Source organism: Excalfactoria chinensis, chromosome 14, assembly GCF_039878825.1.
Source record: "Excalfactoria chinensis isolate bCotChi1 chromosome 14, bCotChi1.hap2, whole genome shotgun sequence".
Classification (NCBI taxonomy): Eukaryota; Metazoa; Chordata; class Aves; order Galliformes; family Phasianidae; genus Excalfactoria; species Excalfactoria chinensis.
Window position 1 is genome coordinate 10,354,127 of NC_092838.1, and position 516,347 is coordinate 10,870,473.

General features: G+C 46.4%; 8 protein-coding genes and 2 long non-coding RNA genes across 23 annotated transcripts; 7 read left to right on the forward strand and 3 right to left on the reverse strand.

Moving 5' to 3' along the window:
• Positions 1 to 3,728: 3,728 nt before the first annotated feature.
• Positions 3,729 to 20,200, reverse strand: EIF3B (eukaryotic translation initiation factor 3 subunit B). 2 transcript variants are annotated; one of them, XM_072349459.1, is made up of 19 exons: positions 19,608 to 20,199; positions 16,470 to 16,662; positions 16,204 to 16,323; positions 16,056 to 16,113; positions 15,093 to 15,221; positions 13,686 to 13,843; positions 12,693 to 12,824; positions 12,537 to 12,603; positions 11,948 to 11,994; positions 10,986 to 11,196; positions 10,298 to 10,370; positions 9,693 to 9,815; positions 9,119 to 9,197; positions 7,978 to 8,116; positions 7,219 to 7,344; positions 6,638 to 6,715; positions 6,085 to 6,193; positions 5,385 to 5,502; positions 3,729 to 4,295 (listed from the first exon to the last, which is right to left on the reverse strand). In XM_072349459.1, the coding sequence occupies exons 1-18, from the start codon at positions 20,062 to 20,064 to the stop codon at positions 5,399 to 5,401; spliced, it is 2,403 nt and encodes an 800-aa protein (XP_072205560.1). In that variant the 5' UTR covers positions 20,065 to 20,199; the 3' UTR covers positions 3,729 to 4,295; positions 5,385 to 5,398. The 2 variants fall into 2 exon arrangements, with proteins under 2 accessions (XP_072205560.1, XP_072205561.1); XM_072349460.1 differs by having other exon boundaries at positions 4,170 to 4,295; positions 5,380 to 5,502; positions 19,608 to 20,200.
• A 2,655-nt stretch (positions 20,201 to 22,855) lies between these two features.
• SNX8 (sorting nexin 8) lies at positions 22,856 to 44,071 on the forward strand. 3 transcript variants are annotated; one of them, XM_072349482.1, is made up of 12 exons: positions 22,905 to 22,984; positions 23,738 to 23,819; positions 30,492 to 30,682; positions 32,012 to 32,129; positions 34,427 to 34,548; positions 35,077 to 35,157; positions 36,094 to 36,254; positions 36,657 to 36,789; positions 37,854 to 37,922; positions 38,736 to 38,885; positions 39,261 to 39,410; positions 39,783 to 44,071. In XM_072349482.1, the coding sequence occupies exons 2-12, from the start codon at positions 23,786 to 23,788 to the stop codon at positions 39,894 to 39,896; spliced, it is 1,323 nt and encodes a 440-aa protein (XP_072205583.1). In that variant the 5' UTR covers positions 22,905 to 22,984; positions 23,738 to 23,785; the 3' UTR covers positions 39,897 to 44,071. The 3 variants fall into 3 exon arrangements, with proteins under 3 accessions (XP_072205582.1, XP_072205583.1, XP_072205581.1); XM_072349481.1 differs by lacking the exon at positions 23,738 to 23,819 and having other exon boundaries at positions 22,856 to 22,984; XM_072349480.1 differs by lacking the exon at positions 23,738 to 23,819 and having other exon boundaries at positions 22,927 to 22,990.
• Positions 44,072 to 44,612: 541 nt separating this feature from the next.
• NUDT1 (nudix hydrolase 1) lies at positions 44,613 to 47,601 on the reverse strand. The gene is made up of 3 exons (XM_072349204.1): positions 47,415 to 47,601; positions 45,314 to 45,459; positions 44,613 to 45,115 (listed from the first exon to the last, which is right to left on the reverse strand). The coding sequence occupies exons 1-3, from the start codon at positions 47,564 to 47,566 to the stop codon at positions 44,943 to 44,945; spliced, it is 471 nt and encodes a 156-aa protein (XP_072205305.1). The 5' UTR covers positions 47,567 to 47,601; the 3' UTR covers positions 44,613 to 44,942.
• A 192-nt stretch (positions 47,602 to 47,793) lies between these two features.
• On the forward strand, positions 47,794 to 49,994 carry MRM2 (mitochondrial rRNA methyltransferase 2). The gene is made up of 3 exons (XM_072349205.1): positions 47,794 to 47,855; positions 48,606 to 48,895; positions 49,263 to 49,994. The coding sequence occupies exons 1-3, from the start codon at positions 47,836 to 47,838 to the stop codon at positions 49,685 to 49,687; spliced, it is 735 nt and encodes a 244-aa protein (XP_072205306.1). The 5' UTR covers positions 47,794 to 47,835; the 3' UTR covers positions 49,688 to 49,994.
• Positions 49,995 to 50,549: 555 nt separating this feature from the next.
• On the forward strand, positions 50,550 to 370,558 carry MAD1L1 (mitotic arrest deficient 1 like 1). 4 transcript variants are annotated; one of them, XM_072349472.1, is made up of 18 exons: positions 50,550 to 50,630; positions 52,029 to 52,182; positions 53,299 to 53,439; positions 55,130 to 55,309; positions 55,623 to 55,747; positions 56,403 to 56,484; positions 57,741 to 57,871; positions 58,839 to 58,953; positions 60,136 to 60,197; positions 84,931 to 85,017; positions 140,462 to 140,606; positions 176,845 to 176,985; positions 198,776 to 198,832; positions 215,657 to 215,745; positions 224,001 to 224,091; positions 255,077 to 255,284; positions 286,259 to 286,449; positions 369,522 to 370,557. In XM_072349472.1, the coding sequence occupies exons 2-18, from the start codon at positions 52,033 to 52,035 to the stop codon at positions 369,678 to 369,680; spliced, it is 2,154 nt and encodes a 717-aa protein (XP_072205573.1). In that variant the 5' UTR covers positions 50,550 to 50,630; positions 52,029 to 52,032; the 3' UTR covers positions 369,681 to 370,557. The 4 variants fall into 4 exon arrangements, with proteins under 4 accessions (XP_072205573.1, XP_072205576.1, XP_072205577.1 ...); XM_072349475.1 differs by lacking the exon at positions 369,522 to 370,557 and adding an exon at positions 286,527 to 286,623; XM_072349476.1 differs by lacking the exons at positions 50,550 to 50,630; positions 52,029 to 52,182; positions 53,299 to 53,439; ... (5 more) ...; positions 60,136 to 60,197; positions 84,931 to 85,017 and adding an exon at positions 135,500 to 135,609.
• A 13,586-nt stretch (positions 370,559 to 384,144) lies between these two features.
• Positions 384,145 to 470,514, reverse strand: ELFN1 (extracellular leucine rich repeat and fibronectin type III domain containing 1). Of its 5 annotated transcripts, XM_072349339.1 has the most exons (5): positions 467,713 to 467,881; positions 452,756 to 452,868; positions 421,308 to 421,439; positions 393,898 to 394,008; positions 384,145 to 387,820 (listed from the first exon to the last, which is right to left on the reverse strand). In XM_072349339.1, the coding sequence occupies exon 5, from the start codon at positions 387,391 to 387,393 to the stop codon at positions 384,988 to 384,990; it is 2,406 nt and encodes an 801-aa protein (XP_072205440.1). In that variant the 5' UTR covers positions 387,394 to 387,820; positions 393,898 to 394,008; positions 421,308 to 421,439; positions 452,756 to 452,868; positions 467,713 to 467,881; the 3' UTR covers positions 384,145 to 384,987. The 5 variants fall into 5 exon arrangements, with proteins under 5 accessions (XP_072205440.1, XP_072205439.1, XP_072205438.1 ...); XM_072349338.1 differs by lacking the exons at positions 393,898 to 394,008; positions 467,713 to 467,881 and adding an exon at positions 470,375 to 470,514; XM_072349337.1 differs by lacking the exon at positions 393,898 to 394,008 and having other exon boundaries at positions 467,713 to 467,941.
• LOC140258914 (uncharacterized) lies at positions 411,635 to 414,170 on the forward strand. Its single transcript, XR_011905320.1, has 3 exons — positions 411,635 to 411,825; positions 412,017 to 412,119; positions 413,719 to 414,170. It is a non-coding gene; the product is annotated as an uncharacterized lncRNA (long non-coding RNA).
• Positions 470,515 to 470,618: 104 nt separating the features above from the next.
• LOC140258739 (uncharacterized) lies at positions 470,619 to 479,785 on the forward strand. The gene is made up of 4 exons (XR_011905289.1): positions 470,619 to 470,758; positions 471,396 to 471,485; positions 478,482 to 478,697; positions 478,785 to 479,785. It is a non-coding gene; the product is annotated as an uncharacterized lncRNA (long non-coding RNA).
• A 19,344-nt stretch (positions 479,786 to 499,129) lies between these two features.
• On the forward strand, positions 499,130 to 502,480 carry PSMG3 (proteasome assembly chaperone 3). 2 transcript variants are annotated; one of them, XM_072349221.1, is made up of 3 exons: positions 499,130 to 499,483; positions 499,923 to 500,140; positions 501,820 to 502,480. In XM_072349221.1, the coding sequence occupies exons 2-3, from the start codon at positions 499,925 to 499,927 to the stop codon at positions 501,970 to 501,972; spliced, it is 369 nt and encodes a 122-aa protein (XP_072205322.1). In that variant the 5' UTR covers positions 499,130 to 499,483; positions 499,923 to 499,924; the 3' UTR covers positions 501,973 to 502,480. The 2 variants fall into 2 exon arrangements, with proteins under 2 accessions (XP_072205322.1, XP_072205321.1); XM_072349220.1 differs by lacking the exon at positions 499,130 to 499,483 and having other exon boundaries at positions 499,744 to 500,140.
• A 1,548-nt stretch (positions 502,481 to 504,028) lies between these two features.
• Positions 504,029 to 512,090, forward strand: TMEM184A (transmembrane protein 184A). Of its 3 annotated transcripts, none has more exons than XM_072349607.1 (9): positions 504,029 to 504,125; positions 506,876 to 507,100; positions 507,491 to 507,656; positions 508,379 to 508,469; positions 508,560 to 508,635; positions 509,171 to 509,262; positions 509,615 to 509,784; positions 509,865 to 510,062; positions 510,479 to 512,090. In XM_072349607.1, exons 2-9 carry the CDS (start codon positions 506,876 to 506,878, stop codon positions 510,727 to 510,729), a joined length of 1,269 nt encoding a protein of 422 aa, XP_072205708.1. In that variant the 5' UTR covers positions 504,029 to 504,125; the 3' UTR covers positions 510,730 to 512,090. The 3 variants fall into 3 exon arrangements, with proteins under 3 accessions (XP_072205708.1, XP_072205706.1, XP_072205707.1); XM_072349605.1 differs by lacking the exon at positions 504,029 to 504,125 and adding an exon at positions 504,271 to 504,366; XM_072349606.1 differs by lacking the exon at positions 504,029 to 504,125 and adding an exon at positions 505,441 to 505,564.
• The last annotated feature ends 4,257 nt before the right edge of the window (positions 512,091 to 516,347 follow it).

Here is a 516,347-nt window from a genome sequence, read left to right on the forward strand (position 1 = left end):
TCTCTCAGGTAAACAGGTCATTAGATAAACAATTAGAGCATAGATCAACCATCACTCACCTACAGAATTACTGCACTGGTGTGCCAAGCATGGCAAAGAGCTCAGTGTCTGAGACACATACCCAAAAGCAATGCCAATACTTTGATCTCTCTTGATTTACCTCCGTATCCTAACAAGTACCTCCAGTTTTGATCTGCAAGTTTTCAACTACTGGAACAATATTAATTTTTCTTTGTTTTTTTACTCATTTATAAAAACTGAAGCAACTCCAGAGCAGCAGAAGGGAAGCCCAAGTTTGTGCTCAGTATCAGTGGGTACCTGCCCAAGGGTAAGCAGAGCCCTGTGCACACTAAGGTGTGACAGCCAGAAGCAGTGCCTGGCAAGGAGCTCAGCCTGGTTTCTTCCCAAGTCTGCCCCGTGGCTCTTTCAGACCAATTTGATTCAGCCCTTGCAATATCCAAATTTTGTTCACACATGCCAAAATACATCTCCACCAGCTGCTTGAAGGGCTGCTTTGGTGTGGATTAAACAGCAATCTGGGATTAGCACCTTGCTTTTAGAACACTGCTGGTGAGACATCAATCTCCTGCTGCTGCACAGAAGCCTTAAAACACAACAAGGCATCAGAGCCAGTTTTGATTTAGGATCAATAAGCAGATAGAAGCAGCTCTAAATACATCACACTGGGAGTAAAAATAACAGGGAACAAGATGCAACCCCAAACAAACCAAGAAATCTAAGTACTTCTGCCTAGTCAATTAATTTCCTTTCATAATATTAGTCGTATTATTAAGACAGACTCATTCTCACGGATGAAATTTATCGACACTAAAAACGATCATTTCCTTCCCAGATATCTATTAGAGAAAACAGATCTCGGGGCAGATGGTGCAGGTCTGAATAATCTGTATCAAAATAAAGCTACAGTTAATGACTCAAAAAGACAATTCCCCTGTAAGGTGCTGAATGAAACATGCATTTGTAAGATAAGCCATAAGGAGAAAAGAGAGTCCTGTTCTCTGCCTCTCAGAGCTGCTATCATTCGAATCCTGCATTTAAATGAAATATTGCAAAATTAGCATATATTCAGAAAGGGTTCAGAGAAAGAACAGTTGAAACAAGATGGGATATAATGAGATTTACGTTGGGAAAGACAGCAAATAAAAGGGCACAACACAAATACGTGAATAGATTCAGCGATGTACAAAAGACAGGCCAAGCAGTCCCGCTATCCTTGTTTCTTAGATGAAGGGCAAGAGGTGAAGGATGCAGAACCAGTGAAAAGCAGCGTGATTTGCACAGAGCTGCGCATGTCACAGCAAGGCCAGGAGTTTTGCAGGATCTGAAACCAAGCGTTCATATAGGAACCAGCAGAGCTGAAGTGCACACATGGCAAAGCCTCAGGGCTTATGTGCACCAAACGTGCACCAGCGTTACCAACTGCTTCACTGTAGGCCTGACCCACTGATTGATCTCAGGGCTTTAAGCTCAGAGCCTGGAGAGTTTACAGCAGTTTATCAAGTTTAATCCAGTTAATTCTCCCCCACTTCTGCCTCTCACACAGTCAGACTCATGCTGACTGACAAAGGCAATGAGTTCAGCAGTGCCATTGCTGCTGACAGCAGGAGCCTCCAGAGGTCTGGGACTGCGCTACCAACAGCTGCAGAGCTGAGCATGCCTTCAGGTTCACCCAGCGTTCCCAAAACACTGATCAAAGTCACCCATGACAAAGAAGAGAATTGCATTTCACTAAGTACCCATTTCATTTAATCCCAGGTAGCGATCATTATGAGCCTGCTGGAGCAGATCAGAGCAAGTTGGCCCTGAACTGTGCAGCTCCCAGGGGTTCAGCAAAAGCTGCTTGCATGGAATTCATTGCAGGGCTGGAGCAATTACAGAGCAGCAATTAACCGCCAGCTCAATCAGGCAGAATCAAAGCACTGCCTTGGCCCCAAATCACTTTGGAGAAACACATGAGCTGCACAGACCTGATTCCAAACCTGCATGCCAGAAGGGTCACCAGAGACCACCAATACAAAACTCCCACCTACAAGCTGTTCTTGGAGTGAATAAGCTGATAAAGAGTTGAAAAACTCTTCACCTTCCCATGTCTGTTTTCCCCTTCATAAAATACAGCAGCATCTCCTTAACAGCTCTCAAAACCACCACACAGTGCAGATAAGTAACGTCTTATCAGGAGAGCACACAATTACTGAAACACTCGTTACACAGCCCCACCACTCACAAGCTATGAGTTTCTATAGCAACCACATTTATTTCCACAGTAACAAGTTAAGCTACCTGTCAACTTAATGAGGGCTTTTGCAAGCAGCTCCAAATCCAGAGCACTGCAGTAGACAATTTCACATAGTTCAAGCAGCAGCAAAACAACTTTTCTTCAGTGCGTGTCTCAGAGCACAGGGCGGGCTCTCTGCATCTTCATAACTTTCGATACTTCCACACTTCAGAGAAGCACGCCAGAAGAGGACCTAATTTAGCATTATGCTCCTTCACTTTGAAAATGGCCGGTAAATGCTTAGAAGTCCTCTGCACAGAGGCAGGAGAAAACTCTTCAATTCTTAACTTTGAAAATGATTGAGAAGGCAGCTCTTCACAACTAAAAGGCTTATCTAATAAAGATAAGTATTAGAGAACATCACATCGTTAATGGTGATGCTACAAGTCATGCACTGGTTGTGGCAGAAAGTTCTTTCTCCAGTGCAGCTGAAGGATGAGCTTGGTAAGCACTGGAGATTTAAGTTTTATCTCAATAACGTACACATTGATTGTGAATGAACAAATTCAGACACTGGAAACTAAAACAGATGCTAGGGAAAAAAATCTGACAGCATAAGAATGACCCGTGGATGTTTTACGTCAATATCATTACTGAACAATAACTTTGAAGAGCCTTTCTGATGAAGGGAACAAGAGTGTCGGCTGAGAGATTTGAGCATTTCTGATCACAGCAAGCTCACCTAAGGACAAAGAAAAGTGACTGGTAGAAATGCTGGTGTCCCTTAGCTGCAGACAGCTGAGTGAGCAGGGGTACCCTTTTCAAGAAGCAGAAAACTCACTGCCTTCCACTTCAGGTCCATCAGATAAAGCACCACATTAAGTGAGCTCAGGCACCCAGCAATTTCACTGACCAGTCCTGGAAAGGGGACAGGTAAATTCTGTCATTCCCCTCTAGCCCTCACAGGGAAAGCAGCAGGCCAACAATGTCTTCCACTGCTCTGTCAATGTAGGGAAAATAATTTCTGCTCATAGATATGAATACCAAAAAGTTGCTCCACCAACTTTAGGTGCACTTTTCCCCACTAAACAGGGAAACCTTTAGAAATGAAGTAACACATATGAGATGGAGCCTATGGCACACGTATGAACACTACTTCTCAGTTTTCAAGTTCACTACCAAGTGAGACTGTTCCAGGAGTTCCCAATGCTCATATCAGATTCCAAATGGTTTAAGAAACCAATTTATTTTCTAGTCACTCCATTAATCTTGACAAATTATCCTGCTAATTATAATGAGCTGTAATATCATTGTAAACACAAACACAAAGCAAAACCACAGCAACACACGAGAAAGAAATAGCCATGAGAAAGTGAGAAAACACAATCCAAAGCAACTGTAAAGCAAATATAGCTACCATTCATATTAATCTGGGTATATTTGATCATTTAGGGAAAGATTCCCTAGGAACAACACACAGACAGACTGGTTTTAGTATCGGTCTGCTTTTATTTCCATATTCAGCTCTTTGAGGGAGACATCCTTTCACAATCTGAAAGGAGGAGGATATAGCCCACTGTAGTGCTGCTTCAGCACACTAAAACATGTCATACGAAAAATGGATCTGTTGACTTTTCCCCAAACAAAGTGAACACCTGTCCATGCACTCGGGACATAAAAAGAGTCCTGAAACAGAAACATTGTGGGTAAGAGATGTGCGCTGATGAATCTCACTTCACTGGCGTGGAAGTCAAAAATGCCAGCTGGGAAGTACTGCACAGGAGTCAGGAGTAAATACTGGTATTAGTGGATTTACAAAGAAAATTGAACCCTTAAAAAAAAAAGAAAAAAGAAAAAAGAATAAAAATTTAAAAGCAGTGCCTTTTGGGTATCTCACTGTAACAGGCAGCAAGACTTAAAGGCACTACAGTGTGGCAGAATGGAGAAAATCTGGTGCATCCACCCTTCCAGAGTGCAAGAATATGGATTAAAAACTCCAAAATTGATGTAGACTTTCTGGAAATGAACAAACCTCTTTTCAGCACAAGTTACGATGGTGCTACAGAAAAGGAAAGAAAGAAGAGATGAGTCAGTTGCTGTGCTTTTTACAAACAACCTTACCGCAGATGCTAGCTGGTGAAAGGCTACAAAGTACGTGCTTCACCTGTTCTTAAACTGGTATTTAAGTCCAGAAACCAGGCAGCTTCTCTCCCTCTGCCTTCCATAAGGTATCTCCCACATATGGAACATAGACAAGCTAGATTTATCTTAATCTCTAAATATAAAATCTATTATTTTTTTCTACAAGAGGTAAACAGCTCCATATTGTATTTTGACTCCTTGGATATCCAGGGGCTACACAAAGCTGTGCAGTGACAGCTGCAGAAGGCGTGCTTCCAGCCTCCCCTCCCTTAAAGGCAGTCCTAAACATGACAGAAAACCTGAACTACATTCCTGTGTAAAGTCCCATGTGAATACCTTCACCAGTAAACTTTCTTTTCCCTCCCGAGTACAACAATTTCAAGCTCCTTAAAGAGAGCATCTGTTTTCTCTTTTCAACATACAAAGATACAATATGAATTCGTAAAGCAGAACCTGTGAAATCACTGGATTAAACAGAGATTTCAGCAACAAGCAGTGATGGTCAGACAAGAGAAAGCGCTGCTGCCAGATTTCTAACCATTTCTAGAAAATCATAGATTTCATGCAGATATTTAAACACCTGCTCAGTTTTACCATAGTTAACTTACTGTACAACCTTAAGTATACTATTTAAGCCCTGTCAAATATTACCTAGCATGAAATTCTTACAAAAAGCAAAATTTCAAGTCTTATATTAACCTAGAGTTCTGTCAGTAGCAGAAATTGAAGTTTGCAAGGAGCTCTGTTTAGAAGTTGACCCTAGTTGTCACAGCAGTCATTACTCTGGTAAAATAGGACATAGACAGTATTCCACCCAGTACAGCTCATAAATCTGACAGTCTGTGACCGTATTTAAGAAAGCTCTTGTTTGTTCACTTCAACCACATAAAGCAAACCAACTCAGAACAGCACATGCATTCATGCAACAAGCAGACAACCTTCTGAAACAAATTAATTTACAGTGGCAGTTGACAGTAAAGTTCCTCTTTTCTGAAAGCTACCTTACCACAGTTTATTAGATTACTCTGGTTCTGCAAGGGTAATAATTTCTTCATTGATAAAAAATTCAACAGTCTCCTCCTCCCAGTCGTCAACATTGCTGTCCAGCTCATCCGTGTCTACCCCTGGAATGGAGAAAGGATTAACACAATGCCTCAAACACAGCAACAAGAGAATGATTCTATGCTCTTTCTAGGAACAATTCTTAAAACAGCACTGAAATAAGAGGTATTTGTTGTTTCAAAGCATAACAAGGACATGCTAATCTAAGTGTTCCTGTTCCAGCAGGTGGATTGGACTAGATGATCTTTTGAGGTCCCTTCAATCCCTGACATTCTGTATAGTCTCAGTAAGTGACAAACAAGGCATTGCTGTCTCCCACCATGAGTTCTTGAGGACTTTTTCTTGAATATACATAACACCCAAATCTCTTATGCCAAGGTCAAACTAATGCTCACCTTGAAGCAGAAAGAAGATATGTAAAGCACAGGCAGCCAAGTCTGGCAGCCAGCACTTTCAGTTTTCTCCCATGTAACATCAAAATTCATTGTGATTTAAGAAAATAAAAATCAAGAACAAAACCTCCAGAAAAGGTTTGGCAGGAAAAGAAGAGAGAAAAAGTAAACGAGTTAGCAGAACAGTTGCTACTTTCTAAGAAGTGGTAGCTATCTAACATCAAGTCCTTACAAGTACTGCATGTGGCTCACCTCCTCGAAGCTCCAAGCGCTCGTTCCTTTGCTCCATGTACAGCTCTTGTGCCATCTTGCGGTACTTTCTGAATTCTTCCATCATTGTACGTCTCCTTTCCACCAGCTCCTACAGAGGCAAGAAGCTGTTAACTCATAACAAGCAAAATGCATGCAAAACTCATTTGTTAGCAAGGAAAACCTTTCTTCCGTCCTTTCCATTGACCTGAAAACTTTTATGTAAGAGTTGCTTTGGTAAGGGTTTGTTTTTCTGTTTTTAAAGGCTTTTTCATTAGTTTAAAGAGAGTCTAATATAACAAGTCACTAAGAATCTCAAACTTTTACTTCTGCTTACTGAGCTATCACCAGTGCCTCTCCAGATTCATTACCGCTTAACCTGAAAGTTGAGTGGCATCTGTGTGTAATACCAATGGGAAGCAAGTCTAAGCACCTGGATTAACACAATCACAGATGTTTATTGTAATAGAAATCTAACACAAATGACCATTACAACAATGACATTGTACAGATCAAAAGAGTTTCATTTATGTTATTGTATTTCAAAAATTCTTACTTTTGAAGCTTTGGACTGGCTCAGGCGATCCTTCTGCTCAAATATCTTTGAGTATTTCTTCAGATCCTTCTTAATTTGCTGTAAAACAGAATTTTATTTCAACTAAGGTTGAAGTCAGACTAACAGCCACAATCATCACATTCTAATAAGAATTTCCCTGGCAGTTTTAAGTATGCTTAGCATATTTATAAACTAACTTTTCTAGGCCATTCCCATCCACTGTTATTTTATTTGTTCTTCCTAGCTTACAGATAACAAACATCTCTGTAAGCATTCAATTACAAAAGTCTGGACGGGCTATGTTCAATTGTGTTACTCTTCACATCCTCTCACTATACCATAGCTGTAAGCGCAACCAGTTACAGTTTCTATTCCAAACATAAAGAACAGTTAATATTTATCAGTCACTCCCACAAGTGAGGTCCACTATGGCAATATGGTTTTTCAAAAGCTCAGGGAGAAAGGCAATCCTACAGCTCTAACACTTCAAGCCTCATTCTCAAGGAAAGGAAGATAAACCCTGGTTTGTATATACATACACACCAAACCCACGTCCAACAGGATTGAGTGGAATACACTACCTTTATCTGATCCTCACTGAGCAAGGTAGCTGGCCGTGGTCTCCACAGAAGCTGACAGAACCTGTCCTTATTGTTTTTCTGAAGCAGACGTCCTTGGAAAGTCCACAACCAATACGCATTGTCCACCTGAAAGGGTGGTATAACATCTCAACCAAGGCAAGCTGCAGTTTAACACTCATTCTCACTATATATCTTATAAGGATATTTTAAGAATATTTCATTTGTACATGATAAAAGTAGAATCATTAGTCAATGAAAACAACGTGATCTTTTTGTTAACATCCTCCTTGCACGAGCCAAATTCATCAGCAAAATGGAGCTCAATTGTCCCACAGAACCCTTGCATGAAGTTATATTCTGGATGGCCACACTTTAAGACTAAGCAAGGTCTTCTATCATAAAGTTTCACATTCTCTATCTGTGCAGAAGAGGCTGCAGTGCAATGGCTGGAACCATGTGAAATTAATAACATTCTATGTGGACCACACAGAGGAGATCAAGTTCCAGTAGCTAAAAATACATTTAAGAGACATAATGAAAATTCAGAAAGAGGACACTCACTTTAGAACTGTGAATAGCTCAGCCAAACTACTTTGACAATCAGCAAAGCCTACAGCCCAAATACTGATGTTTACAAATTAATGTGCACAACTATGGTGCAGGTTATAAGTCATGTGACAGGTATCCATTTTCTCTTCATAACCAATAGCCCTTGCCAAAACCTCCAGAAGAGGAAGAAAAAGATGAATGCATTAGTACCTTATGGCTCCACCAAGACACAGAAGTCACGATGTATCTGCCTGTAGGGTCCCACTCCACATCTGAAGCTGTGTAGTGTTCAGCGATGTTCATCATGGTGCAATCAGATGTATCAACAAATGCTAAGGCACCGTTCATGCTGCAAAGACAAAAATGACACTGCTTTACACACTAGCATAGCTCATTTTTTTAAACAGGTTTCACATTTTTCAGCAAGCAGCCAAGAAAGGATCATCCCAATAACGTGCATCTATAGCTAGAAAATGTGATAAATATAACCAAAAAAAATCAACATAAGAACAAAACTTCCATCAGTAAGTTCAAGGACCTTTAACCCATTTTACAGTTTCTAAAGTAACAATGAAAACATTACCATCAAGCTACAGCTGAAGTTCCACAACTGTAGGCCAAGATATTTAACAAATGAAGATAAGTTCAAAAATAAAAATAGATTTCTCAGATGAGCAGCATTACTTGTCTGAAACACACAAAGCCAAACACTGCTCAGCTGCTTAAGTCTTCACCTGCTCTAATGTGAAGCTTTTGATATATACACATAAACTGTGTATGTATACACATCTGTATATAAACAATACAGCTTTGTTGTAAAAGCATTCTAAGAGTACAGCCCACAGGAAGGCAGAAGGCTATGATGACAACCTATACAAGAGCCACATGGATTAATTCAGTCAGCCAAAGAGGTGTTTCTAAATATCCACTCTGCTGTTGAAAGAATTATTCATCATTTTATGTGCCAGTCAAGGTTACTGTTTCACGTTAGAGCTTGGTTCTTTATATCTTCTTTGTCTTCCCTTTGTTTTTACAAAGCCCTATCAGAGTTACACAGTAATGCAACTGGGACAGGGTTTCAATAAAGCAATGAAAGCCCTTGTGAGCTTCAATAATGTCAAGTACCTAATTGATTCAAACTGACAGGTTACCAGAAGTCAAAGTAATTTCCACCCCCCACAAACCAATACTCTTAAAGTCAGTAAGATTTTTTTTTTTTTGTCCACTGAAATATCAAAACTTTGTCTTGATACATTCATGGAGATAGCAAATACTTTCTGATAAGATCACCGAGCCCTTTTTTTCTTCCCTTAAAAGCAGTATGGCATTCAATAACCTGTGCAGTGCTCACCTTCTGAGGCCAGCCAACACTACAAATTGACCTTGAGGACTCCAGAATATCGTGTTTGCCTGCTGTTTGTCAAACGTTTCTGGAAAGACACAAAGAATTCAAGAAAATAATCACAATCCAATCCCATCAGTTAGATCATAAGCAGTAAATACATTGATTACTCAAAAGACATCCAAACTCAGCAAGGAAGTCTTTACAACAGTCATTAGCTCCGTGCTTCTAAAGACAAAACCCAGTAGCACAAAAACATCTAAAGTCAGCAGAAAAAAAAATATGGAGATCAGATGATCCAACACCCATCTTGAGAAAAATTTTTACCTAGTCAATTAAGCCTGTGTTATTGCCTTGCACAAACATCCCAAGACCTCATAATTGTTCTAGCTTGTAAGCCATGTGTTCTAAGATAATGGACTGATTTAAAGTGGAAATAGTTTAGCTGTCACCAGAAACCTAGATTTCTCAAATATGTAAAGTATGGCACCTACTGCCACACTACCACAGCCAGTCACAATCTGAGTTTGCTACACACAAATTGCTTAACATGTGCATTTCATTTATCTTTCCTATTACTTACTGATGAGTTCTATTTTCCCATTGTTTTTAACATGGTAAAAGGAAACTGAAATTCGTGGAGTTTCTCCATGCAGCACAGCAAACTTGCTTCCATTTGGTTCCCAAGCAAAGGCTATGATGCTTTCTGTAAACAAATAAATAAAAAACAAGTGGTCAAAAGAATGTAAAAACAAACAAACCTATAATAAAGAGCTTCAGTTACAAGCACTTATCAAAGAAAACCAAGATGCTGTAAAGGGAATCCAGAAGTTAAACTCTGCCATAAAAACTACTTTTAAAAACAAAGCTTGATAATGCAAGTGCAGGACCCTGTGGAAGCATTATGACAGACACAAGGTCTCTCACACTACAGGGTATTTTCAGATGATGAGGCCTTCAACTTTTCAACTATTTTCAGTTCTGTCATTAAGTTAGCTACAAGCATGAATAGCAGTGAAAGCTTTGGCTTCTCACATGTCACATGAGAAGCCTTGCAACGTGAATATCATAGTTCCCATCAAGAGTAAGTGCCCTAATTATCATCAACAAATGTTACACGTTGATGTACCACATCTACCAAAAGCAAAGGCTAGCTAGAACAGTTAAATATCAGGATGTTGGAATTACCTTTCATTTCCACCACATCCACAGGCACCTGTTTCTCTCTCATTCGGAATATTTCAAAGTTGGTCACTACTCCCTGCAAAGGCCAACATCAGCTTGTTAATCAATACAGAAGCAGCAGACCAAACAATTTGTTGTTTTTAAATCAGCAGGCATAGAAGGATGGCTATGAAATTGGCCCAAGGGAACTCAGGATGACAGTCACAGCTCAAGATGAGGCTCAAGATTTGTTTCCTTAATAAACAGACAAACAGTGCACATTACCAAGCACACCCTTAATCTTTCTGTTCTGTTAAAGAATAACAGAAGGATTGGATATGGTATATTTTTTCAGACTTTAAATTTAGCTGAAGAAGATAGAATATATGGTACATTCTGCAGCACAGCCTATGGCTCCAACAACTGATTTTACAGAGAGCACAGAAAGAGACCTAGCACTCATTTAAAAAAAATATATATGAATTAACTCCACTACATCAGTAAATTCAAAGCAAATGCTGGATGCAAACATGACACATATTTGGCTCTCTACATGCCTCAAAAACTCAATAGTTAGAGCTACCTTTATTTTTCCATTGTACAATTTACACTGGCTGGGTTGAAAGACAATATTGGAGGGAAAAAAAATATATATATGAAGTACGAGCATGAAAGGAACCAAGTTTTATGAACACAATCACAGTCTACACACCTGTGTGCCTTTGGGAGTCCTGTCTACCTTCACACACAGGTAATCACCATTCTTCTGCCAGTGTAGTTTACAATCTACAACGTTGAACAAATTCCGCACACGGATTTCTTGTCTGGCAGGCAGTTGCATTAAGGTCACTCTTGCTGGGATGTCTTTGTCCTCAGGCACCCAGAAAGCAATTATGTTACCACCTGGAGACCACGAGAAATCTCTACAGGAATAAAGTTAGACATATTCCATTTTAATTTTTAGTTAGAGATACTACAAGCAGAAACTACTTTCAGCGTTCTGAGTACTGCAGACAAATATCAGTTCTCACTAAAAAGGTATATATAGAGCAGCAACTCAAGAGTTTCTAGCCTTACACATAACATGTTTTTAATTGCCCTTCAAACCTGCTACACCATCATTACCAAAACAGTAAGATTCACTAAAGAGAAGTGTAGTATAAACCCAGACAATCTGTGAAGCAAACTAATGAGCGACTTCCCTCTGTGAAATTATAGAGAAGACAATCCTCCTGCACCTGAGCATGCTGAATGATATAACTGTTTTCCAGAAGGCGCCTCAAAAACTCACAGGACTTAGCATTTACTGTGCAGGTATGCACAAAACCCAACTAGTTCCTTGCCAATAGGAAGCATACAGCAAACCAGTCTTAAAAGGTATTACATAAACTGGATTCCAGTTGGTTTGGTAGATGAAGTACCAGGATGCCAAGTTAGATACCAGACCACACATTACCATAAAGAAGATTTCTAGGTACAGACTGTACTGCACAGCTAACAGCTTAAATGGAAAGATTTCTGCTCTTTATTTTTTTTTGGCCAGTTTGCCTAATTTGACCACTTCAGTGTGAGGCTACTTGTTCCATAGTCACTATAAAGATTCACTTCACTATTTAGAAGTCCCAGACATAAAGACAAAACAGAGCAGTTACTTGTAGAAAGGGATATACTCACCTTATCCCATTGATTTTCAAGCTTTTTTTGTCCAACAATCCCATGGACTGAAAAAAAGAGAAAGTTATCAGCTTTCAAGTAACGTTCTTGCACGTACAATAAGAGTAGAAGGCTTATGTGTGAGAATAAGCCAGGAAACTGTGGACAGCATTGAGAGATCCTTTATCCCTTATATTAACGATTATATATATATGCCACAACAACCAATAAGACTAATTTTGTGCAATGATTCATTTCAATGAATAGCAGCCTATACTATAATAAAAACATAAAACAGACTATGCTATGATTTATTGTGTCTTTTGGGTATTCTGGCACACATCCACCACTAAGGCCGGAACAGTATCACATAACCTTGATTCTGTTAACTGCTATACTGAGCACTCCAGGCTTTCTAGCAGCACAACAAGAATGTTGCTGTCAGGCTCAGCTAGTTTTTGATCCAGGAAAAATAAATAAATAAAGAGAAGAGCAAATGGATTTCTTCCATTTTAAGCTCTAGAGTACATTATTAAAACATTCTTTAAAAAAGATAAATGCAGACACTGTACAGCAATAAACACTGAGCAGAAACAAAACAACAACTTACAGGTGTTTCATAAATGCTGAGGGTATCTGAAGTCATTCGAGCAAAGAATTTACCATCATGACTCCATCTAAGAAAAAAAGAGAATAAGCTAAGAGTTGCCTGTTCATTAAATAAAGTCTAGGGCTGCTCGCTCTCTAATGCTGCTTTGCAACCTACTTAAAAATAGGCCAGTGAGCTGAGTTTTCACAGTGGAATCCTCGTTTCTTTTGCCCAGTCAAAATATCCCAGATGATAATAGCCTGTGGGTCATCCTGCGTGTCCATCAAAGGGCTGAAGGTCACTAAATATCTACAAAGGAAACAATCAATTTTACTCTTAAAATTTGATTCAGTACATGAGTACAAGCATGCTTTCATTCAAATGCAACGCACTTTTAAACAGCACTTCCTCTAACAGGATGTTCTAGAGGTGAGGAAAAATCTTCCAAGGCACGGTAATTCCTAGCATCCCTTCTGCTGAAAAGCCTCTAGATTTACAAGAAAGTTTTCTTGTACTGATCTTACATGGGAAAATCCCCCAGTCACGTTGTTACCTACTATGCAGTTTTGTGACCAGAACACCACTGACTTCAAATCAAATACAAACCCATAACCTGTGCCAACCCGAACTAGAAGTATGCCAGACATTCCCATTTAAAGATAAATAATCTCTTTCAAGTACAAAGAACAAAATGTCACTGCTTCCAAGTACCTTACTTGAAAACTAGTAAGATGCATCTCAGTTCTAGAATGACTTAGGAATGATTCCCTAAAGAACAAATGTAAAAGAAAGCTTAAAGTATTAGTTCCAATACTACAGATGTAGAAGATGCTCCTCAGCTAAATTTTTCCAGAGAGCCAGAAGTCTAATGCTACAGACATCCCATCTAATCAAAGAGAAAAGTACCATTCCCTCAGATAATAATGACTTCTACAAAATTGAACTGGCAGGCTTCGCTGAACAGGAACTCCAGATTATGTTAAGTACGTTCCCTGAAGTCAAAGCAAAGTTTGACAGTTTCCCTTATTCTGAAAAGGATCTAAGTATGAAAAACAAAAGGCAGAGGAGAACTAAAGACTCGAGTTACATAAGATTTGTAAACATAGCAGGCAGAATGCACACGCTTCACACTTTTGATCTCTTCCCCCAAACCAATGTCATACTCCATACCTTTCACAGGGCGAGAAGTCAATAAGCTGCACTCCCTGGTGACTAAACCTTTGAATTTGCTTGAACTTCTCTCCACCCCAAAGTGCAATGCCCCTCTGGTGGAATGTAGCCAGATAGGTACCCTTTGGGGACCAACGTACGTAGGTTTCTGTCCACCGCTGGAATTAATAAGAATAAAAAAATAAGCAAATAAAACCATTGAACTTTGTGCTCAGTAACTAAAGGGAAAGGACTCCACATGTGGTTAGTAAGCTCATATTTCACAAATCCACTTGCTCAGTGAAGATCTGAGTAATGTTAAACCAGTTTAGAATTAAGTTTCACACACAATTTACAGTACTCATTCTTCAGTAGAGATTGTCTAGTCTTACTGATCTCCAAAAGTATTACCCAAGGACAGTAACAACCATGGCTGAGTAACAATTACAACAACCCAGGATTATTTCTTGGATTGTAGTTCTTGCAAGAACATCTCCGTGCTCATGAGTGTAAGGTGGAATGATACAAAGATGGTAACAGATATTCAAAAGGTTATTTATGAGGAAAGACTCACCGATATGGATGCCTTCACTGGGAAATGCTGAGGCAATCTCCACCAGGGAGCAATCTCCAAGTGATGCTGCCTTAGTGGTGGTCAGCCCTTAAATGAGGTCTAGCTCCACCCCTTCCGGGAGCAAAGCTAAATTACTCTCATCTGTGCTCCCACAGCTGACCCAACACTTGCCTCAGCTGATTAATCAGAGGTTTAAATTCCTCACACTTCGAACAACACTATGCTAAGTCAGAAAGGTACCAACAACACAGAGCATGGCCAGCGCTACCCAAGGTGATGAGCAAAAATGCTCTCCACCCCAGAGACTGTTTTTTCAACTGTAACACATGATGGTTTTCAGAGAAAGAAAATGTTTACAGGCACATGCAGTTCTTAGCAAGCCAGCTGGCTATAGCAGGCGGGCACACTAACTCTCCCATTTACAAGGTATTACCAAACCAGCTATTCCTCTTCAGCACTTCTGCAGTCAGCACAAAGGGAAAAAAAAAGACCAGAAGCTACATGCTTAGGTACATACTCAGCACCAACAAACAGTACTCCTCAAACTCTGACTATGCATTTTCACTCAGATCTTCCTGAATCACCTATGGCATACAATGTGCATGTAATGTACTAATAAGCATCATGGATAGGTTAAAAAAAAAAGAAGACAGACAAGTTAACTCCACATTTGTTTTATCTATGCAGCTAAGTCTAATTCTAAAGGACATAATTTTCACTACTTGTTTTCCAAAGGAAGTAAAGAGAGAAAAGCAGGAGAAGATTTTCTTTTTCTAATTGACAAGCCTGAAATGTTAAGAAATGAATGCAACTGACAGTGTAACTGCAATGTACAGCACTTCCACGACACTCACTGCTCTGTCCTCAATTTGAACAGGCTCCTTGATATCATTCCAAAAGATGGAGGTCCGGTCTCCTGACTCAAAGATCACACTGTACTGATCCCTACAATCAGGATCTTCCAACCAGTAACGAAGATTCCCCTAAGAAAAACAAAAGATCGTCAGTGAATCAAAGATCAGGAAGACAAGCAAATTGCTATCTATATGGCAGGTGGAAGCTTGTCATCACATAGCATGCACCACTGGCATCCTATCATTGCAGACAAGGTACTGAAGTGAAATGATATAATCCTGGCAATTTGAGGTTGTAATGCTATAATGGGATGACAATAGCAGGGTGGCAAAGTCTTTGGCTACAGCAAGTGAGAATGAGCCCAAATGCAGCAGCCACCAATGCCTCAGATAGGCAGGATCTCCAGCAAGAGATACCCTCACCTCCACTGCCAACCCTCAAATGAGGTCTTCCAGTCACTCAGGTGCATTGCTTGCACCTGAGCTCCCCTGGGTTGGCCCTACTTTCCCACTAGATGCTCAATCACTGTTTCAGACCCTAATTTAGCATTTCCACTACAGAAGCTGAGTACAGATCATAAAAAGGTAGACCTTCAAGGTAGTTCAATAACATTTAATACATTTTGCATTAAGTAACATGAGGTTTTGTTTGTTTTGTAGGTTTTTTGTTGTTGCCCTTTGGGGTTTTATTTATTTAACCATCCCTTCCTCCAGAGTGCATTTTACAAAGCTAGTGGTAACAAACACAGCGGTTGCCCTCAAGCATTTAAAAATATAATAAGATGCTTTCAAAATTCTGTTTTTAAATAGCTTGCATCAAGTCACTGTTTATCCCAAGTTTCTAGGTGGAACTCCAAGCAGAACCACTAAGTAAGTGAGAACAAAGGAACCGGAGCATACAGTCAGTATTGCCCATCATTAACTTCATAAATTGTTAGTATTTGCTTCTCAAAAAACCCTTACCAAATCTTTAAATGGCTGTTTCTCAGGGATTTCCCACTCATCACTGATTGTCATATACCTGAAAGAACAGTTTGAGTGGTTACACTTAGTGTAGGTACTCTTGATTAGAATCCAAAAGACTCCATAAACATGCAATAGCTGCACTCACTTGTCAAAATCTGTGAAAAGATTAACTCTGAAAGTGTGCTGCTTATCCAGTTTGTATCCATCTGCATTCTTGACAGCATCCACTGCATGAGATGGAGACACGTACTCCAGAAAGATGTACCTACAGTGCAGGATTACAAGAGTCTGTTCATTGGTGACTACATAGAAGAATGAATACATTAAAGACAAAGTACTGATGTTAATAACGATGGGTAAGTCAGAGCAGCGCTTCAAACCTAACTCCCAGCAGGTGCTATCATGACTCACCCTTTTGTCTTCCCATCTGCTTCTGGATAAAATTCATTTATAATTTTACCAAACTTGGAAAATATTTTGTGGATGACATTCTTGAGTTTCTCCAGTCGGTCCGGTCCAACCTGGGGAACGTTATCCACTACTATCACTGAATCAATTCCATCTGCTTCCTGCGGCTGGTCTTTCAGTACATCACCAAGTAATTCTGCAAACAAAAGAAGAAAATGAAGTACTGGCCTACATAATGAAAGGAGAAAACTGAGGGATAAAAATTACAGTGATATTGAGAGAAGACTGAAATTCAGGAAACTGGTTCAGTAGCATTTTAGAAATCTGGTGGTCAATGAAACCTTCATCACAGAAACAAAGTGGATACAAACCACCTCACCATCACTTGTTTGTTGAGATGTGATATTCCTCCACTTCTTGACAAGCTTAAAGGAATTAACTCCTAAAATCTTTCTTAAAGAAATGCATTGGAGACATCAACAGTGCTACTATTAGCTTGTTTCAGGAGCTGGAATTGGCTCAAGAAGCCCTCAAAACCAACAGAGCAGAACACGGTAAGATTCACTACCCAGGCTTTGTCAGGTAGACTTACCCAAATCATAACCACATGACAGATCTAACACACACCTCCCTTCCACACTACAACAGCTTTAGCACAATTCAAAACTATCTTCCATTTCAGAAGCTCTGCACATATTAGCATCACTATAATTACAGAAGAGAGCTCAAGCTCATTCAAAACCTTTAATTAAACAAGAAAATTAAGGCGTCTTAAGTAAGGGCACTACAAACCACATTAAGCAAGCAACTAATGAATACAAGTACATCTTCTGTACTCTCTATGTTCTTCAACCATACTAATTCCCCTTGCCTACCATTCTATACATTCATTCAGTACTTGCTGGAGGGACAGACTGTTCAGTCCCTGTGTTGTCAGCTGCAAACTTCTCACCAGAGTAAAACTGCCAAAATCTTGCAGCATAATTGAAATCATACAGGAAAAGAAGGGAGAACATTAAGAATGACCGTAACCCAGCAACTGTGGTTTTCCTATCACACCAAGATTAAAGCAGTTGAAAGGCACACAGTACAGCCCTACGTCACACACAAAATTAGGAGCAACAAGAATAGCAGTAGGTTTCTAGACACAGTTTACCTGTGGAATGTTCTACATATCTTACTCTAAGCTGTATCTCAAGACAATTCCATTTAATTATTTTGTATCCACAAACTTAATCCCACTGGTAATGTAGAACTTAAACATGTTTGGGTTGTGTTTCCCTCAACTTCTTTCTACAAAGATGAAAGCTCACCCAGTATGAGCCAGACTCAGAAGAAAGAAAATAAGAAGCTGCAAATAAGTTAACTTCTAAGCACATATAATACCTTAGAGCACATTAAGATATGTTGCCATCACCCAGCTAGCTAACAACACACATACACTGAAGCCACTTACAGGTAACGTCTTGCCTGAGAGCTAAGAGATGGGCATGGAAGCATCTTCAAAAACTCTAAGGACTGAAAGAGGGAATTTCAAAACCTGATATTATAGAAAAATAAAAATTTTAATTATAGAATCTTTATATCTTTAGTTCTTCTTGCATATAAGATGGAAACGTCCTACAAGGAACCAGGTTATTTCCACAAAATCTTATGGGGAAAAAGAAAACAATAATCCTTAGGCTCTAATAGTCACTTTTTCATAGCCAATTCCCACAGAAGGCTATGAAAGGAAGGAATGCTTATTTAGCTCAACAAAGAAGTAGACTACATTCTATCCTAAATCAGAACTCTAACAGGTTAAACACATACCTACACCGTGTAACTCCTCTACCTTAAATGCAAAACTACGAACAAAGAAACCTTCAAAGGGCAAGCGGCTGGTTCAGCCAGCTCTTCTCCCACAGGCCAGAAGAGAGGGGTGTGGTGGGTACATGGCTATCTTCAGCTGGCAGAATTTTAAGGACCTCTCTCATTATCTGAACTAAAGCTTCATCGAACCTGAGCGATGATCTGACATACTCCTTCTATGGAAGGTGGAACAGCTGTTCTGCTGTGCCAACACCATTCTGGGGGAAAAAAAAACAACCAACTTAAGTCAAACTATCACCTGAGATGATCCAATCTTAAAGCCAGCCTGGCTCAAAATTATTTCTGAACACATAATTCTTATCATAAACGTGGGAATATGGAAATAACCTTGTATCGGTGATGCTGATGGCCTGGAACTGATTCTCCTGTGGAGTTATCAGGGTAAAGCAAAAGGAATAAGGCAGTTCAAGAAGTAGAACAGGCAGATGGAAAACCAGACCAGCAGGAGTGACTAAACCTAAACACTGTAATTCAGCCACTAACATTGTATTATTCATACAGCTGAAGAGTCAACCAAATTAATCCTAAAGAACAGAAGAATACAGGAAATGTTCTGGGTTCTATCTACACACTGACATGAATGTGATAATCCCCAATGTAGAGGAAGCATCCAAAGCAAACACTTCAATAGACAACAAGAATCCAGTGATAAACCTGCAGACACTTTTGCCAAAGTGTCTCTAAGATACACGCATGCTCAAAGTGCTATACAGACTGCTAAGAAAAACACACTTTCTTAATTCAATATACTTCTCCGCTTATTTATTAAGCTAAACATAGGACTGGATAAGAAAGCACAGTTACCACCTGTATTCCACCACCAATTCAAACCACCTGCTGACTCAGAAAGCAGCACATGCTTTAAGAGGCATTTTTCCAGTTCTGATACGTGTAACCATTACGGAACCTACAGCAGCATTTACGTCAGAGTAAGAACTGGCACAACAGACAAGTGGATTTGCTGTTCAAGAATTGACACGGTTAATCTTGGAAGAGCTGTCCGAAACAGTAGAAATACTGAAGCACTTTATACCAAAGACAGCTACTACCATAACGCCTTACGGGAGCAGACGACAGCTGGGTCATTCTTTGACACTCAGTATCCAGCTTTTCCTCAGAGACCCCGAGCTGCTCCACACCCGCAGCTCACCGCCTCGTTTCAGGAGGGCAGCGCTGAGGGCACCCGAGCGCTCGGACACGCCGAGGCCGCCCCGCGTTCCCGCAGCGCCCCGGCCCAGGCCGCCCGCCCCGAACCGGCCCCGCGCAAACCTTCGTCGCTGATGTCGTCCACGAAGCCCTCGGGATCGCTGAAGGAAAGCTCGTCCTCGGGCTCGGCGGGCGCGGCCTCCCCGTCCTCCCGCGGCGCGCAGGGTTCGGCTGGCGGCTCGGCCTCGGCCGGCGGCTCGCTCTTGGCCTCCTCCGGCGGCGGATCGGCCTCGGGCCCGGCCTGAGGCTCGGCCTGCAAGGGGCTCTCCCGGCCGGACGCCGACTGAGGAGAGGGCGTCTGAAGCGGCTGGGGCTCGGCGGGGAGCTCCGAGGCGGCGGGTGGCGGCTCAGGGGGCCCCTCAGAGCCGCCCTCTTCCTCCGGCCCTTCTCTCTCCTCTTCCTCCTCCTCCTTCAGTTGCTGCTGAGGCGGCGGTTCCGTCGGCGCTCCGTCGGCCTGCTCGGGTTCCTCGGCCGGGTCCTGGGCGCCGGGCGGCGCGGGGCTGTCCTCGGTGCCCTGCATGGGGGTCGGTGCGGGGCCCCACCGGCCGCGCGTTCCCAGCTCGAGGGCGACGGGAAAAGGAGCGGGGGAGGGGTGGGGAGGCTCCTACCGCCGGGCCATGTGCGCCAGGCCCCGCGAGCCGCCGCTACCAACGGGCGGGGGAGGCCGGGTTAGAGCAGCCCTGCCCCGATGGAGCCTTCGTCCGCCGCCGCTTTCTCCCTGTTCTTCCCCAGAGCAATCTCCGCCTCTTTCGCCGCTCACCCCTCTCGCTCGCCCAGCAGCGCCGTCCGTCCTTTCCGAGCCCTCGCGGCTGCGGCTCCCCCTGCTCCGCTGCTCCGTGGTTGAGCCCAACATGGCGGCTCCTGCTCCTCCGCTGAGGTGGGGTTGGGCCGAACCATTTCGCGGGAGGCCAGAAGCGGAACGCGTCAACTGGGCGGGCGGCGACCGAACCCTCCGTGCGCTGCCGGCACCTCAGGCCATCCCCACGTCCGGCAGCGGGCAGGAGGCGACAGCAGAACACAGCGGAACTTGCCGCCTTCCCCCCCGCGGATCTCCCGCCATGAGCTCGCCCAAAGGCGGCGGGGCGAGCGCGGGCGCTACCAAAGCTCGTGAGGGAGGGGCGCTGCTGCTCGGCCGGAGCCACGCCAGGCGCCGCGTGGGCCCGGCCCGGCTGATACATCGCACCGCGGCCGGTCCGGAGGGAGCTGGGCCGGCATGGCCGGTTGGATTAAGCTGCCCGTGGGCTGTGCGTGCACGGCCAGCTCCGAGAGCTGAGCTCTGTGTCCATTAAACCATCACTTTCTGCTAAGGACACTTTCAGACCGATGCAAAAATACGTTCAAGCGTATGCGTTGATACATCCACAAACTGCCACAGAGAACACAGGGCTTTTCTTTGATGCCGCCAGGTTTAAGCGATGGCTTTAGAGGGAAAAAAGATCAGAGCAGTTCTTGAGGAAGATTTAATCAAAAGCCGGTCGGAAAACCTCGTTTTGTGATTTATCGGGCAGCCACAAGGTGCCACCCGAGCTCCATTCGGGTTCAGCCGGGTGCTGTGAGCGTCAGATCCCTCTTGAAGCCGCGGGCGGCGTTTATGAATGGAAACGATGACTGGCCCAGCGCGGCCGCTTTGCCCGCTATGTCACGGCGCTGGGCCGGACTGAGACTCGTTGGTTTTCAGCAGCACTGGTGCATGAAAGTAAAGGAAAAGCAGCTGCCTCTCCAAGCACGTTTTATTTTCCCAGGTAGGACGTGCTGTGCTGCAATCCACAGCACCGGCTGGATCCTCACGATTACACGGCTTTTCCAATAGCGCTTTTGTGACTCGGCTTTCGCAGCTCCTCACAGTTGCCTGCATTGCTGGGATAGGCAGATTTCCTATATGACCTTTCTTTCTGTTTACAAGCTATCAGCAAATTTAAATGCTGGGTCTTTTTTTCCCTGTCATCTGTTTGCACTTTCTCTTACTTTACAGCAAGTTTTGATTTCTCTTCTCTTCCTTCCTTCCTTCCTTCCTTCCATTTCCTTTCTTCTAGTGAAAGTCCCCTTCAGTTCCTGTGCTGCTATCGTGCTGTTACTCTTTGCCTTCCGCTGCTTATTCAGCAATCCAAGGGCGAGTGGAACAGCTTGTAAAGTAGAGATTTTTGCTGACAGACGGAGTTTGCTCCTGCAAAGATTGCACACACAAAAGTCCTAATCGGTGGGAAATTCGGGGTAAGAAGTCCATCAGGAACGTCTTCTTGTAACACAGCTGTCAAAGCAGAAATGCTTTGTGTGTTTTACTGCGTGCAGGTGATCTGAGAACGATGGAACAGTGATTCCTAACCTGAATTCTAAAGGAGTGATCAAGCTCTTTATGAAGTGTATGGAATTGGATCTAATACTGATAGGCCATGAACGACCCACTGCAGGGCTGGGGCCTCAGGTAGTCCTAAGTAGTTATGCTATTAGCTGAAGCACAGACCCATCAGAGACCCGCAGTTACACAGGAACACGTTGGTTCCTCCATTCATTTTCTCAACAAAAATGGTATATAGGCAAAAAGTGATGCAGTGCTCAGTTTCCAGAAGTACTGAGCATGCAGAACTCTGCTGTACCAACACCAGTTGAAGGGCCTCTCAGCTTAAATAATGCCACGCTGTTTTGGTTTTACACACAGATCCAGCCTGCACCCGCACTTGTGGGGATCCCAGAAGGAAACAGAATCAGTCCAATCATTCATGTCTTTTCCTTTAGGGGGAAAAACCAAGTAATTTCTCTTCAGTAATATTTTGTAAGTATCTAAATCCTTCATAAGATATATTCAGGGCAGGGACCATCTGAAGGGCACGACCAGATGGCGGCAGGAATGAAACACTGCGTGAAAGGGGAATTCCATGGAAGAAAATACCCAGTGTTGTGTTGGTATATCTCGCCTGCCAGCAGCTGTGAAGCACGGCCATTACCAGGGCCGTGTTACACCCATGAACCCCCACACTGCCAACGTTGGTTCACTTACACTGAAGACAGGAGTGCAACCAGAGGTAGGGGTGTGGAATCCCAAAGCTTTTAACCATGTCCGACACAAAAGGAACCTCTCTGATAGGACGGGAAACGACGGCCTCAAGTCGTGCCCGGAGAGGCTCAGGTTGGATAGCAGGGGAAAATCACTCTCAGGCAGAGCGGTTCTAAGCGGACACCGCCACGGAGGCGCAGCGGAGCCAGGCGTTGTGGCGCTCGGTTAGCGGGCGCTGCAGCCCTCACAGTCCTCCTCCAACCTGAAGGACTCCGGCACTGCGCCGCCACACGCCCCCGCCGCCCCCTCCCGGCCCGGCCCGGCCCCGCCCGCGCTGACAGGCGGGCGCTGAGGAGGAAGGGGAGGGCGCCCGCCGGGCCGCGGCCTCACATGACTGCGGCCGCGATGGACGGCGACCCGCCCGCAGGCAGCGCGGGTGTCGGCACAGGTACGGGTACGGTATGGGGCGGCAGCGGCCAGCGCCGCGGGGCTCTTCCCTGAGTGCTGCCGGTTTGAGGGGGGGCGGTCAGGGCTGCTGTCTCCGCTAAAAGCTGAGGTAAAACGCGGCCGCCTTCCCCTTCTCTCCCCAGGGCGGCGGCCGCTCGGCCGGACCCGGTACCGGCGGGGTTCTCTCGGCAGTACCCGCCGTTGGTTCGGTCCGCGTGTAGGGAACGCGCAATGGGCGCAGCGGAGCCGCGTCCCGCTCGGCCCGGGGCGGAGAAGCGCTCGCTGGGGCGGTGGGAGGCGGCCCGGTCCGGAGTGCCGTGTTTAATTGAGCCCTTCTGGCGCGGGTGGGGAGCGGAGCAACGTGGGGCGCCGCCTCACCGGGAGCCTCGCGGCCGGGCGCTTCCAGAGGCGCCGCGGTGACTTTCTTTCGCCTCGTACCCTGCCCGAAGCCGTAAGGTGGGCGCTGCGCCCATCGCGGGGCCGATCCCGGGCACGGGGAGCTGGGAGACGATAGAGCGCGGCGCTTCTCCGGAGCGCTGCTGGAGCGGCGGCAGTTTCCGACCGGCACTTGCCGTGCTTTGAGTGATTTTTGTTTCTGTGCTCTGGAAGGAAGGGCTACGAGTGAGTGTGCAGGTGGTGTGGTTGGAATTGAAGCGGGAACCCCTCTGAGGATTCTGTTGATGGGCCTCTGGTGCTCCTGGCGCACATCGCACGTTCATAAATCAATACGTTATTTTGGAATATTTCCGTCCAGGGCTGATGTAAGATATTGGGACATTGAGCAGCAGCCTTTGTGGAAAAAATGTCCTACTGTGTCAAAGAGAGAGCTCCCTCAGGTACGTCCCTGCGGTTCGGCATCTGCTCCTGGAGCTCGGCTGGGTGAGGTGGTGGTTCTGCTCTGATCGGCTGCAGCAGCAGCACTACTGCCGAACTGCTTCGCTCTGCCTTAGAAAGTGTGGCTTTCTTTGGAAAAAGGTTATATTGCGGACACGGAGCGAGTAATTGATGGCTATAGTGGAAGAGGAATATGCTGTGAAAGGAGGGATCTGTTTAATTTGTAGTGTTCTGGTTTGGGATCGGAGATCTCGGGAAGCCAACACCCATGCTAAACTTCTTCAGGGAGCAGCAGCTTGTCAGTGTGTGTTCTGGCAGGACCGGGGCATGCAAATTATCTAATTTGCAGGATTAAAAGTATTGTGAAACAATAAAAAAGAAGAAACAAAAAGCTAATGGCTAATTGTATGGGGACTGTTGAATCACGGCCTGAAGCTCTGATTGATCACCTGAGGCGAGTGCTGAGTCAGCCCTGGAAGCACAGGTGAAGGCAATTCAGCTGTGTGATCGGAAGGGCTGGAGCCTGGCTGTGTCACTCCTAGACCCCATTCAGGGGCTGACAGCCCTGAGGAAAGATCACTTTCTGCAGATTGTTCCTTTTGGAGTTTTTCTGTGAGCCCAGGACACGGGTGAGCATCTTCATTTATTTACAATGAGCCTTTTCCAACATGATAATCTTTCTCGCTGTATGATCTGTAGATCCCAGCCTAACCACACTACTCTGAATATTTCTTGGTTATACACCAATATGTGAAATCATTTCTGCTGAGTTGGTTGTATTGATCTTGTAAAATACTCTTTTTTTTGGCTCTTGCTCCCTTTTGAGTCTGTTTTGCAGTGACTGCAGAGAGCTCGTGTGGGTGTGCTGGCTGGGATGGGGGGCTGCCCCTTTTATTCCGATGGTAGATCTTCAGCTGTGTGTGCAGCTGCACCAAGGCTTGGTGGGGAATGCAGCACCCACTGCAGGTGGAAGAGTTTGAGTGTAACTGCTCTGTTTTCCCTTAGAGTCACCAAGTTGTAGTGGGTTGGCACAGAGCGATGGAGGGTGATGTGGCAGTGAGATGGGGAGTTGGTATGAAAGAATGGGAGTGTTTTAACACAATGAATGAGCTTGTTAAAAATAGAGAAAAAAGTGTAAAAAGACCATCCAGAGACTGGAGTGGCACAATGCTTAAGTACATGGATTGAGTTTTGCGAAGCAGAAGGTATCTTCTTTTGATCGAGGTATTTGTGGGAACTTGGCAGTTTTATAGTTAAGATAAACTGCCCCTGTGACTGACTGGTGTGTGAATTTGTATGGGATGTAGCAATGGCTCATGGCTTCCTGAAAGCTGATTCCTGCAGAACGTTTGCACGTGTTCTTGTTAACTGGGTCTTAATTTTCACACTTCCACCCTCTTTGTTAGAGCTGGGTGTAAATAAGGAGGGAAGTTTAGTCCTCTACTGGGAGCTGAGGGCTGTCCAAGCCAGGGGTTGGCTTATCTCTGTAGTCTATGTGAAAATTCCTCAATGGATTTCCCCCCTAATCCTGTTACTTCTTCCACGTGTGTAGCTCCATCCCACTCTGTGGCTGCATGTCTGACTTGGAGATGAAATGTGTTCCTTGTGTTCCCAGACTGGGAAATTACTTAATTAATCACTTGATCTAACAGCATGGTTACAAGAGCAGGGCACAAGGCTCCAAGCTTGTTCTCTGTTCTGGCATACAGATTTAATCTGTGATATTGGAAGGAGATATCTTGCTGTTTTTTTTCTCTTCTTTTTTCCTCCTGCTGTAGTATGTGATAAGCAGTTATTAACCTATGGCTGTAGGGGAAATGCGGAAACGTTAGCACTTAAAAATTGTTAAATGAAGCTTAGGTAACCTTGCTTGAATAGTTTTGAGCTGTTACACTGCTGCTTTTCTTGCACCAAATCCCAAGCAGTAATTTGAAGTTCAGTTGGGGAATCAAACAGAAACCAACCACCAAACAACAGAGCTGCTCCCAAGCCCTCAAAACAGAGGAAAAAACAGCCCAGAGCAGCCAGCACAGTGCACGTGTTTGATATCCAGAGTGCAGGAGCTGGAGAGTTTAAGGAGGAAAACAGAATGTTGGAGCCTGTGTTCCTACGTCTCGTTTTTGGTATTATCTTGCCTTGTTTTGGCACCGGGCAGCATGGATTTACAACCAAACTTGGTCTGCAGCTGCACCATCTGTTAACCAGAGTGAAACTTTCCTTGTACCTCCAGATCTGTGGATCATTTTCGTTGGGTAAAGTAGGCTGATTCTTTCAGCTTTTTCCTTTCCAAATAAGAAAGATGTGGTCTGAAGTTCCTTTGAAATACAGAAACAACCGAGTTGTGTACAGTTGTCTCAGTCTTAAAAAGAAGCCTTAAGAAGAAAGGTGCATTTGTTGTGTGTGGGTTTGTTTTTTTCTTTCCCTAGAACTTCTGTTTATTCTTTTTTTAGTCTTCGGGGGATTTCAGCTTGTGTAAGCACTATAAAAAATAAAAAGGAAGGCAGCTGATGCTGTAGTGGCAGTGTGTGCTCTCGGAGGGGCTGGGATGGACACAGAAAGGGAATTCTCAGAACAGAGAGGAATGTGTTGGGCACAGCCAGGGGAAAGGCATTTCCATGGCTCCTGGGGCTTCTGGTGAGAAGGCAGAAGGGAAGTGCTGGTGTGCGATAGCAGTTTGAAGTGTGCCTTGCCCGGGAGCTCGTGGTGGAGCCTGCATTTTTGCCAGGGGGAAACGTGAGGTGTCAGCACACAGAAATACACCCTGCTTGGGCTCTGTTTCCAGGAGCTGGTACCTTTTGCCCCTGGGGCCATGGCTGTGATAATGGCAGGGAAGCAGTTACTTTTCCTGAAGGGATTCCTCCTTTTCACATTCCGTTCTCCTTGCAGTCAGTCTGCTACACATGCAACCAGTGATTCTATGGCACCTTATACTTAAGTATGGTGCATACATTGACTGGATTAGCACCTGAGTGTGATAAAGAGCAACGTGTGGAAGGCAGCTGCAATCCAGAGAGAAGCCTCCACTCAAACAGGGAGGGGAGATGGGCAGGGTGGGTTGGAGGTTGCTGGTGTGGGATGGAGTGGTGAGCTCTGGGTGCTGACTGGAGCTTGAAATGCATAGCATGGAGGGGCACAGCTTTCCATTTTGGTTCTTCCCCGTGTCCTTTCAGCCCTGGTCTACAGGGCAGCAGTTATTGCAGTTCTTTCAGAAGCAAACAAAAACTAGGCTGTGCTTTAAATGCTTCTTTAAGCTTCTACTTCTTGTCTCTTTGCTCTCTGCCTGTTTGTATATGTGTGCATGTGCATATGCCTTCTAACTTTGATAGCAAATTGTTTTCAGTTACCGCAGGCTGCTTCCCTGTGTCTTATTGACAGCAGATTGAAAAGCTCTGCTGTGGCCAAGAGGCAGCTTGCACAAAGAGCTTATTTCATTTTATCTGCTTCACTGTGTTCCAGGGTACCGTTTCCTACCTCATTTCTGCATTCATTTACAGCTCTATGTATATGATCTTTGCTAGATGATGATCTGAGATGAAAGGGAGCGTTTCAAAATTAGCTGTTCTCCAGCAGAGTGCGTGATGGGAAGCATTAAGTGTTTTGTTACAGTGCGTGTAAATCCTTTTATTGCTTGAATGCAGGAGCTCATACCAATGAGTTCGTGCTATTATCCACCATTCCTAGCCTGTATTATCCACCATTTCTGGCCAGGACTCTCCAGGCTGTTTCTGAATTGACTCTTCAGTAAGCAGGGCAAAGGACGGGCTGCTGAATGGTTGCAGTGTGTTGTTTTGCAGGGTTAATGTTAACACTGGAGTGGTGTTCTCTGGAACAAGTTAACAGCTCCAAAGTAACCGCCGTGTTCTCAGACCAGTGTTTGAGGGTGCACGTTCACACTGGCTAGCTGTCTTGTTAATGTGGAAGGCATGTTATTAATTAATAAGTGTAATTACTCAGTCTGTACGGTTATCTGTTTTGTATGATTTAGACAAGGTGGGATGTTGAGAAGCTACAGAATGTTTTGGGAAGAGCCGGATGTGTGAGCTGCTGATAAAGGTATTTCCTGTAGATGAGTTTTAGAACACGGATTTAGGGAATAACTTGGCAAAGTCTTTCAAGTGAAGGAATGTTGCGTCTTGATCTCTGTGTGGGGTTCACTCTGCTGTTGTCACTGCAGTGAAAGTGGGAGTCCTTCACAACATCAGGTGGTGCACAGTTTGAGTCCTGCAGCAGATCCAGGGACTTATGGATAGACATGAAGCCTTCAGTATTTCCTCTGTAAGTCCTTTCTCGTGCTCCAGATGTGTTCCCTCTGGGGCTGTATTAGCTCATCAGCTGGTGCTGAGCTCCCTGATCAGGGTGCAGTTGGTGCCACAGAATCCCAGCTGTCAGCTGGCTGGCAGGGCAATGAAAGGCAAGCAGAGTGGCCTGGTAGGCAGCAGGAGTGTTGTGTTGGTGCAGATCTCAGAAGCAGGTGGGTTGTGTTTGGACCAGCTACTCTTTGGGAGATTGGTTTGCTGTGACTTTCCCTGAAATGTGAGCCAGTGGTTGAGCAACACAGGACTGTGGAATTCTGTTTAAGCATGTGTGCCTGCATGGCAGAAATAACCAAACTTCCTGCGTCACATTGCATTTCAGTCATGTGAATCAGCAATTCAAACCACAAATTACGAGGGCACGCAGCCGGAGAACCGTTGCTCCAGGAGCAAGGCTGCCTTGTGCTTTCCACAGTGCTCTCTGTGCATGTTTTTGCTGCTTCCTCTTGATAGCATGGTTGTTGATACCCTGCAGCACCATCAGATATTAAGTGGGAGGGTTCTGCTATGCTAGGAAATAATTTGCTTTACTCTCCGTGTCCTGATATTTCCTCTTTTCCTTCTCAGTTCAGCATCTGTTTGAAAAGTAGTATGGATGCATTCACGCTTTATCCAGCAGAGTCCCATATCAGCTTGAATTAGTTTGTATTTTTACAACAGTTTTCTGGCAGTTAGCTGGAACTTTTAGGAGCTCTTTGTAGGTGGAGTTAACAGGTGATTATTCAATTAAAGCAGAGGTGTTAAGACTTGCTTCTCTGAGTCATGTTAGCATGAACCTGAAGCTTGGCAAGACGTGTGGGATAAGGTCATTCGTCCTGGGTTTGGGTTGGTTTCCTTGAGCCCTTCTACAGAACAAAGACTGAAGCTGCTCGTCTGAGGAGTTGGAGGTTGCCTGCGTTCTCCATTTTTCCAGGGCCTTGAGCACATGGAGGAGCAGGTGGGAAAAGTTAGGAGAAAGTCAGGGCTTTCAAGTTGAGGTTATGAATCTGTATCCTCCTGAAGGAACCTCTGAGGCAGATTCCAACCTTTTCAACTATGTATCAAAGCTTGCAGGGAAGATTCTTGTTTCTGTAGTTACTGTGTTGTCAACATTTTAGATGTGTTTAAAAAGGGCTGCAACTTCTACACACTTGCAAGGAGGGGAGGGGTGGTTAATACTCCACAGCTTTAAGCATTTCTTCATTAGTGGATTCAACTTGCTTTGTAAAAGAGTTTGCTCACCATGTCTCTGTTAGACAGACATATTTGGAGAGGAAGCAGCTCATCTGTTCCAGGCTGGAGAGCAGAACTCAGGTGTGGGTTGAATAGATTCCAGGGTTAAATCCACATTTTTCCACCTTCTCTTATGTGTAAATGGGAAAAAAACAAACAAAAAAACAACTTGCTTTGCAGAACAATGTGAGCTTTCTTTGCAGTCATGTAACTTATAGTTATGAAGTCAGATTCAGAGAGTGGGCTTCAGTTTGGTCATTCAGAAATAAGAGAGCGCTCCTAATCATCCTCCTTTCCCCTTTGGTGCAGTCTCTTGCCCGTGGCCATCTTTTTTTCCCTTTTGCATCTTGCTGTGAATTAGATGGGATCCCTCTGACCAAAGCTGTCCAGCTGTGGCTGAATTCAGTGTGTGGGGAAAACAAAACAAAACTTGACAAAATAAGACCCAAACAGGATGGCTTTATCTACAAGCAATACAGTCTGTACGTTTGTAGGATTCTGCCTGAGCTTGCTGAGATAGAGGAACTCTGGGGTTGATAAACATTGCTAGGATCTGTTTCCTGCTGCTATTGAACTTAAACATACTGACATAGTAAACGACTGTAAATCATGCACTCTCCAGCACCCTGTCATACAATTTAATATAGCCGTGTCAAACAAAGTGTCTCTTTCCTTTGTAATGCCATGTGAAATGAATGCAACAACTTTCTGCAGAGTAGTAAAATAACACATTTTCTTTACTTCCACGATTTGTTCTAGGCAGGATCCAAAAGTGCTGAGCCAGGGCTTGATTCATTTTTGGCAGATCCTGCTGTGGTGGGAGCTGGACAGACAGGAAACACAGGCCTCCGAGCTGAATCACGGCATGAATTTGGCCTGTGATTCTGCTGCTCAGTAGAGATGGCTTCCTGACTCGATATAATTGGTGGTGCTTCTGGGTGTAGCGTGTAGTGGAGAGGGAGGTACTGATGTCTCGAACGAACGTGTGGGAAGTAGCATAGCCTCCTGGGGGAGGAGTGGCTTGAGTGCTCTTCTGGTGGTGTTGCACCACTGTGGGAGCTCTGAGAGAGAGAACAGGGTATATTAAGTCTCCTTTTGCTGTATCGTCTCAAGATCAGTTGGACTGTTTTATCCCTTTTTGTCTTTCAGATTTTGCAAAGCCTCCAGTGAATGAACCGCGGGAACCAGAACAATTCCTAATGCAGGCACCCCCGGGAAATCCACTGCTGCTTCCCCACACCCTGCAAGAGCTATTGAGCAAGGATAGCGTGCAGGTGGAGCTTATACCTGAAAAGAAGGGCCTTTTTCTGAAACATGTGGAATATGAAGTTTCCAGCAAGGTAACATGAACAAGCACTGCTTTCAGTGTGAATGCGTCTTCCAAGGAATCTCTGTGCACTTGCTTTTGGCAAAGTTCTGTCTTGAGTTTCTCTATGGGATGATGCTGGTTTGAGTAGGCCAGGTGGGTGGATTTACATGCACTGGGCTTATGCTTTCTTGACAAGTGCTTCTGCAGTGTGGCACGTCTTCTAGCTGAGGTTTGATGCATCGTCAGCTGTTTTGCAAAGTCACCGGGTAGTATTCAGGTTACTGGCTAACCAGGCACACCTGCAACATGAGCTCTGTGCAAAAGCAGATGTATAACACTGAACGATCAATGATTCCATTATTCTGTGTTTCAGGCTGTTTAGAACTTGTGAAGAAATAATATTGGCAGTGCTAAACTGAAATCTTTAATAAACAGAAAAGTTACTGACAATCCTTCCGCAGAGTCAGGGCCGTTTCCAGTTTACTTGTCCTAATCCTGACCTGTAGGTTCCGCTCGTGGGGTTGGCAAAGACTGAACTTAATGCATCTCTTCCTTTATATGGAATGGAGAGTGAAATAGCTCTCCAGTAGATTGGGTGGCTTTTTTCAACAAAGAAATCTGTTCAAAGTAGTCTGTGAGCAATTTGCATGTCCTAGGCCACCAAAAAAAACAGTTACTGTACAACAGTTGAGCTTTTGTACATATTTGGCATCACTTATTTGTGGTGATGTTTATGGCTTTAGATTAATGTCTGAAAGATCATCAGAGATTGTTGTATGGAGGGGAAATAGCAAACAGAATGAATGATTCTGTGGGCTCTTGAGGACTCTGTTTTTTGCCCAAGACTGCAAGACAGTGGTCTGAAGAACCCTGCTGGTCTCTCTGGGTTCTGAATTTCAGTTGCTGTCATCCCTCTCAGTTCTAGCTGTAGATGCTTCTGAAGAAAGTAGAATAACTTGCCCTTGATCTCCATCAAGGATCTGCAGTGTAAATCAGCATCAGATTTCAAATCAGACAGGGAGGCCCCTGGGGCTGTACCCACTGTGCTCCAGTTATCTGCCTCCTTACTTCTGGAAATGCATAGTGCCATTGTCAGTGGTGGGTGATGTGCAAAGCAAAAGTGGTGAGAAAACGTAGAGTTGTGTATAGTCCTTCTTACAAGCTGTTCCAGCGGGTGAGCAGTATTTTCTACCACCTTCCAACCACAAGCCCCAAGGAATGAGGAATATTTCATTTCTGTGCTCTCTGGATGTAAATATTCCTTTCCTTTCTGCAGCTTATGTCAGGAAGCCGTGGAAGTGCTGCTGATTGTCCAACCTATGGATTGATTGGAAGTTATTTCTCTCTTCCTCTGTTGCAGAGATTCAAATGCTCAGTCTATAGGCGGTATAATGATTTTGTGGTGTTCCATGAGATGCTTCTGCAGAAGTTCCCATATCGTATGGTGCCATCACTTCCACCAAAGAGGATGCTGGGAGGTAACCTTGGGTCTTTGTTTTGTCTGGAAGTCACAGTCTGAGTGTGATCAAGATGAGATCACTGAAAATAAATAATTGAAAGAGTTCAGGACCAGCAGCACAGTGATGTTAAGTGAACAGCTTCAGCAGGATGCTGGGTGTTGTAGTGTTCCCTCACACAGAAGCCTTACAGCAATATTAATCATGCTTTGAGCTTACCTACAAAAGGGTGTCTTTCTTACAGATTAACCAAGTGCCTTGAAGTGACCATTTCCCTCCTTATTTATTTTTTTTTGCCTGTTATAAAAGGGAGCTTGTCAGTCTGCTTAAGGTAACTAAAAATGAAGGCTGGAGTTGGTGTCGTTTCACTCAAATATGCTGTAGCTGTTAGAAACCAATGAAGTAACCCAAGACAGAAGGCACATCAAAGATCCTTCTCAAACATTTTCTGTAGGCACCATTTTTAAACTTCTCTGTCACGGAGTTATCTAGGGTTATTTGGGGCTTGGACTCCATGATCTCTAGAGGTCCCTTCCAACCCCTACAATTCTGTGATTTAAGATGGTGCATAACTGTATAAAATCCTATCTTGTTGGGTTTTTTTTTTTGCTTTATCTGTGGAAGTCTGAGCTTTTTGCTGCCTTGTCTCCTGCCCATACTTCTAAGTTTAATACTTTACAGTAAATAATTTATTTTAGTCGAGGATTCCGTGTATTGCTACAGTAAAAAGGAGCTGGTAAATGGGTTTGTAGTGAGCCAGAACAAAATAACACTATTGGGAACTTCCAATGGTTGTACTTTACAATGTAGTGCCAACCGTGAAGATCTTTCTTTGGAGGATGTGTAAACTAATCTTTGAAGTTGGCCTGATTTAGTGCTGGGACTTCCAGGAATTCTGCTTCATGTAACACCTATAAGCAAAGTGACCTTTCTGATCTGTCTTAGTGAAGATGCTTGAAAGATGTTTCCAATATATAGAAGTTGTCTGTTCTTATTTCCTAGCAGTTCTGATGCACTGATATTTGTGTTGACTGGTGTGTTTCTTATCATACATGTGAGATGTCTTAAAAGAAATCTGATAGCACCGTTGGGGAACAAATGGTACTAGAACAGTCCTGATGTAGTCCAAAGGTTTAAGGCAGAAAGTAATGTTTGCATTTAATCCAGTGATTTTAACATAGAAAAGCTGTGTAAGAAGTATTAAATAAACTATATATAGGAAAAAGGAAATGGGATGAGTAGTTCTTGGTTCTGAGTGTGTTAGTGGGCTGATAAATGGAGTTGCTGAATGCGATATTTCACAGATCAGTGGAGCTGTGAGTCTCTGTCATATTCCTTAGTCTCAGAGCCTGAAGAGCAAAGCTGTATGATTAGTGTACTGCTGTACCAAGTTACACTCCTTCCTTCATGATGGTTGCTTTTCTGTCAGACAAATAAAGATTGATGGTCTGCTTTGCTCGTTTTGGAGGATAGCAGCAGATTAAGGCAGGTGATATGGGGAGCAGGTGATTTCTGGGAACTTTGTGTAGGCAAAAGAATGAACAAAGCGCAATCAAGATATGCAGCCCTAATGACTGAAAAATCACCTGATGGGTAACACCATAGTAAAGGTGATTATAGAGACTGCCTGCAAACTCCCAACTTTTGTGGCATGAAAATGTTGTCATGTATAAATTTTAGGTACCCACTTGTCTGTATAATTCCCTTAATTTCAGTCTTTGTTACTTTCTTTTCCTTCAGATTTATTTTGGTTCAATTTTTTTTCATCTTTCCTGCAAAGGCAGTAGGATCTCTGATGTGCTGCATTACTGCACTACCACCAGATTGAAACCCTTCCTGTTTTGAGAAGGAAGATGAGCTGAACTTCTTCCAGGACAAGGAAGGCCTTTGGGTGGATGTACTGAAGGTTGAAATGCAGGTTTTTCAGGGCACTTTCAGTATCATGGGAAAAGATAAGTGCAGATACTGGCAAAGCAGCTTTATAAATCCAACCCTTTCTTTATAAGTAGAGGTTCCTGGCCTTAGACTCAGTTGTTTAACCTGCTTACTTGACCTGTCCTGTGGAAATAAACAGATTAACATGTGTGCAGGATGGTTCATTAAGATATGAAGTACCAGTTGAGGGAATAGTTGTCCTGGTTGTCAGTCCAAAAATGTGTTTTAGATAGCTGACAGTGTCAGTCACCATTCTTTGGTTTTCTGCAAGTGCTTTGGCAAGGTTTATAAGTATGAGGAGAGTATTGGATGGAGTATTTTCTTTTTCTGAGCAACCATAATTTTGTACTCTATTAATAGAAATTTGGTGTTCCTTCCTGTAGCTGATCGAGAATTCATAGAATCAAGGAGGAGAGCTCTGAAGCGCTTTATAAACCTGGTGGCTCGACATCCCCCCTTCTCAGAAGATGTGCTCTTGAAGCTCTTTCTGTCATTCAGTGGCTCAGTGAGTATTTGTTGGTGATAACTGAGTTTGCACACCTTCCTGTCACTGCTCTCCTGGGCAGAGTTCAGAGTTGTTTTTGACCTACACATTGTTGCTCCCTGTGATGAGGAACATTTTCTCTCAACCAGAGAGGCTGTATATGCTCCATCCCTGGAGGTGTTCAAGGCCAGGTTGGATGGGGCCCTGGGCAGCCTGGTCTGGTACCAGATCTGGCTGCTGGTGGCCCTGCTGACGATGGGGGATTTGATGATCCTTAAGGTCCCTTCCAACATAAGCCATTCTATAATTCTGTGATAATTCTATGATATTTCTGTAGTGAAATGTAAGTTCATTTGATGCCAAGAATGCATTTTTTTTTTGCAAATGGTAACTGTTCTTAGGAGAACACTTAGGGCAATTCCCCTTCAGCTAAACCTCTCCAGAATAAAGCTCAGTCTGATAAGTTGTGCCTTACTATTACAATGTGAGTCCTGTGCGGGCTGGCTTTCCTTAGAATCAAATGAATGTGAAAACCTGTGTCTTCTTTAGGATGTACAGAATAAACTAAGAGAGTTGGTCCAGGGAGTGGGAGATGAATTTCTGATCTGCAGATTGGCCACGCAAGCCAAGGTGTGTATGATTATTTCTTACCTCATTTAATGCTGATTTAAATGTCTTTTTTCCACGTGGATCAGTTCTGGCGTTTGTTTGGTGACAGAGTTCTTTGGCAGGAGAGAGCTATTTCCAGATTTGGACTTTTAAACTCTTAATTTCTTAGGAAACAGAAATAAAGATTAGAGCCTGTAGACCTGATATTCCTACCTAAGTGCTGGTTCATGAACACAAGATGACAAATCCTGCTCACAACCTGATTCTTAGTGAATGCTTTTATTTGCATAGGAAACAAATGACCAGACCACATGATTTAAGAGCTAATATCTCAACTGATGTCTTCTGGTGTTCAAGTCATCGTTCTGTCTTTCTCACTGTGGGAGAGTAATTTGGATTGCTTTAGGGAAGTCAGGTGGAAGTTGTGCACTCATCTCTTTATCCCACTGTTTAGTGCTGAGGTGGCCTTTAAGCGTACATTCGCTGCTCATTGAGCAATTTTGAAGTGGCTGTTCAGGTTCCTGTACTGGCAGCAGAAGGTTTTGCAATTGGAGCTTAATTGAGGCTCTTACTGGTGATGCACGGGTCAGTAAGAACTTACTTGAACTCTCAGTACGTGCTCACCATAGCAGTGCTGGCAGCTATTAGTAGTTTCTGATCAGAACTCGTGAACTGGAAACCTCCCAATTCCTTCTCTGACTGTGTAGTAAAGTTGTGGGTTTTGGTGTCTGTACCTGTATTTGAACCTCTTTCTGCCTCCGAGATCTGGGGGTGTTTGTGTGACATCTGACATGTATATCTAAATTACAAAACTGATCTCTCCAAAGCTGTCACAGTATGGAGGGAGAGAGCGCCAGAGAAGTTTGTCTCTTTCCTAACTGTATGGTGCACCTACAGTTGTGATACATGAATATGCCTCTAATGTATCCACTAGTAACCTTCCTTGTGTTTCCTCAGGACTTCCTCCCAGCTGACATACAGGCCCAATTTGCTGCCAGCAGGGAGCTCATCCGGAATATTTATAACAGCTTCTACAAGCTCCGGGACCGTGCGGAGAGGATAGCATCTCGAGCCATTGATAACGCCTCAGATCTTCTCATATTTGGAAAGGAACTAAGGTAGGTTGGGTGAAAGAAGATTTGCTCTTGTCAACACTTCTGCTGTTGCTTTGGAACTGAAACTGTTGTGAGATTTACTTGCAAGCAGTCTAGTAAGAATGTGTGTTTGAATGCATGCTGTATGTCATGATCAAGTCTTCCCAACTGAAAAATAATAAATCCTGTGCTTGCATTCCATAGACCAACAGAAATAAGTAGCAATACTTTAACACTTGGGTACTGGTTATTATTGTCTCTTCTTCCAGTGTGTACTGGGCAATGTGTCTGTGACTGCAGTAGTGACTGTGCAGTAGTACCTCTGCACTGTGAGCTCTCTGAAATTCTGAACTGTTTTCTGTAAACTCGTGCATCTACCAAATGGAGTTTGTTTCCTAAACTTAATGATTAATTCTGTTCTCCTAGTGCTTTGGGCTCAGACACTACACCTCTTCCTTCCTGGGCTGCTTTGAATAACAGCACATGGGGGACTTTGAAACAGGCCTTGAAGGGTCTGTCTGTTGAATTTGCACTTCTGGCAGATAAGGCTGTGCAGCAGGTGAGTTCATTTTTTATGTGTGTTCCTTTTTGTATAATGAGGAAGGTGCATTGCTGCCTTATGTTTCATCTTGAATCGTGAGCTCTACAGGCACAGACATTTAAAAAGTTAAAAGGAAGGATTTAATCCAAGCTTGCATCGTCAGCCACCAGCATGTTCAGGTGTGAATGAAAGATATGGACTGTTTGAATGGGGAAAGAATATAACGGGGAAAAGGAAAGGAGGGAAAGGCCTTCTTTCTTTCTTCCTTTTAGGTGGTTATTGGACAGGTTCAGTTGTCTTGCTGTACTGAGCTGTCCTAGAGGCCTTTGTGCTGTGTTATTTACCTGCTGCAGAGAACCTGGAATTTCTGAATCAAATGTTGACATTCGTGTTACTTAGGCAGTACACGGGACTCATTCAGACAGCGGTGCCCTGTGCGAATGTGCAGTGTGATAATGAGAGAACGATGCGAGATTGTGACAGTCTGGAAAGCAAAAGTAATAGTTTTGTCTTCTCATCTCATTGTGTTAAAATGAGCATTCAGTGTGCTTTTATAGCTCCGTCAGACCAGCTTTTTTTCCTCTCTCTCTAGAGAGCTCTACTGATATGGGATGAAAAGGCAGTATTTAGTAAAAGGAAAAAAACAAAGTTGTCACACTTAGCTTGGCATCTTATTTATGCTTTCTGATGCATGAACTATTATGGGAAATGTGCAGGTATTTATAGATGTAATGGATTAGGTATCTTGTAAGAAGGGAAGCCAAAAATTAGAGGAGTCTACGAAAACAAATTTGGAGGCTGAGAGAGCTGAAGGGCCTGGCACACAGCGCTGGGGAACAAACAGCTCTGGTTACTGAGATCAGTCAGTTGGAATTGCTGTGCTCACTCCAGTTCAGGTTTTTGTTCTGCATGCTGAAGGCTGAGTGCTACCATTACGTCTCAAAGATTTTTGATGCAGTTGTGTAAGTGCTGCTATGCCCTAGAGAGTACTGTGGGGGGCCTGCATGGGGTAAGGATTTGAACAACTGTGATGTTGGTTCTTGCCAGGCTGACGTAAAATGTACTTTTTCCTTGTTTTCTAGGGTAAACAGGAAGAGAATGATGTGGTGGAGAAGCTGAACCTTTTCCTGGATTTACTCCAGTCCTATAAAGTGAGCTTTGTTGTTCTGCCAGTGAGAAAGTTGTTTAGAGCAAACTTGTGCTCTTCAGAGGGTGTGAGGCCAGTGAGATGGAAAAGTGTCTGGGAGGGTGACTTGGAGGCACAGCGGGCATGTGGCAGAGGGATGGGAGTGGCTGGTTAGCCTTAGTTAGCTGCACAGCCTTACTGATCAGCTATCCTTGTGATGAGATGTTGCCAAATGGCAAACACATCTGGGAGGAATTCAGAAACGACTGCTTGAATTGCATGGATCAGACGACCTTTTTCTGGATTTGACTCATTCAAAACTGAATGAGATGGCTACTGTTTTGTCAGCGGAGACAATTCATGAGGTCAGCTACAAACAAAGGAATTGTTTTCAATATTGATCTCTCAGTCAAAGGCACTTCTTTTAGAAGCACCTAATGAAACTGTACTTGGCAGCCTCTCCTGACGTTCCCATGCTCAGACTGAAATAGAAAGGCGCTGGGAAGCAATTACTGCAGTTAATTGCCAGCACTTAATATTGAGAAGGTCATGGAAGATAAGTGGTCTGATAAGATCCAAGATGTTGGCCAAAGTGATGTTAGATTGCTTGGACCTGTGCCACCGAGCTTAAGTGGCACTTCTGTTTCTTGAATTCTTAGCTAACAATTTTACCCTCTTAAGAAGAAAGGAAAAAAAATCTGCAGCATAGAGATAATATAAAGCCTGACCATGTCTTTGTGTTTCTGGTGTACTTGGCCTGCCTGCTCACTATCCCTTAGCACCATGCCCTGCTTCCACTCAGTACCTGCTTTTTATTTGCTGCTTTTCCTCTATAAAGGACCTGTGTGAAAGACATGAGAAGGGGGTACTGCACAAGCACCAGCGAGCATTGCATAAGTACAGCATGATGAAGAGGCAGATGATGAGTGCCACCGTGCAGAACAAAGAACCAGAATCAGTGGAGCAACTGGAATCTCGAATTGTGGAGGTATTGCAGATGCATGGGGAAGCAGAGAGTGGTACAGCTCAGTCATATCTGCAAAGAGCCATTAGCCTCGAAGGGTAGTTGATATTTGAGTAATTTGAGCTACCTGCTGTGCTGCAAGGATAACACGTTTGTTTTCCTCGGTACTTATTACTGGTTCTCTGGCAACATGACATTTGCAGGAGTTGAGGAAGGCAATATTCTGTGTGATGGAAAGTGCAGTTGCTGTCATATCACGTGAGTCCAGGCACTGCCTTTTTAAGTTCCTGTTGTGTTTGAGTTGCTAGTTGGTGAGGAATACTGTTTTCTCTGCTGCAAACGGATCTCCTTGGCACCTACTTCCTGGCACTGTGTTTCACTGAATTCCTTCTCTTTCAGCAAGAAAACGCCATCCTAACCATGGAGCTTCGGAATTACTTCTCTTTGTATTGCCTGCATCAGGAGACACAGCTCATCCATATCTATCTGCCTCTCACATCTCATATCTTGGGGGCCTTTGTCAATTCCCAGATCCAGGGTCACAAAGAGGTGAGTTTTTTGACCTATGCTCTTTTTCCCAAAACAAGAACGAAAATTTTGAACTTGTTTTCCCTAATGGGACTGCCTCCTCTAATCCCCAATCCAGATGGGATCTTTCATCACTTTCTAATAAGTCACCTAAGGTATTTTCAATAAGGGGCTGAGGATCAAGGCTAGCCTGTAACCCTTCTAAAGAAAGATTTGTGCTCAGTCATTGTAGCATCATCTAAAAGAGATGGCCTGGGTATGCTGGACTTCTCCAAAGTGCTCTATCAAACTTGTGCTGTGCTGTTGGGTATCTTGAAACTGCTGCTAAAATACAGAGTGGTGAGTTCCTTCCTTACCTCGTTCTCCTGCTTCTGTCCTCTTTTCTACTCGCAGATGAGTAAAGTTTGGAACGAATTGAAGCCGAAGCTGAGCTGCCTCTTTGTGGGATCTAGCAGTATGCCAACTCCACCATTGTCACCTCCAGATGGGAACTTCTTTTCCAATTAATACTCCGAGCACCTACCATGAGCAAGAAGTGCAATCAAGGGAGGGGTTGGACCTCTACCTCCAGATGTTAGAATGAATCCTCCAAACAGCTTTTTTTTTTTCTTTTTAAATACTGCTGCTTTGAGCTGCTCTCTGATTTAGACAGACTGGATGTGGGGCAGAACATACAGATAAAAGACACTCTTTATTTTGGAATGCTCTAGGGCAGAGCTGAGTTTTGTTATCTTGCAGACGGACTTTGTGGGGTCAGGATGTGGCATGGTGCAGTAGGTGCTGCAGTGTTACTGCCGATGCCTCTGCATTTTGTTCTAAGTGTCCAGGTTCACTAACCTGGTTGGGTGCAGGACAGCACTGCTGTAGCACACGGTTTTCCCATGGAGGCTCAGCACGGTGTGTGTCAGTGTTGATTCAGTTCATGGTTGCAGGGTGGCCTGGGGACTTGCTTGTCTGATTCAGTCTGGGGCCGAAGATGTCTGGGTTGAGAAACCTAGAGGAGTTTGCCTGGCACGAATGGGAATGTAATTGAATGAGACGCTCCTTAACTGTAATCCTTCTGTGTTATCCAAGCTGGACAGCTACAGCAGAGCATGTTTAATTTCTCCTGGAGGTGCTGACATCCACCTGCTGAGTCGCTGTTTAGGACTGTGGGAGAGCTGTGACCCCATGGCTGGCCTTTCCTCTGGTCCAGTACGAAATGAAGGACCCTATCACGCTTGTAGGCTGGGACACAGTGCTGATAAAATGGATTAGCAGAGATCACAGAGCTGATAAAACAGATTAGCAGAGATCAGTATTTATCAAGTATTGCTGCAGTTGTCTTCTCCAGCTCTGGGTAGCACTGCAAGCGTGTGGAGAGAAGGCAATGTCAGTGACAGCTCTTTCTCTCTAGAAATAGCACAGCCCTCAGTACTGGGGTGTTCAGGATGATACCTGATAGTGATAAAGGGATTAATTATTCTCCGTGTCTCACTTTGTGTCTCCAGTGACTTTCCCTCTTGAGGCAGATGGTAGGGGAAGAGAACTTGTGTGTCATGTTACTGTAGGGGGAATTCTAGGGAAAGTGATAAGTGAAGACACTGTAAATGTATACAACAAAACTCAACGTGATCAGGGCTCCCCTGAATCTATCTTCTGTGGGACCAAGTGAGCTGCCAAAGGGGAGCTTGTTGCTTGGCTGCTTACTGTTCTCTTCTCTTGGTAGAAAGGAAGCACATTATCAAGGGTGAGTGCTCACTGTTAAACTGGAACTGTTACAGTATTTTCCCTTTGGGGAACTTCCTCAGTAGCAGGAAATAGATTTAAATCTTCCCATCACAAAAGGCTTTTTTTGTGTGTGTGTGTGTATCTTTTATTTAGAAAATTAAATGCAACGTGAAATCTTCCTCAACCAGGTAGAAAATATGGGTTAGATTCTTCAAGAGCAAAATAATAAGCTACTTGCCCAGTTTCATACCCTCATTTCCCCCTGGTATGAGGGGAAAGTGCACCTTCTGTGGGTGAAGTTTAGGGGTGTTGGGCCTTAAGGAGTGTGTAGGGTGTCTTGTTTAACAACCTTGTTCAGAATGCACTATCAAGAGCTTTTTATAGCAACTGAAATGTTAACTCTCTTCTGAGTCCTTCCTCCCATGTACTGCCCTGGTCCACTAACTGCAAACGGCTGTGACAGATCTCTCCCAAAGATTTCCAAAGTGATGTAGAAGAGATTCTGTGTGCAAACCAGAGTGAAACCGGGTGGGGAGGGAAATGTTTCCACAGTAAAATAGCAAACAAGGCATCATCTCAAGAATGGCACAGAAGGGGCATGCAGGGTTTGTTTGAATTCTTTTCCCTCTCCCTTGCTGGAGCTTGTTGTGACTGGGAACACAGCAAGTGTTAAAGAAGCAACATTCAACCATGTTCTTAAATGCTCTGCATTCCTGCTGCCTTTAGAAGATGCTGGCTGGGTACAGACAGGGACTTGTTTAGTCTTAGTACCCATCTTCCTTTGTTAAGCTTTGTTGAAGCGGTGAGCAGTCAAATAGAGGAAGATCTGGTCTGACTGGGCTGTGCCCCGTGAGCTCGTACTTGGCAATGAAACTTTGCACTTCTCAGTTAGGGGGGAAAAGGAAAGTGTAGTTTCAGATTTAAAAACAAACAATAAGAAAAGCCCACGAAAAGGATGGAGTTTGCTGTTCTTCCAAGCAAGAGTCCTCTAATTCAGATGTACGGAGTGCTGTCTGTATGCGCAGACTGCACAACCTCTAAAGAAACTGGAATTATGTTACTTGAGCAAACACTCTATATTACATTGGCAGCTGTTGCCTCTTTCAGGACAGCAGTTTTGGGGTGGGATTTTCTTGTTTTGCTGTTGTTGGATTTTTTGGTTGTTTTTTTTACTTTCTTCACCTCCTGTTTTGAAAACAAAAGGCTGGTGTCCTCAGAGCTGGTACAGCTAACGGCACTCTGAGTTCATTTCATTCTGAACTATCAAGCTCCTGTCCAGAGTTTCATACAACCCTTCATTTTCAAACCTTCACTTTGGGAAACTGACCGGTGTGCCAACAGCAGCGTCATATTTACTGCAGTAGCTGAGGGATTTCTTTACTGTTTCGGTCCTGCTGAGAGATGTCAGACCGTGTCCTTGCTCTAGAGGAATGCAGCAGGGAATCAATTGAGTTGTCTTCAGTTCTCTATCTACCCTAGTTACAACGTGCAGGGGACAGAACTAGCTGCCTCTGTGCCGCTGTCTACTGCAGCAAACTTTGACTGTCTACAAGGGTGAGAGCAGGACTTCACTTGCTGGTTCCATTGCTGTAGCTGAGTAGATTGTGATGAGCACTGAGCAAACCATAAAACTAACTGAAGAGCATGTGCTGCCTATCGAAGTACTGCTGCTCCTGTAAGATGTTACACCAAAGAGTTAACGTGCCTTCTCAAATGGAAGCTGTGTAGTGCTGCGGTGACTCTCTTGTGTTTAAAATAACAATGACAGAAAAGGCCTCCAGTCTTTTTGTCTGTGTCTCAAATATCATGGAGGTATCAGGGTAGTAAACAGCAGGGACCTGGAAAAATGTCTTATCAGAAGGGCTATGTTTTTGTCACTCCTAAGGTCACCTCTGCTCTGTGACTGGCACTACACAGGCTTTTTGACCAATATTGTGTGTTGAAAAGCCTTCCAACTGACGAGATTTACAATACAACCTTGATCTTTGCTTCTCTTCTTCTTCCCCTCTTCTTTGAAAGCTGCTCTTTATAACGTTTCCGACAGTGCCTTGCTGCATTCCCGTCCTTTTACACTTCTACTCTGATCACACGGGGTGCAGTTCCTGGCATTTATAACAGACTAATTCACCATCTCCACTTTCTGCTACTCCTAGAAGACAAACTACTGGCTGGGGATGTCAGCAGTCTCCCCACCAGCACAAGCGCTAGTCACTGCTCTTTGTCATGAGCAAAAACTCAGTGCTGGTGAAAGCATCTTCAGAAAAGGATTGAACTGACTGTAGAACGGGGGATAATAAATGCAAGTGCAGACCTGAGCTGTGCTTGTTCTTTTCTTATCCACATTCCCAGAGCAAGAGAAAGAAATCTGTTCGCTCCTGATTTGTGGTTTCCACCAGGAAATAAATTGGGATAACATAAGAGGTGGCAGCTGCCACCATGCAGTAAGGCTTCACATCCCATTACTAACAGCCTAACCTTTGTGCTGACTTTCTCTCCCTTCCTTGCCTCAAGCAATTCTCTGAAACAGAACAGCCAGAAACTCATCCTGCATGTCAGAACCACAGGTGTGTATCAAAAGCTTTGAGGATAAGTCATTACGCAGCACAAAAGAAAAAATAAGAGGTTAAGATAAATAGCTCTTTAAGTTTGAGCCGTGGCTGATGGAGCAGATGGAGGAGGATGTTTTTGTGTGACATGAGGGATTCAGAATTGCAGGGAAGGGATGAGAAGAAACCATCTTGTTCAGAGGGTATGAACTTTGCCTGCCTGGAATATCCTGCATCTTTGCTTTGCTCAGATAGCCTTATGTATGAAGCACTTTACCCAAAGGCAGGAATTAAAGACCCATTACTGCAGCTGGTAGACTGGAAATGTTTACAGATCTGCTCTGACATTCCAAGATTCTGTTACGTGTTTATAAAAATGTTCAAAGAAACCACACGACCTTCTATAAAGTTCCCTATGTGCCATTTCCAGCAGCGTGATGTCTGTTTCACTGTCCACCGTGCTGAGTTGGGCTAAGGGCTGTCAGCTCGTAGCCTGCAGGCAGGCAGCACAGCCTGCAAGCATGGGTGCACCATGCTTTGCAGCTCAGAGCTGCTGGAAGGTGGGATTGCGTTCAGCATATTTCTGTATAAGGGGGTCTGTATAGCCACCTTGACAGCAGGAGCTCCAGGGCTGAAAGCAGGGCTCAACCAGGACATCTGCCTCAGGAGTTGTTTTATTGGCTTGTACAGACTGATGCAAAACTTTAGCTGGAGAATCTGGAAGGGAACCTGACCTGAGCTTCTCCAAGGGCTCTCACAGCACTGACCAAGCCTCCCTTCCTCGTGGGCAGTGATGCTGAATCTGGGAACTGCATACAAGCTGGCACACACAAGGTGCTCGCTGCTTCTGCTGTTAGATTGAGAGACAGCCTGCATAATGTTCCTGGGAAAGGAAGCAGCCTGCAGCAAAGCCCATCACCCATGTAGAGTCGTGGCGGCAGTTTACAGTGGGACAACAGATGCTTTTGCTGAGAAGTAATTTTAATGTTTAGAAAAGATTTCCAGCCACAAGGGAAAAGTCAAATACATGAACGACACGAGAACTTCCTGTTAGCCCTTTATTTTTCAAGAGCAGTCATCAAGTAACCACTAAAGCATATCATCATCAGGGACTTCACAGCATGGAAACGTTCACTGTTTATTTCTGCTCTAAGAAACCCCCTTATTTTCTTTACTTCCCGTGATCTGGCTGTCAGCCTCTTGCTGGGGAGCTGAGAAAGGAGCTCCCTGTGAACACTCGTGTTGTCCCGGCCCAGTGTGGGCAGCAGCACGTGGAATGAACGCTTCTGCCTTCCTCTTAAAGTTGCTCCACTTCACTCAGGGTGTGCTCCACGATGGTGTCTTGTCCTTGGAACTTGAAGTAGCCCCGAAACAACTTTCTTTGAAGCACCAAGGGGAACCAATAGACATCATCCGGCCACATCTGTTTGAATGGCACCTCATCCAGCTGAAACCACTGAGGCTGCATTTCTGTTAGGGGGGAAAAGCAATTGTTGTATGAAATTTTGTCATGTTTTTTTTTCCTGCCTGGAGTTCCACTGTGTCAACAAACAGCTTTGGGTTACAGCCCAGCTGCCTCCCTCCTCTGCAATCCCTGCAGGAACAGTTCTGCATTTCCATATGAGCAGTGCATTTCAAAGGGAAACATCAGCTCCACCAGTTACCCACCATCGCTTTCCTTTGGCTCTCCATGAAACTGATCCGCTCGGAAAACGTGAACTTCCATGAGTTCAGAGTTGCCTACAAATTCAAAAGTGATCTGACCCATCTTCTGCAAGGTGTCCACAGTCAGTCCACTCTCTTCCAGGAGCTCCCTATGCAAAAAAACAGGTGTTATTATAGGAAAGCAAGCAGTGGGAGAACAAACAGCAGCCATCAGCTTTATACTGCATTCAGAACTCCTCCAGTGAATTACAGCTGTGCCTGCAGCAAAGCAGACTTGTGGCTTACACCAAACTATGAGGCCCAGTGGCACCAGACCGCACCAACATCAGACTGGCTTTCGAGTTGCTCAGTCTCCCACCATAGTGGCCAGTGGGAAAGTTCTGCTAGAGGGGAGGATTCACCCCAAAGATGACCTGGCAGGGTTTACATTCCATGCACAAGGATGGTCTTCCCTGAGGTGACTTGGCAATGGGCTAACGCTTATGTACTACTGCTGGGGCTGGATGTGGCTTGGGAACTTGGAGACATGCCTTGTGTAGACAAGTGGAAGACTGTCAACTTCAGGCTAAAGCTTTTATAACTGTGGTGACGCAGGTAAGGAACATGAGATCATCTCATCTATGCTGCTACAAAAATCAGCGGCTTCTGAGGAAAAGTGAAGCTCACTTAATTAACACTATAGTGTGTGACCTCCCAGTTAAAAGCCATATCAAATCCACAAAGCAATCAGATACACCTTCAGTTTCTGCTCCTCAGAAGAACATTCCGTGTAAGAGAGGCTGGAGACAAGTCTTTTAGGAGCAGTTGGGGAGACTTCCCAAGCAGCTCTTTTCAAGGCCTCCCCACACGTGGCCTCTTGAAGCGCTTCAGGTCGCTTTTTCTGCCTGTCCCACACACTCATGTTGGGGTTTTTTAACCTGCTGCTAAGAGGCCTTGGAACTTGTCCTGGTTATTCTACTGAACAAAGGTACAGCACACCTGGAACTACCTGCAGATAAGGTGAATGATTCTCATAGTCGTACATTTGGCAGAAACCCATCTGTTTCAAAGCGGAAATGACCTTTAAGGCTCCAGCTTTCTCTGGCACCAGTTTCTTGGGTCCCATCCTTCAGAACTGTACTGCAATCTGATGCCTCAACTAATTCACATTGATATTCCTGAAAAACGGTGCAGAAAACAGAGGCAGTTTCCAACCAGCAAAGCTAAAAGCCTCGTTTTGCAGGCTGTGGTAAAGGACCAATAAGCACAACACTGCTGTGGTTTATTCAGTAATTATCTGTGAGCTGTTGGGCTCTGGGTTTGGTAAATAGAAACAGTACAGCAGGTTGATAACTGGAGATGGATCTGCCATCTTCCACTCAGTGACAATGAACTGTATGCAGACACAATGTAAGCACCGGCTGCATTAACACGGTGCTCTGCTTGCACACACGTGGAGGCCTCGTCTCCCCTGCTGAGCTCACAGCACAGAGCCCAGCTGGCTGTGCTGGCACAGCTGAGGAAACCCATCAGTGCAAAAGCTGTTGGGAATCTGTTGAGCAACACTCAACTTCCTGCAGGTGCAAAGGTAAACGTGGGGACAGATCAGAAACTGAGGAGGTAGCAAAGCGTGGCTTTTTATCTGCAGCGCCGATGTAAACAAAGGTAGAATCTGCCGTTTCATTTCAGTGGGTAAAAGGAAGAAAGCCCTGCAGTGTTGCACTGCTGTTAGCTCTGAACATAGCACTGCAACCCTGGAGTGACAGAGCTCCTGAACTCAGTGCCCGCACGCAGGGAACTGATCCGTTTGTACAGTGCCGTTCATGAGGCACCTCCGGGTGGAGTTCACAGCATCTCGTCACTGAGTTCTCACGGAGCGCTGACAGCGTAACTGGAATTTAGCATCCTTAAGGCAGCAGCAGCGCGCTGCCATGAGCTGCAACGCCGCCGTACGGCCAAACGTGAGCGGTGCACGCACAGGAGCAGTGCAAGAGCCTCCATCGCCGCTCGAGCAGCGTCAGCGGGGCAGCAGGGCGGCACAGCGCTCACGGGGCTGCTACGGAGCAGCTGAACCGCCGCAAGTGCTCCCAGTTCCCTCCGCTCCTCTCCCAGGGCCGGGCCTCACCTGCGCGCAGCATCCTCGATGCTCTCACCCGGCTGCACTTTTCCTCCGAAGCCGTTCCAGAGCCCGGCCCCGAATCCACGCTTTTTCATGCCCAGGAGGACGCGGGGCGGCTGCACCACCAGCACGAGGGTGAAGAGCCTGGAGGCGGACATGGCGCTGCGCCTGAGGGCAGCGCTCGGAGCAGACGCGGGGCGCAGTGGATCCGCGCAGCCCGGAGCGCCTCCCGCACCCGCCGCCCGTCCCAGAGCCTGCAGCTCGCCGCCCCCACCGCTCTCCCTTCACACTCCGTCTCCCCTCGCTCCCGGCCCTGCCCCAAACACCACGGGTTCCCCTTCCCCCCGCGCCCGGCTCTTCCCGCGCCGCATTCTCCGCAGCTCCGCCCTCAGCTCCGCCCAGCGAGGGGAGGGAGGCGGCGGCCGGCATGGCGGGGCGGGGAGCGCGGTGCGTGCCGGGGAGATCCGAGCCGGGCCTGTCCCGGGGCTGCCGTTCTTCCGACATGGGAGCGATGGGGCCCGTCCTTCTTTGATGGGGCCGGGGGAGGGTCGGCTGGAGGTCGGGGAAGGGCGGCGCGCACGGGCTGAGCTGCCTGAGCTCAGGGAGCGCTGGGACACCGCGGTCAGCCATAGGGGTTGGGCGGTACAGCGTGGGTCCTTAACAACACGGGGCGGTCTGCGGTTCCTTGATGTAATTGCCTGTATTAGCACCGCAGTTGCCCTTCCCCTTAAAACGGTGGATCCTCGGCTTTAAAAGCCTTTCACAGGAAGGTGATGTTCAGCCATCCTTACTTTCTCCGTCACGGTGCTTGGGGTCAGCGTGAGTTGCTGGCAGGTCGTAGCCCAGCTCCCTGCTGGCACACAGGCTGTGCAGCCCCGTGGGACTCGTTAGGGCACGTTCCCAGCAGCGTCTGTCCGTGCATGGTGAGCAGGTGACACCTGAGAACCGCAGGGCTCAATAGCCATGAGATCCCCTTTGTTCAGGGGGCAGCCAGTGAGGTGTTGATCCACACTGTGTCTGTTGTTGTGAATGGAGCAGGGAACTGAAGAGGCCTTGAATCTCTGAGATGGTGAGTGAGGCTTGTGGTGAGTGTGGAGACAGATGGGAGCAGCCGCGCTCAGGGTAGAAACAGGTCAGCGTTCAGAAAGCGCTGTGTTGGCTGCACAAGATCTGACCGTCACCTTTCTCCTTGGGCAGCTGCCGGCTTTTGGTGAGCCTTCCTCTGCAGCGCAGGTGTCTGCACAGCACGGCGAGGCTCCTGAAGAAGAAAACCGCCACCGAGCACTGGTGGTTGGAGCGGCAGGGGAGGGATCCCTTCGTCAAGGCAGCGAAACAGCAGCATTACCGTTGCCGGAGTGCCTTCAAGTTACTGGAGATAGATGACAGGCTTCATATTCTCCGGCCGGGACTTTCTGTTCTTGACTGTGGAGCAGCACCTGGTGCTTGGAGTCAGGTTGCTGTAGAGAGGGTCAATGCCTTGGGTACTGGTGAGTGCACACGTTTGGTGTTTGGGATGGGGCCTGTATGTTTTGAAGCACTCATGTTTGTAAGGAAAAGCATGATCATGCGTGCTGTTGTTGGATTACATTGCCAGCTCTGCAAAAACAAAACAACAAAAAGAAGACGACAGGGTTACCTCATGCTTATCCAGTGTAGCTGGGTTTTAACGTCATAAATGCTTTGGCTGGTAGCAGACCATGTCGTTGCATGCAGCAAACCAATGATGGAGGGACGGGAGGACAGTTTGCTGCAGGTGACGATAACTTTTCGTTTACTGAGTACAACAGAGTTCACACATATGCAAGTTCTTTTCAACCATAAGAATTCAACGTGATCTTCATTCTTACAACCCAGATCCTGCTGCCCCGATTGGCTTCGTCCTTGGAGTTGACCTCCTACGGATTTCCCCGCTGGAAGGCGCGGTCTTCTTGTCTCAGGCCGACATTACAGACCCGAGCACACAAAGGGCGATTCAGAACCTGCTTCCTGCAGAGAAGGTGGATGTTATCTTGAGCGACATGGCGCCGAACGCAACAGGCATTAAAGAGCTGGATCATCAGAAGCTGATCGGTTTGTGTTTGGGCCTAGTGAACCTGTCACAGAGTATTTTAAAGCCGAAAGGAACGATGCTGTGTAAGTTCTGGGATGGACACGAGTCCCGTGTTCTACAAAACAAACTGAAGGAGCAGTTCCAAGATGTGAGAACTATAAAGCCTCGGGCCAGTCGGAAGGACTCATCTGAATCTTATTACTTGGCAAGAGTGTACAAAGGGAAATGACCGCTGGGAAATGCAGGTTATCTAACAGGTGAAATCTGAACGTGGCGTGTGTTTAAAGAAAGCTCCCAGCATGACGATCCCCAGCTCGAGCTCTGGGATTGCTGCTGCACTTCTCACCAGGTGCTTTTCAAATAGGAGGATAAAACCAGGGTGGTGCCCCACTGAGTTCATCCACTAATTGCACAAGCAGAGACATCCAATCTAGCTTCACACCTGCGGAGAAAGCAGTTGGGAATGGAGAGGAATAATGTGAAAGGCGACCTCTGGAGCTGTGTAATGGAAATGAAAATAAAGCGGTGGTTCTATGAGCTCTTAACGTGTGCTTGAGAACGGCTGCGTTTCTAACGCTGTCGGATTTGGGACTAACCACAAATGGCGCCTGTCAGAACCAGAGGGGCCGGTTGGGGGGTGGGAAGGGTTGGAGCCAATTTAATTCCTCTTCATCTTTCCTAAAAGCTGGTATCGTTTATTAGCACACATAAAAGCAGCGCTGTAATGATTTATGTCATCAGTAATGGGTTATGGCCGCCCAGTTATGTTTATGAGGCAAAATGACAAGGTTTTCCTGGATCCAAATACATTTGGTCACCGTCTTATCTGGAAGTGACAACTCCATTAAATAGCGCCGTTATCGGGCTGGCTGTGGCACGAGTTATAAAGGGGGATGACAGCACTATCATCTCTTTAGGCTTCCAGATCTCCCTCATCACAAATAGACCATTTCGAACGGCTCGCAGATTTATCAGATGGAAACTCAGCTTCCCTTCTCGATCTGCTCACTGCCGCCACACAGCCGCGCTGTGGAGCATTACGGTACGAGCTGAAGCTGCGCGCCTCCAGCCGGCATTACGGCGTGGCGGGCCGCCGTTCTCGCGAGAGGTGGGCGCGAGTTCGCGTGAGATCTCGGCGGCGGGGCGAGGAGGGAGATCCAAGCGGGGCGGCGGTGAGTGCGGGTGGGAGGGGAGCGGTGTGGTGTGGCGGGCGGCCTGCCGTGCTGTGCTGGGCCGGGCCGGGCCGGGCCGGGCCTGGGGGTCCCTCACCGCGCTCCCCGCTGCAGCCCGCCTCCGCCGCTTGGCCTCACCTATGGCTGAACGCGGCGCTATGGGAGCGAGGAGGGTGGGCAGCGCCAGGCGAGCGGCAGGGCCGGGCTGTGCTGTCCCGCGGAGGAGCCCCTCGCACTGCAGTATGGCGGCTGCTCGCGGCCAGGCTGGGGGTCATTGCAGCCGGGAGCTGAACTGAACAAAAATAAGGCAAGGAGCGGAGCTGTGCAGCAGCGGACGGGCTGTACCTGCCGGCTGCTCCGCACTGCTGTCCTGTTCTCACCGCGCCTGCTTTGAAATGGCTTTGCTGGCAGCCGCTCACCTGTTGGCAGCGCTGTGTTTCCGTGCGTGGTAATGCAGCGCTTCTTTCTAATAAACGTTTTCATTTGGGATCCCATTGACCTCCTCCCAGCGTGCTGCTGTTGGTTGGGCTCTTGGTGGTGACGTGAGTCCAAACGGTGCTGCTGTTATTGCTGTGATTACGTGGGCCCGAGGGTCAGCCCTGAGCCTGGGCTGCTGCTCTAATGCTGTGTGGGTGTCCCGGTGCCTTTCCTGGCTCTGATCCCCCTTTGGTGCTTCTGGGACTTGTAGGGCTTGCAGCCTCTGAGCAATTCACTTAAAGCTTGCCCAAATGTTCTGGGAACACCTTGCCAGCCTTCTGGATTTGATGCGTTTTTGACCTTTTAAATACTATTGCAAATCTGAAGGAGGATTCTGCAAAAACTTCTATGTGAACAAGGAGCTGCAGCTTGCTAATGGAAACAGGCTGTCGGATTGTGTTGAAAGTTAGGTACCAAAGTGCTGTTTGGAAACCAGGATCAGGTTGCTTAGAAGGTAGAGCGTGCTACTCGTGTGGGATTAATTCTCCTCCTGCCTCAGCCCTTAATATGTTTGGGAGCAGAGTAACAGGTTCTTTCTGTGTGATGTGCTGTAGAGCTTCCCGTCCCATGGTGCTACCTCGTATCCCTGAATCCTTCTTGATTACAGAGGAAGAGAGATCTCATTTTGGTGTAACTGAAGACGACTCCTGTTTGTATATTCATTCACAGAGGTTCAGGGGGACGTATCTAAATAAAAGCAAATCATTTTGGTTATAACACTAAGGGGAGATCAGGCTTTCTTGCTTCAAAAGGGGGTGTTTTCTGGTTGAGGTGAGGTTAGATTCTGTGCCCTGTAGACTGGAAGATGCTGTGCTTTGTGTGATCTTAGGGCAGCAATGTATCTCTTTGTTTTAGTAGAGCATCAATATATCACAGATTGTTCTGGATACTTCACTGATAACTTTTTGTGTGTATTCCCAGAGCAATGGAGGACTTGGAAGGTAACACCACCGTCTTCTCCACTCTGAGATCCTTCAACAACTTCATTTCACAGCGTATGGAGGGGGTGTCCGGGCAGGCTGTGCCAGCATCGTCTCAGAGCTCCTTGCAGATTCAGTACCAGCAGAGGGTGCAGGTGAGGTGTCCTCAGCGTGCTGTTGCCTGCTGTGTCTCTTCTGTGCGTCTGTAGCCTCCTTTGTGTTCTAAGCATCAGGGTTGATTTCATTAAGATATAACCGTTCTTTATAAAGCTGCTTCTCGTGCACGCTCAGTATCAGAGGTTTGTTTTCTGAGAATGTTCTAGAATCTTTTTCCTTGTTAATGTGTTTCCAGTCGTTCACTTAGTTACCTTACATTTTTCTTGCCTGGATGCATACAAGAGACTTTGCTGTGGTTTCAGTGTGCCCACCAGTTGGGATTTCTTGTCTGCCTCTCTCTGTATCCCCAGCTCATCCTATCAGCTGCGTTTTGCTCTTACAGCATGTGATAAGTTGACGTCTTGCATCATAAGCTCTGTTACGCTGTGATAAAGTTTCTTTACGTTGATATAATTAATAAGCAGGTCTCTAAATATAGTGTGATCTTATCATCTTCTTAATATGAGACTGCTTTACATTTGGAACGTTGAAAGTACTGAAAAAAGGTGTGAGTTTTGTGTCTGTGTGCATCTCTGATTGCACCACCTCCATGAGCGATGCGTCAAATGTACCCTGCTTAGAAGAGAGGTGTTCTGTAGCATTGTCTGTGGTGTAAAGTAATTTAATCTGGAGTGTCCCATTGTAGCAGGTCATAGGAAAAAAACACACAACACCATTAATTTGCTCCACAATTACATTTAATGGGGTGCCTGATCTCCGCTTACTGTTAACTGCTGTTGATTTTATAATGCCTGGGGAGTTTGTAATTACCTTTGTTTAGATAGAGAAGTGCATTTTGTCACATGAAGCACCTCTAGAGGTGGAAAGAGAAATTCTGAATGAAACCCTGAATTGAAATGTGGAGTTTATATTTGCTTCCTTCCAGCTAACGCTGTTTGATTCAGGTGCATGGGCATGTGGTTGAGCTCTTGGCCTTGGTTTCCTGATCTGCAGCTGGTGTGAGAGGACAGGCACCACAAATGTGGTGACAATTGACTTGAAGTCTGTAAGTTGCTATGCAACTGTCAGCTGCATCATACAGAGTAGGGGGTAGCAATATTGCTGCAGTGCTGTTAATGATGTGTACTGCCTTTTTTCATGTATGAACTCGCCAGTTGGAAGAACAAGCTGGGCAGATCCATTCCAAATCACAGCTCCTGCAGGTGGAACGGGAGAAGATGCAGATGGAGCTTAGCCACAAACGAGCTCGCATTGAGCTGGAAAAAGCTGCTAATACTAATGCCAGGAACTATGAGGTAAGTAGAACTGGTAGAACTGTAACCGCAGGTGGTCTGATATCATGGGTCTGAGTTAGAACACATGCGGTGCATCTGTGTTGGTGTTTTAGTTTGGATGATGGAAATGCTTCTGGCTGTTTTCGCATGCTGTGCTTTGGTTCGCAGTGCTGTGTCTCAGGATGTGAATACCAGACTCTTTTTGGATGAAGCAAAACTAAAAGATGCAGTCCAGGAGCAAGCATAGTGCTCCCCAGCTGTTAATGAGCACTCAGTCTTCAGAGCAAGACTTGAGCTCATTTGTAGTAAAGACTTCTGAAGAGCATATGGTGTGCGTGCATTGTGCTACTTGCTAATGTGCACAAATCCTGTGTGAATGTCAGAACGTTGTTTGCTCATTGAGCAGTCTGATCTGATCACTAGATTTTGTTAACATAGTGTTGGAATTGTCATGGGTAGCCGTAACAAAAAGGGATTTGTTCTTTGTTTCTCCTGGAGATATTTAAGCGCTTTTTCTCCCAAATGAGTTTAAACTTTTTCTGGCACAATTGCAAGTACTTAGTTTCTGTGACTGTAATTTAATTGGAATGGCAGCAGTGCCAACCCATGCACTGTCACACAAGAGAGCTTTCATTGATAAGACTGTGAGCCTCACTCAGGGACTAATAGCATTTCTTGGTTTCTGATTTTGTGCCCATATATGTTTGCTTAGCTTTGTCACTGGAAGTGCCAGTAGAGCTCTGGGTTCTGTATGATAATAGAAGTCTTACATGCAGCTGATTATTTAAAATGATTTTTTTAAGGCATGTTTTGTTGTGTTTTAAGACTGTTGGGTGATGGATTTAGAGTGTGGTTGTGAAATAGTGGGTCAGTGACTCAAGCCTTCATTCCTGTTGAAGTCAGGTGAGTTAGCATTAAGCCACGAAGAGTTTGAACTGGAATCCAGCTGAGTCAGTCACAGGAACCCTTGAAATACTAGTGCAGAAAAGGGAGCAGCACTAATCCAGCGCTGTGTAATCACCCTGCTCAGATTCTGTGGGTTTTTTTTGAGTCATGTGGATGAAAGCTTTAGGAAGCTCATATTGCTTTGCATAATCCTTACTTACTATGTAAATCCATGTCTCGATTTGCTTTGATTAGCAAAGCAATTTACTGCAGATTTTTCAAATAAGCATTAATCAATTTGTGGAAGGAAAAAACTGAGAAGGTGTATGAAGGATCGTCAGAGTGCAGAAATGTTTATTGTGTTCATTGATAATACTGTGCATTTAAGCCCGGTTGCTTTTCCATTAAATAGCCTCATAAAACTGCCAGGAGTTACAGAGGAAAGTTTGTCTTGCTAACCCAACTACTGAGCTCTGAGGTTCTGAGTGCAAACTTGTGTGGCTCAATTTTAAATCAGAGCATCAAATGTTCTCGTCTTTGATGTGCTGCAGGGTGTGCAGTGCAGTCTGTGGGGCTGTGTCTGTATTCCAGGATTGTTGCCACTAGCAGAAGGAGGAATAGTCTGTTTTCCAGCTTTGTTGCTGCAAGTAGTTCCTTGACATTGAGTTGCTGATGCTGTCCTTGCTAGTGGTAGGCTTAAAAGATATTGGTGTTGATAACATGGCTTTGATGTGATGCTGTGGTGATCACAGTTACGAGGAGGCAAAAAGGGCTTCACCTTTGTGTTGGTTTTCTATGTCTCTTTTCATGTTTTTCTCTTTGCAAGCGAGAGGCTGACCGTAACCAGGAGCTGCTCACACGAATAAAGCAGTATCAGGAAAGGGAAACAGAAGCTGAAAATAAGCTGAAGGAGCAAATGGAGGTGAACAAATCCTATAAGAAGAGTATGGAGACCATGAGTAAGAAACTGCAAGAGAAGGAGAGCAAATTAGCTGAAGCTAACGAAGTAAGAACAGAATAACTTTCTTATCCATTCGTAGATTCAGGTGACTTTGCGGTTCTTGTGAATGGAAAATGGCCTTTTTGATGTACCAAAAGAAGTGTATTGCTAGATGTCAGCTCACGTGATTTTGAATAAAGAGTGCAGGAAGTGATGGAGGAGATAGCAAGATGGGAATTGTTCAGGGGCACTGGGGGAATTGTAGCGTGGATGAGACTGAAGTTATGCACAGTTCATTCTTCAGAATCATTAGTTGGATGTGACTTCTGTGTGTTACAATCTGTAATCTCCAGTTTCTCCTTTATTTCCACTAATGCAGACAATCGCTATATTAAAAGGCAAAATATCTGAGCTACAATGGAATATAATGAATCAGGAGATGCAGATGACAAGCCAAGACTCGCAGAAGCAGGAGCTGATGGAACAGCTGGATGTTCAACATAAGTAAGCAGAGGATGAGTAACTATGAGGAGAAAAAAGCAAACAAAACTTCAGTCTTATGCAGCTGTTGTCACTCAAAAACCTTTCAATGCTGTTTGATTTCCACTCTTCAAAGGGATTCTTTGAACTGGATGTGCAGGTTATAAGTGGTGTTTGAAAGTAGCTCTTAGCAGGATTTTATTTGTACCTTGAGGAAAAAAAAAATTACTCAAGCTTAAAATCTCTCCCAGTGATGTTTCATGTTCGTACTGGAGAGCTGACAGAAGGCAGGTGGGTGGGAAAGGCTGATCTGAATTTTATAGATTGAACAGAACAAAAATAACAAGCCGTAAATCATAGGTGAGGGGTACTTGACAGATTTGAGTGTGTTTTTCTTTGCTATCCTCGGTTTTCCTTATTATTTGCTGTGTGTAAATATTTACTGATTTCACAGTAGAAGAGGCTTGACTTTTTTGAATAATTCTCAAGGTGCATCTTTTAGGTGAAGGAATTGGTATCTTTTGTCTCTGAAGTAGAGGAAGACAATGGGAGTGTGAGATGATCTTACATAACAGTACCATATACTTTGTTAGTGATACTTGGAAATGTTTACCATGCATGTGTCTTTTTCTGGTACGCGTTTCCTGGGTGCTAAATCTCTCTTCTCCGTGTCTGATAGGAAATGGCAAGAGGCTACTCAGCAAATCCAGACATTGCAAGCAAGCCAGTCCCTACTGACAGAATACGAACAGAAGATTAAGGTAAGCCAATAGGGTCTGTATAAACCTTGTTTTGATTTTCTTTAAAAATTTCTTCAGTGTCAGAGCAGAAGTGTTCTGGATGAATGCGCTGTTTGATCTTGAGCCCAGTACATTTGTGTTCTAGAGCAACCTGGGTGATTTTCCTCCCCCCCCCCACTGCTTAAATGCTGGAGAATGAACCTAGCAGCTGTAGTTTCTGCTCCCCAGAAAATCCTTTCTCTGGAGTTGGGGTTAGCTCTGTATAACCTGCAATTACTTGCAAAGTTCTCAAAATCACAATAAAATGTAAGCGTAGGTATTTTATGTCCTTTCAGATTACCTTGTTATGTTGATGCGAGTGTCTTTTCCACCTGCTTTTTATCTTCCTGGTGGAGGTAGGGTTGCTTTTCTCTGAGCAGATGCTGACGATGATCTCCAAGGTCCCTTCCAACTCGCACGATACTATGATACTATGACTATGACTTTATAGCATCAGAAACATATCATGGCTCAGGTTGAAGTGGACCACAATGATCATCTGGTTTCAACCCCCTGCTATGTGCAGAGTTGCCAACCAGCAGACCAGGCTGCCCAGAGCCACATCCAGCCTGGCCTTGAATGCCTGCAGGGATGGGGCATCCACAGCCTCCTTTGGGCAACCGGTTCCAGTGTGTCACCACCCTCTGAGTGAAAAACTTCCACCTAAGGACTTACTTTACCTGTATTTGTTGTAAAGTTGTGCTGAAAGAGTCTCACTGCTCGTTCTTTGATAGCAAAGGAAGAGTTCCATCTGTAGGCAAATATGTTAAAAAGAAAGATGGGATAACAAGGTATCAGAATACATTACAGGTTTAAATAAGTGTCCCCACCTCCATAAAAATGTTTGCCACGATGCTGAAATGGGCACTTGTATTTCTTTTGATTCCTAATTGCTCAGGACTCATGTCCATCTTTACATCTAGCTAATGGAGGGCTAGTGGACAAGAAAATCTGAGTTTCAGCGTAGTAAGAAGTTGTTCTATTGATTGAGATTACTTTTTTCTTAGGAATTCAGGGTAAACAGAATGGTACAGAGAAGAAATTAGCCCCTGTGTTAGAAATGCAACAAATGTCCTTGTTTTGAGCAGTGGATTTGACCATGTGATCTACTGAGGCATGTTCTGAGTTTGTTCATTCAAGTCATTCGTTGATTCAAGTATCATAAATACAGAGGAAATGTAGTTTTTAAGAGTTCCAAATTAATCATTGCTGTCTTCTTGTCATCTCTTGTCTTCCAGGATCTGGAACAGAAGATCTCCCAGCAGGAACATGATGCTGTTATTGTTAAGAACATGAAGGCAGAACTGGCCCTTTTCCCAAAAATAGAGCGGGAGCTGCGGCAGCTTAGGGAGGAAAATGCTTACTTCAGGTGAGAGAAGGCTTCGGTTGTTGAGAAGGGTTACCTTGTGTTCTTCTGCAGCTCTTACAATTGCACTATATACACTTTCAAACCCTTCTGTCAGACTTATCAGGTTTACAGGGTGGCCTACGATACTGTGCTCTCATACAGGAAATTATAGAAGAAAGTTTAAGTAGTTCCTGTAAATACTGCATACAAATTGAGCAGTGTTGTGATGGTTACTGAGGACAGGATTTGACAGGACCTGGTTATCTTCCATAACGCTCTGACAGCTTCACACAGTATGCCGTGATAATTTTGGATAGCAGTATCTGTTTATTAAAACAGCATTCAGTGCTTAAAGATGGTGATGAACTCTGTGCAGGTTTGGGGAAGAAAGAACTGTAAGGGAAGCTGTACATTACTCCAAATAACTGTTGCTACGTAGTTATTGTTACTCCTACTCTCCCTAGTCTGTTTGATTGTCATTTTGAATTGTTTATCTTGGAATGTTTTCTCACTCTTGTCCTGCGCACAGAAAGAACCATGCTATTAGTGGAGGTGGTTCTTCTTTAAAGAGTTTATCTCATCCTCTGTTAATGTAAAAGCAAGCGGTCTCAATACTGGATCAGTCATCATAGATTACAAAAAAGCTACCCTTGCTGTGTTCCAACCATGCATTCAGCCAGACTGAAGATCAGAGTTGGGAGCTTTGCCAGCTCTTCGTGCTGTTTTGCTAATCAGCAAAGTTGATACAGAACTTCTGGTTGTTTGGACATAATTAGGGTGGTGTTTGTAGTGGGGAAAATTCCTTTTTTTTTTTTTATATATATTATTGGTAGCAGCAGCTTTGCAGTGAAGATTATAGAAGTGAGTCAGTTGAATGTCATAATGTCTGTATGTTGTTATACTGCTCTCTTGTAATTGCACGTCTATGTGGAAGTTTGTGAGAACAGATTGAGTTGTGTGACTTCTAAATTGCTGCCTGTCTTCTCAGGGAAATGAAAGAAAACAATGGATTGCTTAAAGAAGAAGTAGAAGGTCTCCAGAGAAAATTGGAACGCTATGAGAAAGTCCAAGCACAGTTAGTGACTGCTGAGCTGGAAAATGAGGTGAGGAGCTAAGAATGTTTGGATGAGCAAAATGGGGTTTCCTCTGTTGCCCAGGCTGTGTTCTCGGCTCTTCCTGTATTGTCTTACTTGAGAGACTTGTTTGAAGTAGTGAATACAAACATGGCTTTCACAAACTTAAATATCAAAACGCAAGAGTGAAAGATAAAAAGGCAGCTGAATCTGTAACAATCTTACAGTGTTCTTATTGGCTTCGCTACTGTATCTTTGGGGAGTGGAAGAGCATTAAGCTTGTGGTGTTACTGGACATGGGTATGGTATCCCCTTGGGTTGCTTCCCATGCACTAGCAAGGCCAGAATGTGGTTTCAGATGAGTAGAGTTGTCTTGTTTCCATCCCACTCTGTGTCTAGCCAAGAGATCAGACTAATGTATGGACTTAACTGGTTTCTGGTCAAACTTGGATTGTATGATCTGGTACTGACTAAAAACACAGAAGCTGAAGGAGAAATGTTAGAGAGTTGGGTGGTTCAGCTACTGCAGTGTGAGTGTTGGGAATATAGATAGTTTTATTCCTCTACAAAGAGTCTAATCTATTAAGATCTTGTACAGTGGTAGTAGCTCACAGGGCTGGTGTAGCGCAAATGCCAAGTCGTGGCTTGAAGTAGTGATGGAGCACCTGGTGTGAGGGCAGGGCCAAGCCAGGGGAGCTCAGGTGTAAGCAGTGCAGCTGAGTGACCAGAAGAAGTGGAGCCAGGATCCACCCCTTCTCAGTCCTCATTTAAGGGTTGGCATTGGAGGCTCTCTGCAGGTTCTTGCCTATCTGAGGCTTTTTGAAGGTAAGAAGGTGTTGTTGTTTTTTTAATTATTATTATTTTTTTCCTCCCCATGTTCTTTCTGTGTCCCCTCTGCTGTTATGGTTGTGTGAATCCTGCTGCAGCCTGGGACTCTGCCATTCTTTGCTGTGCTTTCCACCACATTGTAGCGTTACAGCTGGGTAATAAAAAGCACTGAAGTAAGATATGGGTGCCGTTCAGGTATAACAGAGCTATGGTGGCTGGGAAAATGTCTGTGGGAGCTGCAGAATGACAGCCCAAAAGTGCTAGATAAGATACTGAACGCCAAGACAGAGAAGAGAATACACTGAGTTTGACTTATCAGAGAACTATGTGGAAAACAGTTGGAACTTTCTGCTGTCTGTAACATTCCTTTGCTTTATGCTTTAGAAACTTCTGGGAAAACTAAAAAGCTGGGAGAAACTGGACCAGAGCACTGGCTTGAATATCAGGTACGTGCTCGGAGCCTTGGAGGTAAAACTTCTCAAATGTTTTCCTTTCGTCTTGGTTATTTGGGTATCCCAAGTGTGGGGTGTTATGCTTTCTTAATATCTCTTTATGCAGAAGCTATTCCAATCCGTACTATTGTGTATGAAAAGAGACTTAAAATACATCCATTTGGGAGCAAATGTATTTTTCATTAAGTCAGCTTGGGTTTAATTGGGTTTTTTGAACTTGTTGCATATAGCTTTGTTGGTGTTTGGGTGGAAATTCTCCTAACTTAATAGGACAGATGGAATAAACTCTGTGTTTTTTGTTTTTTTTTTTTTTAATGGAAAACAAATAAACAGCTGCTAACTGGTGCTTTGTAAGACAACTGATCTCTTTGTGTACTTCTATCTTTCTGATGTCTGGAGCCTTGAGCCTGTTTTTTTCCTAAGGCCTTTGGTATGTACATACCAAACTGCTGAATCATGGCCTTGTACCACTGATTGAGCACCTGGAGAAAAGACCCGGTCAGCCCTAGGAGCACAGGTGAAGGCAATTCAGCTGTGTGATGGAAGGGCTGGAGCCTGGCTGCACCTCTCTTAGACCTCATTTAATGGCCGACTGCCTCTGGGGGAGGATCTGTGGTTGGAGACCCCTCCCTTCTCTGTGGGGTTTTTTCTGTGGTCTGGGACACAGGTGAGCATTCCTCGTTTTGTAACATGCTTTTGTTGTGCTGGTCCTTCTGCCAACACAACATAGTATCAAGAAAGACTGCAAGTAGTGAATCTTAGGATCTTTCACTGCAGGAGGTTCTCTGAATAAGGTACGATGTATTTGTGTGAGTTATGGTTCAGCACTGCTTTACCTTCCCTGAATATTTGTATTACAACTCTAGAAGTGGTGATGCTTCTTGCTTAAGAGCTGTTTTGGTGTAATTATTGCACAGATCCATTTAATATTGGTTCAAGCTCTGAACTGCAACATGAACTGCAAAACCTAATTATACCAACTGTTTCTTTACTGCATTCATTACATGTGTCTGAACTATGCCTGCAGCCTAATAGGGATTATTTGGAAGTAGGAGTGTTTGGATATGCACCTGTGGTTTGGACGTGTTACTGCTTCGTGTGAAAGACACTTGTGTTCAACTGAGGAAAGCCCTCACAATGTTTTCTGTTTAATGAGGATAACAAACCCTTTTCTGGATGTATGAGAGTAGGTATTGTGCTTAAGATTCTCTTCTGCTTCTGATGAAGATGTGTGCATTTAGATGAAAGCAGAATTGGGCTAAATCTCCAATGGCAGAGAATGGACAGAACAAATATGAATCCTTTTCTAAGAACTTGTTCCATCAGACAGTAGAGTAAAAGCTTTTTACTTAACTCAAGCTGTTAAAGGTTTAATGAGGTAATTTCACAGTGGGAAAGAAATGGAACCAAGTGATTCTGCCTGTTGAAGTCTAATAACTCCTTCATTTAAAATCAGAATATTCGCTGTAAAGTGTTAGGGTTTTTGATTGGGCCATATTGTTTAGCACTATTAATGGTATCTTCTCATACAGAAATGGGAATTGCTCTTAAGAATCATCTTTTGCATGCAATTGTAGCAAGTAGAACTGGGTGATTACCCCCTCCCTCCTCATCTCTGTTTTTTCCTCTTTCCTTCCTGTTGCTCAGATGTGTTTCAGCATGAATTCTGTTCATTTTCAGTCAGCAGTGTGATGATGATGAGATCGTTGTTCTAGTCAGGTTCCTCCAGTATGCTGTTGGGAAAGGCTTGAGGAGAAGTTAATTGACCATCTCGTAGAAGAAGAAAACAGGAGCAAGTTGAATGGTCATCCAAAGGAGCCAGTGTGATCTGTTTGCTGGTAACTAGATAATCAGAAGGAAGGAGTGTTCATGTCTTCTTATCACTTCCTTTGGTACAGCAAATGTAAGGGAACTGCATAAAGTCTGTGGCATTTTAAGAGAGGATGGTGTTGTTTTGTTTCCTACAGCACTTCCACAGGGCTTATTCTGTGTCTGCTCCCAGTGGTTCTGTTCACTGATTGCTTATTCCCAGCAGGCTTTTTGTCAGACTGGCTTATGATCAGATCTGAGAGTCTAATTTTGTGGAAAAGCACTTAGAAAAATGATGCAGCTTTTAGGAGAGGAGTGGTAATCCTGCTTCTTTAGCTCTTTCAAAGTTGCCAAAAGGAGATGAGAGCTGAGTGTTTGGTAGGGCTGCACCTTTGGTTGAAATCTCGTTCATTAGCAGTTTTCTCCAAGTCTGATTTTATGATTGCCAGTTCTGGGTTCCCGTACTTACACTGAGGGAAGGTACTCAGTTATTGTACTAGAAAGCTGCTGGGCTTTTCCCCTTCCTCTAATGAACTGTGGAAATCATGACAGTTTATCTGTATTAGCTTTAATGCAGGAGTGTGTTTGCACTACTATTGTGCAGTGTTTTTCAGCCCTTTTGAATTATACCTGCCTTATCCAAACATGATGTAACTGTAAAGCTGCACTGTACCCTAACAAGAAAGTAATACATGCTGTAGTTACGTGTGGTTCATATCTATGCATAATGAATACATGTAATCTTTTTTGCTTTCAGTTATGTCCTCTTGATATCTTGATCTTTTTACTGCTTTCCGCTGTTCTGTCTTTTATCTTGGATGTAACTTTGTTTTGTAAGAACACTTCTAGGTCCCTTGTATCATTCTTGCTTTATATCACTGCTGTGAGACTCGTAAAAGGGAGACACGTGTTTTGAAATTCTTGCTTTGTGAGTAGAAAGTATTGCTATTTTTGATCTTAGACTTTGAGGATGGCTATTGTAGGAGTCTGCTGTTAGGGAAGACTTAAGAAGGATGCTTTCTCCATGTTATGTTCTCTTTCTCCAGGCGGTGCTGACTGGCACAGTTTGTCTTTCTGCAAACTATGGTGTTTGTGTTGCTGTTATTGACCATCTTCAGTTTAGAAACAGCAAAATCTTGATGGACTTGATTATTTTCTTAGAGGCGCGCTGCTGGCCGAGGGATGTTTTCCGTGTGATTTCTTGGCTGCTGTCTGCAATGTGTATTTTAACAGGAAAAGTAGTATTGGAAGGGCTGAGTGCTGTCAGTATGTGAGAAGGCAGGTGGTTTATTTTGATGACAGTGTACACAACCACCCACGAGGTGGCATCCTTTCACCTGCTGCTGTGAAAACTGCTTTCTGCTTCAGGCTCAGCCTGTGCTAAAAGCCCATCATCTGGGTGTGTGAAGATGCATCAGGTAGTTCAGTGAAAATCTGTCATTGCTGTTATCTGGTCTTCTGAAAACTGTTCAGTGCTGAGTTCACACAGTTACTGTCTCAATGTCCAGTTCCTTTTCCTGCTTAGGGTAGTAAGATACAACAGTACGGAGAAGATTTGAGCATGTTTCTCTAATGATGTACAGAGCAGAGCTTTTCTTTCAGCCAACTTTGTAAGTTTCATATCTACACAGCGTATTCTTTGCTTTGTTTAATAGAAGTTCTTCTGTAGTTGTCCTTCAGTTTACAAGGGTGAGTTTAGATAGCTTCAGTGGTGTCACATTGAGCTGGTGTGGCTGTTTTGCATGCTTGCTGTCCAGACCCGTAGAGAAGTGTAGATTTGGCAGCAATTCAGGCCAGTGTTTAAGGCCTGTTTTCACTTAGTGGAACCTGCCAGCTGCAGACAGCAGGCACTGATCTGCTGACCTGTTGCCTAGAGCCAAGGAAGTGAACCTGTTAATGCTGACCTGATTTTCTTTCTGAAACATCTGTGGGCTGGCTGGCTGACAGATCCTGGGGACTGGCTTCCTGCAGTGTCTGAGACCAATTAGGAAGGAGGTAGTGTGAATGTGTATGCATTTTCTCTCTAAGAAAGGGTCTAATTAAGTGGCAAGTAATTTGTAATTACACAGGTGCTACACTCAGTGTGGGTAATCCTTCTGTACTCATTCTGCTTTTGGACTTGGGGGAGGGGAGGAGAGAGGAGGGAAAAGGGAATCAAATTCCTTGATTCTGCATTAGTGGTGGATTAGTGCTTTTTTTCCTGTGAATAGGAGAGAAGGGAGAATATTGGAGTTCTCTAGTTTCCTTTTTGATTTATGATTAACTATGCTTAGCACTCTCTTCCATCCAAGGCATTGAATATCTTTGCAGTAGTGAATGAAGCTCATAATCTTCTCCTTTCTCACAAGGTAGTAATTTACCTTTCTCTGAATGTCCATTATGAATAGGTGGTTGCTGGTTTAAAAAAGAAACAAACAACCAAGCTGTTGGCAGATATACAAAGCAGTGCATGCTGAAATAATTTGGATTGCTTTGAATTTGAATATGCATTTCTGGATACCTAATTAACTGCAACCAGTCAAAGCAATGCTGGGGGGTTGTTGTTGCTGGTTCAAGTGGAGTCATTACTGGGGCACGATCAGTCCATGGTCAAGCAGATACTTATATTGGAGTAGCCTGTTGTTGCCACCTGGTCTTTCGTCTCCAGTCAGGGATGAGTGAGCGCCTGATGTTGGCTGTCATTGGACTGCTGACCCTGACCTTAAAACACTGATTTCTGGTTGAGGTTTTCTTGGCGTTTTGGTTTAGGTTGTGTCGTGGTGGATCCGTCCTTCAGAGTTATGTCTTTAATTGAAAATGAGAATTAGTGTGCAATGAGGAAATTGAGATTTTGTGCATGTAAGCTTTAGTTAAATAATTGTTCACAGATCTTAAGTTAGGTGCTGAAAGTTGCATGACTGCTGCTGACAAGATTTCCAATGTAAAACAAGCTGTTTTGTCACAGTGGGAATCCCTTGGGCACAAGAAAGGGAGATAAGCACTGCACAGAGGGAAACAAAAGCAAAAGAAACAACAACAAAAAGCTTGCTTTAGAAAATATGCGGTTGTAAGTTCTTATGTTACCTCATGGAAGGAGTATCAACTGTTCTCCTCTGTGGAGAGGATTGTTGTATTCTAGTTATCTTTCAGAAGTTGAATTTTATGTCTTCTGCCTTCCACCGAAGATGGAGAATTCACTCTGGAAAGAGGGCTGTTGTAAGCGGGTTGCTTGTATCCTGCAAAGGACCTTGAATTAAGGATTTCTGCAAGGTTCTGCATGAGGTTGAATGTGTGAATTTCTCTTACGCAGTCCCAGGACAGCTTAGTTTCAGCTTGTAGCAGCTCCTCTGTTTCTGTCTTGCGGGGATTCTGGTGTGACTATCTGTGTGAAAATGATCTGTTCACCTTGTTTTCTGATTCTTGGAGCACTGCAACCAGGAGAGGTGGTTCTGTGTAGTAAAAGGTAATCAGGAAGGGAATATAATTCAGCTTTCACCCAGACTGGGTACCTGATCACATCACTGCGTGGTTGTGTAAGTACTCGTGTAGTTTCAGAGCAGGGCAGAGGAAGCGGCAATGAGCAGCTGGGGTTGGAAGGGGTAATGAGGATAATCATTGTGTTCATTTGTAACTGAGTGTCACATGCTTTGTGCTTTTAGGACTTAAGACATTTAAAGATGAAAGCTTTGCTTTAAAACACTCAACATTTTGTTGAGGGGGAAGTGCCTGAGCAATTCTGATGGGGATCTTCGTGTTTGGCAAACAAGGTAGAAGTCTCAAGAGAAAACAAATTGTGGTTGTCTCAGTAATGGTGTGTTTACTGAAGCCACCATTCTTTACACAGGGCAACAGTGGAGGAGTCTGTTATTTGTTGAATGTGACATGCAGCATATGTTGGAGTATTGTTATAAGCTCTTCTGTTGTTATCCTGTCCTGCTAGAATGTACGTGTTGTGCTTAACTTTGCAGTGCCGTATGTTCTGGATTTCCTTGATAGAATGCTTTTAGTGTGTGGCAGGGAGAAAATATTCCTTTGTCAACTCGAAATCTGAAACTCCAGTTTTCACAGGTTGCTGAGTGTTGTGGGTCTGTTCCTGCCAGTACTTGACTCAAATGCTGGGCAGTTACCTGTCACATCATTTCCCTGCCCAACGTGGGTTTTCTCTAAGGACAGCAAACTTATCTCTAATGTTCAGAAATGCTGTTGTTCTCTGTTGCCATTAATGCTTTTGTTTCCATTTGAATATCTCAGTGTATCTGGTCTTGAGGGTAAAGGAAAGTGTGTAAGAACATAACGGGCCAGCACCCACACCTGGGCCCACTGAGGTTGTAATCAGAAATCGGGTTAAGAAGCAAGCAAGCTTGTTTAAAGAAATGCATCTTTCCTTTCTTTATGTTGCAAAGGTCTGTGAAGGGTGAGGGGAAGCTGTCCTTTTAGGATCGCAGCTCCAACATTCTGGAAGTAGAGAAGGCTGTTGAGTAATAGCTCAGCCTGCCCTCAGTCATCTTGTTGAAGAATGATTTGAGGAGCTGTGGTAGATCACCTCCAGAAACTTAACTGGAGAGCAACGGGACTGAAGTGGGATGATTCTTACTGTGGGTTAAGAACTCCGTTTTGGAAGTGCAGGTGACATCAGGCTTGTTCTGGGGAGGGGGAAAATCACTTATGTTTCTATTGACTCTCTTAATCAGAATACACAGTATTGTCCCAGCTTGCATAAGGCTGCTGTTCCTGGTCCAATAAACCTACAGCTGTTTTTTTTTTTTCCCCCCTAGGCACAGGATTGCTTTTAGAGATGTGTGCTGGTGTTATCTTCTGTGTAGCAAGTGCGTTGTTTGCCACTGGGGGCTTGCCAGTCTTGGACAAACTTGAACAATTCACGTGGCTGACATGTTTCCTGCAAGTAGTGTTTGAGATGCTGTTGGGAAGCAGTTGGGTAAGAGTAGCTCTACCAGTGTGTAGTGACCCATGTTATGTGTAAATGGGTCTGAGCTCAGGTGCTCACTCTGCTGTGAAGGAGAAGCTTTCAAAAGCATGGGCACTTTATAGAGTCACTTTGCTTACATTAAGCAGTTCTGTTTGCCTTGAAAGTGAAATTATCATTTAAATAGCAGAGACTAATCAGCAAGGGGATGGTTTGCTACTGTCAGAGGGCTCAGATGTTTGTGCTTGATTTTTATTCAGCCTCTCATTTTGTCATTCCCACACACCCAATCCCCATTATAATCTCTAGCTCCCTTTTAATTTTACCTTTTCAATTCTGTTCCAGCATCTTTCAGTATTCTAATTCACAATGCTCTAAGTGGATGTGCCGTGCCTTCTCTCTGATGTAGGTGTGCGACATCCTGCACTTTATCTTCAAAGCATGTATTTGCAGGGAAACTTTTAACAGACATGTAAGAATGGATCCTGGAGATGCTCACTGAGTTTTCTTTTACCATTGCAAATACTTTTAAGAAACCATCCTCAAAATACCAAACAAAATGCTTCAGTAAGTATTCATATTATTGTAGTGTTACTCCCTTGTTTTAGTGGGCATAGCCTTAATATTAGGGCAACGCCTTTGTGATTGGATCACAAGGAGTAACAATATGGATTGTTCCAGGCTAATATATCAGCTTTATTTGTCTAGGAAATTGATTGTCTTGTCAAGCAAAGTGCTGTAGTTCTTACATAATTGAACTTCACTGAAACGTTTGTTCAAGAGAGCCATTTGGGAAAGTGAAAACCAAGCAGGAGAGGTGGAAAACGGCTAGAAGAACTATAGGATGTGTAAAGAATTGTTTAAGCAATAGCAGATGAGGTATTGTTGAAAGAAAAATACATGGTAGAGCGGAGTTCCTTAAAGATTAGCCTTGGGATCCTCTTTCATGTTTCTGCATATCATTTTGTTGTAGTAAAATTGATGTGTGCTTGTAGTGGAAATGCTGAATCATGGCCTGAAGCACCGATTGAGCACCTGGTGGGAAGGCAGGGCCAGCCCAGGGGGGGCTCAGGAGCATACAATGCAATGCACTGAGTGACCGAAGGAAGGAACAAGGGTTCACCCCTTCCCAGACCTCATGTAAGGGCTGGCAGTGGAGCTGAGGGCATCTCTCTGGAGATCCCTGCGTATGTGAGGCCTTCTGAAGGTAAGCAGCTTCTGCCCTTTATTTCTGTGCCCATGGCTGTTGCGTTTGAGCAAAGCCTCACCTGGGACCTTGTGCTCTGCTCTCATTGCTGTGCTTTCCAATGTGTTACAGTGATAAAATGCCAAATTCAGCAAATTCATAGAAATGCGGAAGTTGGGCAGGCAGAACTGACTGACAGGAGTGGAAGTGAGGCGGAAGAAGGGAGGGCAGTCAGTACCACAAGGAGACTAAAAACATCTATGCTAAAGGTATTTTAATCAGATCTCTGTAGCCCCACCATTAATACAGCTGGAAGGAAGTTCTAATCTGTGGGAAGGCAGCTGCCAGTGGGGCCAGACAAACAGCTGCAGCTCCAGAAGATTATGGAAGATGTTTAGATAATAGCAAGAGACTGGACAGAACCTAATCTAGACGGTTCTTAATTCCATTTCCGTGTGGATGCATATTTTCCTGACTGTTGGCAAGGGAATGAACTTAAGAGTATAAATGAAAACCTTTTTTTGTTTGGAGCTGCTGGGACTGTTTAATATTGAGGCTTTGAGAAATGGAAGTGGAGAAAAGGTGTTTTCAGTGAGCGTGCATAGAGCACGTTGATCTTTCTGCCCCCACACTGTGTATTACAACTCCCATGGATGTGGGCAGGAGCCTGAATGGTGAGGGCAGCTGACCTCTGTTCCTGCTGAGAGATAGACAGTTTGCTAGAAAGAATGTGCTGAACTACTAAAAAGGCTTTTCCTACTGCTGTAGATAAGGTTTAATCTGCATCATCAGACACTTTTCTGAGCCTATTTATGCAGATTATCTTGATAGTGTATTGAAAAAGCTTTACTTCTGGGTAGAACTTACCCTCCCCAATGCCTGGAGCGGGGATTTTGCTGGCCTGAATTGTTTGTCTTTGGCTTGAGATCAGTGCAGAGTTCTGTACTGGATCAGCTTGGTAATTTCTCATCTTCTGTTTTAATTGTACTTGCAGGTTAGTTAGCATAGCAGCATCAGGATGGGGTGGGAGGAAAATGGAAGTGTATGAATATTAAACTCAGTTTTTCAGCGTCATTGAAATGCTGCTAGTTTTGACAAGGCAGCTGAAATGGCTTACATGGTAACATTACAAGACATGTCCTTAAGCTTCGGTCTTTCCTCCCTTGGGACCTTTTTGCTGCTGAATATTTGTGACTGAAGTAAGTCTTTACCCGGGCTGTTTTTTCTTTCCTCACAAGCTATGCTATTAGAAAGAACTTGCTTGTAAATATACATTTGTGGCTGCAGTGTTGGGAGAGGGGGAGAAAAGTTGGTGTGACTTCTAAGAGCAAAAACACTGCGTGTTTTGAAATGTTTCTTAGAGTGGAACTTAAACCTTGTGAGTAAGGAGGTTAGTGTGGTAAGTGCCTCCAGGGTCTCTGATACTGGCTGTGGTTAAGTAGGTGTGTGTTACTTTAAAACAACTTCCAGCAGAGGAATTGCCATGTTGGATCAGCTTATTTCCTAATGTGTGTCTGGTCCTCTGTCTGAGGCAATGGAATCTTGTTCTAAATAGGAAGGTGCAGGCTGATGAATGAGGCATGAAGCAGAAGAGTGAGCTAAGCTGTCTGCTGTCAGTGTGGGTTATACTTCAGTAGGAGGGATTTTCCTTGGTGTCCTCACCTGTTGCTTGTTTTTAAAGTGAAAACTTGTAGGTTGGGAGATGCTATGTATGATGTGCACAGAATGAACAGAGACATGTTTTGCTCTGACACTGTTTCAGTTCTTTTTTCCTTAAAACTTGAATTATTATGCAACAAAGTTGTAAAATATCACACAAATAAGGCTATACAGGTGAAAGTGCATGGAACCCTAGTTCGCTTCCTGCTGCTGATGTGGAACACAGGCAGTGCATTGATGAGGATTATTTTTGCAAGTTTTTATATCTTCTTTATTGCCTCAGGGCTGCTGGTGCTCTGAAACATGCTCTGCACATGTTTTGCTCTTCACCAAGCAGAGAAATGTTTCTCCTGTTGAAATCACGTCTGCTGCAGCATGGCATTTGTAGGAGAGAATGATATGGAATAGTGTTAGAAGCCACTGCACAGTGAAGCAGTGTTTGACTTTTGCTGCCTTTTGCTATCGATGGAGTTAAGATCTGTCGGTCTGACCTTTCCAAGTAGGCGCAGTTGCAGCTTTTCTAGGAATGCATTTAGTTGAGATCCTGAGCATCTCTTCTCTGCTTTTCTAGCACCACTTTGACCATCCTTATGTGCTCTCTCTCTGTATGTTTTTCTCAACCATCTTGTCAGTAAAATAAACAATTGCTGAGCTTCTTTGTTGGGGTGGAATGTGCAACTACTGCAAGAACCATTTCCTAGCATGTTCCTGCTGGAATTGCTTTTGATTTCTTGGTACTTGCTTAAGCTGTCTTCCAGAGGTGTTCTGGTAGGAGCAGCGTATTGGTTTCTTTGAAAGGAAGATGTATTTATTGGATAGGAGGACACGGGTAAATCCAAAATCTCCTAAGTTACGCCCTGCTGACCAAGTTTACTTTTTTCTGCTTCAGTGAAAACAATCCTTCTCATCTTGTGAAGCCCAGGATTTCAAGCCCTCACTGAACATCCTCTTCACTTTTCTAAGAATGGCAGGAACTGTTATCTGCCTTTGTGAACGTGTTCAATATAACTCAAGAATCAGCTGTTTGTTGGTTACCTTGGGCAGGTGTTGGTGTTTCTTTGCAGCTCTGTTACTAGCTGAGTTCGGAAGATGATGCATTAACTTAGTTCTGATTTCTTTAAACTTGGTTTTACCATTATGTTTGCTATTAACATTTCTGTCTGTGTGCTTTTGGTATTCCCAGAGTTAAAAGCTCTGTGGCTTCAGGTGGTTTTCTGCAAATTCATCAGCCAAGGATGATGGCATCAAGCCTGCTTTGTGACAAGCCTTTCATTTAGGTCTGATGGCTTCCAGTGCAACTTTGCCAAAGACATCATCTGCCTTCTGGAGAGCTGGCCCACTTGTCAAGGTGACGAAGCACCTATCAGCTTGCCTGCCTGCCAGGAGCTGGCAAGGAGAGATGCAATGGGTACTTCATAATAACTGATAGATTTGGAAGGCTGATGAAGAGGAAGAGTGAAGGAGTACTGTGAAATATATATATTTCCAGTTGGGTAGGCATAGGTCTCTGGAAATGTATGTGCTCCTGTCTGTGAGGCTTTTCATAGCTGCTGAAAATAAACATGCCGTTTCTCAAATTCCCTCTTTTGACTGTACTTAGGTGCTTCAAATAGTTTATTTTTATCCTTGTGAAATATTAGTTTCCTGTATCCTGTACTGTTCTGTTTAACCACAGGATGGCTATGTGAGTATAATTTGTAGGCTACTGATCAAACCTGTAACTTCCATAGAATCTCATGGAATGGCTTTGGTTGGAAGGGAGCTTGAAGATCATCTTGTCCCAATCCCCTGCCGTGAGCAGGGTTGCCAACATCTCTAGATCATGCTGCCCAGTTTCCCATCCAATCTGACCTTGTAATCTCCAGGGATGGGGCACCCATAGCCTCTCTGGACAGTCTATTCCAGCACATCACCACCCTTTCAGTAAAGAAGTCTTAAGATCTAACCTACATTTACCTTCTTTCATTTTAAAGCCGCTCCCACTTGTCCTGTTGCGATCCAACAGTGTGAAAAGTTGGTCCCCCTGCTGCTTGGAAGCTCATTTCAAGTACTGGATGGCTGCGGTGAGGTCTTTGCAGAGCTCTGCATCTCCTGCACTGAGGAGGCCTGGATGTAGTAGTCCAGATGGGGCTGCACAAGGGTAGAATAGGGGGAGGCTATCACTTCCCTCCAACTGCTGGCCACCCCTCTTCTGATGCAGCCTGGAGTCAGCTGTTTCTGGTTTGTTTTCATGATATATGTTGGTTAGGCATCTGGCAGAAGTGACTTTCCTGGACAGTCTGTGCTGTGTGATGTTAGTAGTTAAATGTCTGACAAATCGATAGTATCAACGTTCAAATCATGCCTGAGATTGGTGATGTCTTTGGTATCATCATTCACATGTTTTCTGATGATTAAGCTGATGTTTAACAGTATATGAAAATCCTGCACAGAGTTGAAGGGAGGCAGAGCTGAGGCTGCTTGTGGTCTTAATCTTCATCAGCCTGACCTTGGGGTAATATTTCTCTTAAGTTATTTTGTCCATATTTGCATAACCCTGTGCATTTATACTGCTTCACAAGGAAAAGCAAGACAAATTCCCTATGCTCAAGTGCTATTCCAAAAAAGATTATGAGAGGGGGAAAGAAAGGGCAAGGTGAGGGAGCTAGGAAGTGATCATCAGTGCCAAGAGCAAGGTAAAGATGAGTAGGTGTGAGTGCTGAGGTCAAGGAGGTGCTTTGAAAGTTGGCATTGTAGCTGGGGAAGAAACAACATGAAGATGTGCAGGGGCTGTGGAATGTTTATTTGGTCCTTCGGAGCTGATCCATGAGAGGGGCAGTTACTGAGGTTTTAAAACCCTTATCTGTCTGCAAGTGTTGGTGGGGAGGGTGAGATGCTTCTAGTGTGAAGCTGGAAATCAGCTCTAAACCACTCCATGGGATGTGGAATTACATGTGACAAGATCCTTGCTGACCACCTCGACTGAGGGATTTCATAGTTCAGGGAGCTGTCTCTTGCTTTTCTTTCTTGATGACTGGAAATCACTAGGTGTGTACATGTGGTCTCCTGCCTTTTCCATCCTTGCTGTGCTGGGGGAGAGGCTTAAGAGATGTAGCTGAAATGGGAAGGGAATAACTACCATCTTCTCCACAACCTGCTGTGTTGTTGGAGGCAGCTGGAGGGCCCAGCTTGTCCTGCTGCTGTGGAGGAGCTGCAGTTCCCTTCTGCCTGAACAGCGAGCATTGCATCTATTTGTACAGTAATGAACCGCTTTTGTTTCCTTCAGGAATGTGCTCTGCTGTCTGGAGCGTTTCCATTTACAGACAACCCTTGCCAAATTAATTTTATTTAATTATCTCCCAGAGCTAAGCTTGAATACATTTTGTGTTAAATTCTCCGTTTCTCCCTCTTCTGAACGGAATGGACTTAATATCCTTGTTAAAATCTGATTAAAACTAAAATTGAGTTTTTTGAAGTCTGATTAGGCCATGAAATGGAATTTTTAAACCTAATTATGAATGGATTTGCATACATTTTTAGCACCATTGAAAAGAAAGTTGAAATATATTTATTAATGGAATCCTCTTCTCCTGTCTCTTTGGGCCGTGACGTCTGCAGGAGGGTGAGAGAGGAGGATGGAAGGTGGGAGCAAAACCCCTTCCTCTTGTGAAACATACCCTCTCCCCTTCAGATTCATTCTGGAGGTGGTTTGACTCTGTCTCATTTCTATTCCTCTCTGCTATGCAGCCCAGTTTAGGTAACTGGCCTTTCAGAGGTAACTATGCAGTTGAGCTGGTTTTACGCATTTAAAGCCCTTGTGCTTTCTGAGAGGAGTATGGGTTGGGACAGCAACGTCTGTTTCAACTGTTAATGCTCTTCCCCTTCTTTTCTGCTGTATCTGATACAAAATCAATAGGCAGTTCTCTCTGAGAAACTGTTTGAACATTTTAAGCCTGATTTCAAAGAATTGTCAGGCTCTGTATGTGTGTGTGTGTGGGGTTTGGGATTGTTGATGTTCTTCCCTGGGTTTGAAGCAAAGGTTTCTTTGTAGGATACGTGCATCTCTTGCTGCAGTAACTGTGCCCATTCCCTCAGGATTGTGTGTGGTTCTGGATGGGAGAAGGAATGCCTGCAGAGGATGTATGGGCCTGTCAGAGCTCGGCTTTTGGAAGGAGGTGTAACGAGAAGCAAAATGCCCACGTGGAGTGGGGCTGGTTTTGTGGAAGGCTCACACTGCTGAAGCTGTTGGTGTCACTCACACTGGTTGAGAAGATCATCAACTTACAGGGAAGAGATGGGAGGCGGGGATTGTTATTTATTCAGTCATGTTCACTTATCTTCTTTCTGGGGTCATAACGAGCTCTTTGCACTGCATCAGTTACAGAATCTTACTATCTTCTCTCTGTCCTTTTGTCGTGTGCTGCCTGCAGGCTTTTTTCCTGGCAAAAATAATGGTAAAATGGTGGTGTTAACCCTGGAAACCCCGGACTCCTTGCGTAACTCTGAAATGCCTTACCATGGGGCTGACTGTTCTGTAAGCATTTGCAAGGTTACTATTGAGCAGAGGGACTTTATTTCCAGATGTCTTTGTTTTCCTTTCAATCCAGTTTTTGCAGAGGTTGTGTATGAAACATAGTGGAGGTTTCGAGTTCTGTAAGAAAGGCCTAATTCTGGTGCTGCTGCTTTGAGATGCTTCTGAAGTGGGGAGACCCGTGCGGGCAGCTGTGGCTCACCAGAGGAAGGAGGATTGAGCTGTGGATGGAGAATGCTGGGAGCTGCAGATAGATCCTGGAGGAGGGAGATCTTCAGAGGTGCAGACACTGAGAAGACTTGCAGACCAGTGGTTCTGAATTCTTCATTGCTATCTGGTTGGTTCCACAAAGCCAAGTTACCAAAGGAAAAGTAACTGGCTGTGGTTGTCTCATGTGTTCTACTGCACCGTGAAGGAATGAGATCTTGAAGATGAGCATAGATGCAAGGGAGGATGTAGAAGTGGTAGGAAGCAGGAATGTGAGGTTGTTTTTCTTTATGGAGTGAGCAGGTAGCTCTCTTCTGTAAGCGCATTTCATATTTTAGTAAGTGTTGTTTAATTTCATTAGTGTCTCCCCTCGTAGCTGCAGGCATTACAAGTGATTAAAACTTTACTGCTGTCATAAACCAAGATGATGTCAAGCTGCCTGTGATACCGACCCAGCTCTTATCTTAGTTCCAGTCATGGGAGCCTGTGGCAAGGGCACAGGGAGACTGTAATAGCTTTTGGCTGCCCTGAGCCCTGTGCTTGGTGCAGGCAGCTGAGCTGTAAGACTGGTTTGTTGTGAGAGTGAGCTGACAAAGAGAGAATAGTAATTGCTGAAATGCCCCTGTTTACATCTTTAACATGATTACACTACTGTGAACGTGTCTTTAAGTCTGCTTCTATTTCCTTCTGACATGAATTCTTCATTATTAATGGATGACAGTGATTGTGTTTTGGCTTTCACAAGCTGGTGTATTATATCCACTGACCGCTTTGGCATGCTTGAAGATTCGGTTATTTTCCCAGCATTTCTTCTTATGGTTATCGTTCTTCCTGGTGCTAAACCTTTCAGACTATGTAATTCAACTCTGTTTTTGGGAATGAGGGGCTTGGGAGGGAAGGCAGTTGGTTCTGTGGGTGGGAAGCGCAGTAAGGGGCTTTCTTGCTTAAACCAGTGCTTAATTTCCAAGGCTGAAGGTGTGTGTTTTAACAGCACTGTGTGTCAAAGGACTTGGATGTGAAGTGCTTTATGTGCCCAGCTTGGGAGAGTTGGATGTTGAGGAAAGAAAGCAGTTTGAGAAGACTGATGTGCACATTGATGTGCTCTGCCCTGTAGGGAGAGTAGGGCTGATGAGACTGCTTTGTAAAGACTGGTTTGTAAACTGCAGTGGGGTTTTTTTTGCCATCCTTCTCTGGCTCTAACACTGTTACAACAGTGTCGCTCTGAGTTGTTCTTTTGCTTCAGTGACTTGTGGAATCTGGTTGTGCTGGGACCACGGTGTTTCAATCCTTTGTGTCTCATGTCTGTTAGTGCTTGCATGGAGCTGAAGTGTTGATGGGCTTCCATAAAACTTTTGGTCCGAAACGTTGTTTGTCCTTCACTTTGAATGTTAAATTTTACAAGTGGGGGGAAAAAAAGAGAAATTCTGTATTTGTTTAAAGTTGGGAAAGCTTTTTTTTTTTTTTTTTTTAAGCAAAGCAGTTCAAAGAGCGCATCTTGCTAATCAGAGGAATATTTGTGTCCCTGGGGTGGTCACACAGTTCTAATTGGAACTTGAGCTTCTTTGAAGTCCTCATTAATCCTCCCAGAGGCTGGGGGAAGGGTTTGAATGCAGCTCTGTTAATCTGAAATTTCTTCGTTTTTATTTACATGTGTCTGGGGACCCGTGAAGTTCATTTTCCTGAACATAAACTTGCTTGCCAGTTCTCATGGACAACTGGGTGAGGACTGTGCTTCATTAAGGGAGGAGGTCGGAGTTGCAGCCACCTACTTTGTGGGGTTGCTGACACTTGTGCCCGAGCAATGGGCTCTGGAGGGTAAAAGCTTGGAGGGAACTATTGGGAAGTGATGTGGTAGTTGAACGTAGGGCTAGACTCAGCAAAAAGCTTGGATTTAAGCTTCTGTCTCGGGATTAATTTATTAGTATTGCACTCATCCAAGTAGCATTGCATACTGATACTGAACCACTTTAAGTAATTTAAGAAACTGAAGCTTTAGGATACAACTCTTGTAGCTGATAACTTTGCATGTCCTTTAAATGAACGTGGGATTAAAAATTCCTATATTGGAGTTGAATTGGAGATTTATTTTTCAGTGTCCTGAGTCAGGTCGCTTAAACTTTGTATCTCAAGCTCCAAAGTTTAGGTTTTTCTTTGGTCTGGTTTAGAGAGTAGAAATCTACTCTTATCCCTAAGTAAATTATGCACATGACATATCTACCCTGAGTGGAGCCTCAGTGGTAGCTGATGCCCTTTGGGCCATCTTAATACAAATTACTTGCTGCTGCTGCTGACAATGTGAGCTCATTCCTTAGGCACTTTCTCCTTCATTTGTTCCAGTATTGTTTTCTTTTTTCCATGATAAATATACTGATTTCTCATCTTTGCATTTTCTGTTTATTGGTAGCGTTTTCTAGCATCCTGTGCTTGCAGAAACAAGGCTGTTTCACTTTCTGCTCCTGCTAGCGGTGAGATTCCTGCTGTGAAAAGCTTTGAAATAATCCTTGATTGAGGTTTGGGTTGGTTTTAATTAATCAAGGCAACAGACTTAACCTCAGATTTCTGTTTAAAAGAGTAATGCTCCAGCTGAACATCCTATCAGCGCTCTTAGTTCTTTCTAAAACCTTTAACCATAACTTCACCTGTGATTAATGTTATTGGATTATACGTTAAAAAAGTAGTTAAAGTAACTTTTGTTGTAGCTTAAAGTTGCAATTTAAAGTGCTCGTTCCTGTGTGACATGGAAGTGGTATGCAACTGTTGTCGGATATAAATGAAAGTAAAACACCAGGTGTCAAATCCCGCATTATCTTAAATGTAGCTGAAAGCAGTGCCTAGATTCCTGTAAGGACCTGAAGGTAGGCAATAATAGTATTTCCTCTTGCTCCGTGTGAAGGATTTTGTGTTACTGCTGGCGAATATTTGCAGTGATAAGACTCTGGGGAAGTATTATGATTAGTGAAGATGCTGAAAACAATAGAGGAACTTGGATAAATCAGTATCCTGCCAGGGCTATCTCAGAGAACTGTCAGAAGAACACGGCCATCAATTCAGTGAACTCTGTTACAATACTTAAATAAATGCCCGTTGTCAGTCCCCGGTCCTAGTGGCAGCGTTTAACTTCTTTTGCTATCAGAGAGAAGCTCTGGTTATCTTTAAAAATGATGTCTTTGTAATTTCTGTATGCGTGGAAGTAAAGCCAGAAGGTTGTGTTTGATGCATGTTGTTTTCTTTCCTCCTTGAAAAGAAGCCAACGTTCGTTGAGTTCCTGGTACTCCAAGGATCTGCGAATGTCTTTCATATAACACGGCATATTAGAACTAGAAGAGGTTTGGTAAAATCATCGTTTCTAATGCAGTCTGTTTATTTCCATTCCTACTTCTCGGCCTCATGTAATGCCAGTGGTTGGCCTGGAATCTTCTTGAGGGTTTCTAATGAGCCTCATTTGAATGTTCTCTCTGAAATATGCCACATCTTTCTATTCAGAGCTCATTTCCAGTGAGCCTATAATCGTGTTTCAGTCTCCAGTTTCAGATGCTTATTTCTTATGGCTATTTACAGTTATTCAAATATCTTACAAATCCTAGGATACCCTTGTGATAAGAATAAGATATTCTGTTCCAGTTCTTTGGATTAACTTGACATTATCCCCTCCCTTTTGAAGCTGTATTTTTTCCACCCCCCAATAACTGGGTCTTGCCTGTTCCCTGTTGCTCCAACTCTGCTGATGAATGGAAGCTATAGGAAAAACTGCCTTGGCTATGGCTCCATGAAACAAGCTGCTTTGTGTATTTCCTCACATTGTTTTTCTTTTCAGCTGTTTTTTTTCCCCCTCAAATTGAGTTTGTGAAAGATAAAAGATTAATTGTGGCTTTTGCTGCAGCAACAAAGGAAAATGTTACATTATTAAATACGTTTACAAATCGGGTTTGGAATCTCAGGGCAACAGGTAAAACAAAACTACACACAGCAAAAATTACCTTTCGGCAGCACCATTAATATGTAATTATATTCAATAAGTTTAAATTGCAAATTGAGGGGAAAAAAAAATTCCCTCTGATTGTAAAGATGGTGCTGATGGCTGCCCTGGGACCTGAGCAGCAGCAGCCACTTTCAAAACTATTATGGAGGATTTTCAACTTGACTGCTTCTGCACTATTGCTTGTATGCACCTAAAATGTGCTTTAGGAGTTTAACGTTTTGTTTTTACTCTTTGGCTTCTAATTCATATCGGAATGGAGCAAAATCTGTTATCCATAGAAGTCAGCTTAGTCTTGGATAGTACAAAGCTGTGAATGAATCCATGCAAACTTAAGGATCACCTTCCTCAATGTCGGGTGCTGTTTTTTGGTTTATAGGAGATGGTGTAGTGATGAGATGTGATGAATGTGGAGGGAATAGAGGTGGGACATACAGTACTGGACAGCGATGACTTAGGGGAGGGCAGTGCTGCTGTTGGGGGAACTCACTGTTGACAGGGGTTGTTCTCTCATCTTACCCAACCATAGTTTGAAAGAACTTCAAAGGCAGTGGCTGGTGTGGATTAGTAAGTACAATAGGCCTGTTATGGTTCCTCGATAACCAACAAAAGGAAGAAGGGAAGACCTTAAGAACTGTTTATTTTCTTATACTAGAGAAACACAGGATACAGAATATTTAATAGCTTTACAGATACGCGCCGTGTTTCTTGAATTATATGTTAAATGCCTTATTCTCGGCTTTATCAACAGTTTCATTTTATGCAAGTGTGTTAAAGACTAATTAAAATTCTTTTGTGTTGCGGCATGATTGAAATGTGGACTGTTGTCCCTTTTTCTCCCTCTGGGATAAGACATAGCAGTGCATGCTGCAAGGAGGAATTGATTTCATCTCCGTCATAATACCAGAGAGATTGTTTTTATCCTCTTTTTTTTTGTTTTGACTCAGGAGAGTCGAGACCAGGCCATGACAAAGTAGGCTTTGATTGGTTTGTAAATGTCAAGCATAAGTAAGAGCTTTAGAACCTATATGGTTTTTGCTCATTGCTTATTCTACAAATCATTAGCTTCTGTGCAAAACCCTGAAGAGTGACAGCTGAATCGAGTGGAGAACAAAACATGTTTTGTTCCAGTCGTAGCAAGTGGTCAGCTTCGTGCCGTAAGGTGAAACAGCAGAGCAATTACAGGACATCCCTGTGGGTTAGCACCACTGCAAATTGAGCTTGGCTGGGGATCTGCTTGTCCTTAGTAAGAGCTTGGTGTCAATTGGTCTGTTTATCTAGTTAACACTGCATCCCTTGTTAATCTTTTCTATTTAAAGCATAGGTTAGTTTTGGATCTTAATGGAGGCTGATGTTAATAGAATTCTTTGAAAGAGAGCATAAAATTATTCATCCACCCCCCAGAGCAGCCAAAGCAGTGCTGTGCTGCTGATCTCCTGTGGCAAAGGCAGCCTGGGCTTCACACCAGTGTTTGGGGCCAGGGTTACAGTTACATCTCACACATGAGCCCCCCCCAAGTGTTTTGCCCATATGGCTGTATCACTGTAAGCTCAGTGACAGCTTGAGGTTGTGTTTTGATGAGAAGAGAGCTGAGCTGGTTAACAGCTCTGTGTTGAAAGGTGTAATTTCAACAAGCTGATTCAGAACTTCAGTGGCAGAAAATGGACTGAGTAAAACCAGTGACTCCTGCTGCAGCGGTGGCAGGTGATTAGATTTATCCTGCTGAGCTTCCCCAGTTTCACCCAGGGTAAAGAGAAGCCTGGAAGATGACAGTGATGATTTGGGTGAGCTGGATCCCATTTGGAAAGATGGCTTCCCATAACTTTAGCATATTAATCAAACTTGACCAATTTGCTTTTGCTTCGTTGTGGTCTCTCTTAAACCCATAAGTTGCACGTCGTGTAATGCGGCCTGCAGTGGCCTGACTTCTGAGTCAACATTTAGGCAAAGACAAAAGTAATCATTTCTATCTTGATTTCCAAATCAATGGGTTTGAAACTGTGTATGAAATTCCCCCCTCCTTGAGGTCCCTTACAGCCCTTCACGTGGCTACATTCAGTTATGCAATGTATGTGCTAACCAGATTTCAGTGGTATGCTCTGTGCTCGCTATTAGAGCAGTAGGTAGAGATGAGCAGAGTCTGGGATGTTAATGACAGCCAAATGATAAGGTATTTACCATAAGTACTTCTAAAGTAGGAATGAAACTCGAAAGCTCAGTAGTTGTGATGTTTTATCTAAGTGTATTAACTGGAATCCAAGACAGTTTTCTCTCATTTTTTCCTTCTTCAAGCTATGGCTTGATTAGATTAATTACTAATTTTTCAGTTGTTTCAAAAGAAACATCAATTAATTGTCTTTGGCATCATCAAGACACTTAAACACTTAAAATGCTGCTTTAGAAAGGCGTTCTGCTTCAAGTGGCTAATGGGTACATTTGCTTCGGTAAGAAGCAATTGAATTTGTTGATTCTTCTGCACACAAATATGATGCTTCTCTTCTAAGTGAAGGGAACTTGCTTTCCATTTACTCTTCAGGTTTTTCTCCATTTGCTTTGCTTTTGACATAAGAGTACTAAGCATGCATTTCTTGGGGGGGACAATATACAATGTACCTTGCTCTTGTTCTTTTTGACAGCTCTTAATCCAAGTGTTACTGCATTAAATGTATCCGAATTACCCAGTTAATTTGAGAATTCAATTACTTTATGAATGTTGTGTATAGTGGATTACTGACTGTATGGTTTAGTGTAATATAGTTAGCAGCAGGAGGAGGGTATAGGCATGATAATGGTAAGAGATGGATGCAGCTGCCTGGAGTGGAGCTGGAGGGGGCTGTTGGGCTGAAGAATGATTGTTGTGAAGCAACTTGGAACTTCCAGATGTGGACACCAGATTTTAGTGGCAGTGTTTTCCTTCAGTGTAATGAAGAGAAGCCCAGGTCTGCTACCAGGATGGTGCTGATAGGTGCAATGGGGAGAGGGATGCTGTGAGCAAGTTTTCTCATAGTACTTAGTTTGATCAAATGAGGGATTCTGTGTTGCTGTATTCTGAGAAGTCTGTATGTAGTGGTTATTCCTTGCTGTACCTTTTGGAAGGCGAATCATCACAGGATCTGAGCAGCTGCTGGACTTGATGGTGAAGCTTGAGAAAAATGGGCAGCATTCCTGTGAACGTGAGATGCTGGAGATAAGGCAGCTCAGGTATACAGAGAGGGCTGTTAGGGGGACTCGCTTCAAACATACAGGATCAGGCTGTTACAGACATCTCACAGCCTTTCTAATCACACGGAAATATTTAAAGTAACTAAAATGCCTCTTCAGAATTCTGCTGTTGTTGTCATGTTATTGTGCTGTTTGTTCTTCAGATGCTGCTGCCTTTCACGGGGAGAAGGAGGCATTCAAAATCTTATTGTGCTTTTTGTGCATCGTAGAAAAGCATATGTGGCTTTATACTTTGAAGGAGGATGTTTAAAAAAAATAAGTAAGGAATTGGTTTGAGCTGAAGCTGTTGCAGTTATGCTCTCACCTTCTGTGCCTGATTCTTTCTGGTCCCTTTATTGAAGACTTCTGTCTCTGGTCTTTATCAGTTAATTGTGCTTGAGTGTAAAGCAGTTTATGGATCCATCTACAACGCTGTGCCAGAAATCTGGGGATGTTCCATTTCAGTTCAATGCAATTTAATTGAGACACAAATCTGTGTGTCCTGTGTCTGTGTTGAATTGGAACTAGGCAAGTGTTTCAAGAGACTTCCAACAGTAGGCAAAGGACTAATATTGTGTGTTATTACTACTTTAATTCCAAACAAACTTAAGTTAAAAACCAGAGGAGATCTTAATCCCCCACAAGGAATTGCCCAAGTGCTAATTTTTCCATTTAGTTTTATTTCTGTCTTGTACTTCCATAGTTGAATTTTAATGCCAGGTATCCAGCTGCAATCAAATCCATTCATTTGCTGCGCATTTTGAAACACTTTATAGAAGCAATGAGAGGTTGACGTTCTAATAAATTATAAATTAAAATATAATCAGTTTTTTTACTCTTTAAAACGTTTTCATCTGCTTACTGAGTCGTGGTTTTATGTTACTTCAGCAGCTGATTCTGAGTGCATAACTGTCAGTTCATCATGAAATGGTAATAGGTCCTTAACTAAGACAGCTCAGCAGAGCTTTCTAGCAAGTGTCTGTAAAATGCTGATGGTGTGCTGTACTAAATATATTGCAGAAGCCATTTGCCGTGTTGGAAGTTAGAAAGTACAGCAGTGGGGACTTGAAATTTGGAGCAAAAAAAAAAAAGAAGGCTTGTTTCCAAATTAGTCCCAAATGTTCCCAGTTGTTTGGGTTCTGATTCTTTTCATTTTTGCTTAAATGTTGTTGTTGAAGGAATTGTAGTGCCAGGCTGGGATGGTGGGACAAAGGAGGAGAGTTCTGGCTTCCCAGGAGAATGGAACCAGAGCCAGTGGGCAATCTACACTCATTTGAAAACCACTTATTGAGATTTGTTCTCAGTGTCATCTTTATAATTACCTAGCGCTATGTTCAGTTCTAATAACACACTGCTCCCAAATCATCCTGTTCTGTGTGTGTGTGGTTTCATACAGGATTTTGCATGGCTGATGCCAGCCATGCATGTTTTGGGGGTTGCATGAGCTCTACCATTGCACTGGGGGAAGCTGCTTGCAGGGGGAGCACAGGGCAGTGCACGAAGAAGCAGATTTCCCATAGGGGTTTTGGATGCATTTATCTGAAGGCTGGATTTCAATCTTACCTTGAGTAGCAGTAGTGATGCAAGTAGTGTTGGTAAGCACTGCTGTCAGGTTCTCTTACAGCAGACTTCTCAGCTTTTTAATCCAAATGAAGATATTTGTTGTTTCATAGGGAAGGGAAAAACAAAAGTTATTCGCAGTTAGCCTGGCAGGCAGGTGCCTCAAGGCCAGAATGTGTCTCATGCTGGGATAAAGGTGTATCTGGATGCAGCATTATTTTCAGGAACTCGTGAAATAAGAGCTGTTCCCAGGGCTGGATGGTGCTCTGGGAGGCTGACCAGATCTCTTCAAGTTGGAAGCCCATCTGATTTAATGTAGTTGTGCCATTCCTCCACTTGGAACTGTGTAAATTTGGGTGTTGCTGAGTTGTTTGATCAGAATGGGAAGTAGACCTTAGAAATGGGTGTGAAACCTCCTGGTGAAGGTGTTTGGTATCAGTGTGCACAAGGGATGTCTGCGTTCTTGATCATGCAACAAGAATTAGCTTTATGGAAAGTTAACTCTTTAGAGGTGATTAATGCCCGCTGCTTCATTCTCTATTATATCCATGCCAGTCCACTTTTTTTTTTGAAGCCTGCAATGCCAGGAAAACATCCTCCAGAAATAAGTATGAGCCGAAAGCTGCCAATTGCTGAAACTGAGATTGAAAGCTGATGGTTGATTTGAATTGCCTAACAGCTGAGGGTCATTTTTTTTTAATAGGGGGTCTGTCAGTAGCTATCATTACTAGAAATCTGGGGCTTTTAGAATAGCATCTCATTTTACCATTGGATTAATTTCAGTTCCGAGTCCTGATACATGGTGGTATGAGATTCTGAGTACGTGAGAATAGAACCGAGGCAAATATACTTATCTGACCATTTAAAAATGTGTCCAATTATTTCATTGATGCGGAGACCCAACACTTGTGCTGGGAGGAGGCTCTCAACACATGGCAGAAGAGATGCCTGATGTTATCTGCCAGATGAATCTGCTATATTTGGGTGAAGTTCGAGAGGCTTAGAATTAGGCTTTTCAGAACCTTGTTGACTTGGTATTAAACTCGGCAAAGATTGTTCACGTTGAAATCCGTGTGTCTGCTTACAGCTTCATGGCAGACTAAGCGTGCCCAGTTCGTTTCTTTCTGGGTGATGTTTATGCTTTGATTTGAAGTGTCTGTTGACTTTAACAGGTGAAAAAGGATCCTGTGGAAGGGGCAGCATAATTTATATAAACCTTTTTCTCATCAACACCAACACACATTTATCCTTACCACCTCTCTATATTCTCTTGTTGCAAGTTATGATGGGAAGAAAGCATTTACTTCCTTTATTTAAAGAAAAATGAGTCAGATCTGCTTCTTGCAGATAGAAGGTGATGAACCCAGTCTGAAACCAGATTGTTGCTGTATAGACTTCCCTTGTCAGGTATCAGTATTTACATTCAGCACCTCCTTTGGGTAATTTTTTGCTTATTTTTCTGATTCTACAGTTTTAGAGTTGGTTTATGGGTTCAAGTGGGCACTGAGATGCTGTGAATTAAATGGTTATTATGGCATAAACTAGTAGCTTTAATTAAACTAGCCTTGATGTGTGTTGGGCAGGATGCAACCCTGTCATCCTAAGGGACTGGATAGCTTTGGCTGATGGAATTTCTGTATCTGTTTTCTGTGAGACCTTTCTCATAAGCGTAAATGGGATGAAGTCTTTCAATCAATGGTCTGTTTTGTTTTGTAGGACACCTGATGATCTCTCAAGGCAAATTGTGGCCCTGCAGCAAAGGGAGCTTGTGCTGAAAGAGCAGAACTCTACCATCACAAACAGGTAAGTGATACCAGTAGTGGATGTTGGTTAGCAAGATGCTGCCATATTAAAGCACAGGGAAGGGAAACAAAGAGTTCAGACTGCGAGGACAGCTCTTTAGATTTCCCTGCTGCTCTGAAGAGCTTTCCATGCTATTGCTCTTTCCCATGTTGATGAAGAGTTGTTTCCTCATGTAAATCCTTGTAGTATGAAAAAGACCAAATGTGGGAGGATGTGGTGAAGAGTTTATCCAGCTTTATTTTATAAGCTGTAGTGTTTGTAAAGGGAGATAAGCAGCTTTCCCAGACCACCACATCTGGAAAGAGAATGTCACAAATGTGCAAAGCAGAGATCCTGGGGTAGGAGGGCAGTAAGAGCTCTGAGGAATAACTTGCTTACTCAGAGAACTGGTTTGTATAGCTGGTGTTGGATGAGCGTGTTAGTAGTGCCGGTGGTAGAACACTGCTAGACTGTAGAAGGAGCAGTTTGTTTATAAGAGAGGATATGTATGTAAAAACTGGAGGGTGTCTGAGCCTTTGCACTGCTGTGGGAGTGAACATCTCCTGGAGGAAGTGAATTTGTCTGCTGGAGCTCTGCTTTCCAGGCTGCATTGGTTACACATAGTGTTTCTTAACATGATTCCTTAATGTGCCTGAAAGCACCTCCCACCCTCAGAGCACGTCTTTTCCTGCCCTGATGTCTCTTCCTGTTTAAAAGCAATACCTCCACCTTTAAAAATCGTTCCTGGGCAGTTTGCATTGCCAAAGCCTTATCTGCTTTGTCTAAGGAGCAGAAGCATGGTGAATTTCCACCTTCAGTGTGAATGTGTTAAATATAAAGCAAACACTTGTATAGTTGAGCTCTGGGCGAGTGCTTTTATTTGTCTTGGGCTGCGTTTGCATGTAAGTCTCGAGATACGTGGTAGATTTTGGTTCAAGAGGTAGTCGTATGATGGTCCCTGCCTTGCAAATGATGGGCAGAATTCAAGCTGAGTGTTAAAAGCTTTGTGTGCTGCTGCTGTTAGCAGAAGTGTTTATTCAGTTGTAAAATTGTTAGCCAAGTGTAAACTGCCATGAGTGCGGATCGCCAAATTGTGGTTCTGGGGAGAATTTTAAGGATGACAAAAACAGTCACTAATATTAGGGGAAAAAGAAAAGGCATTTTGTACGTGAAAAGCGCACCAAGCAAATCTGCCAGAGTCATAATAGATCAAATAAAAGAACATTGGAAATGTTTGAGTTGTTTTTTCCCTCCCCCCTTCCACCTTCCCCACAGTCTGTTCCTCACAGCCTGTCAGAGCAATGCTTTTTCTAAGTTTATTAATGGCCGAAGGGAATCATCTGTTGGAGAAGCAGCCTTTTGGTGCTGTCTGCTCATGCTGGATGTAATTGTGCCAATTTAGTTTAAAAATAAAAACATGATTAAGATTACTTTTTGATTTCGAGTGAAATGGGCTGTAAAGCTGCTTAAATTAAAATTGTAGCATTTTCTTGATGAAATGCTCTGTGTCATTTCCAAAACTAACAATTTCAGCTCTCTTCTGTCACATACCTTATCCCGTCTTAAAGTGTAGGCAATAAGATACAGTTTTTAAACCCTTTCATTACAGATGATTTGAAAGTTCCCAGGAGAAGGTCTCGAATCTCTAGAAATAAAACCTTGTTAAGGAAGCAAATCTAATTTTCGCTCTTCCCCTGAATGACATCCAGATTCAGCTGATGGTTTCCTTCTATTTGCTTCATAATTGTCTGTGGAGTGGACTGCGTATGACAGTAACTTAACATGTGACCATGACTCCCTCTAGTGATTGAGCCCAGCAGTTATTTGGCTTTTTATTGTTTTCTCATCTATAACTTCTTCAGCCTTGAGTTGGTTCGTGTTCTGTCTTCACTACCGGTGGTTCCGTATTTCATTTATAAATAGTTGGTGCTTATTTGTGTACAGAGCTATATGCAAAAAGGAATTTTGCCTATCGTATTAAGCTTTGATTAAACTTCTCCATTAAAATTAATGATTTGGTAGCTACTTAAGGAAACATCATCAGAAGTTGGCATCTGAGTTTATTTCTGACATTAAAGCAGAGAATCAGAGTTCTGTGTTACCTCTTGCTGCCACGCAAAGCTCAATGTTCAGCAGAAGAAATTGGAGCGGTGTTATAGACTGTCCACGACTGTTCAGTCTGCATTCATTTTCTTGGAGCACTTGCACTGGGAAAGGATGGGATGTCCAGGGCACTGTTGGTCAGCAGACTCACTTGCTGATCATTTAACCCAAATAACAGAGGTAGAGGCTGCATGCAGTCAGTGAGTGATATTTCTGGTCATCAAGGAGCACTTTGGCATAAGGAGGGAGGGGCCTGGTGTTGTTCTTTGCATGCTGAGTATTCTGTCTTTACACTGCAGTTGTCTGTCTTCATTTTAATTGCTAGAGATAGCATCTTGCCTACCGATCTTAGTGAGTGTGGTGAGCACTTGTTATGTCCTATTTGTGTCGCAGACTGATGAGGAGTCCTTGGTTTCTATTTGATAAAAGGAGATGTTTGATAGTGAGAGTTGATTGCTTATGTGGTCAAATACGAGCAGGACTTGACTTTAGAAAGCAAGGCAGGTTTGGAAAAGATGGCACAAGGGATCAGATTGCTATGTAAGGTCCCTGTTCTTCCTATAGATCTAGAGACAGATTTGTAGCTCAGCTGCTTCACAGTGTGCTTCAGGTGATCTAGAATGAAGGGTTATGACATACAGTCATTCTGGTAATGCTGTTTCCCACAGGGCATATGTCTTCATTAAACTGGCTGAACCTCATGATTGCTAATGGGTTGCTGGTGGTCTCTTGCCCATTTGCAACACTGACATTGGGGCAATAAGATATTGTGTAGAATACAAGGCAACGTGAAGTCAGTGCATCAAACAGAATGAAGGGCATCTGAAGAAAGGGAGAAAAGCACTAAATCTTTGATCCTGACGCTGGGATCGTAGTGCAGCTGGTTTATTCCTGTCACCTACTGTCAGAAAGCCAGCCGTGAGTTTTGACATACAGTTTTATATGTGAAAAGGGATATTTAGAACGTGTTTGAAATGATATTTTTCCTTCTCCAAGGGCTCACAGAGTTCTCTTAAGAGAGATGGTTGTTTACACCTTTATTCGTATAAATCACATAAAGCTGACTTACCCAAACAACACGCTGTGTGTTATCGCTTACAAATGAAATAAAAACCCAAACCATTGAAGGCTTGGGAACGGAGATTGCAAATGGAACAGAAAATGTTTTTAAGGGAGGCAGCAGGGACTTTTGTTTCCAAGCAAAAAAAGACAATGAGTGAGTAATAATAAGATTGGAGCCATCCGTCTCCGTAAGTGCTGCTAGCTCAGAAGTGTGCTGTAAATCCATTGCCCATCTTCTCCTTCCTTTGGATGTCCCATGGAGCGTCAGTCACAAATACAGATGGAGCCTGTCAGCCTTTTCTCCCCTAATCTTCTGGAAAGTTGGGCAGAAGTTTAATTACAGTGAAATGTCTTTTATCTGACAGCGGGAGAAGCGCTGGCTTTTTGATAGGCTTTATGAGTTATTTTGTGATCAAAAGAAGCACTTAATGTCTAATATAGGACAAGGTAGGGATTTTTTTTGTGCAACTGTATGGCACACCGCACCTTGATTTATACATGGGGATGTATGTGAGTCTAACACCAGACAAATGTTTATTTGTAATGCTTCAGGGCAGTATTAACTGCTGGCAGGTTCTGCATTCATTTGGAGCAATATTACAAAGAAATGGCTGGTGGGTATTGCTCTTTCTTCTCCTCAAAGTGAATCTTTCATGCATTTATTTTTATACTGGAAAGTAGTTGATAGTGTCCCTATGATGAGTGACCTATCTTTTCAAATAAACATACTCGAAACTGTAAGCTTCCAGGCTACATCCAGCTATTCATGATGATAATTGAGTAGCTACAAAGCTTCCCTGATTTTCTTCCTTCATGCAATAGTTAGTCTCTAGCAGAAAATAGGAAAATAGCTTAGTCAAGACATTGGCTTCTTGCTTCTAATTCTAAGAATGTGGGATTTTGCCCAGACCTTTCTCATCATGGTTGTGCCATTTTTAGCCCAGTTTCCTGAGCAAGTGAGGCAGTGTGCCTTATTACTGTGTTCTGTGTGTGAATGTGTATGAGCCTTTCTGTGCCTGCTCTACTCTTGTGAAGTGGCCAGTTGTCTTCTATCAAGTTTGGCAGGTGGCACAGATCCCCAAAAGAATAAATCCCAGCAAGCTGAATGAGAACAGCTATTTAGCTATGGCAGGGGCATCTTTCTGCTGCGGTGTGAGGCTGTCCCCTCCTTAGGTATTGGGGCCCTGCAAGCAAGAAGTTGGTGTGGAAAATGGAAGACTGTTGGAGTAGATATTCACCATTTGGAGAGAGAGAAGTCTGTAGGAAACAGGACAGCTTTAGTTCTGGAACTCGAGGAATCACTCTCTTGTTCTGTTGAAAGGCAATTCTATAGAGAGCCTGAAGAGCAGTCTCCGGGGAACAGATGTAGCTGTAATTTTACATCTTTTCAGCCTGGAGCTCTGTGGAGAATGTGCTGTGCAAACCTGGTAGAAACAAGTAGTATCTGGTTTCTTGCTTTCGATCTGACTGTGCTTCTTAGAGACCAGAACATGGAAGGAGGGTCTGTGAAATGCATCTCTTCAGTGCTCCAGTTGCTTTTAATGATTAAAATGTTGTAAAACCTATTTAACTGGGTTCTTTTTTCCTCTTGTACCAGGGTTGTGATTGACTGTTGGTGTTCATGCTAGCATCCCTGTTGTTTGTGCATCTTTCTATTACCAGAATAAGCTTTTATTTGTCAGCGCTCCTCTGGAGACGCTGATTAAACATTCCCTCGGGTGTCCAGGTAGCAATTCACGTTATTGACCAGAAAAATGTCTAAAATAAACAGTTGACGTGGTAGGTAAACATGAATTCTGTGCATCTTGCTAACTGCTCTGAAGTAGGGCCTGTTCATATACTCATCAGGATACTGTTATGTCTGAAAAGTCTCTTCTTGTCTGGGATGTCTCAGTCGGTTGATTGTATCTGCCTGTGAAATCTGTTCAGCCCTGTTGCTTGTTTAACAGTTTCCCATCCGGATCATGGCAGCACCACTGTGTGTTGTCCTCAGACTGTTATTACGGAGATCTTTATTGTGTATTTTCTTCTTAATATGCCGCGTTTGTCCTTAGGCACATGTGGATGTGTGGACTGTGATGGTGTGTGGTAAGGGTGGGAACTCTGTACTGACTTTGGGGGGGAGGGGGAGAAGGGTTCCGGTTACAAATATTCCTCCTAATACCAAAGCTTTATCACTTGTACAAGAGACCTGCTGTTGGATGCGTCTAATCAACACAAAAAATGAACTGCCTTGTCTTTTTTAGCTGCGTAAGGCAAAAAGAAAAACCTCAAACTTGTCATAAATCAGCCAGCCCCCCTCCCCACCAAAAAGCAGCTTTCTTTTGCTGCTCTCCAAGTTAAATGACTAATGTGCATAATTTATTTGAGCATCTGTGCTAAAAACTTGCATACCAAGTTTGAGTTCAATGTGATCAACAATGGCGAAAATTAGGATTTATCATGGAAATGCTGACGGATGTGAACATGTGTAGGCTAAACCGGTGCCTGACAAACCTTCTTATTGTGCGATGCTAATGGTGAAACGCGGGTGGTTTTTTTTTCCCCCCCTGCTGTAATTGCATCCCCCTCCTCCTCCCCTCTGTCTGCTTAATTTTCCCCTTTTCAAACGTGGTGAGTTTAGCTGCGCTTCGTATTTGGATCGCTATCCTTTTTTTCCTCTGCAGTCTGCACAAACCCTCCTGAGAGGTGCAGCAATACTGAGTGGGGAACAGAAGGTGGTGCCGGAAGCATTGCGCTGCTTGCTGCCTCCCCTCCTCCCTCTCCGCCTGCGCAGCCGGGCTGCTGTCGCCAGCCTTATAAATTCTGGAGCCAATTAGCTAAAAAACCTCGCGAGTGGAAAGGGAGGGAAGAAAAAGCTGCAGGATGGCTCGATATGGATGTGACTGCCTCAAGCTCTTTCCCAGAGAGCTCAGATGGGGCCTTGCACTGCAGCTCAAGGTGTTGGGCTGCTTTGGGAGGGAGTAGTTGGTTTGGAGGAGTTGAGCATAGGGAAAAGAAGTGAGGCTTCCTTGGAAGCTGTGCTGATGGCAAAGGCCTGCTGCTAAGTGCTGCAGGGATCCCTGAGGGCTGCTTGTGCTTGGCAGGACGCTGTGTTGGTTTCTCTACCTTTCTCCAGCAGCCTCCTGTTGAAGCCAGTTTCTGTGCTTTTTTTCCTTGTTCCATCCTGGTTCCTTCTCAGTTTTTAACCAAAGGTTGGCATCTGACTCACTTGTAGTTTCAGTGGTGACCTGAGGTATTTGTAATACTTGGTTGCACCAGAAGGACCAGATCTGATGTCTGGAAAGGGCACTTTGGGGCTGCGTGGTTGGGCTTTGAAACTGGGCTTTATAGGAGTACAGATTGGTGTTCTAACAGCACGTAATTTCCTTTCTGTCATATTTTATGCATGTACTGTGTTTTTTTTGCACGTTTTCAATATTTAAAACAATGTTCACATATTCATAAGTTGTAAAATATGTTCTCACTGTTAAGATGTGGAAATTAGTTTAAAAAAAACAACAACAAAACCTCCAACTTTCCTTTTATCCAAGCAATGGAAATCCAATTCTTGTGGGTGAAATAACCACTGGAAAGGCTTTCTGTTTCTCAGCCAAAGCTTTTGAAATATTTATGGAAATAAAGCAAAATATGTCCCTTTCTGGTTGTACAAATAAGGGATTATCAGATCTAGCCTATAACATTTTCAATCCACGGAGTCTGAAGTATATAATACAAATAGAGTGTGTGCTTTAAGAAAGTACCATGATGGTTTTTGTGTTATTGTTTAGAAGTGAGAGTGCTGACAAAGTGTTGTACATCCACGGATCAGACAAATGCAAGAAATGCCTCTTTTTCTGCAGCTCATGACGCAGGTAAACATTGTCATCAAGGCAGTGCTTTGACTGATTCTTGGAAGCCAAATGTGTGTTGTTTGTGATGATGCATCTTTATCTTCTAAAAGAGCAAGACTGCAGTCACTTGTGTAACTGGGAATGTGGAGCTGTGCTGCTCGCGTCCCTTTCAGTTGAAAGCGTTTGAATCCTCTGCCATCGAGGATATAATAGTAACACAAGCTGTCTGGCTGCATTACTCTCCCAGTTTACTGAGTGAACTTGCTCATCTGGGTCTCATGCCTTGGTTTTTTGTTCTGTGAGTCTTGTACTGGTGTAAGAATTGGAGCTGGTTGAAATCAGAATGCGTTTCCATCATTCAGCAAATCAAGGTTGGTAGGGAGAAGCAATACCTTTCATTAGGCCAGCTGATAAGATTAGAAGAAAAGATGTGTTTGGGCACACAGCCAATGCTCAGATCTGATACAGATGCAGAAGCCTTCAGGCTAAATACGGGTTGAGAACAATTGCTCCGAGTTTAACTTGATTAGATAACTTGAGAGAGAAGGTAGGAGGCACGTGCAGGATGGAGGGGATGTCAGAAGAGGTGAAGAAAATGCTGTTAGCATCTATGAGAAACACTCTAAGTTGTTCTGATGCACGATCAGGTATATGTACTTTGACAACACATTAATAGTAGGAACTTCTGTGTAGAAGGAGCTTAGAAGAAGACACAGTGTCGTGTTTTTGCTGGAGGTATATACGGATAAATACTGTGATGTGCTGACTCAGCACTAATATGTCTGACTTGCTTCAATTTTATATTGACCAAAAATATTTTCTGTACCATCAATAAAATCATTTTTATCATATTGTTTGACTTATCACCCCTGGGCAGTCAGCTGCAGCAGCGAGTCTGAACCTGCTGTTACAATGACTGTTGAATGAGTTTAGCTTCGTTTGTCCAAATGTGTTCTAGGATAAAGCTGTCCTGTTTCCTGAGGTGCAGTATTTCTGCTGCTGGTTCTTATGGTACAGTAAGATATATAGTAAGATAACTGGGGGCAAAGTGTTGCCTAAAAAATTCTTCGTGTTCTTAAGCTAATTACACTTTATATTGCCAGTGACCTTTTGGAAGCCTTTTATTTGCATGGATTGTGGATGCCTCCAAAGAAAATGCCTTTCTACATGGAGAAAATGCATTCCAGTCATTTCCTCTAACCAGAACACAGTTCTGCGGTGTAGAATGTGCTGCTTTCTGAAAGAACTTCATAGAGTGGCTGTTCTGATTGACTGGAGAGCAGTCTCTGACAGAAGAGTAACACCTCAACTGGGTCGTCTTACAGGGGTCCCTCTTGAAGGTGGGAGTTCTGTGTGTAAACTGTGGCATTGGGACATTTTGCAACTTCCAGAACAAGTATTCATTAATATTTTAAGTCAGAGAAAACTTGAAATTCATGCCAGGTCCCTTGGGAAATTTGTGGCTCGATGGCAAACTTGTGGATGAGAACGTGAGCCTTGTTTCAAATGTTCCTGTAGGTACAAAGCAGACATCTCTCGCTTCTTGCGAGATTTTAATTTGGATTTTTTTTTTCCCCTTTGTCTTAAGATAACTCATTGCTTCCTTAAATTAATGCAGCTGTTCTTGAATGAAATATAGGAGAGAGGCTGAAGCTTCAGTAGTTTTTCTTTCTCTGTCCTTGGAGACTTTTGTCCAGCTCTTGAATGAGAAATGAAAGAGAGAGAGGGTAGGAGCAGCTCTCATGGATGCTGTAGCTGTCATTGAAGCTGGCAGAAGTTACAGTGTCCTTCTCCTTGTAAACCCAGCAGTCCCAGTCAGACCTCATCAGACTTCATTGGTTTTGATGTTTTAAAAATAAAGCGAGTGCCTTTGATTGACATCTTTTGTTAACGTGTACAGACCTCAAAGAAGTTCCTCGTGTCAGTAAAGAACTGAATCGAGTCGAGGAGTCAGTGCAGGTGCTTCCACGTTTGATCAGTCAGGATACTTTTTTGGTTGTTTTTTTTCCCCCAAAGTTCCTTCCACTCCAGCTTTGTTGCTTTGAAGAGAGATAAGACCAGCATTATCTCCACTGTGAGACGTTAACTTGTGTTCTAGGAACATGCCCTGTTTAGAACAGTGCTGGGGCCTCATGGATTTGAATCCCCAAATGAGGTGGTTTTTTATTAAGTGCGCCTCCAAATGTAGAAACTGATTGTAACAGAGACAAAGCTGACTGCATCCAGTCCACTTCCTTTTGTTTGGTTCAGAGATGAATCTTTCTGACCAACCACCCAAATCACCGCCTGTCTAGAAAGAGGTGTTGGTTATTATTGAAGAGGGAAGGCACTACTCTGACTTACACTGACATAGAAGCCATTTATGTGTTCTCATTCTGGGATTTATATAGCCGTGTGTTCCTGGCTGTGTCAGAAGAGGATTAACATGCAGGTCAGGTGGGGTGCAGGAATTTCAGAGCAATAGGAGTAGGGCAGGGCAGGCAAAACAGGATTTCTAAAGCCTTTTTTTCTAGGAGGAGGCTGATGCTGGAGTGGCTGCATATTTCCACCTGCCCCTGGATAGATCCTCTGTGAAGCCTGATAAAGTGCTGTCTATGCTGTGTCAGAGTGTGTCAGGGTATGGGTTGCTGCTTATGGTGTCTGATGTGGTGCTTTTGTAAAACACTGCAGCTGTATAAGGGAAGCGGGACCAGGAGCTGAGGGGCCAGTGTTAAGACTGAAGTGTTCAAAGCAAGCGTGCCTTCAGAAGCAGCTGAAGCACAAAACTTGTATGGCATTGAGCAAGAGATCTGTCCTGGCTTGTGGAAATGATAATGAACAAGGCTCGTGCTCAAATTGATTAAAACCTGTCGCTTGCTGCTTGTGCAGGGCTTTCCCAGAAGTGCTATTCTTAACCATTGGCAGCTCCTAAAAAGTTTTTGCCTGTAACTCAAACTCAGACGTTGCCATTCTGCTTCATGCTGTCATGTTATAAAGCCGATATGTTGTGTTTGTTTGTTTCCATCAGCTCTGTATCCCATTAATGAAACAGCATCTCATTAAGAAAGCTGTGGGAGTCCACCAGAGTGGTGGGAGAACTCGGCAGTTCAGTGGCTCTGGGATAGATGTGATGCCCTGCCATAGGCTTCTGCATGCTGTGTGCACGTAGGAGCAGCAGAGGACAGGAGCACTTGTGAGAACAGTTTTGGTGTTGTACCTTGACAAGAATATGTCACAACAACTTGAGTTTTACATCAGTGTGAGTTTACTGTGTTGCCTCATGTCTTTATGGCAGATAATGTGAATGAGAGAGTAGGTAAGATAGCGCGGAATGCAGAAGAGCAACCTGAAAATCATCTTCTAACTCCATCTTCTGCAGAAAAGGGGTGGAGTGTGAAGAGAGAAAGCACATCACTACAGCAAAACCAGCTGCAGCTGAGCGAAGCCTGATACAGGAGATGAGTAAATCATCAATATTTCAGATTGCTGCTTTTATAAACAAATGTTAGAAAGTGAGAATGAAAACCCAAGGAAACAACACAGAAGAGTGAATCTCTGTGTGTTAATGTCCCTCGAGTCCCTGGCTGGTAGGAGGAAAGGTTGTTTGAATTTTAAATGGATTTAAATTCCTTTTCGTTTTGTGGTCCTTGCTGCTCTGTGTATATTGTCCCTGGGAAGTGAGCAGAGAATAAAACTCCTGTGTTTTTATGCTTGGCTGATTTTTAGTGTTCCCTTGTATTTTTTTCAGCTGTAAACGTTGCAGACTTTATTACATTTAAACTGGTTTTAATGTAGTAGGTCATAAAACCTAAGAAAGGAGATGTAGTGTCCACTGCAGGTGTTTTTAGTGCAGAGAAGATGCTTGGCAGTCGCTGAAAGGCTTAGGCTGAAACTCCAGGATCATCAACTCGGTGTAGACAGTTCAGAAATGAGAAACCTGTCACAGCTGAGAAGGCATTTTTTTAACAATGAAATTCCTCCTTCTCCTTTCATCTGAGAAGCTGGTTCATGCTTTGAGGCGTCAAATCTGAAGAGAGGCTGCTACATAAAAAAGGTTCAGCAAGTTCTATGTATGTAACAATACGGCGTAGTTACGTATGTGTATATTATATGTTATAGCCGAGGCTCTTTGGAACTGACTGCTCCTGCGTAACCGAGAGTGTGGAAACGACCTTCACTGTGAATTCTGAGCTGTGAGGGACACGTGTGTGTCAGTGCTATTCCTGCAAGCTCTAGGCCATCAATGAGGGCTTTGTTGCTTTTCCAAGTGGAGACGAATGATGACAACTGCTTGCCTGTGCCTTCCTACGTCGCTTCTGGTGCAAAGGCCTTTCTTAGGGGAGGGGTACATCAGTGTCAGCAGATCAGGGGCTCTGCCCAAGCCAGGGCCGAGTTATGAATGTTGGAACTATGAGCAATTCTGCCCTTTCTATTAATTATGGTTAGTTTTCCTGCTATGATATGTATGATCCACGCTTTAAAGACTTCGTCCCTCTGCTTCAGGAAGTCAGTTACCTCCCCTGCGCTGTAAAACTAAAATAGCTTGAAGAGAGATAGTTATTGGTGTGTGGTTTCGTGGGTATATTTGACATTTCTTAACTGTTGAATATATGGCTTTGAAACTTCCCTCAGAGAGGTGAAAGCTTGGTCTCTCTGATCTCCGTATGGGTCAGAACTTCATTTAATATCTCTTGACATTAAAACTGTTTAAGAGAACTGGTGCTTGTGCAGTTTTCTGTTAGCTTAATTCACCAATTTCACCACAGCTTAGAGGATATTAAATGTTTATGAGAAACATTTATGATGATTTGTGTCAACTTCCAGCTAATGGGTGTCACAAACTTTTATCTCTCAGCAGTGACTTTGAACCGAGCTGTGCCTTCAGCACAGAGACAGAACCGCAGAGGGGAGCTGGACCAACCCAACCCTTACTGGAGCCTTCACCATATTAGAGCAGGGACTGTTTGGTTTGCTGCTGCTTCTTTAGAACAGAAAACAGAACAACAAAACTTAATCCTTCAGAAGTATTGAAAGGATGCCTTTGGTAGCAGTTGGTTAACGTGTTTCAAAACTGACCCTTGATTATTTACAAGGCAATTAGAGCTTTTAGTGTTTTTCTGGACCATTGTGCGTGGGACTGCTTAAAGCCTGGTGAGGAGAGATGAGGCTTGAGTTAAACCCAGGTGTGTATAAAAGGCATGAAAATAACGTCTTATCTTGCCAAAGTACGTACTGCATTGAGTTAATGTATTTTACCTCTCCACAGTCACAGATTTCACTCAGGCTCTTTTCTTCTTTGTCTTTAATTTGTATTCACATTTTCATCTTCCTCTTTTTCTCATTCCTTTTTTTTTTTTGCCCTTTTGTTGTTTTTAGCTGCAATACCTTATACAATCTCTTTGAAATAAACTGTATCTCATATAGAAATTACCAGCAGGGAGACCATTGGATGAGAAGTAGCGTTCTTTTCTCTGCTGTGCTGGGTAATGATTTCCTGCTTCCAGGAGCAGGAGATTAAAATTCTGGGGAGAGGATTTGCCCCCTTCCTCACACAGCAAGGCCCTGTGCCAGGGCTCAATCATTTCCTCTGTAGCAGCAGGAGCAGAGGTAATGTGATGCTGTGGTCATTCAATCAGTGGTAGAAATGCTTTAATCTCTTCTATTCTGTCTGATAAACGCTTTCTTCTTTGTTATGAATTGCAGATTTCTGGTGTTCCTATTGTTGCAGGGATTGGGGAAGAAAAGAGATCATCCTGTCCAGTTAAGTGTTCAGAGATGATGCATTCCTTTATTCCCAGAGATACTTTGAGATTTAGTTAAAGTGCAGTTGTGGGAAGGGCAGAAAAAGCATAGGAAAGAAGGAGGCACGTCTGTTAAATCACACCACAGCTTGTAGTTTTCTTAACCGAGACAACTTGTATTCAGCAAGTGACTTTTATTTGCAGAAGCACGCTGGAGTCAGAGCAGTTTCTGCTTCAGCGTGTGGTCTTTGCTGAGAATAATCAGGATGCTCTGTGTTAATTAGGGAGATGAACTTCTGACCAGTGCAGCCGCTTCCTTTGTTGTATGAGCCACAGGACAGTGAAGCTGCGGTCGCATCTGATGCCAAGTGAGGCTGAGGCAGCTCTCAGAGCCATCTCCAATTTTGACCTATTTGTTCCCCTTCACTGCAGCAGTTGCACAAAACTGTAATGGATGCGTATCGACTTTGCTGCTTTATTTTGCTCCCTTTGCTATATTGACATGAGTTAATAGGGCAGAAGCAGAAGACAGACGGTGTACAAAGTGGAAAGAGATTTTATGTCAATAGGGATTGTAAGATAAGAAATACAGTATTGAGGGTGAGCTCAAAGAGAGCTAAAAGCTGGCCAAAACCACTCAGTGTGCCTGCAGGAGGAAGGCAGTGACCCAGAGCCATAAACCATTTTTGGCAGCAAGGTTTTCTTGTGTCCTGTGACACATTCTGAGATGCTGGTCATTGGATTTTTCTCAGTACTGTCAAATTGCTGGGACTCTGGGGTGGTTGTCTTCTGTAACGCTGTTAGTGTTTTACAATATCAGCTTTACAAGTCTTTGCTTGATTGGTCGATATTATTATTAAAGGAGAGAGCCTCGATTTCTAATGGTAGCACTGGGTCTGTCTGGTCTGATTTGGCCGTGTGGAAAGTGAATGTTTCAAGTGAAACTTAAGCTTGGAGGTGATTGGAAGTGGATGGAGGAACAAATTCTGATTGAGTTCCAAGTTCACCAAGACTCAGAATGATGTAGTTCATTTAACCTATTTAATAAATGGAGTGCTTGCTAGAGAATTTAAAAGCAGGTTAGTGAGAGCCTGTTGGAAAGATACTCTGTCTGTATTCTTGGATGAAGAAAAACATTTTAGGTGTTCTTGTGCTTATTGGTTCAAACAAGCATTTGAGTATATAGTAGTAGTTTGAACAGGTAAATAAATACTCTCATTGGTACTGGGGAAACAATTTGAAGACCTTAGAAGTGATGTACTGCTGCTGTACGGTGTGCTGTCAGAGCCTTGCTTAGCATGGTGCTGAATTATAGAAAAGATAGTGCCGTGGGCAAGGAGCAGCCCTGGATAATAAATTACAGCAGGTATTTGGAAACCAGCTAAATATATGTTTGGGGGAAGATGAAAGGAAGCTCTTAGCATCTCTTACAATTATGAAAGAGATTAGTTGTGCTGCTGGCAAAGTTATTTACATGGTTTGACAATGAAGAAATGAGTAGTTTAGTTAATTGTTGGAAAGACAGAAATAAATGAGTGTTTAGACCTAGTTAGATTACGCGTGGATACAGGAAAAAGACTGAAAAGGGTATAAAGAAAGGCCTACTTATTTGGACAAGTCTTCAGTGAGCTTTTGTTTGAGAACTATTTGTTGCTTTTTTGAGAGAGAGGGAGATGTTGTTATTTTTGTCTTGTTAATATTTGTCATCATAGTTTAATGTCTGTGGAAAGTGAACGCTGCATACATTTCTAAGGGAGCTCTGCCCAGCTGGGCTCATAAAGCTCTTCTGTTTTTGCACTGGGCATGGGTGGACCTAGAGCAAAGAGTAATTGTCATTCAGTGCACAGCAGGCTAAAACATGAGAACTGTGCTATGAGCTGCTGGTGACACAAGTGGGGAGAGGTCACTGGAGGAGATAACATTTTCATTCTCAGGAGAAGGGAAAGAAAGGAAACTTGTTTTTCTTTCTGCTTTGAATGTTTTGGGGTGGTGGTTGTTGTTAAAATGCCTGTGATTAAACATACAGCATATGAGTTTTGGCCTGGACATTGAGGAGGTAGGAGGTGCACTGATGAAGTCTGCAGTTTTGTACGTGGATATCTTGGTGAGGCTCTGACTGGTGCTGGTTTTGAGGTGAGGTCCTGACAGGTTGAACTGGAGGCTGTCGTGGCAATCACCTTTTGGGCTGCCTCTGGTCTCCTGAAAACATTTGTTGCTGCTGGGAAAGGAGTGCTGGGAAAAGGATAAAAGAAGTAGTGAAGAAGTTGAGAAAGAGGATTCTTCCAGATAATGGTTGGAAATAAGCACACAAATCCCCATGGACAGCAATCCTCCCAACTGTATGAACTGCTTTTGTAGTAATTAATGTATCTGATTCAATTAATAATTGAGAAATAAAAATGATAAACAAATGTAAATGAAGAAATGGGGGCCTGTGTTGTTCATTTGCTAATGAGATTTTTCTGGAGCTCTCTGTGATCAGGGGAACTGCAGATCAAAGCTTCAGTCATCAGCCACAAGATGGCAAACTGAATACCCCGACTCTTCAAACCTTGTGCGGTTTCTTTTGTTGGCGTGCAAATTGTCTTCCGTGTTTTCTGAAGGAAGATTGATATATTTTGGGTTGATGTGACATATTTTGATACATCACTGCAGTTTGGAATGCTGCTGTGAAATCCGAACTTACTGTCGGATTTCGTTCTGTCTTCAATTACTATTTGCTGTTTCTTTGCCCACTCGGTCTTTGTCCAGTAATTAATTATCGCTGCCATTTTAGAAGATCCTTTACGAAATATGTTTAGAATGCACGTGGTGCTAATTACAAGGATTCATATTGCATTATCTTCATAGTTCTAATTTGTTTAATGAAAGATTCAACACGTGGTTTGTGGTAAAGCATGGGTGTTCTTGCAGGCTGTTGGCTGGTGATGCTCAGCAGTAGGGTGTACTTGTCTGCTTCTGTACAGCCTGCAGGTGTTGAGAAGCACTACATCCCAAACTCTTTACACTTCTCTGGAGGTGCTGTGTTCCAGATTTTGTTTGCTATTAGTGATGTACCCGTTCCAAAGGAGTGTCAGGCAGTAGCCAGAGTGTTTCCTTCCCACCCATTTTTGGTGAATGTAGCTCTTGAATTTTGCTATATTTGAAGAGGAAAATTATTCATAGTAGATTTTTATTATATCTGCAGCATATTCCAACAATTCATCTGTTGCACGTGAAAATTCCCTACAAGAGCAAGACTTGTCAGTACTTCTGAGTTTAAGCACTGCTCTTGTTCCTCTTGCCCTGAGCTGACACTTGCTCTCCCTGAGCCTGCCCTGTGTTGAGAATCACACTTCAGGTGTGTGTGTGCTCAACCTGCTGAGGCTTCATGCCAAGCCTGGGAGTCCTGGGGGAAGTGTTGCTCTTTTCACTCTGCCTGCCTGGCAGCAGGCTCTGGTTTTAATGCTGTGCTAGCACAGGTCTGGAGGCTTTTGCACTGACTGCATTGTAGCAGGCTTTTTTTCCCTCAGGCTGTCATGCCAGCATTTTTTGTTTAAAAAGGAGGGAAAATTCACTTTTTGGACTAGCTGCGTGTGGGAATTAAGTTCGTTCTGTTTGTTGGACTGTAGCTGCCTGTGTCAGACTTGAGAGCTGGGGAGGTCTTTTAAAGCTGTGAAGCTCTGAGTGAAGCAGCAAGGGAGAGGAACAAGTGTATGGCTTTCACTTAAGCAAAATGCAAGGACAGCTGGCTTGCCCAATTTAGTTAGAGAGTGGCAAGGAGAAGAGCGTGTGCTTTCTTTGCCCACACATTCATAAGTAGTAGAGGATGAGGAGAGAGAGTGGGGAGGTGAGAGAAGAGGAAGCGCAGACAATGCTGGGCTGATAAGGGTGATGTGGGAGGGCACAAGATTTATTACTTGACAGGGAGAGTTCTGGAGGTACAACAGAAATCCAAAGGAAATACAGCTTTACTAGTTGTTCTGGTCAGTATCTGATGTTGTATTTGTGTATGTGATAATTCCTTGTGGATGGAGGGCAGCTGTGTACCAGAGTGTCTCAGCTTCTTTCACTGCTGCACCTAGGTTGTGTTCCTGATAGGAAATCGTGATATTTGCTATCCCAAGAAAAAGCATAAAGAATGTCAAGAGAATTAAAATATGGACAGGATCGAAAGGGAGAAAATTCAGACATTGAGTGGAAAAATATTTGATCTTTTGGATATGCCTATAATTAGATTTGAATGGATTCCATTTCAGTTTTTGCACCACCTCTGTCCCCATAACCTACGTCTGTCTGATTTCTGGTCCATGTTTTATTATTGCCATCCTCACCTCCTGGTATTCTGCAGCCCTTACGCTTCTTTCTCTTCCCCAGGGCACTTTGTGGGCTGCTGGGTCCCTTCCTTGCATAGCAGCCTCAGATCTGCTGCTGCCATCAGGCCCTGCCTGTGTGGTGGGGATGGGAGCTGAAGTGGCTGGGAATCAGAGCTGAGCTGAGTGCCAGCAACCAAAAATAAACAGCACTTCTAACTGTTGACTTTTAAAAATCAGTCTCCTTCCTTAAAAATAAGTGTTGAACGCTGCCAGGTCTTATGATAAATGGTTGTGTAGTCTTGCATTTATGGCTTTGTTAGATGTCAAATGTAATTTCCTTGTTAAAAACAAGTTGCACAACCGCAGTAATCCAAGCGGTGTGATTACCTGCGTGTTACAGAAGAGATTGAAATGTTACTTTTGAAGTTCACTTCTGCTATCCTACGTAGGGGGGAAATGCATTGAGATGGGAAACCATGGAAATGCCGTTGTTTTTATTCTGCTAATTCTGTTGGAAAACTTCTGGAGGCGGATACATAGAATTCATTCTATTAATCACTTCTACCCAGAACAGCAGTTTATGAAACACAATAAGCACTAAAATTAGATCAGTCCCCAACCAATAAGTTGTACGTCTGGCAGCGGTGCCTGGGGCAAGCAGAAGCCTTGGGAACTGGTAAATGAAAGCAGTTTGCCCTGATCTTTCCTTTAGTTACTGGACGATGCTGAGGTTGGGCACATGCAGACCTTTGTTTCCTAGAATCTGGCAAGAGGGATTTTTCCAAATAAAAAATGATTTTGGAAAGCATGCTTACGAAACAATTTTATTTTAAACGTGGTCATGCTGTAGTATTCAGTCAGTGCCGTAGGCGCGCTGTGCTGTAAGACTGACATTCAAACTGTGCTCTTATTAGTGAGCTGGATTTTCCTTGCCCTTATCTAAAGATTCACATCTGATTTGTTTCTTGGGGAGGGAAGTGGGAGCGGGGATGAGTTCGTGTTTTACTCAAGCTGTTTCACTGAAGTTGCTCTTCCTGCTGAAAGCTTCTGAAAGCTGCTGGTTGTGCTCGATGCTGAGGGCAAATGATGAGGAAGATGAGGGGTTTCTGCATGAGAACTTACCAAGATGGTATGTTGTGTGTCTTGGAAGACGCCTGTGGGCTGCAGCAATTACCTTCACTTTCATTGGCAGAACAGTCGGCCTCACAAGAGGAGGGAAGGCCCTGTGCCTTCCATGCTTGTGTGCATCTCTTCTCCTTTCCAGCCTGTCTTTAGTACTGCTTTATAGATCTGAGAGCATTCAGCTTCACCTCTGCGGTGGCTAAGTTGCTGCTTGTTACCTTTGTTACCCCGAGTCCATCAGAGATGAGGGGGATCTCTTTATTCATGTTGCTTAGCAAGAACATGAAGTGATTCTTATCATAATTAGTTTGGATTGTAATTTAATTGAAAATGGAGCAAGTGTAGGTACAGAAAAACAGGTGGCAGAGGAAAACAGGAAGGAGCAGTAAGCCTAGCAGACTGCAGTACGTTTTGAGATGTTTTAATTGTTTGAAGCGTTGAAATGTTTTATTTGGAAGAGTTATTTTATACATTGGAAGTCTGATATGGAGTTAAAATAGGGTTAAATAAGTTGGGTTGACAGGTTTGACCGAGCAGTGATTTGGTTTTGATTTTGCATTACTGAAGGATGCAGTTCTTAATTAAAGTGTTCAGTAAACATTGAGTCATCTTTTTGGTACCAAAATCTGCTTTTCTTTGGTTGAGAGTGTCATGGATGATGGTAGAAACAATGGCTAAACTCAAATTGTCCTTCTCTGGAGTGCTGTTATTTTGAGTCTTTTGCTTTGTAATAAGACTTTTTCTTGCACTAGTATCTCGAGCTGAGTTTGTTGCACCTCTTCTGAGCATGGGGTTCACCTTCCAGGAGGCTGCTGGGTTACAGAAATAATCCTGTGTGGTTAATTTGGGTGATTTTTATCCTTATTTAATCTCACTCCCAGGATTAAAGGAGTCCAGATCTGATTCCTTGCCAAATGATTCTAAAGTTGGTTTATGACAGATGATCAATTTGGAATCTTTCCTTCTTCCCTCTGAGTTTGTACCTTTCCTTGTCTGATATAAGAGCCTTGCACAGTCTCAAGCCTCTATTTCCATTTCTGGGTGAACAATGATACAGGAGGCACGTGATTTAGTGCCTTTGTATATTCCCTAGATGTCCGCAGTAGCTTAACTGCGTCAGGAGTTGGTGTTCAGCAAACTGAGTCCAGATCAGATCAATACAGTGCAGAAGTTGGAGCTGGGTGTAGATGTGGCTCTTGCTCTGTATCAATTTAAAATGCTTTTTTTCTACAGGTACAGATTGCAACAATGCTTTAAATAAATTAGATCAGTTCTCCAATTCAATAGTCATCCAGCACTTGGAATAGATGGGTTCTAGTTAACCCCTCTGCAGTGATGAAGTATTTTTAATCAGACCTTTAAGAGGTACGATGCACGGTATTGCTGCTTCTGTGCCCTCACGCCTTTGAGTAATGTTTGTTTATATCAGACATTTTCTTGTTTGTGTGCACTGCTCGCTTATTATTGCAATACAAAGCAATCATGCTCTCCACACTTTTAACGTAGAGCAACTGCTACAACTGACTGTTCAGCCCTCTGCTGTTAATATTGGGTGCTGAGGATAACTTAGGGTGCTGTCTGGCATGCAGCTTCATTTAGTTAGTTATTCCAGGCTTGCAAACATATTTGCTTCCTGTGTGGGAGCTCACCTGATGCGCTCGCTTGATCGATTTGTTACTTGCAGGGACACAGAAGCAGGGGATCTATCGATTCCCCTCAGCCAGCTGAACCCACTTTGTAATACACTTAATTGCTCTTTAACAAACTTCCTTTTAACCTGATCTAACTTCAGGAAGAACATTCTCTGAACTTGAAGTCATACTTCAGATGTAATAACGGCAACTCTTCTGCTCCTCGGTTTAGTTATCACTCCCACTCTGCCATTTACTCCACATTTAAAAACGTTTCTGGGTTTAGCGAGGAACTTCAATATGACCCATTGCTTACAAGGCTGAAGTACTGAATGCTTACTAAAACAGAGGACACTGCTTTGTGTCAGAGTGTATCTGGAGCTTAAACAGTGTGATTTTGTTGTGGTCACTCAACGTAATTATCTCATTATTTTAAATTACTACCAGCAGATGACTGATAAGGAGCCTTGCTGTAAGGCTCGTCAAATGGCTGCTTGTCCTGTGCCTTGTGGGGTTGACTGTTGTTGCTGTTCGTTTACTGTCTCACTTCTGTCAGGACAACGTCCAGAGCTATTCCTGCTGTGTCAGCACTTTGCAGTCTGTTTTCTCATGTCACATCATAACTTGCAAGTCTTCAAGCCCTTCAGGGTAGCAACAGTGGACTTGTAAAGTACAAAGAGAACACAAACAAAACCTCCAAAATGTTCAACTAACTTGGAAACTGCTTTTGTCACCTATAATTTTTTCTTATTTAAAGCACTTGCCCAGTGTTATTGTTTTCCAATTTCAAGTCTCCTCTATACAAGTTCAGGGCAGGTGGTTGTGACTGAGAACATGAGTGGCTTTTCCTTCCTACTGCCTGCAGGTGCAGTGTGAGCCAGGTGCCTATTATTGTGGCTGTATGCATCCTTTGTGCTTGCACTAGTTGATAGGAAAGGATAAGGTAGTTTATCATACAAAAAGTTGGATTCTTATATGATAAAATCAACCCAGCTTTGGGCCATGATGGATAAAATAGTTTGGAAAACCAGATGTGTGCTTCCCCTGTCCCAAAGCTCCTCAGCTGGGGTTGGTGGAAGGGCATTTTAACAGCAATCTGTTCTGGAGGTTAGCTTTGAGTTATGCTGTGTTTTAGTAGAGAAAGAAAGGATTGAATAGTCATAAGACTGGACTGTGTGGTAGGCACGTCCTTGGGTGAGAAATAGTTGTGCTTTAAAGCACACAGCATCTGCCATGAAGGTTGTGTTTGAGACTGATGAGTAGCTGCAGCGTCTCATCCATGTATTTTCTTGTGGAAACATGGTTATTTGGAAACATCTGACTTCCTTTGCATGGAAAATGGACAACTTTCATCAGCATCCTCACTTGAGTATGTTTAGAGCCCATCCTGGTGCTTCTCACCTGCAGTAACATTCTCTGAGAGGAGAATTTCTTGGCAGAGAATGAATGTGCTAATGAGCTCTCCTCTCAAAGCGGGGAGGAGATGCCAAGTGATGCTGGGAAGCTCTGAGCAGGAGGGGAAGCAGCCATTCTGTGCTGTGACAAGGGGGATGTGCTCTGTTTGCAGCCCTGGCCTGATCTCTGTCGGTCTCCCATCAGTGTGGTGTGGAGGAGGCCCTGCGATGGCCTGGAGCAGCATGAGGTTGCTGAGCCAATATTGAGTATCTTGTCAGAGAAGTGAGTGGCTTTAGGCTATGAAGTAAACGAAATTAAGCAGTGTATCTTGGAATCTTCCATGCTTACTGGGGTATTCATCATTCTGACTGCACAGTTGCGTTGTAATGCGCTGTGGGGATAACTGCGTGGTGACTAATTTTAAGGGGAAATGCTTTGAGAAGCGTAGCAGGGATAGCTTTGGGATGATGGCAGCCGTTTGTTGTGGAGCTTATCAGAAAGCCTTGAAACTTGTTAAAAAGAACTTGCACTGTCAGCCTCCTCCCAAAGCAAACCATGGAACACAACCACAGCTACCCCAAACCAACACGTAAGGTTGCTAACAGCTGTTGGACAACTGGTCTAAGAGCTATCCTGAAAAGATCCTGCTGGCCAGCTTGAATCCCTTCAGTGGAGCTGCTGCCCAAAGGTAGCACAGTGTGCTTGTGTTACCAAGCATTACGTGGTGCAAAGCAGTGATCTCTGGCTTTTGCCGTTGGTTGCAGCTCTTGACACTCATGCCTGCTGAACTCAGGTAGAGTAAGATAGTCCACATACAGTGACACTGTGACAGTCTGCTGCTGTTTTGAGTGAAGCTGCCCCATGGAGCAATGGGCATGGTCGCAGTACACCTAAGGTTAAATGGCTGTAGGTATGGCAATTGCTTTTCCCAAGGGAAAGAGACTGTGAATGACCTTAGGCTAAGTTCTGTTCTCCTTGAGGCTTTGTTGTCAATAGAGGTTCCTCACTAGAAAGAAATGAAAATCGAGCTGTAGCCTGGAGTAACATGTGAATTGAATTGTACCAGATTGTGAACACAGGAAAATGTTTTAAGTATCAAAGTAATTTAGAGACCTAAGTTCTACAGGAATTCATTGGTAATTAGCTGTTTCAGGACTGTCTCTAATAGCTTGCTTAGAAAAGGCTTTGATGATTGGGTGCTGAGATCGTGTTTTTCTACATACATGGATCTCTTCTGCATGCCTTTACCCAATGCAAATATTTCAGTGCTTGTGAATGGACTGGGGAAAGTGAGCTGGTAAGTTGCTGATTTCTCAGGCTGTTGTGTGGTTTAGTTGTTGAGGTGTAAAAAATAAATGAAGTGCAAGTAGCACTGTTGCTTGTTTGCTCCATCCTGAGAGCCGTTTGGGCACTCGTTTGTCTGCTCTTCTCAAATATTTCCTTGTGCTTTGATTTCCTTAATTCCTTGTCTCTAATCTACCTGGTTCAAGGTTATCCAAAGAGTTTGGGGACATGAAGTTCACATTGTCTTCTTCATGGTTGCGATGGCTGCTGGTGCTCGTGACAGGTATTGCTTTTTCAGACAGCTTGCTACTTTGTCTGCTTTGGAAATGCATTAGTATTCGGAGTTTTCTGTTTGCTGCCCATGAAGCTGACAAGTGAAAAGGCTAATTGGGATAAGGAATAGGGAGAAAGGGGGAAATATCAAAACTCAGGTAGTGTATGAAATGAATTGGTTGCGTGCATGAGTTGGGTTGTGAACTGAGGCTATTTGGGTGCTATTCCTTGGCTTGCAATCAAGAAACAACTTGCTTTAAGAATGAGAATAATTCCTTCAAATAGTGTATCTAAACAATGTGTGGCTGCAGACTTTCCTCCTGATTTGTGGGGGGATCTTGCAGTGTGACCTGCCTCTCTGGGCTCAGTCTGAGCCATGAGGAATTCAGAGTTTGCCTCTTTGCACAGAAAATGTATGAAATCTGCGGAGGGCAATACAGATCCAGCTATCTGTGTTATTATTATTATTTCTTCTTGATTATAAATGGCAAAGAGGGAGATCTAAGCTGGGTGCATGCTGTGCCAAGTAATCCTTTCTGATACTTCATCGCAGGCAAAGACAGAGACAGAAATACTAATGGGGAAAAAAACAACTAAAGCGAATGAGAAATGTTCTCCTAGCAGGATCAAGAAGGCTAAAACTTGGTGTGATACTGAAACTGATGTTTTTTCCCTAATGCATGAAGACTTTCAAGGGCTTTTACTTAATTTTTAAGATATGGTATTTGTAACATGAAGAGTATAAAACCCCCAGGAACTTTCCTGTGGTCAGTATATTCTGTAAAGAAGTTTCCTTGGCTTATTAATAAGCCATGAGTGGGAGAGATGTCTGGAGAAGAAAGCTGCGTAATTGCAGCTCTGCAGAGTCCGGTGCTGGGAGCTGCTCTTGGCTGACTTGCTGTGGTCCCGTACACACACGACGGCCTTCTGACACAGTGATGCCCCATGTACAGCATGCTGCTTTTCAGTCGTGTGACACATGTCTGACATTTCTCACAAGCATCAGAATTCCCCAAACTTGTGCTTTGCAATGCATGCCTTGCTTGTGGAATCTCATGAGTCTCTGGGAGCCGGAGTCTGGTGCCAGCGGAGGTGGCCTGCCTGTCATATCTCCCCAGAGCACCATTTCAGACTCAGACAGTGAGCTGGATGAGATGTTACTACAGCACTGTGCTTTCAACCTCCTCTTGGACCCTCATGGTTCCTCCTGCCCTGTGTTTTCAGGCAGTACGTGAGGGTGTAGAGCAGTGTTTGCAGGGGAGATGCAGCCCCTTGGGAATCAGCTTGTTGCTGTCAGGAGGCATTGGTTGGCCCAGCTCTCTCCTTGCAGGCATGGGATTTGTTACCTGCTGTGCTGTGGGTCAGTAATCACACACTGAGACCTTTATGTATTTCAAGATTGCACAAACTTGTGCACGCTGGTTTCCTACGAGTCAAGCGCACTGCACAGAACTGTGCACTCTGTATTTACACACAGAACGTGCAAAGTTAGTAATTTTCCACAGCCATCCTCTTTTCAACGATTGATTAGTATTTTACGTGCCATTGTAATGCTGCTGACTCAATCCTTCTATTACAATGTGTGCTCAGAAGACTGGGCAGGGTCTTTCTGACCAGCGTGTGTTGAAGTATCGTACTGAAGGTAGTTCAGCTAAGAGCACACGGCTCTTGAGTTTTCCTGCCCAGTTAGCAACATCCTCAAAGCTGATTAACATCCTCCACAAAGCCTATTTGCTCTAGGATGCGCTTGGTTAAAGGATGTTAAATGTTCACATGTACAAAGTACATCATGACCTAATCCAGGGGTAGGGAACCATGGGAATAGGGGTGGGGGCTCAGGGGAACCCCCCCCCCCTCCCCCATGCCCCGCAACTTTGCTTGTGGCACTTTATGCACCTCTGGATTTGCCTGGTAACATGGCTGGGGAAAGGCAGCAGGTGGGATGTGTGTGGGTTGTGATGTTGTAAGAACACACGTCAAGGTTTGGAAACACTGTAGAAACACGTGTTGGGTGGGGGGGGGGGGGAAGAAAGTCAATTTGGGTTGTTTTTGTTAATGCTTTGTTAGATTGTGTTTTTGCATTGCTTATTGCTGAAGAGTTGTTTTTTGTGTATTTTCACTTTTGAAAAAGTAAATACTGGTTTTGTTGAGCTGTCTTTGATACATTTTTCATGATGGTTTAATAATAGAACTGCCATGAAAGAATGCTTCCCAACGATGTAGGGCGATTTCCATACAGGAGGGAAAAAAATGGAAACATTTTGAAGTTTCATTAAATTTTAAAGAAAAATTAGATGAAATTCTCCCTGGCATTTCTGGAAATGCTTCCTTTATTTTTTTTTTTTTTTATTAAACACACAAAGAATGGCTTTAAAAACAAAAACAGCACCACAACAAACACAAAAACCATCCTCAGAAAGCCCAACAGCACAGCTTTGTAACAGCACAGCTTTATAACACAGCACAGCTTTGTAACGCAGCACCAGACTGCTGCTACTCCTGCAGGCAAACCTGACCAGAGTCATTGTCATGTGGGAAGAGGTCTTAATGTCCTTCTGTGTTAAATGTTTGCACCTGTGCTGTCCATTTTGCAGGAGAGTTGTCTCCCTTTTTGTAGCTGGGGGTTTTACAGCTCATGCTATATGGTAAATGCAGGCGCTGTTTGGCAGCCTGTAGCTTGGTTTGGAATGTATCATGGAAATGAAGAGCAAGGTTATCTCATGGATTCCAGATCAGATTCCAGGTCAGTAGGCATCCTCATATCCTCTCAAGTGATTTCTTAAGATTTCTGAATGCTGTATTCCACCCCCTGGTCTGTGTCTGAGGGAAAGACCAATATGGCTGTGTCACAATCCATGACATTTAACCATCCATTCTCCCCAAGCTGCCCTAGATGCTTTTCTTCTGCAGTAGGAAAGTTCAACGCTGTTGATTTAATTTAATTGCCTATAATGAAAGCTTCAGTTATATTATTTAGAAGGTCTATACGCAGTACCACAGCCAAGCTCTGACCTACCGGGTGGCCTTTGCCAGATGTTTCAGTTTTTATCCCAGGCAGTGTTAACATAAATTCTGTTTAGTTGTAGGATTTTTTTCTTAGTTCTGCTATCAGTGATTTACTTCGGTGTCTCCTTCTGCTGATCCAGCTAAAAATATCTGATGCTAAATATTTTGCTTTATGATTTAATGATATGTCCTTCTTCTGTGCCTGGCACTGAGCTGAAAGACAAATGTCCTTACGGTTTTGGAGCTCTTGGGAAATGCTTGTCAGAGCTTGTGCTGTGAAAGGGGCAGGAGGGGGTTTGCTTTTAATAGCTGTGGTTGAAAAGTATCTAAATGTGATTCTGTTTGCTTTTGGTACAGCTGACTTTCCCTTACTCTTATATGTATTCAATGCCCAGCTCTACCCCCTGGTGGTGCTGGGAAATTGATTGCTCACACAGGTGGTTTTCTAGTTTATCTTCCCCATGTAGATGCAGAGCATTGTACCCATGGAAAGAAACATTTTTCAACTAGTAAAATTACCATTGCGGGGGTGATTTTCATCCCATCTCTGTATACAGCACGCTTTCAGTGCTTCCTGAAGATAGCTGTTGATGGTATCTTTTATTTGACTGCACTTGGTCCTCTGCATTTCCTTTTTCTCTGTATTAAGCAAGCTTCTTGCCTCTTCATCTCCCTATCTAGCACCACTGAGTTATCGTGCTGTTTAGGATGTTTGATTTTACAGGAAAGAAACTTGATTATTTTTCTTACTCTCCTCAAATGTATCCTAAAAACTCCCAGTGCATTTATATTTGCACTGCCACGAATCCCACAGAAGTTGCCTATGAAGAGGTAGAGATCGATGGAGCAAACTTGAAATTCTTATTTGAAGCCCATATTTGGATAACTTCTCTCATGCTCATTCTTTTATGAGTTCTCTGTGCACTTTTCTTTGATGGTACAACCTGTGTGGTCTCTTAGTTCATCTTATTTATTGCAGGCTCATTATCTCTTCAGCAGCTAAACTGCGTGGCTTTTGTTCTTTGTTGAAATGCATCTCATATTAAAATGGCTGGCTTACTTGGGGCTTCTGCCCCAGATATGGCACTTAGGAACAGTTTAGCTGATCCTTTTTGCCTTGTGATGACCTTTCAGACATCCTGAGGTAGGAGTTTGGTAACAATCGTGTCTTCATGTTGTGTTTTTATTCTGTCTGGCTTTAAAATTATGGTTTTGTTTTTATATCTTGGGCTGTTTTGGATTTATATGTTTTGAAGGAAAATGTGGTCTTAGAGAGAAGCTTTGCTACGAAATCATTTAATTATGGCAAACAATTTATTTTTTCCAGAGCTCACGTTTGTTGTAAAGCTGTTAATATACTAATATGGTTGTAAACATAACATTGAAACAAAAACACAGGTCAGGTTTTTGACTTGTTTCCAAACATAGAGGATAATATGTTGTTTACTGCTTTGGAATGTTAAACATAATGATGTTGCTGGAGATACAATGCAGGAGTTACGGCAGCATTAAATAAGCAGACTTTTATTGCTGGCAGTGAATACATTTTGCTTTGTATTAAATCTCATTTTCTTCCAAGATAACCTGCAACGAGCTTTACCTTGATCAGCTTCTGTTTCTTTGACGGCTTTCTTGCATGTTTTCAGTCGAGGAAGGAGGACAAGGGCAGTGGAACACAAATAGTGTGGTTCTCAGATCAGAGAATTGGATACACGTGCATTTGGATGTTGTCTGGATGAGGTGACAGAGCGTATGCTGAAATACATCCAGGCTTTGGGGCCCTGGTGACCTTAAAAGTCCTTTTTGGATTTAAACATGTCAAATATTAAACTGGCATTTTTAGTTGCTCCTATCTGAAAGACCAAACAAATGGTTTCATGAGCAGTGAAAAGAGGTGGGGGAAAAAGCATCTTAATTTCCTATAATTTTCTTTATCTTGGTTAATTAGCTTCTCATATATATAAACATATATATATACACACACATATTCATGTGTAACGTATTTATCCTTAAGTTTTCTGTTGATTCTTTGCTAGCTGCAAAACCACCACGTTTTTTCCACCCTTCCACCTCTCCTAGGGAGCATTTTGGATAGCAGTGTGTGGGTGTGAGTATTCAGCCTAATAGGTGAGATCAAGGGCTAAGTAATCAAAGGTGAATATCTGAGTTTTCAGTTTTTCCACTTCCAGCTGCATAGTTAATGTAACGTATAGAATGAGCCTGGAGACATCTACCATATATGTAGATGGAGTTTGCAAGCAGTTGTTATGGAGGGGCAGGAGAAGATTCACCCAGTGGTTGCCTAACTTTGATTTTTAAATAATAGTGACGAAAAGAACTTCAGTCTTTCCAGTTTTTCATATCCCTGTGTGGATTGCTGTGTTTCTTTTGTTTTAGAAGCTTAGCAAATACATCAGTCTGTCCCTTGGGTATCAAATGGTGCAGTAGTATTAAACGTTATTTTCTTTTTCAAAGATGATGATTAAAAGAAGGCAGTGTTCTGCTTATATGCATCTATCTGGAAGAATCTGCAATGTCATTTCACAATCTGTGCCACATTTTGATAAAGAATCCTTAACTGGTTATTACTGTGTAAAAAAGACACCAGTGTTATGTTTATGAATGCTTCGTCCGTGGTTTTATTAAAGCCATTTCAGCATGGTGTCTGTGACCACAACCTTTTTACATGATCTTTTAAATCAATTTGCAGATGAACTACTCGGGGTGCATTTGGATGCTCACCTGTAATGAGTTGCACCTACTGTTCAGGGCATGGAGGTACTCTGCTTGCTGCTTTGACTGGATGCACCTTTGAATCAGTTAGCATTATTATGCGTTCTGAATAATACATCCTAATTCCCTAATTACACATTTACCGGCTGCTACAAATTCTCCCATATTTACCCAATGCCGTGTAATTAGGGAATTACAGAATTTATACAATAGATTTTTTTTAAAAGCATTTTCTAGTTGGAAAAACGTAATAGACAGCGCCTTAGTAGATGTATTACAATTGCCAGAAGACGTTGACGAAGTCACTTGTTGGTTTGCTTCCTCTCAAGAGGCATTAAATGGGGAATTAAACACTACTGTAAGGAATGTTAAAGCTGAGAACTGTGGTGGATTCTTTGGCCTCCTTGCTGAGCCTTTTCGTACTGCACACCTATGCTGAGGTGAGGAGTCTTTATTAAATGGCTTTTAGTTCACGTCCCTGTTTCTTGGTAGCTTTGCTGATTAAAACAGCACATTGTAGGTGAATATTCCATCTGTTCAGGAACCACTGGTGCTGGAGAGGACCCACCTGGCTACAAACTTAAGGACGTTTGTTCTGCTGCCCATTACAGTTCTGTGTCTATTTGTTTGTGCCTGCAACTGGGAAGGGGGAGGAGGGAAATTGCTTGAAAAATGGCCATTTGGAAAACCCTCTTCTATCTTCCCGTATTTACCTTGAATACAAGAAGCCCGTGCAATTAGTAAAGTTTATTGCTTTTGTTGTTTGACATCTGAGAAGTGATGCAGTTTCTTTCTGTGAGAAGAGAACCTCGAGCAAAACCACCCCTCGATTACTTTGAAAGCCAGGCCTTTCCTGGTAATCAAGTGTTTACAGAAAGATGCTTTGTTCAAACCTTTTCTGGAGCTCTGTATGCTTAAACAAAGGGCTTTTAGACTTAAACACAGCTGTTCATTTGAAAATGAAAAATCAAATTAAGCAGAACCCGCTTTTGAAAGCTAATGTTGTATAGCGCCGGAAACAAAGGAAGAAAATACTGTGTTTTACGTTTCACTTAAATAACTTTTTTTTTTTAACATAAAGTTTTCAACGAAAAAAAGTGTGGTTTCAAAGCTGCTCATCTCTTGCTGTGTCCCGCAATGGAACATCTGCGCTCATTCTGACGCGGATGAATGACATGAATTCAACTAAAACCATTGAAGTGCTCTTTTTAACATAATTACACCTTGTTCATTCTGGAGACACAATGCAGGGATGAAATGCCAATTAAGCCTGGTATGTTAATGAGATTGAGACTGAATAGGGGATTAGAGCGGACATAAATCCCAGTGGAATTGATTTCATATAATCCCTTAAGTTTGTTCTGTTTTGAAATGTACAATAACATTTCTATTAAAATTTTCAGCTACGGTATAAAAACAAAACATAAAAAATCCCCAAACGTGTTTGATTGGGGGATGTGGTTAAAGAAGGAAGGTGTGGTCCGGGTCTCAGTTGGGTAACCTTGGTTTTGCTTTGTATGTTAATGTTGGGTGGAAGGAGAACGCTGTGGGGTTTGACTCCATCAGCTCTGAGTTCTTACATGTGTGTGTATGGTGAGTCCTACAGTCCAAAGCTATTGCTTCTCCCAGCCTTGTGAGATGAAGTTGTGGAGCTCATGATGTGAATGTGTGCATAAATGCATAAACATTTGCATATACGAAATAACACAGTGGTTAGGTAAGAACTATATTTAACGTAATAATAGCAATTGTGTGTGCATGAGAACAGCAAAACAAAACGGATGTTTTCGTCCCATAAAGACTTAGTGTAGCATCTAGTATTAGCATTGCCTCTTGCTCTTCAGAGGGCTCGTTCCAAACAGCAGGTTGGCAGGAGGTGGGTGGCTGCTGGGTGTTAAGCAGGGGACAGAACCTACATCTGCAGGAGCGAGCAGGTAGAGAGCTGGCAGCAGATGCCAACTGCTTGCAGTAGCTGAGCTGGTGAGCTGCAATGGGTGGAGAGATGGAGCTGTGTTTAAAGATGGTCGTCTTTAAATCGATAAAAATATGTATGAGCAAAGCAGAGTTTTCTGTAGCTTTTCCTAGAAAGCTCAGTGCTTCAATCTATTCACATCCTTGTGTTTTGAAGCTGCTAGTAATACCTTAAAGACTCAGTCTTGGGTGGATCCTGGTACAGATCGATAGGGCTTTAGGAGCACGATACAACCATCTCTTCAGGTTCTTATCAGATCTTGTTATAAAATGTCATATCATTGATTTCTGTGTTTCTGCTGAATGACTTCTGCTGTCAGAGCAAGAGCTCTGGGGGGACGTGGAGGGCATCTGGTTTCCCATCCGGGATCTGAAATGGAGAGAATTCAGGTCATGGTGCTTAGGTCCTAAATAAGAAGTTATAGGAGGCCCCCAGAAAGCGCCGCATGCTGGAGCTCGTTCTGTAATGGCGTTGCCTGCTCTTTCCAGATAATTGGTACCATCCTGCTCCCTGTCGGGTTTATTTGCTCTGTCAGGGAGGTAGACGTTTTTTGCCTGCATCGCCGAGTGCTTACTGTATTGTCAGTCACCCGCGGTACTTTTATAAAGTGAAGATTCACAGACATATGAGAAAAGAAAGGAGAAAATTCTTTCCTATTGTTCCTGTACAGTTCAATTTGTTCTTCTATTACTCATAGAGGGAGGACCTTGGGGCATTTTTTTATTTGTCTTATAAGGCGTATTAAAGTCTTGATTCTCTTTGTGGCAGGAAGCCCATATAAAACAAGTTCAGTTCTTGTCTGTTTGAGAGCATTTGTCGCTTTTTGATAGAATTCTGGAAATGCTAAGCACTGTAACAATTATCCTGTTGTGGCACCTTCTGTTCAGCTGGTCCCTATGGACTGAAGCTGTGTACAGGGAAGCGTCCACTTGAATAAATAGGAATATTGACTTTCACTACCGAACCTGGGATTGAGCCTCTCAGAGAATGAATTGACTTCATTAAAGCTTATTTTTCTTCTACTTCTGTTAGCTTATGGTAGCACTGCTTGTCTTCAGTACGTCTTCATGTTTGCCTCATATTTGGGCTAACGGCTAATATTAAAATGAATGATTAATGCTGGTTTTCAAATTAAAGTATCTTGAGGAGTCGGGAGCTCTTTTCTACTACGTCCTGTCTATGTCAGGGCTGATCTGTGCAAAGAACAATTTTCTTGGTGCATTTGGTTAAGCCAGTGTTCTCAGTCTTTAAGTCTTTGTGTTCTGCTGTGTGTTATGAGCAGCTGGCTGGCACCTGTCCTTGTTCATGCGTACCTCTAATTTATTGACTAGGACGGAGCGTACAGCCATGTACTGATGTGTGATTTTTGTGCTGAGATTATAGAACACTTCAGGTTTATCTGCATGGTCTGTGATGCACCGGTCAAATCTGCTGCCAAGTCTTTGCAGTTGACTTCCCAGAGAAACCTGAAGTCCCAGCAGTTACACTCATTAATTATCAGAGCCTGGGATGTCTAAAAGCCTTCTTGTAGCGCTATCTCAGCTCTTTGTGTAGAACAGAGCTTTCTTTGGATTGTTTCTGGAGAGGTGCTGCTTTCTTCAGGCTGTTAAGAGATTACAACAACTTCTTTATAGCTCTAAACCCACCATGTATTTCAGTATTACTGTCCATAATTGCAGTAGTTTTACTGGTTCTGTTTGGGGAAGTTTAAAACATGAATAATGAATTAAAGCTTCATGGATGGAGAGAAGGAAAGGAAGGTGGGCAATGTGTCATATGTCAAAGTTGTAATGCTGCTGCTGTAGTGGAACACAGTAGGGTGCCATGGTGACAGTGTAGGTGTGAGAACCCAAGTGGAATATGTTACAGTGGAGAGAAATCATAACTGTTACTCAGTGCTTTATGCACTAATGCAAAGTTTGCTGGCCTACTCTATCATTGCCCTGGATCTAATTCAAAGGAGGATTAATCTTTTCACTTACAGGATGCTGGCGTTTTGACTTCATTGCTTACAGATTAGGTTCAATCTTTTTCTATTTGGGGAGCAAAGCAGCAAAGTGTTGCAGCTCGTGGCTGCTGCTGAGGCCAGGAGCAGGCTGAGGGAGGGGCCCAGTTCTGCTTCTGGAGCTGAAACGTTCATTCCAGTGCCTGTGTCAGGTAAACCAAAGCCATGCTGCTGGGCTGCTGGTGGGAGTCTGACTTGAAGGGTTTTATGCAGCCAGCTGGACTTAGGTTCATGAAATTCGTAACTTGGCTCTTTCACGTTAAATGCAACACTGGAATTAGATGCATTAGGAACAAAACGGTGTCATTTTTAAGTTGAAAAATTACCCATATACAAAGTCATTTATTGAGACAATTGGCTTAACAGGACTGCTGGCAGGTCATAAACTGTATCACTGGAGATTCTGCCTGCTGTTCACTTATTTTATGTAAAGCTCTTTCAACAGATTCTGGCAGAAATGTTTCTGACTTCCCATTCAGCCTGTTGGGTTGTCCTGTTCCCTGCAAAGACGTTGCCTTGTTAGGACTTTTCCTATGCATGTAACTGGCTGCTCACATCTTATTTATTAGCCCTGCCCTCATTACATTACATCTCTTCTTGCTCTTTTGCCCTTCCTGAATTTTTATGGGAGTACAGAGTTGATTTTTAAACAGGTGAGGAACATCAGCACGTTGAATCTTTCCACAATCTGTTTTGCTGCTGCATGCTGGACATACAGCTTATAGCTTCAGGCTGCTGCTGAGCACTCAGACTCCGTGAGCCTTTGGGCTGCTGCTCTGCTGTCACTGAGAGTGGGGAAGTGATCCCTATTTGTTTCAATACAGCTTTCCTGTAATCAAACTGCAGGGACTTTAATAACAGACTGCCTATCAGGCCATGAGACTCAGATTGTTACTTATCTCTGGAGATGTTTTGCTCCAGGCAGCTGGTTTAGATAAATTCCTCTCTTTATCTTTTGGTTTCCTAGACGTTAGCAGTGTGCTCTGTTCTTGGTGATACTTCTCTGGAAAGTTTTGGCTGTAAAGATGATCTATAGTGGTTCCTCAGTTTTGCATTATATCAATCTAGGGACCTAGAGGAGATCTGCAGCTTGAGTTCAGCCAGACAAGGTTCCAGCTGGAAGTGCAGCTTCATGATGTGCATAGGTGAGATGTTGTCATTACTGTCATTCTATGAGAGCCAAGAGGAGTGAGGCTGAAATTAGTGCCTGTTACTTCTCAGCATCTTCCTGGCTTGGGCACGGTGGAATTTCTCACTGTCACAGCGGTGCTGTTTAGAAGCCAGTTGAGTGAGGCATCCTGCACCCCGTGACTGGAGCTATTGGTGTTAACCTCCATGAGACCCCAGCAATAGAACATCCAAAGGTGGTGAACTTGCTGTTGTCTGCACAGCATCACTGCACCAACCTGGTTGTGAACGTGTGATCTGAATTCCGAGATGGTGGGCCAACAAAGCAGAGAGCTGCTTTTGTTTATTCCAATCCCATTACAAATTTACAGTTGGCATTAAAAAAAAGAGGCAGTGTTTCTCCCTAGCTGGAAAAAAGTTTTCTTCTAATCACTTTGCTGTGATTACTGTAAGGTTTGCTTGCTTGCTCTAGCCATGTTCTGTTGGTTTTGTTATTCTGCATGGTGAATATCAATTAAAAGCTAAGCAGGAATTCAGATTTCTCTCAGAGCCCATTGAAAATGAAACACTGTTTCAAAGGAATATTTGCTTAATTTAAGATTCGAAAAGAAGAGCCACAGTTCAGAGTTAGTGTGAGAAATCCTGATAATTAGGAAATGATTCCTCCTGCTTGCAGGTGACAGGGAATGGTAAATCTTGCACATATAAAAAGTAAGAAGAGAAAGGAATGGAAAGCAAATTGGAAGCCCCCTGTTCCTTCACCAGGGGGGAACGCAGGTAATTAGGTGATGTTCCTCATCCTCTGACATGTGTAAATGAGAGCCCGCTTATAACAGAGCTGTAACATAAATGATGAACATTGAAACAACAATGAGAAATCAACCTGTCGAGCGTGGTGAGAGGGTGAATCTTCAGCAGTGCTGTGAGTTGGGTGTTCTGGTAGCACAGCCTGAGCTGTCAGCGATCAGAACCATCTTCAAAACACACCCCGCCAGCTGCTGGGGATGGGATGCAATAGGAGAGTATCATGGGGGGCTCCAGTATCTTAACAAAAAGCAGAGCAAGCCAATGCATGGTGCTAGCCTAGTGCCCTCTGAATCAGCCAAAACCTTCCCTTGGTGCTCCAGTGCCCTGCATCTATCAGTGCTGAGAGCTCAGCTCTGAGCGTGGGGCTGGGGGCTGTGCCTCTGCTGCTTTCCACAGCGAGGGAATCGTCAGCTCCGGCGCTGGTGGGTTTTAATCAGGCCTTTCCTTTTCCTGTTTGCACTCTGCTCCATTTTCCTATTAAATGGTGATTGCACATTGTTGAAGAAGGCAGTCAAGTGTAAATTTCATTTTTTGCTTCAGCTAATGTTGCTGTTAGAGGTAGCTTTGCACATCTGTGAATATTCCCTGAAGGAGGAGGAGGAAAATCAATGGATGTAGCTGAAATGTTCAAATAAATAAAAAAAAGGGGGGAGGGAGATGGAGGAAAGGAGACTTAGTGGGAGAGGAAACTGCCTGTTCTGCTATGGAAACTTTCTGCTTTCCTCTGCTCATACGCTGCTTCTCACTGTTCCATTTTTCTTCTGAGTTGCAGGAAAGGTCACTGTTTGCTTTTCTTTTTTCTTTGCTTTTGTGAATTGTTGAGATGGGAGGCATTAAAGAGACCTTCTGAATAAAGGAGTCATGAGTGGATGCAGCCTTCCTTTGTGTTGTATTTGGGTCTTTATTCCATTAAATGAAGGATAGAGAACTACCTTTGGGATGAAGGCTGCTTAAGCTTCCCTCATTGTCCTGCAGATTCCACGTCCTGTACCTTGCTGGGGGTTCAAATAAGGGATGCAGCAGGTGCTCAGGTGTGCTGGTGCACACTGCTGATGCACAGTCCCTCCCTACAGTGTGCTCCCAGGTCTGCCTTGTCCATAATGGGTCAGAGGAACCCATATCCCAGCCCACAGCGTGCTCTTGCTTTGAGGCAATGCCTGAGCCTGAATTTTATGCTGTAAACAGAGTAAGGACAACAAGGCTGTATTTATTTTCCTTGTTCCTTCCGTTGCTTTTATATTCATTTATTATCTTGTCTTTCATTTAAAAGGTGTTCTTTGCAGCTGCTCTTTCCTCTGTCTCATAAAACTTGTCTGATACTTCGGGCTATAAAAAATCCGCTTGTAATCTGGTTTGGGATTTTCTTTTGAGACTTGTTATCTGTGTGCTACCGGTGAAAACAGTGTTGAAACAATTTAATTTGTTGGGAATTTTTGTTCATTTCTATGCAGTAGTTCCTGCAGCGGGGCAGAGCATCTGCTGGGTGAGGAACTGTCTGTACCTTTACAGTGTGAATGTGCACCTTCGTTGCCTCAGCATCCCTTGCATGCTTCCTTGTTCCTGTTGTTTTGTATTCAGGATAACTCAGCAGTCTCTAATGTGTGTGTCTGCTTTACAGGAGCTAGAGAGAATCAAATGAAGCTGACAGGCTTAAACAAGCATGATCACGATGAGAGATGATCATCAGGCTTTGGGAGAACACAGTGTAGGATGTTGCGGAAGTCAGAAAGAGTGGAGCTTTTAGAGAAAGTAAAACGCATTTGAGTCTGTTATTGCAAAGGTACCACACTTGGCTGGGTAAAGTGAGCTGCAAGTCAAAGGAGACTGGGAGGTTGTTCTGCAGAACTTTGGCTGTGCATCAGTGCTGCTCTGCTCTTGTTCTCATCCCAAAGCAGCATCAGGAGTGGTGCAGAACTGGCACTGCTGCCCTGGGAGCGGCGGGGTCACTGCTGTGGAGATGTGGCACTGGAGGACGTGGGCTGGGTTGGGGTTGGGTTTGGTGATCTTAGAGCTGTTTCCCAACCTGCTTGATTCTGTGATCAGCCTCAGCTGCTGGGCTGGGTTAGGTGTGGTGTGAGCTGTGTGCCACTGGGAGCAGTGCTTGAAGGGGACAGAAGCTGTCTTTATAAGTAGAATGTGGATTCATTGTGATGCCTGACAGTGTATTGCATGTTAATGATACTGAAGGTAAATGTTCAGGGAATCCATCTTCTGCACGACAAGATAGTTTGAGCAAGTTTCTGTACACCAGGAATATTCAGATAATTGCAGATTATAGACGGAGCCAATTCACCCCACATCAGAACCTGCTGGGTTTGAATCTCTGTCACCTCGCTATTCACGACGTGAATGTGAGTTTAATTCACTAACTCCTTAAATATGTCATTCTTCAGGAAGAAACCTTAGCACTCAAAGCCTTTGCACATGTTAAAATTTCATGGAACATCCTCGATTAAAATGAGGCTTTTGGAGCTGATGCTGTTTATATGCAAAAGAATGGTTATCATCATAAAAATCCCAGGAGGGGATAAGGAAAATGCAATAAAATTTCACACTGTTTAATGTTCATCACCCTCGGGTATCTGGTAGATTTCCACTAACTAAATGCGAATGTGAATTCCATTTGCTTTAGCAGCTGAATCTGCTTTATCAGCCAACTTGCTTGTGCTGCTGCCCATGGAGAGTCTGCTCTGAGGATCTTCTTTAGAAACACCTTCCTATTTGTATAGATTTCTCTCTTTACTTAACTGAGCTGCATTTCTTCAAAGTAGTTTCTCTCCAGCGACGTGACTGAACATCATCTGCCGGTTCATTAGATCAGCACCTTCCCTGCTTATCTGCACTTGCTTTGTGGAAGGTCTGGGAAGGAAGCACAGGAGCAGCTCCATACTTTGTGTTTCCAACTCATCCGCACTGGATTGCTAAAACAGATCTGTGCATCGGGAAATCTAATATATGGCTCAGGGTCGTAAGCTGAATGTCTTTGACGTGGTAAAATATGCTGCATGTCACTGCCTGCCACCCTTGACCTCAGCTTGCTGATTGTGCTAAGGTCTCATTTCTACTTTGTGGCCATCATTCAGAATTGCCCTTGCTCTGTGTCCCAGAGGGGGGCAGTTCCATCTTGGAAGGGCACCCACCAGACATGCAGGCAGAGCTGGAAAGTGCTCCTCCTGAAGGCCTGGCTCTGCTGGCTGCTGTCCTGCTGCTGCCTCCCTTTCCCCATTGGAGGTGATTGGCGCTGTGATGCTTGGAGCTCAGCTCCTGCTGCGGCAGCAGGGAATGGCCAGTTCCCCCAGTCCCTCCCTATGCAGGTGCAGAGCTGACTTGTTTAGTTTCCTCTCATTTATCTTCTGTTATCTGAAATTAAAGTGATTTTTTTTTTCCTTCTGAGCTGGCTGCATCTCAGACCTCTCTGTACTGTACTCTGGCACTGGGCATATTGATACCGAGAGAAAACTTTGCCGTGTCTCCTCTAACAGTTCTTTTATGCCAGTTTCTGGGTTTGGGGCATGTGTGCATTTTTCCCCTCTATAATAGAGAGGAGATATTATTTGAGCCCTGAGTGTCCTGATGAGAACACATTTTTCTTGTCTTCTCTGCATCCATAGATAACCACCGTGATCCTAATGCCAGGGATTTTTGCATGTTTATCATGTAAATAAATGCTTAGATGAGTGTTGTGACATTCTAATTGTACACAGCATTGTACAGATAAGTAACAGAGATGGAGGGGAGGTTAAATGGTTGTCTGAGGTTCAGCTGGAGGGCTCAGGGCAACTTTGAGCTTGGAGCAGCTGAATGGCAGCCCAGAGCCACAGCCTGTTCCTTTCCTCCTTGAAATCAGCTGGTGATCACAGCTACAATTGCAAAACGTTCCAGTGGCCGTGCACAAAAGGTCTTACATCCATTTTTAGGTAGAATTTAATGTTAATGACTACGTGAAGTGCTATGAGAAGTAGAAAATAGATTGCTATCAACTCTTAAGTCTGTCTTCATGCTGGAGGTGTCCCTGCTTCTAATGGTGCATATGCAGTCAGCTGGGAGACTCCTGCATACCATCTTGATTAGTTCAGACTGTTGTATGTGGTACAGAGTCTACAGTGTAAGTTGGCCCAGCCTTTCTGTTCTCTCAGCATCGTAACCTTCTGCTGGTTCCTTCCCTTTTGAGGAAATTACAGTGGAATTACAGGCCTTATTACTTATGTTTAGGTGAAGGCAGAAGGATTTCGTACTCTGCTCTGCCTGGGGAGCTTCAGAGCTGTTGTGGTCTGGAACAAGATTTGCAGCTGAGTTCTCATAGAAGCAACTGGTTGCTGCCAGTCATCATAGTGGCTTTGTTTGGATTTTAATGCCCTTGTGCGCTTCAGCTTCTGAGCATGGAAATGATGTGCTGTTTCACAGAGATGAAAGGGGAAGAAAGAAGTGTGTTGTAATGCTTCTGCAAGAAGAGATTTTCCTTGAAAAATGAGATGTGTGAGTATGAAGGGCTTTGAGGATTTCAGAGTGGCTTTTTGTCTCATTCCAGTAGGGCTGCTGCGTTGCCTGCTGGTTTTGGCCGTGAGAAATGTAAAAAGAGAATTACTGAATCACTGTAAAGAATTATCTCGAACCTGGTTGTGTTCCTGTATGGAAAGCATGAATATTGCCTGTTTCTTAAAGAGCTGAGTGTTGCTCTTCATCTGATACTCACAATTGAATATAATGTGGCAAGGATCTGAAAACAAATGCTTTTTGGATTTATTTTTTAAACTTCAGTTTCAATCTCTTCAGGAATTTTCATCTCAAAGAGAAAACAATCTAAGGAAGAAAGAGGTGAACCGCACCAAGGCTGGAGGGTTTGACCCTAGGTCTGAACTGATTGCAGTCGTGCATCTTGGCCTTGTCCTGATGCTTGCAGACCTCAGTGCCTTCCCTGCCTGCTGACAGCTGAGGCCACAGCAGCTCTTGACACAGCGTTTCTCTTTTTCTCCCAGAAATACTCTTTGGTTTCCCGTGTTGTTGGAGCACTGGGGGTTAGCAGGGCTCCTGCCAGGTCTGAGAAAGCCTTTGGTTGTGAGATGCACAGCTTTGAGACAGTTCAGTACGAAATACGCTTCAGATCATCTGGTCTCCTTTCGGTCAGCTTATCTGTTTGGGAAGGCATTGTTCATTTTAAGAGAGAAGTTACTGTGCAAAGGGACAGTGAATGTGACAGCAGCAGCCTTGCTGCTAGCCAGGTGAGAGGAAAAAGTAAGGGATCTTATATGTGAAACAAAATACATGGCTTCTTTTGATGCCAGTTCTTCCTTTTCTGAGTAATGTCACTTGAGTCAGAATAAAAAGATCATTGTTTTAATTGTTGTGGCTCAGAAACAGTTCTGGAAGCTTCTGTCCTGCTTAGCATGCTGCATTGCCATCCTTTGCTTTGCAGGCTTAATGTATTTTAAATGGAAGCAAAACAAAAACAGTTCTTGGGATGTTTGCACATGTCTGTAGATGAAGGCTATCAGCAGGAAGGTGGTGTTTGGCTAAGTGCTGCTGCAGGCTTACAGGGAACACAGAATACGAAACACTGATTTCCTATTTGCTGAGCTGTGCTGTTATCCATAAATGCAATGTGTTGAGATACAGGTTTGTGTCAGTACTTTTGTGCTTTTCACAACCCCATGCATGGCTGCAGCTGGCGTGCAGGATGTGCTGAGCCACATGGGCCAACTGCAGCCCTGTGCTCGAGGGTGTGCTTTGTGCTTTCACAGATCAGGTTTTGTCCAAGCATGCAATATCTAACAAACAGCTGCCCTGCCATTTTGGAGCGGGCCATAAGGAGATAGCTGAAAATATGGCGATGCCATGTGTGAAACCTAAGCAAAGATTACACGTTCAACAGGTAGCCCAGGCATGAGCTCTGCATTTAATAAGTTTAGGATGCTTGAAGAGCCGCAGTGGCTGGATGAGCAAATACGGTGCCTGCTTTGTACTGATTTGGACTGCAGCCTTGCCTGAGTTGGTCATGAGAGGGAGAGGTAAGCCTGCAGCGTGCTCACTGTGCTCAGCCCGGAGGGGTGTGGGAATAGCCTGCTTTGAGATATGACCTCCACGTGGAGATCAGAATGGGAACTGAGCCACTCAGCTGCTCTTTGGAGGCAGGCTCAGCTTTATGTTAACACAGTTGCAGTTTATGGGACCCAGAGGGGAGCAGGCAGGAGGCTCAGAAGCTGCCTTTACAAATAAATTAAGTGTTCCTAAAGGCGAGGTGTTCACAGCTATTACAGTCCCGTATTTATTTGCAGCCTGCTTTTCCTTCCATTTACATTTAGATCTACTGCTATGCTATTAAATGTAATCAGTAGCTGTTTTGCCTTACTTTTTTGGAGGCATTGAATTTTGGGATTGATTTCTAGGAATGCCGATCTCCTGCAGAGCCTTGTAGTTGGTTCCACTCAGATACATCAGGATTGTTTTGTTTAATCGATTCACGCTAAATCTGGTACAGAACCACACTAATTTCTTCTAATGAAACTGTCTGCCCTGCGAGTCTGGCGCTTGTAATCCTCTCAGAAATCCCGATTTTCCCCGCTGAGGTCAGAGCTGTGCTGTGTGCAGCTTCCTTAATGCACCTTGTAGGATTCCTGGGTCCACTCGCTTGGGATGGTGATGAGAACAAGCACAATTAGTTGCCGTCAGATTGATGTCGGTGCTGAGGATTCAGCAGGGAGCTGCAGGGAGGCGGGCAGTGCCTGTGGGGTGGCTGTGTGGATCCGTTCGTTCCTCTCGTCAGGGCTCTCTACTGGCAGGAGGATTCGTCATGGGATGTCAGCAAAAACAGACGCTGTTAATTAGCTTTACATGGATAGATTTGGTGCTATTCGATATGACGGCTGAGTGGAATTAAAGGAAAGCGTGGAATAAATATTGGATATATTTTTGTACTCAGTTTTGTCTTCTTTTAACAACTTGTAAGACCACATAGGGAGTTTATATGTTTGTTCTAAGCAAATTGCTAATGCTTTCTGTAAGGAATAAAAAGCATTCTTGAAAGACAGCCACCACAGAAAAGCAGAACTTGGGAATGTACCAAGTTAGGCCATAGAAGCTGTGAAATTTACGTATGTCCCATATTTAAAGTAAATGCTGAGGGCTTGGTTGGATTTTATCTTCAGTTTTGGGTAAAGTTGGTGTGATTTCTCCTTTGTGCCCTCTGTTAAAGCAGTTTACACTGTGTTATGGCTTTGGAAGGACGTAAGTGCCAGGTGTAAGGTGTGTGCTGAACTGGCTTTAGTGGGGTGCCTGAAAAAGTCCTTAAATATCACAGAGTACAACTTTGTTATCATGGAATTGTGTTATTCACAATCACAGAACCATAGGGGTTGGGAGGGAGCTCTGCAGGTCATCTAGTCCAACCCATCCTAAAGCAGGCTCCCTTGGAACACCAAGATCCTAAAAGGGAGAGTGTAAGCAGACTGGGGATTGATTGATAGGTTATCATTGTCTAGATTTAGAAAGGAGTATCAAGAAGGTTGGGCTTTGAGCTGACTTAATGCAGTAAAAAACACTGTATGAAGTTTGTAACAGGCAAACGTGCTCATGGATTTTCAGATAATTCTCAGGTTGTTGAATGCTATCAGTAAGTAATAGTTGGAGCTGTTAAATCAATAATGCAAATGTATTCATGAATTCAAGTGAAATTGATTGACTGTTCATTAGATTGATTTAAGTGATTCCAAGTAGACTTCTCAATTTATGTTCATTTGGAGATATTTTAAATGCTATGATTAAAGATAGAGTCGTAGACTCCTTAGAGTTGGAGGGGACCATTAGAGGTCATCTGGTCTGACTCCCCTGCAGTGCACAGGGACAGCACAGCTCCATCTAGCTGTCCAGGGCCTGATCCAGCCGTGCCTTGAAGGTCTCCAGCGATGGGGCATCAACCACATCAGTAGGCAACGTGTTCCAGTGCCTCACCACCCTCACTGTAAAAGGCTTTTTCTTTATATCCAACCTGAATCTCCCCTCTCTGAGCTTGTAGCCATTTATCCTTGTTCTGTTGCCACAGGCCCTGCTAAACAGTCTGTCCCCTTCTTTCCTGCAGCTCCCTTTGACTGAAGGCTGCTCTCAGGTCACCTTGCAGCCTTTACTTCTCCAGGTTGCACAGCCCCAGCTCTCAGCTTGTCCTCACAGGAGAAGGTGCTCCATCCCTTGGATCATTTGTGGCCCTCTTCTGGATGCGCTCCAGTGTCTCCATGCCTCTCCTGTACTGAGGGCTGTACTGTGGGTGCAGTACTCCAGGTGAGGCCCCACCAGCACAGTAGAAGGGCAGGCTCACCTCTCTCAATCTGCTGGCCATGCTTTTTTGGATGCAGCCCAGGGCACAGTTGGCTCTCTGGGCTGTGAGGGAACATGGCTGGCTCATCCCATCCACCAGTACCCCCAGGTACTATAAGAAGTATTTGAACAACCAGCATCTGAAGTCCCAGGTTTGACAGACTATCACTTTCCCTGCCTTTATTGTCTTTCCAAAAATCCAATAAAACTTAAACTGAAGATTTTCTTCTTTTATATTGAATTCTTCATCTTTCTTGGTTCATTTGAAGATATTCTTCTGATCTGTGCTCACATAACCATTTTCTCCCATAGGGGTTGTTAGGCTGTGCCAAAGCATGGGGACCAAAGTCCTTAAAGCAACTACATGAGAGCAACTTACTGCAAGAAAAGTGCCCTGGGATGCAAGTTGCTTTAATTCAAACCTTCAGGCACAAGTTAGAAACCTTGAAGTACCTCCCATGTAAATAAGATGGTAGTTTCTTATCATTTTTTAATGTTGAGTTTGGTATGTATTACAGTCGGGCAAATCTGTTTTGTGGTACTTCTACACCTACTGCATGTATTCGTATTTTCTGTTTTCATGTTGCCATGTAATGTTTGAAAGCTTGTCTATGCATGGGAGCCTAGATTCTCCTATGCAATGTGTGCAAAAAAACAGTGTTTGGAGGCTAAGCCATGTTAAATTGGCCATTGAAAAGAAGTGGGGTTGGAATGAGGTTGGACATGGGAGTCTGCCTCCAGCACTGATGGAATGAACAAGTTTCTCTGAGACCTCTGGTGATTGCATGCATAGGAAAACCCCTATCAGCATCATACAAAACAAAACTCCTTTACCTTCAGTACTGCATGGGGGTGATTCAGGGGCAGGAATTTTCCAGGTGTCCCCCAGCACTGAGCTGCTGAGTCCTCGTTTGAGTTTCCACTCAGCTTTCCCCTGAGAGCTGTGGCTCTTTGTTGTGCCTCCAGTTTCACTGTATCACTGAGTATCACTCCCCATCTCTTCTCCCCTACTAATTTTTCTCAAGGCATGTTGCTTGATGCCCAATGTTAGGAATAATGAGAGAAGCGATGCATTGTTATAAATTAAACTGGACTATACAGGGCTTGACTTCTTCTGTCTGCCTCGGTGAGTTTGATGTGTACGTTCCTTCCAGAGAAAAAAGGAAAAGTAAATTCTGCACAGAATAGCCCTGGGCTTCCCTTTATGAAATGTGTGCTTCTGCGTAAGTGGGCTGATGGTAAATTGGAAGCATTTCATTGCTGCTGATGGCAAAGTGATGCTTCATACTTGGATGGAGATTCCCAAACTCCGTCAGTCCTCTGCTTCTCGGAGTCAGCGTGGTTTGGGAGATGAAAGCCAAGAGTGGGGGGGAAAGAAAAGATGCTTAAAAAAAGAAGAAATAATAGTAATTCTTAGCACGGAGGATAAAGTACGCCTGTATTTCTCCAGTGCATTCCCATACCACTAGTGTCCTATGCATTTACTTTGTGCATCTTCTTTCTCAGAACTCCTAGGGTTATCCTATTGCTGCAGAATCCTTATGTGGTGTTTCTTCAGACATCTGATGGCATTGATTGTGGGTTGGACCTCAGACAAGAACATTCTGCCTGATTTCTGGCTGCCCGTGTGGCAGAAAGTAATTACTAGTAGCTACCATTGCATCTTCAAACTGTTACACCTGCAGTGTCTCTTCTGTGTGTGGGTAAGGCCGGGACTTGTGGCATTATCATGGTGGGTCTTCCCCTCTTGATAGAAGGAAGTTGGGTCAGCAGGTGCCATGTTCCCTGCTCCTGTGATGGAACGTGGTGTTCCTCTGGCTGTGGTGAGGAAGGGCTGTTTGCGGAGGAGATTTGCTCGGTACCTTGCTGTGCTGTGTAAGCAAAGAGTCCTTCTATCATTTCATACAGGAACTAACCCTGCCTTTTTAAAGGTCATTTCTGTCTCAGTCAGCTTTTAAAGTTCAAGAGGAAATAAACTGCTTAGAGTTGGCATTTTTCAAGTCAAGTGTCAACTTTCCAAGCCCCCAAGCCAGGGGATGTGGAGGAAGGAGAGATTAATAAGGGAGCTGCTTGCTTGTTACAGTGATTGTGCGGAAACCTTCCCTTTTTTCTTTCTTCTTTATGGGGCTTTGGAATGAAATGGAACATTGTTGAAATATCTCACTTTCTCCTTTTCACTTTGCAATGCAAAAGTATCCGAAGCTCTTTAGAAGTGCTTCTTTTCCACTGACAGCAAGAGGAGAGTTTGTCAGCTCTGGTGAAGTAGGACACAAGAAACGTTTTATGACAATGCCAATACCTGAAAGCTCTTTTAACCACAGAATCTTATTATCCGGTGAGAATAAAATGCACTTTTGGAAAGTAGCTGAGGTCTCCAAGCAGATGTTTGCCCTTAACTGCATTGACGCCTTTACCCATGCAGGGGATGGGGGATCAATAAGGAAATAAACAGGACGAATAAGCTTTATTAACCAGGTAGGGCAAGGCAACAGGGGAGATGATAACAGAAGGCAGGTGGCAGGCGAAGGGAGTGCTAAGCATGGGCAATGTGCTGGCTGCCACAGTGCCTGCGCTGAATGTGGGCCATGAGGGTCCTGGTGCTGCGCATTGCAGTGTTGGGCTGCTCCAGACAAGCAAAATACAGAAAAACCCTACAAAAAAACCCCACCCCACAGTGCTATTTCTTAAAGCTCCAGGGCGATCAACCTTGCCAAGTATTTCTTTGTTTTTCAGTTCTCTGCTCGTAACCTTCTTGGTTTGGCTGGTACAGCTACAGATGAATGTAGGAGCGCCATGCTCTGCGTGCCCATCGCGTGGTGGGAGGTGGTGGTGATGGTGCTTAAAGGGTTGTGTCTCCAAATGGCTTTAAACTAGATATGTTTTATATGCAGGTGGCCACAATACAAAACTGCACGTGGTGTTATTTTTTATTCCTGTTGGGTTTTCATATCATTTCTTGCTTACTTTTCCTTAAAGAAGAGCTCTTTGGAAAATCTGGATCTCTGAAAGGTTAAGATCCCATGCAGATCTCTCCCTTCTTTGGGCATGGTTCTGTCCCTGCACTCCTGGGGAGCTGGAGGCTGCTGTGCAGGATGGGAGCGGAACAGTTCAGGAGCACATTGCCATTCCAATGGCCGACAAAACCTCAACACAAGTATATTCCAGTAGAACAGACAGAGATACAGCCCTGATTCTTGGGTACAAGGAGATATTGGCTATTCTTGAATATTGTTCTAATGGGAAGCTTGTGGCAGCACAGACTGGTGGACTGCTTGCTGCCATAGCCGAGAGCTGTGAGAAAAGACATCCTTTTTTTTTTTTTTCAGCTACTAATATATAGTTTGGAAATTGAATATGACTCATATATGAGGGAGATGAGATGACTGCATACTCACCCAAGAAAATTCAATAAAAAAGAGCACCAGAGTAAAATTTGAGCTAGATGAGATCTGCTGGTGTGCATTCAGAGTAAGCAGCCCCTTCCCACCTCCCTTCCCCAGATTGGCAATCAGAGCCGAGATCAGCCTGAACCAACGCCAAGAGCTTTGGAGAAGTCAAATAAAAGAGCAAATGAAGAGTGATACTTCTCATATTTTTCCTCAGTTCAAAGCTTAAGGATTTCTTGAGGCAAAGGTGATATCTTTTTGCAGCTAATAGCCCATGATGGATTTCTGTCCGTTAATTTGTTTAGCTCTCCTATTGAAAGAGGCAGTGAACAATAGCTCCTTGTTCACCTCCTGCCACTCATGATTTTGCAGACTCATGATTGTTTTCATTCTTTGCAGACAGCTGTAGCAGACTTTAGTGCAATTGAATATCTGATTTTCTGCATCAAATCAGTTTTTCATAGTTGTGGGGAGCAGGGCTGTGTATTGTCTTGCAGGGACATGAGAGCTTGTCCAGTAAAGATTTACCGGGACTGGTCATCGTTGTTCTACATTCAATGGAGAGGGGGGGAATGGTGTCAGGATGGTGAAGTACTAAAAGGCTTCTTCCTCCACATCCCAGGAGGGAGAAATAAAGGGCACTGAGACAACCACAGTGCTCCAAAATGTCCCCCAAGCACTTCCCCAGGGAACAAGGCAGCCTGGCACCCAGCAGTGTTGGTGCGAGCTGAGTCCATGGCTGCTGTGTGAGTTTAGTGGTGATGTGTGGCTTGGAAAGGAGGAGATGAGTTCTGCTGCCTTTGAGTACAGCCGCAGTGCTCCAGGTGCAGGTGCTGTACTGTGAGATGTGGCAAACCCTGCAGCTGACATGTGGACTGCTGATGTCAGAACTGTGCTGTTCCAAACAGAGTGAGCTACCGATGGACTTGTTCACGTCTGAATGCTCAGAGAAGATCTGTTTGCTATTTTAACAGCTGGGATTAGAGAAGGGCAGTTTGCTAAAGGCACATAAGCCAAGAGGTGCCAATACTGTGTGTGTCTTACACATGCTGAAGCTGTAAGACATAGTGATGAGTGCTTGTGCTGTCTTAGGGGTCAACTGAGTCACAAAAGTGATGCTCCTGTGTTCTTTAATTGATAACTGTTGTTTTATGAGCGAGACAAAACCAAAGTGATCTGGTTGCTGTGTCTTTAAATATATTTCCCTGTAGCAGCTTCACCCCAAATTGCCAAATTTGACCTTTGTGCTCATCTAGTGATTTTGAAACATGGAGCTGCCACAGAAGGACTATTCTCTCGTCCACCTGACTGGTTTCTGTATAAAGTATTAGTTGCGAAAAGACTGCATAGCGTGTAGCATTGTTTTATTAAACATTTAAAAATACTGATGCAAGAGAATTGATGTAACCAAGCTCTACATTCAGGCTTTTTGACACTTCTTTCCACAGTGACGGCTTTATTCCTATTGCCTTATATTGGCATGAAGGTTCTTTGAGTTAATTTGGGGGGGGAGGAAATTGGAGGGAAGATGCCTCTGTGCCGTGCAGGTAAGATGAAATGTTGTCAACAGTTTCATGGAAGATTCACATAAGGCGTCTCTGGGTGGCAGTAGGGAAAAGCCATGGAAAGCTGTAGGATTAAGGACAGCAGGATGTCCTGAGTCAGTGGAAGACACCATCAGGGCTGCAAGATGGAGCTCTCAGGAGATACCAGAGTTGGTTGCATGGCACGTCTTCGTTTAGCTCCCTGTGTGTATGGCTTCCTGATCTGCTTGGCAGGGGTGGTGGATTGCATTGACTGAACGTATGGATATTTGTGATGTTTTGTTATTTTTTAGGAAAGCCCTGTTACAGATGTGAACCAAGGAGAAAGCATTACCTTATTCTTGGGATCCCGTTCTGGAATGTTTAGAACTTGTCCTTTAGAAGCAGTTATTAGGAAAAACAGGATTTGGTATGTTATGAATGACTGCTGTTGACTTCAGCTGCGCTGTTGGTGCCTTTCACCAGCCCAAAGTTAGGAATGACCTAAGGACCAAGCCCTGAGGACTACCACTGACAAGTGCGTGGCACCAGATAGGAGCTCTGCAATAGGGGAGGACAGGAATCATTTCTAGGGGGGAAACTTCCAGTTGCCTTAATGCGAGATCATTCTCTCCAAGCAATTTCTGTTCTTTGTCAGTCTTCCAAATTGAGCAGCAAATGAGGCGGAGGCCCTGCAGAAAGGAGATGCAGTTTGCAGTCCTGGTTTGTTGGGAGAGCGTGGCAGAACAGATCCACCCAGGGACACAGTGCCTCTTGTTCTGAGTCATGATTACAGATCGTGTTATTTGGGCATGGGACTTTTAAGACCTTTGCAGTCTTAATGCGCATCCAATATACTTTTAATAATTGCCAGGTCTTTTCTAATGCTCTACTTAGTGTAGCTTGTATCATGCTAGACTGCTTTGATGCAAGCTGAGTCAAAGTGGGTGGGAGGCAGATAGGAGATAAAGCTACATTGGTGTGTGTGGGAAGGAAGGGCCAAGAGCAGCAATGTGTTGGAGCCATTATAAGGGGCAGCTGAGTGGTTTCTTTGCCCTTCTTTTCCTTTTATCTGCACCAATGTCCATTGGTATGTGCCAGGGCTAATACTTAATTCTCTAGGTTTATTTGTTGTCAACAAGTGTCCATTACGAATTCTCTCATGAGTTCCCAGTGAAAGCCTGGACAGGTTTTTACTGCCAAAAGCGTGTTGCTCAAAGGCTGAGCCACAGCTTGGAATTCTAATGAGGCCTAAGCTGGGGTTCAGCACTGGGTTGCTCTGCAAGAAATATTGCCCTCTGTAAGTTCATTCAGGTATTCTGAAATTCATGTGTACAGAAAATAGTGTGTCTGAACAGTAATATACTCTGCTCGTTTCACTGTGGAGTATGGTAATGCACACTGGAAATGAGCTCTCATTGGAAAAGGTCATTGGAAACATCTGTAGAAGCTTCCCAAAGCTGTAGTGAGTCATGAGTGTGAGGTCTCGCTTGTTATATTGCAATGGAGAGTTTAATGTTTTGTTTTTCTCATCTAAATACTTCGATGCTCTTTATTTATTAAGATAAGCTATTATCTAACTGTCAAGAGCCTAGAATTTCAGCGTTTTTGTTTGCTGACAAGTTTGCTCAGCACAGCCGTTCTCCATCTCACTTCATTTCCCTGCTTCAAGCAAATTTCCCTTCTTTCACTCCTCTCTATTAATCCTTTTCCTTTATCCTTTGCAGCTCTCGTGCTGCCTGTTCCCAAATGACTCTTCTCTCACAGGAAGGGTTGGTTTGGCTGTAGAGCAGCCACCAGAAGTACTGGTAGACACTCTTGCTGTCTGTGCCATGTTTCTGCTCTTCATGCCCAGACTGTAGAGTCAGGCACGCAGCTTGCTGGGATGGAGGATCCTCCCCAGATTAGAGCATTCATGGGAAAACCTTTACAGCACACACAGTACTGAACTGGATGGAGCAGATAACTGTGCTGCACACTCACCTCACTTGTGCAAGAAATCTGAATCCTTCAGGCACTTACAGTAGGGGGTGAGCAAGGCTGGTGGGGAAGCACAGGGACCAATGCATTGACTGAGTAAAGAGGGGGAAGCAGGAAAAGACTGGTACAAAAACTGTGAGAAGTTTTCCTCGGTCATATTTAGGCATGGATGTGAGCTCATCCAGCCCACAAATGATTATAGATTGGTAACTGATGGGGCCAACTGCATTATTCATTATGGTTCGGATTGAAATGAAATCATGGAGGGCAATTTTCTGTCTCACTCTTCAAGGTCAGATGAGAGTATTTATTATTCCCTCTCTGTTTATCTGTGAATGCAAATTGAATTTGGTGATTCAAATTGATGAAATGTTAGAAATATAAAACTCATCAGAGCTGGCAGGAAGAGAAATTACTGGGTAAAGCTGGCCAGTGACTTCACCATCCCATGTACAGGCCTCTCCTTTGATTAGTAATTATTTCAATCTTTGGGTTTTCTCATCCCCTGTTTTGTTTCAGTTGTTGTGATTTTTGTTTTCCAAAGAAAAAAGTGCAGTAGCACTTCAAAGCATGTAGAATCTGAATTAGATGATGTAAATAAAGCCAGCTGCAGAGAGGAAGCTTGGATCCTGGCTGGAGAAAAGGTTCTTTCAATATTCTTCCTTGGTGCTTTTGTTTTTCCTCTCTCCCCAGCGGTTTCCTTTCTCCAGTAGTTTTCTTCCTTGCATTTCTTGTCTTCCACGGGCTGCTCTGGCTGTTCCCAGCAAGATAATGTGGTCTGTTGGGGAAGGGAGCAGACACTGCTGTTGTTTGGTGCTTGGCCTATTGCCTGACCTTCAGCGCCAGCTGGACTTGCCATGAGAGCGAAAAGTAGAACCTGCGGAAGGATCAAATGAGCACAGCTCTCCCATTGAAATAACCAGAACGGAGCTGTTCTGCTCACAGCTCACTGTAGTTCAAACAGTGCAGTGAATCTTGGCTGTATCAGCCTGTTGTCGTAAGGCGTTGTTGCAGCATGTTCCCAGTTCTCTGCAGTGAACTTCTGAAACTGGTAAGGTGGGGGTTATTCTTATCTCAGAGTAGGAGTGGAAAATCCTTATCAGTGAATGCTCTTTAAAAACAGGCAGTCTGTAATTGCCAAATGCCGTAGACAAAATCATGATCCAGAGATGGATGATACGCACGACGTGCTAATAGTTGTAGAGAACTGTTGGTTTTCTAGCTTCTGCTTTAATTGCTTCCACATCATTAAGGATACTCGGTATGTATTCCTCCACCAGACACTGCAAACAGAAGAGTAAGTTTGGGTCAGGATGTTGATTCATAACACGAGCAGTGAGTATTCAGATGTAGCAAAAGCCCTTAATAGATCTGTGTACGTAAGCTGCTATAAATCACTTTGTCTGTTTAGCTATCACTTTGTTCCTGTAGCCGGCTCTACAGAAGATGGTAACATTATCAAGTTACTAAGCACCCAACAGGCAGCGTGGGTTCAGTGGTTTTTAAATATCAGTAAAAGCTGTGTTTACCAAATGAATGTCATTAATAGAAGCTTTGGCCTTCTGAACACTTGAGGTTTAGAGGCTTGGAAAAAGGACAGTAATACCCCTAGTTATCTCACCCTTGAAAGATTTTAGTTTCAGAAATCAATGATGGATGCATTTGGCAAACTATTCATTTTTCAGCTTAAGATCAAAACAAGCCAGAGAAGTCTCTTATTCATTGTTAAATTAAGGCATTGCTTTCATTCTCGTCTTGGTGGTGGATGTAGAAAGAGTGTTTATTAGCATGACAGTAAATCCCATGCTGAGGGCTTGATTAAATCCTCCCAAGGTGAAGCTGTGCTGTGGCAGCAGAGCTGTGGGGATGCTGTGCTGTGTGTGCCCACCTGGATGGGGAGGGAGGGGGCCCTGGTGTGTCCTCTGAGTCAATCCGACCTCCTGACAGTCCATTAAAGCCATCGTGCTGCCGCCAGGACATAAAATTGGTCTTATTTCTGATCTGTAGCTTCACTTTAAAGGAACTGAAGTTCTGAGCCTGATATTTATGCTGCTGGTTGGGGAGTAAAATTAAATGCCGCCTCAGTGATAAAATGTGCTATCAGTGTACCAATAAAGCTCCCAACATCTGCCTGCTCCTCACTCATTTCATCTCTCCTTACAAGCAAAATAATTCTTTGTGTTGTTCCCTCATTGTAATTACAGTCTGGCGCAGGACTTGCAGGTAGAGCAGCAATGTGACGTAGGAGCTGCTTATCTTTGAGTGATTTTTGATTCATGGAAGCCCAATGAGCGTGAGATACATAAAGATCTCTGAGAAGGCACAAAGTAGGAGCCAAGAGAAAGTTTGCAGGTGTTTGCTGAAGGCTTGGGAAAAATTCCTCCCAGAAACAAAGCTGTTTTCCTACTGACCGTGTAGGTTCTGTTCCCTGTAGTATTTTCTGTAGCAGTATTTCATAGGGCTCTTTCTTCCTAATGTGTTCCTTTTTTTACCTGCCTTATGTTTGTTAATTGGCAGCTCCATTCTGCAGCAGTCCTCATCTTTTCAGTAACATCATTTAATCGATCAGTTCTGCCCTTTTTAACATAAGATGAAAAAGCTTTTTATTTTGCCAGACCCTCACCTTTTATTTCCCATATTCTATGTAAGTGTGAGTTGTTTGCCCATGTGTGCCACGTATCTTTGGGCTCTCTAAACTGAAGGAGAGACAGAAGCTGTAGGGGGAGGTTGGTGCTGAGAATGGAGGCTGAGGGCATTGCCTCCAGGGAGGCCATGGGCACACTGTTCTGCTTCTTGCTGGGCAACAGGAAGGCACATGGAGTTACCCTCGTGCTGTCTGTGCCTTCACGTTGGTTTTGGAAACTTGAGGAGAGCTGGAATGAAAAATTACATTTTTATTCCATCCCTGTTTCTCAGTTGCTGGTGCAGTGAATGTCTGTGTGCTGTCTATAAATGCGTGGGCATGGAGAGAAGGATGCGAGTTGTCAGGCCTCAGCTATTGGTACAAAGCAATCTCCCTTCCTTTTCTTTTGCCTCATTAGCTTGTGCGCCGAGCTTTTTATTTAGTTCTGTGTGGTGATGCTGATAGCTGCACTGTGACTGTTACACACGTGCAGCAGCACTGTCGTTCTTTTCCACCTGTGCTTCTCTGCTGTTCTTCCCATCCACGCTCCAATTCCCCCCAGCATATTCACTTTGGAGCCATCCTCCTCTCTGGCACTTGTCCCTGCTAGGTGCACGGGGCCGTGCTCTTCCTCAGCTGCAGTGTGACCAGACACTGTTCCTCTTCCGTCTGCCCCTGTGCTGCTGCACATAGATGTCTGCTTTCCCTCTCAGGCTGACAAACAGAGAGCTTATGGCATCCCCTCTGCTTCCCCTGTTATTTTCTCAGTGCCCGCCTGGTGGTGAGTTGGTTACTGAAAGGATGGAGTGGTTCGAGTAATGTTCCACGTGTCACTGGGGCTGCGGGAAGCTGAGAGCTGCTTTTGTAATGTTTTCTTTTGAGGCGAATTATTAAAATGTATCTTCCAGCTTCAGTATTCGCTGTCTGCTGTCATTGTTCTCAGTCTTTCAAAGAACATTCTGGAAAAGGAAGTTTTATCATTAAGATTACATTAAAGTGGATTACAGAAGGGAAAAGCAAAATATGAGGAGTCTCAAGAGCTCGGAACAGAACGATGTTGGCATCTCATTCACTAGGATGTGGAGCAGGGAACATTAACAGGCTGATAAACAGAAATGACTTTTTTCTCCTTACGGCTTAAAAGGTTTACTTTGAACTGGCAGAGGTTTCTAAAAATTGCCAGTTCTCCACGCTTACGTTGAATGGAGAACTTTGAGCTTATTTCCATCTTTCTAAATGTTTGGTTTGAGCAAGCATTTGCTTTTGAAAAGCCATAGGTGTCACTGGTGTGGAAGAGAAGAGCCCAGGTCTGCCTGGATTGGTACTTGCTGCTGCTGGGTACCTGCATTCAGATCCTGCCTTGTGTCACTAAGGAATAGAACTTTCTTTTTGGGTTATTATTTTTTTTCCATAGAGATGGCTTTTGTTGTATTTGGTGCAGTTTCTGGAAGGATTATCAGTCTGTCCCAAGAGGGGAAGAAAGGATCTCAATAATTTGCTTTGGCATGGTGTGAAGAGTTGTAAGGAAGCTGAATTTCACACTTCTCATCTTAAGGAAACCTGTGTTAGCAGAGTCAGTTCTGAGAGTTTAAGTATTGTCGCTGCTTTCAGACATCTCTGGCATTTAAATTCTATCTACATGAACATCACATTTAGCTCAGTCTGAAACATAAACAGAAGATGGTGTTCTTTCCAAGTGCCATGCCACAGCTGAGGAAATTGCCCATTTGTTTCCCTTTGCTTAACTTTCCCCATGTATTTAAGCAATTCTTTTCCAAGCCAGTTAGAAACATCACTGAATGCCTGAGCTATCCACGAGGTCTGAATTTCAATCATTATTTGCTATTTCAAGAAGGAAACCCATCGTGTCTCATTTTTCTGTCCAAATGTCAGCGTGATGTGAACCCATCAGTTTGCTCAGCATTTATAGGAAGTGTACTAGGAGATGGTAACTTTAACTGCTGTGTGTAACTGCCTAAACTGCTTGTATGTGCTTGTAACGTTTGGCATCTTAATTCTACCACATAGTTTTATCTGATATACACAATACGAGGTCTCAATCTGTTTGTCAACTTTAGATATTGACTTCGTAGAATCTTCTAAATATAGATCGGTTCTATAGAATGTGTCAGCAGTTAATTATCTCTGTTAGCCTGTGGAATTCTTGCACTGTTGAACAAGAACAAGGCTGGTCCACAATATTGAACTTGAGGCGTCTGCTGAGTTGTGATGGATAAGGAGCATTCAGTGCAAGGTTGCTGTTGCCTCATGTTCCATCACTGTAGGTAATGTCTGTGGGCACAGATTCCCTTTTTAATTGACCAATTAAAACAGAACCAAGGATGTAATGGTATCCTGCTAATTAAATTATCCATTTTCAAATGCAGATTTAGCGCTGTTAAACTTTCCCACCAGAATACAATGAGGAAGAGTCGATTTCACAGTCCTTGGTTGTTAAATTGGTTTCTGAATGACTTCAGGTTGAACTGGAGTCTTTCACGTTTTCCTTATTCACCCAATGTTTTAATACACACGTTTGTCTTCAAGGAGAGGAATTTCGAGGTTGCAGAATAGCTGCTTGGGGATTTTAGTGAATTCCTACATAAATTTCCCTGGTACAATTCAATGACCCGGCAGTGCAGGATGTACTTAATTTAAACTGAGAGTCTTTTAAGGCAGTGTTCTCTTTGAGATTTATCTAAGCAGTGCCTTAAAGTGATGGGGAGCCAAATTCTTCTGGTTTAATTGAGAGTCATGTCCACACTGCAAACTGAGTGTTAACTGCCTTAGAAGACATTTATCTTTCAACATAGGTTGCTGGAAAGAGCAAATGCAGGTGGTGGCTATGATTACAAGATGAATATTATCTTTCTCTCAAAGCAGATCATACTAAACCTCCATTTTGCTTTTACTTTGTTGGGAGAAGGGAAAAAAAGAAAAGGAAAAGATGCAGTAGGAACCAAGATCTTGTTTGTTGAAGATGAGCTGTCTTCTCAAACTGATTTTGAAATAGATACGCAATCAATTGAATGCCTTGTATATGTTTATAATGCCTTGTATATAACCTCTTATGCTGAACAAGACGTCCGACACTGGCATGGTTCTGTCCTATCTTCTTCTGAGAAAAGCTGACAGGGAGGCTGCAGCCACTCATGATTTCGGCAGTGCAGCTGTAACAGGACATGGCAGCAGCTCCGGTGTCCTGCTGCTGTGTGGTGCTTTTCTGTGGTCTTTCCGATTAATTGGTCAGGATTTCACAAGCCTGTGTTATCTTCCCTAGTGCCCGAATACTGGAGAAGGCCCGGCAGCAGCTGCAGGAGGAAATTCTACAGATCCAGAGCCAGCTCTTGGATGAGAAGAAGAAGCGTGAGCAGCACGAGGCCCTGGTCAGGCGGCTGCAGAAACGTGTGCTGCTGCTCACCAAGGTGAGGGTCCGGATGATGTCAGTAGAAGCGTGTCCTTATTCTTTGCTCTAGGTGTTTCTTCTGTGTTCACTCCAGTACCGCTAAGTTGCTCTGGGGGCTTTGCGTGGCAGATGCTGTAAAAGTGATGTGAAACTTGTCTTCAGGGCTGCAATGGGATAAAGGTATGAGTGTGTTGTAAGGCTTTGTTAGTGTGCTCCTCCATCTGGGCTCCTGCTCTGTTGGCAATCTGTGGCTTAGTCTCAGGCATGACATTTGTGCGAGGGCAGGGAATTGAATCATGTTGTCTCCAGAGTGTTTCGAGCCACCGAGGGGAATTTATAAAGGCTTTTGCTGCCTCACCTCCTTTCCTAAAGAGAACGAAATGACTGCACCCTGTCAACTGTTCCTGAGGAAAAACAATTTACAGAGTAAGAGAGTCGCCTTCCTCTAACGCTGAAAGTCTGTTCAGATATAATGGCAGGCACTAGACCAGTAAATTGAAAATATGTTTTAAGATTCTTTCTATAGGATATTTCAAAAAAGTGCATTATCCTATATCAGGTGTGCTTCCCTGATGAAATTCTATACAATAATTTTCGAGTCTGGAGAGCATTGAAAAACGTTATATTAAATTCCAAGGGAGCTCTTTCCCCAAAGGGAATAATAATTCTTTCTAGTAAGAATGATATGGACTTCACTTTCAATAATATTCCTTACAAAACTTCACTCATCTAAAGCAATCTGCCTGATATCATCAAGCTGCTCACGTAGGTAAGCTTATGCGTGTGTATAAGGTCAGACTGGAGAAGTTGGGGTGAGAGAAGCAGCCAGACACGTCGTCATGCACAGGGAAGAAGGTGCTGCTATGGGAGTGTCTGAGCAAGCAGAAAAGGAGCTCGTCTGTTGGTAGTGCTTTAGGCTTTAATTTTCAGTGTCGAGTAAAGCTTTTTGTTTGGTTTTATTTGCTCTGCACTCAGTTCTGTTTAACTCTGTGTTGGTGTTGAGCCAAGGAGTTTGTAGTGGATGCTTTGCAGGACCTCAAGGAGCAGGAAGCAACTGTTTGACAGGAGGATGTTTTTTCACCACTTCTGACTGCAGAATTTGGTGCCATGAGGAGTCTTGTAAGTGAGGACAGCTGGTATTGCCTTTGCATCAAGGCAGCATTGCAGTCAGGATGGTTGGGCAAAAGCTGCTTAGAAAAAGGCATTTCATCTCAGCAGCAGCCGGCCCTCCATGTTGTTCTGGTTTGATACTGATGTGGCTGGTTGTGACGCAGGTGAATGCTGAGCCTGATAAAAAGCCTTTACAGCCTTCTCAGCTGTGCAGTGTGGCACCAGGCTGCTCAGCTCTAAAGGAAGTTTCTCAGATGGCTTCTGAACTATTCCCTTTGATAACTGGAAATAAGTTAACAGCAGAAATCTGTTTTCTCAATGAAGACGAAATAACTTTGCTATCATTACTTCTTTAATTACTGGACCAAAAACACAATAGTACTTTGTCATGTAATGGATTGGACTCTAATATATACAATAGAGCCCTGTATTTGTTCACTATTCCCTTCACCTCAGAAATAGAGGAAAAGTTGGAAATGTCCTTGATCAGACCACAGCAAATAAACTCGTACTTTGTCAGTGAAAGTTTTCAGTATGCTGAGTGATTCCTCCACTGCCCTGCTTTAAAGGAATAAAGACTTTGCTGTTCTCTGAAAATTTATATTCCATCCAGGGAATGCTAGGAGTCCTTTGTGAAGGAGTACGTGCGTGCTGGTACTTGGGCAATCTCCTCCTGGCACTGCTTCTCCCACTGGTTGCTCTCTCATGCGAAATCAGAAGGAGGAATTTCATTTAATTAAAAAAAGCACGATATTGTGATTTAAAATGAGATTGGGCAAATATACTGCCTGTTAAAAAGAATTATTTTACATTGAAAGCATATCACCTAGAATGGTATTTAATCATCTAATTAGTGGCATCAGTAGTATAGTGTGCTTCCGTCTATGTAAATTGAGAATGGAAAAGATGAGCTCTCTCTATTGAGTCTTTGTCTTGTTAAATAGGACTGTGAAAATCTAATTTGGGAGAGGCTATTATATATATGATTGAATCACCACTGCTTCTGATACTGTGGGTTTTGCATTTGTGTATGTTTGACCCTCCGGTAGGGCAGTGAGCGTGCTCCTGTATTCTGAGCAAATAAGGACTGAAAGACTTCAGACACGTTTAACAGTGCATGTTTCATCCAGTAACAGCTATCTGTTCCCTGGGATCAAATTGTAACCTGGAAGTCTCAGGTCTTGAATGCATTTTAAAAGATCAATAGAAAATGATAAGCCGTTCTTCATTTGATAACGGCAATACCTAATATTTTAGTTATAAACATTCTCTCTTCAGATGACATTTGCTTTGCCGATCTGATTCCTTCTCAGATTTTATGGCTATTGAATTTTGTCTCGAGATTCAAGCAATATTTTCTGACTTTTGTGGATTGCCTGTCTTGTTCAGTCTGCTTCATTTTCTACTTGCCACAGACTCTGTTTTACTTGGTTGCTCTTATATTCCCATTTCGGCACATTGAACTTCTCCCTCCATTGCTTGCTTCCTTGCCTCATTTGCTTCTTTTGGGCTTTCTTGACCTTATTCGGACATTTCCACTTGGTTTACTGTTTGGAATAGGCACAGTTGTCAATCTAGGGTACTTCTATGAGGCTTTACAACTCTTCCCTGACTGTCTCAAAGAACAGCGTTCTCCAGCCTTTGACATACTTGTTCAGTGATCTAGCCCGATTAATTCCACCTCTGACAGCAGAGTGGGGCAGGACGTGCATCCTGGTTATTACTGTTGACAAACTGCTGTTTAGAGCGTGTTCGTTGATCACTTTCTCATGTGTATCTTGTAGATCGAGGCAGTACTTGAAGCTTTCTGATAGATGTGTTTTCAGTGAGATGAGAGCCTAGGCTTGGACACCTGGGAGATTTTCAGATGCTGATGGCTTGAAGGCATTTCCCGGAGTGTCAGTCTGCTCGCTTAGGGTAATGAGAAAGAAATTAATGTCTGAAGGGATGTATTCACTCGCTCTGTTAGACATCCACCTGGCTGGATTTGCTGTCTGTTGTGCTGTCTTTTTGCTTTGGTTTCTCTCACTTTAGAGAACTCTTTTATCTTGGCGTTATTACACGATGTCGGCCCAACACAGCAGTAGTAGGAGATCTGTGAAGTGCTGGGGAAGGACCCTGTCCTTTTTTCCCATTTAATCTATGTCTATATTGGCTTTGTGTATTGTGTTTACCCACAGCTCTGTATTTGATTTGAGCTTGTGAGTATTTCTCTTTTCAGGGAGCTTTCCGCTCGTGATCTTTCTGGTGTAAGCTATTAAAAGTAATCAATGTTGCTATTGAATGACTAAAATTTGAATCTCTTGGGTAGTTTCCTGTGACATGGAGCAATCCTGAAATGAAAAACCCCTTCAGAAGATCCTTATCTGGGGTCAAGCAGCTCATTGAGCCTGTATTAAATGAGCACAAAGCTCTGGTGTGTTTGTTCCCAGAGGGCAGCTTTCAGGGGCACAAACAGACCACGTGGAGCAGAAGGGAAGTTGGAGAAAAGCAGTGAAGGCATGAAAAGGGATTCCCAGATCTTCTGCTGTGAGAGGTGGACAGTTGGTTTGTGTGGATCTGTGGAGGACTGTTTCCTCCTCCTCTCATGTGCTTTCTACCAGGTCACGGATCAGTCCCAATCTGAATTTGTTACTTAGCTGCTGTGATGGTTCAGCCGTGTCACTCCTCTCTTGTGTGCGTGCAGTCAATCATTTATTCTTATTCTTAGCTGTATCTTCAGTGAACAAAGTAGGTTGGACATACCCATGTGAGGCTACAGAGCGAGAAGAACCCCAGGCATGTACAGTGGGTTTGACCTGGGACCAAATCCCCTGCTTGCTTTCTGCAGGCGCCTGGTCCTTTGTGGGAAGCTCTTGCATATCTGCTCACAGGATCTCAAAATAAGGAGCACAGCTTCAGCGACTCCTTATAACTTATCCCAAATGAGTCCAATTTGCTTCCCAGGTCGTAGACTTTATGAACGTGTGCTGTCCTATTTGCTTCCAGCACACTCATGTGAGGCACAACGCAGCCCATGAGTGAATCTGACTGCGTGTGTGCTGTTGTTTCGCTGTGTTTGCCTGCCCCTGTGTTCTCCACTGCCCTCAGAAGAGGCTGAGAAATCCCATTCTGTTTTCTGAGCCTTCAACCCAATCGTGTGATCTGATGGGAAATCTGTTTCAGTTGAGCCATAATTCAGGCCATCACCATAAAAGCTGGAAATTAGATAAGTATTGATGAACCAACTCCAGCTGACTGTTCACACCACATGTTCCTGGAGATAATCTTTGCAGGAGTCAGTGTGATCTGACTCCCAGAGCTGAGAATGGTAGAGATGCATCAGAAATGGGACTAGGTAATTAAACTGTTCATTAAGCACGGCAGATGCAGAGTTCACGACTTGATTTGCCATCTGCTTTGTTTTGTAATCAGTAAAGATTTAAATGAATGCTGTCATTTTCTCTGTCATATTTGGCTCCACGTTGTGGTTTTTAGGAGGAGGTCAGTGATCTGAAAGTGCAAGGAAAGATCTGAAAGTTCAGGGGGTTTGGAGCAGGAGATGAATTAACCCTTTTCCTGGGATATGCATTTATCTTTAAATGTTGCACCTGGTAGGAATGAAGCGTGGCAAGCAGAAGCCTTGCAGCAGCCTTCATTTGGGCTCTGCACACATGGCACATGGGTGGGCTCAGGGCTGCTCCCCGTGCTGCAGGCAGTACCAAATGCCCTTCCCTGGCTGATAGGATATGATGCCTCTTCAACCCACATCATGACTCCATGCGCATCATTTAAGCAGTTCCATTATTGATGCATCCCCAGCTGTGCTGCCAGCCTCCACATGATTGCTGTCTGCTGTCAGCCCAGCCTGTGCCAATCCTCTGCTCACCTTCTCTCTCCTTCCCTTGGTTTTTATAAAACCATGGAAGCTGTCTTTCTTTGTAATGCCTGCAAAGAAATCCATTCTAAAGCAATCCCCCTCATCTGTGGTTCTGCAAGGCAAGTTTTGTTGGACGAGGTAGTACCTCTTAGATCATCTTGCATAGCTGTAAGAAGGGAGGAGACAAGACAGGCCTTGTGTTTGCAAGGGACTCAACAGCCCTTTAGACTGAGAACCGTACCCTCTAATTTCAGTTTGATTATATTAATCACTTAAATAGTTTCTGGAAAAAAAAAAGCGATTGGTTGTTATGGGGTGGGAATGATAGCAAGGGGAAAGAAGATCATTAGCTGCTGTGGGATGGGAAGGAAAGAGGTAATTGCTGTCTGCAGAGTAAGAGGGGTCTGAATGGGGTCTCTGCTGAATTGTAATTTTTACTATCCAGTAACATCATGAATTTTAATTGAGGCTGCTCTTCTGTAGGATTCTTTCTTCTTTTTTATCCTTAGAGTGAGGGCTAACAGGCCAGATGTAGCAGAGGCTTTCATGAAAAATCTCCTCCCCTGTTAGCTGGAGCCATTTGCCTTTGTGCTCATGGTTTATGTCGGAGTGTCTGGAGCTGTGCTATGAGGCGTGCAGTTCTGTGATGACAGTGAGATTCAGAGTCTTTGGCTTCTGGTGAGGTTGAGGAAACACCAAGTGTTGTGTTTGCTTTTGGTGGTCTCTGACAGCCTTGTGTTGGTGTGATGTGGGAAGGAGAGATCTGGGTTTAATATGAGGGATTTTCTGTCTGCTGTGTAATCCAAACCCACTGGGAGTATTTTGGGTAAGTTCATCTGAAGTGAAAGCATGCTGTCCTGGTTCCTGCAGTGCTCTGAATCAGAGGGTTGTCTGTTATCCTTGCTGAGATGGTCTGTGGTTCAGGTTGGTCTAACCCTGGCTCTGGGTTAATTGATTTCTGCTAATGGGCCCTTGCAGACTATAAATTCATTCAGCTGAAAAATCCTGCTCTGCTCCTAAAACTCTCCTTGGGCTTTATCTGGGTGTTTCACAGCTTACAGGCATGATGCCCTGCAGGGAATGGAGGCCACGTGATGAGCACAGACCAGGAGCAGTTTGTGCTTGGAGATCTTGACATTCTGTTCTGCTTAGCTGCGTCACGTTGGGATTTGACAGAGAAGATGGCAAGATGTTTCTAAGCCAAGAGTTACTAAGTGTGGAAAGGGCGCTGCTGAGATAAGAAGCAGAAGGCAGAAATGTGGGCGTCCTGTGCCCAATTTCAGTCCTAATCCACCTAACCACCTTCTGGAGCTGGGGCAGCTGGCTCCACACGTAGCTGTGTTGGAGATGATTTGCTCTGCTGCTCCTTGCCTACAGTGGGTGCTCCACAAGGAGATTCAGCAAACACTTATTCTAACCACTCTTTGCCTTTCTGTTTCTTTAATGTCTGCATTGGTCTACTTCGCCATTCACCATTCTTTTTTATCTTTCTGTCTGCATTGTAAGGACCTTTCAACTGTGATCTCCCAAATGCAACGGCTTTCTAGGATCTTTTGACCCCATTTCAAATCTATCTAGGTCTGAAATTGAGAGTGATGTTTTTTTTTCTTTTCTCCTTTGCCTATACCCTGTAATTTAGCTGCTTCTGGCTGTTATTTAGCTTTTAACTGAGTGTTCTGGCTGCGGAGGAACCTGGTTTTCCTGGAAATTGCTACACAAAATACAAATGAATAGATATCAGTTGTCAACCTGACCGTAGCCTTGACCAGCTCTGCTCTGCCGCTATGGAAACATAGCAACACCGATGCCTTCTCCCTTGCTATCCCCTTAAACCGTAATAGTATTTAATGAAATGGTTTCATCTACAGAGCCTGTGCTGCCTTTCTGGTGCACTGATCAGCATTCCACAGTAACTCCAGCGGCAGTTTTAGTGGAGTTCTGTACAATCACAGCCCAACTTAGTGCTGATTTGTACTTGATGCTTCGTTATATTCATTACAAGATCTTATTTGCATGCTTGACATTTAAAAATATTGTGTTTGGAATGTGTTATTTATTTTGAGACCTTTATTAAGCAACCTCAGTCTGAGAAGGATTTAATTGTTACTGATAGCTGAGAGTATAATTACCTCACTAAAATATCATGACTATATTAAGCAAATGGAAATTGTCTTACAGAACGAAGTGAGCACAAACCGTTTTCCTTTGAAACAGTCTGTTCCAGGGACCTGCTAACACCGCTTTGCTAATATGACTGCAGAATCTTGCTGCAAGGAGTGCATAAGGAGAGCTGAGGTCGATGGCTTCGGGAGAGGAAGTTGTCTGTGATAGTTTAGAAGTTGTTTGCTAAAACCATTTGGGAGGAAGTTAAAACAGAAGAGATCTGTAGATTTCAGAAAGAGGAGAAAGTCACGTTTCCTGTCATGGCTCCCAGCCCAGTGCAGGCTTTTTTCTTGCATACTTTTTCATTGGCTCCATTACTTTGCATGATGTGATCACATATTTAACACTCCTTTTTTCAGTTAATAAGAAAGTAGCAGAGTTGTTGAGTTAGCATGTGCTAATCCTGCTCCAGAATGGCTTTTAAAGCCTGAGAGGTTCCCTTCGTTTCTGGCTTTCCTGTCTGTTTTTGGGCCTGCATCTGTTGAGTGGGTCTGAGATGACCAAGATGGCTCACTATGATGCTGCAGTGTTCTGCACTGCATCCTCTCAGGTGGGTTCTGCTCATCATCTGGCACTGGCCTGATTCTTCACTATGGGTGAACAGACTTCCCATTTAACTGACTCTGGGCATTCTACCTCTTTCTATACCTACGTGGGTACCTGTAGGGTTGTGTGCTGCAGAGACATAGAGGAGGTGTGGTTTGTCAGAGCAGGACTTGGGCACTGTCAGTTCTTAGCAATATATTTTTGAATCAGTGCCCCAGGATTCATCTTTTTGTTGTTGTTGTTGTTTGGCTTTTTGTGGATCTGATGAACCATGTAGTTACAAGAGCACAGAGGTCATTGCTACCTTTATAGCAGGTGCTTTTGGCAGTTGGAGACACAAGGACAGACTCTGTTCTTATGTCTGACAATTTCTATGTAAGCAAGGTGTTAGAGCTTTCTAGCACTAGAACAATTTAGAGTATGCAGCAAAATGAAAAGTTGTGTTAGCTTGGGGCATTTTTGGGGAGATTTATGTGCGTATATATATGTATATGCATATACGTATATATGGTAATAGTATATTTTCTGCCGGAATAGTGACTGGTTTGTGCTTTGTCCCGTCAGCACGAGCTATCAGTGCTCAAAGCTAAGAGGTTAGGCTATGAAAATTAGAAATATGCCCATAAAAGAATTTATTTGACCTTCAGATCTCATATTTCTCTGAAAGAACGGGCTGTGCGACTTCTAAAGGTAAAATATTCAATAAAAAGAAATTAGGTTAATCCAATGTTATGGCGGAGAATTTAAACTCACCAAGGTCGGGTAATTCAAAGTTATAGTTCCCTTGATGCGTGTGCTGTAACGTTTATTCCTTTGCTTCTCAGCCCTGAATTATGAAGGATGGTGGAGTGGAGATGGCAGAAAAGCAAGTGTGGAGATGGATGTGTGCAGTGAGGGACTTAGTGCTGAGGGGTGTTGGCGGAACAAACTTCTTTGCTCCCAGCAACAAGAGATGGCACGGGCAGCATGCAAGGACAGGGGCAGTGCCTTAGGGCTTCTGAACATCTGCCACTAAGTTATTAGCTCGGATAAGCTGCATGGAAAGGGTTTTCAGCACTTCTTTGTTCCTGAACTACTTAGGGCTTGAGGGCATTAATATCTGTGCCTCTTAAAAGGGGTGGTATTGCCACAGGAACTTTGAATCCCTGACTTGTCTCTGTTTTAATTCTCAGCCGTAGAACTGGATTAACTGGGCTTGCTTCAAGTTGAATCGCTGTGGATTTATTTTAAAGGATAGGAGGGAGAGAGATAACGAAGTAATTGCGCAGTGGTTTATTGCAGCGTGTGATGTGAGCCTCTGGTAGGCACAGCTGCACGACTCAGACACCAGTCACTCCGAGTGCCCTTGCAAATGAAGACCCAAAATCTATAAACCCGAAGGACTGTCTGGAGAACGAAGGAGTTTCACATTGCTTCTGGCAGAGCATCGTGCACTGCTAACTATTTTGCTCAGCGCGTCTTTGCATCTCAGGTCAAGCGTTGCTTAAATTGATGAATATATTAGAAGTCGAATGAGGGTTTTTTTTTCTCTCCAAGTATTGTAGAAATGGTCTTTGACCCATGTTTTTTTGCAGCGAGGAGAAATGAACTGTTCCGTATTTTATGAGCTCATTGGCTGGAGTAGAACTTCAGATGGAGACAACGTTCTTTAGGAGAAATTGTAGTAAAAGTGTAGAATTGGTCTAGTTTCAGTTAATGAGTTCTGATGTTGTGGGATTATTATATTACCAGCTTCTTGATAAATGGGAGATCTGCCATTTCTCTTTCAGTGCTGTGTGGGGAATTCAGAGATGTGAGCTGGGAAAAGGTGGGCTCTCCATAGAACGTTAATGTTGGGCTTTCTTCTGTCGGGAGGAGGAGAACTATTTGGATTGAGCCTTATGATTAATAGTTATATGTAGGAAGGTCCTACAGTCCCATGGGGAATTCAGGCAGCTTTTAAGTGTAGGAAGGCAGAGCCAGAGTGAGGTTTGAATGGCTTTGTGTGTTCTGTGCTTTCCAGCACAGCAATGGCCATGAGCTGCTGGGAAGCCCAGTTCTGTGCACTGAGCATGTGATTATATTGAATGGATGTGAAGTAATGCTTCGTTCTGTTCATGCTGTGTGCTTCTGCAGGGCACGTGCACAGCGAGCCAGCAATTCCTTCCTGTGCAGTTCTCCTAACAATCCCGTGTCTGAATTAGCATGTGTCCCAATGTAACTCCTCCCCTGTTGGATTTGAGCTTTTACTTTTTTCCTTTTTCCTCCAGACAGTGACATAAACTGCAGAAATCTTCTATTCTGCATTTAAACAATCGTTCTTCTATGTAAATAGTACGTTCAGTTTTACAGGTAAGGGAACATTTTCTGGCTTTAAAAAGAATCTCATTTTCCCTTGACAGTGTTCTGCCTTTGTGAAGTTATTGGGCAGCTGACCTTGTCAGGACTGTTATTGCGTTATCCCTTCATGAAGGCCAACACAACAGAATGGCCAGAAACAAAAATGCAGGGAAAAAAAAAAAAAGCAATTCCAAGAAATATCACAAAATCAAATCAAAATACCTTTTATCCTCCTCTAAAGTGGAGATGTTTATTAAGATGGCATTTGTTGGAGTGCGGTGCTGGGGGGAGAAAACGGCTTGTGAACCGCTTCAGGTTGTTGTTTAAAAATAAGAACACAGCGTGAGGGAGTTTTTGACCTTTAGCATGAAGTGAGCGGGAGCAATGCTGGCCCCCCTGCAGCCTGCCCACCTTCCCCATGCATCCCCCTGCCCTCTGTCAGCAGGGCAGTGGGGAACCTCTAGCCCTGCATGCTCAGGGGCTTTCTCTGCTTCCAGTTCGTTCAGTGAGTAAATCTCAACTGGAGTATTTCCTACAAGGATGCAGCAAACAGCTCATCTCAGGCTGATTTTTTTCCTTCCTTTTTTTCTCTTCCCCCTCACCCTTTCATCTCCTGATTTAGAGCCTTTTTTCCCCCTCACAGAGGCTTTTGTCACAGTGGCACCACTCACAGCAACCACAGCTTTGCTCTATCCCATCCAGGCACAGCCCCAACCGCCTTCTGCAGGAGAGCTGCCTGCTTTCACTGCTCTCACCAGTCCCCTCTGCTCCTGAGCAGAAACATTCACTGAATTCAGTGGCCATCCCTTCTTGGAAGGTGTGAGCTGTGACAGGAGACAGTGAGCAGCTGGTTCCTGTCGGCACTGTGCTCTCAGCTGTCAGGGAGCTGCAGGTCGCAGGTAGTTCAGTGAACTGTTCATCACAGAACACGTTCATCACACATTAAAGGCTTTAAGTGAAATCTTCTCTGCCAAAGAAATGAATTAAAAAAGCCACAAAGGCTGTTGAACCCACCCTGTCCTTTCATGCTAACCAAGATGTTTCTTATGTAACATCTATGCACATGAATTGTCACGTGTGGTGCTAGCCTGAGGCCGTCTGTAGCACTTACATTCCAATGTAGACTTTTTACTTGCATAAAAGGGAAGAAAGAAAACTGCTAAAGCTACTGAAAATGTCCTGAGTCAGATGCTGAAGAGCAGTAACGAATAACCCGGTCCCCGGTTTAACTCTCCTGGGGCATATACAAGCTGGTGGACTTCAAACATACTTTCTAAATGTGATGCATCCCTGTGGGTAACACCAGAATTGTGGGCAGAAGCGATGCAATGTGCGTGCTTTCCTGCATCACATTCCTCCTTGCCCTACCTGTGAGTTGGTGAGTTCTGAGCTTCTCAGGGCCCTTCTCCTGCACTATTGGCCCATCCTCTGCAGCTGAGTCTGTTTTGGAGTTCGTTCCCTATCTTCATCCCTCTAAGGAATGTTAAAGTTGCTTCCTCTTGAATCTGTCTCCTGCCAGAAACATCCTACCTTTCTGAGGAAGTCTTCTTAAGCTTCACTTGGCTAGGATGGGTTTGGGGTTTCTGTGTTAGTGTTTATTCAGTCACCGCTTCTTGCTCTGCAGAGGTAGTTGGGCTTTTTGGTCTGCTTAGTTTTTCTTCAAGGAGGTGGAGCAGGGAAGGTGGAATTGTTCCTCCTTGCCAGCCAGCAGCTGCACAGGTTAGTGTAATGTCACACTGCTCTGCTGGAGAAACCAGGCTGCAGCCTAAACATTGAATTACCTATCTCCAATTGAATAAGCAGTAGCAGAGGATAAAGGACTTATTGCTGACCCCAGCCTGGTAGGCCTGGGTCTTACCTTGTTTGCTCAGCAGAGGATTTCTGTTCATAGGACACTCCTCAGCTTAAAGAATTTGCAAGCTGCTCCTCATCTGCAATTCGTTCTGCACAGGGATGCACCTCTGTGCAGGGGAACTGATACCCACAGATCTGCTTCCCAACTTTTGGTTTGTAATTAGCTTTTAATATAGTTAAAAGAAAGCTATTCAAATTAAACATAGATTAGAGAGTTCACGTCTTTCATACTAATACAAATTAAGAAAAATGTTCTCATTTATCTATGCTGCTGCATTGGGAAAGTGAGATTGCTGCTCTCCTTGGGAAGAGCTGTTGGGATTACAAGGTGTTCTCACACAGACCAATGGGTTTTTTCCTTACACACCTCTTTGTCCGTGGAAGTAACTCTGTAAGAGTTATATCTGACAAGAAACTCTGCAGGAGAGGCGGAGAATCTTAGATTGTCCTTTCCCTTTTGTATCTTGGAACTTAGTCTGGAGTTCAGTGTGTTATAAATATCTCAGCATCAACCCTTGGTAGGCTTCTGAGAGCTGTTAACAACTAATGAAGGTTAAACACTCTCTATTTTGGGAGTCTGAATGACACTGTCACTCACCGTGTTTTAGCAGCACTCGGTGTTTGGTGCTGTACTTTTCCTCCTCTCATCACTGCATGATAGCAAAGCACTCCCTTCTCTCAGTTATGCTGGGGAAGGAGAACTGCTACGCTCAGATGGAATGGCTGCAAACCTGAGCCCACGTCAGTCAGCTCTGTGGCAGAGAGCTTTAAATCCGAACTCAATGCATCTCACCCTCAGAATATTTGGTCCCTCTGTTCCTTATGAGGACACAGTACAGCAGTACAAGTGCACTTTTGTCTTAGGTGCGTGAAAATGACCTTCCTCGTACAGAGAGTGCCCTGCTGCAGCGTGGCTGTGTCCCTGTCCCACAGCATTAGCATCAGCCTTGCACTGGTTCCCTACATCTGCTGACTCTTGTCATATCCTGGGAGCGTCTCGAATGATTTTGGTGAGCCTCTGCTAGCGTAAGGATCTGATTTTCTCCTGGAGCAATGCTGCTCGAGTGGTTTTGCTGTGGAGGCTGTGGGTTGTTGTACAGGCACAGGATGGAGCCCTTCCTTCTCCTACAGACCATGGCTGGCCAGTGTGTCCCCAGGGATGTCACATCCCCGAGTGATCCAAGTCACACATCTGGGAGATGATTGTCTGAAAGCTGGACACTGATTGCCTGAAAGCTGCTTGTTTGGACACGGCATGAGATCCAGTATTTCTGCTTCCACTTTGCATTCAATTGCATTTGTGTGTGTTCACTCTGCTTATCTGTGTATGCTTTTCCCTCATTATTAATTGTTTTTTAGCTCCGGAATGCCTCACTCTTGTCTCTCAACTCTGCTAACATTAATATTTTATGTTGTCAGCACACATCTTGCTGTTTGCCCCTGTTTTTTGCACTAATCAGTATAACCGACTGAAAGTTCTGGCTCTGATCCCCAGCTCAGCCTGCATTAATTGCTTCCTGTGGTCGGATGGAGTGGGCTGCTCCTGCCTGCTTTTACCCTGATGGGTATTTGACTCTCACACAGTGAGTAAAGCTGCGGGTACTGGGTCGTTTCTATAGACTTTCAAACCCCGTATTCCCTTCTTTGCGCTCTTGCAAGTTCTCTCCATGAATTGTTAACCGGTTAGGCTTAAATTACTTGAACGTAAGCTTACGCTTATCTGTCTCTATTTCATCCTCTTACACCCAACTAAAGAAGACACTTTGTAATTCTGAACCTTCTCAACTAATTTTCTTAATGCTCAGGTGAAACTTCCCCTCCGATGACTCCAATTTCCCAGAGCCACCTTATCTCCTTTCTCAAAGCAGATAGGAGGAAGTCTGCTAATGCCTCCCATACAATAGCGGTTTTTAATGATAGATCATTTTATTCCTTTTGTCTGTTGCCACTTCAGTTATGTTGATCTTGGATGAGCATCTGGCTTTGGGATTGTTCTTATTCTGCATCCTCCTCCTGCATTGCGGGGTCCTGATGTGCTGGGTTGTCTCTGTAGAGGCTGCTGGGGCTCTTTGGAGCTGACGGGCTGTAACTGCTCTGCACACACAGCTGCCCATCTCAGCTTGGTTTTCTTGCTGTATGTTTCCATGATGATGAAACTCATACGCCTTTAAGTTATTATTGTTGCAGCAGCTTTCGTTTGCTGGAAGTTCTCCATGATGATTTATATAGATGTGATTTTCCTTCACTTGACGCAAGCACTAAGGCTGTTCATGTTTTGATGCTTGGCCTTGTTTTCATCTTTATGAAACTGGTAACAGTTTAAAAAAAAACAAAAAAAACAACAAAAATAAACAAAAAGTCTGTGGGAGATTAATAGGTCTATTTTCTTTCTAATTTTGATTCGAGATGCTCACACGTGTCCCTGTATTGCATCTACTCATTTCTGAACTCATCGTGGTTATGGTTTCCACTGCCCTTGTGCCTTATATCTCATGAACTGGATCAGCACTGTTGCAGTGGGTGAACAAGGTGTTCTGTTTGCAGGCCAAGACCAGTACCTGCACCGCAGTCACTGCTGCCCATCCTGTGGGCTCAGGCCACCTGGATGGGAGCTGTGGGCTGCCCGCAGTTATGCTGCTCTGTAGGACCTTATGTTGTGCACCATGAGGGGAATTACCTGGTGGACTGTTTTGCCCTTAATATGTGGAGTAAATGGTGGTGTATTTGAGATGATTGGATGGCAGATAAAGAGAGGCTGTACTTTGGCCGTTGGGTGAGAATACCCAGCTCTGAAAATGTCTTAAATGCAACCTTATAACTCATCATGGATGCAGTTACAGTGTTTTTATCAATTTATTCCTGTATCAGCTTTTATTTGTCCTCATAGCTGTTACGTGCGCTTTTTATTCTGTTTCTTTCTACTAGAAAATCAGATTAGATTTCAACATAACTCCTCAAAGCTGCATGAACTAATGCCTGGTTTAAAGTGGATTAGCAATCAGCATGTATAAGGGCTATTCTGTGTAAGGTGAATCCTAGAAATAACACCTGCATCTTTAGTAATTCACGTGGCAGTAGAGATTTGCTTCTTCAGCTGGAACCTGTTATGTTAAAGGTCACTTTATTGAGATTCGTGCTTACATATTCATAGGAGTGGGCTTTGTTCTGAGCATTTGCAGTCGCCGCGGTTTTGAAGTTGCCAAGCTGGATATTTTCTGTATCTTCTAGCTATGAAATCCAGGTTGATGAATAAAGTGAAACGTCTGCTCCTGATAAGACATGTTAAAAAAATATAAAGTCAGAGGGGATAATAGAGTGATTTTGTGTTTTTTGTACTCAGTGTGGTTCAGCTGATGGGAGAACATGAAATGACAGGAGCGGGACAGCTGGTTGATGGGCTTGGGTGACAGTTGTGGACTGATGGTGTAAATCAGGTTTCTTTGCTTAATGATGTGCCTGTGATCTGGCACGACGAATTTTCTAGGTCACCCTTTTTGCTTATTTCTGTGGCTTTTATTTTTTGAATCCTTTAGAGAACGGCACACTTAGTGAGATATGCGTTTGTATTTGTCTTTTGCATTGTTTCAATCTGTATTTGTTAGAACAGCTCCATACGTATTGCATATGGGCTGGAAAGGATGAGGATGACCCCAAGCATGGCAGGTGGGCATTCATTCCTCCCTTTGGCCCTAACAGTGGGAGTTTGGTCGCTGTCCTGAGTGGAGTGGATATTAGAAAAGCTGGTGATCTGCCTTAGAGAAGCATCCCTTCTATGATTTTATTTCCTCCTCTCTTACAGCTTTATGTGCCTTTTGTGTTATTTCACTGGGTAGATTTTCACGGCTCTCATCTTTGCATTACGTCCTGTTTTTTCTTGCATTTGCTGTGCAGTCTTAGCAAAGAAGGGGGCTGCAAACAGCCCTGAGCTCTCCAGCTTGTTAAGTGATGCCCCTTGCTGTAGCCAGGCCTTCCCCCCAGTTTACCTGTTAGATCTCGGTGCTCCAAGTTCTACTGGTCCTTCTTTCAGCTCTGAGGAAACCCAGGCACTAAGGGCTCTGTCCTTGGCTTTCTGCCCTAAAGGTGCTCCCAGCCACCATGCAGGGAAATATTTCTTTCAGTGATGTAAAGGAATGTTACGGGCAAGCTCTGTGCTGTTGGGGGTCTTAAAAGCAGTCTGGTCCTGTACCAACTCCCATCAAGCAGCGGGATGCTGCTTTGCAGCTGGATCCAACCCACCCAGTAACACTATGTGCTGGTTTTCTATTGCACTGTATCTCCTTCCATTTACCCTGGGAAATTCGTTTGAAATTTCATGTAATTGAGCGCCATTCATAAAACCTGTCACTTCCATTTGGAGAATGGAAGTCATGGAGCAGTGATTACATCTTATCGTCCATCGCCCATTTTGCTGCTTGAGATCTGAAGGGCTGTGTGCCGCTCTGTTTCATCAGGTTTCCTAACAATGAAATTGCTTTGCTCTTCAACCTTGAGAGTTTTGTGCTTACTGCAGGCTGAGGGGATGCAGGGCAGAGGACAAAGATGGGCAGCACATGCAGCACTGAGAGGCGGAGGAGTCTGCCCTGTATGTGTGTGTGAGGTCTGCATGCTGAGCCCAGAGCCAGCCTCTGGGCTTGCTGTCATACGGATGTGAAGCGTGCCATCCTTTTGCTTACAGCATCTCTCCGTTCCCCATCCCAAGTGGGACTAATGAGGGCTGTGGTGATGCCAGATGGCAGTCACCATCATCACCGAACAGCAGAAATATGTCTAAATATTGTCTCTGCAATTGGTCTGTTCATTCCTTCTCCCCGGTTTAGCCTGGCAGTGATCTGCAGGCAGCACTTAGGGACCTCCTAAGAAGATCCCGTGTAGAAAGCTGTCAGAACAGATTGCCGTATGGATTTTCAGAGGATTAAAGTTAATTAAAGAGCTCTTCCTCGCTTTCATTTCCTCCTATCTGCCAGCTATTTACATGCTAATGTAGGGTCTGCTGGGAGAATAGGAGAAGTGTCAGCACAGGGCATGTTATCACACATGGAAACAGTAGAAAATAATGAGCTGAGCAATGTATGTATGTGTGTGCCTGTGTGCAACTTGACAACTCCAAGCCCGTAGCACTGCTTTTTGCATATCTTCAGTAGTGTGTGATCTTACTGAATATAATTCACTCTGTTACATCTCGCTCTGCATAATTTAAGACTTCATTCACAATAGTATCTTTACATAAGCAATTTTATAAATAGGGAGCTTTAAGCGCTTGTTAAAATCGGTCTTGTTCGAAAGAGGAAATCTCCACAGAAGGAAAGAGCACATCTAAGGGGAGCAGGGAGCTGGGAGCACAGCTTTGGGTGTGGGATGGCATCTCCTGTTGCCTCCTTGCAGCAGCATTAAGCAGAGCAGGTGCTCAGTGTGTGAGCAAACTGAATGTAATCGTTTTCTGCTCCAGTTGCGTTATTGCTCGCCCATTCAATTTTCACTTTGTTTCAGAGGATTATATTTTCAGGTAGTTTTTCAATATCTTCTGTTTTAACACTTGATTAAAATTGCTACACAACAGCTGAAATAGAATTGATCCCAGGTTGCGTTTCAAGAGGGAGTTTAATGCTTCAGCAAAATGAGAAGCCTCGCTGTCTGCGCTTCTCAAGGAAAAGATGCAAAACACCCACTTTGTTGAGCCTGGGCACAGAGGTCTTCCAGCTGCTGAGGGCACTGAGGGTAATTAAGTTTCCAGGTACCAACAGCAGCTGGGGGCGCCATTTGTTTCCTGCAGTGCCATTTGTGATGTGAAGTGACCGCCCAAGTGAGGCAGCTCCACGGACCTCTGCCCAGATCTGCATCCCTCGGCTTGCTGTGAAACATCTGCTCAGCATCCTTCTTTTTCTCCACTTCAGCCTCTTGTGGTTTTCGTGGTGTGGAACACGGCGCTCGAAGATGTCAAGTGGCTGTCGCTTGGCCTTGGGAGTCAGTGGGATGTTCTGAGAGTTAAAGAGAAGGGAGAGGGAAGTCCTTTTGCTGAGGGCAGGAGGGAGAAGCTTCATCCCCGCTGAGCAGTCACAAGTCATCTCCTGCGTGCTTCCAAACTCACAGCTCAGCTTTCTGGGCAGGTGCTGAGAGATGCCCTGGGATTTTGGTGTCTGAGTTCTCATAGTTGATATTCCACAGCTGCTCCTGAGAGCCAGCCCAGCGGCGCTGAGCAGATGAATTGCTCCATGTGATGGCCTTTGGCTGGGATTGGTTCCCAGTGTGCTTCTAAAGCATCATCCAGGAGTGCTCCTGGAGCAGCTGGGTGCTGCTCGAGGTTTGCTCCCTGAGCTGGGGGTTGGCTGAGTAATTCTGAGCCATGCGCTGTGCCGAGTTCCTTATGGTGGAGAAAGCCAATGTAATTTCAGTATCGTTGCCTAAATCCTATTGCTAAGTGCAGTTGGGGAATGTGATAGAGCTGCCAGCAGGAAGGCAGGGAGCCCTCCGAACTCATTAGGGATGGGAAATACATCTGTGTAGTGGAAGAGAAGGGAGGCAACGTGTGGAGCAGACTGTGTGTAGTGATGTGGGGGGGGCTGATGGGGCTCTGGCAAGTGGAAGAGAGAACTTCTGCTTAGGAAGAAGAAAGAAGTATAGTGATTTGTAAAGCTCATCTCTTATGCAAGCTGTTCAACTTCATACAGTGTTGGTTTGGGGCAAACATGAAAGCATTTAACCAAAGCAGAGAACTACTTTCAAGCTTTTCTTAGCGCTGGTGTGAGTACGTGTGTGTGTGTGTGTGCATGTGCATGTAGATGATGGTGTGTACCTTTTTCTTTCATCCGTGTTGTAATACAGAAGCGCTCTCGAAGCACTTGAGAGACAAAACTTGAAAAAATGGGGGAAAAAAATGGGAAGTTTCTTGGCTGGTTTCAAAGAGAAGGGAGTGGAGGGAAAAGATGTAAAGGGAACTTTGGCCTTTGGCCGTGGCTTTGGTTAACACTAACATTATTAAGCTAAGAAACCATAAAAGGAGCTGCTCTTCAAAAAGCAGTGAACTCGGAGCCTTTGGGACACGTCCCCTTTAGGTATCTCCTGGTAAGTGCTGACATGTCCGTGTGGTGCCTTTCCCAGCTGGTGGAGGATGGGTGCTATGGAGGATCTCACATGGTGTGCAGCTGCACTCCTCTGACACGTGGGAGAGAAGATGGGAGGTTTTCACATCTGACACAAACCCAGTTTGCACCATAAAACATGAACATGTTTTGTTTATAAGCGTTAGTGGTTGCCACTTTCCTGTGGTCTGAGCTCATACAAAGGCTCTCTGACTTCAGTCATGTGTGGGGGAGATTTAATGTTTTTTTTTTGGGGTGAAGTTCAATCTTCCATCATTCTGCTGCCGTTTTATAACACATCTGAGGGATTTTACTGCAATTAAGAAGCAAAATTATTCAGAAAGTGGGAAAAATTAGAAGCAAAATTATTCAAAAAGTGGGAAAAATTAGGAACTCAATGAGACCACCGCAGCTAGACGGGACAGTTGTATTGCTTGTGATATGTGTTTGAGAAGACATCTATTTTCAACAGTTAAGGCTGAATGTTTTTCTGTAGACAATGCAATTTACCGGTGAAAAATTGGAGGATTTTGTTTCCAGGTATTACCTGCATATTTTGCTGCTTTTTGCAATAGACCTTTTCTGGGGCCTATAAATATATGGGCCTCCGTGAGATATTTGGTTGCAGTGGCTCCATTGTGATGCCACAGGGAGGAGAGCGTAAATCTTTTCTGAGAATTAAAACTCTCCAGCGCCGGTGTTTGTCTGATTTGTGGGTCACAAGTCCTTGGTTCCGCATCTTCTCCTTCCAGCCTTCAGCTTGTTGTTGATGCAGGTGGATGTTGGGAGCAGAAAGTGATGTATCGGCTACCGATGAAAGGAAGAGTTTCACATAATGATTTTTCTTTTCCCTGTCGTTCCATTAGCTTTTTCTTTTTTCTTTTTTAATATTAATATATAAATGAAAATTTTATGTTAGTTTGGTTTCTGGAACTTCAGCAGAGCGAATCAGGAGGCGCTGCAGGACTCCTAAAACTGAAATGAGATTCTTGTTTTTAATTTTGGGCCGTCCCTGAAGGAAGGCAGCGAAGGAGCAACCAGGAGCAGTAAACAGCATGAATATTTCAGATCAATCGTTATTCCTGTATGCCGACCTCTGCTGAAGACCCCTGTATAGAAAAGGATGGTTTTGCAGACCTGAAAGATTCATCTCCCAGTGATGCCTTCTAAGAAAGCTGTGAAGCACCAGGATGATCTTTGGTGCTTGAGAGTTCGCTCCAGACTCGTGTTGTCCCGTGATGGAAAGCTCTGTATCCTGGCTGAATGCAGTTGCTGACAGCCGCAGTGTTGTGTGTGGGGGGAAGTGATGTTTAGCACTTGCAGAAATCAGCAAATTAAAGCACTGGAGAGGTCTGGTTCATTGGGTGTTTTCTGCGTGTTAGCTTTGTGAATGGCTCTGATAGAAAAGAGAGGTCATGAATTCTGTGCTTGCATCCGTGAATGTTGCTAAGAAAGTTGAGATGCTGACAACACCTTTCCTGTTAATGTGTTTTCCCATCTCCAGCACGGATGACCCCTTGATATACGATAGCTCTTAATACATTTGGAAACTGCCTCTCCTGTAATTAACTTCTGATGGAATAAAGCATGAGGCCACAGGGTTACAGATTCAAAGAGACTTCAACAGGTTTGAAAACGATACATAGCAGACTTTCTCCCATTCATGTAATTAAGCTTCATTATTTTGAATTGGTTGTGAGGTCTGGAGCACAGATAAATAACAAGCTCTGTGTTGTGTGCAACAGCAGCAACTTTTAGTTGGGCTATGGCCAGGCTCAGCATTCCTCTGGCTGCAGGGCCTTTGCTAGTTTAGCATCATCCACAGCACAAAATAATATTGAATTGCTTTCCACTGGTCCAGGCTGGGAAAGCTCTCAGCACCTTCCAGCTCTTGATGCCCAGAAGTAGGCAGCATCAATAGCAGGCAGTACAGTGTTCTGCTCTTCAGGGTGGAATGCTGTGCAATGACTCTGTTTGTTGCATGTGAAGTTGTGGAATATCTGCTCCAGCAGTTGAAGGTGTTTTGGAGTGTCAGTGCAGGCATTACAGTTTGATGGGGCTTTGCTTTAAGGAAGCTTGTGCTGGACCAAGGCAGCCCTAGAGCTGGGATAGAGCTGATGTAGCTTGGCTGAGGACAGCCACAGTGATAGCAATTCTCTTTTGCAACCACACAGAACTTACAGAATGTAGACTAGCAATACAGATGCTCAAATACATCTGAGATGAGAAAGGCTGGTTGCACAATCCCTAGAGAAAGCATCAATTTTCACACAGATCTAGGACAGATGGGGAACACATCCTTCCCTATATTCTGCTTTTTGTTGGGGATGCAAATCATTCGCCAGTACCTTACAGCATTTAATCTGTGGCGATTGTCTTAAATGTCTGTCTCTCCATCATATTCACCTTCCCTTGGGCTGCAAGTCACCCGCATGTGTGTCTTTGTGTTAATTTGTCCCAGTTCACAGGCATAGCATCATTAGTGGAACAACGCCGCTGCTGTAATTACTGTGGGATTTGTGCACAGCAGTATGCTGTTTCATTGTGGTGCACCTACTCTTTAATCTGCACGGGCCATCTGCTTTATTTCTTAACTAAAAGTTGTTTTGTTTCTGCTTTGCAAGAGCGAATCTGTTGCTCCTAATCTCCTCTGTTTAGAAAAGCATTGCGGCGAGGATAAATGAAATCGAACTTTGTTAGATGGTGCTCATTTTGGTAAGGTGTTTTTCCAGGTCATGCCCCATAGTTTTGCAGTGTCCAAGTTTTGCTTTCCTCTGAAGTTGCAGGGATGTTCAAGCCAGAATTCTGGTAGCACAGCTCTGCAGTATGGTTAATTTGTGCTTGCTGTAAGCCTGACAAGTTGAAACCATGTAAAATCCTGCTGTTGGCCATAGATAAAATGTTCCATTGCAACTGGAGGAAGCTGGGAGGTCATTGCATCAACTCTGCAGGTAATAACCTTTTAAAAGCCCCATTTTAGGCTGTGTGACAAAGCACTTTGTCCTCTGTCTGCACAAGAGCTGCCCCACATCCTTCAGCACTGCTTGGCCAGTCAAAACCATTAAACTGTTGGAGTGATCAGGTCAAGGACATGAATTTATCTGGATTTCTTGGGGTCTGTGTGTGTCTCTTCTCCATTTTGCCTCTCTCTGTCCAGAACTGCAGGGCTGAATGGAGCGGTTCTTTTCTATGAGCCCGCTCCCTAAGCTTGGGCAGTCCTGAGGCACAAAAGCAGATTGTTTAAGTGGGATGTAATGCTGACATTTCTGTTAGAGAAAGCTTTTATTTCCCAGAAAAATGGGTCCATTAGATGACGGTTTTGAGAGGTATTATTTGGTGTGGTCAAACCGGATGATTTGGGATGTTTCAGAGGCATTAAAATAAGTTTGTGAAATGGGAGCAGTGGGGATCTTGCAGCATGTGTCATTTTTGTGGTGGCCTGAAGGAATTTACAGCCTGGCGTTACAGTGACACGGCTTTGTTGTCATCTTATATGCCTTAAAAAGCGTTCCTGTTGTCAATAAATGAGAACTACAGCGATTTGTGCCTTCAAGAATATGAAATGAGAAAAATACACATTCTTAGGTCTGTTGGCAATTTATTTTTCTTATAACAGGAACATTATTTCAGCCCGAGCCTATCTTTCCATGCCATTAAAAGTAGGTGCGTTCGGTGCTGAGGTGATGAAATAGCAGCATCGAATCAGGCAGTTTGCATCTTGTTGCTGTTTAAGAAACAAAACAAAACAGAATCCCACAACAAAAACCCAAACATTATTTCTCATAAGATGTTTTGGAGTGGAGCAATCATTCAGCAAATGAAAAGATCCTTTGTCTCAGAGGCTCTTCTGTTTGGTTCTTTAATCTGAGCAGCTGTCTTTCTCCTTCCCCGTGGGAAGTTGTGGAGGGTAAATAACACGGAAATTCATTTGACGATGGAGACGTTAAGGGTTGGCATGGACAATTAATTTGTCATTAGACAGAATTAATTTCATTTGATCCTTACATGGCTTTGTTGCTGCATGTAAATTGAGCAGCTTGACGAGTCAGCCTGCACCTTCAGCTCTGCTCAGCCTGCTGCAGTGTGGCCCTGTTTGGCTGTGAGCGATGTCCTTCTTTTCCTATGCGCTATGTGCAGGTTGTGGGGAGCTGTCTGTGTTTTTGTTACCAGAGGCCCTTTCTGAGTTTGTGAGACCTAAAAGTTGTGCTCAGCACAGCTGGGATGTTGAGGTTTTGGGGCACATGTAACGGGAACGCTTCAGAAGTGTTCGCACTTGTTAACATCTCTGCCTTCTTTCTTTCTGAAGCAGAAGGAGCTGCACAAAAGCGGTGATTCCTTCCTAAATAGAGCTGGTGCATAGATGATATAACACAGATTATATTGGCCTTGATGAGAATGATGTAACTGGAAGACTCCTGGCCAGAGGGTTGACAGAGACCTTTTCATCCCATTCTGCTGAGATGCTGAATGGCCACAGCCCCTTCATCGTACTGGACATCAGTCTTCGCTTCCATAAAGCAGAGATGCTGATGCTGAACTTCCCTAATGTGCTGCTTCTTACGCTGACTGAGGACAAGTGCAGCATGAAAGCCTAGAGGTAGTGCTTAACATGTCTGTCCTGTTAAGGGGAAGATTTCCAGGAACCAAGTTAGTTGAAACACTGTCCTCATAATACACCTGCTTTTGCATATATTCTCTTGGCATTTTTCAACTCCTTGCCTGTCTTAATTGTGTCTGCTCCAGTTTCGCCCAGAAGGGAGTCTCTTGCTTATGCTGGATTGGTGAGCTAAAGTTAAAGGTTTTACAAAATGAGACCATGGATGAAAGCAAAGAATGTGTTCAAACTCAGAACTGTTAAGGGATATGTGAACAATTAGGGTTTTTTTTTCTTAAAGGCAGCAAATTTCAATATTTCTATTAACCAATGAGATCTGAAGAGGAATCCATGATGATACCATGCAGATATCTTCTAATGTGAGCTCATGGTGACACTTCAGTTGCACTTACTATGTAGGGTTGATATGTCAGGAGACAGCAGCGTTCCAGTAGGAGCAAACAAGGAAGAGACTGACCTGTAAGTGGCAGAGAAATGTGAGATTTGCCCTTCTTGGCAATTCTTTTCCATTTGAAAAGCAAACATGAGAAATGCGGTTTAACTGTTTCCCCCAGTGAATGTAGAGCAGAGGAAGAAGCTAAGGGATGAAATCAGACCTCCTGAAGAAATAGAAGGCTGGGCATCCATTATCAGAGATGATGCATTAGTAACTAAATGGGTTCTAAACATAGAGGGAAAGATGGCAGATGAGAAGAAAAGGAAAAAGCCCTGAATACCCATTAGCGTGCCAGACTGTCAGCAAGCTGAGTAGGAGAGCAATGTGAAAGCAAGTGTCAGTGATGGATAGCTGTCCTCCCCTTCCATCTTGCTGCAAGTCCACACCAGCCAGTGCTTTGTGCATGCTTTAACCACCCAGCAAACAGGCCCTCATGTCTTGGTTCAGCAGCCTTGCTCCTGTTTAAAGCATTCTGGTAGCAGACACAGTAGAGACTGTGTGAATTGTCTTAATGCTGAACAGTGAAATCAGCCAAGTTGAGTTTTGTTTCCCATCACCTGCCACCCCTGCGCTCTTCCTGCAAGCTTGCATGTGCTGCGGGCTATGATGTACGTGTGGTGGCACTGCCCAGCCCTCTGGTTGCTGCCAACCCCCAAGCAGTTGTCCATAGAGATCACCCACATGCCCAACGTGGTGCAGAGCTTCCCCTGCAGTCTGTGTCTGATATGGGGCACTGTGCCCCTGGGTCTGCTCTGCTGGGTGATCAGCGCAGTGCCATCAGTACTGCTGGGCTGTGTAACACCTCCTATGGCAATACGAATAGCAGCCGTACCCATCACCTTCCATTCATTCAAACTTTAGGGTTTAAAGCCACTTCAGAGACCCCCTGTTTTCTTTGTGTGGGTAGTGGGAAAGAAATTACTGTTTAGAGCACAGGGGGAGTTGCTTTTCTTTTCTCTTTGCTGTTTGCATCAGTGGGTTAAATTGTCTAATGACTTTAATTCTAAGCTTTTTGAAGCATTTTTATTTTTAAAAGTATTCTTTAAGTACGAAATCTATGTTTGAAGTGCAAGAATGTTGAATTTAGAGAATAACGATCACATTCAGCTCGATTCAGTGGCTGATATTAAAGAGACAATTAGGTATGATTTGTGAAAGAGAGCAGCCTCTGCAGAGTGCGGTACCTGCGGGGCACAGCGGCACGCTCTCTGATCTCAGCTAATAAGAGTGGTATCTAATATTAGAGTTTGCCTTGTCAGGCAGCCTGTGTGAGCAGGACGGGGTGAGTGTGTGATGCACAAAGCGAGTGGCTGTTTGCCTTTGTTGGAGAGGGAGGAGGCAGGGAGAAGCTGCCGTTTCTTTGTTTATCGTCCTGAACTGTTGATAAAGGGGGAAACAAAAAGTCTGATAATAATAATAATAATAATAACTAAATCCTTTTAGAAGTGTGCGGTCAGCACGACTGTGGTTCCCATAAGCACGGAAACTTCAGTGCGACTATGGTTCAGTTTATTCTGGAGAAGTCTGGAGAGAGACGTGTCTTCACTCATGTGAAAGGCTGCTGTAGGGGAACAGACAGCAAACTTGCTGAGGATTGTACTTGGAGGCTTAGGGGGATCACTTCTAGCAGGTACTGCTGCGGTGGCTCAGGGTGCAGGCAGGGCTGCTGTGCCACGTCCTGCTTACAGCTCCTACTGCTGCTTGCTGGACTCCAGGCAGGTGTTTTGCACAAGGAGTCTTTTGCATAGCATTGATTCTTGACTTTGTGTTTAGCACGCTCGGTGTGCACAAGGCAGAGGCAGAGACAATCAGCTCGTTGCTTTTTGGGCACTTCTGTTCTCACCTTCTATTCTCAGTCTCTTAATGTGAAAGATCTCATGTGTGTTGTTACAGGAGGCAGGGACATGCCTGAAACTAATAGCTGTGAGTGGAATAAGAACAGCTTCTTGGAGAAAGCTGAGGAGAGGGATTGCGTGAGCTCTCCCTGAATTGATTTGCTCTTGTTACCTTTTATCTGCCCCTCTTTGGCATCAAGCAGTGGGTATGGCTCATCCTGTCCTTCTGGTACATGGAATATAAGAGAGACCAAATTTCAGCTAAAGCCTGTCTGAGTTATCCAGGAAGTTCTACATCCTGTGTCTGTTGTGCTATGGAGGTGGGAGTTCATGTTCATTCTCAGCTGCTGCTTTCCAGCTCCCCCCACCACATCAGGTGCCAGGGAGAGACCTCAGCCCTCTGCTCCTGCAGCTTTCCTCTTGACAGTCAGTTCCGCTCGCTGCGAAGGAGTTGTGCCCAATGTAGAAACGCTGATAGTCCCATTTTCTTCAATAATACACAGCAGATGTTTAGTATGGAAACAAAACGGTGGTTTTAGTCTATAACAAAGCAGATCTGGTGAATGCTGGGCCTGTGGTCTTTATTGCTGCATGGTTTGGCTGAAAATAAAACACAAACAAATATGAGCGTGCGTAATGTTGTGATCAAATATTAATTAAAAGATTGCTGAATGGTTTGGTTTTAAGCATTTAATCGTCGTTCTTTTTCAGATGTATATAATGAATATGTTTCCTAAATAATGTTTTTCTTCTGGTAAACTGATTTTTTCCACTTGTTTTTAATGAAGCTTAACTTCCGTACTTTGCATTTTGTGTAATGGTTTGAGCATAACGTTCTTGATGTCAGTGCAGTTCTGAGGATAGATTTTGTTGACTTAATATTGCAGAGCCAGTGGAGGGAGAACAAAGAGAGGAACGTTTTTGTCTGCATGAATTAAGCAGCGCTCCAGCAGCTCTCTGGAAGGAAGGCATTTGCTGAGTGGCAGCTGATATTAACATTAACCCAACTAACTTGTAGGTTATTTAAAGGTAATATTTTCATTTGGAAACATTTGAAATTCAAGGAAACCCACGTGTGTGGGCAGTTATCACAAAGGCTGAAGGCTCTTTCTTAAGTATAGGAGCAGGGGGGATTGCCTGCAGTGTATCCATCTGCTCACAGCTGCACCCCCTGGCTGGGCAGCTTTTGTGAGAGCACCTGGACCTGCAGCTCTGGAGCTGGGCTGGAAAAAACCCCACAAAACGAAGTGAAGATGGGACTTGTTTACCTTAAAAAGCAGTTGAAGAAGAGGTGACGAGTTGATAGCTGGCAGTCTAATGAATGGTTTAGAGCAGTTGTTTGGGAGCTGTTGTTTTCCTTGTCTGCGCAGCACAAGAACAAAGGTGTTCAATGGAGCTGAAAGGTGGCAAATTAAAAACTGATAAAAGAAAATACATTTTCAAGCAATGGAAGAAGCTGTGGGATTCGTTTCCACCAGAAAATTGGCAAGGTCATGAAATTCATCGGGGTTCAGAAGGAGGCTGGATATTTATGTGAGCAGTGAAAATATTCGGAGCAGTTGTCAGTGAGAGGTTGTTTTTCAGAAGCATTTGCTAAATGCTGTTTTTTGGGGGTTGGGAAGTCCAAGGTGAAGTTGGGACTGGAATGGAGGCAGAGCACAGCAATCCCAAACCTGCATGGTGTGAGTCCTGTATGTCAGTGCCCCTGTGCCTCTTGGGCTCCTGATGTTGTTCTTTAGCATGCCTGGACCTTGGGAGGAAAGGCAGCCCAGGACAGCTCATGGTCTCTGCCAGCCAGCACTGATGCTGACACAGGGTTCCAGTTCCAATGTGCTACAAATCTGGGCTCAGGAATCCAGAAGGAAGAGGTGGCAGACCTCTTTCAAAGTGCAGCTTGATGGACATTAATGATCAGATGCTGTGCGTCTGAACCTCTTGGGAGAACTCAGCTTGATGCCTTCCCTCCCATCATCAGTGCCCCTTCTTATCTCTTTTGCTTCACCAGCTTTGGCTGCAGATTGTGTTCAAAGTGTTTTCAGGGAGCAGAAGGCTCTTTTACAGACACTAAACAAGCCTCCTACTCTGATGCAAGGGAGAGAAAGTGAAGGAAATAGCTGAAGAGGAGCTGAGGTTTGGGGATTTTGCTTTACTGTCTGAGAGCAGCCCCTGCATATGGGCTGTTGGTTGTGCTAATGAGATGTGTTCTGTGCGTATCGTCTGGGCTGACAGAAGAAACTGATCTAACAAGGCCAAGGAGGTGCTGTTTGGTGCAGCCTGTGCTTCTAACCTCTTCTTTCCTTTTTCTTTTCAGTGGCTAAAGCTGGCTTATATGCTTGAAGCGCTGAATTTGTTATTCACTGGTGTTTTCAAGTGATGCAAGTTAAACATGCAACCCACGTGGTTTCTGTAGTGCTAAATCAGTATTTTGGCCACACTGCAGTAAACTGCAGAACTTCAGTTCAAAGGAATGGCTTATTATCACCTGGTCTCAGATCAGTCACTGGATGTGATGAAATAAGCTCTCTTAAGCTAGCCCAGGCTCACCGGGGGTGACCGACGGGATGATCTGAGCTATGATTTCTGAGACTTATTGAAGTTCTTGATGTTTTATATCCTGAAGTTATGAAGTGGAGGGAATATTTTGTGAATTAAGTAAAATCTAGAAAAGGAATGTTTTCTAATAACGCAGCTGGGTGAAGCATTAGCTGGAAGCCCGGCTTTGTTTGCCTGGTTCAAAAAGCCAAGGTTGGTCTATTTCTAGAACAGAAATAAGTCTGTAAGAAAACCAAGAAATTACTGAGTTCAATTTGATGTATTGAACTGATTGGATGAACTTGGTTCTCTGATTTAGTTTAGTTTAGTTTAGTTTTGCAGAGCTAACCACACTGGCTTACAGCGTGGTTCAGTTTACTTTCTTCCCAACTTAATGATAGTTAAGAGGTTAAACCTGCAGGAAATTGGCTTTTAAGGGATTTAGAGGCCAGAACCTGGGTTACTTACTGGGCAGAAGGAGAAAGAAATCAGAGGGCAAGGAGTAAGTACAGGGCTGAGTTTTTCTGTGCTGTAGACACTGTCAGAATAGAAGAATCTGATGCACAGCCACAAATAGCATTGAATAACATTTCTTATTTTCCTTTTTGAATGGATGAATAAAATACCAGTTATTTATTGGCTTTAAGTAGGGACGAATACATTTTCTGTCAGTTGCATGCCTTCCTTCTGCCAATGATGGTAATGGACTGGGGGGAAGCAGCGTGTGGTGTTTCCTTTCCTTTTACTTATTTCTTAATGATCATTTTTCAAATGGGAACTGAATCCGTGGTGCCATGTAGCTGTCGGAGCAGCATGGCTCCGTTGTGAGCCAAGTGGATACGTCAGCTTCATGTGGGATTGTCACTGTCTGAGCAGCGGGGCTGAGAGGAGCAGTAGAAAGAGGATTTTGGATGAGTAGATGAGACAGATAGAAAACAGAGCTTGTGCTCGAGAGAAACGGTGGTGAACATCCCAGTGGAAGGCAGTTAAACGAGGGAAAAAAACCCACCAGAACAGCCATAAAATTATTTCACAGCGGGAGGTTAGGAAACATAACTAAACATGTTAAACTCACTGTGAAGCAAGAGGACCCCAGGGGTATTTTAGTCAGATAATATTTAGTTTGCTGCAGTGTCAGTTGTATGATTGCTTGTCATCTGGCATATGTGTGTGCTGTAAGCAGAATGAGGCTTTTAGAGAGCATGAACAATTTTCCAGAAGATGGTAAGCGGGGGATTTATCAGAGACAGATTAGAAGAGTTACAGTGGATTTATTTGCACTGGTCCGTTGCCAGGACGGAAGGCAAAGCCGAGCCCTCTCTACTGAAACACTGAAGCTGAGGGATGAGAGCTAGAAAGGAAGGGCTGTAAATCCAAAGGGAAAGTTGCAGAATATAAGAGCCTACGAGGTATACATGCGATTGTAGTTGCACACGTAGAACTACCTGCAGGATGGTTGCCAGAAGAGCTGTTGTGCTGCATAGTTGTGCTGTAGTGCAGGAGGATGGGGATGATGGCTGGGAGCTCACTGGGGAATCCCAAAGCGGACGCCATTTCTTTCCCTCAGCCTTGGCCTCTGTGCTCGGTTGTGGTCTCAGCTTGCTGTGCTTTCTCTCAGCTGCTTTCCCTGGGCTTCCAGTGTGGTGCCTCAGGTGGAAAGCCATTGATCAACCATAATGATGCGGCAGCAGGAGAATGGCTGTGTTACAAGGGAACCAGAAAAGTGATGAAAACCAACAGAAAGGAGGAACACAACAGGAGAGATGCCCAATTCCTGCTTGGCTGTGTATTTGTAGTTACAGCACACTACAGGGTTTTCCTGACCTTGTTCCTATTCAGGTTACATAAGATGGAGGTACTTGACCTTACAGTAGGAGAAATGTTTTATTTATGTTGTAGAAGCCTTGGTTGTAGAATGCAGTGCATCTGAAGGGCTCCTTTATGGGTTAAATCCATCTTTAGACTCCTGCAATAACCTCATGCTGGTGCAAGGGGCAAAAATGCAAACAGGGAGCTGATACCTGGGAAGTCACATCCATGAGGAAGGAATATTCTGTAAAACCATTCTCCAATGGCCTTCATGTTGGTATAAGGATAAAATCTGCTGGATGTTTTTATGGAGTCAACTGCCTTTATTGTAAATACTGCTTTAATTGGGGCCTTGAGTAGAAAGTCAATGGTGTGTGTATACATACGTGTCTGCAGTCAGTACTAATTTGCAAAGTAATGTTGGAAATAGGGTCAGCCACAGAGAGAAATGGTGGGAAATAGCTGTTTCTGAGAAGGAAACTGTGGGGAGATTTGGGAAAAGAGAATGTTGGTTTAAACGTGATTAGTGCCAAAGATAAGAATGCTGAGATAAATGGGGAGGGTTTGCCTTCTGGTGACAGTAGATACTGCTGTTGACAAGGAGGATTTGAGGAGTTTCTGGTAATTTGATTTTTGCTGGTTTTGTTTGACGTGTTTGTTCTGGAAGGCTCAATTAGCTCTTGTTAGCAACGCTCTGGGAGGGTCAGGAGCTGAGGGAACGCATCTCCTCTTAGTTAGGTTCCCATAGCAGCCAAGTCTGATTGAATTGGCATTTTTAACCGATGTACCTTCAGCCCTCTGTCTCTCAGGTCTTTCTGTCACCACTTCTTTTGCCTTCCATCCATTTTCCAGGAGGCAGTGGGATGTTTTTTGTACAACCTTTGAAGACCGACACCTACCTTTCACCACCTGTAGGCTGACGGTGTGGAATAATGACATCTGATGCTGCAGCTTATGGAGGTCGCTGTGTTGCTACCCGAGATGCAGGGCTCGGTGCTTTGCTGTCATGAATTTCATCACCTTGATGCAAATCCGTTTCTCTCAATTATAGAGATGTTGTTGAATTGTAATCCTCCTCTTTGATAAACACATCACTGAAGCTGAGATTTATTTGCCTTTATTCAGCAGACAAGTTACATGCCAAAGAAGGAAAATAGACTGGTTTGTTATTATTCATATTGAGTGTCAGTTAGTTGTTTCTTGATCCTGATTCTTCTCTTACCTTCTTGCAATTTGTTTGTGGGTGTTTTATGAGATACCACAATTATGAAGTGATTGATAACTGCTAGAGCCTGTATGTCCTGTCTGCCTTCACAAAGGGTGGCTCTGTTCCTCTGTCCTGTTCTCAGGGCCTCCTACCATTGGGGAGTTCCTCTCTGATAGTGAACTCGGGTCCACGAGCACCTGCCAGTCTTTTCTGAAGGATCCAAAGGATATAATTTGTCAGCAGGTCTTTACACCGCCTGACTGTTAAAGTGTCCTTCAGTTACTTCTGACCACATTTTTGCTTTTGTTCCCACACTTCATACTGCTGATTTTTATCCTGTTAAGCAGTCGGTCCAGCCTCAGACACCATCTCTCACTACGCGTATACCTATGCAGTTTAAAGCAAAAAACCACGTCTCTGCTCATTTTTCTCTTCTATTTGTGTTTTTAGGAGGAGTAGTTAGCTAAATTATACCTGATTGCAAATAGCATCTGTTTGATGTTGAAGCTCTGTATTCTTTCTTCAGTCTCGTTTTGAAGCTCTCACTTATTGTGACTAATTTGGAGTTAGGAGTCTGGAGAGGAAGAGGAGGGGAAATCTTGCCGCTGATTTCCTATAATGAAGCAGTCTATTAGCATTCTCCTAAAATTATCCTTAATTAAACAAAAAGCTCATCTAACGCTAGGAGCAGGAATATTTCTGCACCATCAAAAAGGCACTGAGTGGGAAATATCATTATGATTCCACTTTACAAAGTCTCTCTCCTCTGTCAGGCTGGAACCCGTGCAGAAGTGAGAGAGCAAGCGAGCTGTGTTTGGGTTTTGGATTAATAGTTGAAGTTCACTCATGTGGAAATAAAGCAGATTTTACTTTGACTAGAATTTGTCATTAAAAAGCCATTATCGGAGCCGACCAGCACAATTCCTGCTCTTTCATTGCTAATGACAAAACAATCTGTTCTTTCAAACACAACAACCTTATATTTTCTTTCAGAGAATGGCGCGGGAGTCTTAACAGAGCAGGAGCTGGGTGAAGAAAGGCAGCCCAAAGATTTATTGATCAATAAAACAGACAATTACAGCTTGTTTATAAAAGGGGAGGAAAAAAAAGAACAACCCAAAACCTCGGGTCTGCAAGCAACACTCAGGCTCTAATAATGACAACTGTGGTATCCAGCTTCAAACGATAAAAGTCAATAGGAAGATATAGGATTTCAATAAAATTATGACACTAGATAAACTTTACCCCAGGAACAGATTTTCCCAGAGTGTGTGACTGACTTCAGTGAGATTTGTAACTTTAATTTCTCTTCTATTGATTTTTCTTTTCTCCAACTAATTAGAAAGTCTGCCATGAATTCTGTGTGTGTGTGTTTGAGGAGGGGCCGACAAGCATCAAGGAGAACAGGGCCTGAGTTTTTATTTATACATACCTATACATAATATAAATAAAGGCTCCCGTGGCATTTTTAATTCTTCTACTCTTTTCTCCAGTTGCTTCCAATGCACGGCAGGGAGCTGTGGAGCTCTGTGTTCTCCTCCCTGTGTGCAGTGCTGCCCTGGAGGTGTGTGCTATGCTGCTTCAGTGATGTGGGCTGTGCTGTGTAGGATGGTGGGTGCTTATTGGAAGGTCTCTCAGCTCTTCCCCTAACAACAATCCCATGAGGGGCTCCTGGAGGAACCTTCTTATGTTACTGCTGTTTCTAAGCCGCTCCTGTTGCCCTCTGGTGTGTCAGTGTCAATAAACTTTTGTGTATCTTCGAGTTGTTTACCAACCGATCGCAGGTCAAATGTTGGCTTTAGGTAAGAGAAGGAATGGAGAAGGTGGTGGGAGACCTGGAGAGAGAAGTTTGGTGCTAGGGCTCAAACCAAGCCCTTCAGAACATGGTTAGAGCGAGCTGCTTTTGTGTTCTGGTGTTGATTAGAATCTGGCCAAAGTAAAGAACACCCAAACGTGTGCTGTGTTCTGCTGCTCCTCCAAGGACTGCTTTTGGTGATGAACTGCCATTGCAAAGTCAGGGTGTGGGCTGTGGGTCAGCAAAGATTCTTTGTGCTGGGTAGGCTTTGGAAATTCAACACGGGACCCCATTTTAGCAATTGTGCTGCATTCTCTCCTTGACAGAGCAGAAGTGTTGGAAAAAAAAGTTAGAGAAGATACACTGAAGTCACTGCAGAGTCTGTGATGGGGCTGTGGAGTATCTTGTCAGATGGGATGAGGGGATACAGCGGCAATTACAAAACTAGGATTAAATTGTTGAGAATCTTTTTAAACAGAGGGCTTCTTAACAAGAGCTTCAGTTTCCTGCCAAACGAACAAGTTCTTCAGGAGGGAGAGAAAAGCTCTCAGTAAGTGCTCTCGGTGGGGGACGAATTGGAAAATGGAGCTGGGGGCCACTTGTTGGTGAGAAATGATTTCATTACAGTATTAATATTTAGAAATAATTGAGGAGGAGAACCAGACTCCAGGATCAAGTGTTTAATTGTGCCGCCCTTTATTCCAGTTTTTCAGCCCCTTTTTTGCGATGTAGCTTGCGCTGTGTTTGCTTTGCATGCCTTTTCCTGGCAAGTTGCATCTTTTCAGTGTACGGCTTTGAAGGGCAAGGTCTGTAGCTGGCTGCAGGGAAAGACACCCCATACGAATGTCCTGCTCCTGTTCTCATCCAGCATCATCCTGACGGTTGCTGTTGTTGCAGCTGAACAGCTTGGGGAACTGCTGGGATCTTGCTGGGGAGGACTCGACTGACCTCATATCCAGCAATTAATTGGAAGCCAAGTGCAATGGGAATTGCAGCGGGTCCTGTTTGTGGCTGAAAAAAATGCTCAGGGGTTTGGAACTGCCCTCCTGTAATGGAGAGAACATTGCCATGTTAAATTATCACATTGATGAAAGATGCTTCGCAGAAAATTAGGGTAGTGAGCAGGTTGGAGTACACAGCCAGTGAGACGATGCTGTAGTTGCAGCAGTGTGCAAGAATAAACCCAGTGACTTCACTAAATGCCATCATTATGTCCTCTTCTGTGTTCTGGACAGTGATTCTGGAGCAAATGGGGAACTAAAGTCATCCCCTAAGCAAAGGCAGGCTGCCTTATGGAGATACACTTGGCAGACTGGGCGATGTGTTTGTGTTGCTGGGGGAGAAGGATGGAGCCATCCTCTACTGCTGCTTTTGTGCTAAACGAGTTAATTACCAGGCAGGTGTGGTTTGTCTCTGTCTGGTTTTCTCCTCCTGCAGTAACATGGAAGTTTTTCCCTTCATGCATTTGTTAGATCAGTAATTCTCTGTAAACTTTACTGGAAAACTGTTCTTTTCTTAGAAAAGTTTTTCCCTTCAGTCAGGCCTGAGCAAGAAGCCAATAATAGCTTCCAACACTCCTTTTGCTAGAACCTGTGTTTCTTTATTAATGCAGTTCTTTCAGCCTCAGGCTGGGCTTTGATCTTGAGATCCTTTTACCTGCTGACCAACCACGTGGCTGACCTTTCAGTGCATCATCACATGCTCTGAACACAAACCATTCCTGTGGCATTGCCCCCTTCTTACTTTCACACCTCGAATTTGAATGTTCCTTCCCTTCCCCGTGCTATCCACAGTCATTTTTTGACCTTTAGATTTGAATGGGGAGGGTATGGACTTCAGGTACAGGCTTGCTTGGCTGAACAGTTAGCATCCCCTTCTCTATCTGAAATACAGCCCTGTTTGTTATTAAGTGGAAAGGGCTTTCCTATCCTGGTCGTTTTTGATTTCCACAGCAGAGCAGGATCCCAGCCAGGTATTTCAGTGTGGCTGGGCAGATTCTGTGAGCTGCTCCAAGTTCTCTGTAGTAGCAGCAGCCTGGGAACGGCACATCTGTAAAGCTGAGCAATCCTCTAACAACAGTTTGGATGTTTGTGATCGCAGCATTCACAGAGATAATGGATTTACTCTGAACGTTTGTGCATTGCTGCAGCAGGGTGAAATAGAAATTTCAGCAATGAAAGGGAAGCAACCCTGTAAGATTTCCTAGGAGTTTCTGCTCCTTTGATTTATGCAGTGGGGATGTACTGCTTTAACTCTGTTCTGCAGCCTTGCAAACATCAAGGCTCTTCAATACAGTCAAAATATGAAACATTTCATCAGCTCTCTAATCCCTGTATGCACATCGCACTGTAACCAGCAATCTCTTTAAAACATACCTGGCTTTCTGGAATGTTGTTCAGCCTTTTGTCCCCCACCAGTGTCGTGGCCACAAGATGCTGCCTACCACAGTTAGCTTTCAAGCCCAGCTTTGTACTTAGGAGTGTGAAAGCTCTCAGAGCGTGGAGAGGGATCCTCCTGTTTATAACCATCGGCAAATAGGAAAGTGAGCCAAACACACTCTCAGCAGGATATTAACCTCTGAAAAAATACTAATTATAAGCACTGGATATTGCAGCACTCAACAGGTGGTCAGTCACATACCATTTGGAGGATATTTGCTCTTAGTCACTGTGTTCATCATCAAATCTGTTTCATTCCTGTTGCCATCGTTCTGTTCATTCATTGCTGGGATTCTTTGGCAGGAAAAATGTCAAGTACTGCACTCAGCGTTTTGCTGAAGGAGTCTGTTCAGCCTGTTGAATTAGAACAGTGTCTCCAGAAAGAAGGAAGGCTCTGTTTTCAGTTGGTATTTGCTTGTTAGAGTGAATGTGTGCTTTTTTTGTACCCAAGACAATCTGGTTCTTCATTTCTTGTGCTTTTTCATTGATCTTCTCAGAGCTGCATGCTCACACCTGTGACTCGGTGCACATACAAAGACCATGAGAGTATATCCATCAGGATTCTGTTCTGCAATGGGGTAAAACACATTGTCCTGAGTACCCTCCTGCCTCAGTGGGTTCAGGGGCTTTAACCCTAACGATGATTTCTGTTCTTCCCTGCAGGAGCGTGATGGGATGCGAGCAATCCTGGAGTCGTATGACAGCGAGCTGACCCCTGCAGAGCACTCCCCACAGCTGAACCGCCGCATGCGGGAGGCTGAGGAGATGGTGCAGAAGCTGCACACTCATAACGCCGAGCTGGAGGTAATAAAGCAGCATCCTTCTCTAACCCCAGTGGTGGAACAGCTGAGGCCGCTTAAGACCGTTGCTGCCCAGCATTGTGCTCTGCAGAAGGCAGGTTTGCAAAATGCAGCCTTCAGAATGCCGACAGCAGTGAGACCCACTGTGTGGTGTCGGTGATTCCCTGCAGTGCGTGTAGCAAGGCTCTCCTGCAGGCTGTGTCAGGAAGGGTGTGCTCGTTAGGCCCTTACCTGGAGCATTTGGAGACGTAAAGTACCTGTCTGCTGTTATTCTTCTCTTTGTGGCACTGGGCCTGAAAGCCCCAGGGCACCAGTAACTACATTAACTGCTTTTTAATACTGGGGTTTTCTCTAGGAAAAACATTTTCTTTTTTTCCTGAAGATAGTGTTTCTCAAAGGGATTCTTATATTATTATCCTCTTTATGTAAATTTGCAGGCTGAAACAGGGTTATAATGAGGTAAATTATAACATCCATTTGCCAAATTATTCCCTACCTCCCTGCTGTATTTGGTGGTAGTGGAACGGTCCTGAATAGAAACATTTGGAAATATCTCTGTGATCTTAAATCTTGGCAGTTTTATTCCATAGATTTTACACTAACTGTAAGTATGTGAGTTTTCCTTTCTTCATGTCTAATCCCACCAGCATACAGATTTATAGACGCTGTAATTCAAACGGAGTAAAACTTGCAGTAATTGCTGCTCCTGGGATTCCTACTGAAGTCACAGTGGGAACTGCCCCGCTGTGCATCAATCTCCTTGTCGCTGCTGTCACCTTTAGGAAACACTCTTCTTCTTTGGTAGGTGGGGGCTTAGGGCAGGGAGTACTGCCACCAATGACCTCTAGAGCCTTAGCAGGCATTGCAGTGTGCTGTGAGCTCTGTATGGCATTGCAGGGCCTCTTTCTCCCCGTTTCTCAGTTTTGGGCAAGTTGAGCCAGAAATTAGTGGCAGATGAAAAGGAAACTTGCCTGAATGTTTTCATCTCCATGTGGTTGTTTGATAACTGCATTGTTTAACAGCAGGGTTAGAGGGCACTGGTATAACTTGCTGGGGGAGCTGATTCATCTTGTGCTCTGAGCTGCTGCCAGTGGTGGCTCTGGGTTGATGGAGGGAGATGTCCCCAGTTAGGGGGGACATATAGGTTGAGTTTGCATTGGGTGGTAGCAGGTTGCCCTTTCCTTTTCAGGTGGAAGCATGGGAAGTGTAGGAACCAGTTCCTGCATCCCTTTAATTATTGATAGGGAACAAGTGATAGGTTTATCTTCATGGGTGTGGATAAAGGGCTACGTGGAAAATTTCAGAAAGGAGCTGTGTTTTCCAGAGGTTTGTTTCGTATGATGTCAACCTTTAAGTCTTTCAAAGACATTGCTAGAAGCGGGATTCAAAGTCCTTATATTCCCCTTGTAAAGTAAAATTTCATGCTTCACTTGCTTGCGTTTGCCTTTCTGACTGCAATGTTGGCTGCCAAATGCAATCTGTTTTGAAATTTGGGAGTTTGTTTTTCTAGTAAAAATCCGAAAGCTGGAAGGGGAAATGGAGGTCCATGTGGGCCTGCTGGCATCTCGTCATCGGGAGCAGCAGCTGTAAGTCACTGCCTGCAGATCAAAGATCTGGTTGATAGCAGCTATTAATAACTTCTCACATAATGCTCTGCACCTCCCAGCTCTGCACATCTTAGAATGGTTGACACCTGCGTGACTCATCTCGCAAACAAACAGAGGAGGCAGCAGGAACGAGGCACCTTGGAGCTTCGGTTGGTTTCTGAAATGTGGGTTAAACTATCTCTGATGCGGATGGGAACTTGGGCACATCTAAATCCTGGTGGCTGAAAGGCTGGGACATGCTGGGAGCACCTGCTGTAGGTGGGCTGGGGGGCAGCAGGCAGCTGGCTTGTGGGCTGTTCTCATGGTTTGGTTTTTGCTATTGAAGGCATCATTTACCCACATCTCTCATGACGTACCCTAGCAGAGAACCCTTTGATACTCGTAGAGCTGATATGTCTGTGTGTGTGTTCCTGTTGGCTGCCCCAGTCTGTTACCAGCAGCCCCTCCTCTGAACAACCCACAGAGTGAATAAGTAATGTTTCTAACCAGAATTTTCTGTACTCTGAAAATGGAGATTTTTCCCATTCATTCCAACAGCAGCCCCATGCGAGTGAGGTGGCTCTCTGCAGAAGATGGAGTGTAGGAAGAGTTTGTGCTGAGGCAACAACTTCTCGCTCATCAGGGAGATGAGGCCTCTGATAAGTCTTCTGCTTGATGTGTAAGCAGAGGTGGGAAGTGGTTTAAAAGAACACAGGGAACAAGAGAGAGGAGTGTAGGCCCTGAGGGCTGTGTGTGAGCAGTTTGTTAGTGCATGCTGCAGGCAGGGATGGCGTGATACTGTGTTGGGCTCCGTCTGTGACTGGCAGGACAGCTGCTGGGAACACTGCTGGGTCTGCAGCATTGACCTCTTCGTGAAGAAGGGCACCTTGCCAGGAGCTCAAATGCAGAGCGATGCTTCTGTCCCAGCTCACTTTGGAAGTGCTGTGTTGCTGACAAAGAGTGGGTCCTGTCCGTGCCTGATGGGGCAGAGCCATAGGATGAAGACAGGCTGATGGGCAGCTTTGAAAATCCCCTTCACTGATGACTGATGATAAAAGCTGGATCTCTAATGCATGAGCATGCAGACACGTAGTCTGTTCTGGGGCTCAAAGTGATTGCCACCTCCTGCCCTGCACCGCCTGCCCCCAGCACAAACCCTGTCCCATGGTGCTGAGCTGGCTGTCAAGGTTCAAGAAAACCCTTTATGGAGCAGTGCATGTAAAGCAGGGAGGAGGCCAAGAAAAATACCAGCTGAAATGGAGGCTGGAAAAAGCAAGTGGGCTGTGCCAGCCTATTTCGGGTGGTTAATGAAGTGTCACTCAGCATCTTTTTAAAAGCATGTTTTAGAACTGAAAAGGGAATGAGTTTGTCTCTGGCCAGCATGTAATCAGTACGTAAAACAAACAGAATTGCGGCTGTATTCTTATGGCGACAGAAATTTTCAGCTTGTCATCAGTGATATTAACAGTTTTTGTGCCAATCTTGATTAATTTTTACTACTGCTGCTCCTGTTAATTCTAATCTCAAGATAAATGTGGCAAAGCAAGGAGCCTCTGTGCACGTGGCAGCTTGTGACAGGGCTCTGTTGCGGAGTTTAGTGTTTGAAAAGTTAAATCCAGCTGCACAAAAGAGAAATCATCATAAATATGACTCCATTAATAGCTATTTTATTACAACACACTTGGCTCCATATGAAACTTTAATGAAGAGAGATTTGCAAGGAAGACTCACGCTGACACCTTCAATGGTCTCTAGCATTTTTTACATTGAGAGATTTACGCTGTCTGTGAGCACCATATGTATTCTAATCAGATAATTACGAGTCTGACAGTTTCAGCACGAGAAATGCCATATGCTTGGTGTTTTTGTGGTGTTTTTGTTGTGGTTTATTTTTTACTATGGGTATTACTGGCGGCCTCAAAACTTGCTGACCAAAACTTGTCACCTTATCTGAGCATGATAACTGCATTTTGGCTGCTGGTGGTTAGCCACAAGTCTGCTCCTTGCTAAGGGAGTTGCTTAGCAGTCACTCCGGTGCTTAAAGTGAATTTATGTGGATGCAATAGAATGCTTATTTGAGCAGTTAACAGTTCCTCCTGGTCTCTCACCTGGCTTCCCCCTCAGTGCTTCTCCACTTTGTTTTACCTCCTTTTTTCCCTCCCTTTGATCAGCACTTCATGCTTGTTGTGCTTTATCCCTCTGCTGAGTTCTCTCTCCCCCTCAAAGGTAAGTTGCTTCTTTACACAGCAGAAGGGGTTTCTGTGATGATGGGAGCTTTACAGAGAAACTTCCTTCCATCTGTGCGAAGCACAGAGTTTGTTTCCATGTTTGGGTTTCTGCTGCCTGCTTTCCTTGCCTCTCTGCTGCCTTCCAGTCCTTCTGCACCGCTTATCTCAGTGACAACTGTAAGAAGCAGTGAGAAGATTGCCCTGCTCCCTTTGGATGTCCACAAGGAACAAATCCAAGTCACTGGAGCTTTCCTGCCGCTCCAGCATGGTGTGTTTTGCTTGCCCAGCCTTCTGCTGTCACTGTAGCATCTTGTCTGTAACTCAAGAGGGAGAAAAGAGACTCTCTGGAGATGATGCTCACGTGCTGCACGCACCAGCTAGCACTGGTTGCCGAGACACTCACAGTTCAGGCCATCATATTCTGACAAAGCAAACTCCCTGTCAGAATAGCATTTGGAACCCGGGCGCTTTGGCATCTCTCAGCAGTTCTGAGCCTTCCTGGCCGCTGCTGCATCCTCTGCCTTTCTTCTCTTTCCTAGAGGAGAGGCGGCTCAGGCTCTGCATCATCCAGCACCGTTGCAAATCGGATGATCTTCAGTTCTCTCTTCTCTAACACATTTCATCTTCCTCCAGACCTGAGTGCCCTTGTCAAGTCAGGGAGCCATGAGTTCCCTCCCCTCCCTTTTACACCTGCTGGCGGCTGTGTTTGGGGAGAGCACCTTGCAAAGAGCCATCACATAAATGAGGAAGTCACATCATGAGGGGTGCAGTGATTTGTTAAAGGTGACAGTCCCTGCTCTGCGGGAGTGCCCTTAAAACTGGCTGGTGCCTCAGCAGAGCTTTTCTCCATGGCTTTTGTAATTGGTTGAACTAGATGTTAAAGCCCAATTAATATTAATTATTTTTACTTTTTGGAGGTGCTTCTTCATTTTGGATCTGTATGGCAATGCCTGTGCTACGGGTATCCTGCACGGAGCAGCATAGTGAAGGTGGATTTTTACAGCTTGTTTTAGTGTGGATGCTCTGACAGTTTAAGAACAGCTTTAACTCAACAGTTCCTCGGGACCACAGCTAAAGAGGAGCATGCTGCCATCATTCTTGAGAAATGAGAATTCTTGGCATCAACTTGTAGAGAGTAAATTGAATCATTAATGAAGTTATCTGTCCTTTTAGCCTGTGGTGCATGTCAGGGGCTGCAGGAAGCAGCCTGGCTGAGGTGAGACCGCGGTGCTGTGTGGGATGCTTGGAGCATAGCAGTCTGCTTTTGTTCTGTGTGTCCAAAGCCTTTGACACCAGCTGGGGACATCACAGTGCACCTCTGGAGGCTCTTGTGATAGATGCTAGCAGCCTGTGCTCCCCTGAAACTGCTCTTGGTGTGAGCAAATCCTCCTGTAGTCTCTACTGGTGATGTTTTGAATAACAAAGCAGAACAAGGTTTGACCTGAGGAATTTGTATCTCCTTCAAAGGCACCTGGATGTAGGAGATGAGAGAAGCAGGTGAACTAGATCTAAATTCTCACAGTAGACTTAAAATTGAGTAATTTTCTAGCAATGTTTGGGAAAGAGAAGATAACTGATGTGAAGTTATGAGTCATATTCACCACAATAGACCAGGGCAGAGTGTTTCTTATGGCACTGAGAGCTTTAGAATGCTTTAAACCGGAGAGCCTGCTTGCCTGTGCCTAGAGATACAGGCTTTGCATTCAAGTTTTCAGGTGGAGGAGGAAGCAAGAGCACAAGGGTGGCCCTGGCTGCTGGCTTCTTGAAGTTAAGGAAGGCTTTGACAGCATGCTTGTACAACTTCCCCGGGTCACATTCTACAATTACAGTTTTTTAACTTTTTTTCAGTTTTATAGAAATTACTTGAATTGCATTCTGTGTTTAATCCAGAGATCTATCTTCTGTGGGTCTTTCCCAGGCTGGAAAGCATGGTGAAGTCATGTAGTGTTGGTGTCATCTCTCTGCAGCCCATGTCACTGCTGTGGCAGACCCTGGTGGCTGGGTTTGTGTTCAGGTGTGCTTGAGTGACCCTTGGAATGGTCAAAGCTTCCGAGGTATATGAGGACACAGCCTGGGCTCCCTGCAGCAGAGTGATGGCTGGAGGCAGCGCTCCTTCCCATCTCTGAACTGCCTCCCAAATGCATCCAGCCCAACAATGCCTTTAGTGTGTGGTTCATGTATGTGTAGCTCAGCCCAAGGAGTATTTTGGTGCCTGGCTCATTAGGGGCAGGATAACGGGCCAGGCCAGGCTGTCTCTGACCAGTGCATCACACCTCACTGGAACTGTGTTGGTGAGTTAATTTCCTTGTCAGAAAGTGCAGAAGTAAAGTGAATGTTTAATGTTCTCTGGCTATTAGAACTACTACTTGGTTACGTTCTGGCAGTGATGAAAGCTGCAGCCGCTCGTGGAAACCAGGCAGTTCTGAGAGAAGCAAGGAAGCAGCATCTGGTGAAACGATTAGAACTGAAAATTGCACGTCCACAAAACACCGCAGTAATTTGATCTATTCCTTGCCTTTGCTTTGCATTAATGACATGAAACAACGCTTGTCGGGGCATCTTGAGAGGTGTTTTGAACTTGTTGAGATAGGTTGATTTTTATAATGATTGGATTTGAATTCTGTGATTTCTAGTGCTTCATTTCAGGATAACTACACGATCTCCGCATAATTTAGAATGTAAAGTATGTATTTATAAGTGTTTTCACGTCATCTTTTAATTCACAGCAATGGCCTCCTGTGGCAAAAAGGGATTAATGTTTTTAACAACGATTTTCCATTTGAAAACACACCATCAACTTTTATCTATAGCCAAGTTCTTGCAGTGGCATCTCTGCAGGGCCCATCTGGGTGCCTCACTCTTCCTGTCCCGGAGCTCTGCAGTGGATCTCTGCCTTTGAGCTCCTGGACTTGGAGCTCTGCTGTTGCCTAATAGTCATAGCGTGTACTAGAAAAAGTGCTTTGAGAAGACAGCAACAGCAGCACAAACTCGTTCCCGTGCATTCCCATGCTCCTGCTCTTTGCAATTTGCTGGAATCTCAAGATCCTTCGTAATGCTCTTAACTTTGTTTATTGTAGCAATTAAAACAACAGTATTTGCTGTCTTAATTTTCTTTTTGAAGCCCATTGATTATTTCCAGTTATGATCTTAATCAGCAGGAGCGGAAGGGTTGTTTCTTCAGGGAACTAATTAGTCTCAGTGCCTGGTTCAGCATGGTTAGCTGAATGGTGCCTGAATGCAGAGGGCGATTGCAGTTGTTTTCTTCCAGAAGTTACATAGTTATTCACCTTTCATGCTTTCTTCTCAACTGGTTTGTCTGTGCACTGCAGCTTTTCTTTTTGTCCAGTTTGGTTCCATACTGAGGTCATGAATTGGAGTATGGCAGCATTGCAGCGTTAGGAGTAAGGTGGAGTGCTGGTCTTCACTCTTCTCCTTTCTCCTGTACTTAACTGCGACTAGCCAGCTAAGTTAGAAAAGACTGGCAACAGAAGTGATGTTCACCAGAAGTGATGTTCACCAAGCTGTGAATAAAAACGAAGCTGTTGATACAGGTTCCCTCTCTTCAGAGGTGGTCCAAGCAAATTGTAAGGAGCAGTTCTCTATTTTCAGAGGCTCTGAAGTTTACCTATTTGTTTTAATCAGTGCTGATGTCAAGCATGCTTTGGTTCTGCAAAAGCTTTGCAGCAGGACAGGCTGAAAGTTCTGGGGAAGGCAGCTTTGCATTCTTCATGCCCTGTGGTGCCAGTGATAGCAGTATGAAATGCATGGCACGTTGGTTGGGCGCACTGCACTGATTTATATTTTCCATGTGGCCAAATGGCATTGATGGCTGTAGTGAAGCCTTCGTATTTCAGTTCTATTCAAAAGCACGTTAAGAGCTGAACTGACGTGTGTTTTAAAGCATTGATTTTTATCTATTCCGTGTTTTCTTGCTTGTGTTCCAAATGTCAGACTTACAAACATGAGTTTTTGCAGCACCTTTTGGGAGGTTGTGCAAACAGCTCGTTTTTTTTTCCCTTGGAAACCCCATTTTCTTGGACAAGTTGGTAATGCTAAATATTTCTAAGTTTTAAAGGATGGCAACAAGAAGCTTGAAAGATGTTACACTGTATTATCAGTGTATGAAAGAACAGTGATGGATTCAGTAGCTATGAATGGGGAAAAGAGTAATGATTTTGTAGAGGTTACTTAAAGTGGAATATATTGGGTAAGGAGAGATTTTTGGTTGAGGTTTGTTTGTGTAGAGGATGTCACCGTACATTATTTATTTATGTTAGGAAGCGATCAATGTCTGTATCAGTTTTAACTCATAGGAGCATCTCTTGAGAGCCCACGAACTCTGCCTGTTTCCCAAAGCCTGTGCAGAGTTGGGATTGGGCTTACTGACAGATGCTCTAAAACCCAAAGGTCTTCACCAGACATGCCTGGAGCTTCCAAGGCTCTGCCGCTGCCATTTCCACTAATTGCTGCTTGGTTTGTTTCTTCTGTTTACCCAAAGATCATCTGAGTGTGCTTAATTGTTCCTCAGCTGCTACGTGGCAGCATGCAGAACTCTTGCAAAGAGGGAAGCTGTTGCTGTTGTGTGTGGGATTTCCTTGAAGGAGAGTCACTCATCCAGCTTGGCACAGCCTGCTGGGGTCTGTATTAACATCAGATGCAGTTGTATGTAATTCCTTCAGATCCTTATTGCAAATAAAATACCATTGGTCTTCAGTTCTTCCACTATACTTGATAGAAGCTTGCTTGAAAGCACCAGGCTTTGGTTTATTTTGTGACCAACAAAGCACAGTGTAGCCATAGGTGTATGTATATAGATATTCCTAGTGCTTGTTCAGGAAAGCATGTCGAAGGAAATGCAGAAGACTTGCTTTGTACTCTTAAAATAACATAGCATCCCAGGCTAATTCTAAAGGCACTTTGTTGCTTTGTTGTTTATGTGTGTTTCTGAATGCAGTAGATGAGGCTCACAGCTATACAGAGAACTGACATTTATCTGCACGGCGCAGCATGACCTTATCGTTCATAAGTGGCATTTCCTCTCAAGATAATGAGCACCTTTTTATTTAGGCCAGACAAAAGCCAAATTTGCTGTAGCTGATTTCTGCAGCCCGTTAACACTTCACAGATGATGTTATTGTAATTGTTGCTGATACTGGTTTCTGTTGCATTCCACTTGCTCTTTGGATAAGGCTCTTGTTTCTGAACAGCAGAGGGGAAGTGAGAGTGGAGAGGTCGCCCTCACGTCTTCATGAGCTCCACGGAGCTTCTGCATGGCACAAATCTGGCTGCTCCTACTGCAAACGGATGTTTCCTGTAACCTCTGTAGGCTTCTACAGGGCCTGTTCCACAGAGAGCAAGCTGAGAGCAGGTTGGTGCATATCAGCCTGCAGAGGACAAACCAGCTGGTGACCCCCTGAGGTCAGCCCTCCTCACATTTAGACAAGGGAGAAACTTCAGAGCTGTTTATCTGCTAGGGTAAGAAGAAAGAAGATCTAAGTGTGGGATCTGCTGCCTTACTCTGGTGCCACTGCTTGATTTAATTCTGCCTGCAGCATAATCTGTGCACTCACACTCCCCGTGTAATGCCCAGCCACCACTGAACACGTGCTTTGTGGTGGGAGCTCATCCCTGAGATAAGCTTGGCATCTGTTCTGACTCCTTGCCTTGCCAAATGGAGGTCTTCAATGCTTCTGTAGCATGGCTTTGCTGGATAGAGATCCAGGTGTGAGGAAACTCGAGGGTTTCTAATAGGATCGGCACCTTTTGCCTTGTCTGTCTGCATCTGCTGGAGTGAGAAGTGATTGTGAGTTGTTGGATTGCTTTCCTGAAATGAGTTGCTGTTTGCTTCGCTCAGGGAAGATAAACAATTGCATCTCAACAATATCTCGTCTGGCATCTTTGTTGGCAGGCTCAGCAGAAGGACTGAGGGCTGAATGGACGGCGTTTAGGATGAAATTGCAGGGCTCCCTGTGGGGTTAATGCTTTCAGATCAAAACTGAGAAACACTGATGAGGCAACACAAGGAAATAGGCATTTCTGTTCCTTTTGCTCTGTCTATTTCACAGATAAACAAGAGACTTCAGTCTCAGACTGGTTAATCCTCCAAGACAGTTATTGTGAAGGGAAAGTGCAAGTTTCTGCAACGTAAATTAAACTGATGCTTGGCAAGCACGGAATATACATCACACCTGTGCTGTGCAAGGATGGTTTGTTTGCTCTTTCTGTTCTTGTTATTGCCATTATTTTTTACCCTTCGGTACCCTTTTCAAACCCTTTTTTTAAGGAATGGGACATATTAAAGATCCCTGCAGGACAGGCTGTGCAGGAGGCACTAAGCACCGCGTGCCCACCAGGCTGCCTGGAAAAGAACACTTGGGTTTGGTGAGAGTCCCCTTCAGGCTCTGCAAGAAGGAGCATGGGATTAAGAGGGGCATTTAGAAAGGATAATTAAATTGCCTGCTTTGTTGCATGCTGGAAAGCTGCAGCCTGGGAATGTCGTGGGCAGCCAGACGAGCTGGAGGAGAAAAGAGGGGGTGGGAGACAGGTGGCAACAAGAGCCAGGGAATAGGAGTTCCAGTTATTTTGAGGAACAGTCATCAGTTTATGAGAAATCTTCCTACAAATGCTTTCCAGAAGGCAGATTCTCTCTGGGAATGGCTTGCATTGCTCCAGCTTTGCAGTTCACTGCTGTGAGTAGTGTCATTTATGATGTGACTGGTAACTTAGCCTTGGTGGCCTCGACTCCACTCCACTCCTGTTTTGGATGACCCTCCACAGACCAGCTGCACGAGCACTCCCAGTGCTGTGCTTTAATGAGTGCACTTGACAGTACGTTGGTTCCATTATGCAAAGAAGACTCAAAGTTGGTCCAGGGTGGCCCACAGGAGCTTGAGTTTTCTGATAAGAATTTAATGATAAGACAAAATCCCTGTTAGGGTTGAGGGCACGTAGGAAAAACTGCAGCCACAAACTTGTTCTTGCACTTCATACACTTGAACATCGTTCCTTTTCATCCCTCCTTCCTTCACCACATTTGTGTTGCTGGCCTCCACCTTACTAACAAATGATTAAGCAATAACAAGAAAACAACCTCAAAACTTGCTGTAGCCTTCGAGTGTTGGCTTTGAATTTGCTTCCTATTTATAAGTCATTCATTCGAGCCACAGTGGCAGTTAATTAGAAGTGCAGTGAATCCTTTTCTCAGTAGTGTGTCAAGAGAGGATTTTAGTTCATTTGCTTTTTTTTTCTTTTAACATTTTTTTTTTTTTTCCTGCAGCTCTTACACTGTGCTTAAATTCCTTCGGGATTTGTTTACTTAGAATATATTCTCAAATGAAAGTGGAAAGGTTTTGCTCCTCTTTAAGGAAGGCAGAGGAGCGTGACTGCGTTCTACAGGTGTGCTTGATGTGATCTGAGGGTGGTAAGGATGTATTTTACACATTTTTTTTGGCTTCCAGTTCTTTCTCATGGGAGATTTTTTTAACCTTTCTGTCTGTCTGTTGGCAGTACTGCTACCCCTGTTTTTTCTCCCCAGCGGTCACACAACGTTAGGCAAATTCTGCTTCTAAGCCCCGTTCAGCTCGTAGTACAAAAATGATGAGGTATGACATTATAATTGCAAATTGTGACTGTCTCTGTGGCCTTGCAAAGGTCCTTGGGCTTTGCTTTCTCCTTTTCTTGAACAGTGTTTGCGCAGATCAGCACCTGACAGAGAGGTGCAGGAAGTTTGTATTGGCACATCCCAAGCAGCAAGGCAGGGTGGAGGGTGAGGCACAAATACATGGCAGGTGAGATGGTGCATGATGCCTGCACTGATAAACACAGCTGGGCTTCTGCTGGCTCCACGAGACCTGCTGAGGTGTGGAGTGTTGCCAGGGCTTTTGAAGTGAAGCCTGGCAGCCATTGGTGTACACAGTGCCTGGGAATGTAAGCACCAATGTTCTTCTGCAGGGGTAGAAGCAGCATGCTGTGGGTAGGTGTGTGTTGGGAATGGAGACATGAGTTTTTATTGTTTTGTTTTAGCAGCCAGTATCAGTGCTGGCTTTTTCCATTATTATTATTATTATTTTCATGTATTTATTATTTTACTCCCACCAATCCTCTTTATTTTTGTGCTGTGGGATCCTGGCAGGGCAACCAGGAAGATCCAGCTTCTTCTGAGGGCTGACCAGAAAGCAGGTATGAAATCCCAAGGGAAATTCCTGGGCTCCAAGTGCAATGAACTTTCTGCTTTGAAAAGGAGAATCTCTCCAGTAAAACTCACCTTCCTCCCCATTGTACAGACAGTGCTTGAAAATCAAGGAGCAGGACAAAAGCAGAGAATCATCCCATTCATTTCCTCATCTGCCCCTCACTCATTGCTTCCCTGAGTCAGTTGCACCCGGAGCAGCCATCAGAGCCCATCAGCTGTGTGGAGCTCACCCTGACATTTGGAAAACCCTGTCTGGAAAGGGAATCAAGCAGCAAGCTTCTGCTAATTATAATAGCTGTGTTTAAATTGTAATGTCTGCTTTATTAAGCAAAATCCAGCCAGGCACTCAGACTAGAAGCTGAAAATATGTATCAGAGGAGACAGGTCCTAAACAAACATTGTGGTGGGGAAGCAAGGGCAACACAAGCGTTGCTCTGTCAGAGCAAACATTGCACAGTTCTGTCTGGAGGGTGAATGTTGTTTCCTAGCAACTTCCAGGAGTGTTTCAAATTTGTTGGAGACCCTCTGAGATTTAGGCACTTTACCCACTGTTCTGCTGGATGCCAAAAATACACCAGTTGTAATTTCACAAGCCTTTCTTTCAAGGGCAGTGTTTGCTTAAACCCTTCCCTGACCTTCATTTGAGCTTGCACAACCTGTGTGGCAGTGCAGGGAGCCAGGACAAGGCATCAAGCTAAATTAAAAGTAACCCAGGAGAAGGAAGTTCTAAGGATGGATCTTTGCTTCCCTGGTGGTGGCTGCCAGCTGGCTCATGGTGGTCACACCGGGATGGGTGCTCTGTGTGTGAGGGGACTGCAGACAGAGCGTGGTCAGCAGGGAGTATCTGTTGGGAACGTGGCACACGTGTCATAAAAGGCATCTCTTGGGAAGGGACACCACAGGTCACCAGCTGCTAAAAAGCCTCGAGCAGCTTAGGGAAAGGTGCTGCTCCTCAGTCCTTGGGGGTGCTCGGGTCAGGGGGAGCTGCTGACTTGCCATGTTTTAATGGTTAATGATTTGTCACAACTAGGGAGGCTGTGGTGTAGGATTAGCGTGAGAACGGCTGTGTTCTATTTCACCCAGTTACAGACCTTCAGGCTGGGGTCTAATCTATACTCAAAGCCCTCTTCTTCCAACCCATTGCTTTCACTTTCAGCAGAAGCTTTCTTCAGAGACCACTCATATCTGATTTTTTTTTTGCTCAGATTCCCTCTGGAGACCTTATTTCAGCTCCTCTCCAGGTATTGATGCTTCTCTCAAACTATATTGGCCATTCCAGGCGCCTTCAGAAGCATCGGCTCTTGGGGCATACACAGCTCTCCTTGGCAAGCAAGAGGATCATCCAGGTGTTCAGTTGTCAGCACACAGGGAAGAGAATGCTGTGATACGCTGATAGTCTGACAATCTCTCTTTATACATTTAAATTAAAAGTGATACAATTGCATAAATCATTGTCACAGTACTGTACGGAAGCAGAGTGCTATGATACAGAGCAGTTAGGAGATGACAGAGCGAATGCTCTTATTCTTGACTTTGAGAAGCGCGCTGCCAATGAATCATTCTTAGTGATGAGATACAGCAGTGCTGACTCATCGGCTGAAATTAGAAGGGCTTATTTAGGTAGAGATGTAATTCCACCATTTTTTTTTTTTCCCTGATGAATGGATAAGAGTGAACACTTTTGTTGGCTAATTCACACACTTCATCAACTGAATGCTGCTTCTTTTCCCCTGATGATCAGACCTTGCTGGAGGGGACTGACGGAGGGAGGGAGCACCTATATCTTGGGGAGGTGGCACTGGGAGAAGCGTACTGTGCAGGATGGGTGGTAGGAGAGTTTGTGTTTTGGTAGAGATGATGGCTGTTGTATGGTCAGCACTTTTTGGTTTCTGAGGTGCTCTTTTGGTTTAGCGTGTGTTAATGTTTGCTCATTCTTCTGTCAGTCATAAGGAAGAGTTGCTGCCATTAGAATTTTGCCAGGAAGTGACAAGCAAACATACAAACAACTGTTATCCCCTCCTCCAACCGCCTTTGTCATCGCATCCAACAACAGGGGATTCTGTTCCTAAAAACACCGTTGGGGGAGCAGCAAAAGAGAAGGGTCTCTGTGCTGGGGTTGCACACTCAGCTGTTTTTCCTGGTTAAGAAAAGTTTTTTGCTCACAAAGAGAATCTTTTTGTGCTTCTCTGTTGTGTGGGTGTAATAGTGGTGTGGTGAGCTCTTGGAGCGGGTTCAGGGGAGGTCACCAAGATGATCAGAGGGCTGGAGCACCTCTCCTATGAGGAAAGGTTGAGGGAACTGGGCATGTCCAGCTTGGAGAAGAGAAGGCTCTGGGGAGGCTTCATTGTGGCCTTCCAGTACTTGAAGGGAACATATAAACAGGAGGGGGAACAGCTGTTTACAAGGATGAACATTGATAGGACAAGGAGGAATGGTTTTAAACTGAGACAGAGTAGGTTTAATTTGTATGTTAGGAGGAAGTTTTTCACCCAGAGGGTGGTGACGCACTGGCACAGGCTGCCCAAGGAGGCTGTGGATGCCCCATCCCTGCAGGCATTCAAGGCCAGGCTGGATGTGGCTCTGGGCAGCCTGGTCTGCTGGTTGGTGACCCTGCACACAGCAGGGGGTTGGAATGAGATGGTCATTGCGGTCCTTTTCAACCCAGGCCATTCTGTGATTCTATGGAATAACTCCTTTGTAGAGTCCATCCGGGTCTGGGAGTCTCCTGCTGGAAGCAGTTGGTGTGGCAGAACTCCATCAGTTGGACTGCCCTGCGCTGCTGAGGAAGCAGCTGCAAACTCCTGTTTTTGTTTGGCACCGTGTTCTCTCCGTGAGGGCTGCAGCACCATTTGATTAGGTTGGAGGGAGGCAGACCTATTGCGAGAATGTATTATTCCTAGCAGAGCTGTGCTGATCTCTTGGTCTCTGTGCTTGGCCTTCGAAAGGTGGTCGAGGAACACCAGGAGGAGAGGAGCTGCACAGCTGTTCATGCAGGTTTTGCCTCAACCTCTGCTGCAGTTCAGAGTGAAAGCAGCAAATGGTTGCTCCTGTTTAGAGATGTGTGCAGATCTGACACTTCTTGTCACGTGAAAGATCTGGAAGCACCTGAGCCCCTTGTTTGCCCACAACCTGCACCTACCTGCTTTCTTACAAATGTTTCTGTCTGGGTTGGGATGTTTCACCTCCACAGACTCATCCTTTCCTGAACAGAAGGCTCTACGTTTTGCTACTTCCCTGGCTTGCCTTGGTACTGAGTCCTTAATGGGAGATGGCATGAGCGGTGCTGATGGAGTGGATCCGAAGAGGTTTAGAATCTTTCTTCAAGCTGTGCCTTTTGCTCTTTCGGGATCAGGGAGGTGAGGGTATGGCCACCTCTGGATGTGGAGATGCTCACATTCTGCTCTTAATGTGCAGCTCAATCCTTGTGCTGCCCGAGTGGTGCAGACCGTCCTGTGTGCTGCATGTCACTAAGGGCACTTTGAGCTCAGAGCTGACCTGGGCAAAGGCTGAGTTGTTTATCTTTGTTGTCAGGGGGAGGAAAGGAGTTTCATGGAGTTCAGAACTTTGCTTGGGGCCTCCCAGGAATTGTTAGACAGAGGGAGAAGGAAAGCTGGATCTTTGCTGTAGAACTATGCAGCTCGTTTGGAGCTGGGTCAAATGACTTGCCAGGAATAAAAACGTGGGTATTGGTTGGTTTTTTTTTTGGCTTGGAGTTGTATCTCCCTTGTCTGAGTTGTTCCGCAGTGGCTTTGCTTGCAGCCCTTTCTTACAGCATAACCAGTGAGAATTTGGTGTCAGTTCATTCCAATAAAGCTCCTGTCAAGAATTCTTGTCGTTACTAAGTGACTGACTCTGCTAAAACAGAACACGGGAAGAGGGATCGGTCTGTCCTTGAGCCTTAAGAGCGAGAGAAAGATTTGGTTATTATCTCTTTGCCCAGTAAATCTTGATGCCTGTTTGACAGGAGCTCGTGTCTTGCAGACGTTTTCCCTGCATTTCAGTAATTATAACCACGACTTCAGCAATTTTTCAGTTTGCAGCGTCACTTTTTGTTTCTCGCCCAAGAGCCTTTGCTTTATTCACACTTCATTTTGTTCACCAGCTGCTTTTTGTCTCTCACTGGGGGGCGGCATTTCACTGCTGCACGTCCAGTCCATCCCTAGGAACCCGCCACTCACGCAGGTAGCAGCTCCTGCTGTTTGCTGCACAGAGCAGTGACCCTCAGCCCCTGGCTGCTGCAGTTCACTACCAGGCACCCAAAAGCAGGAATCCCTGGGGCTGTAGGGGATCCTGAATGTGTAAAGCAGCAAGGAAGTTACTTGGCAGTTAGTGATGCTCCTCCATCTCACTGACTGTGATCTCAAGTGATGCGATTTTGTGAAAGATCACGTTTCTACCACAAAGTGCCAGGACGCCATTTTAAACTGGGGATGCCCCATGCAATTTTGGGGCGCACAGAGATGCAAGGACAGTGCTGCGCTGCTCCCAGTCTGCGGTAGTGCTGCGCTCGAAGGCTGGCCTCACCTCAATGGGCACGTGGCTTGGAAGGAAAAACAGGCAAACAGCTGAAAGTTGGGTCCCGTGGGTAAGATTTCAGTGTGAACACTAATGAAAATTTCATTTCAGCTCTCGCAGTAGTTTAATATGCAGGATCACAGTATGGAAATAAACCCGAGTCTGACTGCGAGTGGCTGAGTTACGTCTGTCACAGTCTGCCACCCCCACGAGGAAGCTGGCTGTGGCATTTATTGTCAGATCAAAGTTTTCTCCCTGTTTTCACCACAAGTCAGAATCGTATCTCGGTGCGAGAGAGAACTGGTGATTCCAGCCATCTCTTCTAAGCGTTCTCATGATGTTCCTCCGTTGTTCTGTGTAATTCCTAAGTGTGGTGCATAGAGCCCCGTGTTTCTGACACTATGATTGAATTCTGAGCATTACGATCAGTGCTCTCCTTATCAGAATTGCCCTGGGAGCACAGCCATGATTTGCAGTTTCCTTTTGCGCTTCAGACACAGCTTTGATGCACGGTGTATTACTTGCATCCCCTGAACCCAAAGGAAAGAGTTGGGGATGCACTTTTTTTCCCCCCCAGCTAAGATTTGCTGGTTTGGATCACATCCCTCTTTAGCTGCATGCTGAAGCCATCTACATTATGCATCTTCTTTTGTAAGTGGTTAGATATGAAAGTTACTGGGAAGTAACCCAGCTAATGAATGGAGGACAGGCAGCACAGGGTGATGGGGCATGTTGGAATGCCCAGGGTTCCATGTTTCCGTGACTGCAAGTAAATATGTCCTTGTAAATTTGTCTGCTAACTTTGTTGAGGAGTAGAGGCAAGAATTTATCTTCGAAGTCAATTAATTTGAAATAGCTATTAATTAACGTTATACTTAAATTTGCCAGTCATCACACTTGACTTGGATTTGCAGACAACTGTTGCATACAAAATATCACTAAGGACACCGTGGGCTGTGTCACGCTGCAAAGATGCCCTGCAGCTGTAGAGCAGCTCTGGCAGGCTGAGCCCCTCCTGTGCCCATCCATCCATCCCCCTGAGGTTTAGGTTGCTGGCTGTGAGCACACAACCCAGGCACAGGCAGCTCTGTGCTTTGCAGGCGTTTCATGGGGTAGAATAAAAATGACGGGGTTTAATTTGAGTTAGTGAAAGTGCTGCTTGTTTTTCTCCCTTGCAAAGCACCCGCGTTGTATTAGTGAGACTGTAAAGGCAATCATGTTTTCTGATGAAAGCATAAGGCTAAAGTGATGTCTCCCAATGAAGATTGTTTTGATTTATTCCCTGTATGCAGCACAGTTTTGCTTCCATGGCTTTTTGAAGCAAACTTTAATTTTGTGTCTCTGGCTGTTGCTGCTGTGCTGTGCCGAACCCAGGAGCTGTTTAACACGCAGCACAGAGGAGTGCATTAATGCAGGTCCACAAAGCAGCGCTTCGATTTGCTAATTGCTCGCCGAGCGGAGGGTATTGTTGTGGAGAGAGCGGCTGCTCATTAGAGATTGAGCAGCTCATTTTACCGACCAGTGAGGCTCACCTTGAGCTGCTCACCCATCACGCAGAGCGCACGGCTCAGACCAGAGCGAAGCAGGGGGCCAACGGCTGCACTGTCATGGCCAGATTGCTTGGGTTTCCTTCCCAGCCCCCCCTTCCCCCCATACATGGGCTCCTCCTGCATTGCTGGAACTGGGAGAGCGCTGGGCCCAACCCCGTGCCTCCCTGCTGCACACCTGCTGTTGCGCTGCCTTCCCGTTTGCATTCGAGCTATGAAATACGATGGAAATAATTACAGCGGGAAGGTATAGGAGATTAATTATTGATGAAGGGAAGCAAGCTAAGCAATTCAGAAATGTCTCCTTGGGAGCCAGATCAGTTCCTCGCCTTGGAAACTGCTCCTGCCCCTTGCAGCCCAGCGCTGTATTGCAGCCAGGCGGGAGCACGGGTTATCTGTCCTTCCCCACTGCTCTCCTAGGAGGATGACAGTAGCGCTGACAGTAGATTAGACGGCGTTGTCATGTAAGATGAATGTTTGGAGTTGACAAACCTTTTTTTTTACCGTGGGCTTAAAGTAATTGACTGCATACTTGAGAGGATTTTTTTTCCCTGCTTGTGCTACTTATTTGGTTTTCTTTACCTGTTTATGCCGCCTTCAGTGGGCAAATTGGCCTTTACGTGTATTTGTATATCTGATTCTTAAACTCAGCATCTGTTTGCTTATCAGATTTCTTAATGCTTGAGCTCAGCGATCCGTGGGAATTTAACATGGGTATGAAGTAATAAGAATTTCCTCAGAGCTTTAAGATAACTTCTGTACGTATTGTGAAAATGCATCATAAGTCTTTCCTACTGAGAGTTCCCAAGGCAGCGAGGTGGATGTGTTCAAGCTAAAAGCTCTGAGATGGGGCTGGCAAAGCCAGCTACCCTGGCTGCAAGCAGGAAGACAGAAGGGAAGCAAGAAATCCAACACCAGACGCAGTATAGCAATATTTCTTTCAGGTCCTTCTGAGTCTGCCCAGCACACATCCCAAGTGATGACACTGGGCTGTGCTGGAGCCCACTGCAGCTCCTGCCTCCCAGTGCTGCACTGCTGGCAGCTCTGCCAAAGCACTCTGATTAAGTGAGATGTGGGGAGAAGTTCAGAGCCTAATTTCTTCTTCATAATTAAAAATGTGTGCATCTGTCACGCTGCTGGTGATTAGGTTGTATTTTCTTGTGGCCTAGTAGGAATATGGCAGTGAATCACTTTGCAAGCAGCTGTCCTCTAACAGCTGAGCTAGGTTCAATATTTGATTTAAGCTAATAAAAAGTCTGGGGTAGGGCTAATGTTTACAAACTGGATGTGATAAAGCATTTGGATCATCTGTTGCACAGCCAGGAGGGAGCAGCACAGGGGCCCCAGCGATGTGGGGCTGCTCCCCATGCTCCCAGAAGCAGCTCTGCTGGAGGAGCCTCCTCGTTTCCAGCCCTCCATCACATTGTAATGGCTCACAATGCATTAAATATGTCCCTTTTGCTCTTCTGTGAGAGCTGTAGCCAAACCATACAGTTAAGAATCTTTTAATCTTCATAAATAATTTCTTCTGGCAATCTAGTGAGCTCGGTTGCTGTTCTCTGTATTCCCACTAGTTCGGCTGCTTTTGCTCCCTTTGAGATGAGCTGCCTTGAAATGAATGAAGAAAACCTACTCTGATTTAATTCCTATCTGATTGCTTCTCCAAATTGTATTGATCTGCTGTTATCAAGCTGCAGCTCTGGACTTGCTGTCCTGGTTTGCCTGTAGGTCTCTACTGGCATAACAATGTGACAGGTTTGCATTTGGTTATTTTCTCCAAGACGTATACCAAATAACTGATGAAATATTTCCCTCTTATACTCTCATCTGTTCGTATTATTTCTTTCCTGTCCAAAAGTTTTTGCGGCCTCTTCCCAAAGTGACTGACCCACCCTCTTCCACTCTAAATCAGCCCATGGTATTATAGAACCCTGTGCTGTCCAGCAGGAGATTGAATGGAGAAATGACCCTCAAACTGATGAGTGATAGTCATGGGAAACACATACGTAATTCTTCATGTTGCTCTGCATCTCATTTAGAGCTGTAGTTTCCATCTAAAGGTCATATGCACCTTCACTTAGGTAAAGCCAATGAAAATATGGAAAAATTCCTTTCATTTTGCTCTAAATCAAAAATACTCAGTCAGTCCTGGGGTGCTGGACAAAGTCTGTGCTAACCTCTCTCACAAACAACATCTCTGGGAGGAGGTTTTCTAATTCTTTGCCACGTGACCCCCTCCTGGCTCCAACCTGCTGGTCTAATTCTGCCTGATTAAATATTAATGGGGAAACAAATCTTTCCCAGGTGTCTACAAATGCACAGTTTCCTGATGTTTCAGCATCCAACTTGGTGATAATTTCATTTTTCCTCCTTGCTTTGCTCGTACACGTGCTCCGTGTTGGCTTGGGACTGGCATCTCCCGCAGTGTTTAATGAGCGTGTTTCACTTCCCCGTGCCAGGTCCCAGGCTTCTATTAAAACCCCTTTCATCCTATTTGAGTGTCTGTTCCTTAAGCAATGTCACATCATCCCATGCTTCACACAGCAAGAAAACGTGTTTTTTTTCCATTTCCACTGAGCTCTATGGCCGGAGCAGTCTGAGCTGCTTGGTTGTTTGTTTGCAAAATCAACCTTTATGCTGTGCTGAACCCTAAGAATGCAATGTTTTGTTTGCCTGCATTTCAGTGCCGTTAGCCTGCAAAGCTCTGTGTTCTCTTTTTCCTTGTAATAAACTGCGTGCTGTTTGGATGTAGTACTCAAAAGACCCATTTTGTGTGTGGAGAGCGATTGTTAGAGTGGCTCTGGAGGGTTTTAATGAATATCTGCCTGAAATTACATGAATTAGTTTGCAGGAAAGTTGTTTTTTTCTCCCTCCCCCATTCTTGTTGTGTTTGTTTCTGTTGTTTAAATTAGCTTCTCTGTCATTGGTTGTTTCTATTTTTCGGGCTTCCTGCTAACCAGAGGAATGCAGATTGCATTGCTGTGACGGAGAAGACATGGGAAGAATTTGCACTGAAGGAGGAAACGTGGCTCCTCGCAGCCATCTCCAAAGTATCTCCTTTCTAAACCCTTCCACAGAAACAAAACCTTTTAGGAAAGCTCCTCCTATGAGTCATGTTCCCGTTTCTCTAGGAATTATACAGGGATAACGTAAGATGTTTCCTCTCTGGTTTGAGATCCTTTGAATTTCAAACTGCCTTTTAATAAAGGGAAAACCAAACCCTTGCACCAGGACGTGTTCTCATGGGCGTTCAGTTGGGCTGCATGGAGGCTTTTTCTGGTGTTCTACCACAGTTTCAGAGACTTCTAAAATCAACCATTTAACCCAAAAGTCTTCAACAAGGTATTCTGTGTGAAGTTACCTTTACACTCATTGCTTGTTGTTCAGTTCAGTTGTGCACTGAGCATCTTCTTTCTCTGAAGTTTCTTTGGAAGGAGCAGAGAGGAAGCTCAGTTCTCAGGCCGGGCTGTAATGTGGAGATCTGGGATGGAGGGCCCAGTGGGTTTCCTCTCCACAATGAACCTGTGTTTTCTAGTGTACTGTAGGCTCTTTGGGGCAGAGTCGCCTCTCATAAAGGGTATATCAAGACCCACTACTTAGAATTCCTCTTCCAGTGCAGTGGGAATCACGTTGCCTTTGGCTTTTTTTTTTGTGGAGTGGGAAGGAGGATGATCAAATCAAAATTCCCTGTAATGTTCCAAACTTTGTTTTCTTTTTTCTCTTGAAGGTTCAGATGTCTCAAGTTCTGGAAGAAGTGGGAAATCAGAAGCAAAGAGCAGAGATGGTAAGTGGTGTTTTTTTTCCCATTTATTATTGTTATTTCCTTGATGCTTTACAGAGCAGTAATGTATGTGAAGTTCAGTGCCTCTGAACAGTGCATCAGTTCCAAATATTTGGATCTGGACAGCAAATGAGCTCTTGAAAAGTTTGTATTATTGTTGGTAGTTTTGGCACTGCTTGTCCCTTCATTTACTTGGAAAAGCATTGGGTGAGATCTGATTTGCTGCCCTTCTTTTGGCAGTTCTTCTTTGGTTACTATTGGAGATCAGAAGGAAGCATTTCATTTCATGCTGAATCAGCTCCTTTCTTTGGGGACTTTTGATTCAGTCTCAAGCGTGCGAAGGACGAGCAGATGAGATGCAACAACCACAGACCAGTTTGTTACAGTGTGTGTTAATTTGCTGCTGGCTTTGTCTGTTTTGTTGGTAGCTCCCTCAAGGACTAAAAGCAGAAGCCACAAGTGATGTGCCCTTCCCATACTAGTAGTAGATTGTCATACAGCTCACAGTTTCTCCTTCTTTTATTTGGCTGTGGTCCTCCTTGCTGTTTCAACATCACATTTTCTACAATGGGAGCAGTAATTGATTCAGATTCTGAGTTGATCCTTTACTGTGGGCAAACATTTGTATGTTTTTCCATGCTCCATCACACTCTGTGGTGACGTAGCTCAGAACTGATACTTCCAAAGAAAACTGAATTAATCCTATTTACCGTCAGATCTTGTTACACGCTGCCTTGTTGCAGTTAGAAATTCTATGCAGTCAGCTTTGTATTGTCCTCGCTGGGCATACTGGAGGATAAACGTGCTCTTATGTTTGATGTGCATTTAAAAAGCAAACAAACAAAACAACATTTCAAAGATTTTCTTTCTGACTTGCAAAGCCTGGATTTTGAGTTACTTGTTTGCCTTTAGAAACTCGTAGTATTAAGCAAGCTGGTAGAGTTGGACGAACTGGAACTTACAGTGTTAAGGCATTAACTGGCCTTGTGCATCATCCATCAGCAGAGAAGAAAGAGGCAGTCAGTGCTCAGCACCTATTCCCTAGGGTCACTTGGTGGGAAACTTCATGGCTTGTGATCTTCCTTGGCAAGCTTGCATCAGTCTCACATGAATAGGGCTGTATTCTGTAGTGCTTTAGACAGTCGATTGCAGGTTTTGGGGCATGGACCTTGTTCTGCATTTTGATTTTTGCTCAGTAATTGTAAGAAAATTGCTTCAAACAGAGGGAGAGAGGTCGTGTTTCCTCTTCTTCCCTTTAGAACTACAACCTGACAGTCATGCTCCTCCTTTTCACTGATGGTAGATGGTTCTCCTCCATCCCCCAGTGAAAACTCCCTTGTAGGAGAAGATGTCACTTCCTATTTCCTGCAGCATGAGGTGGCAGAGGTCTGTCCCCTTTGGATGGGGCTGTTCTGCTCTTCACCTGCCCTCAGGCTCCAGCAATTACCCCATCAGCTCCACTCTCCTCCCTGCCACTGAACAAGAACTTCTTCCCTTGCTGTTTTATTTTGCTGTTTTTTTCCTCCTCCCTCCAGATCAGCCCCTCACCTGGTTGGCCTTATTTTCAGGCTCCGTTAAAGCTGGTGCTTCAGCAGTCATTTGCCTAATTTGGTTTCTTCTCCTTTCTTTCCATCCCCCTCCCAGTTTTCCACCTGTGATCCATTTCTTGTTAGGTTGATGCTAAGCCTCTGTGGCTGGGAGGATGCAGAGAAGTCTGCCTGCTCCAGGTGCTGACAGATGTGGATATTGCTTTACATGAGCCATTCTGCAGACAGGCCTATGGCTGTAAGGCAGAAGAGAAATAAACCTGCCAGGTGCTGTCGTATGGCCTTTGGGATGCTTTGGGGATAAACCTCTGTAGAGCTGACATCCCTGCTGCCACGCTGAATGACTTTCCCACCTCCCCCAAAGCACTGTAAAGAAAGCAGTTTGTTTTAGGACTGGTGAACTCTCCGTCTGAATCTCATCGATGAGTGTGTTGGGGTTTCTCCTATGCAGTGGGGAGCATCTTCAGTGCCCTGGTAGATCTTTTCTCACATAGCGATATTTAAATGTAACAAAATTTGTCATAATCTGTTTGGATTGTGGCCTAAATAAGATGGATGCTCATGGGACAAGAGGTCCCAGTTTCAGGGCGTTGTGCTCAGTGGGATGATAGAAGGCAGTGATGTGTGCTAGAGGGAACTCTGTGCTAGGCCAGGACATGAGTGAGGCTGTGCCTCGGGAGGGTGGGATGGCCTTGCTGGCTCAGTGCTGTGGTGTACTCCAGCACACGATTTCATTGATGAACTGCTAAAAAGGAGTTGACTTCTAGTAGGGAAAAAAAAAGGAAGAAAAGAAATTTGAATGTCTTCAGCTAATTGCAGTTGACAAGACAAAGGCAGTTTGACTTTCCAGTACTAATTAGCAAACCCATACTAATTAGCTTGTATAAGCACAATTCATGCTTCTTTCCCTAAATGCAATTAATATTGCAACTGAAGCCGTCTCTGGACTGTGCTGCTCTATCATTAACATACCTTACCCTAATTAGACACGGCCAGTAGTGGCTGGAGAAATGAGTTTGTGATTACAACCATAAAAAATCCTCTAATATTTTATATCCTTCAGGGAACCCGAACCTCAGATTTATTGTCTGATTTAAGAAAAATTACCCTTATCATTGTGCTGTGTAATTATAAGAACGAAACTTTGATTTTTCTCTCCCTCCAACCTTTCACTTATTTATTTTTCTTTATGCTCCCTTTGAGTGCCTTCCTGTTACGAGGGAGCAGTACCTGTGTGGTCTACAGGGAGCTGGTACATATCAGGGTCATCGCTCACATGACGTAGCTGTCTCTCAGATTTGAGGATATTCTCCTTTTCTTATTGGCTAAAATGATGTTTTGGTTTTGTAATTCCATTGTGAATCCGTTTGGGGCCCTGAGCTCACTTGTTTATTTTGTGTAGATATGTGCACTATCTGACAATGTTAGCAGCACTGCAGGTTTTCTCTCCCAGGTTTGGTGCTCGGATAACTTTCTCTGCAGGACATGCCGGGAGGTTCCATGTGGCATTTCCACCTATGGCTGCCTGTTTGCAGTCACAGGATCTTAGTTCTTATGGAATGCTGGGGGCTAGCTTCACTGCTGCTCAATTATTCTTTATGGAAAACGCTTTCCTCTTCTATATTGGTTTTCTTCCTTGCCCTGGAGGAGGGAAGCAGAAGATTGTTGCTTTCTCAGATTTTTGTTTGCCTTTTTCATCTCCCCATATGGCCAGGAGAAAACTATTTGGCTCAAGCTTACCATCCGAGCAACCACTGTGATCCCTGATCTCACACTTTCTCTCCGTCTGGTCCTGTAGCGTAGGCCATTCATGTCAAGGATTTTTTTTTCCCTGTCATTAATCCTTGAGGGAAGCGAGCCTGGTATTATAGAGGTATCACATGTATTTTCATTGCCCAGAGGTGCTCTGGTTATCGTTGGCTTTCATCTTCAAAAAGCGGCTTGGCCCAGGTGGGCTCTGAAATCTACAGGCTGCTCGTTGGACCAAATGATATTTCATCCTCCAGCAGATTAAAAAGGATGCCTATAAGAATGAGAATTGCTTTGCGGGGTTGGAGGGAAAGAAGGTCTGAAGCCCAAAGATGTAATCATCACAAAATGAACGGCATGAATTGAGTGTCCTCACAGAAGAAATAAAGACCCCTCAAAATGAAAGCGACAAGTTCCCCTTGTCTTAAGTGAATGTGTTTGCTGATCCTCTGCGAGGAACAGGAGACCTTTATTTAAGGGCGGCAGGTCAGGAATAGTTAAGGAGCCAAATCATGTGTTCAGTGTGAAACCATAGTGCTTGGGATTAACTTAAATGTCAGTGACTAGCTACATTGATGCTTATCAGGAGAAATAATGAAGGCTATAAGGAGGATACATGGAATAAATCTGCTCAGAGGACACAGCGTGATGTGGCTGGGAACAGGCTGCTGACTGGAGAGCAGCATGGAGACATTGCAGAAGGAGTTTGGGAAAATCACGACTGGCATCAATGCATAAGGCACAAGAAATGCATGCAGGTCGTAGACCATTTGTATTGCAGTTGAAAGACTTCACTCCCTAGTGGCTGCATCAGACCTCCAGAGCATCAAGCACTGTGACTTTTAAAGAGAAATACTAAATGAGGTTCAATTTTTAAAATTTATTTATTTATTTTTAATTTACAAACTGTTTTTCAGGTGGTAACAGGAAAGAAGTGAACTTCAGCATAGGAGATCTACCCTAGATAATTAGGTAATATAGCTAATTTCATTGTATTAAACAGAAAGCAAGGAGTGAAACGGGCAAGACACAAGAAAGGCACAACAGGTGCTCACTGGTGGAGATGTTAATTCTCTGTATTATCTATAGTAGGTAGAATTAAATGTGGGATTAGAGTACCAGCCACACTGGTTACAGACAGAAAGGAGGCTTTGCCAGAATGTGTGCAGAGGCAGCAGGCTGGGAGGGGACAGCAGGAGACTGATCGGTGCAGAAATTCTCCATCTATCAAAAATCTCTTTCATCGTTTCCAGATTGATTGAGCAAGATGACAGCAAACCTCCCCAGCACTTGACAGATGTTATACTAGCACCTTACAGGAGAGCAGCAGGCCTGTGTTGGACGGACAGTGTGTCATTCAGCTGAGCAGCAGCACGAACACAGCAGTGTTTTTTAGTGAGGCATTTTTAGGGAAATCCCCAGTTTTCAAATCAGATTGGAAAAACATGAATCTGGTTATAAAGAAGCAGCAAAATGTTGATACAGAGTGAAATGATGAAGTAACAGAAGTCTGGAAAGAGAACTCTTCAGGTGACAAAGTCTCATCCTTTGGCAACTGAGGCAATTGCAGCATACAGTTTAGTTCATAAATTTATCAAGCTTGTCTGGAAAATGCTTAGCTTGTTTGTCCCATTGCTATCTCTGAAAGCCTACCCTGACAGCTAGGAATTGTCTCAGTTCTAGCTGGAGGTATGTGTGCAGTTAATATCCTTTTGGGTACGTGTTGATATTCTTCTTAAACTACGGTGACTGTTCTTCCTCCCTCATGTTTATACAGTGATGTATTTATAGAGAGCAGTTGTTCGCTCCCAGCATTTCACTTGCCCAGGTTAAACAAATCTAAAACGGGCTCCTCAGCCTGCTTTGGAATCTTGTCTTTAAACCTTTTTCCATATTACTCTGCTTCTTTCGAAGATCAGCAGCCAGTGCAGTCATATCGTTCCAGGTGATGTTTCAGCAGTGGGTGCTGCAGAAGCACCAGAACATCTGATGCACCGTGAACCTGCCTGTGCCGAACAGAGAGCTCAGAATAGCTCTTCTTTTGAGAGCTCTAACTCGTTCTCAAGTGCTTGTTGTAAACAAGTACATTAACATTGGTCCTCCTTGTTCCCCATGGTGCTGGAATACAGTGAGCTTTGAGGAGCAGAGGCAGAATTTTTCCTCCTCTCTTAGTATAGGAGGTGATGAATGGCAGTGGTTGGTTGGTTATGTGCTGTGTGTTCCACCCTGTGAAATTCATGTCCAACACACAAGGCTGTGACAATGTCAGAAGCATCTCTGCAAAGCAGAGCTGTGGGTGCAGTGGGATGGCAGTAGATGAGTGCTACCCAACTGCCTACAGACCAGAGATGGTCAGTATGTTAGACCTTCACACGTGGATATCTCATTGTGATTGTAATTAGGTTGGAAGAAGAGACTCGGTCAATTCTTGAGGTTTATCTCTCGCCTGGCACATGGGATCAAGCAGTCCATTCGCTTCAAATTAAAAAGAAATAAACGGTCTGTTTAAAAGTCCCGTTACACAAATGAACCTGCTTGTTGGATCCATTAGTGTTAAGTTTTATGGGACTCGGCAGCAGGGTTTGGTTCCAACAGGCCTGCTCTTGTTTTCTCCTGGAAGGTGGTAGAAGCTGACTTAGGGTTAGAAGTCCTCCAGAAGCAATGGAACCTGAGGTGTAGAAGCATGTGCCCCTCATCCTGAATTGCACCAGCACATGCCTTTGGTAAGGAGGGTGATGGTGAGCGATCACTGCTTGGCTCAGAGCTGAGTTAATGCTGTCACCTTTGCATTGCAGGGCTGTAACTGGAACAAGGACTAAGGGTGAAAATAAAACGCTAGGGAATATATATATTTTTTATATTCAGCTGTTGGAGCAGAGGAGAAAAATGGGTCGTTTTCCTGATCAGGGGGCAGCACTGTGCTGTGATTAGAGCAGTCCTGTTGTTGGTGTCACTGCAGAGTGAATTACATTGAGATATACGGGGTGAAATAAAACCAGTGGGACAGGGGTGTTGTCAGAGGCCTTATATTGGCAGGCACAGCCTTAAGACACAAAAGGCATAATGAACGGGCATGTAAATACTGTGCTTTTCCAGGCTTCATTCAGCATCATGTGAAATTGACGGGCAACCTCAGACCTGTGTTGAGTTGGGGGAAAATCAGGTGAGAGCTGCTGGCTGCTCTGAGGTTCAGCAGTTTCTGCCCCTTTCTTCTGCCTCACCTCAAAGGCAGCTTGGAGAAGCTGTAGGAGGAACGTTAGTGCAGTACAGGGTAAGAAAGGAGGACTTGGAACAGTCACGTTTGGAAGAGATGAAGTAATCCTTAGTCTCCATCTTGCTTGTGGCAAGGAAGGAAACTGCTTTCCTCCTGCTTCCAGAGCCCTGGGGTTGTGGCTGCACCTGAATAAGTCAGGCAGAGAGGTCTGAGTGGGGAGAGGCAGTTCTGCAGGCACAGCTCATCCAGAGCAGTACTGGGCACAGCTCATCCAGAGCAGTACCAGCTGCTGGATCTAGGGAGCACTGAGGGCCTGCTCAGTACCCACAGATCAGAGACAGCTGCATGCTTTCCTTCTTGCCCAGGGCTGGGTTTATGTGTACCACAAAAGCCAGGTAAAAGCTTACAGACTTTGTTTCAAGACTGCCTTAGTCCTTGCGCTGACAGCCTCATCAGCTCGCTGCACTGTTTGTTTTGCTTTCCATCTCTGTGTGTCCGCCTGCCCTTAGAAGAGTTTGTTCCCGGTGGTTTTTGCTGTTGGCTGTTGGAGGTGGTTGGGACTGGTGGTGGGTTCTGTCAGGGCAGCCGAGTCCTCCAGCAGGAGCTGTGAAGCCTAATTTATCCACAGGGACACAAAGATCATAGAGCAGAGTTCTTCCAGTGACCTCTTGGTAAATAATGAATGGCACAGCCCTGCCTTTTTGGAATCGCTTAATTGAGGCTGACAACTCTTTGTTGTACTACAGGATCTAGCTTGTCAGGAGAATTTTAACTTATTTATGAATATTTCATTAACCTCTAAAGACTGGCTGTATAAAATCAAGCTCCTGCCAGGCCCTGTCCTGTTGATGGTGTATTCGGTGCTAATGTCATCCCTGGCACATCTATTACACCTTCCCTTCCCTCAGAGCGAAGCGTCGGAGCTTATTGTTGGTGGCAGCAGGAACATGTTCACCAAAGGTTAAAATGCCAGGCTTCTGTTCTGGCACCAGAACTGAACATACGGTGTTTGAGAGGGAATTGATTTTTTGCTTTTTGTTCTTTGATTGCTTGCTGGCAACTGAAGGAGAACACAGGCATAATCCCAAGAGGCTGAAATGGGCAGAGCAATCTTGGCAGGCGCTGTAACCTTTGCTGTTTTGCCCAGAGAGAGAGTTTTCCCACTTCTAACACCTTAAAAGCCCGCTGTGTGTTGTGGCAGGAGGTCCACATCATGGGTCATTTAGCTGGAAACATTTGAATGCTCTTAAATCTGCTCTTCTTAGTCTGTGCTTCAGGAAGAGTTTGGGAACAAGGGTCCTCCAACCGTCTGCTGCTTTCTGGAAGGCAGCTGGAAAGCTCGATCACAAGAGCTGCCCATTTCCCACATTGCTGGCTGTGTCCCCATCCTCATGCTGCCCATCCCTGCGTGTTCATAGCAGTGTGAAGCCTCAGGGGTCCCCTCTCCCACCCTTTCTCTGCAGAGATGTGCCGGCAAACTGCAACACAGGGCTGGAGCTGTTCATTAAAGCACTGAGGTACAGTCTGTGGGTTGTTCCATGGGAGCTGGAACAAGAGGATTATGTTCAATTTTGCAGCCTAGCACTCAGTGAAGGCTCCTTTGGTCTCAGCATTCAGCAGAGATTGATTCCACTGTATTTAGGTTAGGAGATGAAGGAACAAAAATGGATGTTCGATTCCTCTTTCCTTTCCTCTTTGATCTTCTTTCTAGGTGGTTGGTTGAAATGCGTAGGTTCTTCTCTGACTGTTCATTATATGATGATTTTTCAACAAGGAAACTGATGGGGAGGAGGGAGAGGTGGGATTACAGCTACCATTTCATGATCCTTTCTCAACTGAATGCTCCAGAAACTGCTCAAAGGTATATTTTCAGGAAACAAGCAGTTTCACCGTATGAGCATCAGACCATATATCAGTAGGGCCAAGGTTAACAGCGTGAGTTTCAATAGGGCCAAGTGTCAGGTCCTGCATTTTGGTCACAACAACCCCAGGCAACCCTACAGGCTTGGGGAGGTGTGGCTGGAAAGCTGCCTGATGGAAAGGGACCTTGGTGTGCTGATGGACAGTGGGCTGAATATGAGCCAGCAGTGTGCACAGGCAACCAAGAGGGCCAATGGCATCCTGGCTTGTATCAGGAATGGTGTGGTGAGCAGGACTAGGGAAGTCATCCTGCCCCTGTACTCAGCATTGGTGAGGCCTCACCTCGAGTTCTGTGTTCAGTTTTGGGCACCTCAGCACAAGAAGGACATGGAGGTGCTGGAGCAGGTCCAGAGAAGGGCAACGAGGCTTGTGAAGGGCTTGGAGAATCAGCCCTATGAGGAGAGGCTAAGGAAGCTGGGGCTGTTTGGTCTGGGGAAAGGGAGGCTGAAGGGAGACCTTATCGCCCTCTTCCAGTATCTGAAAGGTGCTTAAAGGTTCTTACAGTGAGAGTGGGGCAGGTCTCTTCTCACTGGTGACAAGTGACAGGATGAGGGGAAATGGCCTCAAGTTGTGCCAGGGCAAGTTTAGGTTGGACATTAGGAATCGCTCCTTTACAGAAAGGGTGGTTAGGTACTGGAATGGGCTCCCCAGGGAGGTGGTTGAATCGCCATCCCTGGATGTGTTTAAGAGCCGTTTGGATGTGGTGTTCAGGGATATGATTTAGCAGAGGTTTTTTTGAGTTAGGGTACTGGTTGGGCTGCGGTTGGACTTGATGATCTTCAAGGTCTTTTCCAACCTGGGTAATTCCATGATTCTATGACATGGGTGCTGTGCTGCTGATGTGCTGTGCTGCTGGCCATGGCAGCTGCCTGCTGACTGAGCCCTGGGCAGGGCACTCTTTCTGCATGCCATGCAGGCTCCATCCCGACTCACTGTAGTTGTGCCTGTGCCATCTGTGGGCACAAGTGGCCCCCAGCATTGTGCCATATGGGATATTCAGAAGCTTTGTGCTCACCCTGCTGTACCCGAGATCCCATGTCTCAAGTCTTGGGATGTTGCATCAGGAGATGAAAAAGCAAGTGGGAAAATAAATATTTTCCTAATTCTTCTCTTAAGTATTCCAGACAGGAAGTCTTTGAAACAGATCATCTGAGCGATGGGTTAAGCACTTCCAATTAGACAATATTGCTCATCAAGAATAATGTGCTGCTGTGCGGAGCACCTGCGGGTGCGGAGCTGTGCTGGGGCACAGAGGGTGAGGTGCCAGCTGGGCTGGGAGGTGGCAGGGACAGAGAGCTGGGAGGTGACAGGACATGGAGAGCTGGCAGCTTGCAGTGTGGGGTGCAGCAGGACTCACATAGGGGCAGTTTTAGGGCAAAGGTTGGGGAGGGATGTGGGATGTGAGCACCTCAGCTCCCTGCACGGGCTGTGGGTAGGGGATGCACGGCTTGGAGGACATGATGTGGGGATGCTTCCTTAATGCATACAGCTCAGGCTGATGACTGATGCTGGTGTTAAGTGATCATGGGAAGTTTGGGACCTCTGTGTGCTTGGCTTTATTTTGCATGGCACAAACCGTTCCCTGTAGCACCCTATACCTTTGTGACTACATATGGGATCCTTAAGGTAAGCAGCTGTGAGCAGTGTGCCTGTGTACCCAACTGCTGCCGGCAGGGCTGTGCTCCTTTGCAGCAGGGCTCAGTTTGGCTTGCTGGACCCATTTGGAGTTGCACCAAGTCACGCTGGTGCAGCACAATGTAGAGGGAAGTGTGTGAGGAAAAGCTTCAGGCTGCCTGCAGATTGGGAATCAGAGGGGAGAGAGGTGAAAGCTCGTTAGGGCTCCCTTGGGGTAGATGAATTAGTTAATGACTATGCTGTGCTTTGAAAATGCAAATGCTGTGTCAGAGCTGAGTCTGATTATAATAATCAATCTTCCTTTTGAGAGGGTGCTGGAGTCGGGGAAGGGGGAGACGGATGAGGCTGGGGCTGAATGCTTAGATGGCAGCTCCGAGTTCCTCCACTGTCATGAAGGAAACCTGCTGCTGCCAGGGAGGTCGAGAAGAGGCAGGGCTGCTTTGGGAGGGCTGATCCCTGCCAGCCTGGCCTTAATTCTGTTCCCTGTGATTGTCCTGGCTGGCGAGGCTCCTCCGTGTGAGCTACCCCTGCTAATGGGAAAGATAGAAACTGCCTCCTAAGCAGGATCCTTGGGGGATGGAAGGAGGGGAGGGTGGCTGCTGCCGGCGTCCAGCAGTGACAGCTCCTTCTCCCCTGGCACTTGATTCGTTTGTAGCAAGCGCTCCTAGTAATTACGCCTCTTAATTTAGGAGAGCGAGTGGGAGAAAGGAATATAAATTTGTGAATTAACTTTAGAGATTGGAAATAGGGCAAGTGAACCTTCTCTCTGGGAGATTATATTTGGAAATGAAATAGAATGACATTCAGTATAAACTTGAAAAATTGCTCTCTTTTTATTGCAACAGGAGGAGAAAAAACACAATCCAGGCTGTATTGGAGAGAAGCAGAAGTCAGCATATGTCCATTTCCCAGCTCGTGTGTATCTACAATAATGTATATGCATGAGTACCTTTCTGGTACTGTTTACTGCAAGGTTGCTTCTAGCCCTGTCTTCTCAGTGATAAAAGCACGCCAAGTTTGTTACAGACTGGCTAACCCACAGAGAGCAGCAACTCTCATCTAGCTCGCCTTTGTCTTCAAAGAGGATAAAAAAAAAAAGAGGATATATTATTTTGCTTTGACCAAAAGGGAAATAGGTAGTTCTGAAACACTTTTTATTGAGTATCTGATTTTCTATGGCTTTATTGCTTTTGTTCTACAATAGCATCCAGGACTAATTTCCCCCAGAAGTGCACCTGGTCTGCTTGGCCTGTTTCTGAGAGACCAGTGATATTTTGTCTCACAAATATTGTCCTTGTTCTTTGAAGAAGTTGGGTTAAAGACTAGAAATGTGTGTTCCATTAAGAAACCTGGTGAGGCTCCGTTCTCCTTCTCTTCAGGCATTGAAGGGGAGCAGCCCTTCCACCCTGGGTGCCTGGAGGAGCTGCTTTTGCTAAGCAGAATGATTGATGGAAGCGCTCAGCATGGTGTTTTACTGCCTTGTAGCATTGCCGGACACCCAAATTAAGCTCACCATCCAATGTACATTGGATTTCTGTCCTGACGTCTTGTTTGTGAGTCTGTAGACATCAGGAGGTCACCAAGCTTGTTGTGTTCGTCTGTGGGAAGAGAGGTAAACAACTTCCTTAGTGCTTGTGCATCCTATGGAGAGAAGGCAAGTCCCATTGCTGCGGTGACTGGTTGTGGGTTCCCGTGGAACCAGCATGTGCCTGTGTTCCAACCACAGCATATGGGTCACACTTAGGGCCCTATTTCTCTGCTCTTGTCTGTTTTAGCACCCATTTCCAAATCTGCTTGGTTTTCGTACACTTAAATATTTATGTATTTAAATAGCTTGCTAAATTGTGTTGAGACTTGTAGTCAAACAGAACCTCTCAATTCACCTTTCCATGCTGGCTCCGTGCAATTCAGTGCCTATTTATCTCTGCCTTTTAAAATCAGCTCTTTTGCTGAGGGAGGCCTTTCAAAGGATGTTGCATCAGCCCATTGTTAACTAAACCTTTAGACATTTATAATGGATTCAGCATTTCCTGCTTTTTACAGCTCCAAGAATGCTGAATGACGTGCAGACACACTTCATCAGGATAAGATTGCTGTATCAGCCCCTCACTAAAATGCACTCATTATTCAAATAATGGCTATATGTTTCCAGCATGTGTTCTATGAAATACATGTACACGATGTGAGAAAATGAACTGGCCCTTTTTTCTTCATCGGACAAATCCTGACTTTAGCAATGAGCTGAAGGACTTTAGATCGAATCCTTTATGAATTTCACTGCTTAAAACGTGGCACCTGAACTGGGATTTGGTCGTTATTTTGGGCAGCATGTTCCAATATTCACAAGTCCGTAAACACGTTTTATGAGGGTGCCTGTTTTAATTTAGAAGCTTCTATCTGTAATAAATCCCATTGGAAGAAGATTGTGGGCAGTGGGTGAGTGGGATGCTTTGGAAACGCTTGTCTTTACCAACACTGAGGCTTGCTGGAGTCAAGTGGGAGGAACAGTGGGTCTGTGGTGTTGAGGAGACTCAGAGTACATGCTGGGGGGTCAGCAGTAACAAATGCCATATATATCCCCGACAAAACTGATCTCCGAAATAAAGTTCTGTTTCTTCCAGCTGTCAGGGGGTGAATCTGTAACTTTATATCCCTCCTGTCATCTCAAAGATCTTGAAATAATTCATACGGAAGAGAACACGTTTTTTTGCAGTGCTGTGGGTGTTTGCTATGTCATTAACACTTGGAGGAGAGCCGCCATCTTGAAGTCCTGTCCAGGCAGGTTGGGAAGTGAGGCTGAAAGAAGGAAAGAGACTCCATTTAATTAAGCAACTAGATGAAAATCCGTGCTTTTCTTTCCTATCCTTCTCAGATGGTAAACAGGCACGACAGTGTTTATTTTGGATGAAATATTTGCATTTGACCTTTTGGGCTGTTTGCGTATGTGGTCATACTGAAATTATGCTATATACTAGAAGTGCCCGGATCGTTTTCATTTGACAGTAATGAAGCTAGGCTGAAATTCACACTCGTGAAGTAAGAGAGGAGAAAAGGTACTGGATAAATGCTATCAAATTAGGTTGAGAGCAAGAGGCTCTAGTGTGTTCTGAGAAGAGAACATTGCATGGGCAAAATGTTAAGCACCTGTTTATGTGTATTATTCACGAGTCATGGACTCGGACACCACTCGTTATTCTGCCCTTTCTGTTGTCACGAAAACCTTGGATAACTTGGATTTTTTTAAGGCTTTTTATAATGAAAAATAACAAAACAACAACCCAAGTTTGGCTTCATTTTAGAACACTGCTAGATTCTGTGTAATGGAGCAGTTACTGGGGCTGATCGTGGGTGATGTTAACCCCGAGGCTCTGAAGGGCTGCAGGTCCCTCTTGTGCAGTTTTCAGCCTAAGAGATGCAAAGCAGTATTATGATACAGCGTGTTCTCCCTTTGCTCTGTGCTGCCTACAGGAGCTAAAGGGTTGAAGCTGACCTGGGTCGTTTGGTAATAAATGGGGAAATACAGCAATGAGCAGGAATTTAAGCCGCCTTTCCACCTCTCTACTGGGAAATATTTCTACCAACTTAATGTATTTGTTGTAGTAAATTTAGCTCAGCCAGTTGCAAAGAATAATTGATAAAAACTGGAGGAGTTTGACAGAAAGACTGAATTAGTCCAAGAAGTGGGAAAAGGCTGCAGAAGGCATGGCTGGGAAACAAGAGAGATCAGGACTAGAAACTGATAGAGCACAAGCAATGTGCTGGGAAGTAGGCAGCAAAAAACAAGAGGCTGTTCCATTTCGGATCCATTCTTTGGGCTGTTCTTTAGCACTTGTAGCAAGAGGACAAGTGAACGGGCAGAGCTGAAGATCACACAGAGCATGGCTTTGTGCTCGTACTGCCTTCATGCTGCTTATTTCCTCCTTCAGTTTTGCTGCTTTTCTGCCTGCTTCTTCTCTGCTTTCTGTCTCAGCTGCAGACCATCAGACCTGTGTGCCTGGGGATGCAGTGCAATGCCAGGCTATTGCCAGCGCTGCCCATGGGCTGCACAGAGTGTACTGCTTCATGTCAGGCAGGTGCAGCTGCACACAAGGAAGGCTCAATCAACAGATTCCTCATCCTTTGCTCTCTTTCCTGTTCTCTTCATCCTTATTCTGCGAGGACCTCTTTGCTTGTGCTCCGCTGCCTTCAGAAAAGCAGAATTGGATGCCAACAAGAAGCTGCTTCAGCTTATCTCGACCAACTTCCTTTTTGCCCTGAAAGAGACATAAATAACGTTTTTAATATTCTCTGTGAGATTGGCTGGCAGGGACATTTTCCTTACTGAAACTCCAACAACTGAAAGAAACAAGCAACAGGGTTTTGTTGGGTGGTTTTCTTAAATGGAATATTTAATACCTTAACTGTTCTGTTTTGTTTTTTTTTTTCTTTTTCTTTCTTCTTTTCATAAAAGACTCATGAGATTTTCATGTCAGTAATTCACAATGGCACAAAGTTGTGCCTTGATCTGAACTCTCAAGTCTCTCCAGCAGCTCCAATCAGTGCCGTGCAGCACTGCCCTGCCAGGGCTGGTTGGTGCCATGACGTTAGAGCTGTGCCAACCTCTCCCAGGGATATCAAGTTTACAGCCCACTAGTTTTGGTCCATGAGAGTTTGGGGGGCACAGAAATGGCTTCAAATGCATTACATACCTTGTGCCCTTCCCTCCTCACTCTGACAAACCCAGCAGAATCTTACTGTGCTGCTATGGAGTGTACCTGGCATGGGTTTGTCACCGCTCTATTGCAAGCAAGGCGTTCCTGCACTGATGCTTTTCACTGCAGCACTCACTTCAACTTGTGTGCATTCACTCTCCCATATCCCTTCCCCATTTGCACTCCATTTTTCCTCTCTGTGCAGCAAACACAGGTGACCCCCTCTCACAGCTGCAGCATCTCACTGGCCCTTCCCACCCCCATCTACCTGCAAGGCAGCGGTGATTTATCTGCTCGTGTTTGTGAGCAGGTGGCACTTGGACTCAAGGCTGAGCCCGCTTAGCATGCGATAAATAACATATTTACCAGCCCCTCCATCTTCAAATGCTGTCTGCATGCAGTCCAAAAGCAGCAGCAAACTCAAATAGCAGGCACATCCAGCCCTCAGCAGACGTGGGAACCAAGAGATATGATGAGTGCTTTCCTGCTAGAAGCAGGGTGGAATTGAAGGCTGCTCCTCATCCCGGTACCTTTTATTCACATTCCTGAACTATCTGGAGAGCTTGCTTTATCCTCAGCCATCTGTGATGGGCTGCGCTGGGAGAGATAAGCTCGGTAATCAGAAAATTGAAGGAAGCATTTCTGGCTGTGATAATCTTATCAGGCAGCTAATATACATTAACATTTGTACAGCCTGATGATGCAGGTGGGCCTTGCTTTATTTTTTTTTCCCTTTTTTTGGGGGATGCCTTTTGACAGGGAAGGGAGAATGCAGGGCTTTGGGCTGCCAGAGAGAAATCTGGCCAAAAACTCAGCTCCACCTCCTCCAATGCTCCACTGCTGTGCCCTCAGAAAGGGGAGGGAGAGCAATGCAGCCATCCCCTTCCTGCTTTTTCTTGCTAACAGTGCTGCCATGTTCTGTCTGCCTTTCCTGGCAAATATGGAAGGGCAAAGAGGCCCTTCCAGTGTCAAGATTTCAGTTCTGGCTGAGCAGTAGTTGTGAAACTGGGGAATTTCTGTTAACTGGCTTCTGTTGCACAGAGTTCACCTTTCCAGTGTGATTTTTCTCTACCATTCCAATCAGTGCTGTTCAAGGGGATTATTTTTCTGATACTGAGCCCTAATTAGGGCTGAATTGCTTATTGTTTTCCTTCTGCATGACATAAATATGGCGTTTGTTCATAGATTTATGGGGGGAATTAGTTATCGGCTGCAAAAGACAGAGAGGACAAGGAGCTCCAAACACTGAATGAGGAGAGCTAAGCTGGGAGGGGGTGCTGGGATAGAAGTTGTGTGTCCTTCGAGTACTTTTTGTGCTTACAGTTTGTGATGAGTTGCTTCCTGAGAGGTCTGGAAAGAAGTAACGTGGTTTAATCATCTGTGCCTTGTCTTGATAGCTGGATTAGGGGCACAGCCAAAGAACCTGGGAATGGTTGAGTCTGGGTGAGAAGTTTTCATGTTTGTGAATTTTGAAGTATTTTCTTGTGAGTTTTTCCCAAAGAAATCCAAAGGCACAAAGTACTTTTAATTGCTTCTTTGTTCCACCAGACCTACCTGAGCAACTTGAGCTAGAAATGTATATTGGAAAGTGCTGGAAATATTCCCTGGTGTTTTCCATTCAGTGTGTGTGTGTCAGCCTTGTCCTGGACGAGACAGCATAATCCTGTGGTTGGTTTCTTTACGGGAGGAATTGATGCTAAATGAGGTTGAACTGTCAATACTTAATCTTGGGTACCAGATAGCTCCTAATACCACACTAATAATTTTCTGCATCCAATTATGCATTAAGGATGGGTCAGGGAAATCTCTAAAACAGAAACAGAAGCTCTAGGTAGAAAGCAGTCAACTTTTTGTGCCTCATCTGCCTCCGACAAAATGTTGGGGAAGACAAAAGGGAGCCTGGGGTGGAGAGAGGTTAACTGAGGTTGTGGCATTAAATGCCTGAGGAGGTGTCAGTATCCTGAGACGGGTCTGACCTGTGCAAGATGTCACGGTTCCTTCCTCCTTTGCTCTTCTCATGTCTCTGTTCTCCCATTAGCACTGGGTAACTCAGACCTTTTCTCTTCTGCAGCTGGAGGTGGAGATGAAGGTCCTGAAGTCTCGAGAGTGCACCGCAGAGCAGAGTACCTTCATCACCAAGGAGGAGGTTGACACACTGAGGTGAGCAAAACAAGGGGAAAGCTGGGAAGGTTCCTCAGCTTTCAGTGGAACTAAAGAGAAGATCCAGGCTAGTTTCACTGTCAGCTAATGTTACTGCTGTCCTGTGGTGGAGCACCAGATAAGAGACCTCATCACGCTACATTGCCATGCTGTGTACGTAGGCACTCTTATTCAAGGAGCAGCGAAGTAGCATTGATTAGAACATGTTCTCCTTCTATTTCTGAAATGGTATTCCTTTTCCTGAGCACACTTCTTACTTTCCTATCTGTTTTTGTGGACATAAGAAAGCTGTGAAGCGTTAGCAGAAAGCCTCAGCCCCTGATTTTTCCTGCATTTACATACTTTACAAGCTTTATTTTTTTAATGTTTTGAGAGTCAGGATCTTCCCTTTTAATCTATTTGGGGTCTCCTGCACTCATAAGACTGGCTTAATAAGACTGGCTCCTATATTGCTGTTCCCTTTATTGACTTCCTTCCCTGTGGAAAGAGCACTGTTGTTCTTTTTCTTATGTTGACCAAATGTGGACTGTATACGTAGGATCCGTTGGCATGTATGTAAAGAGGTTTAGAACTGAGCTTTTGTAGTACTGATGTGCATGTAGCACTGGATATAAAAGAGGACTGTTTCCCCTGGTGCATTGCTGCAGATGGCAGAGGGGTACCTGTTGTTATTCAGTGAAAGAGAAGTTACAAAACAGCATTTCAGCAGAGGATACACGAGTGTTAACAAAAGCTACCGGGAAGCCAGACAACCTTTCCATGTATTTATTAAAGCATTTACAGCTTCCATTCTAAACCAGGTGACAACAATAAATACTGAGCATAGAAAAGTTCATCTGTTTCTGAATGTTTAATAAAGTTCCTTTTATTTAAGCTGAGCAAATCAGATCTTGACAGGCGGAGTTTTTTATTCTCAGCTGATGTAAGACTTTGGCTGGAGTTTCACTTCTTAATTCTTTTATATTTTCAGCTCCATCACTATAAAGTGTTACTGCCTCTTAGGACTGAAAGTGGGTTTTTTGCAGCAAGCAGAATCTTGCAGAAAGCAGAAATTACTGGCCTGCGTGTTATGACTTTGCTCTTGTGCCTTGCCTCTGGAGCTTGTTTTATGGCTTTGAAAGCCCAGTTCCATAGCAGAGGGAAGGTATTGGAAAATAACACATGTTCGGCTAAGCTCTTCCAATACATTTTAAGGCTATAAACCTAATCACAGGGACTCACTCCTGGAGTATAGTTCCCTCAAGGTGGTGTAATGGTTTTGAAGGCCCAAGGCATGCCTCTCCCTTTTTTAATTCTATCGTGCATGTGAGTTCTGGTAGAGGATAGTATGCTCTAACTTTCCTTTCTCAACATAGTAAACCCCTCTCCACCTACTTTTGCTTATTGTGGATGTTTATTTAACCTGAGCTCATTCATGTTTTCCCTGTGAGGTGCAGCAGCCCCTCTGATGTTTATACTGTTGCAGAAGTATTCAGCACCTCCGCAGCTGCATTGAACCCATCGTTCCTGATTAATTTTGTGCCTCTCTATCAGTGAAGCCAGCATCCTGCTTGCTGTCTTCTGGGAGCTGAAGGTTTTCAGAATGTTTCTAAAGCATCTCCTTGGTCTCTCCTCCCCTGGGCTGCTATGGGCTGCAGCACCCTTTCATGGAGGAGACATTCAGTCTCTTTGTTTCCCCCTCGAAGGCTCATTACTCAGTGTTTATCTTCACTGAACAGCATTTTTTGCCATCTATTAATGGAGCAGCTTCAGGGACAGTGTGTGTAGTGGGGAGCAGCCGGATTGCCACGTGGTCCAGGGCTGTTTCGTGTTGCTGGAGGCTCTTGGCAGAGAGAATGGAGATGTCTGGCTTTGTTCTGAATTAAAATCTATTTCCCGAGCAGGCACAAGTGGAACTCACAATTACCCACTCATTATGGTGTCGTGGTGTTAGAGTTTGCTCATGTGTAGCCCTCAAGCCCTCTAGGTCATGTTTTTCACTCTCTCCTTTTGTTTTAAAAGAATTTCTTTGATACTAATCTCATCTCTCCCCTCCTTTCATGAAATTGTGTCAAAGCTTCCTTACAAAGTATGACAGAAAGACAAGCCTATTCCCAGCAAAGCCATTAATGATGTGGAGCTATTTTCCAGTCCTGAGCCGTACACTGAAGGCTGTTTAATCAAAGCAGCTGAGCTTCTGGAGTGGTTTTGCACTGATACTTTGTCTTGCTTTTCCCATTTCAGTGCTCCTGGGGCTATGGGTGCACAGAGACCACAGTCCCTGGATCTAATTCCCTGCTCTTTTTTGCTGTTGCTTTTTAATGAATTGTGTTTAGCTGTTACAGTAGACGAGCTGATTTAAATACTTGTCCCCAGCCCTGATGCTAGTCATTTAGCTACAAAGCTGTTCGAAAAAAAGCATGCATTTGTTTGTTTTTAATCACTCTTTTCATTGCTCAGCTCTTGGTTTCTAACAGCAAATGACTGAAAAAATGTTCTCTTGGAGCTGGAGCAGTCTTTGCTCACAAGCTGGTAAGCCAGTGCTTGCTCTTTTAGCCATGTTTTGGCTACACTCTCTTCAGACTCTGATACGCTCCATCCAGCAGCACGCATGCTTCTCTGCATAGTAGGACCAACACCAAATGAAAGCTTTTTGTTTATGGTCCTAGCCTTGAGCAGTCAAAGGTTGTGGTTCAGCCTTATTTTGTGTTTTCTGGCATTTTCTGGGCACTGGACATGAACCTGGGTCAAGCTTGTGTTTCATAGAAGAGGCTCCTTGTCAAAGCAGCACATGATAACTCACTGTCTTCCCCCCATGCTTGGGGTTGAGGAATAATTCTTCATGATCCACGTCAGAGCCCTTCATGTGGCATGGCTGGATGTGTCCCCTGGAACACCAGCTGGGTAGCTGTGGTGGAAGAACTGAAAGACTTTGGATAAGAGAGATCACTGTGCGTAGGGATTGGGTCTGCTGTGCATGCCCACCTGCTGTGTCATCGGGCCAGAAGTGTTTAGTCAGTTGTACATGGCTGCTAAGTTGAAGCTGGCAACATGAGCTCCACTGCTCCTCCTTTCATCTACAGACTGTTGCCAGAAATTAGTTCTGGCAGAAAATGGGGAAGAAGTGTACAAACTTTGCAAATTGGTTAGTGGGGAAAGAAATCCCACAGCTTAGGACAGAGCTATTTCTATTTCTGTAGTTTACTGTGGTCTTTGAAAGCTCATTAACCTACAGCACGATGTGGCTGCTCTTCTGGACTGGGCCCAGCCACTCCAGTTAGCTGCTGTCATGGAGGGACGTGAAAAAGGGAGGAAAACCAGGAGAAGCAGCAAGAGGAGTCTGCAGAGCAGGGCTGTGAGCTTCAGGCATTTCCGTATATACCCTGTGGTTAGGAGCTAAGTTCTGAAAACAAAAGGAGAGGCGTAAAGGGAGGAAAAAAAAAAGAATAAATCCCTATCAATCCTTTGAATCTGCATTCACCTCTTGTGAGTGAATGAGAGCTTTTAAAAAAATACTTTTGTCTCATTTTTTTCTTTAGTATGGAAAGTAAATTTTCAGCAAGAGGCTTGAAAGACTTCATCAGTTTTTCCTCCTCCTCTGGAGAACAAAGTGCTCTTTCGTCAGACCTTTTATAACTCGAAATGTGAAACTCTCTCCCAGCATCATTGTTTCTGAAGAGGCCATAAAAGCCGGTGCTAATGCTGTCATTCCTCACACTTCTTGCTGCTCCCTCTGAAATTCCATTTGTTTATATTCCGCAGGTCTTACGAAAGGAAAAAGTGGTCAAATTGTTGAGCTCGTGTACTGTGGGGTATAGCAAAGCACGGAGCATTTGGGCATTAACACCTTTTAGAGGGAAGATGATAGCTGTGCGGGAACTAACATTTCAGAAGCTGTACATAAAAGAAGTCTATTTAAAGAAGAACTTCACCAAAGACTTTAGCAGCAACAGCTGAAGGACCTTTTCAGCTGGAACAAATCTGAACTTTTTCTCTCTGCTGTCAAACTACAACCCCAGTAAATCCTAAATGTTTTCTGTGGATATAGTGGCTGGGTAGAGTTACAGTAATTCAAAAGAAATTCATGTTCTTGCCAATGCCTATTAGTCACACTTGCTGGAATTCTGTCTGCTCTGTTCCTAACACCATCTCAATGCCATCTGGATCCCTTAATAGCGCCTTCCCAACACATATATTTTCTGCTCCATTCAGTAGTTTCTTGTTCAGCAATAGCATTTCCACATGGCCATGTCCTCTTCACAGATGGGGCCTCTGTGAGACATGTCCTCCTTGGCGATACCCATGTTATGCTACAGGCAATCGTGTGCCACATCTATGAGCGTTAAAAACAAATAGACAGTGGAGGAGTGGCAGTGGTGAGTTGTCAGTGGTTGGCACCCGGACTGAATGGGATGTTCAGAAATGCATGGATGCTGTTGAGAAATCATACAGCTTACCTTCTTCTTCTTCTTTCTGTCTATTTATTTATTTACTTACTTGCTTCTTCCTAGAACAAACAGCCTGGCCTTGCTCACTAGGCAGACTGAGCACGCATAACGTGACGTCTCCTGATTCTCTCACAAGTGTCATTTCATCAGACCTGAAGCCACAGTGTGTTTTTTGTGTTCAGTTTTCTAATTTGGGACAGTGAAACGTGCAGTGGAGGCGATATAAAGCACAGTTTTCGGGAAGGGAGAAAATCTGCAAGTCTGAGCAAATACCAGTTTATCTGTATTGCACTAAATCTGATCTTGCAAAAGGCTGAGGAGATGGCTGCCTTTGGAACCTTTGCTTCTGGGTTATCTGCATTTCAAGCAGGAAAAGTCTTCAAGAAATATGAGGAGATCTTTTTCACAGCTTAGGTATTTTCAAGAGAATAAGTTGGTAAATTTTACAAATGATGATTTTCCCTGTATCCCTGAAGTCGAGAAAGGTGTCAATGTTTTGGAAAGTAACTGTTTCTTCCTCCCTAATGCCACAAGGCTGCCTTTAAGTGGGCGCTGGCATTCGTTCTTGGACAGACATTAAGTTGATAGATGGTTATGCTGTACCCCGCTGTTTCTGTACTCCGCATTGTGTTCTTCTCACATGAATGTAGCTTGGATTGTTCTGCCCACCTGAAAGTAACTCCCAGGTGTGACAAGTGGAGGCATGCAAATTGGTGATAAAATAGCATCACTGATCTTCCTGCAGACGTCCCTCGATAGAGAGCATGCGAGGTGCATGCAGAGTGAGGCTGCCTGCCTGGATGCTGGAGTATCCAGAAGCAGTGTGTGGTTGGCCCTGTACCTGAATTCACTTAAAAGAAAAACTCTGGTGCCAAGCATGTAAATATTTCTCAATATTTAACTGCTGTATCTTAACCAACAGCTGCAAATGCTTCACTGTGTTTATATATAGATAGGATTTCCCTTGTTCCTCTCTCTTTGCCATCCATTGGGGAGCGTTCCCCGGGGCTTGTAAAGCAAAGCTAGAACAGCATGAACTGTTTCCTAGCAGCTCTTAATGCTCTCCCACTGCAGATCCAGGACACTTAACACTGTTAAAAATAGGTTAGAAGAGGGCTAAGTTGTGAAAGCACTAGTGAGTCTTGAAAACCTCTCTGGCACAAAGAGGTTCCAGCAGTGTTCCCAGCCCACCCAGAGCCTTGGCTCTGCAGGTGAGTGGGGCTGAGCTGCGGCCTGCTGTGCTGTGGGGCAGCCTGCTGCCCACCTGGGCAGATAGAAAGGGCAGGATGGAATGAATGCATCTTAAAACTGCAGGGGAAATATTTAGAAATGTAACTGCTTAAACCTTCCTTTGTCACTCCTTGCTTGTCCCTCAGGTCCTTCACAAGTGTTTTCTGGCAATGACTGTGAATGGTTTTTAGATAAGGGCCTGAGCTGTGTGCAGAGTGATGTGCAGGCAGACAGCAGCACCACAGCTTGTTTGGGGGCTGGATGGGGAAAATTTGTTCTAAATAAAAAGTCAACCTGTGCAGTATGAAGAAGGCTCTGATGGGAGTCCTGTGTCCGCCTCTGACCTTTCAGGAGCTGCTTTGATGTTCTTCCTCACTGAAGAGCATTGCTGTCCTCGCGCTCTGCTCAGCAGTCCATTTAGTAACACGCCATTAACAGCATTAATTCCATTTTGAATTTCCAGTTTTTCCAACCTTTTCAGTCTCCCGCTTCTTCAGCATCCTCCATCCCTGCGAGCTTAGCATCTCTTCTGGAAATTATTGATGATCTTTTGAATGGCTTCAACAACTCTAAAAGCTGCTTGTCTGTGTCTTAGAGGCGTCCAAGAGAGAAAACACCGATCCTTTATGCTATCTGAAAGTTACCAGCAGGGGTCAGGCTTACAAATAATTTAAGCAATTGAAGCTGCATATTTATAACGAAGACATTTCTGCGCTGAACATGTGGATCAGCTGGCTTTTAAGGAAGGGTTTGCAACGTTTCCTTCTCCTGCCTTGTTTCTAGGGGAGATGACTCCTCACTTGCACCTGAAAGTTCTGTTGCATAACTTGTGGATGATGGCAGATGGACATATTGTTTATTGTCACGGTGCAAAGGTTTTCAGCTTAATTTAGATAACTTAAAAGTGCACATTATCAAGAAAGACAGGGTAAAAAATATATATATACTGGAAAAGCATCACATGAAAATTGGATGCAGGGATCAATGTTAATAGGTATTAAATGCACGTTTAATCGCAAGAGGTTGAAATGAGGAAGCTGGATTCTCAGAGTGTTGAATTTCATGTACTCTGAAATGCAAACAGAAGTGTTATATTGAACATTTTGTAATAGTTTCTCCTGCGTAACAAGTTTAATAGAGTTTTCTGGAGAGCTGAACCACCGTTTGGCTAAAGCTGATATTGTTGATACAACATATTTGACCTTTCAAAAAGCTTTGAGCCAAAGGTCTCAAAGAAACTCAAATGAAATAAGAAAGAAGGTTTTTTGTTGGATTAATAAGAATTAACCCCGCAGAGGGCTGGCTGCCCCACTGTACTGCCTGCGCTGGTGGCCATTTCTGGATGCCCCGGCATGTATGGCAGAACTACTTGGGTACTTTGCCACAAGGCTCTCCTAACCCATAGTGTAATGTCTTTAGGATTTCCTGAGTCAGCGATAATATCTTTATGGTTTGGAAAGCTTGATATGCTTTTCTTCCATCAATTTATGTCATGCAAAGTTATATAAGATAGAAAAGCAAAGAATAAATGTTCATTTTTCACAGTTTGGAGGGTTTTCCATGAGATCCTGGAATGCTTTGTGTTGAGAATTTTCCAGCACAAAGAAGAGATTTGTGAGTAGCGAGGAGACAGTTTGACGTAATATGAAATGATGCTGCTTATCATCAGGCTGCTGGTAGTTCAGAAGGATCTTATAGTATTTGATAAAATGGGATGTAAAGTTGAATGTTAATAAATGTAAAAACCATCCGCATCAGAAAAACCACCTTTACTTTGACTTGTTCAACAGAGGGCCCTCAATGAGCTGTTATTGCTCAAGAAAGGGGCCCTACATTATTGTGAGCAGTTTTCTGAAAATATAAAGTTAAGAATACAGATAGAATCGGGTTATGAGTTGGGAAGAAAACAGCCTCACACTACTGAATACATCTGAGTGCTGTTTGTAGATCTAGCTCTTCTCATAGCAAGAAGTCTGTATAAAACCGAGGAGCAGCAAGGATGGGCAGAAATATGGAAAGCCTTTAATGTGGGGAAAGAGTGAAGTGAGATTCCTCAGGAAGCGAAAGGGGAGATCTGTAAAGTAGTTCAGAGTGGGGAGGATGGGACAATTATTCACAGCTTCTCACAGCAGAAGTAACAGGCGTTCAGTGAAATAATCACATGTGAAGTATAAAACAAAATGAACTAATTTTTCATACAGCACATAATTAAATTTTGGAACTTACTGCCAAGGAGCGCTGCAAAGGCCAAAAGTATAAATCAGATCAAAAAGAGATCTGACACATGCATGGAGATTTCAGCTGTTGGTGGTTATTGAACATGATCATCTTGACTCGTTCTGTGGGTCAGGACGTAGCTGGGTTGAATTTGCTTTATGTTCAAGTTGGGTATTTTGACAAAAACACTTCTGGGATTTTATTTTAATCATGCGAACTTGGATCTTTTAGTGGTAAGTTTGAACTGTGTCAGCAGTGCAGCTCTGTGATGCTGAACACAGGAATCATCTGCCACTGTGTGTGATTTCATCTTTTAACTTGCCTATTTGTGGAGGGACTGGGCAAGGACACAGTGTTTACTGTCTTTCCTTTCCCCTCCAGGCTGAAGATTGAGGAGCTGGAAGCTGAACGCGGCAAGCTGGAAGAGCAGAACAGATCTCTGGAAATGAAACTGGAGAAGCTAACTATGCAGGTAGGAAAATGGGAAGTTCGGTGTGGCTGGAGAGTGTGGTACCATCCATTGCTGTTCTAACAACTGTGCCAGATTGAGCTGTACAGCATGCAAGTTGATTTCCCTCAGCTTGTGCAATGTGTTTATAGGAGGACTCTGCAAACTGCACCAATGTACCTTTATCTGAGTGTCCTGGAATCCTGTTGGTGTTGGATCCAGTCACACAAGTGCAGTTGTCTTTTTCAATATGTTTGTCTAGAACCTCTTCTTTTTCTTCAAGAAAGCCTTAAAAGCTGCTCTATGTTAAGTACCACCGTTACCTTAAGTCATCAGTTCACAACTTCATTTGGTGCCAAGCAGCAGCTTATACACAGGGCTGAACAGCAGGGAGTTGTGCAAATTGGAGATCCATCTGTACTGGAGACTCCACTGCTGTTCCCAGGGATGGAGATGGAGACCACCAGTTTGTGGCCTCATTAGATATCAGTTTTTCAAACCCATAAGCATCAGTGCTGTTGAAAAGACAGCAATATTACCAGAGAACAGAGAGGGGTTATGGAGTCTGAAGGATGAAAAGATGTGTTTGTTTTGCTGTGCTGCTGCGGACGTTTTACCTTTTGATGCGGTAGGAGCTGTTCTGTATGGCAGGTGTTCAGTTTTTCATTCTGGCTGGGTCAGTGAAGTCTTACCTTCCTGAAAGGGAAGGCAAGGGAGCCTGCAGCAACTGTGTGACTGTCTGTCCAGGCTGCTCCCATTCTGGTAACAGCTTTCCTGTGTGAGGAAAGGGCCATGAGAGTTGCTTCCAGCTTTTATGGCATTTTCTGTCAAAAGGTGCTGGAAAGAACAAGAACCTGAACATGTTAGTTTAATCAAAGCCCATCCTGCTATAAACAGTGTTATCTCTCCCCGCTGTTCTCTCTGATATGCTGAACAACTCAGCATTGTAGCATTTCATTCTCTTAATTTTTCTTTCTTTTCTCTCTTTTTGCCCCTATTTTTGTGTAAATTGGTTTGTGGTAAAAAGAAAAAAAAAACAAGAACTTGTAGTTTTGAAATTACTCCCATTTCAGACAGATCATTGATTTGATCCTGACACCCATTAGAGGCGAATCACATTTTTTTTTATTACCAATTCTTAGAGACAGGGGAAGTGACAGCTTTGATAAAACAGGGAGCTAAGAGCTGCTGAGCATCTCTGCTGAGCCATGTTTAGTGTGAAACCTGTCACTTGGTTCTCCTTTAATTGGGTTTCAGTCATCAGGAGATGAAAGCTTGGGGCTGGTGTTTGGATGCTCAGGTCTCCAAAATACATAGCAGCAGCTTTGGTTTCGGTGTGGGTTACAACGCACTCAAGTCACATTTAATCTACCATTGTTGTCTTACAATGGCTGTTGGCTTGCCAGGAAGGCCTGACCGGAGAAATTCCTCCTTTTCTTGATGTCAAGAGACATTCTGCTTTATTTGCTGAAGCTGTTTTTAAGATTTTGTAGGTTAACTGTTAAGGGACAGCTTGAACTAGTGATTGAGCACCTGGTGAAGGGGTGTTGCTGGCCAAGAGATCCTGGGTCAGTTTGCAGCTGTGCTCTCCAGGTGGTCAGAAGGGGTGGAGCCCAGAGTATAGACCCTCCACCGGGCTCATATATGGGCCAGCTACTAAGGGGGAGCACCTTTTGGACCTGGGCTGCCTCTTGGGAAGGAATGCTGTGTAGCTGGAGAGCCCATTCCCCAGTTGGGTGAGTTTGCTGCTTCTTTCTGCATACGGCTTTTAATCTTTCCACTGATGCTTTGTTTGGTGTCACTGAGATCCTGGTAGAAGCACTTCGCTTCTTTGTGAGCAGAGTGGATGCTAGAACATCAAGTTTTTAAGGCTTACTTTCAAAGTGGGAAATCTGAAGCCTTCAGTGTGGTTTTGCTAATTGTCTGCTTTCTGATCATTAGTAGAGATCAGCATCAGCTACTGTTTCAATAGTTGAGCTTCTATGGTATAAAAATGAAGTGGTTGTGGTTATAGACTGAGAACAAGATGCTCTTCCTTGGCTTCCCACTTGTATCTGAGAGGTGGTTGCCAAAAGCAGCAGCTTCAGAGGAGCAGAGAAGAGATCAGGAATATATAAACCAAATGCTCAAGTGTCAGCGTTGATCAGTTTGTGCCCACCTGAATGGTGAAGATCTCAGAACTACTCAGGGGAGAAAGCATCAGCATTCCCATTTTGTTGTCATTTACTTGGAGTATAAAATATCTCGGTAGGCCAAGCTGAGAGTGAACCCCAGGTCTTTTTTGGGAGGCTGTGCTTGTTCCTTTCTTCTATCAGCGCTGGGAGAAATATGCTGGAAATGTTATCGCACGCTCAGAAGGTCACTGAGATTTTTCTAAGTTTGATATCTATTCCCATCTCTGTAAGAAATCGCTGGGAAATGATGGGGTTAAGATAACTTCCCTTTATCACAAAGGGAGGGGGAAAAAAGAAAGAGACAAACTTCAGATGCAGAGGTCATAAGGAAACTGTTCTGAAAGAGAAAAATGGCTGTAATTATGAACATGTGAAAAGCAAGGGACTTGTAGTGGGAACGCCGAGTCCTGGCCTGAAGCACTGATTGAGCACCTGGTGGGAAGGCAGGGCTGGCCCAGGGGGGCTCAGGTGTAAGTAATGCTGCTGAGTGACAGAAGGGTGGAACCAGGATGTGCCCCCTCCCAGACCTCATGTAAGGGCTGGCAGTGGAGGTGAAGGCATCTCTATGGACATCACTATGTGAAAGTAAGCAGCTTCTTCCCTTTATTTCTATGCACATGGCTGTTGTGCTTGAGCAAACCCTCACTTGCTGCAGCGTGGGACCTTGTGCTCTGCTTTCCATTGCATTATGCTACCAAACTAAATAAAGGTGTGAGTGTTGGGGGTGACATTAAGCAAAGTAGAAGGAAGATGATTCCGAACAAATCTTTCTGTAGTAGAAAACTTCAACTTTCTGGAACTGTATGTACTGAATGAAAGATGCATGAGAGGGATGTATTGAGGTTGTGAATTTAGAAGAGACGGGATTTAGAACCAGGGCTTTGACTGCTTGACACTGGACTGAAGTCTGTCTGAGCTCAGAAAGCCACGTGTGATCAATGAGATCTGAGGGATACACCTAATGTTCTTCTGGACAGAAACATCAGGGCTTGACTGTATTGATGTGTGGGGATGAAAGATGGTTTCAGAGATATTTGCTGCCTCGTTACATCCTGCTGTGTCTCAGGACAAAAGCACATGGCTTTTGCTCATCTCCACTATAGTTGCTGGGTAGCTGTGGGCTGTTCTGTGACCTGCGGGGCTGGGCACAGCACCCAGAGGGCACGTGGAAAGGCAGTTCTGCATTAGATAGGTGTATGATTCACACTTCTGGAGCTCAGTATTAGCAAATAAAGAAACAAAGCTACCGATAGCTGTCTGCAGCTGTGTATATAACATCTGACATCTCTTTGTATTCTTTGCTTGTGTGGGGACAACATGAATTACAGCTGAAGGTGCTCTCTACTTCCACACACCCCCTCTTCCAAAACCCCTTGGCTCCTGACACCGAGCCGTGGGCTGCATTGATTTTCCTTCACTGGTATAAAGACTTTAGCATGGATATTACTCACTGCTCAGGTCTTTACTGCTAATAAAAACCTCAGATTACAGAAGCACAAGGAAGGCTGGGGCTGTAGGGAAATGACACCCTGCCGAGGTGCCTCCCCTGTCACCCAGGATGTTATCTGAGCACAAAGATCCAAACGGTTGCTCAGCAGAAGGATTCAAACAGCGCATGAAAAGAGCAGGTTTAACTCAACAATTTTATCTCCTCTTCCCCACTGTCTTGCTTTTGAATGAAGCAAAATAGGCTGAGTCGTTAATCTGGGAAAACAAAACCTGCTTTAACTGCTTGGCCTGTGGTGGGCGGATTTGTTGAGATCTCAAGTGAGAGGTTTGGTTTGTTAGTTGTAGGAAACGATCTGGATGGTCTTCCCAAGTTGCTGGTGGTAACGTGCAACTTGGCCAGGAACAAAAGGGACCGATCAAATCAGTGCTTTTTGGATGAAGTGGGAGGAAAGACTTGTGAAGAGCGTACAATTAGCATTTCTGACTGCTCAGAGCCTTGTGTTTACAGGCAACCCAGCGGATGTGAAGTGTTCCTTATGCAAATACTACTCTCCTGCTTTTCCTGCTCTCCTCTACTCTTAGAGCTGAAGGAGAAGAGATTCTTCAACTTTGACTGCTTTAAGGGAGATTGATTAAAATCAGCTGCAGTTTGACTTAATTGGAACCATATGCTTGGTACAGGAGCAGGACTAGTTAGAAGTCCTTGTAATTAGTTCACAGCTGGTTGGTGGAAAAATGAGGCTCTAGTTAGATTCTGATAAGTGGATCTGTATAGATTAAAACAAAAACAAGGAGTTTTTTACACTGGGATGTATTCGGACCTGAAAATTTTCTTTAGTCTGACAACCAAGGTAGCAGCCTCCTCCCTTTTTGTGTATGGAGTCTTCCTTGTTTTGCTGATTTCTGAGTAAAAGGCATCACCTGTGGATGATGCAAGTGAAGGAAATATAAATAGTCACTGTAAGAGGATGCTGGAGACTTCATGAGATTCCTTGAGGGTCTTCTGGTTGTGTGAAAGGCTCACAGTTTGTCATGGGCTTGGAACTGATTAACTTTGAAAGCAGTGCCTGTAGTCATGGTCGTTGGTGTATTTAGCCTATCTGCTAGTCAGTAATGTATTTAGTACATATTGAAATAGCTTATTTTGCCCATTATCTCAAAGTGCTTTGGAAAGAAGTGACTAGCTATTTACGAGTTTCTGTCTGAAAACCACCCTACACAGCAGGAGGGGAACTGTTTTTTTATACAGTGTTTTTTTTAATATAGAAGAAGAACAAAAGAGAAATGTTTTTGTATGAGACACAGCAGCGTACTTTTAGGCTGCTTTATTTACCTTGAGCACTGTAAGCTAGCCAGACCGCTGTGCCAGCTCTTTTAGCTGGGCTCACCTCAACCTCTGTGTGCTGGGGGTTTGGCACACAGGGCAGCTTTGGGTGCAGCATCAGGATGCTCTGAGGTGGTCTGCTCTGTGACCTAAAGCTCTCTACAGACGGCCTCAGCTAAAGCTGCTTTTGGTAATGAAGGGCTCTAGGGCTGGGCCTACTTAGGTCTATATTGTATGGGAACACACATCAGAAATTTTCCTCGTCAGAAGCTGCTATTTAGTCTAAATCTTGCTGCTGGAATAGAAGAGACTAAATTGTCCATTACAGTGTCCACAAAGGAGTTGCCAAGAAAAACATATTTCACAAGAGGTACTTTGGGGGTATTTTTTTTTCATGCTAATTTGACTTTATTTATTCCTTTGCTATTGTTATTGACCATTTTACAATTTAAGATCTTAATCCGGTTAAATTAAATCTTAGTTTCTTCCAGGCTTTAAATTGATTATTTTTGCACAAATTCAAGAATAAACCACTTGTCTGCTTCAGTGCTATTTGTGTTGTAGCTGTAATGGCATAGAGATAAGAAATGAGCAAGTTTTGCAGGCAGACTCTTTTTTTTAGGAAGAGTATCTGATATAGTTGTTAGAATTACAGAGAGCAAGTTAAAATTGTTTGAAGGAAACAGAGGTGAGTGTCTGCAGAATCAGTTCTATTGGTCTGCTTAAGGCTGTTTAGATGGGCTTGCCTAAGCCAGTGTGGACCCATGATGTTGGTTCCCTTAAGCCAGTGGCTGTGAGCAGGGGAGGCTCTGCAGGCAGAGCAAGTGGCTGCTCTCTGCTGTATTAAACTATCCTCCAGGGGTCAAATGTCTGTGGATAATGAAGGTGCTGGGGAATCCAGAGTGAGCTCATGGTCCTGTTTTGAGGGAATGGCAAAACAGTGCTGGGAGCTGAGCTCAGAGCAGGTTCCTCAGGGTGATCTCCTGTGAACAGAGAGCATTTCTCCTCTTTAAGCATTAATGGCTAATTTAATAGTTAGGAATTTGGCGGTCTGGCAGTAACTAGCTTGGAGTTAAGAGCCCAAGGCAAAGTTGAGGTCATTTAGCAATCTAACTGTTCATTATGTGACCAGTGAAGAATGATGAATGAATCATTTACACTGTTATAAAACTTCAAGGCACACAGTCTCTCAAGGTTTCCTAATTGACCTCTCAAATGCTTGTGGAACTTTTGGGTTATCTTGGTGCTTTCTGTATTAGCCTCTGAGGCACAGCTTGTCCACTTTGAAAACCTCAGATGGTCAAGCTCAGCACCACTGCTGCAGCTCTTCAGTCAGATGTTGCTTTTGGCAAGGCATAGGATAGATCTGTGTGCACTTCAGCAGGATTTAATGGTAGAATACATAAGAACGTACAGCAGGAACCACAGTGGAAGGAAGGCCAGCTAAGCAGGAGGTGCAAGTTCAGGTCTGCGTTCCATCGTGGTGTAAGTGTACTGACTTTGTCCTATTCAGCCAGAACATTGAGTTTCATGGGACTGCATGAAAGTGGCTGGGGGTGCTGAGCAGGCTGTGATCTTATCCACAAATTCCTGCTGGATTTTTATCAGCACTAGCCTCATCCTTTACACTTTATCTTCTGAACTTGACAGACTGCAGCAAAGCTTCACTGATGTAAGAAGGCGTGTATCTGCCTGGAGTGCATTGACAGGCTACTCTGGGGTCAGTGCAGTTGTGCTCAAAGCACCAGCAGGAAAAAAACACTTGTAGTGAACATTTGTTGCCTTGGTTGGTGCTAGTTTTTGACCCAACAGCATTTTTAGTCTCATAGCTGCAAATAGCTGAGAATCTATTTGTTGCCTTCACGCTTTCAGGAGTCTCCTTGTGACTTAAATGCCCCATTGCATGCTTACAGCTTAGACATCACGAGCATCCATCTGTGACAAATTAGAGGTCTGGGATGCCTGCATGGAACACTTGGAGCACTTGAGAATATGCACAGAGCCAGGTGGCTGAATGCAGGACTGAGTGCGTCTGGCACCATGGGTAGCAAGAGAAACAGCATGGTGAGGCAGTGATGTACACTGAGCATGTACTCTGCTGGTTAGTAGGTGCACAACTCTTTTTGCTGTCCCATCACTTTGTTTCTTGAGCTTGTTAGGCTAAGCTATGGTTGATCTGCTTTACTGTGTGAACTGTTAGGGGTCTGTGCTAAAGTGCTGCCTCAATGAATCCTAGGAAGAGAACAACCCCTACAGTGTGCCTGCAGTTTGTGCTGCAGGAGAACACATGCTGGATCTTGTGCATGTGGATGGGCTATGGGAGGTCATCGTAGAAGCAGTACGAAGCAGTAGGAGTGCAATGCCACTTATGCTCCAAGGCTTGAGGACTACATGGCACTGGATTAGCTGAGGCTATGCAAATATTTGTGAGTGCTAATTCTGAATTCATTGTAGTTATTAGAATTAATAGGAATTAGAAGTGTTCCTTGGGATCAGAGAAGCATAAGCATGTCAGCAAGTTGTAGTAGTTCAAGGAGAAGCTGTCTGTTGGCCTTAATGGCCCTGATAAATATGATGTGCAAAGTGGGTGTCTTGTCAAACAAGGTCGTGCACTGTACAGGCTTGCTGATGTCTGTTAGCACTGGGGACCAGGAGCACACAGGTTCACAGTTGTGCAGGGAACTTTTACCAACGTACCCTTTAAAATGATTTTCAGTGATTCTCACATTGAATATTAAACAACTGGAATTCTAAATCGTACTGTCAGAGCTAACACCATATTGTTTATTTCATGCAGCACGTTTCTTGAAGTTCTGCAGAAACTGATTAACATTTGCATAATACGTTTAACACAAAAAATCCATAATAAATTCATTAATGTACTTCTTCTACACTGTCCCTGAAAATATCAGCAGTTGTGTGGCATTGCACGGCTCATTAGGTGAGCAGAGGGGAGGAAGAGCAAACACCAGACTTCTTGAATAGCTCTGAAATGGGAAAAGGTCCCTGCACTGAGCATTGCTACCTGAGCAGCAGCACAGGGAGAGAGCTGGGGAAGGGGAAATGGCCTTCTGGAAAAGTCTGCTGCTCCAGTGTATGTGCAGCATAAGCTCTGCAAGGGGGCATCTGTGCCAGACTGGAATAACTGGAGATGAGTACAAATGCAGGTGAGGATGCTACCAGACCAAGGAGGAAGTTGCTGTTGGATTGTGTGGGTTGTGGCAGGAGGCAAATGCTGGGGAGCTGTGTCTTGCTGCGGGAGGAGAAAGCTGGTTTGAAATGAGCCTTGTTGTCTGAGCGGTTACTGCAGGACAAACTGAGGCTTTCAGACTTATGCAAGGGTTGGTTTTGTGGTAGGGGGTCAGCAAAGCAGTAATTCCAGGGTTGATCTGTCTGTGTATGGCTGTCATGGACAGAAAGCGTGATGACAGAGACCCTGTTCTGTTAATGTAGTATAGTAGGTGTGATTTCAGCTACAAATAAATGTGCAGGTGTATTTTTATTTATAAAATGCTCCCGCAAGAACACCCAATGATAGAAGATAAGATGTTAGTAAGCCCAAGCACAGATGACTCTTCAGCAAGAACAGCATCACACTGGTTCCCCAGAATCAGGATGTGAGGGAAAACCCAGCTTGGATAGACAGGCATGGCTGTTTTAAACGGAGACTTCGCATTCTTAGCTCCTCCAATCTTACTTATCACACGGCGTAGGAAAAGTAAAGGTTCTGGAAATAAGAGTGATTGTCCCTTTATAAGTTTCTGCTTTCACTGTGTAGACATTTGATGGCACAATCTAGATTTCAGTTGTTCTTTCTTCATTTCCTATAGCTCTTCTGCTGCTTTGAATTCTGGTGCGATGTCACAGAAACAAAACAATGTCGTTTTGAACCAGATAGGGAAAATAATGCATGGGAAGGTTTTGTTTACTGAAGCTTTGTGCGTGTCCTTGGATTTCTATGACTAAACATCATATTCTTCAGTTAAAGCTCTCTCCGTATTTGGCTTTTAGCTTTTCATTACTTATCATTTCAGCCTTTGTTTGATGACCCAATTACTTCTGAATTTGTGATGAAAACAAAACAGTAGGTTACAGTTTCGTGCTGTCCTTGCTTTTGCCACTTTGGTTATAGTCTGGCGTTTTGCCACTGGTCTGTGCAAAGTCCAAGTTTTCAATGATATTGTTCAACAGTTCCCTTCATCTGATAAGAAGACCCTGGTTACAGCATGGGATTTTTCCTCTGCTACTTGGTATGCAGAAAACTCTGCGCTGTCTCCAAGAGACAGAAGGCCAGGATGCCTTACCTAGATTATGGGGAAGAAATGAAGTCAGAGTTCAGCCAATTATTTATTTATTTATCGCAGTGGGGAGAAGAAAAATCCGCCTGTTTCCTGCCATGGCGAAGAGTGGGAAGCAATAGTAATGATGTTAAGATAAACAAGAGAAAATGGGGAGATGCTTTGTGATGGAAAGAGCAGTGTGATTTGGAAAGACGTGTTCTCCTAATGTGGTCTCTGCTAAGGGGGATTCAGGGATGTGAGATGTTGGTATCTCAGATATCCCACAACCCTTTCCTTTGAGCAGGCTGACCTACTGCCTGTCTGGAGCCTGGAAACAGAATTGCATGAAGAAAAGGAGTTTTCCCTGAAGAATTATATCAGATAGTAGAAGGGAAACTTGACAACAGTCCGCAAAGGAGCGGTGCTGTCCATAAAGCCCTGTTGTGTTAGATACCAATGGGAGGATTCCCAGGTGATCTGTCACATTTCTCTGTCTACTCAAGCATGGAGGTTGGCGCATCAGGAAGGCTGCCGCTTCCCCTGATCAATGTTTAAGCCTCAGATACTTTAACTAATACAGAAGCTGTGCCTGTTCGTTGCGTTTTTGGCAGGGCATTCAAAATGAAATAAAAAATTCCCCGAAATGTAGTGTGCATGTCAAACACAACAGAAGATGTTTGGTCGAGATTGTGACCTTTTGGAATAAAAGGCACCGCTTTTGAGAAAGGATTTCATTGTGATTCTGGCTCCGGTAAGATGAAAAACTTGAAAAATCAGCAACATGAAAGCTGCTCAGCAAGGGTAGGTTCCACAGAGATCCTCTCATGTATTTTTGGTCTTTTTCCAGTGGATGTACTCTTCCTTTCTGTGTGATGCACCAGGCTTTGCAATCATAGTAATTACAGACATTTTCTCATTTTTATGAGGAAGGGGATGCAAAGAGTTTTGGCAGAGTGGTCTCAGTGAGGGAAGCTTGCTGTGGATCTGCTTTCCCTCTGGATCCATCACAGCTAGAGTTTCTGGCCTCATGGTGATTTCCTTAGGATCCAGGGATCACTTATAGGCTGGTATGATCAGTGTGCAAGGTAAAGTATGATTAGACATCTGTCAGTTATGATTAATAGAACTATGGTGAGGCAGCATGAAAGTTTAATTGCAGCATCAGTAGATTTAATTTTATGTAGATGTATATGTTATATACAAGTATTAGAATGCAGTCAGAGGATAAAGGTGGTTAAACAGATAGGGAAGGGATTGCTCAGGATGGGAAGAGATGTGGGGTGTAGGCTGGGGTGGTTCCCTGCAGCCATAGCAGTTGTCAGACTCTTCTCATAAGGCTCACAGAAGTTTAGATGGGGAGGGAGGGAGGATGGATGACAAAATCCCTGTCATTATGGTCCTTTTGAGCTGGGTGGTAGGAAGGATCAGGGGTTGTATAACATGCAGAATGGTTTCATTGCTGGGTAGTGGCCATGTTGAGGTAGCATGTGGAGACTGATCTTGAGGATCAAGTAATTTGAGGATTGAAGGTGCACTGTCTTCTGGTTTGTCTGCTTTCTCAATCTCTGGTATCTTCTGAGTATGATGCTCCTGTTGGTACCCAGAAAGCAGCCCGTGTGTGCACCTTGGGATTTTGCATGGACTGTTCTCTCGAGCACCTCAGGGAAAACATGCTGAAGGTCCACCCAAACAGAGCTGTTGGCCAATTCACCAATGCCTTCCTCGTGAGCCTCCCCTTTTGTCCCCTGCTCCCTCAGCTCCTTGGCCATTCTGTTCATCTTAATGCTCCTTGCACGCTTCCAGGGGATCAGAAAGAGTCTGAGCCCTTTAGATGTGTGTGAATGTTGAAGGTGATGCTCTTCTACCGATTTATGCACTGATAGCTTGAAAACTAGTTACTGGGCAAGGCAGCTTCTGAAGTATTTATTTCTTGATGCAGTCAGATGAAGATAACGTTGAATTTGCTGCTTGGAGCAGTTAACTCAAAGCCCTCAGAATCCAGTAGCTTGACCCATGGCCTTTCTTCATATTGCTTCAGTTTATCCACGAACCTCTCTTGCTCGTGTAAATTCCACGTAAGGACATGATTCTCCCCATCTGAAAGGATTTTGGTGCTGCATGAAATCTCCTTGTGCCAGCAGGAAAAAAACCCACAACAATTGAGCTTTGAGCTTGAACTGATAACAGATAAGATCACCAGAAGATTTCCACAGCAAATGCAGAATATATTCTACTCGAGTGAATTTTTAGCGCTGTCTGGCAAGTAATTGAATTGCATGGATAAAAAGGAAGAAGAGAGGACTGGATTCCTACTCTTTTCTTTTTTTTCTTCCCTTTTCTTTGTTTCCCAAGTTTTGTGATGGTAGGAAGTAAACGACGGTTTCTGTGTGTGACCCAGGATGCCTGTCAGAGATAGGGGAAGTTAATTAAAATGTTGTTGTATGTACATGGTGTCGATGAGGCAGAAAGAACTGATTGCTTCCTTGGTTCGAGGAGCTTGTCTGTGCTTTCTCTCTCATCACTGTGAAATGTGCTGCAAAGTACATCACTTTTTGGGTAGGGATGAAGCTACTGGGTAAATCTTGCCTCTGTTTCTCTCTGGTGTGAAGAAGAAAATAAATACATTCTTGCTCTACTGCAATTACTAGGGCAGTGTTGCTCCAGCTGGGCTGTGGTGAGGATGCTGTTCCCTGCTGTCGCACCATGGGCAGTGCTGCTCTGCTCTGTTTTGCCTGATGAGTGTAGGAGGGGTGAGCACTGACATCTGGGAGGGTTCCACATCCTCTCAGTTTCAGTACACAGCCACAGGAGTTGACAGAAGCAGAGCAGTGTCCTCCTCTTTGCATCCTTTTGTTTAGAAGTACTAAGAACATCTTGGTAAGCCAAGGGAATGATGGAGAGAGATAATAACCCAGCCTGTGGTATATTCTTTGGAAGCGTTCAGATGGTGAAGAGGTGGTCCAAGCCATGCAGCCTGCATCACTGAAAAACACTGAACAACAGCAGAAGGGGGGGAAAAATGATGATCATCAGGGAAATTGCTATAATGGTAAGATAATTAGGACGCAGAATGATTAACATCAGTGTTCTGCATTGGCAAGGACTATGCAAGTAGACATAATAGGCCTATTCCGTATCAAATGTGTGTCTTTTCAGCATTCAGTTTAACACTTTCGTGTGACTTCAGTGGAGTTCACAGCTGACACAGACACGCTGTTCCCTGGTGCTGCTGGTTGGTTGGTTGGTACTTCTGCTCTCCTGTGACTGGGCATTTGAAGGAGCGTCTCGTTTCCTCATGCTGATTACTGAAGGACAAAAGCCACTTTCACTATGGAGTCCTTCCAGATGTGAACTGTTAAGATGTTGTCTTTCTGTTGTGCCTGATGAAAATATGTTTCCCTAAACAAATAGGACTGGATAAGTCCGCTGTCTTTCAGAAAATTTATCTTCTCAAAGAGAAAATGTGTGTGAAGACCTGGTACTGATGCTCTCTTTTAAAAAGGACTGCTCTGAACATCTAAAGCAGAACATGGCCCCAGTTGAGTGCCAACTTTAATGCTTGGAGAGTTCCCCAGGCAGCCCTCCTGTGTGGACCTTTAGGAAGTTCCTGTGGTCTGTCTGGACTAAACAGATGCAAGGAGCTGGATTTAGGACCATGTTCTGTCACTGTTATTGTAGTTTGACTTTAGAGGGGAACTTGAAATGTGGAGGGATTATTTCAGTGGAACTCTGTGGTCTGCCAGCTGTTGCAGACTGCTGTACATTTGTTCTTGACTACTAGCAGCCCCATTTTCTCACGGACTGGGTCATTTTGACATTGCCTTCATTTTCACTGACTGCTCCTCACTTGACCTACGTATTTTTCCAGGGTCATCAGTAGCTTTCTGCTCACTGTGCTTAGTGGCTCTTGTCTGCTGGCTGTGCTGGGGCATCCTTTGCTTGGCACGTCCTTCCTTAGGCCAGTGGAACCTGGCGGTGCTCTGTGGCTGAAACCTCCCTGACCTCAGCAGTGCTTTCTTTCCCTCTCGCTCTTTTTCTGAGTAAATAACAAAAGTTTTTTTCTTCAAAGAATGAGAGAATGCACTGCCAATTCCCCCTTTTGCCCTGGGTGTTCTCTTCCCTGCAAGGAAGGGACATTGGAAAAGAATTGCTGTCGTGCAGCTGTACAGTGAATAAGTAAGAAGTGTTTTGCATGGTTTGTATTTTGTGGATTATTTTCTCTCTCCTTCTGACCCCACCTCAGATGAAATCCCTTCACTTCATCTGCTTCTTTGGGTTGGGCAATCAGCAGATTCAGCTGAGGGCTGTTAGGATGCAGTGGTCTGGCATACAGAGCAGCCGCGTTGGGATCGAAGAGCTGGGATTGATGGGAAACCGGGCTGGTAACAGAAGACAAAAATATGGGAGAATAACATTAATTAGGGATCAGATTCAATAACTGTAAAATGATGAGGAGTTTATGATCAAAGTGTTACTTCAAGCATTTTAATGACACAGTCATTTAATCCATTTAAAGCAGATAGATAAGGAGTTAAGTGAAATCTACAGCAGTCGTCTTTTGGAGCTGTCTGTGAACCTGTTACAGATAGCATGTTGCTGCAGAAAGCACTGGATGGATGTAATAAATGAATAATATATAGTAGGCTACCAGTCTGTACATGCTGATTTACACGTGAGGTTGGTAAAACTTAATACAGAGTGCTTTGTCTTTAAAAATGTTTGTGGTTCCTCAGCTTTTCTTTAATATGTATGTTAATAGCAAGATTATGGATGAGGAAGAGGGCAGAATTATTTAATAAGCATTATGAGCCAGGAGTCTCAGTTCCCAATGGGTGGATCTACTCTAGAAGATGCAGCAGTATGGGGTCTTACGGTGACAAAATTCAAATGGACTTTGGCACTTCAACCTCTGTGTCCTCAAACTTGAAGGGTGGGGGGAGTGCAGGGCTGTTCCTCATCTTTCCTTTCCATGGTTGGACTTGAGCTGCCTTCCATCCCTCACTCTGTGACTCTCCATGGTGGGTTAACTTCCTTCCTGGCTTTCCTTGCCGAACACTGAAACTGTCTGGAGAGTTGGATAGCAGCGTGTGCTCCTGGAGCCTGGCTCTCTCTTTCAGCTCTATCTTTTAGCCACCCGATGACTGTGTGTTACACGATGCCGATTGCTGCTGGAGCTCTGTGTGTGCATCTGGAGGCTGTACCTTCCTCTATTTTTCAAGTAGGCACCCTTCTCTTTAATAATACTTTCTTAACAGACATACTCCTGAGTTTACAGTGTTCCTAACAGGTCCTCACATACTCCTCTGGCAAAGGAGTGCTTTCCTTTCATTAAGCACTTAGGCTCTGTACAAGTGCTTTTCCTGACTGTGGAGATGCAAGCAGAGGGGGCTCTTTCTCTACTCACAGCTCAAGGCTCGTGGAACTGCTGGAAGCAAAGGAGCTGCTGCACTGTTCAGGGCAGTGCTACAGCGCTGCTGTGCGTGATGCAGACAGTGGCGGAGTTGGTATCAAGCTGGTAAGGAACAGGGAGAATTTTCAAGGGCTCCAGGCCATCTTGTTTTTCACTTGCACAGAGAGTTGCCATCCTGCAGTGGTATTGATTCGTTTTAAAGTAGGGAGGTGATAAATGGATGTTTCAAGTGGTTTTGGTAGATGTGACTGCAATGGATGGAGCTGTTTAAATGGAGCCTGCAATATCTTCCTTTACCTCATGCTGTTTCTCTTGCTCACCTTGGGAGGGGATCTGCTGATGTCTTGCAGCAGAGCAGTCCCACGGAGAGGCTTTCTCAGTTCTCTTCACTCGTGATTTGAACTGAAACGACCTCCATCCCTTGCTTTCTCTCCCTCTTGCTCACTTCCTGCTGCAGTTCTTGGGGTGTCTGTCACAGCTCTTGAAGGACTGTGCATGTGTGGGAGAGATCTGCTTGGGCTGTATTTTGCAGATCCCCTGCAGCAGCCAGACCAACAATCAGCAGCTCTGGTCCACGGTCATGTTGGCTTTTTTTCCCCCCCAAAGAGTTTGGGGACTCAGCATTTGAGATCTTGTTTGTAGGGAGTAACGTTCCAAACAGTGGATTTAAAAATCAGTGTTCAGAAGTTCAGTGTGGACGTGCTTGTTACCAGTGCTGAGTAAGCAGGTATGTTGTGTGGTAATACACAAAGTGCGTTGTTTTTTTTCTTTTCCACATAGAGAGGCAACCATGTTATGGTCTCCTGTAAGTTATTTCTAATGTCAGTTGGAATTACTGGCACTGGTTAGGAAGCAGCTGGGGGAGGAGTAGGGATTAGTGGACTGGGTTTATCTATTGCAAAAGATCACTTTGTAGCTGGCTGCCAAAGTTGACTTTCTCAGTGTGTCAGCTCGTGCTGTTCAGAGTGCTTCTTGAGGGCAGAAACATTATTTATCCACTTAATCTCTGCTTGATGGACATGAAGAACCGCAATAGTCTTATTGTTTATCATGACATGTGCATGCAACGGGAACGATCTGATTCTACAGGAGTAAATTAAGTTTGTTCAAGCTGTCTGCTTGCCAGTTCTGCTCCTGCTCTGGAATCCTTCAGGTGCCTCACTGTCTCCAAAGATGCACAGTGCAACAAAAGTAGGTGATGGATGATACCTTCAGAGAACAGCTGTGGAAGATAGATAGGTGACTGGCAGCAGGATGTGAGATGGAAGCATGAGAAATAGTATGTTAAAGCTCTGTCAGCAGAAGAGGAATGTGTGTATGCATTCCTTGTAAAATAAACTTTATATGCACATGCTTGAGAGGGGTGTATGTGGTTAAGAATTGTATGTGGAGATGTTTGTGTTTAATTCTTGAGCTTTCACATCTCAGTCCATCTATGTTTCTCCTCTTTCTTCCAAGGAAAGTAAAAGTGCTTAAATTAACTTTACTCCTGGTTTCAGAACCATGCAGAACAGTACCTGTGTAAATTTGGACACATGGATAGTCCTTGACAGGCCAAGTCGCAGACAGCTGTCAGGCAGAAGTAGGAGTCAGTCGTAGCAAAACTTGAGCCCCTTTTTGCTAAGAACAGCAAGACAGACCATGAAGCTGCCCATTGAGAGGGCAGAAGTGTGCCTTTCCTGTAACTAAGGGACAATTGAAGGCCGTGTCAAGGAGAAATAGACATGCTGATTTAAGGCTAAGTAAGGTGGCATGTGACAAACCTGTTTCCATTTCCAGATTGTTTTGCATTCTAATGACCAAGTTACCCTTTTCTGAAACCGTACAGTTTCAGTAAGCTGGATTACACCTTTGTGGATCAGCCTGCATCTGTTCAAGTTGTCTTTTTCACAGTCATAATGACGTTTCCTTTAGGGGAAAGAAGCACAATTGCAGTGGCTGAATCTTAAGTGTCATTCTTCTTCTCCATCACCCGAGAACCTGAGCAGTTCTGCTAGACAGAAGTATTAAAATGAACATAGATTTGGAAGTATTTTTGTATTTAGAGACACTGATTCTAATATAATTTATCTACAAATTAAAACTCTCCTTGAAAAAAGATTAAACTGTCACTGATAACATCGAGGTTCTTGTTATGTCTAAGAGGAATAAATGCTGAAGTTACAGAATTGTCTGGAGGCTTAGAAAGTAAGAGAGGGAATTAATAATATGAGAGAATGGATGAAAGCAATGGATGGTGTTGGGTGTTTTTTGTTTTTTTTAACTGGAGGAAGTGGAATGGGTTGAATTAAGAGGTTTATGGCCAAAAAGTACTCATTCTGATTTGCTATATGATGCAAAAAAATACTAGCAGAAATTTATCCAGTAATTTGTGGTTGTTCAACAGTCTGTTTTCAATAAGGTATTGAATATTGGTTTAAAGACACTAAGCAACAGACAACATATTGGTTTACCTGATTAGCCACCTCTATTTAAAATTCTTTCATTATTTCCTCCTCGCTGATTTCAATATGAGCTGTCGGGTTCTTTCTTTGCCTTTTGTTTGCTAAATTAAAGAACCATCTAGCATTAGATATCCAACAGAGACATGGGCAAATCCAACAGGGACCTGGTCAAATTGCTTCTGCCTTTTGCGAAGTAAATAGTTTGATTCCCATTCGTTTCTCATGGTAAGACATTTTTCCTTAATTTTCAATAAAATGCATGCATTCACCTATGCATGCACACCTCTCCTGTATGCACGATCTTTCTAGTGGGCTCTTCAGTGCTGTATTTGTAGGCAGTGTTGTGTCTCTGGTCCTACTCAGTTTTCTACATAGCTACCTAAAGATTCTTGCTCACCCCATGGCATTAAGTTCAGTGTAGCCATTGGTTATTGAGCAAGGCCAAGAGCCCTTCTCACAGCACTGCATTCCAGAAGGTGCCCTCTGTTGTGTACCTGAGGCTGTACCCTGTGCCTTGGGATGTCTCACGATGCATTGAAAGCTGTGCTGGGGAACAGTCAGGTTTCTAAGTTATGTTTGTGCTTTTGTTGTTTCCTATGATTCTGCCTCTGTGTTATCTACTTATTTTGCCAGGAATTTATTTTCTTATATATCCTAGAGGATGTGCACTGCATGCTGCTGGTGAAAAGCAATTCTTATTGGAAATAACTTGAAAATGTCACTGTTAGTTCATCAGCTCACGGTCCATTTGGAAACCGCTGTAGTCGTATTTTGCCTTGTACTCGTTTTAAAAGAAAATGTGATTTTGATACTGAGGCGAATATTTTATAGAATTCCCATTCTGTTATGTCAACACAGTTATCTTAATTACTTAGACTTGAAATCTCTTCAAGTGTATTTGACAAGACCTGTTTTCCATGAAATTGTGTTACCTGCTTTTTCTGATCTTTTAATGGAGTTACGTATCAGTCCTGTCTTAGGAGTTAAGGGGATTCAGTTTGCTGTATTCTGGAAGCTTCACAAAAAGTGAACGAGGCAGCAGATAACTTGATTTCTATGAGGGAAGCCATTTAATGGCATTTTTCATTTTTCACACTCTATACATCAGCCAGTGCCGTCTCATTCTGACTGTAGTAAGTGTGAAATGCGTGGATCAATACTGCCAATGGGTGATTAGCAATTTGCAAACATCAGTAAGTGAATTCATCTGATGCAAAGTTCTGAGTTGGAGAACAAAGTAGTGAAGAAATGATTTGAGTGGAGTGAAATAATGGAAACAGATATTTCCTCCCAAGTGAAATGTAAACATTTTTGAGCTCTGTTAAGCAAGGAGATGGCAGAGATTTGTACTCCTTTCACAGCGATTGGAGAAGACAATATTTCTTTTTTCCTTCAGAAATCACCAACAGCAAAAACGCTTTTCCTTTATCTCTTGATCTTTTTTGTGTTGTTGGCTGTTGACCTGCTGGAGGGTAGAAATGTATAAATTCATGCCATTTGTGTTCTTTGACTTTTCTTGACTTATGAATAGCTTGGGTGGATAAATTGAGGTGCTCATTCACTGCTCAGTATCTACTTTAGGAAGGAGCTCTTCGGTTTCTGTTGATAAATCCCATGCACAGCAAAGACCATCCAGGGGTACAAGCAACTTAATGGCGTAGAAATAACTAGTTGTGCCACAGCATGTTGTGGTGGCTGTGGTGTGGGGCTCAGCTGCCCTCTCTGCCTTGGTGACTTCTTAGCCGAAGGCTGAAGAGCTGGTTTCCCAGTGGGAAGCACCAGAAAGCTGTAATTTCTTCAAGTCACAATTTTCTTTCATAAAAATGTTATGATTCATATTGATGGTGGGGAAAGTGATGATAGAATCCAAGCCTGAATTCTGTGTGGCAGGAAGTACTGTGTTTTGAATGAGGTTTTTGTTGGGTCTTAACAGTTTATAGGTTGACCTAGCAGTCATAACTCTGAGAGGACTTGGCAGTATAACTTGAAATCATTGCCCCTCCACGTCTCAGTGCAAAATGTGCTTATTATTTGTCAGTCCATTAGCGTGGTGAAGTAAAACTGATGTAATAAAACCAAATGAGGGACAGCACAGGTGTTTCAGACCCTGAAGTCATGCACCAGTGTCTGGGTGGTTTTGTGTTTACCGACTTTATTTCAAGATGGACTGAAATTTTGTTTTGGCTCAACTCTGAGTTTGGGTAAGGAAGATGTGTTGGAGATGAATTGATGCAAGTCAGGCTTAACAAGTTGATAGCCGTTTTGCTAATGGACCATTGATTCCAGTGTTACATTCCTAAACCTTTTCCCATATCTTTGGTTCAAACTGCATTTAAGAAGAAATGAGTGAGTAGCAGTTGAAGCCTCGCTGGCAGCTGGAAATCCTTCTCCCCCAGTGGAAGCCAAGGCAGTGCATTGAAGCATATGGTTGTACTGATGTATGTCCCCCATGTGGACAATTGCACACTGCACATGCAATGTTTGGGATGTAATGTCTGGGGATGTAGCTAATAGTACTTGCAGAGGTGCAGCATAAATCAAAACACCTCCCCTTGTGTCAGGAAAGGTTCTCTCTGTTATGGGATCAGAAGGTTGCAAACTGGTTTCATTCTCAGGCATTGCGCTCAGCTGGGTCCCTTGTGCTGTCTGCGCCTCTCCTTTCTGTTCCTTCTTGCCCTCTGCATTGAAATTCCTTCCTGCAATGAAGCCTAGTTTGAAATTCCCCTCCTAGGTCCATGAATTTATTCACCTTTGGGGACTTTGCAGGCCTCATCAGTACAACGGGTAAAACAAAAACAAGTTACCAGCTCTTCCTTTCTCAGGCCATATGTAACTGGTGTGGAGTATTGATTTAGTTTTGATGTGGTATAGTCTATAAATATGCATGAGGATTTAGGGTTATTTAACTGTGCTTTTTAATTCTCCTTGCATTGCTGACTCTTCCAGTCGAGGCTTTCTTTGTATGCACAGCAAGCTGCTCTGCAACCTCACTGTTCTCACTGGCTAGGACCTCTCTAATGTTTGTTAATCCTAATCCTGTAGAAACTTCTAATGTTCAAGGAACAGGAGGACACAAAGTGATTCCCTTTCACGTGAGGACCAAGATCCTCCTGGGACTGGGTAGGGACCACAAGTCGGTTGCCACCACGGGGTTAGGAGGAAGGAGGTGGGGATGTGTCCCGTGTTCCTGGAGAAGAGGAAAAAAGTTCCTACAGCATACTTAAATAAAGAAGGTAACCTGACCAGATGGTGAGAAGGAAAAGCTAACGCTTGTCCTGAGGAGCTGGAATTGAATGTACCCTCTAAACTGATATCTGGGTTTTTTAGAAACTCTGGTCTCTGACTTGAGAGACAGCTAAGCAAGCAAATGAGGGTTCTGCATATTCAACACATTTAACTGCCACTGTAGTGACTCTTTCTGGTAGGTAACGTAGGTAGTGGCATGGATAATTAAGGGGGAACTTGCATGTATATACATTTTTATTTTTTGAGCTGATGGAAGCTCCCTGCTTGCTCTCTTGCTTCTCCCTATACAGAGTTCTCTATTACTGGAGGGATGTTCTCATGGTATCTGGTCAGATGTCATGTTGGTGCAGGGGAAGGTCAGCTCTCCCCATGCAGAATCTGTGTAAAGACGAATGGAAGAGACTGTGGCTATAAAGGGGGGAGGAAGAAAAGAAATAGAAATGCCAATTTTTCTCTAGCCTTTCTCCTCCTTGATGTGTTGCAGGGACACATTTTATTTGTTTTCCTCATTTTTATCTTCTACTTGGCTGAAGCAGAAGGAGGCTGGGAGGCAATAGCATCTCACAGTGAGAGGCTGCAGTGGAGCTTGTTTAACCTGGAGCACGTTTGCTGTAAAACCCACTCAGGCACTGACCGGCTGCTCAGAGGCTGTCAAAAATGAATCCTCCAACCCGCTCGCGTCTGTCAGAGCTGCTATACGATGTGAAAGGGAACTTGGCTCACTCTTGAAGCAGAGCAGCTCCCAGCTCGAGGCAGGGAAGCTGCTAATGAAAGCGCTAGCTGCCCTGTGCCCTCCACCAAAAGGCACTGAAGCTGCCTCGTACCCTGTCAGGTCTGAGAATGCATGCAAGGACATACAGTAGTACTTGTAATTTAGTGCATATACAGGATCTAATGGTGCTGCAGTGCTTGAGGCCTTTGGGAAGTTGTGTGGTGTTGCTGTTAATGCTATCGCTTCAGCAGCCAGCCTGATGAACAAACAAGCAATGTGAGTGGCAGCTCTCCCTGTCACTTATTTCCTAGGCTTTTATATGCTTAGCTGAACTTTGTGTCCCACATCAGATCATGAAGATGACTGCTTCTTACGTTGCTATTATTTTTCATTTTTCTCTTTATGTAAGATAGCATCTTAACTCTTAGAGGTTTTGCTTTTTCATAATTAGGTGTATTCTCTAGGAAATATTATTTTGCAGGGATGTTTTTCCTTTCCAAAGACCTCAGGTCTTTATAGAGGAGCCTCTGCTACTACACGTTGACTCTTTCCCTCCTGTTAGAGGAGCAAGGGTCCCAGGCTAGCACAGGGATTTGTGATGCTTTTCTCCTCTGCAGTCTCCCCTTGCAAACCAATCTCCATTTATTCTGACGTAGAGCTTTACAAAGAAACACAGAATAACGGAGACATTAAAGTGTGATCCATGATGCATTGTTGGGAGGGAAAGCTTTGATTGGTTGGATATCTGGATTGGAGTCAATGCTACAAAAACCCCTCAGTTCCAATATCTTCCATCTTCCTGGTCTATTTGTACAGTATCTGTATGTGCACATTGCATGCACAATAAGAAAACAGAGCAAAGTGGTAGACTTCTTTTAAGCTGTATGCTTCTCTGGAGAAATGGGCTTTGGTCTAGCATTTCTCAGCAGCGTTCTTAACCAGAGGTGACTTCATTTGTATGAGGAAGTTGCCAATGATTTTTTTTGGAAGTTAGATCTATGAGAACCAGCATTTCTCACTGTAAAAACCAGCATTTCTCACTGTAAAGTTAATTCTTATCTCTGGAAAAAGGAAACTTAAAAATGGAAGCTATAATCTCTTTGGGGCTGTTTTCTAAATCAATGTTGCCTCTTTTTCCTTTGCCTTTATCAGAGGTTTTGAACCATTACAGATCTCTGCACGCTACAAGAGTGTAACTAACAGCAACTTCTTCTGAACTTTGTTCTCAGGAAAGACAGAAATCTTTGACTTGAAAAAGGAGAAATCCTGAAATTCGGAGCTCTGGGTGGTAACAGGCCGTCCTTCAGCAGACTGCGATGTTCTTCAATTTCAATAAAAGGAAGAGCTGCAATGCTGAATTGAAAGGACAGGGAATGCTTGAATGTATTTCTTCTTGGTGATCCCAACTCCGTGTCGTTCCTTGTCTTGCTGTCCCAACTCTTAACCTTTCCATTGCATTTATTTGTGTCTCAGATCTCATCTGAACGCCTTTACTCAATGCAAATTATAGGCTTGCATCCTCCAGGGAGAATTGCATTTGGAAGCGTGTATAGAAAAAAAAATCCCTTTCTTAAAACTGTACCTGAAAGGCTTTAGCAGCATGGGTGAGATGATTTATTGTACTGCTCGTGTTGCGGCAGTGCCCAAGATGTTGCATGATGTAACAAAAGATGCGGTCTGGTGTTAGAGCAGTGTGATTAGGGTGATTAGAGCTTTTTGTCTGCAATATATCTTAACTCCAACTTCCTCTCTGCTTCATTGCTAATTTTCTGTAGATGCTGCAGTAAAAGAGGGCCGTAGGGAAGAATATCAATGAGTACGTGTGTGGCAGATCAGATGTGGAAGAAAAAGAAAATGGTAGAGAAGGATCTCTGGGGAAAGAGCAGCTCATCTGGGTGTTGGAGGTGGTGGTATTGATGGAGTGGGGAAGGGGTTGGAGAAAGAGCAGGATAATTATCCATGGCATGGCATGTGAGTAGGGATCTGAAAGCCGATGTGCTGGTGGGAACTACAGCAGTTATTGAGGATGGAGAGAAGTAACAGACTGTCACAGGGATCGTGGTTACCTCTGCTGTTCTGGAAGTGGTTAACATGGCTGCTTAGGATGCCACAGCAGAATGGCTGCTTGACCCACAGTGTGCAGACTGGAGGTCACGTAGTTGGGGCAGAAGAAAGATGTCTGTGTTTGGGGAAAGGAGCAGGAGTGGAGCTGCAGAGGCTGCCCATATTAATTTCTGCTGCCTGAGTGTCAGGGGTGCTTGTGCTGCTGATATATACACAAAGATGATAGGGAAAAGTGTGAGGAAGAAGGAGTAAGGTACCAGCATGTGATCTGCTGGGAACTGGTGAGTCCTGCCCCAACATCCAGCACCTTCTGCTTGTTTTCAGCTGTTTGATTTCAAGTGTGTGTGTTCTGGCAGAGGAATGAGGAGCAGGTGGTGGTGGTTGCTTATTTGTAAGCTTGCTCTGTCTCATCTTTGCAATCCACTTTTGTTAACAAAGCTCCTGTTCCATGCTCTGTAGAGATCTTATTCTGTATTTGCCTTCTGTGGCAGAGGGATGTGGGGCCGGGCTGTGTGTTGCCTCGTGCCGGGCACACGGGACTTCCTTGGGATGCGGTTTGCTTTGGGTTTTGCTCTAATCACTTCAACAAGCCTGAGCAAAGAAACTGGAAGAGCAAAGCCAAGAAACAATTTCCATTAAAATGGCATTTCCTGAGGAAGGATTAAGCTTTCTGAGGCTGCCTTGTGCCATGTGGAGCAGTGCCTCCTGTATTTGTTCAAGGGAGCTGAGCACCAAAAAGAATCTTATTTCTAAAATTTCTTTCTAAAAGGAAGCTGGTAAAAATCAAGTCAAGGTAGGCCAGGTGAAGGTGCTCACCTGTGTAGCCAGGCTGACTGTCCTTAATACTCAACTGCAAAGAGAGCTGTGAGTGCTGGGGGATTTGCAGGTGTCTGCCAAGGTGATAAATCCCAATTCTGCCTTCCTGCTGTTTTTTTCTTTTCCTGGTTTGAGTCATAGAATCATGGAATTACTCAGGTTGGAAAAGACCTCAAAAATCATCAAGTCCAACTGCATCCTAACCGTAGTACCCTAACAACCCTCTGCTAAATTACATCTTTGTGCTTCACATCCAAACGGTTTTTAAGTACATCCAGGGATGGTGACTCAACCACCTCCCTGGGGAGCTTATTCCAGTGTTTAACTACCCTTTCTGTACAGAAGTGTTTCCTAACATCCAGCCTAAGCTTACCTTGGTGCAACTTGAGGCTATTTCCCCTTGTCCTGTCACCAGTGAGAAGAGACCTGTCCCGCTCTCACTGTAAGCACCTTTCAGGTACTGGAAGGGAGCAATAAGGTCTCCCTTCAGCCTCCTTTTCCCCAGACCAAACAGCCCCAGCTTCCTTAGCCTCTCCTCATAGGGTTGATTCTCCAAGCCCTTCACAAGCCTTGTTGCCCTTTTCTGGACCTGCTCCAGTACCTCCATGTCCTTTTTGTACTGAGGTGCCCAAAACTGGACACAGAACTCGAGGTGAGGCCTCACCAATGCTGAGTACAGGGGCAGGATGACTTCCTTAGTCCTGCTCACCACACCATTCCTGATACAAGCCAGGATGCCATTGGCCCTCTTGGCCACTTGGGCACACTGCTGGCTCATATTCAGCCGACTGTCCATCAGCACACCAAGGTCCCTTTCCATCAGGCAGCTTTCCAGCCACACCTCCCCAAGTCTGTAGGGTTGCCTGGGGTTGTTGTGACCAAAATGCAGGATCTGACACTTGGCCCAAATGAAACTCATACTGTTCACATTGGCCCATCGATCCAGTCTATCCAGGTCTCTCTGTAGTGCCCTTCTTCCCTCTGGCAGATCAACACTCCCTCAACTTGGTGTCACCTGCAAACTTACTGAGGGTGCACTCAATCCTTTCATCAAGATCATCAATGAAGATGTTAAACGGAAGCAGCCCCAGCACTGAGCCCTTGGGATGCTGCTTGTGGCTGGCCGCCAACTGGATTCAACTCCATTGATCACCATTGTTTTGTTTTTATTCTCCATGTTAGATTAGAGTAGGATTTCTGAGGGGTATTGATGCAGGACTAATGACAAATGATTCCGGATATAAATGACTGATACGCATCAGCTACAAGATAAATATGTTGAACAAAGACTTGTAATGATTTGTGACTTCTCTACTTTGATGATTCAGTAAAAGTAACAGTATTTATTAGCTGTTTGCAGAGCCCGTGTGTGTGTGTGTAGTTGTTTACTCACAAATACCATGTGTTTTCTGAAGAGCAATGCTGCTGTACAGAGACCTGAAGCCTTGAGGAAGGCTTCCATGCCTCTATCCCGTTATCTGCCTCTGAGAGGCAGCAGAAAGGAGCTCATGTGCCTTCCTACTTGGCTGCCTTTTAAGCACTCCCCTCCCACCACTGCCCTAATTCCTTTATTTACACATTGTATCTGTATTTAAGAAACTTTCTCATCTATCTCCTACGGATAGATACAGTCATTATTCGGGGTGTTTTTCCAAGGTAACTATTGACCCATCATTCCTTTAGAGCTGATACAATCTACTGATCTCCTTCAGTTGTTTCTATTCCGGTACAGCAGTGTTGGAGGCTTTTCCCTTATGGAGTCGGCATGGAAAGAAATACCTGATCTGAGAGAGCAGCAGTGTGCATTGCTGGCAATTGGGTGGCACTTGTTCTGCGTGAGAGTTGTGCAAAGGAAGAAATGGTCCTTCCCTGCAAGAGCTTCCAATCAACAGCCTTTTCTCAGCAGGGGCAAGCACAATCTGTTGCATTGCAAGTGCGCAGCGATTAAACTCAGCTGTCCATATGCTGCAACAGAATTTATTGTGCTGCTCAGAAAGCCCAATCTTTTGAGGTTGATAGACATCGGTGCTATGAGAAAATAAGGCACTTAGCTGCACGTTGGTCTCATCTATGGGTTTATGCTCACTAGTGCAATAAGCAGGAGAAGCCTTTGAGAGTGGGAGGGCAGCTGATAATCCTTGATAGTGCTTGCTGTCAGTGACAGTCATTGCCTCCTTGGGATGTATGAACTTCTTTAGTCTCATTAGTGATGTTAGACAAATGTACTCTCGGCGATGGAGGCTATTCCCTTGGCTAGCAGTTCCTCCTTCTGATGAGGAATATCTGCAGTAGATGAATAGATCCTAATTGAAATTGTTGAGCGCTGAACGTTTCATCAAATGAAAAGCAGTCAGTGTGGCTTTAAGTACTTCGTTCTTACCTGTGGGCCTGTGAAAGTGAAAGCTTTTATAGCTCCTTGAGAAAGACATCCCTGAATTGGGACTGTGCAGTTCTCAAGCAGTCACGAGGAGAGATGCCAGATGAAGCTCAGCCCTTTTCAAGGTGCTGTCACTGGCAGCTCTCATTGTTCTTCTGAACAACTGCTCTTCTAAGGGAAAAGTTTCTGTTTTTCAGAGATTAAAGCAATCCCGTCTTCATTCATTGTTTTGTCACTTGACTGACTCTTCCCTAATGGGAAGATTACCGGGGAAGTTTTTTTGTGCTATAACTCTAACAGGTACACCAACATCCTGACTGTTTGCTGATAACATAAGTTTAAAAAATGACACGCAGCATCCACACAATTATCTCTTCAAGGCATTGTTTTTTTCTGAACTGGGAGAAGGAAGCGGGAAGAAGAGCGGTAGAATCTGACTTGGCTTTGTACGGCTGTTCTAGATGGAAAATTGGGCCCGTTGCAAACACTTTTTTCTGTAGTTTTTTTGTCAGAAAGTTTATTGGTAGCTCTGATCATAGAGAGTTTTTGTTCCATGTCCCAAGCTGCGCCTGGAGGATGTTGCATTGAGGGCAGTGCTTGTGTGGTGCATCTGCTGTGTGTCTCTTACGTGATGTTTGTATGATCAGAAGTGGTGGGATGGTGCTTCTCAGTGTTGGGAGCAGGAGTTTTTCTTGTGTGTCCCCTCGGGGCATGTCTTGGGTGCAAAACAACATGATTTCACAAGATGTGGAACATTAACCTGCGGAGTCAACAGATCTGCTTTGTGAAATGTCCAGTGCTCTTCTGAGAGCACGGAAATGCTTTTGCTGCCTTAAGCACCAAATCAGCTAGTTAGCATCTTACTTTCCAGGAATGAATAATTCACTGTACTGCCAAGTGTCAACCAGGCTTGGTTGCAATCAATCAAGATATTTATTGCTTCCTTCTAAATGGAAACTCTGTGTACATTTTTCTGACAAATCTGAATTACTGGCTCAGTGTTATTCCTTGAAAGAAGAATCAATGAATGCCAGCAGTTCTCTCTAGTTGGAGTTATTTACTCTTCAGCATCTCTACGGTTGCCGAATTTTTAGGTAATAGGAAAAAGAGGGGTGAAGGGTGGGCTGTGCTGGGTTATTTTTGCCCCCTGAGAACTGGTGATGAGCAGAACAACCTACCAAGGTGTTTCGGGATGAGATGGGGAAAGGGCAGTGCTTTACTGTTGTATCCCATCGAGGAGTTTGCCTACAGGTCATATTTTGGTTCCATCCCTAACGTATTTTGTGCTTCTATATGTAGCCACCTTGATCTCAAGTGGATTTGGATGGTTCTGATGCTCAGGCCAGGTTTCTGCACTTGGAACGTGCATTTCACACCTCTTGGAGAAACTCAGCATGTATTACAGTGTACTGTGAGATGCTTTTTTACCTCACTCCTTGCCTGTGCTGGTTTAGCATGGCAGCAGCAGCTGGAGCTGCTCTCAGACAGCTGCTTTGGGATTTCCAGCTCCTATTCAAAGAGCCTTGTGCAGGGCAGAGTCCATTCTCCACAACGCCTTTTCAAATGACACTTTTTTCTACCTCCTAGATTAGAAACAATATTCTAAGCAGACAAACCTTTTAGTTCTTCTCTCCCCATGCCTGCAACACCATTTTCCAGGCTTCCATAGCAGAACTGAAGGGACGAAATTCTGATCAGTAAGACTAACGTATTATGGAGGGAAAGGCATTGGATGGAGAAAACCACCCATCTACCTTTCTCCAGAGCTAGAAGGATTCCAGGAGGAGAAGGATGTTTGCTTTCTTCAGTCTTGGGTTTCTTACCAGTGTTAAGCTTTCATTTCCTTCAAATGCCAGCGTGATTGTAATGCTGCTTTGCTGCCTGCTCTGTAGAGCAGTTTCCAGCTGTGACTCTTCCCAGAGCAAACCTGAGTCACTCCCAACCTTCAGAAGTTTGGAAGAACACTCTCAACGTTGGAAGTTGTAATGCCATTTCTGTTGTCAGGCGTTCTGTACACGTGCATCCGATCCCTTCCATCTGAAGCTCTCCTGTACACCATTTCCATGGGAAGCTTCCTGCATTTGTTTGAGACTCTGTGATGTCAGTAATTTTTGCAGAGGCTCCGGGAGCACCGTGCTTGGTGCAGCTCTATAAGGCAGCAGGGTGGTTTTGAGGCTGAGGGGTCATCTGTGAGTCTGTGTTCTCCTTTTCACCACTGCCACGGTGATGCCAAGGGGCCTTGAACAGGCCTGTACCACTTCTTCCCTTGTAATACACATCTTCATGTTCTGTTGTTAGGCTTTCAATGGTAATCTCTCCTGGGGTTTGCACAGTACCTAGCTCTCTGGGATTCCTGTCTCACTTGATTTCTTTAGGCATTACTGTAATATAAACCAGCAGCACTAATATTTTAGCTGTAGGGAGAAATGTGCTAGCTTGATCTGTGCTGTGTGGAATAAAGAGAAAGCTACTGCCCCTAGCCCAACAGTGTGAGTAGCATAGCAAATGTATTAGTGATCTCCCAGAAATGTTAAATGAGATGCATTGTACCGTAGCCCTCAAATACAGCCTTCATATCACAGAGGGTTTTTAAGAGATTTGCCTGTCTCAGTGTAGCTTCAGACGGACACGCTCAGAAGGGCTGGAGAGCCCTGAAAATGAGGGTGAGCTTTAGAGCTGAGTTTCTGAGCGTGATTTTCCAAGAGTGCATGTTTTAAAAGGAGAGGATAAATAGACTGAAGAAGCTCAGAAAAAGACAAAGCGCTGCAGCTTCTTGGCAGCACTTTGTAGAAGGGCCGGAGAGATATTTTTAAGAGTAAATAACCAGCAAAACAAATAGGCTGGTGCTGCGCATGTTAAAGTAGTCTCAGCATGGAAGGGAGCAGCAGTCTGAGTTTGTAGGGTTTTCCTTCCCTCCTGGATCCTGCTGCTGTGTCTTTTTGTTACGTGTGAGTTTCTGCAGTGCTGGTGCAGTGTGAGATCACAGGTGCTCCCTGCTTGAGCCAAGGAGAGATCTCTGCCTGACATTGTGGTGGTGGTGCAGCCTCACTCTGCAGCTCCGAGTGTCATTTTGCCAACCGGTTTAAACAGCACCACAAACTTTGGGTTTGAATCTGTTCTCTTAAAAGGCAAATGAGGGTAAGGAGTGGCCATGCTGGCCTGCTGTGAGAGTGTGACAGAGGGAGAGCCCTGAAAGGCGAATAGCACCAGGAGTTAGGCTGCCTGCAGTGGGAACTGCTTTGTAAATGGCAGTGTTTTGCTGTGGAGAATAGGTCTGATAGACTTTGTGTTCCCTCTGTTAAATATCTTGAGGCTGCTACGTGAGGTCCTGCTCCTCCAGTTCCCATCTAAATATCTTCAGGTTGAAGCTGTCAGTGGGATGATGTTCTCTCTTGGTTCTGCTGGTCTGTTTGTCTCCATGGAAGTGAGGTCACAAAGCCTCATTGCTGTGGGCCTGCAGGTCCAGCTGCCCCCCTGATGTCCCTGAGCACCACAGGGCCCTGAGGTGGTGTGAGCAGTGTCAGAACCAGGTATGTGATAGGGCATGAAGAGCACTGCCCTGGCTCTCTATGCCTTGTTTTCCCACTTCTATGATGAGTTAGTCCAAAGTTCTCGAGTCCTTTTGTGTTAGGAGTCTTTCATACCCACTCGTTGCATGGGATGTATAGATGCCATCTCCTCATCTTGGTGAGAGTACAAGCTTGGCTGTGCTGCCCTTCTGGTACATGAATGGAGTGTTTTAAATGGTTGCAAAAGGTGTTTGTTAGCAGAGCAGTGTGGGGTCTGCCACCAGTAGCACTTAGGGTGAAGTTGTTCAGTCTCTGCTTTGGTTTGTCCCCCAGAAAACACGCATGTTTCTAGCACACTATTTATGAAAAGTAAATGATGGAATTGGGATAATACCTGCCTCATGCTGCTCTTGATGGTTAATTAATGTTGACAAAATCACTTCAGGTCCTGAGATTTAATTGAAGGGAAATATATTACCATATAAAATGCCTTTTTATACAGGCAGTGCAGTAGGAATTTCAGAGTGCTGGGGAAGCCAAGATTAGCAGACGCTTTACTACTTTTATGGTTGTGAGGCTTCCCATAGTTTGTGTGAAAATTGTCTCTATGAAATCACAAATGTAAAATCAGTGTTTTCCTCTCACTTTGAAGAAATATTAATCTGTTATCTTAGAACTTGACTGCCTAAACTGCTATAAATACAACTAACCTCCGAGAAAAGAGCAGTGTATAATGAAGTATCTTTTGACTTGCTTGGGGTGAGCTGATACAACTTGCTAATGACTCCACCACTGCAGTCATATGGATGTTTTTGGCTCATACTGGTAATAAATTAGGCTGGCACTGGGTGTCCTGCTGTAGTTTAAGTGTGCATTTGCGTGTTCATTATGATCTCCTTCTATCAAGAGATTTAAAATACAGCTATAAAACTTCATTTCTGGAGTTAAATTTAACAATGGAGGTGTCAGCCAAGGAACAAGCTCTGTAGAAGGTTGTGGGTTTATTCTTCTTCACAGAGTAGTGAGAGGAAGAGGGGCAATCCTGGTTCAGCTGGTCAGGGCTGTTGGAATAGCACACTATTATTGCATATGTGTCACGCTTTATGCTGTAATCTGTTCCATCTTCATACAAGGGCAGTACAGCTGGGCGGTCTTGGAGTTGGGATCCGTTACTCAGTTTACTTCTGTTGTTTCTGGCACACAGGGCGACTATGACCCCAGCAGAACCAAAGTGCTTCATTTCAGCATGAACCCAGCAAGCCTGGCCAAGCAGCAGCGCAAGGAGGAGCAGCAGCAGCTGCAGGAGGAATGCGAGAGGCTGAGGGAGCTGGTGAGGGTGCTCGAAGCTGGCGGCTCCATCCATGGGAATCTGGAAGGAGTTGGGAGCTTTCAGTCACTGCAGGAAGTTGCAGGTAGGCTGTTGGCTTCTATGCATGAAGATCTTATTTATCCATATTGCCAGAAGAAGTGACTGCCAAAGCAGATGGAGACATTGCAGGCTGTGTGCTTGCTGGGGGTGGTTATGGGAAAATGAAGAGAAGTGGGGCTGATGCAGAAGGTGTGTGGTAACAATCCAATGGCAGGTTGGTACAGAGGGGAGGTGGTAACGATGAACAGTAATAATCCATATCATTTGCTGATGAGAAATGAAATACTACCATAGCAGCTTTCCCACACTGCTGCTGCCAATAGAACAAAAGGAAATATTTCTTTCCTTTCAGGGCTGCTCTAGCCTTTGAGGTAGTACAAACAGCAGGAAATAACTTTCATAGCTGCAGGGGAGCAAGTGGTTGAAATCTTTTCAGACCTGGCTTAAAACAAATTAATATTGTTTATCAGTGTATATGTGCCCCATTAATCACAGTTACATTCGATACTCTGTGAAAATAGAATACATCTTTCACTGAGCTAAATACATTTCGCAGAATCTGTGGCTCTCCGGTGCAGTCTTTCTTCCCTTTACAAGCACGTGTGAGCCTTTTTTAGTGCAGTAACCCCAAAGTCAGCACCTCCAGATGTGCTCTCAGACTCCATAAATCAAGGTAAGGATATCAAAAAAATGTGACCCATCACCTACAAGGCTGCGAGGTGGCTGAGCTGAGTCGAGTTGTGCTGCAGAGCCCAGGAGACCTTACTGCTGTAATTCTCTCACATATGCTCTGCCCTCAAAACATTTTGTTAGAGAAATGTAAGGGAGAGAGCTGCAAGGAGCTGACCTGATGTGCTCCAGCAGCATGTACGTGGGATGTGTCCAGAGGTCAGAGTGCTCCTTCAGATGTGGTGAGGAGGGCAGAGCTTTCCTCTTGGGCCACGTGTGTCAGAGACTTGAGACCCACATTGAGGCAGAGCCCTGGCTGAGAAAAGAAATCCTCACAATAAAACGTTTTTCACTGCTACGGCTCAAAAATGCTCTGAAAGCAGCTTGCTTGTCTTCCCACTGCTGAAACAAAAGTACTTTATTCCTGTTAAACCTTCTTCAGTGTCTCGTAGTGGAACATGGTAGCACATAGCCTTAGAAATATGGTGGTGGGAAGTACAGATGGGGTGGTTTTAAAATGAGGAGCTGATGATGTGCTAGAGGTACAATGACAGTTTGTCACTGTGGTTTCTGGATGCTCCAACAAATGCACAAGCATGAAAACACTTCCCAAACATTTAAGGAAGGCCATCTTTGCCTGTAGGAGCTTCCAGTCTGAGGTCCCGTGGGATGTGAGCACTTCTCAGGGATAGTGTTTATATTTCAATTAGCATTTGAAATTTCACCGGTGTTTAGATTACAGTAGATGTGGCTGCCCAGTGCCCTTGCTTGTCACTTTGCCTGGCACAGCTGATGCTGCAGAGCCCACAGCTGGCACTGCCCCTAAGCCCTGCATGGAGAGTGACGGTCAGGGGCAGAGACTGCAGAGGTGAGGTCAGCTCTGTGTCTCTGCAGCTGATGAATGAGCCTCTGGGGTATCTGCAGTAATTAGACCATTTCTTCTCAGGGAGTGTGTTGCTCACGTATGCCTTCTGTGATTTGTTATTCATAATTATTCTGCTGCCTTTCATGCAGTTGCTTTTAGCTGTTCACGAGGCGTTTCTGTGCTGCGATGTTACCAGGTTTGTCTTTAGCTCATAAGGGATTCATTTTTAAAGCTGCTTTCTCTTTTGCCTTTGATTCTGACAGGAAAACAAACAGCTCCCTGGGTGTCAGTGTATTTCCAGCTTCTCCTATATATGGTGCTTTTTTATTTTTTTTTTTCCTGTTGCCCCAGTCCTGTGCTGTGTCGTTCTGACTCCAGCTGGGAAAGAGCATTGGTGGCAGAGCCTAGCAGGGTCAGAGATACTTGGGTGACAGTCCCTTGCCGTCATTTATCACAGTCACAGGAGAGCCCTCTGCGTTCTCCAAGTGCCTCTAAGTGCTTATGGAAGTGTTTTGCGAAGAAAAAAAATGAGAAAATAAGCTGTAGGTGAAGGATGGAGGAGCCCTGTGGGTGACTGTCTCTGAGATCTGGTTATATAGAAGGATCTGGATTGTTTTCTTTTTATGTGCTTGTGTTCTTCACTGTCACTGCTATAAACAATCCTTAACCCTCCTTTCCTGTGCAGGGAGCATTCAGCAGCATGGTCTGATGTTAAAGACCCCATGTATGTTAGTGAGGATGTTCAAGGGACGCTGAGGATGTTATGGCACTATGATAATGAGTCTGCATGGTGTATCTGAGCTGCCTTTAAGTTGGAATGCCAGCTTTGGCTGCCATGCTGGGGCAGGGCAGAGCTCCTCAAGCATGCTGTGCAAGCTGCATCTATTTCTGCATAGGTTCTGTCCTGCTTAGCTCGTGCAGTGGTTGCAGTGTAGATGTGACAGCTGTTCTAGGGCTGGTATAATAACAACATGGATCCTCATAGCTAGAAAACTCAGCTTGCCTTCTTTAGGAAAAGAAGTGCAAGATGAAGCTTTCACTGTTGTCTTAGGATCTCAACAGCTCTGCCTACAGGAATGGCAGTGGTGGAGAGCTGCCATGTGCCTTCTATTTCAGTGTATTTTTAAGGTGTGAAATGAGAAGCTGGTGGCAGAAGCTCCTCTGCTCTGTTTGTCATTGTGCAGTTGGCTGCCTTTGGGAGTGAGCTTTTATTGTGCATAACAAGGGAGCAGTTTTCAAGGAGGTTTGGGGGAGGTTTCTGGACAAAATAAGCAGAAGTCAATGTTTTTCTTGCACCCTCTTTCGTCAACTGCAATACCTGTATACCTGTGTGTGCATCTGACTCAATTGATGCATGCAAGCAGCAAGCCCAGCTCTGAACTTGTGAGGAAGGAGACCCCTCAGTGCTGCGTGGGATGCAGGGAGACCAAGGGCTGAACTCAGAGTAGGAAGAGCAGATAAAAGCAGGAAGACAGCAAAGGTCGTGGCTAAGTTTGCATTTTTGCCTCTTTGACAGTTAGAGGGAAATGTAAGATGTTATCGTCCTGTTCTGCTGCTCACCCTGAATAGCTTGTTGGCTCAGGTGAGGAATTTGGGTGGCCTGCAGCCAGTCAGGTTTGCTCTGTTCAGCATGCTTATGTGAACTGCAACAATTGCGCTTCAGGTACAAAGGATTATAATTGCACCAACCAAAAAAGGCATTAAGGACTGTGATGTTGATGGTTTTGATAATAATGTATTGGCCATTATTAAATTCATTCATTGGACCGGAGTGCGGCACGTTGGTTTTTTTTCTGATCGCGGTTCCAACTCCTGGATCGGTAATAAGGAAATTATGACTGTGGACGTTAAAGCTCATTAAATGTGACTCTATTAAAAATCAAGGTTATGCTGGACTTTAAATCTTTCTGAGCATAACCACTGGAGGCTGCAGCACAAGCTGGCAACTCGCCACGTAGTTCAGTGGTCCTTTTCTCATTTATGCAGTAATGGTCTCTATTAAAATGGGTACCAGTGCTATTGCAAAGGAGAGGTTTGGACAACGTGAGCTACAACAACTTTCTGTCCTTTTTCAAAGTATAAAAATTGCACGCGGGCTTGTGCAGTATTAATGGGGCAGATCTGTGGCAGCCCCATTAAGGGAATGGGCTGTAACTTTATGGGTGTTTTGTTTCTCTCTCCTGGTGCCTCCACAGGTCTGGGTTGTGTAACAGCTCTGTGCACCAAGGTCAGGCTACCATCTGGGAGCGATTCTCAGTCCTCCTGCCTCAAACAGGGATGCAGATTGCAACAGCTTTAGGAAGGTGGTGCAGAGAATCACTGCCCAGATTTGGAATCTGTTCCAGTACTACATTTCTTTCCTGTGCTCTTAATGCTTCCCCCCTCCCCCCCTCACCCCAATCTTTCTGTATTTCAGGCTGTATCTTCTGCTTTTTTTTTCCTCCTGATCCATATCTTTATTTCCTGCTTTGCTCCGGGGCAGTTCTGTGTAGATGTTCCTTTATTTTTGTCTTGTTTGGTGCTGGTGGGGCCTCTGGGTTGTTCTTTTTTTCTGGCATTGCTAGAGATGGAGTTTGGTCTGCAGGCAAATAGGTAGGTGGCAGTACCAGCTGGTGGGAGCTGATGGGAGCAATGCTTGCCTCTTGGAGTGGAGCACGGGTAGAATAGTGCTGATTGTTTCCATTTGTGATCTTATCTCAAAGGTGACATGCTCAAAGATAGGAATATGAATAGCCCGTTCTGACTGAAAAATGCAGTAATGCAAATTTTCCACTAGCTTTCATGATTTATTGCTATCCCATAGGGACGATGGTGCGCTCCTTCCTTTCACCCAGCCTCTCCCCATAAGACGAAAAGTGCTTTTAGTATTCTTTCAGTTCAGAGACTGAAAGGAAGAGGGGGAAATCAACCCTGACTTCATCTGCCTGTGGAGAATTTTGGCAGTGAGCTATTGTCCTTAAACCATAATTCCACCAAAACCGAAAGCTACTCATCAGTCTGAACTGCTTCTGTGTTCTTTTTCTTGTTGGTAAGGTAGGGAAAAGGGCTCCTTGATGGGTACAGGGGAATCTCACTGCAGAGCTGATGTTTGACCTGAATAGAGATGCTACATTGCATGCTAAGCAATGACTGTCTCCAGCATCACAGCTATGTCAGTGCCTTGTAAAAATGTTACTAATTGGAATTAAATTGGGTAATGAATTAATACTAAAATAATCTAATCCTGTTGAAGTGACAAGCCAGAGATGGTAAAATTTGTCACTGTCCCAGTATGCTTGTGCTTCTGATGAATGTGTTTCCGAGTACAGAAGGTGACAAAAAGGAGCAGATGGAATTGGAAAGTTGCTGTTCTCCATCCACAGTTGGCTGAGCTGATGGTGCCTGGGAGCCTTGATGCTTCCTACCATCTGCCTGTAGGACATCCATGTACAGTGAGGGCCGTACCTGCGAATGAGGCGCGAGTTCACCTGACAGAGGGTGGTTCTTAATGGGTGGTGGGTGAATGAAGCACCTGCATTCACTTTGCTCTGGTAGTTCCCAGCATCTTGCTGGTCCAGCAAGCCTAGGCAAGGCAGCTATACAGCAGCCCTTGTTCAGTCCCATAATACCACTGAAATGCCTGCTCCTGGTTCAGAGGGAGTTCATTAGGTGGCATTTGTCTTTGCAGTTGTAACAGGTCAAGCCCCCTCCAGCTTTGTACTGAAGGAATTGCCTTCTTTGTAAAGAGACATAAAGTGAAGGTCTGGGGCGTTTGCCATCTCCAAATGTTAAGGAACTTCTAGTAAGAGCAGGATGTTAGCCTTTGTGCCTTGCTTGTATTTCAGCAGAAGTAATTGCTTTCTGTGTATCCCAATCTCCTCTGAAGCTCATAAAGAGCTTGTCTTTGCCTCCAGTGTTTTGCTGTGTGCTGATGAAGTTCTGTCCTTTCAGTCCATGATCTCGTTGGGGGAAAAAAGTCATTCCCTACCGCTGCCTACACCACAAACACTGCATGGCTTTGCACAAAGTACAAACAAAGCACACAGGAAGAATGTTATTAGCAGCAGACCTTGGGAGCTGCTCAGAGCTTGCCCACCCCCTATGCTGACCTTGTGCTGAGTTGCAGTGCGCTCAGGGGTAATCCCCTGACCTCATAGCTGGTTATTAGCATTATTGCATTTATGGGGCCTGTTTGTCTACTGTGAGACATTTCGACCAGTCTGAGACCCGAATCGTATATTAAAACTGGGAATAAGCTGGTTGTTTAAATAGATCTTAGTTTGATTTCCTTCCATATCATTCACATCCCTTTGTCCCAGCCTAGCACTACAGATGATGAGGTGGGGCTGCTAAATAAACCTGTTTCCCTATAAGGTTATAACCAAGCTGAGCCCTACTGCACTTCATTACTGACAGTGATGTCATAGTTGGTGGGCAGGGTCTGTAAAACCCTTTTACATTACAGCTGTGTCAGTGGATTTGGGCAGCCCACCCACAAGGGGGCAAACACTTCGAAGGCTCAGTGTCCTCATTCAGCAGTGGGTTTTCAAGCATTCCTAGCTGGAATGAGAGTGTAGTATCTCCAGAGGCCTGAAAGAAATGTTCTCAGGTTTAAAAGAAAAAGAATTGCTTTTATCATATGTAGCATTTATCATTCAGATAGATTCCCAGCTTTTTAGAGATAGCACAGATAGGAAGTCGTGCAGATCTGGGCATATTGAAAGCAGTGTGTCCTGCTGATGGCAGCGTGCCACGAGCCTGTTCAGCAATGAGAGGTACATACCCATGGGTGCTGCGAAGCTGTGAGCCCTGGAGTGTGCCTGAATGCTGTAGCTGGGTGGGATGCTGTGACAAGAGGTGCTGAGGGACATTGCTGGGACTTGAAGACTTCATCTGCGGTCCAGGGATGAGAGGTTTATCATCAGTTCTGTAACCTGGTTCTGGTGTAGTTGCTGAGTATACAAGGCTTGCTGAGGGTTATAGCAGAGCCTGCACTGAGCCCTGACAAAGAGCAGCAGAACTGCCAGTTTTCTTCCTTGCCTCTCTATTCCATGCAGTTTGTGTGGAGTTCACGAGGCCTTATGTCCTCTTGCCCTTGTAAGAGGCAGCTTGCAGACCTGCAGAGTACATCCATGCAGCTCTACCATTCCTATGAGTTGTTTTTCTTTTAAGGCGTTTCCTACCCTCTGGCTGGGCACTATGTAGAAGCTGATTGGAAGTATTTATTAGAGCCAGACCCCTTGCTCCAGAGGAGGGGAGGCAAAAGCTGCTTTACCAAGAAAGAGATGGCAATGTAAGTTGGAAGGGAGGAGAAGATGGAAAAGAAAACAACTGAGTATATGTGGTGAGAGGACCAAAGTGAATCATTCAACTTCGAGAATATCTGCCAGAATTTCTTTGGCAGCACGAGGCTCCCAAGGGATGTGTCTCTGGACTTACAGGTCCAGCCCAGAATCTGGTGGTGGTGGAAATGAGTGGCACTGCAAGAAAACGATGCTGGGGAGGAGGGCTGCTTGTTCCCTCAGTGGATGAGTTTAATTCAGTACCGGTGCAGTGAAGTCATGCTGTTACATCTGAAAAAGAAGAGAGGTCACCTTTGTTGAAGCAGAGAGGGAAGGTAGAGGCAGCTAATGTCTAGTTACAGATAGGCAGGAGGCAATGCTAGAGGGCTCTGTGGGACCATGCATGTCAAGAGAATGTGTGTGGGCATACCTGGAGAATCCTGGGCTTGACAGGCAGTGCTCTTTCTCCTCCTGGCTTTACCATATGTGGCTTTAGAGGAGAATCAGCAATAAAACCAATTATTTTAGGCCTGATGACTTATTTGAGTTCCCTGTCCACCAGTGGCTGAGTGAACCACAAAGCAGTAGTGAGGTTGAGCTGTTCCTGCTGCCAAGTGTGTCCTTTCATGTCCCCACGTAGCCACGTTCCTCTGCTGTAACCTGGGGAAGTCCGGAGCCTTGGCAAGGAGAAAAGTCAGTGAGCAGCATAAAGACCTTTCCCTCCTGTGTTTTGACCCCTTCCCTTTTCACAAATCACTGTAAAAGCACCATCATCGCATTTGTCCCACGAGGATGCTGGCACACTGCGTGTAATGCCCTTTCTGGCCTTCTTGTATATCCTGCTATGCTGACAGTGTCTTTATCCTCCAGGGACATGGCAACAGGCCCTTCAGCTTGTGGGTCTTGGTAGAGTTTGGTGCTTGAATTTTCTTGCCGGGCTGCTGGGGCCAGGCCCTCCTTACACAGCCTAGCAGGTGAGAGCCAGGGTGCTCCTGCTCCATGTCTCTGGTCCAGCAGCCCTCCCAGGGGGAAGGAAACACAGCATTATGTGCAGCTGCCCTTTGGATTCTGTGGGGTTGTGATATGAGCTGCCTCTTAAAGCACTTTGCATCACAGAGCAGCTTTTGATTAGGAGTGATGTGCCATAAGGCCTTCGGATGTTCACGATTGAAAATGCTCTTTCATTCATCAGCAAGATTGAGAAGAAAGGCTTGTGCTGATGTCTCAAATTCAGGCTGACACGATTTCCCTGACTTTAGAAAAACCAGCCTGCCGGAGCGCTCCGGGTGGAGAGCTCAGATCTTTACATCTTGGCAATGGATTGTTTCTCCTGGAAATTAATGCTTGAAGCCTTTGTGAGCAGCAGAGTGTATTGGAAATCTGGCTGAGAAACTTTGTGATGAGTGTTGAGGAACAACCTGAAAAGGTTTGTGCTGGCAAGGTGAATGTCCCCTTGGTTAAGGATGCTTGTTGGGTTCGGGAAAGGGAAAATACTGAACATATTTGTATGCGTTCTCTCCACGCTGCCCAAGATGGCGGTAAGCTTGTTATGGCAGATGCATCATGGAAAAAACAAAAGTTACTGAATTTGCTTTTTCTTTTGTTTGTTTTCCTCCTCTGGAGTCCACGTTTCAATTTCCAGTTAGATATTCTTGGCTGGGAGCTGATGCTTGATTGTCTTTGCAGGATGAATAGGGACTCCTTAAAGCTAAATCCCACATGAGGTGGGGTGGATGTGTAGAGGCTGAGAAGTAAAACATCTCTACTCGTTCCACTCTCTAAAGGGACGTCATGTGCAGCTAACATTCAGATGCTGGAGAAGAGCTATATATATGATCTGGATTACCTGCTTGCATCTCTGTGGGAAGCCATTTTCCCCAGGCAGTGCTGCTCTTCAGTCACGTTCTTGATTTGTTTTCACTTGCCCTGATTATTTAGTGGCTGCAGATGAAGTAAAAGGCAGTTTCAATATTCTAGAGCAATGGCTGTATTTAAGAAGTTTATATTTGATGAGTAAGTTGATGACATTGCATTATGTGAATTTGATGTGCAAACTTGTCACCAAAGTGTAAACATAGTGACAGCAGGACCAGCAATTCTCAGCCTAATCAAGTAAGCCAAGTAACACATTCTTTGAGCTATAGAGTAATAGAGACTGATTTACATATTAAAATGAGAGAAGCTACACAGATCCAACAATTAAGTTGATATTCTAATTGGGTGAAAGTCAGGAGATTCAAAGTTACGCTTTCTGCATCAGTTCATTTGTCACCCACATGTATATGGAATATTTTCAGTGACTTCATTTGGTATGAAACTAATATGCCTTAAGATACGTGAAATGTTGGCTGTCGAAGAGAGGAGAGCTTTGGATTTGCTGTGTTGGAAACAGACTCAGAGCCTGAGGCCTGGTCTGCTTAAAAATAGCACAAACAAACTCCAGGTAATTTCTTTTCTAATATTCTAGTAGACGTGATGGGAGGGAGAGTGCTATATTCAAATGCAATAGGAAAAAAAGCCCATTGATCTCAACAGACCTTGAGTTATATCCTTAACTTCTTGTTTTCTTTTAAAGGAATAAGCTTTATTTAATTGCAGATTCGCACAAGTGCGCTGGTACCACTAAGAATTACATCAATATATGGATTCTGTCCTTGGTGTTTTATGCTGGTTTCTCAGTACTGATCTTGCATTCAGATAAGCACGCACACATATAGCTACCCTTATCAACACGTGCTGATGTGCTGATAGATGAATGCTTGTTCCCTGAGCTCACAAAAAGCTATTCACATGCCAAGTCGAATGACTTTTTTTTCCATAATCCTCTTTGAATTAGACGACAAAAAGAAAGCGTATGGGAAGGTTAACTAACGGATATGCTTTTCTTCCTGAGGAGGAGAAGAAAAATGGTGAAGTGCTAGAAAATGGTCAAGCAGAGTTTTGATCCGGCTTCTCTAATCAGATACATTCTAGGCAGTGGGCAACTCGGGGAAACGTGAATCCACAGTGGGTTTCTGTGGAATGGAGAGCATTCATTTGGAAAGCAATCAGCGTATGAAAGCAGACACTTATAATTAGTTTTCCATCTTAATCGTGGCGCTGACATTAGTACCTCAGTATGATAATGTAATGCTAGTCCTTTGAATGTGGTGCCATGTGAGAGTGTAAATAGGGAAGCTCTTTTCTCTTGGGGTCTTCACACATACCCACCTGAACTGCTGATGTCAGGCAGCATTGCAGTGGTTGCTAACAGAGGAGGAGGATGAGCTAGAGGGAAAATGGGTCCAAAGCATCACCCCTTCCTGGGGACTCTTTTACAAGGTCGCATGCTTTAACTCACGTTTGTCTGTTGTTAACAGCTGTGGCTGCTCCATGCTGCAGCATGCACAGGATCCAAAACAGAAAAGCCTCAGTTCCTCTCCATTCATTTGGAAAAAAGCCCGAACCGTGCAGCCCCTTTGGGATTCTGCAGTAGAGAGACCTGAGCACTGCTGTAATGAGCTCTTGGGGCGGCACAGCTTGGGAGGTAGATGGCATTCGGCATGGCTTTGGTGTGGTTTTATGTCGAGGTAGCAGAGGCATGGGTTTCAATCATAGCAAGACTTAAATCTCAGGGGAAGGACATGTATGTCCACCAGGGATTTCTTAACAGCTGGCAGCAATCCATTATTCAGACTAAACTAAAGCTACCCGGTATGGTTTATGTAGACCTAGAAGCTGATGCAGTCTTTACTTGTTATTTCGGTGTTTCCACATCTTCTCTGTTGCAGTGCCAGGTGATCTGACTTGAGCTGTGCTCAGAGAGCAGTAAATCAATCCGACTTAGGAAGCGGCATATTCATTCTTATGTATAAGAGTTTAGCCTGATGGATGAAAGTCAGATGGATGGGAAGCTGTTTGGAACCTGACTCTGGCTTGCCTGTTCCCTCACTGCCTGGCTAAGTAGGTCTCAGTCTTCATTGAACAAGAAGAGTCTTGATGTATCCTGTTGGAGTATCATAGCATAGTGCATTATTGGGTAGGTACGTCGCTCTGTGAAGTTACTGTCTGCGATGATCAGATACCATTATAGATGTGCAACAGAAGTATTTAAGTTAAATAGAACAGAGACTTCTGCAAGGAAGGGCCAGAGGCAGCAGCAGCAGCATCCTCCTTCACTAGAGACCGCAGATGTGTCATCAAAACTCACCGCTAGTGGCATCAAAGGCAGCGTGCAGATCTGAGAGATTCAGCAAGAGTTTTCTGAATAGGCTGATAATGACGGCTGTGTGTGAGTCCCCTTTCAGACTGCCATATTGCCACGGCTTCACTGAAATGAGGCAGAACTTAGGGCAACTTTCTGTCTTGTTAGGCAAAAGTGGTTAAAAAAGAAAGGCTAAGTTAGAACTAGTGAGGTTCCATCTGTCTAACAGGCACTGAAGGTGCTGCAGGTGTTTTTGTAAGCAGCCCATAATTTGAATTAAATCCTGGCCAGGTTGTTTCCGTAATAATGTGCCTGTGCTGTCCTCAGTATATGGAAGTGTGCCAGTGCATTTGTGAGCTCCCTGCAGAATGTATTTGGACTCCCATGGTGTCACAAGGGGTAGTGGAAATTACTCTTCAAAGCACTTCTTTCTGCTGTAGGATCCTTCATACTGTACAACTTGAGGGGAAAAAAAAGACCACAAAGCAAACAAAAAAAGTAAGCAGCAGAGAAGAAGGGGAGCATTACCCTGTGCTCGAGTCCCAGGGAAGTTATAGGTGGAAAGAAGAATTTTAAGCAAGGTGTTCCCATGGATGGGAAGTTTTCTTCAAGGTGATGTCCTAGGTTAAACGGAGAGGATGCTTTTGCAGAGCCTGGGAACAGGCTAAAAACGGGATGACATCTTAGTGACATCTCGGGTAGCTCAGAGTCCCAGGCTGCTCACCCTGTGGGCAGAAATAAATAAGGATAAAAATTAGCACTGCTCATATCCCACTCATTGCAGTGTGTTAAACGCTGCTGTTCTCTTCTGACAAAGGCAATGCGAGCCAAGCAGCTCCATCAAATCAGGGCAAATGAGCAATTAGCCAGAGGTACAGAAATAGTGTTTAGAAAGGTATAAAGTTGCTCTGAGAGCTATAAAATGTCTCTCCTTGTTTTGTGCATGGTTTAGAGTGGGAATGTTTGACACTTAACAAAAGCTGACTAATTCTTTGTTGTTTCCCTCTAACGATCAGGATTCAGGGGAGGGCTGGCTGTGACAGGCTGGAGGAGCGTTGCAGTGAAAGCGAAGCTCTTTTTAATTAGAAAGTCCCTTGGATGATTTACTTTCTTAGCGATTGGAGCACCGGCTGGTTTAAACGTGTCAAGCAGTGCTGACCAGTACAATGCAGACTTGTCAGCGCAGCTTCTGTTTTGCTCTTCAGAAATCAAGAGGTGAAGCCTGTTCCAATGAGGAGAGTCTGTGATGAGAGGAATTATAGCTGCAGCCAGCCATGCTAGCGGCTCCGCCATCTGCTGTGAAGTCTCTGGCTTGAATTCCAGCACTTGTGGTAGCAGGCGTAATAATGATAATATTTTCCACTTCTGTAGCACCCTGTGTCCAAAGGTCTCTGAGTATGCTAGAGGTGCTAATTAAGACTCGTGGCACCCATGGGAGGTGGGCATGAGCCTCCACACTGTCTTTTTCTTGCTTGCAGAGTTTAAAGATACTGTTGGTAATCTTTGCGCAGCGATTCCTTCTGCTAGGAAGCCCTAAAAGAGCAAAACCCTCTCATACTTCTGTTAGCACGGGGTGAGTTTCAGTCAGGGCTGTATTAGGGAGGCAGTCTGACTGCTGGTAGCTGCTGGAGCAGGAGGTTGGGAGCGATCTCCATGCTCCACGGTGGGCTCGGGGTGGCAGCAGCAGAGGCTGCGTGTGCATCAGCTGTTGCAGAGCTTTTTAGCTTCTTTGTGCAAGTCTTGCTTAGGTCTCATAGCTCCAGTCCTTAATCCGTAGCCTTCTGAGGAAGCTGGACTCCTGCTTACGGTGGCACTGCAAACTGTCTGTCCAGTTAATGTACTCTGTGCTGGAATGGGGACAGTGATGCTCTTCCTTCCATGGAGTGCACAGTGTAAATAAGACCAACTGGTTAAGATCAAAGAGACGCCCACAATCCACCATTTCTAAGAGACAAGACACTGTTGTCAAGCATCATATGGTGCAAGGGTATTTTTGTCTATTAAAGACAGTTGTCCTCAGAGACTTATGCATAACATTAAAATGAGGAAGGTACGGGAGCAAACCCTTTATGTGCCTAATTATTGTTGGGTGCCGCATGCACTTTTCTCTATTATTTACTTAATCTTAAATACCAGATGCTAAAGGGCACCAGCATCAATTAACTGCTTAATTAGACTTGCGAAGAAATCATGCAGCCTGGTTATAGGCAAATTAAGCAAAACCACTGCCAACACAAAACAAACACAGCAGCTCAGGGCTGCCTTTGCAATCATTTTTACAGCTCTCCACATACATCACTTGTTCTCATCACTTGCCCAGAACTCCTGGGAGCACACCACGTTGGCACGGCTGGTTGCAGCATCACTTGTTGCTGTACTCAGTGGATTTCTTAGTTTGTCTTCAAATTCTTTTGACTGAGTTTGGATCAGATGCTCTTTGCAGGAATTTATGTGGGCCTTTGTCCTGACCGATAGAGGAGCTTTCTTTCTTCTCAATGCCCACACTGCTCACATGCAGTCGTTAAGGTTGGGAAAGACCGCTGTGATCAAGTCCAGCTGTCAGCCCAGCCTGGTGAGGACTGCACACCATCCCTTGCTTCTGCTGGGATGGCTCTTGTGGTGAGCACATCTTTCTGTTCTGCAGTGCTTAGCAGGCATCCAGAAAGAGCCTTGCTTCCTTTCCTACCTAATAACAGAGAGCAATGTGCTTTTATTCCATCAGTTCCTACTCTTATGGGTAAGAGTTTTCACAGGAGTAAAATGCATTCATTTTTGTTTCATCCAGGCCTCCAACTCAGTCTGAATCTTTATCTTGCAAATTACTTTAACAAAGTAATGATCAATACCCTGAGTTCATACATACGAAGTTCTAACCTGCAGGTTCCACCTCCTCTCTGACGCCATCACTGCTCTGACTTGGTGTTGTTACATCAGTGCGATGGCACTTCAGTGCCTTTGCAGCCTCCCATGTTTTACAACTTCTGCTTTGTTTTTAGTGCCCGAATGCACTGAGATGTCCCAAACCTTTCCGGGAGCAAGGTGTGCTCAGTTCCTCAGGGCTCTTTTTGCACTCTGTGCCCATGCTGCCTCAACACTGCTTACTCCCTTTCTGAAAACAAGGCTTAGCCCTTGGATAGTACTTTATTTCTTCAAAGCACTGTATAAACATTAGCTAATTAAGTATATATAACGTGCCCTAAAGTATGCTGGAGGAGAACTGCAGCACAGCATTGAAGTTTCCAGTCACTTGATCCAGTGTAAAATCCGATTGAATCGCTAATTATTTCTCGAAATGCTGTGCCTAACGACACGTCTTGAGACAGGAAGATGAGCTGCAGCCAGGAGCAGAAGCAGCTGCAGCCACAGGGGGGGTGGCCAGGTAAGCTCTGTGTTGTTTTGAGAGTTGGTTTGACTCCGTGCACTGAGGTAATAACAACAAAAAGCCAAGAGCAGCAGCTTTTTTGCATCTTTCCTGTTTTGATGCGTATAATCAGCTCTGTGTTTCCTGTTGAAATGTTCGTTAAAATTGCAGCCCCTGTGATTATGCAGCTGCCTAATTCAAATCAATAGGGCTCCTGAAACAATTTCAGGTATTTTTAAATAGTGCTGCAGAACTTCCTTGTTTACGATGTTATGATTAAGTGACTTTTTTTCTGAGTAGTCTAAAGAGCTCAGAGAGAAGCTGAAGAGACTTTTATTATTTCCTTACTATGAGCGGCCGTGAATAATGCAGACCCTCATTGACTGCTTTATCTTAGCACAGCCTACGTATTCCTATCAGAAGTCCAGTGACACAAGGTCTTTGTAACTCCTGGTGAGCCATAACTGACTTCTGTTTTGGAACCTTAATATAGATGAGTTGCATGGAGCATCAGATGAGTTGAGTAGTTCTTGGAGCACAGCAGCCACTCTGTGCTACCAGCTCGTTAACTTCTGCATGCAGCAGTTGTGGCTCTTAGGCATCATCAACCCTTGGGTGTTTTAACTGGCGTGTGGCTGTCTGAAAGGAAGACTGCAGTGTCCAAAGGAACAAGGTATTGCAGTGGCTCTTGTGCTGACAGAGGACCTTTTATTCATACTGGAATAATGTTTTCCAAGTGTTTTCAGCTGTTCTGTTTTGGGATGTTTTCGAGTGATGCGAGTGTTCTTGAGTGTTTGTTTTAATGAGTTTAGGTTATTAACTCACTGTTTTGGGTAGGTTTTTTTTTGGTAGTAACTGTAATCTGTTTCACTGTTTTAGAAGCCTTGGCACAGTTCTGCTGTGTTTTAGCTGCAAACATTACAGGAAAACATCTACAACAAAACATTGTGGGAGAATGATTGGGTGAATGAACAGATGTTTACCGTCTCCAGCTTCTGTGGTTTAAAAAAAGCAAACATGTTTCTATAAAAACCCACGGTGGTGAATGCATTAAGTTGCCTGTAGTTCTGCACCTTCATCTTCCTGTGAAGGTATTTCTTTGCTTTCTTTTGTTTTTATTGGCTCCTTTCTGTCCCACCAGGAGCAGATGAAGGAGGTCTGTGCAGCTCAGTGCTGGCTCTCCTGGCTGCCCTCAGCCCTCTGAGCTCTTCTGTTGAGCAGTGCTGCTCTGTTAGGCAGGTCTGAGCAGTGAGTTGGGTTAACAGTGCTGTGTGGTTGTGAGCTGCTCTGCCACCGCTGTGGAAATCCACTTGTGCTGTGTGACCCAATATGTCGTATCTATTGACATCCCTGGTCTTAAAATGGGGGCATGAGATGGTGCACAGGTTAGAACCAGGAAATGCAGACTTCCGTTGCTAACCATATTATTACTGGCTTTGAAGTAGAGTTGGATTGTAGGTGCGCTCTTGTTCTTCCAAATGCATTTGGTGCTGAAGAAGTAAGTCTGTGGGACAGAAGTGTCTTATTTGGGTATCTTCCTCGATGTCCTCTCAGTATTCAGAACTTGTGCGCCTGCTGAAAAGGAAAGCTAAATGCTTTGGACATGGATAGGGGCAGTGGACAGAGGAGGGCAGAACAGACCAAAGCTGCTTCCTATTTTAACAGAAAATAGATTGAATGTGACTCGGCCACTGCACCTTAATGGGTAATCCTTACTCAGAGCTTCAGAGGAAAAGAGAAAATCTATAAGGCTAGGGATGAGGCACAAAGATTTTTGCAGACTTTTCTCAAACGTAGAGTGTGCTACTGAATAGCACAGCCTCTAATGGTAACATTTTCTTCAAGCGCAGCACTAATTCATTGATTTAGCCTAGTTGGGTAAATCTATTTCTTGTTGCTTGCACATCCTACGTACAGAACTTCTAATCATGCCGTTTTTCCTTGCTTGTCTCTCAATGTATGTTTTTCCTACACATCTTGCTGCAGTGCCCTTCCTGCCAGCAGCGTGGTCTGCTTGGCTCTCAGTGCCACCATCCCTGCTGGGAAGAGTTTATGGCACAGAGTAGTGGAACCTTCTCTAAACCTGAGGCTGCTCTGAACCATTCTTTTGGAAGTCTGCAGTGGAAGGGAGCGGATTTGTGCGTGGAATTCTGGGTACTAAGAATCAAAGCTACTTATTTAGTATGCTCTGTTCCTGTACCAGAATATTCTCTTTGACGGCTAACCAGCATGGATCGTGGTTTCTTGACAGATCTTATTTCCAACAGGCTGGGTGCTATACCACGGCTTCTGTTTGATTCAGAGCTCTCAGGGGTTAGAGATGAAAGAGGTCGAGCAGTGCTGAGAGGCCAGGAGGATCTCCTGGGCAGACAGGCCAGGAAAATGGGATCGGGAGCTGTACAGAGGGGATGCAGATTGCAGCTGAGAAAGAGAAATTGTGGCTGTCCTTTGAGCCTGCTCCAGCAGTTGGTGTTTCTGCAATAAGCGTGTCAGCCTCTCAAGGGATTCCCAAAGTGCTCTGTAAACTTCACAGCTATACAAAATATATACAAGGATTGCTTCATCCATCACTAAAGCGCATCCACCGCTAGCATGAAATACAGAAGAACTGTTTAGTGCCACACAGGAGCTTTCTTTGTGGCAGAAACTGACAAGTGTGTCTTTAACCTGACAGTGCCTGAGGGTGAGAAGCAGGCAGAACGTAGGGCCCAGAGCACCCTTTGTACAGGGTGGTAGGGCTGATACCACAATCTGAGCTCTTGACCCTGTTCCTGAGTCAAAATGCACTGCCAGCCCAAGGCTTGCCCCTTCTCTATCTGTCCAGGCCTAGCTTTCTTATCTCCTCCAACAAATGGTTTATCCTCTGCAGAGCGTGCTCCCTGCTGTGACCTGTGCTTCCTTACTGATTCAGAGGGTGAGTGCCAGCTATTGGATCAGAGGGTTGGGACCGAGCTGGGGGGTCAGGCTTGGTCTGCATACATAAAAGCAAGGGTAACCTCTTCTTTTGAATGTGCTGACATGCAGAGCTGCAAAAGTTCACATCTGTGACTTCTGTGGCCCCTGAGTCAGGGCCGTGAAGCAGCCAAACAGGAAGAGGCAGTTTCCTGGTTGGGAAGAATCGTATTGAGGAATTGGTAGAGTTCAGGAGACTGTGGGACAGGCATTCTGATGCTGTTATTCTCTGTGGCAGAGAAAATAGTTCTTCCAAGGGCAGGCAATTGCTGGGAGCAGTCCGAAAAGCCAGGCTGACCCCCAGAGTCATACCCTAATATACTCTACTGGCCTCCCAGGTAACACCTTTATGCATGCCCTGTGTCCTGCTGGAAAGGTTTCCTTCTGCTGCTTTTCCAGCTCATGCTTACCTTCTGCTCTCCCTGTGCCTCCAGCAACTTGAAAGTATAAAGTACAAACTTTTTTTTCTTCCTTTTTGTGGTTTGATTTGTGTGATGGAGGCCTGAATGCATAGGGAAAGACAGTTTCTCCTTGAAGACGTGGACTTAGATACCTCTGCTGCATCTTAAGCTGGAGAATTCTGCTTCTGTTATTTGGGATTTCTCAACGTTTCAGTACCTTTCATTAGTGAAGGGCCATTAGGCTGACAGCCCCAGTTCCTCAGCCTCCTGTATTTACTCACCTGCATCAGTTATGCTGAGCATAATTTTAATCAGGATCCACCGGGTCACCTGTGCTTCATCCGTCTGCTTTTTCTCATTTTATCCTTAAGGTTTTGTTTCCTTAGAAGTTCACTGTAGAGCTTAGCTCTCTAAAGCCATCACATCTGAGGCTGAGCTATGAATTGCACTGCTAACAGGACAGGTCTGCGCTGTGATTCAGCAGATTCTGCCTTCTCAGCCCGGGCTGTCACCACATCAGCGCTGTCAAATTAAGGAACATCCTTGACTCTCTTTTTCCTTAGCTCCTCTATCTGTGAAACGGAGACAGTGCTAATCTCTCATTTGTGTAACTCTGTAATGTTTGTCCAGGCGCTTCAAAGATGCCAAATACAATGGAGCTGCCAAGCGTCGTTTTGCTAACGGGATTTACGATTTACACCCAAAATGCTCATTTCTGTGCTAAAACAAGATCACCTGAAAGATACTGCGGTTGGAACCGCACCAAGGAGGGGGAGGAAGAAACCATCTGTTACACAACAGCAGAAATGTTTCAGGGCATTCGCCTGGGAAGCTCTGGGTGACGAGTTTGGAATATGAAGGCTTATTTATATGGATGGAGCTAATTTCCTCTAAGTTATTCGTTTTTCACTTAGGGAATTACCTAATCTTACAAGAGAGTCTGTGAGGAAAGATTCATTTATTCTTTGTCTCATTCAGCCCCAGGCATGCCTGAAGATGCTCTGCCTCTTCCAGTTCTGCTTTTTTAACCGATTCTATTAATGGGGCTTAAAGATTTTCTTCTTCTGGGTAAAAAGGGTTAATCTTTCTCTTTCTTTCTCACCCTTCTCCTCCTCTTTTTCTGGAGAGTTCTTTTTTTGGTGTCTCTGGCTGTTTCTATCGTCTTCTCCCCCTAATCTGCCACTATCTGAAGAATTCATTACATTTCAAATCAGAGGCCTTGCTGCATACATTAGCAGGTTTTAATAGACTTGCCACGACTCAAAAAGGAGGAGAAAAAGAGAGAAGATTTAAAACTCTTGTCTTGCCGAAAGCAGACAGATTGACTCAAAAATGACTCAGTCAATAAAAGATGAGTTTTGAAAAGGCTTCCCTCCGCTCAAAGGGAGCTCGTATTCCAGCGAATTAGGTTTTTCTAAGCCCACTGTCAGAAATTAATAATACATACAGCATGTAAAATGGATTTAGCCCTCTACAGCCTTATACAAACATATCTTTGACTTGCTAAATGTGACACGACTACCAGGATTTTCCAGCCTTTATCCCAGGAGTTTGTCATCTCCCCAGAATTGGTGACTTCAGTGGAATCTATAAGCGACTCCCAGAAGAAAACCAACCAAAAACCTGCTAAATGAGGTTTTCATTAAGGATGTTTCTACTTCCCTTGCCCCTTTCCTCCACCCCAAAGCCCTCCGTCAGAGCGTTTTATTATTCTTATTCAGTCAGAATTGTGCCAAAAGCTCCCGTTTATCTCTCAAGCTATAGAGTCCCTCTTCAGTGCTCTTCCTTTGAAGGAAGAGATGCTGAGCCTTCTGCATTGTGGCAGAAAGCTGTCGTTTTTCGTTTGTGGTGGCTTTTTTTTCCTTCCCCTGTTGCTGCAAAAGAGCTATAGGCCGTGAAAACACCTCTTCCTGAGAAAAAGTAGAGGCTTCTGTCTCATCAGATCTAATCACAAGTTGTTTTGTTGTGAGTCAAAGTCTTCCCAGGTGGCCTTGCCCACCTTGCTGCTGATAGGAAGAGCCAGGTGCGCACTCAGTCCCCACTCCTGTCCCTTCAGTAAGAACTGAAGGCTGCTGTATTCAGTCTATCTTCTGCGTTTTGACAGGGCTCTAAGGATGCACAGGACGTGTGGTAGGGCCATACCATGTCATGGAAGGCTGCAGGGCTGACAACGTGTTTCCATCTCTTCCTATTCCTTGATTTATGTTTGAGTGCTCCACTCAGTCCCCAAATCTCTACTTTCTCTCTCTGAAAATCCTCCTGCTCTTTTATATTATGAATGACCCTTTGGATTAACTGCAGTGTCATTGCATGTCCTCGCTTCCTCTTGGATGGATCCTGTCCCCTGGCTGGATTCTGCTACATATCAGCTTTGATCCCCTGTGCTTTCAGAAGGCACTGTGTGAATGGATGGCAGCACGATGGTGCCTGACTCTGGGCTACGCCTTCTAGGTGACGTGGGGAAGCTTACTGAAAATGGGATGAAGAAACAAGCATGAAAGGGCTCTGTTTTGAATCATTATGTGCTGTGCAGATGTTTCTTAGACTTTAAATGGGCAGAGCTCATCATTTTTTAAACGCGTTTGCAGGCTGTATGAAGGGACCAAACTCGATGATACACATCCAAAAAGTGCAGCAATAACTCTTTCTTTCCCATCATCACAAACAGGAAACTTACCCAGTTTTGTGCTTGTCTGGTTCTGAAGAACAGAGATCTGAACAGGAATGTTGAGGTTCAGAAGATGCTTGCATCAGACTGGCAAAAAGCACTTATTTTTTACAGAGGTGAAGATAACAAGCTGGGTCAGAACTAGCAAAAGGATTTCACTTAGTAAGGATTTTTTCCTCTGCTTTTATCTCTGGGGGCAGACTGGTAGGTTTTTGTTTTAGTCTTTGACATGTAGCTGGAAATGAGCTGTCCTAAATAGCTGTGGGTATTTAATAGTTGGTTACTTGAAGCAGAGCTTCTGCTCCTTGCCCCACTTCACTGGTGAGCATTAGCCAAGCAATGCTGGGTTTTGGGTTCTGTGATAAAGTATTGCATGGCAATCTCAGGAAGAAAGAGGCTGTCTGTTTGGCAGATGTTCAGACCTCCATGCTTCATTGTAGGAACATCCAAATATGCAAGACGAAGACATCAGCTGGATTTTTGCAGTTGCAGTTGGTGCTCGAGTCGTTCTTCCTCTGGGACTTTTTTTGATGAGCTCTTTCCCAAGATGAGTCTCTAAAGTTAACGTCCAGCCATTTCATGTCACAATAGGAGCTTTTAGTGTTCTTCTAGAGGTGTGCTCCTGATGTTGATACGCAGGGATGAAGAAAATGGAAGGGAGCAAGATTTGGCTCTTCCTCTAGTTTTGCTTGTTTCCAATTTTGTTCATTTTTTGAATGTTTCCTGTTCTCTTGACTTGAAAAAGGAGTTTTCCCAGTGAATATTACGTCACTTTACCTTCCAGCTGCTGTGCTGGGACGTAGCCACCCAATAATCTCCTTGGGAATTATTGCTGGTGTCTTTTTAGATTCATCCTGGGAAAGGTGATGAACTGCTTGCTACAGCAAGACATCAGTGGCACAGAGCTGCCCTTTGTTTGAAAGCTGGTGCAGAAATGACCCCATGCAGTTGTTGGAAAGTCAGAGCTGTCATGGTAAGAAATGAGGAACAGAGCTGTTTGTTTGCATGCAATTCCAGGGCTTTTGTGTCATCTTTAGTGTAGACGATACAATTCCCAGCGTGGTGGGCAATGTGCTCTCGTAATACAGAGGACAGGAACATGGGTGCTCGCTCAGCATGGATCAGGGTTAAAGAAATGTCGTTTGCTGCAGAGCAGGAGGCAGGAGTGAGGAAAAAATGATCTTCAGGAGCTGCACGCAGAGGAGCAGGCATGGATATTTAATGAATCCGAGTTGTCAGACCAGCTCAGGGGAAGCAGTGCGTCCCATCATTCCCTCTCAGCAGTTGTCAGAAAAAGGGAGAAAAATCTGCCTCGGTTCAGGTCGATTCTTCACTGAGCTTTCCCTACATCTGCCCTGAGTTATAAGAGTCTGTTGTTTCTGTGTTGTTGTGGATACAGGCTGTTCAGCTGTCCCTTTTCTGGTCAGATAGGCTAAGCCCAGGCAGACGTATTTCTCTTTGACACTTGGACAGAACTCTTCAGACTCTGCAGTTGAAGACTTTCTAGCATGTTTGTTTCTCAGCTTCTTAAAGGGATGTTTTTTTATGGAAAGTAAATAGCACAGATAACATTTGGTTTGTGGTTTAGAGTTGGAGAGATCAATAAATACTCCTTTTGTCTTCCTCTTTTCCCCTTTAGGAAGCTAGAAAAGCTCTCTGCAAAGCTGGTCAGTCCCAATGATGAACTTAACAATTACAGCCTTAGTGCCCATCTTCCAAAATTTCTAATAAAATTGCATGAATGTTTAATACCCAATTATTAAATATTTAAAAATTTAAAACTGAACTGGTTTGGAAGTTCGCATGTGATGAATAATTCACAGTTGGGAAGCAGGACTCAGCGATGAGATGATGTTCCTTTTCCTTTCTTCTTGCTGGGAGATGACTTTGGTGGTCCTGCCAGTCTTGGGACGGTTTGTTGGGGATTGCTTGGAGACTTCAAGTCTTCATCTCTTGCACGAGAGCATCAGCACAGCCTTAAGGGAAATAACCCTCCCTATCTATAATAACATTGAAAGCTTTTGCAATGGAAATATGAGCTCCAAAGGCTGGAATAATATGATTGAAAGCCTGATTATCCAGGAGATGGCTCTGTTTCCAAACATCTTTCATGCTCCAGGGAAAAAAAAAGATTGCTTGTCCTTATGTCTGTGTCACATTCCTGCAGCTTTGATATTTGAAAGCCCCTTTTTTCCTATTGCTGTTCTGCTTCTCTATGCTGAACCAGCGTTTTGTGCGAGATCATCTTTAAAAGATTGTTTTCATAAAGTAGACATCAGAAAATGAAGTAGAACAAGAAAGATATACCAATAAAGACAGGGCAGAACCTGCTGCCCTGTGAGAGGAGGTCCAGGGCACATCTGGTGTGAATCTGAAGCAGAGTAAGAGCCTTTGGGGCCCGCTGCAGGAGCGTAAAGGGCAGAAAGAAGGGCCTGGGGAAAGTTTGAATAGTTGGCATCAAGAGTGCTTTCAGGCCAGGAGCAATATGTTTGCAATGCCAACATTTCCAAACACTATTAAGGGGACAAACAGGGGGAAAAAAAGGATTGAATAGGAGTGAGTGGAGGCTTTTTAGAGCTTAGTTTTCTTTGGAACAAAAGACAAAAAAAACTCTGCAATCTTTTCCCATTAAAAACACAAATAAGGCGGCCTGCTGCAGAGCCTTGCCTTTATCTGTTGCAGTGCAATTGTGTTTGCATCCCTGCTGGCCAGGTAAAAATGGTGTGCGTTTTTCCTCCCGGCCTTCCAGCCTGCCCTCGTGCTGCTCACAGCAGAAGTGTTTCCATTAGCCCAGGCCATGCAAACAGATGAAATGGCAGGCTGACCTTTCAGCAGAGCTGCCTCACCTAGGGGCTGGAGGCACTGGGCTTTGTCTCCAACCTTTGTGAGGTTTTGGAGCTGTAATGGTGTATGATGTCTGTCAAGAGGAAAGGCAACTCATGGGTAGGAAGGGACTTAGTCCAACACAGCTGAGTGTGCTTGTTTACAGCCATTCTCAAGTAGGGAATCTACAGGGTTTACAGCTCAATCTGTGTGTCTCAAATTGGAACTAGGGAGTGCCTGGATCGTGCCTGTCCCATTTTGGGACTGTCTTACACCACGTACTGTTGAAAAGCTACTTTAGAAATTGTAAGAATCTCTTTCAATGTTTATTCATTCCATCTTTAGATCCATCTGTCTGTAAAGCTGCGATATTTGTGTTGTGAGAGCAGATTTAGTAACTCAAGGGATGGGGGGGGGGAGACGAGATACAGTCAGTAGCTGCCTTGGGCACTGTCATTGAGAGAGGGCTTCCATAGGGTTTGGCATCAGAATTTGGACATGGGAAACTCCTGGAGTCGGAGCAAAAGGGCGATGCTGCTGGGGAAGCTTGAAGTTGCCTCTTGCCAGTGGTGAAAAGCTGCTGTCTGTAGCCTTGGTAGGCACTGTTGGATGATAAACTGCAAAGTGCTCTCCAGTGCATGATTGAATGTTGTCCACACTGCGGTTTGAAAGAGCTCAATTCCTGCAAAACGTCTTCACTTTGAGAAGGAAGAAACAAATATTTCTGGAACGGTTTCCCCGTGTTTGTTTTAATAACAGATGTTCGATGCTGTTTGGAGGTTTAAATAGCATCCAGTGTTTTGGGGTGGTGGTAACAATTGTGCAGTGGAAACGAAATAATGGGCAGCATGGAGGGGAGGTGGTTGGACAGGGATAAATTTGTCTATTAGATACTCCCGCAGACCACCCTGTGTAATTAAGTGTGTATTATATATGTTAATTATATAGTTCCTAGGATTAATTCTTACAGCAGGCACTTGGGCGGTTTCAAAGCCACTCTTGGAAGCAGCCAATTGAAGTGATTCTTGTTCCTCTACCAAGCAACACAAGTTAAGCCCCTGTTCTTGCTGCCAGCCGCCCCTGAACTACAGCCTGCAAAGAGTCCCTGTGACTTTTCCAGGTAATCTGTTCTGGATGCATAAAAGGAAAGCAGGCCTGCTACCTGCTGCCTTGCTCCAGAAGCAGAGGATAGCTGTTCTCCTGCAAATTTAAGTGGTGTGATGTATTTGTATTTTTAAGGTGAGGCAGTTTTTTGCATCTGAAGTTAATGACTGGCTCCAGCTGACATTGCTTTGTTCTGGGAAGTGCTGTTGGGCTTTAATTGCCATATGGAAGGGAAATGTGGCTGGGAGACTTTATCATCATTTGGGGAGGGGTGGGGGGGAGATGTCTTCCTGCTTGGTTCACAATTTATGCCTGGTGCGATGATTCTGATTCTCAAGATGTTTGCGCCATATCATCCTAATTGGTGAAATTCACCTTGGGTACTAAATAGCTCTCCTGAGGTTAATTTAGTTGCGTCGGGGGTGAATGTTGCCATCCCCAAATAATTCTTTATTGCAGCATGCATGCTGTTTGCGTTATTTAAGCCACCAATTTTAAAGCTACCCAGGGTCTCTTTATACTACATTGCACTGTCTTCACCAAGTGCAATGTGGACATGCCACAGGGGTGACTGATGAGCAGCAGAGCTGGGTGTTCAGAGCCAGCTTGCTTCTTGCCTTCCCAGCTCCAAAACTTTTTCCCCCAAGAAGGGGGAGATGGAAGGACAGGGGAGCTTTGAGCAGAACCTGTGTTAGGATTTCCTCTGGGACAGCCTTCTGCTCCACGTGGTTCCTCTGCTCAGGCTGAATCCTGTAGGTAGGTCAACTTGAAGTGTGCTCATCAGTCATGCAAGCCTGTGTTGTAATCCCAGCTTTAACAGGAGAGGAAAAGGAAAAAATATGAAACAACAAGCCCCTTACTCAAGGCTAATGTGTGTTATGTGTATGTACAGGTACTTTAAAAAGTAGCTCATCCTCTTTCATAGCTTCTTGTCCTACTCTCCCGCTTCTTTTAACCCAACTCAATTCCTGATACCTTCTGACACTTTGTGCAGATTATCTGGGGATGAAGGTTAATCACGGACTTCTTTCCAAGAAGTGCACTGCATAGATAGATAGGATGTGTCTGGAGTGGGATCTTCAGGAATCCATCTTTGCTGAAGGATAAATGGGGAAGTTTCCTTAGTGGAGGGTTCTTAATCAATACAAGGACCACGATGGCATTGATACTGTGCTGCCTTTGGGAGCTCTTCCCCATAATTCCATAAGGGGTAGCTGGTGGCTGGAGGAGGGGGCTGGGAGATGCCTCGAGCCATATGGCACATACACGGTGTAAAAATAAACCCATGTTCACTGATCAAATAAATACCACTTAAGTTTAAAATTGAACAGCCACTGCAGTCTGTTGAATAGAAAACTGGTTTTACCTTAAAGAAAAGTTATAATTTGTGGTTGTAATGTCACAAATTGCAAGTTGTACGGAGTGCAGCTTGAGCCTGCTGGGCTGCAGCAGCGTGGTCTCTCAGCCCAGCGTGTGAAGCACCCCTATAAAATCCAGCAGTGAGGTTTATTTCTAGAGCGCGATGATCGTAAACCCGCCTCCGTCAGAAAATGCTTCAGCCCCTCTTCTGCTGGTCTTTATTGAATGCAATACAATCTATTTTTTATATCGCGTCCTTCACGGAGTATCACAGAACTCTTTTCAGCTGATGTTTGTCATAAAGCAAAGTTGGAGGATGTTTCAGTTCAGGGCTGGAATGGGGAATGGTTTGATGGGTTTCCCGTGCAGAAGGGCAGTGCTTGAGATGCAGCAAGGTGGGTGGGAAACACAGACCTGCCACAGATGTAAGGAAGGAATAAGATGGGGAGCAGTGGGGTGGTGATGGGTGGGCCACGTAGCAGTGCTGGGTGCTGTCTGTCTGAAGCACTCTGGCAGGAGCAGGATGGACTGGAATCAGTGTGGCACAGAGCATTTCATCCCATAGGTTGTGAGTGAGTGGCTGAGCCTCAGATGCTGTACTAAGGCAAAGTAACCTGTAATGGGCCCCGAATGGGCCTTTCTGGGACCAAGAGATATTAGCTGGGATCACAAGTGAATTAATGCAGCTGCACGGCTTGGGGCGTCTTGGAGGACGGGCAGAACCAATTTATGTTTCCCTGACAAAGTCGAGTGGTACATTTAATTCCACGGCACTTGTGGCGTGCTGAGAGCCACAGTGTTTTACCTCTTTCCTCAGGGAAAAGGTTAAGTGTGGATTTGGTTTCCTTTGGTGTGGAGACTGCTGTAGCTATTGATTGACCCAGCTGAACTGAAAGCAGGAGCCAAAGCTGTGGTATTTCCAGGCAGCTGTGAGCATTGTCAGATGTAAGGAGTGCAAGAGCAATGGAATAAAAAGCAGTGACATTTCCAATCCGAGAGACCAAAAAAAGCCCAGCTCATATTTTATTTATTTATCCAAAATAGTTTGAATTATTCATTTAAAGCCGATGTAAGTGTGTGAAAATACAAGGTGGTTTCAAGAAGCAGCGTCATTAGGAGGAAAAGCTAATCATTTGGCAGTATTAATTTTGTAACAGATTAATGATTTTTTCAGTGAGAATTTTCATGGCCATCAAACTCTTTATCATGGGCAGCATTTGATACAGGTGTGTGGCCCGAATACCAAGGAGACCAGGCAGAACAACTTGTAGATATTTTCCCTTCCTCTTTGTTTTCTCCTCTTTGTGTTTAACACCAGGCAAAGTACAAGGCACTGTCCCCCATCCAGGGCATAGCCTGGCAAACCTTATGTCACAGGTTAACCATGACACCTTAGTGTGCTTCCTGAGTCCTCCTCCACTTCAAACACTTCTGGGATGGATGCTTTGGGATCTTTATGGCGCAACTTTCCCCATCCCTGGTTTCTACAGATCACACCTGCACCTCTCACCTTGTGTTCCTTGTGAGCATAACGATTGTTGAACGTAGGAACTCCAGTGAGTGCTCTAAATACAGGCATTTGAGTTTTCAAACACTGTCTTTTAAAGATGTAATTAAGCCTAATGCTCCGAGTGTTGTGAAAGATCTTAAAGGATTGAGATGTTCAGTTTTCTGTAGGTGGGAGATAAGAGTGGGTGGAAAGTAACGTCATCAGAAATTGCTGTTAATGCACCTCGACCTGTCCTGGGAGGATCTTCCTCTGCTCAGTCACCTCTACAGCTGTGCTTGAAGCAATTGTCTGAAATAAGCTGAATTGCACTCTGTGCAAATTATGACTTTTAAAACAATTTTTCCTGACTGTGCTTAGAACTGTGGCTGGAATTATTGGTATTAGGTGAGGCTTAAGAATGAGCCCCATCGCATCTCTGAATTCAGAAACAGAGCTAACAGTGAGTTGCACATAACTTAATGGTAGGGGGAGATGTCAGCAAGTGAGTTTGTGTCCTCGGGTCAGTTCATGTGCTACTTGTGCAGCTCTGGCTGCTGGGAATCTGCAGTGCCGAGGCAATCCCTGCATAGAGCCTCAGCAGTGAGGCTGCATAGGAAGCCTGTGCCTAAAATGTGGCACCTGGTGCCATCTCCAGCATCCCCAGAGTGTCTGTCTGAGAGGTTTGCCTGGGGCTGGCGGTGATGCAGAGCCTGCAGGAATGCTGTCTCCTGCAGGAGCACAGTGGGAAGCCTTGACAATTACCCAGGTGTGCCTCAGATGGATTTGTGTGGCTTTGTTTCAGCAGTGGGAACCTGTCCTGTGTTTATTGTGTCTCAAGCTGCCTTCCTACCAGGTTGCTGTCCTGTGAGTCCTTACAGCTTTGTGGTGGTGTCAGCCAGGTCCAAAAAGGGAAGCAGGAAGTTATTCTCCGTCCTGGGGGCTGTCCTCAGTTTGTCTGGGAGTAGTTGGAAGTAGCCCATTGCTGATATATTACCCTAGGAGAAAGAAATGTTGCATGAGGGTAAGCATCAGCAGTTGCTATAGCTGAGCTGTTGATGACTCCAGTTTAGCTGGGCATAAAGGAAGAGCCATCTTTTCACCGTCGTCGTGGCTCAGTGGGCCTTTCATCAGGGGCAGCTACAAATCAAAGCATTCCTATCATTTCCCAGTGCCTGCTTCTTTACTTCTGCCTATCCCCAAGCTGCTTAGCCAAAGAAACACTGCTGGGAATTGCTGATGGAGCTACTGGGCAGATGATAGGGGCTTCCTCCTGTCCCTGACTGGTGCTGGCAACTTCAGCTGTGTCTGCATTAGCAGTTACATTGCTCAGTGCCCTGTGCCAGTGGCTGACACGAAGCATCTCCAGCAGGGAGATAGCATTTCTTCATGCAGATGAAGTCCTCCAGCCAGGACAGCTGATGCGGTGAGGCACCAGAACTGCCGCAGGAGCTGGAATGGGAGCCAGGAGGATGTGGGGATGCCAGGGCATGCTGCAGGGAGTGCAGCTGGAGAGACCTGCAGCTCAGTTGGAAAGCTCAGAGCTTCTTGCAGGAGAGACTGATCTTAGAGTACATCCTTTTTCACTCTGAGGTGGGTGATAAGGCTGAACCCAGCAGGTAGTGAGGGTGCTCTTGATGGCCATTAGAAGTACCAGACTGGAAAGAAAACAGTGGAAGAGGTGCTAACTCTCTGTGAGTATTGGAAGCTGTTGGGTGAGTTAGGGTACCGCCCGCCCCCATGGTTATAACATCAGGAAAAGCAGCCTTCAGGAGGTGGTACAAAAAGGCAGATTTATTTTTCCAAGGCTGGGCTGCATTTATTAGGAAAAAATATCAGTGTTGGACGTGAGGTATATTAAAAGCAGTGCCATCGCTGATCGGTGGTGAGATGTTATTTACCACTGCGGTGTGGCCACTGAATTTTACTTTCATGTATAGGATTTTGTCCTTAACAGTTGTGTCTTCAGAATGCAAAGCCGAATGAAGACTGTGAGAATATTGAGGTCAGAGCCACCAATTAACCTCCTGATTTCAGAGGCTGATTACTCAATTAATCAAGGGACCAGACCCCGCTGAGATGATAGGAAAAAGGTTGTAACAATCCAGGGAAGGGCCGAGTTAATTGCTCACTGATAAATTAGATAGGAATGGGAAGATGGGTGGTCAGGAAAGATGCTTCACATCCCCCAGCAGTTGGTCTTTTCTTGTACAGCAGTGTATTAGTAAATGGACTGATATGTGATGTTTCCTAAGACTGGTTGATACCCCTTGATAAAGTAAGGTATATTTTTTGGGGGGGGGAATGCCTGAAGTAAATACTTTCCTTGTACATCATCTTTATGAGCAGCTCTGGAAGGTGGGGCTGAATTAACCAAAGGTAATTGGTTGGCCAGCATTATCCCACCCTGCATGGATGCTCTCACTCAGAAGTAAAGGGACATGGAGTTCTCTTTAACCATTAAAGAGTTTCTGTCCATGCCTGGGGATTAAGTTAAATTGGATTAAGGCCAGAGTACTTCTGAGCAGGGCATCCTTGGTGGCATTTAAGGCACTTTAACTTAACGCGTTGAATGATCCTTTTGTCCCACCCAGAGAGCCTAAGTAAAGCAGTACAGAAGATGAGAGTTGTACTGCCAGTGCTCCTGCAGCTGCTGGGAGCTGAATCACAGCAGCTCTGTGGGCTCACCCGTTGCCATTCCTCCTGTGCTTCCACTTGGAAGGTCAATGGAAACACATTTGGGTAAATACTTGAGCAAAAACTTTCCTAGCAAGCTTGGGAAGCAGTAATACTTCAGCACAGGCTGCATATGCCCAGCCAAAATCCATGATTCATGCATAAGCTGTTGTCTTGCAGTGAAATTCCTGCTTTCCAAGTGCTGGAGTGCAAACTAGCTGTCCTGTGGCCCAAGTGTGCTGCAGTTCTCTCTCTAACTGCAGGACAGGCAAAGCTGTAAACCTCAGAATGACAAAGAGTGATCTGAGTAAGGAAGTCTGTTTGCTGTTAGAAAGAAGGGGTTTTTTCTTCCTAACTCTGGACTGTGGTGTTGATAACACAAGCTGACTTGGGAGGCATCTCTAGCGTATATTAAGGTAAAGCCAATCTCTGTAATTAATGGGGGGATAAATCAGCGTTTAATTACTCAGAAGGCACCTTGGGTGAGAGATTCATGGTAATTGTTGTGTATCCTCTTGAAGGATTCACAGTGCTGGCAGGTCTCTTTGTAGCAATAAACTGCAGGGTGAGTGGCAGGCAGTCTCCCAGGACCTCTCTGCTGGGGACTAGTCCAGGTAAGGCAGCAAATGGAAAGAGACACTGGTACTCCTCAGGCTCTTTATCACAGGAAAAGCCCCTTCCCGTATCTTGAGGGATTCCTAAGCGTCGTGTCAATTTGAGATCAAAGTGCTTACAGTCGCTTCAAGTGTGTGTTTGAAGAGGTTTCCCTTATAGCCAGATCCCTCCTGATGCGACCATAAAGGTGCATTTGTTGCCATTTTTCCACTTTCTTGCTCCCTGTAACTTAGCGCTCTTCTCTTGGGTTCTGTGTAAAGATGAGATGTGTGTGTGTGTGGGGGGGGGGGTAATGGATGCTGTAGCTTTGAATTTTGTAGGATGCTGTTGAAGAGCCAGCTGAGCAAAAGGAAAATCCATCCTACTAAAACAAGTCTCTTTTCCTTATTCCCCAGTTTATTATCTTTTGATCTTCTGGGGCCAGGAGGAGAGGATTCCAGCTTGCCTGTTTCTTTACTCTGCCTTCTTAATTCACTTCTAAAAAAAATAATGAACCTTTTTCAATTCACTTAGTTTGGTTAGCACTGTCAATACGGCACAAGGTCTCTACACCAATAGCGTATGACAACGTACCCTCTTTCTTCCCCTAAATAGAGCTGAAGAAGCAAGTGGAAAGCGCAGAACTAAAAAACCAGCGTCTGAAGGAGATCTTTCAGACCAAGATCCAGGAGTTTCGCAAGGTCTGTTACACACTCACTGGGTACCAGATCGACATCACCACTGAGAACCAGTATCGACTCACCTCCATTTACGCTGAGCACCAAGGAGACTGCCTGCTCTTTAAGGTAGGTGTGCGCTCTCTGTGCTGCTCCTGCTTCTTTGGGCTCGTGGTTTCCAGCATGACATGTTTCTTTTTTCTTAGTGGTTAGGCTGGAATATCGTTGCCATGCTGTGATGTGACAGGTCGTTGCTTATGAGAAAAGTAAAGATGCTTTCTTCTTTTAAAAGAAAACCGCTTCCTTAGAATCTGGTCTCCCACTTACATATCAGTGTAAGTCAAGAGTAAAGAGAAGAGGCTTTACATGCATAATACCGAAGGCGTCTGGCCTTGCACTTCACCTTTTTATATCATCAGTTATTTATTTTGTGGCAATAAAACCTTATGTAACCATCAAGATTTCATCCCGACTTCACTATGAGATGACCTTACTGTCTCAGCTACCCTCTAGCTTGTCTGCATGTCATCATCTTTATGTAAATTGGTGTCCCTTCTGAGCAGCAACTCATCCCCGTGCATCTGAAGTGCCTTTTGTGCAAGCAGCCCAGATGAGTTTCAATAGCAATGTCTTCTGTGTGTCTGATACTGTACTGGTCCTGCCAGGTGGTCTGAGTTTGGGTAGAGCTGATACATTAGAGAGCTGAGGTGTGACACTGGAGGCATTTAGAGGTTAAGTTGCATCTTTACTACTTAGGTTCACATATCAACAGGTTACTAGGAGAGCTTCTTACTGCTTGGCAGCAAACACAGTTGGCTTTAAGACCATTCCTGCTTGCCACTTGACTCCCCTCCAGTATATCAGTAGGAGGGTGAGGATTTTGGAAGCATTCGTTACAGAAGTGGAGTGTACAAGAAGGAACTGGAAGTTTAGAAAATATAAGGGAATGTAGCCCACTGGAACAAGAACTAATTTCTCACTAGTACATCTCCAGCAGCATCAAGTTCTTCTTTGTGTCATTGCAATAGATATAACTTATGAACAGGACAGCAAATGATGAGGTACAGATTCCTCTTTAAATGCTGTTTTTGCTGTCTGTTGCTCACTCAAGACTTTATTCCCAAGTCCATCCAGTGAACAGAGGTAAGGGTTGCCAGGGAGAGCAGTCGTAGCTTTGGCTTCCTCTCAGAGTCCAGGCCTGGTAATGTTCACGTATGGACCGAGTCTTGCTTCATGACTGTGGCTTTCTGGTGATGTTGTGTGATTATGCAGCAGAATTGCTGAGCTTTCTGTGGGTGTTAGTGTGCATTTCATTAACCCAAAGAGGTCAAAAAGCAAAGAACGCTATTTGTATTTATTCCATTTGAGCAATTTATGGAACAAAGTCTATACAATTAAACTGGAGAAGTCCCGCAGCACTTTACAAGCTTCCATCATTTCTCTGTAAACTTGAGAACATCTTTCAGTAGTGCTGCTGGTGGCATTTAATTTTGGTGAGGATGTAATAGGAGCTACTGTAATGTAACCCCTTCAAAGCTAAATGAAGATGAAAGATGTGCTTGGTTTTCCCAAGCGACGAGGCATGCTGCTGCTGTCGTAGTAGAATGGATGTATCCAGCCAATTTGCTTTCAGTGGAATCACAGCTTCATTGAAAGGGTTAATCGCTGTGCCATGCCGAGAATACAAATGACTGCATCCTAAATGAGCACTGGATTCCAATGAAAGCGTATCAATATTTATTGGCAATCCCTATGGATACAACAGATGAGCTCATCAACTTGAAGGATGTTCCAGTGATTTCGCAGACCCTCTGTGTGAGAGTGCGTAGGCAGCGAGGCACATCTCAGATTTCACAGCTCACTCTCACTCGTTTGCTCTTTTTCATTCTTTTAATTAAATGCTGTGAAAAGTGGCATACAGAATCCTCACCAGCACTTTAGTTTCTGATTATTTTTGTGGGAAGCAATGCGTTATAGTTATTGGGTCACTTAACAGCTTCATCTTCAGTTAGTGTTGTTGATACATTAGATGTGTTGGGCCTTAATACAGACCTGGCATTCCACGTGCTGCTCGGTTTGTGAGTCTAGGCCAGGCCACCCACGAGGTCTCTAAGAACTGCATTGCTCACTTGGTAACAATCTATTGGAGATGTCTTATTAAAACAAGCAAGCATTGCTGAAGAACATCAAAATTGGTTTTACCAGCTTGGAATTAAGCAGCGGCAAATCAGGATGTCATTTCTTGGCAGTGTCTGTTTCAGGCTGTTTACCATCGTCTCTGGGTAGACCCTGAATGAGAGTAAGGAAGTGAGGTCTTTAGAAAGGCAATGGCAATTGATTCAGACAAAGTCTTTTGGTAAACAGAAAGACTGGTCAAATTTGAAGAGGAGATGATTTGGAGACACTTGTACAAATGGGCAAACAGCGCAGAGAAAATAAATCATAGGCCTTTTCTTTTTGTGTGCCCAGAGAACAGAGTCTGGGCCCAAGCGTTTAATGTCAATCAGTTTAAAACCAGGAGTGGAAATCTTTCAGATTTATAGACCTTGCTGCTTCAAGGCGGTGCTGAAAGCAGAGCTCTGTAGGTTTTCTGAACTGGTGAGGTATCTTTATGGATAAACAAGTAATGCCTAGGTTTGCATTAAATATTTACACTTACCTTAAGTAGGGTTTGAGAAGCCAAGCCAGGCTCTTCCTGTGGTGGTTAGGAAGCAAAATTCCCTGTGCTTGCTGGTTATATTTTTGGGTTGTCTGTACATGTAGTTTTGTCACGGCTGCATCTGACAACATTCAGCTTCATCCTCTGGCAGTGCTTGGCAATGAAGACTTGAATGAAGAGGAGAGGGCAAGAAGAGTCATCAGAGAGAAATCTTTTTTATGCTTCACTTGCTTTATAATTCACTGTGCTTCAGGTAAACTGCTTCAACCATTGTGGCATGAATGTGGAGCTGGTCACTTCTGCTGATGGGATTCTGCAACAAAAAGGCAATTGATCTGGTATAACAGCTCTGTGAGCTCTGGCAGCATTCAGAATCTTTCAGGTTTCTCTGTGCTCTCAGAAAGTGCTCAGATTTCTCCCTGGTTCAGGTATATCTGGGCCTAAGTTGTTTGGTAAGGAAGTAAATCAGATTATTTTCAGTATCACAGTAGTGGTGTGTCTGAGCTTATTAAAAGTCCCGGCCAAAAAGCTGCACTTAGGCAGCTCAGCAGCTTATGGTTTGTTGTATTTCCTGTGCCCTCAGAGCCTAGACTTCCACAGAACAGATTTGTCTGTTTCCAGCTCTTGCCTATGTTGCTATTTTCTGCCAATATTATCAAATGGAAGCACAAATACCAGCGGTAGTTCATTGAAGAGCATCCCCAAGATGGTAGGCTTCATGCCTTGAAAGAGAATGCCCAAGACATCAGACAGCAAATAAAAACAGAAGTATCATGATAGAGCATGAGAATGTTGCCAGCCTTGGGGTTGTCACTTCTGCCATATAAAACCTTTATTGGTGTCCAGTTGGACTGATAATATGGTAATAAAATGAACAGCTTTTTAGCAGCCTGTTAAATTAACAGCCACTGCACTCACAGCTTTGATGCACACCTGCTTAAGGAGTTCCTCAAGGCAATCTGAAAAGTGAATGTTTTTGATGTGGTTCACGGTGTATTAAAGAGGCAGGACTAAGAGAGCGAAGGGGATAAAGGCTGTGTTGGTTTGGGGATTCTTTGATGGAAGAAGGGTAGGGCGGAAGGACAGATACAAGCTGCAATTCATGAGGATGTATAGAAGTAGTGGTCCCAGTGCAGCCTTGAAGGTCTGGGAGTACTTCAGCTACTGATAGCTTGCAGGTGGGAGTTGGTGTGTAGTGACAGACTGATTCAGGCTTGTTTGGCTTCGCTTTGTTTCCATGCTCCTTTTCCTAAACATCTGCCTTGGTGCCTATTTGGAGGCAAGATGGTAGGTGAGATGGCCTTACAGCTGTTCTTATCATTAACAACAACTGGGGCTGAATAGAAACCTGAGGTAGGTAGAGAGGTAAATCACAGCAAGGTGTGCAAAATGTGAGAGAGCTGTTCTGTGAACAGAAAGTAATGGTTTAAGTGTCCCTCCTTAAGAAGGGGAATGAGGATGGGTAGCATGAGAACCCGGAGGCTGTTTTCCAAGTATGAAACAGTGCTGACAAACTGCTAGCTGAAAGGAGACAAAACTGAGGTGGTTAAGCATGCAGAGGATGTCCTGTGCCCTGAGGCTGCTGAGATGTTGGTGCAGCCTTAGCATCAGGTTGGCCGAAGTGCCCCACTAACAATGTACATCTCAAAATCAGCAGGAGGGTTACTGCAGGGATTGCCATAACTTGCCTAAGTGGTTGTTTGGAGCTGAGGCCGACAGCACTGTTGGGAGCTCTGGGTCTGGTCCTCATGCTTGGCATCCCTGCAGTTCCCATTAATTCCTCCTTGAACCCAGTGGAGTGTCTTTAAGAAGCACGTTCTGGCTGTTTGTTTCTTTTTGCATCTCTATCTACTCAGATATCCTCTCTTCCTCCTCAGCCGTGATGAGTCTTGAGAGGACAAAGAAATCACAATTTCGATAGAGTGCTTTCCTTCCAGCGACTGTCTCGCACTCCTGCACACACAATCAGAAATAACAATGGGGCTCATCGGTGGAGCAGGCCAGGCAGCGAGAGGTTGATTGGAGATTGCAGGCCTGTGCTACCCCCTCATTCTTGTTAATTACAAGTTATTTTATTTTTACGTTTTGTTTCCTGTTTGCCCGTGTGGTTGCTGGAGATGCCGGCCATGCCCGTGCAGTGGTGATACCTTGCATGGATTCCTGCATGTTCAGCTCTAATCAGCAGCTCGAAAGGGAGAGCTGTCCTGCAATCTGCAATGCTACAGGATCAAATCCTGTATTTAAACTTACTACGTTTCATGTTCTTCCAGATGTTTTAGAAACCTATTTCATGTCAGGACCCAGCTTCAATTCTTGTTTCTGTCTTCATTTCAGTCCACTCTTTTTCATGCTTTTTTCCCCCTCCCGATATAGTTTCTCTTCTGAATATGCTTCCCTAAACAACTGCCTACCCTTTAGGGCAGGGTATTTATTTATTTTGCCTTTTAATCAAACCAGACACCTCAAGGGTGGTGGAATTTGGGGAGATCTGACAAAGTTGTTTTCCTAATGCAGGATTTCTGAGCGCAGAGATGTTGCTCTGAGACTTCTGCAGGCTGCGCTGAAACCTTGATCTAGCTGAGAAAAGTTAATGCTCTTCTTCTGTTTCCCATCAGTGCAATGGGGAGAATGCTCCTGCCAATGTCACCAGACTGTATTCAGGGCAACACACTGTGCTATTGGGAACCAGAGAGCAGCTTTGGGCTGGGGAATTCACCCCCTATTACCTGCCCATCTGGAGCAGGAGCTGCTCTGCATGCTGGCACCACTTGCTCCCCTTCCCTGCTATGTCTGCCTGCCGGGGTGGATCCAGCCATGCAGGTAATTAATGCTGATGATGCTGGAGCTTTATTCCAGTGGCTGTGTCAATCCCAACTAGCAGGAGGCTGGGATGTGTGAGCCACTCAGAAGGCTCGCAGATTTGTGTCCCTGGTGGGTGCAGTAAATGAAATGCTTGGCTTTTCTCCTTTTGAAATGACTGATACGTTACATTGTGAGGCAAATGCACAACCCCTTGCTTCAAAAATCAAGGCTTATTTTCAGGAAACATGAGGTTACTCACTGATACTGCCTGAGAGTCTGCCGCTCTGCTGGTAGCTCTGCTGATGGTCTCATCTGGGTGCCAGCACGTGGCAGACACTGACCAGCCCCACTGAAGGCTCCCAGCCTGTCTCTAGATCTTCTGCAATACGAAGTAACCAAACTATCAGGGTGCTGACAGGCTTTTTAAAAAAGCTTGTGATTCACCTCCTCCCCGTCTCATTTTTCTTCATTAAAGTACATCTTACTTAATGAAACAGTAGAGGCAGCTCATGCTTTCTAGGACAAGTTGTGCACACAGCAAGGAGCGCAGGTCACTGGTGAGAACTGAATTAAACCTCAGCATCCAGGCTGGTGTAGCAGCACACCCAGCATGAGGCAGTGAGGCAGGTCGTGCAAAACTGAGTGCCCCCGTCCAGACAGCTGCTGTTTGTGGCCTGGGAGCCCTATCCTTGTGCCTGAGACAGCCATGCTGTCAGCAGGAAGCAGGGCAGATGCTGTCTGACTCACCTGGTACAGTAGCTACCTCTATTTCCACTTCTCTCCTTCATTCCTGGTGTCCGGGTGATGCAATGAGCTGAGTAAGAGCTGCTTTTGTCGCCGTGCCTGGGGCCGTGCATTAGGTCTCAGGAGAGCAGGATGCTGCATCCTTCTGCTGCTGTGTTTGAACAGCTTACATGGGCCATGTGGGCTGGCAGTGCTGTGTTTATGCACTGTGAGATAAAGGCAGTGCTAAAACAGTAGATAAAACGGAGGAGCTTAGCACAAACCCTGCTGGATTCTTGTTCCCATCTCTACCGCTGAACAGCTTTGCTTGTGGTTGCTCAACCTTCTGCTTTCCTTTGTCACCTGGTCTCAGGGCATTGCTGTCTGTCAGCTTCCACATGGCTGTGAGAAGCTCTTTGACCTGTTCTGCTTGGAGAAGGCTGCATGTGAAAACAATGGGGATGAAAGCCAGTGCAGCAGGCTTCTGTTAGCCATGAACAGCAAGGTGTCCCTTGGATATCCCGCAGCCTGGGGAGGGACAGAGCAGCCAGCCTATGGGCACCTGCCTCCTCCAGGCAGAAATCTCTCCTGTTGAGTTATTTCATTAATTAATTTTTTGGCTCTCTGGTAGTTTCAAAAGATGTTCTTCTTAGAGGCTGTGTGATCAGCACTCTTGAAGGAAGAGGCGATGCCTTCAAGCCCGGGAGGCTGGGGAATACAAAGGCCTCGCTGCCGACACATGAAATGGGTGTTCTGCAAAGCTGCTTTTGATGCGTGCTTGTTGCTTTCCCTGACTGCTCTGTTGTGGATTTGCAGAACACGCAGAGCCGTGTCAGCAAACCGTAACCCTGTTGTTTGCTTGCATATGGTAACGTTCAAAGCTCCAAATGAAAAGGAAGCAGAAATTGCTGGAGGTTTGCTGCCTTTTGTGGGGTGGGAAGTCTTTGAGTTTCTGGACACCTGGCATCTCTTCCATCTCCTCTGGCTGCTCCACAGTCTGCTTGAGCCTTACTTTCCAAGGAAAGGTTTGTGAGACTTCTAAGAAAAGCTGGCAGCTCAGTGGGGGGGATAGAGCTGGCAGCACCCAGCAGAGCACCCACCTGCCCTGGGTGTCCCAGCTCACAGCAGCACAGCTCAGCCTGCTCAGAGCCTCCAGCAAAGTAGGGACTGCCATCCACTGCTTCTCTTCCTTCTTGAGTAAGCAGCGTATGGTTGAAATACAAATATAATTAATTTATATATTAATTAATATAAGTATCTGTTGCTTTGGGAGTTACAACATCAGCCCGTGCCTGACTGGGGCAAAAGATTTTCAGATCTGGAGGAAAATACAGTTAGAGAAGAGAGCGTGTTTGTCTGCATAGAAGCCTGCTTGTATGATGAACAGCAAAAGATTCCCATGGGTGTTTTGGTCTTGGGACATCTGTTATCTAGCTGAAGGCTGAATTGGAGCTCATATAAAGGATTTGAGTTTATATATGTGTTTAAATGATTGCGCTGTGCCCTCGCACTTAGGATGTTAAAGTTAAAAGGCTTTGTCCTGAATTTTTATTTGGGTCATGCAACTGTTGGCTGTTTCTCACAAGGCCTGGCATGCAAGTGGGCAAGGATCTATTGGGGAAGTGCTGAGGAGCAGCGAATGGGATGTCATGGTCGCAGGTCCCCTTTGGCAGCCAAAGGGCCACCATTGGGGTAACCCTGCATCTTACAGTTCTATGTTCCTGCATAGTCCTTGCATTGCTTCTATACTTTGGAGTTTAAATGCTCAATTCCTACATGGCTTTCAACCATGCATTAGTATAAGCCATTCAGTTTCTCTCCAACTATCTTGCCAGTTTGAGAACCCACATTTCAGAGCTTGCTCTTGGGGGGATCCCAGCCTCTGTTTTGTTTGTGTGTTCCCTGGGACCTTTAACTAAACAGAGGTCTGCTACATTTTCCTTTTGAGAAACTGCTTTTAGGAAAGCAGAAGTCACTTCTGTGAGAGTGCCTCCTGCTTTGCTGCAAGGCCTCCCACCTCTCTTTGGAACAGTTGCTGCTGGAGAGGGCACAGCAAGCATTCAGTCATAGCGTTTCTTCAGATTTGATGCACTTCAGGGCATGCTGTAGTCTCAAGCACAAGGTCTGAAGGAGGCTCTCTAGATCATAGCATGTCCTATTGGTGTTGCAGTATGATTCTATTAGATGAGGTGTCCTTGCCATGGTGTGTTATCTATGGAGCAATGACAGAATGCAGAAGTAAACTGAAAATCCTTCGGAGGGGCTTTGCTCCAGCAACAAGCTACTGTGATTCTGGTGGAGTCCTCCACTGTGCTGCAGAGCAACGACCCTCACAGCTCACCTACTGCATGCCTAAATAATTAATACTTCACACGGACGCAGATTAATGCGAGTATTTAGCAGTGTGCCAACTGTCTTTATTCACACGTGTGGAAATGGTGAGAAAGTTCATCTGTTCTTGTGTTTGTTTCAGACAAACAACTGCACTGTCATCCCAACTCCATGCCCAGAAAATGTTCATCCCGACCCACGTGGCTATTGGCACTGAGTACTGTTTTAAGGCTTTGGATCTAACATATGCTGTTGCATGGGAATATCTTTTGAGGAAGAAATACAGACAGGTATTTTATGTCAGATCTGCCTTGGAAGGGTTTGCAGCACAATCACGTGGCTGCTTCCTCCTCCGTGGGGGAATCTGAGAGCTGAAGATGACCTCCAGCTTTGGTAGCTCCCAGGATTGCCTTTTGATGGCATCTCTGGTGCCTGGAAGAAGACAAGCTTGTCTGCCTGTATCTTGGAGGAAATATATCAAACCAAAGCATGCAAATTTTAATTTGCTCCTAATCTGTATTCGGTTTCAGCAAAAGCGGATGGCTGATAACAGTGGATCTATCCAAACCACGTTCTGGGGAGCTGGCATAAATTTCAACCATAAACTGAAGGGTTTGTCTGTCTTAATGGAAGGCTCTGGAGAGCATTTTATGCGATGGCTGTCACTTTGCATTTCTGGGATGCCTCTGTCTGACAAGGGACTGTCTGTAGATGATTTTTGTATGAGGCAGATAGAAAAGATGCTGGCAGAGGGAGGTGTTGGTTATCATTGTGTCAGTGGTGCAACGACTGGTTCTTGTGCTGTGTGCAATGGAGCTGTGATGGAGCTGCCGCAGGGATGAGCAGTTGGCTGGTGGCTCACTGGTCCTTGCGTTGAGAGGAAGGGCCCAGCTGACAGTTGCATGTGAGCCCAGGGGTTCCAGATGTGAATAAGCAGCTGTGCCTTTCTTTGGAGTCAGGATCTCACTGCCTTGTCTTGGGAAGGTGCAGGAGATGTCCTTGGCTTTTTTTGGCAGAGTCACACTGCAGCCTAAAGTTCTTTCTCTTCATACAATTCCATTCTAGTGATGACAGTTTCAAGCTGGAACAGAAGAGGACCTGATGAAAGGGACTGGTCTGTAAGTGGGGAAGATAGACAAAGTGAAAGCAGTAACTACCAAGGTAATAGATGGTGATGGATCTATAATCTCCGAGGCTGCTGTGAGCACTAAGTTCCTAAACAGTGTCCTTTCAGCCTTAACCTATTTATTTGCAAAGTGCTAAATTTAATTTTCCTTAGTCTGCAGGAAGGCAGCATCCCAGGAATAAACCCTTAGCCCAGCCAAGAAGCTGTGCCAAAATGCTTGTTCCAGCATTTCCATTTCCTCCTCTCTTTGCACAGAGCATCAGGCCTGTGCACCCCAGCACATCGGCTCTCAGGTGGTGTGGCAGGGCTCCTGCTGAGAGCCTTTTGGAAGGGGAGATTGAGGAGCCCCCAGCACTGGGCTCAAGCACCTGAGCTGGGTAAGGGAAGGGCAGGATGAAGTTACCTGGCTGGGAGGGGAAGGCTGGCATCTGAAAGCGCATGAAGGAGGTGGTATTGCTTGTAGTGATGCTCTGTCTGTCCTGTAGAGAATGATGGTGTTAAAGGCTGTCAGCTTAGAATAGATTCAGCAGTTGAACAGCACATAAAAGCTCAGTTATTCTGAAGCCTCCACAATGCCACATCTTGAGGAAGAAAAGCAGTGAGTTTTCCAAGCAGCCAGCATTGTGAGCATTTGCCCTGCAAAGTTTCAATGAATGTGGAAATAAGTTTGTGTGTTGCTTTGCATTCTCGGCAGAACTGAGCCCAGAATTTCCTCCAGTTTGTGATTTAAGGGAGTTTTTAGAAATGTTGCTGTAATAATAAGTTTCAGGTGCCTGAATGCAGGAGCTGTTTGTGAGTAAGATCTGGGTGTTCCCATTGTCACAACCCCAGTGCAGCACAGCGTGGGCTCCATTTGTACCATTGCTTCAAAGGAAGCTGGCTCTGTTTCTGAGCTTTGCTATTTTCCTGCCTCCAGAGGATTTCAGCAGAGTTCCTCACAGTGCTGCTATCTCCTCTTGGTCCCTTTTCATCCCTACAAAGGCAGCACAGTGCTGGCTAGCATGGAGAATGTCCCACTGGGGCTCCCCGTGTTCCCTGCCTGCTGCCGCTGTGTCTATGGAGAGATGTGCTGCCCAAAGATGGACGGGTTTGCTCTCTTCTGCTTTGAGGCTCAGTTGGGTTTTTACTCAGGTTTAACACTTGTGAAGTGCCATGGAAAAGGCAGTCTTGTTGTTTTTTTTTTTTATTGCTGTTTGTTCTATTTTTGCCACTTTTTTTTAGCATCTTAGGAACAAAATCGGTTTCTGCAAGTTTATATTCAGCCCTTCCTCCTCCTTCTCCTATCTAAATGTGGAAGTGTTCTGAGCTCCTTGGTTCCCTGTGCTGCTCTCTTCTCTCTCACGTTTGTTTTAAAATAAACAAAAACAGCAGTGCCAAGAACTGAGGGCAGCGGATTCTGCAGGCGTTTGGCTGCTCTGGTGCAGAGATGTGGGAAGTTGTGTGCAGCCCATGGGGGGAGCCTTGCTGGCCTATGATGGATGGCTGCTGTGGGGTCTTGGCTGTTCTGTAACTGGGGGCTGTTCTGTAACTGGGAGAAGCGGCTCCTGCAGGGTCAGTGTTACGTATGGGCACCTTTCTGTGCCATCTTGCAGGTCCTCTGCTAGGCATGGGTACAGCTGATTAAGCCACATGCTAAGGTGAGAAGCTGCCTTTCTCCAAGTGCTGTCCTCTGCTGTTCTTTCATTTGAGAGCTCAGTGTCATAGGAAATTTCGTTAGCCATTCTGCACGCCTCGTGGCCTACAGTCAGCTTTCAGCTCAGTGAGTGTTTGTTAATATCTTCATTCATTCTGGGATTTTCCCCCACCCGGGGCGTTGTGTGAAAAGCCACAAGTGCTTCAACCCCAGGAGGAACTTGGAGGTTGCTCTCTGCAGTCTATCAAGTGTTGATGGGGTATTAAACTAAAGTGGCTTCTCCACGAAAAGCAGAACTAGATTCACTTAAAAATGCATTTCTCTACCAGATCGTTCCCCCTCGAGCTCGGTCTGCGGGGAGCCCTGTTGTGCAGGGAGGAAGCGGGCAGCGTACCGACGGCCCTCTGACTGCACAGGGGCATCTCCAGCTTGCCAGAGCTGCTTCCATCACTCAGGGACTGAAATTTTAATCATTGAATTAATTTTTCAGAAACCAAAGTGCAAATCTGTACCCCCGGTGGCATTAATAATGAATGCAGGGAAGAGAGACGTTAGAAGGAGAAAGAAGGGCTCGGAAATTGGGGTTTGGGGAATCAACTTTTTTCTGATTGTTGTTTTGAAGAGATAATGTGTGTGTTGGATGTCCTCCTCCCTGGGCCTTTCTGCTTGTTTCATGCTCCGTCCATCAGAATCCACTGTATTTCTATCCCAAGTATCTTTTGAATTCCTCCCCCCCCCACCAACACTGCTTCCCATTTTGTGGGTTTTCTTTCCCCTTTCCAGGGCAAATGGCCAATGCTGTGCGTGCACAGCTGCCCCATCCCTGGTCTGTGGGGTTGGTGTAAGCTGTCCCTGCTGACTGTGAGGCTGCAGGACGGGAGAGGGCAAGGCCTGAACCACAGCCAATGTGCCAGAGCTTTCTGCTCTGCTCTGGGCTCCTTCCTGCCTCTCTCAGAGAGCATACAGATAGATTTTTTTCTAATTAAAAGTATTATGTAGCAGAAGATTAATTAGAAATGAAAGTGATTATTTATTTTTTTTTTAATCCCTTTGCTTTATGGCAGTGGAAAAGGCCCGTGCCAGGCAACTGCTTAAAGGAGCTGGAACTTCTCCCGTTAATGGATTCCAGGCAGTTTGCCTCTGGACAGCTCTTATAAATAATGAACTGCTTGCACAGATTTCCCTGGTGCTGAGGCAGTGCAGGTGGTCTTTGTTCCAACCAACCAAGAGAAATCCAGGGGCTGTGTGGCGTTCCCATCCTCAGCTCCATGCAAACAAGGCAGTTCCCCCCCATTCCCTCTCCCCTTCTCTGTGCACGGATCAGGGGAGCACCTATGGCTGTGAGTTTGTACCACTTCCCATTGCACATCACAACCTCCCAGTGCTGACCCTGCTCCATCACTCAGTGTGGGCACGGCTGCATCAGCAGGAGCTCTCCTCGGGGTCAGGTGGGCTGCCATTCCACGCAGCCTCTAGGATTATTGCCAGGGCTCAGGCTCACGTGTGTGTGATCACGGGGTGTTCCCATGGTGTTGGTGCTCACCCTGAGTTCCGCAGTAAGAGGATCATTCTTGGCACCGTTATATTAACCCGCAGAAATGAGGATTTGATTCAACGGGTGCTCCACGGAGACTGTCCTAGAGGAGAAATCCTCTCCCAGAACGAAAGCTATTCTTGACTTAAAAGCACCCAGGAGTGTTTATACACTGTGGGGACTTAAAAGCAGCCCGCCCTGATGCAGGGATGAATTTCAGCCTGGAGGAGGCTGACATAGCCTGAGGGCTCCTCTTCATGTTGTACCGCTCGCCCCGTTTATTTTCTTCTCATTAAAACTGAAGCATTGACTGCAGGAAGATGAAGGTGAAGGTCCCCAGCTGCAGAGAGCTCCTGTGGTCATCAGCCACCTGGTCCAGAGAGAGGCTGGGGACTGCTCCAAGAGCCTTTTCTGTGCCTCTAAATACAGCAGCTAATGACACCTTCCGCTCAGCGGGAAGAAAACAGAATTACTAAACTTGCAATTTGGCACAGTGGGAGTGTGAGCTTGTCCTGCCAGTTTCTTGTTGCTATATATTTCCAAGACTTTTCTTTTTTTCGTTCTTCCAAGCAGGTAGAATTCAGATCGGGATTCCTTTTAAGGACTCAAATTACGCATATGGGAAGCGTGGCCTGAAATGGAAGAAATTAATGGCTGCTAGTAAGTCCTATGGCACAAAGAGGAGAGCGTGCAGGTTGTCTGGGAACTGCCACATGCCTTGGCCTTATGAGTAATGTGTAGTGATGTCCCAGTAGGAGCCGTGTCCCCTGTAAAATGTTGAAGGAGATGTATATATTTCCATATAATTTTAATCACTTTGACTTATGGTTTAACTTTGTACTGGGTAGGCTGCATTGAGGTTCCAGGAGAATATTATTTTAAATGGCTTTGGGGGCAAAAGAAAGGAAATGACTGAAGGCAAGGTTAGAAACAGCTGATCACTTCCAGTTGAGCAAGTTTTACGGTCATGTGCTATGATAATTGAAGGTTTGATGTTAAATGCTACAGATCTGTGCTGGAGAAGGAAATAGTCCCCAGCCAGAGATTGCAGCGGTCTTTTACTGCCAGTATGGGGAAGGGGAATGTCTGTAGGGCAAGAGGTGCCATTTGTGAGGAAAGGTGAGGAGCAACAAAGACATCTTAGCAAGACCTGGCTGGTTTTGGGATGGGGTGTATTTTCCACAGGAAAATCTGTGCATGCGATACATCTCCAAGGGTCACGAAGACCCATCCTGAAGATGCTGAAGGTATTTAGAGGAGTCAGATGCATTTCTCCAGCAGTGCCTGTAAGGGACCTGTTGAGCACTTCTTGTCCAGGGACTGTTAGGGCAGCGTAGGGTAAAACCTGCACGAATGTGTTTTATGGAGGTTGAACTGTCTGCCTTTCCAGTTTTCCTTCTACATCTTTATATGCTGTTGCCCAAAATCTGTGCTCTAGAACCAATCACCAATTTAGAGCAGTGAGATACATACAAGCCTAATTTCTACAACCAGCGCCAAAGCGCTCAGAGCAAGTAGGTGGATTGTTTCTGGAGCCATGGCTTTCTTTTAATGTTCCTATCAACTATTTTCCAGTCAAAAGAGGTCAAAACTCATCCTCCTGGGTAGGGACTTATTGAGCACAGAACTCACTATTAGGGCAGCACTGCATCTTGTAATTAGAGATATAATTTCCATCTCTGTGGACAGTCAGCCTATTGCCTGGGTACCATTTAAGAGTTCCATGAGATGAATGAAGCAAGGATGGGTTGAGCAATATGATGAATTTCAATGGAGATGGTTTGCCTGAAGTCCTACAGGAGTTTCAGACAAGATGAAAAGGAAATACTTTTCCTCATCTTCCTTCCCTTTCTCCTTCATAATCGGCAATAACAATTGCATTGTTTGGGGTGTTGTGCAGGTGTGGCAGTGTGAGGACTCAAGGTCTGGTTGTTTGAGTAGTCACCTCATCCCCTGGTAAAGCAGCTGGGAGAATCTCTCATTTCTTTTCTTGTCTTACACTCAAGTATAAAGATTTTTGCTTGCAAAGGACCTGTCTCAGAAACCGGTTGTTGCAGTACATCTGAAGCATCAGATTTTGGCAAGCTTCAAAGTATGATGTAAGGGATTCTTACTTAATTTAGCACTTCGTTAACTTCACTTCCCCCCCTCCCCCTTACCTACATGGATGGTAGTAGTGCTTATGATATTCCACAGGGAGTTCAGTGCTTTATATGCTTTGTATAAAGTCATTTACGTAAGTGGGGTATAAATCAATCAAACACAAGGAAAAAAAAAAAGGGAAAGCAATCAACTGTGGACTTGAAAGAAGGAAGAGGTGAAAGACTGAAAGAAAAGAAGGACAGGGATGATGAATGGAGAAGAAAAATAGAAACAAATTTGCCATGCAAAAAATAAAGGAGAAAAGAGGGAAAGAACAGAAGAAAGAGAGGAAAAGCAAAGGAAGACCAGAGGTTTAAGTTAATACAATGCATTCTTCTCTGTAATTATATTCATTTGATGTAAATTCGTGCCAGCCGCTTTACAGCAGTGTTAATGAGCTGGAGGAAGCAAGAGCTGATACCCACAGCGGAGCAGAAGATAGGACTCGGATCGAATCTCTGCTTCTCTCGGTAGGCATGAGATATATTTAGCATCAGAGCACACTGCTATCGTGTGCCTTTAGTCTTACGCTGAGTCTTTTGAATGAAGATCTCAAAGCACATTGTTACTTCGGAGGCGATATTTCCTGAATTCCAACAGTCTCAGTTTCTGGGATCAGGAGTTGCCAGTTGTTGCTGCGTTCATGTTTTCATAGTGCAGTTGTCACTGAGGGGGCTGGCTCAGGGCTCTGCTGAGCTGGGCAGTCCTGCTGTCTTCATTGAATTCCTGGTCTGCAGCTTTCTTTGGAAGGTGCTTTGCTACTACCAGGTGTGAGGCTTGTGCATTCCATCTCAGTAGAAGGGAATGAATTCATTTGACAAGTGGAGCACGTTGCATCTGCAGGTTTGCATTTGCCTTCCTTGCATTCACGCATTGCCCTCTAGACAGATGATGGTCTCGTTGCCCTCATGCCACCTCAGTCCTGTTAATACTGTCACTCTAGTGGTGCACGAAGTGCTGAGGAGCCATGGACTGCACTTGTGATTTCTCATCCAGGCGGCTTGCATTCCTTCATCCTTAAAAAACACTGTAGGTTTTACTGGAAAAAAAGGAAAGGGAAAAATCCCTGTATTCCCAGAGACTACAGAAAACTTATGTTCCACGTGTGTGGCTGAAAGAAGTGGAAAGCTTGTGTGTTCTTGGACTGCTTATTATCAACAGGTAGGAGAAAACACGCCCTGGGCTGATGTACACCAGCTCCTGGAAGGAGTTTGGAGTCTTGTGGGTTATCCACTGAGTCAGTGACCAGGTGAATGGTAGAGGTTTAATGTAAGGAATGCTTTCACTGCCTTCAATCTCCGCTCTCTGATTGCAGTCTAATATCACTCATTGCTCTGTGGCTGTCACCTCCTCTCCCCCTTTCAGTGGTGGAGAACAGACGGCCAATTTGTGTCTGGAATTAAGACTGTGACCTCCCTCTGTTTCCTTCCATGCTCGGTACCTGCTGGAGGAGCACACAAAGGCTTTCCACTAATTGTTAGAGTAGAAAATTTTTGGACCCAAAATTCTTTGCTGAGACATTCCATGGTTTGTTTTCCTCTGTGCAGCAATGGTTTTCAGAGAGCAGAGGATGGATTGCTCTGGAGCTTATTGCAGCTGCCTGGCTTTAAGGGAGCCTGAGATACTGTAGGTGTCAGATAGGAGATGGCTGGTCACGGTCCCCATTAGGAGACCTGGTTGTCCTTGGTGGCTTTCAGCTGCCTTTGGGAAGTGGCAGCCATACCTGGGGGCTATGGGACACGCTGCTATTGCCCTCGCTGGTCTAACTGCTAAGCGCTGTTAGGGAAGGCAGAATGGTAGGTTTCTTTTTGGCAAGAAGGATGGGAGTATTCTCCCAGCTGAATAAAACTGCAAGTTTGGGGCACAATTGACCCATTTATTCTCACAATTGTACAACAGCTTTGTAGGTGGTAATGACTTCTGTCAGATTCTTTTATTTGTCGCTTTGAACTATCAGCTTATAGAAGAACCACGGGCTCCTTGTTGGTAGAAAAGATGGCTTTAAGTTGCTGAATCATTACAAGCATCATAATGCAGAGGGATCTAATCTTTTTATCCAGGGCTTGCTTTGGGCTCTGCTTTCCCTTAGGACCTGAGTTTTGAAGAAGGAACAAGAAAATTAGCCCTAAAAAGATGGTTTGGCTCGATGTGAAGCAATCCTGCATGCACTCCACCTTTCTGAAGGCTGCTGCTTGCGGTGCTGAAATGTTAGTCTGGGAAATATAAGAAAGATCTGGAGAATCATTCAGGTTGTCCACAAGGGCACAGAGGGCACCTCCCAGTGTTGAACATTTACAGGAATACGTTGTATGTAGTATTCAAGACTGTGGATAATTATGTTTTGCAATGAAATCTGTGAACATCTGTTCCTCTTCTGTGCCAAGTCCCCAACTCAGGATTCCATGTTGACTCCACAGCAGTCAGAAAGCACATTTGCCCCCTAAAGTAAGTGGAAGTTACAAGGCAGGACGGCCATTGATATTCAGTAATTAACAATTCCACTGGTGCTGTGTGTGTGCTTGGTGTGGGACTGACAACTGCTGCTGCCCCTTTGCAATCCAAAAGGAAAACCAAAAAGCTTTTCATTGCCGTTAGCAAAAGTTTGAAAGTCTGATGGAATTCTGTGCTATAAATGTTTATCTTTGGGCTCCCTGTGTTTTTTTTCCCACTGGGAGAGCTCTTGGTGATGGTAGGGATCCCATAGCAATTACAGCTTTTCTTTTAGCAGTCACTGAGAAGTGGTGCTGATGGCCAGCATGTTGTAGGGAAGGAGAATGTACTCCATCTAGGCTAGATTTGCAAAGAGTAAACTGGAGCGACTATAGGTTAAACCTTTCCACAGTTGAGTAGCAATATAAAATAGCCCATCGTTTGCCTTCTCTTTCCCAGATGTGTTTAAATGTGGGGAATGCTCGATCTTGGAAACCCTTCATTTCTTGACAGGCTTTATTCACTCTCTTTCCTCTGCTGTTTTTATTAATTTATCCTTTAAGGCAGCTCCTGCTGTGCCAGCTCCCTTTGCTGTGTGGTGCAGAGATGTTGTTCAGAGCTCTTAAGCAAGGAATAGGAGATCCTGACAGGTAGACTTGGTAGATACTTTCCAACTCTTCCATGCATCTTTTCTGCCTTCTGCTTTAGCCTTTTGCAATGCCCTTTGAAAGAGAACAGTGGAAACAAACAATCAAGAGTTCCATCTTTTCTGAGTGTTTTATCACATGTTATAGAAGTCCCAGCAGGTGCAGATAAGAAAGAGAAAAAAGGAAAGTATGTCTGAACCCAAATGTATTATGAAAGTCTTGGGGTGCTGATGATTGGAGATGCAACAGGTTGTTCTCAGCAGGGGGAGTCCCAGCTTCTTTTAGGATGCTCCCTGCTTGGGCCTTAGGGTTAAACAGTTTTAAATGCACCTGATCTGAAGGCCGCGACCTTGTCATTCTGTTTCCATTTTCAGGCTTCAGGTTTATTGCTCTCCCAAGGAACTCAGAGCACTTGATTAACTCGTAACTCACTAGTTCTTGACACATTAAGCAGCAAATTTGACTCTAATTAACAGCTTTTATTAACCTGAGATCCCCCATTCCCTCCCCCTATTTCACTCTAGAGACTCCTTAAGCCATTACAGGTTTTAACGTTAAATTCATTCCTGACTTACTCTTTTAAATCATAAAAGCTAATGTGTGCAGACACTGCGTTGTGCAGCTCAGTAGGAGGATGCGTGGCTGACAACTTTTGGAAAGCAGATGTGCTCACCTGAAGGGAAGGGTCCTCTGTTGCATGTCAATGTCTGCGTGCAGATCTCAGTCTGTAGGGAATCAAGTGAACTGATAGAATTGGTCAGGGAATGTTACCCTGTATGTAGTGTATGTAGTTATCCCATGTAGGGATAGGGTGCTCTGTCCTGAAGGAGTACCCACTTCCAACAAGTGCTGGTCCCACTGCTCAGCAGTTACAGCAGCCTGTTGGCACACACTACTAGGAATCTGGGGCCTCCCAGGCTGTCATTCGGTTCTGCTGTTGATTATTTCAGTCTTTATTATCCCCACCTGTGAAAAGGGAGCAGTAGGTACAGCACTGTGTGCCCAGGTGTTCTGATTTTGGTGTGCAAGTTGCTATTAAAGTGTTAATTTTTGTTGCTTGCAGTGTAGAGGGACGCTTGTACAAATATAATAAGATGTTTTAGTATCAATTTTCAAAGCACATTGTGGTGCAGCCTCACCTAAGAAACTCTCGTGGCATCTTTATAAAAGATGTTTTTCATAAGCTTTGGTAAATGAGTTTCATCGCTAGCAGGCTATGAATGCGTCTAATCCAGTTTTGGGCTTTCTGAACTATTGATCTGGGGAGAGAGTTTGTGGCAGTGAGTTCCAGAGGTCAATTCAGGCTCTGAGAAACAGGTTTTTTATATCTATTTAAAATTGCCATCCAGTTCCCCTGGGTACCGTTTCCTTCCCATCATGCAAGAAAAGAGTAACTATCTTTGTTATTCCGAGTTTCTCCCTCACTGCTAAACAGCTGTGTTTTTATATTTGCTGTAACTAAAGCAAAGGAACCTCTCCCAAGATGGCACACAGTGAAGATGAGGCGCTTTAGTGCTCCTTGGAGGCAAAGCAGCCAAGGTCAGCTCCACGCTTCCCAAACCAATGATGTTATATGCAGTCTCACCACATCACGGCTTGCTCTCCCGTGCGAAGAGCTGAAGAATATATTAGACATAACCGGTCCTGGAGGAATGCCGGTGTAATCTTCTGTGGTGTTGGATACTGAGCACGTGTTGCACCTCCCTTTCAAATTTAATTCAGCTAATTTCTGTGTTTGTTACAGCTTTCCATCCCTTGCTCCATTACTCAGGCAGTTTTCTGGTACGCTTATTGACGGCACTTTGTCACAGAGGCTTTGAAAACCTGGATAATCAAACCTAATCCTTGGGGATTCTTTTTTCCCTTAAGAATTTTAGGGGATTCTTCTATATAGGAGAGGAGTGATTTTTCTTTATTTATCAGTATCGTTTTCACCTGAGGAGTTATCATTTCTTGTTTGGTTTTATTTGGTACAGAAGTAAGTTTTACAGGCCTCGTATTTTCAGGTTCACTCCTGAAAACATTCTGGAGTCGGCCTACGATATTTTTCCTTCCTCCCCTACTGATCTACACATCCAATTTTAAGGTTGATTTATTTTTTAACAACTTCAGTACCTTTAGGTCCTCAAATAATATCCTGCCTTGGTGATTCATGATCCTCCGAGGATAAGAGATGTGATACGGGAGCTTTCAGATGATTTTACGAAGTGGGTAGAATTGCCAAGTTACGGGGAGAGCCGTATGGTGAAATGACACCTAGGATGGCTCTGACAGCAGGGAGGTAAATGTGTGTTCCCACCGTGGGGGCCCAAAATCCATCATGTCCCCATAGGGGAGCCTGGACTCCCTCCAACACATCCTTTTGCCTGCTTCCATAAGGAAGGTGAAGCCAGGCATCGTTTTCACCCATCATTTTCATGCATCTATTTATTTTGTGGGCAGGATTTAGCCTGAGTAGAGACAGAGCACATGTGTTCTGGTTAGGGCTGCATAGGAAATAAATCAGGTGTGATCCTTGCATTGTGCAAGATCCAGAGATGGATAGCTTGCTTTGTCACTTCCTGTCTGCGAGCGAGAGTAAGAAAAATAATTCTCCCTTTCCCTTTTGCAATTCTAACAACTCCGTGCACTTAGCAGCAACGAGACGATGAACCGCCTTCCTCGAGGGGTTCCCTCCAGATCCAGACATAGGTAGGCAGAGACTCATTAGAGATGCCTTGGTGAGTGGGTGTAGTGAGCACACATCTTCCAGGATGTGTTTTTAAAAGGTCTGTCTGAGGTTAATGCTGCACTGGATCTCCTCTTCTGTGCTAAATTAGGATAATATTTGAACAGCCTTCTTGCTAATTTCTTCGTTAATTCCAGTGTTTGCCATCTACCAGTGATGTGTGGAATATCTGTGCATTTTACTAACGGTATCCATGGTGCTGGGTGTGGAGTGGCCTGTTCTATCTCATGTCTGTGCAATCTGTGTGTGTGTTGTTGAACTCTGCAGGTGAATGTAAGAATTAAGGCACTCAGATGAAGCTGCAGTGGGTGGGGCAAATAGTTAATGGAAAAGACCTCTAAGATCAGCAAGTCCAACCACCCACCTTTCTCCAGTATTGCCCATTGAACCACGTCCCTCAGTGCCACATCCCTACAGCTCATAAAGACTTCCAGGATGAACCTCCCCTGCTGCAACCTGAGGTCCTTCCCTCTCATCCTATGGAATTCCCCCTTTCTTTTATCCTGAGTTCCTTTTTCAAGCATCTCGCACCGGGATTTCCATCTGCTGAGCGTTGGATTGATGCTCCTTTGCTTATACTGTGGTTTTGTTTTTCCAGACCGTCTCATTTTGTTTGAGTTTCCCATCTGTTCAGACCCATTTCCAGACCACCTCCCCACAGGTTAGAAGCAGCTGTATCGCTCCTGCGTCTGAAGAGTGTTTTAAATGAAACTGTGCTTAACAGTTGTGCTGCCAGCACATGTTTTGATCCCCGCATCCAGGGACATCTAGTTATTATAACAGTATTCTCATCATGACTTAAATTTAAACATTTGTAGGGCAGCACTGGGTGCTTTGCTGCAGTGTTTGGTGTGGGGTAGGAGATGTACCTGCGAGGTGGCAGTGAGCAGGAGCGCGCTGCTTTGTTCTGTTCAGGTGCCACGTTAGCTTCCAAAGTTAGGTAATTCCTAGCACTGTGTCATATTGTTGTGTTTTTGTTAATGAACAGCTTTAAATAGAAGTCATTAGGCGCTGTTGTTCAATCTTAATTAACTGTCCTCCTTACTGAATTCTAGCGCAGCAAAGAGCGACGGCGCTGTGGGAAGAAGAAACATCTAACTAGATTTAAAAAAGGATAACTGGATTTAACACTTAATTAGAACACAGGACCTGTGGCAGCTCAGGTATCACGTTGCCTTCTGGGAGCCAGGGCTTGGGGGAGCCATGTCTCACTTCCCAGATTACTGCAGTTACGCTGGGTGTGCTCCATACGCCGTTGCGGTGTGTGCCCTTGCTTCATTCACAAGGGGCTGCTTCTTGCAGATGGGTCTCCCCTGCAAGAGCAGGGTGGGAATGCAAGGTGTGTGAGCAGATTTTTGCATGCTTCATCTAGCACGTGCCTGTAGCACTGCTGAATGAGGAACAGCGGTCAGAGTGGCTGTGCTGACAGCCACAGTGCACACCCTGCTCGCTGGGGTGCAGCAATGGTTGGGTCACATCACTGTTGTCCTGTGCCATGGCCACCAGCAGTGTCACCAGTGAGAAAGGCAGCATGTGTTCGTGGATGCTCTCAGCCTTGTGGGGGGAGATATCATCTTCCCTGCAGGCCAAGTGGAGCATCACAGCCATGCCTGTGCAAAGAGGAGGGATAAACGTGTGTGCGTTTAATAGGAGAGATGGGAAAGGTTAATGTCCTTCTAGAACGTGGTTATGCTGAAGGGAAACAGAGTTACAGCAAAACTGTAATTTGGAAGTCTTGGAGAAAATAACGTAATCAGAAAATAGATTTAGAGGGTGTTGACGTACATGATTACCCAGAAGTGGTTTTTAGGCAAAATGAAGTTGCCTGGAAGTCTTGTCAGAATTAGACCAGGAATATGCTATATTTGGCTTTTGATATTTCGGAAAGAAGTTCTGGAAGCAACAGAACCACAGGAGGGGGGGAGGCTGGGTGATGCTGTGACACTTCGGGAGGTCTCACTGATGTGTGGATGAGCAACTTGGGGAGCTGACTGAGCCCTGCTGGGAAATGCTTCCTTTTCAAACAGCTGCCAGAGCTGCCTGCTGAACGTCGGGCAGCTGGGAGTGCACTGGAGGCTGCAGTGGGCTGAGCACCTCCTTCCTCATAGCAAAACAGGGCTCATTGAGTTGCGTGGACGCAACCCCTGGCTGTCAGCATTGCCAGCAAACATTTGCTTTTGCTGTACTTTGGATCCATCGCTCCTTGGTCCCGCACCATTGTCTGACCATCAAAGAACAATTTGGTTTCTTTAACTTGGCTTTTGAGCCTGAGCAAGAGCTTAATACAGCTCTTTGAAGTAATTTTTACCTCCATTCCTGCCGGCTAGATTAGTCTGCAGATAATTCTGGGAGTGAATAAGAGCCTGAGCTCCGAGGGAGCTGGAACGTAATTACAGTAGATGAAGGGTACTCTGTGCAGCTCCTCCAAGAGTGCTGAGATTAGACTGTAATCATTGTTTGTAAGCAGACAGGAACGAGGGGTAATCAGCCAGGCAGCCCTGACACGTTATTCCAGGCATTAATATTAGCTTCCTGAAGTAGCTCATCAATTCACACTTATCTGAAACTGCAGAATTCAACAGGTCCTGCCTTCCCGAGGCATGAGCTGCAGAGGGAGTGCACACCGGGTCAGTGCCACTGTGCAGCAGGGACCAACCGGGTCTTCTGCAGGAGCCTCGCAGGGCTCTGAGCTCTGCAGCAAATGCTGCACTCCCTGCTTGGCTACAAAGAGATTGGTTAATGCAACACCAGGACAAAGCTCTGAAGCTTGCAGCCCTCGCTGGTAGGTTTGTGTCCATGGAGAGCAGCAAACTGGATGTGCTGGGCTGAGGAGAGGAAAGAGATTGCTTTCTTCTTCAGCCGTTGTCTTTAACCCGCAGAGCTGCAGCAGGAGGGAGCGTGGTGCTGGGAAGGAGTGGGAAAGATTCCTTTTGGTTTTGAAGAAAATCCTTGTGAGTGCGCTTGGTGCTGCATGAATCCTGTCCCTAATTATAAAGCCTGCGCGTCCTGGCGAGCGCAGCGAGAACATTGAGTACAGACACAAAGCTAACACCGGGCAACCAAAGTCTTGACGTTTCTCTGATGTGAAACAAGAAGAGAAGGAATGAAAGAGCTTGCAAATCCAGGCAGAAATCGTTAGGACAGCGAGTGAGAGTACATGTAAAAGCACCGGGTTTGTGAAAATCTAAAGGAGGCGTTAGGGATGAGGGAGGGGAAGCCCTGCCGTGAGCCATGGGTCAGAATGTGGTCAGTGGTATCCCAGCAAGACTCTCAGCTGTTTGGGGTCATTTGGGTTTCAGGAAGCAGAAAGCATTTGGTGGAAGCGTTGTGATGTGAGAGCACTGCAGTCCTCACTGCCGAGCCCTTTCGCTTCCATCCGTTTGGGAATAAATCACCAACCATCGATCTCTTGCGGTGCTTTATGTACATTAGTTATGTGCTTGTGCTGTTTAATGATGCTGCAGCTCTGACAACTCACTAAATATGACACTGCTTCGTGGGTGGTATTGCTAGTTCTTTAGTGTGTTATTGCTAGTTCTTTAGTGGTCAAAGGTTAGCTGCTGTTGTTAATGACACGACTGCAGGCCCTCGTGTGAGAAGTAAGCAGGGATCAATGCTGTGCCTGGAGAGCTTGAGGTCTGAAACCAACACCTGGAGGAACAGCGCAAGAGCTAATGGTGCTGGTTGGCACAGCATCCTGAGTTCCCATGTGTGGCTGTTGGTTCCTTAATTGGTGATGGAGGAAGGCTGGGGGGCACAGTGGGAACCCAACAGTGAGGACCAGGGGCAGCCCGGCCGTCACTTCCAGAGTTGTGTTGCAGGAGGGCATCTGGGAAGGCTGGAAAGGTATAGGGGTCTGCATGGACCACTCCCAAAACGGCTCTTAGAGGCAGAATGTGCAACTATGAATTCACTGAGATAGATTTTTGTCATCAGTCCAAAACCGGAGAGGAGGAGCTCTCTAAACTCACTGTGTGTGTGTGCTGTATTTCTCATTTAGATGTATCTTTATATCTAAGGGATCTTTGTGCAGCCAAGCTTGGGAATGAGAATAGCCCTGTTTGCTTTGGTGGGAGCAGCTAATAGGGCACACGGGGGGGGGGGGTTGGCCGATGAGAGTATCGGGTTGTAGAAACAAATTGCTTTCCTTGCTCCTGCTGCTGCTTTGCTAAAGGACTGGGGTGTGTATCCAGCTTCAGAAGTCTGACCACGTGCCTGTCGTGTGTCTTAAAGAATGGGAGATAGAGAGAGTAAATTCTTGGGATGAAGGGAGATTACATCTGTGGGTGACATCCTCTCCCATCCGGCTGTGCTCATCCCCATCCGTGTCACACGGAGATGCCGTGCCTATCTGAAGATTGGTGTCAGCATCGCTTCTGATGGATTATTAATACTTCCCAAAGCTGTAGTAGCCTGTATAATAAAAGTAATAAGCATCCTGGTGCCTGGCTGCATGACTGGAAGATTTATTGCTACAAGCAGCAAAAAAGCAGCTGGGGAGGTAGAGGGCTTGCTCGAAGAAATTTTAATATCATGGGTCCCAACGTTCCAGGTCATCTTTAGCAAAGAGTTATCAAATTAGGAGGTCTTGTGGGAGCAGAGAGGCGATGTTATCGATGCTGTTGTAGTGGAGGCTGTGCCAGTGCTTTTCATATAAACCTTCTGTTTCCAAATGACTATAAATAATAAATCCCCATAAATAGATCCTACCTGGGGGGTAAATACTTGACTTTGGAGGGAGCGAACAGCTGCATCTCACTTTTAACCTACATGAAACGAGGGACGGCGTTATTGCCAAATTCCAGTGTAGAGAATTGCAGATGCAATGTAAAAATAACAATATGCTTGGAGATAATTTTATTTGCCATCTGGTTGTGAGCTGTCGGTTATACTCGCATCACGTTTTCCGTGGCTGTGAAGTTTCTTTGCTTTGAAATGAAAACGAAGGTTCCCATCTTGTACCTTTACTCCGGGATATGGAAATGGAAGAGAAGTTTCTCATCAAATCAAGTCTTGTAAATGTTGTTGGAAAGGGAGGGATGCTGTCGATGCCGGGATGCTTTGGAGAAGTTCCTGCATCTGTTTTAGTGGTGTGTAAAAGCAGATTTGCCAAACAGACGTGATGAATGCATAAGGCATCTCTGTGCAGTCACAATGGACTTTTGCAGCTGGGCACTGGGAAATCAGTGCAAAGTTAAAGTGCAGCTTTTCCCTTTTCAGTTGTATGCTGGAGAAATAGTGGAATTTCGCTGTGTAGACTGAAGGGGGATGGGAAAAGGTTGTCACTTTCCATTGTGCTGAATTATCCTCTTATGATGTGCATTTGAAATTGAACCAGTTGAGGGGAGTTGCTGGGAGAGCTGATGGCACTTGTCCTGATCTGGAAAAGGGACAGGCTGCCTGGGCCTTCCTGCTGCAGCTCCCAGCTCACTTGGGGATTTAGGAGGGACTTGGAGACTATGGGAGCTTGATCCCATTGTGTATGAAAGCTGCAGGCCTGGCTGCACCCACAGCCTGGGCTCTGTGGGCTGTAGGTGGGCTGTGGCACAGAACAGGGGTGTCCCTTCACTGCACTCCAGCAGAGTTGGAGCCCATCCCCACATTGCCAGCCCTGGGCACTGCTCTGCACACATCAGCTGCTCTGGGTTACTGAGCTGCTGCAGCGGCTCTGCTGCCTGCTCCCAGCCCAAGATAATCACTTTGCAAAGCTTCCAAGGTACGCCAACTCCGTGTGGCAGCTAACAAGCTTAGCTGAGGAGTTCTGCCATCATCCTTCCTCAGAGCTAATCAGCTTACCCTTGCTCCAGAGCTACCGGGCTGCAGCACCAGGAGCCACTCACACATAAGTTTGCCACATCCATCCATAATTGCATGCCTAGCATTTGGGATAGAGGATCTCACCAGCACTCTCTGCTTTTATCGGTGCAGAGGGAAGGGCTGAGTGGTACCAGCTTTGCACAGGAAGGGTTCCACAAAGCTGAGGGTGGGTGACTGGGAGCTGCAGCTATAGTTCTGCAGCACGGGGTGCCAGCACAGCTTGTAATGCTCTCACCTCCCAGTGCTACAGCTGGGGGCTGTGCCTGCACACCTCTGCTAATTGTAAGTGGGGTTACAGTCTGCTCACAAGGGGGGGAAAAAGCACTTTATCCTTTTCACTCACTGCCTGAAAGTGGGTGGAGAAGAGTGATGGGAAGTGCTGACGATATGGATCTAAAATGCTGGCTGTGCACTTGGTGAGTGTCCCAACAGTAAATAGAATGTTTTTCAGCTGTTATAGGAGGACAGGGGCAGGCAACAGGTCTGCCTGAAAGTTGGTGTTAAGTCTCAGCATGCGGTGGCTGGGCAGCATCCTCATCCTTAGTTGCCATAAGAGGGAAGGCCTTATGAAGTTACCATGAGATGCACTGCTGCATTTCTCCACTGCACTTCATCCCTGTGTGCAGCAGCTTGCTCTGCATGGCAGGACAGATGCAGGAACAGCACAGCTGCTCTAAGCATCAGCACGGCCAGCAGGGCTTTGCTCAGAAGGAGCAGCCAGGCTGTGAGTGCAGCACAGAGCAGCCCTTGGCTTGGGAACGCCTTCTAAAATCAGTTCCTGCCTTGTTAATAATGTGATTAAGAGGAGGTTTGTTTTGACCGTACCCCTTTCTCGAAAGCAAAATGGAAATGACAGAAATGCCATTTACAAATGGGATGTTGTTGTCTGTTCTAATTTGCATTAAGTTCTGTGCTTCTGCTCCCCTACAGCAGTAGTTGCGCAGGTTAATTAACACACGTTGTGTTAAAATTAAAGGACTTCTTCTTTTTTTTCCCCCAGTTGAATCTCTCTGTTCTCCTCCTCCTGAACAAACAGCAGCGCCCTTTCTTCCTTTATTATACTCTTTGTATTTTATAGACATCTTTTATGAGCCTCTTGTTCTTGTCTCCTTCTTACAGGTTTCTCAGAGTCTCTGTGTTTTTAATGGAAGCCCCTTTCTTTCCTCCCTCGTGCTTTTCAATACTCTCCTGGGTCTATCTTAAATAAAGCACACGGCACTTCAGATAGATAAAAGCCACTAATTAAAGAAGTTGCCTTATTGTATTTTCTGGGCTACTCCCTGTTTGATGCTCAGTGCTGTCCGGTGCTGCCTGCTTTCTCACTCACCTCACCCATCACACTGCCTTCCCCAAAGGCATCCACTGCCATTTCCAGCTCCTTTCTGAGTGATTCGAACTATTTAAATCCCCATTAACATGTTCAGATAATCAAAACACCCATTATTTCACATTAATCGGGATAAATTCTACCTGCTAATGGGATACCTAATCAGCAAGGTATCATTCATTTCCATTTTACCCCCTTTTATCCTCAGCAGCCCTGGTGATACAGCAGCAGGTGCCGTGCTGGGAGGCACTGTGTAGGAACTCATAGCTCTGTCTGCAGCAGCATTTGCCGACCTGCTGCCCATGCATGGGCTGCTCTTCCTGCTCTGGCCTCTGTCACTTGCTCCAATGAAAGGATGGCAGTGCTTGGTGTGCTTTTCCCTTCCGAAAGCTGTTTATTTTCTGGCTTTTTTTGTGATTTATTATTATTATTTTGTGAGGGTTTCTATCAGAAATGTTTGGAAGGTCTATAAAAACGCTTCCAATGGGTTTTCTTTACCCTGCTGTTTTGTTAACTCTTGGAAAGAGCGCTAACAAACCACAGAGGTGCACTTATCCTTTGCTCTGAGCAACGACAATCCTTTTCTTTCCCATATTAAGCTGCTATGGAAGATTTTTGCTTGTATTTGATCATTTTCTTTGCTCATTTTGCTGGCACAGGGGCGTGGTTTGCCAACCCAACTTGATCAGCTCTTTAACTTGATAACCTCCATAAAATGAGGTTTGCCAGTTAGGAAAAAAATGCACTGCTTCTCCCCAGGATGTACAGCAGGAAGAACCTGCCTGTGTCCCCCTGGGACAGCCCTGTCTTGGGGCTCTGGAGCCCTCCAGGTGTTCTGCATGAACCTGTGTCCAAAGCAGCAGGGAGGGGACTGGCTACCCTACTGGAGGAGAGGTGTAGGGCTTGCTTTTCTTTGGTCCTACATGTCCGAGCTGTTGTACTTTCTATTGAGACCCAGGGAAGTTGGGCAGCCCTTCAGAGAACTTGAGTTTGAAAGCAGGTTGGGTTGCCATCGGCACGGGGATGCCAGATCATGTGTCTGTGGTGAAGAGTCCTGGTGTTCTGTATGGAGGTACCAGAACTCCTGGTGTTCTGCACAGAGGTACTGAGGAGGTCAGCTGGCACTCAGCCCCGCCGGCAGATTGCTCCTGTTTTGCAGACTCTGAGCCAGGTCTGAAATAGCAGCAAGCACTCGCTGCCATGCATCCTGCAGAGAGCAATGAAGGAGCTGTCCAGACAAACATTTGGGGCTGGAAATTTCTGGTAATGGGCTGTAGAGATGGATTTAAAGCTCTGCAAGAGGTTGTTCTCATGCATTAGGACTCTGTCAATGTCTGCAGCCTTGCATGTGCATATTATGTGAGTGTGGCTACTCAACCATCACCAAGTGAGCATACCTTATTACTATGTTATCCTCTAATTGCACAGGGTGTTGGAATACTTGTGGAGCACTTGGCCGTGTGAGGTGTCAGGCTGGTCCTTAACATCTGTATCAATTGTTCACAGCTGGTGGGAAGCAGAGCTGGGGTGTGCGGTTTCTGTCCTGGTTTAGTATTTCTCTCTGCTCTAACAAAAGCCCCATTCCAGGAGCTGATGGGGAGCAGGCTGGGCTCGGGCTGCAGGGTAACTGCTGCTGGTGTGTGCCTGCGCCACCAGCACTGAGCAGTTGGGGCTGGGGTGGCTTTCGTATTGCGTGAGTGTAATTAAAAAGATCAACGATGCCAGTCTTCTGCCTCCCCTCTGCTCGTGTTAGGAACAATAGCGCTAAATGATGATTGTAGTTCATTACAAATGCACCCTAATTAAATTACCCATCAGTGGCTGCCAGATTAATGATACCGACCCCGGTTAGAACATGATTAAAGTTGGGCTTGTCAAATTTTTCAGTTATTATATGGAAGTTAGCAGGGGGAAGGGACAGGGCAGAGCGGGGTGCCATAGGATGGCGCTGGATGGCACGTGGCCAGGGCCAGCATGGCTCCACTGCTTTGGACTTTGCAATGGAAGAGCCCCCACAGGGCTCTGGGGGTCCATAAGTGGGGCTGTAGCCTTGCTGGGGTGCTGTCGGTGTGGTGGTAGGGCAGCAGCTGGGGCCACGTGGGACATGTGGCACAGCAAGGAGCTGAGCCTGGGGCTCCCAAACTAAGGCTTAATTCTGAGCTCCATTTGTGGAGCTGCTTTGCCTTTCTTCTTTTTTTTTTTATCTCTGTCTTTTTGCACGCAGAATAGAATCCGGTATTTCTTAACTCTGTAAAAATAGTAGGGAAACACAGCAGATGACACAAGAAATAGCACTAAATACTACAGAGAGTCAGCTTCTCTCTTCCTCAGAGAAGTTTTATACTACAAATGGATTTCAGCAGCAAATATTTACAAGGGGAAGACAATTCAACAACATGTCCTTGCCTCCGGTGAAAGAAAAGTGCAAAATTCAGGATGTTTTTGTATTGAGAAAGAAAAACAAGGCACCGGTGGTACCTCGTCACACAGCTTTGGGATTTTGCTGCCTCTGCATTGATGGAGAAGCGCTGCCTTGAGGTGTTCTGCCCAAGGATCGGCAGGCAGGATGTTGTCTGGGTGGTAAGAAGGGAAAGGAGTGGACCCTTAGCATAGGGAGCATCTCTTTGAACACCCTTGGGCAGTTTGGCTGCGCTTGGCATCAGCTCTTCTGTCATTATCTCGCAAATAAGCAAGGAGGAATTTGTTTTTTTCAAAGCAATTTCATTTTCCAGTATCGTACATGCTGTCCTTAAATGCCTTCACTGATTGGATTGCTGATCCCATCCAGAAATGGACATTGTTTACCAGTTGGGGCCTCACTCTTAATAGATCTTTTCAAACTCTTTTTTATTTTTTTTTGAGAATTAGGTCTTGAACGCTCCAAGTAGAAATAAATTGAGCGGTGCTGTTGATGTGCCCTTTATGTCGGTGGAGTGGACCTCATTAAAGCATTGTACACAACAGCTCAGGGCTAGACCAGCAGAAAGAAATGGAGTTCCTGGAAATGAGAATAAACCAAGGGTCAAATAAGACGTATGAGGAGGAAAGCATCCATCCGAGGCTCCGTCGCTTTGGCTGTTGCTGCATTCCCATCGCCGGATCCCTGCTGGGCTTTGGGTTTGTGTTGTGCAGGAGGAAGCAATGAGGGCGCTGGCACAGCCAGCAATGAGCTGAGCAGCCCTTCCTCTCCCAGGCTGCAGAGTCTCAGGCAGATGGCACTTATTAGCTGTGCAAACGTAATTAGTTCACATCAAAGTTACTGGAAGACGTTTCCCTGGGGAATGGATGCTTACTGAGAGGTTTGAACCCTGCTTGGAGAAGGGGAGATATTAATATTGAATGTAGTCATCTCTGGGTTTGGATGACCTTGCTTCTGTTGATAAAATGATGCGTTTTCCAGGTTTTTGCACGTTCTTTTCAGCAGTGCTGTTACTCGTAACGTTTAAGTGGTTTCCCTTGGGGGAGGTGGGGATGAGTAACCTCAGAGAGCTTTCCCCCAGGAAGTTGCCTGCCAGCTCCATCTCTCTCCATGCTATAGCTTGGCTGTGTGTTCCAGAGCCAGCGAGGGAGGCCAGCAGGAGCACAGGCTTCCCATGGCCACATAAACACCTGTATAAAGGAGAGCAGCCAGCTCAGCCACCAGAGTGACCTCACCATCAACTCTCGATAACAGGGGCAGATTCTAGAAGCTGCATTGGAGTTCTGTGGCCTAGTTCTTCTTCTCTGGAGGATTTTCTGACCTGCCTGCATAGCCTTCAAGCTGGATATTGTTCTGCTTGTTACCACCTTAAAAAGCTAAATGTGTTTTTTTCCTCTTTTTCTTTTTTTTTATTTTCTTTTTTGGCAAGTGGTTTTTACGTGTTTTTATTTAGGACACAATTATTTTGTCTTTCTGTTTTCTTTCGTTTCCCAACCAGCTCCTGCAGAAAAGGTGGTTAGGATTCAGGGGAATAGCTGACTCACATGGGCAGTTGCTGAGATGTTCCTGTATAATTGAGCCTTTGAAAGGGAATTTTCCTGTAGGCACTGCAGGGAGAAATAGCTCTGCTGGTTCTGACACAGTCGCTGGGGATGTCGGTGGGGAGGAGATGTCCTTTAGCTGAGGAGATGGGGGGGGGGATCTGGGGAGTTTCCCTGCTGCCGTAGTCAGTGGTTTGAATCCAGCCCGTGTAGATGGAGCTGAGAAGGCGTTGCTTTCTGACCTCTTGCTCAGTGACTCACGTGAAAGAAGGTTGGGTTTAGTCCAGCTGTCTGCGGATAAGCTGTTTGCAGAAAGCAATCAGTGTATCTGGCATGGGCACACACCCCCTGAGCAGCCGGCTCAGCGCAGGATGAGGATGCAATGATGTCAGCAAGACCAGGCTGCAGTTCCCCAGGTCCTTGCTTTTGGCTCTGATCTACTGCCTTGGTGCACCAACTTCCTGGCTTCCAGCTGGTGCCACAAATTGGAGGCGACAAAATCTGGAGGGTTTGGAGTCTAGACGTGGTACTGAGCCTGCTTCTGGTGCAAACTGAAGTGCACATTCACAGGGTTCGTGTCTCTTTGGGTCGTGTCCCGTCACTTCTGCAGGGCTGCCTGCTCCCATGCTGTGGCACCCGCTGGAGTAGCTCTGGGACACTCTGCCCTTCTAGAGAGCAGAAGCAGCGAGGCAGAGTTGCTGTCTCCAGAGGCTGATCTTTGACATGAGAGGAGCGGGTGAGCTGTAGGTGTCACTCCCTGCTCTGGTCCTGCCAGCTCATGGGTGACGCTCCTTGGTTACGCAGCCGTCAGCAGATGGGCACTGAGTTCAGCCTGATTAGTCCTATTCAATCAGCAAGGCTAAGGCAAAGTTGCTTCGTGTCTCATCCCATATGGTGGCTCCTGCTGTCACCGTTCTTGCAGGAAAAGCTTTGTGCAGGCTCCTGGTCTTAAGTCCAGCCTGCATTCTTCTCATTGAGTAAAGCCAGTGGTGAAAATGCTAGTGCTTATCAGGTGTGTGTCGCACCCAGTGAGTGACACAGGACATCTGGTTCTTCAGACATGGAACCTGGCACTGCTTCATCCCCATGGCTGCTCCCTTGTCACAGGGCAGGGACAGGATCCCAAGGGAGCAAAGTTGTCCAGGCTGTGCCTCAGGTCTGAGGGCAGAAAGGCAAAAATGAATGAAAATTAATTCAGAACAGATCCCTGAATGGTCGCTTGGTAGTTGAGGAAGGAATGGGAGGACTTAACTGAAGCAGTTTGGGTGACTCCAACTTGGTCATCGTGTCTTCTGTTGGAACAGATTTCTGGGATCTGTCTTATATATGTCATTATTCTCCCTCCGTGATGTAAATTCATCCATTTTTCTTAACCCCAGCAACAGGCTGAGGATCTTGCTTGGTGAAATCGTACCATGTGCAGTTGTACGCAGCCAGCTCTCAGGGAGGGCCAAAGTGTTTGGGGTTGGTGTATCCCACCCTGCAGGGAGATGTCGATAAGGTGTGGCTGATCCCATGTTGTCTTAGGGTGCTTTGGCACATCGAAATGGAGGAGGCTGTTCTGTGCTGCTCGAGAGCTCTAATTAATCACCTGTGGCTGTTTGGGCCTCTGGTTAGTTTGGCAATGCAGGAGGGGCTAGGAGAGCCCCATGAAGCAGTGCATGTCCGATCTGCTGAAGAGGAACTGCTGCAGATGGAGTTGCTTTTGTCTTCGTGGTTGTTGCCACATGCTCTTCCTGATCAATTGGATGAGATGGACATAGATCCAGTTCGTTTCTTCCCTTCCTCTGTGATTCCAGGCTTATTAGCCCTGACAGTTATTTATTTGTCCTTAGTTGTAGGCTGAGGCGGCTTTATGGAGAATGTGGGAAGCATGTCTTTTCTAATTAGACCACAGTCTGTTGTCTGTCTGCCTTATGGGCAGGACACAGCATGCTGTTTTGCAGTTGATGATAGCAGGAAGCCCTGGATGCAGGAGGTCACGCTGGGATTGTTTCTGAGAGGTTTTACAGCAGCAACGCACAGCATCGGCATTCCTGGGACTAAGCTGGAAACAAAAACCCATCGTTCTTATTCTCCTCTAATTTCCCACAGTGAGGCACTTAAATTATATAGGGGCACGATGTGGGGTGGTTGGATCTGAGAGCAAGCAGGCGATGGCAAGCTGGCGTTGCAAGAACGTCTTCCAGCATAACTTCCATGTCCCCTCAGCAGGAGCCAGCACACGTGGAGCATCCCGGCTGTGGCAGGAGCTGCTCTCAGGTGTATTGCTGCAAGTAATGAGGAAGGGACACCAGCTCCATGGACACTTGCACCTTTCCTTTTCCCAGAGTGGTTCCAATGCGAAATATGTGTTATTTCCCAACCGTGAGACTGGTAGCTTTGTACAATCTGGTAACTTCTATAACAAGTGAAAGGAACCGTGCCTTGATCTTTCAGTTCAGCGGAGTGATCATCTTGCATCTTGCCTGACAGTGACAGGCAGGACCTTGTGCCCAGCAGCTCCTGGTTCCTTGCTGGCAGTGAAGGAGTGAAGTTTGTTCTTACTCCATTGGGGAAGCTGGATGGAGAGGTGGTTACCAGCAGCATCTCACTGGCCTTCCTCTGAGTTTGACTGCAGACAGAGCACTCAGCTGTGCCTCTTCCATTGCCCCTGCTTTGAGCAGAGGGGGCTGTAACGAGCCGTGTTCGTTATCCTGAATCGCAGGGTTTGGTGACTCTTTAAATAGCAGCTTTCCTCTTTCTTCAGTCGCTGGCTCGATGCCCAGGGAAAATAGTGGGTTGAGACTATGAAGCAACAACTTTTCCTTTTTTTTTTTTCCTGCCACGGTGCTTTCAAACTGTATGTCTGTTTAGGAACATTAATCACTGTAACTGCTGGGTGAAAATCTGCCGCCTGTCTTTACTCGTACCTGTGCAAGCAGCCGACGGCATCGGGCTGTTCTTTCTGCAGGTGATTAAGAAGAAGGGCTGAGCCTCCTACAGCTGACTCTTATCTTTTTCTCAATTTGCTTCTCTATCACTTTAAGTTAGAGATGCTCTTAGCTATTCTGTTGCAAACTCGCCTTGTGCTGTGATCTTTTCCGAGGTTGCAAACTGCGCAGGGTTAGGCTGGGTTAGTGGAAAACTGAAGTAAAAGTCGGTCAGAAGGTTTTGTGTTTAAAAGCACCCTTGTCTTGAGACAGCCACAGGCACAGCGTGCTGCCAGGAGGGGCTGCGTTGCCTAAGGGTCTGCCCTGCAGAGGAAGCGTGGAACTACTTGCAGCTCTTGATGTCTTGTGGTGTTTTTGTAAGAGTGAGAGTACTTGCTGACAAATATTAATGCAATTACATAGTAGCTACTGAAAACCTCTCCCCACAGATTTGACGAAACGCGGTTGGTATTTGCATCTCCTTTCCAACCCGTCCTGGAATCGGTAAGTGGTGTTAACAGGGGCCGTGTGATTAATAGCGTGATGCTTCAAAGTGTTTTCCAGGCAATAAGTACCTAATCCAGTTTGATTCTTATAGGGAAAAGAGATCCCTCTGTATTACTTGTAGCATTTTAATTTAGTAAATCCCTCCAGGATCTCGGAGAGGTAAAACAAATCCCATACACGCGATAGCTATGTTCTAAAATGGTACCTGGTGTCAGCCAGCCTTCCTGCACTTCCCAGATGCCAGCCATGTGTGTTGCTCCCCAGTGTCCCCATGTCCAGGTGTTCCCTGCAGGTGATGAGGGGAGCGTGGCCATGCAGGTGGGATGCTCCCTATGCCATGTGCAGGGCATGCAGGGCAGCTCGCCGGCTGTTCTGGCACTATCCATGCCCAGATGGTGGGAAGCTGCTGAGTGCACTGTGTTACCTGGGGCACCATGGAACAACTGGTTGTGACTTCACAAAGAGGGTTGCATGGGTGATTGGGCTCACACAGATGGTTCTGACTGGTGCAGGGACTTGCTGCTGGATGAGCGTTCCCATAAACCAGATGCAGAAGTGGAGACGGTGGCTGTGAGTTGTACCTGTGCTGTTCTTTGGTGCAGCTGGGGATGTATTCTCTTTCATCGGCCCAAATTCCTAAAGAGACAGCACATGTGAGCAGTGCATGTCGGCTCCACTAAGCTTTGACTGCTCCACGTGTCTGTTTTTGTGGTGTCTGTTTCCATGCCCTCGGAGTCCTGCATTACCCACTGAGAAGCACTTCTCAGGGACAGGAGCAGAGGGAGGGGCAGATCTCAACCCTTTCAATGGCGTTCCTTCAGCCACGTGCATTTTGCAGGAAGGCTTCTAGGGTAAGCTCTGCTTCCTGTCAGCTCCCTACCACTGGGGGATCCCCCAGCCATGGCTGTGAGGTGCAGACCCTCCTCTCCCTCCTCCTTTCCAGCTCACAGCCTCTCTGTGCCATGCTGTCCTCCAGCAGCCCAGGGGTGACCTCCTTTGGCTTTTCTTTCCTGCCTTGTTGTAGGCAAAGGAATTAAAAGCAGCAGGGTTTTGTCCCTTATTACTGGCTCTCTTTAAGCACTCGGCAGGTGCTGTGCAAGCACACCGCCGTCCCTCTCTCCATCTCCTCCGACTGGTTTTAGCTGTCGATAAGCTTTGTGTTAAAAACAACCCTGATGGTAAGTGACAGCCACCAAGGCAAACGTGGCAAGTCAGAGATTGGAAAAGCAACTCACTGAGTAGAGAAAGCAGGTCTAAAAGAGCAGAAGGGAGCGCAGAGTGAGCATGTAGGGAAGGAAAAGAACAAAACAGTGGTGGCAGGAGCTGGGCAGAACAACCAGGATGAGTAACCAGCCAGACAGCGCAGTTGATGAGCATATCTGATTTGTTCCTCTCTTCTGAATGGTTTAACGGAGGCCCTCGATTTGAAAATAAACTTTCCTTTTTGTTTTTAAACAGTTCAGTGCTCAGGAGAGCATCAAATAGCTTCGCTTTCAAATCAAAGTGAGATTGCAGTGGTTGTGTTGTCATCGTCCCCGTTCCGCCGCTGTGGTCTTTGCGAGGAGGAGGCGTCTTTGGGGAGCGGGTCCAGCCAGGCTCGTTGCTATGGCAAAGTCTCTGCTGATGCCTGCTCTCTGCCTGCAATTGCTATTCAGCAGCTGTTTCCAGTGGTCGTCTGGAGGAACTTGTACAAGTTATGGACGTGAAAATCCTTTCCTGTACGTTGACCTTCGCTGGGAGCTGAGCTTTGACAAGAGAGATGCATTAGTTTCTAAAGCCACCAGCAATTAGGTTGGTTTGAGTGTACTTTGCTGAAAGTTGAGGCTCTGGGGCTGGGAAAGGAAGGTGGAGGGAGAAGGAGCAACTTTAAAATCAATATTGCAAATGCAATGCAAAAGAGTGTAATTAGCATGTTTTGCAGGGCCTATTAATTCCTCTGAAATGCTGTTTATTAGGCAAAAGAACTTGGGAGCCCATCAGTGGATTAAACAGGTTCTGTAATGAAATGTAAATGGTGTAATTGGGCTTGTTCTGAAAGTATTTATTCTTCACCTGTGACCTGCTTGATTGCGGTTTGACAACACGAAGGAGTGTGCATCTCTTGGTTAATGACAGCTAATTCCCTGGAGCTAATGGAGTGGGACGCCCAGGCGCATGGAGCTGGGAACGGCAGGTCGTGCCTGGAGCTCTGCAGTGATTGGCACCAATCCGAGCACAATGTAACTTTAATTACAGTAATTCCGAATCCAAAGCAAGCATTTAGCTGCCGCAGAGAGGCTCTTCATTTTGCAAATAGATGCCATATAATGGGCTGACCTTTTATTAGACCAATATTGGGATGGGTGGGAAGGCTGTCCTCCCAGATACAGGTAGCTTTATTGGCTCCCATTAGCTCAGTGAAAACCACAGAGGCGTGTTCTCGCTGCCAGGTTTGCCATATGGATTTCTTTCTATGTGCAGCATCGTGGAGGCAGGAGGGAAATGCGGTGCTGTGTGTTATTTAAATTCAGTCTTTGCATCAAGGCATGAAATTCATCTGCTGCTCCTCTGCCTTATGTGTGTGTGTGCGCTGCTGTCTGGGTGGGCCGCTGGGATTCTTTCTGTTGTTGTTTTTCCCTTTGTACAAATCTTCTTTATCCAAACTGCGTAGTGCTAAAGATCTCCAGGCACACAGGAAAGGTCGCGTTGCTCTCTTGGAGCAAGAAGCTCTGAGAAAAAAAAGAACAGCATCTGTTTTTTTTTTCTGGCCTTCTGGTATCCTGCATTGAGTGCTGCCACAGGTGCTGGGTGCGCTCTGCTTTCCTAGGGTTGAGATGCACACATAGCTGTGTCTCCTTGCACTCTACTGGAGAGGAGCTGCCAGAGAGGAGCCTGATGTCCTGGGAGGGGTGGGCAGCTCAGCACACACCAGTGGGGACCAGCAATCCCTCAGCTCTCTTACCGAATCCATTAAGCCTCCGACCTTACTTTCTGTTAGTTCAGTCTCTCTCTTAAGCAGCGCCCTTGTTAGAGTTGAAATGTACCCAAACAGGGAAGCTTTCATCCAAGTAATGTTCAGGTCTGTGTGGATGGATTTGGAGTAAGCCCCTGGGGAACTAATGTGGGCTGTCGTCTCCTGTGTGTGTGGAGCAGAAACAATGCAATTTCCGTGAGCAATGCCTTTCTTTTCTGCTTCGTTATTCTTGCTCCACTCCCTCTTTCCATCCACAAGCTGTGAGGCAGAGAGGTGGGAGCGGGAGGTCACCAGTCTCTGTCCCTGGAGCTGGGACACGCTGCACGGAGGCCAGCTGAGCACCACAGAGAAAACGGACTGACTGGTGGCACTGTGCCACCTGAACAAGTGGATGAGAACCATCGAGCGGGGAATACATATAAAGGATGTTAGAGAGAATGAGAGACGAGGGGGTTTTGTTACTGCAGTGGGGCGACGGCCAATGCGAGGCAGTTGTCTGAAAGCAGGCCAGCACTGAGATGAGAACAGTGGCAAATGGGAGGGAGCGTTGTGGTGGGGCCAGGCATGTTGCTGCTTCCCAACAGATGGCTTTCCATGCACCTTGCCTGATCCCAGCAGAAATAATACCTTCTCTGAATGCATTTCTGCTCCTGTTCGTGTACAGCAGTCTTTTTTTGCACTGGATTTGTGCACTGTCAGGAGCCATTGCTTGGCATGTGTCTGGGGAAGAGCCTCTTCCTGCACTGAGCAGGATCTGCTGGTGTTCAGTGGGGTCCCATTCCCCTTTTCCTAAAGCACAGAAGATGCTGCTCTCAAGAGAATCTTGCTGGGAAGCAGTAGATGGAGAGACCACATTAGCATTGTGCAAGAGATCTTCTTGCCAAAGAAAAGTAAATCTGATTGTGGTTAGAAAAATCAGAAACCTTAAGGTTTCTCTATGTCTTTTCCTCCATCTTTGTCAATGTACCAACCTAGACCCTGATGACGATTCCTGTAGTCCCAGCCCCTTCTGCTCAGCCTGCTCCCAGCCAGCCGCTGCCAAAGCCTTTGTTTTGCAGAGTACTTGCAGTAATAGTTTTTAGCAGGCAGCCCTGGACCACACGCAGTAATGAGGCAGATTGCATGCGGCCTGTAATGCCGACAATAAACCCAAAATAGAAATATTGTCTATCTCCTCTATAGAAGCCCAATTTTTGGAGTTATTTAATCTTGCAGCTTCCAGCTACGTGCTTCTGGCGGCTGGTAAAGCCCAATCTGGCTTTCTGAATTCAGGCACTTTTCTTTTTCAGCACATACAGAGATTGTATTTACCTGAACTATCTGTATAAACGGTGAAGCATTCAGGCAACTGGTAGAGATGACGGAGTTACCTATGAGACTGTGATCAATGTTCATTTTCCTGGTGACAGAATAATCTCTGAGCACTGGTTTCAGCTGCTCCAAGGCAGAGGGAAGGCAGGGAGCTGTGCTCTGGCTTTGTATGGAGAACCTTGGGTCCAGAGGAACTCAATGTAACTCAGTGTAGCTGGATGTCTCAGGGTGGAGGGAAGAACTCTCTGCGAGTCTGTGTAGCTTCTTCACATTTTTGCCCTTCTGTGTCCCATTTCATACTCAAATAACCAATTTTTTCCCCTATATATTATGTGCACGTAGAAAGCTGTATAGATTAGTGGTGGGGTCACTGTCCCTGGAGGTGTTCCAGAGCAGCAGAGATGTGGCACTGAGGGATGTTGTTTGCTGTTGTGGTGGGGATGGGTTGGGGTTGTGCTTGGTGATCTCAGAGGTCTTTCCCAACCTTGAGGATTCCTTTTCTTTCTTTTCCTATCATTATCTTAAAAGCTTTTTGATGAAGGGACTTGGCTTCTGTCCCGTCCCCACAAATACCTGCTGTATGTTGGGCACTAAACAAGAAATAAGGGCTGTACCAGAAAGCTGTTGGCTGGGTTAACACTGCTGCTCTGCCTGAGCAGGGCTGCTGGTGGTCTACGCTTGGGGCAAGCGGCAACTCCCATCCAGAAACAGAGAACTTTGATCTCTAAAGGGAGAAGTTATTCCCTCTTTGAGATAAAAAAAAGCCGGCAATGGACTGACAGCAGTAAAACACGGCCATTTGAGAGGCTCCTCCGGCATTTTACTGAGATTACATCTCCGAAAGGAGCTGTTAAAAAGGCAGAAAAGACGGAGTGGCAGGTTATGTGACCACTGTGACTCATTAATAGAAGGAAATTTATGTCTGGAGTACTCGCACAACTGGTGTGCACCAACTCTTAGGAGCGGATTCCTTTTTTCTTCCCATGCCATTGACTGAAGGACTCTATGGGGAAACACGGGTTCCCCTAGCAGCATCCTGCATTGCTCAGGCTCCAGCCTCAGCCCAGCGGTGCCACTGAGTGGACTCTGCACTGAGTGTCTGTGTGGCCTTAGCTGTGACAGCTGGTCACAGAAAGCAATCGCTCAGACATAGGCGTCTGGCAGCCTTTAATCTCACTGGGGTAGGACTTTGGGGTTTTTTTTTGGTCTTAGTGAAAGTATCAGAGCACCGAGGCATGGTTGCTGAGAGGTGATGAGGGAGATGCTTGTTTTATTGCATTTCGACCTCTGTTCCAATAAATCATATCCCAAACTGATGCGAAAAGTGATCTTTCACCAGTGTTAGCAATGCCAGAAAACAAGTCAATAGAGACCAAACCTTTCACCCAAAGGTCCCCAGGCCAGGTCTGGGTCCTTGCCAGAAGTGACAGAAAATCACTGACACTGGGCCATATTTTTTCTCTCCAGGACGGGGTTCTGACCTCTATCTGGCTGCTGTTTAAGAGCAGGTATATGAATGAAACAGAAACCACCGTAGCCCTGTGTCCTGCTCAGTGGTCTAGAGATCACCGTGCTAATTTTGGTGTCTGAAAAGAAGATTCGAACCTGCCCTATCCATGGGACAGGCTGAGCCAGGCTGCCCTCCTATCTCAGCATCAGTCTGGGGAAAAATGTACCAAAAGATGGTAAAGAGACAAATTGTAGACATCTGTTGGTTTGTTCTGGTTCATTCTCTGGTGTTTGCAGTCAAAATAACCCCAGTCTTTTATCCCAGCTTTGCTTCATTCCCAGGAATTGGATCAGGAGAGACATTATGAGCTGTTCCCAGCTCCCTGAGTCTGATTGCTGCCTTCCAGCATGATGCCATTGAATTACCCAGCACCTCTAGGTTTGTAGCTATAGTTTAGCATTTGCTATATGGTGGAATCACAGAATCATAGGGGTTGGAAGAGACCTCCAGAGATCATCAAATCCGACCCCCCTGCCAAAGCAGATTCCCTACATCAGGTCGCACCCGATGCCCCCCAGGTACCTACTGTGGCATCATGCTCACACACAACTGCTGTGCTGCTGTTCAGTGCCAACAGAAGCAAAAAGAAAGCTGCTGTTATCACTCAATTTAAAGCAAATTAAAATGCATCTGCAGCAACACTCCTGCTCACAGAGAGGAGGCGATTAATGATGAATGAAGTCAACTAGTGGTTAGCATAAGTTAGAATGAGGTGCTTTGTGAGAAGAAACGTTTCTGTGACTGTGAAGCAGTGCTGACACGGGAGGAATCGGTCTCAAGGCAACAGCACAGCTGTTCTCATCTTCTTTTCCCAGCACTGACTCACAGAAAGATGATACTGCTGGAGATCCCACAGGTCGCAAGGTAGCTTTGCCCTGGAGTTGTATTGCTTGTTGCATGTTTGCGCCTACAGCAATGCTCGGAGTTCAGATCCGTTCGCATCTGAAGCAGGCAGAAGCATGGCAGGGCTGAGCAGTGAGAGCAGGAGTGTTGCAAAGAAGAGGACGTGCCAAGCCTGGATTTGGAGATTTTCAGGTAGGAGCTGTGTTCGTATAGCCAAGCAGTGCTGAGAATTGGAGTTTCACTGGCGGAGCAGAAAATCAGCTCTTGTTCAGAGCAGGATTTGAGGAACAGAGGGATCCCATGGGTGCGGAGGAGAGTTCCAGCCTGTAAGTCCTCCCACAGAGAACATGCAGCTAAAAGAGGGAGAGGAGAAAGCACTCTTCAAGGCATCTTGGCAAGAAGGAGAGTAAAGAGAAGCACATGTGCAAGAGAAGTGGGAGGAGGGGAGGGGAGCGATCCAGGAGCTCCCATCAGCTTTAGGAGAAGAAAGGCTTGCAGGTAATTTGCCATGCAGGCAGGAGCAAAGCAGCCCTAGGAGGAGGGAACAGCTTTCTGAAGAGAAGAAGAAAGCAATCAAAAAGTAGTGTGCCTCTTTTGGGGGTCTTCCAGCAGCATCACCTGGCATGTCTGTCTTTCCCTTATCCTTTTCTGCCTCCATTGAGGAAGTGTCAGTGATGTTTGAGAAGATGTACAAAGTCAGAAACCACCTTCCAACATCGCCTCCTTTGTTACCTGTATCAGAGGAGAAAGGGATGGTAACGTAAAGATGTGATGGACAGCATAAGGCATGTGGCACATGCATCTCTTTTTCATCACATTGTTATTTTAACCTGATTTTCTCACCGGACAATGGAGAAGTTGGAACTTCTCACTGGACAGTCTCCCTTCCTCCTTCCTCACCTCGAGATCTAAACCACTCAGAGCCTGGAGAATTTCCTTATAATTAGCTTAATAAAGGGTAGCTTAATAAGAAGCTTGATCACAGACTAAGTTCCTCTATGGAAAGATGATTCTGGCTAGTGAAGAGCTCTTTAATCTATCGGACAAAAGCGTAACAAGATCAAATAGTGGAAGTAGAAACCAGGAAAGATTAGAAATAAGGAAATGCTTTTGTTACAACAGGGGTAATTAACCATCAGAACTATTTATCTCAGTACGTGGGGGATTCACTATCACTTTGAAGTGTCTAAATGAAGATGGGATATTCTTGTACAAGAAATGTTCTAAGTCAGCTTGCAATTATGAGCTTGATGCAGAATTTGCTCTGCTTAATTCACTAGCTTGTGCTTCTCATCAGTTTAGATTGGCTGATTCTTACAATTCTTTTGAGCTCCGCAATTTGTGAACCAATGAGAAATCAGAGGTGCTGATGAACAGAACACCTGATAGTGCAAATACTGGTAACAGCAAGTAGTGGAAGGCTGCAAAAGGCTCCTTTGAAGTAGGAAACGTATGGCAGCTTTTACCAGCAATGAGATAATTCTGCTGAAAGGAAAATGGCCTTCCTGCACTTCAGTAGTGGTCAGGCTGTAAATGCATCTTAGGTTAAAGGCAACTGAAGTTGTTGTGGAGTCATCAGACTGGTCACACTATACTTGTACTGCCACAGGACAGAAAATGCAATGGCTTCCTTTGTCCCAGCTTGTAGCTTTCCTATCTCAAGCTATTCCCAAAAGTAATTAGTCCATTCGACACCATCCCTTCTTGTTATCATCGCTCATTTTATGGGTAAAGACAGTTGGGGTGGCATGAAGATTGCACTGAAGCAATTAAGGAAAGAAGTTGTCAGAGCTGGGATTAACGCCCCGGGCTCCGGAGCACCATCTCATTTCAGAATTACTAACAGAGAGCTGGGAAAAGTATGTCTTCCATTGGCGTGAATTTGATCTTCCTTTCTTAAATAGTACTAATGGCAGCAGGAGGGGGCTGGCAGCACACAGCAGCGAGCAGGCTCCGATGGGAGCCCCGCTGGGGAGCGCCCGAAGCTTCAGAGCTCGTTTGTGTCTCCGTCAGCCTGACCCCGCGGTGAGGATAATCAAGTTGAAAATTAAATCAAATTTCAGATGTTAAACCAGCCAATTAAAAAAAAGCAATCACATCAAAACATGCATTTTTAAAAAGTTTTTGTTTACTCTGCAGTAATTAATTCATTGAGCAAGAAAACTTTCGTTGGTACAAAATACTTGTTAAATTGATGATGAGCGGCGGAAGGAGCAGAGATGCAGCTGCGTGGGGCAGAGCAGCGGTTAACCAAAATGTCACCTGAGGTTCCCCCAAGATCTGGCTGAATAAATGTTCTGGGGAGCAACTTCCCACCAGGAGCAAACTGCGATGCATTTTCTTGCTAGGCTGCACGATTGTAGGCACTCATTGCTATTTGTGGTCTGTCCATTAACCTGAAAAATGCCTCTCATCAAGAAACGTATCATCTCCTTGCTCTGATTTCCCTCGATGCCTCTGTTGGGAAGACTGAGTAGCTGGTGGGTTGGGTATTTGGCTCTTTGGAAGTTATCACTGCGTATGCTCTCAGCATCCCGTTCTCTGGTTTCCTGCATGGCAAGGTTGTTACTGTCTGTTTATGTGGTCTGTGGTCCGCTGCACAGTCTGGCATGTCTAGGAGGATGTTCTGCTCTCTCTCGAGATTCCTCATGGGATTTAATTGTTGAAACCTTTGTGTTTCTCAGTACGTAGGGATGCAGGTGTGCCTTTTCCTTCGTGTTTTACCACGTGAAGTGAGGGCTGCAAAGCTTATCATATTGGGAAGCTTCACAAAGCTGCTTGCTTCCTGCCATTACCTCCTCCTGCCCCTTCCCTTCCTTCTCCCATCACCCCCATTCACCTAAATTAAGTAAGTAAAATCTGAAAGCAGCAGCCACAATCTGTTTTGGAGGTGTAAAATTAACCATAAAAGCCAACTCCTCCGTTCTGCAGTGCGGCACCAAAACGTGGTGGGGGAGGCTGACATGTGGGTGTCCATCGTTCTGCTGGACCCGAGGCTCTGTCTGGGGAATGACAAGTGTGATTTTTAAATGGAAAGTAATGAGGGGTGCAGCTGCTGGAGAAGACTCACAGAAAATACCAGTCTTACAGTCAGTGTGGAGCTGAAGAGGAACGTGAGCCCCAATGGGTAGAAAAGGGAAGAGATGGACTTCAGATGAGAGGGAATGGCCTCAAGTTGTGCCGGAGGAGGTTCAGGTTGGATATTAGGAAGAATTTCTACTCTAAACGAGTGGTAATGCATTGGGACAGGCTGCCTGGGGAAGCGGTGCAGCCACCATTCCTGGAGGAGTTCCTAAGCCATGGATGTGGAATGCTTTGGGACATGGCTTAGTGGGCAGTAGTGGGCGGTAGGTGGACAGTTGGACTGGATGATCTTCCAGGTCTCTTCCAGCCTTGAAGATTCTGAGATCCCAGCCCAAGAGCAGGAGCAGATGGTTTTGTTGGCTCTGGTTTGTGGATGGTCTGAACAGAAGTAGCGAGGGGACAGCTTTCCTTTGTGGGGCTGGGAATGACACGGTGACACTGACCAAAGCAAACCATGGAAAGCTGCTTGCTCACAGCTTGTGATTACTGGAGGAACTGGGTGCAAGCTAAGAAGAGATGGGTTGGAACGTGCTATGGTGAATGTCTTAGGACTTAGAGTTTGCTCTCCATCATCCAGCAGCAATTCATTTGTGACATTTGGTGACTGGAATTCCTGGTGTTTCCTCCCAACCCTGTTGTTGTTCAGGGCCTGGAAGCAAACCACCACAAGTTTGCAGTTGCCTGAACTTTTCATTATTAATTAATCCCTTCTTTATTCACACAGCACTCCGTTTGCCTCAGACAGTGGATAATAAACACCGATCAAGCAGGCAGCGATGATAAATTATCTATTTAATAATTAACAAATTAGTCCTAACAGATGGAACCAAAACAAATTTGTCTGTATGTGCACACAGCACACGGCTCGCCTCCCCCTGTTTGTCACATGGGGATATCACCAGAGATGTGGGCACGTCTCTGCTGCTGTCGGGCTGGTTGCCCTCACCTGCCATGAGTTTATCTCTGGCTCTGCTATGGCTCCTTCTAAATCTGATGTTCTCTATGTGCTGGCAGTGAATGAGTGTCACGGAGAAGAGTGACAGAGGGGAACGGAGGGGAATCCCTGCTCTTTTGGTGTTAGGGCACAGCAGCCTCCCTGCAGAAGGATCAGCTGCCTGTTGTGATCTGTTATGTTGAATTAATAGAGATTACAGTCCCTCTAATTCTTCCTGCTATTATCTGGCGAAGAATAAAAAGTCAATGCACCGCTGAGTTAAATAAACATGAGGCACTACAGCATAGTATCCTGTGAGCTAACTGTGCATATATTATTCATTTCCAGTTATTATTCATGACCTTTCCCTCACACCGTCACGGCTCCATCACTCGTGAATTTATAAGTTCATTAATAATGAGTGAAAATTAATAATGCATTTTCATTTTATCCATCGGGGATATTTACAGCATTCATAATGCATTCAAATAACTGGTTTGAGGTGTAAAAATAAAACGGTGGCTCTTCCGTGGGCCCTCACCTTTTTGATTTTGAAGAGTTACTATTTCTGTTAATAACCCTTCCTGCTTCCATTGCAGTATGGCCGTGCTGCGTAATAGCCTGCCATCTGCCACCAGCGTGCTTAAAAAGGCTCGAATCAAAGCAGGAAATGTCATTATTGCGTGAGATTAGGAGAAAGATGATCCACAAATTTAATCATTATTGGATGCGACGTCAAAATTAAGGGAGTGTGGGAAAGGTTTGAAGTTCAGCTGCTTCCTTCTCCCCTCCCGCACCAGTTGTGTTTGTTGGGTATTGAAGAGCACAGTGATGTGGAAATGGGAACATCTGATCCTCCCAGGCTCTGGGAGCACCATTACTTGCTTGGAAGGTGCACAGAGATTTATTCCAGAGGTTGCTTTTCGTTGTACACCTTGGACAGACACACCATAGCAGGTCACAGTGTTGTGCTTTATTTTAATTGGAAGACGCCTACCTGGTTCCCTTTCTCATCTGCAGCGGTTTAATCCTGTAGTTCTTTAGAACTTGAACTTTTGCAAGCTCTCCTTTTCCGGTTTTATTATGTTTTGTTTGTTTTTCCACTCAGGAGAAAAGCCCTGAGCGCTTTGTTTTGCTGAAGGCAGCTTTCCCCTGGCTCTAGGAAGCTGGTGGGAACTGGGAGGCACTGGAAGGTGGTCAGCTGCCGTGGAGCCATGGCTGAGCACAGGCTCTTGCACCTCTATGGGAGTGAAGGAGAGGGAGCTGTGCTGGACATGGCACAGTCAGAAGGCGGTCAGAGCTCCGTTTTTGACCTTGAATATGGCAAGATGGTCCAAAGCACTGTGGGAGATGGTCTGTGGGTAGAGACACCGGAGCCCGGATGTTGGGGGCACACCAACAGATGAGTAGTTAACGTAACTAATCCAGTTTCAGTTCCTTTCCTTCTCAAGTGTTCTGGTTATTCCTACTTTACTTTGTCAGAAGTACTTCGAGTTGCATTTCTCCGGGTTGATTTCCGCGTTCACAGCCCAGTGGTGACACTCAACTGTAAATAAAACTCACCTTTTATCTGCTCCCTGTTGTAAGTGCAGGCTGCCTGCTTTTAAACAGCTGCAAGAATATTGAGTGTAATGAAGGTTCCACCTTCAAAGCACGTATTTGATATTCACACAGGACAGGAAAGGCTGCCTCTAGCCCCATGGAATTGGAAACACTTAATATACGAGTCAGTTGGATATCAGTAAGAATGTATATTATTTTCTCGTCCAACTAATAGGATATTTAAATAAAGCTGGAGCTGCTACGTCTGGCTGAGCCGCTGCCCTTGGTAAGGGTTGCAGCTTCCCCAAATGGCAAAGGACTGAACTGTGGGTCTCCTACATGCTTGCTAGGAAATGGCTGCAAAAGAGATGTAAAAGAGGGAGGAAGGGAGAAGGAGAAAGCCACAAGTGAGGGACAGCAAGTGAGCTCTTTGTATCGACTTTAATCAAAATGTAATGAGGAGAGTTAAAGCATAAAGCAGAGCAGGGATTTTGCTTGTGTCAGGCTGGAAGAGGGAGCCATTCATTTCACTCGGTCATTCTGAATTGCTTTCTAGAGCATTTACTCATCCATCTTCTCCAGCCAAACACTTCACTCTGCCTATCACCCTTCTTCCCGTTGGATTTAAATTATGAGTCCGAATTAAATTAAACATGTCTCTTTGTTTCTTGTTTGCACAGAGCGGTTTTGCGCCGTGCTTAAGTGGCCTAAGTTAGCCAGGAGTCTGTGCAGACACTTTTTCCTTTGGACAACGTTGTCAGAACAAGCCTGCTGGTGACTGATGTGATCTGGAGTCAGCGAGTGTGTACAGTGGATAAATGTGCCTGACGCTTTGTGATAGAGCTGGTAATTACATTTCACAGTGAGTGGTATTAATAGTGAAAGGAGGCTCCAGCATGCTGCATGAGAATTGGTAATAGGAGAGGCTGTAGGGAGAAGAGGAGAGTCATTTATTAACCTGACAAATTATGGAAAATTGGACTTTTCCTTCACATGCAGAGGAGCTCTTCTCAGTGCGATGCCCTTTGAGATATCTCAGGGTCTTTGGTGAGTGCTGGTGATACTGAAACCTCCTTTCCTTCCTTCTCGCCATGCTGAGCTCCTATGGCTTCTCTCTCTGCTTTTGCTCAACATCTATGGCACGTGTTTTTGCGTGGTTTTCTAAGCCATGCTGAATGGAGATGGTGCTCGGCTAAGGCCTTGCCAGCCTTGAGATGTGAAGACTCTAAGTTGTGGATTTTTGAACCTGTAGAAGAAAAGGTGGCGAATGCCCGCAGAGCGCATGCAGCTGGGCTGGCATCAAGTGGTTGGCAGGGATGTGGGACAACAATCCTACGCGCCTAGAGCTGTGATGCGCCACTGGGCTGCTCTCATTCCAGCAAGCAGCAGCAATGGAAGGGATGGGACCATTCCAGACGGTCCATTAGTGCTCAGAAGGGAACTAACGTGCCTTCAAGCAAAGGTGATGCTGTTGCCTGTGCTGAAGCACAAAGCCTCCAGGCTGCTACACGGCTGCTGGGTTGCACGGCTCTCTCCTGGGTTTCCTAAAAGGAAAAACCTGCCAGCGCTGTGAAGGAGGACAACAGAACGATGGAAATGAGCCTGAGCTGGTGAGAGTTGCCAAGGTTTGAAGTTATTAGAAGTGCTCCAGAACCCAGAGTGATTTAACAGTGTGATTACTTCTTAATGTAATACTCACCAGATTTTTTATTAGATTTCCCTCCTCCCCCCTAATCTTCCCTTCTAAACGCTGTAGAACCTTGAAATAAACACCTGGAGCTGTTAGAGCATATCACTCAGTTTAATTAACTTTTAAATCATATGATGTCACCTGGATCCCTTTCTGCATTCCGCACTGAGCTGTGGAGGCAGCAGTAGCTGCAGTTCAGTTGCTGCCTTGGATAAAATCACTTTCTGGAGACTGCTGTGTCTTCCTCCTGCTTCCTCGCCATCAGGATGGCTCTTGTTCAAAGAGAGCAGGCTGTGAACAAGAGAGACAGGGCCAGAGGGCTTGAAAATGTGAGCTCGTGAGGTGGATATCAGGTGGGATCCTTCTGCCCTCAGGTCAGTGCTGCAGCTCCCTGGCATCCAGGACAGCTTCGTGCTGGTGGCTCCGTAGGCTCTGTACCATAAGGCGGTTTTATGCTGTTGGTTATGGGATGGTTGTGCCCAGCAGGTGACAGAGGGGCTGTGCATTAGGAAGGGAGGAAATGCATCCTACAGTGGTTAAAGCTGCTTGGCAGGGAAGCCCCTAATATTGATTGGTGCTGTTCTGTCCTATGAGTTGCCTGTGTACTGGTGTTCCTCCTACTCGGACAAAGCACCGACTGTGTATTTTCCTCATGTTTGGGAGCTTCCAGAGGCAGTAAATACATGTGGTAGCATCCATCCATATGGCTTTTGGGGGGGGGAAGGGGCACTTAAAGCAGAATAATGGGGAAAAGGGGCTATAGAACACCGGATTGTCATCCCTTCCCCTGCCCCAAGGAGGGAACAGTCCAAATGGTGTCTCACAGCTGATCTGTTTGCATTCAGCTGAGCCCGCCATATGCGCGCAAAGCTGAATCTTAAGTGGAGTCAAAAATTAACTGTTAGGGCTAATCCTTTAGGATAGTCAATATTCAAAAGAAAGAAAAAAAGGAAGAGTGCAGTTGTCAATACTGACGGAGGAGAGGAACAAAGGATTAGGAGGTGAAAAGATGAAGGCGGTGGGATTTACTGAGCGCTTCTGAGGCCAAATTCAAGGACACATTTCAGAGTTGCCTTCAAGGTGTTTGAGCCCAGGGAGGCAATAGGAGCTGGAGCTGGAAATATTGGCACAGGGCAATGGTGGGTTTTGGAAGGGAGCTGCTCCAGCATGGCTGTGATACGTGGCTGTGACAAGGACTGTGCATGGAAAGGGAAACAGAGAGGTCATCACTGGGCTTGAGCAGTGAATGGGCATAACAACTGGGAGGAGGGAAGGGGGAAACTTTAAGGGTTAATAGTCCAGATAGTCAGGAGTGAACAGACCTGCAGGTGAGAAGTGGAGGGGTTGGGAAAGGCCACAGAAAAGGTCTTGTGTCTGATAACCTCCGAGGTGGAGATTAAATTCATTGGCCAAGCAACAATGCGGTTGTGTCCGCTTCATCTTTATTTAAAGCCCTTCCTTTTGTATAGGAGCCCTTCCCACTGCCTCAGCGCTGCCAGTGAGCAGGGCTGGCAGCTCTGTGCTGCCTGCTGTGCTCCCAGCCCTCCTTTGATGGTACACTTTGCTCAGTCCGGGATGTTCCCTCCAACTCGGCTGATTTGCAGTGATTCTTGAGCTCTTTCTTTCTTTTTTTTTCCCCCTCCTTTTTTTCCCTGCACTGAATGTATATTCACTGTGCCTCAGAAACGGGAAGCCTACATAATGAAAGTCAAACCATATGATTCCTGAGACCATTAGTGTGCACCGCCGGTGCCATCCTTGCATGAGCACATGGGATAGTCTCTGCAGGGCCCCTGGCAGTGCTAGGGGAGGTGAATTTGATGTCATTAATGCTCCCAGGGTTCCTCTGTGCTGGTCAAAGTGCAAGTTAAAAAGTGATGAAATTTCCAGAAAATAGAGAAGGAAATGGGGCTGGGACTTGGCGTGCACTTGGCATGAGCTGCATACCTGTGATGCAGAGGCATGCAGTCAGCTCTGAGTAAGGCAGGAGCCAATAAGTTGGCTTGCTGTATTTTGATAGCTGTCCTTTGCAGCTTTTCTGACCAAGTTTTGTGCCTTTTTGTCTCTCTGTAAGAGATGGGAGTGAGCTGCAGTGGCTGCTGAACAGTGCTAAGCCTCCCCTGACATCAGTGCTTTGTTTTGCAGGGGGAAGATGAGGTGTAGTGTGGGTCGAGCAGCAGCAGGAGCTCCTGGTGTGTAATCAGTGAGGGGGGGGGCACAGGGAATGAGAGCACAGCACAGGGAGAGCATTGAGCCCGTGTTTAATGGGAAGGGCAGAGAGGCACAGGGCCAGGAAGGGGGAGGAAGGTGATGAGAAAGCCAAGGCCTGGCAAGAAACTGCAGGATAATGAGACATAGGTGAGAGCAAAACGATAAGTCAGCAGAGCTGGACGACGTGGTAATGTCCAGCTTTTCAATTCCAGGCAGGTACTGCTGCGTTTGCAGCTGTGACTTCTCTGGAGCAGGAGGCACACGGCTGTGAATGTGAAAACAGAGCGAGGGGACAGGGAGAGGAAGAGAAGGGGGGGAACTGGGGAAGGACTTGTGTTCACTGCTCCGGCCTCTAGCAGAGAAGGTGCACGTGGGAGCAGGATGTGTGCAGCCAGAGCCAGGCGGCAGCAAAGGGAACATGTGTTGCTTCATCTCCTCTTGCTTGGCAGCCCGGGGCTGCTGGAGCACTGTTCTGCCCCTCTCCAGGCCGTGTTGTGTTGGTGTGAAGCAAACTTGGAGAACCTGGTGCAATTCCCTGCTGTTTCCAAGCATGCTGCTTGGCAGTGTTACAGGCTCTCTGGGTGGGTTATGGATGGGTCTGTAATAGACCTGTACATACAGAGCCAAATATTAATAGCCTCCTGAGAAAGGAGCTGAGTCAGATAAGTGCACCTACTGCAAGGCTGCTGGAGCGAGAGCGGGATGGAAAGGCTGTGTATTTTCATTTCAGGTTCAGGAGTCACCTGCCCCTGAAACTTCAATCTGCTGATAATGGCCTCGTTAGGTTCAGGTAAATACAAATGGCACAGAATGTTTTCGCTGGGATCCATAGGGTTTCGTTAACCTCACTGGTGCTGCAGGCAGTGACTGAACCAGCAGGGAGCTGGCTGCAGGCTGTACTGACTCCTTGCAGCGTGGTGCGAGCTGTGCACCCTGCATACCTGCACACTGCAATCGTACAGGGCTGATGTACGATTCTTCAAGAATACCTGCTTGTGGTTTTAATGGGTTTTATTTGCACTGCAGGGATGTGCAAATGTGAAACTTCCGTCCATTGAGTGATGCCTGGCTCCCTGCACTAATCGCTCCCCAGCACTCCCGCTCCTGTTCCAAACGCTCCAGCCTTGGCACACAGATGCCACTGTAAAAAGAAAAGTTGCTTTGCTTAACATATTTTGCTTCATCTATCCCTCCGGCTTCCCTCCCCCTAAAATAATGTTGACTGTTCGGGTCTCAGAATAGGCAAGCTTGCTGTTTCAGGCAGATTTAAAATCTTCCCCTCTGTGCCATGCGGTTGGAAGCAGAAATTCATTCTGTTGGGGAAGGAAGATGCATTGCTTTCCCGCGGCCCCCAAACTTGCATCTAGCCAGGGAAGTCCTAAATTCAAGGCAGTGCCATTCAGTGGCATATTTATCTACAGAAACTCAACTCGCTGTTGTTTTTGGAGGTCTCTGTTTGGACTTAAGCTGGCAAGGGGAACTTGGTGTGGCAAGCAGAGAGTTTATACCTATATGCTGGCAAGCGTAGAGTTTATGTATATGTGTCCGGTGTGACTGGTTGTTCAATACTTTCTTGTCACGGTCAGCACAGCAAGATCTGTGAATTCAGGAACGAGCAAAAAGCACCATTTTTTAGTCTGAGATTTTCTGTCTCCCGATGCTGGGAGGGCAGAATCTCTTGTATTGTCTTTTTTTTTTTTTGGAACAAGCTGTTTAATATTAACGCTGATTACCCAACTGCTCATTTCAAGAAGAGCAATAGCAACTTTCAGAGCTTTAGGGACTAAATTTCCTTCTAGATTTATGGGCAGCAGCCCAGATCTCTCCAGCACAGTTTCTTTCCATCATCTGTATTTTTCCAGAGAATGCTTTAAAGACATACGAGTCTATTCACGCTGGTTGTTGGCGTTTCCCAACCTTGCTGTCTCTATATTAAATATAACAGGGTGTTACGATGTTTTTAAGGTTTCTGTAGCAAATGAAATCAGTCAGGAAACGGTTCCTGAGGCGCAGGAGGGGAGGCAGACGTGTTCGGTGCTGTTGCCTGTGAACCTGCAGCATCTAGGGGGTGATAGTGGATAAGGTAAGGGAGAGTTTTGTGGAGAGCATTCAGGGAAAGAAAAAGAGAGGAAGCTCTGCTTTCCCAAGGTGTTTCCTAGGGAGGATCTACTGCAAATTGCCAAGAGACGATATTTTACTGGTTCTGATCTCTAAATGGCTTTTATTTAACTTCGAGTCCATGCGTGGAGCCTACACCACTCAAGTCACTCCCCCATGTAGTGCAGGCATCCCTGGTTACAGCGAGCTCCATGCATGAATTGACTCTGCATTTTGAGAGGCTATCATAGTGTCTCATTAAAGCCTTAATGCATGGAGAAATTGCTAAACCCTGATGGATTTTCGACAGGCAGCCCCTTGGGAAGAAAGAGAAGTGTCACAAAATGCTTTGTCAACAGGGGCCGTGTGGCTGGCAGTTCCCGTGTTGTACATCATTTCCTACCAGTGCATGCCCACTCTCCTCCTGATAGGATGAGAGATGTATGAATCAATCATGCTGTCTGCTCCGTGTCCTATAAATTAGAGCAAGATGCAGCTGGTTTGCCTTTTGGGTTTCTGTGGTCTTTAATTGCCTCTCCATTATATCATCTAGTGTCCCTTTCTCCAGCCTCTTTTCATATCCATCTTGGAGGAGTGATGAGCAGTCGAGTGTGATGTGCCCCGAAGGTGACTGTCAAAACACGCTGAATTATGCAGTGGTCCGGTATTCCCTTTTTTCTCTTTTGAGTATTGCTGTACAAATAGCTGTGCTGTGGGATTGGGAGCTCAGGGCTGCCGCTGTGGTTAGGTAGGAAACTTTGGATTTTGGAAGAAATAAAGTGTAAACCCAGACTGGTCTTTCTGTACGGTGAGGCCTTGCATATTGCTGATGTAATCCCGGGACTCCGTGGATTGCCGCACTCGTCCCACTGTGAACTCTGCTTCATTCTATACTCCCAGGGTTGTTTTTTTTAGTTCCAGATGACGGACTTAATTGGCCTCTTGACTGCCAGATATTTTTGTGTAATGACATTTTCCGAGGGATTCATCTGATTTTTTTTCCTCTTTAAATTAAGGTCCGTGGAAGTAGCGTTGTGCCGACACAGTTCCCATCTCTCCCTGTCTATCACTCCCATGATGCTGTGGTTACTGAAACCCTCTCTCCCCAAAGGCAAAACATGAAGAGATGCACATAGGCTGCTCCGACATTATCTTTGATAGCTGTGCTTGGTTTGGAGGCAGCTCACAGAGCCAGGTGGCTCCATCCAGCTGTCTCCATCCCCAGCATGGGCAGCGTTCGGCCAAGCCAAGCTCCCTTCTGTCTGAGCCCCCCGCCCTGGCAGTGCTTGGTGTGTTGGGGGCTGCCGACCTTCTGAGGGGCAACCAGCCCACAGCAGGGGTTGGGAATGGGTGGGCTTTAAGGTCCCTTCCAGCCCTGGCCATTGTGTGCTCCTATGATTCCGTGATCCCAGCCCAGGTGCTATTAAAGCCTGGTGCAGCTACAGCATTTAATTGATGTGCTTTACAGTCTTAAACCTCAAGTACAGCCTGGGGGAGTTGGAATGCTTTTTAGGCTTCTTGAAGTAATCCAGGATTTTATATAATAAGAATAATAGTAATACTACTTATTATTTCTTATCAAGGACCTACACGTAATCATTGATGTTTGCCTTTGCCACCCGCCTAATGTGCATTTTGCTGATGCACAACTTCTGGTTGGTACTGTTGCATAAATAAAATAAGCCCTTTTTAATTTCAAACTCCTTGAGAAACATATACGTGCAAAAATGTAAAGCTTACTCACAGGAAAAAGGGCAAAATCAGCAGGAAAAGAGGGAGATTATTTTCAACAGTGTCCTTTTAATTAGAGCGGTAATTAATTCTTTTCCCTGACACACACGTACAGATTACTCTTAAAATATTCCTACTTGAAATAAAATGACTTAAAGCTACATGCCAGAGGGGCAGATCATAAATCTAAGGGAAAAAAGAATTGAGGACTGAGTATATTTTGAGCACTCCTTTTGAATCAGAAGTGGCCACTGGAAAGCACGCCATAAAATGTAACTGCAAGGTGAACAGAACGCTACCAATGCATGCCAAGGCCCGTGCAACAGCACTGAGAGCAGGCAGAGGCTCTGTGCAGGCACAGGGGGCTGACGGAGTGGAAAATGGAGATGATAGATTTTGCACATACGCTTATTGCATCGGCCATGCTCTTTTCCAGAGGATGATGTGCTTTCTGCTGTTGGACAGGGTTGCATTGAGTTTCTGTAACATTTTTTTGGCATTATGGAAGGGCACTGAAGGGAGAATCTTGTTTGGGAAGTGGCTGTGGAAGCAAGAGCTCGGCTGCAGAGCTGGGTTGGGTGGCCCAGCATGACCTGCTGAGCTGGTGGGCAGGTGGGCTGAGTGCCTGTCTGTGTGTCTGACCAGGGGGGGAGCAGGGACAGGTGATGCTGTGGGAAAAGGAGCCCTGATGTGGGGTTCAGAGCTTCAGTTGTGATGGAGAAAAAAAGATGGCAAGGCATGAAGGGCTGGACAAGGGCTGAAAATGAAGAGAGGAGGAAAAGGGATTTGGAGGAATCCCAACATCCATTACTTGTGTAATTTTGTTACTAAATTATCACACAGTTCTCCTTACACCTCGCAGAGCAGGAAGCCCTGTGTATTGCTGCAAGCCAAGCCCCACCGCTGCTTGCTCCCCACTGGTATCACCACAAGCCTGCACCTGCACTTGGCTCTCCATCTCTCAGGGCCACAGGAGGCAGGTGAGATGCATTCAGCACAGCAGGGAGTCATCCCACAGCTTCCCTTAATTACATTTGTGAAATTGCACCTGTGGAGAAGAGAAACCTGGAGGGCCTGGAGCTTTCCCAAGGGGCTGATCCTGCACACAGGTAGGGCTGGCCCTGTGGGAGTAACTGTGGGGAGAATTGCCTTGCTGAGTTGTGCTGCCCAAGTGGGGTTTGACTTCTTATGGCAGTGATTAAATCTACTCATTTAGGGACATAAAAGGAGTTGGCTCTCTAATTGCACGTACAGATGTTTCCAGGCATAAAGCAAAATGATGCAGGGAGGCTGTCACCGTTCTGTATGAGGAGGCCAGCGCCAAAAGGAGGAACTAAAAGGACAGAAGGAGAAAAAATAATCTACGGAGCTTTTCTTTACCTTGAAAGGAAATAATACTGGAATGGTCAAATGGTTATGAAAGCAGAGGTGGAGGGAAAACAGAAAATGTGGCTGTGGGTGGATAGAGTTCATGTTGCTGCATTATTTCGCTGCTCCCTACTAGGCTCCAGGCCACGCAACCACAGTCAGCAATTCTGCCACCAGGGCCTCATCAGCCCAATCTCCAGTGGCGTTAATTAAGAGAATAGAGTTGCCTCCTTTTCCTTTTTGACGAAGGGATTGGCACGCACCACTTTATTCAGTTTCTTTTCTCCAGAGATCAGCAAGCCAGGAAAGTACTATTTCCTTCTTTGCGGCTAATTAAGGTGGGTCTGAAACACCTTCCTGAACTCCGTGAGCCTTTCAATTTGCAAAGGGTTTTGTAGCACTGAGATGAGCTTCAGGCTGGAAATGCGTTTCACCATGAGCCGGGGACCCACAAAACCTTTGATTAGAGAAGTCTGGCTCAGCCAAGCTCTGTCTAGAGCTACAAAGGAGAATGCTTCTGCCCACTAGAATAGTCTAAAAATTACCTTTTTTTTGGCCTTGAAGGGATCTGGAGTCTCATTGAGGTGAAGGCAAAGAGCCCATGGTGTAGTAGTGGGCCCCAGCGATGGTTCCCAAGAGCACCACACCAAATCCGCTGCTTACTCTCTTTCCCCATCTCTCACTGCCCCTCTGGGTCCCAGTGAAGTCCCACGTGGCAGTGGATCCATCAGAGCTGTAAACCTTCTGGCTGCTCACTGAGCCATGGGGCCCCGTCTCCTTTTAGGAAGGAAAATGAACAACTTGCTCCCCTCTTCTGTTCTTTGTGACGTCACTCAGCTGAAAGTTCCATGGGTCAAAAGCAGCATTTTCTCTGCTTCATGGACATCTCTGCAAACAAAACTTCCGAGCTGTGCTGTGGACCATGTGGTAGGTTTCCAGGCTCATTGGGATTTGGCCTTCACCTCCATCTAGCCAAGTGTATCCTGTCCTCCTTCAGGGCCACATTTCAGCTGTAAGCTGCCATGTGTCTCACACAGGGCTGCATTTTATGCCGTGGCACTCCATAACTATCTTGCTTCTTTTGCTTAATGCTTTCCAGTTCTTTGCCTATGTTGAGCATGTGGAGCTGAATCTGGTCTAGAGATGTTGTGTCTGTAAAGGGAACCACAGCACATGTTGTGTTGGGGAGGGAAGTGGTTAAATGTCTCCATTTCAGCTCGAAGCAGTGATTTTTTTGGGTCTTCCTTGTCGTTGTTTCAGGGCACATCCAAGTTTCCAGGACAGCTGAAGGTGATAGAGATGGCACCTTAATTGAAAGGGGTCAGAGTGTTGCGTGGTTTTCCTGCATTAATATTCTGTGCATATTCTTTTTTAAACCCAAAGGCTCTGTCCAGTGTTCTTTGTTGGCCTTCAGAAAGTGAACTCCTGGTAAAGGGCTTAAAAGGCAATATTAAAAGGGGAGAGAAAGAACTGAAAAGGGGATTACAAATCCAATAAAAATTGCTCTCAAGAGCAGACAGTATCTGCCGGACAGGAAATATATTTGAGTTTGTGACTAGCTGCAAAATACCTCAGCCACAGAAAGTCCTGAGCTGAGGGTAAAGCCTTTGGCTCCCTTAATCATCAAAGACAAGCAGAGGACACTCAACTTGCAGAGGGATCAAGCCCAAAGGCACCTCATGCATACTGCAGTGCTCCGGCCTTGTGGGTGTTGGGGCACTGATGGAGCAGCAGCCACCAGGGAGGAATTTGCTGGTACTTCCTAGTGGCTGACCTGTGGTGGTGGAAATGGATAGCTTGCTTTGGGAAGGTGACAAGCAGCCTAATGCTTGGGGGGATGTGATGTTCGCACAGAGGTCTCCGGTGAGCTGGGGTTTAAAAAGCTCTGAAAATGGGACATACTGGGTTTTTAATCAGTGCTTGGATATAGCATCACTCTCAGCAGTCCTCTAGAGCAAGGACGAGTTATTGGGGCATCTCCAGAAGGTGTCAACAGCAAATGCTACTTTAAACACCCATTGGTTTGTGGGGTCCCATGCAGATGATCACACAGATAACTAAAGATTTTTCATCAGTATTTGCCTGTTATGGATCTGATCATGTTACCTGGAGGGAAAACTGCACTGAATCCCATCGCCAGGCAGTGGCTGCAACACTGCAGTTCTGCCCACGCCTCGTTCCCCGAGTGCTTTGTGTTCCAGGCTGAAAACGTTTAGTTTGGACCCGCTCTTTCTGTAGGTGCTCTTTGTGCTGCTGTCTCTCATCTGAGTTGCAGAGCGAGCAGGGCTGGGAAAGGCAGGATGTTGCTGCATCCCTCTCTCCGTGCACGGCGTATGAAGTGGAGTGTGTAGACTTTGTTGGAGTCTTTCTAAGAGCATCTGCCTCCAGTTGGGGTAATTACCACTCTCGAGTCGTAGTAGTGAGTATCTCATTGATAGAATATGAAAGTGAGCAAAATGTCAGCTCAGCACTGTGCGGAGGCCTCACTGACACACAGCCTGCTTCTGAAATCGCTGGCGGTTTTTGTGTAGGGGTTTTTTTTTTCCCACTTAATTGCCTTTTTAATCATGGTGAAATTGCTTCTATTTGCATGAATATTCCAACAGCGGGATCGGTTTGCTCTTGTCACGGATACTCACTACGTATCGCATTCGGTTTTGCTTAATGTGCCTCATTTGAGATGATCAAACTTCTTTTTTTTCCCCTCTCTGAGTGCGAGAAGAGCGAATGTTCCTTTATCTCTTTCAGGAAATATTCTCCCCATGCCCCTTACCTGCTGCCAACCATGCTGCGGGCTCCTCCACAATTAGAAAACAAAATTATCTCCAAAGAAAAGCCCAGTCGAGCTGCCCTGATAATGGAAGAGGCCACGTGCCCGTGCACACCTGTCCAGGCTCAGCCTTGGCCATCTGCAGGGCAACCCAACAGCCAGCCTGTGGGTTGTGTCCATCATAGCGTGCCTGACTCATGGCGAGGGTTCATTGTGGTGGCCATGGCTCGGTAGCAAAAAGAGGACCTGCATTCCTTGGGAGGTGCTGGAAGGAGCATCCCATGAGCTGGGTGCATGCACTGGTGTGTTGATACAGCTCAGTGCTCAGTGTTAGCGGCACAGCAGCTCTCACCCATCCGCTTCCGAGGTGTTCAAGCAGTTGGGAACAGGCCAGACGATCAGTCATCTCCAACTGTCAAGTTCTAAGCAGAAAACATTGATTTTAATGGTAGTTTCTACATAAAAATTAATGGCGCCATAAAATCTTAATTTGGAGTTTGAGAACAAATAATGCAACAGTAAAAGGCAACATCCCGGAGTAATCTAGAAATAAATTAGGCCGGCGGAATCCAGCTCTGCCCACTGAGATGCCTTTAATGGATCTTCCCCACAGCGGCTGGTTTACATCACACCCTCAGAGCTGCGCTGCTGCCTTCCTGGCACAATGGTACGATAGTGGTGTGGTTGTGGTATGGTTGCGATACATCCCCTGCTGCTTCCCAGCCCCAGAGATGGGCAGTGAGCAGCAAATACATCAAGTGCAGCCCTGGGGTTGGTTCAAAGGAAGGCTTTGAGGTCTGAGCACGCAAACGGGAAAAACAGTCCTGCAAGTAACAGGGATGGAGAGTCTAAAATTAGCCCTTCATATTGGCAATAAGCAAATGGTGAATCCCTGTGGATGCTCCGTGCTGGCTGCTGGGTGCTGGGGGGAGGAGGGGGACACCTGGGGTGTGTTCCTGATAGCTGGTCTCGTGTGTCAGAGCACAACATGGGGCCGGGATGCTGGAGACTTCTGAAATGTGAAAAAATGTGCTGGTTCTTACTTAATTACAGCCATGGCAGTTGCTGTGTTGAAATGCTGCTTTAAAAGCCTTTGTGAGTAATTAGTGTCAAAAATATAAGATCTACAAAGCCATAAACTCACAGCTTGGTAATATTACCAAGTACTAATTAAAAAAAGAAAAAAGAAAAATCTCTCTTTCATGATAAGATTTCCAGCATCGTGGAAGATAAAAACGATGCAATTTGCAGATGATGGGGGGGGGGGAAGGAAACCTGAGGGAAGGATTGAGGAGAGAAGAAAGTCAATATCAACGAGGCTACAGATCCCTGGCTGAGTTGGTAGTGGTAAGGGCAAGGGAAGTGAAATGTTGGAGACTGAAGGCAGGAATATAGTCGGAAATATAGCCTAAGAGCATCGTGTGCTGCGAAACAGAGATCAGGCTGAAGATAGGCGTCATGAGCAAGAGGGATAAAAGCACTGCTGTGTTTGGGACTAACTAGCCTGGCGCAGCTCTCGGGAGCAGCAAAGTGTTTCTGACTGTCAGAAATAGAGATGTTGCATGCAGATCTGCAGGCGTACTGTGGCATCTCATGATTCCTCTCCTGTATTCCTCCTGTCTGCTGCAGACTCCTCCCTGGACCAGAGGTACTGAGCAGACCCAGCCCAGCGGTGGGAAGTGGGGCTCACACGCAGCAGCTCAGAGCATTTGGTTATGCTGAGTTGAGGTGTTTATCCTTTGGAAAAGAGATTAAGAAGAGACCTCATTAAGGTATAAAGAAAGCCCTGCTGGGAATAAAAGATCAAGGCTATTTGGGTTATTGTCAAATACATGTGTCAAGGGCATAAAGCTCCTCTGAAGAAGGACCTGGATTCTACAAAGCATAAACTGAGGTGCTTTTTTAACAGCGCTTAATAATGCAATTATAATAACAGCTTGTGCTTTCTCATGCCTTCCAATTTAAGATCTGAAAACACTTCACAAACATGAATTAAGCTTTCCAGGACGGTTGTGAGGTACAGAAACTATTACTCTGTTTTACAAACTGAAAATGGCAGAGCAGCATGCTCACAAAGCCTCACAAAGCGGAGCAGCTCGGCTGGGAGGAATATGTCTTTATTTTAATCAAGTTGAGCCTCTGGGCTTTCCCTGTTAACTGCGTGCAGAAGCTGTCTGCTGATTTACTCTGCATAGTTCTTCATGCTGTACCTCTCTGCTTTCTGATACCTTGACCTGTGTGGAAATGGTGAGGCGTTTAGTGGTTAATGGAGAGAAGTGCAGAGACGTGGATGGGAAAGTGGAGACATTGAAGGTCTGCACAGCCATGCTGCCCTGTGAGCAGAAGCTCCGTATCACAGCTGGCTCACACTGCTCAGTCCTGCTGCCCCTCAGCACTGGTGGCTTGAGCTGTTCTGTCCTCAGAGTCACTAGCATTACAGTGTGTGCCAGCAGCATCACAGGATGGGGGGGGGCAGAGAGGGTTTTAGGCCGTTGCTCAAGGAGGCTGTGGATGCCCCATCCCTGCAGGCATTCAAAGCCAGGTTGGATGTGGCTCTGGGCAGCCTGGTCTAGTGGTTGGCGACCCTGCACACAGCAGGGGGGTGAAACCAGATGGTCATTGTGGTCCTTTTCAACGCAGGACGTTTGTGCCCAACGTGGCTTGCTAATGACAAATGTGATCTTCAGCTGTTGAGAGAAGTCCCTTCATGACTGTGGCTGAAGAGCAGGGCAACCACAGGCCCGTCTTTTGAGGTGTTTCTCTAAGGTTCCTACTCTCATTTCTGACTTAGCAGAAATGTCTGTAGCCAGGTGGCTGTTTGGGACCCGGAGCTGTGCTGTTGTGACTGTGGTCACACATCACAGAGTGCTTGGAGTCCAGAGCTGAGTGCTGCTCTTTTCACCTTGACAGTGCTCTTGTCAAGCAACCATTAGTATGGGCAGCAGTGGGAAGTGAAACTGTCCTGCCCTTAACAAGCTGCCCTCAGCTGACCCCAGAGTCATTATTGTGTTTCCCAAATCTTTTAAATTAAGTGGTATTTTGGCTAAGGTGGTTCCATACAAATGCATTAGGATCATGCCTGAGCTGAGCACGTCCAGCAGGTGCTGGTTAACTCACCGGGGGTTCTTTCAGATGCTGCATTTTCTCTTTTCTCACTCCACCCCTTTCTGTGGGACAAGAATACAGGCTGGCTTACTTCAGCAGGCATTCCATGCACAGAGCTTAGGTTGAGTCTATTTTGATTGCACGAGGGCAAGCAGGATCCAAGCAGGAGTCTCCAGCAGAAAGCTGTGCTTAGGAGATGTTTGCATCCACGGGACGTCTTGCGTGCTGTATCTGCTTCTATAGCTTGATCCTCCAGCAGCAACTCTGAGACCACATACAGGAGCGTTTCCACAGACTGCAAAGAGAAATAATTTCTGGTTTCTTCTTTGTCATCCAGTGGAGCAAATGCCCCTGGGGTGTTACTGGCATCATTCTGCAGGCTGCTTTGCAGGAATTCCTTTGTAGAAGAAATTATCATCTTCCTCATTGTTAGTCATGCCGAAATGCTGGAGCAGCCTTCCTTTCCTTTGGCGGTGCAGTTGGTCACAGTGTGGGGCTGTGCCTGCAGTGCCAGCAGCTCCCCATTGTTTGTCAAAGATTAAAAAATAACCATTGGCAGTCGTGAAATCGGTGCGGCCATGAAAACAAAGCCTTGAATGCCACCTGGGCTTTGTGTGTCTGGTGGAGGGAAAAGCTGCATGAGCAACAGAGTGGTTGTGCTCCCAGTGCTGCTCCGGTCCCATTGGGGACACTGATGGGAGAAATCAGATTGCCCCATTCCTCCAGTGTGTACACTGAGGGTTACTGAGCACATCAATATGCCATGGAAAGCAGGGAGGGTGTGTGTTCAGAAGCGCTTCAGGCTTTGGTCTAAGTGTTTCTAGAGAGTTTGCTAGGAACAAAAATTTAATGAAATCAATGGCGGCGTATCTGCTGCTTAATGGCAAAGTAATACGGCCTGGCAGTTGTGTACAGTGTGTTCTCACCTGCTGGTGCTAAGCAGACAAACTGCTGTGAGCTGACCCTGCTGAGAGGTGTGTGTGTGTGTGCTTTACATCCTCCAGCATGGAGACGGATCCTACAGCTGAGCCTGCAGCCCATCAAAACAGCCCCAGGAGAGTTGTCTGCAGGCAGTTGCGGTGCAGCAGCCGCAGTGTGTACAGAAGGAAATAAGGGCTATTCATCTCTCAGGTAGAGAAGGCAGAAAGTGGAAGATGGGGTTGAATTTTCTGGCAAGTTCTCACACTGCCAGCAGCACCTCTGCAGTGTCCAGGATGAGCAGAAGGCAGCTGCTTGTCATCCACACACTTATCTTGCCCAGGATCTTGGCTGTTTGAATGATGGCTTTGCTCATCTTTAATGTAGATGTAGCGCCAGTTGTCAACAGGTTGTTGAGAATGAGTTGTGGGCATCTTACAGACTCCCTCAGTTTGACATTAGTGCTGTATTTGAAGCAAAAAAAGAGGGTAAAAATCTATAGTAACCCTAGCAAGCAAATCCTTGCGAAAAGGAACAGTTGTCCACTGCAGTCTGGGTGTTATCAGTGTGAGCTTAGTGCTGTTGGGTTGCTCCTGGGGCCAGCCAGCAGTGGAGGCAATGGATGGAGGCGGGTTGGATTAGATGAGTCCTGGTGTCAGAGGCTGTGCCATCCCAGGGCAGTCTCTTCATGGTGCCAGGAGTTAGAGGGGAGGTGGAGAGTGACAACAGAGGTGAAGTGACGTGGCAGTGCTTCAGAGAATGTTTCAGTGTAAAGAGATGATAGAACCAGGCTGGTGGTGGTCAGACCACGTGCTGGGTGCTTCTGCACAGCAAATTTGTGCTGTGGCTGAGTGCAGTTGGTCAGCGTTTGGCCCTGCGGACATATGGAAAGTGTTAGAGCTTCTGAGTTAGCTTCAAGTGCAACTGATGCTTTCAGGACATCTGTTCATTCAGCTGAGCCAAATTCTGGTAAGATGGACATCATAGTTGCCACCAATCTGGGCAGCCCTCGAAAAATTGCCCACAGTTTGCTTTTTCCCTTCTGTAATACGTGCTGGCAAGCCGTGACAGGAGGAGGTGCCTGAGTCCAGGCTGAACTAAATTCTCAATTAATTGAAGAGTTGATTTGCTCTCACATCTCATTCCAGCCATTGAGATTTCGCAGATCCCGCAGCCAAATGAGGGGTCATTGCAGTGATGGGGAGAGATAAGCCAGGACACTGTGCTGCCGTTGTTAGTATTCAACCAGCATCGTGCAAGATCAGAACTCTAATCTCTTGTTCGCACAATTCAACTGTTGTAGGGTATCAGCAAATCAAGGTGACCTCGAAAGCAGAGAGTCCACCTGGGAAGCTCAGCAGCTCTGAAGACAGAGACCGGTGGTGTTGCATGGCAGAGCTGGTTGTCAGCATGTTCATCGTACAGCAGGGCCATCCATGTGTGGGAGGTCCAGCAAGTCCATGAGTCTTTGGGAAGGAAAGAGAGGAGAAGCTCTGACTTTTTGCAATAGAAGTAGAATCCTCCTGGACCCTCTGATGGAGTAGCAGCTCTTTCCTTATGACTGGGAGCAACTTTTTAGCAGCTCCCCTCGCATCGTGGCTGCTGTTGCTCATAGTTTTCTCCCTCTGAAGTGCCCTCACTGTTGTGTACCTGGCTTTCCCTGGCAGAAATTGCCCGTGTTTCCCCTTCTCCTAACAGGAGTATCAGCATCCACATGATTTCTCACAACTCCCAGACTGCCTTCCGCTGGGAACCTGCCTGCACCAAAGTCTCTGGCACAGTTTGAGCTGCAGCTTTGTCTGATCCTTTTAAGAGTTGGGAATGGCTGTTTTGATGTCTGATATCTATGAACATAAAAGGCTCCTTTACCTCTAACTGTGCATTGGGCAGGGCATCGCCTGTCTCTCCTAATCAAAAATGTAATCAAAGATCTCACTTCTCGTAAAAAATGTATTAAAAAGAAGAAACGGTGCAGCAGATTTCTATTGGCTTCACTGCTGGCTTGCTCTGGTTTCTACTTCTGTGCCGTTCTCTCCTGCCTCCCACGAAAGAACCCCTGCCTTCACTTTCCCCACGTCTTGAGAGACTTAATTGCAAAATGTTGAGCTTTGAAAACAACAACAACAACAAAATCATTGTGTTTGAGTCAAGCAAAGTATCGATTGTCCTTGAGTTCCTGCACCGCGGATATCGGCGGCGCTTTGTCAGCGCAAGGAGTCAGTAGAGAGATCACAGCGAGGAAATAAATATTCCAAGTGGAAGGAAAAGGAGCTGAGCTGGGAAAAGAGCTGTGCCCCATCCCTCCCGCTCCCACAGCTGCTTCTCAGTAAGTGGCCTGTTGACCCGATGTTAACGTTTCCAGTTTACGGTAAGCAGCATTTTCCCTAGAACATGATACTGATAAAGTGAAGCGAGGGAATAGAGGGGGCGGAGAGCAGATTTGCAAAACATGCTGGAGTAAGAAAGTCGAAACATACCGTGTGTGTCTCGGGAGTGGGAACATGCCTCAGTGTGTGAATAAATATGTAATGTACAGACATATGCTCTCTCTTCTCGAAAACGGAGGTTTTTGAGCAGTCCCAGACTGTGCTGCTCTCAGCAGCGCGAGAGGAAGCGTACTGGGATGGAGGCTGTCAGAGGTGGTTGGTGGAGCAGCAGTTCGGACAAAGCATCCTCGCAGCCCCACAGTGTGAGTGGTTGCAGATGGAGTTGGGTGTTGCTTGGGCCAATGAGTAGGAAGTGAACAACCTGGAGAGACGTGGCGTGGTTGGGTTTGCTTGTTTTCATCTCACAGGCAAGGGCTGATACATAGCTAATGGAGATGAGAAGAAGGGCCAAGGGGAGAGGAATCAGACAAATGTTAGCACAGAGTTATTTGTTGAGTGGATTTTGTATTGTTTTCCATGAAGCCTGCACAGAGCTGTTGTCCTCTTTTTAATTCCTCTTCTAGCATTTGTTCCCTTTTTCACTGCCTCCACAATTCTCCCATTCAAGCCGAAAAAGCCACCTCCAAAAGACCGGTGTAACATTAGCGGGAATTATTAGCAGCAGTGATTTCAATATTCAAATGGACATAATATTTAGCAATAGGCTGGGAGTTGTATAAATAGAGTATGAATGCCTGGTAATGAATCATATCAATAATTTTCACATACAGACTGTGCCTTACATTTCTCAAAGGGCTTTACAAATACCAATTGATTCTCACAGCATGCCTGCTTGGTGGAGGAGCTGTTATTAGTTCTAGCAGATAGTGAGATGCAGGGAAATGGTGCTACCTTCATGCAGGGACCCCGGGTGGGGATAAAGTGGGAAGCTCCAGACACCCAGGCCTTGGTGCTGGGCTGGCAGCTCTGTATGATTTCTCTGGTGGAGTTGCAGTGCTCCACATGGATGTAACATGGGGAAGATGGTCCTTGGCAAAGTCTGTGGCTGAAGAGAGATGGGTAAAGGAAGGAGAAACAGAGCGAGTGGCAGAACTGGTCTTGATGAGCTTAAAGCACAGCACTGTGGTCAGTGGTAGCACCCACGTCCCGTTCAGGTGAGAGCTTGTTTGGTTGCTTGTATTAGGAAAACTTGGCTTTCCGTGCAGGAAAGCAGCAGCTAATGCAGGCTCACTCCTGAAAGTGAAGGGCATCTGGGATCCAGCTGGCTTTGTAACTTCCACCCACCTCAGTCAAGGATGGGAATATCTAAAGAGCGCCTGAAATAGTGGAACAGTCCCTTTTCTAGCATAGCCATCCTACTCAGCATTCACCACGTTACCCATCCCTGTTTTACTATTGCCCTTCTTAATTCCACAGTAAATTGTTCCAGCCTTTAATGTCTCTCCCTGTGACCCAGGGATGCAGTCAGTGATGGAGATCTTTAGAGCAAAGAGGCAGGTTGCATGGCACATGCCTCAAACAAAGGAAGCCTAATTTATCTTTCACCCTGGTTTTGTACTCAGTTCACCAAAGCTGACTCACTGCTCGGAAGAGGACGTGCTATTAACTTGAATAAAAACATGACATGATATTTCTAGCCTTTTTTTTTTTTTTCTTAAACACAGTTTATTTTGACGTATTACTTGCTATTTTGAATGACACTGTACACCGAGAAGTTGTCTTCAAGCTGGCCGCAGTGGCACTTGGCTTCTTGTTCCGAAAGGTTACATCATTTCAGTACCCATCAGTGTGTTAAGAGTCCTTCATACTGGCAGGGCAACATGTGCTGTCTGCACTCATCTGTACTGAATTTCTTCTGCTGTAGTATTGCTTGGTGACCCAAATTGCACAGAGCTTCCCAGTCCCTCCCAGTTGACCCAGCAAAGTCATTTTGCTATCTCTTTTGCTGTATCAGTTGCCAGCCGCTGGGCTGAAACTCTCAGTTCTGTCCCTGCTTTGCTGCTTTCTTCCCCAAAACTCTCTGGAGGTTGGAGGTAGAGGGTGGAGGCTTCATCCAAACCCTTCTGAAGCTGAAAGGTGCAGGAGGGATGGGGAACCCTAATTGCTGAGCCCATGGCTCAGTTCAGCCAATCCCCTCAGCTCTTCCTGAAGGGAAGATTTGGCACCGTGGGTCCGTGGCCTTTGGAAGAAGCACGAGCATTTCTCAGTGCCTACCCACATGGCTGAGTATTAACTGTCCGGCTTTAAGGACTGATCCCATCGGCTCACTGAGCAACATTATTGATTTGTTTTCTAGGTGAGACTTGGCCACATTTATTCCTTAAATCTGTCGGTTCCTCCTTCCTTACCAACTTACAATTCAACGTGGACTTTTACCTTCCACTGCCCAGTTTCTAAGATACTTTAATATTCCTTTGCAATGATCGTTACCCTGAGATTTTTGTTAGTCATTCTAGATTGCATTTGCAGTTTCATTAAGTCTTCCAAAGAGGGAGATGTATATTAGTGTCAAGAGGTCCTTCTTCTCCACGTAGGCTGTGCTCTTCCAGCCGTATTACTTTATGCTCCTTTGGGTTCTTCCTCAGGTGTTTTGTTGCATGAACTGAGTCTGGGATGTTGAAGGAATAGATTTATTTATTTTTTTCCTTCTTAAGAAAAAGAAAGGAAAAGGAAAACATAGCAACGACAGCATGGCAACAGCAGCTGCTGCACAAAAGAAAAATAGGCAAACAGACTTCCGAAACATGTATTCACTGTTAAGCTATTTTTACTGGTCGGTGAGTATGTGGGAGTATTATAACAGAATAAGTGAGAAAATAGCTTACAAATAATTCATAAGAAACTTCAGATGAGAACATATCTTAATGACCCTAGCTAGCCCTCATGCTGTATGAATCTCCACATGCACAAACATAAAGGTCACCTCTGATCTATGCTATTTATGTATTTGTAAATTTGTTCGTAAGAATGTATATAAAATTCTATTAAGGTTAAATATCCAGGCACTGTGAAGCAGAGAGTTGTGCATCCCTGCATAGCAGCTTAAGGGCAAATCCATCTCATGAGTACACAGGCAGGAACGTCCAACGTCCATGCTTGTATTGCGCTGGTCAGAGCTCAGATGCAGATGGAGTCCTGTGTTGGTCTGAAAAGTGACAATTAGAGACAAAGTAGCATGAAATAGCATGAAAAACAGTTAGCTTCAATCATCCCATCCCCAGCCTGTCCCACAGACGCCTATGGGGAGTCTTTAATTAAATTAAAAATAACTCATCAAGAATCTGGGAAAAGCGGGACTCAAAGCTGCTGAATTCTTCACAGTTGCAGCCCAGTCCTTGTGCTGTGTGAGCCCATTTTTCTGCTCAGATGTGCTCCATGGGAGACTGAAGGCAAACACAGCCTCTTAAGTCTCCCCCCACCGTCCTGATGCTTTTCTTGGCACCGAGAGAAACACAGCTCAGATCTCTGCAGCCAAAGCTAGATTCATTTGCCTTCAGAAACAACACAAATCTGTTTTCCTGCTTAAATAAAGTCATTTGCAGGGTCCTGTTGTGGGAACAACATTTCAGCTCGCCCTGAATGGAGCAGTCATTGGGATGAATGGGTTGGTTGTTGGGCTGCCACTGCCCTCTGCACCCTGAAGTGCTCCACTGCCGCCTCCATTGTGGGCATCCCCGCTCTGCACCCTTCTGTGCTCTGTATGATCTATTTATTGCAGGCTGATATTCATCCCACATCTCCCACGTTTCCTTCCAGCCCCGTGGTTTGAGGACACTGCCTGCTGCAGAGCAGGGGGCACCTGAATCCTTTCCATGGTGCTGCTTTGCCTTGCAAATGCAGGAAACCCCTTTCTTCTTATCTCCAAAGGTGTGCTAGTGCTCATCTGCCCTTCAGATACGTGACAGGGAACGCCTGGGTAAAGTTACTGATTGTCCTTGTTGTAGATTTGCTTGTTCTATGAGCTTGGTGTGTAACTTGACGGAGTGTTTCAGAGCACATGGGGAAGGAGGGAGCAACAGCCCGGGCAGCTGGGTGCCCTCAGAGGCTCTTTTCAGACAAAGCTGAAAACCAGCAAGTGGAATGTGATGCTTCGAAGCACTTTGTGAGGTTCTTTTTGGTTTTAAATGATTTCATTTAAATATCTTTGACTGTGAAACCCCCAAGGAAACTCATCCCCTTGTTTTTCCATCTGAATATTTTGCTTTCCGCGTGCTTTTTTACTCAAGGTGAAAGTGTCTGGCGTACACTTAAGGCCTGCACAAAGTTGAATAGTAAGATACAGGCTGGTGGCACAAGGCAAGTTCAGCAATCTGGAAGAAACCCAGCAGCTGGTCTGGGATGTGCTACTGTTTTGTAGAATCATAGAATGCCCTGCATTGAAAAGGACCACAAGGATCATCTAGTTCCAACCCCCTGCTGTGTGCAGGGTCACCAACCAGCAGACCAGGTTGCCCAGAGCCACATCCAGCCTGGCTTTGAATGCCTGCAGGGATGGGGCATCCACAGCCTCCTTGGGCAACCTGTTCCAGTTGCTGACATCTTTTCCCGTGACCTTCCATAACACCCAAATACAACCAGCACCATTCCTCTGCTGGGGTTAGAGCACAGACAGCCTGTGTTTGAGGCACTTGAGGAGCTGCTTACAGACTCCTTTGCTGTTTTGTTTGCGTTTTTTATTTGTGAAAACATTCTCGAGAGCATTGTTAGCTGTATCACAGCAGGAACACCTCTGGGCACGCTGGGGAGTGCGTGAAAGCAGGTTTGGAGAGCTTTTATTTTCACACCGTGTTGCAGTTCTGTAGTGATAAATGTTTTGTGGAGTATAAACCTGCAGGTCCTCCCCTTGCAGGTCTCTCTTCTTGGAGTGGAAAAAGGGTTTTACGTGTCACGGTTTAGCTTGCAGTAGGGCTGTGTCACTCTGGAGGTAACAGGGCTGATGGGCTGCACTATGAGCAGCACTAAGTGAGAACTGCTGTTGGTCTGAGCTGGTGCCACTGGGCAGCTAGGATTACTGTGGCAGAGAGAAAAAGTAATGACACGGCATGGAAGAAAAGGAGAGAGAAATGGATCTTTTAAGGAATTCGTGCTCTGGCAGTTGACCGAGGCAAGCATTTGTCAGCATGTATTCTGGGCTGTCTGCTGGTAATTCCCATGTCTGTCAGCAACCCGAGTGTGGACAGCTGGGAAAGCAGCATTTGGAGTACCCCAAGAACTGCCTCGATTCAGGGCAGCTCTTGGACTTTGCAGATGTGGGGGGAGAAAAGCTGTGCCTGTACTCTCTGTGTGCTGCAGCCTGGCTCTGCCTCTGCCTGCTGGGGGAAGCAGCCTGTGCAGCCTCATGCCTTGCATTGCAAGCCCTATGTAATGTACCACACTGCCATGTTCCTCCCGGCCACGGAGCATCCTGCAGGGTTAGCAGATATCAGATGGCCTCGTAACCACAGACAGCCCCATTATTTCCAATGGGCCTCAGCCAACGCGTTCAGATTTGATTAAGGACTTTCTGAAAGATAAGAAACATTTAGAGCCTGGGGTTGGCTCCAGTGTTAGTTATTTACATCGGGGTGAGGGGAGATAAAATCTTTTACTGGTGTCACTGCTTAAATATTTTGTCTCTCTTTTCCAATATTGTGGCAAGAAGGAACCATATGTGTTCCTAGAAAGAGAGTCTCGTACAGCCGTTCGTCAGGAGAAAATCTATTAATGTATTAACACTCAGAATAATGAGAGAAAACAGCACGTGCTGGAGAGAGTAATGCAGAGCTGTAAGTCTGCGGTTTGCTAATGTTTGGAAAATGTTGCATTTCTCCATCTTTCCAAAGCTGATCTTCTGCCAAAATAAGTTCTCTTCTGCTGTTAATTTTAGAAAGGTTAAATCCATTTATGAAAGCAAACATAGGCGTGGAGTGACGGAAACCAGGAGGGTGCGTGGAGCAGCAGGCTGCCCATCTGCAGAGGTCACTGCAGGAGCTGCTCTGGCAGGAGGCATGCAGACATGTCCTTTCCTTCCTCAGCACTGCGCAGAATGGGGGACGTGTGCACAGAAGCCCAAAGCCCAAAGGGCTGTGTCACCTTTGCAGTGCGACTCCTCGCTGCCACCCGTTTCCAGAAGGCAGTGGACTCTCTGTGTGTTTGTGTGTGTGTTTGCAGCTCGCTGCTGGGCTTTAGGCAGGATTGACGAAAGACTTGGCACAGGGAAAGGGCAAATTTTAAAGAGCTCGAGAGTAGGAGAGATTGCTGGTTGAGCAGCTTGGTTGCCTCGAGGTCATTGCTAATTAGCTGGATCTTGCCTAAAGAAGTGAACATTACATTTTAATGCTGCTATGAAAACCAATCACGCCGTCTTCCCTTTGCATCCAATACTGCTGCCAGCTTTGCTGTGGCATCTGGAGCAAGCTGCACGAGGGAAGGGAAGAAAGCCCTCTTAAAGGAGATGGAGGGATGCTGAAGTGCTAGCAGAGCTCAGATGAGAGAGGCTGGAGCTTGACAGCTGTTACTGGCTCATGCAAAAAGCCTGCCAGCAAAAATGCATCAATTTGTGTGATATCCGGGTGTCTTGTCTTCTGTTTTCATAATTGCATACATGGTGTCTGCATAAATCTCTTCCCCCCCTGCACCTCCAGCGAGAGGAGCTGCCTGGTGGATGGCAGCCCGTCAGCAGGCGAGCATCAGCAGGAAGAGACATCAGTCAGATGTGTGTCGTGCAGAGGGCTGGGGCCTGAGGCACATTCCTCCAAGGCTGCTCGAACATGGTGCTCTCACTAACTAGGAAACCTCTCCTTTTCCCCATGGGAAGAGCAGCGTGCTCATCCAGACATGAGAACCAGCAGCACTGTCTTGCCGTGTTCTTCAGGAGTTTAGTGCCAAATGACAGCACAGGCAGCTGCAGCAGGTGCTTTCAGCAAATGCATCGTAGCCCAGAGGTCTGAGTGTCCCCTCAAGGGCTACAGTGGAATTTCTTTCCCTTTCTCACTGAGTACTGAAGTCTTCCTGCTCGCTCCTTCGCTCTTTAGCTGTAACTTCTGTACCTTCAGCTATGGACTTCCCCTCATGGTGGGATCAGTGCTGTCTGCTTGAGAGAGGACTCTGGGTTTCTCATTACAACCCGGCTGAATGCAAGATATACTCAGCCTGCACAGCCCAGCTGATGGCTGTCCTTACTGCCTCAGATGTTGCCTTCTCCTGCCTGTAGACCACCAGTTGGGTTGAGCCACTCCACCAGAGCAGCCACTGGTACCACCAGCAACGTGCACTCAGAAGTCACAAAGCTGAGATAGAAGTGGTGACATTTTTGAAGTAATATCATCATCTTCCTTACCGTAAATCTTGACTTGTCACTACGGACACAGTCTGAGAAACGGGGCTCCCCACGGTGGGTTACTGAAGGTTAAAGCTCAGTCTTGAAGACACAGGAGAAGAAGTGTTGTATGTTAGGACAGAACCAACTTTCCTCGTCTACCTTCTTGGTACTGACAGCCCTTGTCCACTTCAGTCCTGTTGACAGCAGTGCTGATGACAGTGATTCCAAAAGAAGAAAAACGAAGAAATTGAGAGCCAGCAAAAAGCAAGAGAAATGAAAGCATCTTCCTTGACGCACACTAAGATTGTGGAATCTGGTTATTGGTGTTACAGCAGCAACTTGTGTTCTTTTCAAAGCCAACGCTTCAATTCCACTTTGGCAACTCATAATTATGAGTGACTCACACAGGCCGGTAGAAAAGAGCAATTACTGACCAGTCCCTGCTCCTAGCTGAGCCATGTTCAGTCCCTGTGGTGCAGACTGTATCACCATGTTGGCTCCATGCATGGGTGACTAATGCCTGCAGCCAGTTTCCTTGGTGCAGGGTTTCATCCTGCATTTTAGCCCTGGGTGCCAGACTCTAACAGGAACTAGAAGAGGGTAATGAATAAACATGCTAAGATCTTCAGCTGCAATCTGCCATCAGGTCCATCTGTTACTCCTTCCCTCATAAGCCTTGCAAACTCAATGAGCCAGGAATGGGCATGCTCCATATACTGTCCCATCCTATAGCCACAGATCTGCAGTCTAATTGCCTGGTTGACAGCAAGTCTGTCCCTCACGGTCTCTTGAACCTGTCGTAGGATCTTCATGTTCTTCAGCCTTCCACCCAACCTGCTTGTGAGAAGACTTCCAAAAGGATACCAAGAGATGAGGATGGATCACACACCAATGCTTGCTGTATTGCAAGCTCTGCCCATTGGCGAGTGGCGGTGTGCTCTGGGGAGCAGATGCCTGTCTCCCAGGCAACCAGGCAGCTGACAAGAAGTTGCCATCAGAATTCACTGTGCTTCCAGCTGTCCCTCATCAGTGCAAGATTTTGCAAACTCTGCTGCTGATGTTCTCGTACAGATCTCATGCTCACAGCTGCAGTTCACAAGAAGTGGAATCTCTCCCCACTTTGGGAGCTAGGCCATCTTGCTTAAAGCCCACAGATGGTTTTACTCTGTTTCACCCATAGGTGCTTCCTTCTCATGTTGCAGAATGCCCATGTTCTCAGTTCTCTGCTTTGCCATTGCTCCAGCTCTCCTCCAGGCAAGGGAGATGGAGAAGAACATGAGTTAGTGAGATGAGTTCCCCTTCCAAAAGATGGATTCTTGTGCATGGGGCTTATTTTCCAGTCCCTGATTCCTCCCTCAAGTTGTTTTCTCCTGGCTCTCCTGGGAGAGAGCTGTAGGACACAGTTCAAGCTGCACCTCCTTTTCCCTTTGCACCAAGCTGCTGTGCTCATCAGGGCCAGGCACAGACCAGGAGCTGCCTGTGGATGACAGGGCTGCGAGGCAGCACAGGGCTGTGATCTGGATGGGAAAAGAGGGTTTGAGTAACACCCAGTCCCCAGCATCGCGGGCTGCAACTGCAGAGTCATTTCAGAGAAAGGAGCAGGAGATTTTTCTCTTCCTAATTTATGTCTATCCTGCATATGGCTTCTGTGGAGTCGCTAATGTTACAGCCAGACGGGTTGGCATTTTACTAGACAGAACACATGGGCTAGATGTTGTTAATGCTTGTTAGCTACTCACTCTGCAGCTTGACCAGTCCAATGTGGTCACCTCACAGATGGCTGGAAGCTGCAGCCCTGGTGCCAGAGCACTCCAGCTCCATGGCACTCAACTGTGACAGCAGTTGCAATAACATGCATTTGGCTGCTTCTTCTGAAGGTCAGAGCTACTCTACCTTTGCCAGGAGATCGGCACGTCTTCCCCCTACATAAAAGAAAGACACCAGTGTATAAAGATCCTGAGCCTTTTCATGAGGTGTTGGCTTTCCAGACTTAATGTCATCATTTGATTTGTTTCTAGGATGGCGTTAGAAAAGTTTTGCAGGCCCTCATCTGCATTCCTTTGTGGTTGATGCTTATCAGTACCCTGTATGTGGCTGCGAACGGTATGCGACAGTCATGAGGCTTTTAGGATCTCGAGCTCTGTCATACCCTGCATCTACATTAGCGGACATCCCATGCAATTTTCCTTTCTCTCTGATGTGAACAGTCATCTGTGATTTACTCTCACCAGTCTCACATTCAGCCAAACCATTTCTAGGTATCACTTCAGCGAATCTCTGCAGGGTGACCCTGCCTGATAGCTGGTGTGGCGATGCCCATCAGAACCTGCAGGAGCCGACACTACTAGTGAATCATTTCTGCTCACCCTTCCCTCTCTAACAGGTTCAATTCACAATGGCGGGAGGCTGAGTGCATCCTACAGATGAGGCAGGGAGTTTTGGTTTCAATGCTCACCCTTTAAAACTCTCAAAGCACTTTTGGAAAATGCAGGGGTATTAATCCACACTGAGCTGCAGTTCTCCAAACCTGTGATTTAAATTGGATGTATTTGTCTCTGTCTGTCCTGAACTGTTGAGTAACATTAATGCACCCTGATAATAGCTGTCACATTGTACCCCTGGGGGTTGCTCCTCTGTGATAGGTGAAATCATAGCAGTTCAAAGGCCTGTCTTTCAGGATGAAAAGCTCCATAGGAATATTCAGATATAAAATAGTAATAGTACGAATGGAAAAAAAAAAAAAAAAAAAAGCATTTCCCTGATTTCCAAGTCTTTCATCTTGTTTTTATGGCATCGCATTTGACAGTTTAAAGGGCGTTAACCCATAGGAGAAACCACAAAGCGCCATCCGCCGGGATGAACAGCAGCCATTCTTCCCTATTGAGAGCAGGGCAGGAGCTCAGCACACAGCTCGGCTCTTTTCAACATCGTTTCACACCAGCTGTAGGGAACTGTAGGGAGCTGTAGGGAGCTGTAGGGAGAGGCTCCTGCTCTGCAGTACTTTGGAGTAGAGTTGATGCAACAGCCCGGAGCCCATCGCCGCTGTCACCGATGCATGCAATGCCTGGGTTGTGTGTCTGATTAAGATGGAAGTGTATGAGCTGACCTCCTAGGCTGAGAAGACACTGTGGGGTTGTGGTTCATCTCAGTGTTGAATAATAAGAAAGAGAAAGGAAATGTTTGCAATAAATCTCAGCACACACAGGGCTGTTTCTCGCTTATCCCACCTCAGCTTTCAATTTTCTTCTTGGCATTGCCAGGTGCTTGCTTTCCTTTGCTCAGCAGCTAAAAGCAGCTTTTTCATTACATTTCCTGGAAGGCCCTTTACAGGCATCCATCCGTCCCTGCCTCATAAATTCACTTTATCCAGCGAGATGGTGGCACGAAGGTCAGAGGTCTTTGCAAGAAGCAGTTATTAAAAGGAAGTGCGCTTCCTCTTTTGAGTTTCAAAGAGGATGTCGGGGGAGGAAAACTTTACAGCAGATGAGGAACGGTCATTTGTAAAAGGTGGATGGCCGGGTTGATGCAGAGCTGAGCATCCTGCCACAGCTGCATTGGGAAGGCAACCTGTAAGGCCAGCAGAGACTTGCCTGCTACCCCAGGAAAGGGAGAAGGAAACCAGTAACCAGTTTGCTAAAGAACCTCATAAATATTTCAGGGCGTAAGCACATCTTGTGGTACAGATTGTTTTTTGTTGTTGATGTTGTTGTTTTTTAATATTTCTCTAATTTTAAATGAACAGCCTCTAATTAAAGTGATTTAGTGGCTACCTGGGGACCTGGTATTTGAACGGTGTGTGATACTTAGGAAAGATTGATAGGCGAGGCGTAATTCAATTGGGGGATTTTGATAATGATATCATCACCCGAGAGAGCCAAGTTAGAGCAATTACACAGATCCCAAAGCCTCATGTTTGGATTGCTATAACTTCAGCAGGCACTTTCCACATGGGTGTGCACACATGCACACAAACACTTTCTCTTTGTTTTTCTGCCCATTGCACACCGCAGAGCAAACCCACTAATTCTGCATAGGCAACGATGCCTATTTATATCAGTCTGCATTAGAAAGTAGTGCTTTCCACCTTGCTGCTGATTGCCTAAAAGCAAATGCTGGACATCCATCAGCAGCAGGAATTGATGCTGGTATCTGCTGGGCGCTGCAGTTCTTTGGCTGGCTGCTTCCCAGCACCGGACCAAAGCAACCCAGTGGGCTTTGTCAGTGTGTCCATGTATCGCTTCTGCTGTGCTGTCCTCAACCTGGGGAGCTCAGCTGCTGCGTGTGGGCAAGGCGGCCTTTGACATTTAGAAAAATCTCAGTATCCAAAGCAAGAGCCAGAAACAAAAAGATTTTCTTGTTTAAAGGTCAGAGCAGGCGGCTTCTTAAAAGATGTTTTCAAGTGTGTTTGTCGGGCTGTGACAGGGTTTACACGCAGGTTAACGTGAGCCGCGGTGGCTGGCAAGGGGTGTCAGGGCCAAGAGCGTGCCCCATGCACTTAATGGCAGAGGCTGCAGCACACGTGGCCGTGGCATCACTGAGGTTTCCAGAGATGACTGGTTGGTGCGGCAGGGCCTCGAGGACGTGTGCTGATGGAGGGGCTGTTCTGGGTAAGAGTCCTTTGTGAAAAGGAGGTTCAGAGGGATTGGAGCTGCACAAGGGCTCAGTGTGGTGGGGAGACTTCAGAGAAGGACAGGGAGCACCACGAGGCCAAGGGAAATGGCCTGAAACTGGGGCAGTGGTGGGAGGTTGTAGCCATGGCATAACCCTTTACAGGCACGCAGAGAAGCTCTGTGTGGACGTGAAGCTGTGCTGCACCTTCCCTTGGCACACACAGGGCTGTTTCCCTTGTGTATTCAGAACGGTTGTGCACAGGGACACAGCGTAGAAAGTGATTTATGGAAGGAGCATAACAGATGAGATAGAGCCTCCACAATACATGCGCTGGGTAAATGTCACCGGGCAATGATTCACTTGCTCATTTTGACCCCTAATACATCTCAGATGTGAAAAGTAAAGTCTGTTGTAGAGCATGGCCAAAGCAGCATTTGCAAAGCAAGGGCCTGTGGCTGTGCCAAGGGGCAGAAAGTCCCTCTGGCAGCCCTCCCAGACTTTTGGATGTAGTCCTGTCTGACTCTGAGAAGGTGTTGGAAGTGGGGTTCCCATGCTGAGCTGTGCCTGGCACAGAGCTCCACCAGCACTGTTGTCAGCTCACCAAAACCCATTTGGGAACACCCCCAGCACTTGAATGTGTGTCTTTGAAGATACAAGGGCTCACATCATGCATGGATCATACCTCTGAATGCAGTTATGTTTCCTTGATGTGGAAATCAGAAGTAGGATCTACACACAGTGCTGTGGTGTGAGATTGCATTGAATGTTAAAGCCCTCTTCTCCTTTTTCCCATGTTTCTGCTCCATGTTTTTTCACGATACCACATCCCTGTGTTCGCTTTCGCTTTGCAGCATGCAAACACCCTCTTTTCAGTCTCCTCTGGAGTCTAAATGCCTACAGAGCATTTGGGTCTTACGTTCAACTGGTGCTTTTCAAGAAGGATCCTTCAGGTGCCTTCGTGGCAGTTTATAGTTGATGGCATTTCTGGAGCCAGAGTAGAGCTCATTGTTTTTTCTAGCTACTAAAATGTGTTACAGAGCAGAGGAAAAGATCATACTCTAAATGGGAAAAATTGGTCTCTCTGGTCCTGAGTGTGCTTCCAAACCAAGTTAGCTTGTAAATGACCAAGTGGAACCATCCAGCTTCTGACATGGCTGCCTCTCAGCTGGTAGAACAAGGGGAGAAGTGAATGCAGGGACTTGGCTTTTAGGGGGTGTAAGGGAAACTGTTGATCACAGCCTAGAACCTCTGATTAACCAGCTGAGGCAAGTGATGATTTGGCTGTGGGAGCACAGGTGAGGGTAATTCAGCTGTGCTGCCAGAAGGGTTGGAGCTTGACTCCACCTCTCCCAGATCCCATTTAAGGGCTGACCATCACTAAGGTGACATCTCTTTCTGGGGATTACTCCTTTGTGGAGTTTTTGTGGTGAGCCTCAGCAAGCATCTATCTAGAATGAAGGCCTCAGAGCTGGTGAGTCTTTTCCTTAGATATCCTCTGGTTATCTATTTCCAACTATATGTAACTATACTTGTATTATTCCAACTATACAGGGAGTGTTTCTGTGCAATAGCAGCATGAGGACAAAGATCTGTTGTAGGAAAACCAGTATGGTCAGGAGCCCTGTGCACCTTAAGTCAGTGCATGTTAAGGGAGCCTCCTCTGTCCATGCACTGCTACGTGCCCTGCCAGCTGCAGGGGTGCCTGCTGCCTCTTAGCACCTTCTGCACTGCCTGGTCCCCTTCTGAAGAGAAGGATTTGTTTTTCTACCACACTGGTGGTTATTTGAGAGACTTTTATGTGCATATCTAAACCATACAGCCTTGAATAATTTACCAATTTCTAGGGTTAAAGGGGAGATGTATGCTGTTTCCTTCTGGCAGGCAGAGGCTGATCTTGATTCTCCTGGAAGAACACTTATACTAACAGCTCTTTTCTCCGAGCAGGGCCAGGAGCAACTATTGCAAGTTGATGTCACCATGTGGTAAATAGACCTGTCTTCTTGTTCTACAGTGTAATGAAATCTGCCCCTGATCTGATTGCTCTGTGAAGCAATCTGTGAAGAGAAATCTGAAGTCACCCTTCAGATCTATGGCAAGAGTTGCATCCCCTACTGGCAGAACCAAGCGAGCAGTAGCACGGGGCAGATTGATTTCCCCTGCTTTTCTAGAAGAGGTCCCAATAGGCCTTAAATCAGGCTGAGCTGGCAATGGAGCTTAGCAAAAGCTGGAGTCTCCCTTTTGCAAGTATTTGAGATCTGAATAAAACATAACATAGACCAGAATCTCAGTAGTTTAGTGAGCCAGGCAGATTTTTTTTTCCTCATGAATTAGACAGAAACAATGCAGGTCTACGTGCTGAGTACCTGTGAGACATTGCTCTTAGTGCTTCAGCATCCTGGGCTGTGTGCCTCTCTAGGTCAGCACTGCCCTTAGCTGGAGTGCCCAGCTGAGTGGGGAAGGTGTGCTGATGGTCCCCAAAGTGCTTGTGTCTACTCCTCCTCTGCATGGGGAAGGATAGTTTACTCTCCAGCCCAGCTCTCCTTTTGACCCCTTGTATTCAGTGCACCTCTAAAAGCTTTTTCTTTCACACTTCCCATTAAAAGCAGCAGCACGCAGCTCTGGGTGAGATGTGTTGATAGTGTTGGGTTTGGAGCAGTCAGTGCTGGACTTGTGTGTGGTGTGGTTTATCTCATCTGCTTACCATTTGTTCATGTTCCTCAGCTGAGCATTTCCTATCTAGGTGGGCTTGGGAGGCCTTGAGCTGCACCTGGGCTTTGAATTCCAAGGATGCGTCACAAGGGGGAAATAGTGATGTCATTATGTGGATGTGACACTGTGGCTGGTGGTAGCAGCAGTTGTGGCCCCCAGTTTGCTTTGAGGGTTGAATGTAGGTATTTTTAATCTTAAGAATCATGGAAATTGAGGGGAGGGGGAGACCTGGCAGTGCACTCTGAAGAGAAGGACTGAAGGACCCTCCCAGCTCTGTACTGCTGGAGGTTTTGTCTTTGTCTTTCATCAGTGCAGTTTCTATACCTGAGGCCACAGGTGTTGATCCAAAACAGCATGAAACACCTGCAGCAGTCGCTGAGCACAGCATCTCCTCCAGCATCCTATACACACTGTCTCCACCCCACTGTGCATCCCTTCCCTTGCCCCAGATCCCCACTCACTCCCCTGCCCGCTGCTGGCCCAGGAAGGGTGCAAAGAAACCTTGTGAACTAAGGAACTTGTTGCTCCTACTGCCTATAAGCACTTTATTTCTAAAGCACATGCTGCATGGACACTCCTGCAGCAAGTCTGCCTATATATCCCAGTCCATTCTACGTTACAAACAAATGAGCAAAGAGGAAAAAAAAGCAATAAAAACAAATAATAAGAAACAGTAGCAGCGACAGCCATTTTAAAACACTCCCAGGGAAAAAAAAAAAAAGAAAAAAAAAAACAAACCCAAGTTTCTAATTTTTTTTTGTTGTTAAATGCACTGTGAGATGGAATGAACTGAACAGCAAGTGCATCCATCCTCAAAGTCAGCATGTAAACATCTCCTGGCAGAGAAGGAATTGCCTTTTTTCCAAGCGGCTGCCTTCTCGTCTCCTTCTTCTTACTGGGGAGATCATAAGGAACCTGGATGAGATGTCTGGGTTTTTTTCAGTGCTTTTGGATTTTTGGATGCTTTTTGTTGTCCTTTTTTTCCCCATGTTTGGGAGTGCTGCTGGGGGAAGGCAGTGCCAAGAGGGTTGCCCAGGAGGGAACAGTCCCATTGAGCGCAGTGGGGAGGAACAGAAAGCACGTATTTGCTTGTGAAACTTTCTCTGATCATTATTCTTCTGCCTCTGCTGGAGGAGGAGGAAACTTCGGTTATGAAGAATAGTGGAGAGAAATGTCCATTAATCTCATAAAAAGGAATTATTCAAATGGAGCCTTCGCTTGCGACACCAGCGAGCTCAAAGTAAAAGGGGAATTTAAAACATTTATGTTACTCTGCGACCATAAAACACAGGCAAATGGTCTGGCTCTGGATGCTGGATTTCTTAAGGAACTTGCTTTAATTAATTAAACTGGTAAACCAATTAATGGATTTGCTTGTAAATTCTTAGGAAATTAATTTTGTGCGCAAAGAGTGCTTTAAATCTGTGAGGGAGGCAGCGTGTGTATTTCCTGCAGAGATGGAATTCCCATTTTAGTGAAGCCCATTCATTGTTGAGGTGCAAGCAATGTGTTCCTTGTGCCCAAACCTTCCTCCTGCTGCTTCTGCCTGTGCCCACGGGGCAGCTCTAGCCTCTCATCCTGCCTCTGGTTCTCCATGCAGGTGCACATTTCTTGCACATCCTGCCCAGCTGAGCCTTGAGTGTGATGCAGCAGCCTGTGCAGCCTGCAGCTGGGGTGCTGCAGTAGGATAAGGCACCCAGCACCTCTTGGAGCTGCTGAATAACAACCAAGCTAAAGTGGAGGAGCTTGAACAAAAGCTAATTTACTTTTCTGTGCCAAAACCTCGTTTAGATTCCCTCCCTGGCTCAGGGTTGACAAGGGCATCCTTGGTACCTGGTGCTCTTTGCAATCAGAACTGACAAATACACGAAAAGTTCATAATCAAATGTGTCCAGGCTGCTGAAAACATGAGATCAGAAACAAGCAGTTCCCTGAGGCTCTGGGCGATTATCGCTTCCTTTCTCCCCTGGCAGGTAAAGCCATATTTCCTCTCCACGTGGCTTTGGTTTTGGCATCCCATTTTTGGGTGCTGCTGCTCAGCGAGGGGGAGCGGAGCTGCAGAACAATTAGGAGCAGTGGTGTTTTGAAGAGGGAAATGGCAGGGGGGGAAATTAGCATTTGCACTGTGATGGTTTTTGCTGTTTATTAATAAACAAGCAGCTTTCATGCCCCTGGAGGCAGGAGAGGCTTCGAGCGCTCCTTACTTCACTTGCTCTATTTTTTTCCTGCTTGCTTGTTTAGTATGTTGCAGGAGATTTGTAATGTCTTCCCACATGTTGAGTTTCCTCATTTTCATCTGAGCATCTCTGGAATAATTCCTCTGGAGCTGTTGGCTCTGAGCTGCTGGGCTGATTCCATCACCTAGAAGCACTGGGGGGCTGCAGGATGGATAGCTGCCAGGGGAGTTGTGTCAGCTGGGAGTGGGTCTGCTTCCTCCTCCAGATGTGTAAGGCTTCAGGAGTGGCTGTTTGCATGGAGAGAGAGCTCCTGGGTGTAGCTGCTGAGCCCTGGGTCCTGATTATGGTGACGCTGCTGTGGTCACCCCAGCTTGGCAGCACCCCATGCAGTTCCCATGGCCATCAGACCACTCTTCTCCCCGCTGTGCTGCTTGTTATCAAGGGAGGTGAGCACAGGGGGTCCTGCTATGGGACTTTGGAAGTACAGAAGTCAACAACAGCCCAATTAAAGCGTGTGCCGAGCACCTGCTCTGCAGCAGATAACATTTCCTTGATTGCAGGCAGATCTGCATTGAAGGAAGCTTCGGAGCAGCAGTGCTGGCTCTCCCCTGCATCGCAGGAGATGAATTAAACCCTTGCTGTATTAATGGGCCTTTTCTGCTTTCCCCTCAGGCTTCCAGCTCCTCTGGTGGAAAAATGCAACTTCTGGAAAACGAGTTCTCACGGACCATCCGGGAGCTCATTGAGCTGCACCTGCTGCACCAGGACAGCATCCCTGCCTTCCTCAGCGCGCTCACCCTGGAGCTGTTCAGCCGTCAGACCATCGCGTAGCACACAGACCCACTGCCAGCCCGGCACGGAGCATCCCAGGGCAGGGCACTGCCTCACCTGCAGCGTTCACCAGGTAGTGAGGACAGACTCTCCCCTCCCACCCTTCAGTCATGGCACTGGGTTGCAGGAAGCTTCTTATCCCCCCTACTTCCAAACTGATACCCAAATCCCACCGTTTTCTCTGATAAGCATCGTTTCCCTCCCAGATGAGGGCTGTATCCTGGGGCTTTCCTGTGTAAAGGTGGAGAATGGGTCTTGCATTCTGCATCTTTGAATTGTGAGAGGCGTGCATCACTCCCCAGACCATCTCAGCGCTTCTTTGGGAATTGCTGCTTTAGGGAGCCACACGTTTTCCCAAAAGCTTCCCCTAAATCCAGGCCCTGCAGAGGTAGGTGTGGGCTTTGAGGGTGGCAGGTTCCTTCTGGATACCTCCTGCTCTTGCATATGGTTCATCACTCAGTAGGGTTGGAATTATTTGCATAATATTCGATTGCCTAAGTTGGCTCCCAAGGTACCAACCCCAGAATTGCTGAGCACACAAGTAAGAATAAATGGACTTTGGAAGATCCTGCAAGTGTGTTTGACACCTCAGTGCCTGTGGTGCACTCAAATGTCAGCCCCGCGCTATTTGTTCCTCACTGGGGAGACTCTTGTCCTTTTGGTTATCTCAGGAATGTGGGAGGTGGCAGGGAACCCATTGGGGTGCTCTCGTTGCTGCTGGTGGGTCTCACCTTGCTGGGGATGTGTTTCTTTCTGCAAGCTTTTCTTTCCTGGGTGGAGGATGGGGCACTCCTGAATGCTGACATTTTGTGTTGCAATGGACGAACCTCTTCTATCCTAAGAATAAAGTGTCACTGCCCAAACTGGATGTACGACTCCTTTATTGGGGAGGTACACCGTGCTTCCCCTGTGCTCTGCCATGTACGAAGTGTGGTAACGAATCATACCTCAGTGGTTCAGCGCTGGCACTGCTTTGAGAAGGAAGGACATCATCACCTCAGTTTTGCCAGGCAAGCCTCATTTGTGCTGTAAGCAAGATTAGTTTGTTACGAACTTCTGTGTATATTGATTCCCTCTTGATATCAGCAGGAACACACTTCTTGAGCTTGGAGAGAACGTAGCAGTAAGCAGGCCAGCAAGTGAGCTTCGATGCTTACGGTGAGTGCAGGATTGAGCATCCTTACTGGAGTCACTCTGGGACCTGTCCATGTGTCTCCATGCAGAGCTACCAGAGATGCAGGTGGGACGGCCATACACTATGGGGAGGCTGCAGAACCCCCCCGGTTCTCTCTGTGGGGTTTGCATGGAAGTGCTGCCATCGGAATGAAAGGTAACAGCAAAAGTTTGGCGTTTTCTCTTCCGCTTGAAGAAGTCCTGGTGGAAGATGAATTGCCTGGCGTGCTGTGCCAGGGGTGCACTGCCTGATTCATATGCACAGCGTGGCGCTGAGAGTCGCCTTCCTCAGTCATGGGGAAAATGAATCATGACGTCAGCCGCACTCGGCTCCTCCGCCAACACAATAGCAAATTCTGGCTGCCTCGGAAAATTTTTTCTCCTGGCTCCTCGCAGGAGAAATGAAGTAATTAATAAGTTTACAATAAACCCTCTATCTTAGCAAAACACGGGTGAGGTGAGAAGTGATGCTGGAGAGTGACAAGGGAAAAGATGTTCTGCTCGTTGGAAAGTTGCCTCCCAAGAGTGAAAGGATGATAGGTTGGGAAAAAGCAGTAGTCTTCTGAGACGCCTTTGGTGGGGAGGAGACGCAGATGGATTGCCTCTCTCCACCTATTCCCCAGCAAGACTGATTTGTTCTGCTAAGTTTAATAAGCCTGCGTGTCTAAGAGAGAATTGTTGCAAAGATGGGTGCTTGGCCAGATGTGCCCGCGTGGTGCCAAAGCTGGCAGTGCTTCTGGAAGCTGCTGGGACCACGGTCCTGCTCCAGCCAGCAGCATCCCTGCTCTGCTGCTGTGTAATGCTGTTGGACGGAGGGCAGCCTTGGGCACTGGGTGAAGCCAAGGCTCTAGGGAAGCTTTGCTGCTCCAGGGCTTGCTCAGAGAGCCTGAGAGTGCTCTCATGGAGGCATGACCATTGCAAAGCCACCTGTGCCACCCATGGGATGCGGGTTTGTGGTTAGGTTTGGAGCAGAGAAGCTGAGACTCCAGCTTCCAGCTCAGGCACTGAAGCCCTGGTGGCCAAACTCTGGGCCACCATCATCACACCTCTCCTCTCACCCATGAGTGAGCCATTAGGAATAGTTATAGTGCCAGATTTCACTGTGATCTCCCCTTCCACCCAGAGCTACCCCAGTCTCGGCCCATTGCAGGGCTCTGCCATCCCACTCATCCCCTTGTTTCTGCCCGTACATAGGGACAAGGGACAACTGAGGCACAGTCTGCTGCTGGTTTGCAGTTTGCAAACACTCCAGGTGCCGAGTGCATGAGACCCATCTGTCTTCAGCTTGTCACTTGCAAGGCTCCAGCCCTCTGCAGAAAATCATTTTAGAAAATCTTGGGAGATTGGTAATAAATTTGCAGTCGGTTGGAGGGGAGAGGAGAGAGCGTTAACAAGTGTGTGTGTGCTTGCTGGGACCCCGTGCACGCTCACTGGGTTTATGTGCTATAAGCTGTAAAATATGATTTATTAATGCACGGCTGGGGGACTGTGTGTGTTGGAGCACTGTCTTGTTTGCAGTGTTGCCTGAAGCTTCCCTTCACTCAAACTGCTTGTGCATCCCCACTCCTCGACTGATCAGCCTTCTCATCTGTGTGCATTTATAAGTATTGAGCAGGGGTAAAGAGCTGTCAGGCACTGCCACACAGTCCTTGAGCACAACAGAGCTCTTGGCTAAGGCACGTACTGCCAAGCTTATGCCACTCCTAAGGTTGGTTGCATCAATGAGCCTGGACCTTTATGTTCCTGTGTCATGTCTCCTGGCTCTTTGTTGTGTGTATCAGCCTGAGTTGTCCTGGGAGTGGTGCCTGAGAATTGGCTTGGAAAACCCTTTCGGGATGGTCCATGGGAAGCCTGAGATGTAGCTCAGCTATTTGTGGATGTTAGTTATGGTGGAGCACAGCTCATCCCTAACTTGGCATGGAGCCTGAGGAGTCATTTCCATTGCATTGCAGTGTCAAGGGTGGCCAACCTGGCCACTGTCTGGGCAGTCCTTGGCTCTCTGTTTGCCTAAATGCAGTGAGGGCTGCACCAGGTCAAGAGGATGCAGCGGGGTTTGGGGCATGGAGCAGAATGGGGAAGGGCTCCTGGCTCTTGGTTTTGCTGCCTGCCCTCAAACAAGCAGCCTGACTAAAGCACCGCAGGCTCTGTAAAATGGGAATGTTGTTTCCCTGTCACGGTTTCCCAGCATCTGCCATCCTGAAGGCTCAGGGTTGTTGGACCCAAATGCAGCCTGGGGGTTTGTCTTTCTGGGCGCAGCACCCCACAACGCCAGCTTTGTTGCTGCAGCTCCACCACTCCATGCAGCTCATCCCAACGCACCAAAGAAACAGAGAGTAACAGCACACGATGAGGGACAGCTGGAAATGGTGTGAGTGGGGCCGACGGGCGAAGGCGTCAAAATGAACCCTGGGATGTGACCAAGGTAAAGCCAGACTCCAGCACCAGTGATGCTCAGTGTGGGGGTTGGTTCTGTTCCAGCTTCTGGCTGTATGAAGGCAGTGGGAAGAGTGTGTGTGATGGCACGTGGTGATAGCTAATGGCCAGGAAGGGCAGCACAGGCTGTGCACACCGCTGGCAATCGCATCCACGCTGCCCCGCTGTGACGGTAGCATCGGGTATAATAGCAGCAGTGCTAAAAGTTGCATGATATATAAAAGCTACAAAACGGGCCCGCTCTGATGAGGGGAGGGCTATCAGGTAAATAAAGAAATAAATAATCAGCGAGGCTTTCTCACCAAGTCCGCTTTAAATATTAAGATCCCAGCCTTCCCAACAGGAAAAGCATTTCAGGCTGAAGAGAGACTGAACGGCATCTGATGATATTGCATTGACACAAGTGTCTAAAAAAATAGGGTGGGAATGTATGATCTGTTCCGAAACGGGAGCCCTGGCTAATAGAAAATATGCTGATGCTACTTTTAATTTCATGACTCAGGTTTGCTGCAAAATTGATGGGAATCTGTGCTGGAGTTTGGTTACGTTCAGACGTTTCTCTGCTGCTTTGGGTTTGTCTGTTTGTTGTTTCACTTGGAGGGGATTATGATGATGAATTGTTTTGCTACTCGGGGGGGTTCTTAGATGTTATCTGACAAGACAGCGGAGCAGTCTTGCTTCAGAAAATCTGGCATCCAAATAAATAATGATGGGCTGCAGAAACTTTTACATGCACCTAAAGATCAGCGTGCCATACAGGCTGGGAGCACAGCAGCGCTGTGGCAGGGGCAGAGAACAGCCCAGTCTGTGATCCCCACCCAGACCAGCACCTCAGCACAGCTCTGCTTCCTTCAGGCTTCCTCAGTTCCCTCTCCTTGCAATGGGATCGAGCATCTCACAGCCCTGACTTCCCTGTGCTGTTTCCTGGCCCAGCACATATGAGTTATTAGTGTTGCTAATTTTACCTGATGCTTCTTCCTTCTCTTTGTGACAGGTTGCGTTGTTTTGAACTCTCCGGCTGACTGATTGAGCTCTCTTTATTATTCCCTGTTTTACTTTGAATTCTGTTTGTTGGCTGTTGCTTGTTGTGTTTTGGGTTGTATTTTTCTTTAATCCTCCCACTGCTTCTTTTTCTTCCCCGGTCCCTCTGATGCTTCTCCAAGCTGGAACAAAGCCAGAGACCATCAGGAGGTCATTGAAACACAGACGGTTGTTGGATTTAAATAAGGACTACATAATTTTATGACCATTAACAAGACTCGCTGCTCTGCAAGCTAGAATAATAAGGGCAATCATATCTCATGGTTCGAGGAGCGAGCTGATTGCCTGTAGGGACCGAAAGGTAAATCTCCATCCCTGACTCCCCCCTCCAAAATATCACACAATAGGCCAGATGCACTGGACGGGTCAAAGGGAAAGAGGGCACAGGGCTTTGGTGGAAGACAAGAGCATTCCTGCATCATCACATCACACTCCCTTTATCTACTGATCATAGACTTCCAGCATCAGCATGGTGGGAAGTGTTTTCCAAGCAGGTGAAAGGCTCTGAAGGTTGGCAGAGGAATCTTTCCTGTCCCCATGAGTGTACACTGGATAACGTTCATGCCATACAGTTGCAGGCCCTTCATTTTGGTGGTGGATGGTTTGTGCTGTCCCCGTTGTCCCTGCAAAGAGGCTGTATCCTTAAAGGGGGGATGGTTTGGGTATTAGGTGGAATGTGAGGAAAAAATTATTCCCAGATAGTGCTATGATGTGTGTATGGGAATGGGCAGTTCATGGAAGTGGTGGAGTCACTGTCCCTAAAGGTGTTCAAGGAACGTGGAGATGGGGCTCTGAGGGATGTGGTTGGTGGGGATGGGTTGGACTTGGTGATCTTTTCTTAACCAACCATAATGATTCTGTGATTCTAAAGGGAAATCGGAGCACAAACCTCGCTTAGGTCCTGAGGTCTGGAGGTGCCTCGCACTCCCCGTTGGCCATGGGGTGCAGATGGGAGCCCAGCCAGCTGCACAGCGGTGGCAAATCCTTCCTTCACCCCTTCTCCCCTCTGCAGCTCAGCATGCACATCCCTTCCCTCAGCTCGTTCTGGGACTCACGCTGCAGCCCTTGGGGCTGTACGTGATCGCTCTGCTCCCATCCCACTGTTGGAGGCAGTGCCCTTGATTGGCGTGCTCTGAAGTGACAGCTCCGCTTGCTGAGTCCCAGCAGGGAAGGAGCAGCCTCAGAGAGGAGGTGATGGCGAGGAATGAACCAACCCCATGGGGAACAGCACTGGCAGTGAGGAGGAGGAGGGAGAAGAGCCGTTCAGATAATGCCACCCTGGAGCAGATCCATCCTGCCGGTGTCTTTGGATACATCAGGTAACCAACACCTCACTTTAAGTCAGACCCTCCTGACCAGCCATGCAGTACCCCAAGCCCTGGCCTGGTGCAGGCACTGCATCATCTGGAAGTTTCCATCTAGGCGATGAGATCCCTCACCTGGTGTGAACACAGCACAAGGCAACGTGCCACAGTGTGCTGCTGGCCCTGAGGTGACAAATCACTCGTTAACTTTGCTACCTCGTTACCAAACTGAACACAGAACAGATCCTAGGCAACGCTAATGACTGAGTTTAAGGGATCACTGGAGTGGTAAGCCAGAATTAATCATCTATTGCAGCACTTCTGATTTAATTATGCACAGGCTGAGCCCCAGTGAGCGGCCACAAGGGTGGCTTTGGGTGAGTGCGTGGCATCAGTGTGCCCTGTCACCAGAACAGCATCCATAGTACAACTGATGCACGATGCCTCCATTTAACCACACAGCCTGGGACTGGGAGGTGTGGATTCCATCTGTGCTGACTGAAGTCATGCAGTTAGAATGCTGAGGGTGGGAGAAAGTCCCACCTGTGTGGATTCCTTAGGTCCCTGAGCCCCCAGCCCTGCCCTGTGCAGAGACCCCATGGCACCTCTCACACAGCCCACTGCACTCCTCCACCTCACTCCTAAGAAAGGGAAAGAGCAGGACAGGCCATGAGGCCAAAACAGGGGTTGTCCAAGGGAGGATTACCAGCCCAGCAGTCCCAGTGCAGCCCATTCCCATCTCTGCTCTTCTCTGGCTTCACTTACCTTTGGCCTATGCACAGTCCCCAGATCCTGCAGCCAGTGTTACATGTAATGAATGATCTTGTCCTCCTTGTTTGTCTCCTCTTTAGTGTAACACTGTAATTAGCTTAATTACCAACAGATTCTTTTTTCTTTCTTTTTTTTTTTTTTTTTTGGTAACTTGAAATGGAAATTAAATTTTGCACCAGGTTTTACAGGCTGTTAACGGGAGTCGAATAATCAAGCCTGACTCCAAGTCCTTGAAAATGAGTATTAAAAAAGGTCTGAATTTGCATATTCATGTTTTTAATAGGGTTCAGAAGGTATATTTGCAACTGATGAAAAGGATTAATTAAGCCTAATTTGCATAGGAAGAGCAGCTTAACCCCTTGCATCCCAGCAAGGCAGAGAGTGACAGGTGGAACAGCAGGGCTGGATGCTGGAGGCGCCAGCACATCCTGATGAGCATCACTTCTACATGTGAGCAGGACAGGACCAAGGGAGCCCAGGGTCTCAGCGTCACCCTGGCCTCCCTCCCCAGCACCAACAGCCACCTGCTGGCTTCAGCCTCTGTCCCTCCAGCTGTGTGAGCTGGGTCTCCCATGGCAATGCCAGCGTTATCAGCCAGCGTTATCAGCCACCGCATCAGGGCTTGAGCTAAATCACATTGCTTCTGATATGGGATGCACTGTGCTACTTTAAGGGTTGCCCGTGCGCTGCAGTTGGATCACCAAAGAGTGGGAACGTGACACTTCCCAGGGCCCTGTGTGGCTCAGAATGGAGCACAGCTTTGAGTCAGGGACGGAACGTTGCTAAAAAGTGGGGGGAAAAAAAATGCATCAGGCATTCATTTTGCTTCAGCAGGTGGTGTGCTGTGTTCCCCTTGTAGTGCTTTGGTGGTGTGTGTCGCTAATTATTTTTCGGGTGGAATTTGCTGTGCACAGCACGCGGGGTTCATTAGACAGAGATGGCTTTGAAGTGGCATTTGGAATTAATGCTGGCATATGTAAATGTTTCTTGTGCCATAGAAGAGCTGGCTATAAATGATGCATGAGGTCCAGTGAGAGAGATAGTTGCTTTGTTTATACACACCCATTGGGCTGCGTGATGCCAAAAACAGGCAGAAGAAAATCAGCAGTGTCTCGCACGGTCCATATATCTGCTGCCTGGCTGTGCATGAGTGCTTGGCAGAACATAGCGTGGCATTGCTAGCATGCAGCATCCCAAGTTTCCTCTGGTTGGGAAGCTGTGTTGGAGCCCTGACATGACTGCTGCTGCCTCTGTATGTGGCACTGTCCCCATGTCGCCCAGCCCAGGGGGACACATCCTGCCCCATAGGTCAGCGGGGGACCAACAAAACCCACCTCAGGGGAATAGTGCCAGGCAGGTGTGCGTGCAGACAGCTCAGGAGTCACCCTGAAACTCACTGTGATGCAGTGATGGAGGTCTGAGGTTAGGCAGAAATGGTGTTGGACAGAGCCATTGGGTTGGACATGTGTTGGACATCTCCATCCACTGCCTCTTCCCCATGGTACCCAGCAGATGTAACCAGAAGTGCCTCATCACACCCAGGCAGGAGGCACTGAGCTCTGGGACTGCTGGGGGGCTGCACCCATGGATGGTGCTTCCAGGGCAGACCACCAGCTGAGCTCCCTGCAATGGGCCAACAGGGAGAGGAAGGAGCTGGCTGAGACTCTGTGAGCAAGTGCTGAGGTTCTGTTGTATTTTCCTGCTTCCAACTGTTTGTTTACCAGCACATTGGAGAGCGGTGATCTCTCCTCCTCGTGCCTTGTTGAGAAGCTCAGCTGTGAAACAACTAAATGAACCATCCCTTTTTATTAGCCTTTGGACTTAGCAGAGGAGCAATCAGTTAATGGCTGACCAGTTTCTGAAGACACAAGATGCTAAGCACATTACAAGTGCTAAGTATTACTGTTTCCCTGCAACGTTTTATTTTTCCCTCTGAATATTCAGTTTAAATAACCTTTCCAATTACATTATCCAATTTCATGCGCTCTGCTCAGATTAGAAGTGGTGCTGCTTACAACTGCCTTACCTCCATGGTTTCCAGGTCTCTGCAAACCTCCTCCAGACCTTTGCCTCCTGGCCCTGGGCTGAAGCACCCTCAGCTCTGCTTTGCTTTGGCTTCTTAAATTCAAACGCATCCACATTGCTTCCCCACAGGCACGTCGACCTCTGGTTCCTCCCTCTTCCATGTTTATTTTTCTTTCTTAATGGAGGAACTTCTCACAACCTTTCCCTTCCAGCTCAATTGGATCCTGGATAAGCTGTCTCCTCCCACTCTCTGCATCTCCCTTGGGTGCCTGCTGCTGTTTTGATTTCTTCTTCAGAAAAGAGGAAAAGATGAGCCCCAGGCAAGGCTTAGTGCCAGATGTGCCATCCTCACCTGGAGACCTGCAGCCACGTGCAGCAGTGGCTGTGTGGGAAATCGGACTGGCTCAGATAGCTCTGAGCTCTGCTCACTGTGGATATAGGCTGGGAGCAGCTGTGCCCCTAATCTCCTCAGCCCCTACTGCCCATCTCCATCACATCCCAAGCCACACGGTGATCCTACAGCTGTCCTTCAGGAGCAGTGCTCACCCCATGAGGCTGGAGGAGGCTGTGGAGCAGCCCCGGGGCTGTGAGCTGACGGCACTTGACGGATGTCTCACACGTTGGGGCTGCGACGTTTCTGAGTTTTCCCAGACAGAGATGTGTGCGTGCGAACCTTGCCGTGGGTGTAGTATTGTTACAGCCAGGATGATCTAAGGGTATAATTGAGGTAGGGTTTGTATGGAGAGGTAATACCTCTTATTGCAACACCAGACAGCTGGAAAAAGAAATTACATGAGCTCTGGAGCACAAGCATTTGAGGTATCCCAGCGCATCCCTGAAGATGAGGGTGAACCCAATGGAGGATGCTGCCCCAGCGTCAGGCTGGGAGCCATGAGGTGAGTGGGGTGAGAGGAAGCGTGGAGTTGTGTCAAAGCTGAGCACTTCTTTTCACAGCTGGAAACACTGAAGAATGTGAGAGGGCCAGAAGAGAGCCATCTGAGATGAGCTACACAGCACAGGGACAGCACTTGTGCAGCTTAATGGAAAAGATGGACCAGGAGATAAGAACTCATTAGACAAAAGCACTGCCCAGTGAGGAGGGGAGAGGATGGAAACCACGAGAAAGCTGCTAAAGGAGAAAAATGGAAATCTTAGTCACAGGGAAAGCAAGGATGGAGTACAGTAATGAGCTCCTTAATAGCAAGGCAAGTAAGGGTGAGCAGCAAATGGCCATTTGCAGACAGCCAAGCTTTGTGTGAAGAAAGAAGCAGTGGTGGTGGGCAAGAAATGATGAGCGCCTGGAGGAGCAGCAGTGCACCCATGTCACTCACATTCCTATTGAGTTATTAAATAGCCACACACATGCAAAGCCAGAGACTTGGCAGGCTCTTCAGATCGCTCTGCAGGGACAGAGGAGTTGCAGAGGGTGGGAAATGGGCTCTTTGCCGACTCATTTGTGCCAAATTGAAGGGTAGAAAACAGGAGTGAAAACTGGCATCCTGCTTGGTGGTGAAAATCCCCATTCCTATTACTTCTCTGTTGTCTTCTTGCACAGAGTCCAGAAAACTGGACACTGGATCAGACGGTTCGTCTTCATCAAGTGCTGGGGTGGGGTGAGAAGTGGGAATAAGAGTGGCTGCTGTTCCTGGACATCAGAAAGGTTTTTGCAGTGAATGAATGCAATTCCTGATAAAATCACAGGCGTGATGAAGCTCTACATTTGCAGTGCCCAAGGGTGGGTGAGCTGGGCTCAGCGCTGAGCTGAGGGTCTCCTGCTTCCTGATGAACCCACGGAGGACACCGTGTGGCCACTGCAGAGCTCTCAAGGTAACGCTTGGGTAACTTCTACCAATGTTGTGGTGATGGTGATGGTCTGGCCAAGAGCACACTGATATGAAGCTGATGTGAAAAAGAGGGACATGAGTAAATCCAAGCGAAGCCCAAGTGCTTCAAGCTGAGGTGAAGGCAGCTTCACTGCCTTCTGGGTCTCAGGGCTTTGGCTGGCAGCAGTGGTTTGGTGCAGAAGGAAAGGTAAGATGCTGTGCAGATCTCCCATAAGGAACAGTTTTATCTCTAGTCAGGACCCATTCACACTCTGTATGTGTTTAAGGTAATTTTGTTTTTTTCCCCAGATAACCCATGAAGCTCTTCCTGCTCTGACCCCGTGCCCCCATGTGCACAGCTCCCTGCTCACCTGAAGCCAGCATCGAGCTCGAGTGCAGGGCTAGGGATGGGCAGTGGAGAAGGAGGCAGCCACCAGCCCCACATTCCTGCCCATGGTTGCATCACAAAGGCTTTGGAATGCATGGACAAAACCAGTGTAGGCAGGGGCAGGTGAGTGCCTGCAGGACTCAGATGGTGCATGTCCATATGGAGGTACATTTCAGTCCTAATTCATAGGCTCTTCAATACTGCCCAGGCTGTGGATACAGCACTGAGAGGGCCCTCTTGCAGACTCCAGACAGGAGTGAGTGTTGAGCTGTGGATGCTGTGGCTCTGAGTCACCTCCCAACAAGAAAGTGGCTTGGAAAAGGGTCATCGGGTCACTTTTTGCTCTTACCTTAATTATGCCCTTGAGAAACAGTGTTTTAAACAACAGCCATTTTGTGGGCATGGAAAAGGCTTCAGCAGAATACATTTGTTTATGGCCCTGGGGCTGTCAGCATCGTCCTACAGGGAGCAGCAGAGCCCTCAAGGAGAGGATGTTCCATATGGTGGCTGTAGGTATAGGGTGGGATGGGAGGAGGCAATAGGATGGGGACAACTAAAGTGTGACAGCGAGGAGCAGAGAGCAGGGCTGTGTGGGCACCACTTTGGGGAAGCAGAAACCCTGGGAGCTGTTGATGGACTGTGAGCTCTGGCCAGAGGGGAGATTTCTAGGAGTGACTCAGAGCAGAAGTAGCAACAGATCTCTCTGCTCCTTTGTATCATTGCTGTGGGGAAGCAACAGCTTGCTATCACAAAACCCCTCTCCATGCAGCTCTGCTCTGTGCCATGGTTGGCCACTCCAGGGCTGCCACCTGCACAGCTACTCCTGCCTGCATCGCCTCTCACTGCCCTTCAGCCCTCTCCCTCCCTTCCTGACCCTTCTCTTTGCTGTATGTAGTGGCAGAGCCCAGGCAGACAGAGGTGCAGATGAGGACCTCTGTGCCCTTGGTGCTCTCACCAGCAGTGTGATCATTTTCTGTGCTGGCTGCCAGCTCCCCAAAGGACAGAGAAGGTTTCCCCTTGGCCTCCTTTCCTTCACACTGTGACACTGTGCCTCCTCCCTTCTGCTTGGTGAGGAGCCCTCCAGCTCCTTTGGATGGCACTGGGGCAGTGCCTCAGCCAAGCAGGGCATCATCTGTAGAAGCAGCTGGGGAGTTTCTTTGCTTGAACAGAAGGCAAAACAAGAGAAGCATCCAACAGCTGGCAGGTGGTGACATTTTCCCTGTGCTTTTGGAGCAGTCTGTAAAGTACGTGCCTCTGGGGAATGAGGAGTGCCATAAACAGAGCTTCCCGGTCCCCATCCTGCAGAACCCAGATCAGTTCCTGCACGGGGCAGTGGCTTTGGGGGTAGTGGGACTCCTTGCCTTTTCTTGCCTAGCTTATTTCAGCTCATCCCTCAGCCTCTCACTCTGAGGGATGCGGACTGGGGATGCCAGGACTGTACCCTGTCATGGAGACATGAGGCTGGAGTGTGCTCCGCAGCACAGCCACTGCATCATCACCTGAGGGTCATCCAGAGACCCCTGAGCTCCATGTTATGCCCCACTGCACAGGGCTCTCTGTATGTGGGGGTACCTCCCCTCAGAGCCAGAAGGACATGGATATTTTCTAATCCTCTTTTTCTCTAGCTGCAGTTTGCATCTGGGAAGTGTTTTTTGAAAGGCCAGTGCTGCTGTATCATATATCCCGCATTGGTCTCTGTTGGTTTGTGACCAGAGAAATCCTGGTGTGAAAACAGAATTGGGCTTTGATTTCATTTGCCCCTGCTGTTTTATGCCACTAACAACTTTGCTTTCCTATAGCAGCTTTTATTCTAGGAGCTAAACAGGCTTCACAGACAGGCAATTAATTAATTGAGCCTCCCCCGCCTGTCTGCACCCTCAGCACCACAAGGAAGTGTTGTTCAGAGGAGGAAATAGAGGCAGATAGGGGTAAAATGACAGCCCTGAGTATAGGGAGTGCTGCTGCCATGTCCGGTACCCCTTCTTGCTGACTTCTTGCTACTACAGGAGGCACTGAGGGTTTCCTTGAGGCTGAAGGGTTTGCTTTGGCACAGCTGGGATTTGGGGACTGATTTGTGACATCATGGGACAATGGAGGGGTGATGCTCAGCTTTCCACATCCTGCTCACAGACTGCATGTTATGGGGAGGATGTCAGGCACCCGGAGGAGAAGGAGAAATGTGTTTTTCCTTATGCAGAGTGAATGTATTCCTGGAGAAATTGCCTGCCTTTTATTATGAAACCCGGCTAATGGGTTGTTGTCTACACAAATAACCATGGGGAACGAACTCACGCGCTTCCCAGCCTGCTCCGTGTCTTCCCAGCTCAGCTCATTTCTGAACAAACATAACCTTTTGCAAGAATACCTGTCAAAATCGCTTTGAAACATTGAAATAACAGGATAGGATGTAGTTTGCTGCTGGGCCCTAGTGCTTGTTTGTCAGGACTAAGGAATTCCATCCAAAGAGACTTGTGAGCAGGATGCAATGGAAAGGCCCCCGGAAGAAACAGGGCTTGGAAGTGCTGTGTTTGGGATGTTTGTCACCTTGTTGGGCTTCCTCACTGGGATCCCCTGTGTTCACTGGGGGGAACAAAGTGTTCCCTGTCCCTAATCTGGCCCATCTCTGCATCAGCTGTGGGATGAGGCATGGGGGTTTGCCACGCAGCTGGAGCCAGTAAGGGCAAAGTGGTTGTCCCTCTGCAGCATGGTCTGAATGCATCCCTCCTTCCACTGCACTGAGTGAGTAGGTCATTGTCAGTGTGTATTTTAGAGATGAGGCAAAATGCTGTTGAGGCTCAGACAGACATTGTACAGCAGTGGTTGAAGGGAATGTGGCTGCTTGGGTGGACACCGGACCTGGAGCACCATCCTCTTCTCTCCAGCCTTGGAGACCCTGGAGCACCCATCTCCAAAGCCACTCACGGCAATGGGAGCCCAGCTGACCTGTGGGCTGCAGGTAGGAGGTGCTGTGCCCAATGCTGCTGTAAGCTGGGGTTATCTGTGGGGAGGTACCTGTGTGTTGGGTGCTGGCAGTTTTAGGAGAGTGATGCAGGGCCCCCAGGCCCACTGCGGTTGTTTTCAATTTGGAGAATCTGTAACTGCTTAATATCTTCTCCATTGGCAAAACCACCCATCAATGCCATCCTCCTCTGGACAGCAGCAGCACTAACTCATCACCACCTCCCTGTACTACGAGGAGAGATTACCAATACCTTCTGATTTTCAGGAGGAAGTCCCATTGTGGCAACTGCTCATCAAAGAGCCTTTCCCTTCTCATGCCCTTTACTGTTCCCACCATTCCCAGCAGTGACAGTGTCCCACCTGGAATAGCACAGCTAATTTGCTTTTCTGGGTACATGCAATTGGAAGTGCTCAGAACTTGGACGTAGGCAGTGGTTGGAAGAAACCAAAACCAAAAAGAAACCCAAACACTCCCCACCCCCACCAAAAATGTCTCCTCCACCAACCAACCAATCACCAACCAACCAACAAAAGAAGTCCTTCAATCCAAACTCCATCTCTTTCTCTAAAATCCATGATTAAAACCTGGTACAAACATGTGAATATAGATATATATAGAGATATATATATATATATATTTTAGTAGATGTAGTATTGTTTTTTTTTTTCTCCTCTCTCTTTCTCATTATACAGCAAACATTGCAAATATAGAAATTTTCTCTGTACAATTAACGACTTCGTTTTACAATGCAATGTGTGGTAAAACCTCTCGGTGAGTGAAAATGTGAACGGGGCCTTCAGCCGGGTGAAAAGTCTAAACTGGAAGACTCCGTTTGCAAAAACAGCCCAAAGGACGGATCTCCTTCCGGTCTCTTTTTGGTTTGTGTTGCTGTTTTTGTTGCTGTTGAATTTTTTGGAAGGGTAGGAAGAAAGAACACAAACTGTTCACAAAGAATCCACAAAATCACGGAATGGGGACTCATGCAATGCAGTACTGGGGAACGCCAGACCTCGGTTCTCTGCCTGCTCCTTTTTCTTTTCATATTCAATTTTTTCTTATTTTTTTCTTTTTTTTTTTCTTTTTCTTTTTTTCTTTTTTTTTAAAAATCAAAATGAAACAAAACTTTATTTTTTTTTTCCACTCCACAGTTTGTTTTGTGTTCAAGTTTGGTGCGCGTCTCACCGGCGTGAGGACATTTTAATATCTCGCTTTATATATTATATAGAATACTTATAGATTTTCCATGATTTGTTCTCTGTTTTTCTCATTTTGTTTATGGTCATTATTTTTTTTTTTGTTTGTTTGTTTCAAAGACAGTCTGAATAAAAATAGCTGCTGTGGGTTTCTTTTTGGTCCAGTTACTTTCAGTCACGAGTTGTGTGAGGACTCAGGACTTTTGCTGGGCAGAGACGCCCTTCCAGTAGTCTAAAATGTCGTGAAGATCCTCATCTTTGGCAAACTGGACCTTTTTGCGCAGGGCATGGCCGGCTGCCATATATTCCTCCTCGTCTTTGTGCCGCTTGCGGTTGAGTTTGAAGCGTTCCCAGATGCTGTGCGATGGTTTACAGGTGTATTCCGGGCTGGAGGTGTAGCTCAGGTTGTGGTATTGCGGCGAGAGCTGGGAATAGGCCAGGTCTCTGGGGCGAGGCCGTGTCAGAGGCTCCAGGATGGAAGGCTTTCTCCCCGCCATGCTGTCGTGCTGCTCCCCTTGGTGTGAGCCAGGGTACGAGTGCCGATGTTCACTGTACTGCCGGATCTTCTCCGCCTCTGCCCTCAGGATGGCTGCAGCCGGTGTCACAGTGAGGATGGTGTCGGTAGTGGGGGACGTCTTCTCGATGTATTTGGCTTCTGATTTGTGGCCCGATCCCTCAGAGCGGTAGGACCTGGGGCTCCGTATGGAGCCACTGGAAGAAGTGCTGGAGCGTTTGGGGGCTGCCTCCATGCTGTGGTGTCGCTGGAGGGGGTGGTTGTAGCTTTCCTTGTAGACAGGGGAGAGGAATCCATGCTTGCTGGGGATCTGCTCTGATAAGAGAACGAGCTGAGGCTCCACTGTGGAGACTGCCCCCGATTTCACCCCTTGGAAGGAGGTGGACTCAGATTTCAAGGCATCGATGCAATTGTTGATGATCTGGTTCACCTTGTCCACCTCCTTGGCAATGGTGGAGATCTCAGCCACGGAGCTCTGGGTGTCTGGTGCCAGGGACAGCTCGCAGTCTCTCCTCTCCGACTGCTCCCCCGTCCTCACCTCCATGTAGTTGCCTTTGGTGGCCTTGGGGGTCTCGCTGCTGTCAATGAGCTTGTACTGCTCAACCTCACCAGCAGAAGGCAGGTAGGGGATGCGGGTCACAGTCTCCCCGCCCAGCATCTGTCCCTGGGACAGCTGGGTGATGCTGGTGGTCTCCATTTCTGGCCCGTACTTCAGTTCAATGATGGTCTTCTTCATGCCACTGGCAGCCTTTTTGTGCTTCTCCTCCTGCTGGCGTCTCTTTCGGAGACAATAATAGACGACGCCCAGGACGATCACCATACCAAAGAGACAGCCCAGGATTGTCATGATGTAATGAGTGGCAGTGGAAGGAGTGGGCACCGGCTCCTTGCGGTTGGGTCTGGTGGGCGTGATGGTAACGCAGGTGTGGTTGTACTTGGAGTATTGGTGGACGGAGACCACACAGTAGGTGTAATCTCTTTGTGCTACTAGGTTGCTCACGGTGATGTTCTCCTCCTTCTTCCTGAGCTTGGTGATCATGGAGGAGAAGCCGTTTTCAAACTGGGAGAGGATATACATCTTGCTGAAGGGGTAGGGGATCTGCACGGTGAGGACGGCCGAGTTGTGGTTGAGGTGCTTCACCTGGATGTTCGGCCGCACCTCTGTCTCACCGATGGGCGTGAAGAGGGAGAACTGTGGGGTGGTGCCATCACCAGAGGAGCACTCCTCCTCAGAGCACGGGCTTTCAGAGGGCACTGTGGTCACTTGGTACCGGGGAGGGATAAAACGTGGGATCACAGTGTAGGAACCACCGGTGCAAAGGGAAGAGAGCATGCTCAGAGCATTGCGGTAGCCAGTCCGGCCTTGGCCTAACAAGTAGTAGCCCGTGTAGTCTGGTGGGGAGTCGCACTGCATCCGATCGTACGTGCGTGTCATGTTGGTGAAGGCCTCCAGCCATTGCAGGAAGCCAAGGAGCTCGCAGGAGCAGTAGAAGGGATTGCTGTAGAGTTCGCAGACAGAGAGCTTGTTTAAGCCCCTAAAAGTGTTGCTGTCAAGTCTCTGGATCCTGTTCATGGACAGGTCAATGTTCACTATGTTGGGACACTCCCAGAAGGCATTGGGGGTGACGGTCTCAATGAGGTTGGCCTGGAGATAGAGGTACTCCAGCTTCCCCAGGCCCCGGAGGATGCCCTCTGTGAGGTTTCTCAGGCGGTTGTAACCCAGCTGCAGCACCTGGAGGTTGAACTGTCCAGAAAAGGCACCGTCCTCGATGTAGGAGATCTCGTTCTTCGTCAGGTTGAGGTATGTCAGGTTGCCGAAGCGGCTGAGCGAGGCGTACTGCACGCTCTTGATCTTGTTGTCGTTCAGCCGCAAGTCCACGATGGTGCTGTTGATTTGCTGGGGGATGGACTCGTAGGGGGGCTGGTTTTGGCTGCAGATGGCCAGCCAGACAAAACCTTTGTCCCCCTCGATGAGCCAGCAGTCTGCCCGCACCCCGCCAGCGTGCAGGAGAGAGACGGCTGCCACGCACATGCAGAAGGCTGATGTCGCAGCCCACCGGCGACCTGCCATCTGGAAGGGTGGCATGGAGAAGGGGTTCCTGGTCTGCTGGAAGCAGGGGGAGAGGCAGGGGCCGGGAAGACGTGGGTTAGAGCTCCTTCAGCAGCTTCGTTCTTCTCTCTCTTCTCCTCATGGCTTGGAGCTGGGGGGGGAAGTGTCTGTGGTGAATGTGGACCTCGGTGCCCAAGGGGCTCAGCAGCCACCGGCCGGGGGCTGCTCTCAAGGCCTGGGTGGCTGAGGCTGGTCCTGCATCACCAGGTCTCTGGCATCTTGGGGAGGGAGTCATGAATTTGGATGCCCGTGCTGAGGAATATCTTTGGCTCAGAGATAAGCCTTTCTCTCACTTTTTATAGTACATTTCCTTGTTCTCTTTCTGCTGCCCATCATGATGCTGGTCCCCATCTCCACGTGGCCTCCGTGGGGCTGGCTGTCCTTGCTTGGTTCCTCAGTTCACCTGCTCAAAACAAAACAAAACGCAAGCTAAACATGAGGTCAGATGATTCATGCTTAGTCGTGCACCCAACTACCCTCTGTCATGTTAGGTGCTTGCCTTCTTAATCTGGCTGCCAGCATGCCAGGGGCCTTTTGCTAATTTGGGCACAGCCAACAGTGTTTGACATCACTAAGGCAGGTGGCCATCAACTGCAGACATCATCCTCCTTTGAGTGCATTGTCCAGCTTACATTTTAGGCAGGGGAGAGAACAACACGCATCCAGGGCAACATTCGTCTGACCTATTTAAGTGTCTACCTTCAGAGGAAAGGAGTGGTGCCCCAGAAGTGTCTGTTCCTCTCTGCTGAGAGCAGATGAAGTCTAGACAACTCACTCTGATGTAGATTTGATGCTGCAATGTTTCGCTGAGGGGAATCCTGACTGTCTCGCATGCTGGTGTGTGTAGTAGCAGTGCCCACAGAGGAGGATGCTGATTGAGGACACCGTGTCTTCCTGACTGCATTGCTGTGTAGCATCTAGGATAAAGCCCAGCATCAAGCACCTGTACCTGTTTCTGGGAACCTGAACAGTAGTTTCAGGATACTGTTTGACTACAAGACACACTGAGTTGATTGACCATCATCCAATTTCCTTGTCCCACTGTTGGGGCTTATTGCTTGTCTTCAGTTCAGGACCTGTCTCTCCCTCCTGAGAAAAATGGTACAGAGGTGTGGAGGACTCTCAGACTTTCAGTGTGTAATGTGAGTATTTGCAGAAGAAGAGACAAGACCTTCCCTCCCCAGACAAAAACAGTCACTGGAGAACCAGGAAGAATTTATTGGACATGCACCAGTGAGGAAAGAAGTCTGTGAGGCCAGCAGCCTCACTTACCAATGAAAAACTCATTCCTGGCTCACATTTTCCATTGAATTATTCCTGCATTTTTCCACTAAATATAAATATCCATTAGAAACATGGCAGCATGATTGAATTTCCATTACGTGACTATCAAGACCAGCTCTCACATCAGCTCTTTGCATCAGTTTCAAATCCTTGGAGCCAGCAAGGAAGGGGAGGACTGTTTACCTCACTGATGGGGAGACATGGGCTGCAGTGCTGGGCTGAGAGCCATCTGCTATCACATCCCTCCCAGAACTTCTCTGCTCTCCAATCTCCTCTTCAGTACCATGAGATAATGATGATGCATCACAGGGCTGCAGGAGACTGAATGAGAGTGCCCCAAGTTCCTCTTGCTGGGATGGAAGTCCCAATAGGTGCATTGCTCCCTCCAGTTGGAAGCAGGGCACTGGATATTCCAACTGTTTTCTGCCACAGCGGCCAGCCTGGTCTCTGGCTCCTCTGATTGCCTCCCATGAGGTGAATATTGCTTGTAAAGATGCTTAAGAAGGGAAGAGATGGGTAGTTCTGGCCTACCGAGCCATCAGAAACAGATTGCCACAGCTGTCCCCTGAGGATAGAGCTTTCTTGGTATGTTGGCGTATTCTCTTCAGGAGGCACTCATTCTTTCCCTTCCAACTCCCATTTTGACTCAAGCAACAGCTGTCTTTCCAAGCTGGTGTTTGAAATTGCTCTGCAAAGACAAACCAGCCTTTTCCATGTCGTGTTGCTGGGGAAGCTATACCCCACAGCCCATTGGAAGGCATGAGCTAATGGACCAGGACCATCCTGTGAGCAAAGAGCAGAGACAAGATCTCCCATGGACCTTGCCAGGCTGGCCCTCATAGCCTTCTCATCATCCACATGCCTCTTTCATCTAACTGGAGGTGTCTGGGATGAGGAAGAGTGACTGTGACCCAAGTGCATTCAATAAGGCTCCCGCTGTGTGTTTTCTTTTTCCTGTACACTGCCTATCAGAAGAGTCCTTTCCAACAACAGAAAGGAGGAAAGACATTTTATCAGCAGCCCCAGTTTAATTTCAGCTCATTAAAGCAAGCAATTTGCTGGTTTATTTGCTTTGCAAAGTGTGAATAAAATGACGGCATTAAGGAGATGTAAGAGGGGCTAATCTCCCTTTTTATTAGATTGCCGGGACAAGAGTGGGGAGTGCAGAAGTGGTCTTGTTGCTTTACACAGAGGAGATCATTGTTCATCTTGCTGGTTTCTGAAACAACTCCTTCCCAGCATCGTGGGTGTGTGTGGGTGTGCACCTGCGTGTGCACAACATCAGCCAGATGTGAGCATCCCACAAGGCAGGATGGGACTGGGGGTTCCTGGCTTGTATCCCCCTCTCCCCGAAATGGGGAGAGGCCCCTCTGTATCTTCTGCACAGACTGGAGAAAGATCACAAAGGAAAGCGGAGGTTTTAGGCCCTTCTTCCTGCTCGATTTGTCTTTGCCCAGCTGTTCTGGCTTTATTCTCCTGGTAACCCAACAAGAACTTCCTTGCTCCTAGCTGCTCCTACACGTCTCCTCTGATCTGCAGTACCCCTACTGGAGCCCAGATCCGTGCTTTACCTTGCTGACCCCCAGCCCTGCCCCATGCTGCTCTCCTGCAGTACCCTCCCGTGTTTCTCCAACTCAGCAGTGTGAGTTTGTGATGTCTGTGAAGCTGCAGCCTGCACAGGATGAATAGCAACGACCCAATCCTGGCTGCAAATACACAGCAAAGGAAGGGAAAAGCAAAGCTGCAATTCCAAAAACCAGTGCAGGCTGGCTGGTAAGTTTTTGCTTCCATCTCCCAACTAATGGCATCTCAGTAAATTAAACCAGAGCAGCAGCTGCAAGGAAGCAAACAAAGCAGCCGTGGGGGCTGGGTTGAGGGAAGGAGAGCTGGGCTGCACATATAATGCTTCCCTGGCACTCCATTCCTATTTTTGTTATTCTACTGAATGAGTTATTTCAAATTGTGGATTAGATTTACTGAGAGAAGGCAAAGAGCCAGATTAACATGCGTGCGTGTGCGTGCATGTGCACACATACACACCACTGTGCTCCCCTCCTTGGCAACTCTGAGTCTCCATAACTTCATTCTCCCCAGCTGTTCCATCTCCATCTGGCCACGTTTCAGCGCCTCTTAGATCTTCTTTCACAGTTGCTCAGGTCATTTTCTCAGTAAATGAAGGAGCCCTGCTACAAAGAGAGACATAGCGAAATGGGAGCGATACATTACAAACGATAAATGTTTAATCACCCAAAGATGTGGGGAGGGAAAATTTGGCTAACAGGCACCAAACGTTAAAATGAACCTTGGCTCTTCATTACGTGTAAAATAATCCAAGGAGACAGCTCTAGGATGGTGGAGAAAACGTTTATTAGTGATGAAGGCTCCCCTAAATGGCTTGACGTCCATTCTGTGTGCGTCAGGTGCGGAGTGGAGGCTTCCAGGCAGGTTTCTCTGCTCATTCGTATTCCTGGCGTTTGCTACATGCCTCCTGCCGGGCAGTGCTGGTTAGCATCATCGTGCTGAATAATAAAGATGTCCAGGCCTGTAAAACCCAAGTTTGTCTTCCATCCATAGGCCCCGGGACTAATACCGTCTCCACAGTTAGGGTTTAGGCAGCACATTGTGCATCCCAACCTTATTCCCAGACACCTCGCAGAGTTAGATAATAGAGCTCTCCAGTCAATTGTACTCTCTTCTGCTAGCATTTATTATTTAAGAAAAACAGACAAGGGAGAAGAGAGAGACTTTTTTTTTTCTACTGGGGTTTGAAGAAAGATGAAGACGGAATAAAGAAAAGACGTAAAGGGGGTTGAGAAAGAGGTAACCAACATCACATACAGGACAACATTTAATGAGACCTGGTGAGGTCATGGACTAGATAGCAAATAGCCAGGTGGAAAGGATGGGGATGGGAGCACTTTTTGGGGGTAGGTTGGGGAAAACAAATGGAAATCCCACACTTTGTGGCTATCCAGGGAGGGAAACTCCTCTGCTGGGTCACCCCCAGCTCCTGCTGTGACTTGCCTTGGGAACAGCCCCCACTGCTGCCTGGCATGGGCTTCCAGGGGAGACAGCTGACTCTACAGCTGATTGCGTGGGGATCTCATCAGCAAAATGGATTCATGGTGCAAAATGGATTTCTGGTTAAAAACAATGCACTTTCTGCAAAATCAGAGCTTTGGCTGAAAAGCAGTGGACCTTCTTGGAGGTTTTCCATTGCAATACTTGATTTTGGGCCAGTTTAACTGCAAACTGTGGGTGCTGTGTGTGTCTGATGGGTGCCATAGTTCGAAGCTGTTGTGCCTGCACCCCTGCACTGCACTGGTTGTACTGAGGCCAGCACTGCTGTCTGGAAATGGTCAAATTGAGCCCATTCACCTGAAGTTTTAAGAAACCTTTTGTTCTATGGCAGAGCAAGTTCTGGGTTGAAGTGACAGTGTTTTCAAGGCAGGGCAGATCTTTGGACTTCGGGAAAGATGGATAATCTGCTTTCCATTCAGCTGCAGTCCGAAGTCATTTGCATCCATCTCAGGCTGCTTAGCTTCCAGGGTCTATTTAGATGACAACCCTATCTCATACTGCTGTGGGCCACTGAGCAAAATTCTCTGCTGAGTTTAAGTAAATGCATAAATGATCTTCCTGGTGAACAACCTCTTAAGCCCAGCTGGTTACCTGTGCATTAAAGCAGCCTCCTGAAATATCAGCACGGGCAGACGAAATGTCAGCCCCAACCTGTGACAGCGCGGTTGTTCCCTCAAAGAGCCAAGGAGAGCAATTAGAGGGGAAAAGTTGGTGGGAGGTGAAGAGGAGAGAGATTTCAGGGGATGGAGAGAACTGAGAGCTCTAATCAGGTAGAACAGTCGTAATAAGGAAAGTGTGTTTCTGTGGGAGAGCGTATTTACTTGAGGTTTTCTCTCGAAATAATCAGCCTGAATCACAGCTTTATTATGGGATAGGTGTGGTGACGTTAGACTGGGGGGAAAACAGAGTGCTGGTGTTGAAGCAGGACTCACATCTCCCTCCAGTAAATAGTGCTGAGGATCAAAGAGTGCTTTCCCAGAGCTGATACAATGAGGAGGAGCCCGCCCTGCATGGGGAGGTGATGCTGCTGGTGTCCCTCCATGCCGGCAAGCTGAACCGTGCCTTGTCCCTGCATTGTCATCCTCACTCAGATCTTTGCTGCTGTGTGAAAGAGGCTTTTCCTGCTTTCTTTCATTAATTTATTTTTCCAGGAGGCTCACGTAACCCTTTGTGTCCCAGGTGGGAAGAGCCACTTTTATAAAGAATAGAGTCTGGTGACAGATCCATGAAAGGATTCGCTTGTTAAAATGACTTCCAGGGGTGCCTGCTATGACTGGTGGTATTTTTTAGGTTGTATTTCCAAAAGCACTCTTCCCTTTCTGTCCCTCTTTTCCCCTATGAATGGCCTCATGCCAAAACCATGGGACTCTGGGCAGTGCCCAGCCTAGCAGCAGCTTCCAGGCAGACAGTGCTGCTGAGTATTGACAGATGGACAAGCAAACATGCAGCACACACAGGACTTCATGCTGACAGCCTGTTATAATCCTCTGGTAGGTACACAGAACCTCACCTTTTTGTCTGTAGGTGTCTGTCTGCACACGGGAATTGCCATGGCTGTGCTGTAAGCAAACACCTCTGTTCACTTCATGTTATCTTGTTCACCTTAAAGTTGGATCTGCTTCTCCTGTTGGGTGCCTAGGGCTCAACCCTCTGTCTGTCTGCTTTTGGAAGGTGGATTGTGCCCAGATATAGCAATATCTGGCAAGACCCAGTGCCCTACAGTCCTAATTTTAGCTCCCTCCTGCAGGCTGGCTTCCTGTCGTGGGCCAGGAGGAGGTTAATGATCATCTGGGCAGCTCTCCAGATCCAATGTTAATGTTTATTCAGGATAACAGCATTTCAGAGCAGACCAAGCATGACCCTTTTTCACGCACATCTTACCTGGCATCGCCCTGCTTCTGCACATGGAGCAGCTCAGGTTTGTCAGCATTTGAAGGACAGACCCTCCTTTCCTAGATCAAAATGGGTCCTGTGCAGCCCTGCCTGTGTCCTCCTCTCCTAAGCTAAACAGATGCTGTATTCCTGGAGGAAAGCATTGTAAGAGGTTGCAGATCTATGGTGGTGGTGGAGTCACTCAAACAACCCCCTGCTAAAACTTTACAGGATGCTCCTCACCTGATCCCTTTGGCCATGATGTATTTGGTCTGCAAATACACCCTGGACACGACTGCTGTAGTGCAGCCCATGTCTCTGAGGCATCATTTCCAGGTGCTTGTTTTGCACATGCTGTGAATAGAATTATATGTTAGAATTGGCACTTAGGGGAGACAGGAATGGCTTAGAGGCCACCATGGGTAGCTCAGTCTGACATGGCTAAAAGCAATTAAGTTCATATATAATGCTGCCAAGGTCAAAGGGCAAACCCTACTGACCAAAGAGCATTTCCTAAGTGCACATTATGCCTTTATGTGGCACTCAAAGCACAAATCCCCCTCCCACGATCACCTCAGTTTGCAGGAAGGCAGGGTGTACAGCTTCACTGTGCCCCACAGCGCTTGGAGGAGATGGAGCCAAGGGATGTGAGGCACAGTGGTCCCAGCTTGCAGCTGGTAGTTTGGTGGGCTTGGATGTTCCACATGTGTGCTCAGCTGGGTTTGGAGTCTGAGAGGTTGCAGATTGACATACGAGGTGAGGAAGGATGGTAGGTAGCAGTGGCCATAACCCTCTGACAGAGGGCAGAGCACATGGGATGTGTTTATTCATCTCAGCTGCTGTTTATTCATCTCAGCTACTGCTGAAGAGCTTAATTTCAGCCATGAACTTACAGCATTTTCCTCCCTACAGTGCAGCCCCTGTGGTTACCATGCCATCCTTTTGACACAACACGAGCAGACATGCAATGGACTCAGTCCCAGGGATACCCCATGCCAGCACACAGTGAGTATGCTGTTTGCTTGGGGCTGTACATGGGCTACCCTCAGGGCTCCATGAAGGGTTTGTGTATGAGCCATAAGACCTGGGGGCTTGGGAAGTGCTGTGCTGGGGGAATGCTTCTCTTCTAGCAGTGAGCACTTGCAGATGCATGTGGCCAACAGTGGAGCCTTTGCTGCTTCCCTGGGGGTGCAGAAAAGACTTGTACATGTTGCCAAAAGTGTTTTCTGAGAGCTCTGAGTTGCTGGTACTGGCTTCACTGATAGTTGAATCAGTAATCAGTAGCACATGCAAACTTCCCAGGCATGCTCCAAGAGGCACCATGAGAACACCAATTTAATAGGGTCCCTGGAGAGTGCTAGGATGTGCTTCCTCCTACCTGAAACACTCAGGAAGATGGCTGGGCAGCCAGATGGCTGTATTCGTGTGGAGCTGTTATTAATGTTTCATCTGATTGTGTTTACAACATGGTTAATGTGGCTCCTAGGTCCCCCAGCAGGTATCTTTATGATGTCAAACCTAAACAGAACAATGATAAAGCTCTACTGGAGGCTTGACTGGTGAAACTGGGTGTTAGCTGATCTGCTGCTGAAGTGTGCTCGTGCACTCATGGGAATAAGCAAAGCCCATCGTTATCTATAAAGGGTGCTCAGCCACAGGCAAGAGTGACCATTGGGTCTCCTGTGTGGTGTCAGCAGGCCTAGAACCCAACGAATGGCCTTACCCAAAAATGTGTGGGTAGAAGCAGAGTATCTTGGGGAAACGAGTTGTGTATATAAGCTGTGTTCCAAAGAGATGCTGTTGTGGTTTGACCACAGTTTATGCCCAACTGCTTGTGGAGGGGCAGCAGAAGAAGCTGTTGGTGCATTGGCGTGGGCTTGTGGAGGGAGAAGGCCCTTCCCCAGCATCATACCTGCTCCTCAGCAGTGTCTGTGGTCACTGTCTGGGCCATTGCGTTTTCCCTGCTCATTTGTAGACTGACAAAAGATGCGGTGAGTGGAAAGGGAAACTTCAGAGAGTGCAAGACAATAGAAGCAGGGAGCTCTGCCAGCACTTGGATTGCCTGTCCTTTTCATAAGCATTTCATGTGGAGGTTACCCAAGTTGAAGAAACAAGTGAACCCAGAACACCCACCCTCTCTGGAGGAATTGAGTTTATCGTTAATAATCTACTGCTAAAAGGGTAACATCTGTTTTGGACAAACTGTAATGAGATTTAAACCCCAGGTGGAGGGAGGACTTCACAGTAATAAATGACTTTCTGTATGTCTAAATAGTTTTAATTTTTTTTTCTGGCAGAAATGGCTGCTTTTCACCTCAGGCTTCTTTTTGCCAGCTCTTTTTGTTTAATGATTGCTATTAATTTCCAGGGTGGCAGATGGATTCTAGCCTGGTGTAGTCTGAAATGAGGAAAAAACAGCCCAGGAAGGTGTGAGCTTGCCATGAATATGAGCATGGGTCACACGTGTCTTGGTGGGATGCCACATGTGTTGGCTTTCCAGGGGAACTATTGCTTCTTGGTAGCTGCTCCCCACCCCCAGGATCCTCAAGCATCTCTCCCTCTCCTTCAGATAGGAAAGGGAATTGGCTCCCTTGGTCACTGCTGGTAGCGCTGCTTGTTTAGACCTTGATACATCAAAGCTGCTGATTTCAGCAAGGCTTTGGGAGGAATTCAAACCAGCACTTAAGCACTTAAGTGCTTTGCTAAATCCAAGCTGAAGTGAGCTGGAGAGCAGCACATGGTCCCCAAAACATGGAAAGGAGCTCACTGCCTTGGCTGGGTGATGCCCATGGATGCTGCTGCCAGGGGATGGGGATTCCTCCTTGAGCATGAAATGCAGGCTTCAGTGCTTTTCCCAGGTAGCTGTCATTTGTATGGTGTGGGATGCTCCAAATGGGAAATCCTCTGAAGGTGGAGATGAGTGGCTTCTGTTAAATCCATTGGTCCATCTTGCAAGTTCCTAATGCCCAAAAAGGCATTTTCTCAGTCTTTCTAACACCATCTCCTCAAGGAGAAGCCTGATGAAGAGCTAATCCCAATTAGTGTCTCAGCATGCTGATGTGTCCTGCCTTCTTTTTTCTATGTTGAAGGAATGTCCCCAGGCCCAGGATCTGGGCATGCGAGGTGGCTGGAGGAGGACCACAAAAAGAAGCTGGTGATGGGTCACCACGTGGCGGTGCTCTAGGATGGGGGAAGGAGGGAGGGTTTCTACTGCCCGGGGTGAGCCCCAGCAATGGAGGGAAGGGCGCAGAGATAGAAAGTGTAGCATCTCAGGTGATGCAGATAATCTCCCTTAATCTCCTGCTCAAAATAACCCAAAGTCAAGTAAAGGAGGGATTATATGGCCTAAGCCACTGTTATCACCAGGGTCTAACAGACTTAGGTTGCATCTGAAGGGCTGCCAAGGAGGAAGAGGAGTGCAGCAAATGTTGGCCTGCTGGCAATGCCTCACTGTGAAGGTGTCTGGGGAGGCTGGGGATCCTCCTGGGGGTGGTTCAAGGAGAGCAGGAAAGGTGGCTGCCTGCAGCCTTAGAGGCCTGTGTGGGGACCTGGTCCCAGATGTGTCCAACAGCATGGAGATGATGCAGTCTTTTACACCTTGGCATTGGTAATAGGTTTATTCTTAGCATGGGAGTCAAAGCACTTCTTACCCGTTAATTATTCTAATGGTAGAAGCCATCTGACTCAGCTCTACAGCTGAGAAACTGAGCCCCTGAAGAGGTAAACAGCCCATCAGGCACTGGAGCAAAGTGGGCAGTCCTTGCTCTCCCATCACCCAACTCCATCATTTCCATTTTTAATGGAATTTGCCTTACACACCCTTGCCTGCACACTTATGGCAGCTATGAGGCACTTGTGAGCTGAAGGCATCTCCTACCCTTTGCTATAAAGTCTCACCCAGGCTCAGCTGCTGCATCGCTGCCAGCAAGGGCTGAGTTGCAGGGCCCTATCCATCCGCTCTTGGTGATGCCTATGAGATAGCAGCACAGAGACAGTGTGAAGTGGCATTGCCCAGGGGAGGGAGCAGAGCGTGTTCATTTTAATGAGCTTGTCCATGCCTAAAGGAGAGAGAAAGCGAGAGAGGCTAACCTGGTTTAATAAACTCCAGCATGCAGATTTAATCAGACGGATCATTGTTCCTTGCACAGGGGTGAATATATTAAAAAAGAAAAAAAGAAAAAAAAAAAAAAAAAAAGGAAGATTCAAACTTTTACCCTTTGTTTTTCATTTGTATTATGTGCTGTGGTGTGATAAAACATCCTGGGGCCAGCTCACAAGCCAATAAATGAGTTGGTGGAGGAGAGGAAGGTGCTGATCCATGCGAGCAGGAGGGGTGAGGCTGAGCTCACAGCAAGGGCTGCAGCACGCTCAGCCCTGGGGAAGATGTGTGTCTAAGATGTGTGTCTGGGCTGTGAGCTGCCATCAGCACCTCCTCAGGCCTCCAGCCCTAAATTCCAGTGGTGCAGTAAGGCTGTGGCTTGAGGTATGAATGTTAGGAGCTACCTGGTGCTAAAAGCCATCACTGGGCGAACCTGGTATCTGCACCATGCTGTGCCACCCCACGCTCCCACCCTTGCGGAATGGTGTCCCTGTGTGCAGCGTGAAGCAGTGTGCAGGCATGGGGTTGTGTGAGTGCATGCAATGGGAGGACACGGCCCTGGCTTGTGAGTGTCTTGCCCTGTGGGTGTGCATAAAGCCAGCTTAGGCCAAAGAGTATTTTGTGCTAAATCCTGGTCAGACTACCTGGAGCTGTAGGATCACCTCCCTTTGGGAAGATTGCCCTAAAGTGCAGTATTGACCTGTCCATGAAAATGCCACCTGCGGCCATTTGGTGTTAAAATCTTTGCCTTCTGGCACACCCCCACGTAACTGCTTCATTACTTTATCCATTACTGGGCATGAGCGCTAATAAATAATCCCACTTTCATTCCTACTGTTGTTTAAGTGGTCATTAATTGTGGTTTATATGCTGTCTTTGTATATTTGTGTACGACAGCTTCTTCATGATTCCTTGATTAACCGTGATTGATTGTGTATTTTAAAATCAATTAAAAGTTTTGCCACTGAAAGGCAGAGTCTTTAGCAGTAACACTCCAAGGCGTTGCCATTTATAATGGAGCTATTGCAGTGCTGGTTTCCATTAGTGTGGCACACAGTGATCTTTTTTTGTCTGGGTCCATGAAAACGCGTATAAGTGTGCACACACCTGTGTCTTTTTTGAGCAAGTTATAGCTGGAAGAGAGGGGGTGGTTTCTCTCAAGGGTCTGGATCACATAGAGTGGGTTGGTTTCACGGCCAGCCAGGTATCACCAACTCCTTTCCCTAAGAACTGAGTGCAAGTCTTTAGCCCCTCGACCCCAGATTTCCTTGCTGGTGTGAGCACACTGTGCCTTAGCCAGCTTGTCTTTACCAATTAATTAGATTGCTGCCAATGTGCTCAGCTGAATGGGGCCACCCAGAGGGGCGTGCATCCTTCTGAGCTGCTGTTTCAGTGAGTGTGTCTGTGGCTTGTGGGGGGTGCATAACTGTGTAGGTATGTGGTTGTGGTAGTGATACAATGCTGATGTGATGGAGGAGACGTGGCTGCTGCCTGAGCATCAGGGCATGTGCTGGAGCACAGATCTCCCCACTTCATAACACCAGTGCTGGTATTATATCAGTCCTCAGCTCATCGTACTGCTGCTGAGCTGGGACCATGTGTCCAGCAGCAGAGCAGGAGGAGATGAGGTTAATGCTGCTTTCTTCATGCTCTGTGCCTTCTCCTGTAAATCTCAGTGCATACCAGGGTGCCTCTGCCCAATGCACTGAATCAGGGGTGAGGACACCATGCAGATCTTCTGTGGCTTCTTGGATGTGGGAAGAAGCAAAATCCCTGGGAGCCAGGGGGAAGTAGGGCCCTATTTACTGATATCCCCTCTGCCCTCCATTTCCCCCGGCATCCCAGCTGCACCCAGGAGTGCCCACGAGGGGAAATCACCAATCTGGTTAACTGATAGAGGAAGCGCTCTGTGCAAGCCCTGGAATGGGATGGTTCTGTCATATTAACTCTGCCGCTTGCGTTGATGTTAATGAAATAAAGAAATATGATGGTTCCAGACTTTTAAACTTCTTATAGCTCCATTTGCATAATGGCCACTGCTACCCTGAACAGGAACTGATCTGTCGAAAAATATTGTTCCAGCCCTCTATCATTCAGCTCAGTGGAAGGCGCAGATTGGCCCACAGGGGCTGTTTTTTGCTGATGGAATGGAGTATGCCTCGCGCCGAACATAAAAAGCTAAAATTAGGACTCAATTCAATATTGTAAAAAAGAAATTGGTTAAAAGTTATAGATCAATAACTGTTAACGTGACTCTATTTTTCAGGCGGGTCGTGTTTACTGCTGCTAGTGATGTGGGGATGGCTCCTTCCCACCTGCTGAAGGCACTCTGCTGTCCCCTCAGAGCACTCCATCATGGCTCAGCTATCCTGAGCAACCCTGTGAGCTCACTGCAAACTCTGGAGCTTGTCATGAATGTTTGCTGCTCAGCCAAAGGCCGGGCAAGGCTGCACCCAGCTCCGGGGCTCTTCTCCACCCTCCTGCGTGACACTTGGCATCAAGCAGTGAGTGATGCTGGCAGCATCCCTCTGAGATGGACCATGCCTCACACCTCAGTGCCCCAGATCCCCAGTCCTCAGTGCCCTAGAGCAACTTTTTCTTGATGCCCTTGATCATCACCTCTGCTCTTCTGTGCCCTGTCTCTGCTTCTTGCTTACCTACATCTCAGCTCCTTGATTACCAACATCTCTGCTCCTCCATGCCCTGCGTCTCCGATTCTCCTCATCCTGGCTCTCTGCTCCTTGATGATCTAGATCTCTGCTCTTTGATGCCCTAGATTTACACTTATCAGTGCCCTAGATCTCTGCCTGCTTCAAAGACTGCTCCTCTCCCAGCAGACGATTCCTGCACTACTTACACCAATCTGAGAGTAACTGGATGCTTTCATCCCTGGGTCCTGGTCTTGGTGTGTGTTTGTCCTGTCCGTTACAGCAAGGTAAGAATCTCTTCCTCCACTCTGTGTATTTAAACCACGGTGCCCACAAGCAAAGACTGTATCATCTCTCAGCAGCACTTTGTGTTTGGGCTACACAGCCCCAGATAATGGGGATGGGGAGCAGGGAGCTGGCTGAGCATTGTGAGGCAGCATGGTGATGGTCCTTCTGGCCCCGGTCACCTTGGGCTTGCCTCTGACAGCTCATTACAGCTAGTCTTTGATCACTTGCCTCTCCCCCTCTCTGTACTTGGAAATGCTGGAGAGCTTTTCTGACTGATATTATCAAAAAGGACGTTTTTATTTCCAAAATATACAGTGTAATTAGAACTGCAAAGGAAGAGAGCAGCCAGTCCATAAAAACACCCGCTCTGCGACAGTCTCTGTCCTGACCCTGTGGGAACTGGGAACAAAAGACTGCTGGGTTTCGGGGAGAACAGGGCTGTTTCCCAAATAATGGGAGCACCCCTCAGGTCCCAGCCAAAAAGGGTTCTTCCACTGCATGGGAAGGCTTTGCTGTGGAAATGCTCTCACAGCTGAACACGTTTTACTCAATTGGGACCCACTGAGAGCATGGATAGAATAGCTTCAATCAGCAATGCAGAGTCCCTCACCTAACCCATCAGCCTGCAAATATGCCTTCTGATGGAGTGACTGAAGGCCCCACTGCCACACACAGCATTGCTAGCATATTTCCAGCTTTGCAGGGCCCTCTCCCACAGGCTGGCAGCTCCATCCTATGGGGTGGGAGGGCATTGCTTCCCCTCTGCCAGTTGCTGGCCATGGGCAGGGGCTGCCTCACAGAGACCCAGTTCCCGTCCTTCCCATCTCTACAGCTGCCCCAGGAAACAGCTGACTTCTTAAAAATTGATGGGGTTCATTTCCTGCCTCTGTGCACTTAAAGCATCAGCTTCGCCACTACCAGCAATGTCCACATTAATTACTATCATAATGCAAGTACCTTTGTGTGAGCTGCCTTGCCTGGAGAGTCTGTCCCAGCAGTGACCTGCATTTTGCTACCCTCCAGACCTTGCCCATGGCTGAGGTTTCCAGAGCTGCTGCATGCACAGCAACAAAGCTGGGACAGACCCAGAGGAGGAGAGGCAGCAGGAAGGGTCTGCACTCAGATCCTCTCTGACCCAGGCTTGGAGGTTCACCTGATGCACGGGACTCACCTTACCCTCCTCCCTGTGTCCTATTGAGCAGCAACACCCCGAGACTGTGTGGATTCCCCACATTGAAGGCCCTCAGCTCTGAGCCCCTGGGTGCAACCTTCAGCACTGCACCACTGAGTCCCTCCAAACAGAAATCTTCAGTTTCCAAGGAAAAGAAAAATGTGGTCATGGAAAACCACCCAGCTCAGCTCACTCAAAAAGAGCTGCTGATGAGCACTGGAGAACACATCCAGAATACTCCATCACTGCCTTTTCCCATTCACCTAAAAATCCCAAAGGACCTGCAGGCAGTTGGTATCAGTTCCTCAGAAAAAGGTCTAGGAATTATAGCGGGTCATGAGCTGAACATGAGTTATCAGTGTCGCATCAGGAGGCACAGTGCCCTGGGAGATGCGTGCAGCAGCATGGCCAACCCAGGCTCACCACATCATCTCTCTTGCTTGTTCAGTGCTGGTGAGGTCTGCACTGGAGCAAACTCTGGTATCGGCAGCTCATGTCAAAAGGGAGGCGGCAACGCTGCAGTCAGCGTGCAGGGAACAGTGAGAATGATCAGAGGTCTACAAGACATGACCTACAAAGAAAGATTGAAAGAACTGGGTTATTTAGCCTAAAAGAGATGATGGGAGAAGAGATGTGATAACAGTCTTCAAGTGCTTAAAAGGCGGCTGCCAAGGGGAAGAGAATAATCTGTTCTTTATGTCCATGGTGGACAGGACAAGAAATAATTGGCTTAAATTACAGCAAGAGAAATCAGGTTAGACACCGGGACAAAACCGGAGAGGCTGAAGCTGGGCAGAGAATGACAGCAGTGTTCTTGGAGGCAGAGTGGTTCTGTTGGGTTGGAATTGCCAGGGGGAGAGGCCAATGTGCTTCCATGTCCCTGCAATGCCTTTGACATGAGGTTTGGTATTGTTGCATTTCCCAAAGCAAGGTCAGTGCTGCAGCAATCACTGCTGGGGGGATGAATCTCAGCCACTTTGTCTTGTGAGAACGTCCAAGACAGCAGAACATGATTTTGTGGCAAATTGGGGGCACAAGTTGACATTTTCTGTTATTTCTCTTGCAGTGAAAAAATACTTGAAAATGGATTTTTATTATTTTTTTTTCCTCCAATCTATTTCGGCCATCCTATTGCAACACAAACAGAGCAGAGTGCCCCAGCCATGCCCCATGGGCAAGCCAAAATGACATCGTCCAAACGCAGCCTGTTCGATAACGTCCTTGCTGAAAACATCAGTGAACTCAATCTCTTCCCTTCCAAACAATTAGATGGAGTTGAAGCACCATTTTCTGAGCGAGGAGATTGCCCTGAGATGTTTTCCAACTGCCTCAGTGGGTTCTTGCTATCAGAGAGGCAAAAAGAAAAGGAAAGGCACGCGCATGTCCAAGAGCAGCACTGCTTCTGTTGGCAGCACGGTGCTGCTGAGTGCGCACCGCTGGCCAAAGATTGAGAGATGCTGTGTTCTCAGGAGAGATGATTATTACCACTGGATTCCAAGAGCCATCCTTTATTTTAAAACCTGCCTCCTAATTCATTTTCTATTTACCCATAAAACGTTGGCCAAGGTTTCTGAGAGCTGCGGTCTTTTGGAAAGGCCAAGTCTCCAGCGGAGCTGACTCAGCAGAAGCTCTCCTGATTGAAGCAGTGCCTGTTTGAGTTCGTACCACCCCTGGGCAGGGATGGGAACAGGGGAGCTGGGCTCTCCCTGGCTTTTGTTTTCTGCAAGGAGCAAAGCTTGCTGCTGGCCTGCAGGGCTGGGAAGGGGGCTGGCAAAGTGCAGAATTCTCTCTGCTCGTTTCCCCCCTGCTGGGCATCCCAACTTTTGTTCACTTGCAGTTTAGTACATCTGAGATGAGAATCAAAAGAAAGAAGAAAAAAAAAAAAGAAGAAATAACAAAAAGAAAAAAAGAAAGAAAAAAAAAGATGAAATCCCTGTAAGTAATTAGTTTTCAGCCTTTCTGCCCAGCATCAAGGAGGCATACAGAAAATACCCAGCTTATTAAAACGTCCCCCTGCTTCCACCCAGGATGCTCTGAGACAGGCGTGCCTTGCCTGGGGACAGGCATCCCAGCTCCCTCCCACACCACAGTGGGAGCACACTGGGACTTGGACTAATTCTAACATAGCCCTTGGTGCCAAGCCTGTTTCTGCCTTCCTTTTCCCATGTTGCTGATTGCCCTAGTTGTTCCCCTGGCTCCTGGGCACAATACTAATGCTTGCCCTGTCTGTATTTGTGGGGCAGTGGTGTCCTAAGAAGCTCTTGCTTGGGAGATGAGGTATCCTCTGCAGAGCCTGGCCTTCATCCTCACGCTATTGTGAGCCCTCCTCATCCAAGGTCTGGGAAGTGAAGGAGGTGATACTGCAGACTGCTGTGGAGTCCTGTCCCAGGTGGACCAAACTTCCTTTGCTTCATGGAAAAATGCATGTTAGGATGAAGGGGAAATCAGAAGAGTACTGAAAGTTGCCCATATCATACCTTGGAGAAGAGCTGCTTCTGGCATCTCTTACAAGGAATTTGAGTGGTGGCCAGGCTATGAAATACAGCCAGAGCTGTTTGAACTGACAGCTCATTCCACGCACAAGCAAAGCCCCAAAGACCATCCAGAGCTGCATAACAACAGTGGGCTAATAGATAAGCACATAACAAAAACCTAATGAGAACACCAGTATCTCCTAAGGTCAGCTTCATTCAGAAAGCCAAGAATATGGAATTGAATCAGTTTGTGTCCAATGGCCATAATGAACACGCCACAGGAGATGCCCAGAAGGAATAATACCATAAATTGGCCAGGTCACAGCTGCATTCATCTGCTCAAACAAGAGCTGGTCATCCATAATCCTGCAGTATCAAAGACCAGCACATCAGTTCCAATGTTATTTCCACCTCCAACTATGAGTGGGATCACTCAAAATCTGACAGCAGCCCCAACAGATGCATCACTGCTGTGAGAGCCAATGCTGGAAGGCCATCCAGGGGTATGAAGCAGAGTTACTTTATTCTAGCTAATCATCAGGGGATTCAAACTTCCACCACCACCTAAGTCCTCTGGAGAAGGCAGTGAGTATGAGTCTGGGAATGCATCAGTAATAACCTGTTGTAGTTGGAGTCTGCAGCCCCAAACCTTTGCTTTGGCCACCCTATACCTGACTCAGGAGTGACTGGCACTGATTTGGGAGCTCTGGTCTCCTTTCCCATGTGGCTATAAGGTGAGTGCAGGGTGGCTGTCATCCTCATGGCGTCAGCTGTGGGGACGGGAGCAGGAAACCCCCAGTGAGGACCTTCTCCCCAGGTTGTTTGCAGGGGAATCAGGGTGACTGGAAGCCAGCGGGCCTCCGAGCGTTGCACAGCGTTATTCATGTAGCAGCTAATGGAGCTTACTCAATCCATAAAGATTTTAAGTCAGGAGTTTGATGTTAATTATGGACCAAAACATTTAATAGCCCGTTACACTTCCACGAGGCATTTTTTTAATTAAAAAATGATATATTGCAGAAAAGGGAAAAAAACAGAAGGGAATAATTGAAGATTGTTTTATTCTGGAATGACCCGAGGCAGGGAAGGCAACGAGGAGCCGGCGTGTCAGGAAACGTGATGGTAATGGCATGGACCTGGCAGCATGGGAAGAGTGGAGCGAGGTGGGAACAGCTGAACCTCTGGGGGGAGGGAGAAGGAGCCTTGGGGCAGGTGGGTGGATGAACACTGAGGGGGTCTGTGCACTGTGCTGGACTGCCCGACCTCTTGAGTCATTTGTCTGTGCTGCAGAAGACCTTGGTTCAGACCCTTCTTTCTGCGTCTCTATCAGCTGTCTCTCAGGAAAAACAGCTAAACCCCCAGGGTGGAAATTAGCCTGGAATATGTCAGGGTTGAAGAAAATCTGACATGTCTCGCTCTGACGCTACTCCATTTTTCATACAACGTTTAAAGATGAGTTGGAGCAGGGGCTGGCTTTGGATGCATTCAGATGGGCTATGCAAAATGGAAAGGCTTCAGCAGAGCAAGCCAGCATGTCTCATGCCCACCCTGCCCCAAATGGTGCCCACTGGCTGATGCAGGTGATCCTCCATCTGTGGGAGGCTGCTATCCAGCTAACTCAAGAGGGAAAGAGGAGAAATGGGATGGAAGCGTGTCCTGGGGGTGCCCAGGATAAGTTAGGATGGCTACTGATCATTGGAAGGAGCCAGACTATGGTCCCCACACTTGCCCAAGTCCTCCCATGGCTCCAGCTCTGCACATCACTGTCGCTCGCTTCCCCCAACTCTACAATGGAAATAATATTATTCCCTCCTTACAAGGCTTTGAGATGCTCAGTTACTATGGTGATGGGGCCATAAAAGTACCAAAGATAGCAAGAACAATAATAATATCAGACATGGTAAGAGCCAAATAATTGCATTTAGGGCACGCACACAACACAGAAGAGAGAGCCACCTCCACGCACCACAGCGCTCTGAAGGCAACGTGTTACACCAGCGGGCTCACAGCCTACCTAAAGGGCTCATTTCCAATTCCTACACTGTCCACCCAAGGGCGAGGAGCAGCCGCAGCTCTGTGCCCACTCCCACCTCTCCCCTGCAGCAGCCACAAAGTGGGGAGCAGTGAGATGAGGGCCCTTTGCCAACGCCAACATAAGACGTCCTGCACACCGTCACACCACGTCCCTGCAGATGTGTGGCCGCCACTTTGAGCAGCTGAGCGCTTCCCCCTGCACGACGCTGCTGGCGGGTTGGTTCCTTTGTCTCTGCTGCTTTGTCTCTTGCCTCGTTTTTATTATTCTTTTTTATCCTTTTTTTTTTTTTTTTTTTCCTTTAGAAATGTATGGGGTTTTAATTGAAAAAAAAAAAAAATAATTGTATAGCATCTGTGGCTGCTTAATAACACCTGTGTGCGGCAAGGCGGCTTTTCAGCAACTATTGTCACAGCGTTCTCATCTGTGCAGTGCTGAGCTGCTGTTTCTGCGTGGCCCCCTTGGAACTGCTCAAGCAGGAGGCATCCTCGGAGGGCACGTAATTAACAGGTGATGCAAAACAAGATGCTGTTAAAAAAAATATGAGCAACAAGGTTTCTAACTTGGGGGATGTACAGGGATGTGCCAGGCGATGAGTTTGCTATGCCTCCATGGGAGCGGTGCCTGCAGCCATCCAAGGGGCAGTGCATTTTGGCTCTTGTGTCAGCTCAGCATCTCAATCCTCGGTGGGCACCCACCTCCCTTGGACCTGGGAAGCTCAGCTGGGGTCCAAATCCTTCTCCCCATTGGGTGAATGAATGAAGTCCTGTTCCCAGATGGTGGAGTGGTTTGGCCAGGGAATAGAAGAGCAGCACAGCAAATATCTCCATGTCCAGCCCTGTGTGATGCAGCTCTGCAGAGCCCCGTGTAACCTGGGGCATTTATGCAGAACCCTTCAGGCACTTCCTTTCAGCTCAACCGATGCATTCAGGCTTTGAATTTCCCTCATCTCTCAGAGTACATTAAAAAATCAATGTAATTACACAGCAAACATTAATTATGATAAAAAATGCAGCTGATAGGGATTGATCTGGAGGAGATCGTAAGGCTGTAGCTAGCCACAGAACTGCCAAAAAATCAGCTCAATGAGGCTGAGGCCACGGGGACTTGTGGCCTGTCTGAACAGCAAGGCATCCTTGGAGGCACCTGGATTGTGGTTTCTGCCTCTGATTTCTCTTATGGCAGGCATGGGGATGGGTGAGCTCCATGGGGAGGGAGCAGCTTCCTGCTCAGCATGGCCATGTCAGTGAGCTGAGTGGTTCAGCGCCCTCTCAGATGTTTCCATAAAGCATATGGACAACTCAGCCTGGCAGCGTGCTCAACAGCAAAGCCATCTTCATCTCCAGCTTCTTCCCTTAGACCCCAGCAGGTTCTTGGAGCTCTCCAGGGATGAGGCTCCACTGTACGCTGTGCTGTCTTTTGTCCAACCTTATTCATAGGAAGCTTTCCCTGAGCATCTAACTCAACTTGGCTGTACTTCAAGCCTATTACATCTTGTCCAACCAGCCACCAATTGATCACCATCATCTTTCTAACTGCCCTTTCCATTCTGGATGAATGTTACACACTGTCTCGCTCTCAGGCTCAGTCCTGGAGCACAAACACAGCTCCTTCAGTCCATCTTCCTGGAGCATGTTTTTCCAAACACCCCAAACTCTCTCAATTTGTCTGAATTTCTCTGAAAGTTGTGATAGCCAAACCTGGAGATATGTATCTCCTGCTGTTGCCTTACCAGCACTGAACAGAGCCAAATAAATTACCTTGCTGTCTTCCATCTGAGACTATTAATACATTTCCAGGCAAGATGTGCCTTTTCTTTTCTTTCCTAAAGCATCAGGTTATTGTCTGCTGCTCAGTTTGAGGGCTACTCTGCTGCCTGAGCCTTGGCTGCTCTCCTGCTGGCATACCAGTTCTTCCCCATCTTACATCTGCGATTTTGATATCGCCTTCCTAAGTGAAGCACTTTGCACTTGACTTTATTGAATTTCAGTGTATTGATTTCAAGCCATTTCTTCAATTTATCAAAATCATTTTGCTCTGAGGAATCTTGCAGCAGCTTGTCTTGCATCTGCTCTGTTGACAAAAGGTCTTTAGTCCTCAAGGCTATCAAGCCAGGACTGAGTAGTAGTCCTTAAAATAGCCAGAAAGTACCATACAAGAGGCATAGGGACAACAAAAGATAGAGTTTTAGGATGGTTTGCACAGAGATGGCCACACTGTGCAGAAACAGCAGGAGGAGATGGGGTGAAGCACTGCAAGCACAGCGGGGAATGCTGCTGGATCCTGGGGTGAGAGTGGGGCTGCGAGATGCTGGGACCCTGCTGCTGGCCCGGGGAACAGCCCTGGATGGGTGGAGTGGGTGATGGAGGGTTGAGCCCTGGGGTTTAATGGTTCCTTTCTTTACAGGTCTGTGTGTGACCTTGGGGCTTGCATGGGGACACCCTGCAGCACCAGACATTAATGGCACTGCATGGGGACAGCCAAACCTGGACTAAGAGACTAGAGTCCATCAGTCAGGTGCGATGTTTTTGTTATTGCTCCATTCTTTAAGGCAGAGGAAGGCACCTGGGAAGCAGATGCTTGTCCTGTGGAGGAGGGAGCAAGCAGCTCTTGGCCCTTCTGCTTGGGCACACTGCAGGACCCTGAGGTTTTGGGGATGCACCCACACCCAGCACCTACCCAGTGTTCTTCCCTCTGCTTCTCCCACCTTTCCCTGCAGCTTCCTCCTGCCCCACACAGCAGGCTGCTGCTCAGGCAACCATTATCCAGGTAGCAGGAAGAATTTCCTAGAAAACCGTGCAGAAAAGCACCTCCTGCAGAGCTGCCTCCTAATAAGTCCCCATTCTTCCACAGGCGGAAGGCGAAGTGGTTGAGCTTCAGCTGCACACACAGCAGGAGGGATGGGGAACGCGCCAGGAGCAAGATGCAAACAGACCCAGGGAGGGGGAAAGCAGAGGCGTCATGGAGGGGCTGGAAGAGAAAATGGTTTCCTTGGGAAAAAGCTGGCAAGCCTCAGCTGGAAAGGGACAGCAAGGGAGAGATGGGAGAGCTGCTCCGTGCTGGGGAGAGAAGAGGAACATGGTTTGGGTAAAGCTGAGCTCACCCTGGTCCTTGACATGGTAATGATGCAGACACAGACGTGTGATAAGCCCTGCTCTGCACACACTTTAAAATCTAAGTAGCTTATGAATAAGTAATAATCCCTATTCCCAGTGCCATAATCTATATTTAATTAAGAAAATAACTAAATGGTGGGAGTAAAAGGGGCTGTGTGGGGAAATGGAGACGGAAGCACGATGAGATAAGCTGTGGTGGGAACAGGGACAAAAGGCAAACTCAGCATGGTCATGGTGGCATGGTGGGGATGCTGGGCTGGGCACAGGGTGACCTGCAGGAGGAGGTCTGCCCCAGTGACTGCCAGGGTCAGCATTGAGCTGAATGCTGGGAAGCTGGGTCATTGGTGTGCTGTGTGACTTCGTGTGCCCTCCTGTTCAGTGCTGGTGCTGCTGGTGGATGGCATGGAAACTGATGCTCCATGCATGTCCAAGCAGCCCGAACCCTGTGTTTGACAGCACCCAAATCACAGCCTTTTATACTGTGACAACATGCTGCTTGGTGCCTGTGATAAAGCATCTTTGGCAGAATACTCCAAATGTCTTGCACTGACACAGGAAAGCAAGCCCTGCCAGAACAACCCATGCTGAGACGGGAAGAGAGCATTGCAGGTGATGCCAAGGGCAGCTCTGATCAACCTCCACTTTGGACAAGAGCAGAGTGTGGTGCAACTAAAGGTACCTCCATCCAGTGACTCTACAGGGCCCTTTCACCACCAACAAAAGCTCTTCACAGACAAAGCCCCGCACCTTTCCCACCCAGCATGTTGCACCAAGGCTGCAAAGTGTGGCTGCAGCACTGCTCACTTTAGCTGCGCTTCTTATTTCCCTAGTGGGGGGTCTGCAGCCACCTCTGCTCCTTTTGGCTGTCAATAGTGGAACTGAGAGCACACCTTAAGGGCTCGGTCAAACTGAAAAACCAATCTCAATCCACACGCTATACTTTATAAATAGGCCGTCTGGTTTTTAAATTGAAAAACAACAATAATCACCGCTAAGAGCCCGCTGAACAAAAGCAGCCTTATTGCCACTGGGACAGATTCATTCTCACCAACAGAAACAGACATATTTTTCAAGCTGCTCTTGAGCTCCTGAAGTTGCCAACGTCCCACTGCATCACGGTGGCTGCAATCAGGTTTTAGCTGCACTCTTGTCTTCTAAGTGCTGTTTTGGGGCAGGGTGGTGGGGGTCTGGAGAAGGCAGTGCTTATGGTGGGGAGCAGGGGGTGGGATGGGCTGTGCTGCAGTGGGCATAGCAGCCAGGCAAGCTTGGCTTTCTGCTACTGTTAAGAGATGGAGAAAAGCACAACTTCTAGAGAGGAGGTCCGTCAAAGGTGCTGAGCAGGAACAGACATGGAAGGAGCCGCATACCACAATCTGGAGATATTTGCTTCCTCTCTTCCCAGCACAGTGAGCTCACTGGGAGCTCAGTGCTGGCCCAAATCCAGTCTGCCCCCAACAGTGCCCAGAGCCAGGCATGCAGCCAAGCAGGTGGGGAACAGGAGTGCTGGAGCTCATGTTTTATCTGGGTTTGGGTCCTTGAATCAGAAGGCTGGACAGCATTAGCCATTGCTGATCCAGAGCCAGCATCTGAACGCATGCGGCAGTGGCTCACATTGCTGGATCTCTGCCTGGGTGCTGCTTCAGGCATGGCTGCCAGCAGGATTGTGCTATTGGCCTGCCCTGCCCAGTCAGAACGAGTGCTGTGGGACTGATGGGATGCTGCTGTCCTGGGCACAGTGTGGCATGGGAGGTGGGGTTGAGAGGGACTTCTCTGTGCCAGAGCCTGAATACTGCCTTTGGGCAGGAAGTAAGGACCTGTAACATTGACCTAGCAAATGATGCTGGCTGCTGGAAGATGCTGTTCTGAGCACAGCACATGGGTTCAGATGTTATGGAGAGATAAGAAAGGTGCAGACTTGGAGGTGGAGGAGAAAGGAAAGGAACAAAAACAATTTAATAATGAATATATTATGTAGACATGTCATGCCTCTTGCCCGCTGGCATGGATTAATATCCATAAATCAAAGAGGAAGGGACTGTTTTAAATGCTGGAGATGGAGGCTGGTCCTCAGAAAATTGCTAGAGGGGCATTAATAAGGAGAGACATCTGGGAACGGCTCCAGGTGCATTGGCTGCATGCAGGGGAAATTCTGCAGAACCAGTGTCAGCTGAAATGTATTCCTGTGCTGCAGGGACCCTGGGCCCCCATGTGCAGGCTGGAGGAGCCACGACTGAAGCAGGACTTTCTGCCTCATCTCTGCTGGGCATGCAGTCACCATCTCCCATGCACCACAGTGACTGGGACCCCAAGGATGGGAGCTGCAGCTCTCCCAGTGAGCCCCAGGTCAGGGCAATCCCAGGGCACTGCCCCATAGGGCTGCACTGAGATGGCACTATGCAACCCCCCACAGCCCTGGGCAGGATTTGTGCTGGGTGGGGGCTCCTCTGCTCACCACATTGCTTGCTAAAGCGCAGATACAGAGCACTGGGATTGCATTAATCTCATTTTGTGTGCGTTTTCACCCTGGTCTACAGCCGACGGGAAGGGACTGGGAGAACTTTGCATTGCAGGGGAACCAGCCAGGGAGGAGCAGCACCAGGAGGGAGCATCCACTGCCACACACACATGCTGAGACAGGTGAGAAACCTGGCTGGTAGTAAGGGATGCTACAAAGTATGTGTTCATGGTATAAGCAGGTTAGAGGGGGAAAGGGAGAAGGCAGGAAGGCTGCAGGAGGGAAACCACTGTAATGCTGAGCAAATGGCCCACACTGCAGCACCACTGCTGGGTTGTTGTTTTTTGTGGGGTCTCTTCGAGCTGCATAGAGAGGAAAGGAGAGTTGGAGGAGGCTGAGCATTTGGAGACAGTTCAATGAGCAGCCTCAGGTTCAAACAGCGCAGTGAGGGGAGCAGCTATGGGATGGAAACCCCAAGCAAGGGATCCCTGAAGCTGCTGCACACAAACCTGCGTGTGACAAGGGCATGAGCAGGCTCAGTGCTCAGGGAGTGGGGAATTGCTATCTGTCTGTGTCTCTCCCTGATTTCATTGTGTTTTGTTTAATTGAATTGCATACACACATGCACACAAAGCCCCAGTGCGTGGTGTGAACTCTGCAAGGAAATGAGCAGCAAGTTGAGGAGGAGGGAGCAAAGCAGGTGGGAGGAAAGGGACAGAAGGAGAGACCTACAGGGAGGGCAGTGGGCTGGGGTGGGGGGCACAGCTGAGACCTTGGGTCCCTTCTGTCAGTTCTCTATAGCCTGGGCTCCCCTCTGGATGCAGGACCCTGACCCAAGAGGAGGCAGAACTGCCTCACTTCCCATTGCTGCATATCTGCAGTGTTAGATGCATGCGTCCAGCCCGGGTGCAAGCAAAGCCAGGGGCAGCGCTGCTCTGTGATGCTCTGCAGTGCTGGGTAAGTGTGAGGTTAAAGGACGTGAGCATCCTGCCCAGGCTTGCTGTGACAGGCTTCGCATGTGCTTAGTCACATCCAGCTATGAAAACACTCTTGAAACCAAGACATTGATTCAAAGGAGCAGCAGCACTGCAAACACATCTGCCTGTGCAAAGGAGAACTTCAAAGGGGCTGACAGTCACCGAGCCCAGCAGTAACCTTTGGCTAATTAGCTGTCTTGATTTCCTTGCAGTTTATTTTTACACTTCTCGTGCTCTGAAATGCATTTACTGTAATGTCAGAAAGGTCATGGTAAATAAAAAGCTTCCTAGCAATAACTATATCCACCCCACTGGGCTTTGGCGACCGATAGCTTTTGGCAGCATTTTGCTGAGGGTTTTGTATTGCTGGGGGCAATAGAGGTTCCTGGGGCAAAGCAGGTATTTCTGAGGAGCGTGATGGACAGAAGGCACGTGTAAAAGCGCTCTCATGAGGTGAAGACCCAGGTGACCAGAATGAGGAGGTGAGGAGAGCAGTGAATAGAAAGGTGGGAGCAATGCTGATGCTTACAGAGAAGGAGAGGGGGCACCGCTGTATCTCTGGAAGGGAAAATCCTGTACCAGCCACCGTGCTGCTCCTCCACCCCACCTGCAGCTCTTCTAGGCACAGACACAGCCCTTTGCTCTACTCATGGTCCTCCCCAGCAGGACCTGACCTCCCTGCCTGCCCTAGCTAAGCCTGCTCCAGGGAAGCCAACAGGATGGATGGTTTCTATTTGGCCAAGGTCTTGGGGATAAACCAGGGGGGGTGACAGCAGCCCGAGCTACTCCTGCTTCTCTCCACAGGAACATGCAGCCCATGCTGATTGCCTGTGGGCCTCCTCCTGCAGGCTCCAGCCCAGCACTGAGCAGAGGCACAAGCACAGGCAGAGCCATATCACCAGAAAGACAAAAGGGTGAGAAAAGTACTTCATTATCTCTGTGCTGTGACCTCCAGTGCAAACCACTCGGCGCGTGGCTCCCCTGCATTGTGCACACAGATCAGTGGGAGGAAGCATGGTGCTGAGAAGAGACCGTTGCATTAATGAGCTGAAATAAAGCCACTCTCTGCCCCTAGAGCAGCTCCAGGCAGGCAAGGAGAGCTCTGAATACCTGCAGATGGGAAGTGGGCCCCAAATGGTGTCAGGAGTTGAAGAGACAGAAGAGCACTGATTGCCATGGAAAGCTGCTGGCTGCATTAGCAGAGCTGTGCTGGAGTCGGTAGCCCCGCTGGTTAGCTCCACATCTTTAATTTTAAGGGTCAGATCATTACAAACTCTCTCATAGAAGTTAATAGGAAGTTTACCTTTGCCTGAGCTGTGTAAAACCAACAAGAAATTCCCAGCTGTCTGTGGTGATACGCTCTCCAGTTTCCCATCCCTCCCTTCCTGCAAGGTGAGTTCATCACATTTTCCTTTCTAAACCTGCTTCTGCAATTAATTCTTACGCTTGCCTGATTAGAACCAAACCATCTTGGCAAGTAACAGAACAAGGGGCTTTGCTTTGGGGCTGACAGGTGCCCTGTGTGCCATAAGAACTCTCTCACATGGCCAGAGCCAGGGGCTGAGTAGAGGAGTTGGTGCCACTGGGGAAGGTCCTGAGCTCTTAGGTCACACATCTACAGGCTCACATACATTATTTATACCCCCACATGATAACTGCTGCCTGCATCTACAGAAACCATCCACTGATGCCTCTCTCTGAGTCACGGCTGCATAAAGCTCCTTGACAGACCTGGGGGATGAGAGATGTGGTGAAACTCCCAACATGGGGCTTTCATCAGTGGTGCAGCAATTAATTACCAGGTAACAGGTTTCTCCCATTTAAGACCTGTCGGCAGGGGAAAGCTGGGGCTGCTCCTGCAGCTGCCACCCCAAAGGGTGGCTCAGACCCACAGATGTTGTGGGGCTGCTCCATGAGGCTGCATTTTAGGTGACAGAGTTTGCTGCTTGCAAAGAGCTGGGCAGCTCGGCGAGGAGCTGGTGGGTGGATTTGAGTGGGATTCCCCCCACACGGAGTGCTCTGACAATTCTCCACGTGTGTCTGGCTGTATTAAGTCACTCTTTATTTGGCTTGAAGTAAGGAGTTGGAGGATGCAGGACTTAGAAGATTAATAGCGTCGTTTGGAAAGAGCCTCATGTGGGACTTGTAGAGGATGCTGCTTCCAGAGGGTGGGAGTTCACCACATGTATCCTCAGGTATGGGCTGTGTCAGTCCCGGGCCTGGAATATTATGCCATGCAAAACAAAGAAGGAATAACTGCTGGGAACCAGTGCCCTGGCAGAACCAGACCTGCACCATGGGATGTGCTACTGGGAAGCATCCCATGGTGAGGACTGCCCCATTCCTCCTCTCTCTGAGAGCATAGGCAAGGAGTAAGACATCAGTGGGATCATTAATTTCATTGTGGGTTTACAAGCACTGAAATCTGCTCTTTCCTCTCTGCAGAGTCAGCAGCTCCCCCCGCCATGTATTACACTTATAGAATAAAGTGCAAAGTGATTTCCACTGAGGGTAGGGACACTGAAGCACAGAGAAAAAGGAGCATAATATCTTATCTTCCTTTAATCCCCACCATCCCAAAGGGTCGCGGCGCCGTTAGCTTTCCTTTCTATATGTACGCACAGTTAATTAGCATTACTAGAGAACTGCAGGTATTCTCAGACTTAGTGGAGGGAATATCTTGTAATAGGACGGTAAGCAAATTGTTTCTGCTGTTTCTATTACAGCCAGCTTTGATTATCCGGGGTAATGGGATAACAGGGACAAAGCAAAAACATGGATAACATGAAACCTATGCAGGGAGTAGAGCTGCATTAAAGCCAAGCACTTCAAAGCCTGCACATGAGGGATATGTCATTAAAATAAATAAGATTTGGGCACCCAACCCTCCTCCTCCTTACACGAGCAGGAAGAAGCCCAATTTAAAGGTCAGCATCTTAAAATCTTTCGCTGTGTATATATCAGGATAACTCAGCTCCAAACAGAAACCCCACACCCGCTTGATGAGCCGCTCTTTGAAGGAGCATGGCAGGAGCCATGGAGAGCCCAATCAGTGCAAGGATAGGGGCTGTGGTAAAGCAGGAGGGGAAATTGTAGAGGAGCTCCATGAAGAGCCAGCTCCAACCACGTCTCCTTGGGCAAAGGACCAGCCCAGCAGCCCTTGAGTTGCTCTGTAGGCGCCCATCCCTAAAGGGGAATTTCAAATCCACAACACCAACGTCGTGGAGGCAGCAATGCGAAATCTCTGGTGGTGGTGGGTGGTTGGAAAGGGCACCAGTGGAGATGAGCCAGAAAGAAGAGAGGGAGGAATCTTGGAGGAAGACGAACCTTCTTAATAGGTTTTATTGATTTAACCCAAAGAGAGAACAGTAGGGGGAAATTTATGCCATTTAAATGCAAACCGGCAATAAAAATAATCATTAGAGTCATAATCTCAATCTGTTAGCATTTTATGTAGAAATGAGCTTAATGGGAAATGTTTTCCAAGTAAACTATTTGCATTTACTTAGTATGAATAAGCCTCTTAAATATAATTCAGTCATTACCACTGAGTTTTATTAAGAGGTTGGTTTGGGTCCTAACTGCTTTGGAGTGTCTGTCTTGGGAAAGCTGCTGGCCCGTCCCAGCCAGGATTTAATGTTCATATCCCCGTGGATACTCTTGTTTCCCTACTGAGAATACACGTGGATTTTGATGGCATTCAGAAAACACCCACTCTTCACCCAAACTGCACTGAGATTTTGGGACTGACCAAAGAGGGGCTGCATTTCTCAGTCAGATATTGGGGTCTTTTCAAAGGAAAAGTGATTTCTGAGCACGTTTCCAGCCCCTTCATTACCTAGAAACAGTGAGAGTCTGACAGTCTTTCTTAGCAGCTTTCTCCCTAGTAAAATAAGAGGGAAACTTGGCCCACAGGGAGGGGAAATCAGAGGTGCCCAGTAGCTTCAAAGAGGCTTTTTCTGGTCACTTGCCCTGCCCCCAGGATCAGTCCCCATGGGGACACGGCTCTGTCCATGTGCAGATGCTCCAGGGATGTCAGCAGCCCTGTGCCACCCACGCCACGCACACTTTAGCCGCAAAGAGAGCAATAAATACCCTCATCTGCCTGGGGACACCTTTTAATCTTCTTGATAGATTTTCATGCCCCGGTCTGGAGGCTCAGTGGGGCCAGCCATGATCTCATTTTGCATCCCACCCACGGGGCTCTGCACATCCAAGCCTGCTGCTTGTGCCACGTGCTGGTAGAGGCTGGGGTTGCTGCTTTGTGGCTTCCCATTCCTCCACAGCAGCCCAAATCCTATCCCACAAGGGAAAGCATCCTATGGAGGAAGCAGTGGTGATGCAATCAAGGGCTGGACCTTGCTGGTGGCAGGACACACACAGACACCACAAAGCAGTGGCTCTCCAGGATGGCATGGCAGATGCTGTCACACAGGGCTCAAAGGGTGGATGGTGCTGCCTGGCGCAGCATTCCATTGGGACAGGTGATGCTGCCCACCTGGTGCATTTGGGGCTTTGGATCTCTTCCCCCATTCTCTCGGCTCAGGTGAGTCCAGACGAGCCCCCAAATCTTGCAAAAAGCTGGGTAACTTCAGGATGTGAGAGAGGTTACCCTCACCAGGCTCAGCTCAGAGTAATCAGAGCTTCAGGACATAAGCTGATTCCTTCTGCATCTCAGGAAGGAATTAGCCCTGTCTCCCCCACCCCACACTGCTGTGCAGCATTTGCACAGCTCAAAGGACAGGCATCCCAGTGCAGATCTCATCTCATCATAGGACAAGGGGCCTATGAGAGGCAGGGGTACCCCATATCAGCCACCATCCCCTGCCCCCCCCCCGAGGCTCCTTCCTGCCTTGTTTCTCCCCCATCTCCAGCTTCTGCTGGCAGCAGGGATTCCTCTACGTGTTGCAGTCTGTAATAGCTCACTCTGGGTGGAAGCTCATCCTTGTATGTAAATACTGTGTGCAGTGTTGTCTTTATTTCAAGCTATGGAAGTGCATCCAAAGCAGATAAGCAGACTTTCTCTGCAGTGTGGATGGTGTAAATGATCCAAATTTAACATGTGGTTACATGGTCTGAAGATTTCATTGAGCTTTCAGGTTGGATGGCACTGTAACTGCAGTCCAGCCTCCTGGCTGCTGAGTTTTGCCCAGGGGTTTAAAGCAAGTCGAGCTGTTAAGCTCCAACCTTCTGATGCACAACAACGAGTCCACTTTGTAAGCAGGAGGAGCGGCTGCTGCAGGCAGGTGGATCACAACCCACCTGAAAACCAAAGACCAGAACCTTGCCCGGCAGCTCTGAAGGGCAGCAGGTTCTGGCTGACAGCACATCCACAGACTGGGTTATTTTGCTATAGTGTGTTTGACTTGTGAAGTGAAGGTAATGAATGGTTCTGAGGTCAAAGCCATTATTCAGAAGCAATATTGTTATCACTGCCTCCATCTGTAAGCCTCGCTATTCAGAAGCCAGCGCTGTCACAGAACAGCAAGGCGAGTGACTGCCAGTGGTCTGCCAGGTGGGTCACTGAGACAGACTGGGATTAAGGGACCACTGAGGAGAGATGTGGCACCAGCAGCCCAGGACCCATCCCACGTCCCAGTACTGGGTGGCACAGGCACGGGGACAAGGAGCTGGGAAGGAGCTGCGTGTCCCCATGCCCAATGTCTTGTGCCACGTGGCAGATTCCCAAGCAGCTGGGAGAGGATGACGATTTCTATTGCCAGTTTTCTAATTTACCTAATGAGCAAGAAACTAAATCAAGCTGACGGTCACCCAGGTGGTTCTGAGCTTCTACTGGCTCCTCACGGTCCCCTTGTTCCTCCAGCCCATTTGATAGCAGGGTTATAACCTGAGGACGTGGCAATAATTCCTGCTATAATCTTTTCTTTCCTAACGTCACTTAGCAGATGGAGTCATTTAGAGGTGCTCATGTTTAAATGAGCGGCTTGCCCTGAAAGGGACGAAGCCGGGGCTGCTGGCAAGATGTTTGGGATCGTTAGCCTAGAAAATGCTTAGCAGGGGAAGCAGTTGGCAGGCAGATTTCACGGACATGGCGCCGGCATCTTCTGCCAGCAAAATTACAAGGCTGAAATCCTGGAGCTGGATGGGGCCAAACTGTTCACAGCAAACAATTTAATTGATGAATGAAGTGGATTGCCCAGGAGATGGTTTTCAGTCATCTGCTCATCGCACGAAGCCACTTGGAGAAGGGGCCATGCCATCGGGTGTCACCAGCTGCCCACGTAGGCATGGGCTGGCTGTGGGTCCCCGACCCAGCACACTGCTGGACCTCTGCCCCCCAGATGAGCAGCCCAGTGCTATGGGCACAGCCCCTCCAAGCTTGTCTGCTTCATCTCACCAAATGCATTATGCTTGCCTACAGATCCTGCGGCTATCAGGCCACTGTGGCTGAAGCCATGATGCTACCAGTCTGAAGATGTCAATGCTGGTTTGAACGGGCTCCTACACAACGTGAAAAAGAACAAAACCAAACTAAACAGCAACTCTTCCTTTTCAGCCTCTGCAAGAAGTGAGGTGGCAGCCTCAGAGGACTCTCCTCTCCAGCCCTCTGACCCCCTGCACAATACCACATAGCTACCAGCACAGGCTCCTTTCATTTGGTCTAATAGAGTAAACTACCTCTCCATCTCTTCCAAAGCGAATAGCCATGAAAATGTACATTGAGATGAAAGTTTGCAACCCTTGAAAATACCCTCTTGATTGTGAAAGGGCTTCTGAGAAAGGAACACAAGGGACAATGATTGCCAAGGAAGGGGGAGAAACTGCTCATGCTGCTGGGCAGCATTTGACCCGGCCCATACAGAGGTTAGGCACAAGAAGGAGGAAGGAGACAAGGGGTGAGACCAGCAGCTGCAGTCACTGTCCTGCAGGAGCAGCATCTCAGTGTCCACAGAAACCAATCCCAAATTATTCAGCACACAGTTCTCGAACTCTTATTCTGCTGCTTTCTGGCAGGCACAGAGCTTTCTCTGCAAGCCCCATTTTTACATCTTTGGTAATTCGGTGCAGGATGGTATAAAGCTCAATTGTGAAGATGCTGCAGGAGCCTTTGATGCAAGCATCTTCAAGTCGTAGGGCTTATCAGTTCAAATATCACAGCTGTCTTCTATCTTTTGTGTCCCAAGCTGTTCTGGCACTCATAATTTGTTACCTGGCTCTGGATCTGGCAGGACACTCACTGCTGTCCATCTGTCTGCACTGCTGGCATTTCTGTGTCCACCTGACAGACCTGAGCACCTACGCTCTGCTTATCTTTGCATCCTCGTTGGCTAAAAGTCACTTTGAAAGCGAGCCTTGGGAGCTGAAGACTTGTGGGTGCTTTCAAACAATGAGCCCCAACCCAAACTGCTCATCAGTCCCTGCCTCCCAGCAATGGCTGCACCCTCTCCATCCCAAACAGCCTCCAGCAGTACCCACAGACCCAGCACTCCCATTCCACCCATGGACCCGCACGCCTTTCAGCCCTGCAATTTCTTCAAAAGAGGACAAACGAGGTAAAAGAAGAAAAGGTGAAAACATGATAATAGCTGTGGGAAAAGGCCACTGCTATAGATTTGACAATGCTGGAAACGGAGGCACTGAGAAAAGTTTTTCTCCTGAAATTATTCTTTTCAATCTCAACAGCACAGCGAAGAAGAAGTTGAAGCACACGTTTTAACATCTTTTGTTACTCACATTCCAAATTCACTTGTCTACCCAAGCAATAACAGGAATAATCTTTTTCTTTTTTTTACCCAGCTGCACATTCTGCTGTCGAAATTTGTTTCCATTAAACCGTTCCCTTTTGTCCTCTTAAAAAGCATATTTTAAATAATAACAGTGCAAAAAAAAAAAAAAAAATACAATAAAATTATACACTCTCCAAAAACTCAACCCTGTCGACTGTGCACTTTTATACCAAAGTTATCTCCTTCTCTCGATGAACTGATGAAAACCCTTTTCATAATGCTGAGGTGGAGATGAGAAGGAGGAAGAATACGTCTTAGTGTGCCCAGCGCAGCCAGTCGTTTCAATAGGAAGCACATGGCGAACTCTGGCCTTAGAAAACTAAATTACAGCACCAATGTGAGCCCACCGTTCTGTTTTTTCTCCACCATTTTGTGGAGGTTGGAATGGAGGTGCACATTGAGCCGCTCATTCAGGGGAAAAAAATCCCTTAAGTCTTAACAGGAGAATGTGAATTTGAGCTAATAGATCTACATATAACCACGATAACTGCTTGCACACCCTCAGCAGCGTAGCAGCTGCAGCTCACTCATGTAGTTTCTCCATGCTCAGCACCCAGCTCACCATCACTCCCCCCCACACCCAGCTGTCTCACATCAGCCCACTTCTCTCACTCTGGACATGCAAGTACGAAGGTTGCTCCTTACCTTTGTGCCTGTGTGTTGCTGCTGGCTCCTGTTGAAGTCATGAAGGTCTGTTAGTTGGTGTTTGGGGGGGCTGCGAGGCACGCTGGGCACAGCATTGGGGGTCCTGCAGGATGGTCACCACTGGTGTTGGAACTGCAAGGGCAGAAATGGAAGCATTAGAGGGAATTTCATTGGGGGTATAAAGTGTTGAGTAACACAAAGCTGTCACAGGGATGGCACAGCTGCTCCGGTTACTGCAGTGCAGGGAGCAGATGGGCATGGGGAGAAGACCAGGGAGAAATCCCAACACTGAGAGCAGCTGCTCAACATCATAATGCAAAGGGAATCCACCTGCTAGCAGAGTAGGAGCTGTAAGGAATGTTGGAAGGTAACCTGGACTGAAGTTAGAGAAATGGGACAAATGCCAAACGGGGACTGACTGGGATGCAGGAAGACAGATAGCTCTGGGCATGCATGGGGCAGATAACAGCAGGGATATCAGCACGGAACTCCTCGAGGAGTGCAGAGCCACCACCAGCACCAGCCACGCTGCATGGGCAGATTTCAATAAGCTTAATCATCTTTTCACATGGGAATCAGATGCGTTTTTAATTCTTAATTGCCATTTTATTGTCCTCACTGCTCACTTCTCACCCCTTTGTTGTTCTTAAATCTGGGTGCCTGGCTGGCCAGGGCTCCCTGTTCCCACCACTGCTGTCAGCTTCCTGCTTACTCTGATGTGAGACCAGCAGCGCAGCAAGAAGTGACACTGACCACAACAGGACTCATCTGCACAACACTCAGTGCCTTGTTTCATTATCATCAACACAGTAACAATAATAGCAACATTAGCGACAAGCACTTCATTATCCCTCCTGCTATCCTTATTCAGACATGACCCGAGAAAGTATTTCAGAAAGACAACTCAAACTCAGTGCGAGATCCAGGCAGGCAGGGCAGTTAATTAAGCGTCAGAGTGATGGGCAGAGCTGGGACGAGCCAAGAGTGGCAGCAGAGCTGGGCAACCCCTGCCAAGCTCAGGGAGATGGATGGATCTGGGACACATCCCAGCCCTGTCCCCCAGCAGAGGCAGAGCCCTGCTACCTGCTCACATCTTTACACCCAGCCTTGCTCCCTGCTTGGCTGCTGTTTCATTGACTTATGCAGGTGAGAACGTTTGCTGGAGAAAGCTGCCTCCCAAGCTGCACTATCGATTGCCATCCGATCTGGTGACATTTTATTACCTCCAAATGATGCCGAGAAAATAAAGAGCCCCGCTGAAAAAATGACCGTGTCTTAAGTGTGGTTTTTAAGCAGCATGTATGCAAACTCACAGCAGACAGGAGACGTTTGCCATGGGTTTCTTCTCTTTCCTAACTAGGCATTAGCCAGAGAGACGGGTGGAAGACAGTGAATAGAGAGAGAATGGCAGCCGGAGGGCGTCGCAAAACTCCCAGAATAAATATTGCAGAAGAAAAGCAAGGCTGTGACAGATACCAGGCAATCTGTAAGTCATCTGGAGAATGGAAAACATAATGGACTAATCAATCAGGTAGACAAAGGGTGAGAAGTGTCACGGGGAGGCAATAGGTAGTTGGAGGTCAGTTATGAAATATAATCTCTAAATTGGAGAGAGAAGGACAGCAGAACAAGAACAATGACAGGTAATTGAATGCAGGTAGGAGAACGTTGGGCTGCTGATTTCCAGGAGAGTGAATGTCGGATGAGAATATCACGGTAAGAACAAATAACCCACTATTTGTGAGATGGGGACGTATTCTGTAAAGTGAAAGGCAGGCTGGTGAGGCTTCAAAGCGCGGCTTCGTTTCAGAAAATGCTGCTGACAGACAGACAGACAGTGGGGGTTCCCTGTTGCCTCTTCCTTTGGGTTTCCAGACAAAGTTTGGCTTGCCAAAAGGAAAACAGTGATGCTTTTCCTACGCATAAATCCTGCAAATACCACCCGGGATCTGGAAGCAGAGCCAGATCCCTCTCCTGTCTTGTGCTTTCTCATCAGCGATTCTGGCATGAGTAATCTCTAATCTAGTTAGCGGGGAAGTTGCACACTGCTATGCATGAGAAGATGGGGATTCTGCAGGTGAATTTAATTATTTCTTCTACGAAGAAAGTGGGAGTCAATAAAGCACAGCTCACTCTCCATTAGCTCTCTGGGCTGCGTAGTGACAACAAGAGCTCAGGCAGCATCATTTACTCTCTTGCTAAGCTAAGCAGGTAGATTCCCTTTACACACAAGCAAAAACTTGACTTAGCATGAAGCCATTTCTACTAACACTTATCTGACCTTAACTTCACACTACAAAGGTGTCACACAGCCCTTCTAACAACAGCTAGACCCAGGCAATTAGAGCTGAGTGAACAATTCATAATTAATAATCTCGTTGGCAAACTTCACCTCATTTTATGCTCATGAAACGTTCACACACACTGCAAAGTTCTCACAGTTATTTGTTGATGGAAATAACTTGCCATTTTTCCCCTGAGCAAACAGCATCGTAACAGCTCATTGAAAACAATCTATATTCAAAATGCAGGCTGTGCTGATGGGCTGTGCAGGACACGTGGTGCTGTTTCACCTCCCAGCTGGGTGAAGGACCCAATAGGCTCCAAGAACTGCAAACCAGGGCTGTTGTTTCTGTCATATAACCCTGGGGTTATTTGGTTGTGGTTCTCCTACAGCTGATGGAGTGGGCAAGGTAACTCCTAAGGCAACTGGAGCAGTGGATACTAGGGATGAGAAGTCATGGCTTTAAGCTGCGCCAGGGGAGGGTCAGGTTGGACTTTAGGAAGAAGCACTGGCAATGCTGCCCAGAGAGTGGTGGGGTCACCATCATGGAGGTGTTCCAGAGCTGTGGGGATGTGGCACTGAAGGAGGTGGCTCGGTGGTTATGGTGGGGATGGGCTGGGGTTGCACTTGGTGCACCTTAGTGGTCTGCTTCCAACCTTAATGGTTCTATGATTCTATGACATGTTGGAGAAAGTGGAGAAATTAAGCTGAAAAACCCAGAGGACTCGAACTGTTCTCTTAATTCTCTGTGCTTACCCTGGCTGGGCCAGGTGCTGCAGAGAGAAGGTCAGTGGTTGGCAGCTGAAGAGGGGACAACCCAACCCGGCTGCCAGCAAAGCTGAAAACAACGTGTGCTCCCATGGTCTGAGACATGCAGGGAGATAAGAGAGCAGAGGGCAATAAATCAGGCTTTGAAAGCAGAGCATATTAGGAGATCAATGGGACAGATATTAGACCGAAGAAGCAAGCTCCAAAGAGATCAGAGCAATTCTGTTCTTCCTCCTTTCCCCTTGTTGCTAAGGAATATTTTTTTCATTTAACATCCTCATTGTTTTTAAATGAGCAGCAAAGCCAGTGGGTTCCACGTGGCATTAGCAATGTGTTTGTGAAAGGGAAAGCGACTGGCTCCTAGCATGATTTGATAAAAGCCTCTCCAAGCTCCGAGTGATTTACAGCTGGGGAAAACAAACACAGACTGATACAAATGCAGAGAGAGGCACCCATGGCACCGACATCCAGGTACACTCAATTACCAATTCATCAGCCCAAGTGAACTCGAAGAGCATTTCAAACTCTACACAGCTCTAAATTAAAGGAAATCTTTAGACAGATAGCATCCTACGATGGGGGAGAGGGAGGACTAATCTGCTGAACTTCAGCTTGAGAGATCTCTCCTGCCATGGGCAAAGGTCCATGGGTCAGGGGCAGTGGGAAGCTCCCATCCCTCACATTGCACCCACCTGCCGCCACTCACCACCTGTGCCCTGACCCACCAATGGCCTTTTTCCTGCCTTCCCCTCCAAACCCTGCTGTTCCTTACCCTGTGATTTTTTGGATCATTGGCTGGAACTAAAACATAAGAGGAAAAAAAATCACTATTCAGTGACCCCACAATAGAATTGCCCAGGTCCTCTGTGGCCGAGATATATACATACGTATATATACAGTCAACCAATTGTTTCATTCAATCTGAATCTAACTCATGGGGAATGCCGTTTTCCCTCCATCCTCAGCCTAGAAACCCATATTTTCACAAGAAGAGTTGATTTATTGCTTCCCAGCTCCACGCTCCAGCAGCCCTGACACTAACAGGGCGTTTGATATCTCCCCACGCTGCACTGAGCCCCTCAGCAGTGGGCTTCGTGCTATCGCCATAAAGACTCGGAGGCAGCTGAGGGTAGCAACAGTATGGAAGGAACGTGAGGAGCCGGCCGCTGTGAGACTGCAGGAAGCTCTCTGTTAATTGCTCATGCAGAAACTGTTTTTGTTTCAGTATCTAATTGATATCTTGGGGAAACGATAACTTTGGCAAAGACAGCTCATCCTCCCCAGACGCTGGCTGTGCGTGCCCAGGTGAGGTGACCAGTGCTGCTGTGGCCACTCGCTGTCCCCCACGCGGTGGTGCTGCCCCAATCCCCCACCCCATGTCACTGTGCTTTCCCCATTGAGGCAACCTCCGCAGAGAGCTGCAAATCACCCACAGCCCAAAGCCCTGTGGAAAGACTCTGCCTTCCTCCAGGGCCTCCTCTTGTCCTTCACACCCCTCTGCTCTGCTCTCGGAGGGCAGGGATAACCCATATCCCAGTGCGAGCCGCCAGCATCACCACTCCTCCCTGACAGATGGAGCATCCCAGTTTCCCACTGGATATCAGCCCTTTTCTCTCCTCTTTCCTTAGGACTCCTCCAAAGACAGCAGCCATCTCTCACACACACAGCTCCAAGGCTGCCTCCAAACCATTTAACAGCACAGCAGGTATTTCAATCATTCACACCAAGCTCATCTTGCTTGTTAACAACTCTCTGAAGCTGTCCTAGCCAACACAAGGGTGAAGATGAGCCCTGCCAGGCAGCTTCCCATGCCCCAGGGCAAAGTTTGGGTCTGTAAACCAGCTGAGGCAGGGGTGGCACTTGGGTGAAGAGCACCCCAGCATATCCTCCTGATCCCATGCACACCCATGCACCAGCCCAGTCCAGTGTGTGACCAGAGTCACAGCATCCCGCATGTTGTGGACCCTGAGTATCTGCTGAATGTTTTGCCAGTGCTGCGAGCTGCTCTGCCCCATGCTGATAGATTAGCTCTTGTCATATTTTAAGAGCACTGGAATTACCAAGCTGCAAGGAAATGGATTGGTATTTATACAGCACAGCTGGGCAGCTCCAGATGAAGACAATAGCAGGGATGGCATGCCTTCTTGTTGCCTTTTGCTGCTTCCAGGGTTGTATGCATAAAGCTGCTGTGGAAACCAAGCCCTCAGCGACCTCCTGCAGCATCTCTACCTGCTTCTTCCTTCCTGGTACCATCAAAAATATTTGCTGTGACAGCATCTGCTCCCAAGCACTCCTGACCCACCAACTGTAAGGCACCAACCCCTCCCTGGGCCCTGGTGTCAGGCCTCAAGGCAGAACATGCTCATCTTTTGCAAGGGGAAATAACTAGAGGAAGAAGGATGATATCGTTCTGACCTGGCTGGAAGGGGACAGCAGGTGTTAAATGGAGCAAGGCTTTGCAGCCGCTGTGCTCAGCCCTGGAGCTGGACATCCCCCTGCTAAAGGGCCATGGGCTCCTTCAGTTTGACCCAAAGTATCTATTAAATGCTTTCATCTTCAGTCCTCACGATTTCTATCTGAGGTTGCTCCTTTCTCTCGGAGGTTGCTCTCATCCATTTCTCTTATTTCTGACAATTATTAAAAGGCTTTTCTTCCTTGCCTTCCTTGCCTTTGATCAACACTGCCTTGATGTAGATTTGGAGGACTTCCAAGAATATTCAGGACCTGCCTTCCCCCACCTCTAGGTGAGCAAGAGCCTCACCATGAGTAACACCCAGCTTCAGTCTCCAATGGGAACGTCCCATGGGCAAAGCCTGCTGGTGGGACAAAGCCTCACTGAAGCACATATCCTTGTTGCAGAGCTGTGGTCTTTAAGCCTCCTGGACTTCCAGGGCCAGCCCCTCTCTTTGTAACCTCCGTGCTTTTTAATGCTAATTTCCACCACATGCCCAATTGGAAGCTCTGATAATGAACAACTGCTTTCTTCCTTTCCTTCTGATTTCGTATACATGAGTCAGGGTTTCCTGGCACTAAACGTAAATGCTAAACGGAAATCGCTGCACAGTGACATGTCTGTGTAGCTTCACTGTCCATTTATTTGCCTTTTCAAAGAGCTGCTGTGTTAAGCAAACATCTCTGCCTGGATCCTATCTGGAGGAGTTTGTCTGGTACGGCATGGTGCCTGCCGGGGTGGGGGAAGTGACTCTGTGTGATGGTGTCTCATAGCTCTGTTTTTGCTTCGGGGTATTTCTTGTACAATAGTTCAAGCTCAGTGAATGCCTCAACCTTTACTTGAATATTTGCTTGAGTCTTGGCAGGCTGTGGCTGGGAGCTGACACAGCGAGGTCTGAAACAGGGAACTCCCAGAGTGAAACATATCCATCGCTTCGGCTCCCACCAGCAGCAGTGGGTGGATGTCTTGGCAGGAGAGGCCAAGAGACACCTGTAGCATCACTGGGCAAATTATTACGACTAGCATTACTATTATTTTTGGCAACTCAAAAATTCACACATACTTGCAAAAAACATTAATAAATCCAATGTCAGGATTCATCTGAGCTGACTGCCTGCTCCCCACGAGGGGGACAAAAGGAATCTTGAAAAGGGACTCCTTTTCTGTTCATGATTACGGTGAAAATCTGTCAATATTTCCCTTGAGGACGACGCTTTCATATTCAACTGAGTTTTTAAGACAGGCAAAGGTGAATAATAACGTAAAAGCAAAAATCAGAGCTATCGCATCTTCAAATATATTCTAAGGTAAACTGAGATGTTCTTTTCTGCAGAGCCACTATAAGCAAGGAGTGTTCTCCTCCAGGGCTCCCTGGATGAACTCTCTGCTTTGCGCTCTTGTTGCACTGTTGCCTTTTCTCTTTCCTTCTGCAGTCATCCCTTGACTTTCCCTGTCTAACTTTCCCCAAGTGCTGTAAAAAAACGAGCTCAGGAAGAGGTAAAAATGAAGAAATATGACATTGGGAGCAAGGATGAGAGATGTCAGAACATGAGAAATGAACCCACAAACATGAGTGTTTGCAACTGACCAGCTGGAGAGTTGTGCTTACGCTCATGGAGGACATGGGATGTGGCATGTATTCAATCAAAGTAACCAACGGGGACCACGTTTTGAATATTATCTACGTGAAACATTCCTTGTGAGGAAATTATGCAGCAATATTTAATGACAGCAATGATTCAGCGAGTAATAGAACGAAATTGTCCTGAAACCATCATCACCTTCTCACGGACAACTCCCAGATGGGGCTGAGGGTAAAAACCCGTTCATTAAAAAGCTATTCAGTTATGGTAAAACTGCCATATGTGTCTCACCGAGACAAAGAAAGTCGGATTGTCAAAAGTGACTTCATCTTGAAAGCAGCGGGGAAATCAGAAAGCTACTTCACATTTGAATGGGGGTTTTGAAACCTGTCTTCAGGGACCTGAAAGCATAGCTAGATCTCACACAGCTGAAGGTGTCTTACAGCTGGATGTCTAGGTTAAGGTAATTGTCTAGACTTCTTTTATCATCAGTGAACAGAAACGCACACCAACCCCCAGAGAGTGATTCATTCTTCCTGTCTTAAACATCTATTTTTGGTTGGGATGAATTACATTCTGGAGGTGTTGAACTTTCTCTAACACTATGGAGGAGTCTAGATGATGAACTTAGCCTAGGCACTTAACCTTTATATGGCTAGAATTAGGCAGTGAGTGCAACCCAAGCTGTGGCAGTGCAGTCACAATAGTGGTAGGTTAGGAGCGCTTGGCCAGTGCCTACGAGGAGGAGACAGGAGAGAAGCAGAGCTCTCTGCAGACAGGAGATGGATGAGTGGAAATCCTCTCTCCTTCCCCATCACAGGCACATGCTGTGGTGCTCTCCATGATTAACTGAGGCCTGGGATGCTCAGGTGCCTGATCATCTAATTCATTTACATCATGCAAAAGGTACAGATTACCCAACACCTCCAAAATGCTGCCTTGTGAGTTTTGCAAGACCAGTCCCTCAGCTGAGTGTACTCTTTCAGACAGATTGATCCTTTCCTCCACTAAGTTTGGACTCTTCTGAGACTGGTAACCCCAAGCACCCAAAAATCAACAACTGAGTTCTATAAAGAACAGGTACCTCCTTCCACCCATCTTTCCAGCTTCGAGCAGCCGTGTCACACAATTTTTGGATTTGGTTGCAACCTTGAGAGCTATTTTGTATAGAAACATCTCCTTTCTCAGTTTTGCCATAGGCAAGTGTCAGTGATCATCAACTGCAGTGACAATAAAGTGGGCGGTGATGTGAGTGAGCAGGGCATGGCAGAATCAGAGTGCTTGAAAGGCCTTTTAACATATCAAAATGAAATATGGAGACAAGAATGGTTTCAGCTGTTACCTGTCCACTTCCTGTTGCTAATCTAACTCTAAAAATAATTCCATCGTACTCATAGGGGTATTCTGCTATCGGTCAGCCTTCCAGATACAAGTGAAACTATTATTGCCAAAACTGTAGCAGTGGACAATATCAGTCCCCTCGGTAAAGTGAAATCTATACCTTTCTCAGAGTCATTGTCCCCAAACCTCTCTGGAGCTCCGCAGGACTGCAAGAACTCTACAGCAAACTCAGACACTGCAACTTCAAAGACCAGCATGAGAAAATGAAATGGCAACAGGGGAATAAATGGAAGTAGACGTTACCAGACTGCTACCCTGTAGCAGAAATGCTAAGTCACAGTCTGAAACAGTCATTGAGCACCTGATGAGAAGACAGGGCCAACCCAGGGGAGCTCAGGTGTATTCAATGCAGCTGAGTGATGAGAAGGGTGGAGCCAGGATTCACCCCTTCCCAGACCTCATTTAAGGGTTGGCAGTGGAGGTAAAGGCATTTCCCTGGAGATCCCTGCCTACCTGAGGTCTTTTTAAGATAAGAAAATGCTTTGTTGCTGTGTTTGGACTTGTCCTTGTTTGCTGTAGCCTAGGAATTCACCACCCCACTATTATTGGTGTACTTTCCATCACAGCATTACATACCCATAAATAGCTTTCTAAAGGAAACATTTGGACATGTCTCTGAGAAGGCAGCTAAACTGCTAAGAGCGTATCAGAGACCTTTTCCAAAGTCAACAAACGTGCAAGAAGAATGGGGATAAAATTAAATGAAGATGGAGACAGAGATAAAGGTCTTTTGACTAATTGGAGTAGTGGACTTTGATTAAGAAGAAGAGAAACTTGTGTTCTTTCCTGGGGTGTGCTAGTGTTAGAATGATGCAGGATGCAGCTGATGACTGAAAGCTAACAGCTGAAAGGCAAGGGATTCCTTAGGGAAGCACTGCAGAGATGTCAGTTCTCTATACCAATTGGCTTTCACCTGCCAGAAGAAACAAGGCTTTTTCCTGACTCATCTGGAAAATCAAGATGGATCATACTTATTTAAGGGAATGTTGACGGTGCTCATGGGAACGTGTTCAAGACTGAGCAAGACTTATTTCACTGAGCTATATCAAAAGTTAATGCAGGCGTGTGGGGCCATGCAGCTTTCTCTCTGTTTGGATACATGTACATATGCACATCACACACTTCTTAGAGCCTGGAGATATAATTAGGCTCCTGTAAATGGAACAGACTTACTTAAAGGACAGGCAGTCCAGGAGGGTGCATTCAGTACTTGAGGCTTAGTTTCTCTTCAGCCTGGTTTCTCCTTCTCTGCCTGTTTCAGACATTGAGTGACCTGGGACAAGTTCCTACAGCTGTGCCTCAGTTTCCCCGCATTTAAAAACAGGCTGATGTTGCTGCAGAGTGTTGGTGATCTCCTAAGGGAAGGCACCATGTGAGACATCTTTCTATTTTAAACACTGGGAAGTGCTAGCCAAATGCTGGTTCTTAAATACAGCTGGTGAATATGTAAGGAAAAATTATTTCATCAGAAGACTCCATCATCTAATTGAGAAGTCAACAATCATCTTACGTACCAGCATTTAAATATTTGATCAAAAACATTCAGATGATGGTATATTTTTGGTTCAGACTGTGCACTGGAAAGCAGGGAAAACATGGCATTAGAGTCAGTATTAAATACTATGTTGACGGAGAACACAAATGTCAGTATGACCATCTCAGAAAAGATATTTTAGAACATATAAAATCAAATGACTCAGGATTACTCATGATGTTGTCCTACGAGAAGCAGCAAAAGCTCTGATTTCAGGGAAATGCTTGGAATCACTAACACTGTAAAGAAAATGCAGCTATGGAAAAGCTTCCTCCCTTGATAAAGAAGCACAGAGGCTTTGGCCCCCAAAGATGAATGCTGCAAACCAAATGTGAGATAGAATACTCAAATTCCTACAGGAGTCTCAATGCGTTGTCAAGGGAAGAAGGAAAAAATAACACAGAAATGGCCAAAAGAGCTTTCTGTGCAAAGGGCAGTAAGATGAAAGAGTTCAGCTTGCTTTCTTAGGAGGGAACTCATGGACCTGAATGAAAATATGGGAATCATTGAGAACTATTTAAATGAGAATGCACAGCTCAGTCAGGAAACAGGAGAGACAAAAAAACACCAATGCTGTATTATCATGGTAGCCCTCAAAGAGCTAAAAGGTGTTAAACTCCTGGCAAAGCTGGTGACCAGTTGGCCTTCCAGCCTGGCAGCGTGGTGAGGTGTAATGGTACCTCCCCACCAAAAACTGCACTCAAGTAAACCTAAAACTTCTCCTGGCATCAACGAGTTCCGACAAAGCCACATTATAAAGGAATTACAAGTATTTGAATACATCAAACTTCTCATTTTGATGCTTCAGAAGAATTTTTCAGTTCTATTTTTTAACCCAAAATCAAGTCTTCAAACATTAATATCTGAATGCCATCGGAATTAACCTGAAATATGTTCTTAAATTGAATCTATGTCATTCTATTTAAAATGCAAACAAATGCCGAAGTCTTTCTACTTCCTGCAAGCTACAAATTCTTGTATCATACCACTGCTATGTTTTTTAGGCTTTGCAAGTATCCTTGCAAAGAATTTGTACCATCGTACAGGGAAAAAGCAGGCTTAAATTCTGAGGTGTTCAGAAGAGCTTATAAGCAAACGTGTCTTCAGGTCACAGAACCCAACCGAAATATTAAACATCAGAGCTGTTGTCTGATTAAACCTCCCCCAATGCACAGTGAATGGAATCCACTCCACTTTAGTAAAGAAAGAGGAGTTCTCAAGTATTTCTGGGTACAGTAAAAGCATCTGACTGTGCAGAGTGGTCGTTCCTCCTGAACGTTGCCTGTCTTTTGTCTGGGCTTGGTTTTATATTTAGAAAGGCTATAAATATCTTCTATTTAGCCAAATAAAATAATGTTTGGGTAGATGATTCACTTGTTTAATCTCCCCCCAAAAAGGCTGCAGATAAGGCTGTCTGTTTTTACTGCATCTGTTCATCTGGCAGGAAAAAATAATTTCAAGGGGACTGTTGGAAAAACCAACCCATTCTTCCCAGATGCTCTATTTCCATATCTCTGATGCCATCTTGCTTTGATTCTTTCCTTTAGGTTTCCATGAATTAACCAGTGTAGGGCAGAGTAATGAGTGCACATAACAGTAACTTTGGAAGCTTGAAACAAAAACTGCAGTCTCCACTAAGGTAAGGTGTAGGTAAAAACCTACACTAAGAAAAGCCCAACAACAGCCTTCTGGGAGAGGTTTGATTTGTGGGAAGTTTCATTCCTTTTTCATGCTTTTATCTAAGTTTCAGAATGAAGCTGTAATATAGAACAAAACAGGCAGCTTCCAGCTAGGTAGGTAATGCAACACTTGCTTGAACTCACTTGTTCTTGATTTTGTTTATTCTATGGGTTCATTCTACAACTATAATCAAGATCTCTTTGGTGCTTAGGGGGAAAAAAAAAGTATTCTGATTGCAATTCCTCTTTTAGTCTTTGCTTAATAATAACACTTACCAAGTAGGTCATAATATGCTTCAATTAAAAGTACTGTCCAGAATAATAGATATCTGGGATGGAGGCTAACTTGTATAAAAATAAACCAATCCAACTTGGGATTCTTTCTGTCCCCTTAGCTTGTATCATAACTAACTGTAAGGAATCTGCCCTCAAGAGAAATCTATCAGGTGAGGTAGCATGAGGCCTTATACTGCGTCAAGTGGAGTTAATTATACCAGTTCAATGTTTGACCAAGGTATAGAGCAAGGGAGAATGAATTGTATTAAGATCTTGTACCCATTATTTTTTCTTTAAAGACTCCATTTCAAGGAACAGATAAAACAGGGGAAAAAAACAGAAGAAGAATTAACATAAGTAACAGTGAGAGGCCCTTTAGCCTATACCCTTTATCACAAATCTTTGTAGCTACAAAATCATATTGCACTGAAACATGGTGAAGCAGGGGAACTCTGCTCTCCCCAGACAAAAGCCACAGATAAAACTCCCAAGATCTGAATTAAGAAGTCAACCATCAAGAAAGAAACAACTAATGTGCAGCCAAAATGGATTGATAATACAATGTGATCAAGTAGCTACGGCGTGCAATTGGATGGCAAATCTGTATATAACTTAATATAGCTTCTATTGTGCCTCTTCCAGATTATGGTTTTGATGCTACTGACTCGTGAGTAGTGCTGGAAGAACTGCAGTGGGGAAAGGAGCTTCCAACATGTAATTTGGTTTTGTCCTAAAATATAGACACATTGTCAGGAAATAGTAACTGTTACCAGAAATACTGCTGGAATGGAAAGTATTGTGTTCTCTCCACTGGAAATAATCTTAGAAGATGATACCAAAATAGCTATCACTAAAACACAAAGTCCCTGCAAGGAGAGCGTGCCCTGATTCAGCAGAACAGGTAAATACGTGGGAGTTCTGCCCAGCTGAAATCACTCGTGTGCTAGGATTTAAACATGTGCTACTGGCTGAACATCCTGACTTGGATGGGACCCTTGAGGACTATGGAGTCCAACCCAGAGTTCCACACGGGGCCACCCAATCCCCAAACCTATGTCTGACAGCAGTGTTCTGACAGCGCTGGAACAGGAATTAGAGTAGTTCTGCTGAAACCTGTTGGCTTGTGTAGACTTCATGAAGGTCCCAGGCCTTGCCTTGTCCAGATATTGTGTTGTTCCAATGGCCTCCATGAGCAGATCATGGAAGGCACCCAGTTTGAGGTGTGTTACCTCAAGGCAGCAACTTGTGACCCTCCCTTGCACAGAAGGAGGATTGCTTCACTGTAAGCTTCAGATCCAGGGAAATATTTCCTTTAGAACCCAGCTTCTCATTTTCGCTTGTTTGATCTCTTTCTTTTTCTTCCTTTCCTCATTCTTGAGTATTTAGCTCCAACCTGCAGCTCCTGAGTAGATGTGTTAAAAATAAAATAACAACCAGGGGTGGGATTTTCCAAAGCACTCGGTACTGTCTGCCTCTGTTCTCTTTGAAGTCAGCAGGAGTTTTATTATCAACTTCAATAGGAGCAGTTAAGCCAATGCTACGCATTGTGAACGTGCATATTCATGAAGCGAGCAGCATTTGCTAATGGTACATGGATTCAAAGGGCTGATAAGAACTTAGTGGAAAAGCTAGTTGGGGAAAAAAAAGAAAACAAGCAGTTCCATAAGTACCAGAAGCAGGAAATCCTACTTGCCTTGAGCTTGATTGATGTGGTTGCTGGAGAAGGTGTGTGTGCTGGTGGAAGTGATGCTCTCCCAGATGGATTCTCCAGCATCCAGTAAAGGCTCAGCACAACATGGCGGCTTTTCCTCAGTAGAAGTAGGGCATCTCTCCTCTACCTCTGCCTGTCTGCTCAAACCTTCAGGGATCTTGCTATTTTTGAGATGGTTTTCCTCCGTCAGGTTCGGCTGGAGCTGGATAATGCACTTAAAAGTTGCTGGGGATATGTTCACGCAGAATGTGTGCGTATAAAATGTGTACTTCTGGAGGAGGGCACGTTAAGTAAGGCTGCTCAGATCCAAGCTTTAAGGGAGTGAAAGAGGCGATTTTAGACCAGATGATCAGCAAAAAGCATCAGATGCAGGAACTGTGATCCTCTGAGAATCTCAGCTATGGAGCAGGTGCTAAGAGAAGGGCAATCCTTGAGGAAAGAGGCTGAAGACAAAAATACGGTCCTTGGGAGGACTTACAATAATGGTTGCCAAGATAAAAGTGCATTCAAGATAAGGAACTGAAGTGTATAGACACGCTGCATTTGCTCAAAATACTCAAAACAACAACAACAAAAATACAGCATCATTTTAGAAGTTGCTCTTTTAGGGATGGAAGCGCAGCCCTTCTGGAAATCTGGGCCATTTGCAAACATCTTTGGCTGCGTGAAGAAAACAAATGGAAACGGCAGCAGCAACGGGTCCCTCTGGCATCAGGGCTAACTCAGCCCAGGAGAAAGACAGAGAGAGTTGGATGTGGTCCCCCAACTCCTTTCATATGTGAATCTGTCCTCACAGAAACAAAGCCTGGCAAAGAACCTTTCCTGCCAAGAGCAGCCTATTGCCAGCCCAGGTGCTCCCGCACACTGTCACTGCCTTTGGCACTGGGGTTGTCCACAGAAGAGAATCAATTTTCTTCCCACCCCACCATTTCCACACCACTGACAACTCAGAAAACAATTAAAAAGGGAATTCAAAGGATCTGTTGAAATTTCAACGAGGAAATCTGAGTGAGTGAGCATATGTAAATAGAAAGAATGAGTAGCACATAATTACATCAAATTGTTACTTAGCAGGGGAAGTAAATAACCCAAAATATGCGGAGCAAAAAATGGCGATGAATTAGAACTAATTACTTAAGGCTAATTAAAATAAGAATGGCTTGAATCGAAATACGTTAATAGCATTGAACCTGCCACCTACAAGGGAGTTTAAATAAAGATGATAATGTTGCATCAACTTTCACCTGATGGGGGGAGAAGTTGGGAATCGGTGCTCAGTCTGCTGTGGGGGTATTAACAGAAACAATGCATTATTTATGGTCACTCCTGGAGCTGGAGTTTTCTGGTAGGTGGAGGATTCTTGGTTAAGGGAAGAGAGATGTTGTGTTGGATAACGGATGTGGAGAAAGTACTGCAACAGGAAAACCCTAAAGCCCTCAAAGATGGGTAGATCTGGAGGTGCCTTGTGCTGGGGAGAGCTCTGGCTGAGAGTAAGGCAATGAGATGATGGGGAAGGAAAGAAAAACAGGGAATAAGGAGAGACTGAGGGTACAAAAGGGAGTGAAATAGATAGGGAGAGCCTAGAACCATGACAAATCATCACCAGCTTCAATTACATGAGCCTGCTGGGCTATGAAATCTGCTGAAGGTCACTGGATTCTTGTGTTTGTCATTAAGAAAAAAGCAGCTTACCAGTTCCACCCCGTGGTCCAACTGCCCAGGCAAGAGTTTGGGGGCTGATGGCATTGTCTGGGGCTGCAGGCACCTGCACTGAGAGCAGAGCACTGAAAGTTTGTCCTAAAAGCCTGTGCTTACCTCAGTGCCCCAAAACCATCTCTGTGTTCACCACTTGGTCCTGCCCAGCTCCCCTGGTTTGCACTGGGGATGGAAACCCTTCATCCCCTGAAAACCATGAGCTCCACAGAGAGGTGCTGCTGGCTGGGTGCAGGGCAGCAATACAGCCTTTCCAACATCCTGGCTGGTGTTAGAGCTAAGTGAGCAGTAAGCTGGTGCCAGGCCTGCTGCCAGCTGGTGCATCCAGTGGGATTCATCCTGGAGCTGTGCATCTGGAAAAGGTTTCAAGCCTGGGGATGGCTGGGTCCCTCCCTGGTGGTTTTAGGATGCTGTGAGCCAGCAACAGAGGTGTTGCAGTCACATGGCCCTGTCCTGACTGTAACAGCATTCCCAGTATGGACCAGTAGCTGAGACTGGCTTTGAAAAACCTGCTCATTACTGCTGCTGTGCTGCCTGACCCCTGCATTTGGTGATGGTAACAAACTTTGGATCAACTGTTTGAACTGTGATGTGGGGATGACCATCTCAGTGTTCCATTCACACCAACATCTCGGCCTATGATAGTGGGGTACATGTTCTGCTGAGCACCAGGGCTCAGGGTAAGCCCACACCAGGGCAGCCACGAGGTGACTCCCATTCCTCCAGCCCCACCGCACAGAAAACATCACCTCTTAGAAAACCATATTTCAGAATGCACAACAAATTGCAGCAGGACCCTGCAAACCCTCTGCAGAGGTCCCAGCACTGCTGTTCCCTCCCAGGAGGGAAAGGTACCACTGGGAGCATCACGCAGCCAATGGCACGAAGCTCCTTCTCTTTCTCTGCTCAGTGTAACGAATCCTGCCTCCCACTCAGAGCAGCTAAGAGAAGTTACTGTGAGTAATCCCCTCTTCAGCGTCTTCTGCTGTAATCGCAGAGAAATCACATTAGCTCTATTTTTTTTATTTCCCAAGGATGAGGAGAAATTCATCAAATTGTAATCCAGGGAGAACACGCAAGAGAGAGAGAGAGAGAAAGGCCAACACCAGCACACACGTACTCTGCAGAAATCCCAAAGTTGACATTTACATTTCAAACACTTATAACAGCTAAACAAATAACAGTAATTATACTATTTGCATACTTTGTTAAATAATTGTTTGTTAGGTGAAGGGAGCCTGAGTGTGTGTGTGTGTGTGTGTGTGTGTGTGAGGAGTGGATGCTCCAAGCCCAAGGAGGCAGAACAGCTGCTCCTTCCCAGGTGCCCTGTTTGCTTCTCAAAACAGAGAGAAGTACCCCAAAGTGCTGGCAGGGAGGTGGATAGATGGGAGCTGCAGGGCTGAGATGGGCTTTGGAGGATGAGGATCGGGGTGGTGAGCCCCCCCCATGATCTGCACAGCAGCCCCACTGCTTCCCAAGCATGTGCTCCAGAAATGAGCACTGGACCTTTAATGCACTGAGGATTGCAGAAGTCCCCAGAGAAAGCACAGGAAGAGAAAAGCGGGGAAAAAGAGGGTGCTGCCCTCTTGCAGCACCACTTTGCATCATGCGCTGAGCCCCTGTGATGAGGATGCTCAGCTCCCAGCCCACTTGCCAGCTCAAGGTCAGCAATTTCCCCTTGCATCTGCAAGGGCATCTCAGCTTTTATCTCTTCCTGCTCAGCTCCTGGGGCAGGCAGCTAATTGAAGAGCTTTCTTTCGTTCAGCCCAGCAAATGTCTTTTAACCTGCTTGGCTTTCCCCATGAATGGCTCTCTCCTATCTATCCTCTCACCACTCCTATCCCTGTTGGGTTTTTTGGTTTTTTTTTTGTGGGTTATTTTTATTTTTTAGTAGACTTGAATGATGTGAACTGGTGGAGGGAGCAGAAGCCTTCTGCCTCTCCTCACATGGTCAGGAAGGGTGGAGAGGAGCCAGAGCCACCGCATCTCTTCACACCTGGCTGGAACCAGGTCAGGCAGCTAATGCGTTCCTTGGGCTCGGCCACGACTTGCTGGAGACAGACGAATGCTGCAGGCTGGGAGAAGGAATTCCAGCGAGAGACATATGTGGGGGATGCAGTGCCAGGAGAGCCAACAGCAAGCAGGAGATGGAGAGCTCTGCTGCGTGCGACGCAAAGAGAGGCAGATTTAATAGTGGCTTGATGACTTTGAAACTGTCCCTCATAGCCTCAATTAAGACAGGAGATTTCATTAAGCGCACAAGCAATGCTCAGGCCCTGCTGATGGGCAATGTTCCAGCTCTGGAGGTGATCACTGTCCATGTGGGTTCATTATTCCAGCAGCAGACAGTGTGTTATTCCAGCTTTAACTCCGAGCAGTTTGGAGCTGCACCAGGACTGCATCAAACGAAGGGTATCTCATGAGGATGGGGAGAAGAAACGCTCAGAAGAACTGCTCGTCCCTCAAACCATTTTAACGTGGACAATTTGTGTTTTCCCTTCAGCCAAAACTTTTTCCTGGTTTTATTTTATTATTATTTTTTAAGCTGAAAGAATGTTATCCAGTTCAACCCTGCTTCTTTGAAGTGTAAAGTAGAAATGCTCAGATTTCTTCAATAACTCCTTTCTCCTTCCCACTATCGCACTTTCTACTTAGTGTGGAAGAAATAGGGAAAAGAAGCTCCTCGTGTGCAAAAAACCAGCCCTAAAAGTGAGCAGTGAATGCTTTGCATCCTGTGCATCGGAGTCACCTTCTCCAGCTTCCACCCATCGCTGTGAACTTCATGGGGCAACAAATCTGGAGAGAAAAGAAATAGAATTCCTCCCTTTGTGTTTAAAGAGGAAAAAAAAACACAAAAAAAACAATAAAACAAGTGATGGGAATTGGCCAAATTTCGCTTCAAAGGATCTTTAACACTTCATTTTGCTTCATCTCTTCTTGAATACTTCTTATAAAAGACAAAGGCTTCAAACAAAAGGTCATTAAGAGATAAAAAATTGAAGATTTTCTTGCAAGAATGAGAAAGAAGGCATCTTGACATTTTTAACAGGTCTTTTTTGTCCTCCTTTCCACAACGAAAATTAATCAACATTGATTTGATTTCACACACAAAAGCCCCTTCCGTGGATGTGGCATTTGCTGACGGAGAGCTGTTTAGACAAGAAGATTCCAGCTGGTTCTGCGGGAGGAGAGGAGGACGCGGTACGCCAGCAGGGCAGAGCCACAAGGACACCACTCTGCCAGGGTCCACAATAAATCCCGTCCTTTTTCTGGGTCAAGAAACTCAGAGCTGTCTGGAGGTTATGCTAACACGCCGGGGTTTGGGGACTGATGTCAAGATCTGAGGAATTCCTGTTGCCTGGAATAGAAACAACGGAATTGTTCCAAGGCACCATTTATCCCCAGGTGCCTGGGAGCTGTCATTTCTGGAGAAGATGAACAACCTGAGAAGATCTAATATCTTCAGAAATAAATCAGGAAGACGTTTCATTCAGCTCCCCCTGTGAATAACGTGTGGGAGATGCAACTCGCGTTAGCCAGAGGTGGGGGAGGGCAGTGGGAGCCAACCACCAGCTGTCCCAGAGCTGGTGGAGGAGGACTGGTTGCTGAGTGAGGGGATCACTCTACCCCAGCAGGCTGGGTATGATACTTAAGCAGACAGTTTTCATCTCTAATGATGGCTAAGCCTGCTGAACCACAATGAAATGGCCCTGGTTTGGATGCCTAGTGAGGCCTCAAGTACTCAGCAACATACAAGACTGCAACTTGTGCCCCTGCCACGATGGAGATGGATGCCACCATCCATCCATCCACAGAGATGTCCTGCTTGTTATGAGATCTTGGTGTGGACAGACCCGGAGAGATGCTGGGGGACAGGACCTGAGCAGGGTGCAGGATCTGGAGATACAATACCTCCCTCAATGTCCTCCATGCAACAGCAGTCCAACCAAAGCACTCTCCTCTGCAGGTGAGCACAGAGCATTTCTTCCATTGGGCACAGAGTCTGGCTCACAGGGCTGATTTCCACACTTCTCTGCCTCTTGCTCCTTCAGCAGCACAAATCTCTCTTTCTCCCTGCTTAACACAGAGCACCCTGCCTTAAAAATTGAATTCTGAGCCATTCAGGCTGTCAAGCTCTTTTCAAGCATCTGCTTGTGCTTGTTCCTGGGATTAAGTGTGACAGTTACCTGGGAGAGCATTACCACTTCGTCCCGCTCCAATGGCAGCGCCTGCCTTGGAGAGGGCTGGCACAGGGATGCTGGGCAAGGAGCAGCCTGCTCCCCTCACCTGGACCCTTGTGCTACTGCAGCACCTCTGCTTCCCCCTATAAATGCCTGTTTTATCTTGACTCTTTTCCCTGTCTGTTTTAGTCTAAGGACTAAATGAGGACCAACACTGTGTAGCAGGGAAAAAGCAAAGGATGCTACAAATGTGCTCCTCTCAGGCTGCAAGCCACCTCTCATAGGTAAGGTTCCTTTCTGAGATGGAAAAAGCCCTAAAAAGTGAAATCTCATTGCTGAAAGTTATGCTGAGTGCAGCTCTATCCCAGCCAGCGACCAGCTCACAGATGTTTAGAAACATGAGTCATCCAGAATGTGTCACAGCATTTACCTGTGATGAAGGGACATAGACGGGTCAGGGAATGGGCAACACAGAAAGAAGCCACCTGCTTCCCTATATGAGATGATAATGCCATGAGCTTGGTGCCAAAACTCCTGGCACAGCCCTACAGCACTGTCTCTACTCCATGCAGCATCCTGCTTCGGTTGTGCACACACCACTTTAAATCATCTTGGGTGGCTGTATCTATGTCAGGGAGCAGAGAAAATGGCAAGGGAGAAGCAAACAAAGCGAATGAAAAAAAAAAAATGCTTAACAAAAACAGTGGCAAAGTCTTCCCACGCCACTCTGTGCTTTCAAATAAATGAGGCTAATTAACTAATTGCCTAAATTATTAGGGCTATTTTTATTCTTGCATGAAGGGTTGGCTTTTTTGCCTATTTCTTAAGACTCAGCAATGAACACTCGACTTATCAGGATGCTAATGAAGCACAGCCCTGGGAGCAGGGAGCCAGAGGGTAGGGAGCTGCTGGGCCAGCACTGGGCTGGAGTGGGCACCATTGCTACAGGAAAGGAGCAGCTGCAGTAACAAGGCTCCTGTTGGATGATGCTGTCCAATACAGAGGTTTGGTGCAATTTGCTGATACCTCATCTGCACCTGAATCTGCCTCTCAGTAAGAGGTTTATCCAACAACCAAGCAGCCCCTCTGCTCTGCCCATTTCCCATTGTAGCCCAGATGACAGAAGGAGGTTTTGAGGAAGGGTTTCATACCCAGGCAAGAGAAAAGGAGGCTGATGGCTGCGGGAGGGTGAACATGCCAGTCCTGGAGCCGTGCAGCTCTCATGGACAGCTCCAGCATCACCCTGGACAACCCGATCAACCTGGACAACTGCCCGAAAGCAAGGACAGCACGACTTGAGATCAGCAGCAAATCCCATTTGAAAATGGCTCTTTGGCCATCACAGCTGCATACTCAGTGCCCACCCAGGGAACAGCCCATTTGCAAGCCTGGTTTCCCTGCTGTTGCCTTGGGGAGCAAAACAGCAGCAAGTTCAATGTTGCGTGTGCTGCTTCCAGAACTAATTGGGGTTTGCTGTGTTAGTACTGCCTGGTGCCTCCATAAAATGGGCCATGGCCCACTAAGCAAAGCATGGGAGTTCCTCTCCCAGTGGGGAGGTAAAGGCAGTGCTGTTTCTGAAAGAAGGACCCTCCAGCTCTAATTACTGAGATGCACCCATTCCTCTTGCTCTAGGGACTGGAACAGGCCAACCACCACCACATCAGCCCTCATAAACTCCAGGTTAAAAGATATCCTGTGTAAGCAGAGAACTGATGTTACATGGCCCCTGTACATACAGTCACTCCTCTGTGACACCAAGAGCTCCTCAAAGTATCCAGGCTGTCCCCACAAGGGGAGAGTATTAGTCCATCTTCCACAGCCCCAACAGACCAGAATCCCATGTCATAGGAGCTGCTTCCTTCCACTCAGAAAATGCTGTTTTCTTGGTTGGTTTGTTTGGTGGTGTTAGTGTGTGTGTGTGTGTGTGTGCTTTTTCTCCCAGAAGAAAACGAGATGTTTTCTCCTCTTCAGCTAAATGCCAACACTTAAACTCCCTGGTGGAAATTTCAGTTAACTCCATTAAAATCCCCCAGCCATTCCTGCTCTTTTTTTTTTTTTGCTGAAGAGCTTGTCCCCTCAGGAGCAAAGAGACGGATAGACCTGCTTTTCTGTAACAAACCTCACTTATCAGCCATAATCAGGTGACATTCCAGGCCCTGCTCTCTTCTGAGCACTCAAATATACAACTTTTCAAGCTGGCAAGTTTGCTCCAGTCATGTCATGGAGGAGAAGGGCAGATGAAAGTCCCCTCACTGCCCTTCAGACGTGGGAATGAGATCCCTTCCCAATTAACTCCAAGATCATCTCTAATATTTTACCAACCATGGCTTAGTGTGGATGCATCCTCAGCCCTCTTTCTCCACTCGTCCTGGTGCTGCACCATGCTCCCAGTGCACATCTCTTTGCACACACCCAATCTGAACCTTCCAAGCTGCTTTTGTGCCCACTGACCCCAACCAGTCCAGCTGCCACTATTGAAAAGAGCTTGATTCTATCACATTTTGCACTGTCTGTCCAAGCAGCTGTAGTTATTTAATGCTGGCATTCAAACCTGGATCATGCTGATCAACAGGCTGCAGAATCTCTGGATGCCCTGAAGCACTGGTCTCAGTGCTGGTGAAGGGAGTATTGGAACTACACTGAAGTATAAAAGTAGGCCACAGACTTCCTCAGGCCAGTTTCTGCCCAGGTACTTGTCCCTCAAACAGGGATCCTTGACCCTTCATGTCTGTCTCAGTGAGGATCATTAAGATGATGAAGGTGGGCCAGATGGCAACCACTGCTGCACTCAGTAACGCATGAAGGACACCTCACAGCCCAGCTAGCAAGCTAATACATCTTACCACAATCTTCTGGTACCTTTCCTTTCTATCTGCAGACTCTCTCCTCATCACCCAGCCATCTTGTTTGCTGAAGACCCTGTCTTGAGTGGAGCTGGATGGCTTTTGCTATTGAGAAGTGCCATTGTGTAGAGGTCTGCTATTAACAAGCAAGGTCTCTGTTGGACCAGGCTCTCTCAGAGCAGCGATGAGGCTTGAAGTTCAGATCTCTCCCTTGAGCAACAGTGTGCTCTGTCATGGAATTATTGCCTCTGTTTGCTCCTGAAGGTTCCTACAACATCTCAGTCATAAATCAAACGTTTTCACTCTGTTCCAAGCAGTAATCCCAAAGCTACAAGATTCATGGCAAGGGGGGGCATCAACTTAATTACCTTTCAGATCATTCTCTTGGAAAAACTTATAATTTCTACTATTTTGCCAGTGGAGCACAGGGAACCATTGTCTCAGAGCTTTGTAAATAGAAAACTGAATTATGGCCCCTGGGGTGATTTGTGTGGAAACTTCACTACTTCTCAGGTCCATGGCCTTCCTGTGCATGAAACAGAAAGAGCACAGCTGCCCTGCAGCTCCATGCTCACATTGTGTTTAGAGATCCTCCAGTATCTGGCACTGGACACAACGCATTAAGCCCTACCCCATCTTCTGTGTCTAAACCTGGCAACATGGCAGGGGGTTAATCCAGATTTGTGCTTCTCAGAAAAGAGTCTGGCAGGAAGATTTGCAAGTCACACCTCCCTGCTCACTGCCATTGCTCCGCAGTCTGCTGCTGAACCATGGGCTCTCCATCCTGGGATTAGCTGGCAACCCCAAACCATAAGCTGGCAGCCCTTTATTTGCTGCTTGCTGTTCTGGGCCTGGCTTTCAGGGCTGCTCACTGCCTGCTGCCACTGTACTCACTTCCCTGAGGTACATCACCACACACTGCATCCAACACTGCCATCCACTCATATCCAGGGACCAGAACACAGAGCAGCTGACAACGGTGAGACCCATGGAAAGCCTGTTCTGCGACCCTTGCAATACAGAATATCCAAGTTTCATCATCTCCTCTATCCCCATGTCCATAGGGGAGTGGTGATAGGGCAGACTTCAGGAAATCAATTTCCTAATAGCAGGTCTTGCTGCAGGTGCAAGTTAAGTATAATTTCCCAGTATTTCCCTCTGCATACTTCATTTACCAACAGATATGAATAGATTTAAACACAGTACAGAGGTGCAGCTACAATCAGTAGAGGCAAAGGACAGAAGGAGCTTCTCCTTTTCCTTTAGGATTATGGAAGTCTTCACTCTGAGAGCCCAGAAAAGGGGCACTGCCAGCACTGGACTCTCACCTGAGCAAGCACTGTTTGGAGGGGCTGACTGGAGAGACTCCAGTAGCCAGGTCCAAGCACCTGAGGTGTTCAGTGCAGGGACTGGCACTGACGACACTGGGTTAGGGTGTTTAGGAACATGAACCCACCACCTGAGAGATCAGGATATCAGCTCCAAACTTGCTACACAGCATCTCTCCAGAGAGGAAAAGTCCCCCGGATACTGCCAAGACACCACGGGAATAACCCTGCTGGCAAACAAGGGCTTTCCCCAGGAGATCTCTGCACAGACATAGGTATGTAACACAATCCTTTAAGCACACACTCAGCACAAGAAGTGGTGGCTGATTAAATCTCCCCATGCACCTGTGGGAAGTGGGGAAATATCCGACTCATTGCAGCCGTGAAATATATTCACCTGTTGCAGGAATCGTCTGGTCTTTTTTTGTTACTAACAGAGCAGCAGAGCTGTGCACATGAAAATCCCATCTGAAGTGAATCCCTGATCAAGGGGAAGCCACGTTAAAAGGTGAGCTATGATGGCCACCAAGGCTTTGGGTTTTCAAGGGTCTCTTGTAGAATTACTGCATTAGCAAGCTATTACAGGTGAGGATATCAAACTGCTGGGCACAGCAAGAAAAGACACAGAGTATTTGAGATGGGAAAGAAACATATGGAAAAAAAATGAGACAGAAGAGAGCAAGAGGGAGAGAGAGGAGAAGTAGAGATGTGCAGAGGGGTATGAGGGTGAGAAACGATGGAGGAGATAGTGGAAGGGGGTGAAAAAGAGAGCGATGTGCAGTAGGATAAGGAAAGAAAAAAAGATAGAGGAAAAGAAAGGGAAAGAAGAGATAAATGAGGGCAAAGACCATCTCATCATTTTGCAATTCCACCTCGGTGGAGAGGAAAATTGATGTCTGGAGCTTTTTTTTTTAATGGCCAACCTCCTGGGCATGGGACAAAAGACAAGTTATTACCCAACCCTGGGTCAGGTCTGCAGCCTGCCAACTGCTCAGACACAATCAGAGAGCCCATGAGAGCCATAAATCAAGTGGGGGCAAAGAGATCACAGAGAGCCTAGGACCAGGCACAGAGCAGCAGCGAGCTCAGCAAATGCAATAATCACAGGAGGAGAGAGAGCCCAGGAATGACACAGCCTGGAAAGGAGTGCCCAGCCCCAATGGGCTTCGCTCATCTCTTCTTCCTGCCGCTCCTAAGCATGGCACTCCCCCAGAAATGCAATTCCCCCTGCATTTCCTCCCGATTTCTCTTCCTATTGATTTTCAAGCTCTGAATGCCATTTATTTTTGCTTGCTTGATTCACTCATTCATTGAATAAAGGCATCATCACTATTATTATTATTATCCCTGTCATCGCGCTCCTCATCACACATTATATTATTTGCATTGCAGAGCTGGAAGATTTCAGGTTGAGGCAGGAAATTTGTGCGAGTTGTTATTACTGCAATCAGATGAAGTGAGAATTGGATCGGCAAAGGCTGCCAGAGTGCAGCTCTCCCAGCAGGACGTGGAGGCTCTGCCCAATCAGGGAGAGCTGCAGTCCTATTGCACTGGTCCCGCCAGCAATTTCGGACTTGCCTTGCGCATCCCATCTCCCTCCCATCCCACCACCCTCCCCCATTGGCTCCCAGCAGAGAACAGGGAATGCATCAGTACAGGAGGGCGAGGAATCAGAAAAAGGACTTGGCGAGATTGCACATTTTCTGCCTTGCTGATGGTATTTATTAGACAACAGAAAATAGCTATTTTACCATCTGCCTCGTGAAAAAAAAAATAATAATATAAAAAAATCCTCATTAAATTAATGGAATGTGCAGCTGCTGAACAGAGCGTTCCTATCCCCGTCACCTCCCAAGCTGCCCAGCACTTGCTGGAGAACAGAACTAGGCTGCCAAAAGTAGCTGAGGCTAACTTGGGTTTATGTGGTAGAAGAGAATGGACAGACAGACAGACAGACAGCTTCCTGCTCCTCCTGACTGCAGGGCCCTTCTGCCGGTCCTGTGGGAGCCCTGTTGGGCAGAGGGGCTGCCTTGCTCACTGTGTTATGTTCCCTTCTTGAACACAGGGGCTGTTCTTGGAAGGGAATGAGACCAGTCTGCTCAGCAGGCTGTAAATGCATTCTTTCTCCTAAGCCGAAGGCAATCCAGACTGCAGATTCAGCTCAGCTGCCCATACACTGAGCATGGCAGGATCTTAGGACAAGCGAAGTCCTAATGCCTCAGGCATCTCAGTCAATGTGAGCCAGCCACTCCACCCCAACATCCATCACTACACACCCAAGTTTGACCCGAGCTCGTGCTGGCCCTGTGGAGGTGTTCAGCTGACAGTACATCACCAAGAATGCCTTGAGGCCAGCTGACTGCTTAGGCCAGAGGAGCCCCTGCACAGACAGGTCAAACCCATGAACTGAATCCATTCTACACTACAGTAAGACAGGAGCGCTACAAACTAAATGTCCTGGATGATGTGAATGATGTTCATGGAGCTAGGAGAACAGCAACCAGTTTAACACCAACAATATCCACTCATTTCTAATTGGTTTGGTAAAGCTATAAGGGTTTTAAGTCAACCTTCTGATATCTGGTAAAGCATGAGGACTGGTCACCAAAATCCCACATCGGTCATGACTTTGAGGAGCAGATCCACTATATTTACATCTCCAGTGCTCCCACAGGTACCAACATATCTGCTTAGCTAATAAACTTACTGCTTCACTGCCTCATTGTGAGCAACGTCACAGAATCACAGAATAGCTCAGGTTGGAAAAGACCTTAAAGATCATCGAGTCCAGCTGCAATCTAACCATGCCAACCTAACTCTAACAACTCACCACTAAATCATGTCCCTGAGCAAATGCCACTTGTTTTAGGACCAATAAAGCCCTCTCTTAGATGTCTCAGCATCACTGCAGCACAATTCACATTTCATCCTCACTTGCATTTTCTGCTGATAACACCAGGTAGTTCCCAGCGCTTGCACTGCTGCTCTGAAGGTGCAAACCCTCTTCTGAGGTCCTCAAATCCCTTTTCTAAGCAGTTTTTCTATACAGATTTTTGACCCATAGGACCTTTCCACGCTTTTAACAGTAACTTCATACCCTTCAGTTTGTTCCCTTAGCAGTTACAAGGCAATGGGGAACAGCTGGCCTCAGGAGATGGACCCAGCTGTGCAAAATACATCACCACCGTGGTGGAAGTGGGATGAGATGGCCGCTTGGGCTTCAGCACACAATGGCAAGCTACAGGACTACAGCATGTCCAATCGCTTCACACCAAAATAAATCCTGACATAATAAGTCTTAATACCGCCAAAGAAACTATTACAGTCAGTCACAAAAATAATCCATGTTGAAAATGAGTGAAAATTCCTCTTCCCTATGGAATAACATGGCTCCAGAGCATCAGTTCCAGTCAGAGAGGATCGTTTCATGTTTACCCAACAGAGAGGGCAGCTCCAAAAGGCAAACGCTCGCTGCCAAAAACCTCTCTGCTTAAGGGAGACTTTTGTTGCCTCCTGTCAAAGATGTGCTTTTAAAGCCAATGATCAAGAACAAAAGGGGAAGGCCATGAAAGGCAGAGATCAAATCAAAGTCCAGAAAGATGTCCTGGCTGCCTCCTACATGCCGCCTTCAGCCCTGCTCATCTTTAATGAGCAGCAGTTAGGGCAGAACACCAGCTAATTGCTTCACAAGCAGAAGGCTCCTAGTTTGAGTTCAATGATAAATCTTCTCCGAGACTTTGCCTCTACATCACCCCTATCTCGGGGGTCATTAGCAGAACTGTGTTGGTCTTATCCAGTCCTGGGGTGCAACCTGAGCCAGGAACCTGTGAGACTGCAGCACAACACCTGAAGGGGAGTAGAAACGAGCAGAAGAATCAGCAGAAGGAGGGTTGTTTTTTCCCCCTTCTTAGAAAAAAAATCTCTATGGGCATCATGAAAGCACCCCTGTGGATGCAGGAATGCTTGGGGGAGGACATTCATGTTCTGCAGTCAGCATGGGGATAGTTGTCATGTTTCTCACGTGTCTGTCCTTTCTCCATCCAGTGATGCACACAGCATGTGGGGCTGCCATGGGGTGAGGAGAAAACCAAGAGAAGGACCCACGGCTGTAGCTGGTGTGTGGAAAGTACAGCACGAGCACAGCAGGGCAGCGCTCACGCAACTCACAGGGCTTGGGATGCAGCCATCAGTTTGCAGGCAGGCACTTTTTGCCTGCATGTCTCAGAGCAGCTCACACAGCCATAGACTCACGGCCACCTCCTTTCCATGGAAGGAAATGAGGAGACAGTAAATGAAGGACCTCATCCTCCAGGCCTGCCCTGGGGCCAGTGCACAGGTGAGGAATGCTGCCTTTTTAATGCCAGGAGTCTCATCTCAGCATCATTTCCCCAGCTCCATCCCTCCGCATCCAGGAGCCCTGGGTTCACACTGACAAGCCGGAGCATCTCTGGATGATTAAAGCAAGTGCAGCCTTTTAAATCGCTCTGATTGGGGTTGATGGCCGCGTGGAGCTGGACTCTCTGCTCTAATGATGTGTGCAAGTCTCCCTGCTGCAACCAACCCTTCCTGCCTGAGAAAATAAGGAGAAAGGCGGAGGGGGAAAAAAAGACACCCTCCCTTGGTGGGAGTCCCAGCGTCATCTTCCTAATGGGGCCTGAACTGAAAGCAGCTCTCACCCTGGTGTGCACAGCCCCATCCTTTGCCCGCTCCAAGTGCCTCTCCTTGCCAAGATTTGGCCTTTCCACAGCAGAATGAAAGAGCTCCAAAATGAAGGATGAATTTCCTAGCACTCAAAAGGGGCTAAAGAGAAGCACGGGGGGAGGCCGGAGATGTCCCGCAGAGACTGACCCTCCATGTGACATTGATGGCTCTTAATTCCTAAGCCCGCTTTGGAAGGATTTCAGCAGATCCTATTTAATCACCGCAGCCTCCTCATCCCGGGGCAGCAGTCTGCCTTCTCCTCCTTTGGCTCTCCAAGAACTGGCCGCCTGCCATGCTTCCATCCCAGCACAGGCGATGCCATCAGAGCCACCCAGCTCAGCATCGTTTGCTTAATTAACAGCAGGACTTTGCTTCACTAACAGAGGGCACCACTTCCCGCAGGTGGGTCCCGAGCTCCAAACCGCTGAGCACAAATGTTTAAAGGCTTGTCAAAACGTTGTAACGATATTTTTTTTTTTTTGCCTTGTTCCATTAGCTCCATTTCCAAAGGCCACCACTGGAACCACCGAACATTCATTTCTATTGAATCCAGCTCAGAAGTTACAATGTGAGGAGCTGGGAGACAGGACAGTCTGTTCCGCAGTGCCGGCTTCTCCCCACCGCCGCTCAGCCGAGACACGCTGCCCTTTGAAATATCACTTTTATTCCTACCTTAGAAAAACTAAAAGAAAGAGATTGATTCTTCCACTTGCTTGATTTGCTTTTGCTACTGAATGAGTTACCAGCGAGGTGGTTTCCCTGGGTGAGCTCTGTGGGGTTTGAACACACCGCATGGTTTGTGCCACCCCGCCACGTGAGCTGGATTTTTAGGTGATTTTCCTGTTGCTAGAAAGGCAACATACCCATGAATCTCCCTCCCTCGCTGTCTGTGCATGAGCAGCATCTCATTATACTATGAATTAAAAAAAGCACTGAAGACAATGCAGATGCTGGTTTAGGGAAGAGCTGAGGCTACAGATCCTGGGTTGGCTTTGGGTTCAGTGCACTGCAGAGCTGGGGACATGGGAAGGATGCCCCACACACCAGCCGTGACTGTGGGCTCAGCTCCCCCTAAGCAAAACCCCAAGCAGGGGAAGGAACTGCCCACAGCAGCCCCCTGATCATCATCCCTCCCTTCCTCTGAGAAATCTAAAGCAGTTTTAAAGGCTTGCCTGCATTTTAATTCCTTCCTCTCTCGAGAGATGTGAGAGCCCAAGAGTTTCAGCCCCGCTGCCTGGATGCTCAACAAAGTTGGAATCTCCATTAGTGACATCATAGGCCGTTGCCATGGGGATGTCACAATCTTATTGCCATGGGGATGTCACAGACTCAGTGCTGTGGATGGGCAGTGAGGGAGGCAGTGCTTCCCAGGCACCGCTGGCCCCGGTAATTAGTGAACTGGCATGAGAAGTGAGGGTGAGACGCAGGATAGGAACATAAAGCTGTTCGGTAAGTATGATCTATTGGAAAGCATTCCCTGATGAGAAAGAGCCTCCTTAATGGGTCCTGTGCTCTTAAGTAAACCGTGATAGACAAGAGAATAAAATAGAAATTATAGTGATTTGTTTTATTGGGCATTTCATTGAGTAATTAAGAGGATAATTGGGAGTGGGAACATAAAAGGCGCCTTGCTCTGAAGGAATGAGCCACAGAACATGCATTGTCAAATGTTTCCCAACACTAACACAGGCTCCCCAGGCAAGATGTGCTGCTCTTATACCACCTAGCTCCCATTTCACTGCCTCATCTTTGAGACTGGAAAGCACACGGAGAAGTACCTGTGCTACTACTTCAGCTCCAGGCAGGACCCAGCATCACTCCTAGAGACCTCAGTGCTCTCAACACAACCTGTGCTGCTTCTCCAAGATACCCAGTCCTTCCCACAGACAAGGAAATCTCAGAGCTGATAAAACATGCATGAAAAACCCATCTGAACAGAGAAATCCACAGCTCTGTCCAACCCCAGCACATCTCACCCCACCCCACTCAGCCAGCAGCACAGCCACGCTCCAGCAGAGGTCCCAACATGGGTTTCCTCCCCATGCTGGACTCCAGGGACCCCAACCTTTACACACAGCCAGCTCCAAAGAGGCCCTAAGGGGAGGCAGCCCCCAGCCCCAGCCCCAGCAGGATCCATCCTGCCCTCCATGATCACTGCAGGAAATGAACACAAGCATGCAGATGGAGAAACACACATTTGAGTGATCAGTGCAATGGAAAGAAATAGATTGAGTTCAGGCAACAAGTCTCACTGCATACGAAGGAGTCAACCCCAAGGGGGTGAGAAGCTAAGCTCAAGTTGTTTCCTCAAACCACTGATCCAGGGCACCATCCAAGCCACCAGCACAACTACAGGTGTCCAAGAGAAACATCAGTCTGCATCGCAGCGCTGACCAGTAGCCAAGAATTACCCAAAAATAAAATATTATCTCAGCACATCGCTGTCCTTACAGGCAGAAGAGCAGCCTAGCGGGACGCAAGCATATCCCTAAAACAAGGCTCCTGTTTGAAGTGCACGGATCAAGGCTGGATTAAGAGAGCCTGGTAGGAGCCTCCAGCTCTGCTCCCACACTGAAAGGCAGCTCAGCAGCAACTTCACACGCAGTGCTGGGCTGGATTCTGGGAAGGAGTAATTGCAGAGCATGTGCTCCATTTCTCTATGGAGATGCAGGGAGGGAAGGCAGAGCTGCCTTGTCCTGGCTGTAGGAGCACCCAGCACTGCTCTGCCTCTGCTACATGAGCACATGGGCAGAATCCCACTGGGTAGATGAAGACCAAGAGCAAACACAGCAGAAAATGCCACCATCTGCCTGGCCAGGCGGATCCCAGAGCAGGTCCAAGAAACACATCAGTGCCTTCAGACGACCTTAAACAATCACTTCTCAAGTTTCCCTCTAGTCAACAACTTATTTCCCCTCTCCATTCCAAGCAACAAGCAGGGTTAGTTCAATCCAAGCAGGCAACAGAGGATGAGAACCCAGCAACAGCCCCTACCTGTATGTGCGTCCTTCCCTTCTCACCACGCAGCCAGGAGCACGCTGCTCTCCCTTGGTACCTCTCCAGCATCCTGCGTTGAAGGTAGATTTATGCACTGATCATGGTTGGAGCTGTTGATATAAGAGTGCAGAGAAAAAAGGTTTTACTGGGAAGTTTTAGGGCTACTTCTCTTCCAGCTTTGTGCAATCATGAGGTTGGTAATATTTTAAGCCCCTTTTTTTCTAGGATCATCCAAGTGTTTGGTTCAAAGCTTTAAAAATAAATTGCAGATCTTCTTTAATCTACTATGCATGAGATAGTCAAAATCATTGCATGGCCTAAGTGGATATATTTGGAGGGACCCAGGGCTGAGCCTTTCCCAGTCAAACTGGGAGTCGGAGGGATGAAACTCATTTGCAAACAGCGTTCTGTGCTTAACGCCTTGACCACAAGGGAAGAGGGGGGCATCGGCTATTTGTCATTCCTTGTGAGAAATTGGCCAACTGGGTTCAATAGTACAAAATCGTATCCATTAAAATCAAGCAGAATCTGCAGCGGATCCATTTCCTCCTGTGCCTGAGCAATGTCCCGTGATAGCAGTGAAAGCTCAGCAAGCTGCTGGGACATCGGCGACAAACAGGGCCCCAAAACTTCACCCAAAAGCTTTTAATTTCTGAGCACCACATACATTTCTCAGGCTCAACACGAGCCACTTCTTCCTTATGCAGTTTGAACAGCCTCTCCCTTTTACACCACAAATGCCTTTCCCTGCGAGGACGGGGCTCTGACACCTACAGCACTGCGCCCACCCAGCACCCATCAGCTCATGTACACAATGAGAAGCCAAGGAGCTTACATAATGCAACTCTTCGTGTTTACTGCATTATTACAGTGGTTGAATCTGCTGATTAATTCCTATTTTTCTTGCCATCTCTCCCCAGCATCCCTTTCTCTTTCTGCCCTGATATCTGCATATGGAGCCATTTATCTGTACTGCTGCTGTAACAGCGAGCAGGGCCACAGTTCTCATCTCTCCTCCCTTTCGAATTTAATCTCGCAGACCTCAATCTTTGTGATACTGCTATTATTCTGTCTGTATCTGATCTAACGGGAACAAGCCTTTTTTTTTTTTTTTAAGGCAAAAAAAAAGAAAATGGAAAAACCTAATCCAAGCAAAAGATAATGATGAGTGTGGCACTAATGATCCTTGGCACATCTCCTCGCAATGAATCCGGTGCTAAAACAGAGGCTGCTTGTTTGCCTTCTCTCTACAGAACTGCAGGACCGACCCCTCGTGCTCAGGATGCTCCCACCAATGAGCAGTGCTGCCTCGGTCTCCTGGGGGATGCAATGCGCTGCCAACCATCTCTGCAGCCCTTCTCAGTGTCTTAACTTATTTACCCAAATAGTGGAAAAACAACTCAAATGGAGCCAGACACTCTCCAACAACACGACTGCAACTGGTTTCTTTAGTTTAGTTCCCCCGCCAGCTAGGGAAGTAGCTTGGTCCTGGTGGTTATTAATTGAAAAGGAGGGAAGATTAAGTAAAGTCGAAGGGAGATTTACTGTAACATGAACAATAAAGTGCTTTTCATCACTGTTCCTTGCAGCTCTGTTTCCTCAAGGCTCCCACCGGCTTAGAACACCCCTAAAGCAACACACCACATTGCTCTGCATGCACCGAGCCCACCCACCAGAAAGAAGGGACCTGGCAAACCCCTCTCCTCCCTTCTCCAGCACCAAACATCTGGAGGTCCTGTGAGCAGTGAGCACACCCTCCTTCCATAAGGTAGGATGTCCTCTTCTGTTTGCAGGTGACTTTCAGGAAACCTCCAAGAGACACTTGGCTGAAATGACCCCTGAATCACCTCTGCCTGAAGCCCAGAGACCTCCACGCACCTTCCCCTTCCCCCCAGGTACATTAAAAATCAATCACGGTGCCACACTCTGCTGATACAAGAGGGGACTTGGAACTGCTTCAAAGCCACACAGCCCCAGCAAGGCATGGGAAACAGCCCATCTTCTGCACCAGGATTTACTCAGGTGAGACCCGCAGAAACCCTCCTCAACCTTTGCCTGGATCCTCTGACTGAACCCACGGGGCCCAATCTGGGGAACCCCTCATTCACATCAACGTGGAGCTCTGAACTACAGCAGCATGTGGATGAACATGACTGGGGGACCGTGGGCATTTCTTCATCCAGATACAACACGGCATGCATTACATCGATTATTAATGAATGATTAAGCTTTATGAAGAGCATTATGAATTTTAAAGCTTCCAATAATCATGAGCTGTCCCTTGCTTCACCCTGCAAGCCTCGAAGCTGTAATGAAAGCAAATTCCAGCCCTGAGCATCTCTAATGGAGGGTGCTGCGATCCAGAGCCCAGCTCAGGGCCACGGCCTCTTTTTGCCAATGACAAACATCCGATGTCTTCTAATGTGAACGATGCCAGGGATGGCAGAAAAACAGCTCTCGATGATCTATGGCTTTGGGAAGGACTGGCACCAACCTCTCAGCTCTCAAGCACCAAGTTGCCTTCTTGTGTCCGGTGCCGTTCCTATATCAGCACCCCAAAAGCCCAAGTTTGCACAGCAGCTTCCATCACAGCAGGCACTTGTCAGCGATGAGCCATCTCAGCAGCAAGGAAGAGCCCACCTTTCCAGAAATGCTCATTGCCACCCTCCTCCCAAGGAAAATGCAGGTTTTTGCCAGGTATGGCCTGAGGGCAACAGTGGTGAATCACTTCTTTGTATGTTATTTGGCAAAATGAGGGAAAACCAGGTATTTTATGGAGAGACTCACAAAGAATCCATCTTTTGAAAATAGGTTGTTTAGGATACTGTTATTGTTTGGAACACAGAGGAAGGACCAAGAGGTCGAAACCCAGAGAGGGATTTGGTGGCAGAGCCTGGAGCACAAATCAGATCCCAGGACCAACAGCCAGAACCAAGACCTCTGTTTAAGGACAGTTTAAACACTGCCCCATTCTCAGGATGAGTATCTGTTTCAACACATATCTCCTCCAACACTGTGCCATGCCAACACTGCAGAGCAAGGTGGCAAGGAGCACAGTTTGCTTACTCAGAGCTTTCCCAAGCCTGCAAAGACCTGGATCCACAGCTGAGTGCTAATTCTCACCCTCTTCCAGCCCAGTTTTTTGCAGCTTTTATACAAATCCAGAATACATTTGAGAGATCAGCACAATGTTTAGTGAGAAAATCGTATGCTACATTTCCGCTTGGCATGACTTTGAAATGGTTAAGCTGTTAAGCCCTGAAAGGGAAGTTTTAAGAATACAGTAGGAAATAAAGAAGCCAAAAAAAAAAAAAAAAAGCCAACAACCAAAAACACACAAAAATAAACCAACGGTGGCAAAATTAGAGCATGACAAAAAGAAGGAACTGTTTTGATAGATCCCTCTTTCCAGAGGAACAGCTCACGCTGGCAGCTGCTCTCCAACATCAGGATCTCTGCAGCAATTGGGTTTCCAAAACAGAAAGGAAAAATACGAAACCGAAAAGGCAGCAGTAGGGCAGAGATGGGGGAGCCCACCTTCACCCAGGCAGCTTGCTCTGCACAGCCATGAGGCAACCATGCAGCCCCTGCTGCTTGGATCCATCCTGAACTTCATTCTGCCTTTGCTCCTGTGAGAAATGACCAAATGACCCATCCAAAAGGCACAGCTCCAATCATAACCACATTATCTTTTTAATCATAAGATGTATCGCAACGAGGTATCAAAACAAGTCCCAGAACCTGCATACGTGGCATCACACTACGGTTGCACCAGAAAGCAGAACGGTGATGAAAGCACTGGCACTTCAGTCTGCCACTTTCAGGCCCACACAACCAGTAGAGACAGACAAGGGCTCTCTTCCTTTCCATCCAGCTTCTCCCGAGTCGCTGTGAAGTGTTTGCTGTTGGAAAGATCTTGGAAGAGAGCTCTTTCCCCTGGGGAAAGGGTGTGGGTCACAGACATCAGGTTAAGGTGCCCACAGTGGCAATGCAGGAGAAAGCCTCGTTTTCCAGTATGTTCACACACCTGTGCAAACCTCTGCAGAAAACAAGCACGCTTGTGAATCCTGATATGGGCATCTCCTATGCAGCTCTGTACACTGACCTACCTTCAGCTGGGAATGAAAAAGATGAATAAACAGCTAAAAAGATCTCCTTGCAACAACGAGAAAGCCTATTGAGCCATCATCTCCAGGGCGCAGATGCTATTCACTGCACCATCCTCATCTCCCCTCTCCTGGAATCACCCTCCTCTACAATCTCAATATTGCAGTTCCTCCAAAGAGTTCTCAAGCTCTCAGGACTGTTTCTAGAAGCAGAGAATCCTACAGCTAAAGCACTGACAAAGCCCCAGGATTTTATTTACATTGCAAAACCAAGGTCACCCCCCATGCACCCCAGTGCTTGGCCCTTCTCTAGTGACAAACAGCATCTCTGCAGCTATCGCTTACTCCTGAATCGCAGCGTGGTTACACACAGGTCAGGGGACAGCACACAGCAACCTGCAGAGCACTCAGCCTGGGAGAGCAGCATGATAAATAATTACTTCATTGCAAGTCAAGGGGCACTACTTCCATTGATAGCATCCACAAAAGGGGGAAGGGAGGGAGGGCCAGTAACAGTGAAGCCCTGCTGGTGGTCAGGAATCACCCAGCCTTCAGTGACAGCGGTACGTGTGGGCTCTGATCTCCCATCAGCCTATTGGGATTTCAGTCTCCCTCGACCCATTTCCAAGTGGGATCATGGAAGGCTGGTGCTGGATCTTTAGGAGATGTCAGGCAGCTCACAGAGTAATGCCTAAACAAGACCAAACCGCCTTCTTCCCTCATCCAAAGTGCCACATTAACAAGTGTTGAGCCTCTCTAAAGCAATTGTAGCTGCTGTGTAAGCACACCCAGTGCAGCCCAGCAAAGCAAACAGCGAAGTGACAGTGAATTGATGTCTGTAGAGGAGGTCTCCTGCCCATGGGCACTGCCCTGCTGGGCGGCCATAAGGACAGCACGGTATGTCCACGTGGGTGACTCTTAGTGCAATACACGACTTTATGGCCAAGGATGCTGAGACGGTGCCGGAGGAAGAAAGGAAACTGCTTTTTCCTTTCCTTTTGATTTGCACACACTTCTGCTAGCGCTGGCTCCTGGACATGTATTTCTCCATGCTCAGCTGCTGCTGAGCATGATAATAGAGAGCACAAACCCAGGCATTCGCTGTCTGTGGGCTCTCCCATAGATCAGCAGCGCAATGAGGAAACGGCTTATTTGCATTGCCGTCATTTGGTATTTGCAGCAGGATGCCAGGAGCAGAGAATGGCCACGGTGAAAGGCGTCTGATTTAACCTTCACTCCGCGCACCTTCCTGCATGCATTACCCATCACGGAGCCCTCCCTACAGCCCTCTGTGCATGCCGGGATGGAAACGAGACTGAAAGCAGCACCAGGGCCAAGGTCACAGCACCCTGCACTGTCCCCAAGGCATGGAAGGTTCCTGTGACTCTGCTCAAGTCACCGTAGCCATAGCAGCTCTTCTGCTCCCCCTTGGCACAGAAGACTGAAGGCCTTGCTGTGGAGCGTGGAAGTCAAATGATTGCATTACCACACGGTCATCATCAGGATGAGAACACACAACCCAACCCAAGCATCCTCCATCAGCTTCAAGGGCACCCACGCACCTCATTCAGGGCACTCATTTGCACTGTTATCATAGCCATGGCCATGAGATAGGTGAAGCCTTTCCCACCCATGTAGTGCTTTGTAGGTGCTTCTGGAATGGAGTATGGGAGAACAACGAGGGATTTCAACCATCTGTGAATTAGAGAAGTGCCTTACATGCTTTAACAAGAAGATAAAGGAGATCTTGCTCAGAATAAGGGCGTTTTTTTTTCTTCATTTTTAACTAAATTGCTTTCCTAATCATTATTACTTTTTGCCACGCTGCACAACGAGGCAATTCCATCACGTTCCCTTGGACATACCGTGGCAGACAGCTTATGCTATCAGTCATAAATCTTGTCCCTTTCAACCTCCATCACATACGAAGAGCAAATTTATTATGATGCATGTCATAACACACCAATGCCTTTCCATTATCATATAACTGGATATCCCCAAGCCTCATAATTTGCAGCATAATAGTAATTTTTAAAGAACTATTGGTAATCAATAGCACTCAGCATCCCTGTCAGGATCATTTGCAAAACAAATAACAACACTGATCTCAAACAACTTTACAGGACGGATATTTAATCCCCATGCACTGCATTATATGATGGATAAGCAAGGAACCCTAGACTATGTATCATGTATTTTCTTGGGTTAAATATCACTTCCATCAACATTGCTACCCACTGGACAAAGCGGCCTGTGTTTCAGCTGAGTAAAGCTGAGGTATTGCCTTACAAAGTCACTGCACCCAGGGCTGAGCCCGGCTGCCTGTGGGTTGGATTCAGTGCACGCTGTTTGCTGTGACCCCAACCTGCCCCCAGCCCCAGCACCACCTGCACAATGAAATCAGATCAGGGGCAGAAGGAGGTGCTGTTTTTAGCCCCTTGTCAATAGAGAGCTCTGGTTTAAATGAGTTACTACCTATAACTCTACAGAAGTGCTAAGAAGCATCATTTAATAAGAGGCTCAGCCATCTGCCTCATTAGCTAACGGACAGACCTTCAGGACGATAAACAGAGGCTCATTTCACTTATTGTCTTTCCTTCTCCTCCAGCATGTACCGCCTGAGGCTGTAATTGGGAAGGTAACTTTGTCCTGACTGCAGTCAATGCATCTCAGGTCCCTCCGCAGCGGGTGTTACCATAGCATCCCACCTTTAAGGGAGTTCTTACATAGAAGAGGAAAACTGCCATCCCATGCTGACCCACTGCAGTTGCTGGCCTGCTGCTGCCCCTCCAGCAAGCCCAAGGCTCCCTCATTCACATCTCTGGAGCCAAATTAGTGAAATGATAGAATCATTAGCATCGGAAAAGACCTTTAAGATCAGCTAGTCCAACCACAAACCCATTACCACTGTGCCCACTAAAGCACATCCCTCAAAGTCAAGAGAGCCACAGAGTGTGTGCTCCAGCAGCACCGCCAGCCATGGAGCCCAAGCCACCTGTTGTGCAGCCGACAGCAGACCAGCACCTGGGATGCATCTTAAAGAAGGCTTTCCAAGGCATATAGTACATATTTAAGTTTTCTACACAGGTTTCTGCCCCCCAGAAACCACACAGCACATCTGCGTCTCACTCCTGGCAGCTCGAGGCACCTTCAGCAACAGCTTCAGCTCCCACTGATGTGGAAAAATTAATGCACTTCCAAGCCTGCATGAGCACAGGTCTGGCACTCACAGCTTTCTTCCCACCGCAGCGATAAGCCCTGAATTGCTCACCACTACAAACCCTGTGCTTTGATGGGGACAGACCAAATTGGGATAAAAAAACACCCCTGGACCTTAACTAAGCACTTTAACCACCGGAGACTGCAGAATCCTATTTAGGGATATCAGAGAAGACTTTCTGCAGAGGGAGCATCTACTCCAACCTGGCCATAGGAAATAAGGAAATTAAATATTTTGGAAGGAAGAAACCCACACAGAACTGCTGGGTTGGCTCCCTTTTAGAGACAACAATATTTTAGGAATGGGATTAACCAGAGGTGAGGGCACACCAGCATTCCATCCCATAGCGTAACACCTTGGCCAGCACCAAACCAGCCCTGGCCTAGTTGACAAACAACCTTCAGAGCACCCAGAAAGGCCACCCAAACCTCACTGCTTGGGGAATCAATTTATTTCTCCGGCCTCAGCAAGCTCCAGGTGTACTGCTGTGTGCTTTTGATGGAGAAAGGTCTCATTCCACCTCCTCAAAGCAAGGAGCATCACTGAAGATATCTGACTGGATCATGGGCATCCTCCACATCCCATGGATGAGCCCTTCTCCACTCAGGTCACCCCAATATCCTCCCCCTGGAGGCCACAGCACAAGGCGGGGAGGGGGAGAAGATCTCAGTCGGATGCGGAAGCCTAAAGATGGAAAAAGCTTACAGCTGTGTACGCATCCATATGCATAAGAGAACAGGCCCTGCTCCAGCACACGCTTGCGTCAATCTGCCGTCACCAAGATTCAGGAGAACATTTAAAATTAAGCCCAAATTTCCTCACACTGCAAAACTGGGGACAAAGAATGGAACTGGGTTTTGTGGTTGGAGCAGAAGCAGGTGTCGGAGGACACAGACCCAGCATCTATGTCCCAAATAACATCACTTCACCTCCAGGCTTCCCAATGAGGCATGGTTCCCCCAGCTGCCAGAAGGGGCTCAAAGGATGTGACCGGTTCTGAAGGCTGTTTTCCCATCCAGGTACCAGAGCTGGAGTGGGTCCCCAAGGAGCTGATCAGAGCCAAACCCACAGAATCAAGTCAGGACTGGGATCGACAGCCAGGATTTGGCCTGCTGAAAATGCAGTCAATGGAACTTCAAAATGAATGGGGTGAAAAGCAAGATCGATACGTAACATACACTTATTTCCCAGCCTAGAATGAGCTAATTAAAATGAAAAGTGTAGTACTCTGCCCACTGCCACAAGTCAGAGTTTCAGTGCAAAAGAGTTGTCCTGAGGGCTACACAATACTGCATTATGGCTGATCTCTTATTAAGATAGAGATCAGACAGGGGGGAAAAAGAAAACAGAATAAGAAGTGGTAATTCTTCATAGGAAGAGGGAAGGCCATGCAGAAAGCATAGCTGCTTGTTTGTTTTTCCCTTCGAGTCAATGTATAATTCAGAGAACTGAGAATTAGTCCACAACTGGAAAGGATTTTAATATAGAAGAGAGCAGTTTTTCTGTAAGACCATTCCTGAAGCTCAAGATCAGCAAACAGACCCACAGAGCAAAAGCAGTAACAAATTCTGAGCCGATTTAGTGGCGACATTCACTCTGTGTGCATCTCTGAGGACGCTGTAAGGACTGCATACGCAGATTCATTTCTCCTCCTTGCCTTACATTCAAAGCTGTTGCACAAACTCCACTGCCTGAATTCTGCCCCTCTGTGAACTGAAACAGCTGTTGAAACGTGACCATTTATTGAAGCTTTGCTTTGACTCCGCCGTGGGAGGTGTTGTCCAGAAGTGATTGCATCGCTCCTGTGCCCACAGCTCAGGGTTTCCCTGTACAGTGTAAATGGGGGACAGCAGACAACCAAGTGGGCACATTTGCTCTGGGGAAGTCGTGCAGTGGGGATGGGCTGAGCTGTCAGGACAGAACACAGCCCCTGTATGTGGGGAGCAGAGCAGGACAGGTTGCATCCACCCCCACACACAGCCGGGGCAAAGCAGCAGGGCCCACCCACACCCAACTCTTTGCACAGCCCAGTATTTTCCTAGCACAGACAGGGTGCCACAGCCTTCAGGGACAGACTGAAACCCAGACAGATAAGAGTTCAACAGCACCATAAAACACAGGAGATTGGTCTGAACTCTTGCACCTCAAGCAGAAGAGGCACTTCCAGAGGCCAGGCAGCAGCCCTCCATCCCCTCAGGCTGCTTGCAGTGCTCACAACTCACTGCTCAGCTCTTCCCAGGGGAAGGCAGCTGGAAGTGACAAGACTGCAGTCACTCCTGCATCCCCAGGAGTCAGTCGGCTCAACAGCAGCACCACATCTGCTATCCCTCAGGTCCTGAGATGCCCCATCCCTTCCCCTTTCTACACCTGCCTGCAGCTTTTGCACCTCCTGTGCATTGAGCAGGAGCAGGACAAGCACGGGGTTATGGCTGCTCTTTCTAAACCATACCACAGGGCACAGGGTTTGGGTAGAGCATCAGCTGGTGCTCCTATACCCCAAACTCCTCATGACTCTGAGCAGGGAGATGGAGAAAAACTGCACCTGGGACAGCACCGAAGTCGAGACATTTTTCCTTTGACAATGCTTGGCTGCAGTGACTTTATTTGGATGATATGGCATGATTAATGCTTACAGCTGATGTCCTTTCTTTCATTTTTCCGTAGATTTTGGGGCTGCAGAGTGACATTTGCTCAGTGAACTGTTCTTGGAAAGCTGTGCTCATCTCAGCACAGAGAAGAGATGCACCCGGCGGTCAGCAAACAGGCTGCTACAAGCCGCAGGTGTCAGGAGAGCTGCTTTGAGCAACACAGGGATGCTTACAGCCAGCTCTGCCTGGTAAAGACTGGATGGTGAGAGGATGGCACATTAAACAGCCGATGCTGCAAGGAACGGTGAGAGCTCATCTCATCCAGCGGCAGGAGAGGAGATTGTCACTTACAAACACCACAACCAAGCGCAGGCTGCTGGGTTTTGCCACAAACACGCTGGAAGATTGAGCTCACAGCAGAGATGGGATCCCCAGCTGAGTCTCCGCGGGGCTGAGATCAGCCACAGAGCGCTCGCAGCTGCTCCAACACCAAAAAGCATCCAGAAATCAGATCAATCAATCAGGGAAACAAGACACAGGCAGATGTCTTAATCATAGCGTTCGCTAATGTGAGAAGCTTGGAAGCCCTAATCCTCACCCCCATCTGTAACAGCAGGACGAGAACCATCTCTCTCACCTGGCTGCTGCAAGCCTTCCCTAATCAATCAGCTCATTAATTCATGCAAAGCATCAGGCAGACAGCTTTATACAACACTCATCTTAGCCAGGCAAAATATTTCTCCTTAATTCTTCACCTGTCCACTCCCCCCCATGGGCACAGAGCGGCCATTGGCATCTCCCCTGACCCCAAGCAGCCCCCCCCCGGTCACACAGGATTCCTTGGCCGGAGACACCCCTTCGCAGGGCTCCCTTCAGATTTGATTTTCATCTTGTCATATTTAAGAGCTGTCTGAGGAACGTAACGGTTTTAAATTCACTCACCGCTGCAGTCCATCAATTGAGCGGCGGCTGCGAGCCTCACGAGCGGGCGGTGATGAATGGGGCTTTCGAGATGGCACCGCTCTCCTCCGAGCAGGGAGAGTGTGGGCAGAGGGTGGGGAAGGGAAGCAAAGGGTTTTTTAACGGGAAGAAACAGTGAAGGGGGAGGGAAAAGCCCGACCTGTGCACTTCGAGCTTAGGACAAGTGCCCCTCTGCTGCTGGGAGGTGTGGTGTGGGGAGAGCAGGCTCGTGTTGGCCTCCCTGATCTGCTAGGAGGAAAACACAGCATTCCATGCAAGGAGTAATCCCCCTGCTTGGAGCATCCCTAAGTTACATCCCGAGGCCTGATCCTGCCCCACACGCTGCTCAGCTTTGCACCTGGGTCCCTTTTTCTGCCTCTTCCTCTAATGACGGGGCCGGGTCAGCGCCGTGCAGCTTGTGAGCATGGAACTATTCATAGCAGAGAGCAGAACCAGAGAGGCTGCGGCTCGTGGTGTGAGCATGCAGCTGTGCGCTACCCGGCTCAAAGCAGAGGGGAAAGAATCAACTGAAATCCACAAAACAAGCAAAAATAAAAATAAGAGGCAGCAAAAGCAAATTGATGATGTTGCTCCAATTTGAGCAAACACTAATTAAGAACGCGTAATCGAATTAATGCATTATTTAGAAGCCCCGGCGAATCCTGAGCAGGGTTATAAACACGTTGTAGGACTCTTTTGACATCACAGACATCTCACGCCTCACTACTTGCCATTTGTTTTCACGCCACCAGAATCTCCAGATTGATGTCCTTGTCACTCACCGCTGTTCGCTGTTCATCCCGTATCGCTGTCACCTCTCCTCGGCCCTACACACCCATGAGCTCTGTTTGGGGCAGCGATGGTTGTGCGATAAGTCACAGCCACAGAATGGATGAGTTCAGCCCTCCAGCTGCTTCCCCGACAGCCACTGCAAACAGGGAAGCAGCACCCAGGGAGAGGCAGCCCCAACCCGATAGGCTGTGCAGACATCCGTGCCCATGGCAGGTGCTGGGATGCAGCCTCATAGAGCTGCCCCAGCCCTGGGTACAGTGGGCATTTAGCAAGAGGCATTACATGCATCACCTTCCCTCCCCCCAAGCCCTCACAGCTCACTAACCTTGGGTTCCCAATGGGAACTACAGACCAAGCCAAAGGAAAGAAATGGCTTAAGATGTTTGCAAGGAAGGAATGTGAAAATACGGTGGGCATATCTGAGTTCTCACACATCGCACCAAGGAAGGGAGAAGCAGCAGCATTAAAGTGCCTCACGGTTGGGTATGAGCGTATATCGGAGCAAAACACGCACGCTGTTTATAAAGCACATTGGAAGACTTCTCCCTAAGAGATACCATATAAAGTGTAGAATTTTATTATCTCCGCCTGTCCATTGCACAAAGATATACACGGAAACTAGTTGCCAAATCTGCCTGCAGTTTAACTCCATTAAATCCAATGAATGGGCTTGGCCCACAAAAAAACTCTGCACTCACTGTAATAAAGTTAAAAGCTGATCGCAGCTGATACAGGAAAACACGTACATTTCCATACACTTATTCCTGCTGATTTAAAAATACGAGCAAGCTTCAGAGAATGCCCTTGCCCAGCTCCTGAAGAAACGCTGTAATGAGTGAGGAAATATATATATATATATATATATATGAGATTTCCTCTCCAGTCTGTTTGGTTTTAAATGCACACAGCTTTCTGCTGTCAGAACTTCACCAACTCCATTCCCACCTCCCAGCCTCTTCCTGTGACCCTGCAGCTCCCTGCCATGGGCTGACCCTTCCCTCAAGGGGCCACCTCCTCCAGACCCCTCTGCCCCAGCATGTGAGCTAAGAGGAGCCATCACCCAGAGGGCCCCTTTCCCAAATAATTCTTAGTATTTATTCCTATTACAAGGGTGCCTCCGGGACCCACGGGTCGTACATATATTCACCGCTTCAGTAGCCAAGCTGCACCCAGCGCATTATTGTGTGTTCTTTCTTAATGCAACCAACGCTGTCCTAAGGGTGTACAGGATATGGGGTCTCTGCTGCAGCCCCTTCACCTGGAGGCCCCCATAGCACTCCTGCTGCCATACCTCTGCCTCCTTCCTCACCTGCAGTGTGGGGCCATGCATAGCCCCATAGGCATCCCACCGAGCCCCATCCCGATCCTCTCCCCTCCACCAGTCTCCTCCACTCTGCACCAGTGCTGCCTTGGTATCGCACCCTCTCAACCTCTTCCCAGACCATACAACCAGAACACCAAAGAAAATAACAAATAATAACACTCAAACCCATTGCTTCCCCCACGACCTCACTCAAAACACCACTCGTGGACCCCCGACAGCTCAGCCCACCTGCACCCAGCTGCCAGCATCCTCCCCTCCTGCAGCAGCTCTCTGTGAGTCCCTCTGCTCCCGGCGCCCTTTGCTGAGTAATCCCAGGCTGTCACCACACTTGGGGGGAATGCCAGTTTGCAGCTGAGTGCTGGCAGTTGAGGTCTGCAGGTGCTGCTGAGTTCCTGTACTTCTCCTGACAGCCCCACCACCGAATCCTAAGGGATGGCTGCATCCAGAGGGACACGGGGCTTAGCTGACACGGAAAATAAGCACAGAGAAATACTCCCTGAGATTTCCCAATGGGGGACGAGCCCTTGCAAATGGGCAGCGGGCTCTCCCTGGGCACAGTCCCATCCCAATCCCAGCAGCCCTGATCTCAGCATCACGGCTGAAGCTCAGCTCTGACCGCTCCGAAGCACCGACCGCATCTTTCTGTTTGCTCACGCCGTGCAATCGTATATTTAGCATAGGATGGGAGAACTGAAACAAATAATAATAACCCTTGTACCTTGACCAAGCCAAAAGCCTGACCTTTCACAGACAGGTAAGCGGTCCCAGTGAGAGGATGGATCTGGTGTTTTCTGATCATCAAACAGGAAAGCATTAGCCAGACTGGGAGAACAGGCTCTTATCTAGACCTGATTTCTCTCCCCTCCAGGGGATCCTGTAGGATATTTCAGTTCTCTCTCTTGCTGTATGACTCTTCCCTCCCCCAGTTGCATGAAACCAGCCAAATTCACAATCTAATCTGGCTGGGAGTCAAAGGGGAGAAAAATCAAGTCCTAATGCAGTGACTACTTGGAATGGGGAATTGAAGCCAATCAGAAAGGCATTATTGATCGCTGTTCAGTGCACCTCGGCTGGGAGGGAAAGCTGTGGGAGCTGCAGAGCCACCCTCCGGGCCTGCGGTGCTGATGGGCTGGGAGCCCTGAGCCGCTGCGGTGTGCAAACACCTCCGGCACGTATCGCCCTGCTGTAGGGTGGCTGCTCCAACAAACTGTGCGGGTGTGCACGGCGAGCGTTGCAAGCGTTGAAGGGGCAGATGTGTGCAAGAGGCAAAGCTGCAGGGGGTGGAAGCGTGCACGGTGTGAGCGTGCATGTGCAAAGTTGTCCCCCGGCCGTGCACCTGCGCTGTCCCTGCAGCATACAGGGAGAAAGCAGCGGAGAACAGGGGCGGGCAGCAGGGGCCGGACTCGGCTCTGGGCTTCCTGGGTGAAATCCCGGAGCTTCGGCCCGCGGCACCGCTGGCTCCACGCACCTTACGTAACAGAGCAGGGATGTGGTGGGGAGGGGAGACCGAGAGCGAGGAGCTCCGTATAGCATCCCCTCTAAAGCAAACGGGTCCGGAGCTGGACGTCCCCCTGGAGGGGTGGATGGAGGCGGTCGATACATCGCTGCGGAGTGTGCAGGGCCCGGCTCCGAGCAGCCCCACGGTTCCCCACGGTGCGGTCCGGGACAACTGCGGCCGCCGTCGCGTGTCCCCATAGGGTGCTGCGGCCGTCCCGAGCCCGGAGGGGGCTGCCCCGGGGAAGGGGCTCAGCCGCGGAGCCCCACCACCCCAGGAGCCTCAGGACGCGGGACGACAGCGCTGGGAAGTTTGAGGAATGCCACATTTTAGAGGGAAGCAAGAAAGAAAATACCCCATCGAGCCCTAAAACCCCCGTGGGGTCCCGGTGGCTCCTGCCGCCCCCTCGGACTGAGACCCCCAGCCTGCCGAGCACCACAGAGTCGCGCGGCTGCCGGCTTCTCCTTACCTGCCGGCATCACGTCTGCTGCTACCCTGCTCCGGCTCTTCCTCTCCTCCTTCCTCCTCCTCCTCCTCTCTCCCTCTCCCTGCTGCTTGGGGCTCTTTATGGAGATTCATTCATTCATGCCTTCCCATCGGTCCCTCAGCGTTTCCCTGCCTCCCGGAGGCAGAGCGTGTGACGCCTCGCCCCTTTCCAGCCACTTTGTGCTGTCACAGAGCGGCGCTGCCCCAACCACGGGGGGCGCCCGGGCCGGGACACGCGTGGGCAACCCAGGTCGTGGGAGCGTCCCCCAGCGCGGGGTGGGGATGAGGGGGCGTGGGCACGGCACCGACCCGCTTTGGGGGACGCGAGCTCTCTCCGGTGCCCATCAGCGAGGCGTCGGGGGGCCCGCGGGACTCTCCACGCTGCCCAACCCGCACCGCGCCGCTGTCTGTCGCCGCGGAGGAGGAGTGGGAGAGGGTGGGCTGTACCCCCGGGACCCCCTCATCTTCTCCGCGTCCCCCTTCTCGCCCCAACCCGTTCGGCACCGCACTCTACATCCCCGCTTACATCTGTACCCGCCGCACACCGATCCACGCGGAGCACGAAGAGCTGACTCAAGCCCGGAGCGGAGCGGCTGAACCACGCCGGAGGGGAGAGAGGGATGAGGGGCGAGCATTTGCTCCCCCGGGGTCACCCCTCTGCCCTGCGGGGTACACCGTGCAAAGCTTCCCCCCTCCCCAGCGCTTCTCTCCCATTGCGCTTCAGAGGCGTTGAGGAGCCGTTCCTTCCCGTTCCCCCCCCGCAGCATCCTGCTGCCCACTGCCCCCCGCTGCCTGCACACCACGGCTGGGGAGATGCCGGGGGTGATTTAGGTGCTAAACTTCAGGCGAATCGCCTCCTCTCTGCACACGCACTGCCTTTATTTCCAGCCAGGCAGAGAGGACGGATCTGCTCGTGTTTCTGGTTTTCCCTCTGAAGACATCATGGGAAATACGAAGGCAGCGCTGGGATCTGGGCGCCGCCGGAGCGACAAACCATTAATGTGGGGTAAAACCGCCCCAAAAGCTCCACGAAGGGCCTCGCCCGCCCCCCTCCGAGCAGCGCCCTTTTCCACGGGCGGTGCCGTCCCCCTGTTGGAAACGCTGCCATCCATTTCTATTAACGATCGCTGTATTCACCACTGCAAACTTCTAAATATTTAATACCGTGCGAAGCGGCAGCGGCACGCACGGAGCTGACGGCAGGAGGCTGAGCGGAGTGCGGGGCTGCCCTGCCTCGGTGGTGCCTGTTGATATCGGCTTCTCCCTCCGCTGGGCTTTCCCAGGGGCTGCAAACCGCAATGTGGTGCGGGCAGCGCCGCTGCCCCCCCCGACCCCCACCTTCCCCCCGAGTGCCCGGACGGGGCTGTGCGAGGAGAAGGGGGTTTCTCGCTGGAGGAGCAGAGGGGCGGCCTCGACGGGTGGGTGCGTTCCCAGCCCTGCATCGCCTTCCCCGCCCCTCAGAGCCCGCAAGGGGTTGGGGACTCCCACCACAGTCCTCGCATCCCCGGCCCCAAGGACTCAGGGCGGGGCCCTGGTGGGGTGGGGAGGAAAGAAAGTTCTCTGGGGATCCCCCGGCACGCCGCCCCGCAGGCTCCCGGTCCTTATGTGCTCTTCATTAAAATGCAATCAAGAAATTTCTTTGGCAACTCCGGCTGCCGTTCGGCTCGGCTCTGCCGACTGGCGAGTGCCCCCGTCCTTTGGGCTTCGCCTGAATTTGGAAACTGAGACGGAACTTTACTGCAACATCTGTCATTATAATTAAAACTGCTCCACATCCACCGGGCCGGAGCACGTTCCCGATCCTCCCATCTTTTCCTTTATTTCTTGGTTTTTTTTTCGTCTCAAACGAGAGACATCGACTCAAACTCACACCCGCTGCCCGAGCCGCACCGCGATGGGGCCGGGCGGGGACGCGGGGCCGGGAGCAGCCCAGGATGCACGCGGTCCCCCCCCGCCACCCCCCACCCCATCCACCCCATCCAATCACCACCGCCCCCTTCCACTAATTTTCTTTAATTAAATCTCGATGTGCGGCGCGTTTCTGGAGGACGGAAATAGCCGCTGAAGGAAAAGAGCATGTGGGGAGGCAGATCAGAACTGCCGGCGTGGGAACGTAGAAGCGCTCGGCGGGGCCGGGGGGGGATACAGAGCCGGTCAGCGGCCCTCCCGCAACTCCCACCCAGCTCACCCCGGGGAATGGGGTCACCTGGGGGGTTCGACTTCCCGCAGGTACCGCTTGCAGCGGGGACACCCCGGGCCGCTCCCACAGCGCTGGGGTGACCCCAAGGTGGGGTACCCCTAAGGGGGGGGGGAGGAGAGAAGGGCACACGGCGGGGCTCCCCAGCGTTCTCCCGGCTCGACCTCTCCCCGCTACGCTGGGGGTACGGGGGATCAAAAGAGGCTTCAGCCAAACCCGGGAACCTCCCGATCGCGGCGGGGAGGGCTCTCCGCTCCCAGCCCCGAAGCATCGCTCGCCCGAGTCCCAGCCCCGAATCGCAGCGGCGAAAAGTTTGGCGACACGGAGCGGCCACCGGGGGCTCCGCGGACACCCGCGGCTCTGCGGGCGGCGGGGCGGGGCAGGGGCGGGGGGCTCGGCCCGAACCGGGGCCGGGGGGTTGAGGGGTGACGGTTGAAGGGGTACCTACCTGCTCCGGCGGCGGTCGGCGACGTGCGCAGCCCCGAGGTGCGGTGAGGGGCGGCGGGTGCACCCGCGGCTGCGGCTCCCCGCGCCCCTCCAGGCGGGCGGGCCGGGAGCGGGAGGTGGGCAGGGAAACGCAGCCGGAGCCGAGCAAATCCCAGCGCTGGAGTCGGCCTCCGAGAAGAGCAGGGCTGCAGCTCCTCACTGCGTCAGGCGGAGAGCCCTGCCCGTGCAGGCGGCGCCGGGCAGCACTGCCAGGCCCGGGGGGCTCCTAGCGGCTCGGCGCGGACCCGCCAGGCACGGCTCGGTTCGGCTCGGCGGGGACCCAAACGAGGAGCGCGAGGCGGAGCAGTTCGGTTCGGCCTAGCGCGGTCCGGTCCGGTTTGGTTCGGTATGCTGCGGCTCGGTGTGGTTCGGTTCGGTTCAGGGCAGTGCACCTGGGCTCAGTGCGACTCGAGTCGGTGCTGCCGGGCGGTCACCACATGGAGCAATAAGCGGCTTGGCAGGGAGAGCTGGGCTGGCAGCGGGGGGAGCAGAGGGCTGCGTGTGTGAGATGGAGGCGAGTGTGTGTGTGTGTGTGTGTGCAGGCTGGGATATCTGCGTGTAGGTGTGACAGTAAGACCTGTGGGTGCATGAGCAGCAGCCCGTGTGTCTGTAAGCACACGTGTGAACATGTCCGTGTGTGCTCACAGTGTGTGGCAGCTGCCCTTTGCACCAATCCTGACCCTCTGTGGGTCGGAGTTGCTTCAGCTGAGCCTAATCAGGTGGGGGGCAGCAGGGGATATGCAGGCTGGGGCAGCAGTGAGGCTGCAGCAAAACACCTGCTCACATCTCCTGGTGCACTCCAGGTTCCCCTGGCCCTGCTTGTAGCCAGTGTGCCCCATGTTCAGCCCTCCCCATGTGCCACCCTGCCCCAGAGATGGCCATCCTGGCTTCTTCTAATGCTTTTTTAGCAACACAACGTGAAACTTCAGAGTGATTGAAGTGTGCCTGTCCCTGGAACAAAAGTGCTTCTCCCTCTCTCCTAGCACTGTGATTCATGACATCCCAAGGTGTCCCCAAAACCCAGCAAGTCTTTTGTGCAGCCCCGCAGGGACGTGGCAGCGGAGACGGAGAAGGTGGGCGCAGTAAAGAAATGTCACTCCTTTCAGTTTAATAGCAACAACAACAACAGTGCAGCCAAAAACCTGAAGTGTGAAGTAATAGAACTGGGAGACAGCTGGCAAACAGGCAGGCCGTGGCCTCTCTCCAAACAGCAGCTGGCAACCTGGCATGGTACACCACTGTGTTTGGGCACACACCCTGGGGAAGCACTTGCTGAAATGAAGGAGGAAGCTCTGTGTGGTGGAGAGGCTGGGGCAGGAGGAGCATGTCAGCTGCTCAGCAGCCCTGGAGTGGCCTCTGACCTGCTGGGGAGGTTGCAGGGCTTGGTTTCTGTGTGAGCTGGTTGCTCTCGGGTTCTCTTTTCCTTGTCCTTGTTCCCTTCCCTGCTACCAACTGCGCTCATTCTTAAAGCACAGGGGACCCTCTGTCTGTCAATCATAGGATCATAGAATATCTTGGGTTGGAAGGTACCCATAAGGATCATTGAGTCTCTGGAGGAGGAATAACCCATTTCTTACATGCCTCGTGGGCACGTGCCCTGAAGTCAGAGGATCCTCTTGTAATTGCTTGGAATGATTAAATGCGTGGGCAGGGTGCAGCCAGTGAGATGAAATAGGCAGGAGGACACTGTGGGTTCTGGCACCTTCCTGTGAGGATGGAGGTAAGAGGTCCCATCCCTTCTCTGTCTTTGAATGCTTTTGAGCATCACTGAGCCATTCCATCTCCCTTCCTGGCTGCTGGAGGGAGAAGCACCTGCAAAAGACAAGGATGCCACCGATGCTGTGCTCCATTGCAGGTCCTCACCCATGGAGCTTGGCAGAGAGGGATGATTTGCAAAAGGCTCTTTGCATCTCCCAACATGCAGCTCAGCTACCCAGGGCTGATTTGGGAGAGCTACCCCAAATCTCCAGGCTCACCCATGGATCAGGGGTGGGCTTTAAGGCAGCACCATCTTTTGCCAGGCCAAGCAGAGGTGGAACAAGGGCAGGCAATCAAACAATTCACGAACCAAGATAAGCAAAGAAAAGGAGTAAGTGTAGGTACTTCTAAACAGGCCGCTCCAATTTGTCTGGGAGGAAGTGACACCAGCCCAGCCTCTAGCCCTATATTTAGTAAAAAATCCAAACCAGACATTGATAATGTTATTAAAGACAGGAAGGAGTAAAAGATGTAGCCTTGCTCAGATGCTGTGATAAAGGTGTCTGGGGTCAGGACAGACATGCTGGCTGTTCCCCTGTACCAGCAGAAGACTGACACAGCAGGTTTGAGAAGCCCTAACCCAGTTCAGCCAGCAGTAAAGGAGGGAGAAGGTGGTTAATAAAGGATTGGCTGCTTCTCCCGGTGACGAGGAGGAGGCATAGGAGCAGAGCTGCACTGCTGCCTTTTGTAGCATCACCTGCAAGGGAAATGCTGGCCAACAGCAGACTGGGCAGCGCTCCATTTGTCTGTGCAGAATAGGAAGGATTCAGTTAGAGAAGGACATCAGTGCATCTGAACACTGTGACCTTGGGCAAGCGAGCTCCCTTACAAACCACAAGTACCCGAACTCTCCCTGTGAGCCCCATTACAGCGTGGACCCATTATGAGTGCCAACCTCCATGCTCCCATCCAGAATGGGCCATAAGTGAGATTGAAGCTCCCTGTGGGATGACCAGCACCCCTTTCCCACCACATCCCTGCAGCAGTTGGTATCTCCAACCCAGGTGGGATGAGCAGAGCTGGATTTCCATCCCATTGCTGTGCAGAGGAGCTGCCATGCAGTTCTACCATGTACCGGTGCAGCTCTGGGTGACTTACCATCCCAGGGAGAATTTTTTTTGCAGGCTGAGATGTTTTTTAAGCTGTTGTTGTCAAATCCCATCTAAAAATCATCAGACTAATTAGAAAACAAAAAATGACATTTTACGGGCTGTTAGTGCTGTAAGTAGAGGAAGGCCTTCTGGTATTTAAGGAACGCTTGGAAAACAACACTGATATTTACATCTGGGAAAGAGTTAGCAGGCTCGGGCAGAAGCTGTATTTCAGAACATTTGTGTTTAACGTACTCAGCCTTGGCCATGACAAATATTACTGCACATCATTACCCTGATTTTTCAGGGTGTTAATATCTCATCCATTGCAAACTGTGGCTGCTGTAGACTTGGCAGCTCGGATGCGTTTTTATGGATTCCCGTTTGTTCTGATTTCCATTTTTGTCTTTGAAACTTTGGAAAAGTCAGTTTGACGTCAGTGAAAGGTACCACCAGTGAGGATGGGGGGCTTCTGGCAGCTCACGGCTCAGGAGGAAAGCACCCTGCTCCACTAATGCTTTCTGCATTGCCCTGCATCCCCACAGCTCATAACAGATTCCATACCTGCAGCTCTGGATTCAGTGCAGCAAAGGCTGGGTGTCCTCCTAGGATCTGCATCCCACCAGCACTGAATCTGTGATGGTTTCTTTTGGGCTCTCTGGCACGTGATGTAGTGCTGACTATATAGCATCTTACACCTGAAGAACTCCAAGCAAGTAAACAGAGGGAATGATCCACAACAAATAACTTATTTAAAGTGTGGTGTGTTTTTTTTTTCCTTTTCCTCCCTCTCGTATATGAATCGTCCATGAAAAGAATGAGAAATGCTCCAGTGTGTGTGTTTGGTGTTACTCACACATCTCCTAGGTGAATAACTCTTGGCTTCTAGACACTATTGATGCAGAGAAAAGATTTCTCTCTGCCTTTTTGGTTTATGCAGAGACCTCAGCACTGACATCGTGACTCTTTGCTTTCATGTGTGGCTGCTCATCTGGGGGCCTCATTTAGGATGCTAAAGGTGTGTCGCTGGTACCCCAGGCTTAGCCTTTTGTGGGATGGTGATGGAGGAAAGCCAGCCCAGGTCTGAAGGGTTTCACAGCAAAAAGCATTCCTTTGTTGCTGTGCCTCCAGTTCTCCTACGCTCCTGGTGACCCTTTGCTCAAGGAGTTTTGCCTTGTCATGCATAAGGGACCTCATCTATCCCTTAAAAGGCAGAGCTGGTTCAAACTCATCAGTGGCTTCGGCCAAACCAAGAGATGCTGCTCCAGGGCTGTCAACTGAGATGAAGCTACTTGGCTTTGCCAGAGCCATCCCTGAAGACAAACCCTAGCAAGAAAGGTTGACAAGGAGCACACGCCTGCCCTGGGGACACGTAGATGCAGCATGACTTTCTTTTTATTTACAGAGCATCGGATTGCACGCTCCCCAAGAGCTCTGATTCATCCTTCCCCAGTACTAGAACAAATACTCTCAAATCAGTCTACAGCATGGGGACAGGCTTTAGCCAGTGCTTTGAAAGAGAGCAGGTAAACTCGTTACCCTCACTTTGCATAGCAAAAAATGATATGCATAAAGCTGCACAGAACAGCCCTGCAAAGCTCAAAGGAAACAAATGGGCAACTTGCACGTTGAATTTCAATGGAACTTTGTGCCGCCAGGATAATAGCCAGTGAGACAGTGAAATATTGCATAGAGAGACACTGGGCAGTAAAAACAAGTTGCTAATGCGGTGGAATATCCCATAATATTGCTTGGGGGAATATCGCAGGGCACAGCGTAGGGGTATGTGGAGCACCCAGAGGGATAACAGCCATTCTGTGCTGTGTGCTTGGGCTTCACTTGAGTCCCAGCCCCAAAAGCCCTTCATTTCTAACAGCTAAAACCCCCCTACAGCTGGCTCCCACCTGCATCACATACCCCCTCTCCTATTCCAGGCAGTCAGTCCTCACCCCACCCAGCCTCAGCTGTCCCTAACTGCTGACCAAGGAAAATCATCCACAGATGGAGGAGGATGGCACATATTTGGATAACTCACCTGAGGCTGGAGCAGAGCGAATGAGCATCCCTTAAATTAAAGGGCTTAAATGGCATCTTTCCCCCTAACTAAATTCACTGCAATAGCTACGGCAAAGTAGACTTAGGGGAGGAGGAAGGAGAAGGGAGAAAGGCAATGTGGGGAGAACTGGTGATGCTCTGATGTAATGTGGGGGTGTGGGATCGCCATCACGTTCATCCACAATTCCCTGAGGCACCCTCAGCTTTTATAGGCTGCTGATGGCGGCTGCAGTAAATGAAAGGACACCTTTGAGTGAGCACTCATGTATTAAACAGCTCATAGTTTGTCCCCATGCAAAATAATCATGTCTGCCTTTCAAGGCTGTGCAATTCCACGGCAGACACAGGGTGCTAAATCCAGAATGGGAGAGACCATGCCAGAATCTCTGAGCTGCATTTTCAAGACGTCTATAGAAGTCATAGCCCAGGGGAATGGTCTGATTGCCTCTGGGAGACTGACTGTGTTAGGGTCACTTGTGTGTCAGAGAAGGGAGAAGGGGAAAAGGCAGAGAACTGCCTTAGTGTGTGGGTGAGACAACAAGGCAGGATAAGTTAAGGCACAGCTGTTGGTATTTAAACTTCTCTGGCTCCGAAATCTGTAAGCTGGGTGAAGCTTACAAACTGGAAATCCGGCCGTGAATCCAGATATCCACCTTACCAAATTGAGGATTAATGACATCATCTCAGTTCCTCCCTTATTTGAAGGCTGGAAAGAGCGAGAGGCAAACACGAATAGTGGGGAGGCGGCTCAGTGATGAGTCACTCGGTGCTGCTCCTTCCCCCATATCCCCGCAGCAGGGAGCCCCATTCTGTTGCCCTGGATGGCCCTGGGCTGGCTGAGCACAGCCTGTAGAGAGGAACTCGGGACTCAGAGGCTTCAAACTGCAAGAGCATCCTGTGGAGAGACACAGCCACACATTGACAACCACCATCCAAGGTCACGTCATCCCTCCTCTGAGACTCAACCCTCCCTTAGGAAAGGGCAGAACCTGCTGCCTGGGCTGCAAGCAACACCAACAGACCCCAGGGAAAAAGGGGTTTTCTGCTCAGCAAATGGGAGCTGGGAGGATTTCTGCAGCCTCCCTTCCGAATCTTGATTTGCCTTGCTGAATTCAAAGGCAGTGTGGGCTGAAAATGATGTTAGAAGGAAAAAGGAGACGGAAAAGAAAATCACGCTGAGTGTATTGTTCTGGATAAATAAGACATAGGCGTGTTGCTGAAGGTAGCTAAACCCATCCCACAAATGGTTGTCGCCTGCCAGGAGATGTGACAGAAATAATTACTTGGGCTATACATAATTATTGTGCTGCTTTGAGCGGCAGCCTGCCCTTGGCACAGGTAAGGGAGTTTTTGCCTGATATTGGTTAATGACATCAACCATTAGCCCCTTAACGTCCTGACCTGCTAAACAGGCAGGGAAGCAGCGGGCAGAGTCCCAAGGAGTGCTCCCATTGCCATTCCCAACTGTACCAGTGCTCAGGGGAGTAGTGCCCAATGCATGGCTGCTCTGGGGCACTGCTGGGTGCCAACGGTGGGTTGTGGCCCCCAGTGGCCAGGATAGACAGCACAGAGGTGGAGTATGGATGAAAAGTGGACAAAATCACTTATCAATCCCAGGTGGAGGGAGCTCCAAGTCCCTCCCACTTCAGTCCAACTGCTATAAGGGGGCCTCATGCACGGGTCACTTGGGGAATCCTCCTTGGGATAAATGAAATGTTTGTCATTTAATTCTCTCAAAGGAGGAAATGAGTATTACAACCAGCTGTCGAGTGCTCTGCAGCTAAAATACCAACAAACTATGACAGACGCAAGACGGAAAAAGCCTCTGAGGTTTCCTTTTATTGGCTGGGATGTCTCTGTTGTTGTGTTGGTTTTTTTTATCTTATTATCTTTCAAGCTGAACCTACACGAAATGTACAACCAGGAAACTGAATAGCACCACTGGCAAAGGCCGTCCTCTCCCCAGAGAGCTGAGAGTGACAAATACCTGAGAAGACCAATGGCTTTGGCAAGGTGGGATGGAACCAACCCGAGTGTTTGATCTCAGCTCACAGAGCCCACTGAGGCAGAGCTGACAGAGACCCGAACCTCCTGCACCTCCGAGAGGTTTATCTGGCAGTAATCTAACGACTGGGTCACGTGGAGCCGGGTCATAGATTTATAATGGGGTACTTGAAGATCACAGGCTATGGAAATTATTGCTGTGCTGGCTGGAATACATTATGCAAAGCAATGCGTTATCTGGAAGCCTGCACCGCACGCACACGCGCGCACACTTCGGTGATCTATCTATCGCTCCCCATGCAGATGTTCTGCTGCAAAGACGTTCTAATTAATATATTGAAAATACATTTCCTGCCTTGTCTGCACCGGGGATGAGCAGGGAAACAACACTGAGTGGGGAAAAAGCCCCCACCATGGAAGGAGTGATAAAGAGAAAGGCAGGGACTTAAAAGCTGTTGGAAACAAATGGGGTGTGAACTGGGGCCCAGCTCATGCTTTGAGGGTGTGGTGGGGCTGATGCTGGTGCTGCTCTCCTGAGGGAACCACAGGGCCATAGCAGCAGCTGCAGATCCTCAGTTCTCCTGCTGTCCCCCTGCCAGGATAGCCCTTCTCTCCCTCCACCCATTCAGCAGTTGGACTCCAGGATCCTTATGGGTCCCTCACCCATGACACTCTCCCATACAGAGCCACAACATCTGCTCCATGAGGTGCAGCCCATGAGCTATTCCCCCCTGTGAGGCTGTGGGCATTAAAGCTGGCATCATCCATCCCATCACAAAGGGACAGCTTACATCACCCCCCTGAGTAGCTGCAGAGACCCACAAAAGAATGGGATGGAGATGAGCAAGGCACAGACCCAACAGTGGGACACAGCCGGGCTCCTCCATCCTGATCCATAGGGACAGTGAGAACCAGAACCCCCCAGTGAACATTATTAGCCATGGGGGCTTCTAGCTTCACATAGGGAAAAACCCAGATCAATCCTCCAGAGAAGAGATGTGAAATTAGCCTTGCCAGCTGCGGAGTGCTTTTAAATTGCAGCAGAAGTGGTTGAGAGATAGCTCTGCTCTCTGCAGGAACTTCTCCCCATCCTTGGGATTTAAGCCTGTTAATAGTGGAGTATGATGATATTATCTGTTTGTATTGCACTTTTTATCACAGACGGCTCCCAGGGTGATTTGCTATCATGCCCTTTGAGAGCTACTGAAACATAGGAGCTGCAGGAAGCAGCAGTGATGAAGCCACCATCTCGGTAGTAGCAGAGCAGGAGGAATGGAGCCTTTTGCTGGGTGGGAAACACTGCACTCCTCAGCTTCCAGCTGCTTCCCAGAAGCTTTGGTGCTGCCATCCATTCTCCAGCTCCCAGCCTGGAACAAGGTAGGTTAACGGGGCACAGAGCTCCAGTGGGAAGGAGGGGCTCTTTGTGTTTGAGCAACAACTGATGGAAGAGCCCACACTCCGCAGGCATGAAGTTCAACCCCCAAGTAACCCCTCCAGAGACCTTGGGTCTGCAGAAGGAGTTCAGGCCACCCCAGGGAGCATCCCATGGTTTGCCAGGCAGCGTGGGGATGAGTGCAGCTGGTGTGTGCGGCTGTCCATGCCAGGAGGACCAGCACCAGCAGTGACAGCATCTGCAGGCACCACCTGGACACCGAGCTGGGGGTGCACTGAGCATCACCGAGCGATGCACATGGGCAGGACGAGCATTTGTGTGCTCTCCTTCCAGCCAGGATGGACGATGGGCAGAAACACCTTCCCTAAGAGCTGATGCTGCACCCAGTTTGCTCACCTGGAGCCTGAGCCCGGACCTCCAGGAGCTGTGTGGGAGGAGACAGCTCTGTGCTGTGCAACAAACATCAGCAGAGCTGCAGAGCGCTTCCACTCCCAGCTCCACCACCCCCTGATTGACACCCTGTAATAAAGAGATTTACCACATAATTACTGTGCGTTTGGGATGCGGCACCATTCTTTTTTCTTTTTTTTTTTCCCCTTATTTTAACCTAGTGACAGCTTTAAACAGCAGTTAAAGTATGTGTTTATATTAATGTCATTAGTTATTTTTGTGTATTTAACCGAAAAAGCTTTTCTTCAGAACGATGGCACGGTAAACAACAGCTCAGTTGTCTCCTATAGACATTGCTACCTCTACTTTTGCATGAACTGTTTAAGTGAATGGGAGGGAAGGACCTGAGCCTGGATTGATGTGTGTCTGCCGTGGCTCCACCAGCAAAGATGTTAAGCTGAGCTTAGAACAAATGAGAGAGGGAGCCCGGCAGTGACTGGTGGGAAGAAGCAGTAATAATTGATGGGTTTTATGAAGAAATATTACCTAGAAACTGTATTCCTATTGCAAGGGCCTTCAACACTCAGCAATGTAATGAAGAGAGAAGGAAAAATGGGAAGGAGGGAATTAGAAGAATGAAAATGATCAAATAAACACACATGGTCGTGCGTGCCTTAAGCCAAGATGTCACAGCCGGGTTTGTGTGTTTCTGTAATGAAAGGATGGTCACATATCGTAAACTGATCTGAATGATCCTAGAATCCAAATGAAAATGAGGAGAGGAGAGAAGTGGTGGGAGACAGGGAGTCATGAGGGAAGTGCAGCCACTCCATTGCTGTCATGGGAGCAGCAGAACTCAGCCCTGGGCACAGCCTCCAAATGCCTCCCAGCCCTCAGCTCATGGCACCTTCCTGAAAACCCCATCCCTTTCCCATGCAGATTGCTGGGGCTTTGTACACTCATAGGGGAACACCAAAGAATGGGATCAGCACAGAGCCCTCCATGCCATGGGGTGAGCCTTCCTGAGGTCCTCCTGCTTTGAGCACATCCCTCCCCCTGGCAGTGATGGACACCACGGAGCCGTCCCATGGGCAGTATTCACCCACCATTAACTGCGTCACTCTGGCATTTTTCCTGCTGCTCCATTCCCAGCTGACAGCAGAAATTCACCTTCTCCTTCCTGCCGTGTGTGACCTTGCTGTGCTGCCTCTCTTCAATTTAATCACTTCTACTCGTGTCAAGATCACCCAGGTCCTCTGCTATGATGTTACACACCTCTGGATTGAGGATGCTTCCCAGGATTGAATCTCCAGAGCATTCAATTAGCATAAGACTAATTTTTACAGCAAGGTCATTAATTAAAATATTATATGATGAGAACCTTGTCATTCCAGAAACCTCTCCCTCTGTGAACCATTAGCCCAGTTCCCCCCTGCTGCACACCACGCTGCCTATATCCCACTAAAGCCCGTGTCCTCTGGTTTAATGGATGGGATCCTGAAGAGGGGAGGCAGGCGGGCTGAGAACTACCCTGGAAGTGATACTTGGAGTAATAATAAAGGAAAAAAAAGACATCCTGGCTTAAGGAAAAGATGTGGCAAAGATGGTCCACATGTAAGGTTCTGAGTCTGAGCTCACTGAGGCATCTGTATATGTGATAAAGAGAAGGCGTGCAGTGGGGATACAGAGGAGCCCAGGAGGGGCTGCACACAGTGCCCTGGTGCTCCCCAGCAATCCCCTCCTGCAGAGCTGTGGGCAACGAGCAACTTCACTGATTGCATTTCTTTGTGTGACCCCCATCTCAAAGTTTTGGCATCAGATAAACAACTCCCAAGGGTCAATTAACATGTCTTGAGATGATTAGAGTCTGACACTGATGAAACCCAGCAGTAATTAGCAAATTAAAAACAAAAAAAGAAAAAAAAAAAAAAACGAAAAAAAAAAAAACCCACCCTTTTGATTAGTACTCAGCATAATTCCCTCCAATTATTCAAAGTTCATAACTACAGGGGGTGGAATATCTCCAGGAATATTTATTTATATCCCTATTTTTTCCCAATCAACTTTGTGAATCTAGTTAATCATCAGCTCTCAAACTTGTTAACTTGGAGAGTCTGGGAGCTGTCACTCCGGCTGATTGCTGGCAGCAGCCCGGGGAGGGGACCACAGAGGGCAGAGCACAGGAGCTCTGTGTTAGGCAAAGAGAGAGCAGGGGAGGGGGGGGGATGAGTAAAGAAACGAACCCAACTCAGTGTCGCAGCAGAGAGAATAAAAATACAGTGTTTTCCCTCTCTTGGTTCAGAGTCACAGCTTGGTGCTGGCATGTTTTGCATCAGCTTGTCAGACGGCGCTTTGCAATAGCAGGCACAACACTTCCTTCTGCACGCGGACAAAATCCTCTCCAAAGAGATGCTTGCTGCAGAGCCCCAGTATCCAGGCAGGAGCAGGCCAGGCAGCCACCCTTGCCCTGAAAATGTGATCCTCAGCAATCCAAGCAAAGGATGGCCTCAAGCTATTAAGCTCAATGGCTGCAGGCACGGTAAGCAGCCCTGCACGGCTGGGGCAGGGCCGACCTCCCCACCCCACTGCACACCCCCTCCGGATGGGAAGCACGATCGAGGCACAGAGAGGCTGGGATTTCTCTGGAAGTCATCATCGCCTGCAGGGAAGCTTTGCTAAAGGATTTCATGCCTGTCTTCAGATGGTATGAGAACAGCATTCTTGCCCTAAATCCTCCCACATCCTTTCCAGAAGAAGGGAGGGGACCTGAGACCACGAAACCTCTCTGTTTAATTCCCTCCCCAAAGCTGCTACAGCATTCAGTACTCTGGCTGCCTGGAGACAGAGGTGAGATGAGGAGCAGCATCCTTGCCCCATACCTGAGCCCCCACTGCAGTCAGCACAGGATGGCTCCACGACCCCATCCCACAGCCCCATCTGTCCCAGGTGCCACTCTCCCTGCTCCCTGAGATGCCTCCAGACCTGCAAGGAGAGGTGGGGGAGGAGGGGGGTCACTGCTCAGCACTGCAAAGGATCACAGTGGACAAAGACAGCCCCACCTCTGCTGCCCTGTTCCTCACACCTCTCACCTTGCATGGACTGACTCTGCATCCCAGCGGCACCAGGGATTGTCCTTCCTGTGAGCACGAGGGAGGCAGAGCTGCGACCGCCTGCAGAGCTGCTGGCTGGGCTCTGAGCTGCAGCTGCTCCACTCTCTGCTTCATTAAAACCTTCCCTGCCCCAGCGAGCCCTGAGGGATGGAGACTAGTCCCAGATAGGAAGACATACGCTTAAACCTTTCAAAGCCATTTTTCATTGGACTTCCCTATATTCATCACTGCAGACTAACAGAGATTTTCTCTCTAGTTTAGATGATTTTTTTTTTTTGTAATTTAATCCTATCCAGTGAGAGCCCTCTGGGGAGCTCCTAACCCTGCTTTAATAACATGCTCATTAGCGAGGTTATTCAGGGAGTGGTTTCTATTTGACACTCCAGCATCTTTCCAATTAATGTTGCTTTAAAACAAGCAAACCTTAAAAAAAAGAGAGAATATCAAACAGCTCAGAGTCAGCACTGCAGGAAGACAGCAATTTCCTTGGGATTTTCATCCCCTTCCTCTCCAAAATGTGCTCCCTAACTCCTTAAACCTGCCTTCCTACTGAGGGTTGGTGGCAGCGCAGGGATGGTGCCACCTTCATGGGAGCCAAACTCCTCCAGTTTCTCTCCAGCTGACCTAACATCCCTGTAGGTTTACCTGCATGTTTACCAGTTCACTTTCCCCTTTTGCTTAGTTAATTCATAATGGCTGAAGCAGCTCAGAACTGAGCCCTGACCTGGTCCCCTTGTGGTGACCTCACACATGGGATGTTCCAGGTGGGTGCCTCAGTTTCCCCTTCCATAGAGTGGAAAGCAAGGAAAGCAAAGGCCTGAGTGGGACACAGCCAACTGCAAAGAAATATTACTGTTGGCGAGGCAATGACTGCAAGGGGAGCTCAACAGGACCTAATTTTACCCCATCCAAGGACAACATTTGTACCAAAGAGAGCTATGTTGTCTGTACTTGGGCTGGGAACAGCTGGGAGCTGGGGAAGTGCTGACACCAACAGGCAGATCCACAGGAGCAGGGATGAGGGTGAGGAGCCTGTGAATTCCTAGGCTTGACAGCATTCCTCTGCTCCATCCTGTTAGTGTGGTGACACAATGTCACCCCTCCAGATGAGGTCATGTAGGAGCCCCGGGAAGGGCAGGGAGATGACATGGAACTGTGTCCTCATGGAGTCCAGGGCTCCATGCTCAGTGTGAGAGGTGTGAGCGGCACTGTGGTCCCAGGAAGCACAATTCAAGCTTTCCCTAATGAGCACTGAAAAAAGTCACAGGGATTTTGGGGGCTTTTTTGGGTTTGGTTTTGGAGTTTTGGGGTTTTTTTGGGGGGGGATGGGGAGGTTCATTTTGTTTTGTTTTTCTTTTTTGGAGGTTTGGAATAGATTACTCAATGCATTTGTTTGGAGCAATAATGACATCCAGTGGCTGGTTAGCTCAGTCCTCAAGGGGAGCAGTGCATGAACATCCCCCATGAACACTGCCTGTCCTGGTGCTCTGCAAGGGTGGCCAGGAGGGACAGGAGCCATGTGCAGCACTTGGGGCTCCTCTTGCACCTAGAGGTAACAGCAGCAGCAGCAGCCCTCTGCCTCCTCCAGCCATATAACTCTGCTCCCAGGACATGTTCACCCCCCCTGCCAAGGGCACATACCTGCAGGGAGACAGAGACAGCACCTGGGGTTCGGCCATCACAGTGCCCTCATCACACCCTTGATGTCAGGGGGATGGTTTATTTGAAGTCAGAGCCCAGCTGTTGGATCTTTAAGGTCTCTGGATGGATCCCTTTCAGAACGCTGGGTTGGCAGAGCGTGTCGGGAGTGGTTTCTCTGCTCACCCGTGCCAATGCTTAGTGGGTCAGGAGGAGGTCTCACTCCAGAGCTGATGCCTTTACATGCATGGATGTCCCTGCTTCCCCTCAAGGCGCCAGCAGTGAATGCAGCTCAGCTCACGTGAGCCTGCCCAGACCCTGAGCAAGTCACTGAGATGTGAAGAATGTGGTTATGCAAGCAGCAGGGGTGGAAGGGCTGAGTGGGGAGGAACGGGGGACGAGCATCCCACAGGGGCTGCAGCAGCACCAGGGCTCCATCATCCCTTGCAGGAGCTGCAATGAGAGTGTGGAGCTCAGCCCATGTCCGCCTCTCTGCGGCTTCTCTTCCCTCATGTGATCACCTCGCAGGAAGAGTTGCCTTTGCCATGGGTCAGCAGATGGAGCTGTTCATCTCACAGGAGCCCTGGAGAATGGTAAAGACAATTAAGCCAGGGGTACTAATTGCAGAGGGTCAATAGGTATCTCTTTCTGCCCTAAAAGATGTACAAAGACCTGTAGATGCTTAGGGACCTTCACAAGATTGGTTCATTTAAGCAATCACCTCTTTAAAAAGCCACTCTACGTAAGGTCACCACCTTATGGAGTGATCTATCCCATTGCTCCAGCACTGACTGCACCGGTATCTATCTCAGTGCCCAGCTATTCTGCTGGCTTTGCTCAGCAGGGCAAGTCCCTCATCTCACTGTATTAAACCTGCCTCTGTGCAGCTCAGCGGGGAATGAACAATGTCAGTGTGGTGCTGCTCCTCTGGGTTTTCACCCAGGCTGCTCCCTTTCTGCTCCTCAATTAACAGCGAGTGCTCAGAGCCAGAAAGCTTCAACAGGGTGAGGGAACAGCCACTGCTGGACCAGGTGTTGCCTTGGCCAATGTACGGAGTGGGTGGAACATCGTTGTCTTTGTAGGTCCCACCCATGGGGTGTGGGAGGTGATTCAGTAGCAGCCCCACTGCAGAGGTTCCTACAGCAAGAAGCTGAAGAAATTAGTGCATAGTGGAGGAGGGACTCCTCAGGTGTTTGGTAAGGGAGTTTTCTGAGGGAGATGTGAGCAGAGCTGTAGTGAATGTGCAGTGTGCAGAGAGAGCTGGGAGAGAAATGTGGGTCTGACCCAGCACTGAGAGGGCACATGGCCATGGGTGATGCTGCCAGCTGTGGCACGTTGTTTTCTCTGCCTTCAGTTCACCTCTGTTGTTCATTTCTGGTCTGTAGGGAAGGGGAAAAGGAAGGAAGCAAAGGGGGGAAGAAAGGAGAAAAAAACTAAAGAAGAAGAAGGAAGAAAGGAAAACAACAGAAAAAAAAAGAGGGAGAAGCTATTGTGGACCCGAAGGAGCCTTCCAGCATAACATTTAATAGGCTTTCTCCTGTTATATTAGCACCAGACAATTGAACTGCTCAGCACAAGGTTATTTCCCTCTAGTATAGAGCACTGGCTTGGTGAATGCTTAAGGAGATCTAGCCGATGTGTTATTGCATTCCTGAGGGTGGAGGGGCCATGGGCAGCCCATGCTGGGCTATAATTGCCTCTGTGCTGTTGGACATGCTGCGCAGGGGAGAGCACCAGAGGTCTAAGCCATGAGAGTCACCCTGCACCCTGTTTCTGCCCCAGGAGGAAGGGACAGGCTCTGAAATTCTGGATATTTGGTGTCTTTGGGATCTTTGGGATATTCAGGATGTTCAGCATTCCTCTCACAGCTCACCTGCACAGAACACAGCCCTGCCAGTGCACTGCTGCCAGCTGCCTTACAACAGCTGCTGCCTGTCCCCTGAGCTCTGCAGCCCAACACTCAGCCTCCATCTCATTGTAGGAACAACCACAGACAACACCCACGACCCCCATGATCCGCCTGCACTGCAGAGCAGAGCACACCCAGCCACCTGCTGCCCGGTCTTATTGCAGCTCCCCACCAGTCTTCATCCTAAAGAGTGATCCTTGCCCATGGAAATCAATTCTTTCTTCCTCCAGCTCATGCCCACCAGGCACAGCTTTGTCAGTCGTTAATTAAAGAAAACTATTTCTTTCCTTCCTTTAGGCAGTGCTGCTTACAACTTTACACCACAGCCTGAAGCTCTCCTTGCTTCTTCCACAAATATAATTTCCTTAACCTTTGGTCCATAGCTCCTCACTGCACTGTCCCACCCTGATTCCTTACTGCTGTGCCCCACACTGGCTGTGCTGCCCCAGTGACCTCCCCTCTGCTGTGTTCCACAAACAGCTCCAGGGTCTGCAAGAGGTGCTACTGAGCAGCACATCACCTCTCCTCTTTCCTTTCTCTTCTCTTTCCCTTTCCCTTTTCCCTTCCCTGTTGCTGCTCCTCTCACACCTCATTTGCTTCTGACACTCTGATTCCAATCTCCACTCATCATTTCTGGCCCACTGTGCTGTGCCCCCCTTTTACCACTTTTCATTTTAGGCCTCCAGTTTACCCAAACCGAGTTACATCATTGACAATAAAGGTGTCCACGTAGTTAAAGCTCTGGGTCTGAGAGATGCAGCCCTGCCACCTCAGCTTGCACACGACAGCAGTGAGTCCTACAGATAATCCCTTCCATTCTTACAAATAGAGCCGAGGACGGGACGGTGCATTTGATCCTCCAGTGTCCACAGGTGCAGAGATGCTCAGTCCCGTATCTCCCAAGGTCATGTGGTTCTTTGGGGGAAGTTAAGACAGCTCAGCACCTCCCAGCCTGGCACTGCTCTGTTGCTGGCACAAATCCTTGCTCCGCCGTGCTTCAGCAAGCCCCTTAGAGCTCTTTTTAAATGACATTACCTTTCCCTTTTATATTTTTGATCCAATGCACAGGAGAAAGCGAACAGAGGGAAATCAGCATTTTAACGGGATGATGTGGCAGTTCATAAGCACGTCAGCTTAGACGTGGGTTTGGATGATAAAGAAATTGGCTAGTGGGAAGAATATTTACAGGAGTCTGTTCCCAGCTTTGGAATTAGAGGAAATAATCCTACTGAATTAAACAAAAGTGATAATAATATAAGAGAGCACTTCTTAAACGTAACAGCTTCCTTCCTTGCCAGCAACATGGAACTCAGTGTTTTCAACACATGTATAATGCATTTTTAATGTAAACAGCAGGAGGCATAATTCCAGCATAGGAAGTGAAATAGAGAAACTGTTCAGGAAGGGAGCTGGGGAAATTGCTAACGCTGCACACAGAACAAAACTTGCTCTAAATCCCAGGCTCTGTCTATGGGGCATCACAGCACCGATATTATTATCACTGCACACCATGGCCAGCTTATTGCTATTAATTATGTTAGCAACATAAAGGATCCTTTCTGGCCAGCCCAGATGGACAATATTAAGCCATGCTGGAAAAGCTGGATAAACCTCATTAAGGAGAATTTGGCACTGGGAGAGATAACACTGCAGCGCTCCCTGAGTTAAGGATACTTTGGAGGAAAATCAATGACCTCTGATAATGGAGTTCTCAAGATCAAGATGTGACCAGGCATCTTGATCATCCTGCAGCCAACAAGGAGGAGATGGGACTTGATGGAACTGGACAGGGGTTGGAACTGGATGGCCTTTAAGATCCCTTCCAGCCTAAGCCATTCTAAGATTCCATCCGCTCCATAAAGGACCATCCACACACCTTGTCACCTCCTCAGCCACCTGCAGTGATGGGAGCTGCACTGCAACCACCATTCTGGCCTTATGAGCTCTGTACCTTCCTTTTGGGGCTCCTCAGTTAAAAGGCACTCAGCAAAACAGCTGTGACCCCTGGAAGGTCCCCGTGGGGCTCCTGTCCCCATGGATCAGATGGATGAGTGGGCAGCACGTCCTCCCAGCTCCTGCTCTGTTGTGTGTTTGCACTAAAGACAGGGGTGACAGATGAAGGAGGAGGTTGATTATGCATGCAGACAAGAGTGATCAGGGAGGGATGGCAAGGACACATTGGAGACAGGGCTGGAATTCAAAATAATACAGACAAGTTGGATGAAATGGGAAACAGCCCCGTTGGAGGAGGTGAAAATTCAACTGGGGATAACAGCAGGGTGCTGCACTTCAGTGGGAGGCACAGAGTGCTCAGATGGGGCTCGAGTAGCGGCCTTTCCTCCAGAAAAGACCTGGGGCAGCAGCAGATGTGGGGCAATGCTGCTGTTGTGATATGGTGTGTCTGGGAAGCTCTGCATCACTGAAGGAATGGTCTCTTGCCTTGTTTACCCTGAGAAATAGCAGAGGAGGGGTGTTAGCCTTGTCTCTCCCCCAGCTTAACCGCTAAGTCCTTAAGGCCTTTAAAAGATAACCTTCAGGAGGAAAGGAACAGCCTGTTCTCCATGGCTGCAGCAGGCAGGACAAGATGTCACGGGTTTAAATTGCAGGAGGAGCTCAGGAGCTTCACCTGTCTTTAGGGAGAGGAGATGGCTGTGCTCCCCCGAAGCCCATTCCCTAGCATAGGAGAAGCCAGGCCAGCTCATCGCCCGATGTATTAATACTGCTCTGAGTAACTAGAGAAAGATTAAAGGGATGCTATTTTTGAAGGCAATATTGAACATAAACAGACGTGGCAAGGCACCAGCTTCAAAACATAGCTGTTTCCAGTAGAGCGGGGAGAGGCATTCAAAAAGTCTTCTGAAAAATCCATTCAGGCTCCATCAAAACAAGGAGTTTTCTATGATGAAAGACTCCTAGGTGCCTCCTTCAGCTCATTCATTGGAATGGAAAAAACAGGCACATTTTCTCTTCACTTTCCTTCATTCAGATTCAGCATCTCCAGGGAAAAGAAGAAGTCCTTAAAGTTTCTGTTACAGGGAAGGAGGCTGCACCATTTCAAGCTTTAACAGGCCGCCCATTGATTGGGCTTAAATACGCTGCCTTCAGCTCTCAGCTCCGCCACATTGCTGCTGGAGGCAGAGGGAAGGACTGAGCAGCAAGAAGGGAGCTCAGCAGAGCACGACCCTCACCCAGCCCCCATATGCAGGAGCCTTTCAAGGCTGAAAAGCCCAAGCTTTTGCCTTTCCACCAGTAGGTCTTTGAACACCTCTGAGTCTTCGTAATAGCGGCTTCTGCTTCACCACTTCAATTCCTGCATGAGTCACAGTTCCCTCCATGTACCACTTTTCCTTTCTTGCCTCCGGGAGAAGATTTCACAGTGTCCCACAGCAGAGATTTGAGAAACCTCAAGCAATGGATTCATGTCCTGAAAAAAATGAAAGGAATCTTATCTATGGCAAAAAGGGAAAAGGAAGGGGGGAAAACAGGTTCGTAATGAGATTAGGAGATCAAATTGATGCTTCCTTAGAAAGTCCCCATGATATAAAGCACCAATTTATGTGCGCATGATGTGAAATATGAATGGGGTTTTCACTCATCCCCCAGTACGACCCAAGTGAGGAGCTTGAGGCGACAACATAAGCAGCAGTTTGAAGGGGGAAAAGAAAGGCTTTCATCTCGGCTGCACTGTGCCTCCAGCCACAGCAGGATGGAGGGAGGAATACAAGCCAGGAGATGCCAGGATCTGGAGCAGTGGGCTCACGGCCTGCCTCCAGTATGTGATGGATGAAAGCCCCTGGCCCTCACCATCCATGAATCCAGCAAGTGCTCAAACCAGTCACACCAGCAAGGACACCAGACTAAAAACAATGAACACACTGGTTACAGATCCCCAGGCACTGGGCCACTGTAACCAACCAACTGCTCAATGCCTCTGGCACTAAGTTTTCAAAGGACTATCTTAGATCTCTGCTCTGGACCAAGCCAGACTGGTGCCCAGGCACCGAGGATAAGCAAAGCCATTTTTTGGTGCACTGTCTATTTACAGCTGTGGTGCAATCAAATCCATCAGACGGGAAGAGGAGTTCAGCTGTCACTGTCACATCCCAGAGGAAAGCTGGCTTGACTCAATTAGAAGACGCATATGAGTATTGATTAACTCCGAGTACAAATTCCCTCTCTCTAGGCCATGTGCTACGCTGGCAGCTTATTTGCCCCCTCCAGGTTGTTCTTAATTTCAAACCAACATGATCCTCGTTGTTCCAAATGTACAATACAAATTGACAGTATAATACAGTTTGTATTACCACAGTCCCTACTGGCCTCTAATGAGTCAGTAATTCAGCCATCTGATTTCCACATTTTGTTTCCTGTGTGCTTCTGGATTCCACACGCTCTGCAAATGTATTTCTTGTTTATGCTCAAAGCAAAGTCACCTCACAGCAGGAGGCTCTCCTATAGATTTTTCTTGCTTTTCGACTCTACCGTAGAGGTGCCTGGATCTGTTCCAGAATCCTCCTGTAAGACACTCATCTCATGCCCAGGGCAATTTGTGCCTGAGGCATCGATGAGCAGTGAGGGCAGCTGCTGGGAGCAGCCCTTCTCTGTGTGCTGGGAGAGCTGGCTCCGAGGGGACAGCAGAGCCTGGGAGCTTCCCACTGCAGTTAGAACAGAACACATAGGCTGACCCCCACAAAGAGGAAGGGATGTGGCAACCTCAGGTCTTCCAGGGCAAGTGGAGTGCTGGATGCTCACTGAATGCATCTGCCTATACGTCTATTCTGCCTCTGGAAATAAAGCCGTTTGAATTCCTCGTTAGAAACTTAAGAGCTAAACAGGGTCTCTCTCTGCCACAGATGAAAATGGAAATCTCCATAGTCCTCCAGCCAGGAGAGTAAAATGTTTATACATCAGTCTTATCTCCTTGCAGTGCAATTTGAGAGCCCAGCTTCTCTGGTACCTGTAATTTGTTGCATGGAACTGGCAAAATGCACCGGCTGCATTGAATAAGGCGAGGGACTCAGAGGTCCCATGATCTAGACAGAAGATATTAAAATTCTCCATCTTCCTCTTGCCTGATGAAGGAGGGATGAACTGTTGCTTGGGCCAGTTAGAAATTAAACCGTTTCAAGTGTGTAACATCTATTGCTCTCCTTGGGGATGACTCAGGATGTGAGCAACACAGTTCTGGTGGAATGGCACAAGAGAAGACATCAGGGCCAGCACTTCAGTTCTGTATTTATGGGTATCATCAGAAAAACTTTATTGGATACATATTTTGCAACTTGGTCCCTGGAGGACACAGCTGATTTTCACAGTGTCTTTCCCTCTTGCTTTCAGTAGCTGATTTTAGGTATACGTATATATACCAATACATCACATGGAAGGGATTTTGGTAAGAGTTCCTCAAAATATGGAGAAATGGCAGATGTTTTCCATCTGATGTAGGAAGAGAACATGAAGATCCAACCTTGAGTGCAAGGGCCTGCAGCAGGTCAGTCCCTCCTACCTGTCTCCATACCGTGCTTCCCTCCCCTCACACAGTGCTGCAAAGCGCTTGCCTTGCACAGGGGCTACCTGCCAAAGCTGCTTTTTCATCGGGCTCCCAGCCAAGATGTGCTGCTTTCTCCACTTAAGCCACCTGTCAAGGGCACCTGGGTGCCCTCACTAAGGGCTGATTGTGGGGACTGCCAGGTTCCCTGAAGGCTAAACATCAAAATGAGCTCCTCCTGCAGGAGAACCCTGCCAAGGAGCCCTGTGGTGCATCTCAAGGGACATGAAGTCTTCAGCACATGGACCCCAATCCCTGCTAAACACTGAGCCCAGCATCCCCGGGGACACACAGTGGTGTGGCCAAGACATTGAACCTCTATGCTGAACCAGTGGTTTTGTCTGAAAAACTCTTCGTTGCACCATCTCCAAAAGGGCCACTCCTGGTGACAGCATGAGAAGATCATCCAGGTGTTTTCCCCTTTCCTGTTTCCCTTAAGGCAGTGGTGATGGACACGGCCTCTCCTTCTCTCTCCAAGGATTGTCTTTGAGAATTTCATCTTCTGTACAAAGCTCTTGCTCTGTACAAACCTTTGGCTATGGAGGGAGCACATGTGTAATGCCCAACATCACAGACCCTTGCAGACATCAAAGCTGTATCATGGGCCTCCTGCAATGACAGAGGATTGGTCTTAAACGACACTGATGCCTCCAGGAGAGCAGGGATCTATCAGTAGTGCAGACACGTGAAGGAAAGTGAGCCTGGCATGAAGGTTGTCACACACATTTTGGCCCATTCATGTTCATAAGACCAACATGCATCTGCAAGCTGATGCATATGTACAGAGCAGATATTTAGATAGCATGATATGTGCTCATGCAGTCGTCAGCATGGCATTGAAATGGCCGGCACGTAGTAGAAGTATATATAGAAAATGTGTGGAGCATGATTGTGTGATCTCCCTGCTTGAGATAGTACATGCTGAACTCCATCCAAACAAGCAGGATGGTACAGACCTGAACAGAGCATAATGAACGCCCTTCTTCATCATGCAGGTGTCACTTCTCCTGACTCAGATTCAATTACACTCGTGGAGCTGATTGCAGATTTCAGACTACTCTTGCATATCAAGAGCACATTCAATGTTCTGGGACTCGATGAAACAGAACGTCAGCACGTGGCCTTCCCTGCAGCCCCTTGGTCTTGTTCTTCACTGATGGAGCTACAGACAGAACAAGCTTGGCCTATTTTGTTAGGTGCAGGGATATCTGTGGAACAGTATGTTCAATCCTTTATGTCAGGCCGCTGATCTCCGCTCAGCAAAATGCATTTGTGATTTCCTCTCTGTTTTCTGTCTTTTTTAAGAACACAGAACTATACGGTGGTTCTCCAGAATGAGAGGGGGGAGGGATGAAAATGTTCAATGTGAAAGTTTATCTAGCCAAAGGAAAGTTAGGAAAAGCACTGAGCATCTCAGGTGCTGGTTAGCCTATGAATGAAAAATAATGAAGACGGGGAAGAGGAATATTAAATGAAGCAAAGCCTTCAGGGATTCAGCTCTTGGCTCCAACACAAATCTGAGCTGCTGCTGGGGAGGAGTGGGCTCCTAGGGAAAATGAGGGGCCAAGAGCAATAAGCTGCTGCAAAGTGTGCTGATCTGTAATGCAGGTCCCAGCTGGTTTTGGGAATGTTGTTCTGTTGGAAACTATATTTCATGGCATGAAACTGTGCAGGACTCCCTGCGGCAGGTCAAACATGTGGGGATATTCCTCACTCCTTGAAAGTCAATGGTTGTTCCTCGGCACAGATTTACAACTTCATTGGAAAGAAACAACAACACAAAAATGCACAAGAGGGAAAGCTGATTAATGCTGCTCTTCATCATCAAAGCGTTTGTTGGGCACCATGTGCTTCTGCCAGCCTGTCCCATAACGTGTAGTAGAGGGCTGAAAGTAGAAGCACTCATAGAGGAAAATAAAACAAGAATGAAGCAATTTTGGGTCTCTCTTGCTCAGAAGAAGCTCCATGATGTAAGCAGTTACTTCACGTTCACGTGGCTGCAGAAGCTCAGCTTGGTCCAGAGCCTTCTCAGCACTGAACATTTTCTTGGCTTCTAATCCTTTAGGACCTTTCCCCAGCACACATCCCCTTTCAGGCTCCCATTACATCCTACACGTTATATCAGGAAACATCAAATCACAACAAGTCTAAAAAGAGGCTTCAGTCCATGGCATGGAATCCCTTCTGGAAATCATCCGTTGTGCTGCTGGCTGAGCAGGGGAGATCTGTTGCCTCACAAAGACTGTCCCATTCAAAACCTGCTGAAGCTAATAGCAAAAAATTTCTGAGTGAGTCAAGCCTGAACCAAAGTCCCAGCCAACATCAGGGAGCCTTATTCTGTCAGACAGAGCCTCTTTTCAGGTAAGACCTTCATCCACAGTTATCTGAACACTTGCAATCAAGTGGCATTTTGTGTTATCATTAATCATGGTGTCCTGGCCATGCTCCAGCTTGAGTAACAATGTTCTGCCAGCTCAGATTCCTCTGGAGTTTTCAGCAGGATGCAATTTCTTCTCCTTTTTGTCTTCTCCTTTGGGATGGTTCATTCTGGACAACGCACAGTTCTGACCATGGCCCACCCCACAGCCTGCAGGACTCCACGGATGGAGAAAGCAGACCTTGAGGAGAGCAGGAATGACCAAAACACTGCATTAAAGGGATTACTAGCAACAAATGCCTTTTAAAACACATTTGTACTTTCCTGTTAAATTCTGGTATCAGTTTAAAATATAGACCTGAAGTAATGCTGAGATCTCTAAGAAAGATCATTGGCAGTGCCAGCAATCAGAATAGAGAAGTGTATTCGAAGTGGTAATCAATACACATTGGACACAAATGAAAGGGAGGTGTTATATACGGATATTTTCCAGTGGAGAGAGCCCTGACAGCTAGTTATTGCAGCGAGGATAGGAAGCCATCCAGATGGACTCTCCGTCACACTAATGAAGCCGTCTCATAACTGTAACAGAGACCTCACGGATCTGCTGTGACACTTAGCAAATCCGGGCGTGAATAAACAACCAAAGTCCAATTGAATTAACCTCCAGCTGATCAGCACTACTAAACAAATTATCCTAAACTCTGAACGAGATTAGAAGGACTGGCGCAGGCCAGAAGCATGTGGTGGGAGTGTTAATTCAGTTTAACAAGTTTAAATCTAATCCCCCCCAGCATTCTCTGATCTCGGGGTTTCAGGGCAAACCGGTTCCAAAACGCTCATGGAAGAGATGGGAGAAGAAGCTCAGGTGAAGAGGAACAGCATGAGCAACAGCTTGGAGTCCTCCGGAGAAACAAAATGGAGCACAGAGCAGAGAAAGACTGATACAGAGCATTTCCTGCAGAGGCAAAAGAGAGTAGGTGAACTACATTGATTTCCTTATGGAATATTCAGACCTCATCTGCAGGATGAAACTTCAGAAGTTGGTAGCATATCCCCTTCTCTTGATGATTATGTTTCTTTGACAGCAATAGATAAGCACCTGTGAAATCAGGGACTATGTTTTAATGCCATTTTCCTCGGTGTATAATTGCATTGTTCTCTGCAGAGTACGTTGATAGCGTACATCAAAGGCACTATTCAATTATTAAAGACTTCAGTTCATTACTTAGAATGGTAATAACAAACAATTTCCATGCTTCTTTTTTTTAATGTTGGTTCATAAAACTCTTTATGTAGTCAGTTAAAATTAATTTAAACTTCAGCTTTTACGTTTTGCAGGTTTCTGAAATGTCAAATCTGCCTCCAAGAAAACACATTTCTTCTGGTACTCTCCAGGGACACGAATGGACACAGTGACTCCTACACACGCTATGAGATGGAGATAATGGGGATCTGAGGTATGTTCTTATATCTCACGACATCTTTTCAATTGCAGTATTCCCCATAGATCCAATCTTGTGACAGTCCTTCGGGATGGCTCCCAGATCCTTAAAATCTCACGCTATTCCAAAGAGTGATTCAGGTTGCTGTTGGTAGGTGAAGACTGGGATCCAAGAGCTTACGCAGCCCACTGAAGGGGTCTACCTGCGTTAGTTTGCCTTGTTGTGGTGACTCTTCATGAAGCTGCTCTGACATTTATGACCAAAAAAAACGTGTTATCCTTTTTTTTTTTTATCAGCATTCACGGCATTTATAATGTTTTGTGTGCTAAGTCTTGTAGTTTTGACTAGATAATAAACACAGGGTAATGTATTATGATAAAGGAAGCGTCCCGACAGCAGGCATTTCCACCATCCCTGTCTTCAAAAGGTGTGAAGAACTCACAAAGTAGGTGCAGCCATCTTCAGCCAGCATCCAAGAGGAATTCCCAGTGCTCACAATCATGCTTGCATGACCAAAGCTCAAAGCTGCCCACTTCACTAGGAGACGCCTCAGTGTTCCCATCCATTTAAGTTCTGCAAAACAAATGCCTCCTGTAATGCTCCAACTTCTGCTGCACAACCCTCCAAATCACATCAGGACCTGCTTACCTCACACTATTCTGTTATTTAGAAGCGAAAGCAAATATTTATTCTCATTTTCCACTCCATGCGCTGACAGATAGCTCCCACAGTTAACAGCGGCATTATGAGCTGCAAACAATGATATATTGTCAAAGTGGAAGCCATTTGGTTATGTGCCTCTTACACTTTCAGATATTCCCAGAACGATTTCATAACTTTCTTGAGCATGATGAGAAAAAGGATTTTTCCTCCTTCAACTGGGTAATAATGAACAACTATTAAAAACACTTTATTATATCCAGAATGTGAGGGATCAGCGGACACAGAGAAAATATGCCCTTTTCAGCTGAGATTTTAATTGTTTTCTCACTTGGAAGAGGAGCTAATATATTACTGGCAGCGCACAAAGCATTTGCCTCCTCAAGACACATCACTTTAACTATGGCTGATTTCTAGACAACAGCAGTATTTAACTTGCTGTCACAATTAAGTGATTTATACAAGTGATGATACTACTGGTATTATAACCACACTCTGATATTCTCTTCTTGTTCCTGCAAGAGAAACGCTGTTATTGTCTGTGTTTTCACCCTGCTTAAGAACAAAGGGTTCTGAGTTTGGTTCTTGGAAGCAACGCTACTGTTGTTTTTACGATCCATTATTTGCACTCTGCCTTTCATCTGACAGACCACCACGAGCAACCAAAAAACTCCTGCATGGGCCATTGTGGGCTTTTTACTGCCACTCCTACTGATCTGTGGAAAGAACTTCTTCAGCCATTCCAGTAATGCAAAGCTTCTGCTGCTCACAAGGTGCGACTGTTGATGGATGACTCCATCCGCAGGCACGGCCATGGTCATTATCAATGGAGGGCTGTTAAATGATGAATGTGAATTATGTAAATGGTACTCAAATCCAGTCTTGCATTGTGATGATGCTCCACGTCCCCTGGTTACAGTGCCCAGTCTGGGCAGCTCCTATCTCACAACAATACTGAGAATGAGATTATTGTGACACAGCACCAGGTTGGCTGCGTGATGTAATGCAGAGTCTTTCAGGCAGACGGAGCTCTTGTAGGTAGGCTGGAGCTACTCTGGAGCTATTCTGGACATTTCAAGAATGCCATTTTCATTTCAGTAGGTGCTAAGGTCACTTTTGGATAAATTTTGCAGAGAAATGTAGGACACACTGATTTTCAATGTACCAAGTACATGAAAACTACTGCTGTTCCATGTTCTTCTCCAAGTGCAACTTGTCTGACTTATGCCTCGTTCTGCAGCCTCAGAATGAGCCCCTTTCTGAAGCCCTCCCCCAGCACCATGGGGGTCCATTGCTCACCCCAGTCTCCTGGACCTCAAGTCTTCCTCCTCCAGTCTGCACAGCAGCTCAGAAAACACAAGTGACACAGCATCACTAAATCCTGTAAGGGTCAGAGTACTCCATCTATAGCTTGCTAAATCTGAAAGGAGAATAAAAAAGAAGCAATAAAAAAGCAAAGAGCTTTTGTCACATTGCTACCTGGATGCTTCCAGGCCCAGCCAGAGAGTGCTGGCTTACTGACATGCTTTTAACTCCTACTCTGCATGCTGAGCTTTTGCAGGCAAACAGGATAATATTCATATGTGAGCACTCACTATTTATACACACATCAACAAACGTTCCCATACTGTTTCCTCACTATGATGCAAATGCAAGAAAGCAAGACAACAGGATGACCCAACAGTCTCAGGCTCGCACCCACCTCAAGCACATCAGATGTGCATCTGGCTGCAGTCTCCAGACTACACAGAAACTGCACTGCTTGTTTTTCAGCTTTAGGTTTATTCTCTGTTAGAAGATGGTGGTTTTTTGTTGGTTTTTTGAGGTTGAATTCTGTGCTGGAAAAGAAGAACTGTGCTCAACAGGTAAATGGCTCAAAGAGCAATGTCTGATGGGTTGGCTTAGCCTTCCACGCAGCAGAGGAAATAGGGTCTGTCCCGTACAATAAGAGCTGTGTGTACAACTTACAAACATGCAAACCTCCCCATAGAAGGAGAAATGATGCTATTTGTTGTCCCTGGGAGCACTGACACGAGGGCACGCTAACCCCACACCACCCACATGCTCCCAACCTTGATGTGATGCTGACGCAGGGAAAAGGAGCACAGGGATATTGGCTGGCCAGAGGATCGTCCTTAGCAGCAGCTCTGCTTCATGCAGCTGATTTATAACTGGAGTCAGAAGAATTCCCAAGCAGATCCTGCTTTGGGGAGCAAACCAATTCCTTTCTTCTCTCCTTGGATGCTCAGACCAGAGCCTGGCTGCACCTCAGGTTCCAGCTCATAGTCTATATTCTGCATCATAAAAGATACAAGAGAGAAATCTAAACTAGAGAAGTAATAACCTGTAAACTAATAAAGCAACCCAGCACTTTGATAGCCAGGCGCTCCCAAGAGCAGGGATTATTAATGGATGTCCTGAAACACCGTGTCTACTTTTCAAGAGAAGCGAGAAACATTTCTAATGCTCTGCAGATCTCATGCATTAGCTCTATAAAACCACTTCAGATAAATGCAGAGATTATGATAAAACAGCAGGCCACACAGAGGCACTTAAGCTTTAAAATAAAACCAAGAGTGGTAAGAAACCGCTCGAATAAACAATAATAAAGGTTCAAAGCTGCAATACTATGGGTAGTATTTCTTGACAAGGTATTGGGCTGCATAGTCATTGATTTTTGCTAGTAATTGAGACAGTGACACACACGACTTATGTTTCCTCAGCTGTAAGTGCATGGGAATGGAAGAAGAGATCTGGTGCCTTGCAGCCAAGGATGTGATGGCTTCTGAACTGCTGTCTGCCTTCATCCTTTATTTCCCTCGGACCGTAAAATGGGGTGTATTAATAACCTCTTATGTCAGAAGAGAGTTGATGAAGCTAAATGCAATAATGTCTGCAATGTGATTAGGGATCATTGGATGAAAAGTTCTACAGATAAGCAGAGTGCAAGCACAGACACACGTCCTGCTGAGGCAGAGCACAGTGGGAAGCAGCAGGCAGCCCCACGGGCAGGTCCCAGGTCAGGTCCACTCAAAGCCCCACAGCCTGCCCGGGTCAGATGAGCAATAGGAGCCTCCTCCTTCACAGCTATCCCTGTTTTTCTGAATGCATTTATTCTTGGTGTTGAAAATTCAAGGCTCGGCTGCCTCTTGCTGCCAGCTCCACGTGTTTGCTACATATCCAGCCCTCTGATTCATGTCAACAAATGGTTTCTAATCAACTGGAATAACTCTTTGCTCCGAAACTACTGGACATCAGTGAGGTGTAGGGGACAGAGCTGCTTCCACGGGAGTCTGGAGTGGACTCTGTCTGCCCTCCCATCCCGTACAGAACAAAACAGAGGCTGGTGAGGATGGCAGGAAGAATCCGTTCCTTTCTGTTTCCTCAGGTTAAATCTTCCTTCAGAGAAGGCAGGACAGCAATAACACTCCAACGTGAGGCAGGAGGCTTTGCTGACAGGAGCTGCTATTATCGCTGTCAAACAGCTCCGAGTGATGCTGGTGAGCAAGAGAATCTATTGCCAGGGAGCCGGAAGGTACGAAACCTCCCCTCCTGCACCAACCAACCCCGAGACAGTAGCAGGCTTTTAGTGGAGCTCTGCTGCTCTCTGATGGCGCCTCCGAGCACTCTCAGCACAGAGCCTGGAAGCTACAAGTTGTAAGGCGAAGCGAAAAGGAGGGGTTGGCTATAGAGGTAACGCGGGGTTCAGTGCTTTAACTGGGGCGTTTTGGAAAGGGACGGTAACAAGTGAATGCGGTGGGAAGGAAGGGTTAAGTTTTAAAGCGCACGAAGGCCGCCGGGCTCCAGGCTCTCCCCCGTCCAGCACAGCGCGGCCCAAACGCGCACACGGACCGCAGGCGGCTCCTCCCCATCATGGCGGCCCGGCGCCATCTGCCCGCGCCGGAGGGTGGGATGGGAGGAGGGGACGGGAGCCGCTTCCGCCGGGGCGGGCCGGCTGCCGGTGCGAGGCCTCGGCTGGGCCCGGGGACGAGGAGGGGATCGCGGGCGGTGTGAGGGCACACGGGCTGGATGCTTTAACGCTCCGGAATTAACAAAGCCAACCCGATGAACGAGAGGTTGGAAGGTTTGGGCAGCCGCGTTTCATCCGGTGCGATCTGATCGCTTCCCGCAGCGATGGCAGCCGGCCCCGTCGTGACGTCTAAGCGGCGGGAGGAAGCGATCCGCGGGGTCCGCACCGAGGTGGTTTGCACCGCGTTCTCCAACTCCATCCTCGTGGTGGTCACGCAGTACGGCAAGATGGGCACGCTCGTCTACGTGGACCCCGACACCGTAGGGGACAACGTTGGCAGGCCTTCGCTCAGCACCAAAGTGCTGCTGGGCAAGGATGAGGTAGGAGCAGATGCGCAGCGCCCCGGCACCGAGGCGAAGGGGAAATGCTGTAGGTGGGGCCGTGCGAGTTGCCAGGGAGCTGATGATGAATCACGGTCGTTAAGCGGTGTTTGCACGGCGGTCAAATGGATGTCAGAAGCTGCTGGGAAGGAAGAGGGGCTTCCTCTGAAACAAAAACACCTCCGGCATCTCCGAGTGCTTTGTGGGGCTGCTGCTTTGTGTCACGCAGGGTATGGCTTGCCTTGCTGTGTTTACAAGCTTTGATACAGCTATAAGGGTTGCAAGATCAAACACAGCCTGTGATAAGCTTTCCTGGCTTTCTGTTCCAATGATTTCTCCTTCTGGAGTCTCTTTTTTTCCCCTCCCCCCAGCCTCCATCTCTGCCAGCCCCACAATGGACTTTAGATGCTCTCTCTCTGTGCACCTGCCCTTGATAAAGTTTAATTTGTTTTCCTCCAACAAAACGAGTTTTTATCGACTGTTTCACAGAGCCGGAGAGAAAAGCAGAACCAAATGTGTTTTGCAAAGCACCGGCTGGTCAAGCATTAAAGCAGTAAGTTACAGAGCTACAAGTTTATGAGGCTTTCCATCATGGTTGGGCTGTCAGCTGTTACTTGCTAACCCTTAACTAGAAAAGCTGTAACAACAAGTAGGTTCCCCTTTCTGTCTGCCCCTCGGTGCAGTTCTCATTCCTCAATAACAGCCTGCCTTCCCTGGGTGGGGGAAGCTTTGCTTTGCCTGGTTGACGTGGCTGCTAATTCTGAACAGCAGCACCTTGAGCCGTTCCTGCCTTTTATGTTGGAGACAGGAAGTACCTTTTTTTTTTACACGGTGTTTTTAAATCGTGTGGCCAACTTAATCAATCTCACCTTTGAAGACGTTTTAATTTGCTGGCTTCCTGCTTGGTGCTGTTAACATCCCAGTTTGAGACCATTCCAAGCTACGCTGGCAGCTAAAGTCACGCTAGCTCAGCCTTCTAAGGGATACACAGCTATAGGTGTTGATACAACTTAGACAAGTTGGATGTTCTTGTTAAAGAAGCCACACTAAGAAGATTATTTCCCTTTTCTTCCCCGCTTCAGACTAAGCATTTATTTCTGTTAAAATCATAAGCATCTTTTACACGTGCAAAGGCTGCGTATAACGCCAGGTTGAGGTCTCTAAGAATGACAAAACCAAGACAGCTTACTAACAGAGTTTGTCAGCAGAGCATAGTCTGGTCAGCAACAGGAATGTGGTACCAGGGAATCTGGTGATGGTGGGAATAGAGGCATTCTGATCATTTGACATGAGCTGATATTTGGTGCTGTGGGAAGGATTGCAGAAGGGCTCTCAACAGCAGCTTTCTAAACACTCTGAAGCAGTGCAGAACTGCAGTGCAGCTCCAGGCCAGTTGTTTCTTGGGCTGCCACTTGCAGGTCTAAACTCTTCTATTTTAAGTCAGTTGAGAAAGTGCCTTCTGAATTATCCCATACCACGGCTTGGCTTTGCTGACCAGCCAAGCTGTGTGTCTGTTTCCAATCACGCTGGAAGTGCTCAGCAAACTCATGCTCAGCCTCCAGCATAGTCAGGTTCATGATGTGCTCCATGAACGAGTCATTGTGGGGCTCTTCCTCTGCTAACTCACACGGGAGGACTTTGCAGCTGGGTTTGTACCTCTGTCTACCTTTGCTTTTCAGCCCCTCGTCCACGTTTGTGCCAAAAACCTGGTGGCATTTGTGTCTCAGGAAGCTGGGAACAAACCCGTTCTTCTCGCTATGGCTTTGAAGGACAAGACCATGGAAGGAATACAAGCTCTACGGGAAGTGATCCGAAGTTGCCAAGTGTGGTGAAGTTGTACCATCTAGATTCAAGGAAATGATCTGGAGTCCGTGACTCATCGCCGCTTATTTTGAGAGGACAAGAAATGAAAATGATGGAATGTCTTTGTGCTGGTTTTGGACATGGCTTAGGAATGTGATGAATTTTTCCTCTACTGTGTAGAACGGTTGCGGGTTTTGTTGCTGCGACAGGTTTGCGGTCCAGGTAGTTGGTGATGAGAACAAATTGCTTCAGTATAGGACAGAAATGTTACTTTTGTCACCTGGGGAGGGCTGTACATCTGGGCAACGTCACAGCAATGCATTTGAGTCCCGAGGAGGAATGATGGATGCCAAGCTCTGTAGCTACACTGTACCGCAAAGGGGAACACCCAGTGCAGAGTGAGTAAAAGAAACACTGATGAATCTAATTTTACATGGTTGGTTGGTGGTTGGTTTTGTTTTTGTTTTTGGCTCTGTGAAAAACCCTTCAATTGAAATACAAGCCTCCGTAACAAATAAACAGCAATTGCACGATAGGAAAGATTTGTCTTGCCTGCTTTTCGTTTAATTATTATTATTATTTTAAGGAAATTACTCCTATCTGACTGCTTTTATCCTTCCGCCAGCCCCCTCCTGATGTGTTCTGAATCTGCTCTTCAACTTTCAGTCTCATTTTGAAGAGGTGGATAATCGCAGTGTTCCAGTTTCACGAAACCTGATGGCAGGAAGGAACCCAAGGTAATGAGAAGGAGGCAAAATATCAGTTGTTTCCTTATGACGAGATAGTAGCACTTCAGAGAGACAGCGTGTGCATTGCTCTGGGCCACATGCAACAAGCTGCCATTCTCCTGAAGCGCTGACAGAGCAGGCATGGAGACAGAAGGGCTTTGAGGGTTACACAGTGGGGTGCTGGCCGAGTCCATTGAAAGAAAGTGCTGTTAGGTGAGGTGATATGAGTTAACAGCACGTTTAACAGCCTGACTTGTGCTATTTGCTTGGAAAGCACGTTTGTTTTTTCCTCTTCTTGGAACAGGTAGCACCGAGTAGTAAATCTTTAAGTAAGCTATTGCACGCTTTTGTCACTTATGAACTTAACTGAGCAGACAAAGGGCAGGTCCTGCCTTCATATTCAAGGCAGGGAAGAGCTGTGCTGTGTGTGATACCCATCAGTATCAGCAGAACCAGCACAGAGCCTGTCCGTTCCCCATGCAGATCCTATGCCAGATCATTTTCCTTGCTAAAAGAATCCCCTAAAAGTACAATAGGAGCAAATGCATTCCAAAGGGCTCTTTCCTCTGCAGTACTGGTTACTTCCAGCATTTTAAAGGATAATGAGAAATGAAACTTAGGGCTTTTTTTTTTTAAGAGTACATTCAGAAACTGCAGGCTTGCAGCTGCCCTTGACAGAAATTCCATCTAAAAATAATGTTCCAAACCGTGCTTCCAAGAATCAGCAATTTGCATCTGTCAGAACTCCACATTTTCCCTCTTTTACATTTCTTCTTTTTTTGTTCCCAGCCCAGGAAGGCTGAGAGAGCCCCATGGAATTTGTTAACGTTGATCTTTGCTCATTCCCAATCCAAAACACAGGTTGTTTCCTGACTCCCAGCGCTCCTTTGATACCCTTAGCTCCAGTGACTTTATAAACCATGTATGAGTTGGCGAATTCAATGTAAGCCACATCTTCCACTGTGGTGATGATATGCTGCCTCACTGCTTCTGTGCCCTTAAAACCTCATGTGTTGCTACCTGAAAGCTCAGCCTGGTTCACTACCATGCTTTCCTGGTTCTTTTTGCAACCAGGTCTGCACGCAGCGGTGAGCAAAGAAAGGACGTGGCACTCTCTCCCATTTGATGCTCAGAGCCACAGTGTCTCATCTTGCTGCCTTTCTGCAGGCGATAAGTCAGACCACGAGCAGCTGGTCCTTCAAGTTTGCTCTGTTCTGCAGTAAACCAAGGGAAGGCCTGTCCCAAAAAACAGCCTCCCCAGCCTGGCTGCTTGTACAACCAGATGTCTGCCTTTTAGTCATCGCTATCTTCCAGGAGGGATTCATTCTCAATCGCAACAAGAACTGCTTTTGCCACCCAGGCAGCGCTCACCACAAACGCAGGGCAGCAGCTCCGGAGCCTTCCAGCCCTGTTTGCTTTCCGGGCGTGAATGCCAAACGGGGCAGACTGGAAAGGTACGTTTGGCAGCTTTTCTGCAGCAGGTAAAGCCCTTCCTGCAGCCCAGGCTGCTATGGGGAGGGCGCAGAGGGCCGGGGCTGAGCCCCTGGGGGTGCAGTAAGGGAGCAACAGGGCTGGCAGTGTCCTGCTGGGAAGGTGCCCGGAGGAGGAGTCAGTGCTGGAGGAGGGCGCAGGGGATGCGGAGGCAGGTGCCCGGCAGGACGCAGCCACGGCCCGCAACTGGAGGAGCCCCGCAGGGTGAGTGGGGCCTCGGGATGGGGGCACGATGGCCGGGTGGGGTTTGGCCAGCAGGGCGGAGGTTGGCCCCGTGCACCTGTGGGTGGTGGGGCAGAGCCTGCCGTGCACGCGTTGCTTCCTCCTCCGTATGGGCTTGACGTGCTGCTCTGCCTTGGTTATATGTGCTATAGGTACTTCCTCCTGGTGGTGTGGGGGTGGTATAGAGAGGCTGCTCATAAACAGCCCCGAGCCGGGCTTTATCTGGAAGCCATCAACAGGAAAGGAGTGCCTGGTGCTGGCAGGACACGGCCTGGCCGTTCCCATCCCTGGGTGCAGGTCAGCCATCTCCCCTCACCCACAGCATGGCACGGACAGAGCGATCCTGCAGACAGCCTGTCCAAACCCAGTGCCCTGTCCATGGCTTTCGGCTGTTTTCACTGAGCACCTCCGCTATCCCAGGGATAGAGCAGGCAGGCGGAGCACAGCAGGTGTCTGCCCCACGTCTGAGAGCTGCCTGCTGGGATGTGCCGTCCTGTCGAGCTGAGTTTTGGGGCTAAAATTACTCTCACACCTCCTGGCTGCCTTTGTTTTGGAAGCAAATGGGCCTTTGGCTGCATTGAGTTGCCCGGCTACCTTGCATGGCCGGGATCTGGTTACCTCTGGAGCTGGGAGCCCAGTCTCTGAGTGGCACCGAGGCTTTTGTTTTTAATGACTTGCTGCGACGCGTTAAGAGTTTTACAATGCAGGAGAGCCTGCCAGGAAGGCCGCTGGTGCCGAGCTGCTTGCTGCACAGCCGGGCTGTGAAAGCTAATAGGAGCTGGGACAGCTTGGGCCAAGCATCTGTGGCACGGCGCCGGGCTGAAGGCAGAATAAATGGGTCTGGCGCTGAACACAGCTCTCTGCCGTGTCCCAGGGAGCCAGATCGTGCTCTTCCCTTGCACAAAGCTCGAGCAGTGTGAAAACTGCCTAACCTGACAGAGGGCATCCCCATAGCGAGCTGTGGGGGACGGGTCTTGCCACAGAAGGGTCCCAACGAGGCTTCCTCCCTCCTGCCTGTGCCGCCAGCTCTCCCTGGCCTCCTGTTAATGTTTACAAGGGCTGTCCAAAGAACAGATCCCTCCCCTGGATCCTGCTTCCTGCCGGCCTGGGCAGGGTGACGACAGCTGCACGGAGGAAAACCCTCTGCTCCTGCTGCCCCGAGAGCCCACTGCAGCCGCAGGTACACGCTGGGACCCGGCCAGTCTACAGCACCCAGCACCAGGCAGCTCCACTTACAGGCAGCGGGAGGGCTCAGGGGGAGGTATTTTTAGGGCTGCTGATCTGACACCAGCTGAGTTTCCTCCCTTACAGGTTGGGGTTTGTGGAGAGGGAGCTGCCAGGCGAGCTGGGCTTTGGGCTGTTTGCTGTATTGAAGTGGATCCGGACTGTTCTCTACCACACTTATCTCCGGCAGATATTTTCTGGCCTCTCACTTGTCTGTGCTTACAGGTTTTCCTCTGGGCGATAGTTACCCGGCAGCTAAAATCTTTGTTTATTAACCATGTGCTGTGTCTATATTGTTAGAGCTCTGCTTGCTGCTTTGTTGTTTGTTTTTTTTTAACCGCTGTTATGTGGAAAAAGCAGGTTTCCATAGATAGCTCAAAGAGAGGCCAAACATGGCAGCCTGTGCATCTGTTGGCCTTGAGATATGAAGCTGCCCTATAAATAAGAGCGTATTATTAGTTTGGTCCTTGCTGGCTGAGCTGCAGAGTGCTCTGTGCTGGGAATGCTGGGGTGAGAGGCATTGAGGAGGGCAGAGCTGCCCATGAGGATCCTGCAGAGATGCAGGAGTGCACCAGCATCCCTAAACCGTGTGCTGCTACCTGGGCTGGCACAGCAGGACCATGAGATGGCCGAGGTGAATGATGGTTGATGCCAAACCTCCCTCTTCTGATGAACCCTGGAGCTGGTCGCTAGCAGGTCACTCAGAAGGAAACTTCTGGTCACTCAGAAGGAAAGAAGCCAAATTTGGGGGTGGACCACAAGGATCTCGGTGTTCTCTGGGCTCCCAGGATAACGACGTGCACACACTGTCCTCAGGGATGTCAGTATCTGGTTTTAATCACGGAAGGAGGTGATTTTAATGCTTAAGTCACTGGTAGCCACTGGGAGAGGTCTTGAGCTGGAGGTGTGAATACCTGAGAGCAAGAGTGTGGGCAGGTGGTTTGATTTCCCAAGGGATGGTGACCCCTGAGAAAGCCAGAGGGATTGTGGCTGGGAGGAAGAAAAGTGAGCTTGGGGGGATATGGGGACTAGAGACACCTCCTTGCAGTCACGAGGATCTGCTCTTGAAGAACACTTGCATTTTTGTGCTGAGAGAAGCAGCCCTGACCATGGAGAATAGGCTGGCTTGGGTGAAGGCCACGCTGGAAAAGGCACGGGGAGGAGAAAAGCTCAGTGGAGATTTGTGGGCTGGGAAACTTGCTGGGACCTTCCCCCTCACCAGTTCACCTCCATCCCACGCCACTCCTCGTGCCTCTCCCTCCCACAGATGAGTAATGCCACCCATGCTTGGCCCTCTCCCGCACCACCCGGCTCCCCAGGGCCAGGCAAAGCTGCCAGGCTGGCCTCCGCCACCCCATCCACAGCCCTCACCCTGCTCACAGCTGCCCACAACGACTCCCAGGATGGCCGGCAGCTCTTCCTGACCACAACAACAGCACGGGTCATCTCCGGCATCTTCGTGTGGTCGGCGCTCATCGTCACCTTCCATCAGGTATGGGCAGGATGGAGTCACGGCTCGAGGTTAGTGCTGGGGCAAAGCCATTGTTTCCCACCATCTCATTGCAAATCCTTACCCTCAGGTGGGTGTTTCCTCCTGCAGCTGGTGGTGGGGAAATCAGGAGGGTGGACTTTACCCTGCGGCTGCTGGAGCTGGGAGAGGCACAAGGCAGCACCTAGTTGGGAGCATATCCAGCACTGCACAGCTGTGCCTGTGGGTGTGCAGCCTTGCAGCACCCCATCAGTAGGCACACTCTGAGATGCTGCACAGACCCACGCTGCTGGGGCTGCCCCACAGTGAGCCACTGCCTCAGAGCACCAAATTAAGTCCAGTCTCATCGGTCCTGGCCACGGCTCTGCATAACTGGCACGCTCTCCCTTACAGATCTACATGCACCTGAGGAACTACACCATCCCCAAGGAGCAGCGCTACATCATCCGCATCCTTTTCATTGTGCCCATCTATGCCTTCGACTCGTGGCTCAGCCTCCTGCTCCTCGGCAGCCACCAGTACTACGTCTACTTCGACTCAGTGCGTGACTGCTATGAGGGTGAGCACAGGGCAGCTACGTCAGCAGGGATGCTAACAGTAGAGCAGGGCTCTCCTCCTCTGCCCCGTGTCCCTGCAGCATCCCGGCTTGCACACTGTGCCAGATCTCCACTGTTTCTGCTTTCAGCTCTCCCTGACACCATTTGGAGCTTTCCCCCTTCCTGCTCCATCAGCAGCAGGGAGAGGAGGCCTATGGGGCACCTGCAGTCTCTAACAGCCCAGCATCTGGCCACATTCCCAGGGGAAAAAAAATCTGCCCGTCTTTGAGGTAGAAAAACTGTTTTTCCAAAGCAAAAGGCAGACTTACCTATGAAACCAGGCAGGTGGGATGTTTTGAGGTGCTAAGAGAGCTTGTGAATTGAGTTTAATGTCCTTCCGTGAAGGTCTTTGGCCATCACCCTCCTCCTGCACATGCTCAGATGTGCATCCTTGGGTGCTGCTGGTACATCCTTTGCTCACCACGTTCTCTGCATGCAGGGGTTGTGTGTGCACAGTGTGGAGCTGCTGTGTCTGCAGCAAAACACATTTACTCTGTAGATGTGGCTCTGTGTCTGGCTCAGGTGGATTCAACCTGCTGGTGGCCTTCTACGCACCCACACCATTGTCCCAAACCCTGACACACTGGGTAGATGAGGAGACATCTGAGCAGGAAGGGAGGTGAAATGTAAGCCCCCCTATCTCCACCACCAGCCCTGCTGACCGTGTCTGCCCTTTCCTTGCCAGCTTTTGTGATTTACAGCTTCCTGAGCCTGTGCTTCGAGTACCTCGGTGGGGAGAGCACCATCATGACAGAGATCCGGGGGAAACCCATTGCGTAAGTTGTGGCACACCACCAACTCCTCAGCCCTCTGCCTGTTTTCCCCATCCTGTTGCCCAACAGCATTTCCTTGGCTTCTGCTTCCAGGTCCAGCTGTTTGTACGGGACCTGCTGCCTTCAGGGCATGTCCTACTCCATCGGGTTCCTGCGCTTCTGCAAGCAGGTGGGTACCTGGTGGGGAGCACTGCAGCTCCTCTCTGCAGCAAGGGATGGGGAGCTCTCGGGGCTGTGTTGCTGTGGGTCCCTTACCCAAAGGCAAATCTCACCCAGATGCTCGTTATTTTTCTGTCTGTCGGCACCTGGCCAGCAGCAGGGCGCTGCGCTTGCTGTCCTTGCTCTGACTCACTGCTGAGTCAGGGTCCCCTCCCACTGCAGCGCTGAGATTTCTATCTCTGCCCAGTCTCAGGTTGGCTGGCCGGCTCCCTGACTGCCCAGTGCTGCGCTGCAGGCTGGAGGCACCGCTCTGTCCCTGAGCCACCCCCTCCTTGGAGTGGCTGTGCTGATTTCTGGGAGCACTCAGGGTGCACAGCCTTGCTCCCTCCTGTCTGCTGGTTCAGATCACTCCTGCAATGGAGAAGCGCTCCCTCATCCATCCCAGCAGCAGAGAGTTGGCTGTGATGGGGCCAGGTGGGGGGGGGGGGAGCAGAGCATGAAGGAGGTCACTCCTGCCCTGTGCATGCTGTTTCTCCCCTGAGCAGGCCACGCTTCAGTTCTGCATTGTGAAACCCCTCATGGCGATTGTCACCATCATCCTGCAGGCGTTTGGGAAGTACCACGACGGGGACTTCAAGTGAGGATGCTGGGTGGGGCTGGGAGGAAGGCATCTCCTGGGGGAAGGGGACGGGATGGTCTCTGCTCCATCAGAGGCGATGGGGGGACTTGCTGGCCCTCCCCAGGTAGTGAGACCACACAGAGCCCAAAGAACCCAAGAACAGCCACACTGTCCCCAGGCAAGATTTGGACTAAACACCCAAGTGCCAAAATACAAACATGACAGCAGCCCCTGCTCCCCACCTTCCTCAGCTGGGCTGGGCTGGGCTGCCCCCCACACAGCCACACACATCCCCCCTGCTCCCCCTGCTCCCCTCCTTCCTTCTTTGCCCCCAGCTGTGCTCACTCAGCACCTTGCTCTCCCCCTGCAGTGTCCGAAGCGGCTATCTCTACATCACCATCATCTACAACTTCTCTGTCAGCCTGGCTCTTTATGCCCTCTTCCTCTTCTACTTCGCCACCATGGACCTGCTGCGCCCGTTCGAGCCGGTCCTTAAGTTCCTCACCATCAAGGCTGTCATCTTCCTCTCCTTCTGGCAAGGTGAGTCCCAGCCTTCTTGCAGCACCATGCAGCACTGGGGGGCTTGTCTGGAGCTGATCCCTCTCCCTTCCCCTGCACAGGGACACTGCTGGCAATCCTGGAGAAATTTGGGGTGATCCCTGAAGTTCAGATCATCGACGGGAAGGAGGTGGGAGCTGGGACAGTGGCTGCTGGCTACCAGAACTTCATCATCTGCATTGAGATGCTCTTTGCTTCCATTGCCCTGCGCTACGCTTTTAGCTGCCAAGTGTATAGAGAGAAGAAAGAAAACTCAACAGGTAACTTCCTCTCTTCTGCCTTCTTTCATCAGTGGATAGGGAAAGGACAACCTCTTATAGCACTACCAATGGGATGGTAACAAACAGTAAAGGAGCCTCCACCTGTGCTCCTTGAGTTCCTTCTCCCTCAACTGCTTGTGACAGGAAAAGATACCTTGGTGTGGATAGGCAGAATTAGGGGATTTTGGTATTACAGCACACAATGCTGGAGAGGATCTATACCCTTTGAAACATAGAGCTGGAATTGCCCTCCTCCTCCTTGGTGCTCACCACTGTAAGCTCCCTTGTCCCACAGTGAGACGTGGTCCATGGTGAGACCATGCTCCTGAATTTCTAGGGAAATACATCACTGCAGTCTTGAAGCACTCGGGCTGTTGGCTGTCTGATGCCCCATCACCTCCTGCTCTGTTTTTCAGCAAACCTTGCCCCGATGCAGAGCATCTCGAGCGGGCTGAAGGAGACGATAAGCCCTCAGGACATCGTGCAGGACGCCATCCACAACTTCTCACCCACCTACCAGCAATACACCCAGCAGGCCATGCAGGAGGCAGAGTGCAAGGCACCGGGTGAAAATGGGCACGTGGCCTGCAGGGCAGAGGGAGCAGGAGGCAGGAAGAGCAAGAACATCGAGAAGAGAGTGCTGATCCTGTCGGATGAGGAGCTGTAGGAGATATCAGAGGGGACAGAGACGTTGGAGAGGCTTAAATGCAAGGAAGGGAGGCTCTCTCAAGGCTGTGACGACCTGGCCATGTTGGCATGCTGGAAGGAGGAGAGCCAGGAACTCTACTCATAATGCCAGTTCCTAAAAGGGAAGATGCAATAACCAGGGAATAGTGCCAGCTTTTGACTCGTCTCCAAGGTGTTACAGACTGGGCTCTTTGCTTCACTGCCAGTCTGGGTGCCAGTCCTGTGCCCATACCCCTGCTGGGTTCCCAGTGAGCCAGGACCCCCGCAGTGCCGTTGGACAGTCTGGCCTCCTCACCCTCCTCTTACCTGCAAACAGCACCGAGGCGTGACAGAAATGCTTTTCTCAGCACAGTTCTGCTCTAGTTTCTCCTGATTTGGGTAAAAAAACGATCTCCAGGGCCCCGTGGAGAAAAGCAGTGCAGGAAGGTGACTTCACTTCACCTCAAAACCTGGTAACATTTGAAAGACATCATGCCTTATTTTTATGTTTTCCTCTCTCCTTTCCCTCAAAAAGCCCACAGGGTTGTGCGGGAGCCCTTTGCCAGGAGGAAGAGCAGCTCATCCTCCTCAGCCTCCAGATGGGGATGCAGCTGCCAGACCACATCTCCTGGGATCAGCAGTGGGACCTCTCCTGGACCTCACTGCACGGTCCTGCAGCTGCATTCCTGAAAGCTTCAGTGGCAGAGGAGCTTGTTTTTGTCTGAACCCACTTATCTGCAAAGCAGATCAGGAGTTAAAAGGGATTCCAGCTTTCTTATCAGAGCCATTATTAGGGAACCAGACTGTGACTGGTGGTGGTAGGAATGCACCGACCGGGAACTGTCTGTTCCTCCTAACTCCTCTCCATCCCCTGTCCCTACCCTGCATGCAAGAAGCAAGTGCTGCAGGAGCAGAATCAGTGGATGCTGGAGGCCCTGGGGAGCTCAGCAGCACGAGGGCTGTGAGCCATTACCTGGAGCACCACAGCATCCCACAAATCCATCACCCTGCCTGGGCTCTGAGAAGGCACGTGGGGCTGAGCCCAACAGATTTTCTCTGTCCTTCTGTTAAACTTCCTCTCCACTTCTATTTTCTCCTGTTTCTGCTGTAAATCAGGTGATCCCATTGGGAACTTTGGGCACCAGCCACCTGTTGGTTGGGGTGGGAGCTGGGCAGTGGAAGGACAGGGGCAAGTCTGGAGCCTTTGATTTGCAGTCACACGGCAAACAAACCCATGGGTGAGGCTTATAGCTGTTTTACAGCTCCTAGTGTTGTTTTATTCCCTGCTCTTGAGCTGCAAAGTGTAAATTGCAAGAGGAAATTATTTATGATTTTTTTTTCTAATAAACAGCAATTTCTACCATGGGCTGAACAAGCGTTTTCTCTGAGCTCAGCAAGCAGAGCCCACACTCTGCCCGCTCCTGCTCTAATGCTGATGCTCTTAAGCTGCACGTCCTCCCTGCCCCTTGGTGCTGGCCCAGCAGAAATACCTGCACACACAGCATCCTCCACACTCCGATGTTCCCACAGGGCTTGCGCTCATCCCTCTCCCTCCACAAGCACCGTGTCCCCACCGTGCGCTGCACCTCCTCCAAAGCTGTGGATGCAGCAGTTCCGAGCTGCTGGGTCCTCTGCAGCCGAGCCAAGCCCATCAGCAACAACACAAATCTATTTATGATTATCAGAAGTATCTTATCATGCTGGAAATGTGGAGTTAACGCAGGCAGGCTATGACTGAGCCAGTCTTGCAAGCCCTCTGCTCTGGAGTTCTGCTGCCTGGACCTGCCCAGCCCGTGAGGCTGCCGTGTTTCATGTCACCTGGCCTGTAAACAAGAGCCGAGCGATTGGCACATCCAGGGAGCTGCCACCAACAAGGCTGTGACTTGGGCGCAGGGCTGGCAGGGAAGCAGGGCCACATCTCAGCAAACATCTCCATCTTCTGAGCCCCTCTGTGCCACAGCTGAGGGGACAGAGGCTGCTTCACCCCCTGGGTGAGGACAGACTGTGAGCTGATGATGGGGCACCTGGCAGTGTGCTCACGGGATGCAGACTGGCATAAGAACACAGCAAGAAGCGCGGCTGTACTTCATTGCACAAATGATCAACTCCAGCACATAATGGGCTGCATTCATTTCTCTTGCCAGCAGGTGCAATTCCCACTGCAGACGGTAACAATTGCCTATTTATGTCAAGTCCTGATTACTGTATTATATGTTAAACAGGTCTTTCTCACAAGCAAAAACATGGAAGAAAAAAAAAAAGCACCAAACCAGCCGTGACGCTCCCAAGCCTGCAGTGAGATGCCAGCCCCAAGGAACGCACTGCCTTGGCCTGGGCCTCCTCAGACTGCAAGGCTCGGAGCTCAGAACACCTTGATGGGGGTTGAAATACTAAAGGTGTCCTTGGCTGAATGTGTCCTCCAACATGGTGCTGCTCTGCGATGGGCACATCCCACCTCCCTCCGCCATCACCAGCTATCCCCTCCATGGGCAGGAGCTGAAGCAGTGGATGGTGACCTTGACAAGCTTGCTCTTCACAGCACCTGCAGTCCCCCAGCTTGCCCTGCATCTCCGCTCTGTGCCCAGGAGCTGGGTGAGGAGGCAGCCAGCCCTACCGTGGCACCCAGTGACCACCGCACACCACCAGTCCCACTGCCCATCCATACACTGCCCTACTTCTGCATTGCCCACATCCATGCCACATGTTGCCTTGGCCCGGCACAACACCTTTCCTCCTTTAGCTGCCCCTAAAGACAAGGACTGCCCACAAAGCCCACGTGGCTCCCAGCTCTCCCATCGCTTTAAAGCCTGGATGAACCGATAGAGAAAAAGAGAACGATGAAATATCGATCGAAGGAGTTAAAGCTGTTTATTCACCAGCAGTTGCACAGGAAGCACTGAAGGATATTTCACAACCCCACGGCGAGGGGAGCGGCTCCCTGCAGCACCGTGACCTGTTTCACAGCACAAGGTCTCTAAGCCAAGTCCCACGGGGCGCTCCCAGCACCGCCACCACCACGGCAGCTCCCACGTGCTCTGGGCAGAGAGCACAAACACACACCAGGAAACTGGATAAGCCTGAGCCCTGTGGGATCAGCAGCTCGGACCAGAGCACGGCCCAAACACATGGGAGCAGCAGCACAGCGGGGCTGGGAGGTGGGTGAGCACAGCCACCCGCTGGAGCATCCACACCCAGCCTGCATCCCAACAGCACCGCAGCCAGGTGATGAGCAAGGAAAACGCCCCTGAAAAATCAATGTGAGCTCCAAAACGCTGACCATACACCAGGGCAAGTCTGAAACCAGAAAAATGCTTTATTGGAAAGGTACAAAAAAACCAGTCACTGCAGCTAAATTTACAGCAATAAATTACGTTGTGGCTGTCAAGAGAAAGTAATGGACACGTACACAGGGCTACTCGCCTTACAAACAGGAATCCACATCGCTTGGTATATCAATAATTTATTTTATAATAAAAAAAGCAGCACAAAAATAAATATTGAAATGAAATTACTGAGTAACCACAGAGGATAGAATGAGCTGGTGATAAAAAACCCAAACAACTTAAAACAGAAGACTTCTATCATTAAAAAAAAATGAAAGCAAGTATCCACCATCTACGGAAACACCCCAGCAGACTGAAATACAGACGAAGGAAAACAAATCCACGTTACAAAAGTTTTTGTTTGCTTTGTTTTGTTGTTGTATGTTTTGTTTTGTTGCTTTTTTTTTTTCCTTTTTTTTTTTTTGTTTTTGTTTGTTTCTTTGTTTTTAAATAAAAACAATCATGACGACAAAGTTTAAATGATTTGAGAGAGGAAGGAATTAAAACAAAAAAATCAATGCCACTTTCTCCTCCTCCCCGGGTCCGAGCCGTGCCGCAGCCCAGCCCTGCCGCTGCTGTGCTGTCAGCCGGGGCACAGCGGTCTCCTCCGTCAGATGGCAGAGCTGGGCGAGAGCTGAGATGCTGACTTGCTGTAAGGGGGGGTCTGGAGGTGCCCTGGAGGGAAAGGTTTCCCCACTGCCACTGGAGAGCTCAGCAAAGACACCCAAGAGACCAAGGATGTCCCTCCCGGTACTGCTGCAAGGTAGCTGGGCGGGAGCTTCTGGCTGTTTCCAGCATCCCAAGGTACCCACATCACGCTGCAGAGGGGGCAGAAAGGCCCGGGGGAGAGGATCCCAGTGCTGAGCCTCAGTGCCACTGCTCCTTGGGGAACAAAGAGGGGCAGAGAAGGGAGCCCAGCATCCGAAATGCGGCAGCGGATTGATGTGGCAGGGAGCACCTGGTGACCCCGCGGCAGCAGCCGGCTCCCCGCGCCACGCTCAACCTGGGTGTCAGGCTTGCAAGGGCAGGACGGAGAGAAACAAAACAGAATAACAACGAAAAAATAATAACAAACAGAAACAAACCAAACCCCAGAGGAATGCAATGCGACAACCCCAAGCTGGAGGGCCCTCCGGGGCGGAGGGTGGAAGAGTTGGGTCTCCATGATGGTCAACAGCTTTCGGGTCATTCCTCCCTCCACGTTACCTTGCAATTCTGATCCCCCTGTGGAAGTTTAGCCAGGACATTTCATTCCCCTCCAGGTCACCACCCAGGGAGGGAGCCCTGGACCGGCGATTTCTTTTTTAATAAAGATTTACAGTATCAAACTTGGAAAAAAAATTATCTTTTTTTTTTTCTTTTTTTACGAAAAATCTGTACGATAAAATGTATATAATTATATATTTATATATATATTTCTCTCTCTTTAAATATTTCCACGTGGTCCTTATGGATATCCAATATGGATTACCTACCATGGCTATGGTATCAACAGCTATAACAACACCCAGGCCTCTTGTTCTTTATCGAGTGACCAGAGATGGAAGTGCCTACCAGCACTAAACTAGCGATCACTTGGACAAGCCTTTGGCACCCTTCCATGAACTGGAAAAGCAAGAAAAAAATAATAATAGAAATACTTGGCCACAAGGGAAGTGCCACATCAAGATACGTTTCTCAACAGCAACAAGACCCTACGGAACAAAGTTCAACCTCCATCCCCCTCCGTGCCATTGGTCTGATTTCCCCCGCAGGGGCCAAGGGCAGCCTGAGGGTGTTCCTATCCAGCCAGGAATGTCATGGAGCTCTGGAGCTGTTCTAAAGACTGGAAGCATTTGGGCATTTACATCAACTGGCCTTTTATCTTTTATCTCGTTAAAGTTTTCACTTAAAGCCCCAGCAGTGCCAGGAGTCTCCATTTTGCCTGTTTCCGGAGGCACCTGTAAGGTCTGGGATAGTTTCCAATGTTTGCGAGCTGGAGAACATGAGAGGACCAGGAAATGACAGTAACATTTTTCTCTTCCTCAGCTTCTGCTGTGGGAGTCAATAACTGGTACTGATACACAGGACATCAATCTGCCTGTTAGGAGATAGGGAGGGAGTGGAGGAGAAATGAGGTAACGCTAAGTGTCATCCAAACTCTACGTGTTGGAAAATCACTTGAAGGAAACTCCCTGCTCCCCTCCGGCACATGCAGCTCCGGTAGGGGTAAGTAGGGGTAAGAAGCCTTCAGGAGGAGGCTCACCTGCCCCTTCCCAGCTCCGTAAGGTCATGAGCACAGGTGTCGAGGACTGAA

What these genes read in the sequence shown, in the direction of transcription:
- SNX8 (XM_072349480.1), top strand. Translation starts at nt 22,927, where the DNA reads ATGACTGCGGCCGCGATGGACGGCGACCCGCCCGCAGGCAGCGCGGGT. An exon ending in AATATGAAGTTTCCAGCAAG is followed by an intron (nt 30,683 to 32,011) that starts GTAACATGAACA and finishes CCTCTGTTGCAG; the next exon opens with AGATTCAAATGCTCAGTCTA. An exon ending in GATTGGCCACGCAAGCCAAG is followed by an intron (nt 35,158 to 36,093) that starts GTGTGTATGATT and finishes GTGTTTCCTCAG; the next exon opens with GACTTCCTCCCAGCTGACAT.
- MAD1L1 (XM_072349472.1), top strand. Translation starts at nt 52,033, where the DNA reads ATGGAGGACTTGGAAGGTAACACCACCGTCTTCTCCACTCTGAGATCC. An exon ending in AATTAGCTGAAGCTAACGAA is followed by an intron (nt 55,310 to 55,622) that starts GTAAGAACAGAA and finishes CCACTAATGCAG; the next exon opens with ACAATCGCTATATTAAAAGG. An exon ending in AGCACTGGCTTGAATATCAG is followed by an intron (nt 60,198 to 84,930) that starts GTACGTGCTCGG and finishes TTTGTTTTGTAG; the next exon opens with GACACCTGATGATCTCTCAA.
- ELFN1 (XM_072349338.1), bottom strand. Translation starts at nt 387,393, where the DNA reads ATGCCACCCTTCCAGATGGCAGGTCGCCGGTGGGCTGCGACATCAGCC.
- NUDT1 (XM_072349204.1), bottom strand. Translation starts at nt 47,566, where the DNA reads ATGTCCGCCTCCAGGCTCTTCACCCTCGTGCTGGTGGTGCAGCCGCCC. An exon ending in ATCGAGGATGCTGCGCGCAG is followed by an intron (nt 45,460 to 47,414) that starts GTGAGGCCCGGC and finishes TTTTTTGCATAG; the next exon opens with GGAGCTCCTGGAAGAGAGTG. An exon ending in AGAGCCAAAGGAAAGCGATG is followed by an intron (nt 45,116 to 45,313) that starts GTGGGTAACTGG and finishes CCCCCCTAACAG; the next exon opens with AAATGCAGCCTCAGTGGTTT.
- PSMG3 (XM_072349221.1), top strand. Translation starts at nt 499,925, where the DNA reads ATGGCAGCCGGCCCCGTCGTGACGTCTAAGCGGCGGGAGGAAGCGATC. An exon ending in TGCTGCTGGGCAAGGATGAG is followed by an intron (nt 500,141 to 501,819) that starts GTAGGAGCAGAT and finishes TTTGCTTTTCAG; the next exon opens with CCCCTCGTCCACGTTTGTGC.
- EIF3B (XM_072349459.1), bottom strand. Translation starts at nt 20,064, where the DNA reads ATGCAGGGCACCGAGGACAGCCCCGCGCCGCCCGGCGCCCAGGACCCG. An exon ending in GCAGATGGGAAGACAAAAGG is followed by an intron (nt 16,324 to 16,469) that starts GTGAGTCATGAT and finishes CCTGCACTGTAG; the next exon opens with GTACATCTTTCTGGAGTACG. An exon ending in GCCAGTCCAAAGCTTCAAAA is followed by an intron (nt 6,194 to 6,637) that starts GTAAGAATTTTT and finishes TTGCCTCTGTAG; the next exon opens with GAGCTGGTGGAAAGGAGACG.
- TMEM184A (XM_072349607.1), top strand. Translation starts at nt 506,876, where the DNA reads ATGAGTAATGCCACCCATGCTTGGCCCTCTCCCGCACCACCCGGCTCC. An exon ending in AGTGCGTGACTGCTATGAGG is followed by an intron (nt 507,657 to 508,378) that starts GTGAGCACAGGG and finishes TTTCCTTGCCAG; the next exon opens with CTTTTGTGATTTACAGCTTC. An exon ending in ATCCGGGGGAAACCCATTGC is followed by an intron (nt 508,470 to 508,559) that starts GTAAGTTGTGGC and finishes TTCTGCTTCCAG; the next exon opens with GTCCAGCTGTTTGTACGGGA.
- MRM2 (XM_072349205.1), top strand. Translation starts at nt 47,836, where the DNA reads ATGGCGGGGCGGGGAGCGCG. An exon ending in ATGGCGGGGCGGGGAGCGCG is followed by an intron (nt 47,856 to 48,605) that starts GTGCGTGCCGGG and finishes CTCCTTGGGCAG; the next exon opens with CTGCCGGCTTTTGGTGAGCC. An exon ending in GGTCAATGCCTTGGGTACTG is followed by an intron (nt 48,896 to 49,262) that starts GTGAGTGCACAC and finishes CTTACAACCCAG; the next exon opens with ATCCTGCTGCCCCGATTGGC.